The sequence below is a fragment of the Pristis pectinata genome, chromosome 11, assembly GCF_009764475.1.
Source record: "Pristis pectinata isolate sPriPec2 chromosome 11, sPriPec2.1.pri, whole genome shotgun sequence".
In the NCBI taxonomy this organism is placed as follows: domain Eukaryota; kingdom Metazoa; phylum Chordata; class Chondrichthyes; order Rhinopristiformes; family Pristidae; genus Pristis; species Pristis pectinata.
The window spans coordinates 62,541,233-63,117,948 of record NC_067415.1 but is presented as its reverse complement, the minus strand read 5'-3'; the positions used below and the strand labels follow the sequence as shown (position 1 = coordinate 63,117,948).

The following is a 576,716-nucleotide window of genomic DNA, read 5'->3' as shown; positions in this document are numbered from 1 at the left end:
ATTGATTGCAAGGACTGTGGCACATCCACATCAAATTTAGCTGCCCACAAACTTCACTTGCAAGCCATGATTCTAACCAAAGAGTCCATGACAGATTCAGCTTCAGTGCAACAACAGATTCAATCTCTGTTCAGATTGGTGTCAAGCAAGGCTGTGTCGTTGTACCTACACTTCTTTCAGTATTTTTCATTCAATGTTGTACTTAACTTCCATAAAGTTTTTGCTGGAGTGAAACTAATCTACAGGACTCAAGGAAATTGTTTCAATTGACATCCTTTCCATTCCTTGACCAAAGTCACTCCATCCTCAGTAGCTGAGGTGCAGTATGCTGGGCTTATTTGCATATGCACACATTCAGAGGCTGAGCTACAAGTAATTATTGTCTCATTCACTAAAGTAGACAAGAGGATGGACTTTGTGTTTAACATATGTAAAGCAAAGGTCCTCTACCAATCTGCCCCTGCAGTATAACACCACCTTCTGCCAACAAAGGTCCCACCTTCTTTTGCTTTGGCCAAGAAGCCACTGTGTTACAATGCATCTTGAATTTTTATCAGGGTTATAGAACATTTTTTTCCTCCATTCAATTTTAAAATGTTTCTGGGTTTCAGGTCATTAACTGCCATTATATTTGTTGACAATAATCTAGGTGATTGTGATTCAGCATGCAAAAGTGAAGCTTCTCAAAGTGGCTCATGTTTGTGTAGTAATATGAACAGTTAAGAATGTTGTTCCATATGGAAAGGGAGAGGAGGGAGAAATCTGTGCAATCCCATGCACTGGCAAGCATGGAATGAAGCTCATCAACATCTGAGCAAGAATTAGCAACAGTCATGTGAAAGAGCTGACTCCGAGGGTAACAAAACTGTGACTAGACCTCTGTTGTGGAGGAACATTTCTTGCCTGCATACTTCTTATCAGGTCTTCCCTCCGCCTTCTTTCTAAAGGAAACACACCCAGCCTATCCAGTCTCTCCTCATGACTGAAGTGCTCCACCGCAGGCAATGATTCTCACATCCCACACTGCCTCTCAGCCAACTTGGATATAGGCTGTGAACAACTGAGACCCCAACACCATCCCTGCAGCACCTCATAATTTACAACGTCCCAATCTGAAAATGATCTATTTATTCCTTCTCTGTTTTGACCTGTTAACCAATCCCCTGTGCACACCACTACATTAACCCGAATAATGTGTATTCTAATTTTGAAATCTGTCAATCTTCAGACTTATTGTGCTTTTAGGCAATATCAAAAGCATCTTTTCTTTGTTCCTTCCTTCTCTCTTTAGCCACATCCAAACCAGTTTTATGTTTTCAAAGGGATATATATTTATTGTTAACAATGTATTAACTCTCTAAATGTTAACCATTGCTTATTTACCTGTAAATATATTTTCCCAAACTTCTACAGCCAAGACCTGCCTCATGACTTTGTTGGTTCCTTTGTTTAGATTTGACATCCCGGTTTCAGACTGAACAAGTCATTTTCAGTATTTATATAAAATTCTTTCATATTATAATCACTCTTCCTTTCAAGCCCCATGACTACATTTATTATTAGCACTTTCTCATGGCACAATGCTAGATCTAAAGTAAGTTGCTTCCCAATCATACTGATCCAGATAACTGTCTCTTATACTTACCAATATTTGCTGCTTCTTTTTGTTTCTTTGTTCTACCTAAACTGATTCCACTTCCTAATTTTCTGAGTTAAGATCCTTTACATAGAACATAGAACAGTACAGCACTGGACAAGCCATTCAGCCCACAATGTTGTGCTGACTGTGATGTCAATTTATATGAAATATCCTCCTCCTATGTATCATCTGTATCCCTCCAGTCCCTTCATATTCATGTGTCTACCTAAAAGCCTCTTGAACTCCACCAAACGGCCTGCTTCCACTGCTACCCTTGGTAACCATTCCAGACACCTACCACTCTCTGTGTAAAAAAGCTGCCCCTCACGTCACCTTTAAACTTCCCCCCTCTAACCTTAAAAGCATGTCCTCTGGTATTTGACGTTTCTACCCTGGGGAAAAGATTCCTACTGTCTACCCTATCTATGCTTCTCATAATTTTAAAAACCTCTGACACTCTTGGGAGAACAACCCAAGTTTGTCCAACCTTTACTTGTAGCTCACACTCTCTAATCCAGGCAGCATCCTGGTAAACCTCTTCTCCACCTTTTACCATAATCTCCACATCCTTCCTATAATGGGGTGACCAGAACTGCACACAATACCCCAAGTGTGGTCTGACTAAAGTTTTATATAGCTGCAGCATGACTTCCTTGCTCCTATGCTCAACATCCCTACCTATGAAGGCAAGCATATCATACACCTTCTTTACCACCTTATCCACTTGTATGGCCACTTTCAGTAAACTATGGACTTGGACTCCAAGATCCCTCTGTACCTCAATGCTATTAAGGGGCCTACCATTAACTGTATACTTTCTCCCTTTCTCCTTTCATTTGACCTCCAAAGTGTAATACCTCACACTTGCCCGAATTAAACTCCACCTGCCACTTCTCCGCCCATATCTGTAACTGATCTATATCCCACCGTATTCTTTGATAGTCCTTCACACTGTCCACTACTCCACCGATATTGGTGTCATCTGCAAACTTGCTAATCCATCTCACAGGTACGGACAAAGTATTTAAAAAGCTTGAGTGTTTGCATGGGCTTTTTCCTACAGAATCGGCCCAGGAGACGGAGCTGTGGGTCCCTCACAGGTACGGACTAAGTACTTAAAAAGCTTGTGTGTTTCGTGTGTTTTCGCAGGATTTTTTGTTCTTGCAGAATTTAGAAGGGCAAATAAAAAGGAGGTCGTGTCCAACGGAGCGGCCATTTTGGAGCGGCCATTGTCAGAGTGGACAGAGTCAGAGTGACTGGCTTTGGCACAACAGGCTTCGGCATCAAGAGGCGGAGGCCATCTGCAACAACACTGGTGAGTAGCTGGTAAATAAAGGTAAGGTTTCCTGTTGCTGTTATAACTCTTAAGTAGACTACAGTGAGGTAAGGAAAATAGTTCAGATGGAGGGCAAGGCGATGTGCTGCAGCTGCATGATGTGGGAGCTAGTGGACCCTGCTGTGGTGCACGGTGACCACATCTGCAGTAAGTGCTTGAGGCGGGAGGAACTTTAGCTCAGAATTGATGAGCTGGAGTCGCAGCTTCAAACACTGCGAAGGAGAGACTTATCTAGATGCTGTGCATTGGGATGCAGTCACCCCCCCTTCTAGAGCAGGTACTTCTAGGGTTCAGGAGGCAGATAGATGGGTGACTGACAGGGGAGAGAGAGAGAGAAAGGGAACAGGCTGACAGTGCAGAGGACACGGGAGGATGCTCCCCTCAAAAACAGGTATTCAGCTTTGAATGCTGTTGAGGGAGATGACCTACAGGAACCAAGCATCAGTAGCCAGGTCTCTGGCACTGGGACTGGTTCTGCTGCTCAGAAGGGAAGGGAGGAGAAGAGGAGGGCAATAGTGATAGGGGACTCGATAGTCAGGGGAACAGACAGGAGATTCTGTGGACATGAGCGAGAATCCCAGATGGTATGTTGCCTCCAAGGTGCCAGGGTCCAGGATGTCTCTGATTGGGTCCACAACATTCTTGAGCAGGAGGGAAAGCAGCCAGAAGTCGTGGTACATGTTGGTACCAATGACATAGGTAGAAAGAGGGATGAGGTTCTGAAAAGTGAGTTTAGGGAGCTAGGCAGAAGGCTGAAGAACAGGACCTCAAGGGTAGCAATCTCAGGATTGCTGCCAGTGCCACGTGATAGTGAAGGTAAGAATAGGAGGAGATGGCAGTTGAATGCGTGGCTGAGAAGTTGGTGCAGGGGGCAAGGTTTTAGATTTTTGGATCATTGGGATCTCTTCAGGGGAAGGTGGGACCTGTACAGATTGGATGGGTTACACCTGAACTCGAGGGGGACTAATATCCTTGCAGGCAGGTTTGCTAGTGTAGTTCAGGAGGGTTTAAACTAGTTTGCAAGGGGGATGCAAACTGGAGGTCAGTGGAAGAAGTGCATGGAGTAAAGCCAGATCTAACATATAGAGAGGCTTTGAGGAAGGAGAAGCAGAGTATAGGGTATAAAAGTAGTAAGGTGGATGGGCTAAAGTGCATTTACTTAAATGCAAGAAGCATTAGGAGTAAGGGTGATGAACTGAGAGCTTGGATAAATACATGGAGCTATGATATTGTGGCTCTTGCAGAGACTTGGCCTTCACCAGGGCAGGAATGGAGACTGAATATTCCTGGATTTCAGTGTTTTAAAAGGGATAGGGAGGGAGGGAGAAGTGGAGGAGGGGTGGAGTTACTGGTCAGGGACACTATTACAGCTGCAGAAAGGGTGGAAAATGTAGAAGGATCCTCTCTGGAGTCAATATGGGTGGAAGTTCGGAACAAGAAAAGAGCAGTTACTCTACTGGGAGTATTCTATAGGCCCTCTGGTAGCAGTAAAGATTCTTGAGGAGCAGATCAGGAGGCAGATTTTGGAAAGGTGCAAAAATAACAGGGTTGATATCATTGGAGACTTCAGCTTCCCAAATATTGATTGGCACCTGCTTAGTACCAAAGGTTTTTAGATGGGACAGAGTTTATTAAATGTGTCCAGGACAAATTCCTGTCACAGTATGTTGACAGGCCGACTAGAGGGAATGCCTTATTAGATCTAGTATTAGGTAATGAACCGGGTCAGTTGACAGATCTCTCAGTGGGTGAGCATTTGGGGGACAGTGACCATTGCTCCCTAACCTTTAGCATTGTCATGGACAAGGATAGGAGCAAAGAGGACAGGACAATACTTAATTGGGGAAGGGCAAATTATGAGGCTATAAGGCTAGAACTTGCGAGTGTAAATTGGGATCACATTTTTGAAGGGAAATGTACTATGGAGATGTGGTCATTGTTCAGGGATCTCTTTCAGGATGTTAGGGATAAATTTGTCCCGGTGAGGCAGAGAAAGAATGACAGGGTGAAGGAACCATGGGTGATAAGAGAGGTGGAAGAAGGCAGTATACATAAGGTGTAGGCAGCAAGGATCAGATAGGGCTCTTGAGGAATATAGGGTAGCAAGGAAGGAACTTAAGAAGTGGCTGAGGAGAGCAAGAAGGGGACATGAAAAGGCTTTGGCGAATAGGGTTAAGGAAAACCCCAAGGCATTTTTCACTTATGTGAAGAGCAGAAGGATGATGGGAGTAAAGGTAGGACCGATTAGAGACAAAGGTGGGAAGATATGCCTGGAAGTTGTGGAAGTGGGTGAGGTCCTCATTGAATATTTCTCTTCAGTATTCACCAAGGAGAGGGGTCTTGATGACACTGAGGACAGTGTTGGTAAGGTTAATGTTCTAGAGCATGTTGATGTCAAGAGAGAGGATGTGTTGGAGCTGTTAGAAAATATTAGGGCAGGTAAGTCCCCGGGGCCTGATGGAATATTCCCCAGGCTGCTCTGCGAGGTGAGGGAGGAGATTGCTGAACTGTTGGCTAGGATCTTTGAGTCCTCGTTGTCCACGGGAATGGTACCAAAGGATTGGATGGTGGCAAATGTTGTCCCTTTATTCAAAAAAGGTAGTAGGGATAGTCCAGGGATTATAGACCAGTGGGCCTTACATCTGCGGTGGGCAAGTTTTGGAAAGGATTCTTAGAGATAGGATCTATGGGCATTTAGAGAATCATAGTCCGATCAGGGACAGCCAGCTTGGCTTTGTGAAGGGCAGATCATGTCCCACAAGCCTGATAGTATTTTTTGAGCAGGTGACCAGACAGCTTGATGAGGGTAGTGCAGTAGATGTGGTCTACATGGATTTTTGTAAGGCATTTGACAAGGTTCCACATGGTAGGATTCTTCAGAAGGTCAGAGGGCATGGATCCAGGGAAGCTTGGCTGTGTGGATTCAGAATTGGCTTGCCTGTAGAAAGCAGAGGGTTGTGGTGGAGGGAGTGCATTCAAATTGGAGGGCTATGACTAGCGGTGTCCCGCAAAGATCAGTTCTGGGACCTCTGCTTTTCGTGATTTTTATCAATGACTTGGATAAGGGCTTAGAAGGGTGGGTTGGCAAGTTTGCAGACGACTCAAAGTTTGGTGGTGTTGTGGATAGTGTGGAGGATTGTTGAAGATTGCAGAGGGACATTGATAGGATGCAGAGCTGGGCCGAGAAGTGGCAGATGGAGTTCAATCTGGAGAAGTGTGAGGTGGTACACTTTGGAAGGACAAACTCCAAGGCAGAGTACAAAGTTACTGGCAGGATTCTGGGTAGAGTGGAGGACCAGAGGGACCTGAAAGTTGCCTCACAGGTGGATAGGGTCATTAAGAAAGCTTATGGGATGTTAGCATTCATAAATCGTGGGATTGAGTTTAAGAGCCGCGAGGTAATGATGCAACTCTACAAAACTCTGGTTTGACAAGACTTAGAGTACTGTGTCCAGTTCTGGTCACCTCATTATAGCAAGGATGTGAACGTGTTGAAAAGGGTGCAGAGGAGATTTACCAGGATGCTGCCTGGTTTAGAGAATGTGTATTATGAGGAGAGACTAAGGGAGCTAGTGCTTTACTCTTTGGAGAGAAGGAGGATGAGAGGAGACATGATAGGGGTATACAAAATATTAAGAGGAATAGATAGAGTGGACAGCCAGCACCTCTTTCCCAGGGCACAATGCTGAATACAAGAGGGCATGACTTTAAAGTAATGGGTGGGAAGTTCAAGGGAGATATCAGAGGAAGGTTTTTTACCCAGAGAGTGGTTGGGGCATGAAATGTGCTGCCTGGGGTGTTGGTGGAGGCAGGTACATTGTTCAAATTCAAGAGATTACTAGATAAGGATATGGAGGAATTTAAAATAGAGGGATATATGGGAGGTAGGGGTTAGATAGTCTTAGGCGAGGTTTAAGGTCGGCACAACATGTGGGCCGAAGGGCCTGTATGTGCTGTACTGTTCTATGATTCTATGATTCATCCATCTACATTTTCATCCAAGTCATTGACATATATCACAAACAATAGAGGTCCAGCACTGAGCCTTGTGGAACACCACTGGTCACGGACCTCCAGCCAGAATAACAGCCTTCCACCCCTACTCTCTGTCTTTCATGGGCAAGCAGTTCTGAATCCAAACTTGCAATTCACTCTGGATCCCATGCATCTTTATCTTCTGAATCAACCTACCATGAGGGACCTTATCAAATCCCTTACTAAAGTCCACGTAGATAACTCCAACTGCCCTACCGTCATCAAAAACCTTTGTCACCTCTTCAAAAAACTCAATCAAGTCTGTAAGGCATGACCTGCCCTGCACAAAGCCATGCTGACTGTCCCTAAGCAGGCCAATCCTTTCCAAATGCGCATAGATCCTATCCTTCAGTATCTTCTCCAATAGCTTCCCTACCACTGACATGAAGGTCACTGGCCTAGAATTATACAGGTTATCCCTATTTCCCTTCTTGAACAAAGGTACAACATTTGCTACTGTCCAGGCCTTTCCTTTTGTTAGTGAGGACACAAAGATCTTTGTCAAAGCCCCAACAATCTCCTCACTTGCTTCTTTCAATATTCTAGGATATATGCCATCAGGCCCTGGGGACTTATCCACCTTAATGCTTTTCGGATGACCCAGCACTACCTCCTCCTTAATTTCAAAATGTCCCAGCACACTGACATGCCCCACTCTGTTTTCACTATCCTCCAAATCCTTGTTCTCTGTAAATACCAACACCTCAGCCACTTGCTCTGACACAAATTCCCTGTTTTATCCTTGGGTGGACCTAGCTTCTCCTTAGTTATCCTCCTTTTCTTAATGTAAATATTAAATGCCTTGGGATTCTTCTTGATCCTGTTCGCCAAGGATAATTCATGGTCCCTTTTGGCCTTCTTAATCACCTGCTTGAGCATTTTCCTGCTATCTTTATATTCCACAAGGGCCCAGTCTGATTTTAGCTTCCTAAACCTTATGTATGCTTCCTTTAACTTCCTGACTAAATTTAGGACCTCTTGGGTCTTCCAAGGTTCCTTTACCTGACCATCCTTGTCCTTACACCTTACTAGAACTTTCTCTCCTTTCTATCGACTTTATCCCATTCTTTATTATCAGGGCAGCCCATCTTTCTTTTTCACTCTGTTTATCTCTTCAAAAAGTTAAGTGTTCTAGAATATTCATTTCCCAGTAGTGGTCATCTTGCAACCATACCTCCATAAATGGCTGTTACACCATACCATTTATTTCTTTTGTGCCATTAATTCATCAGACTTGTTACAAATGCTACATGTATTTAGATAAAGAGCCTTTGGGTTTTGTCTTTCTACCACTTTTCTCTGCTGTTACTCTATATGCAGATAGATTCGTGATTGTGTTCCCTGTCCTTCTTGATAGATTCTGTCTATCATTACCCTTCATGCGATGGCACTATCACTTTGTCCTTCCTCTAACGTTCTAAATTTCACTTCACCAAATTTCTCACTTGAGCTATTTTGTTTAGTCTTATTTACAGCCCTAGTAATTGAGTATGAAAGTCAGAAAGTCAGATTGTGAATGCATCAAACTTTAATTAGGCCACACTTGGAGTATTGTGTGCAGTTCTGGTCACCACATTACAGGAAGGATGAGGTGGTTTTGGAGAAAGTGCAGAAAAAGCTCACCAGAAACATGCCTGGATGGGAGCGTATTAGCTGTAAGGAGAGGTTGGGCAAACTTGGATTGTTTCACTGGAGCATCAGAGATGAAGGCTGACCTAATAGAAGTGTATACAATTATAAGAGGCACTGATAAGGTAGATAGAGTCTTTTGCCACATGGTGAAAAGGACTAATACTAGAGGGAAGAGCTTTAAGGTGAGAGGGAGAAAGTTTAAAAGAGATATGTGAGGCAAGTTTTTTTAAAAACACAGAGAGTGGCAGATGCCTGGCACGTGCTGCCAGAAGAAGTGGTGAAAGCTGATACAATGTCCAAGAGGCATTTAGACACATGAACAGGCAGGGAATAGAGGGATATGGACCTTGTGCAGGCAGATAGGATTAGTTTAGATTGGCATTATGGTTGGTGCAGTCATACTGGGACAAAAGGCCTTTTCCTGCGCTGTACTGTTCTATGTTCAATGACTAGGACACAGGTCCCAGCATGATTCAAGTGAAGCACCATTAAAACAGTTCCCTCTTTCTTTTATACTGGTGTCAGTGCCCCATGAACTGAACCCTGTATTCCCATTCAACCCCAGATCTTATTGACCAATCCCAATTTGCACATGGCTCAGCTAGTTATCCAGAAATTTTGGTTCTGCTTTTCATTTTGGGTGCAAGCCATTCTTCCTTGATTCAGCAGTACCCACAGCTTTGTTCTGTCATGGAATAACATCAATGAATCTTTTCCCTTCTAATCCAAGTTCCTTTCCAGCCCAGGGACATGTGCTTAATCCTAGCACCTAGTAGGCAACAAAGCCTTTGGGACTCATATTCACAGCTGCAAAGAACAGCAACATTTCCCCTAACTATACTGACCTCCATCATAACTGTATTTCTTTTCAGTTCCTCAGCCTGAATGACCAACTATACAAGATGATGTGGTCAGTTTTCACATCTCTGCTCTAAGCCACACAGCTACAAAAGCCCTGTATCTGTTGGATGAATGCAAGGGCTGATTCTCCTGCATTATTGCCTTTTACATTCCCATAACCTCCTTATTTGTATTCATAACCTCCTGTCTTTTTGTCTGATCGATCCCACTGTATTTAATCTCAGGGGTGTATCTGACTCTCAAATCAATGAGTGCAGCTAAATTTCCTTCTCCTTGATGAATCACAGTGTCCAAATCTCAGATTCCAACTCATCAACTCAGAGCTTAAGTTGAGTTGCCAGATATAGCCACCATGGATCACAATGATTTCTATCAGCTCTCACATACCTTCATCATGTCTGAGTTAATTTTATTTGTTTAGATAATTTACATTAATTAAATGTTTAAATGTAAAGCAACACCATTGCCTTTACCAATCTGGAGTCTCTTATTCACCAAAGTCCACACTTTGTTGACGATGAATTATATGGGCCACCACACACTGTGCTGAAGCATGCAGGACCCACAGTTTATATTCCCAGGTTCCACAATTCTGATTCAGATGGCTTCAGTTAATCTGTTCTTGCTAGTTATGTAATTACCTGGGAGACTACAGGCGACTTGTTTAGAGAGTTATTCTCCTTGTTTACCACTGCCTACTTAAGGTTAAGATAAACTAACAATTAAAATAAATCAAAGAAAGAAATATTTAAAATGAGATTACCTATAACTTCAAATATAATAAAATATGACACTTCACAGACACGGCATTCAACTGGCCACTGCACGCAATGCTAAAAGACATGGCAATATACACTACGGTGATATTAAATTTAGATTACAGTATGGATATAGTCAAGTGGACTAGAAAATGAAGAGATTTAGTACTGTGATTGTGTGTATCTTAGTAAATAATTTGTTACTTTACAGCTTCACAAGTATGTAACTATTTAATTGATGACATAATGTATGTAGATAGCTGTTTTGGTATGGGTTTGCTACTTCTTTAAAACAAAGGGAAAAGTAGAAAAATTGAGAGCATTTGTTTGGTTAAGAACAACATCTGTTCCAAGTGGCATGACTTTTGATATGCTGTTGTTCCAGCTGTCGGTTGATTGTTGACTTTCTTCAGTAAAGGATGTTTGTTTAGCAGCATGTTGTTTACCTTACTAAGGAGCAGCACATAGAGTCTGTGGATGCTGCACCCATGTTATATCAGGGCTTCCACAACCACCTTAAACGTGTGGAATGAGTTCCACCAGCAGTTGCAAATAATGAGCAGTGATTCAGCTTGTGCTGACATCCTTCAACACACAGTGGCCACTCACAAAATTGCACTTTGTGATTGTGTGTTGAGACAGATTTGACACAGACTGGACACTACAATCATGATAATGAAATGGGTGCATCAGTTATATGTACATTCTGCACTGAGACAAACAGACATGGTTTAATCAGGCATCACAATCCCAGTACGTTTTCTGCGCTACCCAAATTAGACCCCATGACGTCAGGTCGGCTGACACCTTGATAGAAAATTACCAGTTTGGATCGGACATGAACATTTGAGCCTGTAATGAATCCTGGCACTCACTGCAGTGTAGTGGGAGTGCTTTGTTACCAGAAATGCCCTTTTTTTCATGCAGTATTAATATGCCTTTGTCATTTTTAAGGTGATGTGAAAGACACCAGATCCTTATACTGGCTGGGAAGTCCTGGGAAATTGGAAGGTGCTATATGAATGCTAGTTCTTTCTTTAAAGTTAACATGTCACTTACAAGGCACATACGTGCTTCAGCACATAAATATTAATGCAGAAATGTTTTTAATGTTTCAGAAAAGAATCAAAGAATAATACATAATTTACAATGAAGGGGAAAGCCATTCATCCCCGTTGTGTTTGGATCAGTCCAAAAAAAGTTCCCCAGCCTAATCCCACTTTCCAGCACTTGGATTTAACTCTCAAGGTCATGGCTCTTTAAATACAAATCCAAGTATTGTTTAAATGTATGAGTTATCTGCTTCTACCATCCTTTGAGGTAGTGAGACCTAGACCCCTACCATCCTCCAGGGTGAAAAAAAGTTTCCTCTTCTCCAGTCTAATCCTTCTACCAATTACTTTGAATCTCAACCCCCTGGCTTTTCATCAGTTTCTAAGGGAAATAGTTCTTTCCCATCTACTTTGTCTAGGCCCAACATAATCTTGTACACCTCGATTAAATGTCCCTTCAGCTTCCTCTGCTCTAAAGTGAAGCTTATTCAATCTTTCCTTGGAGCTCCAATTTCCCAGCCCTGGCAACATCCAGTCAACCAACATAAATATCTCTGCAACAAACAATCTGCTGGAAGAACTCAGCAGGTCGAGCAGCATTTGTGGGAGGAAAGGAATTGTCAACATTTAGGGTCATAACCTGCATCAGGACTGAGAGTGGAGAGGCAAGATGGCCAGTAGAAAGAGGAGAAGGGGAGTAGTGAGAAATGAGTCCAAGGCGATTGGTGGACTGAGGAAGGGTGTAAGACGACAGGCAGGTTGTGCCAGGTGGGGCGGGGGGGAGTGGGAGTGGAGCTGGGAGAGAGTGACAGGTGAATGATAGATGGAGGCTTTCATGATAGAAAGAGGGAGAGGGAAAAAGGGAAAAAACACAGATGGAGCAAGGTGGGGGGGGAGGGGAGGGGAGTATGAAGATTGGAGACAGCTGCTGCACCTTCTCAGCACCTCCCTCTCTGCACCTTCTCAGTGCAAACACATCTTTTCTGTGATGTGGCAAATGGAACTGCACACAGTATTTATGCAGTGGTCTAACTAGAGTTGTACATAGTTCCAGCACAATCTTGCTGCCCTTAGTATACTAGGCATTGGTTTCACCAAACTTCTGTGTGTACCTCAGTGTGTATTCCTGCAGCCTGGAATATGCCAGGTGGCAGCTTTCTCTTATGGACACCTCATTGTAATGGAAGACTGAAAAGATTTGGACAGACAAACATGCATCTTTCATCAAGTTGATGACCTTCCAGCAGAACTTCATGTTTGTCTTGGTGCACGTCCCTAGAAACAGGTCATAGAGCAGCTGCTCTGGACAAAACAAAACAAGAACCCTTCTATCCTTTTCCAGACCTCCTTTGCAAACACAAAGAGAAGAATGATTGTCTCATCCTCATTGCAGTTGTGTCAAGGGCAGTATGCATTGGGAGTTAAATTCTGACTCTGGAAGGATCTGATGGGGAGGCCCCATCACTGAAGATGAGGCATTCTGCCAAATGGTTTTGACAGTCCGCTCAGAAAACCATCCCACAGGATCCATCGTGTCCTTCTCCCTCAGGATCTGAAGGACATTCCATGCTGTCCACTGCCTGATGAACTTGTGGTTGAAGGAGGTTTTTTTTCTGTAGAAACTTTTCTACAAAGGATAGGTAGTACAGCAAATCCAACTAACCGGAACATTGCACAGCAATGAGGCAGGCCCACCCTTTGCAACACCAAGGGTAAGTAGAACATCAGTCAGTGGTGACACTTGGTGTTTGTGTTCTTTGGTTCTACACACAGCTTGATGCAGAAGAGATTCACCTGAGATGATGCCTGGATTTTAGTTTTGGATTGGAGGACTTTAGTTATAGGGAGAGATTGCATAGGCTGGGATTGTCTTCCCTGGAGCGAAAGAGGCTGACGGGTGATCTGATAGATATATATAAAATTATGAGAAGCACACACAGGGTAGATTGTCAACATCTTTTTTCCATGGTAGGGGCATCATAAAATAGGGTATAGCTTTAAGGTGACAGGTAGGAGTTTTAAAGGGGACCTTAGGGAGAAGGTTTTTTTACACAGCAAGTGGTTGAGGAGATGGTGGAATAAGATACAATTAGTGTATTTAAGAGGCATTTAAACAGACAATTAAAAAGCGGGGCAAAGAAGGATAGGGTCATAATGCGGGCAAATGGTATTAGTGCAGTTGGGTAAAAGGTTCGCGTGGATTTGATGGGTCAAAGGGTCCATTTCAGTGCTGTACAATTCAATGACTTTAAGACAAAGGTTGCCGACAGGATAAGGATAACGTTGGTATGCTTTTTCCCCTCGTTCTCTGGAGACTTGTGCGTTGCAATCTGTTTGATGCTCTCAAGCTTGGATTCAGATGAGGCAGCTTTCTGGGAAGGGCTGCAATCTAGGGGTCCTGCCACCACTAGGCACTGGGAGGCTGGGTCCATATAACAGCACCTCAAACACTTCAAAGGTGTATTGTTCAAAGAAGCCACATGGGTGGCATTGGTGCTTTGTACATAGAATGTATTGACTTAATGACACTATAATACTCAGCTTTGGAGCACCTAGACAAGAGCAAAACATACGTCAGGCTGCTGTTTATTGATTTCACCATCATCCCCTCAGTACTCATCAAAAAGCTTCAAAACCTTCAATACCTCCCTATGCAACTGGATCCTTGCCATCCCTACCAGGAGACCACAGTCACTGTGGTTCGGTAATAACATCTCCTCCTTGCTGACAATCAACACAGGCGTACCTCAAGAATGTGTGCTTAGCCCACTGCTTTACTCTCTCTATCTCGAGGAGGTGTACAGGAGTGAGATAGATCGGCTGGTTGAGTGGTGTCGCAACAACAATTTTGCACTCAACAGCAGCAAGACCGAGGAATTGATTACGGACTTCAGGAAGAGGAAGCCATGAGAACACACACCAGTCCCCATTGAAGAGTCAGCGGTGGAAAGGGTGAGCAGCTTCAAGTTCCTGGGTATCAACGTCTCGGAGGATCTATCTTGGGCCCAACACATTGATGCAATCACAAAGAAGGTGCACCAGCAGCTCTACTTCATTAGGAGTTTGAGGAGATTTGGTATGTCACCAAAGACTCTTGCAGATTCCTATAGATGTACGGTGGAGAGCATTCTGACTGGTTGCATCACCGCCTGGTACGGAGGCTCCAATGCGCAGGATCGAAAGAGGCTGCAGAGGGTTGTAGACTCAGCCAGCTCCATAATGGCACAACGTCCACCCCGCCATCGAGGACATCTTCAAGAGGTGGTGCCTCAAAAAGGCAGCATCCATCATTAAGGACCCTCACCATCCGGGACATGCGCTCTTCATGTTACTACCATGAGGGAGAAGGTACAGGAGCCTGAAGACCCACACTCAATGTTTCAGGAACAGCTATCATATTTCTGAATGGTCCGTGAACCCATGAACCCTGCCTTGTTATTCCTCTTTTGCACTATTTATTTATTTTTGTAACTTACAGTAATTTTTGTCTTGCACTGTACTGCTGCCACAAAACAACAAATTTCACACCATATGTCAGTGATAATAGACCTGATTCTGATTCTGGATGTATAGACTTGGTGGCACTATGAATGTAAAGAAAGTCATGTACTGTTTTGTATTTCATGTATACATTTTTTTGGAATAAAATTTATTGATTGGAAATGGTAAGCATCATGTATACATATGAGGAAGCTTTCAGTGGCTCTTGGCCTGTACTCGATGGAGTTCGGAAGGATTGGGGGGCGATCTCATTGAAAACTACTGAATACTGAAAGGCCTGGATAGAGTGGACGTAGAGAGGATGTTTCCATTAATAGGATAGTCTAGGACCCGAGGGCACAGCATCAGAATAAAGGGACATCCCTTTAAAGCTAAAATGAGGAGGAACTTCTTCATCCAGAGGGTGGTGAATCTGTGGAATTTGTTTTCACAGAGGGCTGTGCAGGCCAAGTCTTTGTGTGTATTTAAGACAGAAATTGATAGGTTCATGATTGGTGAGGGGACTAAGGGTTATGGGGAGAAGGCGGGAGAATGGGTTTGAAAAAAAAACAGCCATGATTGAATGATGGAGTAGACTCGATGGGCCGAATGGCCTAATTCTGTTCCTAGATCATATGGTGTATACATTTTTAATCTTAATAACCTATCCTGCTACCTTGAAGAATCTGTAGAAAACCATTCAAGGTCCATCTGATACTCCAAATCATTCAATACCCTTCTGTTTCTTATATATTTCCTTTCCTTGTTATATCTCCCCAAATGCTTTACTTAATTACGTTCGATCTGCCACATTTTTGACCAGTTGAGCAGACTATCCATATTTTCCTACAGCCTAAAGCCATGGAGGCATTTTTATATTACCTATAAACTTCTTTATCATACCCTAACCTGTAAATCTTTAACCTGAATAAATATTACATAAAGCAGGGGATTGCCTGAGCAGCAAATCAGCTTCAGGTGGGTGCCCTTTAAAGGAAAAAAACTTATTCCTTGTGGAAACTCTCCTTCAAGTCCCCAACCTGATCACTACCTTAATCTCTCCCCATCTCAGCATAACCCAACCAAACCCCTGGGTGATTTAACCCTATCAACCCCTTCAGTCAAACAAGACTTCTTTTTGATGTTCCTGCCCAAACCTTAAATGGCCAAATGCTACTATAACTGATGTGCCAACATTCCCCATTCTGTGCAATGGCAGAGTGAGCAGTGAGTAGAGAAAAGGCCTCTGAGCACATTAAGTGTGCAAGGGCTGTTTCATTGTGTACAATGTTTGAGTTTTCTATGCAATAAAATACTACAGCAGTGAGGTCTCCCAATAAATTTGCTGTAACTATATGCTAAATGTATGCTTTTTAAGATATTGAAAATTTCTGGGCCCTGAAAATGCTTTGGGGAATATGCTGACTGTAATTTTTAGTGGATAAATTAGAGAAAACTTGGAAACTATCTCCTCCAGTTTTCATTTGACATAATGGAAGCTGCTCAGAAGAACATCTACGGAAATTACAAATATTCTCCTCGATATCTGTCTACAGAAGCACCTAAAATTAGAGAGTGGCATCCCAAATGCTCTCTTAGATGGTCATGGTCAGGAATTTCTAGGAATTAGGGCAGCAGTCCTGGCAGGAATATGAACCACTACATTCAGATTTTCCCAATGGCAATAAAATCTTGCCAAGTTACTGATTTTTCCTATCCTCAGTCCTGAAGAAGGGTCCTGACCCGAAACGTTGAATGCCTGCTTTTCTCCACGGATGCTGCCTGAGTTCCTCCAGCATCATTGTGTTTTTCATCTAGATTCCAGCAACTGCAGTCCTTTATTTCTCTTGCACTGGTCTAACATTTACTTTAATACGATCTTACAAATAAAATTGTTCAGAATATGAACAAACATATAGTCATTTCAGATTTTTCATCCTTATACATGTTCTGATCCACTTGTATAGCCTGCATAGTATGAATTCAATTATTCAATTTTGATTCACATGCAAAATCTTGTTTAAAATTCATGTATTATTATATTCTCTTAAGTGTTACATACCAGCAACAAAAGAAACACACTGGGTCATGGATAAGTGTTAAAAACTAATGATAATAAGGACAAAGTAAAAGTAAAAATGTTAAATCTTAAACATTAACCCCAAAAACTAAACTCGAAGTGTGTGTGTGGCCAATTCCCAAACACCAAGTCCAGGAATAATTCTCAAAGTTCAGTTCAGCAAGTCATAAGGTGAACTGTGAACAAAGGCTTCTGCAAAACCACCATTGACTGGAGGAAATGTAGAGAGAAAATAGAGAGTAATTACAAAATCCAAATGTTCCACAATGGAACCCATACGACACCTCAATCACTGATGATCTCCATTCCTTTGATCCGAAGTATCTGCCACCCCGAAAGGCATCCGAGATGTGGCCATCCACACAAATACCTGTTTTCTTCTACAGGTTAGCGACAAAGTGGACTCCACTGGATTATTCCAAAAATACATACGTGGATTGTAGTGACAGACAGTTATTGTTTTTCATCCATTGATACAGAGACCAGCAGGCAGGTGTCTCTCTCTCTCTTTTCTCTTCTCTGACTGACTGCTCCAAAACGTCATCATGTCCTTATCTCCTGTTGTTGTAATCACGCCACACACACACACACACACACACACACACACACACACACACACACACACACACACACTCTGTGCTATGTCTTAAAGGGACATTCATCAATAGTAACCTAATCCGTAACATAAGAAATGTATTAGACTAATGTTAGATTTATAATTCCAAGTCTTTGTCCTGCAAAACACAAGTCTCATTTTCCTTGAGTGAAGTTATTGCTGCAGATATTCATTTACAGTTGATCTGCCCTGATGACTCAGTGGATACACTTCAGTGTGGAAATGAGTGAAGCTGGATCCTTGGTATATGTTTGTCAGTTAATCTTTGCCAGAACAACAGTTTCAGTTGGCCTCTTTGCACTGCATAGGTCGCAAGTAAAATCAGCCAGATTTTCCACTCCTGAGAGTGAATGCTTTTAAAATAAACACATGTGGATATGAGATAAAAACAGGATTGGATCTGATTTGAATATCTCCATGTTTTAATCATCCGGTGGCACTTTATATAGATTCACAAAAGAAGGCTGGTCCTTTGGGGGAGAAACAAATGTGCACCTGGTGCTTATGGAACTATGTCCCAGCAGAAGAAAAGGGAAATTTAGAGTGAGATATATAAAGCTGGAAAAAGAAAAAAATACACTGGTCTGCAATTAACAATGAAGCCACAGGCAATGATTGCTGACCTCAGAAAAAGTTGTTCGCTAAAATGTAGTGATCTTGCAGCAAAAAGTATTTTTTTGTCACCTGTTCCTAACAGGCATGAATTCCAAAGGATGTACCTGGCACACAGCAGATGTGATGTTATGAAGCTGGCTACAACAATCTTATTACAGAAAACAAGGGAAGTAAATGTGCAAGTTCAATTGAATTGTAAGACATTTTACAAAGCCCTGAATAAAGTTTTTAACATGCACAAATGATGAAAATAGAAACTAAAATATCAGAAACATGTTAAATGATAAAGATAAAAATGATAAAGATAAAGTCTTTATAAAGACTTATAAAGGAATAACTTTTCCAGAAAATCTTACAGCAAGATTAGTTAGCAGGTGCCTTAAATTCACATCAAATCGAATGATCTTCCTTCATTCTGTTGGAGAAGGCTGCAAAGACTACAACCAGCAAAGAAAGACCAAATTGCTAACATGAGATATTAAGGTACAGAAGTCTGTACCACTGATCTGGAGAGAAGTGTGCACATCCCACCTTGATACCTGGAGAACTTACATTCAATTAATTAAATAAACATGGAGTAAAGAATACTGATTATCTTTGCCATAAAATCACATTCAGTCCCCAAAATGCTCCAGGAAGGAATATGCCACCATTAAACTCTCTACCCCACATGTGAATCCAAACTTTTGGCAAGGTGGTAGATTCTAAACAGCTTTTTTCCCCTTTGAAAGGGCTTGGTAAGCCATTCAGTTCAAGTACTGTTTGAGATGCATAATGAATGCTGGCTTGGTGTCCCATGAACAAATACATAAATGAAAAAATAATTTTGCATGCTCAGATGTGTCAAAGTCATTTTGTTTTGCAGTACAGTTATACCACAGAACCATAGAACAATACAGCACAATACAGGCCCTTCAGCCCACCATGTTGTGGTGAACACTGACAGATTTTCCATTCTTCTTGCTGCAAAATCTGGACCAAACAGCAAAAGAAAATCACAAGGCATCCAGAGAAAACCCTTCCAGTCACAGGGAGAGCATGCAAACTCCACACACACAGCACCAGAGATGTGAGGCAGCAGCTTTCCTCACTGCTCCACTGTGCTGAGCCACTGTGAGAAGCAGACCTGTTCTATCCTGTAGTAGTGATAAGAAAGGGGAAGGATTCTATGGTGAAGTCACATGCATGAGCAATGGTTCACGTGATAATAAATCAAAAGATCTAGAATGAATGAATGGCCTTTTTAGCAGTGCATAAGAATCCACATGTTTTCATTCAACTGGCACATTCAATCAAAAATGATGTAAATTCAGTTCAAAAAGAATGACCAATAAATTGATCACTTTTACTGGTGGGTTGAAAGTCCTGCAGTTATTTAAGGAATAGCTGGAAGTTGTGATGGATGACATTTTTTAAGAACAATGCTAAGCCAAATCACCTCCGACATCGTAGTGGTTGAACCACAAATAATAAATAGTAAATAATGTGCCGTAAATGGAAAACAGTTCTGCTTCTAAATTATCTCTTTTAATTCTACATTTTGTGCAGTTTTATTAATTTTGGGGTACAGGTCATCATTCTGGCACAAGTAAGGTCCAAAACCAGGATTATATGGGAGTGAAAGCAAAAATGCATCATTAATTTACAGAAAATATTGTATATCTATTTCTAAAAGTCCTGTAAGCAAATATCAATTTCACACAAGGAGAGAACATACTGTGCTGAAGCAAACTTGGGAAATGCCGGAGATTCTGCAGCAAATTGTGGATGTACATCACAACAAGTTTGGGATTGCCACATAAATGTGGAATTCCTGAACGCACAAGTCACTGTATGCTGGGAAGTGCTGACTCTGCTCTAATATTGGACTCCTCAGGGAATATACTGATGAAGTGTAAACCTGTGGCAATTTCTTTGCTGTTACACTGAGGGATCCATTCACTGAACATGTGCCAATTAGACCTGGTGCCAGGGTAAGGAGCAAATTCAATGCAACAGACAGAAACAGCTGTGAGGGACAAATTGATCATTTTATTCCTCTGGCGATCTGAAGGGCAATTTTATCACACAGAGTGTGGTGGTTATATAGAACCATAGAAGAATACAGCACAATACAGGCCCTTCGGCCCACCAAGTTGTGCCGAGCTTCAAACCACTCCTAAGACTATCTAACTCCTTCCTCCCACATATCCCTCTATCTTAAATTCCTCCATATGCTTATCTAACAATCTCTTGAACTCAACCAACAAATCAGCCTACACCACCATCCCCAGCAGCGCATTCCATGCACCAACCACTCTCTGGGTGAAAAACCTCCCTCTGACATCTCCCTTGAACTTCCCACCCATTACCTTAAAGCCATGTCCTCTTGTATTGAGCATTGGTGCCCTGGGAAAGAGGCGCTGGCTGTCCACTCTATCTATTCCTCTTAATATTTTGTAAACCTCTATCATGTCTCCCCTCATCCTCCTTCTCTCCAATGAGTAAAGCCCTAGCTCCTTTAGTCTCTCCTCATAATCCATACTCTCTAATCCAGGCAGCATCCTGGTAAATCTCCTCTGCACCCTTTCCAACGCCTCCACATCCTTCCTATAATGAGGTGACCAGAACCGGACACAGTACGCTAAGTGTGGTTTAACCAGAGTTTTGTAAAGCTGCATCATCACTTCACAGCTCTTAAACTCGATCCCACGACTTATGAAAGCTAACATCCCATAAGCTTTCTTAACTACCCTATCCACCCTATTCAGTGATCTGTGGATATGAACCCCCAGATCTCTCTGCTCCTCCACACTGCCCAGAATCCTGCCATTTACCTTGTATTCTGCCTTGGAGTTTGTCCTTCCAAAGTCTACCACCTCACACTTCTCCGGATTGAACTCCATCTGCCACTTGTCAGCCGAGCTTTGCATCCTATCAATATCCCTCTGTAAGCTTCGACAGCCCTCCATGCTATCCACAGCACCACTGATCTTTGCATCAGCTGCAAACTTGCTAACCCACCCTTCCACACCCTCATCTAAGTCATTAATAAATATCACAAAAAGTAGAGGTCCCAGAACCGATCCTTGTGGGGCACCACAAGTCACAGCCCTCCAATCCGAATGCACTCCCTCCACCACAACCCTCTGCTTTCTACAGGCAAGCCAATTCTGAATCCACACAGCCAAGCCTCCCAGGATCCCTTGGCCTCTGACCTTCTGAAGAAGGCTACCATGCGGAACCTTGTCAAATGCCTTACTAAAGTCCATGTAGACCACATCTACTGCATATGGAACAAGCTGCCAGAGGAATTGGTAGAGCCAGATATAATTACAAGGCTTAAAGGACTTTTGAACAGGTCCTTGAGTAGGAAAGGTGTAGAGGGATACTGGCCTAATGAGGACAAATGAGATTAATGTTAATAGACATCATGGTTGGCATGGACAGGTTGGGCTGAAGATTCTGTTTCTGTGCTGAACGCTCTATGACTCTATGAGTCTACTTCAGTTATACCATTTTCAATTGTTATGCATTGTAATTGATTTACTTCTAAAGGTTAAAACAATTATTTTCTTTTTTTTATCCATTTTTGATAGTCCCTTAATGTTTTGAAAGTTTTGAATATCAGGAACTTTCAGAAATACTGATAGTCTTTGAAAGCTTGTTATGCCTAGGGCCATATATTACACAGCTGTCAACACTTTTTCAGCTGTTTTGTGGGAGGGCAAGGGGTGATAGGTTGGGGAATTGTTGTGCCATGCAGACCCTGACATTCAAGATTGCAGAAGCCTTGTCTTGTCAAGTGTAGAGAATTTGCTGTAAGTAGCAACTTCAGAACTAATCACATAAAAGAGTTCTCAGGAAACCAGGAAGTAAAAAGCACAATTTATAACTGGCCCTTTCAACATGTTACAAAGCATGAAATAATGACATATAATTTCAGGGGAGCTGGTGAAATATCACATACTTTTTAAAATATTATGATGCACCATATGTTAAAATATTTATCTGAAGGGATTACTATCCATACACATAATACTGGCCAAGATTACTAAGCAGTAACTTTGGTTTAATACTCCATTAAAAACACACTTACACTTCATGCAACAAATTTTCAGATTTTTTTTAAGCAGCAAGAATAACGAATACCCGAAAATTTGATCAGATCATTAATTTCTGGAGATTACACTGAAGAAGATTGAAAAACAGAATTTTCCAGAGGAGCAAATTACTAGCACAAATGACTGGATTTCCAAGTTTAAATGCATATGTGCCTGCTCCAGAAGTAGCTGCCAGTATTATGATAAAAATTATGCATTATGATAAGGAGGAAAACAAAATATAACAGAAAACCAAAAAGACGATTTTTAAGAATTGATTTTATAGGATGTCCCACACAATATGATGGAGATCCTCAGTATGAAGGTGAACTTTTTTTCCACAAGGACTATGCGGTGGTTACTCCTACCAATGTTGTCAGAACTTCTAAGTATTTCCTACAATTTTGTATTTTTCACCTTGTACATTCCTTTGTCTATGTTTTCTCTCTTTAACTGCTCTCATTTCACTGCTTTTATTTTCCTTTGATCATGTTCTTTCTCTCATCCTCTCTAATCAATCAAAAATAATACTACTTCTACAGCTTATCCCCATGGCAGCCCTGGTTTCACCAATCAAAGGTACTCCTTTCATTCTCACCCTCTCCCTCACTTGTATTCTCTCTTTCCAAGGGTCATCGACCCGAATCATTAATTCTGCTCAATTCTGTTTCTCATTCCACAGGCGCTGACTGGCACACTGAGTATTTCTGGCATTTTTTGCCAGGGCTCCAGTTGTTATCTTTGCAACATCGAAGCTGGAGGGAAAATTTAATAACATAGGGCCAGAAAGAGTAAATATATAAAATTACCCATTTCACTTAGCAGAGAGGTATACTTTGGGAAAAGAGTTTAGTCGAAGGATTAGTAGAAATTGAGAAGCAATATTTCACACAACGAGCGTTGGTAGTCTGGGACTCAATGCCAAAAAGACTGGTGGAAAAAGAAATCCTCTCCATATTAAAAAGTACCTGAATGAGAACTTGAAGGGCTATAAATTGTGGGGCCTTGCAAAAAGAATGAGGAAGCGGGACTAACATAAATCCATTTTTGGCTGGCATGGATATGATAGGCTGGATTCCTTTCTTCTGTATTGTAAATATCTATAATTCTTTGATTTTATTTTCTAACATTGCAAATAACTGATACATAAATTATGAATAACAGCATCATAAATAATATAATAGAATCAGCAAAAATAAATTAATCTTCAAAAATTTCATTTTATGATTCTTTTTTATGTGATTAATATTAAAGAAATAGTCTTTGCCTGCATTGGACAAAGGCATCTACAATGAAAACATAAAGTTATAATTTTTACAATTAAATCTAACTTACAATTTGAATACCTTGGGATGCACAAGTCCTTTTTATTTATTTTTTATTCAGAGACAGATGAACAAAGGGTTATAATGAAAATCCAAGGCTGACATATGGTCACTTGATGCTTATCAATTTTAACTAAAGTGAGTGTAACATTGCTATTGGGGAACACTTCAGACCAATTATTGTATATAGCAGTTTGTCTAATCAGATTGCAAATTAAGTTTGATCACTTTCCAGCTTAATCCACTCTCAGTGCACCATTTACACCACTAAATCAAACACTGTGGGACTGCAGGTGGTGCTCTGCAGTCATTACACCCAAGGGGCAAAGGCTTTGTAATAAATAGCACATAAATTGAAGTGCTGGAAAAGAATCATCTGACTTGCATGCTATAGGGCATTTCTAATTATCCTTCAGTTTAGCTGGAATTTGTCATGTCCTCAACTCAGCAACATTTTTTGAACAGCTGCTAAATAAGACTCATGCTTTGCTTGTTTCAATTAATTGTGATGCTGAGAAACACTTGTTGTATTGGTGGTCTCTACTCAATTCACTTGCGCACAACCCCCACCCCCGGAGTCTGCTGTAGAGGTATCAGATGTATATTACGCTTTGAGAGGTTTCAGCTGTTTTCCTAAGGATTCTCCAGAGGAAATCACAAATAACTGTCAACATCATGGCTCATTTGTTTCAATTATAGTCAAGAGAGCTTCAGGAGCTGACAGCATAGCCAGGACTATGTAATAAATACAGAGATGCCTGTGTGGACAGCAAGCATGATTTTCTATTAATCTAAATTTGATGTCCTTTTATATTTGAGGCTTTTTTCCCCATCTGTGTTATATTAGTTGGTATAAATATCAGGGAATACATTTAATGGAAGTATGTTGGTTCTGAAAGTTACATTTTCAAAGTATAGTATATGTAACAATATTTCCGTATTTAAACTACAAACTGATATTTTTCTATCCATCAATTTCCCAGTAAATGTTTCATATGGACAGGACAATCAAGGATCATCTCTCATAAGCTGGTTTGATATTCTTTCTGTGTGCTCTGTTGCCATTGGTTTAAACAGGTATTTCACAACCACTGGCATCACAAAATTCTTTAACTCCCAGGGCTGGGAAGACCTGTATTTTTATTGGACCTGTTGTCCACTGACAGTCCAAAAAGTTTATTCTTATATTCTTACTGGCTGCTGGACATTTGTCTGATAGGACTTAATAGCTATGGTGTTGAAGTACAGCCTTGGTGTCAACATATTTTCACCTTCCATTAGAACTCTGAGATCTTGGTCAAACCTCATTTTGCCAGTTTGTTTGTTGCTCTTTTGACCTATAATCGCTTTTGGTTCTTATTATATTTTCAGCATTTCACGCTAATCTATTAATTTGTTGGTTTCTTGCAGTATGCTGCCTTAGACACCTGAACGTTACTACTACTGCAATTTCCTGTTCCCCAACTTTGAACTCAATTCTTTTACTGTCTGTGGTCACTGTATCATTCCAATCTACAGCACAGGAGACTATTTTGCCCAGCTCCTTAACAGAGCTCCCACGATCTAGCTCTTTCCCCATGAATCTGCAAATTAGTCCTCTGCAGGTATATGTTCAATTGCATTATACAAGTTCCCATTGCAATCTAACATCACAAGTCATTCTGGCAATGAATTCCAGATCTTAACCTCTATGAAACAAATGTCTCATTTCCTCACGGGCTGTTTTATAATATTTTAAATCTATGATCTCCGCTTTCATGCCCACTCACCAATTTGTATTTATTTGATCCCCTTCACCTTTTGACATGTTGTCTCCAGAATTTTTAGCACCTGCAATAGTTTGATCAAAGAAATGTGCCTACAATTTCCAATGCACCCAAATAATGCAGCAGGCTGCTGCAATGATTCTCTTGAGACCTGCAGAAAATCTCAGCTGTTCATATGGGCATTGCACAGTTTTGCATTCAAAAATATGCTGCTGGGACCAGGACTGGGTTTGGCGGTTTGATGATTAGCATAGTCTTCACCCATCAACCTATCTGTGGTTGGAGTGGGGATGTCTTGAAGGATTGAAGTCAGGAGGAGGGAGACAGAGGAACAGGTCCTGTGGTCAAGGGAGGTAGTAGCTGGTAAGAATAAACACCTAGTTTTGGGGATGGGGATCAGGTAACTGGCTGTCAGTGGAGGTAAGGACCTGGAGGTCATAAGGGAGGATCTGAGGAGCCACTGGGGGTCAGGGGCACTGGCAGGGCCTTGGGGATAGCTAATTAATCTATCAACCCACATATCTTTGAGGGTGGGCAAGTGAGGGTATGAATAGAACCATAGAACACTACAGCAAAGAAAACAGGCCATTCGGCCCTTCTAGTCTGTGCTGAAACGTTACTCCACTAGTTCCATTTACCTGCACCCAGTCCATAACCCTCCAGATCTCTCCCGTCCATGTGTCTATCCAATTTATGTTTAAAACTTAAGAGTGAGCCCGCATTTACTACATCAGATGGCAGCCCTTTCCACACTCCCACCACTCTCTGAGTGAAGAAGTTCCCCCTAATATTCCCCCTAAACCTTTCCCCTTTCACCCTAAAGCCATGTCCTCTCGTACTTATCTCTCCTAATCTAGGTGGAAAGAGCCTACTCACATTAACTCTGTCTATGCCCCTCATAATTTTGTAAACCTCTATCAAATCTCCCCTCATTCTTCTGCACTCCAAGGAATAAAGTCCTAACCTGTTCAATCTTTCCCTGTAACTCAACTCCTGAAGACCCGTCAACACTCTAGTAAATCTCCTCTGCACTCTTTCAATCTTACTGATATCCTTCGTATAGTTAGGTGACCAGAACTGCACACAGTACTCCAAATTTGGCCTCACCAATGACTTATACAACCTCACCATAACATCCCAACTCCTATACTCAATACTTTGATTTATGAATGCCAGGATGCCAAAAACCTTTTTTGCAACCCTGTCTACCTGTGACACCACTTTCAGGGAAATATGTATCTGAACTCCCAGATCCCTTTGTTCCTCTGCACTCCTCAGTGCCCTACCATTTACTGTGTATGTCCTACCTTGATTTGTCCTTCCAAAATGCAACACCTCACACTTGTCTGTATTAAATTCCATCTGCCATTTTCTGGCCCATTCTTCCATTTGGTTCAGATCCCTCTGCAAGCTTTGAAATCCTTCCTCGCTGTCCACTACACCTCCAGTCTTAGTATCATCAGCAAACTTGCTGATCCAATTTACCACATTATCATCTAGATCATTGTTATAGACAGCAAACAACAATGGCCCCAGCACAGATCCCTGAGGCACACCACTAGTCACAGGCCTCCAGTCTGAGAAACAATTTTCCACTACCACTCTCTGTCTTCTCCCACGCAGTCAATTTCAAATCCAGTTTACAACCTTTCCATTGATACCTAGTGTCTGAATCTTCTGAACTAACCTCCCATGTGGGACCTTGTCAAAGGCCTTACTAAAGTCCATGTAGACAACATCCACAGCCTTTTTTTCATCTACTTTCCTGGTAACCTCCTCAAAAATCTCTACAAGATTCGTTAAACACGATCTACCACACATAAAGCCATGCTGACTATCCTTAATCAGCCCTTGGCTGTCCAAATACTTGCATATCTGATCTCTCAGGACACCTTCCAATAATTTACCTACTACTGATGTCAGGCTCACTGGCCTGTAATTACCTGGTTTACTTTTAGAGCCTTTTTTAAACAATAGGACTGGACAGTAAATGAGATCAGGAGACTGGGATTGGAATTGGTTTATTGTTGTCACTTGTACCAAGTTACAATGAAAAAATTGTCTTGCATACCGTTCATACAGATCTATTCATTACACAATCCATTGAGGTAGTACAAGGGTAAAACAATACAGAATGCAGAGTAAAGCATCACAGCTAAAGAGAAAATGCAGTGCAGGTAGACAATAGGGTGCAAGGTCATAATGAGGTAGATTGTAAGGTCAAGAGTCCATCTTATCGTACCAAAGAACCGTTCAATAGTCTTATAACATTAGGATAGAAACTGTCCTTGGGCCTGGTGGTACGTGCTTTCAGGCTTCTGTATCTTCTGCCTGATGGGAGAGGGAAGAAGAGAGAATGAATGACCCAGGTGGGTTGGGTCTTTGATTATGCTGGCTGCTTTACCGAGGCAGCGAGAAGTAAAGTCCATGGAGGGGAAGCTAGTTTCCATGATGCGCTGGGCTGTGTCCACAACTCTCTGCAGTTTCTTGTGATCCCAGGCAGAGCAGTTGCTGTACCAAGGCTATTGCAGCATTTGGAGAGCCAAAGAATCAAAAGTAAGATAGGGATAACCTTTCATGGGGTCCAAGCCAGTCTTGTGTTATGAAAACATAGCTGTCATGGGAGAGACAAATGATGGGTGCTACTGAGACAACTTGGTCTAAGTTCCCTCTTTAAGGTCCAAAATGAGCATTGTATGGGAAATTATGGCATTCTATGCACCATCGATGTGGAAATTCTGTCAATGCCTGGAGTTTCCAGAATGCTGGGAAACAACCTGAAAATGGTCAATATTACAACTTACTCCAGGAAACATTAATTTTCAATTAGACGATGCTGAAAAACACAACGTTACTTGATTGAATTTAGAATTATCCAACTCAGGAACAGACCCTTTGGCCCACTGAGTTCTTGCCAACCATCAAATACCCATTTGCACTAACCCTACTCTAACCCTATTTTATTCTCTCCACATTCCCACCTTCGTGCATTAATCTCAAACAACTTTCGGATCTGACCATTCCAGGGTTAATCCTCCATAACATGGAGGTACACTGTATTTCCCCAACAATGTTATAGCAGCATGTTATAGTTGAACATCTCATTATCTTGATACACTGGCATCCTAGAGCCTCCTAAAAATCTTCCTCTTCAGAGATGCATTCAGTCATCTGCAACAATTACCCACATTTTCATATGGGCAGGTGTTTTTGATTTTCAAATTAAGGATGTTCTTTCCTTTGTGTTCTAATATTTGTTTTGTTGATATTTCAACATAATATGTTTTATGTTGTCTGTTCTATTAGCTAAACAACAACAGTGATTGCATTTCAAGTAAGTGTTACATGAAGGACTAAGGACTTTTTTTCTCACTTTTCAATTTTAGTATTAAAACAGTCTTATGTCCTAAAAAGCTCCGGGTCCTGTGGTTATTGCTGATGAGAGATAAGGTAATTAACTGATATTACAGTTCAACCACAAGTCTGATAGACCTATCCAAATCCAGCTGAATTTTTTGTCTAACACTAAAGCCCACATGCAATGCCCACTGAGCACAATGACTACTTAGGTGAAAAGGGGACTGCAGTAAGATAAGGACAAAGGTGCAGATTTATAACTAAGGAAAGAGCAATAGTTTCCTTGTTCTTGGTTTAGCGATTTAATCTGATGGTGAGTCTGAGATAATCCTTCTGGTGAGCATGTAGTTTTTTCTTCTCCTTTAACTGAAGTACACATTTAACTAAAACTGGTATCTTGAAACCAGATGAGTGATTGGATTGGAACTTTTAAAAGTACATTCTACAAGGCAACCACATAGCAGCCAAGGAGGAGGCAGAGGTTTCAAGCTTTTACATTCAATCTAAAGGACATGCAAGCCCCAGCCAATGTAATCGAAAGTGGCCGATCCAATTTCACAGATGGTACAATTTCACCCAGAAATGATCACTAACGTGATCTATTCTGGGTAATATGTGATCAAAGAGTGCAGTGTGATCCGATTTCTAATATTGCGCGTTGTTTCAAACTAACAGGAATTTACAGTAGATTTAAGGTACCTGAAGAAGCCCGCAAACCAAACTGCATTTAAGGCAAAAGAAGTAAGCTCAAAGAATGCTACAGTTAGGTATTTTTCCAAATGGAGGTGGAGAGATGTGTTGGATACAGATGATGAGGATTTATGTATGAGCAAGTTCCGGGGTCCTCAAGAATTTCTGTTCATTTCATTAGATTTCTATATTTGTCCATATTTGTTTATTGACAGGAGTAAGATTAACCTATTTACTAATAAAGGCATTTTCAACAGAGGTAATTTTTTTTCCTCTTAAGGAACTAACATCATTTTTCAACAATTAGGAGACAAATGTGGAGAGTATTCATACTTTTAAGTGTTTACCACAGCATTAAAACCAGTTATCACAAAAGGAAGAAAACCAAATAAATTAGAGAATAGAAAACAGGGAACATTAAAAAAGACTTGTTAAACTAATCTTACAGAAAGAATCAACCAATGAAAGCAAAAAATAAGATAACATTGAAAACAAGTTATTTATTGAAATCTATTCTAACAACTGAGGAAGATTTCACAACAGAAAGTAATGGGAAAATGATGAAATTGTAGCGGCTGCTACCGCAATGTGAAAGCAAGACACTAGTCGGTGGGCTGCAGAACAAAAACTGATTTATTTTCGCGCCTTGCACGGGCCTTTTAAGAGGAATGGTTTCCGCCCACCGAAAATGGAAATGACGGATGCGCTACGTCATCAAACTTTTCCCGCGCGCGGGTTCTCCCCGTCGCTCGGGGAAGATGAAGGCCCAACGCCATCTTGGGCCTCACCGCTACAACGACGCGCAACCCGACCGCCGAGCCAGTTCACTTGCTTGGATGGTGAGTCGCTACAAAATACAACATATTACAAAACATTAAAGCCAGCTAACAATAATTACAAATGTAGGATCTATTGAATGATAATAGGCAGAAGCTTAAATTGACAAAGCTAAAACTGCCAAAAAGAAACGGTAATCAAAGTACGCCCTCAGCAAAAGAACCAACAACAAAGAAAAGCTGCACCAGTGAAAACATTAATGCCAAGACTGTAGAGGAACCATTCCTCTTACTTGCACAATATCAGAAGCTGTCAATGAAGAAAATAGTTCAAAACCATCAGGAATTTTAGTTGTGTCATTCAGCAGATCTAACTTATGTTTATCAAAGATACCAGTTCAAAACTAAATAATTGCAATTCCACCATGTGAAAAGAGTAAAATCTTCAAGGCTGCTGCATCAAGATAAATGAGTGCTGTAATTGTACAACAATGCTGGTTTTCTGCTGGTTTTCATCGTTCCAGAAATTTAATCAGGTACTTGCCTAAATGACTCACACTTACAATGTGACACATTTTGTGTTCCGCATGCACCTCATGACATCAATCCAGTGCAAAACTGCTTTCCAGGGTCTTTGACTCAAGTTCAGTGACAGTTTTCTGAAGCACCCCTTGTCATTGGCCACTCATATATAAACCACACAAAGTAAATGTTTGCAACTTATGAAATAGAGAACTATAACTATAAGATAGTCATTCTATACAAATATCTCTATGTTCTCTCAGTGTTACACATTTTATGATAAAACTGTGAGATATTTTGTTTTGATCTTTCATCAGTTTTGAAGATAAAGCCCTAGATTTTAAATAAAAAGCAAAATATTGGGCTGGATTGTGCTTGATCCAACTTGCTGTCTGCAGTTGTCCTACACACTTTTCCTGTCAAAATACTTACCTTTTTCAGCTCCATGGGGTTGATTGGCTTAGAAGTCTGGATGTCCTGACTGTCTGGTGTGGTAGAGCAACAAGGCTCAGCTTGCAGATCTGAGGCCCATCCCCACAAAACGTCCTCATAGCTCTTTGACAGATCAAGAAATAAAACACAAACCATTAGAATTAAAAACATTAAGATAATGTAAAATGAAGTAAATCAATCACTTACCTGTATTTATGCTTTTAATTAATGTCAGCAACCCCTTAAATCTGAACAGACAGATGCAAAGCATATTTGGCCCTCAGCTTAGTACTAGACTCAATGAAGGTTAGATGTATAGCATTTGATTTCTGTCTTGTCTCTGAGTTCCATGCTTCCCTTTGTACACTCTGGAAGAAGAAATGGATAAACAGAATCACCCAAAATTTGCAGTGAGTATTGAGCAGCCTGTACACTCCACCAACCCATGAATGGAATTCAGACTCACTTCACTTCTCCAGTCTCTCTGGTGAGACTCTGCATGGCAACAGGGTCTTCTGCAAACTAGATTACATCATGTGGGAAAATGGGGGAGCGTGGTAATGTAGAACAAAACCCACTCAAAAACCAGCTGAATAAAATGCCCTTGTTTGGCCAGCTGCCAAAAACATTGGAACAACTAGGCACATTAGCTCATTGAGTGTTTTCATGGCTGAGGTCAATAGACTTTCATACTCCAAAAGAATGAAGAATTAGAGGAATGGGAGAAAGCTGAAGATGAGATCAAGGAGTGGACATAGTCCTATTAAGTGATGGATCCGAGCCATGTGGCCTACTATATTCACTGGAGTAAAGAAGAATCTGAGCAGATCTATAAGAAAATACCATCAAGACTAGCAGACTAGATGCAGAGAAGCATGGAGGATGTTCTTGATGGTTAGACAGTCCAGAACTGGTTGGGGTGAGAGGGGTGGAGAAGAAGGTGGGGTGTCACCAGATACGGGTTATGCCATTTAGAAATGAAGTCAAGAGGAATGTATTCACCCAGAGAGTGGTGATCCTGTAGAATTCTCCACAACAGAAGGCAGCAGTGGAGGCCAATTCATTAGGTATACTCATTCATGAAGGAGGGAAATAGATCGAGGGGATCAATGAATATCAGGAGAAGACAGGTGCAGGGTACTGAAGTGAATGATATTGAATGGCGAAGAAGTCCAGAAAGGCTGAATAGCCCATTCTCGCTCCTATTTTCTGTTTCTATAGTTCTACACCTACTTAAGCATATTATGTTCCTATGGTAGATTGAATTTGGTCCATAGGAAGTTTGGGCTTTACAAACCATGTTTTCACCACTTATTTTTAGTTGTTATTGAAAAGAAACATTTTTATATTACTTTTTGAAATAAAAATGTTCAGCATGGGCTAGTATTTATGTATACATACCTTAATGTGGCACTGTGATGTAGTCTACTCCTGCACAAAGGAGTTACTGATCCTCCAGTGTCCTGGACAAACAACCAAGAAGTTAGTTCCTCACTCCTCTGGCTTGGAAATCACCCGGGCCATTTTCCGGTTCATCTGGGGATCCAAGATGGAGCAGGTCCGACGGGTCACCATGCACAAGTCCCTGGACAATGAGGGTAAAGGTGTCCCCAGTGTCGCCCTCATGCTGATGAACACCTTCGTCTGTTACTGCATCAGGCTGTGCGTGGAACCCAAGTACGTGGGCACCAAGTGTCACTACGTACCGAGGTTCTACCTGTCCCGGCTGTTGTGAAGGATGGGCCTGGCCCCGCGGCCACACGGCGTCCCAGTCAGCTGGACGTTGCTGCACTACCTGTCCTTCGTGGAAAAGTTCTTCCGGACCAATCCCTTGGACCATAAGTCCATCAGGAAGTGGTCAGCACGGAACATCCTGCAAACACTGCAGGAGAAGGACTTGATGGACACCGTGGGGTGGTTCCCTGAGCAGACTGTCCAAACCATCTGGCAGAATGCCTCATCACCAGAACTCACCAACAAGCACCAAGACCTCGCTTGGCTAGCGGTGAGAGGGGCCCTCCCAGTAAGATCCATCCTGCACGGTTGGGGCATCACCCCCAGCGCGCGCTGCCCCCGGGAGGACTGTGCTGGGGATGAGACGGTCGCCCACCTCTTTGCGGGCTGTGGGTTTGTGAGGAGGGTGTGGCGAAAGATGCAAGGGTCCTTGTCACGTTTCATCCCCAGCAGCTGCGTAACAGAGGATTCTCTGATCTATGGGCTGTTCCCAGGGACACACACAGAGACGGACATCAACTGCTGCTGGAAGATCATCAACTTGGTGAAAGATGCCCTTTGGTCTGCCCGAAAATTGTTGGTTTCCCAGCATTGCGAGATGTCCGTAGGGGAACGCTGCCGACTGGCACATTCCAGGCTGCAGGAGGACGTGCTGAGGGATGCACTGAAGCTGGGTGCAGCCAGCGCGAGGGCTCGGTGGGGAAGGACGACAGTTTAGGGTTCTTCTGCCACTGGAGAGGGAGGGGCGGGGTCAGGCGAGGAAGCCCCTCAAATGTTGTAAATATGGGATTGGGGTATCACCCCAGGGAGCCACATGAGTGGCATCGGCGCTGTGTTTTTTATATATAAAAGGGTAACACTAAGAATTGAACTGTACACGAATGTAAAGGTTTGAACTGTTTTATTATTGTATATAGTTTCTTTTATTATGAATAAAGTCTATTTTGTTAAAAAAAAATTCTGAAGATTGATGGGAATATGTTTTCCTCTAACTAAAAGAAAATTAATTATAATTTCAATTTTATAAGTCACTTTGTTAATTGACATAGTAGAACAGGCAGGAATAAAGGATCTAAAAATTTACGGTTATAATGTATCAAACAGCACCTGAAGAATTCCTTGAAGTTGATCCATGGGTCTTATCTAAGTACCTGTGGGGTGAGTTGCTGGCTCTCTTGCACCTCATTAAGTTAGTTTTAGGTAAATTTTTTGTGATGTTCATTATCTAAGTTGCTAACATGCTGGTAAAGCAGAATAGAGCAGGCCTTAGGCCTGCCTCATGGTGTCCTCCAACATATGTTAGATCCCTATTTAACATATTTATCATTTACAAATGATCTTTCTCAGTCCCCATCTGCAATGTCTTTCAATGACTTGACAAATTTAGCAGCAGGCCGCATACTTGTGCAGTTTGCCACAGGTAGTCCCTTTGGTAACTGATAGGCATTGCAAGCATTTCTTGTGACACAATTTGGCACAACACACACTACATATTCTGCATTTTGCAGAATTAATTTAGCAGTTTAGTTTTCAGGTGAACTTTATGTCATTTTAAAATGTAAACCGGATCGTAAGATCTGGAGTTAAAAACTGTTGGCCTGGAAATCCGATCACATTATGCTTTTTTTTCTGTGTAATGAGTTTGAAAGGCAATTTTTCGTGGAGTGAAATGCAATAACAACCACTCTGGAAATCTGACCAGACTTCTCGCTGAATAGTTCACCCTTGCACAGGTTTCCTGGTACCAGCTGCAGACTTAATAACGTGAGTCCACATGCAATGTTGTTTTTCAGTGTTCCTGGGGGGAGGAGAAATTCAAGGGTATATTCCTAAAGCTTCCCTGTCATTGGTCAGTCTTTTATTGTGTTATTTCCTCTGCAGCAGCAAAAGGACATTCTCACATTCGGCTTTTGCTCTCTGCTGTAGACACATGTTTCACCACACCCAATCTCCATAAACTTGTACTGATCTAAACAGCCATTTCAGAACTTGGATGTGTATAAGTATGGTGCTTGCACTGACTTTACTTAAAGAAATGGAACTGGAGCACAAGCAACAGAGTATGGATGGGAACCATGAGGAAGAATAGTGTTCCTCACAGCACGGTAGCGTAGTGGTTAGTGCGACGCTATTAGAGTGCCAGGGATTGGGGTTCGATTCCCGTCGCTGTCTGTAAGGAGTTTGTATGTTCTCCTGTGTCTGCGTGGGTTTCCTCCGGGTGCTCCGGTTTCCTCCCACATTCCAAAGACGTACGGGTAGGTTAATTGGGTTTAAAAAATGGGCGGCGCGGACTCATTGGGCCAGAAGGGCCTGTTACCGTGCTGTAAATAAAATTTTTTAAAAAATTTAAAAAGAAAGAATGCATTGTAAGGCTCATGCTCGTTGCTAAAGGCTCTACACTGGGTCCCATAATCTTATATCAACCTCTCAGAGGAGAAATGTCTGTGAAAATCATGGTTTATCAAGTTAGTTTTCTTCAACGTTCTATGACCTACATTTCCATGTTGCACTCTTAGCAATAACTGAGGTCAAGGTCACTGTTACTCAGTCATTCCAGGTGGCTGTGACAAATCTATGCTAAATTTTCCAGTGTGGCACTCACTGCAGTATTACTGATGCTCCCTTTCTCCTCCTGGGCTTATCTGCAGTTGCTGTGCTAGTATTAGCAGCATCTATAGCATGTGGAAATAGAGAACAGAATGGTGGACAGTGCAGAAGAGCAGTCCTATCTGGAAATGTCAAATTTCCCACAGGTCCTAATGATATACGAAATTTCCAGCCCCTCAGAGATATCCAGTTCCACAACAGACATCTTTTAGACACTGATAAGAGCTTTAGCCACATTTCAAAGGGTTTGTAGCATTTTTCTATTCTCTACCATCGGACCAAGCACAAGCTACTGAGTGATGTCCTTGAAATTCTGGTTGCTCACTGAAAGGCTTATCTTTTTCTGTATATAGCCCCTGTCAACAGACTCAAGCTCACCACTAATAGAGTAATGGACATAAACACAAGTTGAGTGTCTGAAAGGGTTATTGGCTCATATTGACAGCTATTTAAAATGGTAGGCAACATGAACATCAGTTTAGCTGCATCCAAATACTTTTGAAATCACTCTCCATAGTCAATGCCCTTTCGCAACAGCTCTATCTATTGAGCCGAAGATCTCAATTAGCTGGGATATTTAAAAAGACACACAATAACTACACTGGATCACCTAAATTTATAAGGTTGGACCTGAGACGTTATATTTTTGACCTTACTTTCCAAATAATGTAGTTTGCCTGTTTTCACCTGATAAACAGTCACAGAAGTAATGTCCGCCAAGGCAGGAATGGGAAATCAGAGCTGCATTGAAGTCAATGGGTCCACTTGCAAGGATCCACTACCAACATCTGATGCCAGACTATTCTCTGAGACGAGCCTAACGATAGAACTTTACTGGGAGTGAAGCCACTGTGGTGAAGCATGTACCATGGAATCTGAGGGTTTCATCTTTATAACCATATTGTTCTAATAGTAAAGGGTGTTGCAGATGGGATAAGAGATGCCATAGTATGGATTTGCTTTTTATGAATGGCATGTCATGATCAAGCTTTTTTAAACTTGTTTCTATAGTAATGATGCCTGGGGCTGCTTTAATATTCATAAATAGGGTTATTATGTTCAAACTTTAAGAGCTGTTCCTGATGATAGGCTCCATCAGACATAACAGCCAGGGATGGGCTTTTCAAAGAGACATAGAGTCATAGAGATACGGCACAGGAACACCATCCATATCAACTATCAACCACCCATTTATACTAATTAATCCCACATTAATTCCATTTTTTATTCTCCCCACATTCTCATCAACTCTTGCCAGACTCTACCACTCACCCAGTGACAAATTACAGCAGCCAATTAACCTACCAATCCACATATCTTTGGGGTGTGGGAGGAAACCAGAGCACCTAGGAGAAACCCACAGTCACAGGGAGAATAAGCAAATTCCACGCAGACAGAACCAGAGGTCAGTATTGAACCAAGGTCTTTGGTGCTGTGAGGCTGTGGCTCTACCTACTGCCCTACTGTGCTGCTGGAAAGGTGTACAGAAGGTGCACTTCCTGAGTGTGTAGTTAACTACTGCATTCTCATTTAGCATCCCCGATCAATGGTCAGTATAAAGATACTGGTGAGAATGTTACCCTCATGGCTAACATGCAGACTCACCTTTCATTAGGATGAAAGCAAATGGCTTAGCACCAATGTTTCAATGATTTGTCATTCCTCTCCATGCTGCAAGGGCTGAACCTGTTGCTACTGATTACATAAAAACATAGAAACATAGTAAATAGGAGCAGGAGTCAGCCATTCAGCCCTTTGAACATGCTCCACCTTGTTTTCTCCTCATATCTCTCAATCCATTTGGCCCTAAGAACAATATTGATTACTTATTGAATATATTTAATAATTTGACTTCAGGAGTTAGATAGGACACCTGATTGAGTAGTGCCACAACAACAACCTCTCACTCAATATTCGTATAACTAAAGAGCAATTGTTGACTTCAGGAAGGGGAAGAAGGGTGAACGTGCATCAGTCTACATTGGGGGATTGGCAGAGGAGAGAGTCAGCAGCTTTAAATTCCTGGGTGTAAAGATATCAGATGACCTGTCCTGGGCCCAGCACATAGATGCAGTCACAAGGAAGGCATGTCAGCATCTTTGCTTTCTTAGAAGGTTAAGGAGGTTTGACATGTCACCAAACATTTTAACAAATCTCTACAGATGTACAGTTGAAAATGTCCTGACTGGTTGCATCATGGTCTGGTACAAATGCACAGGAACATAAGAAGCAGCAGAGAGTAGTGGATTCGGCACAATACATCATGGGCACATCGCTCTCCACCATCGGTAGTATCTACACGAGGCGTTGCCTCAAGAAGGCAACAACTATCATCAAAGATCCCCACCATCCGGGCCATGCTATTTTTTGTACATTACCATCTACCAGGAGGAACAGAAGCCTGAAGTCCCAGGAATCAGTCTGATGAACTTGCACTGAACATAGAACATAAAATACTACATCACAGAAACAGGCCCTTTGGCCCATGATGTCGGTGCTGAACATGATGTCAAATTAAACTCAATTTCTTCTGCCTGCACATGATCCATATCCTTCCATTCCCTGCATATTCATGTGTCTATCTAAAAGAATCTTAAATGCCACTATCGACACTTCCACCACTAGCCCCCAACAACCCTTTCCAGGCACCCACCACTCTCTGTGTAAAAAACTTCCCCTGCACATCTCCTTTAAACTTCTCCCTCTCTTACCTCAAATGCATGTCCTATCGTTCTTGACATTTCTACTCTGGAAAAAAGATTCTGACTATCTATCCTATCTATGCCTCTTATCATTTTATAACTGTCTATCAGGTCTCCCCTCAGCCTCCAATGGCTCCAGAGAAAACAAGTTTGTCCAACCTCTCCTTATAGGTCATACCCTCTAATCTAGGCAATATTCTGGTTAGCATCTTCTATACCCTTTCCAAAGCCTCCACTTCCTTCCCGTGATAGGGCAACCAGAATTGCACACAATACTCTAAGTGTGGCTGAACCAAAGATTTATATAGCTGCAATTTATTTTCTAAACTTTGTTTAACAATAAAGAAGTAGCACTTAATGCCTTTAAACCACGTCATCCACCTGTCCTGCTACTTTTAAGAATCTGTGGACACACATTATTTGGCTGTCCTCTTCTTATTCTTTAGTGAATATTCACCACAAATCCCTTGACTCTCCTCCACAAAATGTCTCTTGTTGTCCTTCACAATGTTACCTTCAAATAACTCCTTTCAGTCCATTCTTGCAAAACTAATTCACAGCCAAATAAAACCAGCATTTCCCCAGTTTAGAATCTTACTCCTACTTTATCTTTGTCCCTTTTCCATTGCTACAGTAAATCTAACAAAGCAATGATGATTGCAACAGAAATCTTCTTTGCCTAATAGTCCTTTCATTTGCTCAGCCTCTTTCCTTTAAGATAATTTCAGAATTGCCTCCTTTCTACATTTTGACTACATTTTGAGTTGCTACATTTTGACTAAAAAATGTAATATAGTCATTTTGTGTTGTCTACCCCTTTTACACTGATTGTATCACAGTCATAGTCACAGTCCCACTTCTCTGATCCCTGTCTCCTCCAGTCCTAGTCCTGATCTTCAGAACCTGACCCACATGTCACAGCCCCATTCCGGCTCATGATCCTCTGACCGCTGTCCTGCGTTCCACTTTCCCCCCAACCCCCACCCCTACTTCTGGTGCTGAACCTGTGATTGTTAACATAGAACATAGAACATAGAACAATTACAGCACAATTCAGGCCCTTCGGCCCACAAAGCTGTGCCGAACATGTCCCTACCCTAGAAATTACTAGGCTTACCTATAGCCCTCTATTTTACTCAGCTCCATATACCGATCTAACAGTCTCTTGAAAGACTCTATCATATCAGCCTCCACCACCATTTCCGGCAGCCCATTCCACACACTCACCACTCTCTGAGTAAAATACTTACCCCTGACATCTCCTCTATATCTACTCCCCAGCACCTTAAACCTATGTCCTCTTGTGGCCACCAATTCAGCCCTGGGGAAAAGCCTCTGACTATCTACCCTATCAATACTTCTCATCATCTTATACACCTCTATCAGGTCCCCACTCATCCTCCGTCTCTCCAAGGAGAAAAGGCCGAGTTCCCTCAACCTGCTTTCATAAGGCATGCTCCGCATCCCAGGCAGCATCCTTGTAAATCTCCTCTGCACCGTCTCTATGGCTTCCACATCTTTCCTGTAGCGAGGCGACCAGAACTGAGCACAATACTCCAAGTGGGGTCTGACCAGGGACCTATATAGCTGCAACAATACCTCACGGCTCCTAAATTCAATTCCCCGATTGATGAAGGACAATACACCATATACCTTCTTAACCACAGAGTCAACCTGCACCGCCACTTTGAGCGTCCTATGGACTCGGACCCCAAGATCCCTCTGATCCTTCACACTGCCATGAGTCCTACCATTAAGACTATACTCCGCCAACATATTTGACCTACCAAAATTAACCACTTCACACTTATCTGGGTTGAACTGCATCTGCCACTTCTTAGCCCAACTCTGCATCCTATCTATATCCCTCTGTAACCTCTGACAGCCGTCCAAACTATCCACAACACCCCCAACCTTCATGTCATCCACAAACTTACTAACCCATCCCTCCACTTCCTCATCCAGGTCATTTATAAAAATCACAAATAGTAAGGGTCCCAGTACAGATCCCTGAGGTACACCACTGGTCACCGACCTCCACTCAGAATACGACCCCTCAACAACCACTCTTTGCCTTCTGTGGGCCAGCCAGTTCTGGATCCACACTGCAATGTCCCCTTGGATCCCATGTCTCCTCAACTTCTCCATAAGCCTCACATGGGGTACCTTATCAAACGCCTTGCTGAAATCCATGTACGCTACATCTACTGCTCTCCCTTCATCGATGTGTTTGGTCACATCCTCAAAAAATTTGATCAGGCTCGTAAGGCAGGACCTGCCCTTAACAAAACCATGCTGACTATTCCTAATCATATTATACTTCTCCAAATGTTCATAAATCCTGCCTCTCAGGATCTTCTCCATCAGCTTACCAACCACTGAGGTAAGACTCACCGGTCTATAATTTCCTGGGCTATCCCTACTCACCTTCTTGAATAAGGGAACAACGTCTGCAACCCTCCAATCTTCCGGAACCTTTCCCATCTCCATGGATGACACAAAGATCATTGTCAGAGGTTCCACAATCTCGTCCCTTGCCTCCCACAGCAACCTGGGGTACATCTCATCCGGTCCTGGCTACTTATCCAACTTGATGCTTTCCAAAAGTTTCAGCACCACCTCTTTTCTAATATCTACATGCTCAAGCTTTTCAGGCCACTGCAAGTCCCCACTACAATCCCCCAGATCCTTTTTCCGTGGTGAATACTGACGTAAAGTATTCATTAAGTACCTCTGCTATTTCTTCCGGATCCATACACACTTTCCCACTGCTGCACTTGATAGGCCCTATTCTTTCTCATTTCATCCTCTTACTCTTCACATACTTGTAGAACGCCTTGGGGTTTTCCTTGATCCTGCCTGCCAAGGCCTTCTCATGTCCCCTTCTGGTTCTCCTAATCTCTTTCTTAAGTTCCTTCCTTTTAGCCTTGTACTCCTCCAGATCTCTAACATTACCTAGCTCTCTGTACCTTTTGTATGCTTTTCTTTTCCTTTTGTCTAGATTTATTATAGCCTTCGTACACCACGGTTCCTGTATCCTATCATGACTCCCCTGTCTCATTGGAACATGTCTGTTCAGAGCTCCACACAAATATCCCCTGAATATTTACCACATATCTTCTGTATTTTTCCCAGAGAATATCTGTTCCCAATTTAATCTTCCAATTTCCTGCCTGTGAGCCTCATAATTCCCTTTGCTCCAAGTAAACACCTTCCTAGCCTGTCCCTATCCCTCTCTAGTGCTAACGTAAAGGAGATGGAATTATGATCACTATCACCAAAATGTTCACCCACTGAGAGATCTGACACCTGACCAGGTTCATTTCCCTACACCCTCTCCCTACCCCTACACATTCCCAGTTCTCTGCCCTTGATTGCTGAGCACACCCAGCATCCACCAGCTCCACACTCCTGCTACCATTCCAGTCCCAATCAAACAGATTCAGTGTGGTTTTGTGAAAGGGAAACTGAGAAATTTGTCGGAGTTCCTTGAGATTGAGGGTGGATAAAAGGGAAAAATGAAATGTAGTGTATTTGGATTTCCAGAAGGCATCCAATAATATACCACACAAAAGGTTACTGCACGGGATAAGGTAAGTATGTAATAGAGGGTAATATACTGGCAATAATAAAGTTGCTAACTAACAGAAATAGAGAGTTGGCATAACTGGGTCATTTGGAGTTTGGCAATCAGTAGCTAGTGGGATGCCATAGCAATCAGTGCTGGGACTTCAAGTATTTATAATCTATATTTATGAGTTGGATGAATGGACCTACTGTACTGTTTTCCAAATTTGCTGATGATACAAAAATAGATGGGTTCATAACTTGTGAGGAGGAGACAAAGAGGATATAGATGGGTTAAGTGAATGGGCAAGTTGTTTGCAAATGAAGTATAATATGGGAAAACATGAGGTTACCTGCTTTGGAAAGAAAAATGAAAAAACAAATTATTATTTAACTTGAGTGAGACTACAAAATATTGCGGTACAAAGTGAGCTGGGAGACCTGGTATACTGAAGCACAAAAACCTGGCAGTCACATACAGCAAGTAATTAGGAAGACTGACAGATCATTCATTTTTCTTGCAAGAGAGATGGAATATAAAAAGGAAGTTTTGCTGCAAACTTACAGGGCACTGGTGAATCTGGAGTAATGCATACAGTTTTAATCTTCACAATGATGGTAAAATGTGCTTGCATGGGAAGATATACATAAGTTCACAAGGGTAATTCCTGGAAAGAAGGGGTAGATGAATGAGGAAAGATGCATGAAGGTGAGCCACATTCCGATATCACTACCATCCTTCTGGTAAATGTACTCCCATGCTGTTGGGTAGGGGGTTCGAGGATTTAGACACAGCAATGATGAATGATGGATGAGATGTTTCCAAGTCTGGGTGATGCGTGACTTGGAGGAGAATCTGCAGGTGGTTGTGTTCCTCTTGCCTGCTACATTTGTTCTCCTTGGTGATAGAGGTTGCAAATCTGGGAGGTGCTGTTGGAGAAACCAAGTGAGTAACTACAGTGCACTCTGTATGTGACATGTACTGCAGCCACTGTGTGTTGGTGGTGGAGGGAGTGAATGTTTAGGGTGGAGGATGGGGTGCCAATCAAGAGGCAATTTTTGATTCAATTTTTGATTGTGGCATGCATCCAGGTTAGAGGAAAATATCCCATCCCATCCCTGAAATTCTGTAGGATACTGAGATCTTGTTGCAGCAGTATTTATTTGGCTGGTCTAGTTGTGTTTTGGAATAATGGTAACCTCCAGGATGTTGACAGCAGTGGCCCCCATGATGAAAAAATATCACTGAATGCCAGTGGTAAGTGGATAGACTATCTCTTTTTGGAGATATTCATTGCCTGGTACTCAATTGGCATGGATAATACTGGCCATTTATCAGCCCACACCTGGATGTTGTCTTGGCTTGCATACAGATGCAGACTTCTTTATTTGCTGAGGAGCATTGAATAGAATTGTGTTAATCAATAAACATTCCCACTTGTGACATTACGATGGAAGGAAGGCTGTTGATGAAGCAGCTGAAGATGGTTGGGTCCAAGACAATGCCCTATGGAACTCTTGCAGTGATGTCCTAGAGCATGAATGATAACCACATCCGTCTTCCTCTGAGTACAGTGTAAAGCCCATTGACTTTAGTTTTACTAAGGCTTGTTGATGCCACACTCAATTTTTTTAGGTTAACACATTTAGATTCTACCTAATGTCTAACTTTGGCAAGCCAAGGTGGTAATCCTCTTTTATCTCCACTAATTTTGCATATCTAGAATAAGGGGTGGCAAAAAATGCACTCTTACACATTTTCAAATTTGTATCAAACTCAACCTGAGAGTATTTAGCAGTAGCATTTCACACAATACAGAAAATTACCTATTGAATATAATGGCAGAATTTCTCTAGATTCATGATTTAGTGCTCTGTGGACCATAAAGTTTCAGCTGGAGTCAGGCCATCTCATTATTTTTTGAAATATCAAGCTTGTACCTCCCTGATAAATAATTCCTGCTGGTATAATGTATCAGGCCACACCATATTTGCCAAGGCCAACAAGGTTAAAGCAGCAATCTAGCCTGAGTATCACCTTTTTTAATTTTTTTGCCCTGCAGACAGTGATTTCCATATACAGAGTGACCTCACTTTCTGTTGAACATGTGAAATCATGATGAAGCATGAAATGACACGTATTGCTGTCGGAGATTTGAAATGAGGCCTGCTAACCTGTGGGCAGTATCTCCGGCAGTGGAAATGTATTATGATATAAACTCCTTAGGAGAAAAAGGCTGGTGAAGTTTTTATCTAGGTCATTGAAAAACATGACAATTTAATGTATTTTTGTAATAATCCAGTCTTATCCCACTTTTGAAGCAGTTATCTCTCTGATTCTTGAAATATGAATGCTGCAAAGAAAGCATTTTTTGCTTCTGTAAACCTCTGTGGTTTAATGATTGACAATGTTTATGTGGTATTAAAGACTGATGGAGTTTTTCAGGGCATTTAGATATTTGTGCTCTGTGTAATCACTGCAATGATTTTAATATTTGAAACGCTTGCAGCAGAGACTGTAGGAAATAGATAAAAAATATTGTGGTAAAATTTTATTACTGCGGAAATATTTTGTGAAAGAATGTATTCAAATTCAAAGCAAAATTGCGAACAAGCACCTTTTAACAAATTCCTTAATCTGAATACAGTGTTTCAGATTTTTTTAAAATTAGGTTAATATTTTAAAAACTCTTGAAGAATTCAACATAAAATTTAGAAAATGAACCATTTTTGCGTATTCTTTAACAAGGTATCTCTTGTTCATAATATTATCATCTCCAGTTCCTCTGGCTTTAATGTCTCAATGGAAATTACTTTAAGAATCTCCTCTGGACTGTGAAGGGGCTTGGTGATGGTTGCTCACAAATGATTAAGTATGTTTAAGCAGGTTTGGGTTAACATTCTTGGGCCATTTTCCAACAATATAATACTTTGGGAAGGAGATGGAGTTGAGAGATATTCAGCATTGATTAGTTTACTGCCTTATTACCTATTGCATCTCTGTTTTATACACACACACACACACACACATTATTTTGAAATTTTGTTTTTAAATTTTCAGTTGTTTTTCCTTTCCCTATTTCTGTATCTAACCATACAACACCCCAAGATATCTGTGCTCCTTCAATTCTGGCCTTGTGTTCATCCCCAAATTTAATCCCTTCACCTCAGCTCTGTAATTGCCTCTTTTAATCTCTCTGCCTCTATAGCCTTCTTTTCTCCTTTAAAACCTACTTCTTTTACCAAGCTTTTGCCATCCATCCTATTATCTCCTTATTTAGCTCAACATCATCTATGTATTTAGTAAGTTTGCTCTGCAAGATTAAAGCTGTAATATAAATGAAATTGTTATTTTTGTTTATCACCTTTGTGGAACGACATTGAAAGCAATTTTAATGAAATAATAGACTTCCAGAGATGACTCAGATGAAGAATAATCTTGATAAGTGCTTACACTGGATCATGAGATGAGATAATTCCAATACACTGTTTTATGTTCATTCTAAAAATTATTGAAAATAATAAGCAACAGTGGAGAAATACATAAAAAAATGTGAAAGTTGGGCCTATTTTCAAAAAAGAATTATGTTAAATGCTCGTATTTAATTCGAATGCATGTGGAAACAGAACTAAAATTGTGCAGTAAGAAGACCCCCACCAGTACTTGCAGGCACAATGCAAGGTGTTGTGCATATAAGCATCATGTATTCAGAGTTATTCATCCTTTAGGTATCGTAGACCACAACTATAAAATACTATTTGTGGTTGTCTGAGAACAATTCAACTTCCATGGTCTGTCATGACTAAGGTGGCACTTAATAGCCATCATCTCTCTTTGTTGTGCAGTTCTGGCCTACACAATATGTTGACACCATTCTCTCTGTACCTTTGCATATGTTAATCCAGTGTACAACTGATCCAGCTCTCAGCTTGCATTACTCTATATCCATCTATAGAATATCTTGTCAAGAGGAAGAAAGAAGTTTACCTAAGATTTAGAAAGCATGGATTAGACAGGGCTCTGGATAGTTACATGGTATACAAGAGGGAGCTTAAGAATGGATTTAGGAGAGCTAGAAGGGGACATGAGAAGGCCTTGGCGAGTAGGATTAAGGAAAACCTCAAGGTGTTCTACAGGTACGTGAAGAATAAGAAGATGACTAGAGTGAGGGTAGCACTGATCAGGGATAAAAAAGGAAACACGTGCCTGGAGTTGGAAGAGGTAGGGGAGGTTCTTAATGAATACTTTGCTTCAGTATCCACTAGTGAGAGAGACCTTGATGTTTGTGAGAATGGCATAGGACAGGCTGATACGCTAGGGGATGTCAACGTGAGGAAAGAGGATGTGCTGGAACTTTTGAAAAACATGTAGAATAGATAAGTCACTGGGGCTGAATGGGATATATCCAAGGTTATACGGGAAGCAAGGGAAGAGATTGCTGTGCCTTTGGCGATGACTTTTGTGTCCTCATTGGCCACAGGAGTAGTGCCAGGTGAGTGGAGGATGGCAAATGTTGTTCCTTTGTTTAAGAAAGGGAGTAGGGATAACACTGGGAATTACAGACCAGTGAGTCTTACTTCAGTGGTGGGCAAATTACTGGAGAAGATTCTTAGAGACAGGATTTATGGGCATTTGGAGAAGCATAGGTTGATTAGGGACAGTCAGCATGGCTTTGTGAGGGGCAGGTCGTGCCTCACAAGCCTGATTGAATTCTTTGAGGATGTGACAAAGCACATTGATGAAAGTAGAACAGTGGATGTGGTGTACATGGATTAGTAAGGCATTTGATATGGTTCCTCATGGAAGGTTTATTCAGAAAGTCAGGAGGCATGGGATCCACGGAAACTTGGCTGTATGGATTCAGAATTGGCTCGCCCATAGAAGACAGAGGGTGGTGGTAGATGGAGCGTATTCTGCCTGGAGGTCAGTAACCAGTGATGTTCCACAGGGATCTGTTCTGGGACCCTTGTTCTTTGTCATTTTTATAAGTGACTTGGATGAGGATATGGAAGGGTGGGTTAGTAAGTTATCTGATGATTCGAAGGTTGGTGGTGTTGTGGATAGTGTAGAAGGTTGCTGTAGATTACAACAGAATATTGATAGAATGCAGAGCTGGGCTGAGAAGTGGCAGATAGATTTCAGCCCAGATAAGTGTGAAGTGATACACTTCGGCAGATCGAATTTGAAGGCAGAATACAAGGTTAATGGCAGGACTCCCTAGCAGTGTGGAGGAACAGAGGGATCTTGTGGTCCATGTCCATAGATCCCTCAAGGTTGCCGTGCAGGTCAATAGGGTTGTTAAGAAGGCATATGGAGTGTTGGTCTTTGTTAGTTGGGGTATTGAGTTCAAGAGCCACAAAGTGATGTTGCAGCTCTATAGAACTCTGGTTAGACCACACTGGGAGTATTGTGTTCAGTTCTGGTCACCTCATTATAGGAAGGATGTGGAAGCTTTGGAGAGGGTGCAGAGGAGATTTATCAAGATGCTGCTTGGATTGAAGAGCATGTGGATAGGTTGAGTGAGCTGGGGCTTTTCTCTTTGAAGAGAGGGAGAATGAGAGGTGACTTGATAGAGGTGTACAAGATGATAAGAGGCATAGACCGAGTGGACAGTCGGAGACTTTTTCCCAGGGTGAAAATGGCTAACATGAGGGGGCATAATTTTAAGGTGGTTGGGGGAAGGTATAAGGGGGATGTCAGGGGGGTAAGTTTTTTACACAGAGAGTGGTGGGTGCGTGGAACGCACTGCCGGCAGAGATTGTGGGGGCAGATACATTAGGAACATTCATGTGTCTAGATAGATACATGAATGATAGAAAAACGTAGGGCTATGTGGGAGGGAAGGGTTAGGTAGATATAAGAGCAGGATAAAATGTTGGCACAACACTGTGGGCCGAAGGGCCTGTACTGTACTGTAATCTTCTATGTTCTATGTTCTATGTGGTATTCATGTAACTACTAACAGTGATTCTCCTTGCATTATTTTTGATATGATGATTTTGATCCAGCTAGCAGAGCACAATCTTCTACAACAAACAATTTGTTGGCAGAACTCATGGGGTCAAGCAGCGCCTGTGGGAGGAAAGGAAATGTCAACGTTTCAGGTCGAAATCCTGCATCAAGACTCTTCCTGTGAGATGTCAACTCTGATAGACCAATAACATGCTACTGGTGGTTGTTTTTCTTGCATCTTTTTGGACCGTCTGGAAACACTTGCTGAGAAAGCATCGATAACCCTTCACCTTTGTCACTCTCTGATCGCACTCAGTTCTCTTGGTATCATGTTTGCCAACTAGTGAATCTTCACACCAAGATCTCTCACCTCATGCTGCTGCTGTGGCAAAAGGTAACAAAGCGCACACGCTAATTCTGATGTAAGTTCATCAACCTGAAATGTTAACTCCGTTTCTGACTTTACAGATGTTGCCTGACTGCTGAGTACTTCCAGAATTTTCTATTTGTACTTTGGATTTCTAGTATTTTGCAACCAAAACACTACCACTACCCTACTCTCATGAATTATCTTTGTTACATCCTCAAAAATCTCAATCAAGCTTATAATGCATGACGTCCTCTGCAAAACAAAACCATGCTGACTATCCCTAACAAATTTATCAAGACAAGTCGAGTTTATTGTCATATGCACATGTACATGTATGCACAGGTGCAATGAAAAACTTACTTGCAACAGCATCACAGGCACATTCATTAGAGACACAACATTCATAAGAAATACATAAATTAAACATAAATTATCCAATATTATACAAGAAAGAACACAATTAGAACAAAAGCAAAATCTAAACTCTATTGTAGTGCAAAGTGGTCATAGTGTTGCTATACACAGGCAGTGATTAGAGTTGTGCAGTTTGGTTCAAGAACCAAATGACTGAAGGGAAGTAACTGATCTTGAACCTGGAGATGTGGGACTTCAGGTTTCTGCACCTCCTGCCTGATGGTAGCTGTGAAACAATGGCATGGTCCAGATGGTGGGGATCTTTGATGATAGGTGTTGCCTTCTTGAGGCAGTGCCTCAGATAGGTACTCTCAATGGTGAGGAGGAATGTCCTCTGATGTATTGGGTTGAATCCACTACCCTCTGCATCTTCTTACATTCCCATGCATTCGAATTGCTGTACCAGACCATAATGCAACCAGTCAGGACACATTCAACAGCACATCAGTAGAAATTTGTCAGAGTGTTCGGTGACATGCCAAAACACCTTAATCTTCGAAAAAAACAAAGATGCTAACACACCTTCCTTGTGATTGCATCTATGTGCTGGGCCCAGGACAGATATCTGATATTTAACACCTGGATTTAAAGCTGCTGACTCTCCCCTCTGCCGATCCTCCAATGTAGACTGATGCTGTTCACCCGCCTTCCTCTTCCTGAAATCAACAATCAGTTCTTTAGTTTTACTGACATTGAGCGAGAGGTTGTTGTTGTAGCACCACTCAGCCAGGTGTCCTATCTTACTCCTGTACACTGACTCATCGCCACCTGTGATTCATCCAACAACAGCAGTGTCATTGGTGAATTTGTTTATGGCACTAGAGCTGTGCTTAGCCACACAGTCATGTGTATACGGAGAGTAGAGCAGGGGCTAAGCCCACAGCCTTGAGGTGCACCTGTGTTGATGATCAGCGAGGAGGAGATGTTGTTACCAGTCCTCACTGACTGAGGTCTGCTGATGAGGAAGTAAAGGATCCAGTTGCAGAGGCCCAGGTCTTGAAGCTTGATGAGTTGGAGGGGATGATTGTGTTGAACGCCGAGCTATAGTCAATGAACTGCAGCCTGATGTATGTGTTCCTGTTGTCCAGATGTTCCAGAGCAGAATGAAGAGCCAGAGAAATCACATCTGCTGTTGACTTCTTGTGGTGGTAGGCAAATTTAATTAAGGCCTAGGTCATCTCTGAGGTAGGAGTCAATTCTCGCCATAACCAACCTCTCAAATCATTTAATTACAGTTGATGTAAGCACTACTGGATGGTGGTCATTGAGGGAGGTCACCACACTGTTCTTGAGCAGCGGTACAATAGATGCCTTTTTGAAGCAGGTGGGAACCTCAGACTGCAGAAGCGAGATATTAACATGTTGGAAACAGTTCAGAGGAAGTTTACTGGACCTATTGTTTTCAGAGGAAGGACTGGATGGGCTATGTTTCCATATGTTGAAGTTCAGAGCAATGAGCAGCATCTTGATTGAAACATACAAAATCCTGAGAAGCCATGAGAGGGAGGATGTGGGGAGGCTGTTTCCTTGTGTGAGAGAACCTGGAACTGGAGTCACTGTTTAAAAGTAAAGGGTCTTGCCTCATAATTGTATTGTTTTAAAAATAATTGTGTTGAAGTTTAATTGCATAGCATGTTTTCCAATAGTATGCAATGGAAACATTATTTTTTCTGAAATGAAATGCAATAACAACATTTCTTTTTATGCCTCTTCAGGAACTCCTGGATGTGCATCACCCCTGTGCTCCTGATGTGATTTCTGTGTCATCATTCCCATGAAATTCATCTTTAGAAGCATTGTGGGACCATGTTGCCCCAAAATTAACCAGCTTTGGGGCAACCTAGGACCAATCCTGGGACAGCCTTGCTAGGGCCGCTATCAGGTAAATCTCAAACTTAACTTGCATCCTTCTGGCCAAATGGAGAGCACAACAAATGAGAGCAGCCCTCATCTCTGTCCCCTGCTCACAACACTCTGTGTCAGTGCTCCCAGGTGTCCCACACCCCCACCTCCACCCTGCAAATCCACGATTCTCACAACCTGAGCTCCTGATTATTTCCCCTCCCCTCGATCATCCATTACCAGGACTGCCTGTGCCTCTATTCACCCATAGATTGTCCATCACAGACCTCCAACAACCTCCAGCCATTCACTACAGGGGTCCAATGCACTCTACACCCCAACCCACTGACGATGCAGTACAGGTGTCTGAAGAGCCCAACAGATACTCCACATGTCGACCGCATCCATCAAGGGTTTTGAAGACCTTCCTGAAGATCCTATTGGCCATTCACCACAAGGCTCTGACAATTCCTCCCACTGCCCCCAACCCCTCCCTGATCATCATCATCATGTGACTTTGAAGACCTCTCTGACCATCCATCATTGGGCTCTAAAGACCCACTGACATCCATCACAGAGCTTCAGAACACTTATCCACATCCCCAACAACTCATCACAGCATCCTGAGGAAGCCCTCAGCCATCTACCATGAGGCTTCAAAACCCCACCAGCATTGATCACAAGGCTCTGAAGTCCTCTCCAACCATCCATCATAGGTTTCCAACTATACTTCACAGGCTCTGAAAATATGCTCATCAGTGCACCACAAGACTTCAATGCACCTCCCCAACCATCCATCACGGTGGTCCCACAAGCCCTTCCCACTCAGCATCCATCACAGGTCTTCACACCCTGCTGTCCCATAGAATATCCACCACATGGCTCCAAGACTGTGACAACAGTGCATCACAAGGAACCAAAGGCCCGCTAGACCTTCCACCATCAGAGTCTCACGTCTTCCCACACTTGACCATATCCTGACCATACATCACAGAGCTCCAATGTCCCCATATCTAACCATCCCTCACAGGGTTCTGAGGACTCCCCTGACCATCCATCACAGGGCAGTTAAGAACCATCCCCCAACCCTCTCAGCTCAACTCCTCACTTTCTATTCCAGGGCTCTGATGATCCCTCAGCCACATCATCATCATCAGTCATCCCAAACAACATCCCCTACCCTAGTCCCAGCCTCAGGACAGAGTACCAAGAAGTACCTTTATTTTCATTGCACAGGCCTGAAGTCTCGGGTGCAAGTTGGAGGGGTGGTGTGGGAAACCCCAGAGGGTGAGTGAGTTTGCAGCAATGGCCAAAGGCTGAAACGTTTGTTGCTGCCCAACTGTTAAAACCATATATGCACCACACCAACTTATTCTTCCTGCCAATTACCACATACATTTGGATGCAGAATTGTTTCTTCTATGGTGATGCATCAAAATCTTACAAATACTAAAAAAAACTTCTGGTCAATACTGTCCTCAAGTAACTTTCACTGAATCCAAATTGTGAAATGTGCAATGTACTTTGACAAAATGTGTTACAGAATAGGGTCCACAGAACCAAAATTATAGAAGGTGAAATGGATTGATAGCAAATCATCAGCTATCTAAGAGAAAACAAAAATCAGGTGCAGTCCAAAATAGGTTCTACCTTTGCCATCAAAACATTTCATAACTGTGGTATCAACTAGCTTCACCGCACTAATGCTGAGTTATTTACTGAGGGAAGAAGCTGGGTAGTACAGCAGACTGGACTCAGCTCTGGGATCTGATGTTAAATGATGGCTGCAATGTTAAATGATCCCAATACTGGCACATCTCTTCTTGATAATACCAAAAATAATCATTAATGATGTATACAGTGTGGTTCTTCAATAAGTGTTCTTTGGAGTGGAATCTAAAAATCATGGTCAATATAACCATGGGAGAAGAGTTCTCACAGAGCCATAAACAGTATATTTTACATCAGATAAAGAACTATGACCCACACAAAATGGAATACGTGTTATGTTTAATGTTCTTTGATAGAATTATATTTATTAAGATTTTATCCAAAACTGTCAGTGATTTGTGATTTGTTGGAAATCCCTTAAGCATTGTATAAAATTATTTTCTCCCTTTGGTTTACCAGATAATAAATTAAATCTCCCCTTATTCTCTGAAGGGTCAGTTTGTTATATTCAGATATGTTTAGCTATTAGCATCAATGAAAACATCAGATGTGTGATCTCAACCTCTCCTCCTCAGGTCAGCCACAGCCTTTAATTTCCCTGAAGGCTTCAGCTGTGATGAATTGAACCACACTCATTGCCTGTTTTGTTTGAACCTATTGTGGACAATAATGAGACTTATACATATGAAAAGAAAAAAAAACTAGTATGTTTAGGCCATGCCGTACGGCTTTTGCTCAATAATTTGTAAATGATGACAACAGAACAAGTGGCCATATTTAGCCCTAATCTGTGTCACAGTTTCAGCACAAGCTACACTAATTGTTGAACCTGGAAACTGCCAATGAGGTATTAACTGCCTATTCACTGTCTTCAGAGCTATGCAATACAGTCCCTTAACACATGGCGTAGAAAATAGCTGATTTTGAGCAAAGTAAGAAACATTGTAAGTATTTATAAAAAATAGAAAATAGAACAGTACAGCACAGGAACAGGCCTTTTGGACCACAATGTGTGTGTTGACCATGATGCCAAAGTAAACATGGTCATGGTCCAGATCCCTCAAATCCCTGCCTGTTCATGTGTCCGTCTAAATGCCTTGCAAACGTCGCTATGGTATCTGCTTCCACCACCTCCCCTGACAGCACGTTCCAGGCACCTGCCACACTCTGTGTGTAAAACTTACCTCGCATATCTCCTTTAAACTTTTCCCCCCTCACCTTAAATCTATTCCCCCTAGTTTTTGCCATTTCCACCCTGGGTAAAACACCCTATCTATGCCCCTCATAATCTTATATACTTCTATCAGATCTCTTCTCAGCCGCTGATTCTCCAGCTAATATTCTCCAATCCAGGCATCATCCTGGTGAACCTCTTCTGCATCCCCTCCAAAGCCTCCATATCCTTCCTGTAATGCAGCAACCAGAACTGCACACAATACTCTATATGTGCCAAAGTAAACTTTTAGACATCTGCAACACGATTTCCTAACATTTATACTCAATGCCCCCACTGATGAAGGAAAGCATGCCATATGCCTTCTTTACCATACTATCCACTTGTGTTTGGGGAAAAGTCATATCGAACAGGTAGAGAGGCTTTGAGGAAGGAGAAGCAGAGTACAGGCTATAAAAGTAGAAAGGTGGATGGGCTAAAGTGCATTTACTTAAATGAGAGAAGCATCAGAAATAAGGGAGATGAACTGAGAGCTTGGATAAGTACATGGGACTACAATATTGTGGCTATTACAGAGACATGGCTGACACCAAGGCAGGAATGGATATTGAATATTCCTGGTTTTCAGTGTTTTAAAAGGGATAGGGAGGGAGGGAGAAGTGGGGAGGGGTGGGGATGCTGGTCAGGGACACTATTACAGCTGCAGAAAGGGTGGATAATGTAAAAGGATCATCTCCAGAGTCAATAAGGGTGGAAGTTACGAACAAGAAAGGAGCAGTTACTCTACTGGGAGTATTCTATAGGCCGCCCGGTAGCAGCAGGGATACCGAGGGACAGATTAGGAGGCAGATTTTGGAAAGATGCAAAAATAACAGGATTATTATAGTGGGAGACTTCAACTTCCCAAATATTGACTGGCACCCGCCTAGTGCCAAAGGTTTAGACGGGGCAGAGTTTGTTAAGTGTGTCCAGGACAGAATCCTGGCACAGTATGTTGACAGGCCGACTAGAGGGGATGCCATATTAGATCTGGTTTTAGGTAATGAACCAGGACAGGTGACAGATCTACCAGTGGGTGAGCATTTGGGGAACAGTGACCATTGCTTCATAAACTTTAGAATTATCATGGACAGGAATAGGAGCAAAGAGGACAGGAAGGTATTTAATTGGGGAAAGGTGAATTATGAGGCTATAAGGTGAGAACTTGGAAGTGTAAATTGGGATGACATTTTTGAGGGGAAATGTACTATGGAGATGTGCTCGATGTTCAGGGATCTTTTGCAGGATGTTAGGGATAAATTTGTCCTGGTGAGGCAGAGAAGGAATGGTAGGGTGAAGGAAATGTGAGTGACGAGAGAGGTGGAATAACGAGTTAGGAAGAAGAAGGCAGCATACATAAGGTGTCAGCAGCAAGGATCGGACAGGGCTCGAGAGGAATATAGAGTAGCAAGGAAAGAACTTAAGAAAGGGCCGAGGAAAGAGAGAATGGGACATGAAAAGGCTTTGGCGTGTAGGGTTAAGGAGAATCCCAAGTCTTTTTTCTCATACAAAAAGAGCAGAAGGATGTCGAGGGTAAAGGTAGGTCCGATTAAAGACAAAGGTGGGAGGATGTGCCTGGAAGCTGTGGAAGTGGGTGAGGTTCTCAATGAATACTTCTCTTCAGTATTCACCAAGGAGAGGGGTTTTGATGATGCTGAGGACAGTGTTGGTAAGGGTAATGTTCTAGAGTATGTAGATATTAAGAGAGAGGATGTGTTGGAGTTGTTAGAAAATATTAGGACAGATAAGTCCCTGGGGCCTGACGCAATATTCTCCAGGCTGCTTTGTGAGGCAAGGGAGGAGATTGCTGAACCGTTGGTTAGGATCTTTGAGTCCTAGTTGTCCACAGAGATGGTACCGGAGGATTGGAGGGTGGCGAATGTTGTCCCTTATTCAAAAAGGTGGTAGGGATAGTCCAGGGAATTACAGGCCGGTGAGCCTTATGTCTGTGGTGGGTAAGCTGTTAGAAAGGATTCTAAGAGATAGGATCTATGAGCATTTAGAGAATCATGGACTGATTAGGGACAGCCAGCATGGCTTTGTGAAAGGAAGATCTTGCCTCACAAGCCTGATAGGGTTCTTTGAGGAAGTGACCAGGAAGGTTGTTGAGGGTAGAGCAGTGGATGTGGTCGACGTGGATTTTAGTAAGGCGTTTGACAAGGTTCCACATAGTAGGCTTCTTCAGAAGGTCAGAGGCCAAGGGATCCAGGGAGGCTTGGCCGTGTGGATTTAGAATTGGCTTGCCTGTAGAAAGCAGAGGGTTGTGGTGGAGGGAGGGCATTTGGATTGGAGGGCTGTGACTAGTGGTTTCCCACAGGGATCGGTTCTGGGACCTCTACTTTTTGTGATATTTATTAACGACTTAGATGAGGGGGTGGAAGGCTGGGTTAGCAAGTTTGCAGATGACACAAAGATCGGTGGTGTTGTGGATAGTGTGGAGGGCTGTCGAAGCTTGCAGAGGGATATTGATAGGATGCAGAGCTAGGCTGACAAGTGGCAGATGGAGTTCAATCCAGAGAAGTGTGAGGTAGTACACTTTGGAAGGACAAACTCCAAGGCAGAATACAAGGTAAATGGCAGGATTCTGGACAGTGTAGAGGAGCAGAGGGATCTGGGGGTTCATATCCACAGATCACTGAAAGTTGCCTCACAGGTGGATAGGGTAGTTAAGAAAGCTTATGGGATGTTAGCTTTCATAAGTCGTGGGATCGAGTTTAAGAGCCGCAAAGTGATGATGCAGCTTTACAAAACTCTGGTTAGGCCACACTTAGAGTACTGTGTCCAGTTCTGGTCGCCTCATTATAGGAAGGATGTGGAGGCGTTGGAAAGGGTGCAGAGGAGATTTACCAGGATGCTGCCTGGATTAGAGAGTATCAATTATGAGGACAGACAAAAAGAGCTAGGGCTGTTCTCATTGGAGAGAAGGAGGATGAGGGGAGACATGATAGAGGTTTACAAGATATTGAGAGGAATAGTTAGAGTGGACAGCCAGCGCCTCTTTCCCAGGGCACCAATGCTCAAAACAAGAGGACATGGCTTTAAGGTAATTGGTGGGAAGTTCAAGGGAGATGTCAGAGGGAAGTTTTTCACCCAGAGAGTGGTTGGTGCATAGAACGTGCTGCCTGGGGTGGTGGTGGAGGCTGATACATTGGACAAGTTCAAGAGATTGTTAGATAAGCATATGGAGGAATTTAAGATAGAGGGATATGTGGGAGGAAAGGGTTAGATAGTCTTAGGTGTGGCTTGAAGGGCGGCACAACATAGTGGGCCGAAGGGCCTGTATTGTGCTGTATTGTTCTATGGTTCTATACATAAGGTGTAATCAGTAAGGATCAGACAGGGCTCATGAGGAATATAGAGTAGCAAGGAAGGAACTTAAGAAGGGGCTGAGGTAGAGCAAGAAGGGGACATGAAAAGGCTTTGGCGAGTAGAGTTAAGGAGAATTCCAAGGCTTTTTTCTCGTACATGAAGAGCAGAAGGATGACTAGAGTAAAGGTAGGTCCGATTAAAGACAAAGGTGGGATGATGTGCCTGGAAGCTGTGGAACAGGGTGACGTTCTCAATGAATACTTCTCTTCAGTATTCACCAAGGAGAGGGGTCTTGATGATGTTGAGGACAGTGTTGGTAGGGGTAATGTTCTAGAGTATGTAGATATCAAGAGAGAGGATGTGTTGGAACTGTTAGAAAATATTATAACAGATAAGTCCCCGGGGCCTGACAGAATATTCCCCAGGCTGCTTCGGGAGGCGAGGGAGGAGATTGCTGAACCGTTGGTTAGGATCTTTGAGTCCTCGTTGTCCACGGGAATGGTACCGGAGGATTGGAGGGTGGCGAATGTTGTATCCTTATTCAAAAAAGGTAGTAGGGATAGTCCATGGAATTACAGACCAGTGAGCCTTACGTCTGAGGTGGGTAAGCCTTTAGAAAAGATTCTAAGTGATAGGATCTATGAGAATTTAGAGAATCATGGACTGATTAGGGACAGCCAGCATGGCTTTGTGAAGGGAAGATCTTGCCTTAGAAGCCTAATAGGGTTCTTTGAGGAGGTGACCAGGAAGATTGATGAGGGTAGTGCAGTAGATGTGGTCTACATGGATTTTAGTAAGGCGTTTGACAAGGTTCCACATGGTAGGCTTCTTCAGAAGGTCAGAGGCCAAGGGATCCAGGGAGGCTTGGCCATGTGGATTCAGAATTGGCTTGCCTGTAGAAAGCAGAGGGTTGTGGTGGAGGGAGGGCATTCGGATTGGAGGGCTGTGACTAGTGGTGTCCCACAGGGATCGGTTCTGGGACCTCTACTTTTTGTGATATTTATTAATGACTCAGATGAGGGGGTGGAAGGCTGGGTTAGCAAGTTTGCAGATGACACAAAGATTGGTGGTGTTGTGGATAGTGTGGAGGGCTGTCGAAGCTTGCAGAGGGATATTGATAGGATGCAGAGCTGGACTGACAAGTGGCAGATGGAGTTTAATCCAGAGAAGTGTGAGGTAGTACACTTTGGAAGGACAAACTCCAAGGCAGAGTACAAGGCTAATGGCAGGATTCTTGGCAGTGTGGAGGAGCAGAGAGATCTGGGGGTTCATATCCACAGATCACTGAAAGTTGCCTCACAGGTGGATAGGGTAGTTAAGAAAGCTTATGGGATGTTAGCTTTCATAAGTCGTGGGATCGAGTTTAAGAGCTGCAAAGTAATGTTGCCGCTCTACAAAACTCTGGTTAGACCACACTGTGTCCAGTTCTGGTCACTTCATTATAGGAAGGATATGGAGGCGTTGGAGAGGGTGCAGAGGAGATTTACCAGGATGCTGCCTGGATTAGAGAGTATGGATTATGAGGAGAGAGTAAAGGAGCTTGGGCTTTACTCATTGGAGAGAAGGAGGATGAGGGGAGACATGATAGAGGTGTACAAAATATTAAGAGAAATAGATAGAGTGGACAGCCAGCGCCTCTTTCCCAGGGCACCAATGCTCAATACAAGAGGGCATGGGTGGGAAGTTCAAGGGAGATGTCAGAGGGAGTTTTTTCACCCAGAGAGTGGTTGGTGCATGGAATGTGCTGCCCGGGGTGACGGTGGAGGCTGATACATTGGTCAAGTTCAAGAGATTGTTAGATAAGCATATGGAGGAGTTTAAAATAGAGGGATATGTGGGAGGAAGGGGTTAGATAGTCTTAGGTGTGGCTTGAAGGTCAGCACAACATGGTGGGCCAAAGGGCCTGTATTGTGCTATATTGTTCTATGGTTCTGTGGTTTTATGGTTGTCACTTTAGGAAGCAATGGACTTGCACCCCAAGATCTCTCTATACATCAGTGCTCCTAAGGGTCCTGTCATTTATTGTACACTTACCATTTGCATTTGACTTCCTAAAATAACCCTGACACTTATCTGCATTAAGCTCCATCTGCCATTTCTCTGCCCAAATTTCCAACTGATCTATCTCCTGCTCTATCCTTTGACAACCCTCCTCAAAATGCACAACTCCACCAATTTTTGAGTCATCTGCAAACTTACTAATCTGACCACTTTCATCCAGATCATTTACATATCATAAATGCCACTGGTCAGTCTGAGAAACACCTCTTGACCACTACCCTCTGCCTTCTGTAGAGCCATAGGTTTATTCAGCCAAACAATTCTGTATCTAACTTACCAATTCATTGTGGATCCCATGTGACTTAATCTTCTTCTGATAAGGGATCTTGTCAATTGCTTTACTAAAGTCCATGTAGAAACAGGTTTACCCTCATCAATCATCTTCATCACTACCTCAAAAAACTCCATCAATTTGTGAGATACGACCTCCCCCACACAAAGCCATACCGTCTTTCCAAAATAAGTCCATGATTTTCCAAATATGAGCTAACCCTGTCCTTAAGAATCTTCTCCAATAACTTGGCTACCACTGATGTAAGGCTCAACAGCCAATAATTTCCTGGTTTGTCCCTGTTGCCCTTCTTAAACAAAGGAAAAACATTGGCTGTTCCCATCATCTCTCTGCCTGGATTCTCCTACTGACCTGCACACTAGGGCTAACTAACCTACCAGCACTTTGGAAAGTGGAAGGAAACCAGAGCACCAGAAGGAAACCCATACTGTCACAGGGAATACACACAAACTTCACAGACAGTAGCAGAGGTCAGGATTGAACTTGGATTGCTGGAACTGAGGGGAAACAACTCTGCCTGCTGTATCATTGTACCATCCCATTATGAGCTACATTTCATGAAGGTTTCATTTGACCACTTTTCATTAAACTATTACTCATACCTTCCTGGTGAATAACTGCAGATTATTTCCTCATAAATTGATGATACTTACAAAATGATTAACCTTCATGTTTGTACATCATTAAACATCAATTATACAGTTAATTTCTTCATCTGCTCTTATTAAACTATGGAAAACAAACTGATATAAAATTGAAATAACTTAATCCGCAAATGATAAACAATATAAGGAATGATTTCGAACATAAAATACTGGAAAACATCAGCTGGTCAGACAGAAACTGTGGAGAGAGTGTTCCAGAAAACAAAGAACATCTGCCAGCCTGCCCCTTCTGCACAAAACCACCCCCTGACAATGGAAGTCCATGAGAAGCCACTGAGAAAATGAACTGCATTCCATACCTGGAGAGCCAGCCCTCAGCAGAGACACAGTTCAACAATGACATTCACCACCATCTCAAGCATGTCAGCATAGCCTTTGGCCATCTAATATAAAGATCAATAAAAAGATCAGGACTGAAAACCTAGTACAAAATTCATGATATACAAATAACTGTGATCACAGTCTTGTGTACATGTCAAGATATAAATTATCTGTAATAGGCACCTCAAAGCACTGAAGGGTTACTAGCAATGCTGTCTCTGCAAAATCCTCCAGATCTACCAGCAGAAGCCTAATGTCAGCATTCTCTCCAGTACTGTGGGTCTAATCGACTTGATCAGTGCACATGCCAGACAGCAGAGTCCTGAAAAGGGCACTCCGACCTTCATCACATCAAGAGTACCAGGAATATGCTTCAAGCAAGTTCTCAATCCTCCTTAACAAAATGTCACACCCTAACCAACCTGTCATTGGCCAAAGTAGCAAAGTAACATCCGAGATAGCAATGGGAACCTCAAATCTCTTCATCAGGAACATACAAAATCCCAGCAAAAATATTGGAATAGGTGCTACACTGTTGGAAAATATTCCAAGTGACAAAACTTAATTTGGCAAGGAAGGGATTAACCAGCAGTTTCCAACAGGAATTAGTGTTGGGCCCTTGCTGTTTGATATATACGTTAACGAAATGGATGTGAGTTACGATTGGAGGGTTTGCAGATAACACAAAAGTTGGTGGTGTTGATAATGAGAAGGGTAGTCTTCAGGTACAGAATTATTTTGATCAGTTGGTAAAATGGGCAGAAAAATGGCATCGAGAACTTAATCCTGAAAAATCTGAGGTGCTACACTTTAGGAGCACTACAATGGATATACACAATGAATGGTAGGAACCTATGAAGCACTGAGGAACGGGGCACTGGTGTATATGTTCAAAGATCCCTGAAGGCAGCAGAAAAAGTAGAGAAGGTTCCGAAGAAGGCATACGGGATACTTGCCTTTATTAGGCAGAGATCAAAGACGTTATAGTACAACAATGTAAAACATTAGTTAGTTCATGGATACTGTATGTGGTCCTGCTAGCTGCACTATTGGTGCATTAGTGCACAGTTTCACTGCAGGGGGTACAGAAAAGATTCACCAGGATGTTGCCTGAGATAGAAATGGACATAGGATGGAGAGACTGGATAGGCTAGGTTTGTTTTCTTTGGAGCAGAGAAGGCTGAAGAGGGATTAAGGTGCACAAAATTATAAGGGTCATTGATATGATAGTGAGAAACTTTCCCCTTAGCAATGTTGTCTATGACCAGAGGGCATAAGTTTAAGGTAAGGGGCAAGAAAATTAGAGGGAATTTGAGGAATATTTTGGTCATCCAGAGGCTGGTTGAAATCTGGAACACAGATACTCTCATGCAAGAAGTACTTAGACGATTAATTGAAAACCTGTGATAGAAGGCTCTGGACCAAGTGCTGGGAAATGGGATTGATGTGAGTAGGTACATGATGCCCAGCACTGATGCAGTGGACCAAGGGGCCAGTTTCTGTGCTGTAAAATTCTGTAACCCTTTAACTCCCATACTACCTGCCAACTTACTACATTAAGCAGCTGATGCCTTACCTGTGGATAAGTCTGTGGATGCCAAATTAGCATCATCAGGCACCCCAGAACATACAAAACTGCAGTAGAAGCAAGTCACCTTTAACTTCAAGGTAGTGCCTAAGGAGAGAAGGAAATAGTGAAAGATTAAACTAGCGTCAGACAATCTCAGCACTGGCATGGAAAGTCAAACTGCTGCTATCATGGCTTTAGAAATAACTTTTTAAAAGGGACTTCCATAGTGTCCCAACATTCCAGCAATCTGCTCTTCCACAGAGGTCATGGACTACTGAAGTGCCCCTACAGGAGAGTGCCCATCCATTGGCACTGAATCTCCTATCCTTCCCATAGTGCCTTATTTGAACTGCCAGCATTATGAATTCCACCATGTCCTCTCAGTTGCCTGATAGCTAACCAGCCAGGTTGCTAGTTCCAAGCAAGATGTTGCAGTCTGCATGTGAGCCTTATATTGTGGAAATAGGGATCTATGGGAAGGCCAGGATAAAAAGCAAAATCAGAAGCAGTTTGAATAAATCAAGATTATGTTTGACTGCATGAATCAAGGAACAGAAAGCCTTTCCCTTCCTAATGGAGTATAAAAACATAGACAGGAGCAGGAGTCAGCCAGTTAGCCCCTCATTGAGTCATTGATCCATACAGCACAGGAACAGTCCTTTGGCCAGCCCACATCCATGCCAACCACCATGGCTATCAAATTTAATCCCATTTACCTGCACTAGGTATATGGTATATGGTGTATGGCACCTCCATAGCTTTCTAACCGTTAGTGATTCAAGTGCTCATCTAGATAGTTCTTAAGTTTGTAGGAGTACCTGCCTCCACCACCCACTCAGGCACTGCATTCCAGCCACCTTCTGGGTGAAAAGAATTTTCATGTCATCTGCAAACTTACTAATTATACTCCTATATTCATGAGTATGTTTTTAATGTACATAACAAAAAGTGTCCCAGCACTGATCCCCACGGTACATGACTGGTCACAGAATTCCAATGACAAAAGCAACCCTCCACTTCTGCCAAGCTGATTTGGATCCTATTTGGCAACTCATTCTGGATCCCATGGGCTCGAACTGTTTGAACTGGTATCCCATGTGAGACCTTATCAAAGGCCTTAGTCCATGTAGACTACATCAACCGGACTGCCCTCATCAATACATTTTGTTACATCTTTGAAAAATTCAATCATTTTCAAGTGTTGTCATTCAATAAGATTATGGAAAATCTATTTTGGGCTTCAACATCTGTTTCCCACTCTCCAGTCCATACCCCTTGACTCCCTTTCACTTAAGTGAGTCATTCTCCATTTGAATGCATTAAATATATAGAGGAGTGTTACTGACAGCACTGCTATGCTTGATGCAAAATCCTGCCCTCCACAATAACAAGGCCAATGGTGATTACTGGCCATTGAGCTGATTACCATAGAGAAATCCTTGCATTTGGCAGAACTGTGTAGCCAAGCAAAGAGAAGGAAGGCAGAAGTTACCATCACTACCAACATGAGGGTACAAGAAAGATCACAGAACTCAACAAAAGGAGCAGGCACTGCCAGTCTCCAACAATGGCCTCTGCATTGGCTGGGGCACAACCCAGAGCCCCAGATCACAGTGCTGAATGAACACATTACCTGCTAAATAACAACACTCACAGGCAGCCTCTCCACACCAAGCTACATTGTTGTGGGAGAGTTAGTGGAGGACAGAGGCAGCACAACAGTGTGGAGAGAAGGATTGAGCAAGGGTTCGTACTGATTTCCTGACACAACAGCACTCAGCACACAGTCCAAATGGATGCCTTTTTTATAGTAATGGGGTACATACATGTGAGTGTTCAGTCTGGATGATCAAGAGTGCTGTAATGAATCAGCATTCTGCAGTGTAAGGCTAAGATGGATGGCAATGTATTTTTTCACCAACTAACTGTGTGGGATCTTGCCAAATGCCTTGCTGAAATCCATGTAGACTATTTCAAATGCATTGCCAACACTGAGCTTAGTTGTTACCTCCGCAAGAAAATTCAATTAACTTAGTTGGAAACTCTGGTGCAGGCTATTGGGCCTCCCTGCCTTATTACATTGTATTTGTCAACATATATGATCCCCAATTATTTTCCAATATGTAGGTATGGAGATTTGATGGTGCTCATATTTTCTTATTCCATCTTTTCCTGGCATACTTCCCACAGAAGGAAAACAATAGGAGCCCAAGAGCAACAGGAAAAGTTGGACTGGTTCTGTCTGGTCCATAACAAGTCCAGAAACTACTCACAATGGACACATTATAAACTGCTCCACATTTGAGTTCAGCAAAAAAGCTATTTGGGAAGAAATGCTAAGGCTGGCAAGCAAGTGCAGACATAAACCAAAAGGCTCCTTCAGCAATAGAGGACAGTGTATTAAAGATGGTCTGTAAACACTTCCACTTTAAACAGTTAGTTATTGAAGCTTGGCCAATAGATAGTATCATGCCCTTCATGAGGCTATGTCCTAGGAGGTCTGAGGAAACATATCTGCTAGGTGCATTCATGCAAATTATTACACAGAGTCCAGGATGCTGATAAATAAGAATTGCTGCATCTGGCCTCTGTGTGTAGAAAATGACATCACAGTTTGTGGAAAACAATGTGGAGAAAATACTAAAAATTGCAAATAAAGAAGCAGTTGGGGCAGGTTTGTAAATGAAACCCAGAAATATTTATGAATATGCCAAAGACCAAGTATAGTCTATTGAAAGATATTAACAATAATTTGAAATTCTCAGGGATGCTTTAGGCTTAAAGAAATGACAGGCAACAGTCTGTCACCTTCTCCAATAAAAAGATTAATTTAAAGTTGTGCTCCCAAATAATCAGGCTTATTCAAAATCAGTGGCTAGTAACAGTTTTATATAGTTACTGTTAATCCTTCAGCTGCAGCTCTCGCGTACGTTATACAAAAGCCCCTGTAATATTTACAGAAATAATCAGTCACATTTTGCACATTTATTTCACTCAAAATCTATGAATATAAGAGCATGAGAAATAGAAGCAGAGCTAGGTCAGTCATCCTTTGTGTGATCACCCAAGATCTCATTGAGGTCACCACTCATACTTCTAAACTTAAGAGAGTACAGGCTTGGTCTGCTCAATCTTTATTCACATGACAAAGCTGCTGTTCTAGCAATCATTTTGATGAACCTTTGCTAAATTACCTCAATCACAATCCTTAGGTAGGGAGTCTCGACCTGTACACATTATTCCAGATGGTCTTACCCAGGTCCTGATATGCTTGAAGCAAGGTGTCTCTATTTTTGTACTCAAATCCTCTTGAAGTAAAGGTCAATATGTCATTTTTCTTCGTGGTTTACTTTACCTAATGTTAACTTTCAGAGATTTGAGAATAACTGGAACATTAAAAATCTCAGCACTGAAAATATATTCCACCTTTCTATTTTTTCAACAGAAGGATGACCACACATTTTTCCACATTATCTTCCAGGTCTTGGCCTTGACTTTAGTCTCTGTCCTCCAGCATGGAAGGGTTAGTTTTGTCCAAGTCCACTTATAAGTCTGAGGCTCCATCCCTATCCAGCAGCATTTCACATTTGCTATTTTTCGATAATTTCTGTTCAAAATTCAGAAATCACCAATGATATTACCATTGTTTCAACATGATTTTAATATTGCGTCAGGGGAGCCCTGTCTGTCTGGATTACCAAAGTTGAACGATGTCTCAAAGAATCTGAGGCAAATTTTCAAAATTGCCTTTCTTGTAATGGACAAGAAAGAATAAGCCTAAAATTGCCTCTTCCTTTTGAGACCAGAATCAAATGTGAAAACCTTGCCTTGCACTCACTTTAATCTGTGGATCATTTCCTTAGAGCCATTTCCTTGGATCTTTTCCATTCCTTCTTGTCAATTCTGATGTTCTTGTTAGTTTTGGTCAGGAAATAGTGTTGGAATATTAAAATGTCTTGGGAGTTAAAATGGCCTAGGCCACTAGTAAAGGAATGTTCTTCAAATTCTTTTCATTTTTTCACGTACCAACAGCACATCTTAAAATTTTTCTCATATCTACAACAGAGTAACTAGCAACAGAACTGTGTCAACGAACGCATTGGATGCAACGTGACGCATAGGACTCAACAAACAGTCTGTGTTGTGCATCAGACAAAATCTAAAGAGCAGAGCAAAGTGAAACCACAGCAAGTTCTCCAGAGAAGTATATGATAAGTGGAGAATAGTACATAAAATCAATCCGAATCATTTATATCAGCAAGGTCGAGTAACTTGACTGATGGGAAAATTAACCAATTATCTCTGCTCTGGCTAACTTCACTTTTCATACTAAATCCAGTCTATCTGGGCACCGTGGTCAACATGGACTTGTTGGGCTGAAGGGCCTGTATCTGTGCTGTATTGCTCTATGACTCTATCTGGTCTGGTCAGCACACATCAGGAAACATGTGATTAAGCTAGAGAGGGTGCAGAAAAGATTCACAGGATGTTGCCTGGAATGAAGGGCTAGAGTTATAAGGAGAGATTGGATAGACTGGGTCTGTTTTCTCTGAAGCAAAGGAGGCTGAGAGATGACAATGATAGAGGTATATAAAATTGTGAGAGGCAAAGAAATAGTAAGTAGCCAGTTTTCTATAGTATTGGTATCGAAAAGCAGAGGGCATAGGTTTAAGGTGAGAGGGGGAGGTTTAAAGGGGACCTGAGAAATACATTTTTTACACAAAGAGTGTTTGCTATCTGAAATGAGCTGCCAGTGGAGGTGATGGAGGCAGGAACAGTAACAACATTTAAGAGGCATCAGGACTGGTACTTGAATGAGTAAGGCAGAGAGGGATATAGGAGTAATGTAGGCAAAAGGGATTATTATCAAAAGGCTTGATGATGATTAACATAGACGTTGACTAACATAGAGGTTGAAGGGTCTGTTTCTGTGCTGTACCTATGTTTCTATGACACTATCAATAAATATTTAATTTCTTAAGAAGGTGGTTAGCATATATCAATGAATCTATGAAATAGTTTGGTATTTTTTTAAGACTCTAACTGAATTTAAATCAGATAATTCAGAGATTGATGACAGACCAATCTTATTAAAAATTCTTATTCTTGTTTGTAACCCACTTTTCAGCTATATTAATAAAACTATACCCAGTTACTTCCATAAGTGTATCAAAGAATATATTCTACTGGGAAAAGGAAATAATTATGTTTCATTAAACTGCATGATATGGAAGATCTTGAGCTTGTGATTACCCAAATTAATTTTAGGTGAAACATCAAAATTGCAATTTTTTGGGCATTTTAGATGCATTTTCCTACTTGCATCCAAAATGGAAACTTTACCCATGATTAATCAATTTTAGACACACCGCTATTATTATTCACTGTAATTATCACCTTTATCAGACTTCTGGTGAAATATTATATTTGATCTCAATCCTGTGAATTACTGTTTTCACACTCCAGTGGATTACAATCCAGTGAATAAGTAATCAAGTTACAATTTTTATTCACTATAATTAATTATTTTTTATTCACCCATCATTAATCACTGCAATGCATAACTGATTTCAATCATATGACAACTAATTTTTATTCTCTGCGATTGGTCACAATGCAATTAATTGTTGATTTTAATCATTCTGTCACATTGTAGCAAGTTACTAATCTTAATTGCATTATAATTGACTCTGAAATTTTTTGAGTAATGTTTTCATGAAAGTAACACACTTTATTGTTTTTCTTTAATTCTTCACTTTTCACCTTGTGTGAGCCAGTAACAACAGCCAAGAAATCTATTTTCTAACTAGAAAGTCAGTGATAATGAGCAATGCATAATTCCTTACATGTTGGAATAGAGCAGGTCTCTGCTCTCATCAGATCCACACAGCAGCTTTACAGAAATCAGGAATTTACTGGGACAGATGAGAACTGCCATCCCTATACCATCATCTTACCACACATCATGGGGTCCCTGCAAGCTACACTGTCACTCTATAATTCTCATGCTGAATCAGAGTGAAATAAATTAGAAATAATAACCACTCTTTAATAACTTATTGTTTAGATTCCATTCTAATGGAACTTCATTAACATCAAACTGTGAGTTTCATTCATTTTGACACATTTTCTCACGACCTAGAAGGCCCAGCTCTCAGGGCAATCCCATCGGTCTTGTTCCCCCACTTCTTTCCTATTGTGTACTATAGTTGTCCTATCATATCCTTCATGTGCTCTGTTTGTGTGGAGAACGTTAGTTATGAAAGGCCAACAACCTGAAAAATTAGTTATTTATCTCTGCACAGATGCTGTGTCACCTACTGAGAACTTCCGGCACCTTCTGTATTGAAGTAATATACAATTTGAACATATTATTTATTTCTAAGGATATATCCAGAACACACAAAACTTATACAACAAAGTAACACTAATTTTATAATAAAAATCATTTTATTAAAAATGCAGGTGTAAAGAAAATTCCATGAAGACTACAGATCTATGGATCTCCTGTGCATTTGAAAATCTTTTACAATAAAAATCTGATAATCTGCTAATACAACCATTTTGAAATCCTAATTCCTTGGCAGCAGGCTCAGCAGGTGATGTTTCCTGTGCTCCCTTCTGACTTGACAAGGCCAGGATTATCCCATTCCCTTCCGATTCGGCAGGGTCTGGCCATTTCCTGTGCTCTCTTTAAACTGACTGGGGTCCCATTTCCCTGCTTCCTTTAAACTGACTGGATTCACTGGTAAATTTATAATACCATGTAACATACAAGAAAAGTGTTGGGTAAAACACCCAATTGTCCGGAAAATCACCAAAATCCCTGGTGTGTTGGAGTACGACAGTTGTACTGTACTTGGAGATACCTGGTCATACACAGTGATGCTCTGTATTCCATTTTCGTAACTTTCTGTCCTAGGGTACATATCCTCCAAGGATGACATGGGCCACTCATGTAAAAGCAGGCCTTAAAAAACCATGTGATGGCTACCTTGACATCCCAAGCCATAAGGTCTGTACTTCCTCAGGTCAGTTCTCTTTAACTTATATGCATATCCATCACAATGGTCCTCCCCAACTCCTCAGCTCCTTCTAGTCAATGCCCCGTACCCCTGATCATAAGATCGACCTAATTGTAAGTCTGACCCTTGCCCCAAACTTTTTTTCCCAACTGACTCTGAGGCTCAAAACACAAGAGACTGAAGATACGGCAAATCTGGAGCAAAAAAAACAAACTGCTGGAGGAACTCGACGTGTCAAGCAGCATCTGTGGAGGCAAAGGGACGATTGACATTTCAGATTGTGGGCATGCTATGTTGGTGCCGGAAGCATGGAGACACTTGCGGGCTGCCCACAGAACACTCTACGCATAAGATGCATTTCACTGTGTGTTTTGATGTACATGTGACTAATAAAGATATCATCATTATCAGGTCTTGACCCTGAATTAGGACTGGGAGTGCAGAGGGAGGATAGCCAGGATAAAGAGTTGAGAGGGAGGGGGTGAGGGGAGATGATGGGAAGATGGAGCAAGATGAAGGAGGGGGAGGGGGAAGGTAGAGACAGAGGCTGAAAGGTGATGTGGAATCAGATAAGGGAGGGATGATGGGCAATGGAACGAGATAGGGATGGAGATAGGAAGGGTAGAAGAGGGGAGAAGAAACTCAGATGGATAGGTTAGTGGGTGATGGGCAGATGGAAATGGGAAAGGCAACAAAAGGAGAGAGAACCTTGGTAGACCGGTAGGTGTGGGAAAGGAAAATGGGGGTGAGGGTTACCTGAAAATGGAAAATTCAATGTTCCTACCAAAAGCCTTCACAGGATGCTGCCTAGATTAGAGGGTATGAGCTGGCACCAGAACTGACACAGTACTCCAAATATGGCCTAATCAAAGTTTTATACAGCTGCAACATGATTTCCCAGCTTTTATACTCAATGCCCTGATGGATGAAGGTATGCCTTCTTTATCACCCTATCCACTTGTGTTGCCAATTTCAGGGAGCTATGGATTTGCATGACAAGATCCCTCCGTACATCAATGCTCCCAGGGTCTGGCCATTTACTGTATACTTTCCACTTACATTTGAGCATCCAACATGCAACACCTCACACTCAGAACATAGAACATCATAGTTCAGCACTGGAGAGGCCTTTTGGCCCATGATGTTGTGCTGACTTTGATGCCAATTTATACTAAATGTCCTCCTCCTGTGTATCATTCCTATCCCTCCATTCCCTTCATATTCATTGTCTATCTAAAAGCTTCTTAAACTCCACCAAACTGCCTGATTCCAACACTACCCCTCGTAGCCTATTCCAGGCACCTACCGCTTTCTGCATAAAAAACTTGCCCTTCATGTCGCCTTTGGACTTCCCCCCTTTAAGCTTAAATCATGTCCTCTGGTATTTGACATTTCTATCCTGGAGAAAGGATTCTGACTGTCTACATTATCTATGCCTGTGATAATTTTAAAAACCTCTATCAGGTCTCGCGTGAGCCTCTGATGCTCTAGGAGAACAACCCAAGTTTGTCCAACCTTTCCAAACCTTTGATTAGGCCACATTTGGAGTACTGTGTCAGTTCTGGTGCCAGCTCATACCCTCTAATCTAGGCAGCATCCTGGTAAACCTCTCCTGCACCCTTTCCACATCCTTCCTATAATGGGGCAACCAGAACTGCACACAATACTCCAAGTGCAGTCTGACTCAAGTTTTATATAACTGCAGCATGACTTCCTTACTCTTATGCTCAACACCTCTACCATGAAGGCAAGCATGCCATACGTCTTCTTTACCACCTTATCCACATGTGTTCAGTTGACTATGGACTTAGACCCCACGATACAGTACCTCTGTACTTCAATGCTATTAAGGGGCCCACCATTAACTGTATACTTTCTCCTTTCATTTGACCTCCCAAAGTGCAACACCTCACACTTTCCTGTATTAAACTCCATCTGCCACTTCTCTTCCCATATCTGTAACTGATCTATATTCCGTTGTATTCTTTGATAGTCCTTCACACTGCCCGCAACTCCACCAACCTTGGTGTCATCTGCAAACTTGTCCAGATTAAACTACATCTGCCATTTCTCTGCCCATATTTCCAACTGATCAATATCCTGCTGTTTCCTTTGACAACCTTCTTCACTATCCACAATTTGGCCAATTTTTGTGTCATCTGCAACTCAATAACGAATTCTCCAACTATAGGTAACTTGCTCTTTCTTTCTGAGTGTTTCAGAAAAAGCCTATTCTGCAGACGTCCATCTGTGATTTTGGCTTAGTTCTTCCCTCTTGCCTGCTGGACATGTCCCATAGCCTTGCCATAAGTAACACCTAATAGAATCAAAGAAAAATTATTTACTTCTAACTACCAAATTAATCCAAATGGTGACACAGGAAACTGCAATTGCTAGAATTAGGAGTAATAAACAATCTGCCAAAGGAACTCAGCAGGTCAGGCAGCATCTGTGGGAGGAAAGAAATTGTTCCCCAGCAGATTGTTTGTTAATCCAATTGGCCTTGTTCTATGAGAGATATTACATTTGTTCTATGCATTCCTCACCTCTACAACTGAAACGAACTTGTTTTCTCTCTTTCCCAGTTCTGATGAATACCTGAAACATTAATTCTGTTTCTCTTTCCATAGATGCTTCCCGACCTTCAAACCTTAGGAACGTAGGTCTCTTAAAGTGTACAAATTGTGCAGGACCCAAATTATAGCATACGATAAGGAAATAAGAAGTGGAATTGGTTTGATGGGATTGCTCTGAGAGCTGGCAAAAATCTGATGGGTCAAATGAGCCATGAGGAAATATGGGAAAATTGTCTTGGATCTATAGATTATGCAGTGGCAGATTCTCAAATAAGCCCCACTATGTCTTTCTGAATGTCAAAAAGTTTCCAGGTCACAGATGTTACGTTTCAGGTCAATGACCTGTCATCAGAACTAGGAAAAATTAGTCCTAAATAATGGTTAAAATGCAGAGAAAGGGAGAAAAGGAGGAAAGAAAAGGAATTGACTGTGTTACATTAGACTTTAGGAGAGAACATTTAATGAATAATGAATGAGATTTAGTTAACTGTCTAAGAGTCTGTATACATTTACCTATCACAACGCAAAATGATACAGTGAAAACTGTAAAACATTTCTGGAAAATTATGAAATAAAAGCAGAACACATAGAAAACAGTCAGCAGGTCAGGCAGTATCTGTGGAGAGAAACAGATTCGATGCCTCAAGTCAAATCTCCTTCTGCTCTCCCCGGTTATGATGTCTGAGCTGCTAAATATTTCTAGCATTCTTTGCTTTTGCTTAAAATTCTAGATTTAGGCAAGTTTGAATTTGGACAAGATAAAAGGGACACTGTCCTTTGATGATATTTTTCCTGCCTAGCATGTCTACAATCAGACATCACAGTCTCAAAATAAGAGGTTTTATGCCTTCAAAAAAGTAATTAATGTGATATAGAACCAATTTGTAGCCCAAAAGAGCAGGAGTTTTATCTGTCAAAGCAAAAGTGACAACATAGTTGCAGTTCTTGTCACCTACCTATTGCAAGGATGTCATTAAGCTGGAGAGGGTGCAGAAAGGATGTTACCAGGACTAGAGGGCTTCATTTATAAAGAGAGACTGGATAGCCTGGGGCTTTTATCCCTGAAGCAAAGGAGGCTGAGGGGAGACCTTATAAAGGTGTGTAAAATCATGAGGGGCATCGATAGGGTGAATGGTCACAGTCTTTTTCCCAGAGTAGGGGAGTCTAAAACTTGAGGGCATAGGTTTAAGGTGAGAGGGGAAAGATTTAAAGGGGACTTGAGAGGCAACTCTTTCACACAGATGGTGGTGGGTATATGAAACGAACTGCCAGAGAAAGTGGTAGAGGCAGGTACAATTAAAACATTTAAAAGACGTTTAGACAGGCGCATGGATAGGAGAGGTTTTGAGGGATATGGGCCAAACACAGGCAAGTGGAAGGGCCTGGTTCTGTGCTGTATAACTCTATATGAATATTTATACAAAATGATAAATACAGATCTTAGTGGCTGAGAAAAATATAAAGGTGTCAAAATGAGCAGTAAGGGCTTCAATAAAGGAGAATAGTGAAAAAAAATCACAAGAGATATTAAAATCAATATAAATTAGATATGCTGTAAAACAGTCCCTGGGATTATGATGCGTCTGGTTGACAAGGAATTTGTACTGCAGCTTTAGTACTCTGATTGTAATATCCAGCAGTGCCAATCACAGTATTGTTGGTCTTAATACAAAACCACAGACCCAATTTCCTGAGTAATTAGCCTAACCAACACTATTTAAAGCCACTTCTTAAAAAGATTTGCTTTTGGTGGGAATGGGCAACGGAAATATAAAGAGGGGGAACTGAAGAGGAGTGGCCAGTGTGTGAGTGGCTCAGGGTAGGAGTGGAGCTTCGAGGCTTTGGCTCGAGAGGCTTCGGTGAGCAGAGGCTGAGGACGAGCTTGCTCCCAGAGAGGTAAGACCGGTAAGTTCCTTTAATTTAATTAACTTAGGAGTTGGTAATGAAAGCAGCAGTTAGGGCAGTCGTGTGCTCTGTATGCAGTTTGTGGGAAGTCAGGGACAGCACACTTAGATGACTACACCTGTAAAAGGTGCATCCAGCTGCAGCTCCTGACAAACCAAGTTAGGGAACTGGAGCTGGAGCTGGATGAACTCTGGATCATTTGTGAGGCTGAGGCAGAAATAGACAGGAGTTTCAGGGAGATAGTCACCCCTAAAAGTCAGGAGGCAGGTAGCTGAGTGACTGTCAGGAAAGGGAAGGTGTATAGACAGAAAGAGCAGAGCACCCCTGTGGCCATTCCCATCAACAATAAGTATACTGTTTTGGATACTGCTGGTGGGGACGGCCTACCAGGGACAAGTTGCAGTGGTTGTCTCTCTGGCACCGAGACGGGACCCTCAGCTCTGAAAGGAAGGAGAGAAAAGAAGAGAGCAGTAGTGATAGGTGATTCGATAGTTAGGGGGACATGGACTTTAGTAAGGCCTTTGACAAAGTCCCACATGGGAGGTTAGTTCAGAAGATTCAGACACTAGGTATCCATGGAAAGGTTGTAAACTGGATTTGAAATTGGCTGTGTGGGAGAAGACAGAGAGTGGTAGTGGATGATTGTTTCTCAGACTGGAGGCCTGTGACTAGTGGTGTGCCTCAGGGATCTGTGCTGGGGCCATTGTTGTTTGTTGTCTATATCAATGATCTAGATGATAATGTGGTAAATTGGATCCGCAAGTTTGCTGATGACACTAAGATTGGAGGTGTAGTGGACAGCGAGGAAGGCTTTCAAAACTTGCAGAGGGATCTGAACCAACTGGAAGAATGGGCCAGAAAATGGCAGATGGAATTTAATGCAGACAAGTGTGAGGTGTTGCATTTTGGAAGGACAAATCAAGGTAGGACATACACAGTAAATGGTAGGGCACTGAGGAGTGCGGAGGAACAAAGGGATCTGGGAGTTCAGATACATATTTCCTTGAAAGTGGCATCACAGGTAGACAGGGTTGAAAAAAAGGCTTTTGGCATCCTGGCATTCATAAATCAAAGTATTGAGTATAGGAGTTGGGATGTTATGGTGAGGTTGTATAAGTCATTGGTGAGGCCGAATTTGGAGTTTTGTGTGCAGTTCTGGTCACTTAACTATAGGAAGGATATCAGTAAGATTGAAAGAGTGCAGAGGAGATTTACTAGATTGTTGCTGGGTCTTCAGGAGTTGAGTTACAGGGAAAGATTGAACAGGTTAGGACTTTATTCCTTGGAGCACAGAAGAATGAGGGGAGATTTGACAGGTTTACAAAATTATGAGGGGTATAGACAGAGTTAATGTGAGTAGGCTCTTTCCACCAAGATTAGGAGAGATAAGTACGAGAGGACATGGCTTTAGGGTGAAAGGGGAAAGGTTTAGGGGGAATATTAGGGGGAACTTCTTCACTCAGAGAGTGGTGGGAGTGTGGAAAGGGCTGCCATCTGATGTAGTAAATGCGGGCTCACTCTTAAGTTTTAAGAATAAATTGGATAGATACATGGATGGGAGAGGTCTGGAGGGTTATGGACTGGGTGCAGGTAAATGGGACTAGTGGAATAATGGTTTGGCACAGACTAGGAGGGCTGAATGGCCTGTTTTCTTTGCTGTAGTGTTCTATGGTTCTAAATCCTTCTACTCGTTTTTTGAGTGGGCTGGAAAGCAAGACTGTTCAGATTGAGACCTGGATTCCCGATTTTCTAACATGGTCTGGAGGCCTTGTTGAATGAGATAGAAGAGGGCAGGGAGCTTCCACGCAAATATTAAAGCGGCAGAAGGAGACTACCATGAGGATAGGCAAGAAGTGCACATAAAGTCCAATAGCCTTATATGCACAGAGAAGTTCAGTGAACACATCTCCAAATTCCATCTCCCACCAGCTGCACATCTAGCCTCACTTCTCAATGCAATGCAGGCCGATCATTCACCTACCTGTAATCTCCATCAATCAGGAATGGGTCTCACATTCACATGTACACCTCATGTACATACCACTACTCCAAACCTCACATCCTGAATTGCATACACGGACAGGTATTACGTCAATTGATTGCTGAAACTGCTGGGAAGCCACCCCTAAAATGCCTTTCACTTTATAAAGTATAAATTAGTTAGTTTCTCAAAATAATAACATTCGTCCTCCCATTCATACCATTCCATTTGTATCCTTGCAGTGCCTATCAGGCAGACAGTCCAGACTGCTACTGATCAGGATCAGTCCAAAGCCAGACCTCTAAGCCCAGAGCTGCTTAAAGTGATCCATCATGGCCAGTGGCAGTCTCCCCTACTGCAAGTCAGCAGCCTTGCACCAACTGTGTTGCAACCTCTGATGGTATATTGCTCAAAGACATTGAGACGGGTAAAGACATGCAAAACTGCAGATGATAAGGAAATTCAGAAGCATGACATTGATCTTTCTGTCATTTTAGTCTTGGTTGGATATATAACGATGATCTGAATGTTGCTTTGGTATTAGCTTTGATTCTGCCACCATAGCCCAGACCAACCATATTGATAATCAACAATTATCAATAACAAGAAAGATGAAGAATTGGGAAGTCAAATACTGTTTGCTCAAATTGTCTTTGGATCAGTCGGTCTTACACTTCTCATCTAGAAAGAGGTTCACTATTTTGCTTCCTCTTTTCCTTTTTAATCATCCTTCTCCTCTTCATTCTCTCTTCTCCCTTATCCCCTTCTCTTCATCCTCCTCCACCTCCTGCTCTAAAGGCTGACCACACATGACAATCTCTCTGTTGAATATAAGTAGGCAGCTCCAGAGCATTTTTATTTATAGCTTTTGTTGCCCATCAGACTGCAACAGAAATCAAGGAGCACTTTGAATGTTATTCCTTTCTGTATAGAGAAAAAAACATTGTCTTCTGGTAGACACCTTTTATTCTGGCATTGTGGCTCAAAGATTTTCTTTGTATTTATTCATTATTCAAGATGTCAACATCACAAACTAGCCCAACCTTTATTGCCCATCCCTAATCGCTCTAGTTCACTCATCCAATCCAGACACCTGACCTATGCCTTTCAAGAGATGAGATCCCAAATTCATTCCATCATTTGAAAGGATATCTAATTTCTGACCTTCTTTTGAGTTTCTAATCAATGGTGAACCGCAAGATATTGATGGTGGGGTCTCAGTCATGAAAAAGGTATTGAATGTCAAGGGTAGCTGGTAGGAAATGTTACTTAAAACTTATTACTCCAGTATTAAATATTATTGAGGTCTTCTGCATGTAGGTATGGACTGCTTCATTGCCGAGGAGGAAAGAATGGGATTGTGCAGACATCAATGAACATTGACCATGATGGAAGGAACATCAATTTCCGTTCTTTTTTAGGATATTAACTCTGTTTCTCTTTCCATAGATACTGATGAGAGCTTCCAGCATTTTATCTTTTTGTTTCAGATTTCCAACATGGGCTGTTTCTTTTATTTTCATCAGTGATTAAGTGGCTGAAAATAACTGGGCCTCAAACGCTGCCCCAAGAAACTCCTGCAGCGATATCCTGGGAATGTGGTAATTGACTGTGAACAACTGCAAACATCTTCCATTGTGCAGGTATAATTCCATCCATTCAAAAATTTTCTCTTTGATGTCTGTGAACTTCAGCTTTACTGGAGTTCCTTTACGCCACACTCGGTCAACCTAATGTCAAGGGCATCCACTTTCACCTCGTCTCTGGTATACAACTCCTTAGTCCATGTTTGGATCAAGTCTTTAGTGAGGTGTGTTTCTGAGAGGTCCTGGCAAAACACAAATTGGGAATTGGTGAACAGGCTCTTGGTGGGTAAGGACCACTTGATGACACCATCAATGTCGCCTTCCATCATTCTGGATTTATCCTGAGCAGATTTTCAGGCAGATGCCAGTGTTTTAACAACTTGGCTAGATGTGCAGCTGGTTCTAATGTGTGTATATTCAAGACTAGAGTTGAAGTATTATCTAACCCTGTAACCCTGGAAGCCACTGCAGCTTGCTGCAAAATAAAAGTACCAAATATGGAACTGATCATCATGAAGTTCTGGGTCTGGTTGCAGACCATGTGCATGCTCCAGAACAGAGTGGTGAAACCACACAAAATTCCAATACAACACCCTCAAGGCAATGGGAGTACAGGAGACCTCTGACTGCACTATCAGAAAGCTCAAAATTCTTGCAAATCAATGAGCATTTTCCACCTACAGTATTCCTCTCTCCATGAATACAGGAGATGATTCTGTGCTTCTGTTGCACACAGCTTCTGTGAGCAAGTGATGTGCTGCAAACTGTGAAATGTTGATATTTCCAGCACCAGCCTGGAAAGGTTCAGAGACACAGTAACTGTAAGGGTAACTGTAACAGTCAGATTAGCTTTATGTGAACGTATTGATAAGGATCAAGGTTTGCATGCCATAATGAAGCAAATTTAAGATACTGTCGAAGATATTGGATTTACTCTATGAAGTATTGGAGGATAGTGAATCAGATAACATTTCTTTTATGTGTACACAATAGACAGGCACCTTCTTGTAAATTCTATACTAAAATAATGGGCTGGGTCATCCCTTAAATCCCATGCTTTGTGGTCACCACTCACACTAACCAGGTGTCCATGGTAAATTTTTGTGGCAACAGGTTCTCAAAGTCCTGGTAGCAATTCTCTCTCCCTGAGCCACAATGGGCTGCATGCAGCAATTAGGTTCAGAGGGGTGGAAGGTAAGGCCCCGCCCACATACCACTCTGACGGCATTCTGACAGCTCATGGTGGGTGACTAAAAATATTTGTAAAAAGTTGAACAAGTTAAAAGTCTTAATTTGAAAAGATCAAACATAAGAAGATACATTTAGTAAAACACATGAAGCAATTTTCAATTATCTAACAATATCAATATGAAATGAAATAAGGAAAAATAAACAAAAATGTTGCCCAAACTAACTGTTAAGCTTGGCATCCCCAGTTAAATGAGTGGGATTGCATTAAATGTGTGAGCTATAACTGGCATATAGCTGAGGGGCCAGGTGCAAATTGTATCCAGGACCTCAGCTCAGAACTTATGAAACACCCTGGACTGAATGGTGAGTCCAGTGGGAGAGTGAGTGGTCTGCACATTTCAGACTGATATTTCAACAACAGACAACAGTCTGTCAAGTGGCACAACTCATAAAATGATATCAACTAATATTACACATGAGCTGCCTCTCCATAAATAATAGAAAAGATTAAAAGAACACCCAAAATAACTGTCCAGTCTCAGTGTGCTTTAACTCCAAATACTTGGTTTGAAACATTGTCTTTCCAGATGTGGTCTAAAGCCACCTTCTCTACTATAGGATGCTCACCTCCATGATAACCTCCTATGGTCTGGGATGTCCTGTGTGCCAATACTACTTTCCACCACATCTGGCATTAATCTGATGTGGGCTTCATCTTCACTGTGTCTTCAATCCTGAGGTGTGCAGGTTTTTGGCACCCTGATGGTGCCTATCTTCTCTTGACTGCTTCTCTTTGCCTTCTTGCACCTTTTTGCACTTCTGGCTTTCCTGTTCCATGGTCAACATCTACATATTCATCTGTGAGTTGCATTGTTGTGACATGATTACCTATTTCATGATCCTTTATAAGTCCCTGGTGTTCTACTGCACTACCACTTTGATTTTGGCCTCCTGCACTGTTCCAATGGAATTCAACATAAGCTCAAGGAACAGCACCTTATCTTCCAATTTAGCAGATTATAACCATGGGACTCAAAACTGAATTTACAATCATTAGTTTTCTTTTCTCTTTCCTCTCCAGTCACTTCATATTTCATTTGTCTCCACCTAGTTACGCAAACTCCAGACTTCTCTCGCCTTTACCATCAACCGTCACCAGCAACACTTGCCTCATGGTCTTCACCCTAACACAGACCTTCCATTTTGTTCCATCCAATCCTTCCCCATTCTCTAATACTTAAATACTTCTTTATTTTTAATTTTTACACAGACTTAATGTCAGATCACTGACTTGAACCATTAACTTGGTTTCTGCACAGATGTAACTTGATTTGCTGAGTATTTCCAGCACTTCAAATTTTCATTTCAGATTTTGACCCTCTGCAGTTTTTTGCACTTTGTTCAGTGTAGTCTTGTTGTTTATCAACAGCATATGATGTATTGGTTTGTGAGGATGGTATATATTACATCGCTTATGAGTCAAGGTGAAAGAATGTGTTCCTCCTACAAAATTAACTTCATTTGGTATCAGGCTTATTCAGTTCATCTAGTAATCTGAATTTGATCCTGTTGGTCACATGCTACACTTCTTAAAGTGGTACCAACCATTATATACGTTACTTAATTACTTAATAGTTTGTGTGTTTTTCCAATGTTTGTGAATAGGAACAGGCCAGAGTTTTTGTACAGTTGCAATATAACATCCTGACTCTTATACTCAATGCCCATGAAGGCAAACATACCAAATGTATTTTTCCCTGCCCTATCCACATAAGTTCCACCTTCAGGGGGCTACGGACTTGAACCCCAAGATCTATACATCAACACTCCTAAGGTCCCTCCTGTTTACTCTTCTTCAACTTTATTAATAATGCACAATGGTTTCCTCTGTTATTATTGTAATTTTATGTCTTTGCACAGTACTGCTGCTTCAAAACAACAAATTTCACATCAACTAAGTCAGTGATAATAAATCTGATTCTGATTCTGATTCTCTGTCACTCAATCAAAGATAGGTCTAGAATTTCTTAGAAAGTTAAGGAGGTTTGGCTTGTCACTGAACACTCTGATAAATTTCGACAGACACACCTTTGAAAGTATCCTGACTGGTTGCATCATGGCAATTTGAATGCACAGTAATGTAAGAAGCTGCAGAGAGTAGTGGACTCTGCCCAGTACATCATGGGCACATCCCTACCCACCATTGGTAGTATCTACACGAGGCGCTGCCTCAAGAAGGTAGCATCCATCATCAAAGATCCCCACCATCCAGGCCATGCCATCTTCTCATAGCTACCATTGGCAGGAGGTACAGAAGCCTGAAGTCCAACACCACCAGGTTCAAGAACAGCTACTTCCCTTCAACCATTAGGTTCTTGAACCAATCTGTACAACCCTAATCACTGCAGTTTAGCAGCACTATGACCACTTTGATTACTTTGCACTAAAATGGAGTTTGGATTTTTTTGTTCTAATGGTGTTCTTTCTTGTAAAAATAATGTATAATTTATGTTTAATTTATGTTTTCTTGTGAATGGTGCTTATATGATGCTCTGTGCCTGTGATGCTGCTGCAAGCAAGTTTTTCATTGCACCTGTTCATACATGTACTCGTGCACATGACAATAAACTCGACTTGAACTTTGAATAAGGATCAAAATGAAAAGGAAAGTTCTATACATTCTATTTATGAATGGAAAGAGTTATTTCTTTTTCTGTTATGCCACAGATTGACTCTCTAGAAAAACTGTTTGAAAATGAAATTGACATAAAAAATTATTTCTGATAGTGGAGTGAAGCGGTTAATTTACAACATGCAATTGGCTTTCCACAACAATTGTGGGAGAACACTTTACAATCATCAATTTATGAATCAATCAATGAGATGTTTAGATTTTTCAGGATTTTGGTCCACCAAGTATTGAGAATTGCTTAAATGCACTGCACTTGTAACAAACAAGTCAGGACACTGATGATATCATAAATCATTGTTTTTGGTTGTTTGGAGTAAAGTATATTTACATAAAGTGTCGAGTGCTTGGGCTGGGATAAGACAGCGAAATGATGTACAAGGTTACCAAATGTCTTAGCATGGCTGCATTCTGAATTTAGATCAAATGCAGGCAACTGCAATGACAATCTTTTTGTTTTGCTGGTTAAGGGATCCTACATGAAGAGAGCAGGGTCTTTCACCTATTAACTTGGGGATGCAAGTCTGCAGAATAAAACTATCCTATCAAGGAGTATATTGACAGTAATCTAGGCAATCTTATTCATTTGTAAATGTTGTGGTTAGAAATGAAAATATCACATTTGTTAAAAACAAAACTCCTGTATGATTAATCTAGTTCAGGGATGCCTATGTAGGAATCTATCTTCCGTGTTTACTCTCAGCTAACACTAATTTATGGCAATGGTACCTCAAATTTGTCATTTCAAACGAATCAGTGAATAATTGAGTTCCAGGAATAGCTTTGGGTGAGTCTGTGCTTTGCCATAAATTAGTGTGAGCTGAGTGACAACTGGAAATGCTGTGACGTTTGAATATGTTTATCCATTGGCAACTGAGATAAAGATGCTTTTAAATCGCATTCTCTTAGATCAGCTAAATGAAGCTCGGCCACTTTCTTTGAAAATTGCACCAGATGCTGACTTTTCCAACAGCTCCAGATGGAACTGTTTGTGCTGAACTGTTGAAATGGTGGTTGTAGGCTCCATGAAAAAAGCAAAATGGAATTTACGGAAAGCTCAATTTTTCATTTGGTCCCACCACCAAACACAAGATCTGAAGGGAGGTGATGAGAATGTAGGGGAGAATAAAAAAATGGGATTCAAGTAGGATTAGTGCAAATGGGTGTCTGATGGACGGCACAGACTCAGTGGGACCTTGCTGTACCATACCATGCTGTATCTCTCTATCTCAGAACTTAAAAAGATTCATAAATTGCAATGTAACCACATTGATGGAATTAACCTCTCAATTAATGAGATTAGTATTTCTAAAAGTGGGAACCATTTCTGATGATGGAAAAGTGTTGTACATTTGTAACCTTGGTATTGTAATGGGTCCAGCTGTCCAAACTTTTGTAGGAAAACAAAGGGAAGGTTAAAAGAGGATAATAGAGGAAGAGGAAGTGGGGAATCAGGCCAACATCAGCAGCACCTACTTGAACTACAATTAGAAGAGCCCAGTAGGAGTTTGCAGTAAATTTGGAAGCACAGTCAGGAAGCACCTAACAACATGAAGTACAAAGTACCATTGTTAGCAACCCACTCATGATGTTATTGGTGTTTTGAACTATATCATGCATTCTGCAGTATTTCCCCATGTCCCAGCAGTTGACCACTCCAGCACAAGGTTTTGGAAGATACTGGACTACAGAAGTTCTTATCACATAAACCCAGGGTTTATCTCTCATGTAGCCTCCAACAGCTTAATTGACATCAATGCATCTGTTACATAGAGAGGGGACACGAATGCACTTAACATGTTATTTGGTGCACTGTGACCTCATTCCCATTGCTTTAGCTGCTTGAAGTGTTCAACTATATTTTCATCAGCCTGGCCACATTCCACCTGTTTATTAAATAATTAATCTCCTAACAGGGTTAATACCCACATGGCACACAACTGCCACTCATTAAGTAGCCTTCCCAGGTAGTGATCAAATAATAAAAATAAAGACACTTGCAGTCAACTAGCTTAATAGATCCTTTTCCTTTGTGAACTTCACAAGTGACCAGTAAGATGTGATGTCATGGTACTCTCAGTTCTCACTAGGTTAACTGTTGTCCCGAGGCACAACAGACAAATGCAGATCCCTTAAGTGGTTCAGCACTTAACCTCAGTGGCTGCATGGGATCCTTTAAAGCTAAAGGCTTGATCCAAAGATTTAATGCTTTTAAGTGATCATGAATCCTGTCCCTCAGAATTTTTTCCTAATAACTTCCCACAACTGATGTTAGGCTCACAGATCTGCAATCGCCAGGCTTTTCCCTGCTGCCATTCCTGAAAAGTGGAACAACATTTGCTGTCCTTCAGTCATCCTCACTTGTGTCCAGCGAAGATTTAAGAAACTCAGCCAGAGCCACAGCAACCTCTTCCCTTGCCTCCCATAGCAGACTGGGGTAAATCTCATCTAGCCCTGTGAATTTATTCACCTTTAAGCCCACTGACGCATTGAGAATCTCCTCTTTATTTATGGAGACTTTCACTAGAATTTCATTGTTCCCTTGACAGAGTTCTCCAATTACAAAGTCCATTTGCTTTGTGAACACTGATCAAAAGCATTTATTTAGGACCATAGGACCTCCATGCATAGATTGCCCCCATTGTCCCTAATGGGCCTTACTCTTTCCCTGGTTATCCTTTCATCTTTAACAGACTTATAAAACAGCTTCAGATATACCTTAAGCCGTCTGCCAGTGATGTTTCGTGACAACTCTTTGCCACCTTAATTTCATTTTTAAGCATCACCCTACACTTTTTCTATTCTTGATGGGCCTCCCCTGTCTCAAGTCTTCTACACTTGCTATATGCTTCCTTTTTTCTCTGTATCCAACCCTTGATATCCCCTGACGTCCAGGGTTCCCTGTACTTGCTACCCTTGGCTTTCACCCCTACAGGAACATGTTAGCCCTGAACTCTCACTACTTCTGCTTTGAATGCTTCCCACTGTGCAGATGTATTCTTCCCTGCAAATAGATGCTGCCAGTCTTTGCCAGATCCTGTCTCATTGCAATGAAATTGGCCTTCCCTCAGTTTAATTGGTCTATTTCTATCTTTGCCCATAGTCACTCTGGACCTTTATCTCCTTTATTCATTCCTTTATCTCCTGTTGACTGTTAGGTGATCTGTAATACATCCCCAGCAAAGTGACCACAGATTTTTTGTTCCCAACCTCTACCCATATGGCCTCATTTGAGGAGTCTTCTAGAATATCCTCTGTCAATACCAGATTCTTTGACTAACAATGCAACGCCACCTCCATTTTCACATCCCCCTCTGCCTTGCCTGTTGATAGCGAGGAGGGTAGTCTTGGGCAAAAGAATTATATTGATCAGTGGCAAGCTGGACAGAGCAATGACAGATGGAATTTTCATACGACTATGAATTGACTACTTATGTTAAGCCAATGTCATCTGAGGAGGGCAGTCTTGGGCTACAGAAGAATATTGATGAGTTGGTAAGATGGGCAGAGAAATGGCAGATGGCAAATTTAATGCTGAAAATATGAAGTCATGCATTTTGGGAAGACTAATAAGGTTCAGATATACATTATGAATCATAGGACACTGAGAAATACTGTGCAGCAAAAGGATCTTGGTGTATGTCTCCAACGATCCTTGAAGACAGTAGCACAGGTAGCTAAGATAGTTAAGAAGTACTATGGGATACTTGCCTTCAGCTGGACCATAAAATATAAGAGCCAGAAGTTTATAGTCCAACTATATAAAACATTATGGAGACACAAGAGACTGCAGATGCTGGAAATCTGGAGCAACACACAAAGGAGCTGGAGGAAATCAGCGAATTAGGCATATCTATGGAAGGAAATGAACAGTTAATGTTTCAGGTTGAGACCCTTCATCAGGACTGGAAAGATAGAGGGGAGATAGCCAATGTAAAAAGATAGGGGGAAGGGGTGGAGCAAGAGCTGGTGGGTGATAGGTGAATCTAGGTGAGGGGGTGATAGGCAGATGAGGGAGGGAGGAGAGTGGGAATGATGTAAGAAGCTGGGAGGTGATAGGTGGAAGTGACAAAGGGCTAAAGAAGATGGAATCTGATAGGAGAGGACGGTGAACCATGGAATAAGGGGAGGGAGGTGGGGAGGGGAACCAGTGGGAGGAATATGTGGTGATGGGCAGATGGAGAGGGTAGGGGAGGGGAAAGAAATGGGGTGATGGGGGCCAGTGGGATCAGGAGGAAAACAAAATGGACGGGGGGAAGGGACAGAGGGAAGTGGACATCAGAGAAATCAACGTTCATGCCGTCAGGTTGGAGACTACCAAGGTGGAATATGAGGTGCTGTTCCTCTAATCTGTGTCTAGCCTCAACTCAGCAGAAGAGGAGGCTGCAGACAGACATGTCGGTGTGGGAATGGGAAGCAGAATTAAAATCACTGTCCACCGGGAGATCCTGGCTGGTACGGCGGATGGAGCAAAGGTGCTCGACAAAGTGATCCCCCAATCCGTTTCAGGTCTCACTGATATGGAGAAGGCCGCACCAGGAGCACCGGATGCAATAAGTATCTCATGGATTCAGATGTGAAGGATTGCCTCACCTGGAAGAACTGATGGTAGTGAGGGAGGAGGATATTGCCAGGACTCAAGGGATTGAGTTATGGAGAGAGGTTGAGCAAATTGGGACATTTTCATTGGAGCACAGGAGGATGAGAGGTGATATTACAGAGGTGTATAAAATCATGAAGGGCATAGATAGGGTGAATGTGCACAGTCTTTTTCCCAGGGTTGGGGAATCAAGAACTAGAAGGCATAGGTTTAACGTGAGAGGGGAGAGATTTAATAGGAACATGAGGTGAAACTTTTTCACCCAGAGGGTTGTCTGTATATGGAATGAGCTGCCAGAGGAAGTGGCTGAGACAGGTAGAATAACAACATTTAAAAAGCACTTGGACAGGTACATAGACAGGAAAGGTTGGGAGGCATATGGGCCAAATGTAGCCAAATGCGACTGGCTTAGATCAGAATCTTGGTTGGCATTGATCAGTTGGGCCGAAGGGCCTGGTTCTGTGTTGTATGAGTCTATGATCAGTGCTTCCATAAGTTGTCATTGTCGTGCATTCGATAGAGTCCCTCATGGTAGGTTGATCTAAAAGATCAAGACATAAGGAATCCACGAAGACTTGGTAGAACAGATTCAAATTTGGCTTGGCCATAGAAGACAGTGGGTAATGGTGGAAGTGATATTATTCTGATTGGGGATCTGGCACCAGTGCTGTTCCACAGGGATCAGTGATGGGACCGCTATTGTTTGTGATATATATGAATGAAAATGTAGATGGGCTGATTAATAAGTTTGCAGATGACACAACAATTTGTGGAGTTGTCAATAGAAAGGAAGGTTACAGCAGGATGCAGCAGGATATAGATCTGTTGGAGGAATGACAGATGGAGTTTCATCTGGACAAGTGTGAGGTGTTGCAATTTGGGAGGTCAAATGTAAGAAGAGAGTATACAGTTAATGGCAGGACCATTTGTATCATTGATGTACAGAGGGATCTTGGGATTCAAGTCCATAGCTTCCTGAAAGAGGCAACACAAGTGGAAAGGCTGGTAAGGGATGGGTATGGGATGCTTGCCTCCTTTGGTCACGGCATTCAATATAAAAGTCAGGAAGTCATGTTGCAGCTGCATAAAACTTTGGTTAGGCCACATTTGGAGTACTGTGTGCAGTTCCATCACTGCATTACAGGAAGGATGTGAAGGCTTTGGAAAGGGTGCAAAAGAGATTCACCGGGATGTTGCTTGGATTAGAGAATAATAGCTGTAAGGAGAGGTTGGCCAAACTTGGATTGTTCTCTCTGGAGCATCAGAGGCCTGACAGAAGTATGTAAAATAATGAGAGGCATAGATAGGGTAAATAGAGTCTTTTTTCCCAGAGTGGAAATATCAAATACTCCAGGATTTAAGGTGAGTGGGGGAATGTTTAGGGGTGATTTGCGAGGCAAGTTTTTTTACATAGAGAGTGGTAGGTGCCTGGAACGGGCTGCCAGGGTAAGTGGTGGAAAAAAATACGATAGCAACACTTAAGAGCCATTTAGACAGGCACATGAACAGGTTGGAGGGAAATAGACGTTGTACTGGCATATGGGATCAGATTAAATTGATACCATGGTTGGCACAGGCATCATGGGTTGAAGGGCCTGTTCCTGTGCTGTACTGTTATATACAAGAACATAGTCATCTTTCTCTGTGTTGCAAGTCATTCACTGATACTCTGGACTATGAATCCAGCTGCACAATGCATTAGTCCCTTTTCTTGGAGTATATCCTTGGAATATTTGCCTTTCACATTCAAATTTCCTTTCAATGTTTTGCCAAATATTTGCCTTACACATTGAAAGTGAAATTTAAACAAAAGTACTTCATGCAAGAGAATACATTAAATGAATAATGTTAAACAATGAATATAAAATATGTTCCATTCAAGACAAAGGAAACTCAAATTTGAAATTTAAATGCAACTTACTTCACAATTTATAATCTATTTAAAGAACCCTAGTGATGCTTTGTTGTGCTGTCTTTCCAAGCAGGCTTAACAGTGCTATCATTGCTGTGTAGAGCTTCCCTTCTAGAGCTGATGAGAGGCTGCCTCCTTTCCAGATGGATATCCCTGGAGACCTCCTGCCCCAGATGGGATGGCTCTAGCAGAAATCCTGACGTCCTGAGGAAGGGCAAGGTTATCAATATCTACAGTGCAACTGGGACTCTCCCGAACATAGAACAAAGAGAACAGGAAAAGGCTCTTTGGCCCACAATGTTGTGCCAAATTAATTAAGCTGATGACGCCTAGTTAAACCAATCCCTTCTGCCAGCACATGGGCCATATCCCTCTTTTCTCTGCATATTCATGTGCCTATCTAAGGGCCTCTGAAGTGCCTCTATTGTACCTGCCTCCACCACCACCCTGGAAGTGCATCCTGGGTACCCACCGCTCTCTGTGTAAAAAACATGCCCCAATCGTCTCCTTTGAACATACCCCTTCTCACTTTAAATGCATGCCTTCTGGTATCAAACATTTCGACCCTGAGAGAAAGGTACAGCCTCTGCTGCTCCAGAGAAAACAACCCAAGTTTGTCCAGCCTCTCCTCACCACACATGCCCTCTAATTCAGGCAGCATCTTGGTAAACCTCTCCAAAGCCTTCATATTCTTCCTATAATAGGGCAACCAGAATTGAATGCAATACTACAGATGCAGCCTAACCAGAATTTTATAAAGCTGCTATATAACTTCCTGAAGAGACACAAGAGACTGCAGATGCTGGAAATCTGGAGCAACACTCAAAAAGCTCAGTGGGTCAGGCAGCATCTATGGAGGGAGATGGACAATCGATATTTCATAACTTCCTGACTCAAACTCAATGCCTCGTCTAGTAAAAGCAAGCATGCCATATGCCTTCTTTACTACCCTATCAACTTGTCCTGCCATTTTCTGAGAGCTATGGGCTTAGACCCCAAGATCCCTCTGTAACACTGTTAAGGGTCCTGACATTAACTGTGTACTTTCCCTTTATATTTGATCTCCCAAAGTGCAGCACCCCATTCTTGGCTGGATTAAACTCCATCTGCTATTTCTCCACCCATATCTGCAACTAATCTATATCCTACTGCATCCTTTGGCAACCTTCTACACTAACCACAACACCACCAATCTTTGTGTCATCCGCAAACTTACTAACCCGCTCATCCACGTTTTCATCCAAGTCATTTATATATATCACAAACAGCAGAGGTCCCAGTATAAATCCCTGAGGAACACCACTTGTCACGGACCTCCAGCTTGAATAAGACTAATCAACCCTTGGCCAAATGGCCAAGTCACCATGGATCTTAATCTTCTGGATGAGCATCCCATGAGAACCTTGTTGAACGCCTTACTAAAATCCATGTAGACAACATCCACTGCTCTACCTTCATCAGTCACCTTTGTCACCTCCTCCAAAGTCTCAATCAAGTTAGTAAGACATGACCTGCCCCACACAAAGCCATGCTGACTGTCCCTAATTAGGCCATGCTTTTCCAAATACTCATAAATCCTATCCCTAAGCAGCCTCTCCAATAGCTTCCCAACCACTGACGTGAGACTCACCTGTCTATAATTTCCTGGTTTATCCCTATTTTCCTTCTTGAACAAAGGAACAACATTAGCTACTTGCCAGTCCTCTGGGACCTCGCCTGTGGCTAGAGAGGACAGAAAGATCTTGGTCAAGGCCCCAACAATCTCATCTCTTGCTTCTCGCAATAACCTGGGGTATGTCCCATCAGGCCTTAGGGATTTATCCACCTTATGGTTCTACAAGAGACCCCACACCAGCTCTTACTTTATCTCAAAATGCCCTAGCATATTAGCATGCCTCACACTGCTCTCACTATTATCCATGTCCTCCTCCTTGGTGAACACTGATGCAAAGTACTCATTTAGGACCTCAGCCACATCTTCCGCCTCAAGCACATGTTCCCTCCTTTATCCTTGAGTGGTCCTACCCTCTCCTTAGTTATCCTCTTGTTTTTGATGTATGTATAGAATGCATCAGGGTTCTCTTTAATTCTACTTGCCAAGGACTTTTCATGGCCCCTCCTGGCTCTCCTAATTCCCTTCTTGAGATTCTGGCTTCTTTATATTCTTCAATGTGGGCAGACAAAATACAACGGCTCAGACAGCACTGTGGGCACCAGAGCTCTCAACTCCTGCCAATCACAGTGGTTTTCTCCTGAGAGCTGCTGAAAGCTTCAAAAAGACATCATTCTGTTCACACAGAAGAGCAACCTGGAGGTCAACTTACTGCTGGCTCAGAGTTAGCAGAACACTGATGGATATAGATTATGCATCCATGGAAGCAGAAACCTGTTCTATCAGATATTAAGCACTGACTGTGGCTGAACGAGAACTGGAAACCTCTGTTGCCCTTCTCAAAAGTTGATTTTGGTGGCACAGAAATGTATTGTATTTCCAGAGTAAAAATGATGGCTCTCTTCTCTCAGCACAAACTCCTGTGTTGTCACATTGTGCATTCAGTTTGACAGTCTGGACATTGTGCCAAGAATTTCACTGTGCATTTCCATTGACTGCCTCCTCATTTTTTCCCTCTCATGGTCCTCATCCAGCCAGACACAACAAGTCTGAGCCCAAATATTTATAAATTCTTCCATAACAGATCTGATTACCCATTGTCATAAATCTACCAAACTCAAACATATTTTTCATGTACCAAATAATACTCAGTAAATCGCTCTGTCCTGAGCTGGCCACCATAGCATAGCCCAACTCGATACAAACCTAAATGTTTTGTCAGAATATATACCTGACTTGATTCAAATGGTGCAAATAAAGAAAATTTACAACACAGGAGGTCATTTGACCATTGTATCCGTGACTGTCATAATGTTGTCCTGTTTGGCACGGATTGGGTAGCCAGGCTCTGCTTATGGGCTTCCTGTTCCTTAAGCTTGATTAGTTGTGCTAGTGCCAGATGTATCCTTGGTGCAGCAAGTCCCTCTATGCCCTGCCATTGTGGTGCCAGTATCTGAGCTGGTGCTTTGTGTACATGGCTCAACATTACCTTTCCTCCTCCATTCCCTCAGCAGCAAACTCCTCCAGCTTTTCTGATTCCTCCTCCTCCAAATGAAATGTCCTTCTGGAGTTGGATTGTATTCTCTTGAAGGTGACACAATAAAACCAAAAACAGTAGCAAGGCTAGAATAATATTGTGTCTTTGTGGAACATGCCCAACACACATCTAATTCATATATGCCATTTCAGTATGTGATTAACTAATCATAGAATAATGCTAGTGATAAAAACAGGGCAGCCCGATCACTCCATCCTGAGAGCTGTTCACTTTATGTCACAACCCATCATTCAGTTGTTCTGTGGGATTCACAGCTCCTCAGTTGCTTATGCAGGTAGTTTGTAAATGTGTGAGAGTTTCTGCCACCACTGTCCTTTCAGGTAAAATTCCTCATCACTGCTGCTCATTCCTGACACACTAAAACTAAATTATTGTAATTTATGTCTCTTACTAGACTATGTTTCTGCCAAGGTAGATTTCCCCCACCTGTTTTTCCTGTCTGGCCTCTCTTAATTGTATACACCTCTGTTAAATCTCCTCCCAGCCTCATTTGTTCTAAAGAAAACAAGCCATGCCTAGTCAGTCTCTATTATTAACCTAATCTCACAATTTTTTAAGCACATTCACCAATCCCTTCAGCAACCTTTCTGATGCAATCACATTTTACCAGCTGTGTTGTAAATATAGCTGTGTACAGAACTAAACATTTTGGAAGCAGTGTGTACCTTGCAGTTTCCTAATGAGCTTCCTGCTCACATTGTCCCTGCCACCAAGACTAAATTTCTGTTTGCATTTTTAGACATTGTAATTTTCTAGGTGGCCAAGTGCATCATCTGTAAACATGAAATATCACTGTGTTTCTTAGTAACCTCCAATTATTGTAGTGATCGGTAGCCCAGCATCATTCACATTGATTGCAATGTTTAGTCACATTTTCTTTGCTTTCCCCTTTAGTTTTCAAATCATATCATTGCACCCTCTTTATTCCTATCCTGATTTATGATTTTATGATTGAAGGAAAGTCATTGATGAAGCAGTCTGAAGATGGTTAGGCCTAGAACACTGTCCTGAGGAACTCCTCCCATGATGTCTTGAAGCTAGGATGATTGACTTCCAAGAATCACAACGAGTGAGATCTGACTTCAAACACTGGGGTGGTTTACTCACTGATGACCATTGACTTCAGCTTTAGGTGGGCTCCTTGATGCCACACTTGGTCAGGTGATGACGACATCTTCCATCACTTTGCTGATTGATTGGATGATAATTAGTCAAATTGAATTTGAACTGCTTTTTATGTACACAACATATAACATTGCTTTGCTTAACATTGTTCTGTTGAAGAGTCTTCAACCTGAAGCATTAACTTGGACAGAGGGTACTGGTGGAGCAGTTATTCTGACTGGAGGTCCATGACTAGTGGTGTTCTACAAGGATCCATGCTGGGACCATATGTGATTAAAATGTAGGTGGACTGATTAGTAAGTTTGCAAGTGACATGAAAATTGATGGAACTGTGGATCGTGAGGAAGGTTGTCGAAGGATACAGCAGGATATAGATCAGTTGGAAATTTGGGTGGAGAAATGGAGTGTAATCCAGACAAGTATGAGGTGTTGCACTTTGGGAGGTCAAATGCAAGAGAAAACTATATAGGAAATGGCAAGACCACGTACAGATGGATCTTAGAGTGCAAGTCCACCGCTTCCTGAAAGCAGCAAAGAAGGCATAAAGCGTACTTTGAGTGTTGAGTATTAAAGTTGGGAAGTCATGTTTCAGCTGTATAACATTTTGTTTAGGCCACATTTGGAGTATAGTGTGCAGCTCTGGTTGCCATATTACAAGCAGAAGGTGGAGCCTTTGGAGAGGGTGCAGAAGAGGTTCACCAGGATGTTATTCTGAGTGGATCTCTGTGACCAGTAGTGTTGTGGGGATCAGTCCAAGGTTCTCTGTTATTTGTGGTAAATATAAATGATCTGGGTGAAAAAGCTTCAAAACCTGGCCCTCGGTACCCCCCTCTGCAACTGGATCCTCAACTTCCTTATCGGGAGACCACAGTCAGTGCAGATCAGTAATAACATCTCCTCCTCACTGACTATCTACACAGGTGCATCTCAAGGATGTGTGCTTAGCCCACTGCTCTACTGTCTGTACACTCATCACTGCGTGGTTAAGCACAGCTCAAACACCACCTATAAATTCCCTGATGACATCACTGTTGTTGATGGAATCTCAGACGGTGATGAGGAGTCGTACAGGAGTGAGATAGATCGGCTGGTTGAGTGGTGTTGCAACAACAACCTCACACTCAACATCAGCAAGACCAAGGAATTGATTGTGGACTTCAGGAAAGGGAAGTCAGGAGAACACAAACGAGTCCTTACTGAGGGCTCCGCGGTGGAAAGGGTGAACAGCTTCAAGTTCTTGGGTGTCAACATCTCAGAGGATCTATCCTGGGCCCATCTCATTGATACAATCATGAAGGTGGCACCCCAGTGGCTCTACTTTGTTGGGAGTTTGAGGAGATTTGGTACGTCACCAAAGACTCTTACAAATTTCCATAGGTGTACAGTGGAGAGCATTCTGACTGGTTGCATCACCACATGGTATGGAGCCTCCACTGTGCAGGATTGCAGAGGGTTGTAGACTCAGCCAGCTCCATAACAGACATAACCCTCCTACCATAGAGGACATCTTTGAGGTGGCGCCTCAAGAAAGTGGCATCCATCATTAAGGATCCTCACCATCCAGGGTATGCCCTCTTCTCGTTACTACCATCATGGAGGAGGTAGGCTGAAGACCCCACACTCAATGATTCAGGAACAGCTTCTTCCCCTCCACCATCAGATTTCTGAATGATCCATGAACACTACCTCATTGTTCTTTTTTGTTACACTATTTATTGTGTGTGATTTATAGAGTTTTATGTCTTTGTACTGTATTGCTGCTGCAAAACAACACTATATGTCAGTGATAATAAATCTGATTCTGTAGATGGGCTGATTAGTAAGTTTGCAAACAAGAAAGTTGAAGTTGTGGATAGGGAGGAAGTTGTCAAATGGTATGACACTTGGGGGCATTGAGGTACAGAGGGATCTTGGGGTGGAAGTCTGTAGCTCCCTGAAGTAGCAACACAAGTAGATAGGCTGGTTGAGAAGGCAAAAAGCATGCTTGCCTTTGTCAATCAGGGCATTGAGTATAACAGTCAGGGAGTCATGTTGCAGCTGTATATAACTTTGGCTGGGCCACATTTGGAGTACTGTGTGCCGTTCTGGTCTGGTCACCACATTACAGGAAGGATTTGGAGGATGTGCAGAAAATGTTCACCAGGATGTTGTCTGGATCGGGGGAGTATTAGCTACGAGGAGAGACTGGACAAACTTGGTTTGTTTGCTCTGGAGCACTACAAGCTGAGGGGCAACCTAACAGAAGTATATAAAATTATGAGAGGCATAGACAGGGTAGATAGAGTCTTTCCCCCCCCCCCCCAGGGTAGAAGTGTCAAGTACTAGAGGGCATAGGTTTAAGGTGAAGGGAGAAAATTTAAAGGAGATTATCAATCCCCGGATGGGAGGTGAAACGAGAGGAATGTCCCCACTGAAGAATTGGAGACCACACAGACTCTGGTACAAAAAGGCAGTTGGGCGGTCTGTTACCTGGGTCAGGTTGGGTCTGTTGGGCTTCCTTGACTACGGCCTCGATCTCCCAGGTGAGGGCTGCCACCACACAGGACTGGGGAAGAATAGTCGCGGGGTTAGGATGGTCCTCCTCAGGCTTCCCGTTCTTGGATCCAGGACAACAGGTTAATGTAAACCTGAACCTGAATTCAGGTGTTTAGCAGTTTGGATATATTCCAGATTCTTGTGGGCTGTCCAGACGCTAAATGGATGCTCCGCTCCCTCTAGCCAGTGCCTCCACTCCTCTAAAGCAAGCTTGATCGCCAGTAACTCCCGGTTCCCCATGTCATAATTACGTTCAGCAGGAGACAGCCAGCAAGAAAAAAAAAGCACAGGGGTGCAGTTTCTGATCCAATCGTTGAGAGGACCGCTCCCACCCCGGAGTCAGAGGTGTCGACCTCCACAATGAATTGACTGGAGGGGTCTGGTTGGACCAGGATGGGGGGAGGACGTGAAGCGTCTCTTCAGCTCTGAGAACGCTGAGTCAGCTTCAGGGTTCCAATGAAAAGGGGTCGTAGGTGAAGTGAGTTGAGTAAGGGGCACTGCCACCTGACCATAGTCTCTAATGAAATGGCGATAGAAATTCACAAACCCCAGAAACTGTTAGAGTTGTTTGCGTGTTGTGGGTCAAGGCCACTCCGCCACTGCCCAGATCTTCTCAGGATCCACCCTTACTCATCAACTCTCAATGACAGAGGGGACATGGAATTCACTTCTCAGCCTTAATGAAGAGCTTGTTTTCCCAAAGCCTCTAGAGGACCTGACAGACCTGCTGGGTGTGTTCCTGGAGAAGATCAGGATGTCATCCAGATAGACAAACACAAATCTCTTTATGAAGTCTCATAGGACATCATTGATCAGAGCTTGAAAAACAGTGAAAGCATTGGTGAGGCCGAATGGTATTACTAGGTATTCGAAATGGCCAAGAGGGGTTTTAAATGCTGTTTTCCCCACTCGTCTCCCTCATCCTGAATAGGTGGTAAGTACTTTGTAGATCTAGTTTAGAGAATATGGTGGCCCCATGAAGTAGTTCAAAAGCAGAATCGATGAGAGGCAGTGGGTACTTGTTTTTGACAGTTATGTTATTTAGGCCCCAGTTGTCGATGCATGGACGCAGTGAGCCGTCCTTCTTTCCCACAAAGAAGAACCCTGCACCTACCGGGGAGGATGAGGGACAAATAATGCCTACTGAGAGAGATTCATTGATCTACTCCTCCATTGCTTCCCTCTCTGGCCGGGACAAGTTATATAGCCAACTAGTAGGTAGCAGAGCTCCAGGGAGAATGTCGATTGCACAATCATATGGCCAGTGTGGGGGGCAGGGAAAGAGCCCATTATTTGCTAAATACTTGCCCCAGGTCGTGATACTCTGCTGGGACCCTGGACAAGTCTGGGGTTTCAGCGGTCGATGAACTAGCAATAGCCTGTACTGGAGAAAGGGACGACTGGAGACAAGTGGAGTGGCAGAATGCACTCCAAGTATCCTGCCCGTGGCCCCATTGAGGTGGGGATTGTGGCGGCTCAACCAGGGGTACCCAAGAACCATCTGAGTCTGCAGGGAGGCTCAGGTGAAATTAGACCTGTTTCCAATGGCTTCCAGAGATCAGCAACAACAGCAGAGGTGTACGGTGCGTGACTTGGGTCAACAGCCTTCTGTCTGGTGCCTGAACTTCTAGAGGGGTACACAGTGGCTCCCGAGGAATCCCAGACTGGGAAGCTATGTCTTCGTCCAACAGATTTCCCTCAGCACCGGAGTCCACCAAGGTAAAGAGGGACAGGGACTGTTGGAGGTGCCTTATGGTAGCTGGGATCAACATGCAGTTCTGGGGGACAAAAGGGAAAGTTACCTGGCTCACCAGGACCCCCCTTTCTACTGGTGAGCCCTCTCCTTTTGGCCGAAGGGAACAGGTGGCAATAAAATGGCCAGGCTGGCCACAGTAGAGGCAATTCCCAGATCTTAACCTCTGACATTGCTTGGAGGGAGAAAGGCAGTTCCATCCCAGTTGCATTGGTTGCTCCCCTGGTGTAGTGTAATCAGCTGGGTCGGGAGTGCCTCTAAGAGCAGAAAGGCTGGGAAGGTGACCCATGGGGTGAACAGAGGTGTTGGACAAACCATCCTCTCTCTCTACCATTCCCGAGTCAGTTATCCAGCCTGGTGGCTAGAGAGATCAACACATCCAGGCTGGTTGTCTCATCCCTTGCCGCCAACTCGTCCTTTAGCCTGTCGCCAAGGACTTGCCAAAAAGCCCCCAGAGCGCCTCATCATTCCACCCAGAGTCAGCCACTAACATCCAGAACGCCACAGAGTATTCCATGACACTGAGGGAGCCCTGACGGAGGGTGACTGGTCACGGCTGCCTCTTTACCCCTGACAGGATGGCCAAAGATCTCTCATTTCCTCAATGAAGGTGTGAAATGAAGACCAGGTCTCTGGCTGATTGTGCCAGATGGCAGTGGCCCATTCTAACGCACTTCCTCGCAACAGCACCATGATAACTGCTATCTTGGATCTATCAGTAGTGTACATGGAGGGCTGCTGCTCAAACACTAATGAGCATTGTAGCACTGAAGGACCAGCACTTTCCTAGATCCCCAGTGAAGGGTTCTGGGGTCAGGTTCATGCAGTTCCTTGAGCGGTCAGGTCATCGAACTGTAAGGTGATGGTCCTACAGATTGTCCGGGCTGGTCAGAGAGTTCTCAGAGTGGAAGAGGCAAGAAGAGAAGAGAAGAGACTTGGCTGACCTGCTCAACATCCACTGCCAGGGTACAGAAGTCTGCCATAACCTCCCAGAACTGCTGGTTGTGCCAGCCCAGAAGTGAGCCCTGGCTGGTGAGGGCTTCAGGCAGGGGATTCATGTCCACTGGGTTCATGGAGGCCAAAGTATTCTGTCACAATGTCAGACGAAGAACCCAAATGCAGAACACCAGGATGAGACTGGAGTCAGGATGCTTCCTTGGAACTGAACACAGGCAGCAACCAGGAGGAATCTTGCCTCAGGGCTCTGAGGCACTCTGAGGCAGAGTCCCAACACAGAAACAGGATTTTCAAGGAAACATAGCAAAACCAGGACAGCTCTAGAGTTGCCAGCTCTAAGCAGCCAAGAGCTGAAGGATACCCAAAGGTAGACCAATACTCTAGCAACCAGTGCTAGTGAAACCAGGGTTCTTATACTGGTCTCCTGATGGAACTCAGGTGTGTGTCATTATGTGATTAGTAGTGCATGGAAACCATGTGCTGCACAACAAGGCACCATCAATGGGGCCGAATCGCAGACCAGCAATCAGAACCATGACATACCATTGATTGCCCTGGGGGCATCTGACAAGAGGTAAAGTTAGAGGCAATATCTTCTCTCCTGTCAAAATCAGGATGAAACTTAAAAAAGAAAGAAAATTATTTTTAAAAAGTAATTAATTGTTCACTAAACCACTAAGAACATCAAGATAAAATAAGTTAAAAATAAGAAATATTCTTTTTTTCCTAAACTTCACTGTAAAACTGAAGTGACAAATTGTCCATGGGGCAACCAGCACAATGGTTTTCATCAGAAACCTTGGACTGGAATATCTGACCCACCATTTGTCAACTTCTTACCTGACAATGTTGGCCACAATGTGGGCTTCTGTGCACCACCTAACAAAGTCTCATTGACTCTGCTGAACACCTAACAATTCAGCAGTCTCACTTCCAATAAAACCCATGGCCCACAGGTCTAGTTAGTGTGTGTGGGAGCTTACCTGTGTAGCCATCAAATCCACTCATGAGGTTAAAGGCACACCCCTCAAAAACCTATTTAAATTGGCAGGCAATGCTGACATCTGAATTTTCTTTACGATGTTAAGGAATGTGAGAATAAAACTGCCCTCACTGCAAGTTCCACCAATGCACATTTTCTTAACACAGTAAAACTTTATAACCTACATTTTTATTTTAGTCCATAAAATGTGTTTCTTCAGTGTTAACCCCATACTTATTGCATAATTTATTTTGATCATATCATGATGCCTCAAATGTAATCAATTTTCTTAATGAGATTTGAATATAGTTTTGTTTCACCAAAGATTTCAAATGCAGATGCTGTTTTGTGATAATGTTAATGTGTCTAATGGGAGTTGAGTGTCCTGTTTTTTAACTAGAAGGTGCCAAGTATGTGCCATGTGTATGGTTAGATCTGTCGATCTAATATTTCAAAAAGATGTTCCTGCACAATTAATCTCACAATAACAATAGCACCTCTAGGGAAACACCAGGCAGAAATCAAACACAATACCTTGAACATTAATATTAGACAATGAGGTGAACTTTGCTGCACTGTTTCTATGAATGAGAGATAGGTGTTGTAATAGGGATGGAGAGGTCTGACACAAAGAGTAGTACATATTCACCATTCAGACTCGTATACCAGATTTGTAAACAGACAGAAACTAATATTCCATTTTTGAAGTCAGTGTGCAAGTAATCTTCTCTGTCTTGGATCTGATTGGGTGATGAGGAGAGCATTAGAAAATACCGGATTTACTTTTATTTTTCAAGATGTGACATTTATTGGTAAGGTTTCCTGTAACATCAGGTTTTACTGTGTACTTTCCTATTCCATCACATCCACCTCTCCGCCAGTACCCTCATCTATCCTCACTGCCACAGAAGGTTACAGGGCATCATAACAAAATAGCAGGAGTTGAGGTGAGAAAGATTTGGCAAAGTGACATCTACGAATCATACGGGATCTGGGTGCGAAAAGGAGACCTGGTCTTTCCCTTCTGGACCTGCTTGTAGTTTGGACGGTCCTCATCCGACAACAGACACGGAGGACACAGAGGAGAGGGGAGGAGCACATTGCCCCCCCCCCCCCACCCCGCCCCGCATTTCCTTCTTGCCCACATGTAGCGTGCACAGTCCCCGGTGAACGTTTGATTCTGCCGAAACTATTAGTACTGGAGCAATAAACATTAAAATATTACTTTATTAAATCCGTCTCCCCACCCCAATCCGGGTCCAGGACGAGCCAGAGATTCTGGTATTTCCCATGATTTTACTCAAGTCTCACAATTCAGCACCCTAGCACGCCGAAACCCCACGGCGGGGCCGGGATTTGCTGCCACGCACCGGCCAGCAGCGTGCCGAGGGTCCGGCGGTGGCGAGCAGGCGGCTGGAAGTTCGCTGGCTGGGCTCCACCGGTCCGGCCACCACCAAACATGACGTGAAGGGAAATGTCAGTACTACTTAATTTGACCCCACAGATGCTGACTGTGCTGCCGAACGGCATTTGCAGCATTTTATATTTTAAGATAATGCAGCAATTCCGCTCTTTTGCTCTTTGGCCCTTTTATGTCAATGTTTTGTCAGTAGGGAAGGATAAGTTTCTTTGCACTCTCATTGCCTTTCGGAAACAGAATGCCAGTGAGCGCAACAGCTCGGTGTTTTCAGACTGCTTTCATTCTTGGTATTCTGCATGTCCGCACCCATATTGCAATGAGAGGGACCCTAAAAGACAGACTACAGAAGCTGGCCTTTCTCTGCGCACGAGACGAAGGATACAAAAGACCACAATGGCTAGCATAAACACTATTTAATGTTATTCATACGCGATTGAAGAGAGGGGCGTCGATTTAGCATTGCAGCAAAGTAAGAGCATTGTTAGGAGATTAAAGGAGGCTTAATGAACAGGAAGCATCGTTTCAGCAGGGTGACAGTAAACATCCAGCATTAGTATTGTGAGCGCTGCCATCTATACTGTGGGTTTTAGGATTAGAAAAAGAGAAAACAGAAAGGAAAATGCAGAGGAATCCTGTTGCCCGCAATAGGTTGGGAAGAGGAAATACAAATTCCATTTCTCAGCCTGTGCATGTAATCGGACTCTGATCAGACCTGGCATAAATGGGACAGCGTAAAAACGACTCCGACACTATTTTCCTTTGATCGCTTTAGCACGCTTACATTGCATTAACGTCGCTTTTTTCCCTATTTTCATGTGTTAGCTACTGAGTGAATGTTAATGCTCCTTTAAAAAGTACACAGAAAGATTCAGTGTTCAGTTCGCAGCTCAAAATTGGAGGGGGTGGGGAGGAGGGTTGCGGGTGGAGATGTGGATCCCTTAACGCGGTAAAGCGATCTGTCTTGCGTTTTTGTTTTAAGTATGGATCCACTTCTCCCTTCTTTCTAAAGGATTCGCGGCTACTTTTCAGAGCCGATGAAGCATACCAGGATTTAAAAAGAAAAGAAACTGTGTGGTTGTTGGTTCACAGAGGAACAGGCAGCAGAACAGGGTTTCCGCTGGGTCCTACTTTCCCTTGTTTCCTCTCCGCCACAGCACATTACGCGCACTCCAATACCCACAAAGTACTTCGACCGATAAGCAGTTCTATATAATCTATTTCTTTTATTCTGCACTCCTGTTTTTTTCAACTACACGAGAAATCCTGCGATGTGTACAAAAATATACTGAGACAAAAAAAGATCACGTTTCAGAGAGAATCAAACTGATGCTTTCTGCTGTTTGAATCGTCCGACAGTCTCTTAAAATTGCAAATAGAAGGCCGGAGTGTAAGGCAAACTCGAGTTCAGTATTGAGTAACAGTATCTTGCAGTGATGTCTGTAAACTGTAATTACAAAACCAATTGTGCGCCAGTGCAGCTACATCAAAACGCTTATCTGGTGTTAAAATGGCACTGTGCGGTAACTCAAATGCAGGCTTTGTGCAGATGAAGTAATACCTCAGGAATTTGCAAGCGGAGGTGCGCCAGGACCACGCGGAAGCCTTGTTGATCTGTTGACGGGCTGGTGTCCCTCCCACGCTCTGACCATCGTCAGCCCTCGCACAAAGTAATCAAAGATCCCAGCAATTTAATCATTGAAACCCTCACTCCAGAGACGACAGCAGTGTCAATAACACACTATGTCATTATCCGTTTGTATTTCGCATCGACAGTGTCAGATAAACAGAGTGGAAAATTAAGATTAAAAATATGGTAATTTCATTTCACTCAGCAGGATGCACTTACTGCCCCATTATGCTATTGATTACCTTTGAATTCAATTTCTGTTTGAATGCAAACTTTAATCTGTTTTCTTCCGAGCAATTCAACTCCCTGGGGGCTATTTGCAAGTAAGTAACCATTTAATCTGGCAAAGCAGTGCCCTAAATAAATTGTATAAATCAGCCAGCTCTAACGCACCTATGACTTCAATTTCATATTTTTGGCAAAAGCTGCCTGATGCAGCTTGTGTATGGATAATTACAAAGTACAAAGTTTTAATACAGCAAATATGATAAAAAGGTCGTGCGTAATGAGGATCAGTTTTTAATTTCAAAATGCCTATTCATGAACAGAATGAAAGATTGAACAGAGAGACTCAAAGCTCCAGCAACCTCACAGGGTAAAGTTGATAGACATCGTAATTACATGGTTAATTTCAGAAATTTACGCACGGGTTATGATTTAAAAGAAATCGTTGAGAGCTGACATTTCATTTTTAAGAAGGCTCTTTATGTGAAATTAATCTGCTGTCTCGCAGCCTTAATTATTTCCAAGCAAAAGGATGAGTAGGATACAAAGTTAAAGCTGATGAAATTGAAGCCGGACCAAGGCAAACGAATGTTAAGAGCAGCAAAAATGTATCTTGCTAACTTTGGTTTTATTTCATAACGTGCACTTAAATATAGCCCATCTCGGCCCCAAGCAATATACCGTAATTCCTTTTTTAAAAAAATAATTAATAGTAAGTGAGCCAACTGTAGAAATGTGAGCTAAATATAACCTGGGCGGAGGTGGGGGGTGGGTGAAGGAAACATAGAGTTTTCGATCAAATGTCGGAACTAGTGATAAAACTTACTCGTCCGCTGCATTAGAACAGCGAATTTCTTTGACTAATTGTACTACAGGTGACCCACTAGTCATGGCGGTTCGGGTAACGGAATTCGCTCTTACAGAATTCACACATCACCACCCGAACACATTGAGATGCGGAATGAAATACGCCCTCGCGGAATTTATGTGAAAAGAAGTACATAAACATTTCTTTTCAACTCCTGTTCCTCGCGTTACGGAAAATCGCGATGCCGACCGTTTTCTTGGAACGCAAACCCCGTAACCCTGCAGATTCGCCTGCATTCAATATTTGTACTGTCAGTAACACAAGTAAATACTGGAAAATCCAAGCAGATCAGGCAGAATGTGTGGACAAATGGAGTTAACATTGCAAGTCAATAACCATTTGGTTGGACGCAAGATCATCAATATGAAATGTTAGTTTGGTTTTCACTCTCTTCACCGATGCTGCCTGACCTGGGGAGTATTATGGCAATTTCTGTTTTATTTCAGATTACCAGCAGCTGCAGCAGGTATTCCGATGCTAACTATATCAACTGGAATGTGTGTGTATAACTAAATATCGCTGGTGACGGTTACCTTAAGATAAAATAGAGAATACTGGATATACTCAATGGTCAGTCAGCGTGTATGCAGAAGGAAACAGTTAACATTTCGGATCGATGACCCTTCACCAGAACTGCGACTTTACTGTATTATGTCTGTGAAACACTTCATAAGTGTCCTACGTATTATTGTAATCATCAGTGCCACATACTATAATGTGCGTCGATAGTTGCTTCACTGCGTGTTTATGACGCACACTATTTAACGCATGGTTCCCACGATAACTTCTCTCTGGTACTGCGGTGTGCGAGCTATGAACACAGATGTTCACCTCTTCAATAAAGTCAAATTTATTTCAGCTGCTAGGTTCTTCACAGGAAAAACAATATTTTACTATAGCCTTTATTTTAATATATCCTGCACATGGTTATCTTATATTCCAATATTTTAGTGAAAATATGTGTATCATCGCCATCTTTTGCGGAGAGGCATCTCACTTTACAGATTTAAATATACAATATCAAAACAATTCTCTAAGTATTGTACACGATAATACGTAGACGTATGTTTATATTTCGAACAACCTAAAGCCTGCCGTACCTCGTCGCAATACGTTTCTAACGTGGAGTTTATATAATCACACATAATGTGTTACATTTGCCTCCTCCCCCGAACCTGCCTTCTCTGAAACTGACATGTTTGTGCTCGAGTTTCCCTTGCGTTGTGTAGTTGGAAAATGGACAACTATTTCCACGTGAAACTCGAGTTCACAATCTCGGCTGCATTTGGGAGCAGGGCCACGTGATTTGAAATAATTTAAACATGTGAGTCGAAAACAACGATGATGCTGCTGAACTCGGCTTCACGTGTAACACGGATTTCAAAAGTTCCACTCTCGCGACAATAACACATGTTTTAAAAATAGAAGACATTTCAAAAACATAGTCGAATGAACGACATGTACTGGACTTCTTTGGATTCAAGCAATGATAAGCAGTTGATTACGATTTTCGACCGATATTTCCAAAACTATTTGGTTTGATTATTCGGTGAATTCATTGACTCACATTTCTGTAACTGAACATGTAGCTACAATTCAAATACTGCTTCGCGGTCTCTCATCTCTTCTTAAACCGCAGTCTTCAACGTTTCCGCGTTAGATAAAATGAAAATAATAATGAGATATAATTGATTGTTTGCGGAAACAGAAAAAGAGAGCAATGTACGCTATTTAAAATTTTAAATCTGCCGACATGCTTTGAGACATCAGTGGGATTTAGTTTTAGAAATAGTTAACAAATCGAATACCTTGAAGACATTCAAACACATTGAAGACAATTTTATGATACATTATCGGTATATCTTCTTTGATCTGGAAAAGAATAAAATATTTATAGAGCGTGGATTATTCTCGGGGAAAAATAGTAAAACATCGAACAAACAATGTAGAGATACCAGATGGCGCTTCGAGAAAATGTTAGAGATATCGGATAATAAGATTCATCCGAAAAAAAACTGACCAAACTGCATACTTAATGAGTTGCATTGTCGGCCACTCTCAGAATGGAGTGTTGGTTGTTCATCTTACACTTCTCATTTCAGTAAATAAAATGGAAAGGACTAAAACACGTAATAAGACATTACGGGTCCTTGTTTCAGTGCTGACAAGCCTATAGCGTCTGCCTTCTAAATGGAGTTCTAATTAACACTGCACTTAATTACATTCAGAACTACTTTAATGCTGTGCGAATTCACCTTTAAATGTTGCAGCGTTAACATTTGACTTGTTTGAGAGCGTTCGGCTTTTCAGAGTTGTTGGGAAAACTTGCTATTTCTGTCAGCCGAAAATCCCGTGGTTATTTTTGAGACAGGCAGATGCCTGTAATGGGTAGGTTGAACATAATTGTTAACTTTTAAACATACATATACTGCTGTAATTGTGGTACAGCACCTTATACCAAATTTTGGCAGCAGCAATAATGTTTGTTTTGTACACTACTCCCACCCCCAACCACCCATCAACTTTGTACATCTGGTAATTATTCTGACCCATTAGGGCAAATGTTTTGTCTGCCTTTCAATATTTCATAATATGTAGCAATTTGAAGTCTCTGAACATGCACTTCATTGCAATTATGAGAGGCGTTTTCAAGTGGTACCTTAATATCCCAGTGATGTTTCTTTCTGTTGCATTATTTGCTGCTGTTTCCCTTAAAATGAATTACAAACAGTGATACCTTGGGCCATTTTACATTGATTTGAATGTGACATGCTTCTCAGCTCCTTTAAAATCGTTGGTCCATATATAAATTCTGCTTCCTTACCCCTCTCTCTCTCTGTTTGGTTAATTAGCAGAGTTTCACGAAAGAACCAACAATCTAAATGAGAGCATAGTACGACAGGCGTACTCCACAGGGCAAAAGGAGTCTCGAATTTTCCAGTAGCTGGGAGAGGCAAGTCATCACTCCTTTTGTTCAACTAATCTGGCAAATATAAATTAACAATAACTGGCAAAGTAATCCATTGATGAAACGTATTCAAAATAACAAACTGTCCCAAGAATGAGCACAGGAGTATTTACAAAACTGAAATTACGCGAATTAAATCAGGAACTATAAGGGCAGATGAACAAAAGCTCAATCAAAGAGAATTCCAGAACAGAACTTGGCACGGTTATTTATGGAGGAATTATTAAATTCATGGGTGTGCAAGTATCTCTTAGGCTGACTGAGATTGCACCGAGAGAGAAAAAGGAAACATAGAGTGACTTGAAGACAAGGTGAGAAGTTAAATATTGAGTTTTTTGCTTCACCTAGAGTCAATATATGCCAGCACACATGAGAGACTGGACTTGGTAGAAGTTAGACCACAGTTTAGAGAAAGTAGGAGAAGTGGGCCAGAGGTACTTGTGTAAAGTCAAATCTAGAGCTAACAAATCATGGATCAGTTTTTCAGCAGCTCATGAGCTGAGGCAGAGGTGGAATTGGGTGTTTTTATGAGGTAGAAGTTGGTGGTTTCAGTGTTGAGGCACAACACTCATTTCAGGTGTAAATGTCTGGTTCAGTTCCTGACATGTCTGAATTAGAGTTACATCAATGTACGTAGCACATACATTGATTAATTTTTCAATCCAGGCCTGCTGTAAAATAACAATTTATGTTAATCTCAATGCCATTTTCTTGCTAGCTTTGCCACTTTCAGTGGAGTTCTCTCCTGTATATTTTCCAAGCCTTAATTGTGAATGCCATGTGGAGTATGCCACAGGCATTCCTAATTCTGTCCTCAAACAGGGGCCAGACATAAGCATCTGGCTGGCGTTCCTGCAGAGCAAATAGGAATGAGATCCCTCCAGACTAGTCACAGAGTGCAGATTAAACAAAATGTAAGGGTTGAGGATTTGGTTGAGAATTGGGATTCAATGAGAGGGAGGGGAGCTGTTTCTTGGCATTAAAACAAATGTTAATAAATAGAGCTAAATTTAAAAATAACAATCATTTCATTAAACAATCCAGTATAACCAGAAATCCATAATCCAGAAATAATCCATTCTGCTCGCCCTTTATAGGAAGGATGTGAAGACTGTGGAGAGGGTGCAGAAGAGTTTTACCAGGAAGCTGCCTGAATTACAGGGTATGAGCTATAAGGAAAGGTTGGACAACTTGGGTTGTTCTCCCTGGAGCGTCGGAGGCTGAGGGGAGACCTGATAGACGTTTTTAAAATTATGAGATGTATAGATAGGGTAGACAGTCAGAATCCTTTCCACAGGGTAGAAATGTCAAACAGCAGAGGACATGGTTTCAAGGTTAGAGGGGGGAAGTTTAAAGGTGACATGAGGGGCAAGTTTTTTATGCAGAGAGTGGTAGGTGCCTGGAATGGGTCACCAGGGGTAGTAGTGGAAGCAGGTAGTTTGGTGGAGTTTAAGAGGCTTTTGGATAGACACATGAAAATGAAGGGAATGGAGGGATAGGGACGAAACACAGGAAGAGGACATTTAGTTTAAGTTGGCATCAAGATCGGCCGAACCAAGGAGACATGAAGGAAACAATTCTGTTGGTACGCTGAAAAGGGAAGAGAAGATGAGTCTACTGGTAGAATCTCATTGAAGGTGGTGTAAGTTACAAAGGATGATCCCTTTAATGTGGACTAAGTGGGGTGAAAGTGAGGACAAAGGGAATCTTATCCTTGTTCTGCCTGGGAAAAGAGCTGTGAGCAGTAGTGTGGAAAACAAAGGAGGTGTGGTTGAAAGACCTATCAACTCTGGAGAATGGAGACCATGGTTAAGAAGAAAGGAAGACATCTCAAAGACACTTATATAGAAAGCCTCATCACCAGAAACAATATGATAGAGTTGGAGAAACTGGGACAATGGAATGGAATTGCCAACTATAGAAAGCACTATCATTGTCGTCCGCCATCGCCAAGGGAACTCCTGCACTACTTACCTGGTCCTACTGGTGTGTCTAATGGCAACACATTCATAGAATCATAGAACAGTACAGCACAATACAGGCCCTTCGGCCCACAATGTTGTGCTGACCTTTAAACCTCGCCTAAGACTACCTAATCCCTTCCTCCCACATATCCCTATATTTTAAATTCCTCCATATGCTTATCTAGCCATGTCTTGAATTTGACCAATGTACCTGCCTCCACCACCACCCCAGGCAGCACATTCCATGCCCCAACCACTCTCTGGGTAAAAAAACCTTCCTCTGCTATCTCCCTTGAACTTCCCACCCACTACTTTAAAGCCATGCCCTCTTGTATTGAGCATTGGTGCACTGGGAAAGAGGCGCTGGCTGTCCACTCTATCTATTCCTCTTAGTATTTTGTATACCTCTATCATGTCTCCTCTCATCCTCCTTCTCTCCAAAGACTAAAGCCCTAGCTCCCTTGTCTCTCCTCATAATGCATATTCTCTAAACCAGGCAGCATCCTGGTATATCTCCTCTGCACCCTTTCCAACACTTCCACATCCTTCCTATAATGAGGCGACCAGAACTGAACACAGTACTCTTAGAGTGGTCTAACCCGAGTTTTGTAGAGCTGCACCATTACCTTGTGGCTCTAAAACTCGATCCCACGACTTATGAAAGCTAACATCCCATAAACTTTCATAACTAGTCTATCCACCTGTGAGGCAACTTTCAGGGATCTGTGGATATGAACCCCCAGATCCCTCTGCTCCTCTACACTGCCCAGAATCCTGCCATTTACCTTGTATTCCGCCTTGGAGTTTGTCCTTCCAAAGTGTACCACCTCACACTTCTCCGGATTGAACTCCATCTGCCAGTTCTCAGTCCAGCTCTGCATCCTATCAATGTCCCTCTGCAATCTTCAACAATCCTCCACACTATCCACAACACCACCAACCTTTGTGTCATCTGCAAACTTGCCAACCCACCCTTCTACCCCCTCATCAAAGTCACTAATAAAAATCACGAAAAGCTGAGGTCCCAGAACCAATACTTGTGGGACACCGCTAGTCACAGCCCTCCAATCTGAATGCACTCCCTCCACCACAACCCTCTGCTTTCTACAGGCAAGCCAATTCTGAATCCACACGGCCAAGATTCCCTGAATTGCATGCCCTCTGACCTTCTGAAGAAGCCTACTATGTGGAACCTTGTCAAGTGCCTTACTAAAATCCATGAAGACCACATCTACTGCACTATCCTCATAAATCTGCCTGGTCACATCCTCAAAGAACCCTGTCAGGCTTGTGAGACATGATCTGCCCTTCACAAAGCCATGCTGGCTGTCCCTGATCAGACCATGATTCTCCAAATGCCCATAGATCCTATCTCTAAGAATCCTTTCCAACAGTTTACCCACCACAGATGTAAGGCTCACTGGCCTATAATTCCCTGGACTATCCCTACTACCTTTTTTGAATAAGGGGACAACATTTGCCACCCTCCAATCCTCCAGTACCATTCCCGTGGACAACGAGGACTCAAAGATCCTAGCCAACGGTTCAGCAATCTCCTCCCTCACCTTGCAGAACAGCCTGGGGAATATTCCATCAGGCCCCGGGGACTTATCTGTCCTAAGATTTTCTAACAGCTCCAACACATCCTCTTTCTTGATATCCACATGCTCTAGAACATTAACCTTGCCAACACTGTCCTCAGCATCATCAAGGCCCCTCTCCTTGGTGAATACTGAAGAGAAGTATTCATTGAGGACCTCACCCACTTCCACAGCTTCCAGGCACATCTTCCCACCTTTGTCTCTAATCTGTCCTATCTTTACTCTCGTCATCCTTCTGCTCTTCACATAAGTGAAAAATGCTTTGGGGTTTTCCTTAACCCTACTTGCCAAGGCCTTTTCATGTCCCCTTCTTGCTCTCCTCAGCCCCTTCTTAAGTTTCTTCCTTGCAACCCTATATTCCTCAAAAGACCTATCTGATCCTTGCTGCTTACACCTTATGTATGCTGCTGCCTTCCTCCTAACTAGATGTTCCACCTCTCTTGTCGCCCATGGTTCCTTCACCCTGACATTCTTTCTCTGCCTCACTGGGACAAATTTATCCCTAACATCCTGCAAGAGATCCCTGAACAACAACCACATCTTGATAGCATACTTCCCTTCAAAAATGTCATCCCAATTTACACTTGCAAGTTCTAGCCTTATAATTAACTATCTTTGTATCCTCTTTGCTCCTATCCTTGTCCATGACAATGCTAAAGGTTAGGGAGCGACGGTCACTATCCCCCAAATGCTCGCCCACTGAGAGATCTGTCATCTGACCCGGTTCATTACCTGATACTAGATCTAATATGGCATTCCCTCTAGTCGGCCTGTCAACATACTGTGACAGGAATGATCCTGGACGTACTTTACAAACTCTTTCTCATCTAAACCTTTGATACTAAGCATGTGCCAATCAATATTTGGGAATTTGAAGTCTCCAATGATAACAACCCTGTTATTTTTGCACCTTTCCAAAATCTGCCTCCCAATCTGCTCCTCAGTATCCTTGCTGCTACCGGGGGGCCTATAGAATACTCCCAGTAGAGTGACTGCTCCTTTAATCCCTGCACATTCCTTCTGTGCCTGTAGGTGCCTAAACTGTGGCGTGATCACATTCTGAACCATACTATCAACATAATACTCAGCACTGTTGATATACCTGAGTGATACCAATTGCTGCTCAAGAAATGAATTCCAAATTTTTAGCTCTTCCAGTCAACAACACTTGAGCATGGAACACAAGAATCGTCCTAGGTTTCCCACAAAATGCTGGATGTGTCCTCAGCAGGACTGTGGAGTCCTGCAATGCCTCTATTCACTGCAACAACAGCTCAAAGTAAAACTCTTTCATGACAACACTTAACACCTAGTTGTTATAGACAGGACTTCCAGTTTCTCCAGCTATTCTATTCTGTCCTTAGGATTCTATTCAACCGTCCCTTCAATTCTCTATTCCAATTCCACTCTAATCTCTCTGTTTTTGGCCCCTTACTCTGTTCCATCGATGCTCAAGGAACTGCTCCACATCTTCCCTCTAGACATGCTGCAGCTCTTGGGCTTTATACTTAATTGAATAATTTCAGATAACCTGTCTTTCCTGCTACTGTCTGAATTGGTCAGTTCTAATGTAAGGTCAACTATCTCTACTAATAACTCATTTTTACTCTCTTAATTGCTGCTGCCCAGAGGATCTGCTGGGCATTACCAGCATTCTTTTTCATTTCAGATTTTCATTCAACGTGTTCCTTTGTTTCTTTTCTCTTTCTAACTGCCGGCATCAAAAATAATTACATTAGCTGGGCAACCTAGATCTCCATCCCATCACAAACATTCCCTTTTTCACCTCTCCCTGTCTCTGCAATTTAAACACACTTGTTTTTTCACTGTTCCATTTCTGATAGTTGAACTGAAACATTGAATTTGTTTGTCTCTCCTCAGATGCTACCTCACCTGTGGAGGGTTTTTGGCTTTTTCTGTTTTTGTTGTATTTAAATGTAAAATAAAACTCTGATAATCTGGCACATTCAGGACTTTGGTGTTGGACTAGCAGATTTTCAGAACTGTTGGATGTTAATTTTAATTGCATGTTTTGATGTTACACATTAGTGGTATAATGAATTTTCCAGTGAACCAGCTGAGTTTAAGGGGAGTACCAGAAACAAAACCTGATGCATTTAAAAGAAGTGTGCGACTGGGTCCCGCTTAGTTTAAAAGGAGCATGGGCAGCAGGGCCTGGTGAGTTTAAATGGTGTGATAATGGGCCCCAGATGAGTTTAAATGGAATGCAGGAAATGTCACCTGGCGAGTTTATGGGTAGTATGGGAAATAAGACCCTGGTGAGGTTAAGTAGGTGTTTCTGTGGTTGTGAGGGAGACTCCTGGATGGTGTGTTGCCTCCCTGGTGCCAGGGTCAAGGATATCTTGGAGAGGCAGAGGACATTCTGAAAGGGGAGGGCAAGCAGCCAGAGGTTGTGGTCCATATTGGCACTGACGACATAGGCAGGAAGGAGAATGGTGTTCAACAAAGGGAATTCAGGGAATTAGGCAGAAAATTACATTAGGACCTCTCAGGCTGTAATCTTGGGATTATTCCCTGTGCAATGTGCTGCTGAGGTAAGAAATAGGAATATAATATAGTTAAATGCGTGGCTAAAGAATTGGTGCAGAAGGGAGGGCTTCAGGTACCCAGATCATTGGGCTCTCTTCCAGGACAGGTGGAAGCTGTACTAGAAGGACGGGTTGTGGCTAAAATGGAGGGGCACCAAGAGCCTTGCAGGGAGCTTTGCTCGTGCTAGTCAGGAGGGTTTAGTTGAGTGTGGCGGGGAAGGGGGGTGGTTGGAAACCACAGCAGTAGGTTAACAGGTAGAGAGGTTGAGGAGAAGGAAGAGGTTAGCTCAAGAAAGTCTAATAGGAAGAAGAGACAGGGCCAGGTTAATGAACACAGTGGGACCGACAGTTTGAAGTGTTTTTATTTTCATGCAACAAGTATAATAGGTAAGGCAGGTGATCTTAGAGCCTGGATTAGTACATGGTACTACGATGTTGTAGCCATTACAGAAACATGGTTGAGGGAGGGTCAGGACTGGCAGATCAGCATTCCAGGGTTTAAATGTTGCAGATGTGATAGGGAGGGATGTGAAAAAGGTGGGGGTGTTGCATAACTGATCAGACTGAACATCACAGTTGCATTTAGAGAGGACATCCTGAAGGGCACAACCAGTGGTGCAATATGGATAGACATTGTGGGTGATTTTTAACTTCCCCAATATTGACTGGGACTCCCTCAGAGTCTTAGCTTAGTTGGGACAGGATTTGTTAAGTGCATACAGCAGGGTTTCTTGAAACAAAATGTAGATTGTTCTACTAGGGAAGGGGCCATACTAGACCTTGTACTTGAAGATGAACCTGGCCAGATAACCAAAGTTTCAGTGGGGGGAGCATTTTGGGAACAGGGATCATAATTCACTAAATTTTAATATGATTATGGATAACGATAAGGCTGGTCCTTGGGTGAAAGTATGAAGTTGGAGAAAGGCTAAGTGCAACAGTATTAGGCAGGAACAAGGAAGAGTAGATTGGGAGCAGCTATTTGGGGTAAATCCATAATGACAGGTGGGAGACTTTTAAAGGATGGCTAGTAGAGTTCAAGACCAGGAGGATGAAGGCTAAGGATGGCAAGGTTTGGGAAACTTGGATGACAAGAGATATTGTAAGTTTACTCAAAAAGGGAAAAGAAGTATATATAAGATTTAGGAAGTTGCAATCAGACAAGCCAACATGAAAGAACTTAAACAAGCAATTAGGAGGGCTAATTGGGGCCATGAAATGTCCTATGCATGTAGGATTATGGAGAACTCCAAGGCATTTCATACATATGTTAAAAGTAAGAGGGTAACTTGGGAAAGGGTAGGTTCACTCAAGGACAAAGGAGGGAATCTATGCCAGGAGCCAGAGGAAGTGGGCCTGGTACTAAATGAGTACTTTGCATTGGTATTCGCCAAGGAGAAGGACATGGATGATGGTGAAATCAAGAAGGGATATGTTGATATCCTGGGGAATGTTGATATTAAGGAGGAGGAGATGTTGGGTCTCTTGAAAAACATTAAGGTGGATAAGTCTCCAGGGCCTGATGGAATCTATCTCAGGATACTAAGGGAGGAGAATGCTGGGCCCTTTACTGAAATCCTTGTGTCTTCTTTAGAGGTCTCAGGAGAACTAGAGAATAGCCAATGTTGTTCCTTTGTTTAAGAAGGGCAACAGAGGAAAATCAGGAAAATATAGGCTAGTGAGCCTTACATCAGTGGTGGGAAAATTTCTGGAAAAGATTCTTAGGATCAGAATCTACTTGCATTTGAAAAAGCATGGACTTATTGAGGATAGTCAGCATGGCTTTGTGCGGTGGAGGTCCTGTCTCACAAACTTGATGGAGTTTATTGAGGGAGTGGTGAAGATGATTGATGAAGATAAGGTAGTGGTGTTGGCTACATGAAGTTTAATAATGGATTTGATAAGGTCCCTCATGGTAGGCTGGCCCAGAAGATTAAGTCATATGGGATCCATGATGAGTTGGTAAATTGGATACATCATTGGCTTGGTCACAGAAGACAGAGGGTAGTCATAGATGGCTGTTTCTCTAATTGGAGGTCTGTGACCAGTGGTGTTCCACAAGGATCAGTGCTGGAACCTCTGAAAATGTAGGTGTTCTCATTAGTAAGTTTATAGACAACACAGGATTGGTGGAGTTTTGCATAGTGAGGAAGGTTGTCAAAGGATACAGCAGGATATAGATCAGTCAGAAATTTGGGTGGAGAAATGGCAGATGGTGTTTAATCCAGACAAGTGTGAGGTGTTGCATTTTGGAAGGTCAAATGCAAGAAGAAAATGTACAGTAAATGGCAGGATCCATCTGTCGGGGTATTAAGTATAAAAGTTGGGTAGGTCCCTGGAACACGCTGCTGGGGGAGGTGCTGGAAGTAGATATGATAGAAAGATTTAAAAGAAATTTAGACTGGCACATGAACAGGTAGGGAATGGAGGGATACAGACCATGTGCAGGCAGATGGGATGAATTTGGATTGGCATCATGGTTGGCACAGACATCATGGGCAGAAGGGCCTGTTCCTTTGCTGTACTGTTCTATGTTCTAGCCTTTAGGAAGGATGTGATAACAATGGAGAGTGCAGTGGAGATTCACCAGGATGTTGCCTGGGATGGAGCAGTTCAGATATGAAGAGAGGCTGGAGAAGCCAGGCCTGCTCTATGTTCGAACAGCACAACCAACACACGCACGCGCGCACACGCACGCACGCACGCACGCACACACGCACACACACACACACAAACATTTTGTAAGCATTCTCCTTCAGCTGCAACTTATTAGCACACAAAACACTGAAACTTTTTTATTCAGTGCACATTCTAAAAATATAAGACGGGCTCGCAGATGTATAGCACAACTGGCTCCATTATCTTCATTTGGGGAATATTATTCCCCAAATATTCAGAGACCCCTAAAACATGTACACCAATGGAATTGTTGGGGCAACTAAGCCAATGCCATAAGTGTGTAATTTACTGTACTACCCCATTCAAGAACTTCAGTGCATGGAAGGTCCAATTGTGAGGTTTCCCCCATTAGCACACGTTAGTCCAAATAATTTCAGAAATCCAGCACACAACCTGAAACAAATCTGTGCTACTTACCTGGACCTCTTACAGGGGAGATGGATATTGAATGCAGCCGCAGCTGTTCATCAATGTGCAACTTGAGGAGCACTGACATCTTCTCTTAGAAATTCAGTACTTGTATTTTTTAAGTATTAGAACATCTTAGAACATGATAATTGTGCAAATACACACATGCACTTTTTTCAGAAAACTGCCTGCATATGGAACACAATGTCCTTTGAACTTCCAGCAACTGCCAGTATTTAGCCATTAGTAATCATCATTGGGCTTCAACACTTAAAGGGACACTTTTCATGGCAGCACAATGAAAACTATGACTGTGAGGGAGGAGAGGAGAGTTGCAAACAGGAAGGAATATGCTCACACTTCATGGGCTAAGAAACATCATAGAATCATTGAAAATTTATGACACAGGAGGGCATTTGGCCCTTCATTACCATTCAAGTCTAGAATGAGCCATGCAGCCAAATCTGACCTTCTAGCACAATTCCATAGCGCTGGGTCACAGCTCTGCAAGAGCACATTCAAGTACTTTTTAAATGGGATGAGAGTTTCTGCTACAACCAGATAGTGATGTTCAGATACTTACCACCCCCTGGGTGAAATTTCTTTCCTTATCTACTCTCTATTACTTTTATCTTTTTTTTGAAGTTTATGCCCATTGGTTCTGTTAAGGACATAGTTCCTTCATCTCTAGGCCCCTCATAATTAGTTAATATAGTTATGGTATAAACTCTCTGCTTTTAAATTCCATGCCATGATTAATAAAAGAAAACATCCTATATAGCTTTTTATTTACCTGTCCTTGGCATTGACTAAGGATTCATGAACATATATTCCAAATCATAGAATTGTAGAAATTTACCGCATAGAAACAGACTCTCGTGACCCACTTCATCTATTCCAACCGTGCTGCCTATCTACACTAATCCCATTTGCTCGCATTAGGCCAGTGTGCCTCTACTATTTTCTGATCCAAGTACCTGTCCAGATGTTTTTTAAACATTGCAATATTATCTGCCTCCACTACCTTCTCTGGCAGCTTGTTCCAAATATTCACCACATTCAGTGTGAAAAATTTAAGCCTCAGATCTCCTTTAAATTTCTCCCGTCTCACCTTAAACCTATGCCCACTAGTTATAGACTTGTGAAAAAGATTCTATCTGTCCTATCCATGCCCTTCAAAATGTTGTAGACCTCTGTAGAGTAACACCTCAGCCTCCTATGTTTCAGTGAGAGTAAACCCAGCCTATCCAATTTCTCCTTATAACTACAGCCCTCCATCCCAGGAAACATTCTGGTGAATCTTTTCTGCACTCTCTCTGTTGCTACCACATTCTTCCTGTAGTAGGATGACCTGAACTGTACACAACATTCCAAATGTGGTCAAACCACTGCAACATGCTGTCCCAACTCATATACTTAATGCCTCGGCCTATGAAAGCAAAAATACCAGTTGCCTTTCACACTACTCTATCCACCCTGAGGTGACACTTACAGAAAGCTAAGGACTTGCAGTCCAAATTTCACGGGACATCAATGTTCCTAAGGTCCCTGCCATTGGCTCTATATGTCCCAACAGAATTTGACCTCCCAAAGTGCATTACCTTGATCTTGTCTGTATTAAATTCCATCTGCCACTGCTCTACCCAGCTTTCCAGCTCATCTGTGTCCTGCTGTATCTTTAAACAACCTTCTTTGTTATCTATGACTCCACCAATTTTTATTTCATCTAAAACTTACCAATCATACCCTCTCCATTCTTATCCAAGTCATTTATATATATTACAAACAACAAAGTCTCAGCAACAATTGTTGTGGTACGCCTCTTGTTACAGATTTCCAGGCAGAAGAACATCACTACCCTCTGCCTTCTATCACCAAGCTAATTTTGGATCCAATTCACCAACATTCCTCAGATACCTTGTGCCCTAACATCCTGGTCCAACTTATCACGCAGGACCTTGTCAAAAGCCTTACTAAAGTCCATACAGACAACATTTATCACTCTTTCTTCATTAATCTCATTGGTCACTGTTCCCAAGTGGTTCTTCCACGGACACATCAATCACTTGCCCATCCTCATTTCCTAAGATAAGGTCAAGAACAGCCACCTCCCCCTAGAACTTTTTACATATTACTTTAGAAAACCCTCTTGAATGCATTTTATGAATTCTTCTCCATGTAAGCCCCTGTACTAAGGCAATCCTAGTCAATATTAGGAAAGTTAAAATTCCTTCGCACTAAAATCCCATTGCATTTATACATATCCTCAATCTGCATGCATATCTGTTATTCTAATTTACGCTGACTACTGTATAACCCCATGTATCCAAACTTCCTTTTGAGTCATAGAGCCATGCAGCATGGAAACAGCCCAACTCATCCATGCCGACCAAAATACCCAGCTAAGCTAGTCCCATTTGCCTGCATTTGCTCCGTATCCCTCTGAACCTTTCTTATCCATGTACCTGCCCAAGTGTCTTTTAAATGTTGTTAATGTACTTGCCTCAACCACTTTCTCTGGTAGCTCAGTCCATTTATGGACCACCATCTGGGTGAAAAAGTTGCTCCTCAGGTTCACATTAAATCTCTCCCATCTCACCTTAAAGCTATGCCCTCTTGTTCTCATGTACAGGTTGTCCCTGTCGCAGAAGAAGTTCCAATGATCCAAGAACCTGAAACCCTGCCCCCTGCTCCCTACTCCAATAAGTGGTTATTGGAAGTCTTATTTTGGGTATTCAGGAAACTTTGACTGATCCATGAACAAGGTGGAACACACTAAATTAAAAAAATATTTTATGTTTTCCCCACAGCTGATCATTGTAATTAAAACACTGAATTGCTCAATACAAGTATATACTCCACATCTTAAGTATGAGTGAAAAAGAGTTGATAAAGAAATTGTATGTTAATTGTTCGCACTGCTTGCAAAACAACTCAGCAAAGGTATGACAGAATGTCATGGTTTAAAACCCAAATCCAGGAAGAGATCTCAAAATGTAGCTCCACTCCAATACTATTGTACATTTTGAGATACATTGTACTTTAAATTCCTAGGTGAGAAATACTTCCGAATGAAGCATTATTTTTGTGTGCTACCTTGAAGATATCTATTCCAAATCTGATCACTAAAAGTGACTGGATACTTTATGTTTGGGTCATTTACAAACAAGCAGGTCTTTTTTTTTGGCTTTAGTTAATGGGTACGAACATTATCCAGTTTGCTGCCATGAAGTCTAAGGTGTTGATCTTCTGGTAGATAGGCCTGCTATGTGTTCCTCCTAGTGTCCTCTGCACCCTACCTACCTATAGGGCCTTTGCTCATTGCTGGCCCTTCCCATGATGTCCCAAGCAATCATCCTCACTAATTCCAGGCCCTGTTGTCCCTATCCATTCCCAGAGCTAGTGAATAAAATTACAAGCTTTTATGTACAATAGAATAAGCTTTAGATATGACGCCTTGGTTCTCATGCACAAAAAAAAGTGGTGTTGGGGTTTGTTACATCTTGCACAAAAATGTCACACAGCATCACTTTAATCTTTCTGTTAGGTCCTGAAGAACTTCTAGGCCCCCATCTATTCAGTTGAATGAGATAACAAAACAAGATGTAGAAATAACCCCTCATTCTCCCAGTTAACCAAGGGTGACCCCATGCTTTGTCTGCTTTTTCACTCACTCATTATATCCCTCACTTCCATGAGTGCCTAAATAATCTATCGTTCTTGGCCCTGAATGTACTGGACATCCTCAACTCTCTGGATTAGATCATTTTCAAAGGTTCGTACCCTTTCATGTAAGGAATTTCTCTTTACCTTACTCCTTAATGGTTGACTCATTATTCTGAGATTGTGCCCCTCGTTGCAGATTCTCCAGCCTTTTAGCACCTAATCTATCAATTCATATCAGAATCTCAAATGAATCAAAGAGATCACTCTCATTTCTTTAAACTTCAGTGAGGATAATCCAATTTTATTCAATCTCTCCTCAAGGAAACTATCTACTGAAACTTCAACACACTCCTTCCAAAAATGCTATATCCATTCTTTGGTACAGAGGCACAGCATTCTAGATATGGTCTCACCAAAGTACAACTTCAGCAACCTGTCCTTTTGTACTCCAATCCTCTCGTACTAAAGAACAACATACCATCTGCCCTTTCAATTGCTTGTTGTACCTACTTATTCATTATCTGCATTTTATGAACCAAAGCTCCAGGATCCATCTGTACACCGACATTTACTAACTTTTCAGCATCTAAAAAGGTACTTTTTTGTAATCTTCCTACCAAATCTCATCTTCTTACTACATCTTTCACCTTCTTGCACATTTATTCAACTTATCTATATCATTTTGTAGATTTTGTTTTTCAAGTAACACACTTTCTTTGTTGCTTTAAATAATTAGCAAATTTGAATGTGTTACCTTGTACCTTTACATTTATTGACATACATTCTGAATAACTGATAGGCCTTTATTAAACTGTATTGGTACCCTATTATTAGCAGCCTACCAAACTGAAAAATAAAACATTTTGCTTAATCTTTGTTGTCTATACCCAAACCAATTCTTCACCAAATTAACAAACTTTATTTTATGTAAGGCTTTCTTATGATACTTTATTGAATGCCTTTTTGAAAATCCATTGGTTACCCCTTGTGGAACACAGAACATAAAACAGTGCAGCACAGCAACAGGCCCTTCCACCCACCATTCTATGCCATGATGCTGATCTAACTAATCCCATTATCTACCTGTGGTCTATACTGTATCCCTCAAATCCCTGCCAGTTCACGTGTCAGTCTAACTGCCTCTTAAACATTGGTATCGTGTCTGCTTCTACCACCTCCCCTGGCAACGCATTGCAGGCACCGACCACTCTCTGTGTAAAGAAAAAAACCTCACACTTGTCCAGATTAAGCTCCACTTGCCATTTCTCTGCCAAGTTCCAACTGATCTTTACCCTGCTTATCATTTGACAACCATCCTCACAATCGACAACTCCACCAGTTTTGTATTCAACTTACAAACTCGCCATAGGTCTCACGTGATTTAATCTTCTGCACAAGCCTACTATAAGGGACCTTCTCAAATGTTTTACTGAAGTAAATGTAGACAACATCCACTGCCATACCTTTTTCAATCCTCTTTGTCACTTCCTCAAAAAAACTTGATCAAATTTTTGAGACAGGACCATCCCTGTACAAAGTCATGCTGACTTTTGGTAATAGGAGTACTGTGTGCAATGGGGTTCCTGAAGAGGTGGATACTTAATGTGACAAATATAAAAGATTTGGATTTCAATATAAGGACCACAATAAAGAAGTTTTCTGATGACACGCAAACTGGTAGTGCGATTAACGGTGAGGAAGAACGTTCTTGGCCACTGGAAGTAGTGTAAGCAAACAGAAGTAGATGTCGACGGGTCTAGAAAATTGTATCAGTGAGAAGAGAAAGACTCTGCTATGGCTGCTTTCTGTGGAAAAAAGACGCAGAGGATATAAAATTTAGATGTATTATTTGAAAGGCAGATTTCAATTAGCAGAGAGGCAATAGAATAGGAGCATATATTTAAGTTAATTGATAGAAAGTTTAGAGGGGAAACGAGTAATTTATTTTACTGAATGAGTTGGGAGGGTCTAGAAATGAGTGGTTGATGATCGGTGTGGACTTAATGGGCCAAAGGGACTGCTTCTGTGTTGTATCACTCCAATTCATTGTTGAATGCATGGTAGAGGCAATGGGAAGTAGTCTGGTCTATTTTTGGCAGACATGGGCATGATACTGGCACAGCATTTTTCATTGCTGTAAATTTCTATGATAATGATTTCTATGAACAGGAATGTGCTGTATTTTCTCATGACATAGAAGGAGGCTGTTTGGGCCACTGAGTGTTTACCAGCTCTCAGAGCAACCTCATTAATCCCATACCCTCACTTATTTTCGGGTAACCTACTGTCACATGTCCATCAATGCCACTGATTCTCCTGCCACCTACACTGGGGGTAATTTACAGAAGTCATTAACCTACGAATCAGCATGTCTTTGGATGTAAAAGGAATCTGTAACACCTGAAGGAAATCCTTTTTTCTTTCTTTCTTTTTCAATCTTTTTATTAGTTTTCAAATTAGTACAGATTAATATATAACATCAATGTTTGTACATGTAATACAAAGAGATCAGGAGAACAATCATGGCATGGATAATCATAAAGAACAATAAAGTATAAAAAAATCTGTAGATCTGACGATCTCTTAGTGAATGAATATAATATAAAAGAAAGGAAAGAAAAAAGATTTATTATATAAATATAAAAGAAAGAAAAAAATCCCCAAAACAATAAGAAAAATTATAAACAATATATCAAACCAAACGAAGCTAAACAAAAAAATTTTTTAAAAAAAACAAACAGAAAGAAAAACTGGACTAAAATTTCTCAGTAGAAGCAGAGCAATATTATGTCATCAACTTCATTCCTAAGTTGAAAAGTTATCACAAGGGGATCTATATCATGTGAAAATATTGAATAAATGGACTCCAAACTTCCTCAAATTTAAGCCACGGATCAACAGTACCACTCCTAATTTTTTCCAAGTTTAAACATGATATAGTTTGAGACAGCCATTGAAAAGTAACAAGGGGTATTGAATCCTTCCATTTAAACAAAATGGATTGTTTGGCCATTAATGTAACAAAGGCAATCATACGGTTAGTGGAGGCAGATAGATGGCCAGACTCTATCCTTGGTAATCCAAAAATTGCAGTGATAGGATGAGGTTGTAAATCAATCTTCAATACATTTGAAATAATGTTAAAAATATCTTTCCAATATTTTTGCAAAAGAGGACAGGACCAAAACATATGTGTCAAAGAAGCCACATTCAATTTACATCATATAGGATTTATATGTTGATAGAAACGAGCTAGCTTATCTTTTGACATATGGGTCCTGTGAACTACCTTAAACTGCATCAAAGAATGTCTGGCACACATTGAAGATGTATTAACTAAATGAAAAATTTTCTTCCAAGTCTCTGTGGGTATAGATGTCTGGAATTCACTTTCCCATTCATTCTTAATTTTGTCCAGTGGTTCTGGATGAATTTTCATAATTAGATCATAGATTATTGCTATCAAGCCCTTTTGACAAGGATTAAAACTGAAAATTTTTTCTGTAATTTCAGCTTTGTAAGCTGTTGGAAAAGAGGGTATAGTAACTTTTAAAAAATTTCTAATCTGCAAATATCGAAAAAAGTGTGATCTAGGCAAATTATATTTGTTAGACTATTGTTCAAAGGATGAAAAACAGTTATCAATGAATAAATCGCAAAAACGTACTATTCCCTTCCTTTTCCATATGGAAAAAGCTGAGTCAACTCTGGATGGATGAAAGAAAAAATTAGATTGAATGGGACTTGACAAGTTAAATTTATTCAATCCAAAAAATTTACGAAATTGAAACCATATTCATATTGTATGTTTAACGATTGGGTTAATTATATGTTTACTTAATTTAGTAAGTGCAAAAGGGAGTGAAGCTCCTAAAATAGAAACTAATGAAAATCCAAGTACTGGTTGGGACTCAAGGTGTACCCATTTGGGGTGTTGAATTACATCTGAATCTTGCATCCAAAAAATTAAATATCTAATATTGATTGCCCAATTATACAATCTAAAGTTAGGCAAGGCCATACCACCATCCTTTTTTAGTTTTTGTAAGTATTTCTTACTTAACCTTGGGTTTTTATTCTGCCAAATATATGAAAGAATTTTAGAATCAATAGTGTCAAAAAAAGATTTGGGAACAAAAGTTGGAATCGCTTGAAATAAATATAAAAATTTTGGTAAAATATTCATCTTAACCGCATTAATTCGGCCTACCAATGATAAAGACAGTGGGGACCATTTAGTAAATAATTGTTTAACATGGTCAATTAAAGGTAGTAGATTAGCTTTAAATAAGTCCTTATGTCTCCATAGAACCATAGAACCATAGAAAACTACAGCACAGAAAAACAGGCCATTCGGCCCTTCTAGTCTGTGCCGAAACATTATTCTGCTAGTCCCATTTACCTGCCCCCAGCCCATACCCCTCCAGACCTCTCTCGTCCATGTATCTATCCATTTTACTCTTAAAAGTTAAGAGCGAGCCCGCATTTACCACATCAGATGGCAGCCCATTCCACACTCCCACCACTCTTTGAGTGAAGAAGTTCCCTCTAATGTTCCCCCTAAACCTTTCCCCTTTCACCCTAAAGCCATGTCCTCTCGTACTTATCTCTCCTAATCTAGGTGGAAAGAGCCTACTTGCATTAACTCTGTCTATGCCCCTCATCATTTTGTAAACCTCTATCATATCTCCCCTCATTCTTCTCCGCTCCAAGGAATAAAGTCCTAACATGCTCAATCTTTCCCTGTAACTCAACTCCTGAAGACCTGGCAACATTCTAGTAAATCTCTGCACTCTTTCAATCTTACTGACATCCTTCCTGTAGTTCGGCGACCAGAACTGCACACAATATTCCAAGTTTGGTCTCACCAATGACTTAAATGACCTCACCAAAACATTCCAACTCCTATACTCAATACTTTGATTTATAAATGCCAGGATGCCAAGAGCCTTTATAAATCAAATTTATTATAAATCAAATTTATCATAAATCGAATAAATATAAATTGGTAACTTTAACACCCAAATACATAAAATAGTCAGTTACCAATCTAAAAGGTAATTGACTATAAATTGGGGTTTGCAAAAAACACTAAACTGATCTCATAGTGATTGTACTGTGGGGATAGATTCCTCTGGATTAGAAATATAAAGTAACAGGTCATCTGCATAAAGAGATATCTTATGAATCTTCTGTCCATGAGTAACGCCACATGTATTTGAAGAATCCCGAAGTGCAATAGCCAAGGGTTCTAAAGCAATATCAAATAATAAAGGGCTTAACGGGCAGCCTTGTCTAGTACCTCAAAAAAACCTAAACAAAGGAGATCTTTGATTATTAGTAAGTATTGAAGCCATAGGTGCATAATAAATCATTTTAATCGCAGATATAAATTTAGGGCTAAAATTAAATTTTTGAAGTGTACTGAATAGATATTCCCATTCGACTCTGGGATGAAGGGGTGGATATAATATTCATTAATCTCCTGATATTAAAATGTAGATAACGGTTCTGAATAAATCCTGTCTGGTCTTCAGAGATAATTTGTGGAAGAACCTTTTCCAATCTAAAGGCCAATATTTTGGAAAATATTTTGGAATCTACATTTAATAAAGAAATAGGTCTATAAGATGCACAATCAGTGGGATCCTTATCCTTTTTAAGAATTAAAGAAATAGTTGCTTCATAGAAAGATTCTGGTAGTTTATCCACTGATAGGGCATCTTTAAAAATTTTGGCTAACCAGGGAACAAGAATATCAGAAAAAGATTTTAAAAATTCAGCTGTACATCCATCAGCGCTGGGTGCTTTACCCGAATTCATTGAAAATATTGCTTTCTTTATTTCTTCCTCCGAAATGGGAGCATTTACTGTAGAGCGTTCATTTAAAGATAATTGGGGAGTCTTCAAATCTCTTAAAAATTCATGTATTAATGTAGGATCCTCAGGGGATTCTGATTGGTATAAAGAAGAATAAAATTCTTGAAAGGATTTGTTAATTTGAACAGGATCTATCGTGTAGGTACCATCTGGTTTACGAATTTTATTAATCTGACATTTAGATGTAGTAGCTTTCAATTGGTTGGCCAATAATTTACTGAAGGAAATCCATGCAGTCACAGTGAAGGTGTGACAAGGTCAAGATCAAACCCTGGAGCTGCGACGCAGCAGCACTACCTGCTGCACCACTGGACTACCTTTAACCATTTCTACAAAAGCCTCTGCGTATGATGTATACAAAATATTAAGAGAAATAAATAGAGTGGAGCGCCAGCGCCTCTTCCCCAGGGCACCAATGCTCAATACAAGAGGGCATGGCTTTAAGGTAATGGCTGGGAAGTTCAAGGGAGATGTCAGAGGGAGGTTTTTCACCCTGAGAGTGGTTGGTGCATGGAATGCGCTGCCTGGGGTGGCGTTAGAGGCTGATACATTGGTCAAGTTCAAGAGATTGTTAGATAAGCATATGGAGGAATTTAAAATAGAGAGATATGTGGGAGGAAGATAGTCTTAGGTGTGGTTTGAAGGTCGGCACAACATGGTGGGGTGAAGGGCCTGTATTGTGCTGTATTGTTCTATGGTTCTATATATTCAAAATTCATTTGCTCCACATCTCTGCCAAATCGTATCCCTGAAGAAAAAGTGTTGGACCTCTTTGAGTATGTTTTTGCTGCTAAATGTTTCCCATTTTGAATTTCCGTCAGCTGCTTGCATTTGTCATACAGCAATAAGAACAAGGCTTTGGCCCTTAAAGGCACAGTGCACATGTCAGCCAGAGAGCACCAAGACAAATTGGTTGCCATGAAGAATGAGCACGCAGCGGAAAGGGACAAAGAGAATGCCAAGATATACTGGTAAATTATGGTGAGTGGAATCATTGGAGGCTTCGTGGGTTTCACTTCGGAAAACGTCGGGACTTCGGAGCAGATAAGTTTGTTCTTATTTTTAAATAGGTTTTTATTATAAGGGTTAGATTTTATAAGGTTCTTTTTTAAGTTGTTTTATAAGTTTTTAATCGGGAATAGTGGGGGCTGGACTGCGCAGGCGTGTGACGTTGGCAGGTAAGGTGCAGGCAGTTTAAAAAGCAAACTGCCATATCCAGCAGGCAGTGTCGGAGTGGGCAGCGGAGTGAGAGGGAGCAGTGTGTCTTGGGCTTTGGCTTAAGGGGCTTAGGCGTAAAGGGGCAAGGCAGGTGAGTAGCTGGTAGGTAGGTAAAGGTAAGGTTTACCTGTTATCTGTTATAAATTTTTAAACAGAAAAACTAGGGGGAGAAAAAGAATTAGTTCAGATGGAGGACATGGTGGTGTGCTGCAGCTGCTTGATGTGGGAGCTAGTGGACCTTGCTGTGGTCCATGATGGCCACATCTGCAGTAAGTGCTTGAGGCTGGAGGAACTTTGGCTCACAATCAATGAGCTGGAGTTACAGCTTCAAACACTGCACAGCATCGGGGAGGGGGAGAGTTTTGTAGATACTGTACATAAGGAGATGGTCACCCCCCTTAGAGCAGGTACTACTGGAGTCCAGGAAGTAGATAGAAGGGTGACTGTCAGCGGAGGGAAAAGGAAAAAGAAAACAAACAGGCAGATAGAGCAGAGGACCCCTGAGGCTGTTCCCCTCAGTAACAGGTTTTCCGCTTTGGAGGCTGTTGAGGGAGGTGACCTGCCGGGGCCTAGCAGCAATAGCCAGGTCTATGGCACTGGGACTGGTCCTGCTGCTCAGAAGGGAAGGGAGGAGAAGAGGATCGCAGTAGTGATAGGGAACTCAATCATCAGGGAAACAGATAGGAGGTTCTGTGGCAGTGAGCATGAATCCCAGATGGTATGTTGCCTCATTGGGATCTCTTCTGGGGAAGGTGGAACCTGTCCAGAGAGGATGGGTTACACCCGAACCTGAGGGGGGCCAATATCCTTGCGGCCAGGTTTGCTAGAGTGGTTCAGGAGGGTTTAAACTAGATTGTGAGGGGGAAGGGAATCGGAGGAGTAGGTCAGAGGAAGAAGGGGATGGGAAAAAGTCAGATCTGACAGGTAGAGAGGCTTTGAGGAAGGAGAAGCAGAGTGCAGGCTATAAAAGTAGTAAGGTGGATGGCCTAAAATGCATTTACTTTAATGCGATAAGCATCAGGAATAAGGGAGATGAACTGAGAGCTTGGATAAGTACATGGGACTATGATATTGTGGCTATTACAGAGACATGGCTGACACCAGGGGAGGAATGGATATTGAATATTCCTGGTTTTCGGTGCTTTAAGAGGGATAGGGAAGGGGGGAGAAGAGGAGGAGGGGTGGCGATACTGGTCAGGGACACTGTTACTGCTGTGGAAAGGATGGATGTTGTAGAAGGATCATCTCTAGAGTCCGTATGGGTGGAAGTAAGGAAAAAGAAAGGAGCAGTTACTCTACTAGGAGTATTCTATAGGCCCCCCGGTAGCAGTAGGGATACTGAGGAGCAGATTGGGAGGCAGTTTTTGGAAGGATGCAAAAATAACAGGGTTATTATAATGGGAGACTTCAACTTTCCAAATATTTATTGGCACCTACTTAGTGCCAAGGGTTTAGGCGGGGCGCAGTTTGTTAAGTGTGTCCAGGACGGATTCCTGACACAGTATGTTGACAGGCCGACTAGAGGGAATGCTATATTAGATCTAGTTTTAGGTAATGATCCGGGACAGGTGACAGATCTATTGGTGGGTGAGCATTTGGGGGACAGTGACCATTGCTCCATAACCTTTAGAATTGTCATGGACAAGGATTGGAGCAAAGAGGACGGGAAGATATTTAATTGGGGAAAGGCGAATTATGAGGCTATAAGGCGAGAACTTGGGAGAGTAAATTGGGATGACATTTTTGAAGGGAAATGTACTATGGAGATGTGGTTGATGATCAGGGATCTTTTGCAGGATGTTAGGGATAAATTTGTCCCAGTGAGGCAGAGAAGGAATGGTAGGGTGAAGGAACTGTGGGTGATGAGAGAGGTGGAACAACTAGTTAGGAAGAAGAAAGCAGCATACATAAGGATCGGACAGGGCTCATGAGGAATATAGAGTAGCAAGGAAGGAACTTAACAAAGGGCTGAGGAGAGCGAGAAGGGGACATGAAAAGGCTTTGGTGAGTAAGGTTAAGGAGAATCCCAAGGCTTTTTTCTCGTACGTAAAGAGCAGAAGGATGGCTAGGGTAAAAGTAGGTCCAATTAAAGACAAAGGTGGGAGGATGTGCCTGGAAGCTGTGGAAGTGGGTGAGGTTCTCAATGAATACTTCTCTTCGGTATTCACCAAGGAGAGGGGCCTTGATGACGCTGAGGACAGTGTTGGTGAGGGTAATGTTCTAGAGTATGTAGATATTAAGAGAGAGGATGCGTTGGAGTTGTTAGAAAATATTAAGACAGATAAGTCCCCAGGGCCTGACGGAATATTTCCCAGGCTGCTTCGTGAGGCAAGGGAGGAGATTGCTGAACTGTTGGTTAGGATCTTTGAGTCCTTGTTTTCCACGGGAATGGTACCGGAGGATTGGAGGGTGGCAAATGTTGTCCCCTTATTCAAAAAAGGTAGTAGGGATAGTCCATGGAAGTACAGGTCGGTAAGCCTTACATCTTTGGTGGGTAAGCTGTTAGAAAGAATTCTATGAGCATTTAGAGAATCATGGACTGATTATGGAAAGCCAACATGGCTTTGTGAAGGGAAGATCTTGCCTCACAAGCCTGATAGGGTTCTTTGAGGAAGTGACCAGGAAGATTGATGAGGGTAGTGCAGTGGATGTGGTTTTAGTAAGGCGTTTGCCAAGGTTCCACATGGTAGGCTTCTTCAGAAGGTCAGAGGCCAAGGGATCCAGGGAGGCTTGGCCGTGTGGATTCAGAATTGGCTTGCCTGTAGAAAGCAGAGGGTTGTGGTGGAGGGAGTGCATTCGGATTGGAGGGCTGTGACTAGTGGTGTCCCACAGGGATCGGTTCTGGGACCTCTACTTTTTGTGATATTTATTAATGACTTAGATGAGGGGTTGGAAGGCTGGGTTAGCAAGTTTGCAGATGACACAAAGATCGGTGGTGTTGTGGATAGTGTGGAGGGCTGTCGAAGCTTGCAGAGGGATATTGATAGGATGTAGAGCTGGGCTGACAAGTGGCAGATGGAGTTCAATCTGGAGAAGTGTGAGGTAGTACACTTTGGAAGGACAAACTCCAAGGCGGAGTACAAGGTAAATGGTAGGATTCTGGGCAGTGTGGAGGAGCAGAGAGATCTGGGGGTTCATATCCACAGATCACTGAAAGTCACCTCACAGGTGGATAGGGTAGTTAAGAAAGCTGATGGGATGTTAGCTTTCATAAGTCGTGGTGGAGCAGTGGGTCCCGAACAGGTAAGGCGAGAGTGTCTGAAAAGCTTGTGTGTTTCGCGTGTTTTCACAGGCTTTCTTTTCTCTAGGAGAATTCAGAAGGGCCAATAGAAAGGAGGTACTGTAAAGCAGAACGGCCATTTTGGAGTGGCCATTGTCAGAGTGGACAGAGTCAGAGTGACTGGCTTTGGCACAACAGGCTTCAGCATCAAGAGGCGGAGGCCATCTGCAACAACACTGGTGAGTAGCTGGTAAGTAAAGGTAAGGCTTACTGTCATTGTTATAACTTTTAAGTAGACTACAGCTAGGTAGGAAAAGAAACTAGTTCAGATGGAGGGCAAGGCGATGTGCTGCAGCTGCATGATGTGGGAGCTAGTGGACCCTGCTGTGGTGCACAGTGACCACATCTGCAGTAAGTGCTTGACGCTGGAGGAAGTTTGGCTCAGAATTGATGAGCTGGAGTCACAGCTTCAGACACCGCAAAGCATCAGGGAGGGAGAGAGTTATGTAGATGCTGTCCATTGGAAGACAGTCACCCCGCCCTTAGAGCAGGTACTTCTAGGGTCCAGGAGGCAGATATATGGGTGATTGTCAGGGGAGGGAGAGAGAAAGGGAACAGGTAGACAGTACAGAGGACCCCAGAGGCTGTTCCCCTCAAAGACAGGTATTCAGCTTTGGATGATGTTGAGGGGGATGACCTACAGAGATCAAGCAGCGGTAGCCAGGTCTCTGGCACTGGGACTGGTCCTGCTGCTCAGAAGGGAAGGGAGGAGAAGAGGAGGGCAATAGTGATAGGGGACTCGATAGTCAGGGGAACAGACAGGAGGTTCTGTGGGCATGACTGAGCATCCTGGATGGTGCCAGGGTCCAGGATATCTCTGATCAGGTCCACAGCATTCTTGAGCGGGAGGGAAAGCAGCTAGAAGCTGTGGTACATGTTGGTACCAACAACATAAGAGGGATGAGGTCCTGAAAAGTGAGTTTAGGGAGTTAGGCAGAAGGCTGAAGAACAGGACCACAAAGGTAGTAATCTTGGGATTACTACCTGTGCCATGCGACAGTGAGTATAGGAATAGAATGAGGTGGAGGATAAATGCGTGGCTGAGGGTTGGAGAAAGGTGCAGGGATTCAGATTTCTGGATCATTGGGACTTCTTTTGGAACAGATGTGACCTGTGCAAAAAGGACGGGTTGCACTTGAATCCCAGGACCAATATCCTGGCAGGGAGATTTGCTAAGGCTACTGGGGAGAATTTAAACCAGAATTGTTGGGGGGTGGGATCCAAACTGAAGAGACTGGGGAAGAGGTGGTTGGCTCTCAAATAGGGAAGGCTTGTAGACAGAGCGAGAGGGAGGATAGGCAGGTGCTAGAGAAGGGATGCACTCAGACCAACAATTTGATATGTGTCTATTTTAACGCAAGGAGTATTGTGAACAAAGCGGATGAGCTTAGAGCATGGATCAGTACGGAGCTATGATGTGGTGGCCATTATGGAGATTGGATGGCTCAGGGACAGGAATGGTTACTTCAAGTGCCAGGTTTTAGATGTTTCAGAAAGGACAGGGAGGGAGGCAAAAGAGGTGGGGGAGTGGCACTGTTGATCAGAGATAGTGTCACGGCTGCAGAAAAGGTGGACGTCATGGAGGGATTGTCTACGGAGTCTCTGTGGGTGGGGGTTAGGAACAGGAAAGGGTCAATACCTTTACGGGGTGTTTTTTATAGGCTGCCCTATAAAACAGGTAGTAAAAGGAGCAGATAGGGAAACAGATCCTGGAAAGGTGTGATAATAACAGAGTTGTCGTGATGGGAGATTTTAACTTCCCAAATATCGATTGGCATCTCCCTAGAGCAAGGGGTTTAGATGGGGTGGAGTTTGTTAGGTGTGTTCAGGAAGGTTTCTTGACACAATATGAGGGTAAGCCTACAAGGGGAGAGACTGTACTTGATCCAGTATTGGGAAATGAACCTGGTCAGGTGTTAGACCTCTCAGTGGGAGAGCATTTTTGAGATAGTGATCATAATTCTATCTCCTTTACAATAGCACTGGAGAGAGACAAGAACAGACAAGTTAGAAAAGCCTTTAATTGGAGTAAGGGGAATTATGAGGCTCTCAGGCAGGAAATTGGAAGCTTAAAATGGGAACAGATGTTCTCAGGGAAAAGTATGGAAGAAATGTGGCAAATGTTCAGGGGATATTTCAGGGAAGTTATGGTAGGGTACAGGAACCATGGTTTACAAAGGCTGTAATAAATCTAGTCAAGAAGAAAAGAAAAGCTTACACAAGGTTCAGAGAGCTAGGTAACGTTAGAGATCTGGAAGATTATAAGGCTAACAGGAAGGAGCTTAAGAAGGAAATTAGGAGAGCCAGAAGGGACCATGAGAAGGCCTTGGTGGGCAGGATTAAGGAAAACCCCAAGGCATTCTACAGGTATGTGAAGAGCAAGAGGATGAGATGTGAAAGAATAGGACCCATCAAGTGTAACAGTGGGAAAGTGTGTGTGGATCTGGAGGAAATAGCAGAGGTACTTAATGAATACTTTACATCAGTATTCACTATGGAAAAGGATCTTGGTGACTGCAGTGATGACTTGCAGCAGGCTGAAAAGCTTGAGCATGTAGATATTAAGAAAGAGGATGTGCTGGAGTTTTTGGAAAGCATCAAGTTGAATAAGTCGCCAGGACTGGATGAGATGTACCCCAGGCCACTGTGGGAGGCGAGGGAGGAGATTGCTGAGCCTCTAGCAATGATCTTTTCATCATCAATGGGGATGGGAGAGGTTCGGGAGGATTGGAGGGTTGCGGATGTTGTTCCTTTATTCAAGAAAGGGAGTAGAGATAGCCCAGGAAATTATAGGCCAGTGAGTCTTACCTCAGTGGTTGGTAAGCTGATGGAGAAGATCCTGAGAGGCAGGATTTATGAGCATTTGGAGAGGTATAATATGATTAGAAATAGTCAGAATGGCTTTGTTAAAGGCAGGTCCTGCCTTACGAGCCTGATTGAATTTTTTGAGGAGGTGACTAAACACATTGATGAAGGAAGAGCAGCAGATGTAGTGTATAGGGATTTCAGCAAGGCATTTGATAAGGTACCCCATGCAAGGCTTATTGAGAAAGTAAGGAGGCATGGGATCCAAGGGGACATTGCTTTGTGGATCCAGAACTGGCCCACAGAAGGCAAAGAGTGGTTGTTGACAGGTCATATTCTGCATGGAGGTCAGTGACCAGTGGTGGGCCTCAGGGATCTGTTCTGGGACACTTATTCTTTGTGATTTTCATAAATGACCTGGATGTGGAAGTGGAGGGATGGGTTTGCTGATGACACAAAGGTTGGAAGTGTTGTGGATAGTGTGGAGGGCTGTCAGAGGTTCCAGCGATGGATGCAAAACTGGGCTGAGAAGTGGCAGATGGAGTTCAACCCAGATAAGTGTGAAGTGGTTCATTTTGGTAGGTCAAATATGATGGTAGAATATAGTATTAATGGTAAGACTCTTGGCAGTGTGGAGGATCAGAGGGATCTTGGGGTCTGAGTCCATGGGACGCTCAAAGCAGCTGCACAGGTTGACTCTGTGGTTAAGAACGCATACTGTGTATTGTCCTTCATCAATCATGCAATTGAATTTAGGAGCCGAAAGGTAATGTTGCAGTTATATAGGACCCTGGTCAGACTCGGAGTACTGTGCTCAGTTCTGGTCACCTCACTACAGGAAGGATGTGGAAGCCATAGAAAGGGTGCAGAAGAGATTTACAAGGATGTTGCCTGGATTGGGGAGCATGCCTTATGAAAACAGGTTGAGTGAACTCAGCCTTTTCTCCTTGGAGTGATGGAGGACGAGAAGTGACCTATTAGAGGTGTGTAAGATGATAAGAGGCATTGATCGTGTGGATAGTCAGAGGCTTTTTCCCAGGGCTGAAGTGGTTGCCACAAGAGGACACAGGTTTAAGGTGCTGGGGAGTAGGTACAGAGGAAATGTCAGGGTAAGTTTTTTATTCAGAGTGGTGAGTGCATGGAATGGGCTGCTGGCAATGGTGGTGGAGGTGGAAATGATAGGTTCTTTTAAGAGACTTTTGGATAGGTACATGGAGCTTAAAAAAATAGAGGGCTAATGCGTAAGCCTAGTAATTTCTAAGGTAGTGACATGTTTGGCACAACTTCGTGCTGTAGGTTTTCTATGTTTCTAAGAAAATACCTAATTTTGTTCTGCCTTCAACAAGGACACAAATAACCTCATAGATATGTTAGGGAACCAAGGACTGAGAGAGAGGGAGGAACTGAAGGAAATCAGAATTAGTTAAGAAATAGTGTTAAGGAAATTAATGGGGCTAAAGGTTGACAAATCCTCAGAGTCTAACAAGGTACATCCCAGAGTACTAAAGGAAGTGGCCCTGGAAATAATATATGCACTGGTTGTCATTTTCCAAAATTCTTCAGTCTCAGGAGTATTTGTTAATGAGTGGAGGGTGGCAAATGTAATCTGAGTAAAGGAAGGAGGAATTACAGACCAGCAAATCTATCATTAATGGTAATGGAAAATGCTAGAATCTATTATAAAAGATGTAATAACAGAATATTTGGAAAATGTTGGACAAAGTTAACATGGGCTATGAAAGGAAAATCAACACATTCACTGCAGCTTTTTGAGGATGTTCCTAGAATAGATAAGGGAGAACCAGTGAATGTGGTGCATTTGGAATTTCAGAAGACCTTTGTCCCATTATAAGTGGTTAACATGCCAAATTAAAGTACATGGACTAGAATTGTTGACAGACAAGAAAAATAGGAATAAAAGTCTTTTCTCAGGTGACAGGCAGTTACTAGTGGGGTACTGCAAGTATCAGTGCTTGAACCCAGGTACTTACAGTGCTTATCAATGATTTTGATCAGGGAACTAAATGCAGTATCTACAACTGTGCAAACGACACAAAGCTCTGGGGGAATGTAAGCTGTGAGGAGGATTCAAGGAGGCTCCAGTGTGATTTAGAAAAGTTGGGTAAGTGCGCAACTACATGTATACAGTATGAGGTTATTCACTTTGGATCTAAAAACGGAGCAGTATTATTATCCAAATGGTACTAGTTTGGAAAAAAGAAAGCTGCAACATGACCTGGGTGCCCTTGTACAGCAGTTGCACAAAGCAACCGTTCAAGTGCTGTGAGCATTTCTGAAGGTAAACGGTGTGTTGGCCTTCATTACCAGAGGATTTGAGTGTAGGACCAAGGATATCATGCTGCTGTTGTATAGGGCCGTGGCAAAGTTTTGGTCTCCTTATCTAAGGAAGGTTGTCTTTGCTATATGTGGAGTGCAACAAAGTTTACTTTTCTGATTCCTGATATGGCAGGTCTGACATATGAAGAGAGATTGATTAGGCCTAATTTTAATTTAATAGAATTGAGAAGAATGAGAGGGGATCTCATAGAACCAAGTAAAATTCAAACTGGATGAGTTTGACTACATACAGCGAGGAGGTTCCCAATGGCTGGAGAGTCGAGAACCAGAAGACACAGGATATGCCATTTAGAATCCAGATAGAGAAAAAATTCTTCATCTGAGCGAGTGAACCTTTGGAATTCTCTACCACAGAAGGCAGTGGAGGCCATGTCATTAAATATATTCAAGAAGGAGGTAAGTACATTTTGTGGTGGTACGGTAGCGTAGCAGTTAGCGCAATGCTATTACAGTGCCAGCGATCGGGGTTCGATTCCCATCGCTGTCTGTAAGGAGTTTGTACGTTCTCCCGTGTCTGTGTGGGTTTCCTCCGGGTGCTCCTGTTTCCTCCCACATTCTAAAGACGTACGGGTAGGTTAATTTGGGTTTAAAATGGGTGGCGCGGACTCGTTGGGCTGGAAGGGCCTGTTACCACGCCGTAAATAAAATGTAGAAAATTAAAATTTAAAATTTAATGCCTCAGGGATATTGGGGGAAGATGAGAAGATGGGTACTGAACTGGATGATCAGCCATGATCATTTTGAAAGGTGGAGCAATCTCAAAGGGCCTACTGCTCTTATTCTCTAACATTCTCTGTGCATTCTGCTCAGACATTGGTTAGGAAATCAAAGCTTATATCTGGGAGGACAGAAGAGTAAGGTGGGAAGAATAGTTTGAAAGCTGAGCTGCTTTCACTTTGACTATTGCTGGTTGTTTGGTCCACTTTGGATGTCTCATTCACCCGGTGAACACAGAATCCAGCCATGTTGAACAAAAATACAGCCAGGCTCAACTCAGCTGAGTTCTTGTTTATCTACTAAGACTGTATTTGCAAAAGCGAGATTGTGATCCAAATCTTCCTAACTATGCTACTTGTTATGCCTGTGTTCAACACTGAAGTAAGTCCTGGACTTGAGGGGAATTTGTTCAAGCCATATACAGTATTTCCTTCTGTAATCCTCTTTCCTTTTACTTATAAAAATCTTACAGTATTTTCTTCATGCATACTCTTCGCCTTCCCTAATTTTTCTTTTCAATTTCAGTCTGCTCTTTCTCTGCTCCTGCTGTGTTTGAGCTCTCCATATCTGTCTTCCACTTCATTTTTTTCTTGGCTCATCTTACTCTGCATGCTCGTCAATATGCAGTGAATTCTAAATTTGGCAATTCCGTTTTTATTCAAGGGAACTAATTTGCTCTAAAGCTTCACCATCTCCAACATGAACTTCTCTTACTGGTCTGTCATTGATTTATCTTCAAGTGGTTGTTACAGCGCACATTTGCAACATTGTATTGCAACACAGCAAAAATGGCCTTATGACATTACTCCCGTCTTTCGTTATGCAAGTCCAGAACTGCTAAATAAAACCAATATATGGTCACTGCATTGAAAATGCTCTACCATCCACTTATTCAAGTTCATGCAGGAGGGTACTGAAGAAGGAAGTCAGGAGTGCAAAAAGGGGGCATGAGATAGCTTTGGCAAAGATTAAGGAAAATCCATAGAGATTTCAGAAGTACATTAAGGGAAAAAGAGTAACTAGAGAGAGTATAGGGCCCCTCAAAGAGCAAAGGGAATATCCCTGTGTGGAGCCAGAGGAAATGAGCAAGATCCTTAATGAATATGTCTCCTCTGTTTTTATCATGGAGAAAGACATGAAGACTTCAGAATTAGGAAAAGTAAATGGGGACGTCTTGGGGTAGTCCACGTTACAGTAGAGGAGGTGCCGGTTGTCTTAAAAGGAATGAAGGTCGACAAATCTCCAAGGCCTGACCATGTATATCAAAGAACACAGAGGGAGGCTAGAGAAGAAATTGCAGGATCCCTGGCTGAGATATTTCATCATTGTCAGCCACTGTGAGGTGCCGGTAGACTGGAGGGTAGCGAATTTATGCCTTTATTTAAGAAGGGTGGCAAAGAAAAACCTGGGAACTACAGACCAGTGAGTCCAGCATCTGTGGTAGGTAGGTTACTGGAGAGGATTCTGAGGGATAAGATGTACGTTTCAATCAGCATTGCTTAGTGTGTGAGAGATGATATATTATGAACTGGATTTAGTTTTTTGGTGATGTGACCAAGAAAGTTTATGAGGACAGGGTGGTAGACGTGGTTTATATGGACTTCAGTAAGGCCTTGGATAAGGTTCCACATGGAAGCTGTTCTGGAAGGCTAGATCGCATGGAATCCAGGGAGAGCTGACTAACTAGATGCACAATTGGCTTGACGGTTGAAAGCAGAGGGTGATGGTGGAAGGTTGTTTCTTGGACTGGAGGCCTGTGACTAGTGGTGTGCCTCAGCGGTTGGTGTTGTCATCTATATCAATGATTTGGATAGGAATGTACAGGGCATGGTTAGTAAGTTTGCAGATGGCACTAAAATAGTTGGTATAGTGGATAATTATGAAGGTTATCAAAAATTCAAGGGGAATCTTGATCAGCTGAGTTCGTGGCCCAAGGAATGGCAAATGGAGTTTAATTTGGATAAGTGCGAGGTGTTGCATATTGGGAAGTCAAATCAAGGTAGGACTTTCACAGTGAATGGCAGGGCCCTGGGGAGTGTTGTAGAAAAGAGGGACCTTGGAGTACAAGCATATGGTTCACTGAAAGTGCAGTCACAGGTAGATAGGGTGGTCTTGAAGGCTTTTGGCATGCTGGCCTTCATCAGTAAGGGCATTGAGTATAAAAGTTGGGAGGTCATGGTGCGGTTGTACAGGACACTGGTAAGGCGGCACTTGGAGTATTGTGTTCAGTTTTGGTCACCCTGCTATAGGAAAGATGTTATTAAACTGGAAAGACTGCAGAAAAGATTTACAAGAATGTTGCCAGTACTTGAGGGAGTGAGTTATAGGGAGAGGTTGGACAGACTAAGACTTTATTCCTTAGACCGTAGGAGGCTGAGAGATGATCTTATAGAGGTGTATAAAATCATGAGGGGGCATAGATAGGGTGAACACACTGTCTTTTTCCCAGAGTTGGGGGTATCAAGAACTAGAAGGCATAGGTTTAAGGTGAGAGGGGAAAGATTCAAGAAGAACATGAGGGGCAACTTTTTTCCACAAAGGGTGGTATCTATGTGGAATGAGCTGCCAGAGGAAGTGGTTCATGTAGGTAAAATAATAACTTTTAAAAGACGGACAAGTACGTGGATTGGAAAGGTTTAGAAGGTTATAGGCCAAACACTAGCAAATGGGACTAGCTTGGATGGGGCATCTTGGTTGGCATGGACCAGTTGGGCCGAAGGGCCTGTTTCTGTGCTGTATAACTCTTTGAATCTATGCGCACTCATTAAAAGTGTTCACTTAATGCATTTTAAGAATTCTGCACCATCTATGTTATTTCTGCCCCAGTTAATCAGGTTACTAAAATCTTGCTATAAATATTATTGCCCTTCTTTGTTGCTGAGTTCAATCCATAGAGCCTCATTTATTGCATCAAAAAACTAAGGATCTTGGAAATCTCAACAAAAAAGCAGAAAATGCTGGAAGAACTCAGCAGGTGAGGTAGCATTCATGGAGGGAGAAAATGCAGTCAACATTTCAGTTCATTACCCTTCATTATAACTGAAACAGTGAGAAGACAAGTGTGTTTTAAGTTGCAGAAAGGGAGAGGGTGGAAAGAACAAAGGGAATGTTTGCGATGGGGCAGAGACCAAAGTTGTCAAGGTAACTATTACTTTAAACTCCAACAGTTGGAGACAGAACAGAAAAGAAACAAAAGAACAAAATGAAACTGAGAAATCCATCTATGGAGAGGAACAAATACAGTTATCTCAAACTGGTGAATTCAATTTCAACCACTGGTCTGGCCTCAATTTGACTATTGTGTTCAATTCCCGTCACCACATTATAGAAAGGATGTGATGGTATTAGAGGGGATTCTGCAGAGGTTTAACAGAACGGATGAGGAACTACGTTACAATGATGGATTAGAAATTCGGGAATGTTGTCTTTAGAGAAGACTGAGGGGAGATGTGATAGAAGTATATAAAGTGACGAGAGGTCTGGACAGATTGGGTAGTGGAAGGCTTTTCCCTTTGGTATAGGGATTGAGGACTCATGCATATAACTGGGGAAGAAAATAAATAGCGAAATGAAAAACTTTTTTACCCAGCTTGTGGTTGGAATCTGGGATACAATGCCTGCACATGTGGTGATGGAGGTTCTATTGTGGCCTTCAAGAGAGAATTGGACAGATACATGGTGAGGAAACATTTGTAAGATTATGAAGAAGGGGTATGGTGATGGAACTTGTGAGCTGTTCTGGTGGAGAGTTGGCATGAACACAATGTGCTAAATAGCTTCCTTTTGTGCTGTAACCATTCTATGATAATATTGAGTCCTGAGAGTTGCAAGGTGAATGAATAGCTCAGGGTTACCGTTGCAGACTGAATGGATGTATTCAGGAAAACAGTCATGTAATTTGCATTTTGTTTCCCTGAAGCAGAGGAGACAACATTGTGAGCACCAGATTGGAAGAAGTGCAAGTGAATTGCTGCTTCATCTGGAAGAGCTTGTTTGAGTCATTTGAGGATTGTCAGGAAAGAGGTAAAGGCAGGTGTTGCATCTTCAGTGGTTCCACGGAAAAGTGGTGACAGAAGAGTAATGGGTAGTGTAGATGAAAGAGTGAACCAGACAGACATGGAGGAGAAAGAAAGGGAGGTGAGAAGAAGGGAAACCCTATTGATGTTTTGGCTGAGAGAAGAGGGGGTAGAGCAGGAAAGAGTGAAGCTTGGTTGAGAGCCCTGTCAACTATGGTAGGGTGGCAGCCATTGTTAAGGGAAAATGAAGGTATCTCAAAGGCCCTGGTGTGTAAAGACTAATCATCAGAACAGTTACAACAGAGACAGAGAAACTGGCAGAAAGGAGACATTTTAGGAAGCAAGGTTGGAGGAGGAACTGTTGAAGTAAATAGGTAGAGGAGCCAGATGGAAATCCTGTTGGAGAGAGGAGCATAACTTTAAGGATTCTACACCCAGACACATCTCCTCTTTTCCAAACAACCACAGAGTCATACAGCATGGAAATAGGCCCTTCAGCCCAACTAGTCCATGCCAACCAAAATTCCCATCTAAGCTAGTCCCATTTGCCCTCATTTGGCCTATATCCCTCTAAACCTTTCCTATCCAAGTGTCTTTTAAATGTTGTTAATGTACCTGCCTCCACCACTTCCTCTGGCAGCTCATTTCATATGCAGACCACCCTCTGGGTGAAAAAGTTGCCCCTCAGGTTCCTATTAATTTCTCCCCTCTCACCTTAAATCTATGCCCTCTAGTTCCAGACTCCACAACCCTGGGAAAAAGACTGTGCATTCATCCTATCTATGCTCCTCATGGTTTATCTACTTCTATAGTATCACCTCTCAGTCTCCTATGCTCCAATGAATAAAGTCCCAGCCTGCTCACCTTCTCTCCATAACTGAGTGCCTTGATTCCCGGCAACATCCTCATAAATCTCCTCTGTGCTCTTTCCAGCTTAATGGCATCTTTCCTATAGCAGGGTGATCAAAACTGAATACACAAATTCCAAATGCAGCCTCTCCGATGTCTTGTATAACTGCAACATAACATCTAAATTTCTACACTCAATGCCCTGATTGATGAAGGTCAGCATGCCAAAAGCCTTGTTCACCACCCTGTCTACTTGTGATGCAACTTGCAGGGATCCATGTACTTGTACTCCTCGATGCTTCTGTTCCACAACAATCCCCAGGGCCTTACCATTCACTGTGAAAGTCCTACCCGCATTTATCTTCCCAAAATACAACACTTTACACTTATCCAAATTAAACTCCACTTGCCATTCCTTGGTCCACTTACCCAGCTAATTTTTAAAAAAAATTTTAAAATTAAAAAATTTTTTTTTTTATTATTTACAGCGTGGTAACAGGCCCTTCCGGCCCAACGAGTCCGCGCTGCCCATTTTAAACCCAAATTAACCTACCCATACATCTTTGCAATGTGGGAGGAAACCGGAACACCTGGAGGAAACCCACGCAGACACGGGAGAACATACAAACTCCTTACAGATAGCGACGGGAATCGAACCCCGATCGCTGGCACTGTAATAGCGTCGTGCTAACCGCTACGCTACCGTGCCACGCCACGCTACTGTGCCTGATCAATATCCCCCTGTAATTCCTGATAACCATCTTCACTGTCTACAACACCACCTATTTTAGTGTCATCTGCAAACTTACTAACCGTGCCTTATACATTCTCATCCAAATCATTGACATAAATGACAAATAACAATGGGCCTAGCACTGACCCCTGGGGCACAGCACTAGTCACTGCCCTCCAATCTTTGCAGAAGAAGCAGCAATTTACTTGGACTTATTGAAATTTTAGTGTATTACATTCAATGCTCACAATGCCTGGTGACAGCTTTGCAGAGCACGGCTAAGTATTGAAGTGTGATCCTGAGTTTCCAGTCACCTGTCACTTTAATTTTCTGTTCCACTCCAACTCTGACCTCCCCGGCTTTGGCTCCCTACATTTTCCCAATGATCAGTATATTAACACTGTTAACATTGGAGAAAATGCTCATTCTGTTTTAAACAAAGGTATTTAGAAGTTTAATATTGGATCTTTTATGCAAGATTAAAAAAAATCTGTATTCAGTTTTTAGAACTTAGCCCTTTCAGCTGCTGATCAGTTTATGATTAAACTATACTTTAAGGCACAACATTCCTCATCAAGAAAAGCAATAAACAACGTTGGCCATTATGATTTAAACAGAAAAGTTGGAATTCATTATGGGAATTTACATAACCTAATTTGATTAAGAATGGATGAATTCACAACTACGTTAAATTCCTCCTCAGTTTTAACATTAATACTTTGTAGCTTATAACAGAAAATCCAATAATATCATCGGTTACATCAACGGAATTTGGATGAATTCTGTTTCAAAATACATAAGAAATGAATGTACTAATCTGTAAATAGATGGAAAAGTGGATGAGTGGTTTTGAGTGTAACTGATCATCTCTGACTCAGTCTAAGCACGTTTGGCATTCATGACCTCTGTTATGAACTTTGAAACATTTACAAACATCATAAACATCTGAAAATGCTTTTTGTTATAAAATACATTTGCCAGTTATTTTCTCAATACTTTACCAATTGCTTGGTATGTTAATGCACACACTCATAGGCAAGTTTATTTTCATTCTCTATCTACACACCATCAATATCAACCCATACAAAGTTCCCATTTTAAACAATGGCCTGAAATCTAAACAAAGTCTGATAAAAATCTGAACAGATGCCTGGTAATGCTGAGTAATGAAAGCAAACATGCTTTTTCAACTTTTTCACTTCTAATAAGAGTGATTCATCACCATAATACTTCTGTGGAAAGATATTAATGCATTTATTATGATTTAAATTGAAATTGTATTAACTGAACTTTTAATTTAATTCAAAATAAATAGTACTTAATAATTGTTTTCAACAACAAAGAGGAATTTTAATCAGGAAATATGATGTAGTTAAAGGATTAATTGGCTCAGCAATTAAATATCATCTAAATAAAGAGTTAAGACAAACCTCTGGTTTTGAAAGATTACAATGAAGATTCTTCTGTGCAGGTTTTGATTTGCCTCGTCCCTTTTATAATCACACCTAATAGCTTCTACTGTATTAGAGAACAATAAAATGTACTAATGTAATTCATTGAAGATAAAGTCCATTTGTACAGCTTTGGTAACTTTTATTATAACTCCTAAGGCATCAAGTATTTCAAAATGTAGTAAGCCACTCCTGTTGAAGACTAAACAAATCAATTTAACTGTCTTGTTTACAAGAGCAATATTGAAAAATTGCAGTGGTTCTAAATTCAGTTTAAATTTACATATTTTCAAAAATGATACAGTATAAAGTTTCCTTTCAACTACTGGACTTTCTGATATCCAACTAAATAAAATCAAACCTGTGATTGTAGACCTGTGATGCAGTAGTTTATTGCTTGTGCCAATTAAATACCCTGGAAAAACTGCCATTAAAGAACAAAGTATGCACTTGGGTGTTGAAATTTCATGATAAAACATTTGAACTAGAGCAGACAAAAGGTTGAAATAACAGTAAAATATCCATAGTCTGCAAGAACTTTGGAAAAAATGGACCGGGCAAGATACAATGAATGGGTTCACTGATCTTGCATAGCTATTGAAAATAACTTGGAGGGAGTTGGAGGCAACCTAAAGTGATTGCAGTCTCATGCATATTCTATACAAACACAAGCCATGACAAAGAAGTAACATTATTAAAGGTGAAATTTGTCTCCTTCCCCAAATTTTCATAGGTTTTTCCTGATAATTGAAATATCTGACATTATCTTTGTGAAGGGAGATGTTGAGTTTAGACAGCAGTATAAATATCTTTTTCTGTATGATCTCAAGTTCAAATTTTATAGAGCTAAATGCTGTAAGCTGTAACAGAATCTGGACCAGGAACAGAAAGATGAAATTTTTTGGTGCAAATTTTGCCACTTCGCAACTCATATTTATTTATTTAAAACAATCCTTTCTGGAGCATTTTTCTTTATTGTTAGAACAGAGGTGCTCTACTTTCTCTTTCCTCTGCTCATAGTGAAGTCTCAAAGACAATACTATTGGAGTTTAAAACTGCTGAACCATTGGCTTCCATTTGGTCACTTGGTGTTCCTTCTAAAGACTTCCTTTTCAAGTGCACCTGTCAAAACAAAGAAAAGCACAATCCTAAATGTGTTCCTGAATATATTCATAATTCTATTGTTTCAAGTGTAATAGAAGTTTAAAATGGCATTTTTTTTGATATATGGAGAAAATTAACAAAACCCTCTGCATAAAACATTTTTTATTAACTCAATCTGCTTAAGAAAAAATAGGATAATTTCCTCATATTTTCACTCCATCAGTAACAAGCACTTTCAGGTCAAAACATCTTCAACATGATGGCTTAATTATGCTCAAGATGCTCGACTCTACCCCAAGACAAAGGAAGGTAATCCACTTGATTGGCACTACATTCAGTACCTCCATCACAGCTGCACTTTGCTGCTGTATTATGTACAAAATCCACTACAAGAACTCATCAAGGCTTCTCTGACAGCAGCTCTTAAACACATGGCCTCTGCCACTTGGAAAGAAAGATGGCAGGTGCTGGGAAGTATTCATCGTTAATGGGTCAACACTTTGGAACTCCCTATCGAAGAGCAGTGTGAAAGTACCTTCACAATATATGCTTTTTTATTCATGGACTGCAGAAGTTTAAGAGGAGGTAGTGTAATTTTTTTATCAGTTGGACCTAAATTCAATCTAACCTTGAATAGTAAATGGGCTCTTCCCAACAAGTGCCAATTTCCTTCACTGCAGTAAATGACAGAGCTTCAAACTGTTCCATAAAAATGTACTGTACATCAGTGGAAGGTGTAACATTTCTGTAGAAATGCTGATCTCAGGAAAGATTTTCTTGTCATATAAGAATGGAATAATTATTTGAACAGAAAAAAAAACATGACCTAAATGTGCAATTTATATTGGTGATTTTAATCATAAGTTACTGAGTAACACACTTGCTGGATATTCAGATTCATCTAGCTGCCTTTCTACACCTTTTATTTTCATTAAAGTAGTGTTCCTGTAATCCACAAAAGGTTAAAAATCAGCTTCACAGTGGATTATCTAGGAATTAAGAAGATCAGTCCATGGATTTAAGGCGGATTTCACAATCGCAAAACTATCACAATCACTGCAATGCAGTTAGATACACACTACAAGATGAGGTTTCCAATGCGAAGTGTCTGGAGTGTGGAGCAGATAATTAGGCACAGAGGCCAGTGCACCCAATTCTTCCCCTTCACAAAACATATATTTATAAGTAAACAGCAGCAAAAGGTAGTTTCGTATATTTTGAGCTCCCAGTCAAAAATGATTCGTGAAAGGATAATAGATTCAACATCATTGTGGCAATTATCTGACCTGTTTTGTCTTCAAATACAGGTTTCCATTGAGAAAATCAGATCAGACCAGTTAATTTATTCTGCTTCCTACAATACATTTTGATTAATTAACAGTAATTAGAAATGGAATACAAAACACTGAAGCAATGTAAAAATATTAATAAAACTAGTTTATGGTTTTGACAGAAGATGGAACAAAAATCCACACATATATAAGCATTCAACATACAACAAAACAGAGTCAACCCTGCACGCTCACTAGCTAATGCCATAAAAGTTGGATTAAAACAACTACAAAAAGTATCCTTTTTAATTTAGGTAACAAAAGTTCAAAATGTGTTGGTTTCATCTAACTGACAGGAATACCTCCTTTGAGGAATGCACCATTTTCTATGTGGTGGTAATCAGTTGTTAGAGTAACTGGTTTGAGGTTGGTTTTGTAACAAGTTAGTTTGATTTAATGTTGCATTTACTCTTTTTGGAAATGACTAACTGCCCTATAACTACCTGTATGGCAACTTTAACCAGGGAACAATAATAGATCCTGTTCTTGTGACTTGAATCAGACGGTTCTTACTTCTGCATTCTCTGATACAAATCGAACAGCTGCTTCATTCTAGAATAAGGCAAAACCATGCCTTGCTACACAAATGTTTATTTGTTTAAAACTGCACAACTTTAACTGCTTTAACCTGCATTTCAACCTTTATACAGCATTTCATACCCTGGCTGCCTTGCAGCAATATGATTAAAACTCTTGTTTAACCTCTCACTATGCAGAGACAGTAAGGCCTGCTAGACATGCCTAACATTTTAACTCGTAACTCATAAGATTGCACTATATCTATCAATCATTCCTGGTATTCTCCTTCTGAAGCTCATTCCATTGATTTGACAGGGGATACATTTCTAGGCAAGCTTACTTTCTTTTCAGTTTGTATGAATGCACAACACACAAGATTTCAAGTAACTCTTCTTCCCAAACCTTTGTGCAAAAATGTCTAAGACATCCCAAGTACATCTTCCATGCTTGCTCAGGTCAGGTCTATACAGGATAAATCTGGTAAATTATTTTCTCAAAGAACAAACCTGCATTTACTATAGAACATAGCAGGCTTTTATTTTTCATCATATCCCTGAGGTGCATGGCTCCCATTGTTTATACAACTACTTAGAAAAGTAATGCACGGGAGAATTTAAAGCAAATGTCTTAACACTTTTCATTGCACAGAAATGGTAATAATTATTGATCATACATGCTGATACATTTTAATGTTTTATCAATATCAAATAGTATGAAGAAAGTATTGCTATGATAACTAAAATCACTTTTGCTGTTAAAATTGAAAGATAAATGAAAAACGGGGTAACAAAAGGCAAGTAAATCTAGTTCCTGCACAAGGATTTCTCATTTTCTAACATGAAATGAACAAAATAGGTTTGGACAGTAATATCAGATTAGAACCAGTACATTGTGAGAAGCATGACTGACAAGCGTAGATACTTCAGTATTATTTGTATTAAATCTCTGCATTGAATTTGTTGCGTAAAGCAATTTTTTTGAGTTGGTAAATCAGAGCGATGAAGAGAACCACTACAATGAAAAAAAAGCAGCCTGACAATGACTAAACCAAGCAACATTCTGAAAATGTAAAAAAAGTGATACTGAAGTAATAAGCTAGTCATATGCTGAGCCTTTCAATTGTTATAGTCTATCAAATTCTACTTGTGCTGAGGCAGATGTAGGTCTTCCGATAAACGCAAAACCTGAATAAAAAGGAAATGAAATGCTATCAGGTCTTACTGTTCTTTAATGGTCACATTCTAGCCATTTTTCACACTTCGTTGGCATCTCTGTTCTTTGACAAGTAAACATAACACAAATGAATTGATGCCAAGGCTACTTCAACTTTATCTGAAATGTATTCAAGAGAAATAATACATTAATAAAAGATGTATTTACACAACAAATATAAAATCTTTTTCTTTTGATCTTTAGAGTGAAGTCAGTTTGCTAAAAAATATGACTATCAAATCCTAGAATTAATCTGATCTCTCTCTGTTCTGGTCACCTTTAATACATCCTGAAATAAAGGCTTATTGAACAGCAGATCATTTTTAAACTTTAAATCAAGAACTTCTCAAAGAGGCATGCTATTCTACAGTTTTTAAGAGTGAAATTATTTTGCTTATCTGAGGAATATGGCAGGTAATCAAGCAGAATTTGCCAACAGCTTGGAATACTGAAACCTTCTCCCACCATCCTTTTGTAGCCTCCTATTTATCACAATGTTGTTAAAAATTTTCAACAGAGCAATATTCATCAGTTCAGCAAATTAACAAGGAGAAAACTAACCTCCTGATCTCAATTACAACCAAACATTTACCAGCAACAACTTTGGAGCCAGAATACAAAAGAGATTCATTTCCTGATGAAGTGATACATTCGATAGTACAAATTGCAAAGGCCAGGAGAAAAGTAATATTCAATTCTCAAGCATAACAAACTGAGAACACAATTAATACATTTGCCTGTGACTTGATTAATTACTATTAATAGCAGAAAAAATATTGTGGTTTACTAAAATGTTTGTTATGAGGGCAGATTTTCTGAAGCTGTGCTGGTAGTACTGCCTGTAACTGCTGGCACTTAAACACTTTCTCTGCTTGGAAGGCCAGCAATGCAGTTTACACTTTTCAGCTGAGGTTCCAACGTCTCAATTTGTAATTCCTGTAGGTCCTGTGCTGGAATGATGAGCTCTCCATCGAATTGTGTGGGTGAGTAGATTTGTTTTCATTTCTGATCATTTTTCATTTTGCATTGAACCAAACCCAGTCTTGTCCACACCTGATGTCAAAATGAACAAATATGCAGCAGGGGCTACAGAATACTACGGAGGAGCAGCACCCTCATAAACTCAATCAACTAAAACCCATGAAAACTCAGTTACTTGAAGCACTGATCTCAATCTCTCCAGAAGGACACACATGAAGGAAGAAGGGGGTTGCTGTAAGGTAGAACGGAAAGTAACTGGAAAATGCAGCATTCTCCAAGAAATTCTCTTCCTCTATCACAAGGGACTCTACTGGTTCTCAAAATTGTTGAACAAAGCCATGGTACATGGATGTATCAGAAAAGCATGACAAGAAACATCATCATACGCAAATCTGGTAAGCTAACCAATGATCCAAGAAGCTACAGGCCAAAGTCCCTCTTTTGTGCACAATCTACAAACTCCCAGATCATATCAAACTCTGAAGAATTATGCCTTTTGTTGAAGATTATAGATGGGTAAAAGGCTTTGCATGTCAGGGGATGAATTCCTCACTAGAGATACCCATCCTCTGACCTGCCCTTTGCAGTTGAGTATTTATGTGGTGACTCTAATTTCATTTCTGGACAACACTGACTCCCCAAGATTTTGATGGTAGAAAAGTCGGTGATGGTCAATTCCATTATGGAGTTGCATATGTTTTAGATTAAAAGATCAGTGACCTTTATTTTTAAACTGAGGATAGTAAAAGATCTCCTAATACTCAGCAGGAATTTGAGGAAAGGATATGTAAGCAAATCACAGAAAGGTGTAAAAGTAATAGGGTTATAGTATTGGGGGATTTTAACTTTCACAATATTGACAGGGATTGGGAATGTAAAGGGCTTAGATGGGATGGGATTTGCTAAATGCGTCCAAGGTAGTTTGTTGAGACATTATGTATAGAGAAGGGCTGTGCTTGATCTCATCACGCCTGGAAATGAAACCAGGCAGATGGTGGAAGTGTTGGTTAGGGAACACTCTGGAAACAGTGAGCACAATTCTGTAAGTTTCAGGGTAGTTATAAAAAGGGATAAGGTTGGTCAAGTTAAGGTCTTGAATTGGGGTAGGCTGATTTTCACTGCATTAGATGGGACCTGATAAGAGTAGATTGGGAGCAGATGCTTGTGGGTAAAACAAGTGGGAGACTTTTAAAAGAGAGTTAGGAAGAGTTCAGGGACAGTATGTTCCAGTAAGGGTTAAAGAAAAAGATGGCAAGATTAAGGAACCTTGGATGACAGAAGTTGTTAAAGGATGAATCAGGAGAAATAAAGGAAGCACAGGGCAGATATAGCCAACTACAATCAATATTTGAGGAATATAGAAAGTGCAGGAGAGTATTTAAGAAAGTAGGAGAGCAGCAAGAGGTCACGAAATATCCTTAGCAGTTAAGATTAAGGAGAACCCAAAGTCATTCCATATTAGGAGCAAGAAGATGGTGAGTGAAAGAGTGGGTATCCTTTGGGGCCAAAGGGGTAATCAATGTGTGGAACCAGGGGATGTGGGTGTGGTTGTAAATGAATACTTCTCATCTGTATTCACCAAGGAGAAAAATGTGGAGGACTGCAAGTTAAAGGATGGATACGTTGATCGTCTGGACCATGCAGGTACTGAGAAGGTGGAGCTGGTAGATGTCTTGGAACACATAAAGGGCAGATGAGATCTATCCCAGAATGCTATGGGAAACGAAGGAGGAGACTGCTGAAGCCTTGACAGAGATTTTTGCATGTTTGTTAGCCACAGATGAAGTACCAAAAAACTGGAGGATAGCTAATGTTGTTCCTTTGTTTAAGAAGGGCAGTAGGGATAAACCAGGTAACTGCAGGCCAGTTAGCCTTATATCAGTGGTAGAGAAGTTATTGGAGAAAATTCTAAGAGACAGGATTTATATTCATTTGGAATGGCAGGGACCAAGTGGGGATTATATCCAGCATGAATTTGTGAGGGGCAAATCCTGTCTCACTAATTTGACTGAGTTTTTTGAGGAGGTAACTAAAGTGATTGACGAAAGCAAGGCAGTACATGCTATCTCTATGGTCTTCAGTGTGGCATTTGACAAAGTCCTGCATGGTATGGTCTAGAAGGTCAAGGAACATGGGATCCAAGGTGAAATGGATAATTGGATCTAAAATTGGATTGCACATAGGAGGGAGAAGGTGGTGGTGGAAGGATGCTTTTTTACTTGGAAGTCTGTGTCCAGTGATGTACTGCAGGGATTGGTGCTGGGACCTTTGCTGTTTGTGATATATGTTAATGATTTGGATGTGAATGTAGGAGTTATGATTAGTGAGTTTGAGGATGACACAGAAATTAATGGTGTGGATCACGAGGAAAACTGTCTAGGGTTACAGCAGCATATATATCAGTTGGGCAGAACATTAGCAGATAGAATTTAATCCCAACAAGTGAGAGGTGATGCATTTTGGGAAGTCAAATAGGGGTACGACATATGCAGTAAATGATAGGGCATTAAGGAATGTTGATGAACCTTGGAGTCCAAGTCCATAGTTCCCTGAAAGTTTCAACACAGGTGAATGGTGAAGGTGTTTTCCTGTGGGAGGGGTATCAAAAATAAGAGGGCATGGTTTTAAGGTGAGAGGTGGGAGATTTACAGAGAATCCTAGAGTTAAGTTTTTTATCTGGAGAGTGGTTGATATCTGGAATGCGCTGGCAGAGGAGGTGGAATCAGATATGTTTACTACATTTAGACAAACTTTTAAATAGGCAAGGCAGAGAAGGAAACTGTCTTAATGCAGGTAAATGGGATTAGTGTAGATGGGCAAGGTCAGCATGGAATGGAACCAACATCTCAGTATTGGGGTTCACTTGTGTGAGAGGAGAGAGTTTAAGTTAAATTTACAGATGTGTGTGCACCAGTGTATAGCAGTAGAAAAGACTAAAAGGGTATTTGCTAGTATTAGAAAATGAAGTGGAGGCAGACTGAAAAGACATGAAATATGGATAAAGTTGGTTGAGTGCATAAATAAGTAGAATTATGATGCATTGGTGAAAGGGAAAACAGTAACAATACTAATTAAGAAAGATATTAGTGATGGAGAGAGGAGATACTCTTTAAAGGTTAAGGGCAAAATCCATTTGGTTAGAATTCAGAAGCAAGGAAGGAGCTACCATGGGTGCCAAAAATTGAGAGGGAGATAAAGGAGAGAAATTACACAAATCTGTGTGTTGACTTTGGGAGATTTCAATCACCCCATATCAATTGGAAAAGTATTAAAATAAAGAAAGAAAGACAGGACTTCCTGAAATGCATAGTGGAGAACTTTCATAATCATTATGTTTCTCACCTAATAAGGACAGGAAACATTGTTGAACCTGGCTTTGCATAATGAGGTAGGTCAGGCAGAGTAAGTGTAAGTGGGAGAATAGTTGGGGAATCAGTGATCATCAAATCATATAGTTTACATTAATAATAGAGTGGGACAAAAGAAATGCAGAGTGTCACCTCTATATTGCAGGAGAGCTAACTTCAGTGGGATAAAATGGGATGTGGCCATGATAAACTGAACCAAAATATTAGTAGACAAAACTATAGTGGAACAGTGGGTGATCTTTAAAGAGGAAGGCTTAGAAATTCCATTGCACAACCACTGCCCCCACTCCACCTCACAAATAAAAATTCAATGCCATGCATTTCCAGATAGACTTAACCCAGCGTAAAGCAATTTTGTGCACATTTCTGGCTTGTTAGAAAACTTAAGTCCTTATCTTCTGACAGGTTTTCATTAGCCTTAATACCTTTTTCACAATATTTCCCAAATGACACTCACAGCAACATGCAAATGTGTAATCAGTGAGACCCTCAGTGAGATCGTGACATGCAGTGAGATCAGCGAGAATCTTATTTATTGATCAAAAACAGGTTTTACTAACACTGTTTCCCCTGAAATCACGCTATTTAAAGGGCCTACATTTAAAATGCTTTCTTTGTCTTCAGTGCGATTTCTTGCAACTTCAAATACAGCCTTATTTGTGCTTATAGTGCTTTGTCTACAGAGGCAATTTCACAGTTATTTTCAGCTTTTTAGCTTCAGGATCATTCCAGACTGCTTCTGATGATGTCTGCATTGCAGGCTTCCCCAAAGTATAAGCACTTACTGCAGCATGCATTCATTTAGTCAAAACCCTGTAGCTGGAGAAGGTTTGCTTATATTGTAGTATGTCACGTTAAGTTAGCTGCAAAGATCGCAACTGCTGATTTTTGTAAGAACTTGCAACACAAGAGTTGGGGATGTCAGTGTTAGCACTCTTACACAGAAAAGCCCAACACCACCATTTGGTGAACCTCTTAAATGAAGATCCTGCTCAGTGGTAGGGTGACCTGCAATGCTGTTGTAACATCAAATATGTAATGTGAAACAATTTCTAGGCCAAGATTTCTAACTACATCTAAGTACCTTTTATACATTCTTTATAGCAATGTTTTACCTACTTTCTATTGTCTGCTGTGTCATGAAAGTAGATTTACCCGGAGGTGAGTTGCAGCCATAGTTATCCTACCTACCCTGATACAGAGAAAGGCAAAATTCCATGCTAGAAATCGCAACATTTAGATGCCAGAGTACCATTTTTAAATAATTGACACTTTTAGAAGAACACTGCAGACTTCAAGTGATCAGCACCAATGCTTACTATTAGCTCTAAACTTACCCTTCCTCAAATGTCTCATTATACTAACAAATGTGCAGAAGTTTGGTCATTAATGTTAAACATTTTGAAGGTAAAAAATCAATAGTGTGACTCATATCATGAACAGTTTTAGAAAAAAATTGAATACATGCTTTGTGCATTAACCATCAGTTGATACTTCTGGAGACATTTAATCAATTGTGCACATCACACAATGATTTCAGTATGCTGCACCCTCTGGACTCCAGACAAGAAATAAATCCATTTCAAATCCAGTTGTAATGGAAGAGGACAGGTCTTCAGGACAGGGTTGAGTATTAAGGGGCATTCAATACAAACATCCTCTCTCATGTTACCTGTGAGTGGTTGTTTTTTAAAATATACGTATTTTAAATGTTTCTATGGCTTATTGCAAATGCAGAACTGTGTCTTTTAACAGTTGGATCAAAGAAACTGTCAGAAAAGAAAAATGGCTCAGCATCAACAATTCAAAACTAGTAAATTTCATGCTACTTTGAAACATGTTGTGTTATATGATTGATTAGCTTATTGATTTCAAAACAAGTATGAAAAGAGTTACAGTTAATCTTCACATGTAACTTAAATTTGTATCGGAAATGCAAACAATGATTTTCTGGACCATACCTCTTTCGCTATCTTAGTCAGAGCGATTGCTTCGGTCTTGCCCAAGTGTTGTACCATTTTGTAGAAGAAACTATCTTTGTTCTCAAGAAGAACGTACGGTTCCTTGTACTCTGCAACTCTTCCTTGATCCAGTACCTATAGACAACATTTAAAGCCAAAACACTCAAATTGCACGGTCTAACAAAAAATTCTCAATGTGAAAGGAAAACAGGTAGATAGAAAGGTCCAAACAAGGAGTCTGGCAGCTGTTCCTTGTACATCGTGAATGTGTTTTGGGATGCTCAGCTTCAGATCTGATTTGAACTCTTAAACACAACTACCTGGAAATGTTGACATGTTGCACTGGCGTTTTCAGTGCAACACAGTGTTTTGCAGAATGGAGCACAATATAGCAGTTTTTAAGTCTGAAACTAATGCACGTTTGAAGTGAAGGTGGAAGGTATTGATTCAAATCAGACCAATTATTGGTCTGTCACAGGAAAAGTAGGCTTTCATTGTTTAATGTGCACCAACATGATTTAAAGGTCCACAAACATTTTGTTCAAACATCTGCAGAATGCACTGGAGACTGACTGCTGATTCTGAAGTCCATTCCTATTGACTATAGAAACTTTAAGTGGTGTCCATTATTTCATATTCACTTTCCAGATGTAGACATCGCCAGCAAGGCCAGCATTTATTACCCATCCCTAAGTGCACTTGAGGAGGTGTCAGTGAGCCACTGCCTTGAACTGCTGCAGTTCTTCTGGTGAAGGTAATTCCATAGTTCTGCTGGGCAGAAAGTTCCAGGATTTAGACCCAGTGATATGAAGGACTATTGATATACTTCCAAGTCATCTTGGAGGGAAATCTGTGTATAGTAGTATTCTTATGCACCTGTTGCCCTTGTCTTTCTAGGTGGGAGAAATTGCTGGCTTGGGAGATGCTGTCAGTGTAGCCAGCTGAGTAACTGGGCAAGAAACTAGAGATGATACACCTTGAAGCTGGTGTGTGCCAGTGGTGGAGAGAAGGAATGCATAGGGTGTTTGATTGATTGCCAATCAAGAAAACTGCTCTGTCAAGTAGATATTATTTCATCCAGCTGCTGATTTGTGTCTTGTAGATGGTGGAAAAGCCCTGAATAACCACTGCAGGACAGCCAGAGTCTGACCTACGCTTGTAGCTGCAGTAACCCCCAAGACATTGATGGTTGGGGACTCAATGATCAGATTCACTCTTGTTGGAGATGGTCATTCCCTGGCACCTTCATGGCATAAATATTACTTGGTACATCAGTTCAAGGCTGGATAGTGTCTGGGCCTTGCTGTATAGGCTGTTTTGTTTGCTGAGGAGATGCGAATGAAATTGAACACCGCAATCATCAAACATCCACACTTCTGACCTTTTGATAGAAGGGAGGTCATTGATGAAACAGTTGGGTGTAGGACACTAAGGAACTCTTGTAGCGATGTCCTGGGGCTGGGATGATTGATCTCCAGTTATCATAACCATCCTCCTTTGTGCAAGGTATGACTCGAGCCAATGGAGTGCCTTTCCTATGATGCCCATTGACTTCAGTTTTACCAGATGCTTTGATGTCATATTTGGCTAAATGTAGTCACATCACCTCTGATAATCAGTTCTTTGGTCCACATTTGGACCAAGGCTGTGATGTGGTCTGAAGCTGAGTGGTCCCAGAGAAATGAGCACTTGAATCTCCAAGGCCATCCACACCCATGCAATGGCCATCCACACCCATGCAATAGTCATCAAGGACTTGGTGGGCCAAAGGGCCTATTTTGGTGCTGTATGAGTCTATGACTTCAAGCCCAAACTAGCATCAGTGAATAAGTTATTGGTAAGTATCACTTAGAGTCATAGATTCATACAGCACGGATACAGGCCCTTTGGCCCAATGAGTCCATGCTGACCATGGTGTCCACCCATTTTTTCCCAATTTCCTGCATTGAGCCCATATCCCTATAAGCCCTGCCCTTCCATATACCTAAGTGCTTCTTAAATGATACTATTGTACCTGCCACTTTCTCTGGCAGTTCGTTCCATATACTCATCACCCTCTGCGTGAAAAAGTTGCCCTTCAAGTCCCTTTTAAATCTTTCCCCTTTCACCCTTAAATTACGTCCCCTAGTTTTGGACTCCCCTACCCTGGGGAAAGACTTATCTATGCCCCTCATGATTTTATAAACCTCTATAAGATCACTCCTCATTCTCTTACACCCCAAGGAATAAAAATCTAGCCTGGCCAACCTCTCCCTATAACTCAGGCCCTCTGGTCCTGGCAACAGCCTTGTAAATCTCTTCTGCACTCTTTCCAGTTTAACCACATCTTTCCTATAACAGGGTGACCAAAACTGTACACAGTACTCCAAGTGCTGCCTCACCAATGACTTACACAATTGCAACATAATGTCCCAACTCCTATCCTCAGTGCCCAGACTCATGATGGCCAAAGTACTAAATGCCTTTTTTACCACCCTGTCTACCTGTGATGCCGCCTTCAACAAACTATGCACTTGTACTCCTAGGTCCCTCTGTTCCATTACACTTCCTATTCCCTTACCATTCATAGTACAAGTCCTACGCTGGTTTGACTTTCCAAAATACATCATCTCACACTTATCTGTATTGAAATCCATTTGCTACTCCTTGGCCCACTTCCCTGACTGATCAAGATCCCCCTGTAATCTACGATAACCTTCTTCACTATCAACAACACCTCCTAATTTCGTGTCATCCGCAAACTTACTGATCAAACCTTGGGCATTAGCATCCAAATCATTTATATAAGTAACGAATAACAAGGGTCCCAGCACCGACCCCTGCAGCACACCACCAGTCACCGGCCTCTTTTCCGAGAAACAACGTTCAACCACCTTCTGCTTCCTACCTCTGAGCCAACTAGCTCTCCCTGGATTCCATGGGACCTAACCTTCCAGACCAGCCTACCATGTAGGATCTTGTCGAAGGGCTTGCTGAAGTCTAAATAGACAACATCCACTGTCCTACCCTCATCTTCCTTTTCGGTTACCTCTTCAAAAAACTCTAAAAGGTTCACCAAGCACGACTTTCCATGCACAAAGCCATGTTGACTCCTCGTAATCAGACTTTGTCTATCCAAATGCGGGTAGATTCTGTCCTTCAGAATTCCCTCCAGTAACTTCCCCACTACTGATGTCAGGCTGACTGGTCTGCTTCTCTGGCTTGTCCTTGCTACCTTTCTTAAACATTGGAACAACTTTAGCCATCATCCAGCCTTCAGGAATTTTACCTGCCAGTCTTTGGGAAGTTGATTACACTCTTGCCATGGCTTTTATCAATTTCTTGTGACTGAGAGTAAACTGATTGGGCAGTAATTAGCTGAATTGGAAATGTCCTGCTTTTTGTGAACAAGACAATTTTCCACATTGTTGGTGAGATGCCAAGTGTCATACCAGCACTGAAACAGCTTGACTAGAGGTGCAACTAGTTCTGGAGCATGAATCAAATTGGTTGGACATCAGCTTCCGTGATAGTGTGGATCTCAGGAGGAAGCTGAGAGGGATCATCCATTCAGTATTTCTGGATGAATGTTTGTGAAGGCTTCAGCCTTTTATCTTGCACTCACACGCTGGGCCCTGCCATTGCTGAAGGTGGAAGTGTTCTTGGATTCTCCTCTTCCCATTATCTATTTAATTGTCTATCACCATTCGTGACTAGTTGTGGTAGAATTGCAAAGCTCTGATCTGGTCCATTAGTTGTAAGGTTGCTTTACTCTGTAATTTCAATTTCACATTCACTAGGTGGCACCTCAATTTTAGACATGACTGGTGCTTCTCCTGGCAAGTCCTTTTGCACACCTCATTGAGAAAATGTTTGATCCCCTGGATTGATAGTGGTAGGGTGAGGAATGTGACAAGCCATGAGGTAACAGATTGTGGTAGTGTACATTTCTGCTGCTGCTGATCCACAGTGCCTTATGGATACATAGTTCTGAGCTGTCAGATCTGCTTGGAGACTAGCCCATTTAGCATGAACAACCATACAACATGATGGAAGATGTCCTCAGTGAGAAAATGAGACTTTTCTCTGCAAACACTGTGTGGTGGTCACTAATACCAACGCTGTCATGGATGGATGGATGCATACATCACAGGTAAATTGGCGAGGTTGAGGTCATATAAGTTGATCTCTTGTATTGGTTCAGTCACTACCTGCTGCAGACTCAAACTGGTAGTTATTGCCTTTAGAACTCTCGCAGTCTGTGGTGCTGCTACCATGCCATTCTTGGTAACAGGTATCGACAGGAGTCAAGTGGAGAATGCCATTAGACTCCTCAAAATATAATTCTGGTAAATGCACTGTTCTGGGGGTGTTCTCCAGCAAGTAGAGGAGTTTCATACTTTGTTATTGTTTGCTGTATCCTACAGATCTTATCCAACAGGAGAGATGAGCCCTTGCCTGAAAGCCTTCAGTAAAAAAAGCTGGAGAAGGAAGAAGATGAAGAAGCACCAGTGGATGCGGATCATGGGATACAGTGTAGAAGGGAGACTCTCTTTGGCATAAAGTTGGGGACAATCCAATTTCTTGCAAGTTCACCAGAATACCTATTTCCTCAGTTCTGCACACCAACATGCACATCAACAAGATATTGCAACTAACTTATGGTTGTGGTGGATGGAGTGCATTCAGATTGGAGGGCTGTGACTAGCGGTGTCCCACAAGGATCGGTTCTGGGACCTCTGCTTATCGTGATTTTTATGAATGACTTGGATGAGGGGGTAGAAGGGTGGGTTGGCAAGTTTGCAGACGACACAAGATTGGTGGTGTTGTCGATATTGTGGAGGATTGTCGAAGATTGCAGAGGGGTATTGATAGGATGCAGAGCTGCAATGAGAAGTGGCAGATGGAGTTCAATCTGGAGATGTGTGAGGTTGTACACTTTGGAAGGACAAACTCCAAGGCGGAGTACAAAGTTAATGGCAGTATCCTGGGTAGTTTGAAGGAGCAGAGGGATCTGGGGGTCCATATCCACAGATCCCTGAATGTTGCCTCACAGGTGGATAGGGTAGTTAAGAAAGCTTATGGGATGTTAGCATTCATAAGTCGTGGGATCGAGCTTAAGAGCCGTGAGGTAATGATGCAGCTCTACAAAACTCTGGTTAGACCACACTTAGTACTCTCAGTTCTGGTTGCCTCATTATAAGAAGGATGTGGAAGCGTTGGACAGGGTGCAGAGGTACCAGGATGCTGCCTGGTTTAGAGGAGAGACTAAGGGAGCTAGGGCTTTACTCTTTGGAGAGAAGGAGGATGAGAGGAGACATGATAGAGGTGTATAAAATGTATAGAGTGGACAGCCAGCACCTCTTTCCCAGGGCACCAATGCTCAATACAAGAGGGCATGGCTTTAAAGTAATGGGTGGGAAGTTCAAGGGAGATATCAGAGGAAGGTTTTTTACCCAGAGAGTGGCTGAGGCATGGAATGCGCTGCCTGCAGTGGTGGTGGAGGCAGGTACATTGGTCAAATTCAAGAGATCGCTAGATAAGCATGTGGAGAAATTTAGAATAGAGAGATATGTGGGAGGTAGAGGTTAGATAGTCTTAGGTGAGGTTTAAAGGTCGGCACACCATTGTGGGCCAAAGGGCCTGTATTGTGCTGTACTGTTCTATGATTCTATGATTCTTATGTTGCTAAATGAATGAGACCTGCAGATTGCATGTGCTTCATATAGAGTCACAGAGTCATATGGCACAGAAACAGCCCCTTCGCTACCACATCGATGCCAACTTTTTCGTCCAACTACACTAATCCAATTTGTCTTGCGGCTCCAGCAAACCAGGTTTGACCCTGAAGTCCAGTGCTGCCTGTGTGGAGTTTGAACATTTCCCCTTGTGATCATGTGTGTTTCCTCTGGGTGCTCTGGTTCCCTTCCACATCCCAAAGACCTGTGGGTTGGCAAGTTAATTGGCTATTGTAAATTACCCCTGGTGTGTAGGTGAGTGGTAGGATCTGGAGGGAATTGATGGGAATGTAAGAAAAATTAGAGGGAAAATTAGTGGGGGAATGGTATTGCGCTGTCAACTGACATAGACTTGATGGGCCAAAATGGGCTCCTTCCATGTCATAAGGAAATACCGATATGGAATGTGAATTGTTTATAAACTTCATTCTAGATTGCATTGGCTACTGTGGCCATGAATGCTGAGTCTGCATTGATTTAATTTTCATCGATCATTTTCCATGCAATAATTGGCCGCCATTGACGACTTTGATCATTTACCAACATTCATCACTAGGACTATGGTCACTCACCATGCATATTTTCACTTTAGTATAAAGGAATGTGATCCCAAAGCTATCAAAAGAAATAATATATCTCCCTATCATTCGGCACCATCTGCTATTTCCCCTTCAAAACAGGAACAATAGCTTCTTCTTTATGAAGGGGAACAGAAAAAGCCTCAGCGGCTGTGTCTCAATGAACTGTGAGGTCCCTCCAGAATCCCAATTGATCTTAAACAATTGACAGAACGATTAAAGTCATAATGAAGGACAGAATTGTTAATTGGTCCATCTCTCATTATGCTACACCATCAACTCCACTGGCGACAACCATTGAATTCTTGATGCTTAACAGTTTGAACAAAAAGAACTTAATTCATACATAAAAAGATATAATGCATCAAAGTGAAATTTACTGTCATGTACCTAGGACCTTCTCCTTGTGCTGCCCTTGCAGCTTGATCAGACCGACCTATGCCTGTGACACAATATTTCCTGTGTGGCTGCCCCAGACTACTGGAAAGTTTGTCCTCTGACAACTGTGGGGATGGCAGTAGTCTGTGACAGATGCCCTCAAGGAGCTCCCGGCCTTCTTTAGCTTTCTGTCATGAAGGACTGCAGTCTGGAATACTGCTCTGAGGCCTGAGAACCAATGTTGGGAGTAGAAATGCTGACATCCTGAAAGCGGACAGCTGTTTTACAATCCACAGGCCAAAGGAATTACACAGATAATGGTTGTAGATCTGTTGCAAACCCAGACTGCACTACTGATGTTAACGCCTCCAATCCCAACCAAGTCTAACAGCTGTATGCTCTGTAGGAAATGGTGTTTTCTTGGTTCTCAGCTCTCTGTTTGCACAGAACAGCTCTCTGCTTGTGTTAGAGGCCAAGAGGCTCCTATTGGTATCTTTCTGTTTTCTCTTGACAGAAATCCACTTTCAGGTGATCTCAAAAATAAAAACAGAAAATGCTGTAAGTGCTCGGCAGGTCTAGCCATACAAGTGGAGAGAGAAACAAACATTACAGGCTGATGACTTTTCATCACAAGTGTTCTCTCTCCAAAGATGTTGTCTGACCTGGTGAGTTATTTCCAGCGTTTTCTATTTTATTTCAGATTTCCAGCATCTGAAACATTTTGATCTTATGTTAGCAGATGACCACTCTATTTAGAGGCACAAAGATGTTGAATCACCACTGTGTGTGCATTCGTGGAAGCTGAAGTCTGATCCATAAACTACTGAGTGTAGGTTTGTGGACGGCAGCTGTCCCATAGTGCATAGAGCCATGAGACTGGCCAGCACACATGTAAAAACATTTATACAGAACACTCATTTCAAGAAGAGGTAGAAGGCTAAAGGGGAGCTAAAGAGGGCTTGTATACCAGGGGGATTCAAGTCTTCCTCCTCTGTGCCTTCCACATGGAGCTGGACTGCCCCAATGCCCATTAGGAGGAAGACAGAGCCTGGTCAAGCTCTGAGCCAGGAAGAGAGCCCCTTCTGTTTGCTAGGCCAGCTGGCAATTCCTTGCAAGTTCAGCCTGTAAGACAAATGGAAGTCGTATTTTTTAAGACATAGAAGGAGGTCAATCAGCCCAATGAGTTTATGCTGGTTCTCAGAGCATTCTCTTTAGTTACACTCCTGCACTTACATCCCTTATTTGGAATACAAACATATTTGGGATGTGGGAGGAAATTGGAGCACTCAGGTGAAATCCATTTGGTCGGACAGAGAACTTGCAAAATCCATACAGACAGCAGCCAAAGTCAGGGTTGAACCTGAGTCCTTGGAGCTATGTGGCTGCAGCACTAACTGCTGCAACAGCATGCTGCTCTGTAGAAGAAGGGGTGTCCACTTCTACACTAAGATTCCATTTTGCATTCCTACTTGATCCCATAACATTCTATTTCTATTTGTTTATTATCTTCAATCCACTTAAAAAGAATGACCTTTGTCTAACTTACACCTGGATCTTTGCAACCTGGATATCCCCAATGGATCCTCTGAGAAGACAGCTTGTGCTTAGCCTGAGTGTGAACATGACAATGCAATCTTAATGTGTTGATGATTTCACAATGCTGTCAACCTTATTTTTCTGTGTATTTGCTTGGTAGAGTCTCAGAAGTAGAGATGTCCACTGAAAGAATAGGCTTCATTTCTTATGCAGAGCAGGGGAACCAGAGAAGAGCCAAGCCACAATGCTTTGGATTCAGTCTGATGGCAAGATTCACTCAAGCAGAGGAGAATGCCTTCTAAACTATTCACAATGATCACGTATATCTGATTAAACTAAATTGGCTGATGTCCAGATACAAATCAGACTTTATGTATAAATATTTTTAAAAACTTAAAGAAACTAAAGTCCAGGAGAACAGGGATAGGTATCAAATTCAGATGAAGGCAACAAACTGATTATCAGAGCATTCAAAAGGATACAGAAGAAGAGGCTATTGGATAGGTAGTAATAGTGAGGATCTTTTCAGATATGCTATATTTTTATATTCTTCTGTGATTTGCTTCATCCACAGTGTGGTTAACATCGCAAATATCCAACTGGTTATGCTTGCCCTTCCTCACTTAATGGATAATGGCGATCAACTTCAGTTTTGGTCTTCCAATCTCTGTCATAGATCATTTAGCCTAGCTCGAGCAGCATCTCATATTTATTTTTAAAAAGCCTGTGTATTTACTTCACAATTTTCACCAATTAGCCACCATGTATTTGTTATTATTCCTCAGTATGTTTTAATGGCATCACATTTTACATAGAATATTTGGAATTTTTCTCTGGTGTTTGTGAGGTCGATATCTAATATCACTTCTTTAAAAAACATTTGGACAAGTTCGTGGATCAGAAAGCTTTAGAGGGACATGGGCCAAATGCAGGCAAATGGGACAAGCCTAGTAAATCATTTGGGTCACCATGGATGAGTTGGGGCTGAACAACTCTATGACTCTATTGATGAGTCTCCACTCGGTAAAATCCAGAGTGCCCTCGAATTACATGTGAGAACAGGAATCAAACAGTAAGCTTTAGACAATATTTAAGATTACTGGTCATAACATATGTGCCTATATGATTTTCCTCACTTTCAGAAGGTGAAAGAATAAACTCTTCCAAAGATAATGGCATAGGCTACAGACAATTGATAGAAGGAAGCAAGTGTGAGGCTTTTAAAAATAAAACAGGGAGAGTTCAAGACCAATATGTTCCTGTTAGAGTGAAGGGTAAGGCTGGCAGGATTAGGGAAGTCTGGCTGATGAGGGATATTGAGGGTCTAGTCAGGAAAAGGAAGGAGGCATTGGTCAGGAAAAGGAAGGAGGCATGGGTCAGGTACAGACAGCTGGGATTAAGTGAATCCCTTGGATGTAGGAGTACACTTAAGAAGGAAATCATGAGGGCAAAAAGGGGACATGAGATATCATAGAAACCATAGAACAATACAGCACAATACAGGCCCTTCGGCCCAACATGTTGTGCCGACCTTTAAACTATGCCTAAGACTATCTAACCCCTTCCTCCCACATATCCCTCTATTTTAAATTCCTCCATATGCTTATCTAACAACCTCTTGAACTTGACCAACGTATCTGCCTCCACCACCACCCCAGGCAGCGCATTCCATGCACCAAGCACTCCCTGGGTGAAAAACCTCCCTCTGATATCTCCCTTGAACTCCCCACCCATTACTTTAAAGCCATGCCCTCTTGTATTGAGCATTGGTGCCCTGGGAAAGAGGCGCTGGCTGTCTACTCTATCTATTCCTCTTAATATTTTGTATACCTCTATCATGTCTCCCCTCATCCTCCTTCTCTCCAAAGAGTAATATCCTTGGCAGATAATGTAAAGGAGAATCCTAAGAGATCCCATAAGTTTATTAAGAGCAAAGGGGTAACTATGGAGAGAATAGGTTCCCTTAAGCAGTGTGGTAGTTTATGTCCGGAGCCATGGGAGATGTGCAAGGTCTTAAGTGAATATTTCCCATTTGTATTTACTGTAGAGAAGGTCAGGGAAGCTAGGGAATTCAGGGAAGTGAACACTGATTTCCTGAAACATATCGATATTACGAAAGAGGTGTTGGTGGTCTTGGGGTGCATTAAAGTGGATAAACCCCTGGGGCCTCACCAAGTGTTTTCTAGGACGTTGTGGGAAGGTAGTGAAAAAATTGCAGAGGCCCAGGCAGGGATTTTTATACCTTTATCATCCATGGCTGAGGTACTGGAAGACTGGAGGGTGGCTAATCTGTACCTTTATTTAAGAACAAACCAGGAAACTACAGGGCGGTGAGCCTAACCTCAGCCGTGGGAAAATTACTGGATGGGATTCTGAGAGACAGGATCTATCTGCATTTGGAAAGGCAAGGATTGATTAGGGATGGTCAGCATGGCTTTGTGAGTGGGAAGTCGTGTCTCACAAATTTAATTTGAGTTTTTTGAAGAGGTGACCAAGACAATTAACGAGTTCAGGGTGGTAGAAGTTGCCTATGTGGACCTTAGCAGGGCTTTTGACAAGGTCCTGCACGGTAGACTGGTCTGGAAGGCAAGACCACATTGGATCCAGGGTGAGCTAGTCAGTTAGATAAAAAATTAGCTTGATGGAAGGAGCCAAGGTGTGGTTGTGGAGGGTTGTTTTCCAGATTGGAGGCCTGTGACCAGTGGTGTGCCGCAGGGATCGGTGCTGGGTCGCTTGTTGTTTGTCACATATATTAACAATTTAGATGAGAATGTAGGTGCCATGATTAGTACACTTGTAGATGACACCAAAATTGGTGTGGTGGACAGTGAAGAAGGTTGCCTAAAGTTACAACAGAATCTAGATCAACTGCGAAAGTGGGCAAAGGAATGGAGATGGAATTTAATTCAGACAAGTGCAAAGTGATGCATTTTGGGAAGTTAAACCAGAATAGGACTTACACAATAAATGACAGGGTCCTGGGGAGTGTTGTAGAACAGAGAGACCGAGAAGTATAAGTATCCCTGAAACTGGCAACACAGGTAAACAGAGTGTTGATGAAGGCATATGGCATATTTGCCTTCATTGATGGGCATTGAGTACAAGAGTTGTGATGTCATGTTGCAGCTGTACAAGATGGTGAGACTGCATCTGGAATATTGTGTGTAGTTCTGGTCAGCATACAATAGGAAGGATGTGAATAAGCTCAAGAGGATGCAGAAAAGATTTGCAATGCTTTTGCTGACACTGGAGGGCTTGAGAGACTGGATAGGCTGGGACTGTTTTTCTTTTCATGAAGGAGGCTGAGGGGTCACTTTATAGAGGTTTATAAAGTCTTGAGAGATATACATAAGATAGACAGTCACAGTCTTTTTCCTAGGTTAGAAGAGTCTAAAATTAGAGAGTACAGGTTTAAGGTGAGAGGGGAAAGATTTAAAAAAGGCCGTAAGGGTTATGTTTTTCACTCAGAGGGTAGTGGGTATATGAAATCAGCTGCCAGAAGAAGTGGTAGAGGTGGGTATAATTTCAGCATTTAAAGGCCATTTCGACAGGTTCATGGACAGGACAGGTTCAGAGGAATATGGGTTAAATGCAGGTAAATGGGACAAGCTCAGGAAGGCATTTTGTTCAGCAAAGACATGTTGGGCCGAAGGGCCTGTTTCTATGACTCTATAAAACCATGGTATGCTATTTATTGATAAATCTGTTTCATCCTATCTATAGACAGCCACAATATGTTATTATATTCACTTTCCTCATTTCCTTTCTCCACTCACCTTCCAAAATCCCTGTTAGTTCTGAAATTCAAGCATGTGTAAACTCATTTTATGTGAGCTGTAATAATGCTGATGCTGTGACAGGCTGTAGGAGAAATAAAACTTGCTACACCCAAAATAAAACGTTCAGTGTTTTGTTCGTATATTCAAAGCTCACATTTCATGCAATATCTTTGAAATGCATTAATCATAAGACTGCATGTTTAAAAATATTGAATCACTATGGCAGAGAAAGAAGTCATTTGTCCCAATTTCCTTTTTTTTGGAGATATTTTTCAGTTTGATTACCCTGCACTTCTCCATACAAATTTCAAAGATAGAGACTATGTAATGCCATAAGATTAAAAAGTATAGTCAAAGAAGCTAATTTTCAAACAGAATGGTAGATATGGATGTATGAGATTTGGTTATGATTCATTAAAGGTTAAGTAAGTGTCTCAAAACTCTAAGTGGCATATGTAAACATTGCAAAACTTTCCAGATGACATGATATTTTATTCCATAGGCTTTCATTTGCCTAGTAAATATGCTGTTCTCGCAACGTCAATAGATATTCGGAATTAAGCAATGACGTTGTTATTTCTACAGACTCACCTGACTAAAATCACAAATTTATTCCATGAAAATAGTAAGCACTGAGTATAATCAATTTACTGGAAAATTGCTCCATTCAGGCCTAAATGTGTGATTGGCAGATTTAGTTTTTCCTCATAAAACCTAGGCTGAGACATAATAGGAGCTTCAAGGAAGGTTGTGCTGGGCAGGCTTCTTACCAGAATTCTATCACTGTCGATTATGGTATTAAGTCGATGTGCAATTGTCAATACTGTGCATTGCTCAAACTTCTCCCGAATTGTCTTCTGAATCAGCTTATCCGTTCTTTAAAAGAAGAGAAAAGTTAAGAGTGTAGTAATGCATGTAAGTTCAGGTTTTAGATCAAACGACAGTATCCAAATGCCAATCTTGTACTTGTCTTTTTAAGGTCACAGTTATGGAAACTTTTCAAGGCATCCTGCATCCCAGAAACTGTTCAAGGCAATTTACCTCCCAGTAACCATGGCTTACTGAATCAAAGAAACATAAAAACACAGAAGACGTTAGAAAGTGGGTTGAAAGTGTCTAATGTGTAAATCATGCAAAGATCTATTTAACTGCTGTAGATCTCGCAAGCCACCAGATCCAAGTGAATTCACAACTATTATGAAGTTCTGTACACTATTCACATGTAGCTCTTCTATTTTTTCTGGTGTTGACATTCACCTGGTTATATCACTATTTGTGCAACATCCATTTTCTCCATTACCAACATATGCTAAAACTCTGATAATTTGGCACTCTTGGTATATTGGTGATGCCAGACTGGCAGATTTTCTGGCATGTTAATTCCTATTAAATTCCAACATGCTTTTAATTCACTTTTTTTTAAGATGTTACATAGTAGTATAATTAAATTTCCAGTGAACCTGGTGAGTTTAAAGGGAGCATGGGAAACACAGCCCATTGAGTTTAAAAGGAGCGCAGGTAGCAGGGAATGTGGAAAACGGGGCCCCAAGGTGTCCAGCTGCAGCTCCTTTCAAACCACAAGGACTGGTTGAAACTGCAGTTGGATTCACTGAGGAGCATACAGGAGGCATAAAGTGTCATGGATATGAGCTTCAGGAAGGTGATCACACCACAGGTTCTGCCAAAGAGTAGAATGGTGAATGCTTAGGAGAGGCTGGCAGGCAGTGCGGAAGTCTGCTGGCTATTCCCCTCTCTAATAGGTGTAACACTTTGGATACTGTTGAGGGGGATGGACCCTTAGAGGAAAGCAACAGCATATAAGTCAGTGGCACCAGGAATGGCTCCGTTGTGCAGCAGGGAAGGACAAAGTCTAGGTGAGCAGTAGTGATGGGTGACTTGATAGGGGACAAACAGGCACTTCTGTGACTGAGAATGAGATTCCAGGACGGTGCATTGCCTCCATGGTGCCAGAGTTGAGGATGTTCTGAGAGGGTGGAGGATATTCTGAAATGGAAGAGTGAGCAGCCAGAGGTCATAGTCCATATTGGTACTAACAACATAGATAAGAAGAGAGCTGGGGTCCTGCAAAGGGAATTTAGGGAGTTAGGTAAAAAGTTGTAGAGCAGAACCTCCCTCTAGGGTTATAATCGCAGATTGACTTTGAGCCACATGCCTGTGAGTATGGAACGTATAACATAGAACAGTACAGCATAGGAACTGCTCTTTGGCCCATCATGTCTGTGCTGACCATGATGCCAATTTAAAATGCACATTTACTTGCTTGTGGTCTATATCCTTCAACTCCCTGACTGTTAATGTACCTGTACAAATGCTTCTTAAACTTTGCTATCGTATCTGCTTCCACTGGGGCTCCCTTGGCAGTGCATTCTAGACATGTGCCACTCTCTGTGTTATAAACTTGCCACGTAAATTTCCTTTAAATTTCCCACCTGTCACCTTAAAGCTATGCCCTCTGTTATTTGACACTTCCATCATGGGAAACAGACTCTGACTATCTACCCTGTCTATGCCCCTCATAATTTTATACACTTCTATCAGGTCGCCCTTCAGCCTACAATGTTCCAGAGCAAACAACCCAAGTTTGGCCATCTTTATAGCTAAATCCAAGTTTGTCCAACCTTTCCTTATAGTGAAATAGGAAGGTAGGTCAGGTGGTTAAAGAAATGGCGCAGAGGGAGGGCTTCAGGTTTTCATATCATTGGAGTATCTTCCGGGGAAGGGGTGACCCATGCGGTTGCACCTAAACTGCAGAAAGGTTTGCTGGTGCTACTTGGGAGGACTTAAACTAGCGAGATGGGGGGTGTGTGACCAGAATGCCAGTGCAGCAGGTGGGGAGGTTGACTCATATGCAGAAAATAGAACAGACAAGTCCAATGGAAGAGTTAGCAGAGACAAGAAGGACACATGAGAGGGTCAGTAGGCTTAAATGCATTTACTTCAAATCAAGGAGCCTCACAAATAGGGCAGATGAGCCAAGAGCATGATTGACACATGACATCATGATGCTGTTGCAATCATGGAAACGAGGTTGAGGGAAGGGCAAGACTGGCAGCTCAGTGTTCTAGGGTATAGATGTTTCAGGCGTGACAGAGGAGGAGGGTGCAAAAGAGGAGGGGCGTTGCAATGCTGATAAGGGAGAGCATTAGAGCAGTACTTAGGGAGGATATCCTTGAGGGACCAGCCAATGAGGTTATATGGATAGAACTAAGGAATAAGAAAGGGGTGGTCACTTTGATGGGGTTATACTATTGGCCTCCCAATAGTCAGCATGAATTAGAAGAACATATATGTAGACAGACTGCAGAAGGGTTTAAAAGAAACAGGGTTTTAGCAGAAAGGGATTTTACTTTTCTTAATATTGACTGGGATTGCCTGAGTGCAAGGGCTGAGATGGGGAGGGATTTGTAAAACACATTCAAGAGGGTTTTCCAAAGCAGTGTGTAGAGAATCCAACTGGGGAGGGGGCCGTATTTAACGTCTTAGGGAATGAGGACAAGCAAGTAATTGAAGTGTCTGTGAAGTGTTTTGGGAACAGTGCCCATAGTTGGGTAAGCTTCAAGGTAGCCATAGAAAAAGATAAAGTTGGTCCCCGAGTTAGGGCCCGAAACTGGGGCAAGGTGAATTTTGATGGTGTAAGACAGGACCTGGAAGAGGTAGACTGGGAGCAGCTGCTGGGGGAAAAACATCATCTGAGAAGTGGGAGGCATTTAAAAATGAGACAGTAAGAGTTCAGAGTCAGCATATCCCTGTAAGGGTAAGAGGCACAGATGGTAAGTTTAGGGAACCATGGTTGAAGGATATTGAAGGCTTGATCAGGGAAAAGAAGGAAGCATACGTCAGGTGTTGGAAATTGTTATTAAATGAGTCACTCATTTGATATTGGAGAAAACAAGAAAGGAATTTGGAGGGCAAAATGGTGCCTTGAAATGATCTTGGGAGGTAGGGTTAAAGAGAATCTTAAAGCTTTCTACAAGTATATTAGAAACAAGAGGGTAGCTAAGGAAGGAATAGAGCCATAGAGCACACAAAGAGGACCTTCAGTCCAACTGGTCCATGCCAACCAAGTTTACCACCTAAGCTAGTCCTATTTGCCCACTTTTGGCCCATATTCCTCTAAATCTTTCCTATACATGTACCTTTTAAATGTTGGTTAATGTACCTGCTTCAACCACTTCCTCTGGCAGCTCGTTCCATATACTGATCACTCTCTGGGTGAAAAAGTTGTCTCTTGGGTTCCTATTAAATCTCTCCCCTCTCACCTTAAACCCATGCTCTCTAGATCTTGACACCCCAACCCTGGGAAAAAGACTCTGTGCATTCAGCCTATCTATGCCCCTCATAAATTTATATACCCCTCATTCTCCTATGCTCCAATTAAAAAAGTCCCAGCCTGCTCAACCTCTCTCCATAACTCAGTCCCTCAAGTCCCGGCAAAATCCTTGTAAATCTTTTTTGCACTCTTTCCAGCTTAAATAGCACCTTTCCTATAGCAGGGTGACCAAAAGTGAACACAATGTTCCAAATGCAGCCTCACCAACATCTTGCATAACTGTAACATAACATGCCAACTTTTATACTCAGTGCCCTGACTGATGAAAGCCAGCATGTCAAAAGCCTTCTTCACCACCCTGTCTGCCCGTGACACCACTTTCAGGGAACCATGTACTTGTATTCCTCGGTCCCTCGGTTCGACAACACTCCCCAGGGCCCTACTGTTCACTGTGGAAGTCCTACCCCGATTTCTCTTCCCAAAATGCAACACCTCACACTTACTGGAATTAAATTTCGTTTGCCATTCCTCGGCCCACTTACCCAGCTGACCAAGATCCCTCTGTAAAACCACCTCAGGGACTAGAAGGATAATCTATGTGAGGATCCAGGGGATATAAGCAAGAACCTAAATGAATACTTCTCATCAGTATTCACAGGGGAGGACATAGAGGCTGGAGAGTTAAGGGAGGGGTGCGCTGATATTCTGGAGCTCATCCGTGTCAGCAAGGAGGAAGTGCTAGAAATATTGGAGCGCATTAGGCGTATAAATATCCAGGGCCGGACAGGATCTGTTCCAGAATACTAAGGGAAGCAAGGGAGGTATTTGCTGGGGCTCTGATGGAGATTTTTGCATCTTTGTTAACCACAGGTGAGGTAACAAAGATGATAGAAGACTAGATGATAGCTAATGTTGTCCTCTTGTTCAAAAATGGTGGATGTTCAGGCGAGATGAAGTCTCACAAAACTGACTTTTTTTGAGGAGGCAATCAAGGAGATTGATGAAGGCAGGGTGGTAGATGTTGTGTAAATGGACTTTTTTTGGGCTTTTTTTTTACAAGGTCCCACGGGGTAGGTTGGTCCAGAAGGTGAAGGCACAAGGGAGCTGAACTGGATCCAAAATTGGCTTGGTGATAAGAGGCAGAGGGCAGTGATGGATACCGCAGGGATTGGTGGTGGGACATTTATTGTTTGTTATTTATGTAAATGACTTGGATGAGAGTGTAGGGGTATGATTAGTAAGTTTGCAGATGACACAAAAATTGGTGGAATCGTAGATAACGAAGAAGGTTGTTTTTAAGATACAGCAGGAAGCTTGGGCGGAGCAGTGGCAATGGAATCTAATCCAGCCAATTGTGAGGTAATGTAGCTTTGGAGGTCAAATTCTGTTAGGATATATAGAATCAATGGCAGGGACCTCAGTAGCATTGATGTACAGAGAGACCTTCAGATGCAAGCCCATAGGTCTCTGAAAGTGGCAACAGAGGAGGATAGGGTAGTGAAAAAGATATTTGGTACGCTTACCTTTATAGGTTGAGACATTAAGTATAAAAGTGGGGACGTAACGTTACAGCTAGTTAGAACACACAATGTATTGTGTACAATTCTGGTCACCAGTACAGCAACAGAAAGAATAATGAAGAGATTCACCAGGATGTTGCCTGGAATGGAGAGCTGTAGTTATAAGGAGAAAATAGATGCTGAAAATGCTGTGGTGAAAGTCGTACCTCCTGACACCCCAAAGCCTTTCCACCATCTACAATGCACAAGACAGGAGTGTGATGGAAGATTCTCTACTTGCTGTGGATGAATCCAGCACCAACATTGCACTAACAGGCCAGAGTGGCTATAGTATGTATAATATAAAAATAAAAGCAAGTAATGTATAATATAAAAATAAAAGCAAGTGATTAGGATTTGTAATTGGAACGCATCTGTTTAGTATTTGGAATACATTGCCAGATTGGATGGTGGATATCAATTTAATACTAGCCAAAACAGAATCACAAAAGGAGTTGACACAAAAAAACTGCTGGAATATGGAGAAACAGTGATGAGTGTAACTAACTGGATTGATCTCCACAATGCCAGTGCACATTAGATAGGCCAAATGAGCTCCTTCTGTATTGTATTATTGATTCTGTGATACACCAGGATTAGAAGTGATAGTTGTCAGCCTGCACAATGTCAAATTAAATCTGTCCACTTATTTCTGTTGTATTTAAAATTTTCAATGGGACATAATATAGTTACAATTAAATGTGAGGGAATTTATTCTCTAACAAAAAACTTCAACCACATGAAACCTTCCTTATGAAGAGGCCAAATCATTATATTGGAACTTTAATATTAACCTCCCTTCCAACATTCCAGTGTGCTATAATGACAAAGCAGTTTATATTCCAACCCACTATTTTAACAGATTTCTCTGACTTTGTTATGTACTGGATACATTCAACTCACACTAATGTACACAGTTAGCTACTAAATCTGAATACAGTTTGCACCACAGAATGCTAAGAGTGCAAGGAAATACCACATACGGTTCTGATTGACAGCTAATGGACTCTATTGTCAAAAATTGAGATTGTGGTGTTTTTTGTTTCATGCGACATACAGTCATAGAGCAATACAGCACAATACAGGCCCTTTGGCCCAACCAGTCCATGATGACCACGGTGCCTACCCAGCTAGTCCCAATTTTCTGTGTTTGGCCCACATCCCACTAAGCCCCGTCCTCCATATACCAATCCAAGTGCTTCTTAAATGACACTATTGTACTTGCCTGAACCACTTCCTCTGGCAGCTTATTCCATGTACTCAACACCTTCTGCATGAAAAAGTTGCCCCTCAGGTCACTTTTAAATCTTCTCCCCCCACACCCTAAACCTATGCTCCCCCCCACCCCCCCCCGTTTTGGACTCCCCTACCCTGGGGAAAAGACTGTTACCATCCACCTTACCTATGCCTCTCATAATTTTAAACACTTCTATAAGGTCACCCCTCATTCTCCTATGTTCCAAGGAATAAAAACCTACCCTGCCCAACCTCTCCCTATAACTTTGGCCCTCTAGTTCTGGCAACATCCTTGTAATTTTTTTCTAAAATCTTTTCTACCATGATTTTAAATTAATTCAACAGCAGTAAATCGCATTAGCAATCATTTCCAGGTGACATTGCACCAATTATGAAAGTAGCTGTTTTCCCAGTCACTTAAAGTGATCAATTGTTTTGCCACACAATTCCTCAGCAATTGAAGCATTCCATGCCTTCAAGGAGCGAGACCTAGACCACAATCAGGCAAGAGCTTATAAGTGACAAATAACATTCGCACCACAAAAGTGCCAGACGATGATCACCACCAACCAGAGAGAGTCTAATTACCTACCCACGACATTCAATAGCATTAGTATTGCTGGATCCCCCACCATAATCATCCAGGAGGTCATATCTGTCACCGCGACCTGCATCTCCTCATTGCCAGTCACTTCAACTCCCCCTCCCACACTATCACTGACATGTCAGTCCTTGACCTCCTCCACTGCCAGAAGTCCAAGTGTAAACTGGAGGAACAGCACCTCATTTTCTGTCACAAGATAAGGGAGCAGAAGCAGGCCATTCGGCCCATCGAGTCTGCTCCAAGGAAAAGGGAAAAAGAAATGGGGTGGGAAAAAAAGAAAAGAGAAAAAAAACTATTCTATTCCCATTTTCCAGCCTTATCCCCATATCCCTTGATACCCTGACTATTTAGATATCTGTCTATCTCCTCCTTGAACACCCCCACTGATCTGGCCTCCACTGCTGTGCGTGGCAAGGAGTTCCACAAGGTCTTGGAACCTTGCAGCCTAACAGCATGAACATTGAATTCTCCCACTTTAAGCAATCCCCACCCCCCTTCCCCACAGCCCCCCCTCACCATGCTTCTTCCCTTCTTCCCTTTCCTAGCCTCTCTTTTATCCACCCCCTTTTTTTTCCTTTCTCTCCTTACCTTTGACCTATCCCCCAGTGGATCTGCTCTCCCCTCCTCCCCCTACCTATCACCACCTTGTGCCCACCCCACCTGCCCTCTTTTGCCCACATACCACTGCTCTGCTTTTTCCTCCTATATATTGGGCTTCCCCTTTTCCTATCTTCAGTCCTGAAGAAGGGTCCTGACCCGAAATGTTGACCGCCTGCTTTTCTCCATGGATGCTGCCTGGCCTGCTGAGTTCCTCCAGCGTCATAGTGTTTTTCATCTAGGAGGTCAACCTTGACCAGAAACCCAATTGGACCAGCCATATAAATACTGTACAAGGACAGTTCAGAGACTGGGCATCCTATGGTGAGTGACTCACATCCTGACACCTCAAAGACATCATCATCTACAAAGCACAAATCATGAACATGATGAAATGTTCCCCACAATTGGATGAGTGCAGCTCCAATAACTCTCAGAAGCTCAACATCATTCACAACAAAGCAGCCTGCTTGAATGGCACAGCATCAATCACCCTAAATGTGCATTCTTTCCAGCATCAGCATATAGTGGCAGCAACATCCAGATCAGGAAAAATAAGGAAAAACAAACAAATTTCTTTCTATACTGACATAAATTGGAGCTCAAAAAGGTACGGCAGAGCAGCACAGCTAGTGGGATCCCTCCCTCAGTGCCAGAGACCTGGCTTCGACCCCAACCTCAGGAGCTGTCTGTGTGGAGTTTGCACATCCTCCCTGTGACACCATGGGTTTTCTCCGGGTGCTCCGGTTTCTTCCCACATTCCAAAGATGTTCGGATTGGTAGGTTAATTGGCCACTGTAAGTTGTCCCTTGTCATACAGTCATAGAGTTGTATAGCACATAAACAGGCCTGTCTGACCACTGCATCTATGCCGATGATCATGTCTTTCCACACTAATCCCACTGGCTTGCATTAATTCCATATTCCTCTATGTCCAGCTCATTCAAGTACCTTTCCAGATGACTGTTAAATGTTGTTACTATTCCTGCCTCCACCACCTCCCTTGGTAGCTCAATCCAGAAACTGACTGCTCTTTGTGTGAGAAGTTTACCCCTCAGATTCCCTTTAGATGTAGTATTAGTGTAAATGAATGGTTAATGGTTGGCATGGACTTGGTGAACTGAAGGGCCTATTTCCATGTCTGTCATTTCTAAAATAAAATCTAGATGGCATTATCCAATTTGAATGACAATTCATGTACTTTTAAATTCCTGCCAATGCTTTTAGTTGCTGATGATCAAAGAAGTTAATTAATTCATTACAAAAAGTATAGTTTGAAAATATTGATGATACAAGGTGTCACAGCAGCCATTTCAGTGATGTTACAATATCAATGTTTGCTCACTTACAGCAAATTATTGTATCAAAAGAACACATCATTACCGTGGATCCACATTTGCTGTTGCTTCGTCAATGATAAGTATTTTACTTTCTCTAAGCACTGCTCGGGCGAGACACACTAGTTGTCTTTGTCCAACGCTGAAATTGGAACCAGCTTCAGCTAGTTCTGTCATCAATTTATTTGGCAATTCTTCAACTACTTCCTTTAGCTGCACCTACGAAGCGAATCATGCAGAGAACTATTACAGAATTTACATTTTACACTGATTTAGCGAAGATACTTTCACTCTTTACATAGTTGTCTAATCTTGAAAAACATTGTTTCACATCTGGTCATTCAAAGTCTTCGGTACTAGAGAAGTGGGTGTTTTTAAAAAGTTAGATTAGTCATGAGGGCCACAAGCAATTTCTGGTTTTCCATTAAAGCTCCTACCTCTTCCAATGCATTCCACAGTGCTTCATCAGCATGTTCATCAAAGGGATCCAGGTTCTTCCTCATAGTACCAGTAAATAAAACAGGGTCCTAATAACAAAAAAAGTTTACATTTCTGTATTTTCTTCTAAAAATTACTAATAGATACATAAAATGTTCACACTCTGTTTATAATTCTTGGACAAAGCAGACAATACAAAAGGGTAAAGGAATAGAAGATAATTTTCTCTGCACACCTGTTCCTCAAGTTCCAGCTGACTATTGGGGGGTCTATAATACAGCCCCCCTAGAGTGACTTTCCCCTTGTTTCTAAGTTCTAATCATATGGCCTCACCGGATGATCCCTCAAGAATGTCGTCTCTAAGTACTGCCATTACGTCCTCCCTTATCAAAATGGCAACACCCCCTCCTTGCTTACCTGTACCTCTGTCACATGTGAAGCATCTGTATCCTGGAACACTGAGCTTCCAGTGCTGCCCTTCTGTCAGCCATGTTTTTGTTAAGGCTATAATATCCCAGTCCCCAGATTCAATGCATGGTCTTGGATTATTGGAATATAGTGTCAAAGAGACATACAGCATGCAAGCAGGCCCTTCAGCCCACTGAATTTGTGCTGACTGTCAACCATCTATTTACACTACCCTACATTAATTCCACATTTTATTTTTGTCCAACATTCCCATAAACCCCTCCCAGATTCTACCACTAGGGGTAATACATAGCAGCCAATTAACCTGTATCACATACTTCATGTACTTCGGATGTGGGAGGAAACCAGAGCACCTGTTTGGCTTGGCTTGATGGTAGAAGACACAGAGTTGGTATGGAGGGTTGTTTTTCAGACTGGAGGTCTATGACCAGCTGTGTGCTGCAGGAATCAGTGCTGGGTTCACTGTTCATCGTTTACATTAATGGTTTGGATGAGAATGCAGGTGGCATGGTGAATAAGTTTGCAGATAACGTTAAACTTGGTGGTATAGTGGACAGTGAAGAAGGCTCTCTAAGATTACAATGGGCCACTGGGCCGAGGAATGGCAGGTGGAGTTTAATTTTGATAATTGCAAGGTGTTGCATTTTAGGAAGAGAAACCAGGGTAGGACTTACACAATAAATGGTAGGGCTCTGGGGACTGTTGTAGAACAGAGAGACCTGGGGGTGCAGGTACATAGTTCCTTGAAAGTGGTGACACAGGTATACAGGGTCGTGAAGAGGATGTTTGGCACGCTTGTCTTCATCGGTCAGAATATTGAGCTCAGGAGTTGGTTCATCATATTACAGCTGCACAAGATGTTCGTAAGGACACATTTGGAGTACTGTGTACAGTTCTGGTTACCCCGCTTAAAGGAAGGATGTCACTAAACTGGTGAGGGTGCAAAAAGGAATTATTAGGATATTATTGGGCCCGGAGGGCTTGGGTTATAGGGAGAGGCTGGATTGGCTAGGACTTTGTTTCCCTGGAGCATAGGAGGCTGAGGGGTGAACTAAGAGAGGTTTATAAAATCATGAGGGGCAAAGATAAGGTGAATAGCCAAAGTATTTTCCCCAGGGTAGTGGAGTTCAAAACTAGAGGTCACACATTTAAAGTGAGAGGGGAAAGATTTGAAGTGGACCTGAGGGGCAACTTTTTCACTCAGAGGGTGTTGAGTATATGGAATGAACTGCCAGAGGAAGTGGTAGAGGCAGGTACAATTATGATATTTAAATGGCATTTGGACAGTTATATGAAAGGTTTGGAGGGATATGGGCCAAATGCAGGCATATGGGACAAGTTCAGGTAGGCAACAAAAACACTTCCTCAGATCCCCTCTAACCTCTTACTCCTCACCTTAAACCTATGCCCTCTGATTTTAAATGTCTTCATTATGGAGAAAAAATTCTCATTACCCACCCTATGTATGCCCTTCATAATTTTGTATACCTTTCTCAGGTCTCCCCTCAGCCTCCCCCACTTCAAAGAAAATAAATCCAGTCCATCCAGTCTCTCCTCATAACTGAAATGTTCCATCCCAGGCAGCATCACGGTAAGTCTCCTCTGCACACTGTCTTTGCACTCGCATCATTTCTATAGTTTAGCGAGCAGAACTGCACACGATGTTTCAGCTGTGCCCTAACCAACATTTTGAAAAAACTGAGCCAAGATCTCCCTGTATTTATTTTCTATGTCCTAGCCAATGAAAGCCAAGTTCCCATATGCCTTTTTCACCATCTTACCTGTGCTGTCGCCTTCTGGGATCTTTGGACTTCTAATCCAAGGTCTTTTTGTTCCTCAATATTCTCAAGGGTCCTGTCATTCATGGCATAAACCACCTTTATTTGAACCATCAACATGCACTACTTCATACTTATCAAGATTACATTCCATTGCTATTGTATCTACCAGCTGATCAGGGTAGTCTGAGACTACCCAACTCACTATCAGCAACATCACCAATTTTCCTGTCATCTGCAGACTTACATACCTCCTACATTACGTCTAACTTGTTAACTATATAATAAACAGCAAGGGTCCTAGCATGAATCCCTGTGGCACACCACTGGTCACAGGCTTACAATCACAAAAGCAATCCTCTCCATCACCCTTTGTCTCCTATTACCAAGCTAATTTCTGATCCAGTTTGCCAATTTACCTTGGATCCCTTATGTTCTAACCTTTTGGACCAGCATTCCATGTGGGACCTTGTGAGATACCATGTAGATTTCATCAACTACATTGCCCTCATCAATATACAATTGAGATAAGGAAATTTTTCTTTTCTCAATAGGACTGTGAATATTTGCAATTCTCTAAGCTCAGCCAAGAAATGAAATAGAAAACTCTTTAAACTTTCAAGGAATCAAAGGTTATGGGGATCAAGCAGACAATGAAGATGCACTCAGATCAGCCATGGTCTTACTGAATGGCTGAGCAGGCCTACTTTTCCTTCCATTTTGTATAATATGTTACAATTCCAAGTATCTCAACTTGGTAAGAACTCCACCACTTCCATCTGCTTCACATTTATTTTGCCAACAACTGACCTCGGCAACCCCTCCACACACAAAGGCAGCCAGAAACGTCCCACATTCAGAGACAGACAGACAGACACTCCTCCAACATACTCTCCACATTCAGAGAGGGACATCACCACACACAAGGAACAGAAGAAGTTATTAAGAATTAGGGGCATCCCTTTGAGCCTGCTCTGTCATTCATCAAGAACATGGCTGATTTTCTAACTCAGTGTGATTTTTCAGAACTACCACCACATTCATTCATTCCCTTAATATCCCAAAATCTCTCAACCTCTGTTTTGAATGAGCTCAATGACTGAGCCTCTGTGGGCCTCCAGGTTAGAGAATTTGAAGGATTCACCCTCCTCTGAGTGAAGAAATTTTTCTATATCTCAGTCCCTATTGTCACACTGGGCCCCTGGACCTGGACTCCTCAGTCAGTGGAAAAATACTCCCTGCATCTAAACTGTCAAGCCTTTTTGATGAGATCACCTGACTCGTTCTTCTAAACTCTAGAGAATACAGTCGTTGCCTGCTCAATCTCTCCGCAGATGGCAAAACCTTCCCCCTCTCCCCACCAACCCCATCCGTGGAATCAGTCACTAGACAGTGCATCTTACTGCACTTTCTCCATGACAAAACGATACACAATACTTCAGCTGAAGTCTCACAAAGGCCACACAGATTGCAATACGACTTCCTTAATCCTGCAATCAAATCCTCTCTTATAAAGGATAACAAGTAAACCATAACTCTCAGTTTCCTGTACTGCTATCTTTGGGGATTTTTGAACTTGTACCCCAAGGTCCCTCTGTTCCAAAGTACTCCATAGGGCCTTACCATTCATTATTTATGTCCTAGCCTTATTAGTCCTTCCAAAATGCATCTCCTCATCTATCAGCATTAAATTCTATCTGCCATTGCTCTTACTAACTCATTAATATTGTCCTGAGCCTCACAGTACCCTCCTCATAATCAACACCACCACTAATTTTTGTGCTACTGTGAACTTATTCTTATGTAAATCATGTATGTAAATATGTAAAGCATGTAAATCATGAAAATATATATCCGCAATTTGGATGTGGTTCACCTCTCCCCTTTTGATTCCCATTATCAATTCCCTTAGCAGGCCGGGAGCCGTTGGAGCAGCAGTTCCCTTTCAGGTACAGTGAGCGTATTTAAAAAGCTTGTGTGTTTTGCGGGCTTTTCCTTTACAGAAGCAGCCCGGGAGCCATTGGAGCAGCAGTTCCCCTTCAGGTACGATGAGTGTATTTAAAAAGCTTAATAAGTGGAGGGCAACTGAAGGGTTAAACAGAGTGTTGAGTGGTTGCTCAGAGGGAATGTGTACTTGAGGTAATTGGCAGGGACAAATATAAGGAGGGGTAACTGAAGAGGAGTGGCTAGTGGGGAGCAGTCAGTGTGTGAGTGGCTCAGGGTAGGAGTGGAGCTCTGAGGATTTGGTCGGCTGAGGATGAGCTTACTCTCAGAGAGGTAATACTGGTAAGTTCCTTTAATTTAATTAACTTAGGAGTAGGTAATGAAGGTGGCAGTTGTGTGCTCTGTATGTGGGAAGTCAGGGACAGCACACTTGTCCCTGAGGATGATGCCTATAAAAGGTGTGTCCAGCTGTAGCTCCTGACAAACTGCATTAGGGAACTGGAGCTGGGTGAACTCCGGATCATTTGTGAGGCAGAAATAGACAGGAGTCTCAGGGAGATAGATACCCCTTTAAAAAAAAATCAGGAGGCAGGTAGCTGGGTGACTGTCAGGAAAGGGAAGGGGTATAGACAGAAAGAGCAGAGCACCCCTGTGGCTGTTCCCATCAACAATAAGTATACTGTTTTGGATACTGCTGGTGGGGATAACCTACCAGGAAGTTGCAGTGGTTGTGTCTCTCCCACTGAGATGGAACCCTCAGCTCAGAAAGGAAGGAGGGAAAAGAGAGTAGTAGTGATAGGGGATTTGATAGGGGGACAGATAGGAGGTTCTGTGGGAGAGATTGAGAATCTTGGATGGTCTGTTGCTTTCCTGGTACCAGGGTCTGCAATATCTTGGATTGAGTTCTTGATATTCTCAGGAGGGAGGGTGAGCAGCCAGATGTTGTGGTCCATGTTTAGAGAATTAGGTGCAAAGTTCAAGGACAGGACCTCCAAGGTTGCAATCTCAGGATTGCTACCTGTGCTATGAGCTAGTGAAGCTATAAATAGGAGGATCATGCAGCTAAATATGTGGCTAAGGAAATAGTGCAGGAGGGAGGGCTTCCTGTTTCTGGACAACTGGGCTTTGTTCCAGGGAAGGTGGGACCTGTTCTGATGGGATGGTTTGCACCTGAACTGGAGGGGGACTAACACCCTTGTGGGTAGGTTTGCTAGTGCTGCTCTGGGGGTTTAAACTAGATTTGCAGGGGGAGGGGAACCAGAGTGTTAGAGCAGATAGTGAGGTGGAGGAGGAAAAAGGTCATGTGAGGACTGCATGTATGGACAGAAATCAAAGGTTTGTATGTGATACAGGTGTATCTGTTTCAATGCAAGAAGTATTGTAGGTAAGGCAGATGAGCTTAGGGTGTGGATTGGCATGTGGGATTGTGACATTATTGCTATTAGTGAGACTTGAATGCAGGAGGGGCAGGACTGGCAGCTTAATGTTCTGGGGTTCTTGTTTCAGATGTGATAGAGGGGGAGGGATGAAAGGGGGAGGAGTGGCATTACTAGTTGGGGAAAATATCACAGCTGTGTGTAGACAGGACGGCCTGGAGGGCTTGTCTACAGTGGCCATATGGATGGAGCTGAGGAACAGGAAAAGGTGTGGCCACACTAATAGTGTTGTACAGGAAGTCCCCAGATTACGAACAAGTTCCATTTTTGAGTCTGTTCTTAAGTCGAATTTGTATGTAAGTTGGAACAGTTATGTACAGTTCACAATTAGTGTCAATTAGTCAAATGTTTGTCTTAGTATATAGTATATATTTTACTTAAAACATCATAAATATAATAATGCTTAAAACAGTGTTTTGAGCATTGTGCAAAGTCTGCCCTTTTGTTAGTACGAACCATTGTGTGTAACTCATTTTTAAATAGGCTTTACAGAGGTTGGTTCATTAGTATGGGTGTTCATAAGTTGGGCATTAGTAACCTGGGGACTTCCTGTATCATAGACTACCCAACAGTCAGAATTGGAGGAACAAATCTGTTGTGAGATAGCAGACCGATGTAAGAAACAAAGTTGTAGTAGTAGGGAATTTTAACTTTCCACATATTGACTGGGACTCCCACACTGTGAAAGGGCTGGATGGCTTGGAATTTGTCAAATGTGTTCAGGAAAGTTTTCTAAATCAATATATAGAGGTACCAATGAGAGAGAATGCAATACTTGATCTCCTATTAGGGAACCAGACAGGTCAGGTGACTTTTGGCATTTTGGGTCCAGTGACCATAGTGTCATTAGTTTCAAGTTAATTGTAGATAAGGACAGGTCTGGTCCTTGAGTTGGGGTTCTAAATTGGAGAAAGGCTAATTTTGTGGAAATGAGAAAGGATCTAGGAAGAGTGGATTGGGATAAGTTGTTTGTTGGCAAGGATGTGCTCAGTAAGTGGAAGGCCTTCAAAGGTGAAATTGAGAGTACAGTTTGCATGTTCCTGCCAGGATTAAAGGCAAAGTTAGCAAGCATAGGGAACCTTGGTTTTCAAGGGATATTGGTGATCTGGTTAAGAAAGAGGTGTATAGCAGGTATAGGCAACTAGGAACAAATGAGGTACTTGAAGAGTATAGAAAAAGTAAGAAAATACTAAAAGGAAATCAGGAAGGCAAAAAGATGATATGAGGTTGCTATGGCAGATAATGTGAAGGTAAAGCCGAAGGGTTTCTACAAGTATATTAAGAGTAAAAGGATAGTAAGTGACAAAATTGGTCCCCTAGAAGATCAGTGGTTGTCTGTGTGGAGCCTCAGGAGATGGGGGAGATCTCAGTTTTTGTTTTGCATCAGTATTTACTCAGGAAACTGGCATAGTGTATATGGAAGGAAGGGAAACAAGCAGTAGTGTCATGGAGTATGTAGAGATTAAGGAGGAGGTGCTTGCTGCCTTACAGCAAATAAAGGGAGATAAATCCCCCAGGCCTGAAGGTATTTCCTCAGACCTTGAGAGAGACTAGTGTAGAAATTGCAGGGGCCATGGCAGATGTATTTAATGTCCTTAGCCACGGGTGCAGTGCTGGAGGACTGGAGGGTAGCTCATGTTGTTCTGTTGTTTAAAAAAGGCTCTAAAAGTAAACCAGGTAATTACAGGCCAGTGAGCCTGACATCAGTAGTGGGTAAGTTATTGGAAGGTGTTCTGAGAGATCAGATATACAAGCATTTGGACAACCAAGGACTGATTAAGGATAGTCAGCATGGCTTTGTGTGTGGTAGATTATGTTTAATGAATCTTGTGGAGTTTTTCGAGGAAGTTACCAAGAAAGTAAATGAAGGAAAGGCTGTAGTGTTGTCTACATGGACTTTAGTAAGGCCTTTGAAAAGGTCCCACATGGGAGGTTAGTTCAGAAGGTTCAGACACTAGGTATCTATGGGAAGGCTGTAAACTGGATCTGAAATTGGCTGTGTGGGAGAAGACAGTGATAGTGGATGATTGTTTCTCAGACTGGAGGCCTGTGACTAGTGGTGTGCCTCAGGGATCTGTGCTGGGGCCATTGTTGTTTGTTGTCTATATCAACGATCTAGATGATGATGTGGCAAATTGGATCAGCAAGTTTACTGATGACACTAAGATTGGAGGTGTAGTGGACAGCCAGGAAGGCTTTCAAAGCTTGCAGAGGGATCTGGACCAAATGGAAAAGTGGGCCAGAAAATGGCAGATGGAATTTAATGCAGATAAGTGAGGTGTTGTATTTTGGAAGGAGAAATCAAGGTAGGACATACACAGTAAATGGTAGGGCACTGAGGAGTGTGGAACAACAAAGGGATCTGGGAGTTCAGATACATAATTCCCTGAAAGTGGTGTCACAGGTAGACAGGGTTGTAAAAAAGGCTTTTGGCATCCTGGCATTCATAAGTCAAAGTATTGAGTATAGGAGTTGATGTTATGGTGAGGTTGTATAAGACATTGGTGAGGCCAAATTTGGAGTACTGTGTGCAGTTCTGGTCACCTAACTATAGGAAGGATATCAGTAAGATTGAAAGAGTGCAGAGAAGATTTACTAGAATGTTTCCAGGTCTTCAGGAGTTGAGTTACAGGGAAAGATTGAACAGGTTAGGACTTTATTCCTTGAAGTGTAGAAGAATGAGGGGAGATTTGATGGTTTACAAAATTGAGGGGTATAGACAGGAAATGTGAGTAGGCTCTTTCCACCTAGATTGGGAGAGATAAGTACGAGAGTACATTGCTTTAGGGTGAAAGGGGAAAGGTTTAGGGGGAGCTTTAGGGGGGAACTTCTTCACTCAGAGTGGTGGGAGTGTGGAATGGGCTACCATCTGATGTAGTAAATGAGGGCTCACTCTTGAGTTTTAAGAATAAATTGGGTGGCTACATGGATGGGAGAGGTCTGGAGGGTTATGGACTGGGTGCAGGTAAATGGGACTAGTGGAATAACATTTTGACACAGACTAGAAGGGCCAAATGGCCTGTTTTCTGTGCTGTAGTGTTCTATGGTACTTATCAGTGTCCAGCACTGGTAGACTGTGTTCCTGCTAATCACCCTTCAGCAGCTCTGCACCTTGACCCTCCCCTCTTCTCCCCATCTACCTCCATAGTCGCACAGAAATGGGCCCTTCAGCCCAACTGGTCCATGTTGACCAAGATTCTCATCTAAGCTAGACCCATTTGCCCACATTTAACCCTTATCCCTCTAATCATTTCCTATTCACTCACTTGTCCAGTACCTTTTAAATGTTGTTAATGTACCTGCCTCAACCACTCTCTGGCAACTTATTCCATATACTGACCACCCTCTGGGTGAAAACATTGCCCCTCATTCCTATTAAATTTCTCCCCTCACCTTAAACCTATGCCTCTAGTTCTTCTTTCTCCCCAGCCCTGAAAGACTGCTTTGATCCTATCGATGCACCTCATGATTTTATACTGCTCTATAAGATCACCCCTCATTCTCCTATGCTCCAATGAAAAAAGTCCCAACCTGCTCAAACTCGGTCCCTCAGGTCCCAGCAACATCCTAATAAATATCCTCTGCACTCTTTCCAGCTTAAAGGCATCTTTTTTATAGCAGTGCAACTAAAACTGAACACAATATTCCAAATGCAGCCTCACCAATGTCTTGTACAACTATAACATAACATGCCAACTTTTATACTCAACACCCTGACTGATGAAGGCCAGTGTACCAAAAGCTGCCTTCACCATCTTGTCTACCTGTGATGCCATTTTCAGGAGACCATGTACTTGTTGTACTCAATTCCTCTTCCAGAACACTCCCCAGGGCCCTACTGTTGACTGTGGAAAGTCCTACCCTGACTTGCCTTCCCATAATGCAACATCTCGCATGTATTTGAATTAAACTCCATTTACCATTCCTCACCTCACTTACTCAGCTGATCAAGATCCCTTTAAGTTCTGATAACCATATTCACTGTCAATGACACCAAATATGTCAATATTTTGGTGTCATCTGCAAACTTACTAAGTGTGCCTTGTACATTCTCATCTAAATCATTGATATAAATGACAAATAGTAATGGGCCTAGCACTGAGCCCTGGGGAACACCATTAGTCATGGGTCTCCACTCTAAAATAACCTTCGCTCTACTTCCTACCATTAAGCTAATTGTGTATCCAATTAGTTAGTTCTCTCTGGATCCCATGCAAGTTAACTTAGAGTAACCTACCATGCAGATCCTTATCAAATGCCAATAATGAAGTCCATATGGACCATGTCTCCCACTCTGCCCTCATCAACCTTCTTGGTTACTTCTTCAAAAAACTCAACCAAATCATGAGACATGATCTCCCGCACACAAAGCCATGCTGACTATCTCTAATCAAGCCCTGTCTTTCCAAAGTCATGTATATTGACTGCATGGCCAGATTCTGCTCTAACTCCATCTACAAGTTTGCAGATTATACCACTGTAGTGGGCTGTATCTTAAATGATGAGTCAGTGTACAGGAAGGAGATAGAGTTTAGTGACATGATGTCATGACAACAACCTTTCCCTCAATGTCAGCAAAACAAAGTCTGTCCTGATCCAACCACATAGATGCCATGGCCAAGAAAGCTCATCAGCAACTCTACTTCCTCAGGAGGCTAAAGAAATTTGGCATGTCCCCTTTGACACTTTCAAACTTATACCATGGAAGGCATCCTATCTGGATGCACCATGGGTTGGTATGGTAACTGCTCTGCCCAGGACTGCAAGAAACTGCAGAGTCATGGACATAGCCCAGCACATCACGGAAACCAGCCTCCACTCCATGGACTGTCTCTACTTGTTGCCTTGGTGAAGCAGCCAGCATAATCAAAGACCCCCACCCACCCCAGAATTTGTCTCTTGTCCCCTCTCCCATCAGGCAGAAGATGGCACATACCACCAGGCTCAAGGACAGCTTCCATCCCACTGGTATAAGACTATTGAATAGCTCCCTTATACAATGAGATGGACTGTTGACCTCACAATCTACCTTGTTATGACCTTGCACCTTATTATCTACCTGCACTGCACTTCCTCTGTAGCTGTGACACTTTACTCTGTATTCTGTTATTGTTTTTACCCCATACTACCTCAATGCACTGTGTAATGAATTGATCTGTACAAACGATATGCAAGACAAGTTTTTCACTGTACCTTGGTACAAGTGACAATAAACCAAGACCAATACAAAACCTTATCCCTCAGAATTCTCTCTGGTAACCTTCCTATCACAGATGTTACACTTACTGGTCTATAATTCCTAGATTTTCCTTTGCTGCCCTTCTTAAATAAAGGCACAACATTAGCCACCCCCCAGTCTTCTGGCACTTCACCCTTGGCCAATGATGATGCATATATCTCAGCCAGGGCTCCTGCAATTTCTTCTCTAGCTTCCCACAGTGTTCTTGGATATACCTGATCAGGCCCTGGAGATTTATCTTCCTTCATATGCTTTAAGACATCCAGTACCTCCTCAGCTTTTATGTGGACTAAGCCCAAGACCTCTCCATTAACTATCTCAAATTGAGTTGTCTTGTCCTTCTCCACAGTAAAAACTGACGAGAAATAGTCATTAAGGACCTTACCCATCTCCTGCATGTCCACTTTAGCTTTTGAGGGGCCCTATTCTCTCTCTAGTTGCTCTTTTCCCCTTAATATATTTATAAAATCTCTGAATTTCCTGTAATCTTCTCTGCCAAAGCTATCTCAAGCCCCCTCTTTGCTCTTCTGTTTTCCTTTGAATATCCTCCTGCATCTCCCCCCCCCCCCCCCCCCCCCCACCCTTCTCCAGGGATTCACTTGATCCCAGCTGCCTGTACCTGACCTATGCCACCTCCTTTTTCCTGACAAGAGCATCAATATTCTTGTCATCCAGGGTTCCCTATTCTTGCCAGCCTTTGCCCTTCACTCTAACAGGAACATACAGATCTTGAACTCTTTCTCACTTTTAAAAGCCTCTCTTGCCAGATGTTACTTTGCCAGCAAACAACTTACTCCAATCAACTTACATAAGTTCCTGTCTAATACCATCAAAATTTGCCTTGCCCCAATTTGGAATTTTAACCTGTAGATCAGACCTGTCCCTTTCCATAACTAATTTAAAACTTGTAGAACTATGGTTGCTGGTCCCAATGATACCTCAGTCACTTGTCCTGCCCTATTTCCCAAGAGTAGGTTAAGTTTTGTCCCCACTCTAGGAGGGCTTTCTTTCTATTGCTTGAAGAAACTTTCCTAAATGCACGTAACAAATTCCACCCTAAGCCCTTAGCACTATGGCAGTCCAAGTCTGTATTAGGAAAGTTTAAAATCCTCTGCTGTGACAACCCTATTATCCTTGCAACCTTCTGCAATCTCCCTGCATATTTGTTCCTTTAATTTCTGTTGACTATTAGGAGGCCTATAGTATAATCCCAAAAATTTGACCACACCTTATTTCTCATCTCCACCCAGATAGCCTCATTGGATGATCCCTCAGTAATTTCATCTCATACCACTGCCGTGACTTTCTCCTTAATCAGAAATGTATTTTCCCTCCTCTTTCCTTCACCTCTATCCTGCCTATAACCTCTCCCCTGTCCATCTACTGCTCCCTTTTTTCTGTCTCCATCCATCATCCACCTGCATCTCACTCCCAACTTCAGCCTTTCCCTACCTAGCTTGACCTACCTCAGTCCACCAATCACCTTGGGCTCCTGTCTCACCACTCCCTCTCTCCTCATTAAACTGGCCATCTCCCCTCTCAGTCCTGATGCAGGATTTTGATCTGAAACATTGACATTTCCTCCTTCGCCACAGATGCTGTGCCACTGCTGAGTTCCTCCAGCAGCTTGTCTGTAAATAATCATTTGGCAAAATACACTTTCAGATGTGTTGATGTAAAAGTTTTTAGTTTAATTTAGTTGTAAGTCTACTAGTTGTAAATTTACAGATAGTTTTAACTGTTCTGACTACATATTAACAATGTTTAACAGCAATGAAAACATGGACAAAAAGCTGATTTTATTCCTTGCACTGTTAAAATATGAAAAAAAATCTTAGCTCCAAAAGTGTCATCAGTACTATGGACAGGCACAGTAGTGTAGTGGTTAGTGTAACACTATTACAGTTCTGGGGACCCAGGTTCAATTCCAGCCACTGTCTGTTAGGAGTTTGTACATTCTCCCCATGTCTGTGTGGGTTTCCTCTCGGTGCTCTGGTTTCCTCCCACATTCCAATGATGTACAGGTTAGGAGGTTTGGGCATGCTATGTTGGCACCAGAAGCATGGCGACACTTGCAGGCTGCCCCTAGAATACTCTACACAAAAGATATATTTCACTGTTTTGATGTACATGTGACTAGTAAAGATATCTTATCTACCTTATCAAACCTGCTCCCCATTAGGCTAATGATTCTGGATACATTCTTTTACATCAGTTCATACTGTACCTGAGGAATGATGGACATACTATTTCGCAGATCATGTAAACCTAGTTCTGAGGTCACAATGTCATCAATGATGATTTTCCCCTCTGGTTCTGCGAGACGAAACAAGGCTGAGATTAGGGAACTCTTTCCAGCACCTGTCCTTCCAACGAGCCCAACCTGCAACAAACCCAACTTCAATTATTCATCATTATACATTATGCAAGTGGAAGTTAGGAACATATTCTCAACAAAACATTTTAAAGAGCAGATGTTAAAAAAAATTATCAAAATGTTCAGTGTCATGTTTATTGGTTTAAAAAAAACACTGCACTACTTAAGAAGGGGCTGATAACTATTCAGTGACTGCTAAAGAACCAATATATTTAGAAATGGGTTGAGAAATGCTGCTAATGATCCTAATTCAATTAGGCTCTACATAAAGGGTTATTGCACAAGGGCCTGAAAACTATTGTATACACACTCAGCTCCATAATAGTTGAGTATGCAAATGAAGTCTGCTGGGGCAGCCCAGCATGGAGGTCCTGGTATTGAGGGTCTGGACTGATAATCTTCTACACCTCACCTCATTCCTCTTCCTGGCCATCATGATGCTAGTCTTCAACCTGCTGCTCTTGCTGTCTTGGTTGTTGATGTTCCCCTTGCTCCATGTTAGGAGGCAACTGTTGTAAATTTAAGGTAACCAGATTATGAGATAAACCACTGACAATGGGTATGATAATAGAGAATTAAGTAACTGAAAGTAGACAGTAGGGATAAAGGGGATATTTTCAGGTTGGGAAATGAGCTAATGGGTGCCATAGGGATCAGTGCTCAGCCTCATCTATTCATATTAATAATTTAGATGAAGGGACCAAATGTATCAGCTGGTTAGTTTATGATGCAAGTTAGATGTGAAAATAAATTGAGGGGGACACAAGGGGCTAGAAATTTCACCCCATAACTCCCAAACCTAAAAAGTCCTATGTAGATGAAAACTGCTTAACCAATGTAATATTGTGCCCATTTCTGAATGTCTTTAGTAGATTCAATTGCTGATATTTTGACAGATTTTCATTTGCCCTCACACTTTTCTGTGGCACAGAACTCCCTTATCTGACATCAACAATAGTGCAATGTTTTAAGTTCATCTCCAGAAAGAGATTCAACCTCACTGGTCTGAAAAATAATTGTTTTTATTTACTCAGAACAATCAGCTTTCACCATCCATTTCCCCTATATTTTTCTATCTATATGTAAAAGATTATAAGAAATAAGAGGAATTTGCCATTTGGCCCATCAAGCCTGTTCTGCCACTCTTGGCAGATCTCCTATCTCAGCATCTTCCAGCCCTTCATTTCCCCCTGTCCCTTGATTTCTCTAATAATCAGAAATCTATTGATTGCAGTTCAGGATGCTGTCAATGGTTGAGCTGCCACAGCCCTCCCAGGTAAAGAATTCCAAAGATTTGTTAGCTTTGACTGTTGAATGTTTTGTATAAGAGAGTCTGGATACCATCCTCGACAACAGCTCAGCACTCTAAGCAGGAGAATGCCATGGAGGTCTCTGTAATGACTAATAATGAATGTTGAATGCTCTACCCCTTGAGACTGTGACTCCTAGTTCTGGACACCTTAGTGAGGAAAATCCTCCTTGTATTTACCCTCCTGAGCCAACTAAGAATTTAGTATGTTTCAGTGAGATCACCTCTCACTCTTAAACTCTAGAAAATAGATGCTTAGATTATTCAATCTCTTATATGTAAGATCCACCATACCAGGAACTAGTGTGGTGAACATTCACTACTCCCCTGCCAATACATGTATTATCTTACATAGATAGGGAAATCAAAACTGTACACAATACATCAGGTGTGGTCTGACCAAATCACAATTATAAAGTCATAGGGTTACACCGCATGGAAACAGGCCATTCAGCCCACCACATCCATGCTGACCAGTGGGCACCTACCCACATTCCCATCTTCCAGCACTTGGCCCATAGCCTTCAATGCCTAGGAAATTGAAGTGCTTGTCTAAACGCATGTTAATGATGTCAACAACTCTGCTTCCACCACTTGCAGTGCATTCCAGGTACTCACCACAATCTGGGTAAAAAGAATCCCTCCTCAGATCCTCTCCAAATCACTTACCCCTTACCCTAAATCTGTCCTCTCACTTATTCACTTCTGATAAGGGGAAAGAGTTCCTGCAGTCTCCCTTATCTATATGCCTCATAGTTTTATGTAGCTTCATTGATCCATAGAATGCTGCAGCACAGAAAACAGGCCATTCAGCCCTTCTAGTCTTGTGCCAAAACGTTATTCCGCTAGTCCCATTTACCTGCACCCAGTCCATAACCCTCTAGATCTCTCCCATCCATGTATCTATCCAATGTATTCTTAAAGCTTAAGAGTGAGCCTGCATTTACCACATCAGATGGCAGCCTGTTCCACACTCCCACCACTCTAAGTGAAGAAGTTCCCCCTAAATCTTTCCCCCTAAATCTTCCCCCTTCACCCTAAAGCCATGTCCTCTCGTACTTATCTCTCCTAATCTAGGTGGAAAGAGCCTACTCGCATTTCCTCTGTCTATACCCCTCATAATTTTGTAAACCTCTATCAAATCTCCTCTCATTCTTCTATGCTCCAAGGAATAAAGTCCTAACCTGTTCAATCTTTCCCTGTAACTCAACTCTTGAAGACCTGGCAACATTCTAGTAAATCTTCACTGCACTCTTTCAATCTTGCTGATATCCTTCCTATAGTTAGGTGACCAGAACTGCACACAATACTCCAAATTTGGCCTCACCAATGACTTGTACAACCTCACCATAACATCCCAGCTCCTATACTCAATACTTTGATTTATGAATGCCAGGATGCCAAAAGCCGCCTTTACAACCCTGTCTACCTGTGACGCCACTTTCAGGGAATTATGTATCTGAAGTCCCAGATCCCTTTGTTGTTCCACACTCCTCAGTGCCCTACCATTTACTGTGTATGTCCTACCTTGATTTGTCCTTCCAAAATGCAACACCTCACAGTTGTCTGCATTAAATTCCATCTGCCATTTTCTGGACCATTTTTCCATTTGGTCCAGATCCCTCTGCAAGCTTTGAAAGCCTTCCTTGCTGTCCACAACACCTCCAATCTTAGTGTCATCAGCAAACTTGCTGATCCAATTTGCCACATTATCATCTAGATCATTGACATAGACAACAAACAACAATGGCCCCAGCACAGATCCCTGAGGCACACCACTAGTCACAGTCTGAGAAACAATCATCCACTACCACTCTGTCTTCTCCCACACAGCCAATTTCAAGTCCCGTTTACAACCTTTCCAAGGATACCTGGTGTCTGAACCTTCTGAACTAACCTCCCATGTGGGACCTTGTCAAAGGCCTTACTAAAGTCCATATAGACAACATCCACAGCCTTTCCTTCATCTACTTTCTTGGTAACCTCCTTGGAAAAACTCCAAGATTCATTAAACACTATCTACCATGCACAAAGCCATGCTGACTATCCTTAATCAGCCCTTGGTTGTCCAAATGCTTGTATATCTGATCTCTCAGAACACCTTCCAATAATTTACCTACTACTGATGTCGGGCTCACTGGCCTGTAATTACCTGGTTTACTTTTAGAACCTTTTTTAAACCAATGGAACAACATGAGCTACCCTCCAGTCCTCTGGCACTGCACCTGTGGCTAAGGACATTTTAAATATATCTGCCATGGCCCCTGCAATTTCTACACTAGTCTCTCTCAAGGTCCGAGGAAATAGCATGTCAGGCCCGGGGGATTTATCTACGTTTAGATAAGATAAGATGGATAAGATATGATCTTTAGTCACATGTACATCAAAACACACAGTGAAACACATCTTTTGCGTAGTGATTTTAGGGGGCAGCCTGCAAGTGTCGCCACGCTTCCAGCGCCAACATAGCATGCCCATAACTTCCGAACCTGTACGTCTTTGGAACGTGGGAGGAAACCGGAGCACCCGGAGGAAACCCACACAGACACGGGGAGAACGTACAAACTCCTTACAGACAGTGGCCGGACTTGAACCTAGGTCGCTGGCGCTGTAAAGCATTGTGTTAACCACTATGCTACTGTGCCCTGCCTCATTCGCTGTAATCTCTGTATGTTCCATGACACTACTGCTTGTTTCCCTTCCTTCCATATACACTATGCCAGTTTCCTGAGTAAATACTGATGCAAAAAAACTGTTTGAGATCTTCCCCCATCTCTAGGGGACCAATTTTGTCCTTTACTATTCTTTTACTCTTAATATACTTGTAGAAACCCTTTGGGTTTACCTTCATATTATCTGCCAAAGCAACCTCATGTCATCATTTTGCCTTCCTGATTTCCTCCTTTAGTATTTTCTTACATTTTCTATACTCTTCAAGTATCTCATTTGTTCCTAGTTGCCTATACCTCCTTCTCTAGTCTTTCCTCATAAGTAAAATGCTTCATCCCAGGCAACATGATGGTGAATCTCCTCTGCACCAGCTCCAGCACTATCACATCTTTCCTATAGTGTGGCGACCAGAACTGCATGCAATAGTCCAGCTGAGGTCTGATGAATATTTTATAAGGTTGGTATTTAACCTCCTTGTTCTTGTATTCAATGCCCTGACCAATTCCCTCTGGCTTCTTTACCACATTATCTACCTGTGCAGCCACTTTCAAGAATCTTTGGACTTGTACGCCATGATCCCACTGTCCTTCAACACTCTTAAGGGCCCTATCATTCATTGTTTTTGTCCTGGCCTCATGAGTGCTCCCAAAACGCATTGCCTCACAATTATAAGGATTAAACTGTTCCTGCCATTTCTCAGCCCATTTCCCCATCACATCCATATCACCCTGTAGCCTAAACTACCCTCCACACTAACAACAACAGATGATTATATAGATGTATGACTGCTAGTCATGGATGAAAATGAATTCATTGTCCTTACTGAGATCTGTCATCCTCCGCAACCTCAAATGTAGGCTCACATGTCTGGATGGGTTTGTCTGGATGGGTTTGTCTGGATGGGAAGTCATGGGCATGGTTACTCTCAGTTTTCCAGCCTTGGGGTCATTCCATGTTACTGCCATTGATCCTCTCTGCCACAGGACTAAAGATGGTGCAGGAGAGAGGAGACACTTGGCTGGTAGCTAACAGCAACATAGTTTCATACTCAAGATCTGACTTTTAAAACCAGAAAACTGCAGTGGAAACTACTGCAGTAAACAATGTGCTTTTAAGCCATTTAAATGAATTCGCAACACTACAAACCTGAGACAGAACTGGCAGAACAGACCACCCAGAAGGCAAGCACTGCAGCTGAAAACATTGGGGAGGCTTCCATTGTCTTGAAAAACGTGGTTGCCGGGCAATGCTTCCAGGTAGGACTGAAGTGCAGGGTCCTAAGCCCCCCTCCCGAGCATGCTCCTGGCTAATGTGTAGTCATTAGAAAACAAGATTGAGGACCTCCAGGCAAGATTGATCTGAGGGACATGAGGGACTGCTGTGTACTTTGTTTCACAGAGACATGGCTCACTCCCAAATCTCCTGACACGGCACTCCAGCCCAAGGGATTTTCAATCCACCACATGGATTGGACGGCAGCGTCAGGTGGGGGGAAAAGGCGGTGACATCTATTTTATGATAAACTTGTCATGTTGCATGGATGTGGTGGTCTTGTCCCATTCCTGCTCCCCTGACCTGGAACACCTGGCAGTGAAGTGCCAACTGGTCTATCTTCCGTGGGAGTTCTCTGCCATCACCCTGACTGCAGTCCACATCTCACCTCAGGCAGATGTCAAACTAGCACTTGAGGAACTGAGTGCTGTAATCAACAAGAATCAAGTGGCGTATCCTGACGCCTGTCACATCGTGGCGGGAGGCCTTAATCAGGACAGTTTGAGGAAGTCTGTCTAGCTGCCATCAACACTTGACCACTACTACACCACCATCAAGAACGCCTACCGCTCCATCCCTCGCCCGCACTTTGGTAAATCCAACAGCCTGGCTGTGCTGCTTTTGCCTGCTTATCAACAGAGACTGAAGAGAGCAGCACCGGTGAAGAGGGCTTACGAAGAGCTGGATGGCAGAGGCAGAGGAGCAAATTTGGGATTGTTTCGAGTCAGTGGACTGGATCATGTTCAAGGATTCACCAGTGGACATGAGTGTTCGAGTGTGAACCCACAAAAGCATTCTGTCTTCCCCGACCAGAAGCCCTGGATGAACCAGGAGATCCATAATCTGTTGAGGGCTAGATCAGTGGTGTTTAGGGCTGGCGACCCAGAGTCATTTTAGAAGTCCAGGTATGACTTCTGGATGGCCATTGCGAGTGCAAAGAGGCAATTTTGAACTAAACTGGGATCACAGAAGGATGTTCAACAGCTGTGGCAGGGCCTGTACAATATAACTTCCTACAAGGAAAGATTGGTTCAGATAAGAGGCCACCAGTGCCTCTACTTCCTCAGGAGGCTAAAGAAATTTGGTATATCCCCTTTACTCACCAATTTTTATTGATGCACCACAGAAAGCATCCTATCTGGATGCATCATGGCTTGGTACAGCAACTGCTCTGCCCAGGACCGCAAGAAACTGCAGAGAGTTGTGGTCAGAGACCAGCGCGTCACAGAAACCAACCTCCCCTCTTGGACTCTGTCTTTACCTCTCGCTGCCTTGGCGAAGCAGCCAGCATAATCAAAGACACCACCTACCTCTTTCCTCTTCCATCAGGTAGAAGATAAGGAGCCTGAGGGCACATACTACCAGGCTTAAGGACAGCTTCTACCCCACTGTGATAAGGCTTATAGGATGAGATGGACTTTGACCTCATGATCTACCTTGTTGTGACCATGCACCTTATTGCACTATACTTTCTCTGTAGCTGTGACACTTTACTCTACTGTTATTGTTTTTACCTGTACTACCTCAATGTACTCTGTACTAACTCAATGTAACTGCACTGTGTAATGAATTGACCTGTACGATCGGTATGCAAGACAAGTTTTTCACTGAACCTCGGTACAAGTGACAATAATAAACCAATACTAATACCCATCACTCCCAGATGAGCTCAATACCTTTTATGTGTGCTTTGATAGGGAGAACTATGACACACCCACACGCTCTGTGCAGACTAACTGGCTGGAGCGTTTCAACCTCTCACTTCTGTGGTCTGAGGTTTCCCCCACTACAAAAAGGTATCTATTGTACCTGTGCCCGAGAAGAGTGTGGTGACCTCCCTCAATGACTACTGTCCGGCAGCACTTATATCAACTGTAATGAAATGCTTCAAGGGGCTGGTTATGGTGCCAATCAACTCCTACCTCAGATGACTAAGATCTGCTCCAATTTGTTTACTGCCACAACAGGTCAACAGCAGATGTGCTTCCTCTGGCTCTTTACTCTGCTGTGGACCATCTGGACAACAGGAACTCATACATCAGGTTGCTGTTCAACACAATCATCCCATCCAAACTCATCAAGCTTAAGACCTGGGCCTCTGCACCTGGATCCTTTACTTCCTCATCGGCAGACGCCAATCAGTGAGGATTGGTAACAACATCTCCTCCTTGCTGACCATCAACACATGTGTACCTCAAGGCTGCGAGCTTGGCCCCCTGCTCTATTCCTTATCCACACATGACTGTGGGGCTAAGCACAGCTCCAATGCCAATTACGATTTCGCAGATGACACCACTGTCGTTGGACAAATCACAGGTGGTGATGAGTCAGCTTACTGGAGTGAGAAAGGACACCTGGTCAAGTGGGGCCACAGCAGAAACCTCTCGTTCAATGGCAGTAAAAGTAAAGAAGATTATTGACTTCACGAAGTGGAAGAAGGGCGAATATGTGTGAGACCACATTGGGGGATTGGCGGTGGAAAGTCAGCAACTTTAAATTCCTGAGCATTAATATACTGGATGACGTTCCCTGGGCCCAGCACAGAGATGCAATCACAAGGAAGGTGCACCTGTTTCTTTATTTTCTTAGGAGGTTAAGGAGGTTCGGTTTGTCACCGAACACTCTAACAAACTTCTACAGATGTGCTGTTGAACGTATCCTGACTGGTTGCATCATGGTCTGGTACAGTAATTCGAATGTGCAGGATTCTTAGCAGTGTGGAGGATAGAGGGATCTTGGGGGTCCAAGTCCATAGATCCCTCAAAGTTGCCATCGCAAGTTGTTAGGGTGGTTAAGAAGGCATATGGTGTGCTGGCCTTCATTAGTCAGGAGATTGAGTTCAAGAGCCACGAGGTAATGTTGCAGCTCTATAAAATTCTGGTTAGACCACACTTAGAGTATTGCGTTCAGTTCTGGTCACCTCATTATAGGAAGGATGTGGAAGCTTTAGAGAGGGTGCAGAGGAGATTTACCAGGATGCTGTCTGGAGTAGAGAACATGCCTTATAAGGAAAGGTTGAGCGAGTTAGGGCTTTTCTTCTTGGAGTGATGCAGGATGAGAGGCGACTTGATGGAGGTGTATAAGATTGAGGGGCACAGAGTGGCATAGAAAGCTGGCACCCTTTCCCCAGGGCAGCAACGGCCAATACCAGAGGACATCAGTTTAAGGTCAAAGGAGGAAAGTTATCAGAGGTAGTTTTGTTTTTACACAGAGTGGTGGGTGACTGGAATGCACTGTCAGGGGTGGTGGTAGAGGCTGATACAATAGGGAAATTTAAAAGACTTAGGCACATGGATGTAAGAAAAATGGAGGGTTATGGGCTGTGTAGGAGGAAAGGGTTAGATTGATCATGGAGTAGGTTTATATAGGTCAGCAAAACATCGTGGGCCAAAGGGCCCGTACTGTGCTGTACTGTTTTATGTTCTATCCCTTTGAGCCCTGGGAGCAGAGATGATTTTTTTTTCACCTAGATCATGTTTGCATTCTATAATGAGGCAACCTGAATTGAATGCAATACTACAGGTTTCAACCCGACAATTCCTCAACGTTGACAATTCCTCTCTTCCCACAGATGCTGCTCGACCCACTGAGTTCCTCCAGCAGATTGTTTGTTGCTTTTGGCTTTGGATGTTGTCTGTTCAAATGTTTCATCGGAATAAGGCGAAGTTATAAATCAAATCTGAGCCTGATGACTTCTTTCATTCTCAACATACTTGACCTCTACCATAAAAAAAAATCAATCTTTCATTGAAACATAGATCTGGAAATTGGATCCATCTGCATCTGTTTTTTGTGCATAAATCACATATTTGGCACTACATTAAAAAATTTTGCAGCCGTTTCCTTTTGGAATCCCACCAACCAGGAAGCTGGGCAAAGCATTTTTGTCATGATTCTGTCATGCAGAATAGTTTCTGCATGTTTCTTACATGTAATTATGCAAAACATTCATGAATATTTCTGATTACTAGTTAAAACACATTTGAAAGAAACACAAGCAAAAATCGTGGAAATACTCAGGAGCACGGTAGTGTAGCGGTTAGCGTAACACTAATACAGCGCCAGCGCCCCGGGTTCAATTCCAGCCGCTGTCTGTAATGAGGTTATACGTTCTCCCCGTGACTGCGTGGGTTTCCTCTGGGTGCTCTGGTTTCCTCCCACATTATAAAAGATGTACAGGTTAGGAAGTTGTGGGCATACTATGTTGGCGCCAGAAGCGTGGCTACACTTGCAGGCTGCCCTGAGAACACTCTATGCAAAATGATGCATTTTGATGTACTAGTGACTAATAAAGATATCTTATCTTAGAGGTAGCATCACTGGAAAGAGAACTTGAAGAAATTAGAGATCAAACATAACATAAAACAAAACTTATAGAAGTCTACATGGAACGAGCTGCCACAGGAAGTGGTAGAGGCAGATACATTTGAAAGGCATTTGGACAGGTACTTTGAGAGAACTGCAGAGGGATATTGGTCTGAAGAGGGCAAATGGGATTTGCATAGATAGGCATCATGGTCAGTGTGGACAAGTTGGGCTAAAGATTTTGTTTCTGTATTGTTCAACTCAAAGTCCTTTTTCTGGTGTGATTTTTGTTTTGCAGATGCAATTCATAGGCTGGATTGAAAACTTAATGTCATTAAAAGGGTTAGATGATAATTGCTCAATTTTATGGAGTATCACATGAGGAAAAAGTCAAATTTCTGTATTGTGTATTTTCTCCTACCTTGTACAAATATTTATTTTCAAGTTTTGGCACAAACTAGAAGGGCTGAATGGCCTGTTTTCTGTGCTGTAGTGTTCTATGGTTAAATGCATGGTGTGGTGACTCACCGTCTAGTCGGGCGAACCAGCTCGGCAGTCGGGTCGCGCAGCATCGGAGCGACGAGGCTCAAGGTGGCGGCGGGCCTTGTCTTTCCGAGCGACGGGGAGAACCCGCGCGCGGGAAAGTCCTGATGACGTAGGACTTACGTCATTGCCGGTTGTTTTGGGCGGGAACATTCTCCCTTAAAGGGCCCGCGCAAGGCGGGAAAATAAACCAGTTCTGTTTGGCAATCCTCCGAGTAGAGTCTTGTTTTATTCCGCGGTAGCAACTGCTACATTGGTGACCCCGACGGTCCAAACGGCTTTTGGACCCGCGAAATGGATGACAGCGCAGCAGCCAATGCAGTGCCCACCTTTTGGACACTTCGGCCCAGCATCTGGTTTGACCAGGCCGAAGCGCAATTCCACCTTCGGCAGATCACCTCTGACTCCACGAAGTACTACCATGTGGTTAGCTCTCTGGACCAAGAGACAGCTGCCCAGGTTGGAGACTTCATCCAGTCGCCTCCGGAGGAGGAGAAGTACCCGGCTTTCAAAGACCTTTTGATCCGGACCTTCGGCCTCTCCCGTCATGAGCGCGCCGCCTGCCTGCTTCATCTGGATGGCCTGGGGGACAGATCCCCATCCGTCCTAATGAATGAGATGCTGGCATTGGCCGAGGGACACAAGCCATGCCTGATGTTCGAACAGGCCTTCCTTGAACAGCTCCCCGATGACATCCACTTGATGTTAGCTGACGCCGACTTCAGCAACCCCCGTGAGGTGGCCGCCCGGGCAGATGTCCTGTGGAGGGCCAAGCGCGAGAGCGGTTCGTCCGTCAGTCAAATCACCAGACCGCGAGCCCAACGCCCGCCTCGCCCGGCCCCAGCAACCGAGCAGCCACGCCCCAGAAACGCAGACGACGACACGGGGGACCAGCTGTGCTTCTACCATCAGAGGTGGGGTGCGGAGGCCCGTCGATGCCGCCCACCCTGCAAGTTTCAGGGAAACGCCAGGGCCAGCCGCCGCTGATGGCTACGGCGGCTAGCCGCCGACAGAGCCTCCTCTTCGTTCAGGACAAGAAATCTGGACGGCGTTTCCTCGTTGATACTGGAGCGGAGGTCAGTATTTTGCCCCCGACAGGCCGCGACACTTGTGACAGGCCACCAGGTCCTCTACTCAATGCTGCCAATGGTACAACGATACGGTCTTTCGGCACCCGTACGCTTCAATTACACTTTGGCGGCAGCCGTTTTACCTGGACCTTTACCCTTGCCACCGTCGCCCGACCACTCCTAGGAGCCGATTTCCTTCGGGCCCACAACCTGTTAGTCGACCTGCGAAGGAAGCGGTTAGTCCATTCTAGCACTCTCCGGACCTATCCCCTGGGAGAAATCAGCCCACCAGCCCCGCGCCTGGACTCCATTTCCCTTTCTGGCGATGATTTCGCCAAGCTCCTAGCCGAATTCCCATCGATTTTGGCACCTTCGTTTACAAATTCTAGGCCCACACACGGGGTACGACACCACATCATTACCACAGGGCCACCCCTTCATGCCCGAGCACGACGATTACCTCCAGACAAGCTCTGCCTGGCAAAGGAAGAGTTCCGTCACATGGAGGAGCTGGGGATTGTTCGCAGGTCAGACAGCCCCTGGGCCTCCCCCCTGCACATGGTCCCCAAAGCCACCGGAGGGTGGAGGCCCTGCGGCGACTACCGCAGGCTGAATGACGCCACCACCCCGGACCGCTATCCCATCCCTCACATCCAGGACTTCGCAGCGAACTTACACGGGGCCCGCATCTTTTCCAAAGTGGACCTCGTTAGGGGATACTACCAAATCCCGGTCCATCCGGATGACGTCCCCAAAACTGCGATTATCACCCCATTCGGCCTGTTCGAATTCCTTCGGATGCCGTTCGGCCTTAGGAACGCCGCGCAGACCTTCCAGCGGCTGATGGACGCGGTAGGCCGAGACCTGGACTTCGTGTTCATTTACTTGGACGACATACTGATCGCCAGCCGTAACCGCCAGGAACACCTTTCCCACCTCCGCCAGCTGTATTCCCGCCTCCGCGATTTCGGCCTCACGATTAACCCGTCCAAGTGCTAATTCGGACTTTACTCTATTGATTTCCTCGGCCACAAAATCACCAGCGACGGGGCAACACCCCTACCCACCAAGGTGGATGCTATCCGCCATTTTGCCCGCCCCGACACAGTCAAAGGCCTACAGGAATTCCTTGGGATGGTCAACTTTTACCATCGTTTCATCCCTGCAGCAGCCCGTATCATGCGCCCTCTGTTCTCGCTGATGGCTGGTAAGGGCAAGGACATCACCTGGACTGACGAGGCTGCGGCTGCTTTCGTTAAGGCCAAAGACGCCCTGGCAGATGCCACGATGCTGGTACACCCCAGGACTGACGTCCCGACTGCCCTCACGGTAGACGCGTCCAACACCGCGGTGGGTGGGGTACTGGAACAGCTACTCGAAGGCCGCTGGCAACCCTTGGCATTTTTCAGCAAGCACCTTAGACCGCCCGAACTGAAGTACAGCGCTTTTGATCGGGAACTTCTAGCGCTGTATCTGGCGGTCCGGCATTTCTGATACTTTCTAGAAGGCAGGCCTTTCACCGCTTTCACCGATCATAAGCCTCTGTCCTTTGCCTTCTCCAAAGTCTCCGATCCCTGGTCAGCTCGTCAGCAGAGACATTTATCCTACATTTCCGAGTTCACAACTGACATCCAACATGTCTCCGGAAAGGATAATGTCGTTGCTGATGCACTTTCCAGACCAACCATCCACAACCTATCCTTGGGTGTCGACTACACGGCCCTAGCTGACGCACAGCAAGCCGACGACGAACTGCCCAGCTACAGAACCGCAGTCTCGGGTCTGCAGCTCCGAGATTTCTTGGTTGGTCCAGGTCAGCGGACCCTACTTTGCGACGTTGCGACTGGTCAACCCCGCCCTATAGTCCCTGCAGCCTGGCGGAGACGCGTTTTTGACTCGGTACATGGGTTGGCGCACCCGTCCATCAGATCTACTGTCCGACTGGTCGCCAGCAAGTTTGTCTGGCATGGCCTGCGCAAACAGGTCAGTGAGTGGGCCGGGACTTGTCCGCGCTGCCAGATGTCAAAAATCCAGCGACACACCAAGGTCCCACCACAGCAGTTCGAGCCTACCCGTAGGAGGTTCGACCACATACACGTCGACCTCGTGGGCCCTCTGCCGGTTTCAAGAGGAGCCTGGTACCTCCTTACCATCGTGGACCGGTTCATGAGGTGGCCTGAGGCAACCCCCCTGGCTGACATCACAACTGATTCCTGCGCCCGGGCGCTGCTCACAACTTGGGTCTCACGGTTTGACGTTCTGGCCCACATCACTTCAGACAGAGGCACCCAATTCACTTCCAGTCTCTGGGCTGCATTAGCGAACCTGCTAGGGACGCAGCTGCACACCACCACGGCCTACCATCCTCAATCAAACGGGTTGGTGGAACGTTTTCACCGCCATCTGAAATCGGCCTTGATGGCCCGCCTGAAGGGTCCTAACTGGGTTGACGAGCTGCCTTGGGTCCTGCTCGGCATACGCACTGCCCCCAAAGAAGTCCTCCGCACTTCGTCAGCTGAGCTTGTATACGGGGCGCCACTAGTTGTCCCCGGGGATTTCACACCTGCCCTTCGGGACCAAGGGGAACAACCCCCAGCAGTCCTACAAAGACTGCGCGAGAAGCTTGGCGCCTTGGCCCCGATTCCCACCTCTCGGCACGGTCAAGCCCCATCCTGCCAGCCCAAGGAACTACGGGACTGTAAGTTTGTTTTCGTTCGCAGGGGCACACCTCGGGCGCCATTGCAACGACCATATGAGGGACCGTTCCGAGTCATACGGAATAACGGATCCACTTTTATTTTGGACATTGGAGGCAAGGAACAGGTTTTCACGGCAAACCGCCTCAAACCGGCCCATTTGGATCTGCAACAGCCTGTCGAGGTTGCCACGCCGTGACGCAGAGGCCGCCCCCCTAAGCGGCAGCTGGCACAGCCCACGGACCTTGGGGACTGTCTCGCCGGTTCTGGGGGGGGGGGTTTGTGTGGCGACTCACCGTCTAGTTGGGCGAACCGGCTCGGCAGTCGGGTCGCGCGGCGTCGGAGCGACGAGGCCCAAGATGGCGGCGGGCCTCGTCTTTCCGAGCGACGGGGAGAACCCCCGCGCGGGAAAGTCCTGATGACGTAGGACTTACGTCATTGCCGGTTGTTTTGGGCGGGAACATTCTCCCTTAAAGGGCCCGCGCAAGGCGGGAAAATAAACCAGTTCTGTTTGGCAATTCTCCGAGTAGAGTCTTGTTTTATTCCGCGGTAGCAACCGCTACAATGGTACAAAATGTTTAATAAATATAAAATGGTTAAAATTAAACTTCTCAAATAATGGATGTCCAAGTGATTAATGGTCAACAATAACTGCTTTTGCTTACCTTTTCTTTTGATGTGATTGTTAGATTCAGATCCTTAAGAACAGGTTCACAATCAGGACTGTAGCCAAAGCTGACATCTTCAAATGTCACAGTGCCTTGGTTTGGCCAGTCACTAGGTGGGGGTTTGTAAGATTCCCATGCTGCCTCGCTTTCAAGTTCGGTGTAGTCTAGCACTCTTTCCACTGATGTCATCTACAAGGATAAGACAGCATTTAAAAGTGCCATGAGGTTTGCTGATGCTTCCTTTCACACAGACTTTACTGAAGCCAGTTCATTTAAAGAAAATATCTGGCTGTGAAAAGAATATGGCTGCTTCAACCATCTTACATAAAAAAAATAAGTAGTTTTACACAATTGTACACTTAGTGGTAGCACTCTTGACACTGAAGGGGACAGTTTGTCTATTTCTATGACTGGAAACTCCATGATATCAAGGAAAGAAAACAGCTCCACTAGTACCTGAAAAATGATTTTGACTGATGGAAAGAGTGCAGGAGATCCACCAACTAGGTGATAATAATAACAAACATGGATTCTCCATTACTGCCCAGGATTGTGCTTGCTTTATTAATTGCTCATTCAACATGTCCTGCCACTTTCAAAGATTTGTGCTCATCTGCACTTAGATGGCTGTTACCACCATCAATCACCCTGCACTGTCTCTCCTCACGCTTTCTGCTAAAACGCATCACTTCACATTCCTCTGCATCAAATGTCATCTGCTACATATCTGCCCATTCATATCCTCCTACAGTCTAACATTATTTCCCTCAACGTTTACAACACCTCCAAACTTGGTACTGTCAGCAAATCTTGAATTATTATCCTCTACACCTACACATCCAATTCTCTAATTTGTATCAAAAAATTAGAGGACCTAGTACTGCCCCGTGTGGAACAATGCCGCTGACCATATTCTAGTCTGCAAAAAGCAACTATTGACCACAACTCAACTTCTGTCCTTGCATCAATTTTTATCCATGCTCCTATACCTTTAGTTCATGGGTCTCAGTTTCAGTAAACACGCTTGTATGTAGGACTTTCTAAAACTGCTTTCAGGAACTCTATATTGAGAACACCTACTATAACTATTACCTCATTAAAAATTCAGTCAGGTTGGTCAAACAAATTTGTACAGGATCTCCTTTGACTCTAGCTTCTCAAACTAACCTTTTCCTTTATTATTCTTCCTAATGGCTTGCCCATCACAAACATAAATCTGTGAGGCCTGGCAGGTTCTTACTCCTTTTTAGACAGGGATGTCACATTTGCCATTTTCCAGTCATCTGATATGCCCCTGTACGTATAGAGAGATTGGTAGATAGTAAATCCTTCTGTAATTTTAAATTACTTTAAACATACCTGGCCTTACCAACATGTTTTTATCAAATCTTCATGCGTCCATTAATTCTAGAACCTCTGCTTTTGTGAGCTATTGGAAGTATCCTTTTTCCTGATAATGACTAATACAAATAACTTAATACTAAACATTGCAGCATTGCCCTTTGTTTCTTTGGGAAGAATCCTGCTCCCTCACTTTTCCAACCCTACTTACCATCCTTATACCAACAGAAGATTTTCTGTTTGTTTTTACTCTAACTGCCATTCCACTCACATACACTCTTTGTGTCTTTCCTTTACATTTTGCCTTTTAGCTTACCACATTCCTCCTGCTTCTTACTTGACTAATTCAACCTGATGATCACCACACATTTCTTTTGTGTTTCTCTATCCATTTTGTCAACCATGAAGCTACAGCTTTGGCTCCTTAACTTTCCCTATGTTGAATATATATACAAAAGTCATCCTGTCTGGAGATGAAATACATCCTCTTTAAAAGTCTCCAAATGCTCCATTATAGTCAGCAGGAATTAGAGGAGCAAATGTGTAGGGAGATCATAGATAGGTAGGTATAGGAATAGTAGGGTTGTCATAGTGCAAATGGATTTGAAGGGTAGAATTTGCTAAGTGTGCCCAGAAAAGTTTTCTCAAGCAATATGTGGATGGCTCCACTAGAGAAGAGGCCACACATAACCTCCTCTTAGCAAATAAGGTTGACATGTGGTTGATGTGTCAGTGGGGGAGCACTTTGGGATCAGTGGCCATAATTCTATTAGTTTTAAAATACTTATGGAAAAAGATAACACCAGTCCACTAATTAAAGTCCTAAACTCTGAAAGGCTAACTTTGATGGAATTAGATAGGAACTTGTGCTACTCAGAAGAGTTTAAACCGTTTGGCAGAGGAAATGGGAACCAGAGCACCAGGGCAGAAAGTGGAGGGATTGAGAGGAAGGTAGATGTCATGACCAGTAGGTCTGTAAGGAAGGACAGGCAGGAGCAAGGTAATAGACATGGTGGGATGGACAGGTTGATGTGTGTTTATTTTAATGCTAGTAGTATTAAGGGTAAGGGTGATTAACTTAGAGCATGGATCAGTACACGGAACTGTCGTGTTGTGTCCATTACAGAGACTTGGTTGAGAGGAGGACAGAACTACATCTACAATCTATGTCTTGGGTACTTTCAACCCCCTGAAATCGTGAATGCTAAATATTCATAACCGTTTGAGTGAAGATTTTTCTTCAGTTTTAAACAATTAACCATTTTTCTGAGATTTTGACCCCTAGTTCTAGATTTCCTATTCAAGAGAAATATCCTCCCAGATTCAACACAGTTGGGCTGCTTACGAATGTTTGTTGTTTCAATGAGATTATTTCTCATTTCTCTAAACTCTACTTGAAAATCAAAAGTTTACAGAACTATGGGGGAAAAGTTGGGAGATATGATTACTTGGATAGCTCTACAAAACATTCAGACAAACGGCCTCCTCTTGTGCTGTATCAATAGAAATGTTACCTCTCACCTGAGCCGCAAATAAATCAGATCCATGGTGGTGGAAAAAAAATAAAAAATGACTTCCCTAATTTCAATTTTTGGAATTTGAGGTGTTTTAATATCACTTTTACTACAATTATATATAATTAAAAAATGACTGTAAAAACAAAATAATAATAATGATTGCTAAAACCTTTTTCTTATCGAGTTGAAAAAATGAGATAAAAAGTGTCTTTGTACAACATATGTGGATGTAAGATGGAAGGGCTGGTGATCAAACTAATTAAATATTTTTTGGGAGGTATGGTAACCCGCAAAAATTCTCAACTGACTCCAAAAAAATACTGAAAGGGAAAGCACCAACAGGTAGGAAGGTCTTAATGGACAAGCAATGGTGAGTAGTGCAAAACTAATTAAGTTGCAATGATTCACTTAGGATTGTATAACAATGGGTTTACCAGCCACAAGTTACTTCACAGGCATTGAATTAGTAGAAACTATCCCTTTGGGATGTGGAGTTCCTACGTAAAGAAGGAACCAAACAAACTAAATACAGGCAACACCCATGTTCTGGCTGTTTGGGTTACAGCAATTTGCCCTCACAGATTTCACAAATCAGCGCCAAAAATTTGAGATATGGAAGAAAATTCACTCTGATGGAATTTATGTGAAGAAGGTGTAAATAAATGAACACACAATTTAATTTTTTTCAACTTGCATTTCTTGATGCTTGTGCCGATTATGCAGCTTTGCATTATGGAAAATTGCAATATGGCCCGATTCTGGGAACGCACCCCCTCGGTAATGCAAGGGATCGCCTGTGACCAATTGTCAACAATATTAATGTAGATGTTGATGTGCTAGATCAACCCGTTGTCAGGCATGGGGTACAGGGAAAAATTGTAGGATTGAAGAGAAAAGATTCTCAATAAATAAAATCAGAAGTATTTGGGGGTTTGCCCTTTTGTGCACAATCTGCACAAAATAAAAGAACCCTGCACAAAAGTTAGATTCAAATTATGTTCAGCTCAATTCAAGCATCCTTGATCAAGAAATCGCAGAAGGACCCAAAGCTGCCAATGAAACTGGCTGGGACTCCAGGATGAATTGATCTCCATTGTGTGTTTCTGCTAATTATGTTCCTTGAAGGGGTTCTAAATATGAAGTTGGTTCTTTTCCATGCATGGATGCAACATGAAAATTTTAAATGTTTTTGAATATAACTGAAGAAGTGAAGTTATATTCCAATTCAACCAATTCTGAATATTGTTTAAATGTCCTTTCCCAGAGTTTAAAATAAATTATTTCTAGGTTAACAGTGATTAAAAGGCTTAGTTTTTTATATAATAAACCCATTTTCAGCTGATTAATCAAAGCACCAAGTTGTTTTTGTTAATATATCAAGTAACGATTCATGACACCTTTTGCATTTGGTGTTATGCACATGATTTGAGTAGAAACTTAAGAGAAATTACTCTCAGATCAGGTGCAATTTGTGTCTGGATTGTGCCAAAGTGGAAACTCCATCCCAGTTACATTCTTCTAGCTTGCTGCATTAAATATTTTAAGAACATTCTTACCAGATTTTCAACTTCAGCACTTTGGCGAACTCCCCACTGGAACATGCCCATCAGTGTGATAGAATAAGACAGAGCTAAACCAACCTGTCCTGCATCTAGCTCTGCAAGAAAAGAAGTACTTGCAGTTACAAAAGGTACCTTTCTTATCCACTCTGGAAACACACTAGAAGATACTGGCCCTGTTGTAATGTAGGAAACTCACCTGTCAATTTACACAGGTAAGACGTTTGTTCAAGAGTATACAGTAACTTAACTGAAGACACAAAAGAGGAAACAGGCCTTATGACTTCTTGGGTGCTGTTCTGCTACTAATATAATCATTTATGTTAACAGCTAATCTATACTCACACTCTGTGCCTGTTGTTTTTGTTTACACTTCCCCTCTGATTCTTTTGTAAACAGCCTGATTCTTGTTAGTATTTAGAACCTTGCACCTGTCACAAGCAGCCTTTATTTGCTTTATAGACTCAGTTGTACAGCACAGAAAGGGGCCTTTCAGCCCACCACATCTTTTGCCCATTCTACACTAATCCCATTTGCCCACATTAGAACCATATTCCTCTACCCCTCACCTATTTAACTGTCTGTTTAAATGTCTGTTAAAGTGTACGGATCTTAGAACCATAGAACACTACAACACAGAAAAAAGGCCATTCGGCCCTTCTAGTCTGTGCCAAAACTTTATTCTGTTAGTTCCATTGACCTGCACCCAGTCCATTACCCTCCAGACCTCTCCCGTCCATGTATCTATCCAATGTATTCTTAAAACTTAGGAGTGAGCCCACATTTACCACGTCAGGTGGCAGCCCATTCCACACTCCCACCACTCTCTGAGTGAAGAAGTTCCCCCTAAACCTTTCCCCTTTCCCCATGTCCTCTTGTACTTATCCCTCCTAATCTAAGTGGAAAGAGCCTACTCGCATTTACTCTGTCTATACCCCACATACTTTTGTAAACCTCTATCAAATCTCCCCTCATTCTTCTACACTTCAAGGAATAAAGTCCTAACCTGTTCAATCTTTCCCTGTAACTCAACTCCTGAAGACCTAGCAACATTCTAGTAAATTTCCTGCTCTTGATGTTAGTTTCTAAAAACAGAAAAATTGCTCAATGTACTCAACGATTTCAATACAAAATCTGTCAATACCAAACCATAAAAAGCTTGTAGTTTAATAATACTGAATTGGTTACATCAATTACAGGTTTATTTGATCAGTCCACAGGTTCTATATTCAACTCAACCTTGCTATAAGTAATGGAAAACAAAAAAACAAATAAAAACTTTTCAATAGAAAATTAGTTTAATTGCAAATTTGCTTGGCGAAAAAAGCTAAGCTGTTGATTAATAATTACATCCATAAATCACGATGTTTGATTATAATGTAAGGAAAAGGCTGAAATTCCTACTCACGGTTTGCAATTATAATGGAACTAAAAGCAACAGCTGTGACAAAAACCGCACAAAGAACATCCAATCGAACTGCAAGCCACCGTGAAGTAGACAGGAAAAGGAACCACGTTTCTGTAGAGAAAAAGGGAAATAAAAGTTTAATGAAATCAATGAAACATCCTTTATCATTTTGTCAAAACAATTCAGAATACAGTTTTGTGCACAATGTATTATTCTGGACTGAAACTCATTAAGGTAGTTTAAATGTTTCTATTTATGTTATTAAAATCTTATAATACTAATATTAATGAAATGTTCTTGCGACCTTTCCATGTGAAATTATCAGTTACATGTTCAGCAGCGACCACGTAGGTAGAAACAGACGAACTATTGGACTCAAAACATAAACAATGGTTCATCTCTACTAGAATCTATTAAAAGGCTACAGGAAGTTTATATGATATCAACTGAGATGAACTCCACTTAGCCTGACAATAAAGCATAGCCTGAAACATTTTGTTGCTACTTGATCGATGCATATTTCAAACAAACATACTTCCATGTCGAGCGATATGTGAAGACAAGCATTAGTTTACAGAAGTGTACAGCTTATGCACCATTGGTGCTGTGGAAAGCTTTTTTCCTTTCCACAGAGTCAAGAATGTACTTAGCACAAAACTAGACTGTATTATCCATAAGAAAGAATGCTTAATTGCAACTATTTCTAAGCGTCCACTTCTGCAAGTCAGTCTGCATTCATTCTTTAATGTCTTCTCTATGTTTCAAACATGTGAGGAAGAAACATCTTAAGTATAAAGTCATATAATTGTACAACATAGAAAACGACTCTTCAGCCCACCACATCTATGCCAACCAATAATTCCACTTGCCTGCATTAATTCAATATCCCTCTATGCCTTGCTCATTCAAGCACCTGTCCAGACGCTTCTTATATCTTGTTACTGTTCCTGCCTCTATCACCTCCTTTGGCAGCTCATTCCAGATACCAACTACTTTTCGTGATAAAAATTTACCCCTCAGATCCCCTTTAAATCTGCTCCCTCTCACCTTAAATCCATGCCCTGTAGTTTTAGATTCTGCTATCATGGGAAACAGGCACTGGCTATTGACCCTATCTCTGCGTCTCATAATTAATATACCTCCATCATGTCACCTCTCAGCCTCCTTCGCTCCAGATAAAACAGACCTAGCCTATCCAATTTCTTTTGATAACTCAAGCCCTCCAATCCAAGCAACATTCTGGTGAAGCTTTTCGGCATCCTCTCTAGCTTAATCACATGCTTCCTTTAGCGCGGTGACCAAAATTGCGCAGAGAACTCCAAGGGTGGCATAACCAGCGCTATGTACAACTGTAATATGACATCCCTAGTGCCTTGGCCAATGGAAGCAAGCATGTCTTCCTCACCACCCTGTCTACCTGTGTTCCCATTTTCATATCCCTAGGTCTCTCTGTTCAACAAGAACCCTGCCATTTACTGTGTGTATCCTGTCTGGTTTGACTTCCCAAACTGCATCACTTTGCATTTGTCCGAGTTAAGTTCCATCTGCTATTCCCTTGCCCACATTTCTGGTTCATCTAAATCCGTGGACAACCTTCTTCACTCTCCACTATACCACCAAATTTGGTGTCATCCTGCAAACTTACTAATCATGCCATCTACCTACTCATCCAAATCATCATGACAAACAACAAAGGACCCAACAGCATTCCCTGCAGCACACCACAGGGCCCAGGTCTCCAATTTGAAACACAACCCTCCACTACCACCCTCTGCCTCCTATTACCAAGCCAGTTCAATATACAATTTGCTAACTCACCCTAGATCCCATGTGATCTAACCTTCTGAACCAGTGTACCATGCAGGACCTTGTCAAAGGCCTTGCTAAGGTCCATGTAGACAACGATTATTATTCTACCCTTTTTAATCCACTTGGTCACCTCTTTCATGATTTCCCATCAACAAAGCTATGCTGACTATCCCTTATCAGTCTTTCCCTTTACAAATGCAAATAAGTCCTGTCCTTCAGAATCCCTTCCAATAACTTTCCCACCACTGATTTAAGGCTCACCGGCCTGTTGTTCCTCAGCTTATCCCTGATTTTCTACTTAAATATAGGCACAACATTATATATCCACAACATCAGTATCCCATGTGATGTCAAGTAAGTTTCCAATGTGAATCAAATACATAATTGAAAATGGTTTCGTGAACAAAAATAGAGTACAAAAGGACAAGTCATAGAGTCCCACAGCACAGAGACAGGTCCTTCAGCTCACTTTGTCCTTGCTGACCATCAAGTACTCAATTATATTAATCCCAGTTACCAGCACTTGTAGTAAACTTCTACATCTTGAGGATTCAAGTGCCCATCTACATACTTCTGAAATGTTCTGAGCATCTGTGCCTCCATCAGCATCTCACACAGTGCATTCCAAATTCCAACATCTTCCAAATGAAAAATGTTCTTCCTTTTCTCCCCTGTAAACCTGTTACTCCTCTTAAATCTATCCCCTCTGGTTATAGGATTCCCTGGACAAAAGTTGAATACTGTCTGCCCTATCTATGCCTCATAATTTTGCAATCCTCTATTAGGTCCCCCCTCAGACTTCTCTGCTCTAAGGAAACCAAACCCAGACTATGCAGTCTCCCTTCACAACTGAGATACTCTATCACAGGCAACAACTTGGTAAATCTCCTTTGCACCCTCTTCAGAGTAATCATATCCTTTCTATACTGAGGTGACCAAGAATGCACACAATATTCTAGACGTGGCCTCACCAATGTTTAATAAAACTGTGCTATAGCTTCCCTGCTTTTATAGTCTATGGCACAGCTAATGAAGACCACTCCACATTTGATACTCCTTAGGACCCAACCATTAACTGTGCATGTACTACCCTTATTTGACCTCTCAAAATGCATCTCCTTGCACTAAGCATCATTACATTTCATCTGCCATTGCTCTGTCCAAATTACCAGCTAATCAGTAACTTTCTATAGCCTGAGACTGTCCTCCTCACTATCCACAACGTCACCAATTTTCATTTCATTTGCAAACTTACCTATTACACCTTCTGCATTAACATCTAAATTGTTAATGTACATAACTTACAAGGGTCCCAGTACCAATTTCTGTGGTACACCACAGGTCATTGGCTTCCATTCACAGTAGCAATCCTCCACCATCACCCCCTGTATCCTATTACCAAGGCAATTTTGGAGTCAATTTGCTAATTTGCCTTGGATTCACTAGGTTCTAACCTTCTGGGACGTTAGGCTATTGTTTATTGACTACAGCTCTGCCTTCAATACAATAATCCCAAGCAAACTTGTCACCAAACTCCGAGACCTAGGAATCAACACCTCCCTCTGTAACTGGATCCTTGACTTTCTAACCAACAGACCACAATCAATGAGGAGAGGCAGCCATACCTCCGGCACAATTATTCTCAACACTGGTGCCCCAAAAGGCTGCGTCCTCAGCCCTCTACTTCCTATACACTCATGACTGTGTAGCCAGATTCTGCTCTAACTCCATCTACAAGTTTGCAGATGATACCACTGTTTTAGGCCGTATCTCAAGCAGCGATGAGTCAGAGTACAGGAAGGAGATAGTGAGCTCAGTGGAATGGTGTCATGACAACAACCTTTCCCTCAATGTCAATAAAACAAAAGAGCTGGTCATTGACTTCAGGAAAGGGGGTGGTGTACATTCACCTGTCTACATCAATGGTGCTGAGGTCGAGAGGGTTGAGAGCTTCAAGTTCCTGGGAGTGAACATCACCAACAGCTTGTCCTGGTCAAATCACGTAGATGCCACGGCAAAGAAAGCTCACCAGCGCCTCTACTTCCTCAGGAGGCTAAAGAAATTTGGTTTGTCCCCTTTGACACTCACCAACTTTTATCAATGCACCAGAGAAAGCATCCTCCCTGGATGCATCACAGCTTGGTACAGCAACTGCTCTGCCCAGGACCCCAAGAAACTGCAGAGAGTTGTGGACACAGCCCAGCACATCACGGACACCAGCCTCCCCTCCTTGGACTCTTGTCTTTACCTCTCACTGCTTTGGTGAAGCAGCCAGCATAATCAAAGACCCTACCCACCCAGGTCATTCTCTCTTCTCTCCTCTTCCATCAGGTAGAAGATACAGGAGCCTGAGGGCACGTAACACCAGACTTAAGGACAGCTTTTACCCCACTGTGATAAGACTATTGAACAGTTCCCTTATACGGTGAAATGGACTATGACCTCACGATCTAACTTGTTGTGACCTTGCATCTTATTGCACTGCGTAAAGGAATTGACCGGTACGATCGGTATGCAAGACAAGTTTCTCACTGTACCTCGGTACAAGTGACAATAATAAACCAATACCAATACCTTGTCAAATGCCTTGGAGAAGTCCATGTGGACTACTTCAGCAATACTGCCCTCATGTATATACTTAGTCACATCTTTGAAAAACTCAATCAAATTTGTCAGATATATCTCCCATCGACAAAGCCATTCTAACTATTTTTGATCAATCCCTGCCTTTCTAAACCTAAACTAATCCCATCCTTCAGAAATTTTTCCAATAACTTGCCTACCACTGATGTAAGACTCATCAGCCACTAATTGCCTGGTTTATCCCTGCTACATTTCTTGAATAAATAAACTACATTTGCTGCCCAAACTGAAGGCAAATGAGTTTCACAATCATTTTCAATTTTAGTTTATGTCTGATGATGTTTGAAGCTGGCAATCAGAACGTTTATAATTTCTTACTGGAAAAAATACTACCAACAAATTAATTACCCACATACACATTTATGGGCAGTAGAGTGAAAAGTTCTATGAGTACAGAGTTCTACCAGTGAAAAGTTGAAACACTGATTTTCAATGAATAAAAGACCAACATGCAATTGTATTTTTAAAATGTAGCTATAGAATTTAAACTATAGAAAATTTGATATCTAAAAGAAAACATTTTCCTGTTTGCAACAACATTTCCAATTTCCAACAACATTCGAAGATAGAGGTGCATTAATAATAATGCATTGAAGACCATGTTACTTTTCACTTTTCATTTATGTTATTTAGCAATATCAATGCAAACAATGTCAAATTGTGTTTTTTTCAATTTTTAAATTTTTTATGTCAAGCTAACTGGGCTATGGTTTCACAAGCAAAGAACAAACTGCTGGAAGAACTCAGCAGTCAAACAGCATCAGTGGAGACAAAAGGATGATTGATGTTTCAGGTCAAGACTCTGCATCAAGACTGAGAGTGCAGAGGGAAGATAGCCAGTATATAGAAATCAGGAGTGTTGCAACAGAGCCTGATTGGTGATAGGTAGATTCAGCTGAGGATGGGGAAAATGGGAAGATGGAGCCAGGTGGGGAAAGGTATTGAGTCTTGGTAATGGTGGGGGGGGAGATCAAGAAGGTGAAAAAAGGGAGAGAGACCATGGGTGGACTGATGGGAGTAGGAAAAGAACACAGGAAGAGAGGGGAATCTGAAATTGGACAATTGAATGGTCATACCATTGGGCTGTAAGCAGCATTTATGGAGGCAAAGTGATGGTCGGTGCTTCAGGTTGCGACTGCATCAGATGCTGCTTGACCCGATGAGTTACGCAGCAGTTTGTGTTTTGCTTCAGGCTTCAATCTCAGACTCACCATCTCAATATGTTTGTAAAAAATTTTAAGTTTAGCTTGGCAACATTATAAGCCTTTTCCTTCACCATCATTTCCCTTATCATGGAAAAAAAACAAAATTGCTAACTTACCCACTTATTATTACACAGGAGGCATTTTGGCCTTTGCTGTCCATGTCAGCTCCAAAAGGAGAAATTCAAACAGTCCCATTTTCACTCTCATTTTGATATAGCCTTGTAACTTACTCCCTCCCACAAGCCCATCAATACCTCCTACCCTTTGATTCTTTTTCCACTTACGCTAAGGAGTAATTTACAGTAGCTGATTGACCGACCAGCACGTCTTTTGGGATATAGGATGAAACTGGAGTAGCTGGCAGAAACACTCATGGCGACAAGGATAATGTGAAAATACTACACAGAGGTCAGGGCTGAATCTGGATCTGTGGAGCTGAGAGGCAACAACAACAGCTGCTGTGCCACCATGCTGTCCACTTTTCTTGTTAGCCAAGGTTGGAACACATTTCCCCTTGGGCTGTTGTAAACTATGCATTGATTATTTAGATATTAGCTACTGCTTGCCTATTGTTATACCTTTTGATGCAGTTTCAGAGTGGCACAACTAGCAGAGTTGTTGCTTTACAGCTTCTGTGACACAGGTTTAGTTCTGACCTCTGATGCTGGCTGTGTGGAGTTTGCATGTCTTCTCTAAGTGCTCTGGTTTCCTTCCATTTCCCTTTGACATACAAGTTGGTAGAGTAACTAGCCACTGTCTTCTGAAGCATTGCTGTTTAGGAACATTAAGGAAGCTTATCCTATAACTATACTGTCCCTATGGGCTGGGTGGCACCTCCCACAAACTGCATCTCACTGCTGCTCCCCCGTCATGAACTGCTGAGAAAGCATTCAGTTGGGGCTAGATTTACGATGGTTACAACTTTTTAAAAATTTAACCACCTTAATCCTCACCATTCCCCATCCATTCCCAGACCCATCTGCTCACAGGAATTAATATTTTCACTGCCATTTCCTTCTTCCTCACAGAATCTTTGTAAGTTTATGACAAGGAAGGAGGGATATCTGCCCACTTTGCCTATACTGGTCAAAAAGGAAGTACCAAACGTTAACTCACCTTTCAACCCTAGGTCAATATCCCTGCAGATTATGGCTTTTCAAATACAAAGCTATGTTTCTTTTATTGCTTTCATTATAGTTTACAACCCAGCATGCATCAATCTCAATGTACGTCAGTCTCAATCTCAGACTCACCATCTCAATACATTTATAAAAAAATAAGTTTAGCTTTTATATTCCTTGCTGGTTGTTTTATATATATTCGTTTTGCATCCTTTACTAGATGAAAGTGGTAGATGAGCTTTCTTTGGATCTGCTGGTTTTCATAATTCTCCAATATTTTCACTATTTTTTGCTCTTATGCTGATTCAAACTTTTCAAACTCAGCTGGCATTTGAATAAATTACGTTGCATGAAGTTTAAAACTAATTCCACATACAAACCTCTGAACTACAATAGCGTTTGAAGACCGTTTTCCTTTAGAATTAAATACCATATAGTTTTTTTCAGTTCTGTAAGTAATTGCTGAGGATGCACTTAAGATTTCAGTCTCTTCTCATAACAGGTTTTCTGTTATCCTTGCTCTCTAAAAGCCCACACCTCTTCATAGATTGTTTTCATTGATCCTACACGCATTTGGCATTTCATTGAAATGGGTATTGTGCCCTATTCTAAAAGTGACTAATATTTAATCACTGATTCCACTATCGTGGGCACTACAGTTTAGCCTAATCTTGTCTATGCACTCATAGGAGCTCTTGGATACTGAGCAGGAAGATTAAATATTGCAGAAACGTAAGCAACCAAGGAAATTAGCTTGTGGAGACACAAGAGACTGCAGATGCTGGAACCTGGAGCCACAAACAGTCTGCTGAAGATACTCCAGCAGATTATTGTTGCTCAAGGATATTACCTAGGTTGCTTTTCAGGTTTGCAGTGTATTACTTGGAACTGAAGAAGCTCTTTAGCTTTAATTCTCCTTGCTTTGTACAGAATTTTCAAAACAGCATGTAAATTATTGAGTTGGGAAAACAATGAAAATCATACAATCATCTCACCTGAATGAAGATCTTGATGTTCATCAAATTTTGCCTGAAACTGTTGCTCTGTTTTTGTAGCACGAATTGTCCAAAGTCCTTGAAGGGATGAAGATAGGTGGGAAAAGGCCGGACTTCGGGCTGAATTACAAAATCAATGTACATATCGTTATTTTTTTTGCAGTAATTTTAACCACTGTTACATTTATAAAGAAAGCATGAGCCCAGGGCCTCGTATCAATTAATTACAGTATCCTTTTCTAGATTTTAAAATCTAGGTGGTATAACTGTTATCATAATTAACAGCATAACTTTTCATCACATTTTTTCAACCATTTTCCTTTATTATTGTCATAGAAACATTTCTGAATAATTTTTTGCTTGTATTGGTGGGATGTTTCACAGAGAGATATGGCGGAGGCTTGTCACTGAAGATGCTCTAAGTGGAGATTTGGTCTGGAGTGTTGACCAAGGGGAGTGACGTCCTGTGGGATAGGGGAGCAGTCTTGGCAGGTGGCTTAAAGAGCCCTCATCCATATTTGTTCCAGCCCTAACTTTGGTCAGAGACACACAGTTAACCCGAAGAAGGATTAACTGAATTAAAGATTAACAAGAAAGTGTGCTCTAGGGCCAGCAGGAAACTTTATAAAGGATACCAATACAGACACTGAAGGTCTAATGAAAGGCTTAAAGCACAAAATGGTCATTTCATGCTGAAAGCAGACATTGTTCTCTGCTTAGATAGTAACATTGAAAAAAGTGGTGCATGGATGCTTTTAAATATTTCAAGCAAAAATCTGCCACTAAGATATACTACAAAGTGCATTCACCACAATAAATAATCTTTGTAAGCTTAATGTTTTCAAGGATACATGTCCTTTCTGAGTCATGATGGGGTGGCCACAGGAGTAATGAGTGGTATGGCATTTGTCGCTATGAAGCATGGGAGGTTGGTGGGTGAGGCTTTGGGCCTGGAGATTGGGCCTTCAGTATTGGGTCACAATTGATTACTGGAGCAGTTGGGATTAAGGGCAGACTGGAAAGGTGGGGGAGGGAGAGTTGTGATTCAGAAGAGTGGCAGGGTTAGTGGATAAATTAGAGAGTCTAATAGAGCACTCGACTCCATCCACAGACAATGGGCCTCGCATGTGTAAATGAAAATCAAAGAAACACTGGCCAGATGAGCATTGTCGGATAGTGCTGCATATGTCTGACAATCCCTGCGTTTCAGCATATCAGGAATACATGCAATGCATATGATAAACCCCAATTTGAGTCAATAAAAATATTGCTTTCAAACTTAATTTCTTGGTGCACATAAATGTTGCAATATACAAATGAATTTTGAGGACAATGTGTTCACAATATTTCAAAAATATTATACCATTAACAAGTCCAAGTCCATAGTTCCCCAAAAGTGACAACACAGGCCAAAAGGGTGGTGAAGAAGGCATATGGCATGCTTGCCTTCATAGGTCAGGGCATAGAGTATAAAAGCTGGGACATTACATTTCAAATTTACAAAGCACTGGTTTGGCCGCACTTGAAGAATAATGTGCAGTTTGGGTCAAGACACCACAGGAAGGAATTGATTGATCTGGAGAGAGTGCAGAGGAGATTCACCAGCACACTGCTGTGATTGGAGGACTTCAATTATGGGGAGAGATTGGATTGGCTGTACTTGTTTCCCTGGAGCGAAGGACACTTTGAGGGGTGACCTGATAGTATCTAAAATTATGATTGGCATAGAAAAGGTAGATATTAAAAATGTTCTCTCATGATAGGAATATTAAAAGCAAGAGGGCACAGACTTAAGGTGAGAGAAAGGAGTTTTAAAGTGGACCTGAGGGGTAAGTTTTTTAAACAGAGAATGGTTGATACCCAGAACTTGCTGCCCAAGAGGGTGGTGGAATCAGGTGTAATCACCATGTTTAAGAGGCTTTTAGACAAATAGGCAAGGCACAGATGGATACACTCCTAATGCAGGCAAATGGGATTAGTATATTTGGGCAAAAAAGGTCAGTGTGAACACACTTATGACCTTATTATGTGAAAGTTACCTAAAGGAGAAATAAAAATGCCAAGCTTAGAATCCCAGTAAACATAGACATTGGTCTCAAACTGTAAACCATCTAAAAAGGCATGCTAAAGCATTGCTTTTCAGTGGTTTGTACCAGTCTTGTACAGGGTTCCCTGGCATAGACATTATGTTGTGCAAGAGGCACAATGTGTCATATTTGATAAAAAAGGTCCTTCCTGAAGGTGAAGCTTGCAGATGAAGTAATGTTTAGAGAGGATGAGGGATAGCAGGTGGGAAGAGTATTGCAGGGAAGGGACAAACATTGCATAGACAATGGTAAACTGACAAGAAAGGAGTAGAGGATTATGGGCAGAGGAAAGAGTCGTGACTGAGGGGAGCAATGATGATGAAGCAGGGAAAAAGAGAGCCATGGAGGAGGGAAAAGGGAGGATCATGGGGGTGGGGTGATATATCATAGAAGGAAGAGAACAGACTATAGAAGACTGCAGAGAGATGATTGTGGAAGGATGAAGAGTACTGTGGATGTGGGAGAGAAGTTCTCAATGGGAAGAAAGAGGATCATATTTAAGAAACAATTGTGGAAGGGAGTGAGAGGATGGGGGGTAGATAGCTTTGGAGGTTGGTGGAAGGTTTGAGTCAGAGCAGCGTATTTTGCAGTGGAATAATCGTGGAGTGAATCCTTTAGTGTGATGATTGGAGTGGGAAATTATTATGAAAGAAATTGGCTAAGGCTTGCTTCTGTGTGTAACCAGTGCCTTTCGCAGGCCTTGTCTGTGCAGTACACTTTATTACAGGTGGTGCAAAACAAGTATTGCATGTCCTTCATAGTCACATATGTACCTCATGTAAGGAGGACCCTATCTAATTGATAGACGTCCTCTAACAGTGCAGTAAGTAGGTTTTTGATTAAATTCATCGCATGTTGTACAAAAACTTTGGGGTATGTGATAGAATATCTGGACATCAAAATTTTAAAAATTTACTAAAAAAGCTGCAAAGGAATGGCAGCTGGAATTTAACTCAGACAAGTGTGAAGGGTTGCATTTTAGGAATTCAAACCCAGTACAGGGCATACAAAGTGAATGGCAGAGCTCTGGGGAGTGTGTAGAACAGAAAGACCTAGGGGTACAAGTACATAGTTCCCTGAAAATGGCAACACAGTTAGATTGGGTGGTGAAGAACAGTACGGCAGCTCGCCTTCATTGGTCGGAGCATTGAGTACAAGAGTTGGGATGTCATGTTAGAGCTGTACAACACACTTGGAGTATTGTGTGCAGTTTGATCACCATGCTATAGGAAGGATGTGATTAAGAGGGTGCAGAAAAGATTCACAAGGATGTTGTCAGGACTGGAGGGCTTGAGTTATAAGAAGCGACGGGTAGGCTGGGACTGGTTTCCCCTGGAGCAAAGGAGGCTGAAGGGTGACCTTATAAAAGTATATAAAATTATGAAACCTGGAAGAATCAAAAATAATGGCCATATGTTTAAAGTAAGAGGGGAAAGATTTAAAGGGGACCTGATGGGTAGGTTTTACACACAGAGGGTGGGTATATGGAATGAGCTTCCAGAGGAAGTGGAAGAGACAGGTAGAATTACAAAGTTTAAATGACATTTGGATAGGTACATGGATAAGAAAGGTTTAGAAAGATATGGGCCAAACGCAGGTAAATGGGACGAGCTCAGGTAGGCACCTTGGTCAGCATGAACAACTTGGGCGAAAGGGCCTGCTTCCGTACTGTATAACTTGATGACTCTATACTTTTATAAAAAGATTATTGTTTTAAAAAAGGCACATTTCATCAGAATATGCTGAAAGTCATCCAATATTGGCTAAAAGATGGATATCAAAATGCACTTCTCTGAAGGGAGCTTGACGGTGGGAATAATTGATCAATTCCTACAAAGCATACCATGACCACTAGCAACAGGAAGAAAGGAATCATTGGAATTTAGATAAGATTGTGGAAAATCTGACAATGTAATCTGTCTCCTCCACCTCCACCCCAACCTGTCTTCTCATCCTTCCTATCCTTCTTTTATTCTTCCTCTCTCTTCCCCAGTTACCATAAAAGCTGTCCAGAACATCATTAAAAGACTTGTAATTTAATTTTCTGAGCCATACTTACTAGTTGTTTCCATGCGTTTAATATCACGTGATGTTTCCAAGAAATAGCGCCGAAGGAAAGAGAATACAACAACAAGTGGAGTGATCGGAATAAGTATCCACGGAATGACAGATACTGCCACGGCTAACACACCCAAGATCTGCAGAAGAGTCTTGAAAATAACAAGTAATTTTATCATCTTGTGAACAATTAGTTCAGTTATGAGAAAACAATACAGTTGAATTCTAACTGGAAGGAATCCATTGAAGGTTATTAGAAGTCCTCAAGAATAAGGACATACTGTTAACAGGGATAAAAATGCTTTTGAATATATCTCTTTGCTTAGATAAGAGTTATGAAATCATAAAGTCACCGAGCATAGAAACAGGCCATCCTTTGTACTGACCTACACTAATCCCATTTACCCACATTAGGTTCATAGCCTTCTATGCCTTGGCGACTCATGGTACTTGTCTAAATGCTTCTTGTGTATCCTTAGATTCTCTACCTCCAACAAATCTTCAGGTAGCTTATTCCAGACTCCAACCACTCTCTGTGTTAAACAAAAATCCTCCACAGATTCCCTCTAAACCTCCTAACTCTCACCTTTTTGTCTCAGACACTGCTCCCACCACGAGAGGAAAAAGATTTTTACTATCCACCCTATCCATTTGCCTCATAATTGTATATACCTCTATCACCTTTCAGCCCCCACCATTCCAGGGAAAACAAGCCCAGCCTACCCAATTTCTTCTTGTAACAGTAACACCCCAATCCAGAAATCTTAAATTTGAAGTGTTCTCTATAACTAACATTTATGCTGTTCAATTCAAGACAAGGTCTCCATCACCACTCTACAACAACTTTCATTGTTATAGAACATAGAAACAGGCCGTCTCATCCATGCCAACCATGATGCCTGAATATGTTAATCCCATTTGCACACATTGGGCCCATATCCCTTTACACTTAAGTCTCCAAGTACCTGTCCAAATGCTTATTAAACATTGTAATTGTATCTGCATCTCCCACCTCCCGGTAGCTTGTTCCAGATATTCACATCTCTCTGTGGGAAAAACTTATCCCTCACATCTCCTTTAAATTTGTCCCCTCTCACCTTAAACAGGTGCCCTCTAGTTCTGTTCTAGACTGTCCTGCCCTGGGGAAAAGATTCTATCTATCCTAAGTGTGTCTCTCACAATCTTATAACCATTTCCAAGAGCATCCCTCTGCGTTATATGTTCCAGAGAATAATACCAGCCTTTCCAATCTCTCCTTGTAACTACAGCCCTCCATTCCAGGCAACAGCACAGTGAATCTGGAGGTTTCGTGGGTTTCGCTTCGGCAGAGGTCGGGACTTCGGGACAGATAAGTTTTCCTTCTTTTTTTGTATAGAGTTTTTATTATAAGGTTTAGTTGAGTAAGGTACTGCTTTATAAGTTTTTAAATAAGTTTTAATCGGGAATAGTGGGGACTGGACTGCGCAGGCACGTGATGTCAGCAGGTAAGGCGCGGGCTGTTTAAAAAGCAAACTGCCCTATCCAGCGGGCAGCATTGGAGTGGGCAGCAGAGTGAGAGGGAGCAGAGTGTTCTGGGCTTTGGCTCAAGGGGCGAGGAAAGTTAGGTGACTTGAGGAAAGGAAAGGGTATGAGTGCGGTTTCCTGTACTCAGTGTCAGATGTGGGAGTTCCCGGAGTCTCCCTGCCTCCAGGAAGGCTACATCTGCGCCCGGTGTGTTGAGCTGCAGCTCCTGAGGGACCGTGTTAGGGAACTAGAGATGCAGCTCGATGACCTGCGTCTGGTCAGGGAGAGTGAGGAGGTGATAGAGAGGAGTTATAGGCAGGTGGTCACACCGGGACCATCGGAATCAGGCAATTGGGTCACAGTCAGGAGGGGGAAGGGGAAGAGTCAGGTACTAGAGAGTACCCCTGTGGCTGTACCCCTTGACAATAAGTACTCCTGTTTGAGTAATGTTGGGGGAGACAGCCTACCTGGGGGAAGCAACAGTGGCAGTGTGGCTCAGATGGGTAGGGAAGGAGTGAGGAGGGCACTAGTGATGGGGACTCTATAGTTAGGTGGGCAGACAAGCGATTCTGTGGATGCAGGAAAGAAACTCGGAACGTAGTTTGCCTCCCAGGTGCCAGGGTCCGGGATGTTTCTGATCGCGTCCAAGATATCCTGAAGGGGGAGGGAGAACAGCCAGAGGTCGTGGACCATATTGGTACCAACGACATATGTAGGGAGAGGAATGAGGTCCTGAAAAGAGACTATAGAGAATTAGGAAGGCAGTTGAGAAGCAGGACCTCAAAGGTAGTAATTTCCGGATTACTGCCTGTGCTAAGCGACAGTGGGTATAGGAACAGATTGAGGAGGAGGGATTGGAGTAGGGAGCAGGGATTCAGTTTTATGGATCATTGGGGCCTCTTTTGGGGCAGGTATGACCTGTTCAGAGAGGACGGTTTGCACTTGAATCCCAGGGGGACCAACATACTGGCAGGGAGGTTTGCTAAGGCTACTGGGGAAAGTTTAAACTAGAATTGTTGGGGGGTGGGATCTGTACTAGAGAGACTGGGGAAGAGGTGTTTGGCTCTCAAATAGAGGAAGCTAGAAGTAAGTACCATAGGCAGGTGATAGAGAAGGGAAGTGTTCAGACAGGCTTGAGATGTGTCTATTTCAATGCAAGGAGTATTGTGAACAAGGCAAATGAGCTTAGAGCTTGGATCGATACTTGGAGCTATGATGTGGTGGCCATTACGGAGACTTGGATGGCTCTGGGGCTGGAATGATTGATTCAAGTGCTGGGTTTTAGATGTTTCAGGAAAGGACAGGGAGGGAGGCAAAAGAGGTGGGGGAGTGGCACTGTTGATCAGAGATAGCGTCACGGCTGCGGAAAAGGTGGACGTTGTGGAGGGATTGTCTACGGAGTAGCTGTGGGTGGAGGTTAGGAATATGAAAGAGTCGATAACTCTTATATAGGCCGCCCAATAGTGACAGGGTTACTGAGGAGCAGATAGGGAAGCAGATCCGAGAAAGGTGTGAGAATAACAGAGTTGTTGTGATGGGAGATTTTAATTTCCCAAACATCGACTTGCATCTCCAGACAGTGAGGGGTTTAGATGGGGTGGAGTGTGTTAGGTGTGTTCAGGAAGGGTTCTTGACACAGTATGTAGATAGACCTACAAGAGTAGAGGCTGTGCTTGATTTGATATTGGGAAAAGAACCTGGTCAGGTGTCAGATCTCTCAGTGGGTGACCATTCTGGTGATAGTGATCATAATTCTATCTCCTTTACGTTAGCACTGGAGAGAGGTAGGAACAGACAGACTAGAAAGGTGTCTACTTGGAGTAAAGAGAATTATCAGGCTCTCAGGCAGGAAATTGGAAGATTAAATTGGGAACAGATGCTCTCTGGGAAAAGTACAGAAGATATATGGCAAATCTTCAGGGGGTATTTGTCTGGAGTTCTGCATAGACATGTTCCGATGAGACAGGGGAGTCACGAGAGGATACAGGAACCGTGGTGTACAAAGGCTATAATAAATCTAGTCAAAAGGAAAAGAAAAGCATACAAGAGGAACAGAGAGCTAGGTAATGTTAGAGATCTGGAAGAGTACAAGGCTAAAAGGAAAGAACTTAAGAAAGAGATTAGGAGAGCTGGAATGGGACATGAGAAGGCCTTGGCGGGCAGGATTAAGGAAAATCCCAAGGCGTTCTACAAGTATGTGTAGAGTAAGAAGATGAGATGCGAAAGGATAGGGCCTATCAAGTGCAGCAGGGGGAAAGTGTGTATGGATCTGGAAGAAATAGCAGAGGTACTTAATGAATACTTTATGTCAGTATTCACTATGGAAAAGCATCTCAGGGATTGTAGTGAGGACATGCAGTGGCCTGAAAAGCTTGAGCATGTAGATATTAGAAAAGAGGTGGTGCTGAAACTTTTGGAAAGCATCAAGTTAGATAAGTCGCCGGGACCGGACGAGATGTACCTCAGGTTGCTGTGGGAGGCAAGGGAGGAGATTGCAGAGCCTCTGACGATGATCTTTGCATCGTCGATGGAGACAGGAGAGGTTCCGGAAGATTGGAGGGTTGCGGATGTTGTTCCCTTATTCAAGGAGAGTAGGGATAGTCCAGGGAGTTATAGATCGGTGAGTCTTACCTCAGTGGTTGGTAAGCTGATGGAGAAGATCCTGAGGGGCAGGATTTATGAACATTTGGAGAGGTATAATATGATTAGGAATAATCAGCATGGCTTTGTCAAGGGCAGGTCCTGCCTTACGAGCCTGATTGAATTTTTTGAGGATGTGACTAAGCACATCGATGAAGGGAGAGCAGTAGATGTAGTGTATATGGATTTCAGCAAGACATTTGATAAGGTACCCCATGCAAGGCTTATGGAGAAGGTGAGGAGACATGGGATCTAAGGGGACATTGCAGTGTGGATCCAGAACTGGCTGGCCCACAGAAGGCAAAGAGTGGTTGTTGAAGGGTCGTATTCTGAGTGGAGGTCGGTGACTAGTGGTGTACCTCAGGGGTCTGTACTGGGACCCTTACTCTTTGTGATTTTTATAAACGACCTGGATGAGGAAGTGGAGCGGTGGGTTAGTAAGCTTGCAGATGACACGGTTGGGGGTGTTGTGGATAGTTTGGAGGGCTGTCAGAGATTACAGAGGGACATAGATAGGATGGGCTGAGAAGTGGCAGATGCAGTTCAACCCAGATAAGTGTGAAGTGGTTCATTTTGGTAGGTCAATTATGTTGGCGGAATATAGTATTAATGGTAGGACTCTAGGCAGTGTGGAGGATCAAAGGGATCTTGGGGTCCGAGTCCATGGGACGCTCAAAGCGGCTGCGCAGGTTGACCCTGTGGTTAAGAAGGCATATGGTGTATTGTCCTTCAATCGGGGAATTGAATTTAGGAGCCGAGAGGTATTGTTGCAGCTATATAGGTCCCTGGTCAGACCCCATTTGGAGTATTGTGCTCAGTTCTGGTTGCCTCACTATAGGAAGGATGTGGAAGCCATAGAGAGGGTACAGAGGAGATTTACAAGGATGCTGCCTGGAATGCGGAGCATGCCTTATGAAAGCAGGCTGAGGGAACTCAGCCTTTTCTTCTTGGAGAGACGGAGGGTGAGTGGGGACCTGATAGAGGTGTATAAGATGATGAGAGGTATTGATCAGGTAGATAGTCAGAGGCTTTTCCCCACGGCTGAAATGTTGGCCACAAGAGGACATAGGTTTAAGGTGCTGGGGAGTAGATATAGAGAAGATGTCAGGGGTAAGTTTTTCACTCAGAGAGTGGTGACTGCGTCGAATGGGCTGCCGGAAACTGTGGTGGAGGTGGATACGATAGGGTCTTTCAAGAGACTGTTAGATAGTTACATGGAGCTGAATAAAATAGAGGGCTATGGGTAAGCCTAGTAATTTCTAGCGTAGGGACATGTTCGACACAGCTTTGTGGGCCGAAGGGCATGAATTGTGCTGTAGTTTTTCTATGTTTCTACGTTCTATGGTGCTAATCTCTTCTGCACACACATTCTATTGCTTCTTATAGTGTGGTGACCAGAACTGTACATAATTGTGTACAGTTGTGGTCTCACCAATGTTTCGTATAGCTGGACTATGATGCCCCAACTCTTATATTCAATGCCCCTGTCTAAGAAGGCAAGCATACCAAATGCCTTCTTTGCTACCTATCGACCTGTGTCAGCATTTTCAGTAGGGTAAAGGCTTCGTACAAGGTTCCTTCATACATCAATGATCCTAAGGTCCCTGCCATTTACTCTTTATGTCCTACCAGAATTTGACTTCCCAAAGTGCATTACCTCACACTTGTCTGGACTAAATCCCATCTGCCACCACTCTGCCCAACTTCAAGTCATATACCATGTGTGCAGGGTTTGGCTAGGCAATGAAAAAAACAGCTTCTGTAGTGTGAAAGCACACTACAAATGCATATTTCAGCAGTCTACAATGCTATCAGTTCTTCAATTATACAAAAAAGGGTGCTTGAAAGGAAGGTGAGTGAAAGATGCACACCTCAGCAAAGAAATGATTACAGGTGGGTGCTCCATGACAATAACAGAAAATTCTGGAAATAAAAAGCAATTTAGGATAAAAGTTAACGTTTCAGGATTTTTCTTCAGGTCTTCAATATCATGGAAAGCAAGTGAAAGTAAATGACACAAAGTAACCAGATATACACCAAGAGAAGTTTTTAAAAAAATTACTTTTATCACCTCATGAGCAATTATCAGGTAGAAATACAGTTGAATTCTTACTGGTAGGGATTCACTGCAGATTATTTGGATACCTGAAGTACTGTGCAAGTTGAAAGAGGTGGAAACGGTCTATGTAAAGTAACAAAAAATGGAGCTAGTGTTGGCAACTTATAGGTCTGAAGCTGCACGCAGCTCTTTAAGGAGTTACATGTATCTCCTGATGTGATCAATGGAACCCCTTTCAGTTGTGGTGCTCAACACTGTGATTATCATCATCACTACCGTCCAACAGAGGCTGCTTCCATCTAGTCTGGCCTATCACCACGCTAGCTACACCAGCTAGCTGCAGATGCTGTGGCTGCAGAACTGAGGGCAGAATATGACTTTGCCTCAAACTTTACTGCTGTCTGCCCAGGTCCCTGGAATCTGAGTCCCATCTAATTGTGGTTCTATGGCCCAAATGATGACAGGATTTGGGCTGGGGGCATGCCCGATGTGGGGCTTTGGTCCCGTGTTACCAAGCCTGGACCTCAGGAACCCTCATGAAAAGCAATGATCTGATCCTGTGTAACGCTCTGGGACAGCATTGGTGGGAACAAAATAATCACATTTTAACACTGGGGCACATTGTTGGCAGGCACAAAATTGTCTGCATAACTTTGTGGTAGAGTGCTATAGAGCTCGGGATCATCACTACATTATACCGAAATATAGTGGTGCTGGGCACAGGACTGCCACATTATAACACTGAGACTGCATGCTGGTCAGCACCTGGTTGTCACTGATAAACAATGGTGAACAATGTCAATGTGCATAGGGCTGTTACGGTATAACTTAGGGAAGTAGTGCTGATCAGCACAGGCCAACTATAGTGTAACACTCGGGCAGAGAGCTGGTGGACCATTACTAAAACTAAAGACAATACTGATGGTTACGTGACCATCACTGCATTACATTGAGGGACAGTGCTCAGGGGCACAGTGACAGCAGCCAGGCTGCTGACAGGCTGTTTCCCTTCACTTGGAGGATCTTCTAATAATGAAGCAGAATGCCCAAACTAAGCTCTTGCTTTTGGTGTACCAGCTTCAGACTGACATTCTTTGCCACATGAAGTGACAGTTTAAGGTGGCAATGGTGGGAAAAGATAAGACCTAAACTGAGGGGACTTCAATTGATGAGCTGGGGTACAGGAAGGAGATAGAGAGCTTAGTAGCATGGTGTCATGACAACAACCTTTCCCTCAACGTCAACAAAAGAGCTGGTCATTGACTTCAGGAAAGGGGGCGGTGTACATGCACCTGTCTACATCAACGGTGCTGAGGTTGAGAGGGTTGAGAGCTTCAAGTTCTTGGGAGTGAACATCACCAATAGTCTGCCTGGTCAAATCACGTAGGTGCCACGGCCAAGAAAGCTCACCAGCACTTCTACTTCCTCAGGAGGCTAAAGAAATTCGGTATTGATGCATCATAGAAAGCATACTATCTGGTATGGCAACTGCTCTGCCCTGGACAGCAAGAAACTGAAGAGAGTTGTGGAGACAGCCCAGTGCATCACGGAAACCAGTCTCCCCTCCTTGGACTCTGTCTTTACCTCTCGTTGTCTTGGTGTAGCAGCCAGCATAATCAAAGACCCCACCCACCCGGGACATTCTCTCCTCTTCCATCGAGTAGAAGATACAGGAGCCTGAGGGCACGTACCACCAGACTTAAGGACAGCTTCTACCCCACTGTGATAAGACTATTGAACGGTTCCCTTATACAATGAGATGGACTATGCACTCATGATCTACCTTGTTGTGACCTTGCACCTTATTGCACTGCACTTTCTCTGTAGCTGTGACACTTTACCTTGTACTGTTATTGTTTTTACCTGTACTACCTCAATGCACTCTGTACTAACTCAATGTAACTGCATTGTGTAATGAATTGACCTGTACGATCAGTATGCAAGACAAGTTTTTCACTGTACCTTGGTACAAGTGGCAATAAAAAAAAACCTTGCTCTACAATGCTGCTGCACCTTTCTGTTGACTTGGTTTACAATGGTGTACTAATCTGGTGTCAGTCAGGTTATGGTCCTATTGTTTTAACTTCCAGATGCAGCTGAGACATTTGGCACCACAGCTATTTTCTTCACATGGCCCCATGAAGTTAGTTGCCTGGTCAATCTGAGCAGCAATCTTCTCCCAACTGTGAAGTACCAGAGCCCAGTGGGGAGATGCGTGGGGAGGGGGGTACTTCTTCGCTGCTGGATAAAGATTTGAAGTATTGACTGGAATTTCTCTTTTCTAGCAGAACAACCATCTGTTCTAGTGAAAAGTCATCAGCCGAAGTTGCTCTTTTTCTGTACATTGATGCTGCGCCTGACCTGCTGTGTATTTCCAGCAATTTATTTTATTTCCAATATTCAGCATCTGCAGTATTTTGATGTTTCACCAATTTGCTTACCTGTGGCATCTCTCTGTTCCCAGCTGCTCACTATGGCAGAGGTCAGGCATCTACTTGGGTCAGTGTGAGACTGCATTGAGGCACCAGGCAGCTCTCTGGCAGTGGGAACCTGGCCCTATGTAATGAGACTGTCGCTTGACACTTGCACAGAAGTGTGTTCCATCTCCAAAGTATAAATGATGCTGTCCTGGCTACACATAAATTTCTGCAATCTGTGGAAGGTGGACTCCTCTACATTTTGGGGGTGGGGGGGGGGGGGAAGCAGAATAGAATGGATTAGCATAGGATTAGTGTAAAAGTGCATGCTTGATGATTGGCACAAACCCAATAGGCTGAAGTGCCTGTTTCTGTGCTGTATCTATTCGTGATTCTTTGCCAACTCCTTCATTTGGTCAGGCAGACCTGACAATGTGCCATCATCTCAGTTTGCCTCCGCACCTGCCTATTCATATATGCCTCCCTGTTTTGGTTTTCAGCCGAGTTCTCCAGAACAGTACTTGTGGGGCAGTAAAGCCCCCATGTCAGCCCCCATTTTGGGCCCTGTAGCTAAGGAAGGAGGTGCTGGCCCTGGAGAGGGTCCAGAGGAGGTTCATAAGGATACACCCGGGAATGAAAGGCTTAACATATGAGGAGCGTTTGATGGCTCTAGGCTGGTAGACAATGGAGTTCAGAAGGATGAGGTGGGCTGTGAAGAGCAAGAGGACAAGGCGGATGGGCTTAGAGCTTGGATCAATACTTGGAGCTATGATGTGGTGGCCATTACGGAGACTTGGATGGCTCAGGGACTGGAACGGTTGCTTCAAGTGCCGGGTTTTAGATATTTCAGAAAGGACAGGGAGGGAGGCAAAAGAGGTGGGGGAGTGGCACTGTTGATCAGAGATAGTGTCACGGCTGCGGAAAAGGTGGACGTCGTGGAGGGTCTCTCCATGGAGTCTCTGTGGGTGGAGGTTAGGAACAGGAAGGGGTCAATAACTTTACTGGGTGTTTTTTATAGGCCGCCCAATAGTAACAGGGATATTGAGGAGCAGATAGGGAAACAGATCCTAGAAAGGTGTGAGAATAACAGAGTTGATGTGATGGGGGATTTTAATTTCCCAAACATCGATTGGCATCTCCAGACAGTGAGGGGATAGATGGGGAGTAGTTTGTTAAGTGTGTTCAGGAAGGATTCTCAACACAATATGTAGATAGGCCTACAAGAGGAGAGGCTGTGCTTGATTTGGTATTGGGAAATGAACCTGGTCAGGTGTCAGATCTCTCAGTGGGTGAACATTTTGGTGATAGTGATCATAATTCTATCTCCTTTACGTTAGCACTGCAGAGAGATAGGAACAGACACACTAGAAAGGCATTTACTTGGAGTAAAGGGAATTATGAGCATCTCAGGCAGGAAATTGGAAGATTAAATTGGGAACAGATGTTCACAGGGAAAAGTACGGAAGAAATGTGGCAAATATTCAGGGGATATTTCTTTGGAGTTCTGCATAGGCATGTTCCAATGAGACAGGGGAGTCACGAGAGGATACAGGAACCGTGGTGTACAAAGGCTATAATAAATCTAGTCAAAAGGAAAAGAGAAGCTTACAAAAGGTACAGAGAGCTAGGTAATGTTAGAGATCTGGAAGAATATAAGGCTAAAAGGAAGGAGCTGAAGGAGGAGATTAGGAAAGCCAGAAGGGGACATGAGAAGGCCTTGGCGGACAGGATTAGGGAAAACCCCAAGGCATTCTACAAGTATGTGAAGAGCAAGAGGATAAGATGCAAAAGAATAGGGCTTATCAAGTGCAGCAGTGGGAAAGTGTGTATGGATGCGGAAGAAATAGCGGAGGTACTTAATGAATACTTTACGTCAATATTCACTACGGAAAAAAGATCTGGGGGATTGTAGTGGGGACTTGCAGCGGGCTGAAAAGTTTGAGCATGTAGATATTAGCAAAGAGGAGGTGCTGAAACTTTTGGAAAGCATCAAGTTGGATAAGTCGCCAAGACCAGATGAGATGTACCCCAGGCTGCTGTGGGAGGTGAGGGGAGAGATTGCGGAGCCTCTGACGATGATCTCTGCATCGTCGATGGAGACGGGAGAGGTTCCGGAAGATTGGAGGGTTTTGCGTATGTTGTTCCCTTATTCAAGAAAGGGAGTAGGGATAGCCCAGGGAATTATAGACCAGTGAGTCTTACCTCAGTGGTGGTAAGCTAATGGAGAGGATCCTGAGAGGCAGGATTTATGAACATTTGGAGAGATATAATATGATTAGAAATAGTCAGCATGGCTTTGTCAAGGCAGCTCCTGCCTTACAAGCCTGATTGAATTTTTTTGAGGATGTGACTAAACACATCGATGAAGGGAAAACAGTAGATGTAGTGTATATGGATTTCAGCAAGGCATTTGATAAGGTACCCCATGCAAGGCTTATGGAGAAGGTGAGGAGACATGGGATCTAAGGGGACATTGCAGTGTGGATCCAGAACTGGCTGGCCCACAGAAGGCAAAGAGTGGTTGTTGAAGGGTCGTATTCTGAGTGGAGGTCGGTGACCAGTGGTGTACCTCAGGGATCCGTACTGGGACCCTTACTCTTTGTGATTTTTATAAATGACCTGGATGAGGAAGTGGAGCGGTGGGTTAGTAAGTTCGCGGATGACACAAAGGTTGGGGGTGTTGTGGATAGTTTGGAGGGCTGTCAGAGGTTACAGAGGGACATAGATAGGATGCAAAGTTGGGCTGAGAAGTGGCAGATGCAGTTCAACCCAGATAAGTGTGAAGTGGTTCATTTTGGTAGGTCAAATATGATGGCGGAATATAGTCTTAATGGTAGGACTCTAGGCAGTGTGGAGGATCAGAGGGATCTTGGGTCCATAGGACGCTCAAAGTGGCGGTGCAGGTTGACTCTGTGGTTAAGAAGGTATATGGTGTATTGTCCTTCATCAATTAGGGAATTGAATTTCGGAGCCAAGAGGTATTGTTGCAGCTATATAGGTCCCTGGTCAGACCCCACTTGGAGTACTGTGCTCAGTTCTGGTCACCTCACAACAGGAAGGATGTGGAAGCCATAAAAAGGGTGCAGAGGATATTTACAAGGATGCTGCCTGGAATGTGGAGCATGCCTTATGAAAGCAGGTTCAGGGAACTCGGCCTTTTCTCCTTGGAGCGACGGAGGATGAGGGGAGACCTGATAGAGGTATATGAGAGGTATTGATCAGGTAGATAGTCAGAGGCTTTTCCCCAGGGCTGAAATGGCGGCCACAAGAGGACATAGGTTTAAGGTGCTGGGGAGTAGGTATAGAGGAGATGTCAGGGGTAAGTTTTTTACTCAGAGAGTGGTGAGTGCGTGGAATGGGCTGCCGGCAACGGTGGTGGAGGCGGATACAATAGGTTCTTTTAAGAGACTGTTGGATAGGTACATGGAGCTGAGAAAAATAGAGGGCTATGGGTAAGCCTAGTAATTTCTAAGGTAGGGACATGTTCGGCACAGCTTTGTAGGCTGAAGTGCCTGAATTGTGCTGTTGTTTTTCTATGTTTCTATCTCATGATCTCATCATGTGGCTAACGAGAGATCTCATTATGTGGCTAACAAGAGTTTAAGACTAAAATAAAAGCAAAAGGGAGGGCATACACGGAAACAAAAACTAGTGGGAAAACAGAGGACTGGGAAACTTTTAAAAACTTACAGAAAGAAACTAAGAAAGTCATTAGGAAAGAAAAGATGAATTATGAAAGGAAGTTGGCAAATAACATACAAAAGGATGCTAAGAGGTTTTTTAAATATATGCAGAGTAAAAGAGAGACAGGGGTAGATACAGGACCAATTGAAAATGATGCTGGAGAAATTATAAAGGGTAACAAAGAGATGGCAGAGGAACTAAATGAGTATTTTGCATCAGTCTTCACTGTGGAAGATATCAGCAATATACCTGATAGTCAGGGGTCTCAGGGGATAGAATTGAGTACAGTCAAGATTACTAGAGAGAAGGGCTTGGGAAGCTAAATGGACTAAGGACAGATAAGTCTCCCGGACCGGATGAAGTGCACCCACGGGTTCTGAAGGAGGTGGCTTTAGAGATTGTGGAGGCATTGGAAATGATTTTCCAGGAATCAAATACACTCTGGCCTGGTTCCCAAGGACTGGAAGGTTGCAAATGTAGTTACTCTGTTTAAGAAAGGAGGGAGGCAGCAAAAGGAAAATTACAGGCCTATTAGTCTGACATCGGTGGTTGGAAAGTTATTGGAGTCGATCCTCAAGGACGAGGTTATGGAATATCTAGAGGTGCAGGACAAGATAGGTCCAAGCCAGCATGGTTTCTTGAAGGGAAGATCCTGCCTGACCAACCTATTGGAATTTTTTGAGGTAATCTCAAGTAGGATGGACAAGGGAGAGGCTGTGGATGTTGTGTATTTAGATTTTCAAAAGGCCTTCAACAATGTGCCGCATAAGATGCTGCTTAATAAGATGAGAGCTCATGGAATTACAGGAAAGATATTAGAATGGGTGGAGCATTGGCTGATAGGCAGAAAGCAAAGGGTGGGAATAAAGAGATCCTGCTCTGGTTGGTTGCCGGTTACTAGTGGTGTTCCGCAGGGGTCGGTGTTGGGGCCGCTTCTTTTTACACTGTATATTGATGATTTAGATTATGGATTAAATGGTTTTGTGGCTAAATTTGCAGATGACACCAAGATAGGTGGAGGAGCAGGAAGTGTTGAAGAAACAGAACGGCTTCAGAGGGACTTGAACAGTTTAGGAGAGTGGGCAAAGAAATGACAGATGAGATACAATGTTGAGAAATGTGCAGTTGTACATTTTGGAAGAAGAAATAAAAGGGCAGATTATTATCTAGATGGAAAGAAAATTCAAAATTCGGAAGTGCAAAGGGACTTGGGGGTCCTTGTGCAGGATACCCTAAAGGTTAACCACCAGGTTGGATTGGCAGTAAGGAAAGCGAATGCTATGTTGGCATTCATTTCAAGAGGAATAGCTATAAAAGTAAGGAGGTGTTGATGAGGCTCTATGGGGCACTGGTGAGGCCTCATTTGGTCTACTGTGTGCAGTTTTGGGCCCCTTATCTTAGAAAGGATGAACTGATGTTGGAGAGGGTTCAGAGAAGATTTACGAGGATGATTCCCGGAACGTAAGGGCTTACATATGAGGATCGTTTGTCGTCTCTTGGACTGTATTCATTGGAGTATAAGAGAATGAGAGGGGACCTCATAGAAACATTTTGAATGATGAAAGGACTGGACAGAGTAGATGTGGCTAAGTTGTTTCCCTTGGTGGGTGAGTCCAGGGCAAGAGGTCTTAGAACTAGAGGGTACCCATTTAAAACAGAGATGAGGAGAAATTTCTTTAGCTAGAGGGTCATGGATTTATGGAATTTGTTGCCACATACAGCTGTGGAGGCCCGATCACTGGGGGTGTTTAAGGAGAAGATTGATAGGTATCTAATTAGTCAGGGTATCAAGGGATATGGGGAAAAAGCTGGTAATTGGGGCTAGATGGGAGAATAGTTTAGCTCATGGTTAAGTGGCGGAGCAAACTCAAAGTGCCGAATGGCCTACTTCTGGTCCTTTGTCTTGTGAGCTTGTGAAACCTACTGAATACTGAAAGACCTGGATAAAGTGGATGTGGACAGGATGTTTCCATTAGTAGAAGAGTCTAGGGTCCAAGGGCAGCACCTCAGAATAAAGGGATGTCTCTTCAGAATTTAGACGAGGAGGAATTTCTTTAGAGGGTGGTGAATCTGTGGAATTCATTGCTAAGGAGGGCTGTGGAGGCCAAGTCACTGGGTGTACTTAAGGCAGGGGTTGATAAGGGGGTTAAGGGTTACAGGGAGAAGGCAGGAGAATGGGGTTGAGAAAAAAAATCAGCCATGATTGAATGGCAGAACAGACCTAGTGGGCCAAATGGCCTAATTCTGCACCTATGTCTAATGGTCAGATTCCTTAAGCCTTTATCTAAATGCAGTCCATTAGTGCAAGCTGCCTATCCCATTGCCTTGTGCTCCACTAAACTGTTACCTTTTACCCTTGTGGTCCTAATTTGAAAGCCGTTGCTATGTGAAATCAGGCACAATGACATAGCGTGTCTTCATCATCAACCTCTCTTCATTATTTGCAAAGTAAAAACATGATGGGGCATTAATTGTGTGCATGCAAATCTGTATTTGGGGTATGGAACAGCACACATGTTAATTAAGATGCAGTCAAAGAAACTATTACTGAGGAGGAGAAATGTTGTAATTACTTACTAAGCTGATTTCTAACAGCCTCCACTCTGGCTTGATTATGGGCTTGAGTGGCCCCTCTACCCACGAAAGGCTGCACCCCCTCTGCACCTCATCCCCCTGTCACCCTCACCCTATACTCGTTCTGGTGGCCTCTTGTTGCTGGTGATCTCAGCCAAAAAAATATGGTCTTGATATCAAATTATGGCATCCTTATGAGTATTGTGTTCTTTGTGTGAGTGGGAATAGAGGTGGTGTGATTTCAAGTAAAGGCAAGATGAATAAATATTAAAATATTAGTGTTGTCAAACTCATCTTAACATGTCTACTTTATGGAGAAGCTGCTCACCTTCTGCCATCCTTTTCTAATGGCTGACCTTGTGGATTTTCTGGTCCTACTTGCATACTGTGTCTTTCTCCTGGCATTTACTTCATCAATTAGTATTTCTACATGCCTGTCTGAGAAATAGGGTGCTCTCTATCAGCTCTCTAAAGCCTCGTGCTCGCTGAAGGCAGATGCAGTATGTGTTATTGTTGTCAGGTTCCAGGAGATTGTGCCTTTAAGCACTAAAACCCTGCAATGACTGTTGCACAACAAACTGCCAACAACTGCCTGTCACCAGGAAGTGGCCTGCTTTACATACTTGGAAGCAGAATGGTTCCTGATATACTATTGCAGACTCATCATATTCCAAAATCACGATTATATTCCATAAATCTAAATTGACGAGGAAGCATCATGTAATAATGTTTTAACACTTCAGTAACAAAGCTAAGTACACGTGTTAAGCTTCCAACTGACCATAATGGAAATTTTTGTAGCAAACAAGAATGCAGATGATGAGAACACAAATAATCTTGGCAAAGCAAGTCAGTGACTAAAACTAAAGGGTGTGATCCTGAAGCTAGATGTCATGTCAATGATGAAAAAAAGTGACCTTTAATGACAGGTTTTTATAAAGTCTCAATATACCAGATTTATTACCATCCCTTTTCTTGCTGCTAGTTCAATTAGTTTTACAAATTTTCTAACATTTTCTAGTGCTTCAGAAATCTGCCTGGTAAAAAAGATTATTAAGCACCTCTTCTCACTTTTCCAAACTCCACACCAAAAGGATGACATGAGGCTTGAATACAGTAGACAAGAGGTTTTCTGCAGGGAATTACAACTTAATAAATTAACATTCTTGAATTTCTGAGAAACTTCAATATTAATTAAATGAATAACAAAAAATTGCAGATCTTTTTTTCTGTAAACTGTTACATTAATAGTTTCAAGAGATATTGTGCAATGAATATAATATTCATACATTTATGTAACATTGCAATATTTTACTCAAGAAATATATCCTGCACTATGAGGATCACTGATGATATCAAACAGTAGTTACAACAACTTATTTCACCTAAATTCTCTGATATTCCAGGAAATATATAAAATGATGTAAAGACTACTCAAGTGTTGGCCATGAACTCTGGATAGTCCATTGTTATCATTTAGTAATTAAAACCATATTTATGTGCTCATTTATTTGGATCAGTTTTTTGGAGGATGATATTTACAAATTGGCACATTCTGTTTTCACTGTCCATTCTTGTAGCTGAATCATAGCACACATGCAGAAAAATAGCACATTAAAGCTAGAATTGGATTCAAAACTAAATAGGTTCCAGTGTAAAGGCAGAAGAATCCATCATTTCCAGAAGGCTGTAAGAATGTGGTAAACTTCATCATTAAATTTTCATGATAATTTTAGCAACTGGCCAAAACTAACTACAATAGCAACTTCATTACTCTGCATCACCAATTTCATATAATAGAGGCAAACTTGTGCTATTCATGACAAATGAATAAGGAGCAAACATAGGCTATTCAAGTTCTCAAGCCAGATCTACCCTTTAATAGGATCATATAAGCATAACTCTGCATTCCTGCCTATGTGTGGTAATTTTTCACCACCTTTCTTATTAAGTATCTACCTACCTCTTCCTTTAAAATACTTGAAGACCCTGCTTCCACTGAGCCAAAGAACTCCATACACTCATGACCAACTGAGAGAAGTTTTTTTGCCCCAGTTCTGTCTTAAATGGGGACCTTTTTTTCCCAGAGGAGAAAACATCCTTATCCACTCTGTCAGAACCCTTCAGAACCTTTTCCTTCAATCTAATCCATCCCTCCACTCTTCTAAACTCCAATAGATTCAAGACCAGCATGTCCAGCATTTCGATATAAGACATGCTGGACATTCTAGTCTTATGCATGTCTGTTTCCAGGAATAAATCATAAGTTAAACTTCTGCTTCCAATGCATGAAAATTCTTCCTTAAATAAGGAGACCAGAAGCATAGACAGAATTCCAGATATGATCTCACAAATGCCCCAGATAACTGAAGCATAACCTCCTACTTTTGTATTCAATAATCCTAGCGATAAACAGTAATATTCTGTAAACTTTCCCATTAATTGCAGTATGTGAATACTTGCCTTTTGCAAACTATGAACAAGGATATCCAGATCTGTGACAGAGCTCTGCAATTCCTCATCATTTGAGTAATACATTGATCTTTACCCATTCACAATTAGGCTATATCTCTGTAGCCTCTTCCTACCTAACATTTCATTGTTGAAAAATTTAGCAACCATACCTTTAGCACCTTCATCCACGTCATTTAAATAAATTGCAAAAAGGTGAGGCCCTGGATCAAATTGTTCGTTACATCCAGCTGACCAGAAAAAGACCCATTTATGCCTACTATCTGCTTCCTGTTAGCCAATCTTCCATTCATGCCAAATATTATGTCCTACACAATGAACACTTTACTCCCCAATATCCTTTAATATTTTAACTTATGAATTCCTTCTGAAAATCTAAAGTTCCTTTTATCCACAGCACAGGTTACTTCTTCTTGAAAAAGAATAGTCAAACCTGGAAGATCTCGAAAAATAAAGGTCAAACCTCATTTCCCGTTTACAAGGCGACACTGACTTTGCCTGATTACCTTGAATTTTTTGAAGTGCCTGCTATAATGTCAATAATAATAGCTTCCAATCATTTTCCCCACAACAGTTAACTGGTCACTAATTTCCTGCTGTTTGTCTTCCTCTCTTTATTTGCTAATTTAATGGAAACTTGCCTGAATCTACAAAATTTTCAAACATTAAAACCAACAACATACACAGTAAGTAACTGGTCCCTGGGGACCTGTTGAACAGGGAACTATGATTAATAAGTTTGCAGATGACACCAAAATTGGTGGTATAGTGGACAGTGAAGGTTGTCTGAGGTTACAATGGAACATTGATCAACTGGGAAAGTGGGCAAGAGAACGGCAGATGGAATTTAACTCAGACAAGTGCAGAGTTTTGGGAAGTTAACCAGGCCAGGACATACACAGTGAATGGCAGGGCCTTGGGGAGGAGACTTAGGTGTACATGTACATAGTTCTCTGAAAGTGGCGACACAGGTAGACAAGGTGGTGAGGGAGGCAGAAGGCATGCTTGCGTTCTCCAGCCATGGCACTGAGTACAAGAGTGAGGACATCACGTTACAGGTGTACAAAATTTTGGTTAGACCACAGTTGTGTGCGGTTCTGGTCACCATGCTATTGAAAGAATATGATTAAGCTGGAGAGGGTGCAGAAAAGATTTCAATGTTGCCGGGACTGGAGGGCTTGAGTTATAAGGAGAAATTGGATAGGGTGGACTGTTTTCCCCGGAGTGAAGGAGGCTGAGGGAGGACATTATGGAGGTCTATAAAATCCTTTACAAAAGACATCTGAACCGTTACATGGATAGAAAAGGTTTAAGGGTCTGTTTTCCCTTTTGCAAAGAATGCTGAAAGGATACATGATAGAGGTTTATAAAATTATGAGAGCCATAGAGAGGGTATATATCCAAAGTCTGTTTCCCATGGTAGGGGTGTCTAAATCTTGAGGGCATTTGTTAAGGTGAGAGGGAGGAGGTTTAACAGGGACCTGAGGGGTATTTTTCCCACACAAAGAGTAGTGGGTTTCTGGAATGAGCTGCCAGAGGAGGTGGTGGAGACAGGGACAGGAACAGCAACAGTATTTTAGAGGCATCTGGATAGGTTTTTGATGGCCAAAGCATAGAGGGATATGGGATTAACGCAGGCAAGTGGGATTAGTATAGATAGGCATGATGGCCGGCATTAATGCAGTGGGCTGAATGGCCTGGTTTTATACTGTACAACTCTATGACTCTCTAATTACCTCACTAACCAATTCTTTTAAGATCCGATGATGAAGTCCTTTAGGACCTGCAAACTTGTCAGTCGTAATTTTCCTGAGTTCCTCCCTCCCTTCTCATTCCCATGGATGTTTCGAAGATCCTCTATATTGAAGACTGATAGAAAGTGCCTGTTAATTCATCCATCTTCTCCTTGTTTCCATTATTGACTTCCCAGAATCACTTCCTATAAGACCAATGCTCACTTCGTTAACTCCTTTTAAACATCTGCAAAAACTCTATTTGTTTTATATTTCTGGCAAATATAGTTCTATATTTTTTCCTTCTTAATCCTTTTATCACGTTGCCATTTTTTATATCTGTGCAATTTTTGGACCTACTACCCTTCTTGGCACAATTATAGGCTTTTAATTTAAGTTTGATACTGTCTTCAATTTTTTTAGTTAACCACGAATGGTGGGTCTTCCTTTTGGAATATTCTTCTCATTGGAATGTATCTATTCTATGTACTCCAAAAGCTTCTGTTGATTGTCTGCATCCAAATGAACGATTCCTTAAGCTGATTTGCCAATTCACTTTAGCTTGCTAAGCTTACACGCCTTCATAGTTGCCCTTTATAAGTTTAAAATGCCTTTCTTGGAATCATTGTTCTCACTTCATACTAAATTTAAAAAATACAATCACCTTATGATTGCTGCTACTAATAATGTGATAATTATTGAGATTATTAACTGGGTTGTTTTCTCTGGAGCGGCGGAGGCTGAGGGGAGACCTGATACAGGCTTATAAGATTATGAGAGGGATAGATAGACAGCTGGTATCTTTTTCCCATGGTCGAAATGTCTAATACCAGAGGGCATGCATTTAAGGTGAGGGGGGTATGTTCAAAGGAGATGTGCAGGGCAAGTTTTTTTAAACACAGAGAGTGGTGGGTGTCTGGAATGCACTGCCAAGGGTGCTGGTGGAGGCAAATACGACAGGGGTATTTAAGAGGCTCTGAGGTACACGAATGTGCAGAGAATTGAGGGATATGGACAGAAGGGATTAGTTTTATTGGGCATTTAATTACTAGTTTAATTAGTTTGGTACAACTTCGTGGGCTGAGGGGCCTGTTCCTGTGCTGTACTGTTCTATGTTCTATTAATTAACCCTATCTCACTGCATAAAACCAGGTCTTGTATAGCCTGTTCTAGTTGGCTCTTGAGCAAGTTGTTCTCAGAAATGATCCTGAAAACACTCTATGAATTCATCTAAGCTGCCTTTGCCCATCTGATTTTTGAAATCTGTATGTAGATTAAAATTCCCCAAGATTATTGCCATCATTTCTTCCTTTATACTGTCTTAGCATGTGGTTACGATTAGGGGAGCAGTACACAACCCCAAAATGTGATTTCTTTCTTTTATTATTTAATATTTCCACCCAATCTGCTTTGTTATCCTGGTTACTTGAATTTAGATAATCTCTGTCTATTGTGCTGACTGTTAGTTATTAACAGAGCCAGTCATTCGCCCTTTCCTAGTTTCCTGTTCTTCCAAAACGTCAAGCACCCTTCAATATTCAGACAACAATCTATGTCTTCTTGCAGCCATGTCTCTGCAATGGTTATTTAATCACATTTGTTTATTTCTATGTGCCCTCTCAGTTCATCTGTTTTGTTTTGAATGTTACATACATTCAGATACAGACTCCTTCATTTTGTTCCTTCATTATTTTTGTAACCTCTACTCCTTCCTGCCATTTATCTGTTGATCATTTCCCTCACTGAGACTTTTCTCTTTAGCATTGCCACTATTCTCTGGTTTACCACATCTTTGCAACCTTGATTCCTTGTCCCCACTATTTGGTTTAAAATCCTTTCTACTTCCTCAGTTATGCAGCTTGTTAAAACACTGGTCCCAGCATAATTTAGGTGTAGACCATCCCAGTGGAACAGCTTGTGCTTTTTCCAGTTGTGCCAGTGCCTCATGGACTGAAACTCATGGGCTGAAAACCGATCTTTGAACCACACATTCATTTCTCTCATATTATATGCCCCACGCCAATTTGCATGTGACTCAGGTAACAATCCAGATACTTTATTATCATCTTCCAGGTTCTGCTTCTGAATTTGGTACCCAACTCCTCATATTGACCATGTAAAATCAATAGATTTTACACGCCTATGTCACTGGTACCTATGTGGATCATGTGGTCCTAAGCTATCCAGTCCAGATTGTCTCCAGCACAAAGCAGATATCCTGAACTCTGGCACCAGTCAGGCAACACAGCCTTCTGGACTCTTGTTCTTTGCTATAGGGAACGTTGCCAATCCTCCTCGCTACACTGTCCCCTACAACCTCTATATCCTTGTCTGCTCCTGCCAACTAATGGCTTTCAGTTGAACGTCATGGTCAGTTTGCTCATCCACCCACAGCTTCCACCTACATCCAAACAAGCTGAAAGAACCTCCGACCCATTGGACGTTTCAAAAGACAGAGGTTTCCACACTCCTGCCCTCTAGGCCCCATACCTGCCTTATTTTCTGTTATACTCCCTTGTTCCTGACCACAAATCAGTTGACCCTATCTTATGAGGTTTAACCACATAGGTTGAGAGCCAGCCTACATTTTTTGAAGTGAAGCAAAGACATAGTGCACTGTGGCTGCAGCAGGTGCGAGAAGAATGTCCGTATTGATTCCATTCTAATGGGAGAGATCGCAAATCATGGGAGAAAGCTGGCATCCTGACTTTTCAATGTACCACTTGAGGACTTAGTCAATAAAGCAGAGGGATGAAAAGACATCCTCTATCCTTCAGATACAAATTGAATCTGAGAAGAAGACCATGGGGAGACAGTCCCAACAATATGCCTGCAGTGCTGCAAAAGTTTAGCACTCTCACATACATTTGCCTCACACACTCCTCCATGCAACGTAAGGAGGGCAGCATGGTGGGTGGGGGGGAGAATGTGGCACATCTTACAGAACTGCTCCCTTAGCTCCAGCAATCTAGATTCAATCCTGAAGTCGAATGCTGTCCATGTGGGGTTTGCACATTGTTCCTGTGACCACATGAGTTTTCTCCTGGTGCTTCAGTTGCCTCCCACATCCTCAAGATTTGGTAGGATAACTGGATAATTGCCCCTAGCCTGCAGATGTGTGGGAGAATATGGGGACAGTTGATGGGAATGTGCAGAGAATACACTGTATTTCGTGTGGGATTAGTGTAACTGGTGCTTAGTGTAATTGGTGTTGACTCAGTGGGGCCAAGGGGCCTGTTTCCATGCTGTGACATTCTGTGACATGTCAAGAACACACTCTCATCATTCACCTACCATCAATCTCTATTAGCCATGAATGGAACTTAACATTCAGATAATCTACTACATAATTTTATTATTTTAGAGGATATGTGCAGAGACTAAATTGGGATCATTTTAGGATTAGTGTAGCTGGGCACAGACATTGGTCTTCTCTGGACAGAAGATGGAAAATGCTATGATTAGAATTATCTGTTAACTTCCTTGAAGAAATCTCTGACAGGAGTAATACTGGCTTGCATGAAGCAGGTGTTTCAGTTATTCAACAACTGGAAAGGGAAAATGTTAATAACTTCAAAGATAGGTCAAATTTTCAGGTATAATCCTAATGACAAGCTAACAGCTCAGGTCTAATCATTGTAATGGTTGTGCCAAAACAGAAACCCGTCATTTCTGTTTACTGTGCAGCATAACCCATTGTGTATTTTCAGGAGATTCTGCCCCATGCAGTGTCTTTCATTTCATTTCTCCAATTACTCAGGATCACTGGTAAAATGTAAACTCAATCATCATGCAAACGTGAACACTTTTGAATAAAGTACAACACCTTCAATCAAATTTTCCATTTGACAAAAGGACATTTTAGAAAATCCTAATAGTGTTGAAAACAATACTTTATTAGCCTGAGTTTGTTTGGACCACAACTCAACATGTAAAATAAATGATCATTTGGATAAAGACAGAGTACACAAAATGTTTGATTTCATTTTGAATGAGAAAAAGTTTAAAAATGACTTCTAAAATGATTACTGTTACCCCTTTATTATGTTGTATTTCTGCATTTCATTATGGGATGAACAATTACTGAATTTGCTAATCATGAACACAAAACCTTTTTAGTTCATGAATTTCAAATTGAACAGCAAATGGTCAAGATATTGGCTGCTTACTTTCCGTTTCGTGTTTTCAGCAATATTTAAATAGATCGCAGGAGGCCAGGAAGTGATACTTTTGCTTGCCAACCTGTGATCACTCCCTGTCCATTTGCCTCCAGATTTATTTATGGGATGGTATTGACAACCAAGCTGCCCAGCTTTGAAGAGATTGCAACCAGGGACCTGAATTGGGATGTCTGATTGGCAATGGTAAACTTCTACTATTATAAAGATCAGGCCCAAATGTAAACCTCAGGTTACAATATTCAGGTATGTTCTGTATGGCCCACTTTGTATCCAGCTGTATCAGGTGTCAAATTGAGAAGATCCAAGAATGGCAGAGATTTATCCCAATTTCCAACATTCCTCCCATAGCCAACAAATTTATTTTATCACAGACTTGTATGTTGATGGACTTTAAAATGCAGCAGATTGTTTTTCTCCACAAACATCACGGACTTGTATGTTTATAGCGAAAAATGATCTGCTACATTTTCTATCATTACAACACAAAGTGTTCCAAAAATGTGCACTGATTGCAAAGCTGTTTTCAATGTTTTAAGGCCCTGACAATACAATATATTAATAAAAGTTGTTTTTTCTGTTGTGCACAATCCTCTAATAAATCATGTACCTTTGTACTTTTTTCATGTTAATCTCATTTTTAATGATGCATACTCGTTGTAATTATACTAACATAGGACTATAATTAATGTCATAGAACTTACATTCAGAAAGGGCTATTCAGCCCTACTGATGTTTATGCTCCGCATGAACCTATTCCCACCCTACTTCATTTAATCTCATTGTATGTCCTATTCTTTTTATTAATTTGATTCAGTTTCTCCATATTCCCATTGCAGACTAAAATCAAAAATTAAACTGCCATTATTCAATATAATCAAAATCCTGTCTGCAATTTATTCAATATCAAAGAATATTCATTTGTCAAAAATAAGTTCAGGTAAGCTCAGAGCCTGACTTTGTGACAGACAATTTCACTGGTCAGAAACAACTCAGCATAAATATCCAGTCAGTCAGCGATGAAAGGTAACTATAATGCCATTTGATGCAAGAAATTTGCTTGCTGTACATTATCATGTCAAGATCACGGAATGTCTGATTCCTCCCATAGCTCATAACAGACAATGCAATAAACAAGCAAAAAGTAACCTAATGTCCACTGCAGTTGAAAGTGAAAATAAAGCTTTTATATACAAACATTCTAAATAAAACATTATTTTTAATTATTTTCAAGATTTACCAAAATGCAACTACAAATTTGCAATTTTGTGTGAACAGCCAAATGGGTGCATTCCTGTTTTTTTTAATGTCAAGATTTAAATCTTTCAGCTATAATTTTTAATGATACCATCTTTTCCTTGATGTCTAAAAATGAGAAATTAGAGTAAATTACAATGTTTTTGTTATGTGGATATGAAAAGTCACTTTTAAACCCAACATAAACATTCTTCCAACAATTAACTGTATAAACAGTAAAAACACAATGAACTGCCTTTTGAACAAATTGGGATAAAAGGCACAAACAAAACAAAACATTTTGCTTTGATTTGAGTTTCAAATTTTAATTGTGAGTAGGAATAGAAGAATTCGTTTCTAACTTCACGTTTTCATGACTCAGTCTTTAACAACTTACACTGAATCCACAAGAATTCCTTCCACACACCTTAACACCACCAAACAAACAAAAAAATTTGTAAGGGTCAGTGCTACTGAAACAAGGAAAGACAGTTCCACATCTTTGCACTAATGAAAATGACTGACCCATACCATTATCCCTGCCTTAGAACCTTTTGACTATCACATCCAGATGCAGCTGTTAGTCATTCAAACTACTTACAATGGATGCTTCCATCACTTTTACCCCTTATTCAGCATTTTCACTTCATAAAGCGACAGTCAATGAGTTTTGTGTGTGGTTGGCAAGGAATGACAGATTCAGTGGTGGTCTCAGACTCTACCTACTCTGGTGGTTCAAGTACTTGTAGGATTGGGCCTTTGTCCTTGATGAAAAGATATGAAAAGTCACTTATTTGAACTCAGTCAAGCTGCTGATTTTTAAGTAGAAGGGTGCTGCAATTCACTTCTACCTCTATAAATCACAGCCTTCTCCAAAGAACAGCTGCGGCACTATTCGCTTAAGAAACCAGAACATACTTTAAACCTGTGATACCATGTGTTGGATAATAAAACTACCCTTGGCTATTAGTAGGAGATATCATTGTTTGAAAGTATCACAAAGATTTAAAACAGCATCAATAAAGATAAAAAACTATTTGATGTTTTGCTGCTGTTCCCTGTTCTACCTATATAACATACACAAACATAGGCACTTGGTTACTAATCCCTGTGTTGCACCAAATTTAATTTGACAAAATTTCCAGGGAGAAACCAACTAAAAATAAGAATCTGGAATGCATCAGTAACTTCACACTCTGCTTGAATAGTAAGAAGTATTATCTAATACAAAAAGAGTTAAAGATGAAAACAAAGATGAAGGAGTTGGAAAAACATAAGTTTGGGAAATATTTTGATTTAATTTCAGGTAATCAAGAATGACAAGTTGCTAACGTGTAAATTTGATCTTGGAGCAGGTTAAAATTAATGCATTTTGTATGGAAAGTGCTTTTACCCGAACAGTGTTTACATGTGGGACAATTGTGAAAAAGTATGGATCATTTTTGCACTCCATTCAGCTTATAATTTCCTGAATTATACCCTCATTCCCTTTTTTATTCCTATATAAACATTTTGAAGGTTGACAGAATACATGGCATCCAGGGCTAGGTTTCATGTTAGCCAATCAATGCAAGAACGTATTAACCTGATTTTTTTTCTCCTCGAAAAAATCCTCCTTCATGTGATGTTCTTGCAACTAATAAAATGTAGTGGACAAACAGAGCTTCAAGTCAATATTAAATGTGCCCCAAAGTTTTAGTAATAATAATTAACAGGGTCACAGATGTAAGCTTGAAACCTCAGATTTAAACTTAATTGAAATACCAGGGTCTGATGAGATCTATCCCTGACTGTTATGAGAGCCAAATTGCTTGGGGCCCTGAAGGAGATTTTTGCATCTTCAATAGCCACAGGTGAGGTACCAGAAGACTAATGTACCTGTGATTGGGTGATTGCCAGGAAGGGCAGGCAGGAGGCCATTCTCCTCTTTCTTACAGGGATAATGCTTTGGATACTGTTGTGAGGGGATGGCCTTTCAGAGGAAAGCAGCAGTAGCCAAATCGGCAAGGCAACAATAGGGGATTTGATAGGGGGACAGACAGGTGTTTCTGTGGCCACGGGCAAGACTCTGGGTGTGTTGCCTCCCTGGTATCAAGTTCACAGATGTCCGAGGGTAGATGTAGAACATTCTGAAAGTGGAGGGTGAGCAACCTGACGTCACAGTCCGTATTGGTACGACCGACATATGCAAGAGAGATGGGTTCCTACAAAGGTTAGGGAGTTAGGTAGAAATCTGAAGAGCAGGACCTCGAGGGTTGTAATCTCACGATTACTCTCTATGCCATGTGCTCGTGAGTACAGAAATAGGAAGATAGGGCAGACGAATGGGGGGGTTGGATCATTGGTATCTTCTATGTAGTAGGGGTGACCTGTACAAGAAGGACAGGTTGCACTTGAACTGGAGGCGACCAATATCATAGAACATAGAACAGTACAGCACTGGAACAGGCCTTTTGGCCCATGATACCTGCGCCGGACATGATGCCAAATTAAACTAAATCTCTTTTGCCTGCATATGATCCATATCTCTCGGGTCTCTGCATAGTCAAGTGTCCATCTAAAAGCCTCTTAAACGTTACTATCGTATCTGCTTCCACCAGTACACCTGCCGGCCTGTTCCAGGCACCTCTGTGTAAAAAACTTGCCCTGCACATCTCCTTTAAACTTTCCCCCTCTCATCTTAAATGCACGTCCTCCAGTATTTTAAATTTCTAACTTGGGTAAAAGATTCTGGCTGTCTACCCTACCTGTGACTCTCATAATTTTATAAACTTCTTTCAGAACTCCCCTCAAGCTCTGCCGCTCCAGAGAAAACAACTCAAGTTCATCCAACCTCTCCTCATACTCATATCCTCTAATCCAGGCAGTATCCTGGTAAACCTCTTCTGTAGCCTTTCCAAAGCCTCCACATCCTTCCTGTAATTGGATGACCAGAATTGCATGCAATACTCTAAGTAGGCCTAATCAAAGTTTTATGCAGCTGCAATGTGACTTCCTTATTCTTATACTCAATGGCCTGACCAGTGAAGGCAAGCATACCATATGCCTTCTTTACCACCCTATCTATTTGCATGGCCACTTTCAGGGAGCAATGGACCCCAAGATCCTTCTGTCCATCAATACTGTTAAGTGTCCTGCCATTAGCTGTATACTTCCCCCTTACATTTGACCTCCCAAAGTGCAACACCTTACACTTGCCCAGATTAAACTCCATCTGCCATTCCTCTGCCCATATCTGTAACTGACCTATATTCTGCTGTATCTCTTTAGAACCTTCTTCACTGTCCACACATCCTTGCAGAGATGTTCACTAGTGCTACTCGGAAGGGTTTAAACTGGTGAGGCAGGAGTGAGGGACCCAGAATTACAGTGCAGCAGGTGGGAAGGCTGACTTGTATGTAAAAATAGAATAGGCAAGTCCAAGGAGAACAGCAGTGACAGGAAGGGAAGAATGGATTTAATTTAATGCAAGGAGCCTCAGAGCTAAGACGGATGAGATGAAAGCACGGATCAGTACATGGCACTACAATCATGGAAACATGGTTAAGGGAAGGGCTGCACTGGAAGCTTAATATTCTGGAGTATAGAAGTTTCAGGTGTGACAGAGGGGTTGTAAAAGGGGAAGGGGGCCACACTGCTGATCAGGGAGAGCATTACAGCAGTACTCAGGGATGATATCCTGGAGAAGTTGGCCAATGAGGATATTTAGGTAAAACTTAGGAGAAAGAAAGGAATGATCTTTTTGATGGGGTTATATATATTAATGATTTTGAAGAGAATATAAATGCCACAATTAGTAAGTTGGTGGTATAGTGGATAGTGAAGGAGGTTGTCTAAGGATACAACAGGACCCAGATCAATTGGGAAAGTGGACAAGGGAATGGCTGATGGAATTTAACTCAGACAAGTGCGAGTGATGCATTTTGGGAAGTAAAACCAGGCCAGGATAAACACAGTGAATGGCAGGGCTGTGGAAGTGCTATTGAGCTGTGAGATTTTGGGTTAGAAGTACATAGTTCCCTGAAAGTAGTGACACACATAGAGGGAAGAAGGCGTATGGTATGCTTGCCTTCATCAATCAAGGCACTGAGAACAGGAATTGGGACATCAGCCCACAGCTGGACAAATTTATGGTTAGGTCGCACTTGGAGTACTGTGTGCAGTTCTAGTTGCCTCGCTATAGGAAGGATGTGATTAGGCTGATAGGGTGTAAAAAAGGGTCACAGGAACTGGACTGGAGAGCTTGAGTTATAAAGAGCGATTGGAGAGGCTGGGATTGTTTTCCCTGGAGCAAAGGAGGGGTGATCATACGGAGGTTTATAAAGTCATGAAGAGCAGAGATAGGGTGGATATTCACAGTCTTTTTCACAACGCAGGGAGTCTAAAACTAGTGGGTATAGATTTAAGGTGAGGGGGAAAGATTTAAGGGGGAAAGATTTAAAGGGGACCTGAGAGGCAAGTTTTTCACACAGAGGAGTCATAGAGTAGTACAGCATGGAAACAGGCCCAACTCGTCTATGCTGACCATGGTGCCCAACAAGCTAGTCCCATTTGCCAATGTTTGGCCCATATCCCTCTAAACCCCTCCTATCCATGTACTTATCCAAATGTCTTTTGAATGTTGTATTGTAGCTGCCTCAACCACTTTCTCTGGCAGCTCATTCTATATACGCACCACCTGCGTGAAGACGCTGTCCCTCAGGTCCCTTTTAAATCTTTCACCTTACACCTACGGTCTCTCGTTTTTAGTTCCCCTTTTTTGGGAAAAAGACTGGGTGTTCACCCTATCTATGCCCCTCATTATTTTATACACCTCTATAAGGTCACCCCCTCAATCTCCTACATTCCAAGGAATAAAGTCCTAGCCTACCCTCGAGTCCTGGCAGCGCCCTCGTAAATCTTCTCTGCACTCTTTCCAGTCTAATGATGTCTTTCCTATAATGGATTGACCAAACCTCAACATAACACTCCAAGTGCAGTCTCATCAACATCTTGTACAACTGCAACATAACGTCCCAACTCCTCTACTCAATGCCCTGACTGATGAAGGCCAGCATGCCAAACACCTTCTCTACCACCCTGTCTACCTGTGATACCATTTTCAGCAAACTATGTACTTGTGCTCCTAAGTCCCTCTGTTCTATAACACTCCCCAGGGCCCGACCATTCACTGTATATGTCCTACCCTGGTTTGACTTCCGAAAATGCAACACCTTGAATTGAATTGAAAGCCATTTGCCATTTGCCAATTGTCAGCCCACTTAACCTAGCTGATCAAGATCCTCCTGTAGTTTTTGATAACCTTCTTCACTGTCTATGATACCAACTATTTCAATATCATCAGTAAACTTACTAACCAAGGAGCTGGCAGAGGCAGGTACAATTACAAGGTTTAAAAGACATTTGGACAGGTACTTGAATAAAATGGTCGACATAGACAAGTTAGGCTTAAGGGCCTGTTTTTGTGCAGTATAAATCTATGAATCTGCATTGCAAACCTCCCAACAGTTAGCAGAAATTAGAAGAACAGATATGTAGGCACATGTAGGGTGTAAAAGCAATAGGGTTGTGGTTGTGGGTGATTTTAACTTCCTCAATATTCACTTGAATTGCCTTAATGTAAGGGGCTTAAATGGAGTGGAATTCACAAAATGCATCCAAGAGGGTTTTCCAAAGCACCAAGAGATCCAAAGCAGTATACAGAGACCTCTTAGGGAAGGGGTCTGTACTTGACTTCATCTTTGGGAATGAGTAGTGTCTGTGGAGGAACCCTTTGGGAACTGTAACCATAGTTCAGTAACCTTCAAGATAGTCATGGAAAAAGATGAGGTTGGTCCTTGAGATCAGACCCTAAACTGGAGGAAGGCAGATTTCAATCATGTAAGACAGGACCTGGGAGAGGTAGACTGGGAGCAGCTGTTCGAGGGGAACCATAGAACCATACAGCAACAACAGGCCCTTCGGCCCACCATGTTGTGCCATCCATCAAACCACCCTCACACTATCTAACCCTTTCCTCCCGCATATCCCTCTCACATTCCTCCATATGCATATCCAACAAACTCTTGAACCTGTCCAATGTATCTGCCTCCACCACCACCCCAGGCAGTGCATTCCATGCACCAACCACTCTCTGGGTGAAAAACCTCCCCCTGACATCTCCCCTGAACCTCCCACCCATAACCTTAAAGCCATGCCCTCTTGTCTTGAGCACTGGTGCCCTGGGAAGGAGGCACTGACTGTCTACACTATCTATTCCTCTCGATATTTTATATACCTCTATCATGTCTCCTCTCATCCTCCTCCTTTCCAGTGAATAAAGCCCTAGCACCTTAAGCTTCTCCTCATATTCCATACGCTCTAATCCAGGCAGCATCCTGGTAAATCTCCTCTGCACCCTCTCCAATGCCTCCACATCCTTCCTATAATGCGGCGACCAGAACTGAACACAGTACTCTAAGTGTGGTCTAATTAGAGTTTTGTAAAGCTGCATCATCACTTCGCGGCTCTTAAACCCAATCCCACGATTTATGAAAGCTAACATCCCATAGGCCTTCTTAATTGCTCTATCCACCTGTGAGGCAACCTTCAGTGAACTGTGAATATGAACACCCAGATCCCTCTGCTCCTCTACACTGCCAAGTACCTTGCCATTTACCTTGTACTCTGCCCTGGAGTTTGTCCTTCCAAAGTGTACCACCTCACACTTCTCCGGATTGAACTCCATCTGCCACTTGTCAGCCCAGCTCTGCATCCTATCAATATCCCTCTGTAAGCTTCGACAGCCCTCCACACTATCCACAACACCGCCGATCTTAGTGTTGTCTGCAAACTTACTAACCCAGCCTTCCACCCCCTCATCTAAGTCATCTATAAATATCATAAAAAGTAGAGGTCCCAGAACCAATCCCTGCGGGACACCACTAGTCACTGCCCTCCAATCCGAGGGCACTCCCTCCACCACAACCCTCTGCTTTCTACAGGCAAGCCAATTCCTAATCCACACAGCCAAGCTTCCCTGGATCCCTTGGCCTCTGACCTTCTGAAGAAGCCTACCATGAGGTACCTTATCAAACGCCTTACTAAAATCCATATAGACCACATCCACCGCACTACCCTCATCAATCTTCCTCGTCATCTCCTCAAAGAACTCTATCAGGCTTGTGAGGCAAGATCTTCCCTTCACAAAGCCATGCTGGCTGTCCCTAATCAGTCCATGATTCTGTAGGTGTTCATAGATCCTATCCCTTAGAATCCTTTCTAACAGCTTACCCACCACAGACGTGAGACTCACCGGTCTGTAATTCCCTGGACTATCCTTACTACCTTTTTTTGAACAAGGGGACAACATTCGCCACCCTCCAATCCTCCGGCACCATCCCCGTGGACAACGAGGACTCAAAGATCCTTACCGGCGGTTCAACAATCTCCTCCCTCACCTCTCGAACCAGCCAGGGGAATATCCCATCAGGCGCCGGAGATTTATCTGTCTTGATGTTATTTCACAACTTCAACACATCCTCTTTCTTGATATCTACAACCTCGAGAACATTACCCTTCCCAGCATTCCCTCCCGCGTCATCAAGACCCCTCTCCTTGGTGAATACCGAACAGAAGTATTCATTGAGAACTTCTCCCACTTCCACCGCCTCCAGGCACATTCTCTCACCTTTGTCTTTAATCGGACCTACCTTTACCCTAGCCATCCTCCTACCCTTCACGTACGTGAAAAGGGCCTTGGGATTTTCCTTAACCCTACTGGCCAAAGCCTTTTCATGTCCCCTTCTAGCTCTCCTCAGCCCTTTCTTAAGTTCCTTCCTCGCTACTCTATATTCCTCATGGGCCCTGTCTGAACCTTGCTGCTTATACCTTATGTATGCTACCTTCAAACAACATATGATTAATAGGAGGCACATAAAAGCCTGAAAGTAAGACTTCAAAGTCAGTATGTCCCTGTAAAGGTAAGAAGCAAAGATGGTAAGTTTAGTGAACTTTGATTAGTGATGGATATTGAAGATTTGAAAAGAGGATGCACGTGTCCAGTTTAGTCCTTTGAGGTTTATAGGGGATATAGGAGAAAATGTAAGAATTTCAGAGGGCATAAAGGGGCTATGATCTTGGCAATTAGTACTAAGGAAAATCTTGTAACCTTTTATAAGTAAATTTGAAGCTAGCGTGTAGAAAGAGAAAGATTAGCTCCCCTCAGGGACCAAAGGGGAAATCTATGGGTGGAGCCAGGAGATATGAGTGAGATCCAAGATGAATACTTCTCATTGTAATTCACCAGGGAGAAAGACATGGAGGCAGGAGAGTAAGGAAGAGGTACACTCATATTCTGGAGCATATCTGTATCAAGAAGATGGAAGTGTTAGAAATACTGGAGCACACTGGAGTGGATTAATTTCCAGGGCCTGAAGCCATCTATCTCAGGATGCTAAGGGAAGCGCAGGAGGATATTGCTGCAGCTCTGATGGAGATTTTTGCATCTTCATTAGCAAGGGGAGAGGTACCAGAAGAATGGAGGAGAGCTAATGTTGTCCCCTTGTTCAAAATGGGCAGCAGGGATAATATACAGGCATCAGTGTAGGGAAGTTATTGGAGAAGATTCTGAGGGATAGGATTTGTGTTCATCTGGAAAGGCGGGGATGGATTAGGAGAAGTTAGCAAGGTTTTGTGCAGGGGAGATCATGCCTCACAAATCTGACTGAGTTTTTTGAGAAAATTGAAGAAGGTAGAGCAGTAGAAATAGTTTACATGGATTTTAGTAAGGCTTTGACAAGGTCCCACATGGTAGGCTGGTCCATAAGGTTGAAGCATAAAGGATCTGAGGCATAATGGCAAACTAGATCCAAAATTGGCTTGGTGACAGGAGTGTTTTTCTGACTGGAAATCTGTAACCTGTGGTACACCACAGGGATCGGTGCTGGGACCTTTGTTGTTTGTTCGTGTGTGTGTGTGTGTGTGTGTGTGTGTGTGTGTGTGTGTGTGTGTGTGTGTGTGTGTGTGTGTGTGTGTGTGTGTGTGTGTGTGTGTGTGTGTGTGTGTATAAAATGTAAATGACTTGGATAAGAATGCAGGTGGTCTAATTAGTACGTTTGCAAATAACACAAAAATTAGTGGAGTCATAGACAGTGAAGCAGGTTATCTAAGGATACAGCGGGATATACATCAGCTGGAAAGTTGGGTGGAGCAGCAGTAGATGGAATTTAATCCAGACAAGCGTGAGGTAATGCCCTTTGGGAAGTCAAATGCTGGTGGTACATATAAAGTTAATGGCAGGGACCTTAGGAGCAGTGATGTACAGAGAGACTTTGGCTACAAGTCCATAGCTCCCTGAAAATGGCGGCACAGATGGATGGGGTAGTGAAGAAGGCATTTGATATGCTTGCCTTCATAGGGCGAGGCACTGAGTACAAGAAATGGGACATGTTGTGGCTGTACAAAGCATTAGTTGAACTGATCTTGGAGTATTATGTACAGTTCTGGTCACACTTCTTGAAGGAGTTGGTAACAATAGAGGCAATAGAGAAGAGATTCACCGGGATGTTGCCTGGATTGGAGGGATTTACATATAAGGAGAGAAAGGATAGGCTGGGTTTATTTTCACTGGAATGTTGGAGGCTGAGGGATGACTTTATTGAGGTTTATAAAATTATGAGGGGAGTAGACAGGATAGATAGAGTCTTTTTCCCAGGGCAGGCAAGTCTAGAACGAAAGCGAACAGGTTTAAGGTAAGAGGGAAGAAATTTAAAGGATAACCAAGCTGTAAGTTTTTGACACAGATGTTGGTGGTTATTTAAAATGAGCTGCCTAGGGGATGGTAGAGGCAGGTAAATTATAATACTTAAAAGACATTTGGACAGATACATGAGTCCCTGGGTTATGCAAGGGTTTTAGTCCTGAGAGCTGTCCATAAGCCACTTTCTTCGTAAGTAAGAAATGTCCATCTTTCTATAGTAACTCATATCATATCGCTCTACGTTCACTTGATATAATTCTTTCATTTCATTGAATACTCACCCATACACTACACATAATTAAACTAATGAACTATATACTGCATCCAGTCATTAATGAACACCATGAAATATTTTATTATTATTATTAGGAGAATTTGTGTAAAGTCAGATTTCCATTAGCCAGGTCATTCATAACCCAGGGAGCTCCTGTACTTGGACAGGAAAAGTGTCGAGGGATATGGGCATAATGCAGGCAAATGGAATGAGTGTTGATAGGCATCGAGGTCAGCATGAACGAGGTGGGCCGAAAGGGCCCTTTTCTGTGCTGTATGATTCTACGAAGTGCAGCTGGGATAAGTCAATAGACAATAGGAGCAGAAGTAGACCATTCGGCCCTTCGAGTCTGCACCGCCATTTTGAGATCATGGCTGATCCTCAACAATCAATATCCTGTTCCTGCCTTGTCCCCTTATCCCTTGATTCCCCTATCTATAAGAAACCTATCTAGCTCCTTCTTGAAAGTGCCCAGAGAATTGGCCTCCGCTGCCCTCTGAGGCAGTGCATTCCACAAATTCACAACCCTCTGGGAAAAGAAGTTTTTCCTCCCCTCTGTCCTAAATGGCCTAGCCCTTATTCTTAAATCATGCCCCCTGGTCCTGGACTTCCCCAACATCTGGAACATATTTCCTGTCTCTATCTTGTCCAATCCCTTAATAATCCTGTATGTTTCAATCAGATCCCCTCTCAATCTTCTCAATTCCAGTGTGTACAATCCCAGTCTCTCCAACCTCTCAGCATAAGACAGTCCCGACATCCCTGGAATTAACCTCGTAAACCTACGCTGCACGCCCTCTATAGCCAGGATATCCTTCCTTAACCCTGGAGACCAAAACTGTACACAATACTCCAGGAGTGGTCTCACCAGGGCCCTGTACAAATGCAAAAGAATCTCTTTGCTTTTGTACTCAATTCCTCTTGTAATACAGGCCAACATTCCATTAGCCTTCATCACTGCCTGCTGCACTTGCTCATTCACTTTCAGTGACTGATGAACAAGGACTTCTAGATCCCTTTGTATTTCCCCCTTACCTAACTCCACACCATTCAGATAATAATCCGCCTTCCTGTTCCTGCTCCCAAAGTGGATAACCTCACACTTATCCACATTAAACTTCATCTGCCAAGTTTCTGCCCACATACCCAACCTATCCAAATCACCTTGAATTCTCCTAACTTCCTCTTCACTTGTCGCACTGCCACCCAACTTTGTATCATCAGCAAACTTGCTAATGTTATTCACAATGCCTTCATCTAAATCATCAACATAGATCGTAAACAGCTGCGGTCCCAGCACCGAGCCCTGTGGCACCCCACTAGTCACGGCCTGCCATTCTGAGAAACATCCATTCACCCCTACCCTTTGTTTCCTATCCGCCAACCAGTTTTCTATCCATGTTAATACCCGCCCCCCAATTCCATGAGCCCTAATTTTACCCACCGATCTCCTGTGCGGCACTTTATCAAATGCCTTCTGAAAGTCGAGGTATACAACATCCACTGAATCTCCCTCGTCTGTTTTCCTGGTTACACCCTCAAAAAACTCCAGTAGATTAGTCAAGCATGATTTGCCCTTAGTAAATCCATGTTGACTCGACCCAATCCTATCATTGCTATCCAAATATGCCGCTATTTCATCCTTAATAATGGACTCTAGCATCTTCCACACCACAGATGTTAGGCTAACTGGACGATAGTTCCCCGTTTTCTCTCTCCCTCCATTCTTAAAAAGTGGAATAACATTAGCCATTCTCCAGTCCTCAGGAACTGACCCCGAATCTAAGGAACATCGGAAAATGATCACCAATGCATCCACAATTTCTAGAGCCACCTCCTTTAGTACCCTGGGATGCAGACCATCTGGACCTGGGGATTTGTCAGTCTTCAGCCCCATTAGTCTACCCATCACCATTTCTTTCCTAATGTCAATCCACTTCAGTTCCTCTGTCACCCTCTGCCTTTTATCCATCCTTACCTCTGGGAGATTTCTTACGTCTTCCCCCGTGAAGACAGATCCAAAGTACTTATTAAATTCTACTGCCATCTCCCTGTTTCCCATAATAATTTCACCCGATCCGGTCTTCAAGGGCCCAACATTGTTCCTAACTAACTTCTTTCCCTTCACTTAGCTAAAAAAGCTTTTGCTATCCTCCTTAATATTCCTGGCTAGCTTGCCTTCGTACCTCATTTTTTCTTCCCAAATTACCTTTTTAGTTAAATTCTGCTGCACCTTAAAAATTTCCCAATCTTCTATCTTCCCACTCAGCTTGGCTCTGCCATACTTCTTCCTTTTTAACACAATGCTATCTCTGACTTCCTTTGTCAGCCACGGTGGCCCCTTTCCCCTCTTTGAGTCTTTCCTTCTCTGGGGAATAAACTGATCCTGCACCTTGTGCATTATTTCCACGAATACCTGCCATTGCTGTTCCACTGACAATTCTGCTAGGATGCCGCCCAGTCAACTTTAGCCAGCTCCTCCCTCATGGCTCCATAGTCTCCTTTGTTCAACTGCAAAATTGACCCTTCTGATTTGCCCTTTTCCCTTTCCAATTGCAGATAAAAACTTATCATGTTATGGTCACTACCTCCCAATGGCTCCTTTACTTCGAGTTCTCTTATCAAATCCTGCTCATTACACAGCACTAAATCCAGAATAGCCCTCTCCCTGGTCGGCTCTCGTACCAGCTGCTCCAAGAATGCATCCCGGAGGCACTCTATAAACTCCCTTTCCTGGGGTCCAGTACCAGCCTGATATTCCCAGTCCACTTGCATATTGAAATCCCCCACAACTACTGTGACATTACCCTTGCCACATGCCAACATTAACTCACTAATCAGCTTGCACCCAATATCCATGCCACCGTTCGGAGGCCTGTTGATAACACCCATTAGGGTCTTTTTGCCCTTACAGTTCCTCAGTTCTATCCACACTGACTCTACTTCTCCTGATTCAATGTCCCCCCTTGCAAGGGACTGAATCTCATTCCTCATCAACAGGCTGGTGAGCCTTAGGTCAGTGATATGGAAATGATTGTGAAAAATTCTAAGGGCTAGGATTTATTTTCACCTGGAAAGACAGGGACATTGGGGCATTTACTGTGCTGTATACACAGGAAATCCTGTCTCACTAGTTTGAATGGATCTTTTGAAGGGGTAATTAAAAAGATTGATTGACTTCAGAACACATGGGATCCAAGGCAGGCTGGCAAATTGGATCCAAAATTAGCTTGTTGATAGGAGGTAGAGGGTGATGGTGGAGGGCTGCTTTTCTGATTAGAAGTCTGACCAGTGGTGTACTACAAGAATCAGTGCTAGAAATGTTGACGTTTGTGATAAATATTAATGACTTTGATGTGAATATAGGAGGTACAATTAGTAAGTTTGCAGATGACACAAAAATTGGTGGTGTTGAAGAAAGTTGTCTAAGGCTACAGCAGGATACAGAATAGCTGGAGAGTTCGGTGCAGTAATGGCAGATGGAATTTAATCCTGACAAGTGTGAGGTAATACATTTTGGAAGTCAAGTAGTGGTGAGCCATACACAGGGCCCTGATAATTGTTGAGGAACAGAGTCCTTGGAGTTCAAGTCCATAGTTTCTGTCAGGGGAGAGAAAAAGAAAGGGAACAGGCAGACAGTGCAGAGGACACTGGAGGTTGTTCCCCTCAGTAACAGGTTTTCTGCTTCGGATGCTGTTGAAGGGGATGACCTACAGGGATCAAGCAGCAGAAGCCAGGTCTCTGGCACAGGGACTGGGCCTGCTGCTTAGAAGGGAAGGGAGAAGAGGAGGGCAATAGTGATAAGGGACTCAATAGTCAGGGGAAAAGACAAGAGGTTCTGTGGACTTGAGCAAGAATCCCGGATGGTATGTTGCCTCCCAGGTGCCAGGGTCCAGGATGTCTCTGATCGGGTCCACAGCATTCTTGAGTGGGAGGGTAAGCAGCCAGAAGTCGTGTTACATGTTGGTACCAATGACATAGGTAGGAAGGGGGATGAGGTCCTGAAAAGGGAATTTAGGGAGCTAGGCAGAAGGCTGAAGAATAGGACCTCAAGGGTAGCAATCTCAGGATTGCTGCCAGTGCCACGTGATAGTGAAGGTAAGAATAGGAGGAGATGGCAGTTGAATGTGTGGCTGAGGAGTTGGTGCAGGGAGCAAAGATTTAGATTTTTGAATCTTTGGGATCTCTTCTGGGGAAGGTGGGACCTGTACAGAGTGGATGGGTTACACCTGAACTTGAGGGGGACCAATATCCTTGCAGGCAGATTTGCTAGTGTAGTTCAGGAGGGTTTAAACTAGTTTGTGAGGGGGATGGGAATCAGAGGGATAGGTCAGTGGAAGAAGTGCATGGAGTAAAGTCAGATCTAACATATAGAGAGTCTTTGAGGAAGGAGAAGTAGAGTACAGGGTATAAAAGTAGAAAGGTGGATGGGCTAAAGTGCATTTACTTAAATGCAAGAAGTATCAGCAATAAGGGTGATGAATTGAGGGATAAATAGATGGAACTATGATATTGTGGCTCTTGCAGAGACTTGGCTGAATACTGAATATTCCTGGATTTCAGTGTTTTAAAAGGGATAGGGAGGGGGGGAGAAGAGGATGAGGGGGATACTATTACAGCTGCAGAAAGGGTGGATAATGTAGAAGGATCCTCTCTAGAGTCAGTATGGATGGAAGTTATGAACAAGAAAGGAGCGATTACTCTACTGGGAGTTTTCTATAGGCCCCCAGGTAGCAGCAAGGATACTGAGGAGCAGATTGGGAGGCAGATTTTGGAAAGGTGCAAGAATACCAGGGTTGTTATCAACTTCCCAAATATTGATTGGCACCTGCTTAGTGCCAAAGGTTTAGACAGGGCAGAGTTTGTTTAGTGTGCCCAGGACGGATTTCTGTCAAAGTATGTTGACAGGCCGACTAGAGGGAATGCCATATTAGATCTAGTATTAGGTAATGAACCGGGTCAGGTGACAGATCTTTCAGTGGGTGAGCATTTGGGGGACAGTGACCACCACTCCCTAACCTTTAGCATCGTCATGGACAAGGATAGGAGCAAAGAGGACAGGGAGATATTTAATTGGGGAAGGGCAAATTATGAGGCTATAAGGCTAGAACTTGCGAAAGTAAATTGGGATGATATTTTTGAAGGGAAAAGTACTATGAAGATGTGGTCGATGTTCAGGGATCTCTTGCAGGATGTTAGGGATAAATTTGTCCCGGTGAGGCAGAGAAGGAATGTCAGGGTGAAGGAACCATGAGTGACAAGAGAGGTGGAACATCTAGTTAGGAGGAAGAAGGCAGCAAACATAAGGCGTAGGCAGCAAGGATCAGATAGGGCTCATGAGGAATATAGTACCCTAGAACAAGGAAGGAACTTAAGAAGGGGCTGAGGATAGCAAGAAGGGGACATGAAAAGGCCTCAGTGAGTAGGGTTAAGGAAAATCCCAAGTATTTTTTTCACTTATGCGAAGAGCAGAAGGATGACGAGAGTAAAGGTAGGACCGATTAGAGAAAAAGATGGGAAGATGTGCCTGGAAGCTGTGGAAGTGGGTGAGGTCCTCAATGAATACTTCTCTTCAGTATTCACCAAAGAGAGGGGCCTTGATGATGCCAAGGACAGTGTTGGTAAGGTTAATGTTCTGGAGCATGTAGATCAAGAGAGAGGATGTGTTGGAGCCGTTAGAAAATCTTAGGACAGATTAGTCCATGGGGCCTGACGGAATATTCCCCAGGCTGCTCCGTGAGTTGAGGGAGGAGATTGCTGAACTGTTGGCTAGGATCTTTGAGCACTCGTTGTCCATGGGAATGGTACCGGAGGATTGGAGGGTGGCAAATGTTGTCCCCTTATTCAAATAAGGTAGTAGGGATAGTCCAGGGAATTATAGACCTTTGGGTCTTACGTCTGTGGTGGGCAAGGATTCTTAGAGATAGGATCTATGGGCATTTGGAGAATCATGGTCAGATCAGGGACAGCCAGCATGGCTTTGTGAAGGGCAGATCATGTCTCACAAGCCTGATAGTGTTCTTTGAGGAGGTGACCAGGAAGATTGATGAGGGTAGTGCAGTGGATGTGGTCTACATGGATTTTAGTAAGGCATTTGACAAGGTTCCACATGGTAGGCTTCTTCAGAAGGTCAGAGGGCATGGGATCCAGGGAAGCTTGGCCGTGTGGATTCAGAATTGGCTTGCCTGTAGAAAGCAGAGGGTTGTGGTGGAGGGAGTGCATTCAGATTGGAGGGCTGTGACTAGCAGTGTCCCACAAGTATCTGTTCTGGGACCTCTGCTTTTCATGATTTTTATTAATGACTTGGATGAGGGGGTAGAAGGGTGGGTTGGTAAGTTTGCAGATGACACAAAGGTCGGTGGTGTTGTGGATAGTGTGGAGGACTGTCAAAGATTGCAGAGGGATATTGATAGGATGCAGAGCTGGACTGAGAACTGGCAGATTGAGTTCAATCCGGAGAAGTGTGAGGTGGTACACTTTGGAAGGACTAACTCCAAGGCAGAGTACAAAGTTAGTGGCAGGATTCTGGGTAGTGTGGAGGACCAGGGGGATCCACAGATCCCTGAAAGTTGCCTCACAGGTGGATAGGGTCGTTAAGAAAGCGTATGGGATGTTAGCATTCATAAGTCGTGGGATCGAGTTTAGGGGCCGCGAGGTAATGATGCAGCTGTACAAAACTATGGTTAGACCACACTTTGAGTACTGTGTTCAGTTCTGGTCACCTCATTATAAGAAGGATGTGGAAGGTTTGGAAAGGGTGCAGAGGAGATTTACCGGGATGCTGCCTGGTTTGGAGAGTATGGATTATGAGGAGAGACAAGGGAGCTAGGGCTTTACTCTTTGGAGAGAAGGAGGATGAGGGGAGACATGATAGAGGTGTACAAAATATTAAGAGGAATAGATAGAGTAGACAGCCAGCGCCTCTTTCCCAGGGCACCAATGCTCAATAAAAGAAGGCATGGCTTTAAAGTAATGGGTGGGAAGTTCAAGGGAGATATCAGAGGTAGGGTTTTTACACAGAAAGTGGTTGGGGCATGGAATGCGTGCCTAGGGTGGTGGTGGAGGCAGGCACATTGGTCACATTCAAGAGCTTGCTACATAAGCATATGGAGGAATTTAAAATAGAGGGATATGGGGGAAGTAGAGGTTAGATAGTCTTAGACAAGGTTTAAAGGTCGGCACAACATTGTGGGCTGATGGGCCTGTATTGTGCTGTACTGTTCTATGATTCTACGATTTTATGAAAATGGCAATGCAAGTTGATAGGTTGATGAAAAAGGCATGTGGTATGCATTGGACATTGCACAGAATATAAGAGTTGGGACATAATGGTACAAGTTTACAAAACATTGGTTAGGCTGCACATGGAGTGCTGTGTGCAGTTCTGATTGCCACACTGTGAATGTGTTGGGACAGGATGCAGAGGAGATTCACCAGGATATTGGCTGGATTGGAGGGGTTTAGTTATAAGGAGAGATATTGTGCATTTGTTTTCCCTGTAGTAAAGCAGGCTGAGAAAAGTATATCAAATTATGAGAGGCATAGAGTAGATAGTAAGAATATGTATTCCATGGTGGGATTAACTTGAAGCAAGAAGGGAGGAGGTTTAGAGAGGATCTGACGGAAAAGTTTTCTATGCACAGAATGGTTGATTTCTGGAACATGTTGCCAGAGGGTGGAGGCAGATAGAATGACAAAATTTAAGAGGCATCTAAACAGGCATTTGTATAGCCAGGGCATAGGAGGCTTTGGACCTCTTGCAGGCAAATGAGATTAAGATAGAAAGGTACAATGGTCAACATGGATGTCGTTGACCGAAAGGCTCAGTTCTGTGTTTATACGACTCTATGACTCTATCTCCTGCTCAGGTGAAAGTATATCCATGAACATTCAAATATAACGTTCATGGTAAAATACAGAATAAAAATACTGTAAACTGTACACAAACTAAATCATTCTAAAGTGACTCAAGAAGAAAAGTTTGCAATATACCAACAACCAACAACAACTGTTGGTCCCTCACTTCTTCTTAAATCTCTAAACACTTCTTAGCGGTAGAGGCAACCCCCATGTTACAGATAATCAGGATAGGGAGATTCACCCTTACGGATTTCAGAAATTATTGTTCAATGATTCAAGTTACAGAGTAAAACTTGGTCTTACAGAATTTATTTGGAAAAAATTAATTAAAAAAATAAACACAATGTGCATAAGAACTAACAAATTTTGTTTGCATGTTTGGAGCGGTAGGCTCATTTTGCTGTTTTGCAGTTTTTGTTTCAAATGCTTTCCTCATTATTTACCTTTAAGATGCCTGAAACAGAGCCAGTGGGTTTAAGTGCACGGCCACATAAAGGAATTCCACTGGATGTAAAACTTGATATTTTACAAAGGTTTGATGCTGGAGGAAAAACTTTGAGCAATAATTGAATCTGTGGGGCTTGGTACAGCATTTGACCTTGCTTGTGTCTCCAAGTGCAGCCACTGACCATTTATGAGAATTGTTTTGGAAACTGACAAGACAATCTCTTAAGTGGTGTCCCCCAATGCCACTCGTCCACCACCATGAACCAGCAGCTGTGGTATCATCATAACTGTTAAGAGAAAAATTGTCCCATTGGAATGCGTCTCCACATAATATGAGATTCAACGGGAAATCGGGTTTCACATCATGGAAAATCGCGATACAGACTTTCTAGGAATGCAACCCCTTTGTAACATGGTGGTTGCCTGTACTGTGATGGCACAGTAGTTAATACACTGAACTAGTAATCCAGATGCCTGCACCAACAATCCAGAAATTCAAATTCAAATCCCACCATGTGAGAGGCAGAGCTTAGATTCAGTTACCAATCTGGAACAACAACTTGTGTTAGTAATGAATTAACACGAAAGCACCAGATTGTTCTAAAAACTATCTAGTTCACTTTTTTTTACTCAATCTGTCCTAAATGTGACTTCAGACCATGTGATTAATGCATAAATGGTCTACCTCTATGCTCTCAGAGAAGATAGAATAACAAAACTGGACAGATCACCTGCTTTTGACTTAGGCACCAAATTTGGAGAAGGTCCTTCTCATGAACATTTGGGAAATGGTGTATAAAGCTGTGTTACAGACTAATCAAGCAACAGACTGACATAGTTGTATTCACAGAATCATGCCTTACAGACATATTCCCCCACTACAGTCACATCACCATCCAAAAGGCACATTACTCTCCACTTGCCTGATTGAGTGCAGCTCCAGCATCTCTCATGAATGTTGACACAAAGCAGTCCTTTTAATTGATATCCCATCCACCACCTTAAATATTCACTCCCTCTATCACCAATGCACAGTGTACCATTTACACAATGCATTGCATTTAGACACTGACAACACCCTGAAACTCATGGGCTCTGCTATCAAGAAGGGCAAGGGTAGTAGCTGCATGGGAACACCACCGTCTGCACACTGCTCTGACTTGGAAATAAATCACTGGTCCTTCATAGTCATTTGGTTTAAATCCTGATATCCCTGAACTCACTATGGGGATATGAAGGACCGCAGAAGTTCAAAAAAGTGGCTCACCACCTACTAAACAGCAATTAGGGTTTGGCAATAAATGTGAATAACACCAAGAATCAAAAATGCATAAACAAAATAAAAATCTGGCTTTTACCCTAAATCACATTAACCAAAAGCATAGATTTAGCTTTAATTCCATTAAATCCATATATTTAAAAAGTTCCTGTATGACCACTTTAAGACACATAACCTATAAAACCATGGACTAGGTTGTTCATTTTTCTTGGCAAAAATATGATGGGTCGAATGGTCTCCTGCTGTGCTGTAAGTTTCTGTGATTCTATGATACAGCAGCAACTTTGATCCAATTACCCTACTTAACATGAGTCAGATTTTTCCACTTCTTAACACAATGAAAAAATATAACTATCCTGTTCTGCATCTATTAAGAACACCAACATGCCATTCTATATCTTTGTTCTATTGCTAACATTTCTGGACTCAGTAAATGTGGTTGACTGGGCTGGGTTTTAAATCACATATTCTACCTGTTACCAATACATTTCCATTTCTGTAGTCACACCCATATGTTTTTCTTATGTCTTCTTTCTGCTCTGGACTTTGAAGGTGGAGATGTTGGGACTAAACTCCAGCCCATTGGGTCTCGACAGTTGAAGGCACGGCATCAGTTCTAAGGTAAAGGGTCCAGCGGATGCAAAGGAGTCCAGTAGTAGAGAATGCAGGCATATTAGAGTCTGCAGATATATGTAAAGACATTGTCATAAGGGGATTTACATTCAAGGATGGGAACTGGAACATCAACTAAAAGTAGACCAGTGAGTGTTGAGGTGATTGTTAAGCAACATTTGGAGAAGGAAAGTATATGGCCTGCAGCGTTATGTATGAGTTTAAGCTTATGAAGGATGGGATGCAGAGTCGAATTGCATTGGAATAGTTGAATCTGGAGCTTCCAAAGACACTGAATAGCTACATGACAACAAAACACATGCAAACTATCTCACTCTATCAATTCCCTTCTATTATGTATATAAAACAAAATGTAATAGTTGTTGACTAAAATGATAAAAATGCTTTTAATGATCTCAGCCACATTATCAAGCTGAAGAGATAGTGGAGGCATTAGTAGTGATCTTTCAAGAAATACTAGAGTCAGGAATGGTTCCAGAGGACAGGAAAATTGCAAATGTCACTCCGCTCTTTAAGAAGGGAGGGAGGCAAAAGACAGGAAATATAGGCCAGTTAGCCTGACTTCAGTGGTTGGTAAGGTGTGAGAGTCCATTATTAAGGATGAGGTTTCAGGGTACTTGGAAGCACATGATAAGGCCGAAGTCAGCACGGTTTTCTTAAGGGGAGATCTTGCCCGGTAAATCTGTTGGAATTCTTTGAGGAAGTAACAGGCAGGATAGACAAAGGAGAGTCAGTGGATGTTGTTTATTTGGATTTTCAGAAGGCCTTTGACAAGGTGCTGCACATGAGGCTGCTAAACAAGATAGGAGCCCATGGTATTACAGGAAAGGTACTAGCATGGATAGAAGATTGGCTGACTGGTAGAAGGCAAAGGGAATAAATGGAGTCTTTCTGGTTGGCTGCTGGTGACTAGTGGTATTCCGCAGGGGTCGCTGTTGGGTCTGCTACTTTTCATGTTATACATTAATGATCTGAATGACGGAATTGATGGCTTTGTGGCCAAGTTTGTGGATGATACAAAGAAAGATGGAGGGGTAGGTAGTGTTGAGGAAGCAGGGAGTCTGCAGAAGGAATCAGACAGTTTGGGAGAATGGGCAAAGAAGAGGCAGATGGAATACAGCGTAGAGGGAAGTGTATGGTTATGCACTTTGGCAGAAGCAATAAAGGCATAGACTATTTTCTAAACAGGAAAAAAATTCAGAAATTGGAGGTGCAAAGGGATTTGGGAGTCCTAGTGCAGGATTCCCTAAAGGTTAACTTGCAGGTTGAGTCAGTAGTAAGGAAGGCAAATGCAATGTTAGCATTTATTTCCAAAGGACTAGGATATAACAGCAAGCATATAATGCTGAGGCTTTGTAAGGCGTTGGTCAGAACACATTTGGAATATTGTGAGCAGTTTTGCCCATATCTGAGGAAGGAGGTGCTGGCGTTGGAGAGGGCCCCAGAGGAGGTTTATGAGAATGATCGCAAGGATGAAAAGGTTAACATATGAGAAGCATTTGATGGCTCTGGGCCTGTACTCACTGGAGTTTAGAAGGATGAGGGGGATCTCATTGAAACCTACTGAAAATTGAATTGCCAGGATAGACTGGACGTGGAGATGATGTTTCCAGCAGTGGGAGAGTCTAGGACTAGAGGGCATGGCCTCAGAATAAAAGGACGTTCCTTTAGAACTGAGATGAGCAGGAATTTCTTTAGCCAGAGGGTAATGAATCTGTGGAATTCATTGCCACATAACGGCTGTGGAGGCCAAGTCATTGAGTATTTTTAAAGTGGAGGTTGATAGGTTCTTGATTAGTAAGGTGTCAAAGGTTATAGGGAGAAGGCAAGAGAATGGGGTTGAGAGGGAAAAATAAATCAGCCATGGTCGAATGGCAGAGCAGACTCAAATGGCCCAATTCTGCTCCTATGTCTTATGGTCTTATAGGAGCAGCTACCGTCCTACACACAGTATAGGAATATCTGTCTGTTGCCTGAGAGTCAATTATGAAGCAACAGTGCCACATTTCGTGAGAAAGTTATCTGAGAAAGGTGTAAAATGCAAGACCGAAAGAGGAGATTTAGGTTTTTTAGTTAATGATTTAAGTGGTTAGAGCACTGAGTAGTTGTATCACGTAGAGCAGGAAGATTATTTTTAGTTCCCAGAGCATAGCCATGTTAGTGGATCTTGGAGAGACAATGAATAGATGCCACAATTAGCCTGGGTGCCCCGTATTAAACAGCTATCTTCTTCGTTTGCTGTTTGCTGTTTGGATGTCAAAAAACCTGTCAACATGCATTACCTGGGTTCACATCAAAAATAATTCAGAGTTCATAGAGTTACACAGCAGGGAAACAGGCCCTTCAGCCCAACTTGTCCATGCCGACCAAGTTGCCCCATCCAAGCATTTGGCCCATAACCTTCTAAACCTTTCCCATCTATGTACTTGTCCAACTGTCTTTTAAAAGTTGTTATTGTACCTGCCTTAACCATTTCCTCTGGCAGCTCATTCCACATACATACCACCCTTTGTGTAAGAAAGTTGCCTCTCAAGTTCCTTTTAAATCTTTCCCCTCTTACCTTAAGCCTACGCCTCTAGTTCTTGATTCCCCAACCCTGGGAAAAAGATAGTACATTCACCCTATGTATGCCGCTCATGATTGCCTTTACTGCAATTGCCTCATGATTATATAAAGTACAGCTTATTTCAATGAATGCCATTTTACCGAGGAGATCATATATCTTTAGGAGAGAAAAGAAAACAGAGGTAGAAAAAGGTAGGCAAAAAAGTGCAGTCACATCATGTGTAGTTGGTGTTCCAATAGCTGATGCCAGTAACCACGTACACTTACAAAAAGAATGAGGTCAAATCTCAATGAAAATAGTTTCATTTGAAATTCTGTCTCTTAGCAGTAGCTTCAACAACGAAGGTTATTGCTATGTAAACCACAAATCATGGAACAGAGCCAAATACTTCAATTAAATCTCCATAAAGACATGAATATAGCATTGTACAAGTTGAAATAACATAAGCAGTACCTTTATCACTACATTATGAGACAAAGCTATCTATGGAGTAAGAAATATATTGCAATGAAGGTCCAATAATCCGCTATCTGACTATTCGGAAATCCCGATCGTTCAACATATGGCTCACTAGGTCATGTTTGATATGCTCCCTTTCAACTCACCATGGCCCCAATTACCATGCTTTTCTGACTCACTGGGGCCCTGGTTCCCATGTTCCTGTCCGGCTTACTGGGGTCACAGATCTCACACTTATTTCTGATTCACAGGGGCTCCCGTTCCAATACGTGCTCTCAACTCACCGGGACTCAGCACCTCGCTTCTTTCTGACTCACAAGTCCCCAGTCTCCGTCTTCCCTTTCAACTTCTTGGGTCCTCCAATTCTCCTGCTCCCTTTCAACTCATCAGTGCCTTGATTTCTGCACTCCCTTTCAACTCACTGGGACCTTATTTCTCACACTCCTTTTAAACTCACCAGGTTCATTGAAAACTTTATTAAAATACTGTATAACATCTGAAAAAAGTGAATTAAAGTGTGTTTAGGTATTAACATTGAACCAAGAACAGTACAGCACAGGGACAGGCCCTTCAGCCACAATGTCTGTGCTGAACATAATGCCAAATTGAAGTAATCCCTTCTGCCTGCAGGTGATCTATATCCCTCCATCTTCTGCATATTTATGTGCCTAAGGCATCAGCCTCTGGAGCTGGAGATGGTGGGTTCGAGTCCCACCTGGGCCGCACTGCTGCACCTTTTTTAGGTCAGGCGCGATAGCATAGCGGTTAGCGTAATGCTATTACAGTGCCAGCGATCTGGGTTCAATTCCGACTGCTGTCTGTAAGGAGTTTGTATGTTCTCCCTGTGTCTGCATGGGTTTCCTCTGGGTGCTCCGGTTTCCTCCCACATTCCAAAGATGTACAGGTTAGGAGGTTGTGGGAATGCTATGTTGGCGCTGGAAGTGTGGCAACACTTGCGGCCTGCCCCCAGAACACTCTACGCAAAAAGATGCATTTCATTGCGTGTTTCGATGTACATGTGACTAATAAAGAAATCTTATTTAAATGACACTATCGTATCTGCTTCCACCAACACCCTGGCAGCTCATTTCAGGCACCTACCACTCTCTGTGTAAAAAACTTGCCCCTCACATCTCTTTTAAACTTCCCCCCTCAGGGTAGATATTTCTACCCTGAGAAAAAGATTCTGACTGTCTACCCTATCTACGCCACTCATAAGTTTATAAGACTTGACCTGCCACACACAAAACCATGCTGCCACATTTGGAAAACCATCATCAGGCCATGCTTTTCCAAATGTGAGTAAATCCTATCCCTAAGAATCCTCTCCAATAGTTTCCCTACTACTGATGTGAGGCTCACTGGCCTATAATTCCCTGGATTAATCCTATTTCTCTTCTTAAACAAAGTAACAACATTGGCTACTCTCTAGTCCTTTGGGACCTTCGCCTGTGGCTAAAGATGATACAAAGATCTTTGTCAAGGCCCCAACAATCTTTTCTCTTGCCTCTCTCAACAACCTGGAATAACATCCAACAGTTCAGAGAGTCAGCACCACTGAGGTCTCAAGTGTGCCAGATTTCACTGAGTTTCACTGTACGGGTTTCACTGTAACAAACATATAATGTTAAATAACTTCCAACCATAAGTTCCCATTATGAGTGAGCAAAAGGCCAATAATGCCTCTTAATGGCTCATACAGTGTTGAAGAGGCCTGCTACCTCCTCAACCCTTAACGAAACTGTGCTGACTTCATCCTATTTTATCATGTGCTTGAAGGTACTCTGAAGTTTCATCCTTAATAATGGACTCTAAAATCTTACTGAGATTACTAAAATCACTGAGGTCAGGCTAACCAGCTTATAGTTTCCTGTCTTTTGCCTCCACTGTAATGTGTGGCAATACCTCCAACACCTCCTTCTTCATCAACATCAGTGCAGAGGCCTGCCTTATACTGCTGAAATCAACCCTCCCCCAAATTAAGACCTTAACTCTTGGACCAACCTTATTTTCTCCCTTGACTACCTTGAAACTCACCAAAGCATTCCTCCATAGACACTTACGCCATTTGCTCATCCTCATTCCCTAAGATAAGGTTGAGTACAGCCCCTTCCCTAGTTGGGCTCTCCACATACAGCAAGAACAGAGTCCTTGCCTTCCACCCCACCAGCCTCTGTATTCAACAGATAATTATTTGAAATTTCACGACCAGGCACATATTCTCCCCTCCCCTTGTAGCATTTTGAATTAATCGCTCCCTTTGCGATTCCCTGATCAGCTCTTCCATCTCCATTTACTACTTTCTTCTGTATCCCATGCAACTACAGGAGATATAATACCCATCCTGGGATCTGAAAAGTCTTTTCAGGTAAGGCAGCAAATCATTTGCATTCCTTCCAATCTAGTGTACTACATTTGGTGGTCACTATACTGCCTCCTCTACATTTGAGAAACCAAACTCTGATTGGGTAATTGCTTCGTGGAGCATCTGTGTCCAGTCCACAGGACTGACCGTGAGCTTGTGGTAGCCTGCCGTTTTAATTTACCATCCCATTTCCACTCTGGCTTCTTGGCCTGTTGTCTCCTGCACTGTTACAATGAGGCCCAATGTAAAGTTGAGGGACACTTCATTTTTTGTTTTGGCACAGTGCAGCCTGTAGGACTCTACTGAATTCACCAACTTCAGATAACTTGCTCTTTCTACCTGTTTGTACCAGGACTGGCTATTTGTGATTGCTATTCCTCTTCCCCCTTTTTTTTCTTTCTCTCAAAAAAGAGCCGGACTATACAACGTCACCCAGACCACGTTATCAAAACATGATATAAGCAAAGGAGTTTGTGTCCCTTTCATGGCTACATCATTTCAACCTAATACAGACATTCCCTATGTTCAACCCATTGACATCCCCCACCTTCTCCGCCATTGTGTGGCTTAGCATAGCTCCAGTACCATCTACAAATTCACCAGTGACACAACTGTTGCTGGCAGAATCATGGATGGTGAAGAGGCGGTGCACAGGAATGAGAAAGGTCAGCAGGTTGAATGGTGTTCTTACAACAACCTTGTGCTCAATGTCAGCAAGACCAAGGAACTGATTGTGAGCTTTAGAAAGGGGAGGTTAGGTGAACATGCACCAGTCCTCAAAAAAGATCTGTGATGGAAAGGGTGAGCAGCCTTAAGTTGCTGGGTGTCAACATCTCAGATGACCTATCCTGGGCCCAGCACTTAATGCAACATTGAAGGCATGCCAGTATCTCAATTTTCTTGGAGGTTTAAGGAGATTTAGCATGTTATTGAAGACTCTGACAGACTTCTGCAGACGTAGAGTGGAAAGCATTTTGACTGATTGCGTCACAGCCTGCTATAGAAACTCCAATGCATAGGAACGCAAGAGACTCCAGAGAGTGGTGGATTCAGCCAGTTCCATCACGGGTACAGCTCTCCCCACCACTGAGGACATCTACAAGAAGGCGATGTCTCAGGAAGGTGGGACCCATCATCAGGAACTCCCACCATCCAGGCCATCTGGGAGGAAGTACAGGAGCCTGAAGACCCACATTTCAAGGTTCAACAACAGCGCCTTCTCCACTTCCATCAGCTTCTTGAACCGATCTGAACAACTTGGACACTACCTCGGACTATTTTTTTGTTCTCTCACTCTGAAACTTGCAAAAGTGTGGTTATTTTGTTGTTTATCTTGCACATAAGTTATGTATAATTTATGTTAATTAAGTTTATGTTAATTAACGTTTGTCCTCATCTTGTAAAGTACTGTGCTGCTGCTGCAAAAAGCTATTTTTCATGGCATATACCCCGTGTATGTATGCCTATAACAACGATAAACTTGAACTTGCTTTGCCTCTTCCCTAGTTCTGATGAAGGGTCTTCAACCTGAATGTTAACTGCTTCTCCTTCCACAGATGCTGCCTGAACTGCTGAGTATTTCCAGCATTTCTGTTTTTAATTTAAGAAATAAAGTGAGCTTCATTGATTAAAGGAGATATAAAGGGCATGTTTTTCACAGAGTGGGTGGTGGTTATATGGAATGAGCTGCCAGAGGAGGACGTAGAGGTAGAAGCAATTACAATGTTTAAAGGGCATTTGGACAGGTTCTTGGCTAGGAAAAGAGCCCATCTTGGATAGATAGGAATGGGCCCTAATGCAGGCAAATGAGATTAGCATAATGGTTGACATGGATAATATGGGCCAAATGGGCCATTTCTAGGACTCTATCACTGTATGGAAATTAGCAATGGTTTCCCTAACCTAATTACAGTGACTGCTGCAAAGATCAAACTACAGTATAACCCAGAGTTAAATTTTAACTTGCTTGGCAAATGCTGGTAACGATTTAGACATCTCTACAAGTGAGAACTGACCATGAAAGAAAGGTCAAATCAGGGTTGAAAATCAAAACAAATATTGCAGATGCTGGAAATATGAACTAAAAACAAGAAGAACTCAGCAAGTCGGGTAATATCAGTGGAAGGAGAAACAATCGGTGTTTCATGTCACCGACCCAAAACGTTGACTGTTTCAAATTGTGGCTTGTTGCAGAACTCTGGCTGATAATGGAGAAGAAATTGGGCTTTAAGATAAAGTTGGGGGGGGGGGGGTATAAGCATTAATAACACAGAGTTATATCTACCTCTCTTTTGGGACCTCAGTTCATTTCTGGCACTAATAGTTCTTATAAGGAATGTCCTCTCACTTAATCTGATTGATTTTCTGGTGGTGTATCTCTGAGATACAAACTTCTCCCCGGACAATCAGAAGGGCAAACAAGCCGGTTTTCAGCCAGCTTAGCTTCAGTTAAAATTACTGAGCTTAGCCCTGCAAAGCCCTGGCTTCAACATAAATGGCAAATGTAAGGAAAATTCATGAAAACATGGCCTTTACTACTTCCCATGATGGTAGCATTGTTGAGAGGAATTCAAAGACATAATGGAGCTGCCCTCACACACTCATTCTGGTCTAATGCTGCCTGCACCCACAAGCTGTTTTTGGAGCGGACATATGAGAAGGGCTCTTTTGGGGTCAAAGTGCTAGGCTTGAGGCCTAAGTGCAATGGCTTTGACAAGGGAGGCTTTGGTGAGGAGGCTGTGTGTTGCAAGGCAAGGTCTTTCTTTCTCTTTCAAATAGTAACTTGAGGGGTAGAAATGGCAATCAGCGGAATGGTCTGCTCCTCCTCTGAAATATGACAGACGTTAAGCATTTCAGGACTACATTTTCAGGAAATGTATCCAACTGCAGCTCCTGTCAGACCTCCATGAATTGGCTGGAGTGGTAGTTGGACTCATTGAGCAGCATGCAGGAGACAGAGTGTGTTATAGATAGGAATTTCAGGAAGGTGGTCACGCTATAGGATCAGCCAGATTATTCAGTGACTGCCAGGAGAGGAAGGCAGGCAGTGCAAGGGTTTCCTGTGGCTATCTCCCTCTCTAACAAGTATACCATTTTGGATAATGTTGGGGGGGATGGCCTTTCAGGGGAAAGCACCAGCATCACCCAAATCAATGGCATCATGACTGGTTCTGTTGTACAGCAGGGAAGGTCAACATCTAGGCAAGTGGTAGTGATAGGAGACTCAACAGTCAGGGGCACAGAGAGGCATTTCTGTGGCCAAGAGTGAGACTCCAGGATGCTCTGTTACTTTCCTGATGCCAGGGTCAAGGATGTCTTAGAGTAAATACAGGACATTCTGAAAGGGAAACATGAGCAGCCAGGTGTCATGGTCCATATCGGTACTAATGACATAGGCAGGATAAGAGATGGGGTCCTGCAAAATGAATATTGAGAGTCAGACAGAAAATTAAAAAGCAGCATCTTCAGGGCTGTAATCTCAGGATTACTCTCTGTGCTATGTGCTAGTGAGGAAGAGGAGAAGAGGGGCTGAAGAGCTGGTGCAGGCAGGAGGACTTCAGCCACTTAGACCATTGGAATTCATTCCATGGCACAGTTGACCTGTACAAGAGGGATAGGTTGCATCTGAACTGAAGGAGGACCAATATCCTCAGGTGTGCTTAAGGATGGGCACATGGAATTATGGTATTGTAACTATTGCGAAAATATGGTTGAGGGATGGAAATCATGACTCACAAAGTTGATTGAGTTTTTTTGAAGAGCTGACCAAGAGGATTGATGAGGGCAGGGATCTAGACAACAAGGTCCCGCATGGGATCCATGTGTTCTAATCTTCAGCAAGTAGGGTACTAAATCATTAGGAGTCAGAAGTGGTCGTGGACAGTTGTTTTTCAGATTGGAGGCCTGTGACCAATGGTGTGCCGCAGGGATCAGTGCTGGGTCCCCTGTTGTTTGTCATATATATTTTAATGATTTGGATGAGTGGGTAGTTGGCATGATTAGTAAGTTTGCAGAAGACTCCAAAATTGATAGTATAGTGGTCAGTGAAGAAGCCTGACTAGGGTTACAGCAGGATACAGATCAACTGGGAAATGGGTAATTGGAAAATGGATGGTATGGGCAGATGGAGTTTAACTTGGACAAGTGCCAAATGATGCATCTTGGGAAGTTAAACCAGGACAGGACATACACAGTGAATGGCAGGGAACTGGGGACTGTTGTTGAACTGTTGTTGAGAGACCTTGAAGTTTCCTGAAAACTGGAATACAGGTAGACAGGGTGTTGAGGAAAGCACGTGACATATTTGTCTTCATCAGCTAAGGTAATGAGTAGAAGAGTTGAGAACTCATATTCGAAACGTACAAAATGTTGGTTAGGCCACACTTGGGAGTGCTGTGTGCAGTTCTCATTGGCACACTGTTGGAAGGAAGTGGCTAAGCTAGAGAAGATGCAGAAACAATTCACAAGGGTTTTGTCTGTATTGGAGGCCCCGAGTTAGCAGGAGAGATTGGATAGGCTAGGTCATTTTTCCCAATGAAAAGGAGGCTGAGAGGTGGTGTGATAGAGGTATATAAAATTATGAGAGCCATAGCGTGTCTGTTTCCCATGACAGTGGTGTCAAACTATAAAGCATAGGTTTAAGGTGAGAGGGAGGTTAGACAGAGGGAGGTTTATAGAGGATCTGAGGGGTACATTTTTCACATAGAGAGTAGATAGTTACTGGAATGAGCTGCCAGAGAAAGTGGTGGAGAGATTAGAATAAATAGGCACAATTGTCGGCATAGATGCAGTGGGCTGAAGGGCCTGTTTCTATGTTGTACAGCTCTATAACTCTAACTCTGTGTCTGTCCCTGATGTTCATTTGATGACCGGTTGAGACAATTTTTTTTTACATACACAGGGAGATTAAGACTTTTTTTGGGGGGGAAGGAGAGATCTGTGTTGTTGGGATGAACTATACTAGGATCCGAGTTCTAGGTATATAATTAAACTAATACTAAACCTAATAATGAAATAAATACCACTATATTAAATTAATATAAGAATGGGATACTGGGTGATCTGTTGCTGCTTCAATTAATGTGAACTTATGACACTTTTGTCCAAGATGACTGCACCTGCAATAAACATCTGCATCTGAATTATGAGTTGCAGATACTCAGGGAGGGACATAGTTACCTGCATCATTTTATCCAAAAGACAGCCACAACCCTCAGATTTAATACTCTGCAATTTATACATTGTCAGGGACAGGAGGGTATGACTGCAAGTAAGGCAGGTACCCTATGTACATCCATATTCATGGCTTTGAGGTTCTTGCAATCTGTAAGGCTATTGTGGAGACCTTAAGCAAGGTGAGCAAACTGACCACAGCAACTTGATACAGGAAGCCATTCAAATGAGTGGAGTTAAAGGAGTGTGTTTGTAGGAAGGAATCATACTATTAGAGTATTAGACACTGTCCTATGCAGCCAGGAGAAGGTGAACCCACAAGGTTTTGCTGCCCACTCGATGCCAAGATGAGGGACATCTCCCCAGGCTGGAGAGGAACAGAGTGGCAGAGGGAGGATCCAGTTACCAGAGTGCACTAAGAATGGTCTAAGAATGGGTTCCAAGGCTGAAAAAGTTTAGTAATTCAGGTCTATACTGAAAAGCAGAACCACAAAGGTAATAGTCTCTGGATTTTTTTCCAAACCACAATCAAAGTGGCACGTGGTTAGTAGGATCAGAGATGTGACTGCATGGGCCAAAGAATGGTGTGGAAGAAGCAGGTGTCAACTCAGGGGGCACTGGCAATAGTGTGGGGAAGGAGAGAACTGTATTGTTGGAATGGACTATACCTGAACCATCCTGGGATCAGAGTTGAAGGAAATTGGTAAAACAGACTTTGAACTAATTAGGCGAGGGACTGGGGGGTGGTGGGTGGGGCTCCCTGTGGAGGGAACTCAAGAATGGTGAAAAGGAACAAAAAAGAAACAGAGTAAGAAAACCACTGGGATAAGGATAACCCCAATCAGGAAGGGATGTAGTGCACAAACAGCAGCAACAAAAAAAATCCCAGAAAACTTTGACAATTAGCAAAGCCTTTGATGTCTATTAAAGTTTTTCAAGCTTCTGAGTGTCCCTGACATTCACAGTTAAAAACTATTAAAATGAAATAAACAATTAAAAGAATTAAAGAATTATATTTTATAATAAAATCAGGTAAAACGTTTAAATAAATAAAATGATAATCAAGCAAACACAAATAACTGAACAAAAATATTTTAGATCATGTAACTTGCCTTATTTTGACTTTTCTTCTTCACTATTGTACAAATCCCAATTCAAATAAATGGTATATGTTAACACAGGATCTGACAGCAGATACCCCAGCATTGGCGATTAGTACTGGGAAATCTCAGCAAGTTCTGGCTCCATGAAGAGTCCAGCACCAAGGCACAAATTGCCAGTGAAACATTGCCAGAAACTGCTAGAAACTCTCACTTGATCAGGCAGCAAATATCAAATCAGACCTGCTGAGTGTGGTAATTTCAGTTTTTATTTCAGATTTCTTTCATCAGCAGTTATTTGATTTTCAAGTTTTGGTGACTTTGAAACCAGCCAGCACTTGTTCCCAATGTGAAACCCCCTGTATTTACCAGCAAAAATTGCCCAGTAAGAATATCTGTATCTTTACTGATACCTCAAGAATATAACTTCCTCAATTTTAGTTAAAATGTTGGAACAGTGGTTGCTTTATAATACCTACTGGTCCATTGTTTTCTTTCACTTCTGTTGGGGCAATTACAACAGTATTTACAATGATCTGGTGTCCCTATTAGGTACGGTGTCCAGATAGATGAAAATCTCCTGGGAGGGTAAACTATATCGTTAGAACTGACTTGTAATCAAATAACCAGACAAAGCAGAATCGAATGAAATAGTACTTCATTTGAAGTACTTGGCCAGATCAGTAGTTTTAAGCAAACTGGCTACTTAATGGAGAGTATAAATACAGTGTGGGGAAATTTCCATTTGCATTACTGGGGATTTAGAAATGACTTCTAGAGCACTTTTGGATGGAATCATACAGTTATATGGCATGGAAATGGGCCCTCTGGCCCAGCTTATCTATGCCAGCCAAGATGTCTATCCAAGTCAGTACCATTTGCCTGCATTTGGCCAATATCCCTCTAAACACTTTCAATCCATATGCCTGTCCAAATTTCTCTTCAACATTGTAATTGTACCAACCTCTACAGCTTCCTCTTAAAGCTCATTCCAGATACCCACTGCCCTCTGTGTGATAAAGTTGCATCTCACATCTCCTTTAAATCTTTTCCCTCTCATCTTAAATCTATGCCCTCTAGTTTTAGACTCCCCTATCCTGGGAAAAAGACCATTCACCTTACCTACGCCCTTTTTGATTTTATGTGCTTCTATAAGGTCACTCCTCAGCCTCCTATGCTCAAGGGAGAAAGTCCTCCCATATCCAGCCTCTCATCACTCAAGCCCTCCAGTCCTGGTAACATCCTCGTGAATCTTTCCTGCACCCCTTCCAGCTAAATGACATCCTTCCTCTTGCTTGGCAACCAGAACAGCACACAATAATCCAAGTGTGGTCTCACCAATGACTTGTACAATTGCAACATGATGTCCCAACCCCTGTATTCCATGCCCTAACTGATGAAGGCAAGCGTGCCAAATACCTCCTTCACCATACTGTCTATCTGTTTTGCCACTTTCAGGGAACTATGTATCTTTACCCCTACGATTCTCTGTTCTACGACACTCTCCAGGGCTCTACCATTTACTGTGTAAGTCCTGCCCTGGTTTAACTTCCCAAAATGCAACACCTCACACTTGTCTGCGTTAAATTCCATCTGCTATTCCATGACCCACTTCTCCAGTTCATCTAGATTCTGTTGTAATCATAGATAATCTTCTTTGCTGTCCAGTATACCACCAACTTTGGTGTTATACACAAACTTCCTAACCATGTAAACAATAATTTCCTTTATACAGATAACAAACAACAGTGGACCCAGCACCGATCCTTGTGGTACATCAATGGACACAGGCCTCCAATCTGAATAACGACCCTCCACTACCACCCTCTGTCTCCTTCCACAAAGTCAATTTAGTATCCAATTGCCCATGTGATCTAACCTTCGGACTAGCCTACCACGTGGGGGACCTAGTCAAAGGTCTTGCTAGAGTCTGTGTAGACAATGTCTACTGCTCTGTCCTCATCAATCCTCTTCGTCAGCTTTTCAAAAGACTCAATCCAATTAGTGAGACACGTTTTCTCACGCACAAAGCCATGTTGACTATCCCTTATCAGTCCTTGGCTTTCCTAATGCCAGTCGATTCCTTCTCTCAGAATCCCCTCCCATAACTTTTCCACCACTGATGTTTGGCTCACTGGCCTGTAGTTCCCTGGCTTGTCCTTGCATGAAGGCACTACTTTAGCCCTCCAGTCTTCCAGGACCTCACCTGTGGCTAAAAATGATGCAAATATCTCTGCCAGGACCCCTGCCATTTCTTTGCTAGCTTTCCATAATGTCCTAGGATACGATACACTTGATCAGTCCCCGGGGATTTATCCACCTTAATATGTCAGCACCTCCTCTGTTATAATGTGGATATGTTCCAATACATCACTATTCATTTCCTGTAATTCCTTAGCTTCTATGACCTTCTCCATGGTAAATACAGAAGAGAAATATTTATTTAAGACCTTGTGCACCTCCTGTGGCTCCACACGTTGATGACCACATTAAGGGGACCTATTTTCTCCCTAGTTACCTTTTTGCTTTGAATATACTTGTAGAATCTCTTATGATTCTCCTTTACCTTATATGCCAAAGCTATCGCATGACCTCTTTTTGCCCTCCAGATTTCCCTCTTAAATGTATCCCCACAGCATTTCTCTTCCCCAAGGGATTCACTTGATCCCAGCTGCTATACCTGACATATGCCTCCTTAATTTTCCCAAACAGTACCTCAGTATCTCTCAGTGACCAGGATTCCCTAATCCTGCCAGTCTTGCCCTTCACTCTAACAGGAATATGTCTCTGAACTCTCCCCATCTCACTCCCACTTGACAGACATCCCTTTACCTGCAAACAGCCTCTCCCAATCAACCTTTTCAAATTCCTGTCTAATACTCTCAAAATTTGCCTTGCCAATTTAGGATTTTGCTTGGTATCAGCTGTGAAATTAAATCTCTGATTACAAAAAACAATTCATATTTTAGAAGAAAAGTGTTATAATATATTATGAGATTTAGGTTATGAGATTACAGTAACGTAGCGATTAGCACAACGCTATTACAGCTCCAGTGATCGGGGTTTGATTCCCATCGCTATCTGTAAAGAGTTTGTATGTACGTTCTCCCGTGTTTGCGTGGGTTTCCCCCGGGTGCTCCGGTTTCCTCCCACATTGCAAAGACGTACGGGTAGGTTAATTTGGGTTTAAAATGAGCGGCGCGGACTCGTTGGGCCGGAAGGGCCTGTTACCATGCTGTAAATAAAGTTTAATTTAAAATTTAATATCAGTATGCACTTTAATTAGAGAACACCATCCTCTTACCCCTTCTGAAGAACCATGTTTCTTAGTATCAGCAAATTTCTGCTCTTTTGTAATCCTGCACTGCTGATTTGACTCATCTCGATAATCACTTTGTGACAGCTGATTGTTGCAATATTGTGGCCATACTTTATTACACTTATCTGGATGTGCTCCAAATTACCAGAAGGCAAATGAACAAAGTATGCAGATATCATGGACATGATATGATACCAAAGGTCTGAAGGCACTCCACTAAAGCAATTATTTCTGACATTAAATTTCTACTGTTGCTTTGGAGTATCATAAAATTGCAACCAAGCCCTCCTCTGATATGCAGACACTTTTATTAAATCACTGTTTAGCTTTGTTAGAAGTTATTGGTTAGAAAGTAATTGTTTTATGGTCACAGTATTTCAGCAGTGAAGAGTACTCAGTGGCTCATAAAATAAACACAAAATGTACAATTCATCAACTCTGATTACTGAATCACCTGCAAAAAGTCCATGAAAGTATAGGGCAACAAGTCATCCAGGTGGCCAACATCTTTGGAGAAACGATTCAGGATCCGACCTGAAGGAATTAAAAATAAGTCACTGCAAAAATTTAAAATAATACTTATTCTTACAGTACTCTTTCAGTTAATATGATTCAGCTTCTTTCAGCTCTTAATTTTCCTCATAAAAAATACTTATCCAGGTTTACAAATGTGCCATCATCTGGCAAGACACTTTACAATATCTAAAACCAACAGAACAATATAGAGCTATTGAGAAGGGGCATTGAGTATAAAAGATGACAGTCCTGTCGCAGCAATATAAAACCTTGGTTAGGCCATATTTGGAGTATTGTGTGCAGTTCTGGTCGCCGCATTATAGGAAGGATGTGGAGGCTTTGGAGAACACGCAGATGTTCACCAGGATATTCCCTGGACTGGAAAGTATTAGCCCTAAGGACAAACTTTAGATTGTTTCTGCTGGAGTGTAAAAGGCTAGGGGGCTACCTGATGGAAGTACATAAAACTATGAAAGGCATAGATAGGGTAGGTAGTCAGAGTCTTTTTCTCAGAATGGAAATGTCAAATACTAGAGGATGTAGGCTTAAGGTGAGAGGGGGAAAGTTTAAAGAGATATAAGAGGCAAATTTCTTTACACAGAGAGTGGTAGATGCTTGGAACATGCTCCCAGGAGAGGTAGTAGAAACAGATCTGATAGCAACATTTAAGAAGCATTTAAACAGACACAGGAATAGGCAGGGAATAGAGGGATATGGATTTTGTGCAGGCAGATGGGATTAGTTTAATTGGCATCATGGTCAGCACAGACAGTGGGCCAAAGGGCCTGTTCCTGTGCTGTACTATTCTATGTATGTGGAAACAACAGCCTCGAAATTGGATCTATTTGCATGTTTTTTAATGCACAAATTGTATTTAAACGAAGTTTCACCTGGAATAGACCATACTACTGGTAATTTACAGGTAAAATTCACCCTCGGGAAATTGGCCCAGACACTTCTGCCAACTGACATTTTCTCGGTGTCATTCATGCACCTAATGATATCACAGATCTTGCAAGGTACATTTCTTCCACTGGTGGCACTAATTAGAGCCATTATGGCAATCTACAATCTTCACTAAACACCCACTGTAAAACTCTTCACCCAGGGATCAGCAAAGAAGTGGCAGTTAAGGAGCCTGCACTGTGAGATTGACATTTTGCACAGAGCAGCTGCCAGCCTCAGGATGGTCAGGATCATGAAATCTGCAGCAATAATGTTCCACTTAATCTTCACAGTGTTTGTGAAAATCAAATTTGAGCTGTATGCTGCATTCACTGACCACTTGATCGCAATATTGTGAGCTAATTGATGGCAGAGGAGTTGAGTGGGCAGACTAGCATGTGGGAGGAGTATCCATACATGTAGGAGATTGCTCCACTCCCCCCACGTGTATTTTTTTGCTTCCATTGCAGCCTATTGTACAGCAGTACTAAGTTCACAATGGGGAGAGTTTTAATAGACCTATTCCAATGATCAGTGTGGCCAAGATGTAGTACCTATGAGTTCTTCATGGAACTCTTTATCAGGTCCCATTTAGTGCATGATGCTGTGTGCCAAATGCCACAGTCCTGCTTCTGATGTGTCTTTTGTCCAACTTCAGAAGTGTTTTCAAGGGATCCGAATGGGCTTCAGAGGTATACATAGAACATGGTTGACCCACAAAAAGATGATGAAATTAGGGAATTAGGAGAGCCAGGAGGGGCCATGAAAAGTCCTTAGCAAGTAGGATTGAAGAGAATCCCAAGGCATACACACATCAAGAGCAAGGGGATAACTGGGAAGAGGTAGGACCACACAAGGATAAAGGAGGGAACATGTGCCTGGAGGTGGAGGATGTGGGTGAGGTCCTAAATGAGTACTTTACTAAGGAGAGGATATGGAGTATAGTGAGATCAGTGTGGAATGTGCTAATATTCTAGGACACTTTGAGATATCAGCTGCTTTTTCAGTTATGCTGACAGCAACATAAAATGCCAGCTGGCAGAACAATATGCCGAAAGCTATGACTTTCACTGCCAATTCCAGACTACTGGACTACTGTTTCTTGATGCATTGTGGTAGGCTACATATATTTTTGTTCTGGGATGGCATTAACAGCTGGGAACTTCCTACTTTCTGGGGTATGTATGGTTCGGTGAGAAGTTCCCAGTTTCATCTGAAGAGAAATAAAAAGGTCATAACTGCACAATGTTTCAAATGAAGGATCACTCCATCACTCCTGATGATAGCTCATCAATTCAAAACATTGCCTCTCTTTATTTCCCCACAGTTGTTGCTTGACTTCCAGATGGTATCTCCAATATTTCCTTTTTTATTTTAGCCTCACATGAATCTCACAATCTTTTGGCAGGTTTTTGAATGGCATTAGAGGGCCATGGAACAAAATCTTAATACTCAAAGGATTGCACTAATGAACTTCCAGGTCTTCATTTCTCCACAGATGCTCCTTGACTATTGTTTTCCTAGTAACCACCGTTATACAAGCCCAACTTCATTATACTTATTTTTCATATTTTCTTGCAACACAGGAGGCCATTGAGCCTATCGAGTCTATGCCAACTTTCAGAGCATTCCCATCAGTCCCATTCCCCTACTCATTTCTCTGTAACCTATTTTTTTCTCACATGCCCTGAGTCTCCTTCCACTCTCTACTCTAGGGGCAATTTACAGTAACCAATGCCTACATCCTGTGAATGAAGAAAAAGACACTCGAGCACTTACAAAATTAGTAGCCATGAATATTACTTGTCCGTACATGACAATGCTTATTACTATTACACTTATTATTACATTATTATGCTTGTGCAGCAAAACAAATAATTTTGTTATCAACCACTTAAACCAGGAACTGATTTTCAAGGTCAGGTCAGATGCACACTACATGGAAAGGAAATAAACGCCATCTCTAGACAGATACTCCAATAGATCTCTTATGGCATTGTTGATGGGTAGTTTGGACCTTACAGTATAGTTTCTGATCTTTACCATAGCCCTTATTAAGAACTCCTGTTCTTATTCTAAAATGATCTTCCACCCCAGCCATGAATTAGATGATCCAGAGAGACCAACTGAGAATGAATGTTGTCTAGAAATCCAATTGCATAAATGCATAATAATTTCTTCATTTATGCAACTAAATATCTTCCTTTCCCAGAGTAAAACATAACAAAGACCACCTGGAGTGAAATGCAACAATGGCCATTTCCAGATCATTTTTCATCACTCTGGAAATTTGATGGGGCACTTGGTTGTCTATCAAAGGTTGATTCATTCTCAGTGTAACCCTCTGGAGAGACTGCAGGCAGACTTGGACCACGTTGTCCTGAGAACACCTCTCACTGAAATTCCTCAGACAAACTCATGGTCACACTACAGTCCTGGTCTGGGATGCCTGTTAGGTAGAAAATTTACTTATCATTCATCTTTCACACATCCCTGCCTGTACTACACTGAAATACCCCATCCATCAGTAGTTTAGAGTCATACAATCGACAAACCGGCCATTTGCCCATCAAGACCACGCCGACCAGTGGGCATTCATCTGTACTAAACCCATTTTCCAGCACTTGGTCCATTGCATTCTATGCCTAGGCAATTCAAGTGCATGTCAAGACATTTCTTAAATGCTATCAGCAACTCTGCTTCCATCACTCTCTTAGGCGGTATATTCCAGGTACTCACTACTGTCTAGGTGAGAAAGGTCCCCCTCATATCCACTCTAAATTTCTTAACCCTTACCCTAAATCTATGTCCTCTAGTTTTATTTACCTGTAATATAAGGAAAAGTTGCCTGCAATCTACCCTATCTATACTCCTTATAATTTTATATACTTCAATCATGTCCCCACTTAACCTCCTCCTCTCCAGAGAAAACAGAACTAGCATCTCCAGTCTCTCCCCATAACTGAAATGCTTCATCCCAGGCAACATCCTGGCAAATGTCCTGTGCACCATCTCCAGCGCTATCACATCTTTCCTTTAGTGTGGTGACCAGAACTGCACATAGTACTCCAGCTGAGGTCCAGACAAAGTTTTATAAAGTTGGAGCATAACCTTCCTGCTCTTGCATTCAATGCCTTGACTAATAAAGGGCAGTATCCCTTATGCCTTCTTAACCACGTTACCTACCTGCACTGTAACCTTCAAGGATCTTTGGACTTGTAACCAAAGTCTCTCTGTTCCTTAATACTCCCTACAACCTTGCCATTCATGGTGTATGTCTTAGCCTCATTAGTACTCCCAAAATGTGTCACTTCACATTTAATCTGATTAACCTCTATCTGCCATTTCTCAGATCATTTTACTAACACATTGATCATCTATCAATCTGTCTTTCCTGAATATATTTCATTCTGATGGTACCTTTTGCATTTTTGACTGTTCTCCTATTTCATCTTTCTGGTTTCTAGCAGCTGTATTGGTCCTTTACCTTTCTCTTTTTCTCTCTCTCATGTTGTATAAAGTGACTTTTTGAGGCAGTGAAAAATTGCTTGCTCATCTCCTGAATGAAATACAATCCCAAAGGCAACCAAACTCATTCTGGTGAAGGGAAGACATAGAGAGATTCCAGAAACATCCCTGGCTTTAAGATATTGGTTCATTAATCCACCGGATCTTGCTTATCTGCACTTCAACACCATTTACGTGCCTTTGCTCCATGTCTGATTGTAGAAACTAGAGTACTTGAAGAGCGAGATTGAAAAGAGGCAAGATCTACGATGGGAGCATGGGCAATAGTGAAAAAGAGCAACAGAAGACAAGAGAAACTGGTGCAAGTCAAGGAATCAACACTTGACTACAAAACTCCCCAAAATTAAAATCAGGAGAGAAGAAACTGGAGAACTGTGTGAAGCCAATCAATGTCAATATGCATGAGATGCTTTAAAAATGGGTAACATTAAATTATCAACATCCTTTCTTAACTATACACTTTACAAACACTTCTGAACTTTGCTAACATTTATTTAAAACTTACAAGCAAAATATTTCAGTTCCATCCCCATAATGCTGCAGTTATGAGCACATAAATTGAAAAAGACAAACAATCAGCTGGAAGAACTCAGCGGGTCGAGCAGCATTTGTGAGAGGAAAGGAAGTGTCGTCAATGATTCAGGTTGAAACCCTGCATCAGGACTGAGAGTGGAGAGGTGAAATGGCCATCATAAAGAGGGGAAGGGGAGTGGTGAGAAAGGAGTCCAAGGTGGTTGGCGGACTGAAGAGGCAGGTAGTGTCAGGTAAGGAAGGGGAGTGGGGGTGGAGTTAAGAGACAGTGGCAGGTGAATAATAGATGAAGGCAGACAAAGAGAGAGAAGAAAGAGGAAAAAGGAAAAAACAGATGGAGCAGTGGGGTGGGGGGGTGGGAGGGGAGTGTGAAGATTGGAGACAGCTGCTGGAGGGAGATAAGCAGAAACACAAAGCACTACCAGTGCTGGACTCTGATAAGTAAAGGAGCAGATAATGGGAACCACTGGGGGAGAGGTGAATGGCAGTTGGAACCAGAACCAGATGGGGGAGGGGATGGGGAGGAACCTGTTGGTAAACTGTGTGGAACCGGGAGGGGGACGAAGATAGGTGAGAGGGGGCTGGGCTGTATAAAGGGAAAGGGGTGAAAAATAGGAGGACCAGAGGAAGATTGGGAGAGGGGAAAAGGGGAAAAAAGGGTGACCTAAATTTGGAAAATGTTTCCCCTTCCCCCCTTCACTCCCCCTTCCTTTGTATTTTTTTCCTTTTTCCTCTTTCTTCTCTCTCTTTGTCTGCCTCCATCAATCATTCACCTGCCACTGTCTCCCAACTCTGCCTCCACTCACCTCCCATACCTGGCACTACATGCCCATTATCTTACACCCCTCCTTAGTCCACCAATCATCTCCTTCACAGATGCTGCTTGACCCTCTGAGTTCTTCCTGCAAATTGTTTGTCACTTCAGATTCCAGCATCTGCAGTCTCTTGTGTCTCCAGTCAAAAGAGTCAACCTTGGAATGTTGGAAAGACTTTGTAAACTGACAGTAGTTAATCAAATCCAGCATTCATCAAACTCTATTAATCATAACTAATATCAAATTAAAAGCAATTACTCACCATTTCACAAAAGTACCAAATTGAAGTGCTCTGCACACAATTGGCACTACTTTATGGATAAACATTGCCTTATCTAATCTAAATAATGATGCATTACATTTCCTTTATTTCTGCAATGGTTTTCTACTTCAATGAATATGGTTTTGTTCTGCAATAAAAACATTTGCACTATACAGTAATTAAGAATCATTTTATGAGAATCACTCGTAATGAGATTAAATATGTTTGTGAAACCATTAAGCTATAATGATACCAATTTATGGTTTACAGGTGTTCACTTGCACTTTTTCCTGTTATCAATTTTTAGCCATCATGTACATAATGACTCTACCACACCTGTTTAAATCTGATTACCATTTATTTAATTTGGAAATTATCCCAATTATGCTCTTAGCAGTTAGCAATATACGTTTTTGAAATTATTGTTAAAAACAACAGAATAATATACATAATAATTTGAGGGCTATATTCAGAGCTTCTTTGGAGAAATACATTTTTCACCCACATCAAGATTGCATTTATTACTGTGAAGTAGTCCATTCCATATTACATTATTAAATTATCGAGTCATAATAAATATATCTATAGACCTCCAATTTGGCACATTCTCACAATGTCAATAAATAATTGCTAATGTATCAATTCTGGTAACCCACCCAGTAGCATTGAAATATGAGGAGCAAGAATGGACAGGTAAAGCTGGAACCTTTGGAACAAGTGTACACTATTTGCCCCCTTAAGCCATTCAATAAGATCATGGTGTATCTGCACTTAACCTTTTTACCTGCCTTTGCTCTATTCATATTCATATGCCATGTATCTTTTCTGAATTTATTGTCCACAATTTCAGATGGCATCTAATCAAGATCCTGTATAACTTAAGCTTCATTTGGTCATTTTAGCATTTCAATCACAACAGGCATTAATATCCTGTAGCTCAGGACATGTTGGCCTTTTAGTCTTCAACTATTATAAAAAAAAAGAAACCTTATACTTCCTAACACATTCCATCTACCGTACCTTGGCTCATTTAATTAGTCTGTTCAAAATCCCTTCATAATTCACTCCATTCGTCACACAAAACAATTTAAAACTTTGAGAACTGTTCCAATAGGCAATACAACAGAACTCAACAGAAATTGACTAAATAGCCTCAATCACATTATTAGGGAAAAGGATGGAGCAAAATTGTTGCATTTTTCTTTCTCATTAGTCAAGTACAACAATTAGTCAAGATCAACAGAAGCAAAACTAATTATTCCAGGATTATCCTTGGGCAGAATTTTATTTACTTAAAAACACATGGGGAAAGAACAAAATTAACTTCTGTTCATTGAATGAAAATAATGGAACGTTTTGTGTTTTTTCCAATATGCCTACCTCAAATAGGAAATATAAAATATGAATTGAATTACCTATTGTACATATCAACAATTGTTCTAATATGATGTAGACAAGGTTTTTGAAACATAACTTCAAAACTGTATAGATTGTTAAATGGTCAAACTGTTATAAGTAAAGTTATAATAATTTTAAACACAGAAGATTACTTTTGTGAAATGTGCATAACAAAGAGCTGTTATTCTCTGAATGTCAACTAACTTTTCTTTAAACAACTAAACTCTTTGGGTGTAACATTCAAAAACATCTGTGATAAATGCAAGTTTCTGAAATATTATAATTTATTTTCAATTGCTCATGTTCTAAATCACTTTGTCATTTTAACTCACTACTATTAAGACTGACGAATAAGTAGCAAGAATGATCTATGCTGATGAGTGAAGGTCAAGGTTGTACTCAACAGTATTCAGCATAAGTTTCAAAATATTCCTTAACCGCAGTTTGTTTTATCAAAGTCACTGATAACATAACACAGATCACTGTATAATTGTATTATAATAAATATAAATTCCATGATATTTGAAGTTCAAGTACACCCCCCATTAAGCTATTCTTCACCATTACACCCTGAAAACAATTAATCTCTACTATAAAAACAATATGATGTTTGTTTAAAAGTCAACAGTCAAACAAGTCCAACCACACCTACTCCACTAGGGGACTATTGTAAATTAATAATGGACTCGCCATGCATTTATTGGGTCAAATTACAGCACTATATATGTCACATTAACACAAGTTAAAATATCGAACAAGTAATAACACACAAACAAGGATGAAAGGTAATTAGAAACAGTTAAAAAGCCTTTGACAACCTAAGTGGTGTCAAAGTCAATCATGGTACCTGGGGAACAGGGATTAGATCCACAGCCTGAGGCCTAGTCATTGCTTTTGGACTGCTCTACTTGCAGGATGGGTATGATGACGAGGCTTCAAACTCACATAGATCCTTGAGATGCCAAATATTAGTGTGGCTGCTGCAAATTGTGTGAGGGTAGAGCATTGCTTCAAAATAATATTTTTGATGAGGTTTCAAAAGGGAACTGCCAACAAGGTACTTGCTACAGGTGAGCAAGTCGTGCTTTCTGCACAGTCATGTAGAAGTACAGAATGTGCTGCAGGTCAGGTACCAGTACATTAACACTGACTCCAGGGATGGGGAACAAACTCATCAGCTAAAAGCAAGCATGCACATCTATCTGGGTTCTCAGCTTCACACCAGCTGGATGGGATTGCCAATCTAGATAGAAAAGGTAAGTGAAGGTAAGCGCTTTTTCTCTATATTTTGATAAATATTAATGTTGTTAATTAATTTACATCAGCTAAATGTTTCAAATTAATTTTGAGTGATTTATCCAGTGTAGTCTGCTGAGAACATGAATTAAATGATGTTATCTTTCATGCAGTGATAGTTTACTCTACTCCCTATGCACTGACAACTGCGTGGCCGGATTCTGCTCTAACTCCATCTATAAGTTTGCAGATAATATCACATTAGTGGGCTGGGTCTCAAATAATGATGAGAGAAGGAGATAGAGAGCCTAGTGACATGGTGTCATGATAACAACCTTTCCCTCAATGTCAGCAAAACAAGAGAGCTGGTCATTGACTTCAGGAAGGAGGGAGGTGCACATGCTCCTGACTACATTCACGGTGCTGAGGTCGAGAGGGTTGAAAGTTTCAATTTCCTAAGAGTGAACATCACCAATAGCCTGTCCTGGTCCAACCACGTAAATGCCACAGCCAAGAAAGCTCACTAGTGCCTCTACCTCCTCAGCAGACTGAACAAAAATTGGCATGTCCTCTTTGACTGTTACCAATTTTTATCAATGTACTATAGAAAGCATCCTATCCGGATGTATCATGGCTTGGAATGGCAACTGCTCTGCCCATGACTGCAAGAAACTGCAGAGAGTTGTGGACACAGCTCAGCACATCAGGGAAGCCAGCCTCCCCTCCATGGACTCTGTCTCTACTTCTCGCTGCCTCAGTAAAGCAGCCAACATAATCTCTCTTCTCCCCTCTCCTATCAGGCAGAAGATACAAAAGCCTGAAAGCACGTATCACCAGGCTCAAGGACAATTTCTATCCCACTGTTATAAGACTATTGAATGGTTCCCTAGTACGTTAAGATAGACTCTTGACCTCACAATCTACCTCATTATGATCTTGCACCTTATTGTCTACCTGTACTGCACTTTCTCTATAACTGTAACACTTTACTGTGCATTCTGTTATTGTTTTACCTTGTACTATCTTAATGCATTGTGGTGTGTAATAAATTGATCTGTATGAATAGTATACAAGGCAAGCTTTTCATTGTACCTCAGTACATGTGACAATAATAAACCAAATTACCGAATCATTAACATGTACGACCAATAATAGGGGACCCCACTTTTAATGTTACATTTCTGCAGAACAACATTAATGCAGTTAAGCTAAGAGTTCTATGACTTAAATCTTGTGACGGTGAAGGATTAAATTTAGATCATGTGATTTGAAAGGAAACCTTGTTGTTCCCTTGCATAAGCCTTTGTCCTTCTTGGTAATACCATCTGGGAAGTGCGAGACTTGCCTAGATGAGTATCTGTACTGCATTTGTGAATGGTGCACACTGAAGCCATGATGTTCAGGCGGTGGGATGCATAAATGTATAAGGTGGTAAATAGAAAGCAATTCAAATGGGTTGCTTCATGCGTCCAGCTTCTTATATGTGGTTGGAGCTGCACCTGTGGGCTGTGTCTTCTGTACTGTTTGTACATTGATTGAATGTGCAGTAGATCTATGATATTGCTTATTTAGCTTTCAGAAGGCTCTTGACAAAAAGGAAAGAACCTATTATACAAAACTAAGAACACAAAACTAAGAAGTTGCAATGTAAAAGCGATTCATCAAATGGTTGAAAAATGTGGCAGAAAAGATAACCATGAATATGATAATGTCAAAACTAGGGGAGCAATTCAGCTGCATCCAACAGAATTCAGTGTTTCATCTCTGCCAGGATGCAGCAGAAGTATAAATCATGCAAAAGTAAAAGAGAAATGCTTGATGGATATCCATATGATTCATTCTAGCAATTCTTCCATATAAATATATACAGGTGGCAACATGAGCCCTACAAGTATGACCTTTGTTGTGGAAACACAAAGTGACTTCCTTAAAGTGTACAGAAGGGAAATATATAGAGTTATACAGCACAGAACAGGACCCTCTGCCCAATTTGTCCATGCCATCCAAGCTGCCTACCTGAGCTAGTCCCATTTGCCTTCATTTCGCCCATAACCCTCTAATATATTTCTTTAACCCTCTAATATATATATCTTTTAAACGTTGTAATTGTACCTGCCTCTACCACCTCCTCTGGTACCTCATTTGACATCTGCAAACTTACTGCCAACAAACTGCCAACTACATTGTCATCCAAATCATTAACATGCATGACACGCAATAGGGATCTCAGTACCAATCCCTATGACACACTACTGGGCACAGGCCTGCAATCTGAAAAACAACGTTCCACTACCACCCTATGACTTGTTCCACCAAACCAATTATGAACCCAATTGGCTAGCTCACCCTGGATCCCATAAGATTTAACCTTCTGGACCAACCTACCATGCAGGATTATTTCAAAAGCCTTGCTCAAGTCTACATAGACAATATTTTACCACCCTACCCTCGTCGATCCTCTGAATTCATGTGACGTGATTTACCATGCACAAAGCCATGCTGACTATCCCTAATCAGTCCTTGCATTTCCAAATGCAGATAAATCTTGTCTCTCAGAATCCCCTGCAGTAACTTTCCCACCATGGATGTTAGGCTCACTGGCCTTTAGTTCCGACATGTCCTTGCAGCCCATCTTACATAAAGGCACATTACCCACTCTCCAGTCTTCTACTACCTCACCCCTGGCTAACAAAGATTCAAACAACTCTGTCAGGGCCCAGAAATTTCTTACCTTGCTTCCCACAACGTCCTAAGATACAGTTGGTCAAACTCATCATTGATGTTGTGGAGATAAAACTATCACTGGCATGGAAGATAATACATAGTTGAATTCGTGTTCTCAGTAGACCACATTGGACAAGTCACTCAAGTAAATTCTCTCAAAGTTTATTTAATCATCTAAATTTGATAACTTATTCCAGAGCAATGCGAACACACTCCAAAGTATTTGTTACTTGGTATAAATTTTAAAGGTAAGTTGATGAGAGATCCGCAACCATCCCAATTTCAATCGGCTGTCTCAATTTTTCAATCATTTATTAAGGGAATGGAAAGTAATAGGTAGACAATTTAAAAACTCTGTTTGAATATGTTTGCTTGCAGATTATGAACAGATAGCTCTACAATCATGGAGAGATACAGCATGGAAACAAACCCTTTGGCCAACCAACTCTGCACTGACCATCAGGCACCCACTTTTATACTAACCCCACCCCAATAAAATTTATCCTCCCCATATTTCCAGCAACTCTCTCCCGAATTCTATCACTCATCTATACACTCAGGATAATTTACTGTAGTCAATTAATCTACCTTTCATTTTTTTTGATGTCAGAGGAAACTGGAGCAGTCAGAGGAAATCCATCTGGTCACAAGGATAATGGGCAAACTCCACCCTCACAACACTGGAGTGATTGAACCCAATTGCTGGAGCAGTGAGGCAGCAACTCTACCAGCTGCATCACTGTGCTACCATTGATGCACTTACTCATCTGATTTTACTTCTGGTTGCATTAAGTAATAATGTGAAGGAGCAAAGTTCACACCAGTATTTTCTTTTAGAACACTCAGTCAAGGCTTCAGTTGAAGACTGGACTCACTTTCCTTTCCTTCAGTTTCAATCCTCTTTTCCTCATTAATTCTCTTCAGATCATCCGTGAATGCTACTTATTGTCCAATCATATCAACTTTTTTTAGCCTCCAATCTTGAACTTCTTTTAGACTGTATGCCCTCAAATTACACATTAGTGCAATCAATGAACAACGCCTGAATTCTGTTCTGTTTACTACGCCGGAGGCCATTTGGTGCATAGATTCTGTAGCGGTCAAAAACAGCTACCCAACCTAATCAGACCTTCCATCAGGATGGACAGTAACTACAGCCTCAATGGTGGGAATGTGGCCTGGGAGAGAATACTGAAGTTACTTCATTTATCCTTTCAATGAATTTGTAAGTTTCTGACTAGGTGGTATCTTTCCAGTGCCTCAAAGTACCTGCTGTAGGTAGTTCAGGTTCAGAAACATATGGGAGGCTGCCCAACAGACCACAAGTTTGTGACAGGTTTAAGATCTGGATCTTCAAATACACTTTTCTTCAGTCAACTAAATGCTGTGGTGACACACTGAAGGTGGTGGTGAATTTCATCATCGATACTTATCTTCAATGAGAGGTGGCCCCTGAGATATGGGATATTTATTCCATCAATCAAGAGGGACTGTGGAACAGCATCCTCAAATTTGGCTGCCACAGAAATTCTCCATCTTATATTTGGTCCATGATATTACACAAGTTGTGATACTAAACAATGGGTCAACAGCAAAATCAATCTCATTGAAAAGTGGTTTAGCATGCTGGCCTTCATTAGCCATGGGATTGAGTACAGGAGTTGGGACATTATGTTGCAGTTGTATAAGTCTTTGGTGAGGCTACACTTGGAGTACTTTGTACTATTTTGGTCGCTCTGTTAGAGAAGCAACGTGGTTAAACTCGAAAGAGTGCAGAAAAGATTTATGAGAATGTTGCCAGGACTCGAGGGCTTGAGTTATAGGGAGAGGTTGGCCAGTCTAGTTCCTTGGAATGTAGGAGAATGAGGGGCGAGCTTATAAAAGTGTTCAAAATTATGAGAGGCATGGATAAGGTGGACAATAACAGTCTTTTTCCGAGGGTAGGGGAGTCCAAAACTAGGGGGAATAGATTTAGGGTGAAAGGGAAAAGATTTAAAAGGGGCCTGAGGGACAACTTTTTCATGCAGAGGGTGATGAGTATATGGAATGAGCTGCCAGAGGAAGTGGTTGAGGTAGGTACAATTGTATTATTTAAGAAGCACTTAGACAAATACATGGAGGGGAGGGGCTTAGAAGGATATGGGCTGAATGCAGGAAATTGAGACAACGTGTTCGGCATGGACTTATTGGGCCAAAGAGCCTCTATCTGTGCTGTATTACTTTAAATGATTTTTGTACCGATGGGTGCAATGGTTGGCACACACGTGATGAGCTTGTTTCTCTGCTGTATGACTCTATGACTCTAAAACATTTACTCACTTCCTTCACATATAGGTCAGCTTTTTGGTTCTTAATAGGCTCTGATCTGTTCTTAGATATCTTCTTTGTCTTTCTGGACCCATAAAATATATTTCGATTTTCTTTGGTTTGATTTTCCAATATATCTTTATGACCCCAAAAAAAGCTAGAGGAACTTAGCAGGTCAGGAAGGAAATGAACAGTTAACGTTTCAAGTCGAGACCCTTCATCAGGACTGGAAAGAAAGGGGGGGTCTAGCCAGGGCAAAAAGGTGAGGGGAAAGGGGTGGAGCAAGAGCTCATGGGTGATAGGTGGATCCAGATTGGGGGGGGGGGGGGTAACTTTTTATTCTGGCTATTTCCCCTCTTTTCTTCCAGCCTAATGAAGGGTCTCGACCTGAAACGTCGATTGTTCGTTTCCCTACAGAGATGCTGCCGAACCCGCTGAGTTCCTCCAGCTTTTTGTGTGTTGCTCCAGATTTCCAGCGTCTGCAGCCTTTTGTGTCTCCTTCTTCGTGACCCATCTTTGTTATCCTTTAACTTGCTCTTTTCCACATGTTATTCCCATCCAGTCTCTCTACTGTATGAACCCCTGATGTCTGACATAAAGTCCACTTTTTTTTTGCCTTTTGCTACATACCCTCTATAAATTTTGTGTAAGTCTATAAATAAGAACAGGCAGGAGCAAGTTAATAGACGTGATGGGATTTTAATGCTGGGAGTATTAAGGGTAAGGGTGATGAACTTAGAGCATGAATCAGTACATGTTGTGGCCATTACAGAGAATTGGTTGAGAGAAGGATAGGACTGGATGCTTAATGTATGAGGGTTTCGATGTTTTGGAAAAGATAGAAAGGGATGTAAAAGTGGGGTGGGGGGCTGGGTAAGTTACACTATTAATCAGGGACAACTCAGAGAGGACATAATGGAGGACTCAACCGCCAAGTCTATATGGGTAGAACTCAAAATAAAAAAGGTGCAATCACTCTGATGGGGTTATACGACAGACCTCCCAATAGCCACCGGGACATTGAGGAATAGATATGCAGGTTGTTGTCGTGGGTGACCTCAACTTCCCCAATATAGACTGGGACCTCCTTAGTGCAAGACATTTAGATGGGGCAGGATTTGTTAGATGCATGCAGGAGGGTTTTTAAAATCAATATGTAGATAGTACAACAAGAGGAGGGGCCTCACTGGACCTGGTATTGGGAAATGAACCTGGCCAGCTGACTAAACTTTCAGTGGGAGAACAGCTACGGAACAGTAACCACAACTCCTTAAGTTTTAGATGGCTATAGATAAGTATGGACCTTATGGGTGAGTACTAAATTGGAGCAGGGCAAATTACAAGAGTATTAGGCAGGAACTAGAGAGTTAATTGGGAATAGCTGCTTTTGGGGAAGTCCACATCTGACATGTGGAGGGTGTTTAAAGACTATCTGCGCAGAGTACAGGACTGGTATGTCCCAGTAAGAAGGAAGGACAAGGATGGCAAGGTAAGGGAACCTTGGATGTCAAGAGAAGCAGTGAATTTAGTCAAGAAGAAAAAGAAAGTGTATGTAAGGTTAAGGAAGCTAAAATCAAATGGAGACCTTGAGGATTATAAATAAGCTAGCAAAAGCCCTCAAGAAAGGAATTACGAGAGCCAGGAGGGGCCATGAAAAGTCTTTGGCAAGCAGGATTAAAGAGAACCCCAAAGCATTCTATACATACATCAAGAACAAAAAGATAACTAGGGAAAGGGTAGGACCACTCAAGGATAAAGGAAAGAACATGTGCTTGGAGGTGGAGGATGTGAGCAAGGTCCTAAATGAGTACTTTGTGTCAGTATTTATCAAGGAGAAGGACGTGGACGATAGTGAGTCAGCACGGTGTGCTAATATGCTAGGATATGTTGAGATAAAGGAAGTGGTAGTGCTGGGTCTCTTAAGGAACATTAAGGTGGATAGGTCCCCAGGGCCTGACAGAATATACCCCAGGTTATTGAGAGATGAAAAAGGTGAGATTGCTGAGGCCTTGACCAAGATCTTCACGTCCTCTGTAGCCACAGGTGAGGTCCCGGAGGACTGGCAAATATGTAAAGTTGTTCCACTATTCAAGAAAGTAAATAGGGATAATCCTGGAAACTATAGATCCGTGAGTGTCACATCAGTGGTAGGGATGCTATTGGAGAGGATTCTTAGGGCTAGGATTTATGAGCATTTGGAAAAGCATGGCCTAATTAGGGGCAGTCAGCAAGGCTTTGTGAGGGCAAGTCATGTTAAGTTTTTCAAGGAGGTGACAAAGGTGATTGATGAATGTAGAACTATGAATGTTGTCTACATTGATTTTAGTAAGGCGTTTGACAAGATCCCTCATGGTAGGCTCATCCAGAAGATTAAGATGCATGGGATTCACAGTGATTTGGCTGTTTGGATTCAGAACTGGCTTGCCCATAGAAGAGAGAGGGTAGTGGTCAATGGAACTTATTCTAGCTGCTGGTTCATGACTAGCGGTGTTCCACAGGGATCCAAATAACCTGTGTTATTTGCGATATATATTAATGACCTACATGAAAATGTGGATGGGTGGGTTAGTAAGTTCACAGAAGATGCAAAGATTGGTGGTGGTGTGGATAGCATAGAAGATTGCCAAAGGAAACAGTGGGATGTAGATCAGTTTCAAATATGGACAGAAGAATGGCATATGGAGTTGAATCTAGCCAAATGTGATGTGTTACACTTTGGGAGATCAAATGTAAAGGGATTGTACACTGTTAATGGCTTGTTGTTGGGGTCCAAATCCATTGTTCCCTGAAAGTGGCTGCCCAAGGTGATACAGGGGGTAAAGAAGGCATATGGCATACCTGCCTTTATTAGTCGAGGCAATGAGTTCAAGAGTCAGGAAGTTACATTGCAACTTTATAAAACTTTAGTTACACAGCATCTGGAGTATAGCATTCAGTTTTGGTCGCCCCATTATAGGAAGGACATGGAGGCTTTGGAGAGGTGCAGAAGAAGTTTACCAGGATGCTGTCTGGACTAGAAGGCATGTGCTATGAGGAAAGGTTGGACAAACTTAGGTTGTTTTCTCTACATTGTGGGCTGAAAGGCCTGTTCCTGTGCTGTACTGTTCTGTGTTCTTATGATTGAAGTAGTATTGTTTTGTAACAGTCTGCCCTTTGACCTGACCCATTTTCTTAGTACAAGTTTATTTATGCAGATCAGGTTCCCAGCAGGATCTCTGCCACTATGGCAGCCTACTGCAACCCTGTCAGTGCTGTAATAGAGCAACCATTGTTGCATGCCAAGAGTCAGCTGGTTACTATGTTACACACATTAGTGTATGTCAGAGGGCAGGAATGCAACAGCAAAATTTAGTATTCTATTTTAATCCTGATTCCATTGCCAGGACTGTAAAGTTCAATCCATGATAATTTCACCCCCGCATTAACTTTAAGTATAGAAACAGAAACATAGAAAAACGACAGCACAATTCAGGCCCTTCGGCCCACACAGCTGTGCCGAACATGCCCCTACCCTAGAAATCACTAGGCTTACCCATAGCCCTCTATTTTTCTCAGCTCCATATACCTATCCAACAGTCTCTTGAAAGACCCAATCGTATCCGCCTCCACCACCGTTGCTGGCAGCCCATTCCATGCACTCACCACTCTCTGAGTAAAAAACTTAGCCCTGACATCTCCTCTATATCTACTCCCCACCACCTTAAACCTATGTCCTCTTGTGGCCACCATTTCAGCCCTGGGGAAAAGCCTCTGACTATCTACCTGATCAATACCTCTCATCATCTTGTACACCTCTATCAGGCCCCCCTCATCCTCCGTCTCTCCAAGGAGAAAAGGCCGAGTTCCCTCAGCCTGCTTTCATAAGGCATGCTCTGCATTCCAGGCAGCATCCTTGTAAATCTCCTCTGTACCCTCTCTATGGCTTCCACATCTTTCCTGTAGTGAGGTGACTAGAACTGAGCACAGTACTCCAAGTGGGGTCTGACCAGGGACCTATATAGCTGCAACAATACCTCTTGGCTCCTAAGTTCAATTCACCGATTGATGAACCACAGAGTCTACCTGCTTAGCCGCTTTGAGCATCCTATGGACTCGGACCCCAAGATCCCACCGATCCTCCACACTGCCAAGAGTTCTACCATTAATGCTATATTCTGCCATCATATTTGACCTACCAAAATGAACCACTTCACACTTATCTGGGTTGAACTGCATCTGCCACTACTCAGCCCAACTTTGCAGCCTATCTATGTCCCTCTGTAACCTCTGACAGCCCTCCAAACTATCCACAACACCCCCAACCTTCGTGTCACCTGCAAACTTACTAACCCACCCCTCCACTTCCTCATCCAGGTCGTTTATATTTATCACAAAGAGTAAGGGTCCCAGTACGTATCCCTGAGGTACACCACTGGTCACTGACCTCCATTCAGAATACGACCCTTCAACAACTACTCTTTGCCTTCTGTGGGCCAGCCAGTTCTGGATCCACTCTGCAATGCCCCCTTGGATCCCATGCCTCCTCACTTTCTCCATAAGCCTTGCATGGGGTACCTTATCAAACGCCTTGCTGAAATCCATATACACTACATTTACTGCTCTCCCTTCATCGATGTGTTTAGTCACATCCTCAAAAAATTCGATCAGGCTCGTAAGGCAGGACCTGCCCTTGACAAAGCCATGCTGACTGTTCCTAATCATATTATACCTCTCCAACTGTTCATGAATCCTGCCTCTCAGGATCTTCTCCATCAGCTTACCAACTACTGAGGTAAGACTCACCAGTCTATAATTTGCTGGGCTATCCCTACTCCTCTTCTTGAATAAGGGAACAACATCCGCATCCCTCCAATCTTTCGGAACCTCTCCCATCTCCATCGACGACGCAAAGATCACCGTCAGAGGCTCCGCAATCTCCTCCCTCGCCTCCCACAGCAGCCTGGGGTACATCTCATCTGGTCCCGGCGACTTATTTAACTTGATGCTTTCCAAAAGTTTCAGCACCTCCTCTTTCCTAATATCTACATGCTCCAGCCTTTCAGCCCGCTGCAAGTCCCCACTACAATCCCTCAGATCTTTTTCCGTAGTGAATACTGACGTAAAGTATTCATTAACTACCTCCGCTATTTCTTCCAGATTCATACACACTTTCCCACTGCTGCACTTGATAGGCCCTACCCTTTCGCATCTTATCCTCTTGCTCTTCACATTCTTGTGGAACGCCTTGGGGTTTTCCTTAATCCTGTCCGCCAAGGCCTTCTCATGCCCCCTTCTGGCTCTCCTAATCTCTTTCTTAAGTTCCTTCCTTTTAGCCTTATACTCTTCCAGATCTCTAACATTACCTAGCTCTCGGTACCTTTTGAAAGCCTTTCTTTTAGTTCCTGTATCCTCTCGTGATTCCCCTGTCTCATCGGAACACGTCTATGCAGAACTCCACACAAATATCCCCTGAATATTTGCCACATTTCTTCCGTACTTTTCCCAGAGAACATCAGTTCCCAATTCAATCTTCCAATTTCCTGCCTGAGAGCCTCATAATTCCCTTTATGCCTTTCTAGTCTGTCTGTTCCTCCCTCTCTCCAGTGCTAATGTAAAGGAGATAGAATTATGATCACTATCACCAAAATGTTCACCCACTGAGAGATCTGACACCTGACCAGGTTCATTTTTGTTTCTTTCAGAAAGAATGGCTTCAATTTTAACCATTGCACAACGACACCCATCACTATCCCACCCACCTTTGTCTGGCTAAAATTGTGTACATACAAACTAAAGGTAGGCCAAGCTGACTTACTGGTCTGAGGTTGTTCCATTCTTGCCTTACAGCATTACACTTTTGATGATGGAGGAACTCAGCGGGTCAGGCAGCATCTATGGAGGGAAACAGACAGACGATGTTTCAGGTCCACTGTCGTCGAATGTTCATTCCCTCCACTGATGCTGCATGAAGCGCTGAGTTCCTCCAGCATCTTGTGTGTTGCTCCATATTCCAGAATCTGCAGTCTCTTGTGTCACTGTTACATTTCTGCTGGCTTCAAACAGGTTTCTGAAATCCTGCACTTTCTGGAACTTGTGAACCAGTCAGATAACTCAAATTTTAATTTAAAAAATTAAGTCAGATCCCCTAGAAGGCCAAAAGGAACATAAGAACACAAAAAGCAGCAGTAGTAGGTCATCTGGCTCTATGAGCTGCTCCACCGTACATCAAGACTTTCTATCTCAGTTCCATGTTCCACTTCCATAATATCTAGAAGTCTTTTGATCGCTATTTTGAATGAACTCAATGACTGAGCCCCAGGGTTGGAGAATTCCAAAGATGCATCACCCGTTGAGTGAAAAAATTCTCTTCATTTCAATCCTAAATGGCCTGAAACAGTGACCCCCTTCTTCTGGACTCCTCAGCCAGAGGAAGCATTCTCCCTGCATCCATTGAGCTGGAAGCAGGGAGAATTTTTCCTCTAGGTATTTAGTAAGTTTCAGTGAGATACCTCACTCTTCTAAACCCTGGAGAACACAGGCCTAGCTTCCTCAATCTCACGCCATACAGCAAACCTACCATCTCAGGAACCAGCCAGTTGCACTCTCTCTATGGCAAGTGTATCCTTTTTTAGGTAAGGAGACCTAATGCAGCATTACCCTAGCCCCTAGCTCTCCACCAATTCCTGCCCCCTCACCCCAATCCTCAATTCATAGAACATAGAACACTACAGCACAGTACAGGCCCTTTGGCCCACAATGTTGTGCTGACACTTTATCCTGCTCTATGTATTTAACCCTTCCCTCCCACATAGCCCCCTTTTTTTTATCATTCATGTGTCTATCTAAGAGTCTCTTAAATGTCCCTAATGTATCTGCCCCCACAACGTCTGCCAGCAGTGCATTCCACGCACCCACCACTCTCTGTGTAAAAAACTTACCCATGACATCCCCCTTATACCTTCCTCCAATCACCTTAAAATTATGTCCCCTCATGTTAGCCATTGTCGCACTAGGAAAAGGTCTCTGACTGTCCACTCGCTTTACGCCTCTTATCACTACAGACCTTTACTCCTACTGACCAACTAGCATAGTTCACACAGAACTTCAGATCCCTGCACTCTTAGAGTGAGCCATATGCTTTAGTGTTTCACCCTCTCCCACTTTCATGTCGTAGAAAGTGGGACCACGTCCATGCCAACCAGTGAGACCCATCCATAAAGGTCCCTGATCTAACCAACTTTCCCAACCTTTGATAACTTCATTTTTAGTGTTTCAATGACCAATATCTTATTTTTTGTCTTTCAGTACACTTTCCCTATTAATTCAATTTCCCTCATCGTGCTTAACACTTCCCCTGACAAAATTCCAGACCAAGTTTTTGCAAGACTTGAATGTTATTTTGCAATCCTGAACTTTTTTTTCTTTTTGTCTGGCATTTTATTTCTCTTTTACTTTTCTATTGAAAGCATGGTGATAGATCCTTACTTCTCCTTATTCCTCAGCCAAGCTGTAGCCCTGAAAACAACTGGCAACCAGCTATTCAACATCAAGGGCTATCTGAGAATACTCAAATTCTCTTCTGCCAAACCTCCATTCCTCTAACAAATTATCCCTCTATAACCAAGGGAGCTAAGAAAGTTGAACATTTGGTTGAAATTCATTAAATCAGAATTGAGTGTTGAACCCAGGATTTTTTCAGTGATTTGGTTAATCAGAAATTTATCTAGTTAAGTAATCATGGAGTCCATCTTGGCTTTTAAACACTAAGGTTGGCATTGCCTGAATTACTGTGCCTTCCTTATTAATCTTTTCTAATCTGATATAGTCATGTTACAAATTTCTATAAATGTGTGGTGGAGAGCATTTTGGCTGGTTGCATCACAGGCTGGTATGGAGGCTCCAATGCACAGGATCGCTAGAGACTGCAGAGGATTGTAGACTAAGCCAGCTCCACCACGGGAACAATGCTCCCCACCATTGATGGCATCTTCAAGAGGTGGTGCTGAAAGAAGGTGGCATCCATCGCTTAAGGACCCTCACCATCCGAGACATGCCTTCTTGTTACTACCATTATGGAGGAGGTACAGGAGCCTGAAGAAGCCACACTCAACGATTCAGAAACAACTTTCTCCCCTCCGCCATCGGATTACTGAATGGTCCATGAACCCATGAACACTATCGTGTTATTCCTTTTTTTACACCATATTTATTTAAGTAATTTATAGAAATTTTATGTCTGTATTGTATTGCTGTTGCAAAACAACAAATATCACGTCATGTAGGTCAGTGATAATAAATCTGATTCTGATGTATGAGAAGCAAAATATTAAGGAGTTTTAAAAGACAAAATAGCAAAGTTTCATTCCAAATGAACTCAGTTTGACAGGCCTGATAGCAGCATATGAACTCTTGATATCATAAGGATGTGCTGTATGTAAAAGCACATCCACAGTAATGCACACTTCAAAGACCACAAATTCAGGGTTTAGGAAATTAACAATTCAAGATCACAAGACAAAGGAGCAGAAGTAGGCCATTTGGCCCATCAAGTCTGCTCCGCTACCTCACCATGAGCTAAACTATTCCCATCTAGCCCCAATGTCCGGCCTTTACCCCATATCCCTTGATACCTTGACTAATTCGATACCTATCAATCTCCTCCTTAAACACCCCCAATGATCAGGCCTCCACAGCTGTATGTGGCAACAAATTCCATAAATCCACGACCCTCTGGCTAAAGAAATTTCTTCTCATTTTTGTTCTAAATGGGTACCCTCTAGTTCTAAGACTGTGCCCTCTAGTGCTGGACTCACCCACCAAGGGAAACAACTTAGCCACATCTACTCTGTCCAGTCCTTACAACATTCAAAATGTTTCTATGAGGTCCCCTCTCATTCTTCTGTACTCCAATGGGTACAGACCAAGAGCCAACATTTGCTCATCGTATGTAAGCCCTTACATTCTGAGAATCATCCTCGTATGTCTTCTCTGAACCCTCTCCAACATCAGTACATCCTTCCTTAGATAAGGGGCCCAAAACTGCACACAGTATTCCAAATGAGGTCTCACCAGTGCCCCACAGAGCCTCATCAACACCTCCTTACTTTTATATGTTATACCTCCCGAAATGAATGCCAACATAGCATTCGCTTTTCTTACCACTGATCCAACTTGGTGGTTAACCTTTAGGGTATCCTGCACGAGGATCCCCAAGTCCCTTTGCACTTCTGTAATTTGAATTTTCTCCCCATCTAGATAATAATCCGCCCTTTTACTTCTTCTTCCAAAGTGTTCAACCACACATTTCTCAACATTGAATCTCATCTGCCATTTCTTTGCCCATACTCCTAAACTGTCTGTCTCTCTGTAACCTTCCTGCTTCTTCAATACTCCCTACTCCTCCATCTATCTTGGTGTCATCTGCAAATTTAGCCACAAAACCATTTACTCCATAATCCATATCATTGATATACAGTGTAAAAAGAAGTGGCCCCAACACTGACCCTTGCGGAACACCACTGGTAACCCGCAGCCAGCCAGAACAGGATCCCTTTATTCCCACCCTTTGCTTTCTGCCTATCAGCCAATGCTCCACCCATTCTAATATCCTTCCTGTAATTCCATGAGCTCTCATCTTGTTAAGCAGCCTCTTGTGCAGCACCTTGTCGAAGGCCTTTTGAAAATCCAAATACACAACATCCACAGCCTCTCCCTGATCCATCCTACTTGAGATTTCCTCAAAAAACTCCAAAAGGTTGTTCCCTTCATGAAACCATGCTGGCTTGGACCTATCTTGTCATGCACCTCTAGGTATTCCATAAACTCGTCCTTGAGGATCGACTCCAATAACTTTCCGACTACCGATGTCAGACTAATAGGTCTGTAATTTCCCTTATGCTGCCTCCCACCTTTCTTATACAGCGGAACCACTGTATAAGCTTTACTTTCTTCTCTGAATAACATAGAAGACAATTCTTCAAAGGACTGCCCACCATCACTATTTTTTTTACTCTTTAGTCACTGATAATTGCCATTGATCAGGTCAACTGTTCTGATGATAAAGCTTAAGTGACTCAAATGCATGGCAATGTGTTCATACATATAAACAATAGTAACTTTTTGCAACAGCTACAAAACATAGAGAACACCATCCCCTTGTGGTCGCTGTACATAATCACAGCTTTTTTTCTGCCATGCTAGTCTAAACTTTCTGAAACAGAATGTTGAAAAGTAAGTGGAATTCAAACCTTACCTACAGGATTTCTGTCGAAGAATAAAACTGGAGCTCTAATAATGGATGTAAACATTTTGTTATGCAAATCCTGCGATGCATCAACCAATATTTTGAAAATGAGCAAACTTCCGGCAACTCCAAAGAGCATCACAGCTATTGTTAAACCTGAGATGAGAAAATAAAAAAATTCTTCCGTCAAGCTCATCAATTGATTCTAAAGCAATAATTTTATTTATTAGTATTTGTAGTAAATAACAAATTGAATTACAAATCTGCAGTTTTCTGAAACACTCTTTTTTAAAATTTGAATTTAGATTCAAATTTTGGTGGGCTTCACAGGATTGCCTTCCTATGGGCCTGATCTTCTGATTAAAAGTATCAATTCCTTATGAACAGTGGACTTTTATCTGTGTAACAGTGCAAATATTCAGGATCTTTAAAGAGGTTGGAAGACCTGAACTTCAGCAAAGCTCACTGACACCAACACGACAATGGCATTCCATCACAGGTCTTCTCGTGGAGTCCAAAGGGGGGGCCTCAAACATCTGCAGAATTCCCAGCAAAGGTTGAGAATCTGTCCATTGAACCAGCTTCTGATTCAGATGGCATAAATCCATTGGCTGTATTGATTTTTACAGAGAAAAATTGGCCTGAGAGAAACAAACTGCTGGAGGAACTGAGCGCTTTGAGCAGCATCAGTGGGGGGGAAAGGAACTGTCGATGTTTCGGGCTGAAACCCTGCATCAGGACTGTATAAAGAGGAGAGGAGGAGGGGTGAGACAGGGGCCAGTAGTTGATAGGTGGATTGAGGAGCAGTGAGAATGATGGACAGAAGAAGCCAGGTGGGGGATGGAGGGGGTAGAGTCAGGAGAGAGAGGCAGGTGGGTGATAGGTAGAAGCAGGCAAGGCAAATAAAAGAGGCAGATGGAGCAAGGTGAGGGGGGAGAGGGTGAAGGTGTAGAGAGGCTGGACAGTGGTAAGCATGGACACAAGGGCTACAAGTGCTGAAATCTGATAAGTAAGGAACAAAATAATGGAACCCTTTAAGGGAGAGAAGAGCAGATGGAACCAGCTGGGAAAGGGGATCCAGTGAGTGAAATGTGCAGGTAGTCGAACCAGGAAGGGGCTAGGGACAAAAACACATGATGGGGGTGTGGAGGGGAAAGAGAACAAAATTGGGAGGACCAGAGGAGGATCAGAAGGAGGGGGGGAGATAGGAGGTAAGGGTTACCTGAAATTGGGAAATTCAATGTTCATATCCAGGTGAACAGGTGGGTTGAGGAATGAGAAGGTGAGTTGAAATGATGACCATTGGGGACAAAACACAGGTGCTCTGCAAACCGGTCGACCAGTCTACACTTGGTCTCACTGACATACAAGAAACCACATTGGGAGCACCAAATGCAGTAGACAAAGAAGTGTACATGAATCTTTGCTTCACCTGGAAGGGCTATTTAGGTTCCTGGATGGTGGTAAGGGAGGAGGTGCAGGAACAAGTGTTGCACCTCCTACTGTTGCAGAGGAAAGTATCAGGGGTCAGGAAGGGATGGGTGAGGGAAGAGATGAATGGATCAGGTAGTCACAGAGAGCACGGACTCTGTGGAAAGTGGAAAGGGGAAGATTTGGCTCAATACACAAACAGGACTGTTCTGGTAGATCCGTTGCTTCTGCCTGCTCTTGCCCCACTGAACCTATTGCTCATACCTTGACTTTATCCTATCTCCCCTTGTCTAGTCCCTTCCCATCTACATCCAGGATACCTTGCATGTCCTTTGACAACTTCTGATTCCCAGGCACCCACCACCTCATCTTCACTATATGTGTCCAGGTCTTCATGCACCTCCATCCCCCATCAGGAAGATCTTCAAGCTTTTCACTTCCTTCTGCAACAAAAATCCAACCAGGTCCCCTCCACCAACACTATCATCTGCCTGGCAGAACTTGTTCTTACTCTGAAAAGCTTTTCTTTTGAATCCTCTCACTTCCTCCAAAGGTGGAGCCATGGGCACTCAGATGTGCTCCAGCTACGTTTGTCTTTTCGTTGGCTACGTGGAACAGTCCTTGTTCCAAACCTTCTCTGGTACCACTCCCCAACCCCCCATAACGTCACCAACTGTATCGGCACTGATTCCTACAGACATGCGGAACTCAATTTTATCACCATCACTACTAACTTCCATCCCTTTATCCAATTCGCTTGGACCATTTCTGACACTTCTCATCCTTTTCTGGATCTCTCTGCCTCTATCTCAGGAAACATGATATTTAGTATAAACCCACTGACTCCCACAGCTATCTTGACAACACCTCTTCCCACCCTTTCCATAAGGCAGAGGAGCAGAATTAGGCCATTCGGCCCATCAAGTCTGCTCCACCATTTGATTACGGCTGATTTATTTTTTCCTTTCAACCCCATTCTCCTGCCTTCTCCCAATAATCTTTGACACCCTTACTAATCAAGAACCTATCAGCCTCCGCTTTAAATATACCCAATGACTTGGTCTCCACAGCCACTTGTGGCAATGAATTCCACAGATTCACCATTCTCTGGCTAAAGAAATTCCTCCTCATCTCTGTTCTAAAGGCACGCCTAATGGTGCGAGTGTGGAACGAGCTGCCAGTGGAAATGGTAGAAGCGGTTTCAATTGTAACATTTAAGAGAGGTTTGGATAGGTACATGGATGGGAGGGGTTTGGAGGGATATGGTCCAGATGCAGGTAGATGGGACTAGGCAGAAGATCAGATTGGCATCGACTAGATGGGCCAAAGTTTCTGTGCCATAGTACTCTATGACACTATGACATCTTATTCTGAGGCTGTGCCCTCTGGTCCTAGACTCTCCCACGACTGGAAACATCCAGTTTCCAGGGTTTCGTGGGTTTCACTTCAGCAGACATCGGGACTTCGGACAGATAAGTTTTTCTTCTTTTATTGTACAGGGTTTTTATTATAAGGTTTAGTTTTATAAGGTTCTTTTTCATAAGTTTTTATATAAGTTTTAATCGGGAATAATGGGGACTGGACTGCACAGGCACATGACGTCAGCAGGTAAGGCGTGGGCAGTTTAAAAAAGCGGGTAGAAAAAAAACGGAGGTTTCGTGGGTTTCGCTTCGGCAGACGTCGGGACTTTGGGACAGATAAGTTTAAAAAGCAAACCGCCATATCCAGCGGGCAGCATTGGAGCGGGCAGCTGAGTGAGAGGGAGCAGAGTGTTTTGGGCTTTGGCTCAAGGGGCTTCGGCGTAAAGGGGCGAGGAAAGGTAGGTGACTTGAGTTAAGGAAGGGGTATGAGTGTGGTTTCCTGTACTCGGTGTCAGGTATGGGAGTTCCCGGAGTTTCCCTGACTCCAGGAAGGCTACATCTCCACCATGTGTGTTGAGCTGCAGATCCTGAGGGACCGTGTTAGGGAACTGGAGATGCAGCTCGATGAACTGCGTCTGGTCAGGGAGAGTGAGGAGGTGATAGAAAGGAGTTATAGGCAGGTCATCACACTGGGGCCACGGGAGTCAGGCAAGTGGGTCACAGTTAGGAGGGGGAAGGGGAAGAGTCAGGTACCAGAGAGTACGCCTGTGGCTGTACCCCTTGACAATAAGTACTCCTGCTTGAGTAATGTTGGGGGAGACAGCCTACCTGGGGGAAGCAACAGTGGCAGTGTCTCTGGCACAGAGTCCGGCCCTATGGCTCAGAAGGGTAGGGAAGGAGAGAGGAGGGCACTAGTGATGGGGGACTCTATAGTTAGGTGGGCAGACAAGCGATTCTGTGGACACAGGAAAGAAACTCGGAAGGTAGTTTGCCTCCCAGGTGCCAGGGTCCAGGATGTTTCAGATCGCGTCCAAGATATCCTGCAGAGGGAGGGAGAACAGCCAGAGGTCATGGTACATATTGGTACCAACAACACAGTTAGGGAAAGGAATGATGTCCTGAAAAAAGACTATAGAGAATTAGGAAGGAAGTTGAGAAGCAGGACCGCAAAGGTAGTAATTTCTGGATTACTGCCTGTGCTAAGTGACAGTGGGTATAGGAACAGAAAGAGGAGGAGGTTAAATGCGTAGTTGAGGGATTGGAGTATGGAGCAGGGATTCAGATTTCTGGATCATTGGGGCCTCTTTCGGGGCAGGTATGACTTGTTCAAAGAGGATGGTTGCACTTGAATCCGAGGAGGACCAATATCCTGGCGGGAAGGTTTGCTAAAGCCACTGGGGAGAGTTTAAACTAGAATTGTTGGGGGGTGGGATCCGAACTGGAGAGACTGGGGAGAGGTGTTTGGCTCTCATATAGAGAAAGCTAGTAGTAGGTACGATAGCCAGGTGATAGAGAAGGGACGTGCTCAGACAGGTTTGAGATTTTAACGCAAGGAGTCTATTTTAACGCAAGGAGTATTGTGAACAAGGCGGATGAGCTTAGAGCTTGGATCAATATCATCAATGATGTGGTGGCCATTAAGGAGACTTGGATGGCTCAGGGACTGGAATGGTTGCTTCAAGTGCCGGGTTTTAGATGTTTCAGAAAGGACAGGGAGGGAGGCAAAAGGGGTGGGGGAGTGGCACTGTTGATCAGAGATAGCGTCACTGCTGCAGAAAAGGTGGACGTCATGGAGGGACTATCTACGGAGTCTCTGTCGGTGGAAGTTAGGAACAGGAAGGGGTCAATAACTTTACTGGGTGTTTTTTATAGGCCGCCCAATAGTAACAGGGATATTGAGGAGCAGATAGGGAAACAGATCCTAGAAAGGTGTGAGAATAACAGTTGTTGTGATGGGGGATTTTAATTTCCCAAACATCGATTGGCATCCCCAGACAGTGAGAGGTTTAGATGGGGAGGAGTTTGTTAAGTGTGTTCAGGAAGGATTCTTGACACAATATGTAGATAGGCCTACAAGAGGAGAGGCTGTGCTTGATTTGGTATTGGGAAATCAACCTGGTCAGGTGTCAGATCTCTCAGTGGGTGAACATTGTGGTGATAGTGATCATAATTCTATCTCCTTTACGTTAGCACTGGAGAGAGATAGGAACAGATAGACTAGAAAGGTGTTTACTTGGAGTAAAAGGAATTAAGAGGCTCTCAGGCAGGAAATTGGAAGATTAAATTGGGAACAGATGTTCTCAGGGAAAAGTACGAAAGAAATGTGGCAAATATTCAGGGGATATTTGTGTGGAGTTCTGCATAGGCATGTTCCAATGAGACAGTGGAGTCACAAGAGGATACAGGAACCATGGTGTACAAAGGCTATAATAAATCTAGTCAAAAGGAAAAGAAAAGATTACAAAAGGTAGGTAACGTTAGAGATCTGGAAGAGTATAACGCTAATTGGAAGGAGCTTACGAAGGAGATTAGGAAAGCCAGAAGGGGACATGAGAAGGCCTTGGCGGGCAGGATTAAGGAAAACCCCAAGGCATTCTACAAGTATGTGAAGAGCAAGAGGATAAGATGCAAAAGAATAGGGCCTATCAAGTGCAGCAGTGGGAAAGTGTGTATGGATGTGGAAGAAATAGCAGAGGTACTTAATGAATACTTTACGTTAGTATTCACTACGGAAAAAAAAGATCTGGGGGACTGTAGTGAGGACTTGCAGCAGGCTGAAAAGCTTGAGCATGTAGATAATCAGAAAGAGGAGATGCTGAAACTTTTGGAAAGCATCAAGTTGGATAAGTCGCCGGGACCAGATGAGATGCACCGCAGGCTGCTGTGGAAGGCGAGGGAAGAGATTGCGGAGCCTCTGATGATGATCTTTGCATCGTTGATGGAGACAGGAGAGGTTCCGGAAGATTGGAGAGTTGCGGATGTTGTTCCCTTATTCAAGAAAGGGAGTAGGGTTAGCCCAGGGAATTATAGACTGGTGAGTCTTACCTCAGTAGTTGGTAAGCTAATGGAGAAGATCCTGAGATGCAGGATTTATGAACATTTGGAGAGGTATAATATGATTAGGAACAGTCAGCATGGCTTTGTCAAGGGCAGGTCCTGCCTTATGGCCTGATTGAATTTTTTGAGGATGTGACTAAACACATCGATGAAAGGAGAGTAGTAGATGTAGCGTATATGGATTTCAGCAAGGCATTTGATAAGGTACCCCATGCAAGGCTTATTGAGAAAGTAAGGAGGCATGGGATCCAAGGGGACATTGCAGAGTGGATCCAGAACTGGCTGGCCCGCAGAAGGCAAAGAGTGGTTGTTGAAGGGTCGTATTCTGTGTGGAGGTCGGTGACCAGTGGTGTTACCTCAGGGATCTGTACTGGGACCCCCACTCTTTGTGATTTTTATAAACGACCTGGATGAGGAAGTGGAGCGGTGGGTTAGTAAATTTGCAGATGACACAAGGTTGGGGGTGTTGTGGATAGTTTGGAGGGCTGTCAGAGATTACAGAGGGACATAGATAGGATGCAAAGTTGGGCTGAGAAGTGGCAGATGCAGTTCAACCCAGATAAGTGTGAAGTGGTTCATTTTGGTAGGTCAAATATGATGGCAGAATATAGTCTTTATGGTAGGACTCTTGGCAGTTTGGAGGATCAGAGGGATCTTGGGGTCCGAGTCCATGGGACGCTCAAAGCGGCTACGCAGGTTGACTCTGTGGTTAGGAGGGCATATGGTGTACTGTCTTTCATCAATCGGGGAATGAATTTAGGAGTCGAGAGGTATTCTTGCAGCCATATTGGTCCCTGGTCAGACCCCACTTGGAGTACTGTGCTCAGTTCTGGTCACCTCACTACAGGAAGGATGTGGAAGCCATAGAAAGGGTGCAGAAGAGATTTACAAGAATGCTGCCTGGAATGCGAGCATGCCTTATGAAAGCAGGTTGAGGGAACTCGGCCTTTTCTCCTTGGAGAGACGGAGGATGAAGGGGGCCTGATAGAGGTGTATAAGATGATGAGAGGTATTGATCGGGTAGATAGTCAGAGGCTTTTCCCCAGGGTTGAAATGGTGGCCACAAGAGGACATAAGTTTAAGGTGCTGGGGAGTAGGTATAGAGGAGATGTCAGGGATAAGTTTTTTACTCAGAGAGTGGTGAGTGCATGGAATGGGGCTGCCGGCAATGGTGGTGGAGGTGGATACGGTAGGGTCTTTTAAGAGACTGTTGGACAGGTTCATAGAGCTGAGAAAAATAGAGGGCTATGGGTAAGCCTAGTAATTTCTAGGGTAGGAACATGTTCGGTACAGCTTTGTGGGCCGAAGGGCCTGAATTGTGCTGTAATTTTTCTATGTTTCTATCCTCTCCGTGTCTACTCTATCCAGGCCTTACAATATTTGGTAGGTTTCAATGAGATCCCCCCTTGTCCTTCTGAACTCCAGCGAGTACAGGCCCAGAGCCATCAAGTGCTCCTCATGCGTTAACCCTTTCATTCTTAGGGTCTTTCTCATAAATCTCCTCTGGACCCACTCCAACACCTGCACATCCTTCCTTAGATATAGGGCCGAAACCTGCTCACAATACTCCAAATGTGGACTGACCAATGCCTTATAAAGCCTTAGCACTACATCCCTGTTTTTATATTCTGGTCCTCTTGAAATGAATGCTAACATTGTATTTGCTTTCCTTACTCAACCTGCAAGTTGACCTTTAGGGAATCCTGCACTAGGACTCCCAAGTCCCTTTGCATCTCCGATTTCTGAATTTACTCCCTGTTTAGAAAATAGCCTACGCCTTTATTCCTTCTACCAAAATGCATGACCGTACACTTCCCTATGCTGTATTCCATCCGCCACTTCTTTGCCCATTCTCCCAACATGTCCAAGTCCTTCTGCAGACTTCCTGCTTCCTCAATGCTACCTGCCCCTCGACCTACCTTTTTATCATCTGCAAACTTGGCCACAAAGCCATCAATTACAGCATCCAGATCATTCACGTATAACAGGAAAAGTAGCAGACCAAACACAGATCCTTGCGGAATAACACTAGTCACCGCAGCCAACCAGAGGAGGCCCCCTTTATTCCCACTCTTTGCCTTCTGCCAATCAGTCAATATTCTATCCATGCTATTACTTTTCCTGTTATACCATGGGTTCCTATCTTGTTTAGCAGCCTCATGTGCGGCACCTTGTCAAAGGCCTTCTGAAAATCCAAGTAAACAACATCCACCAATTCTCCTTTGTATATCCTGCCTGTTACTTCCTCAAAGAATTCAAACAGATTCGTCAGGCAAGATTTCCCCTTAAGGAAACCATGCTGACTTTGGTCTATTTTACGACGTGCTTCCAAGTACTCCAAAACCTCATCCTTAATAATGGACTGTAACATCTCACCAACCACTGAAGTCAGGCTAACTGGCCTATAATTTACTGTCTCTTGCCTCCCTCCCTCCTTAAAGAGTGGAGTGACATTTGTGATTTTCCAGTCCTCTGGAACCATTCCTGAATCCAGTGATTCTTGAAAGATCACTGCTAATACCTCCACAATCTCTTCAGCTACCTCTTTCAGAATCCTGGGGTGTAGTCCATCCGGTCCAGGTGACTTGTCTACCTTCAGACCTTTTAGTTTCCCAAACACCTTCCCCGTAGTAATAGCGACTACACTCACTTCTGCCCCCACTCTCTCAAATTTCTGGCACGTTGCTGGTGTCTTCCACAGTGAAGACTGACACAAAATACTTATTCAGTTCGTCCGCCATTTCTTTGTTCCCCATTACTAACTCTCCAGTGTCATTTTCCAGTGGCCCAATGTCCACTCTTGCTTCTCTTTTACTCTTAACATATCTAAAAAACTTTTGGTATCCCCTTTTATATTATTGGCTAACTTACCTTCATATTTCATCTTTTCTCCCTTTATTGCTTTTTTAGTTGCCTTCTGTTGCATTTTAAAAGCTTCCCAATCCTCTAGCTTCACACTAATTTTTGCAATACTGTGTACCCTCTCTTTTGGTTTTATGCTGTCTTTGACTTCCCTTGTCAGCCACGGTTGCCTTATCCTCCCTTTAAAATGCTTCTTCTTCTTTGGGATGAAACAATCCTGTGTCTTCCGAATTACTCCCAGAAACTCCTCTGATTGCTGCTCCACCATCATCCCGGCTAGGGTCCCCTTCCGATCAACCTTGGCCAGCTCCTCTCTCATGCCTCTGTAGTTACCTTTACTCAACTGTAATACAGACACATCCGATTTTAGTTTCTCCCTCTCAACCTGCACAGTGAATTCTATCATATTATGATCACTGCCTCCTAAGGGTTCCTTTACCTTAAGCTCCCTAATCAAATCTGGTTCCTTGCATAACACCAAATCCAGAATTGCCTTTTCCCTCATGGCTTGACCACAAGCTGCTCTAAAAAGCCATCTCATAGGCATTCTACAAATTCCTTCTCTTGGGATCCAGTACCAACCTGATTTTCCCAATCTACCTTCATAGATCGTGGGATTTCTACCTGAAATCCCAAATGACCACTGTAACTTTGCCCTTCTTACATGCCTTTTCTATCTCCTGTTGTAATTTGTACCCCACATCCTGGTTACGATTCAGAGGCCTGTATATAACTCTCATCAGGGTTTTTTTTACCCTTGCAGTTTCTTAACTCTGCCCACAAGGATTCTACACTTTCTTATGTCACTTCTTGCTAAGGATTTGATTTCATTTTTTACCAACAGAGCCACTCCACCCCCTCTTCCCACCTGCCTGTATTTTCAATTGGATGTTTATCCTTGGATGTTTAGCTCCCAGCTGTGATCTTCTTTCAGTCACAACCCTGTGATGCACACATCATACCTGCCAATTTCTAACTGTGCTATGAGCTCATCTACCTTATTTTGTATACTGTGTGCTTTCAAATATAACACCTTCAGTCTTGTATTCACCACCCTTCTCAAATTTGTCTCCATGTTACCTGAAGTTAAATACTTATCCCTTTCTAAACTTTCTGTCTTACTCTTTATTCTGGAGATTTCAGTAACCTCTACTGCACTCTCCTTCCCTTTTACTTTATCCATACTTTTCCAATCTGGGGAACACACACCCCTACTATTTAGCTTAAAGCCTTATCCATGGCCCTAGTTATGCAATTCACAATATGCAATTTCTGCTCTAATCCCCCTCCCCAAACAGAACAGAGATAGTTCCACTAATCCTCACATTTCACCCTACTAGCCTCCCTGTCCAGCACATCATCCTATGTCATTCCTGCCAGCTGCAATGGGATCCTGCTATTAGCCCAATCTTCCCCCTCCTACCCCTTTCCAACTTCCATATGTCCCCACCCACCCCTTCCTGACACCCGGCACTTTGCCCTGCATCCGTAGGAGGTGTGACATATGTTCTTACCCCTCCTCCCTCACCACTATCCAGGGGCCTAAACAGCCCTTCCAAGCGAGGCAAAGATTCATGTGCACCTCTTCCAACCTCATCTACTGAATTTGATGTGGCTAATGGCAGGATCTCATTGCAGCTGACGGAAATGACATAGGGTGGTGCTCCTGATGTGGCCTCCTCTACATTGGAAAGACCAAGCACAGACTATGTAACCAACTTGCAGAACACCTGTTCTCTGTCTGCAATAGCCATCCCAAGCTCGCAGTTTCAATTTACCTTCCCATTCCCACACGAACCTGTCCGTTCTTGGCTGCTTCCACTGCCAGGGTGAGACCCAATGCAAGCTACAGGAACAATGCTTCATATTCCGCCTGGGTAGTTTACCACCAAATGGTATGAACATTGGGGAGGAAGGGGTTAGGTAGTCTTAGGCGTGGTTTAAATGTCGGCACAACATGGTGGGCCGAAGAGCCTGTATTGTGCTGTATGGTTCTATGGTTATCACCCTACAACCTCTGTCTCCACCTTCACCCTCCTCTCACCCCCATCACCATCAGCCCCTTTTTTTTCCTTGTCTGCTTCCAACTATGACTCACCTCCCTCTGCCTCCCAATTCCACACTCCCCCTTCCCTACCTGGCTCCTTCTGCCCAACATCCTTCACCCTTCCTTGGTCCAGCTATCACCTACCAGCCCTTGTCGCCCCCTCTCCTCTTTGTACTGTTGATCTTCCCTCTTCACTCTCAGTCCAGATGCAGGATCTTGACCCGAAATGTCAACAATTCCTTTCCCTCCGCAATTAGCATCAAGATCAGCACAACATCATGGCCGAATAGCCTAACCAATGCTGTACTATTCTATGTAGATGTTAGTCAACCCACTGAGTTCTTCCAGCAGATTGTTTTTTGCTCCAGATTCCAGCATCTGCAGTTTCTCGTGTAGCCTGAAAGAAGGTTCACTTATATGTATTTAATTAGTGATCTCATATTTTAGGGGTTTTATTTGTTTCATATTTCGAAATTTAGCATCCTAAAGATGATGCTTAATTGGCTCACAAAGCATTTCTGGGAGCAGAGCCTATCATTTTCCATCATATGTTCCCTGTGCTTTGCTTCAGCTGGTAATTGGTCCCCCAACTCGAAATTGCATCCATTGGCCCACTCCAGCTAAAACCTAGTTTCAAATCCAGCTGACTTGCAACCCTATGTGGCTCATTAGCCTACCAATTATCTGGGCTATGACATGCAATTATGGATTATGAAAGTGAATTCTACAATTAGGCTTCAATTTTCAACTGTAATATTGAAAGCCAAATGAATCCTACTGTAAGACTTAATTTAAGGCAATTCTTCAGTATGGAAGTGCTGCTATTACTCAGAGACCTATTTTTCATATGAGATATTTATTCACCTCAAATGGTTCAGGTTGATATAAAAGATCATGTGTAGAAACATAGCTTCGGCTGTTTGCAGTAAATGTGCAATACAGTAGAAATTGCATGTTCTCTCAAAGTATTCAAGCTCTACCATTTTACCTGGGTTGTTGAGATCATGTCTTTCACATACTTTTTTTTCTCAACATGTTGTTTTATTGCTCTGAAATTTTACAGAATGTCGATTTATCCTGCAAGTTCTTTGAGAGGAAGATGGGAAACAGTTCATAGGTAAGAGAACTTTGACTTCCTTTATCTGTCTTCACAGGGAGGAAGTGATAGAAGCCTAGCAGCAGGTCATCTGTTTGTCCTCCAGATAAAGAAATACCAGAAGGAACACCTACTCACCACCTTCTTTATTTACCTGCATATGTTCCTAAATAGAAGTTAATATCCAGTTGCTGGGTTGAATTATTTGGACCAGCTCCTTGAGTAGTATTCAACTTTTCTTGGTTTGTAGCCCTGTAAAACATAATAGTACACACATTGTTGTATTTTAGCACCAAGCCAAAACTTCATACAAAAATCTTTCTTTGTGGCTTCACCAATGCTCTGAACTCACTATGTTGTGTTGAGTACTCTTCCTCAACACTAAAGTTTTCAGTCAGGGTTCTGGTGAGACAATGCAAAATCCTTCTTATAAGCTACAAGTGCCTGAAGTCTATATGAAACTATTTTGTAGGTTGTCAAATTTGTGGCAAATGTTCAAGAATGCATTTACATTTGTCACGGATACAAAGGTGTATTTTAAGACTTGCAGAGGTTTCAGAGATTTTTATTAATTTTTTTTAGGAAAATCCCAAACGAAAAAGCTTGAAAATTACTGAGGAAGAAGAACATTTAAATTCAACCATAATGCTTCGGAAAAAACATGCTTGCAATCTGATTTATTCCCTTTACCATTACAAACAATAAATTTTTAAAAGTATTTGTTGATGGTAATGTTTTTCGATTTTAATTAGCCACCTTCAATGTGATTATATTTTCATGAATCCATGATGAGGATTGGAATACAAGGAAATAGACATGATGAGGCAGCTAAATAAACACACCTGAAGTACTGCATTTCTAGACAGAATTAAGTGAAGAATTTCAGCTGATCAGAGAAGCTACGTGGATTAGTTATATGCTTAACCACCCTGTTTGATTTTCTAAACAAGGTGACGACAGTCATGAACAGAGGTACGGCTGTACGTGTTACTTATGTGGACTTTCTGAAGCATTTGATTAATTCCATATCACCCCCAGCTCCCATAAGTGATTATATGGAATGAGCTGCCAGAGGAAGTGATGGAGGTTGATGTAATTACAATGTTCAAAAGGCATTTGGACAGGGATAGGAAAGGAGTAGAGGGATATGGACCTAATGCAGGCCAAAAGAATCAGCTGCCATGTATGAGTTGGGCCAAAGGGCCTGTTTCTGTGCTGTACAATTCTGTGACTCTGTATTTGGGATGTGCTATCAAAGCTGCCTGGGCAAGTAACTGTAAAGCATATTGTGAATGCTACATACTGCAGCCACTGTGTGCCAGTAGTGTCAGGAATGAATGTTTAGGGTAGTTGATGTGGTACTAATCAGGTGGCTGCTTTGTCATGGATAGAGTCCAGTTTTTTGAGGTTTTTCAGTGCTGCACTCCACCAGGCAAGCGGAGATTATTCCACCACACTCCTGACTTGTGCTTATAGATGGCAGAAATGCCTTGGGATGGCAGTAGTTGAGTCACCTGCCACAGCATACTCAACCCTTGGGGCCATGATATTTATGTGATTAGTTCAGGAGAGTTTCTGGTCAGTGGTGACCCCCAGGATATTGATGATGGGGTTCTTGCCAATGGTAATGGCACTGAAGGTCAGGGGTAGGTGGTTAGGGTCTCTTGTTGGAGGCGTTTATTGCCTGGCATTTTTGTGGCGCAAGTGTTAACATTAATTGCAATTTATCATCCCTTAAGGGTTGGAACGTGATGTGAAGGGCAGGCATAAACTAGTAATGAGGAGATTATTAATCTACGGATAGGCAACCTCATTTGAATTTAGGACCAAAACCAGGGCTTGTTGATGAAACCAGAACAAAATACACAGCAGAGAATGATCATACTTGGGAGCAGATACCCTTCACGTTATCTACTTCTTAGTTTCACACAATTTGAAAAAGTGCTCAAAATGGATAAAATGCTATGAATAATCTTCCTGGCACTGATTCAGGATTACTCCAACAAATTCAAAGAAATATTATACAAATCAAGAAAATTATTCTTACCAATGTGACAGCCACCAATCCTGAAGGATATAGGAAACCTGCAGGAAAATGAAACAAAATCTAATAATCAGTAATGAAAAGTTATTATAGCTCGAAGTTCATTGTGATTATAAAGTTTATTGCCAACAATATTGAATGTGGAAGTTAGCAAACTGTATAACTGAAACTTCATCCACTATATTCACCCCATCCACGTCCTGCAGTAATGCATTACTCAGGAGCAATGTCTATGCAGGCATCATGGCCCTATATAATTGTAGTTAGTTATCTTTACTCTTGTAGTCAAATACCCATGCAATAAAGGCCAAAATGTCATTTGCCTCCCGATTTCAACTTTTACTTTCTGCTATCTAACCACTCCCAGTCCCGAGGCTTACTGATTTTTCTGGTGAATTTAAGGACTCCTTTCTTGTATTTAATACTACCTGAAATCCATGATTCAACCATTTTTTTTCTCATTATGTCCTTGTGCCTTAAAGGAATGTGTATTTGTTGCGAATCATGTATTATTTGTTTAGATGTTAGCCATTGTAAGTGCACCATCATATCCGTTAATGTTGTTTACCAATCCACCACAGCCAACGTGCCCAAATTACTTTCATAGTTTCACTTGTTTAGCTTGAACATCCTGATTTGATATTGAACTATATCACCTTCACACAATATATAATTTTATCATATTATGATCACTTTTTCTGAGGGTCCCTTTAGAACATAGAACAATACAGCACAATACAGGCCCTTTGGCCCACCATGTTGTGCCGACCTTCAAACCACACCTAAGACTATCTAACCCCTTCCTCCCACATATCCCTCCATTTTAAATTCCTCCATATGCTTATCTAACAATCTTTACAATAAGTTTATTGATTGTCACATTCTTATTGCGCATTAACAGATCCAAGATAGTCCCCTGGATACTAATTCCAAACCCTGATTTTCTGGGTTAAATCCCTTTCTCCTTACTATATCATCTCACCAGTTACAATCAATGTTATCACATCCCTTCCCTATTCTGCCCATCTTTTTTAAAAATCTAAAGCCTCATCTTTTGGGAAACAGAGATCATGCAACTCAGCAAGGCAAGAGTGGTGCATGTCAGACATTTTGTGCATGGCATGACTGTTGAGTTTTGAACATGCTGACTTGTTGGAGAAGAAGGCCAGTAGGATGAACATTAAAGAAGTCAGTACTAGAGATGAAAACATGCATATAATGATTTTTCTTGTGGGCCAAACCCGTTGACATTGCATAGGATGAAATAAACAGATTTGGTGAATTTCCATCAAACCCAGTTTGGTTAGATGATTCAGTCAGAGAAGGGGATGGAATCAGAAGTAAGGCAGTGGAGTTGTTAGAAGGATCCAATATGTTTTTATGTACTGTATGTATTTTTGTTATAGGGAAGTTGATATCATTCATAGGCAGTTACTTCCCTCAAGGATGTGGTAGTGAGCTGCTTTAAACTGCTGCAGTCAATGTGGTGAATGTATACCCACAGTGCTTTAAGGATTTGAAATCAACTGAGTAAGTAGTCCGGAAAAAAAATTGAAAATAAAAATTAGTCTCAGCAACGGTGATTATGAAACTACTTGCCTGTCCCAAAATCCATCTAGTTCACTAATAATAGAACATAGTACAGCACAGGAACAGACCCTTCGATGCTGTGCCAAACTAATTAAACTCATAATTAAACTCCCAACTAAACTAATCCCTTCTGCCTACACAATGTCCAAATCCTTCCATTCTCTGCACATTCATGTGCCTAAGAGCCTCTTAAATGCCTCTATCGTATTTGCCCCCAATACCACCAATATTCTTCAGGAAAGAAAATCTGCTGCCCTGATCCTGTGTGGCTTATCTATGACTCTGGTAATGGTAATTGTAACAAAAATAACAGGTTAGAATACAATATGAACATAACTGGACTTAACCCTCCCGGCATCAACGTCAGATTTGGACATGGCAATTTAACGCCCTGCCCAATCAACTTTGCAATATCTCCTTTAGCTTCATGACTAAAGTCTAAATTCGGCAAGCTGTTCCACATACTGGTCAAGTAACAGCTTGAAATAGCTTTAGAACCTAAAATCCAGACTCCGCTATCATAATCTCTGAACATATCCTGTCCCATCAGCACAACAGTCCCTCAGAGGTGGCAGCGTAATGGTATATAGTTGGGAAGCTATAGTGAGCCTTAATATTCACTCCAAACTCCAGGCTTATGAAATTTCATAAGAACAGAAGTCATAACAAATAGAAACAGCAGTGGGGGACTCTCTTGGTGGCACTAGATGGAGTAGGTCGCATCTTGGCACTGCTCCACTCACTTTTTAATTTTTTGTACACCACCCCCAATAAGACTTTTAAAATACTTTTATAAGATTGGATTTTGATTTTTAACTGCCGGAAATGAACACCGGAGCTAAAGGTGCAGCTGAAAGAAAGGGGAATGGAGATCCTCAACTTACTTTGGAAGCTATTTCTAAACTCCTGGATAAAAAACTTGATCAGAAATTATCCACTTTGGAAACGCTGTTAAAAGAGATTGAAGACAGACAAACAACATTTAAACAGGAAAATGTTAAACAACAGCAATTAATTGCTGAACTGGATGAAGCTGGCAAAGAGAGAGATCGTAGACTGAGCTCACTGGAAAAGGATTTAACTGCGACCACCCAAATACTGGAACAGCAAAGACAGAAGATTATTGATTTAGAAAGTCGAAGTCGGAGGAACAATTTGAGGATTATTGGCCTTTGTGAAGATGCTGAAACTGGTAATCCTATTGACTTCTTTTCCAAACTTCTGATGGATGTGTTTGGCTCTGAAGTTTTCTCTGTACGTCCCATACTTGATCGTGCTCACCAAACTTTAAGACCAAAACCCCCGGCAGAGCAAAAACCATGACTAGTAATATTGAGATTTCACTATGTGAGTATAAAAGAGCACTTGATTCGAATCACTCATCATCAAGGAATGATCCAATATAAAGATTGCAAGTTTCGTCTGGTTGAAGATTACAGCCCAGAAGTTATGAAGGAGAGATTGCGTTATAAATCGATTTATGTCGCGGCTTTATCAAGGGAAGTATCAACCTGCATTGCTGTTCCCAGCTCGCTTGAGGATTATACTCCCTGACAAATCATGCAAATGGTTGAATTCAGTGAATGAAGCTGAAGAATTTCTCAAAGATTAACTCTTGACTTCAGAAGGTTAATAAATATGCTATTCTTTGATTTTTATACCTATTTGGTCTACAAGGTAATAACTAACTCACAGATTTGAATGTTTTAAGTCCGGAGATCTTTTTCTGCCCTCTGTTAACACTTTCGTATTTGGTTCATCATGTTTCTATTTTACAATTCTTTTTTTCCCTTATATTATTCTACTTTAATATTTTTAATGGTTTATTTTTGTAATAATTAAGAATCTGACTGGGTGATTGATTGCTTTTTTTCTTTTGAAATAATAGTAAGATTGTATTTTTTAAATGTCGACTGTCAGTATTTTTGACTGCGTAGAATTTTCTCAGCAAGCCGTTTTCTCTCAATGTTTATAATTCCGAAATGTTTTTTGGGTACTTGTACCTTCATGTTTTGACTACCGGTGGTGTTTTGCATTCCTTTTAACTTGTAAATCTGCCACCAAAAGAGGTGGGGTTAAGGGATTTCATGAGTAGCATTCTGGCTGTCTATTGGCCAGTTTTCGGGCTTTTGTGGATGGGGGGTGGGGCTGTTTTTAGTTTAGTTTTTTTCTTCTTCTGGACTGATTTAAAACTACAAATATGTCTGAATTGTCGTCATATCCAACTCCTCGTTGAACTCTTTTTCCTCTTCCTATTAATGAGTCTCCTATGCAGCAAGGTTAACCCTTTACACACCATATGCTTTAGTCCATTAAAATGGATAATATGATTAATTTTGTTTCATGGAATACGAATGGTTTAAATAATCCAATTAAGCGGAAGAAGATCTTTAAAGTTTTTCATAAACTGAACACTCAGATTATTTTTGGTCAGAAGACTCATATTAGGAGAGAGGATAATCTGCGCTTCTTTAGATTTTGGAGGGGTCAACAGTTTCATTCTAATTTGCAAGCAAAGGTGAAAGGAGTCTCTATTTATATAGACTCCTCAATTTCATTTGTTCATCATGAAACAATCTTAGACCCGAATGGCAGATTTTTAATAATTACTGGCTTACTTCATAACAAAAAAGTTGTTGTAGTTAATGTTTATGCACCTAACGTTGATCAACCCGAGTTCTTTAAACATTTATTTGCATCTTTTCCTAATTTAAACGAATATACGTTGATTATGGGTGGAGATTTCAATTGTTGTTTAAACCCTTCAATGGATAGGTCTGCGTTGAATCAAGTACTTCCAAACAAATCTGCTGTCTTTATTAATTACTTTTTAGTTGATTTCGGATTTTTAGAAGTTTGGAGATTTCTACACCCATATGATAAAGAGTTTTCATTCTTTTCTCATGTCGATCACAACTACTCTAGAATTGATTACTTCTTTATCGACTGTCAATTAGCTCCATTTGTTATTGACTGTAAGTATGATGCAATTGCCGTTTCTGATCATGCGCTGTTGAAACTATCAATCAAATTAGTGGACGTAGCCTCTGGTGCCAGACAATAGCGACTCAATTCTTCTTTACTTCGGGATTTAGACTTCGTTCATTTTATTAAAGAACAGATTCCCTTTTTCTTCTCAACTAATTCTACGGAAGAAATTTCCAGTGGGATATTATGGGATACCTTTAAAGCTTATATCTGTGGTCAAATTATTTCATACTCTGCTGGATTGAAAAAATGAACTAATAATGAATTACGCATATTGGTTGTTAAGATTAAAGAAATCGATAAAAAATACTCTGAAGCTCCCAATTTGGAGCTTTATAAAAAGAGAATTGAACTTCAATTGCAACACAGTTTACTATTAATATCTCCAATTGAAAATCAACTACTCAAAACTAGGAGTCAGTTTTATATATATGGTGATAAATCTAGTAAATTATTGGCCAGCCAACTGAAAGCTGCTTCGACTAAATGTCAAAAGTTCGTAAACGAGATGGTAATTACACGGTGGACCATTATCAAATTAATAAATCTTTTCAAGAATTTTATACTTCTTTATATCAATCAGAATTTCCTGAGGATTCTACATCAATGCACGAATTTTTAAGGAATTTGAAGATCCCGAAATTATCACTTAATGAATGTTTAATATTGGATGCACCCATTTCGGAGGAAGAAATAAAGAAAGCAATTTCTTCAATGAATTCGGGTAAAACAACTGGTTCCGATGGGTATACAGTTGAATTTTATAAATCCTTTTCTGATCTTCTCTCTCCCTGGTTAGGTAAAATTTTTAGAGATGCCCTATCAGCAGGTAAATTACCACAATCCTTTCTTAATTTAAATTTTATTTTTTAAATTTTATTTACAGTGCGGTAACAGGCCCTTCCGGCCCACCGAGTCTGCGCCGCCCATTTTAAACCCCCAAATTAACCTACCCGTATGTCTTTAGAATGTGGGAGGAAACCGGAGCACCCGGAGGAAACCCACGCAGACACGGGAGAACGCACAAACTCCTTACAGACAGCGACGGGAATCGAACCCCGATCACTGGCGCTGTAATAGCGTTGCGCTAACTGCTACGCTACCGTGCCGCCCATAAAAATAACCCACGACCCCCAGGTATGAAGCAACTATCTCTTTAATTCTTAAAAAGGATAAAGATCCTACTGAATGTGCATCTTACAGACCTATCTCTTTATTGAATGTGGACTCCAAAGTTTTTTCCAAAATATTGGCTTCTAGACTGGAAAAGGTACTTCCACAAATTATTTCTGATGACCAGACAGGATTTATTAAAAATCACTATTTGCATTTTAATATTAGGAGGTTAATGAATATTGTATATACCCCCTCATCTACAATTCCAGAATATGTTATCTCGCTAGATGCTGAGAAGGCGTTTGATAGAGTCGAATGGGAATATTTATTTAGCACGCTTGAGAAATGTAATTTTAGCCCAAATTTTATACCCGCGATTAAATCGATATACCATACACCTTTGGCTTCAATACTTACTAATAATCAGAGATACCCCTTTTTCAGGCTTTTTCAAGGTACTAGACAGGGCTGCCCTTTAAGTCCTTTATTATTTGATATTGCCTTGGAACCCTTGGCAATTGCCTTTCGGGACTCTTCTAACATATTTGGTATCACTCGTGGAAAGGGGACACATAAGATATCACTATATGCAGATGACCTGTTACTTTATATCTCTAACCCTGAGAAATCCATCCCTGCAGCATTATCACTGCTTGCTCAGTTTAGTGTTTTCTCTGGTTATAGATTAAATCCTAATAAGCGTGAGCTTTTCTCATTAAATATGCAAGTCCCAATTTATAGGCAATTACCATTTAGATTAGTGACTGATTATTTTACTTATTTGGGTGTTAAAATTACCAAGAAGCACAAGGACTTATTCAAAGTTAACTTTTTACCCTTAATCGATCATGTTAAACAATTGTTTACTAAATGGTCTCCATTGTCTCTATCATTGATTGGTCGAATTAATGCGGTTAAGATGAATATTTTACCAAAATTTTTGTATTTATTCCAGGCGGTTCCAACCTTCATCTCGAAATCCTTTCTCGATACTATTGATTCTAAAATTCTTTCATATATATGGCAGAATAAAAACACAAGGTTAAGTAAGAAACTCTTACAGAAATTACAGAAGGATAGCAATATGACTTTGACTAACTTTAAATGTTGCTACAGGGCAACTAATATTAGATACTTAATTTTTTTGGACACAAGATTTTGATGTAATTCAATGTCCCCGACGGGTGTATCTTGAGTATGAGTCTGTGCAAGGGTTTTCATTAGCTTCTATTTTAGGAGCCTCACTCCCTTTTGCACTTACTAAATTGAGTAAATAAATGATTAGCCCAATAACTAAACATACAATACGAATATGGTTTCAATTTCGTAAATTTTTTGGATTGAATAAATTCATTTTATCAAGTCCTATCCAATCCAATTTTTTCTTTCAACCATCCAGAATTGACTTAGATTTTTCTTTATGGAAAATGAAGTGAATAACATGCTTTCGTGTTCTATTCATTGATAATTGTCTTTTGTCTTTTGAACAGTTGTCTAATAAATACGATTTGCCTAGATCATATTTTTTTCAATATTTACAGATCAGAAATTTTTTAAAAGTTATTTTACCTACTTTTCCGACACCACATAAAATTGAAATTACAGAAAAAATTTTAGTTTTTAATCCTTATCAGAAGGGCTTGTTAGCAATAATTTATGATCTGATTATGAAAATACGTCTAGAGACACTTGATAAAATTAAGAATGAATGGGAAAGAGAACTTCAGATACTGTTAACTATAGAGACATGGAAGAAAATTCTCCAGTTAGTTAATACATCTTCAATGTTAGTTAATACAGTTTAAGGTGGCTCACAGGACCCATATGTCCAAGGATATGCCCGTTTTTATCACCATATTATTTCAATTGTATTGAATATTGATTTACAACCTCATCCTATTACTGCAATTTTTGGGTTACCAATGATGGATTCCAGCCATTTATCCGCTTCAGCTTGTCGTACGATTGCATTTGTTACATTAATAGCCAAGAGATCCATTCTATTTAAATGGAAGGATCCTATACCTCCTACCACATTTCAATGGTTTTCTCAAACTATAACATGTTTGAACTTAGTAAAAATTAGGAGTGGTACTGTTGATCCTTTGCTTAAATTTGAGGAAGTTTGGAGTCCATTTATTCAGTATTTCCATATGATGTAAGCAGACCTTTATTGAATCCCTTTCAATAACCTCTTATTTGAATATAGAGGAGCGGAGCTAATGGCATAATAATGTTTTTTTTAACCGAAGAAATAACAGTCCAGCTTTTTGTTTTGAAGTTTTTAGTTTGCTTTTGTTTATTATTTTTTTTTAACTTGGGGGTTCTCTTTTCATATAATTAAATTTCTTTTCAAATTTTTTTGTATCATGTTCACTTAGTAAGAGATTGGGAGGTTCAGATTATATATTTTACTCCCTGTGAGTGTATATGTCAACTGTTATTATTGTAATCCCGATCTCTTCGCACCATCACTATTGCTATGTATATTAATTTGAAATTTAATAAAAAGATTGAAAAAGAAAGCAGTAGGCCATCTGGCCCTTTCAGCCTGCTCATCATGGTTGTTTTATACCCGAGTTGTATGTTCCAGAGCAATCTACATATTCCTTGATCCCCTTAACATCCAGACCTCTGTTTTGAATGAACACAAATAATTCCTAAGGTTCACCATCCTCAGAGCTAAAAAATTTTTCTTTATCTCAGTCCACCCTTTATTCTCAAATTGTACCTCCCAGGTCCTGCAGACATCAATTCTACCTGCAACTGGCCTGCCAGGCCCTTTAAGAATTTTGTAAGATTCAGTGAGATCTCTCATTTTTCTGAACTGTAAAGAATACAGTCCCAGTCTATTCAGTCTCTCCTTATATTACAAACCTGGAATCAGTCTAGTGAATCTTCGCTGCTCTCTATACCAAGCACATGTTTCTTAGTTGTGGAGATCAAAACTATACATAATACTCCAGGTGTTATCTCCTGAAGCTGCTGTTCAACTGTAATAAGGCTTCCTTGTTCCAGTAATCAAACCCTTTTATTATAAAGGCTAACATAACATTTGCTATTCTAATCACCTGCTGTAGCTGCATGCTTGCTTTGGTGACTTATAATAAGCACACCCAAGTCCCTTTGAACATCAACAGTACTTAATCTCTTGCAACAAAACAACCTGCTGGAGGAACTCAGGGACTCAAGCAGCATCTGTGGGAGGAAAGGAATTCATGATGTTTTGAGTTGAAACCCTGTATCAGGTCTGATCAGGGCATCATGTCAAACATAGGCAAATAAACCTTCAACTGATTACTACGTACCATGTTCCCATGTCTGTTAAATCAATACTCCTCCATGTTGAGCAATGTTTGGAAGAAAGATTGAGAGGAGCAAAGGCACTGAATGTCCTCTGAGCAGCGATTTAAATGTCTTCAGGGAGGTGGAGTGTGGCCCTTATTTGAGACTGCCAAACATTTTTTATTCCCTCCAGGGTATCCCATAGATATCAGGAACTACATCCATACTACAGTGGTGGAAGAAGTGAATATTTGTAATTGCCAATAAGGAGCTGATCACAGAGACAATTTATCCCAGACAGTACTGAATTTCTTAAATGTGCTCAACTGGGCAAATGGAGATCTTTCCATCACAATCCTGACCTGTGACTGAAAAGCAGTGGAAAAACTTTAGAGAATCATGAGATTAGGCACTCACCGCAAAATACCCAGCCTCTGACCTCATGTATGTAACTGGTCTTGATAAGATATAAGAGTCAGAGTATGGAGACAGGACCTACCAGGTCTGTGCTGACTACCAAGCAGCCATTTACACTAATTCCTATTTTATTCTCCCCCATTCCAATAAATGTACCCCCCACAACCACTGCCCACCAACCTCTTAATTCTATGACTTGCCTATCTATATACCTGGGCAATTTACACTGTTGAACATCGAGTCAATGATTATCCCAGGACACCGATGGTATGGGTCTTGAATGTACCATTGAATCACAAGAGGAGGTGATTAAGCTTTCTTGTTTAAGATATTCATTGCCTGACATAAGTTTATTCAATAATTATTAGCTGAAGTCTGGATGTTGTACAGATTTTGCTACCCACATGAATTAGCTGATTCACTACCTCGAGAACCTCATGTAGATCTCAATGATGTAGAATTCTGAGTATAAAATGACACGTCTGATCATGTGACAGAAAGAAGATAAAGACAGTAGTTCAGCATAGCAAACTGCCCTGCTTTTCTTAGAGATGCAGGCAGTGAATTGTTTGACCCTTAACTACTCTAACCATTTTTCTTTCCTCCAAGGTACATTTTCTCTCTAATTTCTCTTTGAGTTGAATACAACTTTCTTAATGCTCAATGAGAAAAATATTTACATACATTATTTAATGAAAAGGCAACTAAATTTGTGCCCGATGTAAATGAGGAGGTGAGTACATTTCTTTGAAGAACTGCAGGATGTGGGCAGTGATGAGAAAGAAATTCTTGTCAAACAAACCATGCTGTATTGACAAATTTAATTTCTTTAAGCCTCATTATCAACTACTACAACAATTTCCAAGTTCATTATGATCATTTACCTGTGCCAACAAATTGAGACCGATGGCAATCAATATGATAAAATAATTAGCTCCAGCTAGAAAATACTTCTTATAGACTTTAAAACCAATTGATCCTTCAGATCGACTCTCTTCCGGTACTGCTGTGAGTACAGACTCTCCCTGTCAAACAAACAAGTGGCATAAAGATAACAAATCACATGTTACATTTTTTGTAACTACAGAATGTCCATAAGTCAGATAATAATGTTAAAATATCAAAATACTGTAACAAATCTGTTAGTTATATGTCAAAAATATAGATTTGTTAACAAACTGAAAATAATTATATAAATACATTTTCCACGAAGTTACTGGTGCTGAAAATTCATAAAGCTGTTTGTGGCTTGATATTTTCATCAGGGTTGGATTTCTGCCAGACAGTACACTGCATGCTGACCATGCTGTAACATACAGAGTCAATATATTACCGTACCTGATGAAAGAACCATAAAAATAAATCATTGGTATCAGTTAGTGCTGAGGTGGGCAGAAGGAAAAGAGAGAGAAAAAAGAGGGAGAGAAAGAAAAGAGAGAGGGGGATAGAAAGAGAGAGGGAGAGAGAGAGAGGGAGGGAGAGGGAGGGAGAAAGGGAGGAAACACTGCAGATAAGTAGTGTATGATTTATTAAAGTGATCAACTACATCAATAACTGAACAAATAATTCTCACAACTTCTCCATATTTCATCCCAGTTCTATGTCACACATAGGTAATGTGCAATAAAGAGCTCAGGTAAATGGTAAGAAAAAAGAGATGAACCAGAATAGTTTTGGAATGCTGCAAGCCAAGGTTTGAGGACTAAGTGTGATGAGACAGAGCCTAGGGAACTGCTGGGGAGAGAACAGGCAAGGAGGATGACAAGGAATGAGAATACAAGATCATCACAGTAAAGGAGATGCAGGAACAGCAGTGGTGGAACAGGTGGTTGACACAGTGATGCAGCAAGTGCAGCTTCTGCCTCACAGCTCCAAACACTTGGATTCAATCCTGATCTCTGGTGCCGTCAGTACAGGGTTTTCATGTTTCCAGTGTATGAGAATTGGGTGCTCCAGTTTCCTTGTGCATTCCAATGACTTGCAGATCAGTAGGTTGAACAGCCACTGTAAATTGCCCCTAACGTAAAGGTGAGTGGTAGAATCTGGGGGAGCTGATGGGAATATGGGGAGGGTAAAATATGGGATTAATATAGGATTCATGTCAATGGATGCTTGAATTCAGTGGGCCAAAGGGCCTGTTTTCATGCTGTATGACTTTATGATTCTATGGCAAGGGGACGCAAAGTTAAAACCAGAAGAGTGAAAAGGAGCACAAAGATTGAAAACAGAAAAGGAGAACATTAAGGGCAAAGCATCAAAGAGATGAGGATGAAGTCAGTGAGAAAAACCAACAAAGGTAAAGTCCACAGTAAGAAGATTGAGGAAGGAGAAACTTAGGAATGATTTTTGCAGCCATAAGATTTTGATGAAAACAATAAACTGTACTACTCTTGTATCCCACTCACCATTTTACCATCTTCCTTATCCACCCTCTATACATTGCGTTCCAACCTAACTATGAATATGAAAAGAATAGTTTGGAGTGGTACAGTGCTACAGTAAAGGCTACAGTGGTCTGCAGAATAAAAGAAGTTAACAATATGTCCTCAGAAGTAATGCATGGCATCAAAATAAGCGAATGAGTTCAAACTTCCCCTGTAAAATCCTGCAAACCAGATAACACAACGACTCAGGAATTTGCCTGTTCCAGTTTTCTAGCAAATTCCCTAATGCTGTTTTGAAAAGCTCTAAAATGACTGCAAAATTCATAAGCGCCTGTGTGGACACTTGGTCATGTAATGGTGATTACTTCTAGCTGAATTTCTCAAACTATTAAGCGCACATACTCAAAGCTCTAGAGGAAGTAAAGGGTTAAGAAATTGTGACCGTACATATAACTAATGAAAAAATACCACGCATGCAAGCCCCTGACTCAAGACCAGGTGGTTGTCCTAAACAATCAGTGTGAGGTTTGTCTTAAAACAATGAGTGTGATGGTTGTCTTTGTATCTTAAGCTCCCCAATGGAAATTGGTGTAGCCGCATTGTTTAAGTGTGTGACAAGAACTGTATAAATTAATGCCTGCCTCTCTGAATTGTGGAGACCTCCAATAAAGACTCTGCATGAGAGCTAGAGGAGAATTCTCCCTTGCAGTATACTGCTAATAAATGCGTTTTAACAGAATTAATCCGTGGCACTGTGTGATTTTGCAGCAGGCAGGAGTGAGAACTTAAAATTGGGATAACAATTTGGCAAGCCAGCCAGGAGTCCAAGACGAGGTCTCGGAAGCGGCGTGACCGATTGACAGGCATAACGACTACCTGAGACAGAAGGGTCCACAAGGTAAGATTCACCTTGATCCCTCTCAGGGAGTCGGACACCTGATCAATCCCTTCGCTTATCGAATATCCTCTGACGGACTCCTCGCAAACCTGAGTGCCACAGGTAAGAGGAGGTTAGAGTCCTCCAGATAAATTATCTGAGGTTCGAGTCCTTGGAGTAATAACGGTAAGGGGTTTGAGTCCACAGTTTTGGGTTTTAAGGTTGTGAATTTTAAGGTTTTCAGTTTTAAGTTTTGAGATCGGTTCTGCAGTACGACCACCCTGCCTTAGACTGGTTCTTAAGAGGGGAAATCCCCCACGGAAAGGTCAGGAACCTGAAGTGGATGAAAGAAAGAGACCGATCTTATAGGTAATCGTAGTGATTTGTACCTTACGGTTAAAAATGGGGCAAACTCTCGATAAGTCTGGGTCCGATACCCCACTATCTAAATTATGTAAAAACAACCCGAAAAATGAGAATAACTTCCGTAAATTATCGGCATGCCTCAATAAGAAATTGGGAAAAGAAATATGGCCATTAGGGGGAACTTGGGATGTGGATAAGTGTCTAAAGGCAGAAAAGGCGATTTGGGAATGCAATACAGGAGAAAAATGGAAAATATTAATGTCTACTTGGAGAACAAACGGCCGAAGGCCTGACAAATAGATCTAAACAGAGTAGTTGGGAACATAATGCACGTAGAAGGAGTATGTGATGAGAAAGGAAATCCCAAGAGTTGGGGAGTTCTGAAGTCTCAGTGTGGAGACCACGATACTGAGAGAAGCAGAAGGGAGAAGGAAGGAGTAGACTAGGGAAAGAAGGAAAAACGTAGGAATAAAAATAGAGAAAATAAGGACAAAGTGGAGGTACCTCCCGACATGTCTGGCGTGCCCCTGTTGTTCCAAAGTAATGATATGGACGAAAATGAGGAGGATTAGATGGTCCGACCCACAGCCCCTATCTACACCCCAACTTCACTGCTGCCCCCATGTAATGTAACTAGTCCGCAAACCGTTCCAGTCTCACCACCAACGACTGTTAGCCAAGTCCCGTCCCAAGGACAATTCCATGACCCTATTGCGTCCCGAACTAGAAATCAGCTTAGACGGAGAGGAAGCCCACATACGAATGGTTCCTAAGGCCACAGACAAGCGACGGGACTTTATAGTAGGGGACAGACCTTTAGTAGATCCTCAGTTGGACACCAATTATGACTCCAATTCTACCACTGATAAGGACGACCCGAAAGATCCCGACCCATTACCTATGTTGAATGAGGTAAAGGGAGCCAAGGCTGAAAGACAGTTCCCTAATAAGAGTGTTCCCAATCCCAATCCAGCCCAAGCGAGCACTAATCCTACAATCCAAATATACACCCCTTAGAAGACTCAGGAGATGTGCCTAATCATGAGTAAGGCGCCCAACCATAAAAACAACCCAGAGGATTTTACTTAACACACTCCATTCTTGGCGATACGGAATACCTCCACAGAAAGTAAAACGAACCCAGAACCAGGTGAAATTTCTGGGCACCCTTTTAAGTGCAACTGAGCGGCAGCTCACTCCTGAACGTATTACACCCATTATTGCTACTCCACCGCTCTCTACGCCGAAGGGTACATGCGCCTTCTTAGGTTTAGTAAATTTCTGCAGACAATGGTTACCTAATGTGGCCCTCCTTACTAAGCACGTCACACCCCTGGCTTCAAGCCAGTCCTTGGTACCTTTTGAACTTACAGAGGAACAAAAGGAGGCCTTTGATAAGCTCAAACAGGCCCTTGCCAGCGCCCTGGCCCTGGGACGCCCTCTATATGATCGCCTATTTCAGCTTTTGGTGAATGTCCTGGAGGACTGCACTACAGCTGTCCTTACCCAAACCCATGGGGATAGAAAAAGACCAGTGGCATATTACTCCACTCGGTTGGACCCGGTTGCTAGGGGGCTCCCGCCGTGCTCACAGATACTTCCAGCGATCTACTCCCTGGTAACAGCAGCCTCCAATGTAACCCCGCAACAGTCAGTGGTTGTTTATTCCTCCCATACCGTAACGGCACTCCTGACCTCCCATCAGACACAACACCTTACCCAGGCCCACTTAAACAGATATGAGGTAGCACTCCTGAACAACCCACTCCTCACTTTTGCCTACTGCACCACCATTAACCCTGCCACCTTTCTAGAGGCCCCACCTGAGGATCTTGAAGATTCACCACATGACTGTTTAATGCGAAACCATTTTTTGACTACACCCCATCCGGACCTTATGGATAAGGCCTTCCAGTCAGCAGACGTAAACCTGCATGTCGACGGTAGTTCCCTCGTTTCTGCCTTTGCGGCTACGCCATAGTAAACAACTCTAATGTTGTGGAGTCTGCGTCTTTGCAGCCTCCAGTCTCTGCCTAAAAAGCAGAACTCTTTGACCTGACCAGAGCTTGTATTTTAGCCAAGGACAAAGTAGCTAATATCCTTATTGATTCCCGCTATGCTTTTGGAGTTGCCCATGATCTTGGCCAACTATGGATGCACAGGGGATTTCTGACCTCTACAGGTAGCCCTACACAGAATGCGGCTTACGTAAAGAACCTCCTCCAAGCCATCCTCCTCCCTAATAAATTGGCCATCATCAAATGCTCAGCTCACCTCTCAGACACCTCCCTAGTAACACAGGGCAATAACAGGGCAGATGCAGAGGCTAAATTGGCACCAGGGGACTAATATCGTTTCGACTGTGGAAAAACAGGCGGTTGCTTGTAAGCCAACAATAACGCAGGGCACCCCAGACATGGTCACTGTACAGCACTTACAGGGGGACGCCCCTGACTCAGAAAAACAAGTATGGAAGGTGCGCGGGTGTACGCACTCTGCGCCACATGGCCTCTGGACTACTCCAGTCGGTCAAGTATGTATACCTGATACCTTGTTACCAATGCTTATTGACTGCCTGCATTCTGACACTGTAGTGTGAAAGGTCATGGCTGTCATGTGACAGTGACAACACTGACCGCTCTGGTCAGATGAAAGCATTGCTCATTGGGTCAGAAGCGACACCACTGTCAATCAAGGCTTGGCTCCAGCCCACCCATCAAGTATACACCTGAACAATTGGCTCGTTTATGGCTTGGTGCCAGCAAAGACCTTTGTCCTTGCTGGCACCGAGCCATTGGACCTTTTGAATTTCCTGGGCTGGACCAGCCCCAGCCCTCCAGCACTATAAAAGTGCTACATGTTCCTGGTTCTCTCTCTCTTCATTGCCCCAGGAATCGTGGAACAATGCTGGAGGCCATTGGTAAGAGCGTGCACTTCCACAAGGGTTAGGGGCGTCCTAGTAGATTCCAGGGAGCGTTAGAGCCGATGCTTGTAAGTCAGGGGGTCAGTCACCATATTGTTTATCCCTTGATCATTTGTAACCAGTTTGTTGTGTGTGTGTGTGTGTGTGTGTGTGTGTGTGTGTGTGTGTGCGTGCACGCATGCGCAATCTCACCCCGTTGCGATTTCCCTCACGTTCGCGATCTCCTGCGTGTGTACAAGTGTGCATCCGTTCCCATTTGTTCTGTCCCCACGTTTGTCTTTGTGAATTAAATCATTTTTAAAATTCCAAAGACTGTGTCTGGAGTCCTCTATCTTTAAGACCCCTAAGAACCTCTTCTCACAACAGACACCCACCTTGGCAAGGAGGGAATGAGTAACATTTTACTATGTACCTGGTGGCACCCCAGATTGGAGGAAGCAGCACAAGGCAAAATACAATCGTGTTTAATATGCCAACAAACCAATGCTGGGAAAGGGGTGAGGTGCACTCCAGGCAAAACCCCCTTGCCAGGTGGTCCTTTTGAATGTATACAATGTGATTTTATTGAATTACCGCGTGTACATTGTTATAAGCACTGTCTTATTTTTGTTGATGTACTTAATAGGTGGATTGAAGCTTTTCCAACCACCAACAATAAGGCCTCAACGGTGGTAAAGTTATTGTTTACAGAGATCATACCAAGGTTTGGGGTACCCTGACAGAAGTTCAGACAATGGTCCCCACTTCATAGGGAAAATAAATAAGGAGTTGTGCGAGGGACTGCATATTGAACAACAGTTCCATTGCACCTACCACCCTCAGGCAGCGGGTATAGTAGAATGAGCCAATGGCACCCTGAAGAATAAATTAACTAAATTAGTGTCAGAGACAGGTCTAAATTGGCTGAAGGTTCTCCCATTAGCTTTATACCACATGAGAATTACCCCCACTCGGCCACCGGGGTGTTGGCTACCGAAATTGTCTATGGACGTCCGGGAAGAACCCCATGGGACGCTGACACCCAGCCCCCCCACCCAGGTTGACCTTAACATCATGGGGAATGAACTACAAAGGTATTTCAGACAGCTTACTTAAAAATTTCTTCATTCACAGGTGAAGAGTGCTTTTAAACCACGGGAAGGACAGGATGCGGAGTTGCCTGACCTGGAAATTGGAGATTCAGTACTTATAAGAGATTGGGAACGCCCTAAATTGGGACCCCGGTGGAAAGGCCCCTACCAGATACTGCTCCAAACTCCTACAGCTGTGAAAGTACAGGGCTAGGAACGCTGGATTCATCTGAGTGACTGGAAACAATGGCCACCGGAAGGAAAATGATGTTTCTTAGATTTGGACTCCTTACCATTACCGGTACTCTTGTGTTGGCATTACAGGAAAATTTGTTTTATAAGGCACATATGCAGCTACATGGAAATCGCACCGTTTGCTACCCCCTGGCAAAATCAGTGGAAGGTCTTTTTGTAGCCACACCAAGTTGGAGCCCCAGGTCTCTCTTAAAATATGAATATTCAGAAACAAAGTGTATTGGGCAGAAGGGACCTTACGGGAGGGTGTTGCTGGGTAAATGTTTGCAAAGAACAATAACACATCCTAGTAGCACAACTAGCTACCAGTCCTTCCCCCACTGCTTTGACGGTAGAGGATGGGGTTGTGGGATAGCGATCGCATGGCACACAATATCATGTGCCACCACCACCTGTATAGAGAGAATATGTGAATTTAGGGGAGGGTGGTTTAGGTGTGAGTGTGCCACCACTAGGTGTGTTAAATTACTTGCAGGGGAGTGATGGGTTTGTGGGGAAGGGAACGGAACCCATGTGAAATTATCTCATGTCTCTTTGGAATGGTTAACCAGGGAAAATCATCTGAAAAATCATGGAAGGAACGTTACTGGAATCTCTTGGTATTCTCAGATGCCTAGTCCACAGCAAACAGGTAAGGTAACCTGTTACTGGGCCAAGGAAGGGTACGTGTTCCTTTTCAATGGTACTTATACTACTACCACCCCCACTCTGCCAGCCTTGTTTGCAATAGGAACGATTGGGCCGGTCATGGTCCCCTGCCCCCAGAAGGCTCATGTCTGACGAAGACTCGTGGCGCAGTCAGTAAGTGAGAAGTTCTGTGAAGAATGGAGGGATCCTGTTACGATGGGCTCCCACTTATCGTCATTAGGCTATGAGTTTCTGAGTACTCTCTCTCTGGGGGGTTCGGCAGGAACTATAGCCACAAAAAACCGGAACTACCTTATTTGTGGACTGACCGTGCTGGGAAACAGTTCCATAAAGGGCCTGGAGGCAGTGAACCAGGAATGTCTCTTATAGGGTAAAACTGAGGTGATTGTGGAGATACGACGTAAACAAACTTATCTGGCCAATGAGTGAATGGGAGCAGTTGGAGAGTGAGGACATACATAGACATAAGAACACAGACAAAAGAATGTAGGAACTGCAGGACAGGAAAACATGCCCAGCAGGTCAGACTGGGTATATCCTCCACTCCCAGAGGGAAAAAAGAAACAAAAGGGGCTATTAGAACCATAGAACACTACAGCACAGAAAACAGCCCATTCGCCCCTTCTAGTCTGTGCCGAAACGTTATTCTGCTAGTCCCACTTACCTGCACCCAGTCCATAACCCTCCAGACCTCTCCCGCCCATGTATCTATCCAATTTATTCTTAAAGCTTAAGAGTGAGCCCACATTTACTAAATCAGATGGCAGCCCATTCCACACTCCCACCACTCTCTAAGTGAAGAAGTTCCCCCTAATGTTCCCCCTAAATCTTTCCCCTTTCACCCTAAAGCCATGTCCTCTTGTACTTATCTCTCCTAATCTAGATGGAAAGGCTCACATTAACTCTGTCTATACCCCTCATAATCTTGTAAACCTCTATCAAATCTCCCCTCATTCTTCTACGCTCCAAGGAATAAAGTCCTAACCTGTTCAATCTTTCCCTGTAACTCAACTCCTGAAGACCCGGCAACATTCTAGTAAATCTCCTCTGCACTCATTCAATCTTACTGATATCCTTCCTATAGTTAGGTGACCAGAACTGCACACAATACTCCAAATTTGGCCTCACCAGTGACTTATACAACCTCACCATAACATCCCAACTCCTATACTCAATACTTTGATTTATGAATGCCAGGATGCCAAAAGCCTTTTTTTACAACCCTGTCTACCTGTGACGCCACCTTCAGGGAATTACGTATCTGAACTCCCAGATCCCTTTGTTCCTCTGCACTCCTCAGTGCCCTACCATTTACTGTGTATGTCCTACCTTGATTTGTCCTTCCAAAATGCAACACCTCACTTGTCTGCATTAAATTCCATCTGCCATTTTCTAGCCCATTCTTCCAGTTGGTTCAGATCCCTCTGCAAGCTTTGAAATCCTTCCTCGCTGTCCACTACGCCTCCAATCTTAGTGTCATCAGCAAACTTGCTGATCCAATTTACCACATTATCATCTAGATCATTGATATAGACAACAAACAACAATGGCCTCAGCACCGATCCCTGAGGCACACCACTAGTCACAGGCCTCCAGTCTGAGAAACAATCATCCACTACCACTCTCTGTCTTCTCCCACACAACAAACAAATTGAGCTAATATCACAGATGGACAACTAATACAGACAGAGATCAATTTTTCTGAAGTTGTACAGTTCACTATGAAGTCCAGAAGGTTGCAATGTGTCCATATGGAAGGTGAGGTGTTGTTCCTCAAGCTTCCATTGGACCTCATTGTAACAGTACAGAAGGCCACAGGCTGATAGGTCGGAGTGGAAGTACGATGGAGCATTAAAGTGGCAGATAACAGGAAGCTCAGGGTCACCCTTGCAGACTGAATGGAGGTGCTCCACAAAGTGATCGCCTAATCTGTATTTGGTTTCTTCAATGTAGAGGAGACCATATTGCGAACACTGAATACAATACACTAGATTGGAAACACAAGAGATTCTGCAGATGCTGGAATCTGGAGCAACGCACACACAATCCTGGAGGAACTCAGCAGGTCAGGAAGCATCTATGAAAGGATATAAACAGTCGGTGTTTCGGGTCAAGACCCTTCATCAGGACTGATGAAATCTTTACCAGGATAGTGTGTGTTACACTAGATTGGAAGTATTGCAAGTGAATTGTTGTGTCACTAGAAATACTGTTGGGTCCCTTGATGGTGAGAAGGAAAAAGGCGAATGGACAAGTGTTGTATTATCAGTGATTGCAAGAGAAAGTGCTGAAAGAAGGGGGTGATTGGTGAGAATGGAAGAGTGGACTGCTGAAGGAACTGGTCCCTGCAAAATGCTGAAAGAGCCTCCTCTTTCAATGAGGCAATGGGAGCGGAGGCTATGGAAGTGGATGAGATGGGGTCAAGGGCTTTGTTAACAATGGTAGAGAGGAAACCATTACAGGAGGAAGGAAGACATTTTAGAGGTTTATGTATGGAAAGTTTCACCACTGGACTAAATACAATGGAGATGGAGGAACTGGGAGAATGGAACAGAGTCTTTACAGGAAGCAGGATGGAACAAAGAACAGGCAAGATAGCTATGGGAGTGAGTAGGCTTGTGATGGATGACAGTAGATAGACTGTCTCCTGAGATGGAGACAGAGCAATCGAGAAAACGAAGGGAAGAGTCAGAGATTGACCATGTGAAGGTAAGGACAGGGTGGAAATTAGCAACAAAAGTACTGAAATTGCCAAGTTCTGCACGAGTAGAGGGACCACTAATGCAGTCACTGATGTATCAGAAAAAGAGTTGAAGGAGTGGACCCCAGTAGGACTGACACAAAGACTATTTCACATATCCCACAAAAAGACAGGCCTAGTTTGTGCCCATGTGAGATCCCATAGCTACATCTTTGATCCAGGGGAAGTGAGTGGAGCTGAAGGAGAAATTGTTCAATGTGAGAACAAGTTAGTGGACATGTGAGAGAGAATCAATTACAGAGAAATAAGTATGGGAATGGGATTTCTCTGAGAGATGATTGGTTTCTTTCTATGTCACAATAGAATAGGATACTGCCTTTTTTGTCAGATATTATTTTCTTGCTTTTGCCTCATTTTTCATTTGATGAACATAGAACCACTTCCCTATTTGCAAGATCTCTCCTGGCATTTCTTGCCACTACATTATGAGGGGGTAACTGACTGACGGTATGGTGACCGTAATTTTGCAGAACTATTTGAGCACTTGAGCAGCAGTGATGTATTAAGGTTAATGAAGTTTCATTTGCTTTTTATAAAAACATACATGGCACTGAACATTCTTCCAAAAGTTATGGTACACTCCTGCCAATATTTTTGATTTTAACCAGCTTGACGATACCTATTCTACTTTGCTCCATAATGGCTCCTACTTTGAAACTCTAAGTCAAATTACATCCATGATTTTCACAGATGCTTCACAAAGTGAATCGTTTTACTTACTGGTAGTTCAACTGAGCCCTCTTTATGCGATTGTGTTGAAGATCCCAATGACAAAACTGAGCTCTGAGAAATCGTACGTTCCTTTCTGACTTTTGTGGTAGAATGGGAAACTGTCTGTTCATCTTCTTCATGTTGTTCTAGTAGATAAGCAAAATCAACTCCAGATTTTTTTAGCTGATTTAATTTTCCCCTTTCAACCACTCGACCCTGAAATTAATTTTCAACATGTAATTCAATCAATTGAAATTTAGGATGTGATTTCCTAAAGTATAATTGTGTAGTAATTTTAGGAAATCCTGCTCCTAGCATGAACCCAGAATATAGACTGGGAATTTGAGCACAAGCCTCCACAATCGTTTAGCCATTAATTTAAGCAAACTGAAAGTTAAAGAAGCACATACCACAATTCCAAATATAAAATAAAAATAAAAACACTCTGATCATGACAAAGAAACAGAGAAAGACATTTCATTAGGCCAAGACAGATCCAAATTACAAAAAAGCTCGATTGTAAGTAATTGGCTATTTTTCAATGTTAAAAGCAAACATGTCAATTTGATTGCCTGATGCACATTGTCTATATATTTTTACAAAGAGACACATGGTTCAAAGAAGAAACTTACCTCTTTTAATATGATAATTTGGCTAGCAGCACTTAAATATTGAAGCTGGTGGGTTACCAGAATACGAGGTTTATTTTTCAGAACTCCTGTTATACACCTGCAGTACAAGAATAAGAAATAAGAAAAATCAGCATCTTTATACTACCATCTGTGATACCATGATCCTAAATTTAAATTCCAGTTTGCACTTTGTTTGTTTGTTTCAAGGTGATTTTAGTGGTGCTGAACAAGTTGGAGAAGAGTTGACAAGTGAAGAACCTGTCTATATAAAAGTCTGCATGGCAATACAAGGAAAATGCTACTGAGTATATTAGTATAACGAGAAGATTATTTGAAATAAAAATGAGTGGTGATCAGTGGGTCATGTTCAAGGTCTTATAGCATAGACATAGGCCCTGCGGCTCACTGTGTCTATGCTGGCCATAGTACATATCTACACTAATCCCATTTCTCAGCACTCAGCTTACAGCTTTTCTATGGCATGGTATTTCACATGCTCACCCAAATGCTTCTTAACTGTTTTAAGAGTAGCCATTTTCATCACTCCCTCAGGAAGTGCGTTCCAAATTCCAATTCCAATTTGGAACTGGAAATTGCCCATAGAATTTCACGCTATGGGCAAGAAATTCTTCCTCAAATCCCTTCTAAATCTTCCAATATGTTTGGTATCCCCTCTCTGCAGCATTATAAAATTTAGGAAGAATATCCTTTGTGACATTGAAACTGTATGAACTGGCAAATGCACAACTTATAAAACTGTTCAATTATAGGAGTTTCTTCAATCATTATTTTGAAGGGAGGAAAAAGAATTTGTTAGCAGCATCATGATATCTAGACTAGATCCAAATTGCAAAAGCCTGGAGAAGCTTGACTCTTAGTAACTAGCTATTATTCAATAGGGAAAGCAAACGTATACCAGTATGAATGCCTCGACTCCCATATTTTAAAACAAAACTTGCCTCTTTTAATATCATAATTTGGTAATGTTCAACCACCTTCTAGGTGAAATAATTCTCCCTTAAATCCCTTGTAAATCTTCCACCTCTTACCTTAAGGCTATGCTCTCAGGTTACAGATACTTCTATCTCTGCTCCTCATAATCTCTTATCCTTCAATCATGTCACTACTAAGCCTTCTTTACTTGAAAGAAAACAGACCCAGCCTACCCAGTTTCTCCTCATAGCTGAAATGCTCCATCTCAGCCAACATCCTGATGAAGTTGCTCTGCACCCTCTGCAGTGCAAATACACCTTTCCTATAGTATGACAACTAGAACTGCACAAAATACCCACCTGTGGTCTGACTAATGTTTTATATAGTTGTAATATAACTGCTACATTCATTACTCTAATTTCAATGCTCTAGTTAATGAAAATAAGCATTCTGAATGCCTTCACCACCACCTTATCTGCCTGCACTACTGCTTTCAGGGATCCTGGACCATTAACACCAAGGTCCCTCTGTTCCTCAGTACTTTCTAGGATTGTTCTATTCATTGTGTATATTCTGGATTTATTTTCCCTACTAAAATGCATCACCTGGTGTGGTAAAGAAATCGGTACTGAGACCTCACCTATTTATAATTTACATGAATGAAGGCATTGAGTGCATTGTACCCAAACTTGCAGACAATATAAAGATCGGTAGAAAAATAAATTGGAGGAGGACAATAAATGTCTACAGATGGACACAGGTAAGTTAATTGAATGGGTAAAAAGTTGGCAGAGTCATAGAAAGTCATAGAGTTCTACAGCACAGAAACAAGCCCTTGGGCCCAAATTGGTCCATGCCGACCAAGGTACCCCATCCAAGCTAGTCCCATTTGCCAGCATTTGGCCCATAACCTTCTAAGCCTTTCCAATCCATTACCTGTCCAACTGTCTTAAAAATTATTATTGTACCTGCCTCAACCACTTCCTCTGGCAGCTCATTCCACATACATATCCCCCATTGTGTAAAAAAAAGTTGCCCATCAAGTTCCTATTAAATCTTCCCCTCTCACCTTAATCCTATGTCATCCAGTTCTTGATTCCCCAATTCTGGGGAAAAGACTGAGTGCATTCATCCTATTTATGCCCCTCATGATTTTATACACCTCCATAACATCACCTCTCAGTCTCCTATGCTGTCCAACCTCTCCTTATAACTCAGACCCTCAAGTCCTGGCAGCATCCTTGTAAATCTTTTCTGCACTCTTTCCACTTTAATAAAATCCTTCCTATAGCAGGGCAACCAAAACTGAACACAATACTCCAATGCATTCTTACCAGCGTCCTGTACAAAAACACCATGACCTCCCAGCTTTTATACTCAATGCTTGACTTATGAAGTCCAGCATGCTAAAAGCCTCCTTCACCATCCTGCCAACCTGTGACTCCACTTTCAGTGAACCGTGTATTTATACTCCAAGGTCCTTCTGTCCTACAAGACTCCCCAGGGCCCTGCCGTTTACTGTGAAAGTCCTACCTTGATATGACTTTCCAAAATGCAACATCTCACATTTATCCAAATTGACTCCATTTGCCATTGCTTCGCCCACTTACTCAGCTGATCAAAATCCCCTTGTAATTTTTGATAACCTTCTTCATTGTTCACTATACCACCTATTTTAGTGTCATCTGCAAACTTACTTAACGTGCCTTGTATGAAAAAAACAAGATGTTAGAGGAACTCAGCAGGCCAGGCAGCATCCGTGGAAAAAAACAGGCGGTCAACGTTTCGGGTCAGGACCCTTCTTCAGGAATGAAGATAGGAAAAGGGGAAGCCCAATATATAAGGCGGAAAAACAGAGCAGTAAAACAGAACAGTACTGCTCTGTTTCTTCCCCCTATATATAGGGCTTCTCCTTTTCCTATCTTCAGTCCTGAACAAGAGTCCTGACCCAAAACATTAACCGTCTCTTTTTCTCCACAGACGCTGCCCGGCCTGCTGAGTTCCTCTAGCATCTTGTTTTTTTCATCTAGATTCTAGCATCTGCAGTACTTTATTTCTCAACCATGCCCTGTACACTTCTATGCAAATTGTTGATATAGATCACAAACAACAATGGGCCCAGCACTGACCCCTGAGGCACACCATTAGTCAGGGGCCTCCAGTCTGAGAAACAACCTTCCGTCATCACCCTCTGCTTTCCACAATCAAGCCAATTGTGTATCCAGTTAGCCAGCTCTCCCTGGATTCCATGTGATCTAACCTTCCAGAGCAGCCTACCATGTGGAACCTTATCAAAGGCCTTACTGAAGTCCATATAAACCACGTCTACCACCCTCCCCTCACCAACTTTGTTGGTTGCATCATCAAAAAACTCAATCAAGTTTGTAAGACATGATCTCCCAAGCACTACCCCTAATCAACCCCTGTCTTTCCAGCTGTACATACAGTGGCATGCAAAAGTTTGGGCACCCCTGGTCAAAATTTCTGTTACTGTGAATAGCTAAGCAAGTAAAAGATGACCTGATTTCCAAAAGGCATAAAGTTAAAGATGAAACATTTCTTTAATATTTTAAGCAAGATTACTTTTTTATTTCCATTTTTTACAGTTTCAAAATAACAGAAAAGGAAAAGGGCCCAAAGCAAAAGTTTGGGCACCCTGCATGGTCAGTACTTAATAACACCCCCTTTGGCAAGTATCACAGCTTGTAAACGCTTTCTGTCGCCAGCTAAGGGTCCTTCAATTCTTGTTTGGGGGATTTTCGCCCATTCTTCCTTGCAAAAGGCTTCTAGTTCTGTGAGATTCTTGGGCCGTCTTGCATGCACTGCTCTTTTGAGGTCTATCCACAGATTTTCAATGATGTTTAGGTCGGGGGATTGTGAGGACCATGGCAAAACCTTCAGCTTGTGCCTCTTGAGGTAGTCTATTGTGGATTTTGAGGTGTCTTTAGGATCGTTATCCTGTTGTAGAAGCCACCCTCTTTTCGTCTTCAGCTTTTTTACAGATGATGTGATGTTTGCTTCCAGAATTTGCTGGTATTTAATTGAATTTATTCTTCCCTCTACCAGTGAAATGTTCCCCGTGCCACTGGCTGCAACACAAGCCCAAAGCATGATCCATCCACCCCTGTGCTTAACAGTTGGAGAGGTGTTCTTTTCATGAAATTCTGCACCCTTTTTTCTCCAAACATACCTTTGCTCATTGTGGCCAAAAAGTTCTATTTTAACTTCATCAGTCCACAGGACTTGTTTCCAAAATGCATCAGGCTTGTTTAGATGTTCACTTGCAAACTTCTGATGCTGAATTTTGTGGTGAGGACACAGGAAAGGTTTTCTTCTGATGACTCTTCCATGAAGGTCATATTTGTGCAGGTGTCGCTGCAAATTAGAACAGTGCACCACCATTCCAGAATCTGCTAAATCTTCCTGAAGGTCTTTTGCAGTCAAACAGGGGGTTTGATTTGCCTTTCTAGCAATCCTATGAGCAGTTCTCTCAGAAAGTTTTCTTGGTCTTCCAGACCTCAACTTGACCTCCACCGTTCCTGTTAACTGCCATTTCTTAATTACATTATGAACTGAGGAAACGGCTACCTGAAAATGCTTTGCTATCTTGTATAGCCTTCTCCTGCTTTTGGGCATCATTTATTTTAATTTTCAAAGTGCTAGGCAGCTACTTAGAGGAGCCCATGGCTGCTGATTGTTGGGACAAGGTTTGAGGAGTCAGGATATTTATAAAGCTTTGAAATTTGCAGCACCTGGTCTTTCCTAACGATGACTGTGAACAAGCCATAGCCCTAAGAAGCTCATGAAGGTCTGAGACCTTGGTAAAAGTTATCTGAGAGCTCAAATCTCTTGGGGTACCCAAACTTTTGCATGGTGCTCCTTTCCTTTTTTCACTCTAAAATTGTACAAAACAAAAATAATACACTAATCTTGCTTAAAATATTGAAAAGAATGTTTCATCTTTAACTTTATGACTTTTTGAGATCAGTTCATCTTCTACTCACTTAATTATGCACAGTAACAGAAATTTTGACCAGGGGTGCCCAAAATTTTGCATTCCATTGTATATCTTATCCCTCAGAATCTTCTCCAGTAACATGTAAGACTTACTGGTCTATAGTTCCCAGTTGTTCTTTGCCACCCTTCTTAAATAAAGGCACAACATTTGCTGCCCTCCACTCTACCGGCACCTCACCCGTGGCTAACGATGATGCACATATCTCAGCCAGGGCTCCCACATTTTCTTCTCCAGCCTCCCACAGTGTTCTTCGATATACCTGGTCAGGCCTTGGAGATTTGTCTACCTTCATACCTTTTGAGACATCCAGCACCTTCTCTACTGTAATGTAGACTATCCCCATTTACTTTTCCTCATTCCAAAGTCTTCATGTCTTTCTCCATGGTAAAAACAGAGGAGGAATATTCATTAAGGACCTTGCCCATCTCCTGCGGCTCCATGCAAATGTGTCCCCTTTGGCCTTTAAGGGGCCCTATTCTCTCTCTAGTTACCCCTCTTCCCTTAATATACATAAAATCTCTCTGGATTTTCCTTAATCTTCTCTGCCAAAGTTATCTCATGCCCCCATTTTGTCCTTCTGATTTTCTTCTTGAGTACACATCTGCATCCCTTATACTCCTCCAGGGTTTCACTTGATCCCAGCTGCCTGTACCTGACCCACACCTCCATTTTCCTGGCCAGGGCCTCAATATCCCTCATCATCCAGGGTTCCCTACTCCTACCAGCCTTGCCCTTCACTCTAACAGGAACATGCAGACATTGAGTTTTCACTATCTCACCTTCAAAAGCCTCCCACTTGCCTGTGGTCCCTTTGCCCGCAAACAACAGACTCCAATCAATCTCTATCCCACCTAAAACACCTGAAAGAACATTAAGCTACTAGTTCTGTCCCTCCCTCAGCTACGTTTCCATAATGGCTATAACGTCCCAGTCCCACATAGCTATCCAAGCCGCCTTACGTCTAAATTCATCCACCGAGTGTAGCGGGTGGAATGGTGGTGTAGCGGTTAGCGTAACACTATTACAGCACCAGTGACCCTGGTTCAATTCCTGCTGCTGTCTGTAAGGAGTTTGTACATTCTCCCCATGTGTCTGCGTGGGTTTCCTTTAGGTGCTCTGGTTTCCTCCCACATTCCAAAGACATGTAGATTAGGAGTTGTGGGCACGCTATGTTGGCGCTGGAAGAGTGGCAACACTTGCAGGCTGCCCCCAGCACATTCTCAGTAATGCAAAAAGACACATTTCACTGTGTGTTTCGACGTACATGTGATTAATAAATAAATATTTAAATATCTTGCACGGAAATAAATGCAATTTAATTCAACAGGCTTTCCTCGCTCCTGGCCATTCTCCTGCCTGTCATGCCTATTCAATTTGCTGTCACTGACTTCTACATCACTTCCAGCCTCTCATTTGCCTTCCTGATGCTTGGGATCCCACCCCACTACCAATCTAGTTTAAACCCACTCTAGCAGCATGAGCAAATCTGCTTGCTAGGATATTGGTGACCCCAGCTCCTCCACCTGCTACCCCCCACCCCCCCCACCAGTTCAGGTGTAACCCATCCCTGTTGTACAGGTTACCACTGCCCCAGAAGAGATCTCAATGGTTCAAAAATCTGAATCCCTGTCCCCTACACTAATATTTCAGCCATGCATTATTTGCCACAACCTCCTATTCTTACCCTCACTAGCATGTGGCACTGGAAGTAATCCAGAGATTACTACCTTTGAGGTCCTGCTTTTTAACTTCTTCCCTAGCTCCCTGTATTCACTCCGCAGGACCTCATCACTTTCTCTACCTATGCCATTTGTGCCAACGTGCACAATGACTTCTGGCTGCTCACCCTCCCCCTTGAGAATGTTCTGTAGCCCCTCCATTACATCCTGGACCCTGGCACCAGGAAGGCAACACACCATTCCAGAGTCCCTTTTGCGGCCACAGACTCTCCTGTGCGCCCCCCTAACTATCGAGTCCCCTATCACTAGAGTCCTGTCTGCCTTCTCCCTTCCCTACTGAGCCCCAGAGCAAGTTCTGTTTGGAGGATGTCTAGCAAGTGCGAGGCTTTTAAAAATAAGGTGGAGAGAGTTCAGGGATAGCACGTTTCTGTTGGACAGAAGGGCAAGGCTGGCAGGATCACTGAGGGATATTGAGGCCCTGGTTGATGAGGAATAATGAGGCACCAGTCAGGAAACAGGAGGCATATATCAGGTATAGGCAGCTGGGAGTACTTAAGAGATCTAGAAGTACACTTACGAGGGAAATGAGGACAGTAAAAAGAGAACATGAGATATCCTTGGCAGATAAGGTAAAGGAGAATCCTAAGAGCTTCTACGTATATTGGGAGCAAAAAGAAAGAATAGGTCCCCTGAAGGAACAATATGATCGTCTATGTGTAGAGCAACAGGAGATGGGCAAGGTCTTAAATGAATATTTTTCGTTTGTATTTACCATGGAGAAGGTCTCAGAAGCTAAGGAATTAAGGGAAATGAATAGCGATATATCAGAACATATCCACATTACAACCAAGGAGGTGCTGGTGGTCTTAAGGCATATTAAGGTGGATATATCTCTGGAGCCTGATCGTGCATCCTAGAACATTGTGGGAAGCTAAGGAAGAAATTGCAGGGGTCCAAGCAGAGATATTTGCATTATCTTTAGCCACCAGAAGACTAGAGGATGACTGATGTTGTGACTTTATTTAAGAAGGGTTGCAAGGACAAGCCAGTGAACTACTGGTCAATGAATTGGGACGTCATGTTGCAACTGTACAAGTCATAGGCGAGACCACACTTGGAACACTGTGTGCTGTTCTGGTAGCCCAGCTGTAAGAAGTGTGTCAGTAAGCTGGAAAGGGGTGCAGAAAATATTCACAAGGATGTTACCGGGACTGGAGGGATTGAGTTATAAGGGAGGCTGGATAGGTTGGGGCCTTTTTTTCCCTGGAGTGTAGGAGGCTGAGGGGTGACCTCATAAAGGTATATACAATCATGAGGGACATAGATAAGGTATATGGTCACAGTCTTTTTCCCAGTGTATGTGAGTCTAAACCTACAGGACATAGATTTAAGGTGAGAAGTGAAAAATTTAAAAGGGACCTGAGGGGCAACTTTTTCCACACAGAGGGTGGTGGGTAGAAGGACTGATTTGCCAGAGGAAGCTGTAGAGGCAGGTACAATTGCAATGTTTAGAAGACATTTGGACTGGTGCATGGATACAAAAGGTTTAGAGCGATATGGATCAAACACAGGCAAATTGGACTAGCTGTGATAGACATCTTGGTCGGCATGGATGAGTTGGGCCAAAGGGCCTGTTTTTGTGCTGTATCCTTTACACTGTCCACAGCTCCACCAATCTTGGTGTCACCTGCAAACTTGCTAATCCACCCATCTACATTTTCATCCCAGTCATTGATTTATGTCACAAACAGCAGAGGTCAGAGCACTGATCCTTGCAGAACACCACTGTTCATGTACTGGTCAATACTTATTAGATTCCAGCACTTGTAGCCTTTGTGTCACTGCTTATCACCCACCAGCCTCTTATCTCCACCTTCACTCTCCCCTTGCCCAACCTAACTCTGTCTGCACTTTTTTTCACCTTGTTTGCTTCCACCTATCACCCATCTGCCTCTGTCTCTCAACTCCACCCCTCCCTTGCTCCTCTTTATACCAGCTATCTTCGCTCTCCACCCTCGGTCCTGATGCAGGGTCTCTATCCCCCCACAGATGATGCTCAACCATCTGAGTTCCTCCAGCAGTTTGTTTTTTGCTTGGACAAATTTACATCCATGGTAAAGATAAGCTGGGTGGGATTAGGGAACTGGAAACTGTCTAAGTGGCTGAGGGCACCAGAAGCATTATGGCTGCAAGTGGGAAGTGGACACGGGGCAAAAGGATGGATTAAAGGTAAGAAGAAACAAGCTCAATGGGGCCAGAGCAGGTTGAATCAATGGGTCAGCCAGTCAGTCCTGTCTATGGCCACTTGCACTGTAATAATGAGGTCCAATGCAAGCTTGAGGAACAGCAGCTCATCTGTCTGGGCACAGTGCAGCCTCCACAAAGCATGTCTGTGACCTTCCAGGAATACATTTATTGCACCATGGTACAACATCACCCATCAGTACAGGTGTTTTCACCTCCAGAGAGTGCACCTACATGCAGGAGGGATTTTTCTGCACAATCAATGAATGGTCACTTCTGACAACTCCAACAAAGAATAGAATTAGTTAGGTGGAACAAATGCCCATATTACACAAATATCACTGAGTTGCACTTGGCCAAACGAATATCTTAACAAAAGTTTTTGCTGTGTAGTATTTAAACTCCAACATAATATGTTTAAGATGACCTGCAGCAGTGTGGCAAAAGGATTAAGTGTTGGGGCAAAGGAACAGCCTTGTTTAACATCATTCTTCACTGAGAATAACTTAGTTCTTGACTCACAGGTTAACAGCATGGATTGCCATCGTGGAGCAGATGTAAGATGGAGACAAATTTCTGTGGGCAGCCGAATTTGAGGAGAATGTTCCACAGCCCATCCCATTGATAGAGTCAAAGGCTCATATATAATGACTGGTGCTGCTCCATGCATTTTTCTTAAAATTGCCACACAACAACAATCACCTCCACTATGCCTCTCGAGACAAAATCCACAAATGAATTTGGGAGGCATCTCTTCAGCCAGTGGGAGGAGGTGGTTGGCAATGGCACTGACAGCCCTGTGGTGGACAGCATGGAAACTCTTCTGTAGTTATCACAGCCAAACTTGTCTCCTTTCTTGAAGATGGTCATGATTATAGCACCTTTGAGCTCCCCTGGAATATTTTCCTTATCCCAGTTGCCCTGGAAAACATGAATCATTTCCCAGATCTAGGGAGCCACCTCTCAGCAAAGACAGACTTTGATGATGAAATTCACCACTGCCTTCCATGCACCAACACACCTTTGATGGAGAAAAATGGTAATTGTAGATCAAGACCTTAGATCTGGCACAAAACACATGGTCTAACAGATAGCAATGATCCTGTCCCCCCTACATGCTTCTTATATCTGGGCCACCTACAGCAGGTATCTCAAGAAAATTATCTCAAGAAAAACAAACTGCTGGAGGAACTCTATGGTTCGAGCAGCATCTCCCATAGATGCTACTGGACCCGTTGGGTTCCTCCAGCAGTTTGATTTTTGCTCCAGATACCAGCATTAGTAGTCTCCTGTGTCATCACAAATAACTGGTTCTGCAAAATCTTCCAAATTCACTGAACAAACAAGTGAACCAATGGCAAGTCCTCTCAATATTCTCAATATTCAGGCTATGTTGGGCAGGCCACACTGGCTGATACCAGAATTCCAATCCATCATGGAGACAGAGGGAAAGATTGAAGAATCTACTCAAAGTCTCCATCATCCTCACTAACTCTGAGAATCTCTCAACCATGATCACTCAAACTGAAGAAGAAGACTTCAGTATGGTGTTGAGAACATCTAGAGCACACAGAGGGCCAACAGAAGCAGTAGAAGGAATGCACCATAGTCATAGAGTAATACAGTACAGAAACAGGCCCTTCGGCCCATGCCACCTGATCTCCAGCCTTACCCATGAACTACCCATGCACACATCAGCCATCATCTGTGGAAGTCCATCGTTCTGACATTAATCTCATTAACCATCTCAGAACCCACAAAACCTGAGTGAAGTAAGCCAGTCTCAAGGTTCTGCATTTGAAGAAGAAAAAAGGTGGAGTGCAAAACATTATTCTATTCGTCTGAATGCTGCTGCAGGACCACCTTTTATTGACAGGATTTCCACAAAGAGGAAGACAAGTGAGTTGACATCTACAGACTGTTGCCCACAAGGAACCTTTTAAGGACTGGGAGGAAATTCAGGCAACACGAACTTCACAAGATGAAAAGCTCATCGTGACAGTGTGCCTACCCTAGCAGAGCATCAGATTAGATACTAGAATTGTGATAAAACAAATCAGATTCAAGCTCACAGTTCATGAAGGAAGACGCCTAGTACTACTGGGCTGAACTCAAGCAAAAGGAAAAGGACAGCTACTGTCATTTGGTCTCAGATCAAGTATAGTCAGCACTACTGGTTTAGAGATAACAAACGAGCCCCATAATAGCAAAGCAGTCTGAAGAAGGCTATCAGGAAAGCACTTTGAAGTGCTTAGAACAGTGACAAACGTAACAGACTGGCTCCAGGAGGTGAGTCGCAGCATGGAAAAGCTGGCATGCAACCAGGAATCTCACTTCTACTCTCAAAGTAATTCACATTTCTGTGGCAGGCAAAGGTAAAGCTGAAGAATCACAACAGCTGAAGGAACAAGTTCCTGCTCCAGTCCCAGTCCTCCAGAAAGGTTGATTTCCAGAGACAGCAGCTTGCTGCTCTTCAGGATACCAGTGCAGCTATCAGAGAGCAGTTAGTCATGTTCAACATCTATTTGCTGTGTTTACCAGGATTCTGAAGGTGATGACAGCAGTGAAATCTGGGTAACACCTGATGCACATCCCGCTGTCTGTCTGAAGGTCCATTTGACAGTGCAGGAAAGAAAACTTGCCCTCTTTCTGGATCTATCTTGCAGGCTCTGGAACAAGCACTGCCCTTGCTCATGCATCCAAGCTTGCTTACCCACAACTGCAATCATATAGCTAGCCCATCATATACATGGTGTCTTTGCAGGCAATAATAAAGGGACATTTGTAACCAAAGCCCAGGAACATAAAAACATAGAAAACCATTGCATGACTATTCCACTTGGTCCTTCAAGCCTGCTCTGCCATCCAATGTGATCATGGTTGGTCATCCAAGTTCAGTACCCTGTTGCTGCTTTTTCCCAATTCCTGCTTTTTCCTAATATCCCTTGATACATTTAGCCCTAAAAACTACAAAAGTTTTCCTAAAAACTACACCTAAGTCATTTTTTAATATACTTAATGATTTGGCTTCACCAATATCTGGGTGAAGAAATTTCTCATTTCTGGGCTTTGAGTACAAGAACTGGGACATCATGTCACAACTATACAAGACATTGGTGAAGCCACCCTTGGAGTATTGTGTGCAGTTCTGGTTATCGAGCTATAGGAAGGATGTCATTAAGTTGGAAAGGGTGCAGAAAAGATTCACAAGGATGTTACAGGCTTGAATTATAGGAGAGGCTGGATAGACTGGGTCTTTTTACCTGAGGCATAGAATGTGGAGTGGTGACCTTATAGAGGTATATAAAATCATGAGGGGCATAGATTTAAGGTGAGAGGAGAAAATTTAAAAGGGACCTGAGGGGCAACTTTTTCATACAAGCTAACAGAGGAAGTGGTAGCCATGGGTAGAATCACAATGTTTAAAAGACATTTAAACAGGTACCAGAACAGGAAAGGGTTAGAGGGATATTGGCCAATGCAGGCAAATGGAACCAGCTCAGGTAGGCAGCTTGGTCAATATGGATAAGTTGGGCCAATGGGCCTGTTTCCCTGCTGTATAACTTTATGTCTCTATGACTCAAGCCGGGACTTGTCTGTCATTGGGAACATCATTCCTGCACCCAGTCTGTCAAGTCCTGTTAGAAATTTGTAATTTTCTATGAACTTCCTGTATTGTGGAGGGTCGTGGCTGTCACGTGACAGCACTGCCCACTACCTGGTCAGAAGACACGCCACTGCCAATCAAGGTTTGGCCCTGCCCCACCCATCAGCGCACACCTGACCATTGGCCCCTTTAAGTACCTTTGTACTTGGCCTCGGGCCATTGGCCTTTGTAATCGATTAGTCCTTGCTGGCACCGAGCCATTGGCTTTTGTAGATTACCTGCGCTGGACCCCCCCAGCCCTCCAGCACTATAAAGGGCGCCACATGCTCGGCTCTTTCTCTTTGCCATCTTTGAGGGACCACCCTGCTTCACTCCAGGCCGAGTACCATGGAACAGCACTGGAGAAATCGCTGGTGAGGTGTGCATTGTGAAAGGGTTAGGAGCATTTTAGTTAGTGTCCCTAGTAGCCTAGAGCCATGCTTGCACTGAGTCAAGGGTTGTCAGGTATCATATTGTTTTTCCTTGATTGTGTGTGCCTAGTTCGTTTTGTGTGTGTGTGCGCTTTATCCCCAGTGCGATTTTCCCAAACTCGCTATAAACTGTGCGTGCGTGTGTTATCCCCATTACCATTTTCCCACGCTCGTCTTTTGTAAATAAATCATTTACTGCCAGACTGTGTTCAGAGTCCTTGCTTTTGAGACCCCAAATCTGTCTCCTCACTCACAACACTTCCCCTCTCATTCTTCTAAACACGAGTGAATATTAACCAAATGAACCTAATCTCTTCATATGTCAGTCTACTGAATCTTTGATGCACTCCCTCCATAGCAAAAACAACCTTTCTCCGATGAGGGGATCAAAATGCATGCAAATGCAGACACCAAGTACCTGCAGCAAGACATCCCTGCTACTGTACTCAAACTACCTCACCATAAAGGCCAGCATACCATTTGCCTTCCTAACTGCCAGCTGCGCCTGCATGCTTACCTTCAGCAACTCGCATACAAGGACACCCAGGTCTTGTTACACCTCCCTTGTTCCCAGTCTATTACTGTTTGGATAACAATTTGCCGCCTTCTTTCTGCCACCAAATTGGATAACATCACATTTATCCACATTATATTCCATGAGCGATATTATAACAAGAGCCATGGTATTACTAAGAGGTTAGGGAAGAGCTGGACGAAATGAGATTTATTGAGATTGGTATAGTACATGAACAAAGCTAGCCTTTCAGCAGCCAGGCAGCAGTCACAGGGACCATGGCATGGTGGTGGGATTTCCAAACCAACATGGAAAACCACTAGAACCAAGAAGCAGAAAGTAACCAGTGATTATAGTTGTTGCTAATGTAAGTTTGCTTTGTTTCCAAATATGTAGTGTTACTTTAAATTGTTATTTGTCAATTTGTGGAGCAAATACTAAACAAAGCCATTCAAATTTAATTGATTGTACATATAGTGTGCATGTTACTAATGTTTTTCATTCTTCAGCTCCTTTATCTTATCTAACTAAGATAAGATTCGGTTGACTGAATTGGAGCATTCCTGCCTGTGATCATATGCTGCAAGAGTATAAATGCTCCCATTTGTGGGTCATTCTTGTCCATTTCTCTTATTTACATCATTAATTTTTGAACTGAGAGAACTGTGTATTAGCCAACCTATTCTGGCATTTCATGACAGCAAATTTATCATCCCAGCTACTTTATGGAGTCTGGCATCAGAAACCAATCAATACCGACACCAGCAGTCTATTATTGTCAGGCTCTCGTACCAAATTATGATTCAATATCAGCAATAGTAGTGGACTGGTGTAGGACCTTCAGAGGTTACCATGGTGAATAACAAGAGAGGCAGTGTTTCTTCAGAATTCCAATAGTACATAGAACATAGAACAGTACTGCACAGGAACAGGCCTACTCGGCATCGTTAGCTTAATTAGGTAGGCCCACAGTGTTGTGCTGAAATAATTAAACTAATGATGCCAAATTAAAATAATCCCTTCTGCCTGCACATGGTCCATATCCCTCCAATCTGCATATTCATAGAGTCATGACAGCAGGGAAACGGGCCAACCAAGATTCCAATCTAACATAGTCCCATCTGTCCATGTTTCGCCTATATCCCACTAAACCTCTCCTATCCACATACTTGTCCAAGTACCTTTAAAATATTGTTCATGTACCTGCTTTCAACCACTTTCTCTGGCAGTTCATTCCATATACTGACCATTCTCAGGGTGAAAAAGTTGTCCCTCAGGCTCCTATTAAATTTCTCCCCACTCACCCTCTCATTCTTGATTCCCTAACCCTGGGAAAAAGATTGTGTGCATTCACCCTTTCTATACCCCTCACAATTTTATACACTGCTATAAGATCATACCTCATTCTCCTACACTCCAATGAAAAAAGTCCTGACCTGCTCAACCTCTCTCCAGTCCCTTCATAAATTTCCTCTGCACTCTTTCCAGCTTAATGGCATCTTTCCTTTAGCAATATTCCAAATGTGGCCTCACCAATTTCTTGTACAACTGCAACATAATATTCCAACTTCTATACTCAGTGCCCTGACTGATGGAGGCCAGCATGCTAAACACCACTTTCATCACCCTGAATACCTGCAATGCCACTCTCAAGGAACCATGTACTTGTACTCCTAGGTCCCTCTGTTCTACAACACTTCCCTGGACCCTACCATTCACTGTCAAAGACCTACTCTCATTTGTCTTCCCAAAATACAACATCTCACACTTATTGGAATTAAACTCCATTCGCCATTCCTCAGCCCGCTTAAGCAGCTGTTCAAGGTCCCTCTGTAAATCTTGATAATCATCTTTACTGTCAACAACACCACCTGTTTTAGTGTCATCTGCAAACTTACTAATCATGCCTTGTACATTCTCATCCAAATCATTGATATAGATGACAAATAGCAATGGGCCAAGCACCGACCCCTGTGGCACACCACTAGTCACAGGCTTCCAGTCTGAGAAACAACCTTCCACCATCACTCTCTACCTCCTACCATCAAGCCAATTATATATTCAGTTAGCTAGCTCTTCCTCAATCTCAAGCAACCTAACTTTCCACAGCAGCCTACCATGCGAAACCTTATCAAAGGCCTTACTGAAGTCCATATAGAACCATGTCTACTGCCCTGCCCTCATCCACCTTTTGTTTACTTCTTCAAAAACTCAGTCAAATTCGTGAGACATGATCTCCGATGCACAAAGCTGTACTGACTATCCGTAATCAACCCATGTCTTTCCAAATACTTGTATATATTATCGCTCAGAATCCCCTCTAGTAACTCACTTACCACAGCTGTTAGGTTTACAGGTCTAAAGTTCCCAGGTTTCTCTTTACAGCCCTTCTTAAATAAAAGCACAACATTAGCCACCCTCCAGTCTTCCGGCACGTCAGCCCTCCAGTCTTCTGGCACATCTGTCCCTTTCCATAACTAATTTAAAAGTAATAGAGCTATAGTCACTCATCCCAAAGTGCTCCCCCACTGAAACCTCAGTCACTTGTCCTGCCCCATTTCCCAAGAGTAGGTCAAGCTTTGCCCGCTCCCTGGCCTTCAATATATTGTGTGAGGAAACTTTCCTGAACACACCTAACAAATTCCGCTCCATCTAAGCCCTTAGCACTATGGCAGTCTCAATCTGTATTTGGAAAGTTAAAATCCCCTACTATGCCAACCCTATTATTCCTGCAACTTTCTGCAGTCTCCCTGCATATTTGTTCCTCTGATTCCCATTGACTATTAGGGGCCCAATAGTACAATTCCAACAAAGTGATCATCCCCTTCTTATTTCTCAGTTCCTCCTATAAAGCCTCACTGGACAATCCCTCAGTAATTTCATCTCGGACTACTGCTGTGATGTTCTCCTTGATGAGAAATATAACTCCCCTTCCTCTTTTTCCTCCACCTCTATCCCGCTTATAGCACCTGTACCCTGGGACTGTCACCTGTGCCAGTCCTGTCCCTCCCTTAGCTATGTTTCTGTAATGGCTATAATATCTCAGCTATCCATATCTCAGCTATCCTTACCTGTATCCATATCTCAGCTATCCTTACCTGTCAGGCCTCTTGCCTTGAAATAAATGCAGTTTAATCCAACAGTCTTTCCTCGCTCCCTGTCGTGCTGCTGCCTGTCTTGTCTACTGGCCTTACTGTCATTGAATTGTGTCTCAACTTCCAGCCTCCCATCTGCCTCACTTCTTTGGATCCCACTCCTCTGCCAATCTAGTTTAAACCCTCCCTAGTAGCACCAGCAAATCCACCTGCTAGGATATTGGTTCCCCTTCATTTCAGATGCAACCCGTCCCTCTTGTACAGGTCACCTCTGTTCCAGAAGAGATCCCAATGGTCCACAAATCTGAATCCCTGCCCCCTGCACCAACTTTTCAGCCATGCATTCATCTGCCTTATCCTCTTATTCTTACCCTCAGTAGCTTGTGGCACAGGGAATAATCTAGAGATTACTACCTTCGAGGTTCTGCTTTTTAACCTCTTTCCGAATGTTCTATATTCATTCTACAGGACCTTATCCCTTTTTCTACCTTCATCATTTGTGCCAATACGCACAAAGACTTTGGCTGCTTACCTTCCCCCTTGAGAATGTTCTGCAACTATTCAGAGACATCCTTGACCCATCCTTAAGTCCTGGTGACTCAGACTGCTGCTGCTGATCTCTCTTAAACGGTCATGCCCAAACAGTATCCAAAACAGTATACTTGTTTTCAAGTGGAAAAACCACAGGGGTATCCTACACTATCTATCTACCCCCTCTACCTTTCCTGGTGGTCACCCAACTACCTGCAGCCTGCACCCTAGGTATGACTACTTCACTGAAATACTTATCTATGATGCTCTCAGCATTCTGGATGATGTTAAGGACTACACCTGTGGGAAGTGTGTCCAGCTGCAGCTCCAGTTCTAGCTCCTTAACATGGTCAGCTAGGAGCTGCAGCTGGACACATTTCCTACAGGTGTAGTCCTGGAAGTCTCCCTGACCAAGTTTGGTTCTAGAAAAACCTAAAATGAATGTCATTCAGTAGGGCTGGTGATTAAGTATCACTTGACAGGCCTGTTGATGACATCTTCCATTACTTGGCTGATGATTGAGAGTTGACTGATTTAGAAGTTTGGTTTTAGAGTCATAGAGTAATATAACATGGAAGCAGGCCCTTTAGCCCAAGTCATCTGTGCCGACCAAGGTGCCCACCTAAACTAGTCCCATTTCCCCTCGTTTGACATGTATCTCTCCAAGCCTTTCCCATCCATATAATTTATCCAAATGTCTTTTAACTGTTGTTATTGTACCTGTCTCAACTACTTTCCCTGGCAGCTTATTCCATATACAGTACATATCACCAGCTGTCTGAAGAATTTGCCCCTCAGATCCCTTTTAAATCTTTCCCCTCTCACCTTAAACTTATGCCCTCTAGTTTATGTTTTCCTTTCCCTGGGAAAAAGACTGTATGCATTTCCCCTATCTATGCCCCTCATGATTTTATACACCTCTATAAGGTGTATAAGGTATTTTGTCCAGCTTTTTAAGAGCAGATGCCAGTGTTGTAGGGGTACTGGAACAGTCTGGCTTGAGATTTCAAGTTCAGGGTGCACAGATGAAAACTTAATTAAAGTACTTCTAATTACAAACAAGTTACCCAAAATGTATTGGTCTGATCACACTAGTTATTCTGCAATTCCAAAGCTACTCACTGTTCAAATAGGTGTTTTCCAACTTCAGCATCGACAGCACTGAGAGGATCATCAAGTAAGTAGATATCGGCATCTTGATACACAGATCTTTAGTAAAAATAAAATTGATTAAATTTAAATAATGCAATTTTACTTCTTTGTTCATACCCAAATTGAGCAGTCACAAGTTCTTCATATGTCTCAAGATCAATTTATCCAATTTATCAATTAATTCCCAAAATGCTAAGTAATTACTGCAAGTCCACTATCCCATTATTAAGTGATAGAAGATTAAGATGCATGGGATCCACAGTGACTAGGATATTTGGATTCAGAATTGGCTTGTCCATAGAAGACAAAGGGTAGCAGTTGATGGGACATATTCTGGCTGGAGATCTGTGACTAGTGATGTTCTGCAGGGATCTGTACTGGGACCTCTACTGCTTGTGATATATATAAATGTCATATTGTTCCTATAGCAATCTGATCTTGTTCCTCAAGAAATATCCTCAAGTGAAATCTATTTGCTTAGTCAGTAATTCAAAAACATTGAGATTTCTCACATAACAAATCAGCTCTTGAATTTGCTATAATTGAAAATGTTCAGCCTACACTTAGTGAAAGCATAATTTTCTTTAAAGATATTCATTAAATTTGCCTAGTGTTCTATGAACCTGTCCATATTTGGTATAGTATGGACTTCAATTACCTAGCCAAATTCACTCTGGCTTTCTGTCCTCCACTGAGTGTAACTCCACGGTCTCCAATCTGAGTTAGGTCACCATCCTGAAGTAGCTCCAAATCCTATAAATTGCACAATAAATGAATAAATAAACATTTTCACGTTTTAAATAAATATTCTGAATTATCTTTAAATTGATTATATCACTAACAAGGTTTGAAATGACCATACTTGATTTCATACATTTAAAACAGATCTGATAATTTAAAAAGACTATTTGTGAGGCAGAACTATTGTTTACAAATTTGGCCTCAAAGTAAATAGATTAAAAAACTGGACCCATTAGCATCTTACTTTAATGAGTGCATGATCATTTCTAGGCGAAATTGTGCCCGTCAATATCTAAACAATTCAAATAGTGTTTTTGACTTTTCTCCAGCATTAAGTCGGAGATCAAAATGTTCACATTTCTACCCTTACTTAAACTTAAGATGTTGGATGCAACCAAAGGTCAAAGGACAACTGAGAGTACATCACCCTATTTTGTTGCCTGTATCTACTTAAGGACACAGTGTAATGTTTTATGTCTTGCACTGTACTGCTGCCCCAAGACAACAAATTTCACAACATATGTCAGTGATGATAAACCTGATTCTGATGCTAATGACATCAGAACTGTCTCGGCAGGAGCTTCATAACTCAGAATAGACTATTCAAACAACTTTCAAAGTTCAAAGAGTGTGCATAAACTAAGAGGAGGGGGGTGTTTTTTCAGCATTTTGTAAGTTGGTAAATTAGTTTATTATTGTCACATGTACTGAGGTACAGTAAAAATAATCCTTGTTTTGCATGCTATCCATACAGACCATTTCATTATAACAATGCATTGAGGTAGTACAAGGGAAAAATGCAGAACAAAGTGTTACAGTTAGAGAAAAAGTGCAGTGCAGGCAGACAATAAGGTGAAAGGCCATAACAAGGAAGATTGTGAGGTCAAGAGTCCATCTTGTTATACTATGGGACCCTTCAACGGTCATATAACAATGGGAAGAAGCTGTCCTTGAGCCTGGTGGTACGTGCTTTCAAGCTTTTGTATTTTCTGTCCGATGGGAGGGGGAGAAGAGAGAATGTCTGGGGTGGATGGGGACTTTGATAATGTTGGCTGCTTTACCAAGGCAGCAAGAGGGAGGGAAGGCTGGTTTCCGTGAGGTGCTGCGCTGTGTCCACAACTCTCTGCAGTTTCTTGCTGTCTCGGGCAGGGTAGCTGCCTTACCAAGCCACGATGCATCCAGATAGGATGCTTTCTATGGTGCATCTGTAAAAATTGGTGAGTGTCAAAGGGGACATCCCAAATTTCTTTGGCCTCCTGAGGAAGTAGAGGCGCTAGTGCACTTTCTTGGCCGTGGCAGCTACATGGTTGGACTAGGACAGGCTAGTGGTGATGTTCACTCCTAGGAACTTGAAGCTTTCAACTTTCTTGACCTCAGCACAGTTAATGTAAACAGGAGTGTGTGCACCACCGCCCCTCCCTTCCTGAAGTCAATGACCAGCTCTTTTGTTTTGCTGACATTGAAGGAAAGGTTGCTGTCATGACACCATGCCACTAGGTTCTCTATCTCCCTCCTGTACTCCGAATTATCATTATTAGAGATTTGGCCCGCTATGGTGGTGTCATCTGCACACTTATAGATGGAGTAAGACCAAAATCTGGCTATGCAGTCGTGAGTGTATGGGGAGTAGAGTAGGGGGCTGAGGATGCAAACTTGTGGGGCACCAGTGTTGAGAATAATCATGGCGGAGGTGTTGCTACCTATCCTTACTGATTGCGGTCTGTTGGTCAGGGAGTCAAGGATCCAGTTGCAAAGGGAGGTGAAGAGTCCAGGTCTAGGAGTTTGGAGATGAGTTTGCTTGGAATTATAGTATTAAAGGTCAATAAACAACAGTCGTGATGAATGGTCTTGGCCCGATACGTCAACTGTTCATTTCCCTCCATAGGGGCTGCCTGACCTGCTGAACTCCTCCAGCATTTTTTGTGTGTTGCTCCAGATTTCCAGCATCTGCAGTCTTTCTTGTGTCTCCAATAGTCTAACGTAACTGTCTTTACTGTCCAGATGCTCCAGAGATGCGCTTAGAGCTAGGGAGATGATGTCCACTGTGGACCTGGTTCAGCGGTAGGTGAATTGCAGTGGGTCAAGATTGTCTGGTAGATGGGTGGTAGGAGAATTAGGGTGGAGATAATAGGCATGTGAGAGAGAATGGGTCACAGGAACTAAATGGGAGAATGGGTTTGATGACAATGTTCTGAGACCCAGCATCGACGTGATGGGCTGAAGTCATTGAGAAAATATGAGAAATGTGGACACCATGAGAAACTGTGAGAAATGTGGACACATCCCTGCATAAATACAGTGACTATGAGACTTCTGATGCTACGGCGAGATAAAATGCAAATTGTGAGATATTGCATAGTTTTGCTTGGTTGCTTGGAATGAAGCTGATGTGAGGAAGCTGAGAATTAAGATGACCGTGACCTCCACAGACTGAACAGTTCAGGCACAAGAGCAAGCTTGAAGGTCTTCTCACAGCATTTCACATATCTATGTGATGGTAGTCTTGGAAAATCTAAGCTTGCAAAAACATTGTTTATCAGAGATCCAACTATACGTGCTGCCTTTGTTGGATTTGTCTCTTTGCAGATGGACATGTCCTTGCACCCTGATTAATGGTCCTTGACCCTGCCTATGTGGTCAATTGTTGCTATAGGTCAACACCTCCAATAATGAAATATAGTCAGTCATGTCACCGCTGCGAGGCATCCATTGAACAAGCATCTCAGCAGCTGCCAGTTGTGGCAGGGCTTACATGCTATAATGAGCTACAAAACAAAGTCAGGTAGCACCGCCGAGAACAGCGCATCCCTTCTTGATGAGCTTAATGCATTCTATGCACATTTTGAACAGAAGTGGAATGGAATGACAGCCTCCAATGCATCTGAACCCACGGTCATCGTTGCAGACGTCAGATCAGTCTTCTGGAGAGCGAACCCACGGCAAGCACCTGGCCCGGATGGTGACCCCCAGCCGTGTCATTGGATCCTGCACAGATCAGCTGATGGGGGAATCTGCAGACATTTTAACCTCTCTCAACTTCAATATGAGGTGTTGAAGTAGGGAGTGGTTCTGAAACCTACCCTTTTCAATGTAGATCATTGAAGTCCTTGGGTTTTATCAGTGTTCCAGATCACCAAATCTCTGGTACGATTTTTTGACTAATACTTATTTCAGTTCCCCATTCTCACTAGAGTCTTGAATCTCTCATATATCTCACAGGGCTTCTGTCTCTTAATTCCATGAAGACATACACATTGTTTAATTCCTTTGTCATTTCCTTATTGCCCAACTTTAAATTCTCCTGTCTCTATCTGTAAGGGTCCACATTTACCCTTGCTAGTCTTTTCCTTTTTACATACCCATAAAAGCCATTTTTTGTCCCTCACCAATCTACTCTCATCTTCTACCTTACCTTTCCTAATCAGTTTCTTGGCCATCCTTTACTGAGTTCTAAACTACTTCCCATCCTTAGGCCTACTGCTATTTCTGGCAACGATATAAATTTCATCCCTTAATTTAATAAATTATTTAATTTTTGGGGTCAGCCATGGATGGTCAAATCATTTTTCTTTTTGGGGTTTTGTGCTTTAAAAGGATTTTTATTTGCAACTTATGCATTATTCCTTTAAATGTTAACCACTGCCTGTCCAAAATTATATCTGTCAATGTATTCTCCCAATCAACAAAGCCAACTCACTCCTCATGCCTTCATAGTTAAGATCTTAGTCTCAAAAATGAACTACATCACTTTGAAATTTAACATTTTGCCATACTATGATCATTCTTCCCCAAAGGCCTGCTGAGAACAAGAATATCTATTAACCCTTTCTCATTGCACAAAACTAGTTCTAAAACTGTTTTTCTCTGCTTGGTTCCCCGATAGACAGCAGAACCATAGAACAATACAGCACAATACAGGCTTTTCGGCCCACCATGTTGTGCCGACCTTTAAACCATGCCAAAGACTATCTAACACCTTCCTCCCACATATACCCCTATTTTAAATTCCTCCATATGCTTATCTAACAATCTGCCTCCACCACTACCCCAGGCAGCGCATTCCATGCACCAACCACTCTCTAGGTGAAAAACCTCCCTCTGATATCTCCCTTGAACTTCCCACCCATTACATTAAAGCCATGCCCTCTTGTATTGAGCATTGGTGCCCTGAGAAAGAGGTGCTGGCTGTATAGTCTAACTATTCCTCTTAATATTTTGTATACCTCTGTCATGTCTCCCCTCATCCTCCTTCTCTCCAAAGAGTAAAGCCCTAGCTCCCTTAGTCTCTCCTCATAATCCATACTCTCCAATCCAGGCAGCATCCTGGTAAATCTCCTCTGCACTTTTTCCAACACTTCCACATCCTTCCTACAACAAGGTGACCAGAACTGGACACAGTACTCTAAGTGTGGTCTAACCAGAGTTTTGTAAAGCTGCATCATTACCTCGCGGCTCTAAAACTCGATCCCACGACTTATGAAAGCTAACATCCCATAAGCTTTCTTAACTACCTGACCCACCTGTGAGGCAACTTCCAGTGATCTGTGGATATGAACCCCCAGAGCCCTCTGCTCCTCCACACTGCCCAGAATCGTGCCATTAACCTTGTACTCCGCCTTGGAGTTTCTCCTTCCAAAGTGTACTACCTCACACTTCTCCAGATTGAACTCCATCTGCCACTTTTCAGCCCAGCTCTGCATCCTATCAATATCCCTCTGCAAGCTTCAACATTCCTTCACACTATCCAAAACACCAATGACTTTTGTGTCGTCTGCAAACTTGCTAACCCACCCTTCTACCCCCTCATCCAAGTCATTCATAAATATCACGAAAAGTAGAGGTCCCAGAACCGATCCTTGTGGAAAACCACTGGTCACAGCCCTCCAATCCGAATGCACTCCCTCCACCACAACCCTCTGCTTTCTACAGGCAAGCCAATTCTGAATCCACACAGCCAAGCTACCCTGGATCCCATGCCCTCTAACCTTCTGAAGAAGTCTACCATGTGGAACCTTGTCAAATGCCTTACCAAAATCCATGAAGACCACATCCACTGCTCTACCCTCATCAATCTTCCTGGTCACTTCCTCAAAGAACCCTATCAGGCTTGTGAGACATGATCTTCCCTTCACAAAGCCATGCTGGCTGTCCCTAATCAGTCCATGATACTCAAAATGCTCATAAATCCTATCTCTTAGAATCCTTTCCAACAGCTTGCCCACCACAGACGTAAGGCTCACTGGTCTGTAATTTCCTGGACTATCCCTACTACCTTTTTTGAATAAGGGGACAACATTTGCCGCCCTCCAATCCTCTGGTACCATTCCCGTGGACAACGAGGACTCAAAGATCCTAGCCAATGGTTCAGCAATCTCCTCCCCCACCTCGCGGAGCAGCCTGGGGAATATTCTGTTAGGACCCAGGGACTTATCTGTCCTAATATTTTCTAACAGCTCCAACACATCCTCTCTCTTGATATCTACATGCTCTAGAACAATAACTTTACCAAAACTGTCCTCAGCGTTATCAAGGCCCCTCTCCTTGGTGAATACTGAAGAGAAGTATTCATTGAGAACCTCACCCACTTCCACAGCTTCCAGGCACATCTTCCCACCTTTGTCTCTAATCGGTCCTACCTTTACTCTCGTCATCCTTCTGCTCTTCACGTACGTGAAAAAAGCCTGGGGATTCTCCTTAACCCTACTTGCCAAAGCCTTTTCATGTCCCCTTCTTGCTCTTCTCAGCCCTTTCTTAAGTTCCTTCCTTGCCACTCTATATTACTCATGAGCCCTGTCTGATCCTTGCCACTTACACCTTATGTATGCTGCCTTCTTCTTCCTAACTAGTTGTTCCACCTCTCTTGTCACCCATGGTTCCTTCACCCTGCCATTCTTTCTCTGCCTCACCAAGACAAATTTATCCCTAACATCCTGCAAGAGATCCCTGAACAACGATCACATCTCCATAGTACATTTCCCTTCAAAAATGTCATCCCAATTTACACCAAGTTCTAGCCTTATAGCCTCATAATTTGCCCTTTCCCAATTAAGTATCTTCCCATCCTCTTTGCTCCTATCCTTGTCCATGACAATGCTAAAGGTTAGGGAGCGGTGGTCACTGTCCCCCAAATGCTCACCCACCAAGAGATCTGTCACCTGACCCGGTTCATTACCTAATATTAGATCTAATATGGCATTCCCTCTAGTTGGCCTGTCAACATACTGTGACAGGAATCCGTCCTGGACACACTTTACAAACTCTGCCCCGTCTAAACCTTTGGTGCTAAGCAGGTGCCAATCAATATTTGGGAAGTTGAAGTCTCCCATGATAACAACCCTGTTATTCTTGCGCCTTTCCAAAATCTGCCTGCCAATCTGCTCCTCAGTATCCCTGCTGCTACCTGGGGGGGTTGGGGGGTGGCCTATAGAATACTCCCAGTAGAGTAACTCTTGTTGCTAATTTCTACCCATACTGACTCTAGAGAGGATCCATCTACATTATCCACCCTTTCTACAGCTGTAATAGTGTCCCTGACCAGTAACGCCACCCCTCCTCCTCTTTTGCCCCCCTCCCTATCCCTTTTAAAACACTGAAAGCCAGGAATATTCAATATCCATTCCTGCCCTCGTGACAGCCAAGTCTCCGCAAGAGCCACAATATCATAGTCCCAGGTTCTTATCCAAGATCTCAGTTCATCACTCTTATTCCTGATACTTCTTGCATTTAAGTAAATGCACTTTAGCCTATCGACCTTTCTACTCTTATACCCTGTACTCTGCTTCCCTCTCCTCAAAGCCTCTCTACGTTAGATCTGACTTTTCCACATCCACTTCTTCCTCTGACCTATCCCTCTGGTTCCCATCCCCCTCACAAACTAGTTTAAACCCTCCCGAACCACCCTAGCAAACCTACCTGCAAGGATATTGGCCCCCTTCGGGTTCAGGTGTAACCTGTCCACTCTGTACAGTTCCCACCTTCCCCAGAAGAGATCCCAATGATCCAAAAATCAAAACCTTCCCTCCTGCACCAACTTCTCAGCCACGCATTTATCTGCCATCTCCTCCTATTCCTACCTTCACTATCACATGGCACTGGCAGCAATCCTCAGATTGCTACTCTTGAGGTCCTGTTCATCAGCCTTCTACCTAGCTCCCTAAACTCACTTTTCAGGACCTCATCCCTCTTCCTACCTATGTCGTTGGTACCAACATGTACCACAACTTCTGGCTGTTCTCCCTCCCGCTCAAGAATACTGTGGACCCGATCAGAGACATCCCGGACCCTGGCACCTGGGAGGCAACATACCAGCCGGGATTCATGCTCACTTCCACAGAACCTCCTATCTGGTTCCCTGACTGTCGAGGCCTCTAAACTACCGCCCTCCTCTTCTCCTCCCTTCCGTTCTGAGCAGCAGGACCGGTCCCAGTGCCAGAGACCTGGCTACTGCTGCTTGATCCCAGCAGGTCATCCCCCTCAACAGCTTCCAAAGCGGAAAATCTGTTATTGGGGGGAACAGCCTCCGGGGTCCTCCATACTATCTGCCTGTTCCCTTTCTTTTTCTTTTTCTCTGCCCTGACAGTCACCCTTCTATCTGCTTCCTGGACCCTAGAAGTACCTGCTCTAAGGGGGGGGGGGGGGGGGTGACTGTCCCCCGATGCACAGTATCTACATAACTCTCTCCCTCCCTGATGCTTCGCAGTGTTTGAAGCTGCGACTCCAGCTCATCAATTCTGAACCAAAGTTCCTCCAGCCTCCAGCACTTACTGCAGAAGTGGTCACCATGCACCCTAGCAGGGTCCACTAGCTCCCACATCAAGCAGCTGCAGCACATCACCATCTCCTTCATCTGAACTATTCTTTCCCTACCTAGTTTTATCCTAATTAAAACTTATAACAATAGCAGGTAAACCTTACCCTTACTTACCAGCTACTCACCCACCTCTCCCCTTTACCGCCGAAGCCCATTGAGCCAAAGCCCAATCACTCTGCTCCCTCTCACTCCACTGCCCGCTCCAAACGCTTCCCGCTGGATATGGCAGTCTTCTTTTTAAAATGTTCGCGCGTACCGACTGATGTCACGCGCCTATGCAGCTACTCCCTGCTATCCACGAACCGTTAGGAAAAAAAAACTTATCTGTTCGGAACTCCTCTGCTGATTCCGCTCGCTCGACTCTCGCTCCTGAGCGAAAACGCCGAAGACTTTCCTTCTCTTTTTAAACTATTCGCGCGCTATCCGGAACCATTAGGGAAAAAAACTTATCCGTTCAGAACTCATCAGTTGATTCCGCTCGCTTGCCTCTCGCTCCCATCAAAAACGCTGAAGACTTTCCTTCTCTTTTTAAACTGTTCGTGCGCTACTGACTGACGTCACGTGCCTGTACAGTTACTCCCAGCTATCACAGAACATAGAACAATTACAGCACAATTCAGGCCCTTCGGCCCACAAAGCTGTGTCGAACATGTCCCTACCCTAGAAATTACTAGGCTTATCCATAGCCCTCTATTTTACTCAGTTCCATATACCGATCTAACAGTCTCTTGAAAGACCCTATCGTATCAGCCTCCACCACCATTTCCGGCAGCCCATTCCACACATTCACCACTCTCTGAGTAAAAAACTTACCCCTGACATCTCCTCTATGTCTACTCCCCAGCACCTTAAACCTGTGTCCTCTTGTGGCCATCAATTCAGCCCTGGGAAAAAGCCTCTGACTATCTACCCTATCAATACCTCTCATCATCTTATACACCTCTATCAGGACCCCCCTCATCCTCCGTCGCTCCAAGGAGAAAAGGCCGAGTTCCGTCAACCTGCTTTCATAAGGCATGCTCCGCATTCCAGGCAGCATCCTTCTAAATCTCCTCTGCACCCTCTCTATGGCTTCCACATCTTTCCTGTAGTGAGGCGACCAGAACTGAGCACAGTACTCCAAGTGGGGTCTGACCAGGGACCTATATAGCTGCAACAATAGCTCACGGCTCCTAAATTCAATTCCCCGATTGATGAAGGACAATACACCATATGCCTTCTTAACCACAGAGTCAACCTGCGCCGCCACTTTGAGCCACTTTGATCCTCACACCGTTAGGGAAAAAAAACTTATCTGTTCGGAACTCCTCTGCCAATTCCACTCGCTCACCTCTCGATCGAATATTTGAATTGATCTTCCCAATTACCTCAGCAAATTTGATCCCTGCAATCATGTTCAGGTTAAAGCATCTCATCATTACTGTGAGAGCCTGTTATATGCACTTCTAAACCAATATCAAAACTTTATTTTGGTGGCCTATGAATAACTCCAATCAATGTTCTCTGGCTTTTGCTGATTTTTACATCTTTCCTACTATTGTCCCATTGATGCCACAACAAACCTCAAAAAAATAGGCCCACAAGTAGAAAATACTAAAAATACTGAATAGGTTAAGCTGAAAGGTCTTTAATTTGAAAAATTAACTGTAATTTTCCCTTTACTAATACCTACTATCTGCAGTATTTTCTGTTTTATTTCAGATTTCCTTTTGCACAAGTGAACATGCATTTGATTTCAGTAGCTCACTTTTGCTTAATGAGATCATTGTATCCGCATTATTATTGTTAATACTGCTTTAGATTTTATTGTTTAAGGATTTTCTTTTATATTCACATCATTTTTCTAGAATAGCCTTACTTGTTTGTAAGTACTTTAAGCAGGAAGAGCAGAAGAACGGCTCTCAGGCAGGAAATTGGAAGATTAAATTGGGAACAGATGTTCTCAGGGAAAAGTACAGAAGAAATGTGGCAAATATTCAGGGGATATTTGTGTGGAGTTCTGCATAGGCATGTTCCAATGAGACAGGGGAGTCACGAGAGCATACAGGAACCGTGGTGTACAAAGGCTATAATAAATCTAGTCAAAAGGAAAAGAAAAGATTACAAAAGGTACAGAGAGCTAAGTAATGTTAGAGATCTGGAAGAGCATAAGGCTAACAGGAAGGAGCTTAAGAAGGAAATTAGGACAGCCAGGAGGGGACATGAGAAGGCCTTCGCAGGCAGGATTAAGGAAAACCCCAAGGCATTCTATAAGTATGTGAAGAGCAAGAGGATAAGATGTGAAAGAATAGGGCCTATCAAGTGCAGCAGTGGGAAAGTGTGTATGGATCCCGAAGAAATAGTGGAGGTACTTAATGAATACTTTACATCAGTATTCACTGCGGAAGAAGATCTGGGGGATTGTAGTGTGGACTTGCAGCGGGCTGAAAAGCTTGAGCATGTAGATATTAGGAAAGAGAAGGTGCTGGAACTTTTGGAAAGCATCAAGTTGGATATGTCGCCGGGGCCGGATCGGATGTACCCCAGGCTGCTGTGGGAGGTGAGGGAGGAGATTGCGGAGCCTCTGACGATGATCTTTGCATCATCGATGGGGACATGAGAGTTTCCAGAAGATTGGAGGGTTGCGCATGTCGTTCCCTTATTCAAGAAAGGGAGTAGAGATAGCCCAGGAAATTATAGATCGGTGAGTCTTACTTCAGTGGTTGGTAAGCTGATGGAGAAGATCCTGAGAGGCAGGATTTATGAACATTTGGAGAGGTATAATATGATTAAGAGTAGTCAACATGGCTTTGTCAAAGGCAGGTCCTGCTTTACAAGCCTGAATGAATTTTTTGAGGATGTGACTAAGCACATCGATGAAGGGAGAGCAATAGATGTAGTGTATATGGATTTCAGCAAGGCACTTGATAAGGTACCAGCAAGGCTTATTGAGAAAGTAAGGAGGTATGGGATCCAAGGGGACATTGTAATGTGGATCCAGAACTGGCTGGCCCACAGAAGGCAAAGAGTGGTTGTTGAAGGATCATGTTCTGCGTGGAGGTCGGTGACCAGTGGTGTACCTCAGGGATCTGTTCTGGGACCCTTACTCTTTGAGATTTTTATAAACGACCTGGATGAGGAAGTGGAGGGATGGGTTAGTAAATTTGCAGATGACACAAAGGTTGGATGTGTTGTGGATAGTATAGAGGGCTGTCAGAGGTTACAGTGGGACATAGATAGGATGCAAAGTTGGGCTGAGAAGTGGCAGATGCAGTTCAACCCAGGTAAGTGTGAAGTGGTTCATTTTGGTAGGTCAAATATGATGGCAGAATATAGTCTTAATGGTAGGACTCTTGGCAGTGTGGAGGATCAGAGGGATCTTGGGTCTATAGGACACTCAAAGCAGCTGCGCAGGTTGACTCTGTGGTTAAGAAGGCATATGGTGTATTGTCCTTCATCAATCGTGGAATTGAATTTAGGAGCTGGGAGGTATTGTTGCAGCTATATGGGACCCTGGTCAGACCCCACCACTGTGCTCAGTTCTGGTCGCCTCACTACAGGAAGGATGTGGAAGCCATAGAAAGGGTGCAGAGGAGACTTAGCAGGATGCTGCCTGGAATGCGGAGCATGCCTTATGAAAGCAGGTCGAGGGAACTCGGCCCTTTCTCTTTCGAGCGAAGGAGGATGAGGGGGAACCTGATAGAGGTATATAAGATGATGAGAGGCATTGATCGGATGGATAATCAGATGCTTTTCCCCAGGGCTGAAATGATGGCCACAAGAGGACATAGGGTTAAGGTGCTGAGGAGTAGGTATAGAGGAGCTGTCCTCTATACCTACTCCCCAGCAACTTAACCCTATGTCCTCTTGTGGCCAGCATTTTTTACTCAGAGAGTGGTGAGTGTGTGGAATGGGCTGCCAGCAATGGTGGTGGAGGCAGATACGATAGGGTCTTTTAAGAGACTGTTGGATAGGTACATGGAGATGAGAAAAATAGAGGGCTATGGATAAGCCTAGTAATTTCTAGCGTAGGGACATGCTTGGCACAGCTTTGTGGGCCGAAGGGCCTGAATTGTGCTGTAGGTTTTTCTATGTTTCTATGTTTCTCACAGGTGCTCCTGTGTATTATGAATGAATTACATATACACCTAATCCCAGATCTTTGAATTTATTGTCCTTGTCAACTATTTCCTGCTGTCTGGACTTCTCAACTGGACCATCAAGCAGTAACTTCATTTTCCAGCTGCAAAACAACTGCAGAATATAGAAAACCCAAGGACAACACTAGCCAATCTGTATCATAAATACCTCAAACCAAGATTAGCAAAGGTAATGTGGGTCTCTTTCAGACTGCCATTTCTTTAATCCCCAATATAGTTTCCCCATTTCAGAAGAAAGAGCAACATCACAGTCTCTCGAAAGAAGCGCCTTTGAAGTTTTGCCTTTAAATATTGCTTCTTTATACTGGATGCAACTTATTTAATAAATCTGCTGTACTTATAACCAAAATATTTGTATCCATGGTGATTTGTCGTAGTCATGAACAAGTCTCTTGAATTAAATTAGATTAAAATATAAACTAGCAAATTACACCTGGTATAGTGGGGTTGTTGTACAAGTAGAGATTAAACAGACTATACTAGTTCAGAAATATGAGAGATGATCCCATTGAAGTATACAGAATTCTTAAGGGGCTTGATAGGGTAACTGTAGAGTTGATGTTCCCAGCCAGATGTTTAAAACAAGAGGTCACAGTCTCAAAATAAGATATCAGCCATTCAGGACTAAGATGAGAAGAGATTTCTTCACCCTGAGAATTGTGAATCTATGGAGTATCCAACAGCACTAAGGAGTGTATTCAATGTGGACATTGATAGATTTTTAGATACGAAACTCATCAAGGATTATAGGGTTAGTGCAGGAAAGCTGCACTAAGACAAAAGATCAGCTATGATCCTATTCCTGCTTCTATTTCTTATTCTCATAAGGACCATACAGGATGACATTGAGAACTTTAAGTCATGCATTGGGAGCTCTCAAAAGTCCGGCATGAATAGTGGAAGATGTGTACCACCTTGCAAACTACCCATCCACTCATCCCATCCAGCATCTCTGTCCCCGCTGTGGCAGAGTCTGCAGGTGCCACACTGGCCGCATGAGCAACCTAAGAATCTAGAGAAATGGAGAAAAAGGAAGAGCTACTCACTCTTGAGGGACTGCCTAAGATGCAAGATACATAAAAATATTGCTAATATTAGTCATATAAAGACAACGATAAATTTCATTTTATTATTTATATATCACCACAAACAATGGATGCACCGATTGCTTTCGTTCTGTCATTATGAAGACAATTCTCCTTCAAGATATTTAAATGGTTTGCAACAAAGCAATTATGTCGACATCAGATCTAGTATAGGCAAGATTTGATACTCACTTTCTTCAGGGCACAAGCTGTGATGACCTTTTCATATTTTGCTTTTTGGTATTCTTTGCCAAATAGGATATTGGTCCGAACAGTACCAGGAAATACCCATGGCTGTTGTGCACAATAACCTATTTTGCCTTTAACATCCAGGATACCACTTTGTTTTGAAAGTTCTCCGAGTATTGCAGCAAGAATAGAGGACTATGATAAAAATTTGATAATGCAATTATTAAACATCTGTTGAAATCAAGATTCAAGAATTAGTATTCAATTTGCAGTTGTTGATCAGTATAAGCACAGTGCGATACAATTATTAGGACACTGCTCTTTCAGGAAGCCCAAGAAATAGAATTTACTCCTGCTCAATATTCTTCAAGGTTAAAAATAATATTCCAAAATACAGAAACAAAAAGGGAGAGTGGGAAAGCAGGATGTAATAATAAAATCTTCCTTTTAAGAAAATATTGTACAAGAGTCACAGAAGTGATACCTCTTTATAAATGAGAAGAACAAACTCGAAAAGAGACAGAAAAACATCCAGTAAAATATATATACTCCCAAAATAATGTACACGAATATAAAAATATTCTGGTTCCATAGATTACATGTTTATAACTTAAAGAATGGAGTAAAAACTTAACACTTCCATTATTAAAACTCACTTTGCCAGCACCCACAGGTCCAATCACAGCCAGAAGTTCCCCTGGTCTGATAGAAAAACTAATATTTTGCAGCGATGGAGCTTCCATTGTCTGATATGAAAAAAGGGAAATAATAAATAAACAGAAGTAACATATAAAATGAATGAAACAAAAACTCTAAATTTCATACAGCACTTGTTGGTTGATAATGGGTAAATTTGGGGATCACAATTCAAAAACTGACTGGGATTCCATCAGACTTAATAACATTATTTTAACTAATGTACTTGCATTTTCTCGTATTCATCCAAAAGTTCATTATATTTTTACGTAGTAGCATAGTGGAATATGCACTGATAACTATTTGAAATAGTGAAAGGTTGCATGCAAGCAATAAATTTTGCTCAAAACAAAGTACATCTTTAACTCACAAATGAGAAGCAGCATCATTGATGGTAAATAAATATAAGGAAACAGATATTGTTGATATCATGATATGTTAATAATGCTGGACATTAATTAATAAAATGCAATATTTTGCAAAAGAAGAAAAATGAGGTAGTGTTCATGGGTTCATGGACTTTTCAGAAATCTGATGGCTGAGGGAAAGAAGCTGTTCTTGAAACATTGAGTGTGGGTCTTCAGGCTCCTGTACTTCTTCCCCATGGTAGTAACATGAAGAGGCATGTTCCTGTTTGTGAGGGTCCTTAATAATGGATGCTGCCTTCTTAAGGCACCGCCTCTTGAAGATGTCCTCGATGGCGGGGAGGGTTATGCCTGTGATGGAGTCTACAATCCTCTGCAGCCTCTTTCAATCCTGCACATTGGAGCCTCCATACCAGGAGGTGCTGCAACCAGTCAGAAGGCTCTCCACTCACAGAGTCTCAGTGACATATGAAATGTCCTTAAACTCCAAATGAAGTAGAGCCGCTGGTGTGCCTTCTTCGCGATTGCATCAATGTGTTGAGCCCAAGATAGATCCTCTGAGATGTTGACGCCCAAGAACTTGAAGCTGCTCACCCTTTCCACTGCTGACCCCTCAATGTAGACTGGTGTGTGTTCTCCCAACTTCCCCTTCCTGAAGTCCACAATCAATTCCTTGGTCTTGCTGATGTTGAGTGCGAGGTTGCACCACCACTCAACCAACCGATCTATCTCACTTCTGTACACCTCCTCATCGCCATCTGAGATTCTGCCAACAACAATGGTGTCATCAGTGAATTTATAGATGGCATTTGAGCTGTGCCAAGCCATGCAGTCATGAGTGTAGAGTGAGTAGAGCAGTGGGCTAAGCATGCATCCTTGAGATGCACCTGTGTTGATTATCAGCGAAGAGATGTTACTACCGACATGCACTGACTCTAGTCTCCTGATAAGGAAGTCAAGGATCCAGTTATAGAGGGAGGTATGGAGACCAGGTTTTTAAGCTTATTGATTAGTACTGAGATGATGATGGTGTTCAGCGCCGAGCTGTAATTGATAAACAGCAGCCTGACGTATGCTTTGCTAGGTGCTCCAAAGCCGAAAGGAGAGCCAGTTAGATTGCGTCCGCTGTAGACTTGTTGTGGCGGTAGGCAGTGAGAGGTTGAATATGTCCTTGAATATTCCAGCCAGTTGGTCGGCACAGATTTTCAGTACCCTGCCAGGTACACCATCGGGGCCTGAAGGCTTGCGAGGTTTCCCCCTCTTGAAGGATGTTCTAACGATGGCCTCTGAGACAGAGATCACAGAGTTGCCAGATGCTGTGGGGATTCGTACAGGCGTAGTGTTGTTCTCCCTTTCAAAGGGTGCATAAAAGGAGTTCAGCTCATCAGGGAGTGAAGCATCACTGCTATTTATACTGTTAGGTTTCGCCTTATAGGATGTAACGGCGTGTAAACCCTGCCACAGCTGTCGTGCATCCAGTTGGGTCTCTAACTTCACACGGAATTGCCTTTTTGCTCTCACGATGGCTTTCCGTAGGTTGTACCTGGACTTCTTGTTGGGTTCTGGATCACCAGTCTTGAACGCCACAGATCTAGCCCTCAGCAGATGTGAATCTCTTGGGTCATCCAAGTTTTCTGGTTTGGGAAAACTTGCTATGTTCTCCATGGCACACTCTCATCCATGCAGGTCTTGATGAAGTCAGTGACGACGGTGGCACATTTATTCAGATCCGAAGATGAATCCTTGAAGATGGTCCAGTCCACCAATTCAAAGCAGTCCTGTAAACGCTTCTCTGCCTCCCTTGACCATACCTTCGTGGTCCTCACCACTGGTGCTGTGGTCTTCAGTCTCTGCCTATATGTCGGGAGTAGAAGTACAGCCAGGACTTGCCAAAGTGTGGGTGCGGGATGGCACGGTAAGCATTCTTAATGGTGGTGTAACAGTGATCGAGTGTGTTGACTTCTCTGGTTCCACAGGTGACATGTCGGTGGTGGTTTGTCAGAGACTTCGTCAAGCTGGCCTGGTTGAAGTCCTCCGCGATGATCGGGAAGGCATCAGGGTGCACTGTCTCGTGGCCGTTGATCATGGTGCTCAGCTCTTCTAGTGCCAGCTTGATGTTTGCCAGGGGTGGAATGTACACCGCTACCAGGATAACAGCAGAGAACTCCCTCAGCAGATAAAACGGACGACACTTGTCGGCCAGATGTTCCAGGTCGGGGGAGCAGGACTGAGATAGAACCACCACATCTGTGCACCACGATGAGTTAATCATGAAGCAAACGTTGCCGCCTCTAGCTATACCTGGTGCTGCCACCCGGTCCGTGAGGTGGATGGTGAAGCCCTCGGGATGGAGTGCTGTGTCCGGAGTGCTGGGGGTGAGCCATGTCTCTGTGAAGCAGAGTATACAACAATTCCCAATGTCCCTCTGGTAATGTTCCCAATGTCCCAATGTCTTGCTGAGGTCTTCAATTTTATTTTCCAAAGACTGTACATTAGCCAGGAGGATGGTAGAGAGGTGGGGTCTTAGGACCTTACGTTTCAGATTTACCTGCAGCCCGACTCTGTAGCCGCATTTTCTCTAACAATAGAGGCTTACCCTGAGCTTGTAGCTGCTGCGCTCACTGGGTGGTCTGCAGTCATGAGTCTGTCAGTTCTTAAGATGGCTGTTTTTTTAAAAGACTTGAAACAACGTTGCTTCAAACATTGTCTCCGAAACAATGTCTCTGTGGCTGCAGATTTCAGCTGTAGTAGTTGTAAATGGGAGTATTTTATAATTTCCTTGAGAGCTGCACACAAAAAGTTGCCTCTCTCTGGCGCCAACTTAAAACACTAATTAGACCACAATTTAAGCATTAAGTATTAAGCATTAAGCTGTTCTGGTCACCAGATTTCAGGAAAGATGTGACCCTGCAAGAGATTTACAAGGGTGGTGTAATGGCATGGTTAGCAGTTCATAGCTCCAGCAAGATGGGTTCAATCCTGACCAGTGTGGTCTGTGCAGAGTTTGTACTTTCTCCCTGTGACCACATGGATTTCCTCTGGGTGGTCTGTGTCCCTCACAACTGAAAGACATATAGTCAGTAGGTTAACTGGTCACCATAAATTGTGCTTTAATGTGAAGGTAAGTGGTGAAATCTGGGTTGGGTGGGGGGAGAGTTTATGGAATGTGGGGATAAGCAAATGGGATTAGTGTAGGATTGGAAATTAATAGGGATTGGATGGTCTGGTACATAGTACATGGGCCAAAGGGCCCATCTCCATCTTGAGTAACTCTATGTTATAGGGAATGGAAAATTATAATGATGAGAAAAAGATAAACAAGAGTTGTTTTCCTTGGAATACAGGAGACTGGTAAGAGAATTAATTGTGATGTATAAAATTTTGAGGCAGCTAGAGAGAATAAATAAGAAAGACCTAAGAAGAGTCAAAACCCAGGGAATATAGATTTAAAATAATTAAAGCATTAAATGAGGATTTTGTTTTCACACAGGAGTTGGTAGGGTGGTGGTGGAAGTCTGGAACTCAAAACGTGAAAGGGTAGTAAGAGCATTTAAACATAACTGGAATGAGTACTGGAAGAGGCACGATCTGCATAGACTGCAGACCAAGTGCTGGGAGGTGCGTTCTTTTGACAGGCATGGACACACCAGGCCAACTGATTTCTCTTTGCAACAAATGGATGATTTCTCAATCATCCATATCTCAACTGAACAAAACGAGAAATACACAACATCCAGTCAGAAGAATTTTTACCCAAGTTGGACATGAGACGACAATGTTATTTTCACTTTCATATCACAATAGTAACACTTACACAGTTCTCTTTTTAACACAAGAGCGCCCTATGGCAATATTCTTTACTCACAGTGGAATTTCCCCTTCAAACTAAATATGCAATGAGAGCAAACACTTAAATTGAGATACTGGTTCAGATTAACACAGTGAAAAAGTTCAGATTCAAGATGAAATAGAAAAGTGTTTCCACTCAAGTTTAATTAATAAGAGTTAAAACCAGATTAAGTAATTTTAGAGAATCAAAGAAACTTATGACATAGGAAGCCAGCCAAAACAGACTTTGACTAATCCCTTTTTCCAATTCTTGATCCATAGCTTTGCAAGTTATGACTCTTCTATTGTTCATCCAGGAGCTCCTCAAAAACACCGGTAAAAGTTTCTGCATCTACTACCTTTTCAGTGAGCTTCAGATCCCCACTACTTGTTCAGTGAAAACATTTTACTCAACATTTTTCTCAAACATTATTAACTTATATCTTTGCAGGACTAGCATGACCTCCTTGTCTATGCCTCAGGCAATAAGGGCAAGTACAGAAAAGCTCCAATAATCCACTATCTGACCAAACTGAGTCAAGAGATGGAGAATCAAAGGTAAGCAGGAGTGTAAGAGTCGGGGAGGGGGAGCAAGTGGAGGAGTGGAATCAGTGAGTTACAACCTATTTCTGCATCATATGATTTTGGAAGCAACAGTTCAAAATTAGTTACAGAAGTTGGTCTGTTCAGATGCTGGCCAGAAATCAAGTCTTAGTGTAAAAGAGCAGAATCAATAGAGCTGGGACTGCTGTGATTCAGATTTTTGAATCAATAACTGAACAACTGCTCTTCAGAAATTAGCTATGAGCCTAAACAAGAATCCTAGAGCAGGGTCCCAGTCCAAATCAAGTCTAAATCAGTTGTACCTAAAACAAAGAGCCTACTGTTTACTGCCAACCATGCTGTTGTTTGCCTGACCAGCTGACCAAAGGAGTAATCTATGCCAGGGGATATGAGCATGATCCTAAGTGAATACTTCTCATTGGAATTCACTAGTGAGAAGGATATGGAGGCTGGAGAGTTAAGGAATGGGATACACTGATATTCTGGAGCACAGCTTTATCAAGAAGTAAGTATTAGAAATATTAGAGCACAATGGAGTGAATTAAGCCCCAGGGACTGAAAGGATGTTTCCCAATTGTTTCAGCTAACAAAATATTTATCTGAACATAGAACACTACAGCACAGTACAGGCCCTTTGGCCCACGATGTTGTGCCAACATTTTATCCTGCTCTAAGATCTATCTAACCCTTCCCTCCCACATAGTCCTCCATTTTTCTATCATTCATGTACCTATCTAAGTCTCTTAAATATCCCTAATGTATCTGCCCCCACAACCTCTGATGGCAGGGCGTTCCACGCACCCACCATTCACTGTGTAAAAAATTTATCTCTGACATCCTCCTTATACCTTCCTCCAATCACCTTAAAATTATGCCCCTCCTGTTAGCCATTTTCGCCCTGGGACAAAGTCTCTGACTGTCCCCTGAGTCTGTGCCTCTTATCATCTTGTACACCTCTATCAAGACACCTCTCATCCTCCTTCTCTCCAAAAAAAGCCCTAGCTCACTCAACCTATCCTCATAAGACATGCTCTCCAATCCAGGCAGCATCCTGGTAAATCTCCTCTGCACCCTCTCTAAAGCATCCACATACTTCCTATAATGAGGTGACCAGAACTGAACACAATACTCCAAATGTGGTCTAACCAGAGTTCGATAGAGCTGCAACATTACCTTGCGGCTCTTGAACTCAAAACCCCGATTAATGAAGGTCAACACACCATATGCCTTCTTAACAACCCTATCGACCTGCGCAGCAACCTTGAGAGATCTATGGACATGGACCCCAAGATCCCTCCGTTCCTCCAGACTGCTAAGAGTCCTGCCATTAACCTTGTATTCCACCTTCAAGTTCGATCTTCCAAAGTGTATCACTTCACATTTTTTCCGGGTTGAACTCCACCTACCACTTCTCAGCCCAGGTCTGCATCCTATCAATATCCTGTTGTAATCTACAGCAACCTTCTACACTATCCACAACACCACTGACCTTTGTGCTATTAGCAAACTTACTAACCCACTCTTCCACATCCTCATCCAAGTCATTTATAAAAATCACAAAGAACAGGAGTCCCAGAACAGATCCCTGCGGAACACCACTGGTTGCCGACCTCCAGGCAGAATACGCTCCATCTACCATCACCCTCTGTCTTCTAAGGGCAAGCCAATTCTGAATCCACACAGCGAAGTTTCCCTGGACCCATGCCTCCTGAATGCCTCCTCCCATTTATCTGAAAGACCAGAATTCCATATATGCAGTCCCCAGTGCCATTATAAATTACGTGAATCTTTCCAGTCCAAACTAGAGACCATCAAAATTTCGGCTTTTAAAATTTTTCAACTATTGTTTAGGTTTGGGAATTTGAAATGGAAAAAGGCACTATATAGAGTAATAGGGTCACAGAGGCTTACAGCACAGAAACAAGCCCTTTAACGCACCATGCCTAAACCAACAATCATGTTGTAAGAGTACCTGCCTCCTCCATTCACTCAGACAGTGTGCTCCAGATTCCTCCTGGTGAAAGAGTTCTTATTCCAATCCCCTCTAAGCTTCATCTCCCTTACCCTAAACCCCATATCCCTTATCCTAAACCTACGCCCTCTAGAACATAGAATAGTACAGCACAGGAACAGGCCCTTCAGCCCACGATGTCTGAGCCGACGATGATACCAAACTAACTAAATCTATCCAACTGCACATAAAGTCATAGAGTCATACAGCGTGGAAACAGGCCCTTTGGCCCAACTTGTCCATGCCAACTGTGTTGCCCAGCGAGCTAGTCTCATCATCCAGTGTTCAATCCATAGCCTTCTAAACCTCCCCTATCAATGTACTTATTTAGATAGCTTTTAAATGTTGCTGATGTGCCCACCTCAAGCACTACTTCTGGCAGCTCATTCCAAATACGCAGCATCCTTCGCGTGACAGAGCTACCCCTGGTGTCCTTTTTAAATCTCCCGCCTCTGATTTTAAACCTATGCCCTCCTGTTTTTAGCAACAAAAAACCTGCAAAAAAATAATGTGCTTTCATCCTGTCTATGCCCCTCATGATCTTATATACCTCTGTCAGGTCACCCCTCAGTCTCCTATGTTCCAGGGAATAAAGTCCTAGCCAATGCAACCTCTATGTGTAACTCAGGCCCCCAAGTCCAGGCAACATCCTGGTAAATCTTTTCTGCCCTCTTTCTGGTTTAATAACATCTTTCCTACAACAGGGTGACCAAAACTGTACACAATACTCTAAGTGCAGCCTCACCAATGTCTTACATATCTACAACGTAACTTCCCAACTCCTATACTCCTTGCCCCGACTGATGAAGGCTAGCATGCCAAATGCCTTTTCACCACCCTATCTACCTGTGATGCCGCTTTCAGCGAACTATGCACTTGCACTCCTAGGTCCCTCTGTTCCATAACACTCCCTAGCACTTTACCATTCACTGTATAAGTCCTATCCTGGTTTGATCTCCCAAAATGCAATACTTCATGTTTATCTGGACTGAAAGCCATTTGCCAATCCTCAGCCCACATACCCAGCTAATCAAGATCCCCCTGTAATCTTTCGTACCCTTCTACACTATCTACAACACCACCTATCTTAGTATCATACGCAAACTTACTAACTATGGGAAATACATTCCCATTCAAATTGTTTTTATAAATTGCAAACAAATGTCCCAGCACCGACCCCAGTGGCACACAACTAGACACAGGCCTCCAGTCTGAGAAGCAACACTCGGCCATCACCCTCTGCTTCCTCCCACTGAGCCAATTATGAATCAAATCGGCTATCTCCCCCAGATCCTATGTTGGTATATCCTGACCCTCAAAATCCCCTCCAGCAACCTACCTACCACCATTGTCACACTCATTGGCCTGTAGTTTCCTGGCTTGTCTTTGCTACCCTTTCCAGTCCTCTGGAACCTCACCCGTGGCTGTAGAAGAAGCAAAAATCTCTGCAAGGGCCTCTGCAATTTCTTCTCTAGATTCCCACAAGGTCCGAGAATGCACCAGATCAGGCCCTGGGGACTAAGACACCTTAATGCACTTTAAGGCCTCCAATACCTCCTCCCTGCTAATTTGGATGTGGTCCAAGACATCACCACTCATTTTTCCCATTTCCTTAGCTTCCATTATTTTCTCCACAGTAAAAACTGAAGAGAAGTATTCATTAAAAATCTTGGAGACACAAGAGATTCTGCACATGCTGGAATCTGGAGGAACCACACAAAATGCTGGAGGAACTCAGCACATCAGGCAGCACCTATGAAGGGAAATAAATAGTCGACATTTTGGGTCGAGACTATTCATCAGGGCTCCTGATGAAGAATCTCGACCCGAAACGTTGACTGTTTATTTCCCTCCATAGATGCTGCCTGACCTGCTGTGTTCCTCCAGCATTTTGTGTGTGTTGCATTAAAATTCTCACCCTTTTCCTTTGGTTCCACACATAGCCATGCTGATCTTTAAGGGACCTGGTCTCTCCCTAGCTACCCTTTTACTCTTAATGTACCTATGGAATCTCTTGGGATTTTGCTTCAACTTACCTGCCAGATCCTTCTCATATCCTCTTTTGCCCTCCTAACTTCTCTCTTAAGTGCACTCTTACACTTCTTGTAGTCATCAAGAGATTCACCTGTTCCCAAATGCTTATGTGTAATATCCCTTTTTAACCAGAGCCTCAATATCTTACAGTGTATATCCTTCTATTATCTGCCTATTCATCTGTCGAAATGTCTCTTTAACATTGCAGACATATCTGCTTCCATCACTTTCTATGGTAGTGCGTTCCAGGCACTTCCTACTTATGTAAAAAGCTTGCCATATTTAAAGGAAAATCCTTTAAATTTCCCCTCTCAACTTAAAACTAAGTCCTCTAGTATTTCACATTTCCAACCTGGGAAAAAGACTCCCTACCTGTGCCTCTCACAATACTTCTATCAGGTCGTCCCCAGTCTCTGATGCTCCAGAGAAAACAATCCCAGCTAGTCCAACCATTCTATTTTGCTAATATTCTCTAATCCAGGCAATATTCTGTTGAACCTCTCCCCCACCCTTTCCTAAACCTCCATATTCCCCCTGTAATGTGGCAACCAGAACTGCACATAATACTCTATACATGGTAGTGTAGCAGTTAGCGTAATGCTATTACAGCACCAGCAACCCAGGTTCAATTCCTGCCGCTGTCTGCAAGGAGTTTGTACGGTCTCCCCGTGTGTCTGCGTGGGTTTCCTCCGGTTTCCTCCCATATTCCAAAAGACCTACAGGTTAGGAGTTGTGGGCATGCTATGTTGGCGCCGGAAGAGTGGCGACACTTGCGAGCTGCGCCCAGCACATTCTCAGTAACGGAAAAAAAAGATGCATTTCACTGTGTGTTTCGATGTACATGTGACTAACAAATAAATATCTTATCTTATGTGGCCTTACCAAAGTTTTATACAACTGCAACATGACTTCCCAACTTTTGCCCTCAATATCTCAACTAATGAAGGCAAGCATCCCATTTGCCTTCTTTACCATCCTTTCTACTTACATTGACATTCTGAAGCAGCTATGAGCTTGCATCCCAAGATCCCGCTGTACATCAATGCTCTTAAGTGTTCTGCCGTTTACTGTATACTTTCCTCTTACATTTGACCTCACAAAGTACAACACCTCATACTTGTCCAGATTAAACTCCATCTGCCATTTCTCTGTCCACGTTTCCAACTGGTCTATATCCTGTTGAATCCTTTTACAATCTTCTTCACTATGCACAGCTCCACCAATTTTTGTGTCATCTGCAAACTTTCTAATCAGCCCACCGACATTTTCATCTGAAACATTTATATAGATCACAAACGACAGAGGTCTCAGCCTTCCAGAACACCTCTGATCACAGATGTCCAGTCAGAATAAAATCCCTCCACTGCTACTCTGTGACTTCAATGGCCAAGTCAATTTTGAATCCAATCTACCAAATCACCATGGATCCTATGTGCCTTAATCTTATGGATCAGCCTCCCATGAAGCACCTTGTTGAAAGCTTTAGTACATCTACTACCCTATCCTCATCAATCATCTCTGTCACCTCCTCAAAAAACTCAATAAAGTTGTAAGCTATAACCTCCCCTGCACAAAACCATGTTATCTCTCCTGAATAAGTCCAGGCTTTGCCAGAAGTGAGTGGATTCTATCCCTAAGAAACTTCTCCAATAATTTCCATCTTATTGATATAAGGCTCACTGGCCTCTTGTTTCCTGGTTTGTTGCTACAGTCCTTCTTAAACAGAGGAATAACATTGACTATTCTCCAGTCCTCTGGGGCATCTCCTGTGGCTAAAGAGGATATAAAGATCTCTGTCAAGGCACCAACAATCAACCTCCTGCAACAAACAATCTGCCAAAGGAACTCAGCGGGTTAAGCACTATTTGTGGGAGGAAAGGAATTGCCAATGTTTCTGGTCGACCCGTAACATTGACAATTCCTTTCCCCCCATAGATGCTGTTTGACCCGCTGAGTTCCTCCAGCAGGTTGTTTGTTGCTCCAGAGGGAGTCCCAGTCAATATAGGAGAAATCAGCTAGAGCTACCCTGTTGCTTTTACATCTTCCCATAATCCGCCTACATATCTATTCCCTTACCTCCTGTTAACTAGTGGGAGGCCTATAGTATAACCCCATCATAGTGATTGCACCTTTCTTATTCTTGAACTTTACCCACGTTGCCTCACCAGGATGTCCTCTCTAAGTCCACTGTAACATTCTCCCTGATCAGTAGTGCAACTGCCCCACCTCTTTTATATCCTCTCTATCGCGTTCGAAACATCTGAATCCTGGAATATTGAGCTGCCAGACCTGCCATTCTCTCAAGAAAGTCTCTGTTACAACATTGTATTTACATATACCAATCCAGGCACTGAGTTCATCAGCCTTACTCATAATACTCCTTGCAATGAAAAAAGACACTTTAGCCCATCTGCTCCATTGTGCTCATTAACCCGGCCCTGCCTGTCCTTTCTTTCAGACTTACTTGACCTAACCTCTAACTTCCCCTCAATCCCTCCACTTTCTGACTTTATACTCTGGTTCCCACACCCCTGCCACAATAGTTTAACCTCCCCTGCACAAAACCATGTTATCTCTCCTGAATAAGTCCAGGCTTTGCCAGAAGTGAGTGGATTCTATCCCTAAGAAACTTCTCCAATAATTTCCATCTTATTGATATAAGGCTCACTGGCCTCTTGTTTCCTGGTTTGTTGCTACAGTCCTTCTTAAACAGAGGAATAACATTGACTATTCTCCAGTCCTCTGGGGCATCTCCTGTGGCTAAAGAGGATATAAAGATCTCTGTCAAGGCACCAACAATCAACCTCCTGCAACAAACAATCTGCCAAAGGAACAGTAGCACTAGCAAACATCCCTGCGAAAGTATTGGTGCTCCTCTGGTTTAGGTACAACCTGTCCTTGTTGTATAGGTCCCACCTGCCCTGGAAGAGACCCCAATAATCCATGGACCCGATGCTCTCCCATCTGCACCAGCTCCTTAGCCACGCATTAAACTGTATTATCTTCCTACTTCTTGCCTTACGGGCATGAGGCACCCTCTCCAAAGCCATCACATCCTTCCTGTACTGTGACAACCAGAACTGTAGATAATATGTGGTTTAAGTTTTAGATACCTCTACTATGAGGGAAAAGATTCACCCTATCTCTGCCTCTTGTGATTTTGTACAGCTTTATCAGGTCATAAAGCTGACTGACCTTTCAGTAGGAGAACATTTAGGGAACAGTGACCACAACTCCTTAAGTTTTAAGATAGCCGTGAATAAGGATAAGTATGGACCTTATGGAAGAGTATTAAATTGGAGCAGGGTAAATTACAAGAGAAATCCTGGAAATTATAGACTGTTAAGTCTCATGTCAGTGCTAGGGAAGCTATTGGAGAGAATTCTTTGGGATATGATTTATGAGCATTTGGAAAAGCATGGCCTAATTAGGAACAGTCAGCATGGCTTTCAGCAGGGCAAGTCAGGTCTTGAGATTTTCCTTAATTTTACCTGTCAGATCCATCTCATACCCTCTCTTTGGCCTCCTGATTTCCCTCTTAAATGTATTCTTAATCTTTTTATAGTCATCAAGGGATTCATTCGTCCCCGACCTCCTACACCAATGCATGCATCCTTCTTTATCTTGACTAGAGTCTCAATATCTCTCATCAGCCAGGGTTCCCTAAACTTACCAGGTTTACCCTTCAACCTAACAGGAACACGCTGCCCCTGGTCTCTTGATATCACACTCTTAAAAGCTTCCCACTTGCCAACCCAGACCAAACCTGTGCTGCACCTGGCAGGAATATCTTTAACAGCCTCGTGCTGCTCAGGGACACCATCGCCTATGTGCAGGATAGTGGGGTGGACATCTGCCTGGTTAGCTTGGACTAGGAGAACACCTTCGACAGGATATCACACATGTACATGTTGGACATGGTCTCCAAAATGGGTTTTGAGGAGGGAATCAGGAATTGGATCCAACTGCTCTACACAGACATCAGTAGCACAGTCCAAATCAATGGGTGGGAAACAGACAGCTTCCCCATTGTCTGGAGTCAGGCAGGGCTGCCCTCTCTTTCCTGTCTTGTTCGTGTGCTGCATAGAACCCTTTGCTGAATCCATCAGGAAGGACGAGAGCATCAGAGGGGTGACGTTGCCAGGCAGTGAGGGCAGCCAGGTGAAAACCTCCGTGTACATGGACGACATCACCGTCTTCTGCTCGGACCCAAGGTCAGTTCGCAGATTGATCAGCATCTGCGACCAGTTTGTGTTGGCATCAGGGGCCACAGTTAACTGCACGAAGAGCGAGGCAATGCTCTTTGGCAACTGGCCCCACCGATCCAACGTCCCCTTCACCGTCAGGCCTGACTACCTGAAGGTGTTGGGGATCTGGTTCGGAGGGGCTGGGGCGTGCAACAAAAATTGGCTGGAGCGGATTGGGAAGGTGAAGCAGAGACTGGGACAGTGGGAACAGTGCTCCCTCTCAATAACTGGGAAGAACTTGGTCATCAGGTGTGAGGCGCTCTCAGGGCTGCTATACTTGGCGCAGGTGTGATCTGTTCCTTGCTCCTCTGGCTTGGAAATCACCTGTGCTGTCTTCCGGTTCATCTGGGGATCCAAGATGGAGCGGGTCCGATGGGACTCGCCATACACAAGTCCCTGGACAATGGGGGCAAAAGTGTCCCCAATGTCACCCTCATCCTGATGACCACCTTCGTCTGTGGCTGCATCAGGCTGTGTATGGAACCAAAGTATGTGGGCACCAAGTGTCACTATGTGCCGAGGTTCTACCTATCCCCGGTGTTGCGAAGGATGGGCCTGGCCCTGTTGCCGCTCAACGCCCCAGTCAGCTGGATGTTGCCGCATGACCCATCCTTCGTAAAAAAGTTCTTCCAGACCAACACCTTTGACCACAAGTCTATCAGGCAGCAGCCAGCACAGAACATCCTGCAGACACTGAAGAAGAAGGTCTCGATGGATACTGTGGGGTGGTTCCCTGAGCAGACTGTCTAGAACATCTGGCAGAATGCCTCATCGCCAGAACTCACCAACAAGCACCAACACCTCGCTTGGCTGGCGGTTAGAGGGGCCCTCCCAGTCAGATCCTTCCTGCATGGTCGAAACATCAGTCCAAGTGCGCGCTGTCCCTGGAGGACTGCACTGGCGACGAGATGGTCGCCCACCTCCTTGTGGGCTGTGGGTTTGCGAGGAGGGTGTGGCGAAAGATGCAAGGGTCCTTGTTGCATTTTATCCCCAGCAGCTGGTTAACAGAGGATTCTCTGATCTACGGGCTGTTCCCGGGGACACACACAGAGACGGGTATCAACTGCTGCTGGAAGGTCATCAACTCGGTGAAAGACGCCCTTTGGTCTGCCCGAAGCTTGTTAGTCTCCCAGCACTGCCAGATGTCCGTAGGGGAATGCTGCCGACTGACACATTCCAGGCTGCAGGAGTACGTGCTGAGGGACACACTGAAGCTGGGTGCAGGCAATGCAAAGGCTCGGTGGGGAAGGTCTACAGTTTAGGGTTCTTCTGCCACTGGAGAGGGAGGGGTGGGGTCGGGCAAGAAAGCCCCATATTGTAAATACAGGATTGGGGTAGCACCCCAGGGAGCCACACGAGTGGCAACAGTGCAGTGGTTTTTATATAAAAAGGTAACACTAATGATTGATCCGTACATGAATGTAAAGGTTTGCACTGTTTTATTGTTGTATATAGTGTTTTTTATGATGAATAAAGTTTATTTTGGAATAAAAAAAATCTTTCCTGTCCCTTCAAATGGGCTCACCCAATCGACTTCTGCTAGATCCTGCCTAATTCCCCCAAAATTAGCCCTGCTCCAGTTTAGGACCCTGTCCTAATCTTTTCCATCACCACCTTAAAACTAATAAGAGTTATGTTCACTAGAGCCAAAGTGCTCCCTGACTGCCATTTCAGTTACTTGCCCTGCCTTATTCCCTAAGAGGAGGTCCAGTATTGCACCTTCCTGAGTAGGACCCTCTAGATATTGACTCAGGAAACTATCCTGGACACATTTCACAAATTCCACCTTGTCCAGGCCAAGTCAATACCGGGGAAATTAAAATCTCCCACGAATACAACCCTATTATTACAGATCCACTAAATAAGCTGAAATCATAATTTCAATTGTATTCTCAATCAAAAAGCAGTGAATCTAGATAAGTAAATGGAAAGTTTTCCAAACCGGTATTTAAATTTCATTACATGAACAGAGTACATTTCATCGACAGACATTAGGAAAAGTGTAGCTAAGTATAGCTAAACTGAAAAAACATTGTGCCCTTGTCTATGAATATTTTTAGAGAACTGACGTTGATAAACTGTCAACAACCTGAGATCTGGAGAGACAAGCATAGATCACCAATTTTACTTAAGTTATCCTGAAAGCCAAAGTATGGCTTGCAATTATGAAACGTACAGCAGAAAACTGGGATAACACAAATGTACAGATGTGATTAGTTGTGAGTGAAGCAACAAGCATGGTAAATTTATACTAAAGAACATGTCCCAGACGTATAGTTAGGAACAACATGTGAAATGATTAATGTAGTCCAGATGAGAGAGACAAGTGATTAAATCAAAGCAATGATATACTCTACAGGAAAACAGATTTTGAAACAATCAAGACGAAAGCAAGCAAATAATTTAGAAATTGGTGGTCTGGAGTTAATTGTGAGAACTCTAAGCTGTCTTCAAGATGGGAAGTTGCAAGAAATAGTATTAGCAGATAAAAGTAAGCTTATTGATCAATAAAACTTACAAAGACATTAGAGCTTGTGAAGAGACCAATTCACTTTTACACACTTCTACACACATTGGGTTGTGACCTATTTGTGCCCATCAGCTCTCTTGGCATTGCACTGAAAGCAACAATTGGAAATTATTTGCAGAAGTTATCAATGAAGTATAGACATAAGCAAGAAAACAGGTCTTAGTATAGCAAAGCAGAATTGATAAAAGGATTAGGGAAACAGGTACAATTGCAATGTTTAAAAGACATTTGGACAGGTTCATGGTTAGGAAAGATTTAGAGGGAATTGGGCCAAATACAGGCAATCGGGATGAGCTCGCATAAGGAACTTGGTTGGCATGGACAGGTTGGGCCAAAGGGCCTGCTTCCATGCTATATAATTCCCTGACTTATTAACTCTATAGTTCCAATAGAATCTGGAAGAACAGCAGAAATGAGCCAAGAAATGACAGATGGAATTTAACTGGGACAAGTGTGAAGTGTTGCTTTTTGAGAAGTCAAACCAGGACAGGACCTAGACAGTAAATGGCAGGGACCTGGGGAGAGCTGTAGAAAAGAGAGACCTAGGGTGAGAGAAAAGTGACAACACCAGTGGACAGGATGGTGAAGAAGATGTTTCATGTTTGCCTTCATCAGTCAGGGCATTGAGTACAAGAGCTGGGAAGTCATGTTACACCTGTACATTGGTGAGACCACAGTTCTGTTCATCTATCTATAGGAAAGATATAATTAGGAAAGAGTGCAGAAGAAATTCACTAGGATGTTACTGGACTGCAGGACTTGAGTTATAAGGAGAGACTGGATAGGCTGGGGCATAACTGATGCATAACTCCTGCATGAAGTTCAAGAAGTTTCAGTACCCCTGCTACTTTTCATACAAGGAAGTGCTGCTTTAAACAAAAACATGCTTATACTGCTGCACCAGGATTAGAAATTTTGATTTGATAGAAGTGAATGGACTATTGTGTTTTAACTTTCCAAAAATGAAGCTACTAAATTTCTTGGTACCAATCACTAAGGTGATTTTGTTGTTTTCTCTGTTTGCCAAAGTAGTTCTGGGTCCTCCATACATATATGATAACATGGAGGAGCCCAGACATTGACAGTGACATCAAATTGTATTTGCAAACTTGTATCCCATGTAGAAGTAGATATTCACAAGATAAATAAAGCCTGCTTCAACACTATCTAGTCAGGTCAATGATAGTAATGGATCCTCCTACAAGCAGGCCTTTTTATTTACTCCTCACTACCTCATCAACTCTACTGCTCTACCTTGCTGTAGATTTCCCCCAGACCCTAACCCCTTGGTATCCCAAACATTTCTTGCCCCAGCACCTCATGACTCCCACAAAATACCTTAACCTAAGCCTTCAGGTTTCAATTCTCCCCATTCCCTGAACCCACCCTGGGGCCCTCATATATCAGCAATCTGCAACCTGTTCAAGTGCCTCCACTAGCTTCACAGTGATCTTTCCTCTACTAATGCAATGGCAGAGGTAACAAAGGAAAGACCTGAGGATATAGGGCAGACCACTAAAGACAATTCCTTTACAATGGTATGATGTTTTTAGAATCCTCTGTTCAAGGGGGTTGAGGAAGATCAGTCATTAAGTATACTCTGGCTGAAATCAATCTTTTAAGGAAATCATTGGGAATTAAGAAGGAAAGTAGAATTGATGTAGGATCAACAATGATTTTGCTGCACACCAGAGCAGGCTCATGGTCCATGTGGCCTAATCCTGTTTATGTTCTTATGTGCTGGGACTAAAACATTCACACAAAGGAACGAGAAGTCCAATAGAGTGATAGAGTTACGTAACATGGAAACAGACCCTTCGGCCCAATTTGTCCATGCCCACCAAGATGCCTCCCTGAGCTAGTCCCATTTGCCTGCATTTGGCCTGTATCCCTCTAAACCTTTCCTATCCATGAACCTGTCCAAATATCTTTTAAACACCGCAATTGTACCCACCTCTACCACTTCCTCTGGCAGCTATTTCTATATACCCACCACCACCTGTGTGAAAAATTGCCCCTCAGCTCCCCTTTAAAGCTTTCCCCTCTCACCTTAAGCCAATGCCCTTAGTTTTCGACTCCTCTACCCTGGGAAAAAGACTATGACAATCAACCTTATCTATGCCCTTCATGATTTTATAAATCTCCGTAAGGTAACCCCTCAGCCTCCTTTGCTCCAGGGAAAACAATCGCAGCCCATCAATCTCTCCTTGCAACTCAAGCCCTCCAGTCCCAGCAACATTCTTGTGAATCTTTTCTGCATTCTCTCCAGCTTAATGCTTCCTTCCTATAGTATGGTGACCAGGACTGCACACAATATTCCGGGTACAGTCTCACCAATGTCTTGTACAGCAGTAACATGATGTTACAACTCTTGTACTCAATGCCCTGTCTAATGAAGGCAAGCATACCATGTACCTTCTTCACCACTTTGTCTACCCATGTCATCAGTTTCAGGGAATTATGTACTTGCACCCCTACACCTCTCCCTGTTCTACACACTCTGCAGAGCCCTGTCATTTACTGTGTAAGTCCTGCCAACTTTAGAACTGCTCTGATGGCTGGAGCCCTGCAATGTGTGGCAGAGCATGCTTCATTATTCATAACTTTCTGCTGTATGCTGCTTCGTCTTGTCATTACCTTAACAGTAGACAGCTAAGGACTTGGAAGAGGGGGAGAGGAGGAGGTGGAGGGGGAAGTGAAAATTAAGATGTCGGATTTGTGGGGACAAGGGATTAGAGGAGTTGGGGAAGGTGAGAAAAAGGAGACTTCTGTCTTTTTTTCCATCACCAAACTGCTGAAGGTTTTAAACCACAGATGTTTTTGCGGGGTTGGGAGCAGGAGGCAGGAGAGCTATAGCTTACTAGTGATCCATAATAGATAATTTAACTGATCTCTCGCTCATCCTGCAAAGCAGCCAGGTTAATGTAATGTCAAGTATCAGTCGCATGCAGGTAAGCGGGTTGTCAACATAATTGAGAATAGAAGAAAGAATTTGAGAAAGGTTATTAATAAACAAGTAGTTCCATGGAGAATGTTAAACTTCAATTTTGATTTAATTTCAGAAAAAGCTTTCATTCTACATTTTCTTTTTACCTTATCCCAATAGCATGTGAGATCTTGTAAGTGAACTGAATAGACATTTTCACTGTTATTCACACCTTCGTTGGGTTTTTTAATTTCGTCAAGGATCAAAAATTCCTGTTGAATTCACAAAACAGAAGTCTATTACAAATTACAAAATATTAACATTGTAAAAAACAATTTTAAAATATAAAATAATTTTAGACAAAAACAAAGAATTCCAGTGACACTGCTATTTTCTGTTTCTTTTTCAGGTTTTCTATCATATTCAGTATTTTGCTTCGAAACAATTTTTTGAATTAAAAATTGCTAAACCTGACAACAGGTTTTAAAAAAATACAGTTTACTAAGTTTGTATGTACACCTGTTCATAGAAATCCTGAACTATAATTTGACTCTAATAAACCTTGTCTTCAACAACTTTGTTTTAAATTAACATTCCTGCTTTTTGAATGCAGAATTTCAGTGACAATGGCTTCTTTCAGCCTATAGGTAATTTAATTTGCATCAAGATGCAACTGATACAAGCAATTTTTTTCTAAATAAATGAGAAGGACAATCACAAAACATCAGCTCCCTTGACCAAATAAGTCTGAGCTTTCAGCATTTTCAGCATTCATGCCTCATTTTCAGTTTTATAAATTCTGCTGATTATCAGTCCATTTCCACAATTCCAAGAGCAAAGCCATGCCTACCTGAGCTAGTCCCATTTGACTGCATTTGGTGCATATATCTCTAAACATTTCTTATCCATGTACCTGTATAAATGTCTTTTAAACATTATAATTCTACCTGCCTCTAACACTTCCTCTGGCAGCTTGTTGTGTGAAAAGGTTGCCCCTCAGGTCCCCTTTAAATCTTTCCCTTCTCACCTTAAACCTATGCCCTCTAGTTTTACACTCCATTAACCTGAGAAAAAGACAGTGACCATTCACCTTATCTAATCCCCTCGTTATTTTATATACCTGTATAAGGTCACCCCTCAGCCTCCTATGCTCCAGGGAAAACAGCCCCAACTGTAGTGAGTTGGTTAGAAGGCAAGAGAATGGTTACATTCTGCTCATGATGGTATACAGAATTAATTAAACTAGTAATTAAATAACTAACTAAACTAATGCCTTCTGCCCACACAGTGTCTATATTCCTCCATTCTCTGCACTTTCATGTACATATCTAAGAACCTCTTAAATACCTCTATCATATTTGCCTCCACTACCACCCCTGGCAGTGCATTCCAGGCACCCACCACTCTCTGTGTAAAAAACTTGCCCCAGATATCTCCTTTGAACTTACCCCATCTCACCTCAAATGCATGGCCTCCAGTATTGGACATTTCGACCTTGGGAAAAAGATACCAGCTGTCTACTCTATGCCTCTCATAATATTATGAACTTCTATCACGACTCCCCTCAGATACTGCTGCTGTAGAGAAAACAACCTAAGTTTGTCCAACCTCTCCTTATACTACATGCCCTCTAATCAAGGCAGAATCCTGGTAAACTTCTGCACCTTTTCCAAAGCCTCCGCATCCTTTCTATAATGGGGCGACCAGAATTGAATGCAATACTCCAGATATGGCCTAACGAGAGTTTTACAAAGCTCTTCCTGATCCTTGAAGTCAGTACCTTGACTAATAAAGGCAAGCATGCCATACGCCTTCTTCACCACCCTATCTACCTGTGCAGTCACTTTCAGGGAGCTATGGACTTGGACGCCAGGATCCCTCTGTACATCAACACTGTTAAGGGTCCTGCCATTTGGTACATTTGACCTCCCAAAATGCAACACCTCATATTTGGCCGGATTAAACTCCATCTGCCATTTCACTGGCCATAATTGTAACTGCTTTATCCTTTGGCAATCTTCTACACTATCCACAACACCAACAATCTTCAAATCATCTGCAAAGAGGATGTGACAGGTGGTCTTCCCCAGGCTGTGTATTCTGGTCTTAGTTTTTCATTACATTATTGATTCCACTGTCGCCACAGCTCTCCTGCCTCTTCTACCACCATACAGCAAAAGCATCCATGATCCACAAACTTCCCTCTGGCTCTACTTCTTTGAGAAACCATTGTCTTCTCCAGTGTTCAGAAGTCAATACAGGTTCTTATATTAAAAACCTACATTAAAAACAAGAAGATAACTAGGGAGAAGGCAGGTCCACTCAAGGATAAAGGAGGGAATTTACGTTTGGAGTCAGAGGATGTGGGCGAGGTACTGAACGAGTACTTTGCATTGGAATTCACCAAGAAGAAATATATGGAGGATAGTGAGATTAGTGTGTGTCATGCTAATGTGCTGGTAGTTTTGAGATTAAGGAGGTGGTGCTGGGTCTTTTGAAAAGAATCAAGGTGGATAAATCCCCAGGGCCTGACGGGATATATCCCAGGTTATCGAAAGAGACAAGAGATGTGATTGCTAGGCCCTTGATGAAGATCTCTGTATCCTCTCTAGCAAATGGTGAGGTCCTGTAAAACTGGAAAGTAGCCAATCTCGTTCCTTTGTTCAAAAAAGGAAATAGGGATAATCCAAGTAATTATCAGCCAGTAAACCTCACGTCAGTGGTAAGGTAGCTATTGGAGCTTCTTAGGGATAGGATTTATGCGATTTGCAAAAACATGGCCTGATTAGCACCAGTCAGCATGGCTTTGTGCAGGACCGGTCATGTCTTACAAACTTGATTGAGTTTTTTGAGAAGGTGACAAAGGTGATTGATGAGGATAGGGCAGTGGATGTTATCTATGTGGATTTTAGGAAAACGTTTGACATGGTCCATCATGGTAGCCTCATCCAGAAGACTAAGATGCATGGGATCCACGGTGACTTGCTGGTTTGGATTCAGAATTGGCTTGCCCGTAGAAGACAGAGGGTAGTGCTGGAAGGGTGTTATTCTGGCTGGAGGTTTGTGACCAGTGATGTTCCACAGGGATCGCTGCTGGGGCCTCTTTGTGACAATATATAAATGACTTGGATGAAAATGTAGATGGGTGGGTTAGTAAATTTGCAGATGACTCATCGATGGCTCATTCCTGCTCTGTCTGAAAATGGTCAAGCTCTGAAATGACAACTTTCTAGAATATGCTATCCACATAACATTCAGCTATCCACATAACTGTTGTGTTGCCAAATGTTGCTCAAGGTCCAACATCTGAATCTTGCACTCATTCAGTGGACAACACTACCTGAACATGGTTGTCCTGGATAAGAGAAGCATCCTGGATTTCCCACACAGCACAGGATATGCATTCTGTGTGACCGATGAACCTGCCATGCCTCCATTTACAAGAAGAGTTAATATCCAACTCCTCACCCAGGTCATCATTACATTACTCCTGACTGTTTTACTGGTTGAATAGCCTGATTAATTATTAATTCAACCTTTCTTTAAAAACTCACCCTCACCACCAATTTCCCTTGCTCACCAAATTCCTATTCTTTACATACCGTAAAAGCTGCATTCTGTTGAAAATATACTCCATGCTACACACCCCATTTGAACCATTTCAAAGCGTAGACAGTGACCTTATCTGGATACCCTTATGCTGGAAATCCAGAATAAGAGATCATAACCTTAAAATTAAAGCTAGAGCCACATAGAGATAATGTCAGGCTGCATTCCTTCACTCTGTGGAAAGCAGAACATTTCTCCTCAAAAAAGCAGACTAGATTAATTCAAAATTACAAATCTGAGATTGGTAAATCATTAGGTAAAGCTATTTAGGTCATGGAATCAAGGAAAAACTGGAGTTAGTATAAAGGTTAGCCAGAGTCTATTTGAAATTGGAGGACGAATAGCCTGGTCCAACTCCAATGTTCCCAGCAGGGTCTTTTTTTATTATTTCTCCAACTTTCTGCTTGAGAAATATTCATTATATCTTCTGTGCTTACTGCTAGGATTGAGTACCGTAACCTGTAAAGCATTTGTTTTCTGTGCAATAATATCCTTCACCTTGTGCATGAAAATTCAAAGCAATAAATTTTCCCTTGCAAAGAAAAACTAGCATGAACTTTTATTTTCAATAGTTGACATACCTTTATCCTTCTTATGCTGATCAATCCCTCAGAAACAGTTTGAATAGCTGCTGGGAAGAATAAGGTGACTGTGAGTCTCACAGCACCATACAGTGATACTGTGACAAACACACGGCTTGCTGTGATAGTGTTGCCAAGTAGCACATACACCAGGAATGTAAAAAATAATATCATCTTGCTTGCTATAAGGAATGAGGCCATGTTCAAGGCACGCAGGTAAGAGCTTTGTAGAACCTTAGCAATCTCCTTCCTGAAATATAGAACACATTCATTTGTTTTCCTCACAATAATTTATTTATGTATGTTCATATTAAAAGGTTTTATTTAAGATTAAACACTCAGCTGAGGAACTGTTTTATCCAGTTTAAGTACACATTTACGTTAATTAATGAGACTGCAAGTGTTTCATCTTTTTATGAGCACAACAAAACCTCCCCATCCATAAGAACGTAAAATACGTATTTACTTTCATGGTGTTGCTTACTTCCATGACAAAAATAATCCTGTAAAATGTGTCAAACCATTGCACTGAGCATCAATGCTGTAATGCTAAAAAAACTACAGACACTTATATAAGCTGTAGGCAGCACAGTGGTGCAACAAGTAGAGCCGCTGCCTCACAGCATCAGAGACCCAGGTTCAATCCTGACCTCGGGTCCTGCCTGTGTGGAGTTGGCACATTCTCCCTGTGACTACCTGGGCTTCCTCCAAGTGCTTCCCAAAGGTGTGCAGGTTAACTGGCCGCTGTAAATTGTCCCTTGTGTGTAGGTGAATATTAGAAACTGGAGGGAGTTGATGAAAATGTGGTAGTATAAAAAAAGCAGGATTAATGAAGGATCAGTGTAAATTGGTGGTTGACGGTTAGCGCAGACTCAGTGGCCCAAAGGGCCTGTTTCTGTGCTGTACCTCACTATGACTCTATTTTCTTTCTTATTGTCCTCCTCCAATGTCCTTCCTTAAGACTCCCTTTCTGAAGCAGGGCAACTCACCCTGCATTACAATTCCACACATTACCCAGCCATCTCCCCTAGCCTTGTACTTAACTTTTGCCAATTCTGTCTTCTCCCTTAGCTTTGTACCTAACTTTTGCCAATTCTGTAAAAATTTGCATAAATAAAGCAGCCAACTGTATTCCTCTCCAGAATTTGCCTAATCCCATACCAAACCAGAATGACAACTTTTTCCCAGGGTTGGGGTACATAATAGGTTTAAGGTGAGAGAGGAAAGAGTTAAAAGGGACCTGAGGTGCAACTTTCTCACACAGCGGGTGGTGGGTATATGAAAAGAGCTGCCATAGGAAGCGGTAGAGGCGGGTACAATTACAATGTATAAAAAAAGACATTTAGACAGGTACATGGATAGGAAAGGTTTAGTGAGATATGGGCCGAAGACAGACAAATGGGACTACCTCAGGTAGACAACTTAGTTGGCATGGACAATTTGACTGAAGGACCTGTTCTCAGTGTTGTATAACCAATCCTTCCTATTGTGTGGCAATCAGAACTGCACACAATAGTCCAAGTGCAGTCGGACTCATGATTATTATAAAGTTGCAACATAACTTTCCACGTTTTATATTCTCTGTCAAGACCAACGGAGGCAATCATGCCACTTGCCTTCTTCAAGCTTGCTGATAATACCAAAAATAGGTGGAAGGGCATATTGTGATGAGGACACTGTGAATCTGCAAAGGGATATAGATAGATAGATGGACTGGCAAAACTCTGGCAAATGGAGTTTAATATGGGAAGTGTGAAATCATCCACTCTGGCAAGAGAAATCAAATGGCAGATTATTATCTAAATGGAGATAGTCTGCAAATGAGTCAAGTTCAGAAGGATCTAGGTGTTCTAGTGCATGAATCACAATAAGTTACCAGGCAGGTCCATCAAGTAGTTATGAAAGTAAACAGGATGTTGGTCTTCATTGCGAAGGAGTTGGTGTTTAAGAATAGAGATGTTCTGTTACAGTTTACAGGGCATTGGTAAGACCATACCTGAAGCACTGTGCATAGTTCTGATCCCTTTATCTAAATAACAATACAGTAGAATTGGAGGTAGTCGAAAGGAGATTCATTAGGCTAATTCTGTTGAGGGGTTTATCCTATCAAGAGAGTTTGGGTTTGAATTCCTTAGAAAAATGAGAGTGACCTTATTCAAACATATAAGATCCTAAATTGGCTTGACAGGGTAGATGTTGAGATGTTTCCACGAGTGGGAAAGTCATGAGCAAGGGAACATAGCTGCAAAACAATGGGCCAGTCGCTTAAAACGTAGGTGCAAAGAAATTTCTTCTCTCATAGGATAGTGAATCTCTGGAATTCTCTGCACCTGGGTGGTGGAGGTCATATCATTGGACATAATTAAGGTAGAGATAGATACATATTTGAAAAGTAAGTGAATTGAGGGTCAAGGGGAACTGGCGCAGAAAAGGAGTTGATGTCAACATATATCAGCCATGATGATATTTAAGGGTGGGGCATGCTTGAAGGGTCAAGTGGCCTACACTTACTCCTATTTTCTTGCATTTTTGTGTTTACCACCCTATCTACTGGTTTCAGAAAGCTATGGACTTGAACCCCAAGGTCCCTCTGTTCATTAACATTCCTTAGCAACCAAGCACTCACTATATCCTTTCTCTTATTTGCCTTCCCAAATTGCATCACCTCACACTTGTTGTGATTGGAATCCATCTGCTAACACTTCGCCCAACTTTCCATCTGATCTATATCCTGCCTTAGACAATTTTCTTCACTATCCACAAGACCACCAACTTTGTGTCATCTGCAAACTTACTCATCATACCTTTTACATTCACATCCAAGTGGTTAACATATAGCACAAACAACAGGGGCTCCAGCACCAGTCTCCCTGCGTACACCACTGGTCACAGACTTCCAATCAGAAAAGCATCCTTCTATCACTACCATCTGCCTTCCATCACCAAGTCAATTTTGTACCCAATTTTGGACCAGCCTACCATGTGGGCCTTTGCCAAATGCCTTATTAAAGTCCATACAGACAATGCTTAGTGTTCTTCCTTCATCAGTCTTCTTCGTTACTTCTTCAAAGAATTCACTCAAATTACTGAGATGATTTTTGCCATACAAAGCCATGTTGATTATCCCTGATCAACCCCTGCTTTTTCAAATGTACTTAAATCCAGTGCCTTTTCTCCAAAAAATTCCCTACAAATGACATAAGGCTCACTGGCCTGTGGTTACCTGGCCTATCCTGGCTGTTGTTCTTTTAGAACTACATGAGCTATCCTCTATCTTTTGGCACCTCATTAATGGCTATTGAAGATGCAAAAATCCCAGCTATCTCCTCCTGTGCTTCCCATTACAACCTGGGATGGATCTGATTTAGCCCTGGGGATTTATCAACCCTTATGCATCCCATGACATCTAAGACATCCTCTTTCTTAATACTGACTGCATCCAGATTATCCATGTGACCCTCCCTGGACTCAGTGTCTTCCATGTCCTTTCCTTGGTGAATACAAATGAGAAGTATTTATTCAGGACCTTGCCCACATCGCCTACTATGTCTCCACACATAGATTACTGCTATGGTCCCGAAAGCAACCCATTCTTTCCCTGGCTACTTTCTTGCTCCTGATATATTTTAGAATAGCTTGGAATTCTCCTTAATCTTACATGCCAAGGACATTTCATGGCCCCTCTCTGCCCTCCTAGTTTCTTAAAGTTCTCTTCTGCACGCTATATCTTCTTCATGAGGCTCTCTCGATCCCACTTGCCTATACCTAGCATATGTTTGCTCTTTTCATCGTGATCAAACATTCAATATCCTTTTTCATCCAAGGATTCCTAATCTTGCCATCTTTACTTTCATCCTTACCACAACATGTTTTCCCTGAACTCTTTTAAAAGACTCCCACTTCTCAGCTATCATTTTACCCAGAAGCAACTGCTCCCAATGTACTTTCCAAAAGTCCTTTCTTACCATGTGTGGAACGAATAGTGACTTTTAAAATATGTTTTCCCTATTTCGATGAGATATGCTAAAAGGCTGAAAAATGGTGAAAAATGTATCACCTTCTGGATGGCCATTATGCTTTGATTATGTGCTCAGACTTATTATTAAGTGGCTGAATGAGTGAGAAACCCAGGAACCATTATTCTCACACTATATCTGGGAGGCTTCAGAACCGACCCTGAGGAAAAGCTAATGGCTGTATCTGAAACATGAACCCATAATTTAAGCATAACAAAATCCAATACTTGCAGCAGTTGTTATACACTGAGATTTATTTATTTATATCTATGGACAATTCCAGAATTCTTGGACCAATTACCAAATTACAAATTACCAAAGATGAGGTATTGGCAGTCTCAAAGCACATTAAGGTGGATAAATAGTGCATCCTTGGACCTTGTAGGAAGCTAGGAAAGAAATTGTGGAGGCCCTTGCAGAGATATTTGCCTCATCATTAGCTATAGGTGAAATGCCGGAAAACTGAAAGGTGGCTAATGTTTAAGAAAGACAGCAAAGACAAGCCAGGGAACTACAGGCCAGTGAGTCTGACATCTGTAGTGGGTCAGTTACTGGAGGGGATTTTGAGGGACAGGATCTATTAACATTTAAATAGGCAAGTTCTAATTAGGGATAGTCAGCACAGCTTTGTGCATGGGAAATCGTGCCTGACAAATCTCTTAAGAGGTTTTTGAAATGCTAACCAAGAGGATACAAGAGGGCAGGTAGACTGGCTGCTCCGGAAGGTTTGATCACATAGGATCCAGGGAGAGCTAACTAAATGGATACATAATTGGCTTGATGGTAGGAAGCAGAGGGTGATGCGACAAGGTTGTTTTTCAGACTGGAGGCCTGTGATGTGCCACAGGGATTGCTGCTGGTCACATTGTTGTTAACTTAGAATATAGGACAGTACAGCACAGGAACAGGCCCTTCGGCCCACCATGTTATACCTAACTAAACTAGTCCCTTCTGCCTACATAAATTCACATCCCCCCATTCTCTGCACATTCATATACCTATCTAAGAGCCTCTTAAATGCCTCCATCATATTTGCCTCCACCACTACCCCAGCAGCACATTCCAGGCACCCACCACTCTGTGTAAAAAAAAACTTGCCCCGCACATCTCCTTAGAGCTTATCCCCTCTCACCTTAAATGCATGCACTCTAGTATTAGACATTTCAACCCCGTAAAAAAGAACCACTTGTCTACTCTATCTATGCCTCTCATAATCTTCTAAGTTTCTATCAGCCTCCGGCACTCCAGAAAAATACAATCCAAGTCTGTCCAACATCTCCAAATCAGAATCAGGTTTATTATCACTGACGTATGTGTAGTGTAAAAGGTCATGGCTGTCATGTGACCGTGACAACACTGACCCCTCTGGCTGGGATAACACCATTGAGCACATGACCGAAAGTGACACCACTCATTCAAGGTTTGGCTCCACCCCATTAGGTAAACACCTTTGTCCTTGCTGGACCACCCAGCCCCCCAGCAGTATAAAAGTGCTGCATGTTTGGTTTTCTATCTCTTTCCTGTCTCCGAGGACGTTGAGGTAAGCTGTGCACTACTTCAGGGCAGTTAGTTAAAGACTCCCGAGACCAAAGAGCCAACGTTTGTCCAGAATCAGGGTGTCCAAACATTGTATTGTCTATTCCTTGATCATTTGTACCCAGTTATTGTGTATGTGTGTGTGTGTGCACCTCACCCTCTGTCGCGATTTCCCTCCACATTCGCAATCTCCTGCTTGAGAGTGTGTGAGTGTGCATCTGTTCCCATTCATGCTGTCCCCACGTTTGTCTTTGTTAATAAACCATTTTTAAATTACAAAGACTGTGTGTCCAGACCTTTAACTTTAAGATACCAAAAGAACCTTTCTCACAACAGTATGTCATGAAATTTGTTGTTTTGCAGCAGCAATACAATGCACAGACATAAAAATTACTTATAGCACATGTCCTGTAATCCAGGCAACATCCTGATAAACCTCTTCTGCACCCAAAGCCTCCACATCCTTCCTACAATGGGGTGACCAGAATTAAATCAGATGCGGCCTAACCAGAGTTTTATAAAGCTGCAACATAACTTCCTGACTCTTGAACTCGATGCCTCAACTAATAAAGGTAAGCATGCCATATGCCTTCTCTACTACCCTGTCAACTTGTGCAGCCACTTTCAAGGAGCTATGGACTTGGACCCCAAGATACCTCATTTATTTAAACAATTTGGATGAGAATGTACAAGGCATGGTTAGTAAGTTTGCAAATGACATTAAAATAGGTGGTATCGTAGGCAGTGAAGAAGGTTATCAAAAATTACAGGGGATCTTGATCAGTTAAGTAAGTGGGCTGAGGAACGGCAAATGGCATTCAACTAAGGTAAGTGCGAGGTGTTGCATTTTGGAAAATCAAACCAAGGGAGGACTTTCACAGTGAATAGTAGGGCAGTTGTGCTAGACTTTGGTGAGACCTCACCTGGAGCATAATGTACGGTTTTGGTTACCCTGTTATAGGAAAGATGCCATTAAGTTTGAAAGAGTGTAAAGAAGATTTATGAGATGTTACCAGGATTTGAGGGCCTCAGTTATAAGGAGAGGTTGGGCAAGCTTGGAGCTCAGGAAACTGAGAGGTAACCTTATAAAAATGATAAAATCAAGAGGGGCATAGATAGGATGAGTGCACACAGTCTCTTTACCAAAGAAAGTAAATCAAAAAGGGACCTGAGAGGCAACTTCTTTACATAGAGTGTGGTGGGTACATGGAATGAGCTATCCGAGAAAGTGGTTGAGGCAGGTACATGAACAACCATTTAAAAGACTTTTGGACAGATCCATTGATAGGAAAGGTCTAGAGGGATAAGGGCAAAACACATGCAAATCTGGCCAGCTTAGATGGGCATCTTGGTCGGCATGGACAAGTTGGGCCAAGGTTCTGTTTCCATGCTGTATTATTCAATGACTCTAGGACTAACAAAAATTTTTCTGGAATATCAATCTTAAAATCAATTTTAAAATCAACAAAACTTTATATATAATTGATAGAAAATTGTCAGACAAACAATTAATATTTACTGAGTGAGCATTAACATCTTTAAATGCCAATACATTGTTCAAAACTTACTTTCTAATTTGAGTAATCAAACTTGTAAAGGGTTTTTCCCATGCATACATCTTGATGATTCGCATTCCTGATATCACCTCATTCATCGTTCGAATTCTGCTATCTGTCAGCACTGCAGTTTTGCTTCTATGAATAAGAGTTTGTGGAAAGAAACATTACTGTACATGTGGTAACATTTTAACTACTATAATTTAACTGCAATAACCAGACGATCTAGAGGTTATTGTAGAAAAACTATCTTCCACAGGTACATTAACATACACACACAAACATACAATATAAAGGACAAAGGAGTGATTTGGGCTATTCTGTTTGTGCTAACTTTTGTAAAATACCCAGCCGATACCATTCCCTTCTCCTTTTCCATACAATTGGAATGTAATCATTTATCCAATCCACTTTGAAAATTACGTTTTGATGTGTTTCCACCAATGTCTTCCAGTTCATAAAATTGGATCAATAAATTTTGGATAATTGCAAATCATAAACATAGCTCCCATTTTCTGCAAATGATAGGCACTAGTAATGATTATTGCAGTTGTCACTTACAGCTCTTCCATTTCCATTTTTGTTTCCTTTTTCATTAGCACCCAGTGTTGGGCAATCACCTTTGCAAAATCATGAAGTGGAACGTTTGAGATAGAAGAAAATGGGATGCCTCCTTTGGTGCATTTTATGGGCATGGTTTGTGTGGCCACATTCACATGATGATTTTAAAATGCAGGAAACCATGTTAACTTGTAATGTCACCCCCTGAGAGAGCTCAAACTGATTCCATATTGCAATTACAAATAAAATTTAATTTATTTCTGCTAATATACATGCTTCTTTCCTAAAGTCTATTATAAACATTGGTTGGAACTGACACCATTGGAACAGGTACTGATGTTCCAACATGGCCGGGTTCCTGATGCGAGTCATAGAGTTATACAGCATGGAAAAAGGCCCTTCAGCCCAACTTGTCCACACTGACCAATGTGGCTTCCCATTTGCCTGCGTTTGGTGTATGTATGCTAAGCCTTTCCTATACATGTACTGTCCAAATGTCTTTTAAACATTATAATTGTATACGCCTCAACCACCTCCTCTGGCAGCACGTTCCATATACCCACCATCCTTTGTGTGAAAAACGTGCCCCTCAATTCCCCTTTAAATCTTTCCCCTCTCACTTTAAACCTATGCCCTCTAGTTTCAGACTCCCCTACCTTGGGAAAAAGACTGTGACAATCCATCTTATTTATGCCCCTCATGATTTTATAAACCTCTGTAAGGTTATCCCTCAGCCCTCTTCGCTGCAGGGAAAACATCCCCAGTCTATCCAGTCTCTTCTTATACCTCAATCCCTCCATTCCTGGTAACAACCTTCTGAATCTTTTCTGCACCTTCTCTAGCTTAACCACGTTTTTCCTATAGTATGGTGACTAAAACTGCACAAAATATTCCAGGTGCCATCTCACCAATGTCTTGTACAGTTGTAACATGATGTCTTAATTCTTTTACTGTAATGGTGGGGATGCCCTGCAGGTCAGGTAGCAAGATGATGTAACCAGTGCTAACAGAAACTAAATGACCAGCAAGTCATGGCAGCTCTTCAAGTGAAGTGTCAGTTCTTGTTACACTTGACACGATATAATAGACATATTATAGACAGTATGCCAGGGTGATTAACTAGATTGCTACTCAGGCAGTTTCCTTTGTAGTCACTTACAACAAATTATCAGAAAGCAGAATACTATTGTAGAAATGTGTCTATTATACAAATAATGTGTTTGGCTATCCTTTATGCTATTTCAGTAGGTGACTGGATTCCACAGGAAAAGCAAAGCATATGAGGACATATGTGAGGTCAGCGCAAGAACAGAAAAAATTGAGGTAAAATGCACCATGATGTTCCTAAAGTCTGCTCTGTATTTTAATAGTATTGTGACTGATTTTTTACTTTAACCACACTTTCCTGCATCAATTCCTTTAATATCTAAAAATCTGTCAATTTCTGTCCTGAAAAACCTGCAAGAGCAGCAGTACCTGGCAATCGCAAGAGGAAGCAAGAGGAAACAACGTCAGGCCTAGAAAAGCCTACGAGAACCATAAAAAGTGAGGTAGATGCAGCAGGAGCCACTGTCTTAGGAGTGGCAATTTTGAGAGGGCCTATGAAGCGCTGCTGTAAGGTTAAAGTGCAGGCTTTGGTGAGCATTGGGGTTCAGTGAAAAGAATGAGAAGCGATGTTTTTGTGCTCTTCTCTTTCTTTCTTAGCAAAAGAGACTGGGATAAAAGGTATGGAAGCTAGGGCAGTGTTATGCTCTTCCTTCAGGATATGGGAGTACATCCAATATCCCTGTGTGTCAAGCTGCAGCTCCTGACAGATGCATAGAGCATTTGTACTTGCAGCTGGACTTGCTAAGGAATATCTGGGCTGTGGAAAATGTGACAGATTTAACAAGTTGGTCACACCATACGTACAGAAGAGAGGAAATGGGTGACTTACAGGAAGGCAGGTAGGTAGTGCAGGAATCCCCAATGGTCATTCACATCTAAGGCACATATTTTTTTTCTCCAAACATACCTTTGCTCATTGCGGCCAAAAAGTTCTATTTTAACTTCATCAGTCCACAGGACTTGTTTCCAAAATGCATCAGGCTTGTTCAGATGTTCCTTTGCAAACGTCTGACGCTGAATTTTGTGGTGAGGACACAGGAAAGTTTGGAGAAAAAAGGATGCAGAATTTCATGAAAAGAACACCTCTCCAACTGTTAAGCACGGGGGTGGATCGATCATGCTTTGGGCTCGTGTTACAGTCAGTGGCACGGGGAACATTTCACTGGTAGAGGGAAGAATGAATTCAATTAAATACCAGCAAATTCTGGAAGCAAATATCACACCGTCTGTAAAAAAGCTGAAGATGAAAAGATGATGGCTTCTACAACAGGATAATGATCTGAAACACACCTCAAAATCCACAATGGACTACCTCAAGAGGCACAAGCTGAAGGTTTTGCCATGGCCCTCACAGTCCCCCGACCTAAACATAATCGAAAATCTGCGGATAGACCTCGAAAGAGCAGTGCATGCAAGACGGCCCAAGAATCTCACAGTTTGGGCACTCTGCATGGTCGGTTCTTAGTAACACCCCCTTTGGCAAGTATCACAGCTTGTAAATGCTTTCTGCAGCCAGCTAAGAGTCTTTCAATTCTTGTTTGAGGGATTTTTGCCCATTCTTCCTTGCAAAAGGCTTCTAGTTCCAGACCCTTTTCCTTTTTTGTTATTTTGAAACTGTAAAAGATGGAAATAAAAAAGTAATCTTGCTTAAAATATTAATGAAAATGTGTCATATTTAACTTTATGCCTTTTGGAAACCAGGTCATCTTTCACTCACTTAGCTATTCACAGTAACAGAAATTTTGACCAGGGGTGCCCAAACTTTTGCATGCCACTGTATAAGACTGTTGCCAAGACTTGAGGGCCTACAGTAAAGGGAGAGGTTGCATAGGTCAGGACCTTATTCAATGGAGCTGGGGAGACAGACAGGTGGTCTTAAAGAGGTGTATAAAATGATGAGGAGCATAGATAGGGTGAATGCGCAGTCTTTTTCCCAGAAAATGGCAATCAAAACCTAGAGGGCATAGGTTTAAAGTGAGACGGGAAAGATTTCAAAGGGATCAGAGAGGCAAATTCTACACACAAAGGGTGGTTCAAATATGGTACGAGCTGCCAGAGGAAGTGGTTAAGGCAGATACAGTAACAAGATTTAAAAGACACTTGGACAAGTACATCGATAGGAAGGGTTTAGAGGGATATGGGTCAAATGCAGACAAATGGGACCTAGCTTAGTCATCTTGGTCAGCATGGATGAGTTGGGCCTGAAGGTCTTTTCTGTGCTGTATTATTTTATGTTGGCCCTGCACTATCCCAATCTCATTTTTAAAAACCTCCTATTTGCCAGGCAGTACTCCTGTGATATCCTGCTCTTTAACCTTCTGCCTAACTCCCTAATTCACTTTGCAGGACTTCATCTCTTTTCCTGCCAAGTTCTGGTTGGCTACCGGTTACTAGTGGCGTTCCGCAGGGGTCGGTGTTGGGGCCGCTCCTTTTTACCTTGTACATTAACGATTTGGATGATGGAATAAATGGTTTCGTGGCTAAGTTTGCGGATGACACCAAGATAGGTGGAGGAGTAGGGAGTATTGAGGAGATAGGAAGGTTGCAGAGAGACCTAGACAGTTTAGGAGAATGGGCAAGGAAATGGCAGATGAGATTCAATGTTGAGAAATGTGCAGTTGTACACTTTGGAAACAGAAATAAGCGGGCAGATTATTATCTAGAAGGAGAGAAAATTCAAAGTACGGAAGTACAAAGGGACTTGAGGGTACTCGTGCAGGATACCTTAAAGGTTAACCACCAGGTCGGATCGGTGGTAAAGAAAGCGAATGCTATGTTGGCATTCATTTCAAGAGGTATAGTGTATAAAAGTAAGGAAGTGTTGATGAGGCTCTACGGGGCACTAGTGAGGCCTCATTTGGAATACTGTGTGCAGTTTTAGGCCCCACACCTTAGGAAGGATGTGCTGACGTTGGAGAGGGTTCAGAGGAGATTTACAAGGATGATTCCAGGAATGAAAGGGCTTACGTATGATGAGCGTTTGTCGGCTCTTGGACTGTACTCACTGGAGTACGGAAGAATGAGAGGGGACCTCATAGCGACATTTAAAATGTTGATAGGAAAGGACAGAGTAGATGTGGCTAGGCTGTTTCCCTTGGTGGGTGAGTCCAGGACAAGAGGGCACAATCTTAGAATTAGAGGGTACAGTTTCAAAACAGAGATGAGGAGAAATTTCTTTAGCCAGAGGGTGGTGAATTTGTGGAACTCCTTGCCACGTACAGCAGTGGAGGCCAGATCAGTGGGGGTGTTCAAGGAAGAGATAGATAGATATCTGAATAGTAGGGGTATCAAGGGATATGGGGATAAGGCCAGAAATTGGGATTAGAATAGTTTTTTTTCTCCCCCCCCCCCCCATTCCCCATTTCTCATTTCCTTTTTTCCCTTTTCCTTGGAGCAGACTCGATGGGCCGAATAGCCTGCTTCTGCTCCCTTGTCTTGTGATCTTTGGTCTCAATATGGACCATGTCATCTGGCTGCTCGCCCTCCCTTTTCAGAATGTCCTGTGCTTTCTCAGAAACACCCTTGCATTTTTGACCCTAGCACCAGGGAGGCAACACACCATCCTGGAGTCTTTCTTGTGGCCACAGAAATGCCTGTCTATGCCCCTGACTATAGAGTCCCCTATCACTACTGCTCGCCTAGACTCACCTACCTTGCTGTGCAGCACAGCCAGACACGGTACCGTTTCAAGGGACCATCATTTACCTGTCCTCAGTAATGGAGCTCATGGAAGTAGCAAACTAATGGACTCCCTTATAGATCAGTACTGTGTCCCTTTCTCTTAGAAATTAGACTCAAGGACATGGCTGTGCTAACACCATTACACAATCTGAAAACTGTGCCCGTCAAGAAGCCAATCCATTACTTTAAAACACTAAGGTGTAAAATTCACCGTGTTCACTGAAATGACACCTACAATACAGTACGTGTTGGGAAAACAGTGTAAAATATGTGAATTCTCAATCAGCATCATCTCCATATCACACTAAATTGATAAGCTCTGGTAGTAGGAATCCATCCTGAAACTTTGTGCAAAGTTACCCAAGTATGGAACAGTTGAATGCTCATATCCAGGGGACAGCATTTTCTAGCTCCGTGGAACCATTGGCATTCTTGAAGTAGCAGGTGCACTGTAGCTACAGTGTGCACTGCCTACACCATACACTGCAGTTGCTCATCACTTCAACGTCACTTCAACATCTCTCAAACCCAGAACCTCAACCCCAAAGGAAACAAGAATAGCAAGAACATGAAAACATCACCAACATCTTTATATGGAATCATAATGTCATTCTCTTATCAATGTTGGATCTAAATCCTGGGATCCAGGCAATACCAAGATTTTAGTTAATTAAAATTGATAAGGGACCTGCTTGAAAGCGCATGGAGGGGTTGGAAAGTTGTAAGATTCATGCTCAGCATGGCAACATGCCAATGCTCATCTTCTGCATAAAGCATGCAAATACTAGTAATTAATTATTTATTAATAAATATTTTTTATTAATCCAATAAATACTGGATTAATGGGCTAATAATCCAGTCCATTATTTAAGACAACAGCTTGTTCATTAGCATTTTAATTACTATCATGCAAATATGTTGTGAGTGGGTGTTGTGGATAGTTTGGAGGGCTGTCAGAGGTTACAGAGGGACATAGATATGATGCAAAGTTAGGCTAAGAAGTGGCAGATGCAGTTCAACCCAGATAAGTGTGAAGTGGTTCATTTTGGTAGGTCAAATATGTTGGCGGAATATAGTATTAATGGTAGGACTCTTGGCAGTGTGGAGGATCAGAGGGATCTTGGGGTCCAAGTCCATAGGACGCTCAAAGTAGCTGAGCAGGTTGACTCTGTGGTTAAGAAGGCATATTGAATTTAGGAGCCGAGAGGTATTGTTGCAGCTATATAGGTCCCTGGTCAGACCCCACTTGAAGTATTGTGCTCAGTTCTGGTCGCCTCACTACAGGAAAGATGTGGAAGCCATAGAGAGGGTACAGAGGAGATTTACAAGGATGCTGCCTGGAATGCGGAGCATGCCTTATGAAAGCAGGTTGAGGGAACTCGGCCTTTTGTCCTTGGAGAGACGGAGGATGAGGGGGGACCTGACAGAGGTATATAAGATGATGAGAGGTATTGATCAGGTAGATAGTTAGAGGCTTTTCCCCAGGGCTGAAATGGTGCCCACAAGAGGACATAGGTTTAAGGTGCTGGGGAGTAGATACAGTGGAGATGTCAGGGGTAATTTTCTTACTCAGAGAGTGGTGAGTGCATGGAATGGGCTGCCAGAAACGGTGGTGGAGGCAGATACGATAGGGTCTTTCAAGAGACTGTTAGATAGGTACATGGAGCTGAATAAAATAGAGGGCTATGGGTAAGCCTAGTAATTTCTAGGGTAGGGACATGTTCGGCACAGCTTTGTGGGCCGAAGGGCCTGAACTATGCTGTAGTTTTTCTATGTTCTCTATGTTCTATTACGGGAGCAAGTTATGTTAAAATGAAGCTGATGCTGGAAATTAGAACACTCGTGAATTTGGACAGGTGCAACCTTGCCTGTATTCAGAATCATATCCAATAAACTGGCATTAATTCAGCCCCCTTAGCTCCAGACTTGATCCAAACATGGACATACAAGGTGAATACCAAAGGTGAGATAAGAATAGCTACCATCAACATGAAGATAACGTGAGACAAAATATGGGATTAAGGTTTCCTGATAAAACTGATTTACTTGGAACCAAGGATAAAACTCTCCACGAACTTCTTTGGCAGCACTTCTCAAACTCACAACCTGCACCATCCAAAAGCAAAAGAGCAGTGGGTGCATATCAGCACCATCACCTCAAAATCATACATCATCCTGATTCAGATGCTGGGTTGTTCTGGGTTGAAATCCTGATACCTAATAGAATTGTATGTGTACTTCTACCAACAAGGACTGCAGAAGTTTAAGATAACTGTCCACCACAATTTCTTAAGAGCAACAAGAAATGGCCAGTGGATGGTTGCCTTTCAGCAATGCCTACACATGAAGTTGAAATTTGGGATGTAAAAAGAATCATGCTGAAAACTTATGCTCTAACAGATTCAATACAAAATAAGATTCGAAATAACCGTTTAGAAAAATGTATAATCAGAAATCTTTTAATTTGCCATAAATAAATCATGGAAAACTTATACTTCAAAAATAGGCATCTGTAAAAGGATACCTCAGAACTGAAAACCACTTCCCAAAGATGGTTTGCACCGGCATCAGGATCAGTAGAACAGCTATTCCAGCCAAGCAAGATGGTCCTATTTCATGCCACAGCAGTGCTATCACTGCAATTACTTGCAGTGGTCCAACCCATAGGAAATGTAGAAATATGGTTGCCTGGAACAGTTGAGGTAAGACATAGCAGCATTATAAAAAATATCCATGATGGAAGTTTTCAACATGAAGGCAAAATATAACTTAAAAAGACAACACCATTAACCTTAAAACTTCACTGCAGTTTATAAGCAGAATAGCATTCACATACCAAAATTAAACTTTAGACAAATGTTTAAAGTTCATACTTGGTTTTGTATTATCAGTTATTTCAGGTCATTGGTTCAAACAAGGAATTAAATTTTTTCCATAAAATTGCTGACATTCAAAAGAAATTATTCCAAGTTTAGGTCACTTTTTTTTATAAGTTGGACTTGATTTATCTTTACACAGGTGGAACCAACACTTTCTAAGAGCGATGGATTACCTACACCCAGAACTGGAATACAGGAAGTCCCCGGGTTACGAACGAGTTCCGTTTTTGAGACTGTTCGTAACCCGATTTTGTGTGTAACTCGGAACAGTGTCTGAGCATGCACACTTGGCCCAGGGATCGCGGCCGCACATGTGCACTTGGGCCAGGGAACGCAGCCGCACATGGCCCCGGCTGCACATGCGCACTTGGCCCGGGGTTCCCTGGCCGCATGTGCTCACTTGGCCCGGGGTTGGGCCAAAGAAGGTGTACCGCTGCCGTGGTAGGATCGGGGGCCAGGCCCGCTTACGAACCGACCACGAAGGTCGGTTTGTAAGTACGGACGTTCGTAAGTCGGGGACTTCCTGTACTGCTATTTGAAAGAGGTTGTTGGGAGACGGCATTCCTATGTCTCCGATTTCATCTTTACCTCTATTTTGCTGGCACAATAACCCAAAGAAGGAGACTTCAACACCCTATCCCCTGTTCCTCTCTGATTAGACACCAACGTTGCAACACTATTGTTTTTCCCAGCTTTTAAGGATGTCAGGCCTAGGATTAGCAGGAGATCCTTTGACCTGTAGGAACATGACTCTCCTATGTTATTTCCAAGTGTTGAGTTTTGCCAGGACTGGATCATAATGAGGTTAAATTAGAGCACAAATGTCCTGGCACAACAAACCTGGGACATACTGGTTCATAGATAGACTTGGCGTAGTTCACATGTATTGTGTCTGCACTGTACCCGACAGGAAGCAGGAAATTAGATAGTCATCCCAATATTTAAAAAGCAAATTTGCAAATCAACCACAACAATGATGCGGAACATGGTTAATAGGTCACCTGTCTATTTAAGTTATTCTTTATTTAAATTTTACTTTCATTATGGCTTTTAGTTTTGTTCTGAAAACCAAGAAGGTGGGTTACAAGGAAAGGAAAAAAAATTACAATTGTATTTTTCCACCCAGAGGGTGATTGCAACCTGAAACACACTGCTTGAGAAAGTAGTGGGTGCAGGTACTCTCACAAGATTTTCAGAAGTATCTGGACGAGTACTGAGGCATAGAAGACTACTTGATGGTCGGCGTGGACATAGTGGGCCGAAGGGTCTCTTTCTGTACTATTTGACTCTACAATTCTGTGATTATAATGGACAACTCATCATCCTTGCTACTTGATTACTTAATACTACATGCATTACTTAATACCTGATCGAACTTGTTTACATCATTGGATAAGAGGTTCACTATCTGGCCTGTGGTTGTTTTTGCCAGCGCAATGTTATTGAGACGCAGTGCCTGAAACACATATAAAAAGCTGTTATGTATTTTGAATTAATGCCAATAGTTTCAAAGTAACAAAAGTTGTGTGATTTAAAAGCAGTTACCTATTTGTTACATTAATGTGAGCAGGAAGTGCTTATGTTGGCTTCCCACTTTTTTTTACAAGGCTTACCTCTGTGTATGACATCTAATCAGAAATGTTATTGGCCCAGATTTACTAAGTTTTTCTGGAAGTCTGCACAGGTTGCCAGCTTTTCTCAGCATATGTGTTAGAGTGGCTGGAGCTGCAGGTAGACTTACTCAGGAGCATCCATGATCCTGAGAGCATTATAGCCAGGAGCTTTAATGAGGTGGTTACACCTAATGTGCAGGGAGCAAGTGGTTGGGTTATCACCAGGAAAGGTATAGGGGATAGGCAGAGAGTGCAGGATTCCCCTGTTGCCTTTCCCCCCACTAACATGTATATCATTTTAGATACTGGTGGGGAGAACGGCCTTTCACTGGAGAGCTGCAGCAGCAGCAAGTGTGTGGTAGAACAACTGGCTCTGATGCAGAGCAGGGGAGGGTTGACACAAGGACTGCTGCAGTGATAGGAGGCTCGATAGTTAGGAGTCAATCAGGAGATTTTGTGGCCACAACTGAGACTCCAAGATGGTACGTTGTCTCCTGGGTGCCAAGGACAAGGATGCAGAACATTCTCAAGGGGGAGGGTGAGTATCCAGTTGTTGGTACACATTCATACCAACAACATAGCTAGAAAAATGGATGAGATCCTGCAGAATGAATATAGGGAGCTAGGCAGAATGTTGTAATCACTGGATTACTCCCAGTGCCATGTGCTAGTGAGGGTATGAATAGTAGGTCAGGGCAAATGAATGTGTGGTTGAGGGGCTGGTGCAGGGGGGAGGGATTGTCCTTGGACTATAGGGACTTCTTCTAGGACAAGGTGACCTGTACAAGAGGGACGGGTTGCACCTGAACTGGATGGGGACAATATCCTGGCAGGGAGATTTGCTGGAGCTACTCGGAAGGGCTTTATGTAGTCTGACAGTGGGGTAGGACCCAAATCAGTCATGTGGCAGGTGAGAAAGTTGAGGCAAATATGGTCAGGCTCATACTTATTAACTACAGCTCCACCTTCAATACCATAATTTCAAACAAGCTCATCTCCAAACTCCTAGACCTAGGACTCAGCATCTCCCTCTGCAAATACGTAGATCCTTGACTTCCTGACCAACAGACCATAATCAGTAAGGATATGAAGCAACACCTCCTCCACTATTATCCTCAATACCGATGCCCCACAAGGTTGTGTCCTCAGCCCCTTACTTTTCTCCCTATGCACTCATGACCATGTGACAAAATTCTACTCTAAATCTATTTACAAGTTTGCAGATGACACCACTATAGTAGATCAGATCTCAAGCAATGATGAGCTGGAGTACAGAAAGGAGATAGAGAGCCTAGTGGCATGGTGTCAAGACAACAACCTCTGCCTCAGTGTCCAGAACTGAAGAGTTGGTCATTGACTTTAGGAAGGGGAGCAGAGTACACGTATCAACGGTACTGAGGTGGAGATGGTTGAGAGCTTCAGGGTTCTAGGTGCAAATATCACCAACAATTTGTCCTGGTCCGGCCACATGGATACTATAGCCAAGAAAGCATATCAGCACCCCTACTTCCTCAGAAAGCGAAGGAAATACGTCTCCAATGACACTCACCAATTTTTATAGATGCACCAGAGAAAGCATTCTATGCGAATGTATCCCAGCTTGGTACAGCAATTGCACTGCTCAAGACTGCATGAAATTGCAGAGAGTTGTGAATGCAGCCAAGTCCATCTCGCAAAGCAGCCTCCCCTCCATTGATTCTATCGACCTGCTGCCTGGGGAAAGCAGCCAATATAATCAAGGACCCCTCCCAGCCTGGTCATTCTCTCTTCTACCCCCCCACCCCTCCATCCAGCAGAAGGTACCAAAGCTTGAGAACACATATCACCAGGCTCAAGGCCAGTTTCTATACCACTGTTATAAGACTCTTGAACAGACCTCTTATACAATAAGGATGAGCTCTTGATCTCTCAATCTAGTGTTACGAACCAGCAACAAAATAAACACACTGAGTCATGATTCAGTGATAAAAACTATTTTATTAATCACTACTTGTAATAATACGTAAAATAAAAGTAAAAATGTTAGTATGTTAGAATTCAAAAATGTTAAACCTTGAACATTAACCCCAAAAACTAAACTCTTCATGTGTGTGTGGCAAAGTCCCAAACTCCAAGTTCAGGAATGGTTCTTAAAGTTCAGTTCCGCAAGCCATAAGGTGAAACATGAGCAAAGGCTGCTTTAACAACCACCGTTGTCTGAAGGTAAGACGTAGATGTAGAGAAACATAGAGAGAGTAATTACGAAGTCCAAATGTTCCACGATGGAACCCAAACGACACTTCAGTGTTTACTCGGTAGTGACTTCCTCACCCCGAAAAGCATCCGAATCGTGGTCGTCCACACACAAATACCTGTTTCCTTCTACAGGTCAGCAACAAAGTGAACTCCACCGGATTACTTCCAATTTCCATACATGGATTTCTGTGGCAGACACAGTTATTGTTTCTCATCCATCGATAGAGAAACTAGCAGGCTGGTGTCTCTCTCCCTTCTCTCTCTCTCTCCCTTCTTCTTCTGACTTCTTCAACAACATCATTACGTCCTTTATCTTCTATTGATGTAAGCACGCCCCACACACACACACACACACACACACACACTCTATCTTAAAGGGACATTCACTGAGTCCGTAACACTAGCTCATTGTGGCCTTTGCAGTTTATTTGTCTACCTGCACTGCACTTTCTCTGTAACTGTATATGCTGTATTTTTTTTCCTCTCATGTACTACCTCAGTGTCTATATATATGGTGTGATCCATCTGGATAGCATGCAAACAAAAGCTTTTCACTGCATCTCAGTACATGTGACAATCATGTCAGTAGTGTCAGTTGGGGAGCATTTTGGGTCCAGTGACCATAATTCTATTAGTTTTAAAATAGTTATTGAGAAAGATAGGACGGATCCACAAGTTAAAGTTTTAAATTGGGGCAAGGCCAATTTTGGAGGCATCAGTCGGGATCTTGCAGAGGTTGAATGGGTGAGACTATTTGCTGGTAAAGGGATGACTGGCAAATGGGAGGCTTTTAAAAGTATAATATCAAAAGTCCAGGGGCAGCATGTTCCTATGGGTGAAGGGCAAGGCTGGGAAGTTTAGGCTGACAAGAGATACCCTGGCTGACAAGAGATATTGAGGCTTCAGTCAGGAAAAAGTAAGCATACACTGAGCTTAGGCAATCGGGAAAAAGCGAATTCCTCTGACTATAAGAAGTGTTAGGGGTACACAAGAGGAAAATCAGGAGGGCAAAAAGAGGGTATGAGATGAATCTGGCAGGTAGGGTTAAGGAAAATCACAAGAGATTCCAGAGGTATTTTAAGAGTAAAAGGGTGGCAAGGGAGAGAATAGGTCACCTTAAAGATTAGCATGTGTGGAGCCACAGGAGGTGGGCGAGATTTCTAATGAATATTTCTCAACAGTTTATACTGTGGAGGAAATGATGGATGCAAAAGAAATGAGGGAAATGAGAGATGATGTCTTGGATCAGATACGAATATCCAGGGAGGTTATGGCAGCCTTGGGGTGCATTAGGGTGGATAAATCCCCAGCGCTTGACCGAGTGCATCCACAGACCTTATGCAAAGCTTGAGAAAAAATTGCAGAGCCATTGCAGAGATATTTGCTTCATCTTTAGCCACAGGTGAAGTTCCAGAAGACTGAAGGGTGGCTAATGTTCTACCAATATTTAAGGAGGGCAGCAAAGACAAGCCAGGGAACTACAGGCCAGTGAGTCTGACATCTGTGATGGGTCAATCTTGTACTGGATGGGACAATATCTATCAACAGGATCTATCAACATTTGGATAGGCAAGGTCTAATTAGGGATAGTCAGCATAGCTTTGTGCATGGGAAATCATGTCTGACAAATCTCTTGAGTTTTTCAAAGAGGTAACGAAAAGGATAGAAGAGGGTAGGGCTGTGGACTAGCAGCTTAATGTTTTGGGGTACAAGTGGTTTAGGCGGGAGAGAGGCAGAGGAAAGAGAGGAGGATGAGTTGCATTTTTGATTAAGGGGAATGACACAGCAGTAGTCGCAGATGAAATTACTGAAGGATCATCCGGTGAGGTGGATACCTATGGGTGGAGCTGAGAAATAAGGGAATGATCATATCATTGGGGTTCTACGACAGGCCCCCAAATAATCACTGGGAATTAGGGGCACAATTATGTAGGGAGACTGTGGAGAGCTGCAAGAATAATAGGGTGTCATAGTAGGGGATTTTAACTTTCCTAATATAGACCATACTGTTATGGGCTAAGATAGGGTGGAAGTTGTTGTGTGTTCAGGGAAGTTTCTTTGGGCAATATATAGAAGGCCTTACTGTTATACACGTCCTTATAGAGGTGTATAAAACCATGAGGGGTATAGATAGGGTGAACTCACATAATGTCTTTCCAAGGGAAGGGAAAGTAAAAACTAGAGGGCATGGGTTTAAGGTGAGGGGTGAAAGATTTAAAAGGGACCTGAGAGACAACTCCTTCATGCAGAAAGTTGTGTGTATATGGAATGTGCTGCCAGAGGAAGTGGTTGAGGCAGATATAATAACAACATAAGACATTTGGATAAGTATATGGATATGAGGGATTTTGAGGGATATGGGCTAAATGCTGGCAAGTGGAACTAATTTGGATAGCACCACGGTTGGCATGGACGGGTTGGGCCACAGGGTCTGTTTCCATGCTGTATTACTCTACGATTCTACAGTAATAAACCAAATACCAAGTTAAAACAAGCAAGTTCAGTGGGCAGGGCATGTAGGAAGAGGACAGGGAGCAAGGAAGGTCTGATAGACTAAAGTGCATTAATTTTAATGCAAGAAGCCTTACCGGTGAGGCAGATGAACTCAGGCATGAATAGGTAAATGAGACTTGGATATTAATTTTAGTCCTGCAGTTGGAACTTTCACTGGAGAGATTCAAGGTTGAAGCTCTATGAAAGATCAGCATGGATCTAAAGCATTCAGGAAAGTCTAGAGAAATTAAAGAGGAGACTGAAGTTTCAAGAACAGAATTCAGGTGGTTTATAAAAAAAAGATGGTTTTAAAGTGCTGGGTAGCATAAAAGGAAACAATCAGTTTGAATGACACCAGGAAGAGAAGTGATGATCAAGAGTTTAATGAAATTTTATGGTCAAAAGAAGCTTGAAATAGGCAAACTGAGGAAGGGTGAGTGGAGAAGTGGAGAGGAGAGGCAGAGAACAAATGAGATTAGTGTAGAAGGATGCTTGATGGCGAGCAGAGACATGGTGGGCTGAGAGACTTGCTTCCATGTTACACTATTCAGTCAGCTTAACATTGATGATGGCAAAGCCTTTAGAAATATCAATTGAGAGAGCATTGATTATCACCTGGAGAAAAAGGAATTAATTAAGGCAAGCCAACACAGATTTGTTCAGGACAAATCATGTTTAACCACCTTGACTGTGTAACACATAGAGATGATGAGGGTAATGAAGTCTATGTGGTGTTTTGATAAGGCACCATACAATAGCATTACTGACAAAGCTGAAGCATATGGCATAAAAGTGTAGCCATGTGGCTAATAGTTAAACCTCCACCAAATCTTATGTGAAAACTAAGTGAAGCAGACAACTGAATAAGCAGAAACCAGCCTGGCAAATTAGCAGAATAACTCATTACGTGTAAGTAACAGTGTCTTCACCTTTTCAATTGACTTAATTTGAGGGTTCTGAATATTCTAGAAGATCAGGAGAAAACAAACAAAAGAAGAAACATTGAGCATATAAGTAGTTCCAACCCAGGAACAACCATTACAGAAGGAGGACCCTGAGTTCTGAACGAAGAGAAGACGACAACCCATCTCACCAGTTCAACCCTCGTGGATTGCACCTAAGTTCAAGCCATAGGTTTATTTTTAACGTAATGAGTACCAAGCTAGACGAGTGAGTTAAATGCAAAGTTTCAACTTATAAGGATTGATTGAATGTCTTTAAGTGATTTGCATAGTAATAAAGCCCAAGTTGTAAAAAGTTACAGAGAAAGGCCCAGTGGGTAGAACTAGTGAGAGGCTCCATTAGAGAGTAGGTGTGTTCATTGTGAGCTGAATGGCCTCCTACTATACTGTAACCATTCAATAACATGGGGGCAAGTATAATTATTTTGTTGTGAAGCAATTTTGTCATGTGCATAGATCAAAAATTAAGTAATTCTAACCTTTGCACCTATATAAAGTGGCAATCATTAACAGTGAATTTCTTACCTTTTTGTAAATCATATGGCACATTGCTATTCTTAGTTTCATTCCGCTCCTTTGTACATGAAAGAAATAGAGGTGATGGAGAACTGCCAAAAACAATGTACAAAGCGATAGGCCAGCAGCATATCCAAAGGCAATTTTAGAAGCCTCTGTATCATCCATATTGTAATTTTCAAAATAATTAATAATTTTTCCCAACATAATAGGCTGAACAACTCTTATTATTTCCTGAAAAGAAAGACAAAACAAATCAACAATATATTTTGAAAAACTCAAATATTGGAACAAAAATAAAAAGCTATCATATTAGGACTATTTTTGTTAAGTATCTAACATATTTTTCTTTTGAAAACAAATCAAAACAAAACCAACCTAAGTATTTTTGGTTATAAAATTTAATCAAAAAATTTGATATGTCTTGTAAGGTAGTGGGGTTGTTTCTTCAGAAGAATATATTCAAAGCATTTCTCCCATCCGCATCAGCCCCCACCTTTGCTTGTATTTGGAAGAGAATACTTTACAGAGGGGGATAATTTTTCCATATTGTAAAATGTTTTCCTCCTTGAGCATCCTTTAGTCTTTCATTTGATAATGAATTAATGTAACATGACTCATACAGAAGTGAGTAAAGATAGGGGCAAGAGATTCCTCAGGTATTTAGACTAACTCCCCACGATTTTACCTTCTGAAAATGGTCATTTATGGATGGGCTCTCCTGTCTCCTGAGCCAAAAATGGCTAGGGTTCCATGTTCAAGGGGCTAAATTCACACCCACAAGAGACAGGCAGCCTCCAGGGAAATGCCTTCGGTTCTCTGACAACTACAGTGGCATGCAAAAGTTTGCGCACCCCTGGTCAAAATTTCTGTTACTGTGAATAGTTAAGCAAGTAAAAGATGACCTGATTTCCAAAAGGCATAAAGTTAAAGATGACACATTTCTTTAATATTTTAAGCAAGATTACTTTTTTATTTCCATCATTTACAGTTTCAAAATAACAAAGAAGGAAAAGGGCCCGAAGCAAAAGTTTGGGCACCCTGCATGGTCAGTACTTAGTAACATCCCCTTTGGCAAGTATCACAGCTTGTAAACACTTTCTGTAGCCTCCTAAGAGTCTTTCAATTTTGTTTGAAGGATTTTCGCCCATACTTCCTTGCAAAAGGCTTCTAGTTCACAAGATCACAAGATAAGGGAGCAGAAGCAGGCCATTCGGCCCATCGAGTCTGCTCCAAGGAAAAGGGAAAAAGAAATGGGGTGGGAAAAAAAGAGAGAAAAAAAAACTATTCTAATCCCATTTGCCAGCCTTATCCCCATATCCCTTGATACCCTGACTATTTAGATATCTGTCTATCTCCTCCTTGAATACCCCCACTGATCTGGCCTCCACTGCTGTGCGTGGCAAGGAGTTCCACAATTTCACCACCCTCTGGGTAAAGAAACTTCTCCTCATCTCTGTCTTGAAACTGTACCCTCTAATTCTAAGATTGTGCCCTCTGGTCCTGGACACGCCCACCAAGGGAAACAGCCTAGCCACATCTACTCTATCCTTACCTGTCAACATTTTAAATGTCGCTACGAGGTCCCCTCTCATCCTTCTGTACTCCAGCGAGTACAGTCCAAGAGCCGACAAACGCTCATCATACTTAAGCCCTTTCATTCCTGGAATCATTCTCGTAAATCTCCTCTGAACCCTCTCCAACGTCAGCACATCCTTCCTAAGATGCGGGGCCCAAAACTGCGCACAGTATTCCAAATGAGGCCTCACTAGCGCCCCGTAGAGCCTCATCAACACTTCCTTACTTTTATACACTATACCTCTCGAGATGAATGCCAACATAGCATTCGCTTTCTTAACCACCGATCCAACCTGGTGGTTAACTTTTAAGGTATCTTGTACGAGTACCCCCAAGTCCCTTTGTACTACCGCACTATCAATCTTCTCTCCTTCTAGATAATAATCTACCCGCTTATTTCTACTTCCAAAGTGTACAACTGCACATTTCTCAACATTGAATCTCATCTGCCATTTCCTTGCCCATTCTCCTAAACTGTCTAGGTCCCTCTGCATTCTTTCTATTTCCTCTATGCTCCCTACTCCTCCACTTATCTTGGTGTCATCCGCAAACTTAGCCACACAACCATTTATTCCATCATCCAAATCATTGATGTACAAGGTAAAAAGGAGAGGCCCCAACACCGACCCTTGCGGCACACCACTAGTAACCGGTAACCAACCACAACGAGATCCTTTTATTTCCACCCTTTGCTTCCTGCCAACCAGCCAATTCTCCACCCATTTTGCTACCCTGCCCATAATTCCATGACCTCTCGTCTTATTAATCAGTCTCTTGTGAGGCACCTTATCGAAGGCCTTTTGAAAGTCTAAATACACAACATCTACCGCCTCTCCCTTATCCACCCTACCTGTGATTTCTTCAAAAAACTCCAATAGGTTGGTCAGACAGGACCTCCCCTTCACAAAACCATGTTGACTAGGTCCTATCTTGCCTTGCGCCTCTAGGTATTCGGTAACCTCCTCCTTGAGGATTTACTCCAATAATTTTCCCACCACTGACGTCAGACTAATAGGTCTGTAATTGCCTTTGTGCTGCCTCCCACCTTTCTTATACAACGGAACTACATTTGCTACCCTCCAGTCCTCCGGAACCATGCCAGAATCTATCGATTCCTGAAAAATAATCGCCAACGCCTCCGCTATCTCCACAGCCACCTCCTTCAGAACCCGGGGATGCACCTCATCCGGTCCGGGAGACTTATCAGCCTTAAGCCCCTTTAGTTTTCCAAGCACCTTCTCCCTATTAATCTCAATTGAACTCAGCTCCAATTCGTGAGACTCCTGACTAATGGGCACATTGCTTATGTCCTCCACGGTGAAGACCGATGCAAAATATTCATTCAATTCCCTTGCCATCTCACTATCATCCATTATAATACCTCCTGCACCGTTATCAATTGGTCCTATGTCAACCCGTGTCTCTCTTTTATTCCTTATGTATTTAAAAAAACTCTTAGAATCCTTCCGAATGTTGTCCGCCAGCTTCCTTTCGTAACTCATCTTTGCTTTCCTAATGACCTTCTTAGTTTCTCTCTGCAGATTTTTAAAATCGTTCCAATCTTCTGTTTTCCCACTAATTTTTGCTATTTTGTACGCCGCCCCTTTTGCTTTTATTTTATCCTTCACCTCCCTCGTTATCCACATCTGTGCCTTTTTTCCATTCAAAACCTTCTTTTTTCTTGGAATGTATCTGTCCTGCATTGTCCTTATTTCCTGTAGAAATTTCTTCCATTTTTCCTCTGCCGTCCCTCCAGCTAACTTACTCCTCCAATCAATTTGGGCCAACTCATCTCTCATACCTTTGTAATTTCCCTTATTCCACTGAAATATCGATACACCAGTTATCAGCTTCTCCTTCTCAAACTTGAAACTAAACTCAATCATATTGTGATCACTTGTTCCCAGTGGTTCCTTTACCTTTAGTTCCCTAATCACCTCGGGTTCACTACACAGCACCCAATCCAAAACAGCCGATCCCCTGGTGGGCTCCTCAATAAGTTGCTCCAGAAAAACATCCCTTAGACATTCCACAAACTCACTCTCCTGAGTACTACCGCCTTGCTGCATTTCCCAGTCCACCTTCATGTTAAAATCCCCCATAATTATCTTCACATTGTCACTCTGACATGCTTTTTCTATCTCAATCTGCAACTTATGGTCCACTTCCTGACTGCTGTTCGGGGGCCTATATATGACTGCTATTATTGTTCTTTTACCCTTGCTATTTCTCAGCTCCACCCATAAGGATTCCACCTCCTCTGACCCAATGTCCTTCCTTTCTATTGATTTTATATCGCTACTAACCATCATGGCCACACCTCCCCCTCTGCCTACCCTCCTATCCTTCCTATATACTGTATACCCCTTGACATTCAGTTCCCAATCACATCCATCATGAAGCCACGACTTAGTGATTGCAACGATGTCATATTTATTAACCTGTAGTGCCACTAGGTCATCTACTTTATTCCTGATGCTACGTGCATTTAAATATAGTATGTTTAGACTGGTATCTGCTATTGATTTTATTGTACCTCTATTGATCAGCAGATTATCCTGACTTTCTACCTGTCCATCCTTCTTACTATCTTCGCTACCTACTATCTTAGACATGTTCGTGTAGACCTCATCCCCTATCCTAACATTCGGTATCCGAACATCCTCATCCCCGATCCTAACATTCTGTATCCTAACATCCGGATTTGTTGTACTTCTATTATTCAGTAAATTATCCTGACTTATCACCTGCCTGTCATTCTTGCCATCCTCAATGGATTCGTTTCTATACACTTTCTCCCTCACCTTAGCATCTTGTAACCTAGCATCCTGGTTACCATCCCCCTGCCAGATCAGTTTAAACCCTCCCCTACAACTAAATTAAACATTCCCGCCAGGATATTGGACCCTTTGGAGTTTAGATGCAACCCATCCTTAGCAAATAGGTCTTGCCTCCCCCAAAAAAGGTCCCAGGTATCCAAGAATCTGAAGCCCTGCCCCTTGCACCAGTCACTCAGCCACGCATTTAACTGCCAGAGCTTTCTATTCTTCCTGTCATTGATACGCGACACGGGTAGTAGTCCTGAGATTACTACCCTTGAGGTCCTACTTTTCAACCTTCTCCCTAATGCCTTGTATTCCTCCTTCAGGACCTCTTCTCTTTTCCTACCTACATCATTGGTACCTACATGTACCAAGATTTCTGGCTGCTCACCCTCCCCCCTCAGAATATTCTCGACACGGTCTGTGATATCCCGTACCCTGGCACCAGGGAGGCAACACACCATCCGAGACTCATTATCGCTATCGCAGAATCTCCTATCCGTACCCCTTACTATCGAATCCCCAATAACCACTGCATGTCTCTTCCTCTGCTGGACCACAGTATCAGACACGGTGCCAAGGTCCTGGCTGCTGAGGTCGTCCTCTATGAAGTCATCCTCTCCAACCGAATCCAAAATGAGATATCGGTTTTTGAGGGGGACTGCCACTGAGGTGCTGTCTACATAATCTTTATAACTCCTGTCTATCTCCTGCTCGCTCTCCCTAACCAACCGAAGGTCATCCAGCTGCTGCTCCAGACTCTCAATCCGTTCCTTGAGGAGCCGCATCTCGGTGCACTTTGCGCAGATGTAGTTATCAGGGAGTTTGGTCGTCTCCCAGGGGCCCCACATCTGACACTCCAAACACAACACTAATCCCAGATGCATACTGCTGAATATCACTGAGCTCAACACTAAACTAAACTAATAACTCACCCCTCTCTATAATCTCGCCTCTTTCCCGCTCTCGCCGAAGCCCGTTGAGCCAAAGCCGAACCCACTCTGCTCCCTCACACTCAGCTGCCCGCTCCGACGCTGCCCGCTAGATATGCTAGTCTGCTTTTTAATCGCCCGCGCGCTTCCGGGTGACGTCACGCGCCTGCGCAGTCACTCGCCGCTGTCCCGAACGCTAGAAAGAGAAAAAAAAATAAACCTCGTTATTTTCCGGCAATCTCCGCTCTCTCGTCGCTGGAAAGAAAACTTGAAGGCGAACCTTCGACTTTTAAATCGCCCGCGCGCTTCCGGGTGACGTCACGCGCCTGCGCAGTCACTCGCCGCTGTCCCGAACGCTAGAAAGAGAAAAAAAAATAAACCTCGTTATTTTCCGGCAATCTCCGCTCTCTCGTCGCTGGAAAGAAAACTTGAAGGCGAACCTTCGACTTTTAAATCGCCCGCGCGCTTCCGGGTGACGTCACGCGCCTGCGCAGTCACTCGCCGCTGTCCCGAACGCTAGAAAGAGAAAAAAAATAAACCTCGTTATTTTCCGGCAATCTCCGCTCTCTCGTCGCTGGAAAGATTCGTTCTGTGAGATTCTTGGCCCATCTTGCATGCACTGCTCTTTTGAGGTCTATCCACAGATTTTCGATGATGTTTAGGTCGGGGGACTGTGAGGGCAATGGCAAAACCTTCAGCTTGTGCCTCTGGAGGTAGTCCATTGTGGATTTTGAGGTGTCTTTAGGATTGTTATCCTGTTGTAGAAGCCATCTTCTTTTCATTTTCAGCTTTTTTACAGACGGTGTGATGTTTGCTTCCAGAATTTGCTGGTATTTAATTGAATTCATTCTTCCCTCTACCAGTGAAATGTTCCCTGTGCCACTGGCTGCAACACAAGCCCAAAGCATGATCGATCCACCCCCGTACTTAATAGTTGGAGAGGTGTTCTTTTCATGAAATTCTGCACTCTTTTTTCTCCAAACATACCTTTGCTCATTGCAGCCAAAAAGTTCTATTTTAACTTCATCAGTCCACAGGACTTGTTTCCAAAATGCATCAGGCTTGTTTAGATGTTCCTTTGCAAACTTCTGACACTGAGTTTTGTGGTGAGGACGCAGGAAAGTTTGGAGAAAAAAGGGTGCAGAATTTCATGAAAAGAACAGTGTAAAAGATGGAAATAAAGAAGTAATCTTGCTTAAAATATTAAAGAAATGTGTCATCTTTAACTTTATGCCTTTTGGAAATCAGGTCATCTTTTACTCGTTTAGCTATTCACAGTAATAGAAATTTTGACCAGGGGTGCCCAAACTTTTGCATGCCACTGTACATCCAGCAAAATGGCTATATGAAAGACTGATCTCAAGGCATTGCTGAAACTGTAACGCATAAACTTTAGGGACTTGTATATTCTTACAGCTTTTGTAGTGACTCATAAGAACATAAGAAACTAGGAGGAGAAGCATGTCACATGGCCAGTCAAGCTTGCCTCAGCATCTAATATGATCAAGTTTACTAATCTAATCATGCATGTTTTCATCCAAGTCATTTATATATATCACAAACAGCATAGGTCCCAGGACAGATCCCTGCGGAACACCACTAGTCACAGACCTGCAGCAGGACTAAGTCCCATCCACCACTACCCTCTGTCTTCTAAGGGCAAGCCAATTTTGAATGAAAATGGTCAGATCACCATGGATCCCATTTATCTTAATCTTCTTGATGAGCCTACCATGAAGGACCTTGTCAAATGCCTAACTAAGATCCATGCAGACAACATCCACAGCTCTAGCTTCATCGATCACCTTCTTAACCTCCTCAAAAAGCTCGATCAAGTTAGTAAGACATGACTTGCCTCACACAAAGCCATGCTAACTGTCCTAATTAGGCCATGGTTTTCCAAATGCTCATAAACGCTATTCCTAAAAATCCTCTCCAATAGCTTCCCTACCACTGACATGGGACTCATCAGTCCGTAATTTCCTGGATTATCCCTATTTCCCCTCTTGAACACAAAACAACATTAACTATTCACCAGTCCTCCAGGACCTTGCCTGTAGCTGGAGAGGACGTGAAGATCTTGATCAAGGTCCCAGCAAACTTATCTCTTGCCTCTCTCAATATCTGGGGTATATCTCATCAGGCCTGAGGACTTATCCACCTTAACCTTCCTCAAGAAACCCAACACTACCTCTTTATGTCAAAATGCCCTAGCATATTAGCATGCTCCACACTGATCTCACTATCCTCCTTGGTAAATACCGACCCAAAGTACTCATTGAGGACCTCGTCCACATCCTCCACCTCCAAGCACATGTTCCCTCCTTTATCCTTGAATGGTGCTACCCTCTCCCTAGTTATCCTCTTGCTCTCAACGTACATATAGAATGCCTTGGGATTCTCTTTAATCCGACTTGCCTAGGACTTTTCATGGCCCCTCATAGCTCTCCTAATTCCCTTCTTGAGTTCTTTTTTAGCTTCTTTATATTTCTCAAGGACTCTTTATATTTCTCAAACAGATTTTAGCTTCTGAAACCTTACATACAGTCCTGATAAAGGGTCTTGACCCGAAATGTCAATTCTTTATTTCCCTCCATAGACGCTGTCTGACCTGCTGAGTTCCTCCAGCATTTTGTGTGTGTTGCTCCAGATTTCAGCATCTGCAGAATCTCTTGTCGTATGCTTCTTTTTTCTTTTTGACCAAATTCACCACCTCTCTAGTCATCCAAGGTTCCCTTATCTTACCATCCTTGTCCTTCCTTCTTACTGGAACATCCCTGTCCCGTAAAGTTGGTCTTTAAACACCTACATGTCAGATGTGGACTTGCCCAAAAACAGCTGTTCCCAATTAACTCTCCCTAGTTCTGTTCTGCCCTGCCCCAATTACAACTCTCCCGTAAGGTCCATACTTATCCTTATTCATAGATATCTTAAAACTTAAGCTGTGACCACTTCTTCCTCAATGTTCTCCCGCTGAAAGGTCAGTCACCCGGTCAGGCTCATTTTCGTAATACCAGATCCAGTATGGCAATTCCTCTGGTTGGACTACCTACATACTGATATAAGAAATTCTCTTGGATGCACCTAACACATTCTGCCCAGCCTAAACCTCTTGCACTAAAGAGGTCTCAGTATATATTGGGGAAGTTGAAGTTACCCATGACAATAACCCTCTTGTTTTTACACCTTTCCCTAATCTGCCTGCATACCTGATCCTCAATGTCCCAGAAGCTACTGGCAGATCTGTAGTATAATCCCTTCAGAGCTATTGCACCTTTCTTATTTTTAAGTTCTACTCAATATAGTCAGTGGATGAGCCCTCCATTATGTCCCCACTGAGTACAGCTGTGATATTATCCCTGAATAGTAGTACAATTCCTCCCCCTCCTTTACCTCCCTCTCTATATTTTCTAAAATATTGAAACCCTGGAACATTAAGCATCCAGTCCTGTCCCTCTCTCAATCAAGTCTCTGTAATGGCCACAAAAACATTGTTCCATGCACCAAGTTCATCACCTTTACCCTTAATACTCCAAGCATTAAAATGAATACACTTCAACCGGTCCATGCCACCGTGTCTAGTACCTTGCTCCTGCCTGTCCTTCCTAACTGACTTACTGGCCATAACATCTACCTTCCTCTCAATCTCTCCATTTTCTGACCTGGTGCTCTGGTTCCTATCCCCCGTCAGTTTAAATCCTCCCAAGTAGCACCTGCGAACCTCCCCACCAGGATATCGGTTCCCCTCCAGTTAAGTTGCAATCCGTCAGAAGAGGTTCCAATAATCCAAGAACCTGAAATCCTGACCCTGCACCAATTCCTCAGCCACACCAATTCATCTGTTCTATCTTTCTATTCCTGCCCTGAAAAGTACATGGCACCAGGAATAACCTAAAAATTACTACATTCGAGGTCCTCTTTTTCAGCCTCTTTCCTAACTCCCTATACTCACTGCGCAGGACCTCATCCCCCTTTTTACCCATGTCATTGGTAGAAGTTCCTATGCAGCTCAAATGAATGCCCCCTAATCTTGTCACGATGTTCCCTGATTCAAGAATCTCCCTCTAGTAGAAACATTTCAACATCTACCCTGCTATGACCTCTTGGGAGCTTTTATGGTTCAATAAGGTTATCTCTTATTCTTCTAAACTCCAAAGAATATAGATCTAATTTCTTTAGCCACTAAGAATTGGCCTAGAGAATCTCCTTTGGACTGCCACCAATGACAGTATATCTTTTCTCTTAAAGAGACCAAAACTATGCACAGTACCCCAGGCGTAGCCTCACCAGTACCTTGTACGACTGTAACAGTATTTCCCTATTTCTAAATTCAAACACTCTTGTAATAAAGATCTACAAGCCACTTGCTGCACCTTTTTGTAAATCAAAACACAAGAATACCTAGATCATAGACAAGAACAATGCATCTTCTGACATAATCCAACCTCCTTTAATTTCATCTAATTTTATTTGGGCATTATTCTAACTCTCTGTTTGTTGCTAGGTCTTGGTCAATTATTCTGACTTCAAACTGCAAAAAACAATTATCAAGTTTGGTTAAATCTCCGCACTGCAGATTCCAAAATGCATTCTAATTCTCGTATGGGCCCAAAGTAATGCCTGTCCTTTCGTAGCTACATGGAGCAGTCTGGTATCACTCCCCTACTCTTTCTCTACTGCATCGATGACTGTATTGGTTTTGCCTCCTGCACCCGAATGAAACTCATCAATTTCATCAACTTCACTACCAACCTCCATGCTGCCCTCAAATTCACTTGGACTATTTCCAACACCTCTCTCCCCTTTCTGGATCTCCCTGTCTCTGTCTCAGGAGGCAAACTATCCACTGACACCTACTACAAAACACCAACTCTCACAGCTATCTACACTACTCTCTTCCCACACTCCCTCTTGTAAGGACAACATTCCTTTCTTTCAGTTTCTCCGTCTCCATTGCATCTGTTCTTGAGGTGAGGCCTTCTGTTCCAGGACATCTGACATGTCCTCCTTTTTCAGAAAACAAGGCTTCCTGCCCCACTGTGGTTGATGGAGCCCTCACCCATATCTCCACAATTTCCCACACTTCTGCTCTTACCCCACCTCCCCTCAAACAGAACAGGGATAGATTTCCCTTGGTCCTTGCCTTTCACTATGCATCCAGCACATCATTCTTCAACATTTTGGCCAGCTACAACATGATCTCACCACCAGCCACATCTTCCCCTCCCCACTCCTTTTTGCTTTCTGTAGGGACCACTCTCTCGTGACTCCCTCTGCACACATCCCTCTCCCTCCCCAGGCACTTTCCCCTGCAACCGTAAGAGGTATAACACCTGTCATTGCACTTCCTCCCTCACCACCATCCAGGGCCCTAAAGAGCCTTTATAGGTCAGGCAGAGACTCACATTGCACCGCTTCCAACCTTGTTTATTGCATTTGGTGCTCCCAATGTGGACTCGTCTATATCAGTAAAGATCAAGTGCAGACTAGGCAACACCCTGTCTACCTGCGTCGCCACTTTCAGGGAATTATGTACCTGTACCCCTACATCTCTCTGTGCTACAACACTCTCCAGGGCCCTACCATTTACTATGCAAGTCCTACCCTGGTTTAACTTACCAAAACTCAACACCTCACACTTGTCTGTGTTAAATTCCATCTGCTGTTCACTTCCTCAGTTCATCTAGATCCTGTTGTAATCTTAGATAACCTTCTTCACTGTCCAGTGATTCCAGTATTTTCAGTTTATGTTTCAAATTTCCAGCACTTAAAGCCTTTTGTTTCAATTACACCTCAGGATCTTGTATGTTTCACTTGGCAAGTACCATAAAGAGGGCATGTTATATTTTTTTGATTATCTTATTTTATTTGATGGTCAAGAAATCAATTTTTCGTTATTTCAGATACTTGTGGTCATATTTTGTAAGTGTGTGGGGTTCTTTGATGGATATTTTTGAGTTCTGAACACAGTCAGAATTTTCTCATTGAAATGAATGGAAACGCTTTTTTGATTTATACACTTTTGCTCAATTTAATTAAACTTCCTGGAACATAAGCTTTTTGTAAATCTAGAAATACTTTAAATTGAGGAGAATATGCTTCTGCAAGGTAGAACATTAACAAACTAGTTGTCTGAAAAATCAACTTCTGTGCTGTACATGTGTAATTTTGGGGTGAGAGAGGAAGATTGAACCAAGAAAGAAACTAAGACTGGAAAAAGCACATAGAAATGTGGAAACATAGAAAAATGGTGCAGAAGTGTGCCATTCATGAGGAGCAAAGATAGGGTGAATGCACACAGTTTTTTTTCCAGGGAAAGGGAATGAAAAACTAGAGGGCTTTGGTTCAAAGTGAGTGGGGAAAGATTTAAAACGGACCTGAGAGGCAACTTATTTACACAGAGGGTGGTGTGTATATAGAACAAGCTGCCAGAGGACATGGTTAAGACAGGTACAATAACAACATTTAACAGACATTTGGACAGGTTTATGGATAGGAAAGGTTTAGAGGGATATGGGCCAAACATTGGCAAATGGATTAGCTTAGATGGGCATCTTGGTCGGCATGGATGAGTTGGGTCGAAGTGTTGTATTACCCTATCAGTCCATCAAGCCTGCTCCAACATTCAATATGATCATGGGTTCTCCAAATTCAGTACCTTGTTCCTATTTTCTCCCCACATCCCTTGATCCCTTTCGTCATAGGAACTATAACTAACTCCTTTTTATATATGTTTTTTAATGATTTTGCTTCAACTGTTTTCTCTGGGTAAAGAAATTTCTCATCTCAGTTCTTATCCTTAGATTGTGATACCTGGTCCTGGTTTCCAACTTCTTGTATCTACTCTGTCCCGTCCTGTTAGATTTCCCTAAGTTGCTAAGTTGTTCTAAGCAGCAGCAAATATAAGGACCAATCAACCCAATCTCTTTTCATACTTCAGTCCTGTTAAGTATGAATCAGTCTAGTGAAACTTCACTGCACTGAACCCGCAGCATAAGGAGACGAAACCCGCACACATTACTCAAGATGCAGTCCCACCAAGGCCCTGTACAAGTGCAGCAAGATATTGCTGCCTCTGTACATAAATCCTCCCGCTATGAAGACCAACATATCATTTGCCTTCTTGTGCCTGCTGAACTTGCATGTTTACTTTCAACAATTGGTGCACAAAGACACCCAGTTTTCTTCACCTCCCTTCCCAATTTATTGCCATTCAGATAATAACATGCCTTCTGTTTTTGTCACCAAAATGGATAACTTCATATTTTTCCATATAATACTGTATCTGTCATTTTTTTTTATTTACAGCATGGTAACAGGCTCTTCCAGCCCAATGAGTCTGCACCGCCCATTTTAAACCCAATTTAACCTACCCGCACATCTTTGCCATGTGGGAGGAAACCGGAGCACCTGGAGGAAACCCACACAGCCACGGGAGAACGTACAAACTCCTTACAGACAGCGACGGGAATCGAACCCCGATCGCTGGTGCTGTAATAGCGTCATGTTAACCGCTACGCTAACATGCATTTGCCCACTCCCACAACCTGCCCAAATCACTCTGGAGCTTCTCAGCATCCTCCTCACAGCTCACACTCCATTCATCTTTGTGTAGTCTGCAAACTTGGATACAGTACATTTAATTCTGTCATTAATATTAATAATTCCGTTATTAATATGTATTGTGAATACAGGTCCTTCCTGGTTACGAACAGCTCAAACATACAAATGAGCATTTGGGAGACTGGTGAGATCAATGGGGATGGATTTGCCAGCTCTTGCCGGCATCTTCTGCCAGATGGAAACAGGGCACTTCCCTGTGCCTTCACTCCCCAATCCCTCCCAAGCTGCAAAAATCAGGGGCTGGGTCGAGCCAAGCAGAACTGGGAGCACTGAGTGAACTCACCATGTCAGTGAGGCTGACTGGTGGCTGCTCTTCCCACACCTGCTCATTCTCCTGTCACAGCTATGATCCTCTCCCACATACTGTTTATGTTCATTTCCAACTTACTAACAGTTCAGGTTACTCAGGAATGGAACCCTGTTGTAACCTGGGGACTGCCTGCCACTTAGGAAAATACATGTTTATTCCTAGTCTTTGTTTACTGCCTGCTAATTAGTTCTTAGATTATCCCTAATCCCATGTGCTTCAATTTTGCACGCTAATCTCTTGTGTAGGACCTCATTGAAAGCTTTCTAAAAAGCCAAATACATTATGTCCACTAGTTCCCCTTCACCTATTCTGCTAGTTACACGGTCAAATTCCAGTGGATTTGTCAATCATACTTTCCTGTCATAAATCTGATTTTGTCCAACCCTATCATTATTTTTCAAGTGATCTGTTATTACATCTTTTATAATGCATGGTGTGAAATATTTCTGTAGTAAGTTAACCACAATGCTTTATTTTCAGAAAGTTGTGGTGATGGCTGAACTGTGATAAAAATCAGAAGCTGCATTCCTAAATCATCATGATTAACGTAACATCAAACATATTTTATTCTCCCGGAGATGTGTGAGGGGAGGGATTTATTGATTGGATTATTGAGAAATACCAGATTTCTCTATGATCAATGTTTTTTTTCAGGTTTATTATCACTGACATATGTCGTGAAACTTGTTTTTTTGTGGCAGCAGTACAGTGCAAGACATAAAAATCACTCCAAGTTACAAAAATAAATAAATAGTGCAGAAGAGGAATAACGAGGTAGTGTTCATGGGTTCATGAGCAGTTCAGAAATCTGATGGCAGAGGGGAAGAAGCTATTCCTAAAACGCTGAGTGTGAATGTTAAGCTAGCATTTAATTAAGCAAGCAATAAGCTAGCAATTAATTCACTGTTCTTCTCTACCTCCTTTTTTAAAGTAGTGAGGTTACATTAGCTAGCCTCCAATTTGTTGGAACTTTTCCAGAGTCTATTGAACTTCAGAAAATGACCAGCAATGCATTCATTATTTCCAAGGACATTTCTTTAAGTAATCTGAAACATGATTAGGCCCCAGCCTTCAATCCTATCAACTTCACTAACAGTACTTCCCTATTAATACTGAATTCATTCAGTTCAACCATCTCATTAGATGCATTTTTCCCCACAATTCTGTGAGGTTATCTGTGTCCAGCTTTCTGAAGGCAGAACCAAATATGTATTTAATTGATCTGCCATTTCTTTATAATATCCCCCTTATCTGACTACAAGGGACCTATATGTGCTTTCACTAATCTTTTTCTCTTCCCATAGCCATAGAAACTTTTATAGTCAGTTTTTATGTTTTCTGCAAGCTTACTCTCATCATTCCCTTTGCCTTGCTTTGCTGAATTCTAAACTGTTCTCAATCCTTGAGTTTGCTGCTTTATCTGGAGATTTTATTTTCTCCTCCTTGATCTAAAACTATCCCTAAGTTCTTTTGTACACCACAGTTGAACCATCTTTTCCCATTTTATATTTTGTGCCCAACAGGAATGAACAATTGTTGCAATTCATAATGTGTTTTTTAAATGCTAGCTATTATTTATCCACTCTTAATCCACGAAGTAACATTCCCCAATCTATCATGGACAACTTGCACCTCATACATGCAGTTTTTCCTTTATTTAGATGGACATAGCTTAGAAAATGTCATACTATTTCTTTGTCAAATGTTTTTGTTAAAAGTATTATGTTAGACAGTTTCAAAAAATTTTATGTACCAAGTGCAACAAAAAATGCACAACAAAGTTAACGCAGAACTCTAATAATCAGAAGTAAATGTCAGCACTACACAAAGATTAATCTTAAAGAAAAATCTGGAAAATTAAGAGTTCTTATAATGTAAGAAAGTCATGTACTTCAAAATGAAATAAATAGATATTCAGTAAGAATTCTGTAATTACCTCTAAAACTGTAAAAGCACCTAAAACAATATAAGATTTCCAGAAACATTTTAAAATGGCTTTTGTTAGATGGGGAATTCGAACTTGCTTCCGTGCCTTCTGGACTTCTTTGTCCCAGTGCCTGCACAAAAGACAAACAGCATAATAGTACCTGTCTCAAAATATCATGGCATTCAATGTCAGCTATAATTGTATGGTACAAAAACAAACTAGATACAAACTGCTGCCACAATTTGTGAAAGGTCTCCAATAATTACCACTTCAATAGAAATCAAATGCAAGGATGAGACATGTTGAACATTCCATGAGTGGCTTCCAACCTGCATTAGATCCCTTTGCAGAAGTGTATCAAAGCCAGGGACTCTCAATCAACATCAAGAACCTAAAATCTTTCATCATCCTATTCAAAGCTCTGCAATAACTACATATACAAGTACTTCCCTTACCTGAGTAGCTACTTTTACCTTAAAACATCTTAAAATTACTGCTTTTTTAAAAGAAGAAAATGTTTTAAAATGATGAAAAGTTTACAAAGGAACCACTGTGATGAGAGCTCTTCTCAGGTTAAAGCTGATCAGTGTGTTCAGTGCATGGTTGCAGGCAGGGCCAGCCTCCATCAGCAAATAAAAGAGAGGCAAGCTTTAGTGGAGGGGCCATTTTGGTGACCAGTTTTTTTTGAGAGTGGGTGTGTTTGAGCTGTGAGCGCAGTGTTTGAGTGTAAGTGCAAGGCTTTGGTTTGTGAGGCTCTGGTGAAAGAAGGCTGAGCAGATCAGAGCAGGTAAGGTTTTCCTCAGAATTACTCTTCCTATTAGAGTAGCTGGAATGACAGTTAGGGCAGTGGCATGTTCCTCCTGCAGGATGTGGGATATCATGGAGATTGCCAGTATCCTTGATAACTTCACCTGTAGGAAGTGTGTCCAGCTGCAGCTCCTGGCTGACCGCGTGAAGTAACTGGATTGTCCGGGATACTGAGAGCATCATAGGATAAGAGTTTCAGCCTGGTGGTTACACCGGAAGTGCAGATGGGAACAATGGGAAAGGTAGAGGGAGCAAGCAGACAGTGCAGGATTCCCCTACAGCCAGTCCCCTCAGAAACCCTTGGATAGCCCTTTGGATACTGCTTGAGAGGAAATGATCTATCAGGGCACAGCAGCAGCAGCCAGGTCAGTGGCACTGTGGCCGGCTCTGAGGCCCAGCAGGGAAGGATGAAGTCAGGAAGGGCAATGGTGATATGAGACTTGATAGTTAGGGGGACAGACAGGAGATTCTGTGGCCATGAAAGAGACACCAGCATGGTGTGTTACCTCCTGGGTGCCAGGGTGGAGGATATCTCAGAGCAGCTGCAGAACATTCTCAAGGGGAAGGGTGAGCAGCCAGAGGTCATGGTTCATATCGGCACCAACGACATTGGTAAAAAGAGGGATGAGGTCCTGCGCAGTAAGCAGAGGGAGTTAGGAAAGAAGCCAAAAAGCAGGACTACAGAGGTTCTCTGGATTACTCCTAGTGCCACGTGCTATTCAGGGCGGGTGTAGAAAGATAGAGCAGTTGAATGCATGGCTGAGGAACTGGTGCAGGGGTCAGGGTTTCAGGTTCTTGGATCATTGGAACCTCTTCTGGGACAGGATGACCTGTACAGGAGCGACGAGTTGCACCTTAACTGGAGGGGAAACCAATATCCTAGCTGGGAAGTTTGCTGGTGCTACTTGGGAGAGTTTAAACTAGTTTGGCAGGGAGATGGGAACCAGAGCACCAGGATGTTGTCCCTAATTAATAGTGCAATTCCCCCCACCCCAACTCTTCCTCCCTTTCTATCTTTTCTAAAACATCAAAACCCTGCACATTAAGCATCCAGTCCTGTCCCTCCTTCAACCAAGTTTCTGTAATGGACACAACATCACAGTTCCAGTTCCTTGAGTGGAGGGTAGATGTCGTGACCAGTAACTCTGCAAGGAAGGATAGGCAGGGACAAGGTAATAGACAAGATGGGATGGATGGGTTGAAGTGTGGTTATTTTAATGCTAGGAGTATTGAGGTAAGGGAGATTCATGAATCAGCACATGGAACTGTGTCCATTACAGAAACTTGGTTGCAAGAGGGACAGGACTGGATGCTTAATGTGCAGGGTTGCGATGTTTTAGAAAAGATAGAGAGGGAGGAAGAAGAGTTGGGGTGGGGAGAGTTGCATTATTAATTAGGGACAACATCACAGCTGCACTCAGTGGGGACATAATGGAGGCTCATTCACTGACTCTATATGGGAAGAACACAGAAATAAGGAAGATGCAATCACTGTGATGGGATTATATGACAGCCTCCCAATAGCCACGACTGACAGAGGCAAGAGATGATATTGCTGGGGCTTTGACCAAGATCTTTGTGTCCTCTCTACCTACAGGTGAGGTCCCAGAGGACTGGTGAGTGGCTAATATTGTTCTGTTATTTAAGACGGGAAATGGAGATAATCTTAGTACCTATAGACCAGTGAGCCTCACGTCAATGGTAGGGAAGCTATTGGAGAGGATTCTTAGGGATAGGATTTATGAGCATTTGGCTGAATTAGGGATAATCAGCATTTCTTTGTGTGGGACAAGTCATGTCTTACTAACTTGATTGGATTTTTTGAGGAGGTGATGAAGGTGATTGAGCATAGAGCTGTGGATGTTGCCTACATGGATTTTAGTAAGGCGTTTGACAAGGTCCCACATGGTAGGTTCATCCAGAAGACTGAGTTGCATGGGATCCACAGTGACTTGGCTGCTTGGATTCAGAAGCGGCTTGCCCATTGAAGGCAGAGGGTAATGGTCGATGGGACTTATTCTGGCTGGAGGCCCATGGTGCGGAACTGTACTGGAACATCTACTGTTTGTGATATATATGGATGAGTCAGTTAGTAAGTTTGCAGACGATACAAAGATACAAAGATACAAAGATTGGTGATACTGTGGATAGTGTAGGTAGGACTTACTCAATGAACAGCAAGGCCCTGGGAGGTGTTGTAGATCAGAGGGACCTTGGAGTACAAATATATGGTTCTCTGAAAGTGAAGTCACAAGTTGACAGGGTGGTGAAGAAGGCTTTTGGCACACTGGCCTTCATGTCTCAAGGTATTGAGTATAAACGTTGGGCAGCCATGGTGCGGTTGTAAAGGACACTGGTGAGGCCACACTTGGAGGTATTGTGTTCAGTTTTGGTCGCCCTGCTATAGCAAAGAGTGCAGAAAATATTTACAAGAATGTTGCCATGACTTGAGGGACTGAGTTATAGGGAGAGGTTAGACACACTAGGACTTTATTCCTTCAAGTTTTGGAGACCGAGAGGTGATCTTATAGAGCTCTTTTATAAAATCATGAGGGGCATAGATAGGGTGAATGCACTCAGTCTTTTTCCCAGGGTTGTGGAATCAAGAACTAGAGGCATAGGTTTAAGGTGAGAGTGGAAAGATTTAATGGGAACTTGAGGGATAACTTTTTTTTACACAAAGGGTGGTATCTAAATGGAAAGAGTTGCCAGAGAAAGTGGTTGAGGCAGGGACAATAACAACTTTTAAAAGACAGTTGGACAGGTACATGAATTGGAAAGGTTTAGAAGGTTATGGGCCAAATGCTGGCAAATGGGAGTAGCTTGCATGGGGATGGTCGGCTTGGACCAGTTGACCAGAAGGGCCTGTTCTATGACTCTAAGTCTGCCAAAGGATAAAGTGGGATATTGGTCAGTTGCAGATTTGGGTAGAGAAATGGGAGATGGAGTTTAATCTGGCAACGTGCGAGGTGTTGCACTTTGGGAGATCAAATGCAATGGGACAGTACATAGTTAATGGCAGGACCCTTAACAGTGTCCACGCACAGAGGGATATAGACTGATGTAGACAGAAGGGACTAGTTTAGTAGGCTTTTAATTATGAGTTTAACTAGTTTAGCACAACACTGCAGGCCGAAGGGCCTGTTCCTGTGCTGTACTGTTCTATGTTCTAAAAATAGTAGTAGGTGATTAAAACAATTATATAGAGTATTATAATTATTATGGTTTTCATCTCAGTTAATATGAAGGAAGGATTTTTTTTAGAGACTCATCTGATTGGTCTCTCTCATGATTTCTCTAGGTTCCCAACTCCAAATATCAATGATGAAGCCAGTGCGATTGTCCCTCCTTTGGGAAGCTGCTTCATTTAGAGTGACCTACAGAGTGACTCCAAAATCCAAATGAACAGCATAACCAGTCCCATTCTTATTTATAGATATGAAGCATGGGTAACTATCAACATCACCTGAAGGAATCTGGAGCGGAAATCAACCAAGTCTCCAACTGGCGAAAACCAGATTGACAGAACCATAATACCTACTACAGTATTTAATTATTTTAATTGCCTCCTGGTGTTTTTGAGCATTTTAATCTTTTAAAAGACAGTAATTCCAACAATTTTATTAGCATTTAATTTTTTAATAATTTGGCCATTTATTAATTTTACAATTCTGACAGTTACAAGCCCCAGAGTGTGGCTAGAGAATAAAACAGAGCATAAGAAAAGTCATATAACAAATGCCAGATTGTTAACATGTGAGAGAATCAAGGTGATTACAGAAAGATCAGAGGGAAAGTACAAAGAAAATAAGAAAAGCATGAGAAAAGACTGACAGAAAATATAAAACAGGAAAAGGGTTGTAAGGAAAGGTGGGGCTGATCAGAGACCATAAAGGAAATTTATTCATGTAACCAGAGAGTAGAAACAATAATCAGAGACAGAATTAAGTTACTTAGCCAAAATGAGGATTGGTGGGGAAAGCTGGTGTGGACTGATTAAATACAGACTAAATTGGTAAATTGTTTTATTACTGCCACATGTACCGAGGTACAGTGAAAAACTGTCTTGCATACCATTCATACAGATCAATTCATTGCAACAGTGCATTGAGGTCATACAAGGTAAAATAACAGAATGCAGAAGAATTACAGTTACAGAGAAAGTGCAGTGCAGATAGACGATAAGGTACAAGGTCATAAAGAGGTAGTTTGTGAGGTCTTATCGCACTAGGGAACCATTCAACAGTCTTATAACAGCGGGACAGAAGCTGTCCCTGAGCCTGGTGGCATGTGCTTTCAGGCTTTTGTATCTTCTGCCTGATGGGAGGGGGGAGAAGAAAGAATGTCCAGGGTTGGTAGGGTCTTTGATTATGCTGGCTGCTTTACTGAGGCAGCGAGAAGTATAGAGAGAGTCCTTGGAGGGGAGGCTGGTTTCAGTGATGTACTGAACTGTGTCCACAACTCTCTGCAGTTTCTTGTGGTCATGGGCAGAGCAGCTGTCTTACCAATCCACGGTGCATCTGGATAGGATGCTTTCTATGGTGCATCGATAAAAATTGGTGAATGTCAAAGGAGAGATGCCAAATTTCTTTAGCTTCCTGAGGAAGTAGAGGCACTAGTGAGCCTTCTTGACCGTGGTGCCTATGTGATCGGACCAGGACAGGCTAGTGGTGATGTTCACTCCTAGGAATGAAGTTCTCAACCCGCTCAACTTCAGCACCATTGATGTAAACAGGAGCATGTGCACTGCCCCCGTTTATGAAGTCAATGACCAGCTCTTTTGTTTTGCTGACATTGAGGGAAAGGTTGTTGTCACAACACCATATCACTAGGCTCTTTATCTCCTTCCTGTACCCCAACTCATCGTTATTTGAGATACGGCCCACTACGGTGATATCATTTGCAAACTTGCAAATCTGGCCACCAGTCATGAGCATATAGGGAGTAGAGTAGGGGGCTGAGGATGCAGCCTTTTGGGGCACCAGTGTTGAGAATAATCATGGCAGAGGTGTTGCTGCCTATCCTCACTGATTGCAGTCTGTTGATCAGGAAGTCACGGATCCAGTTGCATAGGGATGTGTTGAGTCCCAGGTCTAGGAGTTTGGAGATGAGTTTGCTTGGAATTATAGTATTGAAGACTGAGCTGTAGTCAATATACAATAGTCTTTACTGTCCAGATGCTCCAGAGATGAGTGTAGGGCCAGAGAGATGGTGTCTCTCTTGCAGTGGGTCGAGGTTGTCTGGGAGGCTGAAGTTGATGTGTGCCATGAGTAGCATCTCAAAGCACTTCATGATAGTGAATGTCAGAACCACCGGGCAGTAGTCATTAAGGCACGTTACCTTGTTTCTCTTAGGTACTGGTATGATAGTGGTCTCCTTAAACTAAATAATATGTCTAGATATGCTGGAATCTGGAGCAAAAAAAAACTGCTGCAGAAACTCAGCGGGTCGAGCAGCATCTGTGGGAGGGGAAGGAATTGTCAACATTTCGGCAAGACTAAGTGCAGAGCAGGCGACCAATTTGCAGAGCACTTGCACTCTGTCCACAATGACCATCCCGAGTTCCTGATTACATGCCATTTCAACTCTATTCCCATTCCCAAACCAACCTATCCATCCTCAGCCTTTTCCACTGCTAGGGTGAGGCCCAACATAAACTCACACACAACAAAAACAACACCTTGTATTCCATCTGTGTAGTCTACAACCCAATGGCATGAACATTGAATTTTCCAATTTTGGGTAACCCTTACTTTCTCTCTCTCGCTCTCTCTCCTTCCAATCCACCTTCTGGTCTTCTCATTTTTGTCCCCTTTCCCATACTGCGCCTCCAAGTACCTCAACCATTTTCATCCCCCACCCCTCCTGGTTCTATCCACCTACTACCAACACACTTCATTCACAGGATCCTCTCCCCTATCTGGTTCTATCTGCCCTTCACCTCTCCTCTATAATGCTATTATGAGAACGCTGTGACAAAAGAAGCCAGAATATTTATTTGCCCTTTCATGTCTGCCACTTATTTCTTCAAATCTATCATAAAGAAAAAAAGATTATGGGGTAGAATAAACTTCATATTGTCTACAATGCTTCAAAAAGTAGCTCCAAAATTGTATACTGCTTCCAATGCTTGATGAATCTCACACAAACAGTGTTTAATAGTGAGTGCACTTTATCTCAAATATTATCTCAAAACATCCACATCTGCAACAGCATGCAAGGGACCTGAAGGAGAAACTAACTTCAGCAGACCTCGTACTTGCTCTTAAATTTGTAATCTCACTGGAGGATAGCAAACGTTGTGCCTTTATTTAAGAAGGGTTGTAGGGATAGACCTGGTAATTATAGACCCATTAGCCTAACATCCGTGGTAGATTAAGATGCTGGAAAACATTATGAGGGATAAGATATACTTACATTTGGAAAGGCAGGGGTTGATTAGGGGTAGCCAGCACGGCTTCATGCATGGGAGATCTTGTCTTATGAATTTGACTGAGTTTTTTTGACAAAGTGATGAAGAAGGTTGATGAGGGGAGGGCAATAGACGTAGTATATATGATTTCAGTAAGGCCTTGGTAAAGTTCCACATGGTAGGCTGCTCTGGAAGGTTAGGTCGCATGGCATCCAAGGAGAGTCAGCAAACTGGATACAAAATTGGCTAGATGGTAGGAAATAGAGGGTGATGTTTCTCAGACTGGAGGTCTGTGACTAGTAGTGTGCCCCAGAGGTCGGTACTGGGCCTATTGTTATTTGTCATCTATATTAAAGATTTAGATGAGAACATGAGGAATAGTTAGTAAGTTTGCAGATGACACTAAAATAGGTGGTATTGTACACAGTGAAGAGGAGTGTCAAGAATTGCAGTGTGATCTTGATCGGCTGGGGAGGTGGGCTGAGGAATGACAAATGGAATTTAATTCAGATATGGGTGAAGTATTACATCTTGGAAGGACAAATCAAGGTAAGATTTTACATTGAACAGAAGGACTCTAGATACTGTTGTACAACAGAGGTACCTTGGAGTTCAGGTGCATTGTTCCCTTAAAATAGAATCACAGGTTGACAGAGCAGTGAAGGCTTTTGGCATGCTGCTCTTTATCAGTTAGGGCATTGAGAATAGAGTTGGGAGATTATGTTGCGATTGTACAAGATGTTGGTGAGGCCACACTTGGAGTATTGTGTTCAGTTTTGGTCACCATGTTGCAGGAAGAATGTGATTAAAATGGAAAGAGTGCACAAAGGATGAACAAGGATGTTGCCAGGTCTCAAGGTATGGAGTTATAGAGAGAGGTTAGACAGCTGGGCCTTTACTCCTTGAAGCGAAGGAGACTGTGGGGTGATCTCACGGTGGTGTATAAAATCATGAGGGGCATAGATAGGGTGAGCGATCTTTTTTCCAGGGTTGGGAATCGAAAACTAGAGGACATAGTTTTAAGGTTAGAGGTGAAAGGTTTAATAAGAACCTGAGGGGCAACTGTTTTTTTTTACACAGCAGGTGGTAGATTTCTGGAAACAGCTGCCAGAGGAAGTGATTGAGGCAGGTACATCAGATACATTTAAAAAGTATGTGGACAGGTACATGGATGATAAGAGTTTAGAGGGATATGGGCCAAGTGCTGGGAAATTGGATTAGCTTGAGTATACATCTTGGTCGGCATGGACACATATAGGCTGAAGGGCCTTTTTTCCATGCTGTACAACTCTATGACTCTATAACACCTGGAGGAAACACATATGGTCACAGAGAGAACATGCAAATTTCACACAGAGAGCACCAGAAGTCAGGATTGAACCCAAGTCACTGGCGCCATGAGGCAGCAGCTCTACCAGCTGCATCACGGTGCTGCCCTTAGCCCAGAACAGTTTCAGTCTCCTTAACTGAAACTTCTGTAGCCTGGCATCAAAGACAACAACACTGAATACCTCTCTTCTCAATGCCAATGATCCTTATGCCATTATAAGACTTCCTCATTGCTAGAATTTCCAATGTGTAGTTTTGTGTGCCATAAGCCAAGCTCTATGGGAAGCAGTCCTCTAACAGTTGACTACTGAAATAAGTGGTTCAGAAATGTCAGAAAATTTATGACACGGGAGAATGTTCCACAATTGTGTCAGGACTGGTACAGTGAAATTCTGATAATCCTCTATCTGATAGTTTGGAAATCCTGATAGTTCGGTACCTGGCTTACTGGACTCATGCTCCCTGTAACGTAGTGAGGTCACTGATTCCACCCTCCATTTATTACACCAAGGTCCTGTTTCCCATGCTCCTTTTAACATGCAGAGGCCCTAGTTCCCACATTCCCTCTAGCACAGTTCCCAATCCACCTTTAGGCTCCAATTCCCAAATACTCTTTAAACTCACCCAGACTCCATTTCCCAGGCACTCTTTAAACTTATTGGGACCCTGCTTCACCCACACACTTTAAACCCATCTGGGCCCAGTTCTCGTGCTACCTTTAAACTTGGTCATTCTGAAAGGGGTAAGTAAATAAGCCAGAGACATGGTTAACATGTAGGGAGTACTTCAAAAAGAAATTAGGTAGGCAAAGAAAGGGTACTGGCAGACAATATTAAAGAAAATTCCAAAGCATTTTGTAAGTATATTAAGAGCAAGAGGGTAGGGAAACAGTATGGCCCATCAGGGACCAAATGAGCAACAGAGGATGTGAGTCAGAGGATGTGGGTCAGGTATTAAGTAAATACTTTTCATCTGTATTCACTGAGGAGAAAAACATTTTACAGTAATTTGATAATACGTCACCTTTGGGATTTTAGTGGTGCTGAACTAGCAGATTTTCTAAATTATAGGATGTTACCTACCTGAGAGAGTCGCATTTGCCTGTTTGGCCCATATCCCTCTAAACCTTTCCTATCCATGGACCTATATAAATGTCTTTCAAACACTGTACTCCTCTCCGCCACTTCCTCTGACAGCTCATTCTATATACCCACCATTCTCTGTGTGGAAAAACTTGCCCTTCATGTCTCCTTTAAATCTTTCTCCTCTCACCTTAAGCCTATGCCCACCAGATTTAGATTTCCCTACCCTGACCATTCACCTTTATCTATGCCTCTCATCATTTCATACACTTTAATAAGGTCACTCCAGTCTCTCCTTATAACTCTAACCTTCCAGTCCTGGTAGCATCCTCGTGATTCTTTTCTGTACCTTAATGACATCCTACCTATTGCTAGGCAACAGAACGGCACATAATATTCCAAGTGCAGACTCACCAACATCTTGTACAACTGCAACTTGACAAACCAACTCTTGTACACAGTGCCCTGACCGATGACGGCAAGTGTGCCAAACACTTCCACCACCCTGTCTGCCTGTGTCACCACCTTCAGGGAACTACATACAAGTACCCCTAGGTACTTCTGTTCTACAACACTCTTCAGGGTCCTACCCCGATTTAACTTCTAAAAATGTAACACTTCACACTGGTCAGAGTTAAATTCCATCTTCCATTCCTTGGACCAATTTCCCATTTGATCTAGATCCTGTTTTAACCTTAGATGACCTTCCTCACTCTCCACTATAGCACCAATTTTGGTGTCATCTGCAAACTTACTAACCGTGCCACTTACATTCTCACCCAAAGCATTAATATATATGACAGGCAACAGGGGACCCAGCACCAATCCCTGCAGCATACCACTGGTCATAGGCCTCCACTCTGAAAAACAATCCTCCACTACCACACCCTGACTCCTACCACCAAGCCAATTTTGTATCCAACTAGCTAGCTCACCTTGGATCCCTTGTGATCTAACCTTCCATACTAGCCTACCACGCGGGACCTTGTCAAAGGCCTTATTAAAGTCCACGTGGACGATGTCTACTGCCCTAGCCTCATCCATGCTTTCAATCAAGTCTTTAAAATACTCAATTAAATTTGTGAGAGACAATATCTCATACTTTCACTTTCTTTTGTACATGTTACACAGAAATAAAATACATTTTCCAATGAAACCTTTGAGATAAAAAGGAATGGAAGATATATAAGCATCATGGACTCCAGTTGCAGCGGCAAATCTACCGACATTCCTGACCCCTGGTGTTCTGGATGCACGTCTGGCCCACAGTCCAGACCCCGGCCCAGCTGCACTTCAGACCCCTAGCTCTGGCTGCACACCCACATGCAATCTGACCCCTAATGCATGAACCAAATACCAGATTTCCAAGCCATTGGAATTTAATTGGAGTTTTACTGTAGTTGGAGATTTTAGGGAAGGGGATATTCTAGGTTTTGTTGCTGTTAATGGCAGGGAGGTGAAGTATCAACATCCCAGGCACAGTTGGACATAATTGGCTGGATCTCATTAATTTACTGGTTATGTAACCAATCAGATTCTTCCAGTGATCAGCTGCCAGGTGGGAATGTCTATGGCTGAAGGACCAACTAGGGACTGGCCTACAGCAATTCACAAAAATGACAGGGGCCAAGTTAGGTTACCAGCAAAAAAACACGGGGGGGAGAGGGGGGTAGTGGGGAAGATTTCGGGGTGGGGGGGGGGGGGTCACAGGTTTTGAAGTGGATGTGTAGTGACTAATTGTAGTGGATTTGCATAAATACCTGAGTAAGCACACCTGCCATCCCTGACTCACCAGCAGTGCTATCAAAAAGCACTTGCCTTCTTGATGCAGCTGCTCATTTCTAGAATTAGCTGTCATATCTCCTGGGCACTGTATAACCTGGCCATTCAGCATTAAATTTAATCATGCTCCCAATTGCACCAAATATGATAATGAGATGCCCTTCTTCTCAAGGGAGACTCTCAGTCATGCTATGTAAAACACTTCTAGAAAATCAAAGCAAAAGCACATTGGCACCAAGCTGGGGTTGAGATTGTATTATTTGAAACTTAATTTGTAAAAACACTTTCTCAGCATTTATGGGGGAATGAAGGGTTTTAAAATTTCCTTCACCCTTCAATATTTCTCCTGGGGTAGGAAGATTAATTTACACATAGCTTTATGATACTCTTCACTAGTTCCTCCTCCAGGGGACTGTTGAGGTTAAAAAGTACCTTAAGCCAATGAAATTTCTGCTGAGGTCGATTGTTACATCAATAGAGCCTTCAGTGTATTTCTCACTGAAGTGCTTTTGCAGATATTAAAATACTCCACTCAAACAAGACTATTTTGATTAGAGTTCTACATAACATTAGGTACCAAGTCAAGCTTAATGTCAAAGTTCTTCAGCTGGGTATGAAATCACTACTGACAAAGCCTCTAAAGACAATGAATAAACTGCTGTAAGTCACACAAACAGCATCAAATAGTTACAGAGTCATAAAATCTTTAGAGCAGTACAGTCCACATGCACCTGTCCAAGGATCTCTTAAGTGTTGTTATTGTACCTGCCTCAACCATTTCCTATGGCAGCTTGTTCCACATACACACCACTGCCTGTGTGAAGAAGTTGCCCCTCAGATCCCTTTTAAATTTTTCCTTTCTCACCTTAAACCTATGTGCTCTAGTTTTTCATTCCCTTTCCCTGGGAAAAATACCGGTGTTTTCACCCTATTCATGCCCCTCATGATTTTATACACTTCTCTAAGTCTCCTGCGCTCCAATAAAGTCCTAACCTACCCAACCTCTCCCTATAACTCAGGCCAGGGTGACATTCTTGTAAAGCTTCTTTGCACTCTTTGACATAGAATATTACAGCACAGTACAGGCCTTTCAGCCCACAATGTGGCACCTACATTTTATCCTGCTCTAAGATCTATCTAACCCTTCCCTCCCACATAGCCCCCCATTTCTCTATCATTCACGTGTCTATCTGAGAGTCTCTTAAATATCTCTAATGTATCTGCCCCCACAACCTCTGCCAGCAGTGCGTTCCACGCACCCACCACCCTCTGTGTAAAAAAACTTAGCCCTGACATCCCCCTTATATCTTCCTCCAATCGCCTTAAAATTATGTCCCCTCATGTTAGCCATTGTCACCCTGGGCGACATCTTTCCTACGACGGGATAACTAAATGACAGTTGTAAATAATCACTGAAATGAACAGAGTTTCTAAAAAGTCTGAAATTTGATATTGATACTTTTCTGTTGCTAAATAGCACTGGTTTTTCAAGAAAAGTAAGTTTATACATCCACCACCTCCAGCGTATATTAGAAAACTGAGAGGAAGATGGTTTGCAAGCATTGTGTGAGGATGCCAATTTCAGGGGCAGGGATCAATGAGGAGTGCAGAAGCGCACACCAAGTACAGCATCAGGTGCACCTAAAAATGAGGTACCAACCTAGTGAGCTGTAACACAAAACTGCATGCATTCTAGGCAAGAAAACTGCATGTAATACAGAGAGCAAAGCAGTCCCACAGTCAAGAGATCAGGTTAAAGCTCCGCAATCCTACCAAATCTCATGGTGACTGGTGGCAGAAAATTCTTCTCCTTAGGCAATCCCTCATGATTGAGGATGCCTTGCTTCCACTCTAGGTTGTAGGTTCTGAGGTGGTTGATAGGATCAATAAGGAATCTGCCAGATAGGTAGCATTAGAGCCACAAAAATGCCAGGCAATGACCATAGAATAACAGAGATAAACAGCACAGATAAAGACCCTTTAGCCAGAGTCTGCACCGACCATCATTCACCCATTTTTACACTAATCCAACCCCAACCCATTTTCCCATATTCCCATCCCACATGCTATTGCTCACCCACGCTAGGAAGAATTTACTGAGGCCAAATAACCTACCAATCCACATATTTTTGAAATGTAGGAGGAAACCAGAGCACTTGGACAAAACCCAGACAGTCCACAGGGAGAATCTACAAACTCTACATAGACAGTGCCAGTAGTCAATAATCAGGGCCAATGGAATGAGAGGCAGCAGCTCAACTAGCTGCACCAATGTGCTGCCCACTGTTCTCTCACAAAAGAGAGTCTGACCACACTTCCTTGACATTGTGACCAAATTCCTCACCATCAACATGCTGGGGCATCACAATGACCAGAAACATAAGTACAATGACTAGAAGGGCAGACCAGAGACTGGGTATCCTGTGGAAAATGATTCACTTCCTGATGCTCAGAAGACTTTCCATTATCGACAAAGCACAAGTCCATAGCATGAAGGGATACAGTCTAATTGTTTGGATGAATGAAGATCTAACGACACTTAAAAAGCTCAGCACCACCAAGGACAAAGCAACCCACTTGATTTGCACCCAGTCACCACGTAAACATTTATTCCCTCTACTACTAGTGCATCATGGCCACAGTGCACACCACTGTCAAAATGCATTGCAGTTACTCTTCTGGACTTCTCCAACAGCACCTCTCAAACCCCACTTACCATTGTTAACAGCATTATGGCAGTAACATTACCATTATAGCCAGAACAACTGTAACAGTTCATGAACATGGCTCGCCCGCACCTCTTCGAGGGGATCACAAGTGAGATCCACATGCCAAAAAATGAATAAGTAAAACTCAAGACAGTTAGTTTAATAACTACATTAGCTACAATGATGTTGTATACACATTATGAATTCTAAAGGAACAGGAAATATTATTTACCTTTGCAGTTCTTCTCCCAATCTCTCAGATCCATCTTCTGGGAGAACTTTGTACAGGTCATTTTCTTCTAGTCTCCTTTTATAACCAATTTGGAACAGTGGATTGAGCCAACTATCAGTTGAAAAAACAAAAAAAGATAATTCAAATAATTCATCTGTTACCACAGATTTTAAACACGTCTGATTTTAATCGTATATCATGTATAAAATGCATTGAAAATAGTAATGTACAGAAGATAAACAGTTCAATAAAACAGATAAACAGAAATTGTGGAAATAAACTTTAAGAGTGATATCACACTCTTATAACATCCCAAGTTTTTCTCACCCATGAATTACCTTTGACAATGCCTATTTTAGAGTCATCTGCAAACTTACTATCTATTCCTTGTATATTCTCATCTAAATCTTTAACATAGATGACAAATAACAATGAGCCCAGCACCAACTCCTGGGGCACACTACTAGTCACAGACCTCGAGTCTGAAAAACATCTTTCCACCGTCACCCTGTTTCCTACCATCCAGCCAATTTTGCATCCAATTTGCTGACTCTCCTTGGATGCCACATGATCTAACCTTCCAGAGATCGGTCTACCTTCATACATCTTAATGCATGCAACAGCTCTTCTACTGCAATATGGACTGCTCCCAGAACATCTCCATAAACTTTGTCAGGTTAGCAAGTCTTCATATCTTTCTCCATGCTGAAAACAGAGGAGAAATAATCACTGAGAACTCTGCCCATCTCCAGCGGCTCCACACATAGATTTCTGTCTTGGTCTTTGAGGGGCCCTATTCTCTCCCTCGTCACTCTTTTTCCCTTAAAAAAATCTCTTAGGATTCTCCTTAATTTTCTCTTCCAAAGCCATCTCATGACCCCACTGCGGATCATCAGGGATGTGCCAGTGATGTATTGGGCTGAGTCCACTAGTCTCTGAAGCTTCTTACATTCCTGCGTATTCGAACTGTCGTACCAGACCATGATGCAACCAGTCAGGAAAAGATGTTGTTACTAATCCTCACTGATTGAGGTCTGCCGATGACGAAGTCGAGGATCCAGTTGCAGAGGGAGGTACTGCAGAGGGAGGACTTGAAGCCTGATGATGAGTTTGGATGAGATGATTGTGTTGAACACCAAGCTGTAGTTGATGAAGAGCAGCCTGATGTATGTGTTCCTGTCGTCCAGATGGTCCGGAGCAGATTGAAGAGCTACCAGATGGTAGTCATTGAGGCAGGTCATCACGCTCTTCTTGGGCATTGGTACAATGGGTCCCTTTTTGAAGCAGGTCGGAACCTTAGACTACAGAAGCGAGAGGTTGAATATGTCCGTAAATACTCCAGCTATTTGGTCCTCACAGATCTTTAATACTCAGCCAGGTACACTGTCCGGACCAGACATCTTTTGTGGATTCACCCTCTTGAAGGATGCCCAGACGTCGGCCTCAGATACTGATATTACAGGGTCATCGGGAGATGTGAGGGCTCGTGTGGGTGTGTCATAGTTCTTCCTATTGAAGCGTGCATAAAAATGATAGGTCGGTGCCACTTATCCAACCTGATCTCCTTGCAGGAAGTAATACTGTGCAGGCCCTGCCACAGCTGTCGAGCATCTTTCTGTGATTCCAGTTTAATCCGAAATTGCCTCTTTACGTTCGCAAATGGCCTTTTGGAGGTTGTACCTGGACTTCTTATAGTGACTGTGGATTGCTAACCCTAAACACCACAGATCTAGCCCTCAGCAGATTACGAATCTCCTGGTTCATCCAGGGCTTCTAGTTGGAGAAGACTCAGAATGTTTTTGTGGGTACACACTCATCCATGCGTGTCCTTTATGAAATCGGCGATGACCGTGCCATATCCTTAAACATGGCTCAGCCCACTGACTCAAAGTAATCCCGAGTTCACTCTTGCTCTTCACCAGTGCTGTGCTCTTCAGTCTCCATTTGTACACAGGCAGAAGAAGCACAGTCAGTTGGTAGGATGGAGCGGTAGGCATCCTTGATGGTGGTATAGCAGTGGTTGAGTGTGTTGGATCCTCCAATATTGCAGGTGATGTGTTGATAGTAGTTAGGCAGAGACTTCTTCAGGCTAGCCTAATTAAACTCTCCGCCATGATGTGACAGGCATTGGGGTACACTGCTTCGCTCTTGTTGATTGCAGCACTTAGTTCCTCAAGTGCTAGCTGGATGTCTGCCTGAGATGAGAACTCCCGCGATAGGTAGAATGGTCAGCACTTCACTGCCAGCTGTTCCAGATCAGAGGAGCAGGAACGGGACAAGACTGCCACGTCCATGCACCACGACGAGTTTATCATAAAGAAGAGGCCACAGCCTTTTCCCTTACCCAATGCTGCTGTCAGGTCATTGCAGGCACATTGTATAAATATCCCAATTGATCTTAAGAAAATTGTTTTCTAACTTATCTATATGTTGCTCCCTACCTCTTGACTGCAAGTTCAAGCTAAGACTGACAAAAGCATGAGAACATGTCACCCCCATGCACATTTTCATAATCGTGGATTACATCCAGATCAAGCAAGAGCATTTCCACAACTGGCAAATCAAATACACGTGATTGAAGACATCCAACTCAAACAAAATTATCATATTTTTAATTTATGCCCTAAACTAAATTTTTCTGGATATATCTTGAATCATCCATGACAACATGACATGCCATCAAACAGATCTCAGACTTTGGAGACACAAGAGACTGCAGATGCTGGAAATCTCCTCTTTCTATCACCTCACCTCCCCCGAGCTGTCCAACCCACTACCCTCCTCTGACCCCAGATCCAACCCTAGCTGGTCTTCACCATCCTTTCCGGCCTCCCCCTGAGGAAAAAACGTTCTGTCCTCAGCAGGGGCCTCACCTCCATTCCCCTGCGCCAGCACCTCAATGAAATCTGCATCCGCCATGACGGCGAGCTCTTCTTTTATCACCTCTATGCCTATTTCTTCGGCAAGAAGTCTCCACCCCCAACTCCTTCTCCCACCTCAAGCCCTCCTCATCTTGAATACCCACTTCTGCCCTCTGTGGATCTTTTTATTTCAAATTGCCAACAGGAAATCAAATGTCTCAATCTCACCACACCTCTCACCCACTCCAACTTCACCCCCTCTGAATGCACTGCTCTCCACTCTCTCCATATCAATCCCAACCTCACCAAGGGAGATGCTGTTATAGTCTGGTGGACTGACCTCTACCTTGCAGAGGCCAGAAAGCAGCTCTCGAACACCTCCTCTTCCCTACCCCTGGACCAGGACCCCACCAAGGATCATCAGACCACTGTCTCCTATATCATCACCTCTGGAGATCTCCCCTCCACAGCCTCCAACCTCTTTGTTCCCCAATCCAGTACTGCCCATTTCTACCTCCAACCCAAGATTCACAAGTAAAGCTGATAGGGCCAGTATTTCTGCCGCTCCAGCCCTACCAAACTCATCTCTTCATATCTTGACTCCATCTTGTCCCCCCAGTCCAGTCCCTTTGTTTGCACCTACATCCGTGACACCTCACCTGCTCTCTACCACTTCAACAACTTTCAGTTCCCTGGCCCCGACCACCTCATTTTCACCATGGACGTCCAGACCCTGTACACTTCTATCCCCCATTAGGAAGGCCTCAGAGCTCTCCATTTCTTTCTGGGAAACAGACCCACCAGAACCCCTCCACCACCACCCTCCTGCCTCTGGCAGAACTTGTGCTTATCCTCAACATCTTCTCTTTAGGCTCCTCCCACTTTCTCCAAACCAAAGGTGTAGCCATGGGCACTCGTATGGACCCCAGTTATGCCTGCCTTTTCATTGGCTATGCAGAACAATCCATGTTCCAAATCTACCCCGGCACTGCTCCCTATCTCTTTCTCCACTTCATTGACAACTGCATTGATGCTGCTTCCTGCACATGTCTGGAGCTCGTCAATTTCATCAACTTCACTACCAACTTCCACCCTGCCCACAAGTGCACTCAACCCTATAATCGCACAAAGTGTTTCACCTCACCCTACACCTCCTCCCTCACAATCATCCAGGGCCCTAAACTTCCCTTCCAGGTGAGGTAGCCTCTCACAGGTAAACCCTGCTGTGTTATTTATTGCACATGGTGCTCCCACTGTAGCCTCCTCTACATCAGTGAGACTGGGCGCTGATTGGGTAACCACCAAGCACCTTAGTTCTGTCCGCCATACCAGCTGAGATCTCCCAGCGGCCTGGCAATTTAATTCCACTTTCCATTCCCACACAACATGTCCGTCCACAGCCTCCTCCACTACTAGGTCAAGGCTAAAGCAAATTCGAGGAATGGCACCTCATATTCTGCCTGGGCAGTCTCCAACCTAGCGGCACAACTGCTCCCCCGTTCCTCTTCTCCTTTTTTCTTCTCTCTCTCCTCCTGATCCAAATGGCCCCCATCACCCTATTTCTTTCCCCTCCCCCACCCTTTCCATCTGCCCATCATCCACGCACTCTTCCCACTGGTTCCCCTCCCAATCTCCCTTCCTTTATTCCATGCTCCAACATCCTCTCCTCTCAGATTCCATCATCTTTAGCTCTTTGTCACTTCCATCTATCACCTCCCAGCTACTGACAACATTCCCACACTCCCCACCCGCCCGTCTGCTTATCACCCCCCCTCACCTGCATCCACCTATCACCTGCCAGTACTTGCTCCACCCTATCCCCCCACCTTTTTATACTGGTTCTTTCTCTCCAGTCCTCATAAAGGGTCTTGACTTGAAACATTGACTGTCCATTTACCTCCACAGATGCTCCCTCTGCCGCTGAGTTCCTCCAGATCTCAGACCTTGATGTACTACTTTAATTTGGTGTCATTTCAAAATTTCATAATTCCTTATGATCTAGGAGGCCCTTTTGGTCCATTGAGTCTATGCCAGCTCACAAAGCAATCCCATTCCCCCATTAATTTTCCCTGTTACCTATTGCCCCACAATCCCATCAAGCAGATTTAGGCAATTTACAGTGGCCAATTAACCTACCAGCTCACACGTCATTGGGTTGTGGGAGGAAACCTACAGAAAACCCACACAGTTACAGGGCAAACATGTGATCTCCACACAGAAAGCACCAGAGGTCAGGAATGAACTTGTGCTACTGCAGCTGAAAGGCAACAACTCTACCAATTGCACCATTGCATTAACTGTTTTCTATTACATCACAAAAATTGTATACATTAGAAAATTAAGATTAGCTTAAAAGCTCTAGGTATGGTGATAAATATGAAATATTGTCACTGTTTCTCCGATAAGAACAAAGACCAAGAAGTTCCTTTCTGCTCAGTCCCTAAGCTATAAACACAATTATGACCTACTTGTTCCCACACTAAAGAAATACAGTATTAAAATGGACGGAAACCCTGGTTAAATCAACAACGTCAACTAACTTTTTTATTGTGTTCAAGTCATCTAATGAAACCACAGAGTTTGCTAGTTAAGCAGTTAGCCTTACATTTGTTGACAGGAAAGTACCAGAGCTATGATTAAAGACAGCGAAGCTTAAAACATTGTCCTAAATTATATATTCTAGTAATTACAGGCTCAAGTCATGGATTCCAATAGAGTAAATCATGTCAGAACAACCCCAATGAATTTTTTGACAAGTGAATTGAATTTGGAGGTGAAAATATATGGATGAAGTCTGTCATTTCTATAGAACATCATAAGATATTTAATGAAGTATTTTTTAGAGACTGCCAGCTAAAGTTGAAATTCATGGAACTGAAGGTGATTTATTGACTTGGTGAGAAAATTGGCTGACTGACAAGATTTCTATCAGGACCTCAGTTATTTACCAAATTTAATAATGACTTGAATGATGGGCTGGAAAACCACAAATCCAAGTTTGACAATATCACAAAGATAAGCAGCGATATAAGCAGGATAAGTGAATAGAGTTAATAATCAACAAATTTGTGGCAATTAGATTTCAATGTACCATTTGGTACAAGTTGTTTTATTATTGTCACATGTACCAAGATACAGTGAAAAACTTTGTTTTGCATGCCATTCACACAGATTATTTCATCACATCAGTACATCGAGGTAATACAAGGAAAAAAAAACAGAATGCAGAGTATACAGTTACAGAATATGCAAATATGAAGCCATTTACCAAAAGAAGCGAATAGACTACTTTCAAAATAGCAAAAAGTTGGAAGCAGTGGAAGGCCAAAATAAATGTGAGGCTGTGGCGACCCACTTTCGACGCAGACGAACCGGCTCGGAAAATGGCACGCACATAGGCAGAGAGACCAGCCACAAAATGGCACTGGGCCGCCTTCTTCACCAGCGAGGGGAGAAAGCCCGCGCATGGGAAGAAGTTTTCGTGATGCACCTCTGACATAATTGCCGCCCGGAGAGGGCGGGAACTTGACTGCTTAAAGCCAGCGCAGCAAAGTTCTGAATAAACCAGTCTCGAGTGCAACCTACAGACTGCGTGTCATTATTTCTAGCTCAGTGCGTAGCCCATCACTACAAGGCCAAGGATGAGGCAGAGGGATGAAGAAATGAGAGAGACAGACAGACAGAGACAGAGAGAGAGTGAGAAAGAGAGTGAGAGAGCGAGCAATGGTTGGGGGTGGGGAGAGGTGGAGAAGTGAAAGCTGCTGGGAGAGAGAGCACAAAGGAGGCAGGAATGGGAGCAGCAAGGAACAAGGAAAAGTCACAGACTCAAAGCACAGAAATGGGCCGTTCGTCCCAAGTTAGCTCATCCCATTTGCCCGCACTTGGCTCATATCCCCCTTAAACCTTTCCTATCCATGTACCTGTCCATGTACCTGTCCAAGTTCCTTTTAAATGTTGTTAAAGTACCTTCCACAACCACTTCCTCTGGTAGTTCATTCCATACTCTGACCACCCACTGGGTGAAAAAGTTGCCCCTCAGTTTTACATTAGATGTCTCCCCTCTCTCCTTAAACCTATGCCCCCTTGTTCTTGATTTCCCAATCCTGGGAAAAGGTCTGTACGCATTCACTCTATCCATGCCCCTCTAATTTTATACACCTCTGTAACAGTGTTGATGTGCAGAGGGATCATGGGGTCCATTTCCATAGTTCCCTGTAAGTGGCTACACAGGTTGATAGGGTAGTAAAGAAGCCATATGACATGCTTGCCTTTATTTATCGAGGAATTGAGTCAAGGGTCGGGAAGTTATGTTACAGCTTTATAAAACTCTAGTTAGGTTACATCTGGAGTATTGCATTCAATTTTGGTCACCCCATTACAGGAAGGATGTGGAAGTTTTAGAGAGGGTGCAGAAGAGGTTTACCAGGATGCTGCCTGGATTAGAGGGTATGTGCTATAAGAAAAAGTTGGACAAACTTGGGTTATTTTCTCTGGAGCAGTTGAGGCTGAGGGGAGATCTGATAGAGGTGCATGAGATTATGAGAGGCAAAGATAGAGTAGATAGCCAGTATCTTTTTCCCAGGGTTTAAATGTCTAATACCAGAGGGCATGCATTTAAGGTGAGAGGGAGCGTTTTTTTTACAGAGAGTGGTGAGTGCCTGGAATGCACTGCCAGGGGAGGTGATGGAGGCGTTCAGAGGCTCTTAGACAGGCACATGAAAGTGGGAGGGATATGGACACTGCGTAGGCAGAAGAGATTAGTTTAGTTGGGCAGTTGATTACTAATTTAGTTAGTTTAGCACAACATCATGTGCCAAAGGGCCTGTTCCTATGCTGTACTGTTCTATGTTCTATGTTTAGATGTAGCTAAAAAGGTAGGTCAGCTCAAAGAAGATCGAACAGTACAGTACAGATCAGGCCCTTTGGCCCATGATGTCTGTGATGACCATGATGTCAATTTAAACTAATCCCATCTGCCTGCACATGGTCCATATCCCTCCATTCCCTGCCTGTTCATGTCCCTGTCTAAATATCTCTTAAACATTGCTATCATACCTGCTTCCACCAGCTCCCCTGGCAGCACATTCCAGGCACCTACCACTCTCTGTCCAAAAAAAAATTACTTCATAAACCTCCTTTAAACTTTCCCCCTTTCACCTTAAAACTATGTTCTTTAGTGATGACATTTCCACCCTAGGTTCAAATACCTCTGAATTAGCCCTGAACTGTGTCATTTTTTTTAACTCTCTGGTAATTGGTTGATTGAACAAACTGGTCACAATCACTCTACTCACCATGGACATCCCGTTTTTAGAGTGGAAAGCATCAGTTTAGGATGGAGGGCAAATTGTAGCTTGAACTCTACATTAGAGTGATATGAAGTTACTAATTCAGCCTTGAGGAGGAATAGAGAGACCATGACACCTTTCTTTAAGCAACTTAAAAAGTCTGCAAGTTGAAGAAATTGCAAGAAAACACGTCTTCCATTTACAAACAAGATTCACTCTGGACAATTATGCTATGTTTCCTCCACAATCTATGACATTTCAGTGAAGTGAGAACTTAAGATATGATTATCTCAGAACTCTTCCCCAACAAAACAACTCTTCAGTGAAAATAGATGACATGAAATTGATCGGTTTAGAGTGCATGGTTTTATGAGGGGTATAATGGACATGCACGGGACAACCACAAAGGGAGCAGTATATGCGCTGATCATTGTTACAGGTGTGATTCTTTTGCATCATAAAAGAGAACAAAATAGAAAATTTGGGCACATTCAATAATTTGGATATAAGAAATGAAGATACAGAGTTGAGAACACAAACATGGTAAATTATAAAAACTATGCTTCCACTGAATAATGATGCAAATGCTAAGGCTAGGATAGGTGTCAAAAAAAAGTCAGTGATGAAGGTAATAGAAAGACATGCTCCAACGTAAAATAAATAAATTTGAACTCAAAGACAGTAACAGACAGTAATAGGGTATTATGCAAACTGTTATGCAGAGCAGTTGAGGGAGAATTTGAAACAGTTAAAGCAAATGGGTGGTTCCGAATTGGGTTGAGGATGAGCAGCTATGAAGCTTAACCAATCATCACATAAATGGTAACATCATGGGATATGAACTTAGGAAGAGAGTTAGAGTGTGGTTCAACAAAGGATGCATGGAAGTGCAAATGATTTGGCTATATGGTTTGTATTAGGACTACTGATTACAGCTCCAGATCAAATCATTATTATCTAGTGTCAAAAACCCAAGTGACAGGGGTAGTACAGGAGAATGTGTGGCTTGGAAATCACAACATATGAAGAAGAATAGACTGTTAATCAGAACAGATTTAAGACAAAAGTCACTGTGCAGCCCTTTCTTATTTATACTATGCCAGAATATTCAAAAATGAACTAAGTCACTATTTTCAATGAGACATCTCTACAGACTACCAGAGCAACTCCACAAAGTGAATAAAACTTATATTAACATCAAATAACAAACTTAAGAAATTGGAACAAAAATAAGAGGAAATGAAAACTATCTCATGGCAGGGTGACTTATGCAATTGTACAAATGTATACATGTACAGCAATGTACAAATCCATCCTTGTTTGTGCAATGCACCTCACATGATGATACTATTTAGCATATTAGTGGTAGTAGCATTAATCTTAACCAGTTATTTGAAATGCTTTAATTAGACAAATGAAAACAAAACTTTCAGCATTAGAAGTATATGCAGCATTTCTAAGTAAATGATAATTTAAATTGTAGAAGGAGGCCTTTAGGAATTCAGCTAAGCCTATGAGAAACTACATGCAAATCTTGATAGTCAAGCAGGCCAGGAACTAATTCAGTACAGTAGCAAAAAATGCAGGAGACAGCAGAATCAAGTACAAAAGTCAGACTGATCATGAAGAACAAACAAAGGAAGAACAGATGATAATTTGAACCTATGCCTAAAAATAACATTTCATGTACAACTGAGCAAGAACATGACAGAGTCATAGAGAGATACAGCATGGAAACAAGCCCTTCAGCCCATGGAATCCATATCAACCATCCACCATAAGGGCAGGGTGGTAGACATTGTCTATGTGGACTTTAGCAAGGCTTTTGACAAGATCCCACATGGTAGACTGGTCCAGAAGGCAAGATCATCAGTTGGATATAAAATTAGCTTGGTGGAAGGAGTCAGGGTGTGGTAGTGGAGGGTTGTTCTTCAGATTGGAGGCCAGTAGTACCCCAGGAGCCAACATCCCCTGCTGCTTCTCATATATATTAATGATTTGGATGAGAATGTAGGTGGCATTGCTGGTAAGTTTGCAGATGACACCAAAATTGGTGGTGTAGTGGACAGTGAACAAGGTTGTTATCTATTACAACAGGATCTAGATCAACTAGGAATGTGGGCAAAGGAATGGCAGATGGAATTTAACTCACACATGTGCGAAGTGATGCACTCTGGGAAGTTTATGCAGGGTAAAACTTAACACAGTAAATGACAGGGCCCTGGGGAGTGTTGTAGAACAGAGAGGTCAAGGGGTACAAGTAAATGGTTCCCTGAAAGTGGTGACACAGGCAGAAAAAGTGGTAAAGAAGACGTATGGCCTTCAACGGACAGGGCACCGAGTACAAGAGTTGGGATGTCATGTGGCAGCTATGCAGGACATTGGTGAGACTGCAGTTGGGATATTGTGTGCAGTTCTGGTTGCCATACCATAGGAAGGATATGATTAAATAGAGAGTGCAGAAAAGATTCATAAGTATGTTGCCTGGACTGGAGGGCTTCAGTTATGAGGAGAGATGGGATTGGCTGGGACAGTTTTCCCTGGAGCAAAGGAGGCTGAGGTTTACCTTACAGAGGTTTACAAAATCATGAAGGGGATAGATAAGGTGGATGGTCACAGTCTTTTTCCCACGGTAGGAGTGTAGCTGGAGACAAGATGTCAAGTGTTCCGACAAACTCTGGGAAAACACTTTGCTAGTTAGTGAGAACGAGCACAAGAGAGAGCAAGAGAGCGAGAGACAGCAAGAGAGAAAGAGATTATATATACAGTGGCATGCAAAAGTTTGGGCACCCCTGGTCAAAATTTCTGTTACTGTGAATAGCTAAGCTAGTGAAAGATGACCTGATTTCAATAGACAATAGACAATAGGAGCAGAAGTAGACCATTCGGCCCTTCGAGTCTGCACCGCCATTTTGAGATCATGGCTGATCCTCAACAATCAATATCCTGTTCCTGCCTTGTCCCCATATCCCTTGATTCCCCTATCTATAAGAAACCTATCTAGCTCCTTCTTGAAGGTGCCCAGAGAATTGGCCTCCACTGCCCTCTGAGGCAGTGCATTCCACAAATTCACAACCCTCTGGGAGAAGAAGTTTTTCCTCACCTCTGTCCTAAATGGCCTAGCCCTTATTCTTAAATCATGCCCCCTGATCCTGGACTTCCCCAACATCTGGAACATACTTCCTGTCTCTATCTTGTCCAATCCCTTAATAATCCTGTATGTTTCAATCAGATCCCCTCTCAATCTTCTCAATTCCAGCGTGTAAAATCCCAGTCTCTCCAACCTCTCAGCATAAGACAGTCCCGACATCCCCGGAATTAACCTCGTAAACCTACGCTGCACGCCCTCTACAGCCAGGATATCCTTCCTTAACCCTGGAGACCAAAACTGTACACAATACTCCAGGAGTGGTCTCACCAGGGCCCTGTACAAATGCAAAAGAATCTCTTTGCTTTTGTACTCAATTCCTCTTGTAATACAGGCCAACATTCCATTAGCCTTCATCACTGCCTGCTGCACTTGCTCATTCACTTTCAGTGACTGATGAACAAGGACTCCTAGATCCCTTTGTATTTCCCCCTTACCTAACTCCACACCATTCAGATAATAATCCGCCTTCCTGTCCCTGCTCCCAAAGTGGAGAACCTCACACTTATCCACATTAAACTTCATCTGCCAAGTATCTGCCCACTTACCCAACCTATCCAAATCACCTTGAATTCTCCTAACTCCCTCTACACATGTCGCACTGCCACCCAACTTTGTATCATCAGCAAACTTGCTAATGTTATTCACAATGCCTTCATCTAAATCATCAACATAGATCGTAAACAGCTGCGGTCCCAGCACCGAGCCCTGTGGCACCCCACTAGTCACGGCCTGCCATTCTGAGAAACATCCATTCACCCCCACCCTTTGCTTCCTATCCGCCAACCAGTTTTCTATCCACGTTAATACCCGCCCCCCAATTCCACGAGCCCTAATTTTACCCACCAATCTCTTGTGTGGCACTTTATCAAATGCCTTCTGAAAGTCGAGGTATACAACATCCACTGAATCTCCCTCGTCTATTTTCCTGGTTACATCCTCAAAAAACTCCAGTAGATTAGTCAAGCATGATTTGCCCTTGGTAAATCCATGTTGACTCGACCCCCCAATCCTATCATTGCTATCCAAATATGTCGCTATTTCATCCTTAATAATTTCCAAAATAATTTCCAAAAGGCGTAGTTAAAGTTGACACATTTCTTTAATACTTTAAGCAAGATTACTTTTTTATTTCCATCTTTTACAGTTTCAAAATAACAAAAAAGGAAAAGGACCCAAAGCAAAAGTTTGGGCACCCTGCATGGTCAGTACTTAGTAACACCCCCTTTGGCAAGTATCACAGCTTGTAAACGCTTTCTGTCACCAGCTAAGAGTCTTTCAATTCTTGTTTGGGGGATTTTCATCCATTCTTCCTTGCAGAAGGCTTCTAGTTCTGTAAGATTCTTGGGCCGTCTTGCATGCACTGCTCTTTTGAGGGCTATCCACAGATTTTTGATGATGTTTAGGTCGGGGGACTGTGAGGGCAATGGCAAAACCTTCAGCTTGTGCCTCTTGAGGTAGTCTATTGTGCATTTTGAGGTGTCTTTAGGATCGTTATCCTGTTGTAGAAGCCATCCTCTTTTCATCTTCAGCTTTTTTACAGACGGTGTGATGTTTGCTTCCAGAATTTGCTGGTATTTAATTGAATTCATTCTTCCCTCTACCAGTGAAATGTTCCCTGTGCCACTGGCTGCAACACAAGCCCAAAGCATGATCGATCCACCCCTGTGCTTAACAGTTGGAGAGGTGTTCTTTTCATGAAATTCTGCACCCTTTTTTCTCCAAACATACCTTTGCTCATTGCAGCCAAACAGTTCTATTTTAACTTCATCAGCCCACAGGACTTGTTTCCAAAATGCATCAGGCTTGTTTATATATTCCTTTGCAAACTTCTGACGCTAAATTTTGTGGTGAGGACGCAGGAAAGGTTTTCTTCTGATGACTCTTCCATGAAGGTCATATTTGTGCAGGTGTCGCTGCACAGTAGAACAATGCACCACCACTCCAGAGTCTGCTAAATCTTCCTGAAGGTCTTTTGCAGTCAAACGGGGGTTTTGATTTGCCTTTCTAGCAATCCTACAAGCAGTTCTCTCAGAAAGTTTTCTTGGTCTTTCAGACCTCAACTTGACCTCCACCATTCCTGTTAACTGCCATTTCTTAATTACATTACGAAAACTGAGCAAACGGCTACCCGAAAACACTTTGCTATCTTCTTATAGCCTTCTCCTGCTTTGTGGGCATCATTTATTTTAATTTTCAGAGTGCTAGGCAGCTACTTAGAGGAGCCCATGGCTGCTGATTGTTGGGACAAGGTTTGAGGAGTCAGGGTATTTATAAAGCTCTGAAATTTGCATCACCTGGTCTTTCCTAACGATGACTGTGAACAAGCCATAGCCCTAACAAGCTCATGAAGGTCTGAGACCTTGGTAAAAGTTATCTGAGAGCCCAAATCTCTTGGGGTACCCAAACTTTTGCATGGTGCTCCTTTCCTTTTTTCACTCTAAAATTGTATAAAACAAAAATATTACACTAATCTTTCTTAAAATGTTGAAAAGAATGTTTCATCTTTAACTTTATGACTTTTGGAGATCAGTTCATCTTCTACTCAATTAACTATTCACAGTAACAGAAATTTTGATCAGGGTGCCCAAACTTTTGCATGCCACTGTATATGCTGGACAGCATAGCTGAGACAGCTTTATAGCTACATGATTTGTCCCTGAGAAACAGGATGAACAAGATAAGCGTGTCTGGGAACAGCCATCCTGAGAAGGGACTGCATGATGCGAAAAGTACGAACAGGCATCCAGTCTGTCCATGGCCAAATTGAGGATTGATGCAGATTATAGGAACAGCACCTCATATTCTGCCTTGGTAGTCTTCAACCTGACGGCATGAGCATCGATTTCTCTAACTTCCGGTAACCTCTCCCCTCCTTGCCTTATCCCACGGGCCCCCATCTTTCTCCTCTCCTGACCTCTCAATCTGCCCATCACCCACACATTCTTCCCACCAGATCCCCTCCTCAACTCCTTCCCTTTATTCCATGGTCCACTCTCCAGTCCAATCAGATTTTATCTTCCTCAGCCCTTTGTCACTTCCAGCTATCACATTCCCAGCTTCTTACATCATTCCCACTCTCCCCTTCCCCCACCTGTCTATCATCCCCTTCACCTGGATCCACATCATCTGCCAGCACTTGCTCCATCCCTTCCCCCCACCTTATTATACTGGCTATCTCCTTCCAATCCTGATGAACGGTCTCAACCCAAAATGTTGACTGTCCATTCCACTCCACAGATGCTGCTCGACTTGCTGAGTTCCTCCAGCTTTTTGTGTCCATCTTATCACTAAGAACTCTCTAGCCTGATTGGAGGGAAAAAAATTGCATAAAAGGGCACTCTGAGACATCGGTAGTGACAACCTGGGAACAACCATCAAGAAGAAGGGCGCTGAGTTCAGAACCCAGAGAAGACCATAACTCTGTTGCAGTGAATCTGGCCAATTTGATCTCACATGGGTATTTAAGTCCAAGCCATGAGTCATAAGTTAGAATAGTAAATCAAATGTGAAGTTGTTAGAAGTCAGTGGTACACATACATGCTTAAGTAACTCAAGCGTTAATAAAGATTAAGTTGTACTAAACCTTGGTTTAGATTCTCTTTGTTCGACGCGTCAGTTGAAACCCTATAGAGATAATAGGTTCAACATTTTGGTATCCCTCAGTGGGTTAAGTGGTCAGTTTTTATGGTCCCACTGTGTCCGACTAACAGATGTGCTGAACAAAACCATGGTGATGGAGGAAGTAGATTCATCTAGGGGTAAGGGTAAACTCTGCAAGTTAGCCTCAAAGGGGTGTTCAGCATACATCCTGTGATTGACTCAGAGGGACTGGGCTGAAGTTAGCAAGGTCATACATCCCAGTCACCTCCCACGCCCATGGATTGGATCCAGAAACAGTACCAGTAATGGACAAATGCCCAGAATGGGAAAAGCGCTCCAGGAGTACCTAGATTGTAAATGGCCTATATGGATCAAATATGCTGATAAGCATTAGAGTCTGGGACCCATTGGTCAGAAGTATTGGAAAGAGGCTCAGAAAGGACAGGCAAAACGAGCCCCTAAGCTTGGTAGAGCTACACCAATAGCCAGAGAGTTGAGAAGAAGGTTCAAAGTTAAAGCAGGAATTTGAAGCTGTAAAACAAGAAGTTATATGAGAAAATAGTGAAGGAGGAACAAAAGAATCAGCAGCATATGCTTCACATTCAAACGCAGGAAAAGGAAAAAGCAGTCAGAGAGTGTGAGGCTGCCAATCAGGAGTTTGCAGTGAAAGCAGAGAACTACAGGTAGCCATGAAAAATAAGTAAAAGCCTGCCGATCATGAAAGGTGCCAACACGAAACTGACAAGTTAAAAATGGAGCTCTCAGTTCAAAAGGGTATGATATGTACCTTCAGAAATGCAGAACTAGATGGGGGGGGGGGGGGGGGAACAGTGGAGCAGACTGGGGAGAATTGGATGAGGCAGCCCGCAGCTATGGAAAGAGGGAGCCAGAGTGGGAATGGATACCACCGCTCCCATGGAATGAAACTCAGGGCGTAACACCATCTGCACCCATTGAAACTGCCCTATGAACCACTCAGCATGTATTGAAGAGACCGCGAAGAGCAGGTGAGCCAGGGGAAGTAACCAATTACAGTAGCACATTCAAAATCCACATGAATTATTTTATGCAGTCTACAAACAGCAAGTGCTGCATGGGTTAAATGATGGAGAGGAATTAAACTTGATAATGGCTTGTCTTAGTTCTGCTGTGCTTTCAGCTTTACTCCACCCCCACAACGAGAGTGGAGGTTCCTTAGATAATATGAAATATGCAGCTTCAGCAGTTGTGGAATTTAACGTGGGAGACCCTATGTTAGGGTTAAATAAATATAGACAGAGAAAGAGTCATACAGCAGGGAAACAGGCCCTTTGGCCCAACTGCTCCATGCCAACTACAATGCCCATCCAAGCTAGTCCCATTTACGCTTGTTTGGCCCATATCCCTCTAAACCTTTCCAATCGATGTACCTGTCCAACTGTCTTTTAAAAGTTGTTATTGTACCTGCTTCAACCACTTCCTCTAGCAGCTCATTCCATATACTAACCACCCTACATGTAAAAAATGTTGCCTCTCAAGTTCCTGTTAAATCTTTCTCCTCTCACTTTAAACCTATGCCTTTAGTTCTTGATTCCCCAACCCTGAAAAGACTGTCTGCATTCACCCTATACCCCTCATGATTTTATACACTCTATAAGAGCACTTCTCAGGAGAAAAGTCCTAGCCTGTCCAACCTCTCCCTATAACTCAGTCCCTCAAGTCCTGGCAACATCCTTGTAAGTCTTTTCTGCACTCTTTCCAGTTTAATAACATATTTCCTAGAGCGGAGTGACCAAAACTGAACACAATACTCCAAGTGCAACCTCACCAGCATCTTGTACGACTGCAACATGGGAGGTTATGCCCTGACCGATGAAGGCCAGCGTACCAAAAAGCCTTCTTCACCACCCTGTCTACCTGTGACTCCACTTTCAGGGAACCATGTACCTGAACTCTAAAGGTCCCTCTGTGCTACAACACTCCCCAGGGCCCTGCCATTCACTGTACAAGTCCTACCTTGACTTGACTTTCCAAAACGCAGCACGTCACACTTTTCTTAATTAAACTCCATTTCCCATTCCTCAGCCCACTTACCCAGCTGATTAAGATCCCTCAGTGATTTTTGATAGCCTTCTTCACAGTCAACAATACCACAGTGTCATCTGCAAACTTACTAAACATGCCTTGTATATTCTCATCCAAATTACTGATATGGACAAACAACAATAGGCTCAGCATTGACCCGAGGCACACCACTAGTCACAGGTGAGTGTATTCACCAGCCACTTCCATCATCACTCTCTGCTTCCTATCATCAAGCCAATTGTGAATCCAATTAGCCAGCTCTCCCTGGATTCCATGCGATGTAATCTTCCAGAATGTGGAACCTTATCAAAGGCCTTACTGAAGTCCATATAGACCATGTCTACTACCCTGCCCTCATCAACCTTCATGGTCACTTCATCATAAAACTGAATCATGTTCATAAGCCATGCTGACTACCCAACATCAACCCCTGTCCTTCTAGATCTTATCCGTCAGAATCCTCTCCAGTAACTTACCCATCATTGATGTTAGGCTTACTGGAGGACACCTGAAAAGAAGAACAGCCGACAGCTTTTGAAAACTGCTTATGGCTTCATCTTGAAGGAGTTTATACTTAAATGGACAAAGCCTATCAGAGTTAAAGAGACAGTGCTGACTTGAACTTTAGTGGCACAGTCAACTGACACGTGCCAACAGGCTTGTAGTAAGTCTGACCCTACACATGAGACCCACAATGAGGAATGGGTATTGTGTAGAATGATCCAAGTGCATGAGTCGTGTTCTTTCTTTTTCAATCTTTTTATTAGTTTTCAAATTAATACATATTGATATATAGCATCAATATTTATACATGTAATACAAAGAGATCAGGATAACAATCGTAGCATAGATAATCATAAAGAACAATAAAATATAAAAAAAACTGTAGATCCAACGATCTCTTAGTAAATGAATATAATATAAAAGAAAGGAAAGAAAAAGATTTATTGTATAAATTAAAAAAAAACCCAAATCAACAAAAAAAATTTCAAAAAAAAACAAACAGAAAAAAAACTGGGCTAAAATTTCTCAGTAGAAACAGAGCAATATTATGTCGTCAATTCCGTTCCTCCAAGTTGGAAAGTTATTGAAAGGGGATCTACATCATGTGAAAATATTGAATAAATGGACTCCAAATATCTTCAAATTTAAGGATCGACAGTACCACTCCTAATTTTTTCCAAGTTTAAACATGATATAGTTTGAGAAAACCATTGAAAAGTAGTAGGGGGTATTGGATCCTTCCATTTAAGCAAAATGGATCGTTTGGCCATTAATGTAACAAAAGCAATCATACAGTCAGCGGAAGCAGATAAATGGCCAGACTCTATCCTTGGTAATCCAAAAATTGCAGTGATAGGGTGAGGTTGTAAATCAATCTTCAATACATTTGAAATGGTTAAAAATGTCTTTCCAATATTTTTCCAAAAGAGGACAGGACCAAAACATGTGTGTCAAAGAAGCCACATTCAATTTACATCTATCACATATAGGATTTATATGGTTATAGAAACGAGCTAACTTATCTTTGGACATATGGGTCCTGTAGACTACCTTAAACTGTATCAACGAGTATCTGGCACACATTGAAGATGTATTAACTAAATGAAGAATTTTCTTCCAAGTATCTATAGGTATAGATGTCTGGAGTTCGCTTTCCCATTCATTCTTAATTTTGTCTAATGATTCTAGACGTATTTTCATAATTAAATCATAAATTATTGCTATCAAGCCCTTCTGATAAGGATTAAGACCTAAAATTTTTTCCATAGTTTCAATTTTGTAAGGTGTCAGAAAAGAGGGTATAGTAGCTTTTTAAAAATTTCTAATCTGCAAATATCAAAAAAAGTGTGATCTAGGCAAATTATATTTATTAGACAATTGTTCAAAAGATGAAAAACAGTTATCAATGAATAGATCACGAAAACATACTATTCCCTTCCTTTTCCATATGGAAAAAGCTGAGTCAGCTCTGGATGGATGAAAGAAAAAATTAGATTGAATGGGACTTGAATTAAATTTATTCAATCCAAAAAATTTACGAAATTGAAACCATATTCGTATTGCATGTTTAACGATTGGGTTAGTCATATGTTTACTTAATTTGGTAAGTGCAAAAGGGAGTGAAGCACCTAAAATAGGAACTAATGAAAATTCAAGAACTGATTGGTGATTGGGGCATTGAATTACATCAAAATCTTGTATCCAAAAAATTAAATATCTGATATTAATTGCCCAATAATATAATCTAAAGTTAGGCAGGGCCAAACCACCATCCTTTTTTAGTTTTTGTAAATATTTCTTACTTAACCCTGGGTTTTTATTCTGCCAAATATATGAAAGAATTTTAGAATCAACAGTGTCAAAAAACGATTTTGGGACAGAAGTTGGAATCGCTTGAAATAAATATAAAAATTTTGGTAAAATATTCATCTTAATCGCATTAATTCGGCCTACCAATGATAAAGACAGTGGGGACCACTTAGTAAATAATTGTGTCAATTAAAAGCAATAGATTAGCTTTAAATAAGTCCTTATGTTTCTTGGTAATTTTAACACTTAAATACATAAAATAGTTACCAATCTAAAAGGTAATTGGCTATAAATTGGGGTTTGCATACTCAATGGAAAAAGTTTGCGCTTATTAAGATTTAGTCTATAGCCAGAAAAAACACTAAACTGATCTAGTAGTGATAGTACTGCGGGGATAGATTCGTCCAGATTAGAAATATAAAGTAACAGATTATCTGTGTAGAGAGATATTTTATGAATCATCTGTCCGCAAGTAATGCCACATACATTTGAAGAGTCCCGAAGTGCAATAGCCAAGGGTTCTAAAGCAATATCAGATAATAAAGGGCTTCACGGGCAACCTTGTCTAGTACCTCGAAAAAGCCTAAACAAAGGAGATCTTTGATTATTAGTAAGTATTGAAGCCATAGATGTAGAATAGATCATTTTAATCGCAGATATAAATTTAGGGCTAAAGTTAAATTTTTGGAGTGTAGTGAATAGATATTCCCATTCGACTCTGTCAAACGCCTTTTCAGCATCTAGTGAAACAACACATTCTGGAATTTGGGATGAAGGGGTATATATAATATTCATTAATCTCCTGATATTAAAATGTAAATAACGATTCTGAATAAATCCTGTCTGGTCTTCAGAGATAATTTGTGGGAGAACCTTTTCCAGTCTAAAGGCCAATATTTTGGAAAATATTTTTGAATCTACATTTAATAAAGAAATAGGTCTATAAGATGCACAATCAGTGGGATCTTTGTCCTTTTTAAGAATTAAAGAAATAGTTGCTTCATAGAAAGATTGTGGTAGTTTACCCACTGATAGGGCATCTTTAAAAATTTTGGCTAACCAGGGAACAAGAATATCAGAAAAGGATTTAAAAAATTCAGCTGTATATCCATCAGGGCCGGGTGCTTTACCCAAGTTCATTGAAAATATTACTTTCTTTCTTTCTTCCTCTGAAATGGAAGCATCTACTGTAGAGCATTCATTTAAAGATAGTTGGGGAATCTTCAGATCTCTTAAAAATTCATACATTAATGTAGGAGCCTCAGGGGATTCTGACTGGTATAAAGGAGAATAAAATTCTTGAAAGGATTTGTTGATTTGAACAGGATCTATCATGTAGGTATCATCTGATTTACGAATTTTATTAATCTGACGTTTAGATAAAGTAGCTTTCAATTGGTTGGCCAATAATTTACCGGATTTGTCACCATGTATATAAAATTGACTTTTGTTTTAAGTAGTAGATTTTCAATTGAAGATGTTAATGATAAACTATGTTGTAATTGGAGTTCTGTTCTCTTTTTAAAAAGCTCCAGATTCGGAGTATCAGAATATTTTTTATCGATTTCTTTAATCTTGTCAACCAATATACATATTTCATTATTAGTTCGTTTTTTCAAACCAGCGGAATATGAAATAATTTGACCACGGATATATGCTTTAAAAGTATCCCATAATATCCCACTGGAAATTTTTCAGTAAAATTAGTTAAAAAGAAAAATGAAATCTGTTCTTTGATAAATTGGACGAAATCTGAGTCTTGTAATAGAGAAGGATTAAATCGCCATCGTCTGACATCAAAGGATACAGCTGGTAATTTAATTGATAAAGTCAATGGTGCATGATCAGAAATGGCAATTGCATCGTATTTACAGTCCATAGTAAATGGAGCTAATCTAGCATCAACAAAAAAATAATCAATCCTCAAGTAGTTATGGTAAACATGAGAAAAGAATGAAAATTCTTTATCATATGGGTGTAGAAATCTCCAAACATCTAAAATTCCAGATTCAACTAAAAAGGAATTAATAAAGACAGCAGATTTGTTTGGAAGTGTAGGATTTGACACAGATCTATCCATGGAAGGGTTTAGACAACAGTTAAAATCTGCACCCATAATCAGAGTGCATTCATTTAAATTAGGAAAAAATGCAAGTAGATGTTTAAAAAATTCAGGGTGATCTACACTGGGTGCATAAACATTAACCATAACAACTTATTTTTATTATGAAGCTGACCAGTAATTAATAAAAATCTACCATTTGGGTCTGATATTGTCTCATGTTGAACAAACGAAATTGAGGAGTCTATAAAAATAGAAATTCCTTTCACCTTTGCTTGTGAATTCGAATGGAACTGCTGACCCCTCCAAAATCTAAAAAAAGGTTAATTATCTTTCTTCCTGATGTGAGTCTCCTGAACGAAAATAATCTGAGCATTTAATCTATGAAAAACTTTAAAGATCTTCTTGCGTTTAAGTGGATTATTTAAGCCGTTAACATTCCATGAAATAAAATTAATAGTCTTATCCATTCTAACAGATTAGAAAAAATATGGTATGTAAAGAGTTAATCTTGATACTTCCGAGTCTTACCAACCGGAAGAAGTAAAAAAAAATATTCAAAGAGGAAACGGATGTGATGACAATTTAGAAAAATTTGTAGTTTAGCCCAGAAGAAAAAAAACGTAAAAACAACCCCACCCCCCTCCGGCAACAGCCCAAAAACTGGCCAATAGGCAGCCAGTAAGCTACCCTCTAATTGAACTAACCCCTGTTCTATTGGTGGCAGTAGTCCAAACTGAAAAAATATATAAACCACCCATGTTTTGTCTAAAAATGAACATAATACAAACAGAGATAACGAACTCACAACATAGTTGTGAGATTGAAACAGAGCCAAAGGGCGTTAACAGCCAATAGTTAAAAAATACTGTTTAATAATTATTTCAAAAAGAAAGCAAACGATCAGTCATTTTGTTAAATTCTTAATTGTTATTAAAACAAAACATTAAAAATATTAAAAAAGGTTTAAATCTAAAAATTAATTAGATAATAAAACAAGTAGGTAGTAAATCAAAGGAAAAACACTATGTCTCTTCTGCAATTTCTTAGTTTCTAAAATCAAAAGCTAATTCAAAAGAAAATTCTCGGCTTCTTGAATAGATTTAAACCATTTACGAGGTTTATCAGGCAGTGTAATTCGCAGCCTTGCTGGGAATAATAATGCAGGATGATAATTGCTTTGATAAAGACGAGCCATAATTGGTTTGTAGGTCAGCCTTTCTTTCATAACTTCTGGGGTGTAATCTTCAACTATTTGAAACTTCCATTGTTTAAATTGAATCATTCTACATCTACGAGCGGTACGAATCAGGAGTTCCTTGACACTGACAAAATGGAATCTCAGTATTACTGGCTGAGGTTTTTGATCCAGAGCAGGTTTAGATCTTAATGCTCTGTGAGCCCTATCCAAAATGGGCTGAAGAGGGAACATTTCAGAACCAAAAACATCGACCAAAAGATTAGAGAAGAATTCCGTAGGGTTACCAGTCTCAGTGTTTTCTGGAAAGGAGTCATGTTCTAAATTGGGGAAGGCTCCAGGAACAGCTAGAATGTTTCCCCTCTAAGAAAATGCACAGGGTATCTTGTAGAGAAATGAAGGTCCGGGTAGAGGGGAACAGGGAGATCAATAGAAGGAAAGTATTGCAGCACAGGAGCATATCTTCATCGTATCAAGAAGACAGTGGTGGGGGGGGGGGGGGGGGGGGGGGGGGGGGGGGCAAACACCTCAAGACAGTACCCAAATCCACTGCTTCAATTGTGGTAATATGGGTCATTATGCCTGGAACTGTATTACAAACAGGTCTTATAGTCCAAGTCCGATCACAGATCAGAGTTTGAAACGTGAGAAATCTTGGAAATTGTTCGAGTTTTGGTTGATATGGAGATATCACACTTTAAACATGTTGTACCTGTGCACGATCAATAATTTCCAGCATTCCCTTCATTTTTAAGTCTCAAAGTTAAAATGTTTCCTTAAAGTGTATGTGATTGTATTCTTGATTTTACTCTCATAGAGCAAATCACTGACTGAACTGTTTAAAATGTGAATGATCTGCAAGTTTTAAAATACTGCATGATATGTGGCAAATTGTGAGTTAATTTTGCTTAAATAAATTGTGTGAATGTGTGGTGGGCCCATCCATCTTTTCCTTTATTCTTTGAAATGTTTGTTAGAATAAACAATTAATTCCACAATGAAAAACTCTAAATTTTCAGTTATTTGTGAAAGTTCTAAACAAGGAAAACTGCAAGCATAGAGTTTTGTCTTATGTGTTTTAAGTTTTTTTAAAAACTGATTTTAAACAGAGAGCCAGATTCCACAATGACCACGTGGAATCCAACTTAAGGTGTCAAAAATATGAGTTTCTCTATTCTAGATACAAGATGTCCACATTTCAGACAGAAATTGAGATAATTGCTAATATACTTAAATTTGGAAAGACTGTGTGCATTCACACTACCAACCTGCACATCTATGGGATGTAGGATGAAACTGGAGCATCCAGAGGAAACCTATGCAGTCACAGGGAGATTGTGCAAACTCCACATGGACAGCACCCAAGGTCAGGACTGAACCCAGACCTCTGGCGCTGTGAGACAGTGGTTCTGTTAGCTGCACCTTAGTGCCACCCATAGGCTTTGCAGGGTACATGAACAGGAATTGCAAGGTAGTTCCTGAGCACAGACCTTGGATCATCACAAGAGAAAGCACTCAGTTTGGAACTCAGTGCAAGCAGCCAGCTCAACAGATGCCAGTAATATTGAGATAGACAAGCATTTGCAATCTGTTTGCTATTCTTTGAATAAATATTATTGTCTCCATCACTTCTCAGTTTTTAGATATCATTGTTACTAAAGCTTCAATAATTTAATAACGTCACTCGATTGCTTATATAATCAGCTTAACCTAATTGCCAATGGGATTATGTACTCTGCCTGTTATTTTTAACTACTTTTCATGCTGATCAAATTTAATGGTTCAATTTTTATACCCATAAATCCTCCAAAGTTCTACATAAACAAAATCTGCTGTGACTTGAAAGCAAAATTGTGGAATGAAATGCTGAATTATGACATGGAAAATAAAAAAAATACAGAACTTCAAACAGTTTATTGTATGAAATTTGCAAAGTTTCCTCACTTGTGTTCATTGTTAAAACTATGCTCAGAATCAGATTTATTATCATTGACATCTGATGTGAAATTTGTTTTGCAGCAGCAGTACAGTGCAAAGATATAAAAATATATAAATTACAAAAATAGTGCCAAAGCAAAGGGAATAATTAGGTAACATTCAATGGGTTGTCAGAAATCTGATGGCAGAGGGGAAGAAGTTTTTCCTGAAATGTCATGTGCGTCTTCAGGCTCCTGTACTCCTCCCTAATGGTAGTAAAGAGGGCATGGCCCAGATGGTGAAGGTCCTTAATGATAGATACTGCCTTCTTGAGACACCACCTCTTGAAGATGTCCTCAATGGTGGGGAGGGTTATGTCCATGATAGAGCTGGCGGAGTCTATAACCCTCTGCAGCCTCTTGCAATCCTGTACATCGGAGGCTCCATACCAGGCTGTGATGCAACCAGTCACAATGCTCTCCACCATAGAAATTTGTAAGAGTCTTTGATGACATACCAAGCCTCCTCAAACTCCTAATGAAGTGGAGCCAAATGATGCCCTTTATCCACATCTACTGAATGGTAATATCCTGCTGATTATGCAAAATGATGCAGTACAAAAGAATGACTCACATAAATCAGTACTCAGGTCAAACAGATAATTAGTTATGGTTGGATCCTTCACCCATAGGAGGGAGAGAAGGACCATTCATTTCAAGGACATGGTCCATACATATATATTTTGAAGAAAAGGTTCAACAATTACAGTTCTGTTATCATCTGTTAATCAATCTTATGCAATAAGATTCAAGAATAGCCATTTCTGATATCATTTTTGGTTCATGATCATGTACCTTCAAGATCTCTGCCTCTAGTCATAAAGTTATTGAGTCATATCTCTACACAGCATGGAAACAGGTCTTTCAGCGCACCATGTTCATGGCAACTATCAATCACCCTTATACATTAACGCTACATTAATTCCTATTTTTAATTTTCTCCACATTCTTACCAACTCCCCCATACTATACCACTCACCTATACACTAGAGGCAATTTACAGTGGCAAATTAACCCACCAACCTGCATGTGATGTGAGGGGCAATGAACACCTGGGAGGAAACCCACATGGTCACAGAGGACATGCAAACTCCAGAGGTGAGGAATGAACCCAGGTCCATGAAGCTGCGAGACAGTGGCTCTACTAGCTGCACCACTATGTCTCTAATTGGTAATTGGATTATTGTCATGTACTGAAATACAGTGAAAAGCTTTCCTTTGCATTCCATAAATAAGTACATTGAGGTAGTACAAGAGGAAACCAATAACAGAATGCAAAATATAGTGTTACAGTTACAAAGAAAGTGCAATGTACATAGACAAATAAGGTGCAAGGGCTATGATGAGGTTCACTAAGAGATCAAGAGTTCATCTTTATCATACAAAAAGTCCATTCAAGAGTCTTGGAACAGGATAGAAGCCGTCCTTGAGCCTGGTCGTACGTATTCACAAGCTTTTGTATCTTCTGTCCCCATGAGAATAACAGGGGTCTTTCATTATGTTGACTGCTTTCCCCAAGCAGCGGGAAGTGTAGCTAAACCAGGCTGTGTTCTCAACTCTCTGCAATTCCTTGCAGTCAAGTGATGCATCTGAATAGGAAGCCTTCTATGGTGCATCTGTAAAAATTGGCAAGGGTTATTGGGGACATGCCAAATTCCTTCACCATCTGACGTAGAGGCGCTGGTAGTCAGTATCCAAGTGATCTCACAATAAAACGTCCCTTTATTCATTCAATTAACTTTTGATTGCTAATAACAACTCTTCAAAGGCCATTTGTAACTCAGTCTCAGTCTTATTGTAATAGCCACATTTCATTTGGAGGCCAAGGTGCTTTGCTGGGGGGGGGGGGGGGGGTGGAGGGGGAGGGAAGAGAGAGAGAGGTGCTAGTTTCTCTATCGATGGATGAAAAACAATAACTGTGTCTGTCACTGCAATCCACGAATGGAATTTTGGAGTAATCCAGTGGAGTCCACTTTGTCGTTAACCTGTGGAGGGAAACAGGTATTTGTGTGGACGGCCACATCTCGGATGCCTTTCGGGGTGGCAGATACTTTGGAACAAAGGAATGAAGATCATCCGTGATTGAGGTGTCATATGAGTTTCAAAGTAGAACATTTGGATTTATGTAATTACTCTCTATTTTCTCTCTACGTTTTGTCTTCAGTCAACGGTGGTTGTTGAAGAAGCCTTTGCTCACATTTCAACTTACGGCTTGCTGAACTGAACTTTGAGAACTATTCCTGGACTTGGAGTTTGGGAATTTGCCACACACACACACTACTAATTTAGTTTTGGGGTTAATGTTTAAGATCTAACATACTTATTTCTAACATTTTTACTTTTATTTTTCTTATTATCATAAGTAGTTAATAATAAAATAGTTTTTACCACTTATACATGACTCTGAGTGTTTCTTTTGTTGCTGGTACATGACACTATTGCTACCATATCCTTCTGTGGTGTCGCAACCAGAACTGTATACTATACTCCAAATAAGATCTAACCAATGTTTTGTACAGCTGCAACACGATGTCCCAACCTCTATACTCACTGCCTCAGCCTATACAGGCAAGCATACCAAATGCCTTTTTTCACTGCATTATCCACCCATGTCACCACTTTCAGCAAGCTATGGACTCACACTCCAAGGTCCCTTTGTACATCAATGTTCCCAAGGTCCCTGCCATTTTCTGTATGTTCTACCAGAATCTGACTTCCCAAAGTGCATTACACCATACTTGTCTAGATTAGATTCCATTTGGCACTTGCTACACCCAACTCTCCAGCTGATCTATATCCCCCTGTATCCTCAGATGACCTTCTTTGCTATTTATGACTCCACCAATTTTCTTGTCATCTGCTAACTTACTAATCATACCACTTACGTTCTCATCCAAGCCATTTCTATATATTACTGGTGCTGATGTATAACTTTTACTATCTCTGTCTGCAGAAGCCACAACCAACAATTCTTAAGACACAGCACCAACACAAGATGTACTCAGTCACACTGCACAGAAACATGTCCGTCAGGTGCCCATCTATATTAATCCCATTTTTATCTATTACACCCAACACCCACCCCACCGAATTTTCCTGCCACCCACCTACATGAGGGGCAATTTGCAGTGGTAATTTAATGTTTGGTCTGTGGGAGGAAACTGGTGAACCCTGGGGAAACCCACGTGGTGACAGGGAACAGCGAACTCAGCACAGGCAACACTAATACCAGGATTAAAGCAGGGTTTCTACAGCCATGAGGCAATGAAGTGATGGGATAGTGATTCTGATCCACACATGGATATTGACATACATTTCCCAATATCTATACCTGATATGTCCAGATTGTCTCCTTAAACTTATATTATTTAACTAGCCCGTTTCTTTCTATGGAACTGTACCATATGTTCTTGAAGAGGAATAGCTGCTCCCAGGGGTACATTGTATTCATTCATCATCTATTATTCCATCAGTTGTGTTATACGTCCTTTCCTCTCTAGTCAGAATATAAACAATCCCTTTGTGACACAAGAGACTGCAGATGCCAGAACCTGGAGCAAAATACAATCCCTTATTGTCATCAGGTAGCAAAGTATAAAAGAAACATTTGTCTGATTTATCGAACATGTGATTCCACCATATAGGAATGAAGTTGCTTTAGTAGTAGCAAAATATCCTCAATCCCCCTGTAGCCAGCATGTTCTGAATTGCATGGACTGATCTCCACCACAGTTAAATCCCCACAGACTTGGCTGAGAAGGGCCCTCCCATCAGATGCTTCTGCACAGCTGGAGTCTCACTATTGCTACACGCACCTTGAGATGGCTGTGGTACAGATGAGATGATCGTCCTCTCCCCATCCATTTGAAAGTCTTGAAAGGTTCAATGTCATTGTCGAGGTTCACCCCAAACAGCAGCATAACAGAGGACTCTGTGATTGACAGGCTGTTCCCAGGGGTATATACTGAGACAAACAACAACAGCTGTCAGAAGATCACCAATTTAGTGAACAATGCACTTTGTTCTGCCCAAAACACGGTGGTCTTCCGATGAAAATGAGATGTCCATGAGCAAGTCCTACCAACTGGCACATTCCAAGGAGTATGAGTACATGCTGAAGTTCACTGCAGCCACCATACAGGCAATAACCACTGTCTAGAGTCCTGCTACTAGACAGGTCTTGTGCAACAATCTTTCAAACACTTCATGGTGTATTGTTTAAGAAGTAAACATGAGTGGCATTAACACATTGCAAGAGAATGAATTGATTTGATGGTACAATGAATGTAGAGAAAATAAAGCACCAATTATACTTCTTGTATATAGTATTATGCATAAAATAATTTTCAAAATTAAAAGTTAAATCCTTACAAGCAAATCTTCCCATCTTGGTTGAGGAAATAAAGGCCTCTCCCCGAATCTTTGGGATTGTAATTGTAACCGTTCCAAATTGAGGCCAATTAAGTTCAGCTGACTTGACTAGACTGTTTGAATGTACAAAAAGAAAGACAAGAAGACACAGCAAATCTGAGAGTGCAGGATCTGTGATAATTTTACTTGGACAGTAAATTCAGGCCAATTCATATAGCTTGTTGGTGAGTATTTGTATTTTTATGAAATTTATATAAAATGGAGGAACAGATTGGATTACATTTTAAGGGGTTCATTCTAAATAGAAGTTTGGCAGCCAAGTCCTGCCTGTTACATAGTTTATAGGTTATAATTCTGATATGCTCTTGTGTCTGACTGAATAGATCTGTGGTACGTGGCCCAAGTTTAACCTGCTTTTGTGTTCATGTACTGACTGGAAGCACTACAGTGCACCTGCTAGGCTGAAATGCATGTTGTTAGCATGGTTTCAGAGGTGTTCACCCTGCAGTTTAAGGAAAAGCAGTCAGAGAAGGAATGGGTGTCCAGGAGACAGGAAGGGAATGCCTCTCCCTCAAAGAGTTTATTGGGAAAACAGTAAATCGATCTCTGACAAGTTCAGTCAGATCCAAGGAGGCATTCCTAGGACAATACTGGTAGGAGACGATGGTGAGGGAATACCATTAAGTGGCAATCTCCTGTATTAACACTTAAAGGCAAATCCCTGCTGCTTTGCACAGTTCAAGACGTGTCTGTTTTGTCATTTATTAAATGTATTTGTAGGTTTGGGGAGCCATTCCCCCCCCCCCCAAAAACACTAACAAGAGGTATATTTTAGGTGTTTGGAGTTTGTGTTCAACCTCTGACTATCCACCAACATTTGAATATTCTAAGGGGTTCTGCTAGTTGGTATGTGTTCCCATTGTAAGTGTTATTCTGCAAGTTACCTGACTACATTCAAAATGTTAAAGTAGGTAATTGTAGCCATTGAAACAATACTTGTTTATTTAAAGTATAAAACATCACTATACTTATTGAATGTGGGAAGGGCAAGTTTTTTTTTAGTGGTAGATACCTGGAATGCACTACCAGGAATAGTAGTTGAAGCCGATATGATAGCATTCAGAAGACTTTAAGATTGGCACATGAATATGGAGTTTTATTTGGCATCATGCTGGTCACATTGTGGGCTGAAGGGCCTGTTTCTGTTCGAAGAGGTACAAGATCTGGTCTTGGGGAAATGTAGTAGGGCAGCAGTTGAAGTGTCAGTAGGACAGCATTTTGGAAATGATCACCTATGTTTCCAAGTTGTTATGGATAGTCCAGTGGTTAACATTTATCATTTTCCCCCATAATACTTTACCACTCCAACATAATGGCCTAAAAATAACATGGCTTATCCCTGCTGCTCTTGAATAAAGGTACCACATTTGCTGGCCTCCAGTCATTTGGCACCTCATCCAAGGGTGGTAAAGATTTAAAATCTATGACCAGTGGTATATCACACAGGGACCTTGATGCTTATTCCCCAACAATTTGAATACAAATGTCGGATGTATGATTAGTGAGTTAACATTTTTATTAGTCACATGTACATCAAAACAGTGAAATGCATCTTTTGCAGAGAGTGTTCTGGGGGCAGCCCACAAGTGTTGCCATGCTTCTGGCACCAACAAAGCATGCCCTCAACTTCCTAATCTGTACATCTTTGGAATGTGGGAGGAAACCAGAGCACCCAGAGGAAACCAACACAGACACAGGGAGAATGTACAAACTCATTACTGACAATGGTCAGAATTAAACCTGGGTCACTGGCACCGTAATAGCATTATGTTAACTACTACAATACCATGCCTGCCCAAAAATTGGTGCTGTTGAAGGCAAGGAGGGGAGGTGTCGGTTGATATTGATAACAAAAATTGGCAGGAGCAGATTGGGAAGGTGAAGCAGAAACTGGGACTGTGGGAACGGTGCTCCCCATCGATAACTGGGAAGAACTTGGTCATCAGGTGTGAGGTGCTCTCAGGGCTGCTGTGGCCTGTTCCTCGCTCCTCCAGCTTGGAAATCACCTGTGCCATCACCTTCGTCTGTGGCTGCATTAGACTGTGCGTGGAACCCAAGTACATGGGCACCAAGTGTCACTACGTACCGAGGTTCTACCTGTCCCTGCTGTTGTGAAGGATGGGCCTGGCCCCGTGGCCACACAACGTCCCAGTCAGCTGGGCGTTGCCGCACTACCTGTCCTTCGTGGAGAAGTTCTTCCAGACCAACACCTTTGACCACAAGTCCATCAGGCAGTGGTCAGCACGGAACATCCTGCAGACACTTCAGAAGGACTCAATGAATACTGTGGGGTGGTTCCCTGAGCAAACTGTCCAGACCATCTGGCAGAATGCCTCATCACCAGAACTCACCAACAAGCACCAAGACCTCGCTTGACTGGCGGTGAGAGGGGCCCTCCCAGTCATATCCTTTCTGCATGGTCGGAACCTCACTCCCAGCGCACGCTGCCCCTGGAAAGACTGTGCTGGAGACAAGATGGTCGCCCACCTCTTTGCAGGCTGTGGGTTTGCGAGCAGGGTGTGGTGAAAGAGGCAAGGGTCCTCGTCACAGTTCATCCCCAGCAGCTGCGTAACGGAGGATTCTCTGATCTACGGGCTGTTCCCAGGGACACACACAGAGACAGATATCAACTGCTGCTGGAAGGTCATCAACTCAGTGAAAGACGCCTTTTGGTCTACCCAAAACTTGGTCTTCCAGCACTGCGAGATGTCTGTAGGGTAATGCTGCTGACTGGCACACTCCAGGCTGCAGGAGTATGTGCTGAGGGACGCACTGAAGCTGGGTGCGTCCAACGCAAAGGCTCAGTGGGGAAGGATTACAGTTTAGGGTTCTTCTGCCACTGGAGAGGGAGGGGCAGGGTCAGGCAAGAAAGCCCCTTAAATATTGTAAATACGGGACTGGGTAACCCCCAGAGAGCCACACATATGGCATTGGTGCTTTTTTTTAATATAAAGAGGTAACACTAATGAATGATCTGTACAAGAATGTAAAGGCTTGCACTGTTTTATAATTGTATATAGTTTGTCTTTTTATTATAAAGTTTATTTTGGAATTAAAAAAAAGGTTCTCCCAGGCCGAGGCTATCCCACTGCCCTTCGGGTGTGCTGATGCCTGTGATGTCCACAAATGCGGGATACTCGACTGCAAAATTTGTGGTAGTGGGGACTGCGTTTGCACTCTCCCCTGACATTCTATTCAAAGACAGAACTGATGACATTCTTTCCCCGCAGCATGGCGCTGATGAAGAATTACCAAAGCAGAGCCACATGAGTGGCATCAGTGCTGTGTTTTTTTAATATATATAAAAAGGTAACACTAATGATTGATCTGTACACAAATGTAAAGGTTTGCACTGTTTTTATTGTTGTATATAGTTTTTGTTTTACAATGAATAAAGTCTATATTGGATTAAAAAATAGATAAAATGGCAGAGCAATATCAAATTTAATCCTGGTAAATGTAATGCATTTTGTGCATTACCTCTTATTTGCCCTTCCAATGAATCATGGGGCCCTTGAGTATTGAGGAACCTTGGTGTACAAGTACAAAGGTGGCAACGTGGGTTGAAGACGACATTCAAGAGTCCTGCCTTCATTAACCAGGGCAGAGAATACAAGACCAGGGAGGTTATGCTACAAAAAAGTGTTGGTTAGGTCACAGCTGGAATAATGCAGAGTTTCTAATGCCATGCAATAGGATGTTTATGACTGCACTGGAGAGGGTGCAGAAGAGATTCACAAGGATGCTCTCTGGGATGGAATGTTTTTGTTGAGAATGGATAGCTCATTTTGTTTTCCTTGGATTGGAGGAGGCAGGCAGAACTAGAGGTTTACAAATTGAGGGCATCGATGGGGTTGACATTTGGAAGCTTTCCCCCATGGGTGAGATAAAGCAAAGGGACCCTTTAGCCCACAGAGTCCACACTGACCATCAAACACCTATTTACATTAATTCCATTTTCTTATTCTCCCACATTCTCATCAAGACCCCTATTCTACCATTCACCAATGCTATGTCAATTTAGTAGTCAATTAACCTACCAAGCTGCATGTTTTTAGGATGTCATGGAAATGAGCAAGCCCCATTGACAGAACCAGAGCTTTGTTTCCTGGAGCTATGGCAGCAACTCTACTAGCTGTGCCACTGTTAAGACAAACTGTCATTATACAAAACCAGTGGGCATACCTTATAGTAAAGGGCAAGAGGTTTAAGGGGTCTGAGGAAGAACCTTTCCACCCAGAAAGTTATTGAAATCTGGAATACACTACCTGTGAGATTGTGGAAGCAGTACTCAATGTTGAGTATTTAGATGAACAGTTAACTCACCAAGGATAGAATGCTAAAGACAGTGGTAAATGGGAATATACTTGGTCAGCTGGACATGGTGGGCAAAACGGCTTGTGTGCTATCTGTGACTGTCACACATCCCAGTTAAGATGAAGCCTCAAGGCAACCTCCCCATCTCCCACTAGGTCAAGACAAATTGTCATTATAAAAACAGATGCTGGAAATACTAGTCAGGTCAGGCTGCACCTGTGGGAAGAGAAAATTGTCACATGCAGCCTGACCAAGTATTTCCAGCATTGCCTTTAATATTTCCAGTATTTGCAATTGTTTTATTGGAGGTTATTAGCCCAGTACATTTAATCTTATCAAAAATACCCTATAGCATATTCCTTTCAACTGTGTAAGGGTCCAGTGGTGTATCAGTGTTCCACTCCCCTGCCTGTTAGAGATCTTGTACTGCAGTAAAAGGAAATCCTCCTTGCTCATTGCTGGGAATCAATAAAGCAACTCCTATTTAATGGGTGTCATTAATCTTGCAGCCAAATATCAAATGGTAAAGTCTGGTTAAGCTCTTCAGCAGACATGAATACAGATTTGCAGGTTTGTTAGCCACAGTGTATTTGGGCAAGACTTTCTCCCTGGACATTGTCCAGATTCTATATTATTTGACCACCTATCCAACTCCCAAGTTTGGCAAGTGCTGGCCTGAGCCACTTCAGCTTCATTCTCATCTTTCAAGTGAAGATGGAAGACACAAGAACGTAATCAGAGTAGGAGTGGGCCACCTGGCCCATCGAGCCTGCTCTGCCATTCAGTAAGATCGTGGCTGATCTGGCTGTGGGCTCAGATCCACCTACCTTTTCCCCATAACTCTTAATTCCCCTACTACGCAAAAATCTATCTAATTGTGTCTTAATTAATGAGGTAGACTCTACTGCTTCCCTGGGCAGAGAATTACAGACTCAGTACTCTCTGGTAAAAGCAATTTCTTCTCATCTCCATCCTAAATCTATTCCCCCGAATCTTGAGGCTATGTCCCCTAGTGTCACCTACCAGTGGAAATAACCTTCCTGCCTTGATCTTATCTATCCCTTTCATAATTTTGTTTCTCTAATATACCCTCTCATTCTTTGAATTCCAGCGAGTATAGTCCCAGGTGACTTAATCTCTCCTCATAGGCTAACCCCTTGATTTCCAGAATCAATCTGGTGAACCTCCTCTGCCCTGCCTTCAAGTAAGGAGACCAGAAGTGCACACAGTACTCCAGGTGCAGCCTTACCAGTACTGCGTACAATTGCAGCACAATCTCCCTGCTCTTAAATTCAACCCCTCTAACAATGAAGGCAATTTGCCTTCTTGATAACCTGTTGCACCTGCAAAGCAACCTTTTGCGATTCATGCACAAGCACTCCCAAGTCCCTCTGCACTTCAGAATGCTGCAATCTTTTACCATTTAAATAATCTGATCTGTTATTTTTCCTTCCAAAGTGGATGACCTCACAGATGCTCAATTGCAACTTTATCACCACCAATGGGACCCCTGATTTTTATTTCTCACCGCCCCCCCCCCCCCAAGTTAAATCTATTCCTCTTGCATTAATCATTAATGCTTTGTATTAAGGAATTTACTTCCCTGGAGATCTATCATATCCACTAGTTGCATCCTGGTATTTGTTCCAGTCACCATGCCTTTTACCAAGCTGCCCTTGCAGCATAGCATCTGCCACTACCCTATACTCAAAACTACAAAATAGGTATCCCCAAATAACCTGGGTTGAGCATTATGGGTACAATTTCATGCATGACATTTTCATACAGAGGACCTCAATCAAGGTGGCATCCCACTTCCCTATTAAATCCAAGCTTATGAACACTGTCCTCACTGGGTTAAGCAGAGCCCCTCATCACCAGGTCACAAAGGAATTACTGGGAACTCTACAGATCTGAATTAATACATGAGCACCCCATCAAACCTCTCATGTCCAATTACTTTTCTTTATCATTATACACAAATGATTGCCAGTAGTGATATGGCTCAGGTTTTGTGCTCCCAACATCAGATATTCCTGAAAGTTGGCAAAGCTTTGAGTTCTTAACTCATCATATTGATCGATATTTAAGTTGATGTGTTTTTGTTTCTCTTTCTACCCCCACCCCCGATTTATAAAGATGTAGGCCCTTCAGCCAACTGAGTCCACACAAGCATCAGTATACTTTTTGGTCTTGAATTTTGAACTAATGCCAATATCTACAATTAGAATTAGGTATGTTTTAAGCTAATGTAGAGAATTAGAGATGAAATATGGTTTTGAAGTTGCAATTCACTTGTGGCATCTGGTTCTGTGTCAAATGAAACTTTTAAAAATTGTTTTGATTCTATTACAGTAAGAAGTTGCTTTTGTTACATCCAATATTGTTAATTCAAACACATCTAAATACACTTAAATTTGTGGCAAGTCTGAGCTAGAATTTTGGATTGGCTTCTCCCATTGTCCAGACTCCCATCTTAGTTGTAGATGTCTGCAATTCAACTGTCCCCTTGTGCAGGCTCCACTGGTTCCTGTTCTTGGTTGGAATGAATAGTCCAAACAATCCTCTAGGTAAATTCCCTGTAGAAATATAGCACGTCTGTCAATCCTTTCATGGTCCTATAAAAGAATATTCGAGAAGAGGGTGTAGCGGGCACAGCTCCCTCAGTATACATTAGTGGACATTTGTAACCAGTGCTTCCATACCCCTTCACCTGTCATCCACACATTTTCCCATCAACACCTCAAATATCTTAGGGCAGCAAGTGTCTGGAATTCTCTACCTAGAGTTAGAGACAAGCTCATTACAAATATATAAAATGGAGTTAGATAGCACTCAATCATCTGGTCTTACAAAAATCTGAAGGGATTGGGCACAGATCATATTGAATGGCAGTGCAGGCTTGAGGGGCCAAGTGGCCTACTGTTTTGCTAGTTGTAGGGGTCAGAATCTAACCAAAGTTTCAAAATCTGCCGCTGCATGGATTGTGCATCAGTCACAGTTCTCTCAAGCCACTAATCATTTTAATATTATGCCATTGTTAAGCAACTGCATGTCACAGACATTTTCCAGCATGTTCATTTCTATAACTTGCCTTCCTTACAACCACATCACACTTGTACACTTGCAGTATTTCCATACAACTTCATGGGCACCATCTGATTAAAACCATCAGTGGCTTTCATAAACCACTTAAATCAAAAACTATTAACATGACATATTAATGTCAATAAGATGTACATGTACAAGAATGAACACTTGCATCAGAGAAGTACAAAGGATAAGTTTCCACCTCTCAACACGAAGATAATCTCCAGATATGTTCTCAAGGGATAGAATATGCAAAAGTTCAAATTCACTTTCACGATCCAAACATGCTGTGAAATACTCAACTTGATCTACTGTTTGACACACTAGCAAATGTCCCTGATAGTACTACATAGAGGTTATACACAGCAACAGAGTAGTGTCATACTAACATGAAGTGGCTGCTGCAAATTAACCCTGACAAGGAGTTGATGGCAAAAAGAAGCAAAGGAGTTAATGAACGTGTGGAAGAACAAACTTGCAGGGGAATAAGGAGAGGAATAGGATTGCTCCCCTGGGCTAAATGGCCTCCAGTGATGTAATCATGAGAAGGTATCAAGGGTAGCAAATGTGACTCCAATATTTAATTTAATTGAGGGAGAGAATATTACAAATACCAGTATTTTATCACAAAGGATGCAATAGAACATCTTTATGATGAAGATTTGAGCAGAGTCCCCATGGAATTGTGGAAGAAAATTGTGTTTAACTAATCTGGTGCAGTTTAAGATGTGACTAATGGAATGGATACCAAGGAACCAATGGATGCGGTGCATTTGGAATTTTGGAAAGTGTCCAGCAAGTTCTGCACAAGAGATTAATTAAATGCATGGAATTGGAAGGGGGGGGGGGCATGGAGAAAGAGGGGGAAGACATAAGGAAAGGAATGGACTGAGATTTCGTTTGAACAGAAAGCAAAGGAGAATAAACATTTTATTCTATGGTTGGCAGCCAGTAAAAACAAAAATGGATTTTGGCAGGGATCAGTGCTATTCAATCTATATCAACAACTTGGCTGAGGGGACCAAATATCATATTACCAATTTCACTGACAATACTAAATTAGGCAGGAATGGGAATTTGGACAAAGGAATATAGACAAAGTAGGTGATAACTTCACATCCTGTGTCATGTTACCTACTAGTAAACACAAGCAGTGTTTGTTGAATGGCAACAGATTGGATAGTGCAAATATTAAAAGGAACTGGGCATGCGTGCAGGTTTGCTGCTGAAGGTCAACGTTAGGTGCATGAAGCAATTAATAGTTACCAGTCATAGCCATCTTGTATAATGATTTAGCTGAGGAGAGTCTTACTGCCTTAGTATTGGGCCTAGATGACAAACCAAGTTAGGAACTGGAGCTGGATGAACTCTGGATCATTCGTGAGGAGGAGGCAGACATAAACAGGAGTTTCAGGGAGATAGTCACCCCTAAAAGTCAAGAGGCAGGTAGCTGGGTGACTGTCAGGAAAGGGAAGGGGTACAGATAGAAAGAGCAGAGCACCCCTGTGGCTGTTTCCATCAACAATAAGTATATCATTTTGGATACTGCTGGTGGGGACAACCTACCAGGGACAAGTTGCAGTGGTCGCATCTCTGGCACCAAGACAGCTCAGAAAGGAAGGAGGGAAAAGAAGAGAGCAATAGTGATAGGGGATTCGATAGTTAGGGGGACAGATAGGAGGTTCTGTGGGAGAGATCGAGAATCCCGGATGGTCTGTTGCCTCCCTTGTGCCAGGGTCCGTGATATCTCAGATCGAGTTCTCGATATTCTCAGGAGGGAGGGTGAGCAGCCAGATGCTGTGGTCCACGTAGGGACCAATGATATGGATAGGAAAGAGGAGGAGGTGCTGCAAAGAAAGAGTTTAGAGAATTAGGTGCAAAGTTAAAGGACAGGACCTCCAAGGTTGCAATTTCAGGATTGCTATCCGTGCCACGAGCTAGTGAGGCTATAAATAGGAGGATCATGCAGCTAAATAAGTGGCTAAGGAAATGGTGCAGGAGGGAGGGCTTCATGTTTCTAGACAATTGGGCTTTGTTCCGGGGAAGGTGGGACCTGTTCTGAAGGGACTGTTTGCACCTAAACTGGAGGGGGACTAACATTCTTGCAGGTAGTTTGCTAGTGCCACTCTGGGGGGTTTAAACTAGATTTGCAGGGGGAAGGGAACCAGAGTGTTAGAGTAGATAGTGAGGTGGAGGAGGTTAAAGGTCATGCGAGGACTGCAGGTATAGACAGAAATCAAAGGTTTGTACATGATAGAATGTTCTCAGGTGCATCTATTTCAATGCAAGAAGTATTGTAGGTAAGGCAGATGAGTTTAGGGTAATGGATTGGCATGTGGGATTACAACATTATTGCCATTAGTGAGACTTGGATGCAGGAGGGGCAGGACTGGCAGCTTAATGTTCCGGGGTTCCATTGTTTCAGACGAGATAGAGGGGGAGGGATGAAAGGGGGAAGAGTGGCATTACTAGTCAGGGAAAATATCACAGCTGTGCGTAGACAGGACAGCCTGCAGGGCTCGTCTACGGAGGCCATGTGGTGGAGCTGAGGAACAGGAAAGGTGTGGCCACACTAATAAGGTTGTATTATAGACCACCCAATAGTCAGAGAGAATTGGAGGAACAAATCTGTAGTGAGATAGCAGACCGATGTAAGAAACAGAAAGTTGTGATAGTAGGGAATTTTAACTTTCCACATATTGACTGGGACTCCCACACTGTGAAAGGGCTGGATGGCTTGGAATTTGTCAAATGTGTTCAGGAAAGTTTTCTAAATCAATATATAGAGGTACCAACGAGAGAGAATGCAATACTTGATCTCCTATTAGGGAACCAGACAGGTCAGGTGACAGCAGTATGTGTAGTTGAGCATTTTGGGTCCAGTGACCATAATGTCATTAGTTTCAAGTTAATTATTAAATAAAGACAGGTCTGGTCCTCGAGTTGAGGTTCTAAATTGGAGAAAGGCCAATTTTGTGGAAATGAGAAAGGATCTAGGAAGAGTGGATTGGGATAAGTTACTTTCTGGCAAGGATGTGTTCCATAAGTAGGAGGCCCTCAAAGGTGAAATTTTGAGAGTACAGAGTTTGCATGTTACTGCCAGGGTTAACGGCAAAGTTAACAAGCACAGGGACCTTGGTTTTCAAGGGATATTGGCGATCTGGTTAAGAAAAGGAGAGGTGTCTAGCAGGTATAGGCAACTAGGAACAAATGAGGTACTTGAAGAGTATAGAAAAAGTAAGAAAATACTAAAGGAGGAAATCAGGAAGGCAGATAATGTGAAGGTAAACGCGAAGGGTTTCTACAAGTATATAAAGAATAAAAGGATAGTAAGGGACAAAATTGATCCCCTAGAAGATCAGAGTGGTCATCTATGTGTGGAGCCTCAAGAGATGAGGGAGATCTTAAAACAGTTTTTTTGCATCAGTATTTACTCAGGAAACTGGCACAGTGGAATATGGAAGGGAAACAAGCAGTAGTGTCATGGAACATGTAGAGATTAAAGAAGAGGAGGTGCTTGCTGCCTTACAGCGAATAAAGGTAGATAAATCCCCCGGGCCTGATAAGATATTTCCTCGGACATTGAGAAAGACGTGTAGAAATTGCAGGGGCCCTGGCAGATATATCCAAAATGCAGTGCCAGAGGACTGGAGGGTAGCTCATGTTGTTCCATTGTTTAAAAAAGGCTGTAAAAGTAAACCAGGTAATTACAGGCCAGTGAGCCTGACGTCAATAGTGGGTAAGTTATTGGAAGGTGTTCTGAGAGATCAGATATACAAGTATTTGGACAGCCTAGGGCTGATAAAGGATAGTCAGCATGGCTTTGTGCATGGTAGATCGTGTTTAATGAATCTTGTAGAGTTTTTCCGAGGAGGTTACCAAGAAAGTAGATGAAGGAAAGGCTGTGGATGTTGTCTACATGGACTTTAGTAAGGCCTTTGACAAGGGCCCACATGGGAGGTTAGTTCTGAAGGTTCAGACACTAGGTATCCATGGAGAGGCTGTAAATTGGATTCAAAATTGGCTGTCTGGGAGAAGACAGATTGGTAGTGGATGATTGTTTCCTCAGACTGGAGGCCTGTGACTAGTGGTGTGCCTCAGGGATCTGTGCTGGGACCATTGGTGTTTGTTGTCTATATCAATGATCTAGATGATAATGTGGTAAATTGGATCAGCAAATTTGCTGATGATACTAAGATTGGAGGCGTAGTGGACAGCGAGGAAGGTTTTCAAAGCTTGCAGAGGGATCTGAACCAACTGGAAGAATGGGCCAGAAAATGGCAGATGGAATTTAATGCAGACAAGTGTGAGGTGTTGCATTTTGGAAGGACAAATCAAGGGAGGACATACACAGTAAGTGGTAGGGCACTGAGGAGTGCAGAGGAACAAAGGGATCTGGGAGTTCAGATACAGTAATTCCCTGAAAGTGGCATCACACGTAGACAGGGTTGTAAAGGCGGCTTTTGGCATCCTGGCATTCATAAATCAAAGTATTGAGTATAGAGTTGGGATGTTATGGTGAGGTTGTATAAGACACTGGTGAGGCCAAATTTGGAGTACTGTGTGCAGTTCTGGTCACCTAACTAGGAAGGATATCAGTAAGATTGAAAGAGTGCAGTGAAGATTTACTAGAATGTTGCCGGAATTTCAGGAGTTGAGTTACAGGGAAAGATTGAACAGGCTAGTACTTTATTCCTTGGAGCGCAGAAGAATGAGGGGAGATTTGATAGAGGTTTACAAAATTATGAGTGGTATAGACAGAGTCAATGTGAGTAGGCTCTTTCCACCTGGATTAGGAGAGATAAGTACGAAAGGACATGGCTTTAGGGTGAAAGGGGAAAGGTTTAGGGGGAACTTCTTCACTCAAAGAGTGGTGGAAGTATGGAACGGCTGCCATCTGATGTAGTAAATGCGGGCTCACCCTTGAGTTTTAGAATAAATTAGATAGATACATGGATGGGAGAGGTCTGGAGGGTTATGGACGGTGCAGGTAAATGGGACTAGCTGAATAAAGTTTCAGCACAGACTAGAAGGCCCAAGTGGCCTGTTTTCTGTGCTGTAGTGTTCTATGGTTCTATAGAGAGACCATGACTGGAGTCCTGATGAAGGGCCTCTACCTGAAATGTCGACTTGTTTATTCTCTCCATAGACGCTGCCTGACCTGCTAAATTGCTCTAGCACTTTTTTTGTTACTGTTTAATTTTGGTCTCTTGCTCAAAGGATTTATTTGGAATGGGGGGCGGGGGTGCTGCAGAAAAGATTCCATCCAGGGATGGCACGTTTCCTATCTGAGATTGAATTGACTGGAGTTGTTCCCTGGAATTTACAAGAATGAGGTGCTCTCATCAAAACATACAAAAGGCTGAAAGGGCTAGAACAAAGATTACTCTCCCCTCCTGGAGAAGTTTCATAACAAGTAGAGCATTCAGGAGTAAACTTGATACAATAAAACTCTGGAACACTAACTCTGGTAGTACTAGATTAGCAGATTTCCTGGATTATTAGATGTTACTCCAATTATTAACTAATCACTTGTGTCACTTTTACATATTACAATATTTTCCATAACCCAGTAAAAGGAAAAGCTACAAGCACTTCAACAGCAAATCTACTTGCATTCTTGAGTGCATGTTCAATACCCCAACTTTGGCTCTGGCCAAATACCCAGCCCACACTCGAATTCAATCACAGATACACTCCAGACCCTCTGCTCTGGCCACATCCTGCTTGAACTTTGGATATTTACCACCTCCTCTCTCCCACCACCTCCACTTCACCCCCTCCCCCCCCCCACCACCCAAAAAGCTCAATCCTGACTGGAGAACCAATTCCAGACATCTTCAAAACTCCAGATCAGTTAAACATTATTTTCTTCCATACATCCATTGTTGACTCTACTCAATCTTAAAGCATCCATTATTACAGATTACAGCATTTTATTTTTAAACAGCATCTATCACTGATATCCTCTCCCTCCTTTATTAAGTGTTGGGGTCACATTTACTATCCTCCATACCTTCTAATAAATCACTGGAGGCCATTTGGCCCAGGAGAGCAATGCTTCTCATTTTCCTGCAAACTTTGATTCTTTTTGCCATCAACACCATTGCACTATTATGCAGTCTCTGACCAAGAGAATTTTGAATCCAATCTACCAAGTCTCCATGGAGCCCATGTACCTTAATCTTCTGAATCAGCCAATCACAAAGGACATTATTGAAAGTCCATGTATACAACATCCACTGCCCTGCCCTCCATCTTTGTCATCTCCTTAAACTGAAGTTTGCAAGGCATGATCTCCCCTACACAAAGCCATGCTGACTATCTCTAAAGTCTACACTTTTCCAGAAGCAGATCCTACCCTTAAGAATCTTCAATAATTTCCCCGACACAGAGGCTCACCAGCCTATGATTTCCGTGGTTGTCTCTATTTCCCTTAAACAGAGGAACAACATCAGCTAATCTCCAGTCCTCTGGGGCCTCGCCTGTGGCTAGTGAGGATATCAAGGACCCAGCAATCCCCCTCTTGCCTCTCTCAATAACCTGGGATAGATCACACCAAGTCCTGGGACATCCACCTTGATGTTCAAGAGCCCCAACACCACCACTTTGATATCAACAAGCCCAAGAATATCAACATATGCCTCCCTGATCGCAATATCCTTCAGGTCCATCTTGGTGAATACTGGGGCAAAGTACTGATTTCATACACTTCCTCTGGCTCCAGGCATAAACCCTTCTTTATCCTTGAGTGGTCCTACTCTCTCCCTAGTTACCCATTTGTTTGAATACATGTATAAAATACATTGGTATTCTCTTTTAATCCTACTTGCCAAGAACATTTCATGGTCCCTTTTAGCCCTCATGATTCCCTGTTTAAGTTCTCTCCTGCTTCCTTTATTCCTCAAATGCCATCTGATCTTAGCTTTCTAAACTTTGCATGTTTTTTTTTGACTAAATTTGCAACATATCTCATCATTCAAGGTTCCCAAACCTTATCATCCTGGTCCGTCTTCCAATTGCAACAATGTCACATAACAATATAAACATAATTTTGAAAGCAGAACATTTTGCTCTATCAAAGCAATAAATTGCTTTGAAAACGCCCATTGGTGTAATGTTATGCCCAGGCAATCCCAAAGGATTGAGTATGGATTCTGAGGTGGCTAATGAGGCCCGTATGGGAACCCCAGACCTTGTCAATATCAAAGCAGTCCTCATTCTCAGAAGCCAAGAGTCTCTTCACAGGTGCCAGTTTTGGTAGATTTCAGAGCAGCCCTAAGTTGCAAACGTCTTCAGCTCCTCTAGTCCTCATTGAGGGGTCAGCAGTGGAAAGAGTGAGCAGCTTCAAGTTCTTGGGTATCAACATCTGAGGGTCTATCTTGGGCCTAACACACTGATGCAAGCATGAAGGCACACCAGTGGCTCTACTTCATTAGGAGTTTGAGGAGATTTAGTACGTCACCGAAGGCTATTGCAAATTTCTACAGATGTACAGGGGAGAGCATTCTGACGAGTTGCAACACCACCTGGTATGGAGGCTTCAATGTGCAGATCTCAAAGCTGCAGAGGGTTATAGACTCAACCAGCTCCATCATGAGCACAACCCTCCCTGCCATAGAGGAAATGTTCAAGAGGTAGCACCTCAAGAAGGCAGCATCCATCATTAAGGACCCTCACCATCTGGGGCATGCCATCTTTGTCTTACTACCATCAGGGAGGTGGTACAGGAGCCTGAAGACCCACACAACATTTCAGGAACAGCTTCTTCCCCTCTGCCATCAGATTTCTGAATCGTCCATGAACACTGCCTCGTTAATCCTCTCCTGCATTATATATTTATTTTATGACTTGTTTTACACTGTACTGCTGCTGCAAAGTAACTTTCACAACACACGTCAGTGACAATAAACCCGATTCTGAGTCTGGGAGCTAAGATTGCCTGTAAGGTGTTGTCAGAAGATTTGCCTTTGAGGTCCTTGACATTTGACATTGATGTAGGTTTACCTCTGAACACTGCCCAATTTAGCATGCAGAACATGCTCACCATTCTGGAGGTCAATCTTGCTGTGATCTTTATCTTCTCAAACTTGATGTCAAAAGAACACTTTCACAATTCTCTGCTTTGTCAACAGAATGAAGTGACAGTGTGAACAAACTTGTCACTGCCCATGTGGTTAATTATATCCCAGGTAGAAGTGAACTGTTTCAGGGTAGAGTGTCTAAGCATCAAGATAAGCTCAGTCTCTCCTCCCCCACAGTTTACAAGGACCTTGTGTATGATCAATAGAATCTATTTAAACCAAATCCTTGTTTTGATTCTGTAATAGTTCTACAGTTGGAATGAACCTTGTATTCTTAAGATTGCTTTATCAATTGATGTACAAAATTGCACTGGACACAAACTTTGTTCTAAATGTAACCATGCAAACTATTAACCTTTCATATGTTGGTTTTACTTGTTTTCCATAATCAAAAATTAAAATGATTCACCAACTTAACAACAGTTTGGCCAAAGTTTTCTGCTACAGATATGTGGCTACACCATTGAATGGTAATGACTGGCAATCACAAAACCAGTTGGTTTGGAATATGAAGTTAAACATTAATATCACTTGTATTGGTAAAGAAACTAGAATTCCATAACCTTGTAATGTTTATAGTTGAGGTATTCCTTGACTTTGATTTACAAATTTGCTCCTCTAACTCTTGGGTATGTGTCCTTGATGGCAATCTATTTCTCTATAACAAATAGCTTGCCACTCAACCCATAAGAATTGCCCCAAAATTTCATCCAGCCTGTTCACTTTAACAAATTTCACATGATGTCTTCTAGAAACTCACTTTCACAAATTGAGGAAGCTGTGATGTCTCCTAAACCTCATTACCTCTTAAGAACAGCATACACAACTTTAATTTGAAAATCAATTGACAATGATAGTTAAATGAATCAATGTAAACTTGGTGAACATCTAAAGTCTGCAAAATGTGCAGTGGCACAGTAAGCAGAATTGATGCCTCACAACTTAAGCAAACCAAGTCATTTCTGACCTTGGGTGCTATCTGTGTGGAGTTTGCACATTCTGACTATTTGGGCATCCCTTGAGTACACTAATTTCATCCCAAAACCCTGCAGGTTGGTAGGTTAATTGGCCAGGAAACTGCCACTGATCTACAAATGAATGGTAGAACATGGGAGAGTTCAGGAAAATTGGTGTGAAGGGTACTCTGTAGTCAGCACAGACTCAGGACAGGAAAAAAAAAGCCGGGTGGTGGTGGAAGGTTTTTTCCCTCTGAATGGAGGCCAGTGACTAGTGGTGTGCCGCAGGGGTCAGTGTTGGGAACCCTTGTTATTCATTCATTATATAATGATTTGGACGCAGATGTGCAAAGCTTGATCAGTAAATTTGCAGATGACATGAAATTTAGGCGCTGTTGATAGTGAAGATTATTGTCCCTCTAATGCTTGCACATCCTTTCCGTAACAAGGTGATTAGAAATGAATACTCTGGTTGAAGGAAGACCTGTGTTTTATTAAGGTTCAATGTGACTCCCTGCTTTTATTCTCTGTACCTCTGTTGATAAAGTTCAGAACTGTGCCTTATCAACCTTAATCTGACATGCACTCAGAGCCATGGGTCCCTATACCCCTTTTAGAACAGTATCTTTTGTATTGCCAATTATTGTTCCTTACAGAATCAAAGAAATATAGGTGATGCAATTTCATCCAGCCTGTTTGTATTTTGCTGCAATTTATCACTTCCTCTACACAGTTCACAAATACTACTAAGTTTTGTCATCTGCGAATTTAGAAGTTGTAGCTTGCAAACCCAAGCCCAGGTCGTTAATGCAGACTTTCATTCTTAAAAAAAAGGCAATGCCTCTAATCTTGATTCCCTAGGAAACGCGTGAAGCTTCTTGCTGTAACAATCTACCGGTAAGCTAATTTTAAGTTGCTCCTTAACCTTCAAAGGAAAACAATACAAGCTTCTCTACAATCTCCACATGATTCAATTTAGTGACAGAGGCAATTTATTCCTCAGTATCCGAGTCACGGGTCTTAAAACTTTAAACTCTGATTTACAACAGCTTTACAAATTCACAATACTTCAATTATGTCCAACAAAAACCGGCATCTGTTCATATTGATTTACTCCAGTAATACAAGCGAGAAAGATTAGAAGAGGAGCCCTTTCATGTGTGCGATGCGTGTCATTCGGCCCAACTGGTCCACGCCGACCGAGATTCCCATCTAAGGCAAGTCTTATTTGCCCAAGTTTGGCCAACATCCCTCTAAACCTTTCCTATCCAAGGAGCCCAAAATTGGGGTGTCGAAGTCGTGGGGGGCTGGTCAAACCTGTTCTCCCAATAATGATCTACACGCGGAGCCTTGGCAACAATACATTATTAGCCAGTGGGAATGTGCCGAAGATACACACTCGAGCGTAGTACATGGGAAGGCAGATTCCGGAAATTGTACAATACTCTGTAAACAGACAAGGAACTGACTTGTGGCCTATCATTTACAACCGAAACTTGCCACAAGGAGCGCGGGATTTGCACCCTTCCACCAGCTGAGCAACTGGAGTTCGCCTCACATAAATCTCTCAAGCAACCAAAATTGTAACAGCTCACAAGCAGCAAATAGTTCTGCGTTTATCATATATCGGTAATACGTCGGCGAACGCTCAAACTCACCAAAAAAACAGGCTGGAGAATACATTCGCCGTTGCAAGAGGGTTTGGTTTATCGTCTCTTTGGAGGGGCTCCATTTCCGTGTTGCAGAAAATGCGCTGCTGCCGGTCCTACTGCGCGTCAGCTTCTGCTCGGTTCCCTTTTCGCTCGCCCGGACTTTCCGGCGTCACTTCCCACCTCAAAGACTTACACCACATCCCGGCGCCGACCCCTGGCTTGTGAGCGACGGTCGGTCGCAGCGGGACACACACATTCCCCCGACGCCGCACTGCCTCTCCTTGAGTCTACACCTTTGTTGGGGGGCGTGGAATAATTAATTCAAAATGAAAGTGATGTCAGTTAATTGACATCGAAAAAGTTGTTGTTCTTTGCATCACGGAATGAAATAATAAAAACGCATGAAGCGTTCGACACAAAGATGTATCTTCGTCCATCTGCAAAGCTACCAGCCTTACAACATTAAGAATTGCAGGTCAAGGGTCTTAAATTACACACCCAAGTACTCAGATGTAGCACGCTGTTAGGCCCTTTACCCTCCCGAGTTTGTGCGGCACATCAAGCGTCCATTTACACGAACCCTACTCTTACCTATTTTAATATGTTCCCTTCCCCACCACCCCAACCTTTCCATCAACTTCCCTCGCCCCAGATTCTACTTGGTACAGTTTACAGTGGCCGATTAACCTACCAACCTGCACGTCTTCGGGATGTGGGAGGAAACCCCACACCATCTCAGAGAACCTACAAACTCCACACAGCACCAGAGCTGAGGATGGAACCCAGGTCGTTGGAGGTGAGCGACAACAGCTCTACCAGTTGTGCCACTGTGTTGCACACAACAAAAAAGTGCCTTCTTGCATATAAAATTTAGGCAACCATGTCAAATTGTTGAACCTTACAGTTACTGTTCCGAAAAACAATGCTCTTAACGTGTTAAAATGCAACTTTTGTTTTCCTCCACCACCCTTTCAATGTGTCAGACCCCAACAATCCTAGGATGAAAACTTTTGCTCATCTCCCTCTAATCCTTCTAGCGATAACTTTAAATCTATGCCCCCTGTTTTTTTGACTTCTTTGTTAAAGGGAAAAAGAAGCTACCTATTTCCATCTTCTAGGCCCCACATGATTTATGTAGTTCAGTGAAGTCTCCCTTCGGCCTCTGTTCCAAGGAAAACCATCTTAGCTAATCTAGTCTTTCTTCATATAACTTTCCAACTCTGGAAACATGTACACAAATCTCTTCTACACCCTCTCCAGGGAAATCATTATCTTTCTGTAATGTGACCAGGATTTCATGTAGTACTCAAGCTGTGGCCCAGCTGCAGAATTCTAGCATAACCAGGAAGTGTCCCATAACCCTTTATAACTATCTTTTTGACCCTTCTGAATATCTAAGAATCTGCAGGCATACACTCCAAGGCCGCTCTGCTTGGGCACAACACTCAATATTCTCTTATTTCTTGCATGTCCCCAAAATGTATTCCCTCACACTTCCATTTACCATTTTTTTCCTGCCCAACTTCCTGTAGTCTAAAGCGTTCCTCCTCTCTGTCAACCACACAGTTAATTTTTATCATCTGCAAGTTTCGTGGGATCGAGTTTAAGAGCCGCGAGGTAATGATGCAGCTCTACAAAATTCTGGTTAGACCACACTGAGAGTATTGTGTCCATTTCTGGTCACCTCCTTATAGGAAGGATGTGGAAGCATTGGAAAGGGTGCAGAGGAGATTTACCAGGATGCTGCCTGGTTTAGAGAGTATGCATTATGAGGAGAGACTAAGGGAGCTAGGGCTTCACTCTTTGGAGAGAAGGAGGATGAGGGGAGACATGATGGAGGTATACAAAATATTAAGAGGAATAGATAGAGTAGACAGCCAGCGCCTCTTTCCCAGGGCACCAACCCTCAATACAAGAGGTCATGGCTTTAAAGTAATGGGTGGGAAGTTCAAGGGAGATATCAGAGGAGGGTTTTTTACCCAGAGAGTGGTTGTGGCATGGAATGCGCTGCCTGGGGTGGTGGTGGAGACAGGTACATTGGTCAAATTCAAGAGATTGCTAGATAAGCATATGGAGGAATTTAAAATAGAGGGAGGAAGGTGTTAGATAGTCTTAGGCGGGGTTTAAAGGTCGGCACAACATTGTGGGCCGAAGGGCCTGTATTGTGCTATGATTCTATAAGTTTCTTTAAGCAGAGGGTTGTGGTGGAGGGAGTGCATTCAGATTGGAGGGCTGTGACTAGTGGTGTCCCGCAGGGATCGGTTCTGGGACCTCTGCTTTTTGTGATATTTATTAACGACTTAGATGAGGGGGTGGAAGGGTGGGTTAGCAAGTTTGCAGATGACACAAAGATCGGTGGTGTTGTGGATAGTGTGGAGGGCTGTAGAAGCTTGCAGAGGGATATTGATAGGATGCAGAGCTGGGCTGACAAGTGGCAGATGGAGTTCAATCCAGAGAAGTGTGAGGTGGTACACTTTGGAAGGACAAACTCCAAGGCGGAGTACAAGGTAAATGGCAGGATTCTGGGCAGTGTAGAGGAGCAGAGGGATCTGGGGGTTCATATCCACAGATCCCTGAAAGTTGCCTCACAGGTGGATAGGGTAGTTAAGAAAGCTTATGGGATGTTAGCTTTCATAAGTTGGGGGATCGAGTTTAAGAGCCGCAAAGTGATGATGCAGCTTTACAAAACTCTGGTTAGGACACACTTGGAGTACTGTGTCCAGTTCTGATCACCTCATTATAGGAAGGATGTGGAGGCGTTGGAAAGGGTGCAGAGGAGATTTACCAGGATGCTGCCTGGATTAGAGCATATGGAATATGAGGAGAGGCTTAAGGTGCTAGGGCTTTATTCACTGGAAAGGAGGAGGATGAGAGGAGACATGATAGAGGTATATAAAATATTGAGAGGAATAGATAGAGTAGACAGTCAGCGCCTCAAGACAAGAGGACATGGCTTTAAGGTTATGGGTGGGAGGTTCAGGGGAGGTCAGGGGGAGGTTTTTCACCTAGAGAGTGGTTGGTGCATGGAATGCACTGCCTGGGGTGGTGGTGGAGGCAGATACATTGGACAGATTCAAGAGTTTGTTGGATAGGCACGTGGAGGAATGTGAGATAGAGGGATATGCAGGAGGAAAGGGTTAGATAGTGTGAGGGTGGTTTGATGGATGGCACAACATGGTGGGCTGAAGGGCCTGTATTGTGCCGTATTGTTCTATGGGTTTATCATGCACCCTACATTAAGGCATACATTATTAATGAATATGTACAGAAAGCAAGGGACCAGCTACTGACCCCTGTAGAATTCCACGGGTAACGGAGTTCCAGTCTCAAAAACAACCATGATCCATCAGCCACCTAATAATAGTTCAAATAACAGAACCAATTAACTTACTAAGAACTTCTCCACTTTCCAGCAGGGTCCAAGCACAAATATAAATTTCTGACACATTTTAATCTTTTTTTATTAGATGGGATTTGAGTAGATGTATGGAGTGAGATGATAGAAGATGGTCAGCAAGATAAAGTTTACAAGGGCTTGCACCACAGGTTGTAGTTGATCTGAAATTTATTCACAATACCCCTGATATTTAACTCCAATAATGCTTTCTTGGTGAGAATTGCACACTTCTACCATCCAAAATATGCCCTTCCTGTTCCTGACTCCACCTTGCAGTTATTTTAATAATAGGTTAATGAAGCTGAATGCTGAACTTACACCACAAAGAATTCTAATTTAGATCTGTAAATTGCCCCTTTAGTGTATTCCTGCTGGATTTGTATATTGGTCAGATGTGATCTAACCTGAATTTTACAAATATACTTTGACCCCTTTGAAGAAGAAACACACCTCTCAGATGATATTGGCCTCCTTACTTACTTTCTAGAGTAATACAGCATGGAAACGGGCCCTTCGGCCCAACTCATCCATACTGACAGTAAGCTAGTCCCATCTAAACCTCTCCTATCCATGTACTTAACTGGATGGCTTTTAAACATTGCTAATGTGACCGCCTCAACCACCATTTCTGGTAGCTCATTCCAAATATGCACCACCCTTTGTATGAAGAAACTGCTACTGATGTCCCTTTTAAATTTCACCTCTGATCTTAAACCTATGCCCTCTTGTTTTTAGTACCACCTCCATGGGAAAAATGATGTGCTTTCATTGTGTCTATACCCCTCATGATTTTATATACCTCTACTGGGTCACCCCTCAGTCTCCTACGTTCCAGTGAGGAAAAGTCCTAGTCTACACAATTTCTCCTTGTAACTTCCCTACAACAGGGTGACCAATTCTGTACACAGTCCTTTAAGTGCAGCCTCACTAACATCTTATACAACTGCAACATAACTTCCCAACTCTGATACTCAGTGCCCTGACTGATGAAGGCCAGTGTGCCAAACAACAACTTCACCACCTTAACTAACTGTGATGCCATTTTCAGCGAACTATGCACTTGCATTCCTAGGTCCCTCCATTCCATAACACTGCCCAACACCCTAACATTCACTGTACAGGTCCTATCCTGGTTTGATCTCCCAAAATGCAATACCTCATCTATCTGGATTGAAAGCCATTTACCAGTGCTTGGCTCACATGCCTAGCTGTTCAAGATTACCTAGTAATTTTTCATAACCTTATACACTATTTACAACACCACCTTTTTTAGTATCATCCACAAGCTTACTAACCATGCCTTGTACATTCATATCCAAATTGTTCATAAAGTTACAAACAACAAAGGTCCCAGCACCAACCCCTGTGACACACCACTAGACACAGACCTCCAGTCTGAGAAACAGGGTGACAGGCGGTGGTGTGGTGGATCCGGGAACCCCACAAGTCGGCGACGGCAGACCACAGGCCGGAGGTGAATTGAGCTCCCCTGTCTGAGGTGATATGTCCGGGAGACCGAAACGGGCCACCCAAGTTGACAAAAGGGCCCGCGCGCAGGACTGGGTGGAGGTGTCTGTGAGGGGAGTGGCTTCAGGCCAGCGGGTAAAGTGGTCGACAATTGTGAGGAGGTACCGCGCTCCTCGGGAGACTGGGAGGGGGCCGACCAGGTGGACATGGATATGGTCGAACCTCCAGCGGGTGGGTTGAAAATCCTGCAGGGGGGCCTTGACGTGCTGCTGTACTTTCGAGGTCTGGCAATGAGTGCAGGACGGGGCACATTCGGAAACCTGTTTACGCAGGCCATGCCAGACGAACTTGTCTGACACCATCCGGACAGTAGTCCGGATGGATGGGTGTGCAAGGCCATGGATGGAATCAAACACCCGTTGGCGCCAGGCAGCTGGGACGATGGGGTGGGGTCTACCTGTGGAGATATCGGAGAGCAGGGTCGCTCTCCGGGGCCTACCAGTAGGTCTTGCAGTTGCAGGCCCGAGACTGCGGTGCAATAGCTGGGCATCTCCATGTCCATTTGCTGTGCCTCCGCCAATGTGCCGAAATCCACCCCCTGGGACAAAACTTGGATGGTGGGCCGTGACAGTGCATCTGCGACCACGTTCCCTTTCCCAGACAGACGGCAGACGTCAGTGGTGAACTCTGAGATGTACGACAAGTGCCGCTGCTGCTGTGCTGACCAGGGATCTGAGACCTTGTTGAAGGTGAAGGTCAATGGCTTGTGGTCGGTGAAAGCTGTAAACGGCCTGCCCTCCAGGAAGTATCAGAAGTGTCTGATGACCAGGTACAACGCCAACAGCTCGCGGTCGAAGGCACTATATTTGAGCTCTGGTGGTCGAAGGTGCCTGCTGAAGAACGCCAGCGGTTCCCAATGCCCTTCGATAAGCTGTTCTAGAACACCTCCTACCACTGTGCTGAAGGCATCGACCGTGAGGGCAGTCGGGACGTCCGTGCGAGGATGCACCAACATGACCGCGTCCGCCAAGGCCTGCTTGGTTTCAACGAATGCGGTGTGAGCCTCTTCCGACCAAACAATGTCCTTGCTTCCACCTGACAGGAGAGCAAACAACGGGTGCATGATGCGGGCCGCAGATGGTATGAACCGGTGATAAAAGTTTATCATACCGAGGAATTCCTGCAGGCCCTTGATGGAGGTGGGTCTGGCGAAATGGCAGATGGCATCGACCTTCGCAGGCAGGGGCGTGGTGCCGTGTTTGTCGATCTGATGGCCCAGGAAATCGATTGTCTCCAGCCCGAATTGGTATTTGGCTGGGTTGATAGTCAGGCCGAAATCCCTCAGGTGAGAAAAGAGTTGGCGGAGGTGCGTGAAATGTTCCTGGCGGCTGTTGCTGGCGATCAAGATGTCGTTGAGGTATATGAAGGCGAAGGCGAAGTCAAGGTCGCGCCTGACTGTGTCAATCAGTCGTTGGAAGGACTGAGCAGCGTTCTTGAGACCAAAGGGCATCCGGATGAATTCAAAGAGGCCAAAAGGTGTGACCAGCGCCATCTTCGGAACGTTGTCCGGTTGCACCGGGATCTGGTGATACCTGCGGACGAGGTCGACCTTGGAAAAAATGGACCACCCATGCAGGTTGGCAGCAAAGTCCTGAATGTGCGGCACGGGGTACCGGTCCAGGGTAGTAATGTTGTTGAGGCACCAGTAATCGCCACAGGGTCGCCAGCCTCCGGCTGCTTTGGGGACCACGTGTAGCGGAGCGGCCCATGGGCTGTCCGACCTGCGGATGATCCCCAGCTCCTCCATTTTTTTGAATTCCTCTTTCGCGAGGCGGAGCTTGTCCGGGGGTAGCCGCCGGGCACGGGCGTGGAGGGGAGGGCCCTGGGTGGGGATGTGATGCTGGACGCCGTGCTTGGGCAAGGTGGTGGAGAACTGGGGTATTAGTACAGACGAGAACTCTGCCAGGACCCTGGCAAACTCATTGGTTGACGTGGTGACAGAGTCGAGGTGTGGGGCCAGTAGCTTGGCCTCACCCGAGAACGTCTGGAAGGTCCTGACATGTACCAAACTCTTACCCCGCAGGTCAACCAGCAGACTGTTGCCGCGAAGGAAGTCTGCCCCGAGGAGTGGTTGCGCGACGGCAGCCAGGATGAACCTCCAAGTAAAGTTGCAGGTGCCGAACTGGAGGCGTACCAAACGGGTGCCAAAGGTCCAAATGACGCTGCCGTTGGCGGCTCTGAGGGTGGGTCCTGGTGTGCAGTTGCGAGTCTCGCAGCTGTTGGGAGGCATGACGCTGACTTCGGCTCCGGTATCCACTTGGAACCGATGTCCGGAACGCCTGTCCCACACATGCAAGAGGCTATCCGGGTGGCCAGCCGCCGTAGCCATCAGTGGCGGCTGGCTCTGGCGTTTCCCAGAAACCTGCATGGTGGCCGGCATCTGCGGACGTCAGTGCCCCACCGCTGGTGGTAGAAACACCATTGGTCGGTCGGTGTCTCAGACCTGGTGACGGGTTGGGTGCGTTCGATTGCCGGGTCTGCCCTGCTGGGCCGCAGGGTACGTGGCGTGGCAACGTGCTCGACAGACGCCCCACTCTCCTTTTTCGCCCGCCAAAGGACATCCGCCCGGGTGGCCACCTTCCGGGGATCGCTGAAATCGGCATCTGCCAGGAGCAGATGGATGTCATCGGGTAACTGCTCCAGGAAGATCTGCTCAAACAGCAGGCAGGGTTTATGCCCGTCTACCAGGGCCAACATCTCGTTCGTGAGAGTGGAGGGGGGTCTGTCGCCCAACCCATCAAGGTGGAGGAGGCGGGAGGCCCGTTCGCGTCGGGAAAGGCCAAAAGTCTCGAGAAGGAGGGTCTTGAACTTATCGTACTTCTCCTCCTCCGGGGGTGCCTGGATGAAGTCCTCGACTTGGGCTGTGGTGTCTTGGTCGAGGGTGCTCACCATGTATTAGTACTTGGTGTCGTCCCTGGTGATCTGACGAATCTGGAACTGGGCCTCGGCCTGGTCGAACCAGACACGGGGCCAGAGGATCCAGAAGGTGGGCAGTTTAAGGGCTACTGCCTGTACCTCTTCCTGTGCAGACATCGTGGGTCCAAAAACGTTTGGGCCCGTCGGGGTCACCAATGTAAGCGGCTAGCTACACACTACAAAATGAAGACACAGAGTCACTGGTTCGAAATCAGAAGTTGAATGAACAACAGGAACGCGGTGCGCCATTAATATCCGAAAATTTCCCGCACTACAGTTCCCGCGCTGATATCACACGCGGGTCACCTGACCTTCCCGCGCGCAGGCTTTCCTAGCCTGACGATGGGGAAGAAGGAGGCCCCCACGCCATCTTGGATCGGGGCCTCCGACGACGTTCGCGATGTCGGGAGCCAGTTCAATGCCTGTGCGGTATGTCGCCACAAGGTATTACATTTTTATAAGTTAAGCGAGGAAAGGACTTGCACAGAGCCCTGGGGAGTGTTGTAGAACTAGAGGTGTAGGTATATCATTCTCTGAAAGTGATGATATAGGTAGTCAGGGTGGTGAAGAAAGCTTTGAACACAGTTGCCTTCATCAGTCAGAATATTGAGTGCAGGAGCTGGGACGTCATGTTACAGCTGTACAAGACATTGCTAAGGCCACATTTGGAGTACTGCATACAGTTCTGGTTGCCCTATTGCAGAAAGGATGTAATTAAACTGGAGAGGACGCAAAAGGGATTTATGAGGGTGTTACCAGGACAAGAGGGCTTGGATTATAAGGAAAGGGTGAATAGGCTAAAACCTTTTTCTTCTGGAGTGTAAGAGGCAGAGGGGCGACTTCAGGCGAGCTTGAAGAAGTCTCTGCCTAACTACTATCAACACATCACCTGCAGTACTAGCGGACTCAACACACTTGACCACTGCAACATCACCATCAAGAATGCATACAGCGCCATCCCTCAGCCACACTGTGGTAAATCCGATCACCTGGCTATGCTTCTTTGCCTGAGACAGAGACTAAAGAGCGTGACACTGGTGGAGAGGACTACGAAGAGCTAGACGGCAGAGGTGGAGGAGTGAATTCAGGAATGCATCAAGTCGGTGGACTGGACCACGTTCAAGGATTCGTCAGCGGACCTAAATGAATATGACACAGTCGTCACTGACTTCATAAGGACATGCATGGACGAGTGTGTACCCACAAAGACATTCCAAGTTTACCCCCAACAGAAGCCGTGGATGAACCAGGAGATTCATAATCTTCTGAGGGCTAGATCTGTAGTGTTTAGGGCTGGCGGCCCAGAGTCATACAAGAAGTCCAGATATGACCTCTGGAAGGCCATTGTGAGTGCAAAGAGGCAATTTCAGACTCAACTGGTATCACAGATGGATGCTCAACAACCATGCCAGGGCTTGCACAATTTTACTTCCTACAAGGCAAGATTGGGTAGCATAAGTGGCAATGACCCATCACTCCCGGATGAGCTCAATCCCTTTTATGCATGCTTTGATAGGGAGAACTATGACACACCCACATGAGCCTCCACATCTGCGGATGACCCTGTAACTTCAGTCTCTGAGGCCGACGTCTAGGCATTCTTCGAGAGGGTGAATCCACGAAAGGCATCTGGTCCAGATGGCATACCTGGCTGACTACTAAAGATCTGTGTGGCCAAATGGCTGGAGTATTTACGGACATATTCAACCTCTCGCTTCTGCAGTCTGAGGTTCCCACCTGCTTCAAAAAGGTATCTATTTGCACTGGTGCCCAAGAGCAGCATGGTGACCTGCCTCAATGACTACAATCCGGTAGCATTTACATCAAGCATAATAAAGTGCTTCAAGAAGTTGATTTTGGCATGAGGACTCCTGCCTCAGAGATGACCTGGATCCACTCCAATTTGCCTACCATCACAACAGGTCAACAGCAGATGCGACTTCTCTGGCTCTTCATTCTGCTCTGGACCATCTGGACAACACAAACTCGTACATAAGGTTGTTATTTATCAACTGCAGCTCAGTGTTCAACACAATCACCCCATCCAAACTCATCATCAAGCTTCAAGACCTAGGCCTCTGTACCTCCCTCTGCAACTGGATACTGGACTTCCTCATCGGCAGACCTCAGTCAGTGAGGATTGGTAACAACATCTCCTCCTCGCTGATCAATACAGGTGCACCTCAAGGCTGTGTGCTTTGCCCCTGCTGTACTCTCCATACACACATGATTGTGTAGCTAGGGACAGCTCCAATGCAGTCTTCAAATTTGCCGGTAACACTACTGTTTCTGGATAAATCACAGGTGGCGATGAGTCAGTGTACAGGAGCGAGATAGGACACCTGGTTGAGTGGTGCCGCGACAACAACCTCTCGCTCAATGTCAGCAAAACTACAGAGCTGATTGTCGACTTCAGGAAGGGGAAGCAGGGCGAACATGAATCAGTCTACATTGGGGATCGGCGGTGGAGAGAGTCAATAGCTTTAAATTCCCGGGTGTTGACATATCGGATGACCTATCCTGAGCCCAGCACATAGATGCAATCATAAGGAAGGCGCGCCTGTGCCTTTACTTTCTTAAGCGGTTAAGGAGGTTTGGCAACACTCTAACAAACTTCTACAGATATTCTTTTGAAAGTATCCTGACTGGTTGCATCATAGTCTGGTACAGCAATTTGAATACTCAGGAATGGATGAAGCTGCAGAGAGTAGTGGTCTCTGCCTAATACATCACAGGCACATCCCTCCTCACCATTGGTAGTATCAACAGGAGGTGCTGCCTCAAGAAAACAACATCCATCATCAAGGATCCCCACCAACCACGCCATGCCATCTTTTCACTGCTACCTTTGGGCAGGAGGTACAGAAGCCTGAAGTCCCACACCTCCAGGTTCAAGAACAGTTACTTCCCTTCAACCATCTGGTTCTTGAATCAACCAGCAAAACCCTAATCACCACTAGCTTAGCAACATTATGACCACTTTGATCACTTTGCAGTAAAATGGGCTTTTTTGTTGTTCTAATTGTGTTCTTTCTTGTGAAAATTGTGTATAATTTATGTTTTTCTGGTGAATGCTGCTTATATGATTCTATGTGTGTGTGATGCTGTTTTTTCTCATTGCACCTATGCATACATGTACTTGTGCATATAAGAATAAACTCGACTTTGTGACTTTGACTTTGACCTTATGGAGGTTTATAAAATCATGAGAGGTGAATAGTCAAAGGCTTTTCCCTGCGGTAGGGGAATCCAAAACTAGAGGACATAGGTTTAAAGTGAGAGAGTATAGATATAAAAGGGACCTGAGGAGCAACTTTTTCCACAGAAGGTGGTGAGTATATGAAATGAGCTGCCAGAGGAAGTGGTAGAGGCGGGTACAGTTACAACATTTAAAAACAATTTGGACATTTAAATGGATAGAAAAGATTTAGAGGGATATGAGCAAGCAAATGGGACCAGCTCAGTTTGGTAACTTGGTCGGCACGGATGGGTTGGGCCATTGCTGTGTGACTCTATGACTCTGTGACCCACAGATCCCTGGGGGTTTCACAAATTCTGACAATGTAGATAAAGTGACTCATTTGTTTGCAAGTGTATGAATGGCAGGGCACTGGCTTGAAACTTTCTCACCGTTTTCTCTCCGCAAGCAATTAGTACTCCTGTGGCAGCTAGTGTGAACAATGAAACCAAGACTTACAATTCAGATTGATGGAAAAAGAACTTGGAAGACAATGAATGGAAGTTGAGTTAAGACAAGTTGTGCCCTGATAAACATCACTGCTCTTTGAATGCTAACTGGTTCACTCAACACGGTAAAATGGGGATCATCATGGAAAAAGCTGTAAAGAAGGTTACCTGTTCAATGAGTGAAAAGAAGCAATTAGAGAATGAGAACATAGACAAAAGAATGTCAGAGCTGCAAAATGCAAAGCAGTAAGTCATGCCTGGCAGGCCAGGCTGGACATGCCCTCCATTTGCAGAGGAAAGCAAGAAAATACACTCTCAAGCAAAAAGGTCTTAAAAATATTTCCTGCCTGGCTCCTCGGAGCTCAGAGCAGGGATAAAGACACCATGAGGCTGAAAGAGAATTGAGTTTCATTTCATTGTTTTCTATTGCCAGGATCAGGCTGTGAGATTAAGCATCCTCTTAAGTAACTGAATGGAAATGGTGGCAGTGGTTGGTTGAATAAATAATTCAACTGAAGTGAATTCTTGCCCATTTACTTTGAGATAAGGGGAGACCTCAAAAATCTTTACAGTTCTTTGTAAAAGATTAAATAAATAACGCAAATTTGGCAGGAACGAAAAGCAGGGTCTCATTCTGAACCACATTCCGTGAACATTTTGAAGTTAACCATAGAACCCTACAGCACAGAAAACAGGCCATTCGGCCCTTCTAGTCTATGCCGAAACTTTATTCCGCTAGTCCCATTGACCTGCACCTAGTCCATAACCCTCCAGACCTCTCCCATCCAATTTATTCTTAAAACTTATAAGTGAGCCCGCATTTACCATGTCAGATGGCAGCTCATTCCACACTCCCACCATTCTCTGAGTGAAGAAGTTCCCCCTAATGTTCCCCCTAGATCTTTCCCCCTTCACCCTAAAGCCGTGTCCTCTCGTATTTATCTCTCCTAATCTGGGTGGAAAGAGCCTACTCACATTTACTCTGTCTATACCACTCATAATTTTGTAAACCTCTATCAAATCTCCTCTCATTCTTCTATGCTCCAAGGAATAAAGTCCTAACCTGTTCAATCTTTCCCTGTAACTCAACTCCTGAAGACCCAGCAACATTCTAGTAAATCTTCTCTGCACTCTTTCAATCTAACTGATATCCTTCCTACAGTTAGGTGACCAGAACTGCATACAATACTCCAAATTTGGCCTCACCAATGTCTTATACAACCTCACCATAACATCCCAACTAATATACTCATTACTTTGCTTTATGAATGCCAGGATGCCAAAAACCGCCTTTACAACCCTGTCTACGTGTGATGCCACTTTCAGAAAATTATGTATCTGAACTCCCAGATCCCTTTGTTCCTCCGCACTCCTCAGTGCCCTACCATTTACTGTGTATGTCCTACCTTGATTTGTCCTTCCAAAATGCAACACCTCACACTTGTCTGCATTAAATTCCATCTGCCATTTTCTGGCCCATTTTTCCAGTTGGTCCAGATCCCTCTGCAAGCTTTGAAATCCTTCCTCGCTGTCCACAACGCCTCCAATCTTAGTGTCATCAGCAAACTTGCTGATGCCAACTTAACACATTATCATCTAGATCATTGATATAGACAACAAACACCAATGGTCCCAGCACAGATCCCTGAGGCACACCCCTAGTCACAAGCCTCCAGTCTGAGAAACAATCATCCACTACCACTCTCTGTCTTCTCCCACACAGCCAATTTCAAATCCAGTTTACAACTTTACCATGGATACCTAGTGTCTGAACCTTCAGAACTAACCTCCCATGTGGGATGTTGTCAAAGGCCTTACTAAAGTCCATGTAGGCAACATCCACAGCCTTTCCTTCATCTACTTTCTTGGTAACCTCCTGTTGTGTGAAATGGTTCTATCTGTCTTAAGGATCAAGGACTCTGGACACGAGCTTTGGATATCAAAACTGGTTTAATCACAAAGGCAAATGCAGAGACAGAATGGATGGGAACAGACACACACTCACATACACGCAGGAGACCGCGAACATGCGGGGGAGGCATTGCAACTAGGATAAGATACACTCACACACACACACACACACGCACACACACACACAAGCACAATAATGTACAACTTCAGGATATAATACTTCAATGCTTGACCACACTAGCATTGGCTCTAAGACTGCCTGGAATCTGAGTGAAACGCTCCCAAACCACATGGTGATGCACTCTTACCAGTGATCTCTGCAGCATTGTCTCACTACTCCTAGGGTCGTCAAAGAGGAAGGGCTAGGGGATTGCATCCCCTTTTATAGTGCTAGGAGACTGGGTGGAGCCTCAGTGTTGTGATTTAAATGAGCTAATGGTTTGGGGGTCAAGGACAAAGGTGTCTGTCACAGCCCATGGTCAAGCAAGTTCGGAGACAAAAGGTACTCTCACACCTGAGGGGTGGGTGGAGCCGCACCTTGATTGACAGTAGTATCACTTCTGATCAGAGGAGCGATGCTGTCCTCTGACCAGCAAGGGTCAGTGTCGTTACTGTCATGTGACAGCCATGTGGATTTCTCACAACACCTCCTCGAAAATCTCTACAGGATTCGTTAAACATGATCTACCATGCACAAAGCCATGCTGACTATCCCTAATCAGCCCTTGGTCGTCCAAATACTTGTATATCTGATCTCTCAGAACACCCTCCAATAATTTACCTACTACTGATGTCAGGCTCACTGGCCTGTAATTACCTGGTTTACTTTTAGAGCCTTTTTTAACAACGGAACAACATGAGCTACCCTCCAGTCCTCCAGCACCGCACCTGTGGCTAAGGAAATTTTAAATATATCTGCCATGGCCCCTGCAATTTCTAACTAGTGTCTCTCAAGGTCCGAGGAAATATCTTGTCAGGTCTGGGGGATTTATCTACCTTTATTCACTGTAAAGCAGCAAGCACCTCCTCCTCTTTAATCTCTATATGTTCCATGACACTACTGCTTGTTTCCCTTCCTTCCATATTCACTACGCCAGTTTCCTGAGTAACTACTGATGCAAAAAAACTGTTTAAGATCTCCCCCATCTCCTGAGGCTCCACACATAGACGACCACTCTGATCTTCTAAGGGACCAACTTTGTCCTTTACTATCCTTTTACTCTTCATATACTTGTAGAAACCCTTCGGGTTTACCGTCACATCATCTGCCAAAGCAACCTCATGTCGTCTTTTTGCCTTCCTCATTTCCTTCTTTCGTATTTTCTTACATTTTCTGTACTCTTCAAGTACCTCACTTGTTCCTAGTTGCCTATACCTGCTATACACCTCTCTCTTTTTCTTAACCAGGTCGCCAATATCCCTTGAAAACCAAGGTTCCCTATGCCTGTTAATTTTGCCTTTAACCCTGGCAGGAACGTGCAGACTCTGTCCTCTCAAAATTTCGCCTTTGAAGGCCTTCGTCTTCTGTTTCTCTTGTTGATAACAAGCTGCTCAATTGTGTTTCTTAATATCAAGCTTTTTTGTTCATTGGATGAATTGATCACTGGTAGAGCATGTTCTTTGTCTATGTGAGGCCCTGCTTCAATCAGGTTGCTAGGAATGTCAAAAATTCTTCTTGGATATAAAATTAGCAGCTGTATTGCTACAGAATCATAGTTTCTGTTTCTGTACTGTACATCCATGCAGACCTTTTTGCCCACCTACACTAATCCCATTTGTCTTCATTAGGTTTGTTTTCTCATGTGCCTTGCCTATTTATATGCCTGTCTAAATGTTTCTTAAACATAGTGATTGTATTTAACTCCCCTACCTCCTCTGGCAATGAGCTCCAGATATCAACCACTCTCTGTGTAAACAAAACCTATCGCTCAAATCCTCTTTAAAACTCCTTCCTCTCACTTCAAACTTATGCTTGTTTTTGAGATCCCATGGAAAAAAAAATCTGACTATCTACTCTTTAATTTTATATACCTCTATTAGGTCATCCTTCAGCCTCAATCACACCAGGGTAAATAAACTCAGCCTATCCAATCTCTCCCCATAACTAAAGCTCTCCAATCCTAGCAACATCCTGGTGAATCTTCTCTGCACTCTCTCCAGCGCAATCACATCCTTCCTATAGTGCAGTGACAAGAATTGCCCACAACACTTAAGGTGCAGCCTAGCCAGTGTTTTGTACAGTTACAATATGATCTTCCAACTTTTATATTCAATGTCCTCATCCATGAAGGCAAGCACACTGGAGATCTTCTTCACCACCCAATGTACCTATTTTGACACTTTCAGGAACTATGGACCCGAACAGTAAGGCCCCTCTGTTCATCAAAATTCCTTAGCACCCTACCATTTATTGTATTATCTTACCCCTATTTGACTTCCCAAAATACACTGTGGTAAATTCATGCCTCAGTACACTCTAACTAAATTTAAAACCTAAGTTCATGCCTTTTGGCCTCAACATCTAATATTGAAATCTTTCAAATTATAGTCTCTTTTAGCTAGATGTGCCTTTTTATTATGAGTAATTCAGGAACATTCCTCATTACCAAATCTAAGATAACCTAGTCTCTTAGTGGTTCATGAACATTATCTAGGAAATGGAATACACAGCACAATGTTTTAAAGAACTACACAACTGAAAATGAATGTTAAAAATAAACAAAAAATTGCAGATGCCAGAAATCTTAAATAAAAACAGAAGAATCTGGAAGCACTCTACAGGTCAAACAACACCTACGGAAAGAAAAGCAAAGATGACGTTTCAGGTCTCAGGCCTGAAATGTTGACTCTGTTTCTCTTTCCACAGATGCTGCCTGTACTGCTGAATGTTTCCAGTATTTTCTATTTTTATCTTTCAGAAAATCAATGTTGTGAAGAAATGGCAAGGGTGCACCTAACCCCTGAAAATGTAGGGTGTTCATTCTGGCACTTGCAGTCACAACACACATGTCAGATATTAATATGCATCAGAACTGCATAGAACAACATCATATGGCATACAAAGCTTGTTTTGAGCATTATCAGGTTAAAAAGGGTCATGTTTTTCAGCTTTAGAAAAATCATTGGCCACTTAAAGGAAAGTAGGTTTTCACGATTCTCTTTTCACTGTTGTTTATTTAAGCAGGCTGTTGAATCAGTTGCAAGCCCCTGATGGTTCAAAAGCTTGATGCTGTTTACCACAGTGGATAAGCAGCTCTGTGATTTCTGCACAGCACCTTTTTCCATTGGTACTTCTATCATACCCACTTTGGGTGTATCCCCAAACTGTAGCTGTAGGGCAAGCATTGGAGGTAGAGTAGGGAATCCGAGAAGGGAAAAGAAAAAGCACATGTCTGCACCCTCTATCCCCCAAGAGTGTTAAGGGACCCACGCTTTAACCTTCAGGTCTTTAAAAAGCATTGTATTTGAAGATTAAGGTTTCCTAAAGTACTGGTGACAGAGATGATTGAATCTCTGGGAGATGAACTGCAGCTACATATTCTTATCTGGATTGCCTTTCTCATTGAGGACAAGACCACTGTCATCCTGACCTCGCTAGCTTAGGGATCATTCTATGTGGTAGCGTAGTGTAGCGGTTAGCGCGACCCTATTACAGCACCAGCGATCGGGGTTCGATTCCCGTCGCTGTCTGTAAGGAGTTTGTGCGTTCTCCCGTGTCTGCGTGGGTTTCCTCCGGGTGCTCCGGTTTCCTCCCACTTTGCAAAGACGTACGGGTAGGTTAATTTGGGGTTTAAAATGGGTGGCGCGGACTCGTTGGGCTCGAAGGGCCTGTTACCACGCTGTAAATAAAATTTTTAAAAAATTTAAACAGATCTATGTCATATTCCAGAGCTGCAGTGAGAGTGAGTGCATGTGACTACAAGGCAAGATTTGATGGCATCAAAGAACCCCAGGAAAACTGAAAGTGGGCATCAAGGGGAAGTACTGCAGTGATTAGAGTCATATCTTGTACAAAGTTAGATACAGTTGTTAGCCCCAGGACAACAGGAGTCCCTCATGGCAGTGTACTTGCCTATCCATCTTCATTTGTTTCATCAATGACCTTCCTTTCATCATAATGTAAGTGAGAATGATGACTGATGATTGCACATGTTCAGTTCCATGGAGCAGTCCTTGCTTGCATGCTGCAAGACCAACATAAGTGGCAAGTGACATTTGCATCACAAAAGTGCCAGGCAATGAGCATATCCAACAAAAGGATGTTTAAACCTCTACCTATGCATTACCATCATTGCATACCCTGCTATCAACATCCTATGTCAGGATTCATCAGAAACTCGACGGGAGTAACCACATGAATGAAAATCAAAACAAAACTGTGGATGCTGGTGTTGTGAAACAGATTCAAGGTCTCGAAGGACAAGGACTCTAAACACAGTCTTAGAGTTAAGTGATTTATTTACAAAGACAAACGCGGGGAAAAGGTAACAGGGTGACACACACACATGCACCAGTGATAGTGAGCATGGGAAAATCACAACAAGGGTAAAATACACACACGCACACACAACGAACTGGGTACAAACAATCAAGGAAAAGCAATACGCTACCCACCACCCCTTGGCTCATTGCAGGCACGGCTCCATGCTACCGGGAATACTAACTTAGGATGCTCCTAACCCTGTCAAAGTGCACACCTTACCAGTGGTCTCTCTAGCGTTGTTTCACGATTCGTCGGAGCATACAAAGAGAGTAAACTAGGCACAGGGGTCCAGCCCAGGTAGTTCAAAAAGGCCAATGGCCTGGTGCCAGCAAGGACTAATCAATCACGGGAGGCCAATGGCCCAAGGCCAAGTACAAAGGTGCTTAAAGGGGCCAATGGTCAGGTGTGCACTGATGGGTGGGGTGGAGCCAGGCCTTGATTGACAGTGGTGTGTCTTTCGACCAGGTACTGGGCAGTGCTGTCATATGACAGCCACGGCCCTCCACAATACAATCCACCCCTCAAAAGTCACACCACATGCCAATCATGGTGATGACTTTTACTAAGTCTAGAATTATGTGTCAGTGTACAGTATTAATGAAGGGCAGACATGCTCTTAATAACCTGGCAAGCACAGCATAATATACAGATTGCATTGACAATGAGAATGAGAGCAGTCGCCCAGTGGATGACAGTTGCACACCATCCCCCCAGAGACCCAAACGGCCACCAGTTTCCCCATAAGGTGTCGTGCTGGAGGACCTGGTCCGTCGCTTTTTGAATTTTAGCCACCGAGTCCCGAATTGGGTGATGTTCCTTGACTCACCGGGGTAAAGGTGCAGCACTACTTACCAATCACTGCACAGGTACCACCATCCGCAGTGAGTAGATAATCCAGGGCCATTCAATTCTGCAGGGCGACCATCCTGACAGCTGTCAGCTCAGCTGCTGTCCGCATCAGGGCATCTTTGGTATGTTGCAGTGCCACTGCCGTTTCGTTGGCCAGCGCCTCGAGCATGCTGGCCATCTGGATGACCTCATGGGACAATCGGGCCATGCTGTATGTGGGAAAGGCTATCATCCAAAGCTTCTCCGCCTCCGTGATGGCCCTCTTGTCCTGGTGGCTGCTGTATTTCGGGTGCTTCCCAAGGTAATCTAGGGCGTGGATATAGGGCACCACAAACGTGGAAAGCAGCAACCATACCAGCTGGTGGGGAGCCATGGGTAGGCACGGTGGCCGCAAATCCAGCGGGTCCCGTTCAAAGTCCAGGGAGCCCCCAGTTTAGCGGCACCATTGGCAGTGGTCACTGAGGCACCCAGATACCAGTTTCGCTCGCAGTCACTGTGGCCAACTGAAAGGGTGGGACCATGCTCATTCAGGAGCCTGCACCAGCATTCCTTAGGCTTGCTCAGCAGCTGTGGAATGACCCTGAGAGTCGGGACTCGGGTGGAGGTCAAATTGTAGGGAGGGACATACCAGTTCCTGAAACACCCACCCCATCAGGGATCGCTGGAAGAGATGTTATGTAGTGGTGAGGGGAGTGGTAGGGGACAGCCATTCAGACACCCCCCCAGATAGATATGCCAAACCCCACAGGGGCGAAAAGTCTGTGTAAACAGTTAACTTGAAAGTCATCCAATAGGATTAGTGTAAGTGGCAGAGCTTCATCGGCATGTGCTGGGGTTTGCATGTAGTTCCAGCAGTCTGATTTATTGGTGGTGCTGGCAAATTCATAGGCGACTCTGAGGAAGGTGTTGGCAGACATCCCAATGCCGATCATCATGGTGAACGGAAGGAGTGACATTGTCCTGTCGGGGGTGGGGGGGGTGGGTTGAGGAACAGGCTCATTCTTGTCAGGTCAGGTGTTGGGTATGAAGACAGGATAGGTTAATGTGACCCAGAATCACGACCCAACTGGTGTCCCCGGGACCACGCGTGACAACCTCTCCCTCCTGAGGGGGACCTTGTGGCTGTCATACCCATAGTTTCCCTGAGTCCTCAGTCTCGGGGGGTTCGGTGTCTTGCAAGTCGGGAGGTGGGAAGTGTGCCAGATGGCAGGACAGTGGGGACCCCACCTTGGCCAGTGGGCTGAGTATTCAGCTGGTCGATGGCCTGCTGCAGCACGCTCAACCACCCCTGCAGTGTGTGGGATGCGTACTTTCTCTTTAAGCAGGCCATTCATTCTCTCGATCAGGCCTGATGCCTGTGGGTGGTAGGGTATATGGAACAGCCACGATATCCCCGCCTCAGTAACCCAGTTCTGGACTTTAGCCACAGCAAACTGTAAGCCCTGATCGGATTGTACCTCCCATGGGACTCCATAGATGGAGAAGAGGTGCTGCAATCCTTTGATGGTGCTATTCTGGTTGGTCCTCTCACAGGGCACTGCCACTAGGACACTGAAGTATGTGCCCACCATCATCAGGGTGTACTGCTTTTTGTTTTGGCGTGGGAGCGGTCCGATATAGTCTATTTGCTATACGTGACCCGCTCCAGTGCCGCGGCGAATGTGACCCGGTGGCCCTACTGGCCAGTCTCGTGGCCTCACTTGCTGGCAGACAGGGCAGTTAGCAACAGTGGTCTTACATTGATCCAATGTTAGGATGACCCTGAATTGCTCTGCCCAATGCTGTGTACCGTCAGCCCCCAGTGTGCCCACGCAGCTAACGCACTGAGGTCGGGTTCATCTGGGGAGGCGGTGGAACAGCATATTTGGGCAGCCTGGTCCACGGCAGCATTATGTATAGTCTCCTGTGTATTTTTGTGGGTTTGAGCATGCACGTGGTGGACTGAGATCTATCTGTTGGAAGCCTGATAGCAGCGTGGGCAGTTTAAAAAGCGGGTGAAAAAAAACTTTGGTGGTTTCGTTGGTTTTGTTTCGGCAGGCTTCGGGACTTCAGAACAGCTAAGTTTTTTTTAAATTCTCATCGGGAATAGTGGGGCAGGACTGTGCAGGCACGTGACGTCAACAGGTAGCGCGTGGACAGTTTAAAAAGCAGACTGCCATATCCAGCAGGCAGCGTCGGAGCGGGCAGCGGAGTGAGAGGGAGCAGAGTGATTGGGCTTTGGATCAAGGGGCTTAGGTGCTAAAGGGGTGAGGTGAGGTAGGTGTTTTGAGTGAAGAAAGGAGTATGAGTGCAGTTTTCTGTGCTCAAAAGTGTCAGATGTGGGAGTTCCCGGAGTCTCCCTGCCTCCGGGAAGGCTACATCTGCACCTGGTGTGTCGAGCTGCAGCTCCAAAGGGACCATGTTAGGGAACTGGAGATGCAGCTCGATGACCTTCATCTGGTCGGGGAGAATGAGGAAGTGTTAGAAAGGAATTATAGGCAGGTGGTCACACCGGGGCTATGGGAGTCAGGCAAGAGGGTCACAGTCAGGAGAGGGAAGGAGAATAGTCAGGTACTAGAGAGTACCCCTGTGGCTGTACCCCTTGACAATAAGTACTCCTGTTTGAGTACTGTTGGGGGAGACAGCCTACCTGGGGGAAGTAACAGTGGCAGTGTCTCTGGCACAGAGTCCGGCCCTGTAGCTCAGGAGGGTAGGGAAGGAGAGAACAGGGCAGTAGTGATAGGGGACTCTATAGTTAGGTGGGCAGACAGGCGATTCTGTGGACACAGGAAAGAAACTCGGAAGGTGGTTTGCCTCCCAGGTGCCAGGGTCCAGGATGTTTCAGATCGCATTCAAGATATCCTGCAGAGGGAGGGAGAACAGCCAGAGGTCGTGGTACATATTGGTACCAATGACATAGGTAGGAAAAGGGAAGAGGTCCTGAAAAGTGACTATAGGGAGTTAGGAAGGAAGTTGAAAAGCAAGACCTCAAAGGTAGTAATTTCAGGATTACTGCCTGTACCACGCGACAGTGAGTATAGGAATAGAATGAGGTAGAGGTTAAATGCGTGGCTGAGGGATTGGAGTAAGGGGCAGGGATTCAGATTTCTGGATCACTGGGGCCTCTTTTGGGGCAGGTATTACCTGTACAAAGAGGAAGGGTTGCACTTGAATCCCAGGGGGACCAATATCCTGGCGGGGAGGTTTGCTAAGGCTACTGGGGAGAGTTTAAACTAGAATTGTTGGGGAGTGGGATCCGTACCGGAGAGACTGGGGAAGAGGTATTTGGCTCTCAAATAGAGAAAACTAGTAGTAGGTATGAGAAGAAGGATAGGCAGGTGATAGAGAAGGGACGTGCTCAGACCGGTTTGAGATGTGTCTATTTTAATGCAAGGAGTATTGTGAACAAGGTGGATGAGCTTAGAGCGTGGATAAATACTTGGAGCTATGATGTGGTGTCCATTACAGAGACTTGGATGGCTCAGGGACTGGAATGGTTACTTTAAGTGCCGGGTTTTAGATGTTTCAGAAAGGACAGGGAGGGAGGCAAAAGAGGTGGGGGAGTGGCACTGTTGATCAGAGATAGTGTCACGGCTGCAGAAAAGGTGGACGTCATGGAGGGATTGTCTATGGAGTCTCTGTAGGTGGAGGTTAGGAACAGGAAGGGGTCAATAACTTTACTGTGTGTTTTTTATAGGCCGCCCAATAATAACAGGGATATTGAGGAGCAGATAGGGAAACAGATCCTAGAAAGGTGTGAGAATAACAGAGTTGATGTGATGGGGGATTTTAATTTCCCAAACATCGATTGGCATCTCCAGACAGTGAGGGGATAGATGGGGAGTAGTTTGTTAAGTGTGTTCAGGAAGGATTCTCAACACAATATGTAGATAGGCCTACAAGAGGAGAGGCTGTGCTTGATTTGATATTGGGAAATAAACCTGGTCAGGTGTCAGATCTCTCAGTGGGAGAGCATTTTGGAGATAGTAATCATAATTCTATCTCCTTTACGATAGCATTGGAGAGGGATAGGAACAGGCAGACTAGAAAGGCGTTTACTTGGAGTAAAGGGAATTATGAGGCTCTCAGGCAGGAAATTGGAAGATTAAATTGGGAATAGACGTTCTCAGGGAAAAGTACGGAAGAAATGTGACAAATATTCAGGGGATATTTCTTTGGAGTTCTGCATAAGCATGTTCCAATGAGACGGGGAGTCACAAGAGGATACAGGAACCGTGGTGTACAAAGGCTATAATAAATCTAGTCAAAAGGAAAAGTTTACAAAAGGTACAGAGAGCTAGGTAATGTTAGAGATCTGGGAGAGTATAAGGATAACAGGAAGGAGCTTAAGAAGAAATTTAGGAGAGCCAGAAGGGGATATGAGAAGGCCTTGGTGGGCAAGATTAAGGAAAACCCCAAGGCATTCTACAAATATGTGAAGAGCAAGAGGATAAGATGCGAAAGAATAGGGCCTATCAAGTGCAGCAGTGGGAAAGTGTGTATGGATCCAGAAGAAATAGCAGAGGAACTTAATGAATACTTTACATCACTATTCACTACGGAAAAGATCTGGGGGATTGTAGTGAGGACTTGCAGCAGGCTGAAAAGCTTGAGAATGTAGATATTAGGAAAGAGGAGGTGCTGAAACTTTTGGAAAGCATCAAGTTGGATAGGTCGCCGGGACCGGATAAGATGTACACCAGCCTGCTGTGGGAGGCGAGGGAGGAGATTGCGGAGCCTCTGACGATGATCTTTGCATCATTGATGGAGATGGGAGAGGTTCCAGAAGATTGGAGGGTTGTGGATGTTGTTCCCTTATTCAAGAAAGGGAGTAGGGATAGCCCAAGGAATTATAGACCAGTGAGTCTTACCTCAGTAGTTGGTAAGCTGATGGAGAAGATCCTGAGAGGCAGGATTTATGAACATTTGGAGAGGTATAATATGATTAGGAATAGTCAGCATGGCTTTGTCAAGGGCAGGTCCTGCTTTATGAACCTGATTGAATTTTATTAGGATGTGACTGAACACATCGATGAAGGGAGAGCAGTAGGTGTAGTGTATATGGATTTCAGCAAGGCATTTGATAAGTTACCCCATGCAAGACTTATTAAGAAAATAAGGAGGTATGGGATCCAATGGGACATTGCAATGTGGATCTAGAACTGGCTGGCCCACAAAAGGCAAAGAGTGGTTGTTGAAGGGTCGTATTCTGCATGGGGGTTGGTGACCAGTGGTGTACCTCAGGGATCTGTTCTGGGACCCTTACTCTTTGTGATTTTTTATAAATGACCTGGATGAGGAAGTGGAGGGATGGTTTAGTAAGTTTGTGGATGACACAAAGTTTGGAGGTGTTGTGGATAGTATAGAGGGCTGTCAGAGGTTACAGCGGGATATAGATAGGATGCAAAATTGGGCTAAGAAGTGGCATATGCAGTTCAACCCAGGTAAGTGTGAAGTTGTTCATTTTGGTAGGTCAAATATGATGGCAGAATATAGTCTTAATGGTAGGACTCCTGGCAGTGTGGAGGATCGGTGGGATCTTGGGGTCCGAGTCCATAGGACGCTCAAAGCAGCTGCGCAGGTTGACATTGTGGTTAAGAAGGCATATGGCGTATTGTCCTTCATCAATCAGGGAATTGAATTTAGGAGCCAAGAGGTATTGTTGCAGTTATATAGGTCCCTGGTCAGACCCCACTTGGAGTACTGTGCTCAGTTCTGGTTGCCTCACTACAGGAAGGATGTGGAAGCCATAGAAAGGGTGCAGAGGAGATTTACAAGGATGCTGCCTGGAATGCGGAGCATGCCTTATGAAAGCAGGTTGACGGAACTCGGCCTTTTCTCCTTGGAGCGACGGAGGATGAGGGGGACCTGATAGAGGTATATAAGATAATGAGAGATATTGATCAGGTAGATAGTCAGAGGCTTTTCCCCAGGGCTGAAATGGTGGCCACAAGAGGACATAGGTTTAAGGTGCTGGGGAGTAGATATAGAGGAGATGTCAGGGGTAAGTTTTTTCTCAGAGAATGGTGAGTGCGTGGAATGGGCTGCCGGCAATGGTGGTGGAGGCGGATACGATAGGGTCTTTTAAGAGACTGTTGGATAGGTACATGGAGCTGAGAAAAATAGAGGGCTATGGCTAAGCCTGTTAATTTCTAGGGTAGGGACATGTTCGGCACAGCTTTGTGGGCCGAAGGGCCTGAATTGTGCTGTAGTTTTTCTATGTTCTATGTTCTACGTTCTAGAAAGGGTGCAGAGGAGATTTACAAGGATGCTGCCTGGAATGGGGAGCATGCCTTATGAAAGCAGGTTGAAAGAAATCGGCCTTTTCTGCTTGGAGGGACGGAGGATGAGTGGGGGACCTGATAGAGGTATATAAGATGATGAGAAATATTGATTGGGTGGATAGTCAGCGGCTTTTCCCCAGGGCTGAAATGGTGACCACAAGAGGACATAGGTGCTGGGGAGTAGGTATAGAGGGGATGTCAGGGGTAAGTTTTTTACTCGTAGAGTGGTGAATGTGTGGAATGGGCTCCCAGCAACAGTGGTGGAGGTGGATACAATAGGGTCTTTTAAGACACTGTTGGATAGGTACATGGAGCTGAGAAAAATAGAGAGCTAATGGTAAGCCTAGTAATTTCTAGGGTAGGGACATGTTCGGCACAGCTTTGTGGGCCGAAGGGCCTGAATTGTGCTGTAGGTTTTTCTATGTTTCTATGTTTCTTCTGTTGCTTCCCTCCTTTCCAGCGGCTAGAGCCGTCTGTGAACCAGGCATGCAATTTTTGTTCAGGTTCGAGGGAGTTGAAGGGTTGGCACCAGGACACAGGAGAGGGTTGGATTTCAGGAATGGCTGGGGGTGGGTCCTGGGTCTGTGGGAAGGACTTGAGCTCTTCGTGGAGGTGGCTGACCCCTTCCGACTGGGTTCGGCTTGGTCGGCGATATACCATTTCCACTTCACTATCGAAGACCTCTGGGCTCGGCCCTCTTTGTGGGTGGAAATGGGGGACTTGACCCAATGCATTTTGGGCAGGTGGGGGCGAAGGACAACAGGGTTGGTGCCGGTTTGGTGCTCAGTGGCAAGGAGCTGGTGCTCAAAGGGACTGTAGCGAACAGCGGCCTCAGGCAAATATTTGGTCCAAAAGCCGAGCGGAACTCTGCATCCATGGACCAGAGGCTCCATTTGGCAACCATCTCGCTGGCGGAGACCTGTGACTCAAAGGGGACACTCGCCTGGCAGGGAGCAAGTGGCAGTGCTTGCTCAACAGCTTGCTTTGCTGTTTCAAAGGCAGCCTGTTGTTCGGGTCCCCATGAGAAGGTGGCTTTCTTTTGAGAGACCCTATAGAGTGGTCTAAGGAGCATGGTGAGGTGGGGTATATGCTGCCGCCAGTAGCCTAGGAGGCCCACGAAGCTCTGGCTGTCAGTTTTATTGGAAGGGACGGCAAAATTTAAAATTTTATTCCTGGCAGCCTGGGAGATATATCGCTGGCCTGAGTGCCATTGTATCCCGAGGAACAGGACATCCTGGCCGGGGCCTTGTACCTTATCCATATTAATAATCCAGCCCCGTTCTCTGAGGGAGGAGATTAGCATATCAAGAGCCTCTGAGACAATTGTCTCAGATGGCTCTTGTAGGAGGATGTCGTCGATGTAATGGGCAGTTGACACCTCTGGGGGGATTTGAATGCCTTGCAAATTTTGGGAGATTAAACCATGGCAGATCATAGGACTATGGATGTAGCCTTGGGGGAGACGACAAAATGTGTATTGTCTCCTGTCCCAGGTGAATGCAAATTGATCCTGGAAGCTATGATGGAGGGGGATAGAAAAGAATGCATTGGCCAAATCCGCAACTGTCTGGGCGCCCCGCAATATGCTCGACCAGAGTGACTATGTCGGCACGGCAGCAGCGAGGTGGGCGGGGGGGGGGGCAGATTTATTAAGGTGTCTGTAGTCCACCATCATGCGCCACGTCCCATTCTTTTTGCAGACAGGCCAGACGGGACTGTTGAAGGGAGAGGCTACGGGTCGGATGACTCCCTCCCGCAGAAGAGCTTGGATGGCCTCAGTGATGTCTTGATGACCCCCGGCACTCTGTACTGTCGGCTACAGACAACCTTGGGGTGGGGGGGGAAATCAACAACTGGTTCCCATTTGGCTGCCCCGACTACCACAGTAGCCCGTGCAACTCTGAAAGTGAACTTGCCCTGGTTGGTATAAAGGGACTGTCCCTTTAAGACATTGATCCTTAGGATGCACTCAGGCAAGGCTGCTATTAAAACAGTTACGGGTCAGGGAGGCTGGTTCCCGATGGCCTTGCGGACCGTGACTTCCCTCACAGGCAAAAAGGGACTCCCCCCCCCTCCAACCCCTCTATCTGCATCTGTGTCCCCTTCCACCCGGCAGGGTTGCCCGGGATGATGGTGTGTTGGGCACCCGTGTCGATGAGTGACATCCACCTCTATACGTTCCCCTTTCCCCAATGTACCACTACAGGTATATGTGGCCTCAGGTCCCCTGGGCAGGGGAGGGCAATGGAACAAATGCGCCGGGGACCCTGGCCTTCATCCTATGGGAGGGGGGTGGAGGTCTGCCCTGCTGGCGGAGATGGGACAGTTCCTGTCTCAGCAGGTCTCCTCCCCTGAGGGCAGAGGAGACTGTTTTGAGTGGGGGAGGGGCAGAGGCAGTGTCAGTGTCGGTGGGGACAGCCCACGTGGTCCAGCGGTTGGCGGTGCCCCCTTTGTCGGGCTTGGTCCCGGGGTGGTTGTGGGTCTTCCCTGACCGGACCTCCCCCCTGCAGAGCTCTTTCCACCGCGCGTAAAGTGTGGAGGTCGGGAACCCATCTATGCTGGCGTGGTCCACCCCTGCGTGCAACAAGTCCAGGTATAACTGCTTGCACGTGAAAGGAGGGGCTGTGTCTCCAGCCCTCGTCTCCGCTCTACGGACCTGGGTGGGCGCCCTCTGCTGCAGTTACTCTAGCCCTTCCAGGAGGGTGATAGCCTGTCCGATGAGTGTCAGGACCACTGACCTCAACTCAGGGCGCGCAGTGGCGACCAGGTATCCCGCTAGCGTGCTGGTCACCCTGGTGTTTTCTAAAAACTCATGATCGCCAGCCCTCTCATAAATGTCGGTCACCAGCGCCCATTCCCTAATGACCCTGGTGCCCTCACTGACCATGCTCCACTGTGGTCGCCTGTATAAATCCCATTTGAGTAGGGCAGGGTACCGGACCCTCACGGCAGTCACTACCCGATCCCACAGGGTAGCATCGTCCCCGGTCTCCCCCGGTGGCACCCGCAGGGCACTGTTAACGCTCTGCTGGTTAGACAAGCTCCCCAGGGCGCTGGCTTCCTGGTGAGAGAGGCTCACATTGGGGGCCCCCTCATCCCACAGTCGGAGCAGCCATGCAGCCAGGTGCCTGCCCGGCCACTGGCGGTACCGATCTGCTAGCTGGGTCAGCTCCTTGACGGAGAAATCCCGGGTCTCCGTAGTTTGAGAGGAGCCCCGGGCACTTCCCCCTGCAGTGGCCTCATCCCCATTCCCCTCCCTTCCATGGCGGACCTGGGACCACGTGATGACGGGTCAGGCATGCAGGGGTTCAACTGTGTAGGGGGGAGGGCGGGTGTGATGAGACCCAGGTTCCTCGGGCACCCCCTTCTCGTCATTATCCATCCATATATCCCCATCCCCAAGCCATGTTTCCAGCTTGTCGCTGCGCTGGACCAGGGCTCGAATTTTGAGTGGGTCCAGTTGCCAGCCAGACTGGCGGGCTGCCTGCACCTGCTGCATTTGGATCAGCCTGCAGGCGACCTCGGTACCTCTGGCCTCGAGATCATTGGCTTGGGTCTGGGCAGCCTGGACTGTGTACAGTGTACAGCAGCGCTGCTGGAGCACTATCTCTTTGTCTTTCTGGAGACATGTATTCTGCATCTGGCTAGTAATCCTGACCTGGCATCTCAGGAGGGATGCAAACAGCCAGAAGGCACCCCTTTGACTCCCCTTAGCCTTGGGGAACCCCGACCTCTGGAGAAGGGCGACCACGTGATGCCCCAGTTTCTCACCATGGGGGTCTAACTGCTCGGCCCAGTCCACTGGTTTACTGTGGTCCGCCAGCATGCTGGCCAAGCTCCCAAATCCCTCACTCTCGTCGGGCCACCCGGGATTCCTATCCTCAGTGCTTGCACTGGCTCTCTTGCTCCTATTCCAGAACATCCCTCCCTGCGTCTGTGTTCAGCCAAGACTTTTGAGACCCTGCATGCAGCGCCAATTGTTGTGAAACAGATTCGAGGTCTTGAAGGACAAGGACTCTGAACACAGTCTTAGAGTTAAATGATTTATTTACAAAGACAAATGCGGGAAAAAGGTAACGGGGTCACACACACACACACACACACACACACACATGCACTGGTAATAGCAAGCGTGCGAAAATTGCAACAAGGGTAAAATACACACACGCACACACAACAAACTGGGTACAATCAAGGAAAAGCAATACGCTACCCACCACCGCTTGACAGTGCAGGCACAGCTCCATGCTACTGGGAATACTAACTTAGAACACTCCTAACCTTGTCGAAGTACACACATTACCAGGACACTCCTGTGTCATTTCACGATTCCTCGGAGCAAACAAAGAGAGTAAACCAGGCACATGTAGCACTCTTTATCGTGCTGGAGGGCTGGGGGGTCCAGCCCAGGTAGTTCAAAAAGGCCAATGGCCCGGTGCCAGCAAGGACTAATCAATAACAGGAGGTCAATGGCCTGAGGCCAAGTAAAAAGGTGCTTAAAGGGGCCAATGGTCAGGTGTGCACTGATGGGTGGGGTGGAGCCAGGCCTTGATTGATATTGGTGTGTCTTTCGACCAGGAACTGGGCAGTGCTGTCACATGACAGCCATAGCCCTTCACAATACAGCTGGAAATCTAAAATAAAATCAGAAAATGCTGCAATTACTCAGCAGATCAGGCTGCATCTGTGGGAAGAGAAACAGTTAAAGTTACAAGTTGAAGACCCTTCATCAAAATTGGAAAAGAGAGAAAAAAAGCTCATTAAGCTGCAAGGAAGGTGGGGGAAGGGGATGTTATAGAGTAATAGTACCATGTAGAACAAAATTAGCCTCTTTGGCCCACCACGTCCAATTCCACCATCAAGAACCATTCTATTCCAATCCCATTTACCAGAACGTGGTCCAAGGCCTTCTGTGCCTTAGTGATCCAAGTGCTCATTTAGGTACCTCTTAAATGTTGTGAGGGAACATACCTCCACCACCCACTCAGGCAATACTACTCCAACAACACATTTTCCCCTCTGGGTAAACAAAAATCCTCAGATCCCTTTGAAATTCTCATCTCCTACCCTAAATCTATGCCCTCTGGTTTCAGACAACTCTCCTATGGGGAAAGGATGCTGTTGGAGTAGCTTTGCTGGGTAACTGCAGCACATTTTGTACTGTGTGATGATGGGGGAGAGAATGGAAGTTCTGGGTGGTGGATGGGGCACACAATAAATGCTTTATCCTTGATGGTGTTGAGCTTATTGAGAGTTGAAGGAGCTGATCTCATTGAGTCAGGTGAAGAGTGGTCTGTCATGGTAATGGGTAGGAAGTTGAAGGGAGATGTCAGAGGGAGGTTTTTCACCCAGAGAGTGGTTGGTGCATGGAGTGCGCTGCCTGGGGTGGTGGTGGAGGCTGATACGTTGGTCAAGTTCAAGGGATTGTTAGATAAGCATATGGAGGAATTTAAGATGGAGGGATATGTGGGAGGAAGGGGTTAGATAGTCTTAGGAGTGGTTTGAGGGTCTGCACAACATGGTGGGGCGAAGGGCCTGTATTGTGCTGTATTGTTCTATGGTTCTATGGTTCTATGCTCCTGACTTTGTGTCTTGTAGATAGATGGTTAAAAGACTTTAGGGTATCAGGAGGTTAATTACTTGCCACAGAATACTTAGCCTCTGACCTGCTCTTGCAGTCACAACATCTATGCAGATGTACGACCCATTCACACCATCAGGATGGTGTGAGGGCCCTCCGCTTCTTTCTAGGCCCTCTCCATCAACACACTCATTCGCCTGACTGAATTTGTTCTCACATTGAACTTCTTCAACTCTACTCACTTTCTCCAGATCAAAGGTGTAGCTATGGGCACTCGCATTGGACCAAGTAATGCTGATCTTTTTGTGGGATATGTGGAACAGTCTTTGTTTGAGCTCTACCTGGGTCCACTCCTTCAACTCTTTTTGCAGTGCATTGATGAGTGCATTGGTACTGCTTTTTGTTATCATGTAGAACTTGACAATTGCCTTATTTTTGCTACCAATTTCCACCTTGCTCCCACCCTCATATGGTTAATTTCTAATTCTTCCTTTCCTTTTCTGGGTTTCTCAGGAAATAGGCCAGCAACTAACATCCATTACCAACCTACTGACTCCCACAGCCATCTTGACTACTCCTGTCTTGACTACTCCACCTTGCCTCCTGTAAGGACTCTATTCCATTCTTCAGTTCTTCTGCTTCCATTACATTTACTCAGATGATTTCCATGCCACTGAAATGTCTTCCTTCTTCCTGAACAATGGGTTCCTCTCTACCATTGTTAACAAAGCCCTCAACTGCATCTCATCCATTTGCCATGTCTCCGCTCAGCACCTGCAGGTTACCCTCCAAGCTGCAAACCATCCAATCTGAAAAAAAAATGTTGTTCCTTCATTATTGCTGTGTCCTACCCAACAGCATTGTGGGAGTTCCATCACCAGAGGAACTGCAAGTGAATCACAACTACCATTTCAAGAGCAATTAAGGATGGGCAATAATTGCTAGTCTCAACAGCAATGCTGAGATTCCAAAAAATAAATTTTTTACTAACCATGCCTTGTACATTCACATCCAAATGTTCATATAAATTACAAGCAACAAAGGCCCCAGCACTGACCCCCGTGACACATCACTAGACGTAGGCATCCAGTCCAAGAAACAACCCTCAACCATCACCCTCTGCTTCCTAACACTGAGCCAATTATGAATCCAACTTGCTATCTCCCCCTGGATCCCATGTGATTTAACCTTCCAGACTTGCCTGCCATGAGGGACCTTGTCAAAGGCCTTGCTAAAGTCCATATAGACAACATCTATTACCCTACCCTCATCTACCCCCCTGGGTACCTCTTCAAAAAACTCCGGGAGATTTGTCAGACACGACTTCCCACATACAAAGTCGTGCTGACTGACCTGAATCAGACCCTGTCACTCCAAATGTTGGTAGATCCTGTCCCTCAGAATCCCCTCCAGCAATTCACCCATCACCGATGTCGGACTCACCGGCCTGGAGTTTCCAGTCTTGTTTTTGCTACCCTTTTTTAAACAATGGTACCACATTAGCCACTCTCCAGTCCCCTGGAACCTCACCTGTGGCCAGAGATGAAGCAAAAATCTCTGGAAGGGCCTCTGCAATTTCTTCTCTAGCTTCCCACAAGGTCCGAGAATGCACCAGGTTAGACCCTGGGGATTTATCCACCTGAATGCACTTTAAAGCCTCCAATACCTCCTCCCTGCTAATTTGTATGTGATCATTTCGTGCATTTCCTTAGCTTCCATCATTTACTCCACCATAAAAACTGAAGAGAAATATTCATTAAAATTCTCTCCAATTTCCTTTGGTTTCACACACAGACAGCCAAACTGATCTTTAAGGGGATCTATTCTCTCCCTAGCCACCCTTTTACTTTTAATATATCTGTAGAATCTCTTGGGATTTTGCCTCAGCTTGCCTGCCAGATCCTTTTCATATCCTCTTTTTGCCCTCCTAACTTCTCTCAAGTGCACTCCTCCACTTCTTGTAGTCATCAAGAGATTCACTGGTTCCCAATTGCTTATGCACAGTGTATGCCTCCCTCTTTCTTAACCAGAGCCTCAATATCTCTGGTCAACCAGGGTTCCGAAACCTGACAGTCTTGCCTTCACCCTAAAAGGAATATGCAGGCCCTGAATTCTTAACGTCACACTTTTAGTGGCTTCCCACTTGGCAGATGCTCCTTTCCTTGCAAGCAATCCCACCTAATGACTTCAAAATTTGCTCTGCCGTAGCTCAGGTCCTTAACCAGAGAACTGGCCGTATCCTTCTCCATAATTATTTTAAGACTAATAGAATTATGGTCACTGGACCCAAAGTGCTCGTTGACTGACACATCTATCTCATTTCCCAGGAAGAAGTCCCATGTTGCACCCTCTCTAATAGGTCCTATATACAGATGAAGGAAGCTTTCCTGGACACATTTCATAAATTCCACTCAGTCCCAGCCTTTTACACTATTGCTGGCCCAGCCAATATTAGGGAAGTTAATATCTCCACACACTACCCTATTATGTTTACAACTAGCTGCAATTTCTCTACATATCTGCTCCTTCAATTCCGGCTGACTATTGGGGGCCCTATAACACAATCCCATCAGAGTGACCATCCCCTTCTTGTTTCTAAGTTCTATCCATATGGCCTCACTGGATGATCCCCAAGAATATCCCAAGGACTGTTTTTATGTCCCTTTTCAAAAAAGAAGGCAACTCTCCCTCCTTCCTTACCTGCACCTCTGTCACACCTGTAGCATCTGCGTTCTGGAACATTGAGCTGCCAGTCCTGCCCTTCCCTCAGCCATGTTCCTGATATGGCTGTAACATCCCATTCCTCAGAGCCAATCCACAGCCTGAGTTCATCCGCCTTACCTGTCAAGCCTCTTGCATTGAAATAAATGCAGTTAAAACTGATGGTCTTTCTTCTCCCTTTACTGTGCAGCTATCTATCCTGATGACTAAATTTGCTCTCATTAGCTACATACTATTGCCTGATTTCTCATTAGCCACTCTACTGCTCAGGGCCCCCACCCCCCCCGCCACTCTATTTTAAACCCTCCCAAGTAGCACTAGCACATCTCCCAGCCAGGATATTGATCTCCCTCCAGTTCAGGTGCAACTTTTCTCTCTTGTACAGATCATCCCTACCCCAGAAGGGATTCCAATGATCCAAGATCATGAACCCCTTCCCCCGCGCCAGCTCCCCGGCTGCACATTCATCTGAGCTATCTTCTATTTCTACCCTCATTAGCACATGGCACTGGGCGTATCCAGAGCTGACTACCCTTGAGGTCCTGCTGTTTATGTTCTTTCCTAACTTCCTATATTCACTGTGCAGGACCTCATCCCTCTTTCTACCTATGTCATTGGTACCAACGTGCACCATGACTTCTCGCTGCTCACCCTCCCCTTTGAGAATGTTCTGCAGCTGCTCTGAGACGTCCCTGACCCTGGCACCTGGGAGCTGGCACCTGGGCTCCAACACATCATCTTGGCATCTCTTTTGTGATCACAGAATTTCCTGTCTGTCCCCTGAACTATCGAGTCTCCTATCACTACTGCCCTACCACCCTTATTCACTGAGCCTCAGAGACAGTGCCAGTTGCCAGCAATCTGGCTATTGCTGCTGGGCCCAGAATGGTTGACTCCCCCCCAACAGTATCCAAAGGGGTATACATTGCTGAGGGAAATGGCCAGGGAGACCCTGCACTGTCTGTCTCTTCACCTTACCTCTCCTGGTGGTCACCCAACTATCTGCAGCTTGCCCCTTAGGTGTGACCACCTCACAAAATCTCTTGTTTACAATGCTCTCAGCATCCTGGATGATCCGAAGTATATCCAAGTTCCTTAATTAAAGTTAAAATCTCCCACTACTACAACCCAATTGCTTTTACATGCTTCTACAATCTTCCCACATATGTTCTTCTAATTCCTGCTGACTATTGGAAAGTCTATCACATAACTCCATCAAAATGATCACTCCTTTTATTCCTTAGTTCTACCCGTATAGTCTCATTGGCCAATCCCTGCAGAATACCATCCCTGAGCACTGCCATAATGCTCTCCCTGATCAGCAGTGCAACATCACCTCCCCTTTTGCATCCCCCTCTGTCATGCCTGAACAACTTTATGATAAAATATAGAGAACCGTAAAGAGGGGAGGTCCTTCAGGATTATAGAAATGTAATAGTCATAGAGTCATACAGCATGGTAACAGGCCCTTTGGCCCAACTCGTCCATGCTGACCAAGATGGCCCATCCAAGCCAGTCCCATTTGCCAGTGTTTGGCCCATAAGCTTCTAAACCTTTCCAATCCATAACCTGTCCAACTGTCTTTTAAATGTTGTTATTGAACCTGCCCTGTGGCAGCTCGTTTCACATTTATACCACCCCCTGTTTTTAAAAAAAATAACTCCCCTCAAGTTCCTATTAAATCTTTCCCCTCTCACCTTAACCTATGCCCTCAAGTTCTTGATTCCCCAACCCTGGGTAAAGGACTGTGCACATTCACCCTATCTATGTCCCTTTATGATTTTATGCACCTCCTTAAGATCGCATCTCAGTCTCCTACGTGCCAAAGAAAAAAGTCCTAGCCTGTCCAACCTCTCCTATAAACTCAGTCCCTTAAGTCATAGTAACATCCTTGTAAATCTTTTCTGCACTCTTTTCAGTTTAATCACATCTTTCCTATAGCAGGATGATAAAAACTGAACACAATACTCCAAGTGCGGCCTCACCACACCTTGTAGAACTGCGCCATGACCTCCCAGCTTTTATACTCATTGCCCTGACTGATGAAGGCCAGTGTGCAAAAAGCCATCGTCACCACGCTGTCTACCTGTGACCTCCACTTTCAGGGAACCATGTACAACACTTCCTGGGGCCCTGGCCGTTTACTGTGAGAGTCCTACCTTGATTTGACTTTCCAAAACGCAACGCCATCGTTAAACCACCATTTGCCATTTCTCCCTGTAAGATCCCCCTGTATTTTGATAACCTCATTTACCACTATACACACCTATTTTGGTGTCATCTGCAAACTTACTAACCATGTCTTGTACATTCTTATCCAAATTGTCAATATAACACAACAATGGGCCCAGCACAGACCCCTGAGGCACACCACTAGTCACTGGCCTCCAGTCCGAGAAACAAGCTTCCACCATCACCCTCTGCTTTCTACCTCCAAGCCAATTGTGTATCCAATTAGCCAGCCTCTCCCTGGATTCCATTCAATCTAACACTTAAGAGCAATTTACCATAAGACCTTACCAAAGGCCTTACTGAAAGTCCATATAAACCACATTACTACCCTGCCCTCATTGACTTTCTTGGTCACATCATCAAAAAACTCAATCCAGTTCGTAGACATGATCTCCCATGCACAAAGCCATGCTAACTACCCGTAATCAACCCTTGTCTTTCCAGGTGCAACATACATCTTATCCCTCAGAATCCTCTCCTGTAATTTACCTACCACAGATGTTAGACTTACTGGTCTATTGTTCCCAGGGTCTTCTTGCTGCCCTTCTCCAGGGATTTGCTCAATCCCAGCTGCCTGTATCTGACCCATGCCTCCATCTTTTTCATAGAACACTGAACACAGAACATTACAGCACAGTACAGGCCCTTCGGCCCACGATGTGCTGACATTTTATCCTGCTCTAAGATCCATCTAACCCTTTCCTCCCACATAGCCCTACATTTTTCTATCATTCATATGCCTATCTAAGAGTCTCTTAAATGTCCCAAATGTATCTGCCTCCACTACCTCTGATGGCGGTGTGTTCCACACACCCACTACTCTCTGTGTAAAAAACTTATCTCTGACACCCCCCCCATATCTTCCTCCAGTCACCTTAAAATGATGCCTCCTCATGTTAGCCATTTTCACCCTGGCCAGGACCTCAATATCTCTCCATCATCCAGGGTTCCCTACTCTTCCCAGCCTTGCCTTTCACTCTAACAGGAACTTGCAGGACCTTGAGCTTTCACTATCTCACCTTTAAAAGCCTCCCACTTGCCTGTGGTCCGTTTGTCCACAAACAACCTACTCCAATCAACCTTTGCAAGCTCCTGTCTCGTACCATCAAAATTACCTTGCCCAATGTTTGAACATGAACCTCTGGGTCAGTTGTGTGCCTTTCCATAACTATTTTAAAACTAATGGAACTATGGTCACTAGTCCCAAAGTGGTCCCCCACTGTCACCTAGTCACATGCCCCACCCTGTTACCCAAGAGTAGGTCGAACTTTGCCCTCTCCCTCGTCGCCCCTCAATATATTGCCTGAGGAAACTTTCCTGAATGCACTTGACAAGTTCCACCCCATCTAAGCCCTGAACATTATGGCAGTCCCAGTCTATGTTAGTAAAGTTTACCATCCCCTACTATGACAACCTTATTATTCTTGCAACTCCCCACAATCTCCCCGCACGTTTGTTCCTCTGATTCCTGTTGACTATTTGGGGGCCTATAGTACAACCCCAGCAAGGTGATTACCCCCTTTTTATTTCTCAGCTCCACCCATAAAGCCTCACTGGATGATCCTTCAGTAATTTCATCACTGACTATAACTGTCAAGTTCCCCTAAATCAAGAATGCAACTCCCCCTCCTCTCTTTCCTCCACCTCTATCCCACCTAAAGCACCTGTACCCCAGAACATTAAGCTGCCAGTCCCATCCGTCCCTTAGACATGTTTCTGTAATGTCTATAATATCCCAGTCCCACATAGCTATCCAAGCCCTGAGTTCATCCTGCCTTACCTCTCAGACCTCTTGCATTGAAATAAATGCAATTTAATCTACTCATCTTTCCTCGCTCCCTGCCATTCTGCTGCCTCATGTCTATTCAACTTCCGGTCACTGACTTCTGTATCACTTTGCAGCCTCTCACTTGCCTGCCTGCTGTTTAGTATCCCACTTGCTCAGTTCCCACACAGTAGAAGATGCCTGCAGCCCCAGGTATTTAAAAACAAATTTGGAGGGCAAAGAGGGAGCACAAAATCTCATTGGTGGACAAGACTAAGGAAAATCCCAGAGGATTTTATAAGCATTTTAAAGGCAAGGGTGGCTAGGGTAAAGGGAGGTCCGATTAAAGACAAAGGTGGGAAGATGTGCCTGGAAGCTGTGGAAGTGGGTGAGCTTCTCAATGAATACTTCTCTTCAGTATTCACCAAGGAGAGGGGTCTTGATGATGCTGAGGACAATGTTGGTAAGGGTAACGTTTTAGAGTATGTAGATATCAAGAGAGAGGATGTGTTGGAGCTGTTAGAAAATATTAGGATGGATAAGTCCCCAGGGCCTGACAGAATATTCCCCAGGCTGCTTCGTGAGTCAAGGGAGGAGATTGCTGAACTGTTGGTTAGGATCTTTGAGTCCTAGTTGTCCACGGGGATGGTACCGGAGGATTGGAGTGTGGCGAATGTTGTTCCCTTGTTCAAAAAAGGTGGAAGGGATAGTCCAGGGAGTTACAGACTAGTGAGCCTTACGTCTGTGGTGGGCAAGCTGTTAGAAAGGATTCTAAGAGATAGGATCGATGAGCATTTAATCATGGACTGATTAGGGACAGCCAGCATGGCTTTGTGAAGGGAAGATCTTGCCTCACAAGCCTGATAGGGTTCTTTGAGGAGGTGACCAGGAAGATTGATGAGGGTAGTGCAGTGGATCTGGTCTACATGGATTTTAGTAAGGCGTTTGATAAGGTTCCGCATGGTAGGTTTCTTCAGAAGGTCAGAGGCCAAGGGATCCAGGGAGGCTTGGCAGTGTGGATTCAGAATTGGCTTGCCTGTAGAAAGCAGAGAGTTGTGGTGGAGGGAGTGCATTCAGATTGGAGGGCTGTGACTAGTGGTGTCCCACAGGGATCAGTTCTGGGACCTCTACTTTTTGTGATATTTATTAATGACTTACATAAGGGGGTGGAAGGGTGGGTTAGCAAGTTTGCAGATGACACAAAGATCGGTGGTGTTGTGGATAGTGTGGAGGGCTGTTGAAGCTTACAGAGGGATATTGATAGGATGCAGAGCTGGGCTGACAAGTGGCAGAGGGAGTTCAATCCAGAGAAGTGTGAGGTAGTACACTTTGGAAGACAAACTCCAAGGCGGAGTACAAGGTAAATGGCAGGATTCTGGGCAGTGTAGAGGAGCAGAGGGATCTGGGGGTTCATATCCACAGATCAATGAATGTCGCCTCACAGGTAGATAGGGAAGTTAAGAAAACTTATGGGATATTAGCTTTCATAAGTCATGGGATCGAGTTTAAGAGCCACGAAGTAATGATGCAGCTTTATGAAACTCTGGTTAGGCCACACTGAGAGTACTGTGTCCAGTTCTGGTCGCCTCATTATAGGAAGGATGTGGAGGCATTGGAAAGGGTGCAGAGGAGATTTACCAGGATGCTGCCTGGATTAGAGAGTATGGATTATGAGGAGAGACTAAAGGAGCTAGGGCTTTACTCATTGGAGAGAAGGAGGATGAGGTGAGACATGATAGAGGTTTACAAGGCATTAAGAGGAAGAGATAGAGTGGACAGCCAGTGCCTCTCTCCCAGGGCACCACTCAAAACAAGAGGACATGGCTTTAAGGTAATGGATGGGAAGTTCAAGGGAGATATCAGAGGGAGGTTTTTCACCCAGAGAGTGGTTGGTGCATGGAATGCGCTGCCTGGGGTGGTGGTGGAGGCTGATACGTTGGTCAAGTTCAAGAGATTGTTAGATAAGCATATGGAGGAACTTAAGATAGAGGGATATGTGGGAGGAAGGGGTTAGATAGTCTTAGGTGTGGTTTGAAGGGTGGCACAACATGATGGGCTGAAGGGCCTGTATTGTGCTGTATTGTTCTATGGTTCTATTCTATGTAACTAGGAAAAGACTAGGGCCCACTAGGGTCCAAAGTGGCAAACTGTCTCTAGAGCCAGAGGATGGAGGCGATGAAGTTATGGGAAAAGACACGACTGGTCCTCAAGTTAAAGTCCTAAATTGGGGCAAGGATCATTTTGATGGCATCAGAAAGGAGTTGGAGTTCTTGAATCATAGAATCATAGAACAGTACAGCACAATACAGGCCCTTCGGACCACAATATTGTGCCTACCTTTAGACCTCACGTAAGACTATCTAACCCCTTCCTCCCAGATATCCCTCTATTCTAAATTCCTCCATATGCATATCTAGCAATCTCTTGAACTTGACCAATGTACTTGCCTCCACAACTGCCCCAGGCACTGCCTTCCATGACACAACCACATTCTGGGTAAAAAACCTCCCTCTGATATCTCCCTTGAACTTCCCGCCCATTACTTTAAAGCCATGCCCTCTTGTATTGAGCATTGGCGCCCTGGGAAAGAGGTGCTGCCTGTACACTCTATCTATTCCTCTTAATATTTTATACACCTCTATCCTCCTTCTCTCCAAAGGGTAAAGCCCTAGCTCCCTTAGTCTCTCCTCATAATGCATATTCTCTAAACCAGGCAGCATCCTGGTTAATCTCCTCTGCACCCTTTCCAACGCTTCCACATCCTTCCTATAATGAGACGTCCAGAACTGGACACAGTACTCCCAGTGTAGTCTAACCAGAATTTTGTAGAGCTGCATCATTACCTCGCGGTTCTTAAACTCAATGCCACGATTTATGAATGCTAACATCCCATAAGTTTTCCACCTGTGAGGCAACTTTCAGGGATCTGTGGATATGGAGCCTTAGATCCCTCTGCTCCTCCACACTACCCAGAATCCTGCCATTAACTTTGTACTCTGCCTTGGAGTTTGTCCTTCCAAAGTGTGCCACCTCATACTTCTCCGGATTGAACACTATCTGCCACTTCTCAGCCCAGCTCTGCATCCTATCAATGTCCCTCTGCAATCTTCGACAATCATCCACACTATCCACAACACCACCAATCTTGTGCCATCTGCAAACCCACCCTTCTACCCCTCATCCAAGTCATTAATAAAGATCACGAAAAGCAGAGGTCTCAGAACTGATCCTAGTCACAGCCCTCCAATCTTAATGCACTCACTCCAGCACAACCCTCTGTTTTCTATAGGCAAGCCAATTCTGAATCCACATGGCCAAGCTTCCCTGGATCCCATGCCCTCTGACCTTCTGAAGAAGCCTACCATGTGGAACCTTGTCAAATGCCTTACTAAAATCCATGTAGACCACATCCACCGCACTACCCCCATCAAATCTGTCTGGTTACCGCCTCAAAGAACACTAACAGGCTTGTGAGATATGATCTGCCCTTCACAAAGCCATGCCGGCTGTCTATGAATCTCTAAATGCCCATAGATCCTATATCTAAGAATCCTTTCCGAAGCTTCCTCACCACAGACGTAAGGCTGACTGGTCTATAATTCCCTGGACTATCCCTACTACCTTTTCTGAATAAGGGGACAACATTTGCCACCCTCCAATCTTCCAGTACCATTCCCGTGGACAACGAGGACTCAAAGATCCTAAGGGGGTGGGGGGTGACTGCCTCCCGATGCACAGCATCTACATAACTCTTTCCCTCCCTGATGCTCTGCAGTGTTTGAAGCTGCGACTCCAGCTCATCAATTCTGAGCCGAAGTTCCTCCAGCCTCAAGCACTTACTGCAAATGTGGTCACCATGCACCCTAGCAGGGTCCACTAGCTCCCACATCATGCAGCTGCAGCACATCGCCTTGCCCTCCATCTGAACTGTTTCGTTCCTACCTAGCTGTAGTCTAACTTAAAAATTATAACAATAACGGTAAACCTTACCTTTACTTACCACCTACTCACCAGTATTGTTGCAGATGGCCTCCACCTCTTGATGCCAAAGCCTGTTGTGCCAAAGCCAGTCACTCTGACTCTGTCCACTCCGACAATGCTCGCTCCAGAATGGACGCTCCGCTTGACACGACCTCCTTTTTATTGGCCCTTCCTAAATTCTGCTAGAGAGAAAAACCTGCTAAAACCCACGAAACACTCAAGCTTTTTAAATACTTTCGTCCTACCTGGTCGGGACCCTCTGCTCCAAATTCTCCCGGGCCAATTCTGTGTATTGACACACATAAAAGTGGATAAATTCCCAGGGCTTAACCATGTGTATCTTTGGATATTATAGGAAACAGGAGAGGAGATTGCTGGGGCCTTGGCAGTGACTTTTAGAACAATAGAGTCATAAACTCAGTGGTTATACAGCACAGAAACAATTTGCCTACATTTGGCCCAAATCTCTTTGAACCTTTCCTATCCATGTACCTGTCCAAATGCATTTTTAACATTAGAATTAGAGTGATAGAATCATAGAGTAATAGAGCATGGAAGAAGGCCCCTTAGACTGGAACTTGGTCCATGCTGACCATGGTGCCCAACGAGCTAGTCCCATTTGGCCATGTTTGGCCAATATCCCTCCAAACCTAAGTATCTAAGTACATTGATAAGTTCAATGTACTTATTCCAAATGTCTTTTAAATGTTACTGTACCTGCCTCAACTACTTCCTCTGGCAGCTCACTCACCTTAAACCCTATGCCATCTAGTTTTTAGTTCCCCTTCCCTGGGAAAAAGACTATGTGCATTACCCTGTCTCTGTCCCTCATGATTTTATACATCTCTATAATGTCACTCCTCTTCTAGATTCCAAGGAATAGAGTCCTAGCCTGCCCAACTTCTCCTTATAACTCAGGCCCTCAAGTCCTGGCAGCATCCTCATGAATCTTCTCTGAACGCCTTCTAGTTTAATGATGTCTTTCCTATAACAGGGTAACTAAAACTGTGCACAATACTCCAGGTGCAGTCTCACCAATGTCTTGTACAACTGCAACATAACATCCCAACTCCTATACTCAGTGCCTGTCTGATGAATGCCAGCATGCCAAACACCTTCTTCACCACCATGTCTACCTGTAACGCCACTTTCAGCAAACTATGTACTTGTATTCCTAGGTCCTAGGTCATGGATAGGAAAGGTTTAGAGGGATATGGGCAAAATGCAGGCAAATTGTTTCCATGCTATATAACTCTGAGTCCATGAATCTATTGTTCTAAAAATCATTTTGAAGGTCCCGGCAATCTCCTTACTTGTTTCCCATAATATCCTCGATACACTGGGAGTTTATCCACTTTTACGTGTTTCAAGAACTCCAATTCATTTCTGATGCCTAGTCCTAGGTCCCTCTGTTCCACAACAATCCCCAGAGCCTGACTATTCACTGTATCAGTCTACTTGGCTTGCCAAAATACAACACTTCATACTTATCCAAATTGAAAGCCAATCGCCAATCTTCAGCCCACTTACCTAGCTGATCAAGATCCCCATTATAATTTCAACATTTAAAAGACATGAGACATGGATAGGGAAGGTCTTAGAGTGTATGGACCAAACACAGGCAAATGGGATTAGCTCAAGTAGACAACTTGGACAGCATGGACAAGTTGGGGTGAAGGGTCTGTTTTCATACTGTTTAACTCTGACTCTGTGAGTCTCTGACTCTATATTGTCTTAGTGGCCGGAGGCAGAAGGTAGAATTGGAGAGCTGTTTTTTCAGTTTGCAGTCCTGTGACCAGTGTTGAATTGCAGGGATCACTTCTGGGTTCTTGTTGTCTGCATAGATATTAATGATTTGGATGGGAAAGTAGTTGGCATGATTAATAAATTTGCAGAGTGACACAAAAATTGGTGGCTTGTTTGTGACAGTGAAGAAGGTTATCTAGGAGTAGAAGAGAATATAGATCAATTGGGAAAGTGGGCAAGGGAATGGCAGATGGTAGGTTGTCTCAGTCATGTGCAAGTGATACATTTTGGGCAGTTAAACCAGGGCAGGATATACACAGAGAAAGGCAGGCCTTGAGGAGTGTTGTAGAATAGAAAGACTGAGGGGTATAAGGATATAGTTCTGTGGAAGTTGCAACACAGGTAGACAAGCTAGTTAGGAATGTGTCTGGTGTGCTTGTCTTCATTAGCTGTGCATTGAGTACAAGACTTGAGACGTCATGTGACAGTTGCACAAAACGTTGGTTACTCTGCGCTTGGAGTATTGTGTGCAGTTCTGGTCACCACACAATTGGAAGGATGTGATTAAGCTAGAGAAAGTACAGAAAAACATCTGCAAGACGTTGCCTGGTTTGGAGGGCTTGAGTTGTAAGGATAGATTTGATAGGCTTGGTCTATTTTCCCTGGAGTGAAGGAGGCTGAGACATGACATGATAGAGGTATGTAAGATTATGAGAGGCATGGGAAGTGTAAGTAGTCAGGATCTGTTTCTGATGGTAACTATGTTAAAACTGGAGAGGGCACGGGTTTAAGGTGAGAAGGAGGAGGTTTGAAAGGAATCTAAGGGGTAAATTTTTCACACAGTGTTGGTATCTGGAACGAGTTGCCAGAGCAATTGGTGGAGGCAGGAACGGTAACAACATTTTAAGAGGTATCAGAACAGGTACTTGACTGAGCAGGGCACAGAGGGATATAGAAATTAATACAGGCAAATGGGATTAGTGTAGATGGGCATGATAGTTGGCATAGATGGTGACGGCTGAATGGCACGTTTCTGTGCTGTACAATTCATGACTCTATATTAGATATTTTAGCAGACTTAAAAGTCGATAAATTCCGGGGCATGATGAGACACATCCCAGTTTGCTATGGGAGGCCAGGGAGGGAGATTTCTGGGCCTTACCTGTGACCAGAAAATATTTAAATTTTTACTATCCACAGGTGAGGTACCATAGGGCAGTATAAGTATTGGTATTTGGTATTGGTATTGGTTTATTACTGCACTTGTACCGAGGTGCAGTGAAAACTTGTCTTGGATACCATTCATACAGATTAATTCATGACACAGTGCGTTGAGGTAGTACAGGGTAAAAACAATAACAGAATACAGAGTAAAGTGTCACAGCTACAGGAAAATGCATTGCAGGTAGACAATAAAGTGCAAGGTCATAACAAGGTAGATTGTGAGGTCAAGAGTCCACCTCATCGTATAAGGGAACCATTCAATAGTCTTATCACAGTGGGGATAGAAGCTGTCCTTCAGCCTGGTGGTATGTGCCCTCAGGCTCCTGTATCATCTGCCTCATGGGAGGGGGGAGAAGAGAGTGTGACTCAGGTGGGGTGGGTCTTTGATTATGCTGGCTTGCTTCACCAAGGCAACAAGAGGTATAGACAAGAGTCCATGGAGGGGAGGCTGGTTCCGTGATGTGTTGAGCTGCGTCCACAACTCTCTGCAGTTTCTTTGCAGTCCCAGGCAGAACAGTTGCCATACCAAGCCGTGATGCATCCACATTGGGTGTTTTCTATGGTGCATTGATAAAAGTTGGTATCAAAGGGGACATGCCAAATTTCTTTAGCCTCCTGAGAAGAAGAGGTGCTGGTGTGCTTTCTTGTTCGTGATGTCTACGTGGTTGGACCAGGACAGGCTTTGGTGTGTTCACTCCTGGGAACTTGAAGCTCTCTTGACCTCAGCACCATTGATGTAGACACGTGCATGTACATTGCCCTTCTTTCCTGAAGTGAATGTTTTGCTGACATTGAGGGAAAGGTTGTTGTCATGACACCATGTCACTAAGCTCTCTATCTCCCTCTTGTACTCCAACTCATCGTTATTTGAGATATGGCCTACTACCGTGGTATCATCTGCAAACTTGTAGATGGAGTTAGAGCAGAATCTGGCCACGCAGTCATGAATATATAGGGGAGTAGAGTAGAGGGCTGAGGATGCAGCCTTGTGGGCACCGGTGTTGAGAATAATCGTGCTGTAGGTGTTTACTGCCTATCCTCACTGATTGCAGTCTGTTGGTCAGAAAGTCAAGGATCCAGTTGCAGAGGGAGGTGTTGAGTCACAGGTCTCGAAGCTTGGTGATGAGTTTGCTTGGAATTATAGTATTGAAGGCAGAGCTGTAGTCAATACATAATAGTCTAACATAGGTGTCTTTACTGTCCAGATGCTCCAGAGATGAATGTAGGGCCAGGGAGATGGCGTCCATTGCAGACCTGTTTCAGTGGTTGGCAACTTGCAGTGGGTCGAGGTTGTCTGGGAGGCTGGAGTTGATGCATGCCCATGGGACCAGTGTCTCGAAGCATTTCATGATGGTGGATGTCAAAGCCACTGGTCGGTAGTCATTAAGGCATGTTACCTCGTTTTCTTAGGTACTGGGATAATAGTGGTCTTCTTAAAACAAGTGGAACCTCAGATTGAAAGCAGGGAGAGGTTAAATATGTCTGCAAATGCCCCCTCCAGTCAATCAGCACAATTATCTAAGCACACAGCCAGGGACCTGGGCCAGATGCTTTCCTTGGTTTCACTCTCCCGAAGACTGATCTTACTCCTCAACGGTGATCACGGGTTTCAGTTGCATTGGAGGCTGTCAGGGTGGGTGGTGACAATCCACTCCCTTCTGTTCAAAACATGCATAGAATGCGTTTAAGCTCATTAGGAAGGGATGCACTGTTGTTCACTATGCTGCCTGACTTCGTTTTGTAGCCTGTTAAAGCAAGTAAGCCCTGCCATAACTGACGGCTGGTCTGGAACTCTACTTTGAATTGGTATTGTCTCTTGGCATTCCTGATAGCTTTCAGAACCTCTTTGCTCAAATCTAAATTTCTTGTAAAGGTTATGGTCACCTGATTGGAATGCAGAGGTCCTCGACTTCAGTAAGGAGTGGATCTCCCAGTTCATCCACGGTTTCTGGTTTGGGAACACTTGTATTGTCCTCTTTGGTACACTGTCCTCAACGCACTTGCTGATAAAGTCTGTGATGGTGGTGGCATACTCACCTAGGCTGGCAGCTGAGTCCTTTGTACAGGGACCAGTCCACTGACTCAAAGCAGTTGTGTAGAAGCTCATCTGTTTCCTCAGACCAGCACTGCACAACTCTCTGCACTGGATCCTCCCATTTCAGTTTCTGTTTGTATGCAGGGAGAAGGAGCATGGCCTGGTGGTCTGATTTCCCAAAGTTAGGGCAAGGGATGGCTTGGAAGGCATCTTTGATGGTTGGATAGCAATGGTCAAGGGTATTAGGGCCCCTGGTGGGACAGGAGATGTGCTGGTAATACTTTGGTAACATACTTTTGAGGTGGACCTGGTTGAAGTCACCTACAATAATGAAGAGGGCCTCAGGGTATCCTGTCTGAAGGTTGTTGCCCACAGAGTATAGTTCATTGAGTGCAGGCTTCATGTCCGTTTGGGGTGGGATGTAGACTGCCATCAGGATAGCTGAAGTGAACTCCTGTGGCAGGTAGTATGGTCGACACTTCACCGTTAGATACTCCAGCTGGGTGAGCAGGAGCTCGCCATGACTGTCATGTCTGAGCCACCACAAGTTTATTGATTAAGAAGCAGACCCCTCCGCCTTTACTTTGCCGAGGACGCTGTACAGCCCATTTGATGGATTGAGAAGCCCTCAGGTTTATGGCACTGTCAGTGAAGCAGGTGTACCCACGTTTCGGTGAGACATAGCACACAGCAGTCCCTCAGTTCTCTTTGATAGTTAGTCTTGCCCTTAGTTCATCAACTTTGTTCTCTGATGGCCTGGATTTTAACTTGTGGTAAGCTGTGGAGGGGGGGGGGGGGGTCTTATATCCATGCTGTTTCAGCCTCACCTGCAGCTCAGCCCTCTTACCACAATTCTGAGGTAAGCAGCTGCAACTCAGTCCTGGAGTGGAGCCACCTGGACTGGAAGGTAAGTGATTTCTTCTGGGCAGACTTTGAAGACCTGAATACCTGGAGCAGATTCACCTGGACTGGAAGGTAAGTGACTGCTTGTGAACAGACTTAGAAGATCTGGAATGGATTCAACTGGCCTGTGAAGTAAGTTGTTGTTTCCATACAGGTCTGAAGAGGAGTTGACTGTCCCAGCAGGTATGTGGAGTGTCTAGGGGGGCCTTGGCGTTGGGACTTGGATCCGGGTGCTCCATAGGGTCAGGCTTCCGATCTGGAGGGGCCCTGGTGTTGGGCCCAGGCATTGGGCGTCCCTGCAGGTCAGGTCTCGCGTCAGGCCGGGACTCGGCCTTCTCTGGTTGGGCCTTGCGTTGGGTTGGGCCTCAGGACTCGACCTATGCAGGTCAGGCTCCGCGCTGAGTTGGGCCTCGGGACTCGGCCTCCGCAGGTCGGGCCTCTCATTGGGTCGGGCCTCGAGACTCGGCCTCCACAGGTCGGGCCTTACGCTGGTTGGGCCTTGGGACTTCGCAGGTCGGGTCTCGTGTCGGGTTGGGCCTCCGGACGGCCTCCTCTGGTTGGGCCTTGTGCTAGGTCGGGCCTTGGGACTTGGCCTTCACTACTTGGGCCTCCAGACAGGTTGGGACACAGGGGTCAGTGTTGGGTGCTTCCATTAGTCAGGTCCTCACTCCGGGTCTTCGGGTCTCAGCGTTGGGTGCTCCAGTGGGATCCAGGCGTCAGGTCTCGGCAGTGGCGGCTCTGTGCAGTTGGCTCTTCACCCTGTGAAGGCTTCTATGTGGATGGGCCCATTCTAGGCCTCACTGGTCGTTTCCGTCTGGGTCCGAGAGTCCAGTCCATTTCACAGTCATTCCTGGAGGTCGGAAGATCGTCAGCCCTGTAAGAAGATTTAAAAGAACATTATTAGTACTACTTAGTGACATAGAATTTAAATGTAAAAGAGTAGAACGATTATAGTAAAAGTAATGAATAAATCTGCAGAGAGCAGTTTGTAACGAGTCACCATGCTCCAGCGCCATCTTGCCAATGTGGTACCTTTATTCAAGAAGGTAAGCAGGGATCAGCCACATACTTATTGGCCATTGTGTCTTATGTCAGTGGGAGTGAAGCTGTTGGAAAAAACTCTGATGCACAAGATTGCTCTATACTTGGAAACTCAGATTAATCCAAGATAGAAATCCAAGATAGATCCATAAGTTTGTTAGATGGCGATCCTGTCTAGCCAAACTGATTGAATTTTTTGAAGAGGTATCTAAACGTACTGATGAGGGCAATGTGGTCGATGTATTTTGCACGGACTTCAGTAAAGCTTTTGATTAGGTCCCACGTGGCAAACTGTTTGAAAAGGTTAGATCCCATGGGATTCAGGTAGGCTGTTAGATTGGATACAATATTGGCTTGGTAACAGAAAACAGATGGTGATGGTGGAGGATTGTTTTTGCTTTGGAAGACAGTGACCACTGGTATATCACAGGCAATTGGTGCTGAGACTCTTACTGATTCTTATATTTGAATATGAGAAGGTATGATTATTAAGTTTGCCAATGACATGGAAATTGGTAGTGTTGTTGAAAGTGAGAAGGGTAGCCTTGTGTTACAGGGTGATAATTGATCAGTCGATAAGAGATAAAGAGCAATGCAGATCAATTTAATTCTGATAATTGTGTGGTGATGCACTTCAGGAGGCTAAACCTTCTGTAGCTCATCTAGAAAATTAGGACGCATGAGATCCACGGTGACTTGGCTGACTCTGTCTAAAATTGGCTTGCCTATAGAAGACAGAGGGTATTAGTGGATGGGTCTTCTTCTGGATGAAGGTCTGTGAGTAGTGGTGTTCCACAGGGATCTGTACTGGGACTTCTGTTTATCATATTTATAAATGATTTGGATGAATATGTGGTAGGGTGGGTGAGTTAGTTTGCAGATCACACAAAGGTTGGTGGCATTGTACATTACATAGAAGGATAAAGGATACAGTGGGATATAGATCAGTTGCAGATATGGGTAGAGAAGTGACAGATGGAATTTAATCCGGGCAAGTGTGAGGTGCTGCACTTTGGGAGATCAAATATAAAGGGAGAGTACACAGTTAATGGCAGGATCCTTAACAGTGTTGATGAACAGAGGGACCTTGAGGTCCAGGTACATGTCTCCCTAAAAGTGGCCATACAGGCTGATAGGGTGGTAAAGAAGGCATATGACATGATTGCCTGCATGAGTCATGACATTGAGTTCAAGAGCCAGGAAGTTATGTTACAGATTTATAAAAACTCTGGTTAGGCCACATTTAGAGTATTGCATTTGGTTCTGGTCACCTCATTATAGGAAGGATGTGGAGGCTTTGGAGAGGGTGCAGAGGAGGTTTACCAGGATTGCTGCCTGGTTTGGAGGACATGTGCTATGAGGAGAGGTTAGACGTGCTGGGGACTGTTTTCTCTGGAGTGGTGGAGACTGAGGGGGGATTTGATAGAAGTTTATAAAATTATGCTCTATTAGATAGAGTAGACAGCAAGTGACTTTTTCCCAGGATTGAAATGTCTAGTACTGGAGGGCATGTGCTTCATTTGGGAGGGGAAAGTACAAAGGAGATGTGTGAGACAATGTTTTTGTTTTACACAGCGAGTGGTGGGGGCCTGGAATGCACTGCCTGGGGTGGTGGTAGAGGCAGATAGCACAGGAGCAATTAAGAGACTCTTAGATAGGCACATGAACATGCAAAGAAGGGAGGGATATGGTCAATGTGTGGGGAGGAGGGATTAGATTAATTAGGAATCATTGGTTTAATTAGTTCAGCACAACATTGTGGGCTGAAGGGCCTGTACTATGTTCTATATTCTATGTTCTATGATTAATAAAGGTAGGCCTACACAATGAATGGTAGGGCGTGAGAGAGTTTTGAGAAAGAGTATCCTTGCACCCTGCAGGTGGCAGCATAAGATAGGGCACACAATATAAGAGCAGGGAGGTTGCGGTGCAAATTTATAAACCATTGCTTCAGCCATAGCTGGAGTCCTGTTTGCAGTTCTGATCACCACACTTTAGGAGATGCATGGTTGCATTGGAGAGGGTGCAAAAGAATTCACCACGACGTTGCAAGGGATGGAATGTTTCAGTTGTGAGCAGTACGCTGACCAGTCTGGGTTTATTTTCCTTGGAATGGAAGAAGTTGAGGCATCCTGATAGAGCTACGTAAATTATATGGGGCACAGATACTGGAGAAAGTAAGAAAGTCTTCCCAGTAGAAGAAACTGTAGGGCAGAGGCTTATCGTATGGGATAAGAGGTTTGGAAGAGATCGGAGGAAGAATTTTTTCATCCGCGAATGGATTGAAACCACTGTTTGAATGGTGGAGGCAGAGACTCTCATGAATTTAATCAATATTTAGGTGAGCCACTTGAATCAACAAGGCATGGAGGCAATGGCTAATTAACATACCAAGCTGCACATTTTTTGCAATGAGGGAGGAAATGAACACCCAGAGGAAACCCTCACAGTCACAGGGAGGAAAAGCAGACTGCAGACAGCACTGTGGGTCATGACTGAACCTGGGTCCCCTGGAGCTGTAAGGCAGCAGCTCTGCTAGCTGTGCCACTATTGGTGCACTGAAGGGCCTGTGTCTGTGCTGTCAGACTCTATCACTAACACTGAGTACATAGAACAACGCAGGGACAGGCCCTAGACACAAGGGATTCCGCAGATGCTGGAATCTGGAGTAACACACACAAATTGCTGGAGGAACTCAGCTAGTCAGGCAGTATCTATGGAGGGAAATAAACAGTCAACGTTTCAGGTCGAGACCCTTCATCAGGACTGGAAAGGAAGAGGGCAGAAGCCGGAATAAGGTTGGGGGGAGTGGGAGGAGTACATACAGGCAGGTGATAAGTGAGTTCAGGTGATCAGTGAGATCCAGGTGAGGGGGGAAGGTAGGAGGGGGTGTGGGGCAGGGGGAAGTAAGAAGCTGAGAGGTGATAGGTAGAAGAGGCAAAGGGCTGAGGAAGAAGGAATCCGGTAGGAGAGGGCAGTGGACCATGGAAGGAGGTGGGGAATAGATAGGCAGGTCATGAGGGCGGGGGAAGGGGAAAGAGAAGGGGGAAGGGGGGCCACAGGAGACAAAAAAAGGGGGGAAGAAGAGGGGAGAAGTTAGAGAAATCAATGTTGATGCCGTCATATCGGAGACTACCAAGGTGAAATATGAGCTGTTGGTTCCTCCAACCTACGTCTGGCCTAAATGTGGCAGTAGAGGAGGCCATGGACAGACATGTCAGTATGGGAGTGGGATGTGCAACTGAAGTGGCTGGCCACCAGGAAATCCTTGCTTTTGTGGCGGATGGAACGAAGTTGTTCAACGAAGTGGCCACCCAATCTGCATGAGTCTCACAGATGTAGAGGAGGCCGCACTGGGAGCACTGGATGCAATAAATGACACCCTCGGATTCACAGGTGTCATTGGTGAAGGCCCAAGACAGTCCTTCCAGGTGAGGCAGTACCACCCCATACAGATCATTTCATCACAACAGTAATCAAGCTAGTATAAGGGAAAAGCAATAACAGAATGCAGAATAAAGTATTACAGTTACAGAGAAAATGCAGTGCAGGCAGACGTTAAGGTGCAAGGCCATGACGAGATAGATTGTGAAATCAAAAGTCCACCTTACTGTTCAAGACGTCTGTTCAATTGTCTTATAACAGTGGGATAGAAGCTGTCCTTGAGCCTAGTGGTATGTGCTTTCAGGACTTTGTATCTTCTGCCCGATGGGAGGGGGAGAAGAGAGAATGTCTGGGATGGGTGTGGGCTTTGATTATGTTGGCTGCTTTACTGAGCCAGTGAGGCATGCAATAGGGATAATCCAGGAAATTCTAGGCTGATGAGTCTCACATTAGCGGTAGGGAGCTATTGGAGAGCATTCTTAAAGAAGAGGATTTACTCACATTTGGAAAAGCCAGGGCTTAGTTTGGATAATCAACATGGCTTTGTGCTGTCATGCCTTCCAAACTTGGTTATAGAACACAGAACATTACAGCACAAGAAAAGTCCCTCCGGGCCCACAATGTTGTGATGAATTAATTAAACCAGTAACTAAATGCAAACTAAACTAATCCCTTCTGCCTACACAATGTCCATATCCCTCCATTTTCTGCACAATCATATGCCTTTCTAAGAGTTTATTAAACACCTTTACTGTATTTGCCTCCATCACCATCCCTGGCAGTGCATTCCAGGCACCCACCACTCTGTGCAAAACAAAAACTTGCCCCACACATCTCCTTTGACTTACCCCCTCTCGCTTTAAATGCATGCCCTCTAGTATTGGACGCTTTGACTCTGGAAAAAAGATACTTGCTTTCTTCTCTTATCTATGCCTCTCATAATCTTATAAACTTCTATCAGGTCTTCCCTCAGCCTCTGCCACTCTAGAGAAAACAACACAAGTTTGTCCAACCTCTCCTCTAATCCCCCGCACACTGTCCTCCCCCAACACTGGCCCCCCCACACTGTGCCCCCCACACTGTGTCCCCCCACACACTGTGCCCCCCCCACACACTGTGCCCCCCCACACTGTGTCCTCCACACTGTGCCCCCCACACTGTGCCCCCACCACTGTGTCCCCCCACACTGTGTCCCCGAGCACCCTGAAGCACAATGCCCTCTAATCCAGGTAGCATCCTGGTGAACCTCTTCTGCACCCTTTCCAAAGCCTCAACATCCTTCCTATAATGGGGTGACCAGAATTGAATGCAATGCTCCTGATGCAGCCTAACCAGAGTTTTATAAAGCTGAAACATAATTTCCTTACTCTTGAACTCAATTCCCGGCTAATAAAGGCAAGCATGCCATACATCTTCTTTATCACCCTACCACACAACCCTCCCCACCATCGAGGACATCTTCAAGAGGAAGTGCCTCAAGAAGGTGGCATCCAATCATTAAGGACCCTCACCAGCCGGGACATGCACTCTTCCACATTACTACCATTGGGGAGGAGATATAGGAGGCTGAAGACCCACACTCAATGTTTCAGGAACAGCTTCTTCCCCTCCACCATCAGATTTCTGACTGGTCAATGAACCATGAACATTAACATGACTGTTTTGCCAGTGAGCTAGTCCCATCTGTCTCCTTGGTAAATACTGATGCAAAGTACTCACTTAGGACCTCGCCCACATCCTCCACCTCCAAGCACATGCTCCCTCCTTTATCCTTGAGTTGTCCTACCCTCTCTCTAGTTATTCTCTTGCTCTTGATGTATCTCTAGAATGCCTTGGGATTCTCTATAATCCTACTTGCCAAGGACTTTTCATGGCTCCTCCTAGCTCTCCCAATTCCTTTCTTGAGTTCTTTCTAGCTTCTTTATAGTTCTTAAGGACTCCATTTGATTTTAGCTTCCTAAACCTTATATATGCTTCCTTTTTCTTCTTGACTAAATTCACCACCTCTCTCGACATCCAAGGTTCCCTTACCTTTCCATCCTTGTCCTTCCTTCTTATTGGAAACATACAATACCTGTCCTGTACTCTGTACAGTTAGTCTTTAAACACCTTCACACATCCAATGTGGATTTGTCCCAAAACAGCTGTTGCTAATTCACTCCCCCTAGTTCCTGCCTAATACTCCTGTAATTTTCCCTGCTCCAATTTAATACTTTCCCCCAAGTTCCATAGTTATTCAGATCTATAGCTATCTTAAAACTTAAGGAGCTGTGATCACTGTTCCCTAACTGTTCTCCCACTGAAAGGTCAGTTACCTGGTCAGGCTCATTACCTAACACCAGGTCCAGTAAGGCCCCTCCTCTCATTGGACTATCTACATACTGATTTATGAAACCTTCCCGGATGTAGCTAAGAAATTTTGACCCATCTAAACTTCTCGCACTAAGGAGGTCTCAGTCTATATTGGGGAAGTTAAAGTCACCCATGACAATAACCCTGTTGTTTTTACACCTTTCCCTGAGCTCCCTACAGATCTATTTCACAAAGTCCCAGTAGCCATTGGGGGTGTCTGTAGTATAATCCTATCAGAGGCATTGCACCTTTCTTATTTTTGAGTTCTACCCACATAGACTCAGTAGATGAGTCCTCCAATAATGTCCCTTCTGATTGCAGCTGTTATATTGTCCCTGATTACTGGTGCAACTCCTCCCTTCCCACCCCCCCCCCCCCCCCACCTTTTACCTTGTTCTCTATCTTTTCTAAAACATCGAAACCCTGGAACATTAAGAAACACAGGGCCCAAAGGCCAATCCCCCAACCATCCTCCTGGCTAACATACAGTCTCTGGAAAATAAATTGAAGACCTCAGCAAGATTGCAGTACTAGAGGGACATCAGGGACTGTTGTGTACTCTGATTCACAGAGACATGGCTCACCTCCAGCACTCCGGACACAGCACTCCATCTCGAGGGCTTCACTATCCACCGCACGGACCGGACGGCAGCATCAAGTAAAGGCAGAGGCGGCAACGTTCGCTTCATGATTAACTCATCGTGGTGCACAGACGTGGTGGCTCTATCTCAGTCCTGCTCCCCCGACCTGGAACATCTGGCGGTCAAGTGTCATCCGTTTTATCTGACAAGGGAGTTCTCTGCCATTATCCTGGTAGCAATGAACATTCCACCCCTGGCAGACGTCAAGCTGGCACTAGAAGAGCTGAGCACCGTGATCAACAGCCATGAGACAGTGCACCCTGATGCCTTCCCGATCACTGCAGGAGACTTCAACCAGGCCAGCTTGAAGAGTCTCTGACAAATCACCACCAGCATGTCCACCTGTGGAACCAGAGAAGCCAACACACTCGATCACTGTTACAACCACCATTAAGAATGCTTACCATGCAATCCTGCACCCGCAATTTGGCAAGTCCGATCACCTGGGTGTACTTCTACTGCCAACATATAGGCAGAGACTGAAGACTGCAGCACCAGTGGTGAGGACCACGAAGGTATGGTCAAGGGGAGGCGGAGGAGCATTTACAGGATTGCTTTGAAATGATGGCCTGGACAATATTCATAAATTGATCTTCAGATCTGAATGAATATGCCATGGCCATCACCAACTTCATCAGGACCTGCGTGGATGAGAGTGTGCCATCAAGAATATATCAAGTTTTGCCAAATCAGGAAACCCTGGATGAACCAGAAGATTTGCAGTCTGCTGAGGGCTAGATCTGTGGCGTTCAAGACCAGTGATCCAGAACCTGATGAGAAGTCCAGATACAACCTACGGAAGGCCATTGTGAGACTGAAAAAGCAATTCTGTGTGAAGTTAGAGATTACAATCGGATGCACGAAGCTGTGGCAGGGTCTGCATGCCATTACTTCCTAACAGCATAAATGGCAGTGATGCTTCACTCCCTGATGAGCTCAACGCCTTTTATGTACACTTTGAAAGGGAGAATAACACTACCACCTGTGCAAATCCCTACAGCATCTAGCGACCCTGTGATCTCTGTATTGAGGCCGCATCAGAAACATCCTTCAAGACGGTGAACCGTCGCAAGGCGTCAGGCCCTGACAGTGTACCTGGCAGGGTACTGAAAATCTGTGCCGACGAACTGGCTAGAGTATTCAAGGACATCATTAACCTCTCAATGCTGTGTTCTGAGGTTCCCAGCTGCTTCAAAAGGGCATCAATCATACCGGTGCCCAAGAAGAGCAGGGTGAGCTACCTCAAAGACTATTGCCTGGTAGAACTTATATCTACTGTGATGAAATGATTTGAGAGGTTGGTCATGGCTAGAATTAACTCCTGCCTGACCAAGGGCCTGGACCCACTGCAATTTGCCTACTGCTGCAACAGGCCTACAGTTGATGCAATCTCACTGGCTCTCCACTCGGCTTTGGAGCACCTAGATAACAACAAAAGATACGTCAGGCTGCTGTTCACTGATTATAGCTCAGCGTTCAACACCATCAGCCCCTCAGGTACTAATCAATAAGCTTCAAAACCTGGGCCTCTGTGCCTCCCTCTGCAACTGGATCCTCAACTTCCTAAGCAGGAGACCACAGTCAGTGCGATTGGTAGCAATATCTCCTCCTCACTGACAATCAACACAGGCACACCTCAAGGATGCATGCTTAGCCCATTGCTCTACTCTCTCTACACTCATGACTGTGTGGCCAGGCACAGCTCAAACGCCATCTATAAATTCACCGATGACACCACTGTTATTGGCAGATGAGGAGGTGTACAGGAGTGAGATAGATCAGCTTGTTGAGTGGTGTCGCAACAACAACCTTGCACTCAGTGTCAGCAAGACCAAGGAATTGATTATGACTTCAGGAAAGGGAAGTTAAGAGACCACACACCAGTTCTCATTGAGGGGTCAGCGGTGGAAAGGGTGAGCAGCTTCAAGTTCCTGGACGTCAACATCTCATCATCAAACTCTGCAACTGGATCCTTGACTTTCTGACCAACAGACTGCAATCAGCAAGGTGAGGCACCAATACCTCCAGCACGATTATTCTCGACACTGGTGCCCCACAAGGCTGCATCCTCTACTCCCTATATACTCATGACTGCATGGCCAGATTCTGCTCTAACTTCATCTCCAAGTTTGCAGATGATACCACCGTAGTAGGCCATATCTCCAATAATGATGAGTGGGAGTATAGGAAGGAGATAGAGAGCTTAGTGACATGGTGTCATGACAACAACCTTTCCCCCGATGTCAGCAAAACAAAAGAGCTGGTCATTCACTTCAGGAAAGGGGGTGGTGATATGCCACCTGTCTACATCAATGATGCTGAGGTCGAGAGGTTGAGAGCTTCAAGTTCCTAGGAGTGAACATCACCAATAGCCTGTCCTGATCCAGCCATGTAGACTCCATGGCCAAGAAAGCTCACCAGTGCCTCTACTTCCTCAGGAGGCTAAAGAAATTTGGTATGTCCCCTTTGACACTCACCAACTTTTATCGATGCACCATAGAAAACATCCTATCTGGATGCATCATGGGTTGGTATGGCAACTGCTCTGCTCAGGACTGCAAGAAACTGCAGAGAGTTGTGGACACAGCACAGCACATCACGGAAACCAGCCTCCCCTCCATGGAGTCTGTCTCGCTGCCTTGGTGAAGCAGCCAGCATAATCAAAGACCACCACCCACCTGGGTCATTCTCTCTTCTCCCCTCTCCCATCAGACAGAAGGTACAGGAGCCTGAGGGCACATACCATCAGGCTCAAGCACAGTTTCTATCCCACTGTGATAAGACTATTGAATTATTGACTATTGACTACTGACCTTACACGATGAGATGAACTCTTGACCTCACAACCTACCCTGTTTTGACCTTTCACCTTATTGTCTACCTGCACTGCACTTCCTCTGTAGCTGTGACACTTTATTCTGTATTCTGTTATTGTTTTTACCCTGTACTACCTCAATGAACTGTGCAGTGAATTGATCTGTACGAACCTTATGCAAGACAAGTTTTTCACTGTACATTAGTACATGTGACAGTAAACCAATACCAATACCAGAGGATCTATCTTGGGCCTAACACATTGATGCAATCATGAAGAAGGCACATCAGCGGTTCTACTTCTTTAGGAGTTTGAGGAGATTTGGTTATGTCACCAAAGACTCTTGTAAATTTCTACAGATGTACGTACACAGCATCCTGACTGGTTGTATCACCACCTGGTATGGAGGATCAAATGCATAGGCTCACAAGAGGCTGCAGAGATTACTACCCTCAAGATCCTGCTTTTCAGCCTCTTTCCTTTGAGTTTTTTGAGGAGGTGATGAAGATGAGGCAGGTCAGTGGATGTTGTCTACAAGGATTTTACTAAGGCATTTGACAAGGCCCTCATGGTAGGCTGATCCAGAAGACTAAGATGCATGGGATCCATGGTGATTTCATAGAATGGATTCAGAATTGGTTTGGCCATAGAAGACAGAGGGTAGTGGTGGAGGGGTGTTATTCTGCCTAGAGGTCTGTGACCAGTGGTGTTCTGCAAGTATCAGTGATGAGACTTCTGTTGTTTATGATGAAAAATTAAACAAAAGTGAATATCACCACTGGCTATCAAGATACAGCAAACCCTGAGACTGACACCAAAATGTTTGGTGATTAGAAAGTTTGTGGATGACACAAAAATAGGTGGAGTTGTGGATAGTGAAGAATGTTCTCAAAGGATGCAGCAGGATATAGATCAGTTGGAGATACGGGCAGAGAATTGGAGATGATGATTAATCCAGGCAAGTGTGAGGTGTTGCACTTCCGGAAGTCAAATTTAAGGGGAAAGTATACAATAAATGGCAGGTCCCTTTGGAGGATTGACGTACAGAGGGATGTTGGGGTCCAAGCCCATAGCTCAATGAAAGTGGCAACACAAGTAGAAAGGATAGTAAAGAACACCTTTATTGGTCGTGGCATCGATATAAGAGTCAGGAAGTCATTTTGCAGCTGTATGAAACTTTGGTTAGGCTACATTTGGAGTATTTTGTGCAGTTCCTGTTGCCCCACTCCAGGAAGGATGGGAGGCTTCGGAGAGGATGCAGAAGAAGTTTACCAGGATGTTGCCTGGATTCGAGAGCATCAGGTTTAAGAAGAGTTTGGACAAACCTGGATTGTTTTCTCTGGAGCATTAGAGTCTGAGGGGTAACATGACAGAATTATGAGAGGCAAGGATCAGGTAGACAGTCAGAGTCTGTTTTCACAAGGTAGAACTGTCAAGTATTAGAGGACATGCATTTAGGTGAGAGAGGGAATTGTTTAAAGGAGATGAGCGGGGTAAAATGTTACACAGATGCCTGGAATCTTTACACAGATGTAGATGCCTGGAACATACTGGCTGGGGTGGAAGCAGCCACGATAGTGATGTTTCAGGGGCCTTTAGATAGGCACATGAACAGGCAGGATTGGAGGGATATAGACCACATGCAGGCAGATGAGACTAGTTTAATTTGGCATCATGGTCAACAGAGACACCTCGGGCAGATGGGCCTGTTCTTGTGCTGTACTGTTTTCTGCTCAATGTTCTAGGTGATGTTTTCCCTAATCAATATTGCAAGCCCCCTCCTCTTTGACATCCCTATCTTGCCTCAAACATCTAATACCTCTTCCTCTGTGAATGTTTTGGAAAGTGGCATCACAGTTAGATAAGGTGGTGAAGAAGGCATTTGGCATGCTGGCATTCATCAGTCAGGGCACTGAGCACAGGAGTTAGGACATTATGCTGCAGTTGATATTGGTTTATTATTGTCACTTGTACCGAGGTATAGTGAAAAACTTGTCTTGCATACCGATTGTAATGGTATTACATTACACAGTGCAGATACGTTGAGTTGAGTGTACAATAACAGTACAGAGTAAAGTGTCACAGCTACAGAGAAAGTGCAGTGCAGATAGACAATAAGGTGCAAGGTCACAACAAGGTAGATCGGGAGGTCAGAGTTCATCTCATTGTATAAGGGAACCATTCAATAGTCTTATCACAGTGGAATAGAAGCTGTCCTTAAGCCTGGTAGTATGTGCCCTCAGGCTCCTGTATCTTCTACCTGATGGAAGAGGAGAGAAGAGAGAATGACCTGGGTGGGTGGGGTCTTTGAGTTGTGCAAGATGTTGGCGAGGCTGCACTTGGAGTACTGTGTACAGTTTTGATTACCCTGTTATAGGAAAGATGTCATTAAGCTGGAAAGATTGCAAAGAAGATTTATAAGAAAGTTGCTAGGGCTTGAGGGCCTGAGTGAAAGGGAGAGGTTGGGCAGGCTAGTGTTTTATTTAATGGAGAGTAGGAGACTGAGAGGTGACCTTATAGAGCTGTATAAAGTTATGCGTGGTGATAGGGTAAATGCACACAGTCTTTTTCCCAGGGAAAGGGAATTAAAAACTACAGGGCATAGGATAAAAGTGAAAGGGGAAAGATTTAAAAGGGCCTCAAGGGACAACTTTTTCATGCAGAGAGTGGTACGCACATGGAATGAGCTGCCAGAGGAAGTGGTTGAGGCAGGTACAATAACAAAATTTAAAAGCCACTTGTACAGGTACATGGATTGGAAAGGTTTAGAGGGATATGGGTGAAACGAGGGAAAATGGGCCTAGCTTAGATGGGCATCTTTTTTGACATGGACAAGTTGGGCTGAAGGGCCTGTTTCCATGCTGTATTACTCTAATTTCACTGTCTCAGTTTAAACTTCAACTGCAATGTTTTTCTCTTTTGTGAATAGCCATGTGAAAAGTATTCAGCTGAGACATTATGCACAACCTCGAGCTTCACAGATTGCCACTTTGGTCCCTAATGGGCCATATTCTTTCCCTGGTTACTTACTTATTCTCAATTTACTCACTGTATACCTTGAGATTCACCATAGTCTTGTTTGCCAATGATATTTCATGGCCCTTCTTGCCCTCTTAATTTCCTTTTGGTATTGGTATTGGTATTGGTTTATTATTGTCACTTGTACCAAGGTACAGTGAAAAGCTTGTCTTACAAACCGATCGTACTGATCAATTCATTACACAGTGCAGTTATGTTGAGTTAGTACAAAGTGCATTGATGTAGTACAGGTAAAAACAGTAACAGTACAGAGTAAAGTGTCACAGCTACAGAGAAAGTACAATGCAATAAGGTGCAAGGTCACAACAAGGTAGATCATGAGTGCATAGCCCATCTCATTGTATAAGGAAACCGTTCAATAGTCTTATCACAGTGGGTAGGGGCTGTCCTTAAGTCTGGTGGTACGTGCCCTCAGGCTCCTGTATCTTCTACCCGATGGAAGAGGAGAGAATGTCCCGGGTGGGTGGGGTCTTTGATTATGCTGGCTGCTACACCAAGACAACGAGAGGTAAAGACAGAGTCCAAGGAGGGGAGGCTGGTGTCCGTGATGTGCTGGGCTGTGTCCACAACTCTCTGCAGCTTCTTGTGGTCCTGGGCAGAGCAGTTGCTGTTACCAAGCCGTGACACATCCAGATAGGATGCTTTCTATGGTGCATTGGTAAAAGTTGGCGAGAGTCAAAGGGGATAAACCAAATTTCTTTAGCCTCCTGAGGAAGTAGAGGCGCTGGTGAGCTTTCTTGGCCGTGGCATCTACATGACTTGACCAGGACAGGTGTCACAAACCAGCAACAAAAGAAACACACTGAGCATGATTCAGTGTTAAAAACTATTTTATTAATTACTACTTATGATAAAACGTAAAATAAAGGTAAAAATGTTATTATGTTAGAATTCAAAAAATGTTAAACCTTGAACGATAACCCCAAAACTAAACTCGTCGTGTGTGTGTGGGTGTGGCAAAGTCCAAAACTCCCAGTTCCGGAATGGTTCTTAAAGTTCAGTTCCGCAAGCCATAAGGTGAAACATGAACAAGGGCTTCTTCAACAACCACCGTTGTCTGAAGATAAGATGTAGATGTAGAAAAACATAGAGAGAGTACATACGAAATCCAAATGTTCCACGATGGAACCCAAACGACACTTCAGTGTTTACTCGGTAGTGACTTCCTCACCCCGAAAGCATCCGAACCATGGTCGTCCACACACAAATACCTGTTTCCTTCTACAGGTCAGCAACAAAGTGAACTCCACCAGATTACTTCCAACTTCCATACATGGATTTCAGTGGCAAACACAGTTATTGTTTCTCATCCAACGATAGAGAAAACAAGCAGGCTGGTGTCTCTCTCCCTTCTCTCTCTCTCTCCTTCTTCTTCTTCTAACTTCTTCAACACGTCATTACGTCCTTTATCTTCTATTGACGTAAGCACGCCCCACACACACATACACACACACTCTCTATCTTAAAGGGACTTTCACTGAGTCCGTAACACCTCCCACCTAAAAAAAATTTTTCCCAAGAAAAATTTTAACCGCGCATACAGTTAGTAATGTTAATAATTATCATGCTACACAACTACAGACTAACAGATACATGTTTCCCATTTAACATCGAGAAAGACAATCAGCAATCACATTATCTTTGCCTTTAATGTGAGTTATCATGAGATCAAACTCTTGCAAAATTAAACTCCAGTTTAACAGCCTTCTGTTCTTGTTTTTGACTTGGCTCAGAAACACCAATGGGTTATGATCTGTATACACAGTCAATGGTTTCTGAGCGGTGCAAACATATACACTGAAATGTTGCAAGGCTAAAACAAGCAACAGTAATTCTTTCTCTATAGTGGAATAATTCTTTTGATGCTCATTAAATTTCTTTGAAAAGTAAGCTACAGGATGGTCAATATCATCAAGGTCACCCTTCTGCAACAACACAGCTCCTGCAGCTTCACCACTGGCATCTACTGCTAATGAAAATGGCTTTTCAAAGTCAGGTGTTTTGAGCACAGGATGGTAGCATAAAATGGCTTTTTCAGCTTCTCAAATGCTTCTTGACAAGAATCTGTCCAAACAAACTTTACTCCTTTCTTCAGAAGATTAGTTAGGGGAAGAGCAATATCAGCAAAATTTTTACAAAATTTTCGATAATATCCAACCATTCCCAAAAATCTTCTAACAGTCCTCATTCCTGTGGGAATAGGGAACTCAGATATTGCTTGAACTTTTGCCTGAACAGGAGCTTGCTTGCCTTGACCTACAACATAACCAAGATACGTCACAGTGGCACAACCAAATTCACTTTTAGCCAAGTTAACTGTAAGGTTAGCTTTGGAAAGTCTTTCAAACAACCTTTCTAACGCAGAGATGTGATCTTCCCAAGTATCATTCCCAGTCACTAAGTCGTCAATGTAGGCATCTGTATGTTTTAACCCATGAATCACTGAATTAATCATTCTTTGAAATGTTTGCCGGAGCATTTTTCATTCCAAATGGCAAAACATTGTATTCATACAATCCAGAAGGGGTTACAAAGGCTGAAATCTCCCTTCCTCTATCTGTTAATGGAACACCCCAGTACCCTTTTAATAGGTCAATCTTTGTAAGAAATTTTGCCTTTCCCACTCTGTCTATGCAATCATCCACCCTAGGAATAGGGTAAGCATCTGACTTTGTTACAGCATTCACTTTCCTGTAATCTGTGCAAAATCTAACAGTTCCATCAGGTTTAGGTACAATAACACAGGGCGAACTCCAATTTGAAGTAGAATGTCTAATAATATCATTTTCCAACATGTATTTGATTTCCTGATCAACAAGTTTATTTTTTTTCCACATTCATTCGATATGGGTGTTGCTTGATTGGTTTTGCATCCCCAACATCAACATCATGGGTAATTATCGATGTTCTGTTTGGAACATCTGGGAACAGATTTTTAAATTTTAAAATTAATTCTCTCATCTGTTGTCTTTGTGAAACTTGTAAATGGTCCATCTTCGTTTCAAGGTTCTCCAGGATATTTGGTTTTTTAGTTTCGATGGAACAATATTGGTCTAAATTGGCCTTCCTCAACATCAACATCAGGCATTCTAGAAACAACCTTTACATCATCCACCAAGGCCACAACTGAATCCCTCTCATAATAAGGTTTTAGCATGTTTACATGACAGAGTTGTGTTTTCTTGCGTCTATCTGGTGTTTTGATTATATATGTTAAATCAGTCACTCGAGATTCAATAACATAGGGTCCAGAAAAACGAGACTGCAAGGGATTATTTTGGCTAGGGAAAAATACCAACACCTTTTGCTCCACTGCAAATGTCCTAGGCCGAGCACGTCTATCAAAATATGTCTTCATTCTTATCTGGCTAGTTTTTAAATTCTCTCTCGCTAGCTGGCAGACTCTCTCCAACCGAGTTTTGAATTTTTGGACATAGTCCAACAGACTCAAGTGCACTTCCTCATTAACCCATTGCTCTCTCAACAACTCCAAAGGTCCTCTCACCCTATGTCCAAATACAAGCTCAAACGGACTAAATCCTATTGACTCCTGGATTGATTCTCTAACGGCAAACAAAAGTAAATGGATACCTTCGTCCCAATCCTTTGTGTTTTCAAAGCAATAAGTCTTCAGCATATTTTTGAGAGTAGAATGAAATCTCTCCAGAGCTCCTTGAGATTCTGGGTGATATGCAGATGATACAATCTGCTTTGCTCCCAGCTCATAGACTAGTTGTTGAAAAAAATTTGACATAAAATTACTACCTTGATCAGATTGGATTTCTTTTGGCAAACCAAACAAGGTAAAAAATTTTACAAGAGCCTTTGACACCATCTTGGCCTTAATATTTCTAAGGGGTATTGCCTCTGGAAATCTAGAAGTGACACACATGATGGTTAACAAATACTGATTTCCAGTCTTAGACTTTGGTAATGGGCCAACACAGTCCACAATCACCTTCGAAAAGGGCTCCCCAAAAGCAGGAATTGGTTTCAATGGAGCCACAGGGGGTTTTTGATTTGGTTTACCTACCATCTGACATGTGTGGCAGGTTCGACAAAACATCACCACATCTTTTCTCAAACCAGGCCAATAGAATTGTTTCAAGATCTTCCCTACAGTTTTATTCACACCAAAATGACCACCCAAAGGCATACTATGGGCCAGGTTTAAAATCTCATCCCTATAACCTTTTGGAACAACAACCTGATGAATAACTTCCCATTCCTCATTAACAGGAACAAGAGGAGGTCTCCATTTCCTCATTAACACTCCATTTTTGACATAATATCCAATTGGCACTTTTTCAATCTCCTCACATGAGAGTGCTTTCTCTTTCAATTCTGTCAACTCAGGGTCCTTTGTCTGTTCCACCATAAAATCCTTCCTCGACAAAGACAAATCTTTAAATTCAGGCTCCCTACAAGGATGTTGATCCTCCAGTGAAGACAGAAAAGTCTCAGATAAGGCATCATAATTTTCTTCCTGTTTAGGACTGTCACAAGGAACCACATCAGACTGCACCGGACTGTCTGTCTTGGCTAATTCTCTAGCTCTAGCTCGAGTCACCGCACATGATGGGTAAACATCTGGATCATTCTCAGACTCATCAATCCTTGGTTTGGTTGTTAACCGTACCACAGGAACAATTTCTCCATCTGCAAGGTCATTTCCCAATAACAAAGAGACTCCTTCCACTGGCAAACTAGGTCTTATCCCCATCTCGACTGGTCCTTCTACGAACTTTGACTTTAAAATCACCCTGTGAAAAGGGACAGATATGGTGTCATCTGTAACGCCTCGTATTAGATTTACCTCATCAGTGTCAGTTTCTTCACCAAAATTTAAAACACTGTCCAGCAAGAGAGATTGACTAGCCCCAGTATCCCTAAGAATTCTCACTGACACCTGGGGTGACCCATCATTCAGTGAAACAAAACCCTCTGATACATAAGAACGGAATTCCTTTCTCACCTCCTCCAACTTTTCCGCTTTTACCTCTTGCAAGGACTGGTCTTTAACAGCATCTCCTAAACCTTTTTGATTTTTAATTGCCTGAAAGCAAGCATTGGGCACAGCTTCCTTCTTTTTCTTCAAAACGGCACAATTAGATATCACATGGCCAGGTTTCTTACAGTAATAACAAGTACGCTCAACAGGTTTCTCCAGCCCTGGCTTCTTTTCATCCTTCCCTTTTTGATTACCTCCCAATTTAATCTCTGGTTTACCTGGATTGTCCTTGTAACTCTTTTGAAAGGTTTTAGGTTGTCCCCATTTGGATTTATGGGTTAAAGCATAATCATCTGCCAACCTAGCAGTTTCTTGTAAAGTTTCCACTGCCTTTTCATTTAAATATGTTGTTAATTCAGCTGGAACACATCTTTTAAAGTCTTCCACTAGTATCAATTCTTTCAATTTATCAAAATCCCCATCTACATTTTTAGCCATGTACCATCGTTCAAAACATATTCTCTTTCCATTGGCAAATTCCATATAAGTCTGATCTGCAGATTTCCTCAAATCTCTGAATTTTTGTCTATAGGCCTCAGGGACCAATTCATAGGCCTTCAAAATAGCTTGTTTTACCTTGGTATAATCAGCTGCATCCGCAGCAGACAAAGCAGAATAAGCTTTTTGAGCTTTACCTTTAATCACACTCTGTACCATAAGAGCCCATCCTTTCCTTGGCCAGTTTGAACTCACAGCAACCTTTTCAAAATGTTGGAAATACTGATCAACCTGATCTTCCTCAAAAGCTGGCTGAAAAACCATCATCAGAATCAGATTCCGAACTCCTACGCTTCAGTTGTAACTCATGCTGCCTCTGTTTTGCCTTCTCCTCTGCCTCAAACTTTAACCGAATTAGTTCCCGTTCCCGTTCAGCCTCTAACTTCATCTGAGTTAGCTTTTGTTCGGCCTCTAATTTATTTTGTTCTCGTTCAGCCTCTATCTTTAACTGGGTTTGCTCTCGTTCAGCGTCTAATTTCCTTTGTTCTCTTTCAGCTTCTAATTTCCTTTGTTCTCGTTCAGCTTCTAATTTCCTTTGTTCTCGTTCAGCCTCTATCTTTAACTGGGTTTGCTCTTGTTCAGTCTATCTTTGCCAGCTGCACCTGTGCCTCAGAAATGGCTATTTCACTGCCAGGAAACTGTTTTAACACTTCCTTCTCAAACACCTTCTTTTCCACATAATGGCCAGCTATCAGTCTCTGAATATCTGCCTTTCTCATAGACTGCTTTACTTCTGTAAGGTTTAGCCTTGTAGCAATCTTTATAAAATCATCCTTTTTCGCCACCTCCAATCCCTTTTGGGTTGGTGACTCCAAAAATGCCTTAATGTCCATTGCTGCTGGTTTCCACACACACAAGCCAATTAAAAAGAATTTATCAGACCTCCCTCAACAATCTTTGGATTGAATCCCGAACAAATCTCGTCAATCTGGGGAACGATCCCAGACGACACTCGGTAATCTTTGGATTGGATCCCAGATGAATCTCGTTAACCTTGGGAACTATCCCGGACGAGCCCCCAATTTTGTCACAAACTAGCAACAAAAGAAACACACTGAGCATGATTCAGTGTTAAAAACTATTTTATTAATTACTACTTATGATAATACGTAAAATAAAAGTAAAAATGTTGGTATGTTAGAATTCAAAAAAATGTTAAACCTTGAATGTTAACCCCAAAACTAAACTCGTCGTGTGTGTGTGGGTGTGGCAAAGTCCAAAACTCCCAGTTCCGGAATGGTTCTTAAAGTTCAGTTCCGCAAGCCATAAGGTGAAACATGAACAAGGGCTTCTTCAACAACCACCGTTGTCTGAAGATAAGATGTAGATGTAGAAAAACATAGAGAGAGTACATACGAAATCCAAATGTTCCACGATGGAACCCAAACGACACTTCAGTGTTTACTCGGTAGTGACTTCCTCACCCCGAAAGCATCCGAACCGTGGTCGTCCACACACAAATACCTGTTTCCTTCTACAGGTCAGCAACAAAGTGAACTCTACCAGATTACTTCCAACTTCCATACATGGATTTCAGTGGCAAACACAGTTATTGTTTCTCATCCAACGATAGAGAAAACAAGCAGGCTGGTGTCTCTCTCCCTTCTCTCTCTCTCTCCTTCTTCTTCTAGCTTCTTCAACAACGTCATTACGTCCTTTATCTTCTATTGACGTAAGCACGCCCCATACACACATACACACACACTCTCTATCCGTAACACAGGCTGTTGGTGATGTTCACTCCCAGGAACTTGAAGCTCTCAACCCTCTCGACCTCAGCACCATTGATGTAGACAGGTGCATGTACACCGCCCCCTTTCCTGAAGACAATGAAGTTTCCTGAAGCCTTTTCAAGAACTCTTCTACACTCTCTATATTCCTCATGACTCTGCCATTAAAACTCTGCCTTTTCTAGTTATAGAGTCATAGAGCAATACAGCATACAGACCCATCGGCCCAACAAGTCCATGTCGACCATGGTGCTCAACCAACTAGTCCTAATTTCCTGCATTCTGCTCATATCCACCTTCCCATATAACATTGGCGGCATGGTAGTGTAGCAGTTAGCGTAATGCTCTTACAGCACCAGCGGCCCGAGTTCAATTACGCTGCTGTCTATAAGGAGTTTGTACGTTCTCCCCGTGTCTACGTGGGTCTCCTCCAGGTGCTCCAGTTTCCTCCCACGTTCCAAAGACGTACAGGTTAGGAGCTGTGGGCATGCTATGTTGGCATTGGAAGAGTAGTGACACTTGTGGGCTACCCCAGCACATTCTCAGGAACGCAAAAAGATGCATTTCACTGTGTTTTGATGTACATGTGACTAATATTTTAGATATATAAGCCCCGCCTGTACTTGTATCTATTCAAGTGCTTCTTAAATGATACTATTGTACCTGCCTCTGACAGCTCGTTCCATATACTCATCACCCTCTGCGTGAAAAAGTTGCTCCTCAGGTCCGTTTTAAATCTTCCCTTCTCACTCTAAATCTATGCCCCCTAGTTTTGGACTCCCCTACCCTGGGGGAAAGACTGCTACCATCCACATTATCTATGCCACTCATAATCTTAAACACTTCTATAAGGTCACCCCTCATTCTCCTATGTTCCAAAGAATAAAGACGTAGCCTGGCAACCTCCCCCTATAACTCAGGCCCTCTAGTCCCGGCAACATCCTCGTAAATCTTTTCTGCACTCTTTCCAGTTTAACCACATCTTTCCTACAACAGGGTGACCAAAACTGTACACAGTATTCCAAGTGGGGCCTCATCAATGACTTATTGAACTGCAACATAATGTCCCAACTCCTATATTCCTAAAACTCTGTAAGGTTCATCTAACACGACTTCCCACGCACAAAGCCAAGCTAACTTCTCCTAATCAGACTCTGACTATCCAAATGCTGGTAGATCCTGTCCCTCAGAATTTCCTCCAGTAACTTTCCCACCACTGATTTCAGGTTGATCAGCCTGTAGATCCCTGCCTTGTCTTGTTACCCTTCTTAAACAACAGAACAACATGAGCCATCTTCCAGTCATCTGGAACTTCACCAGTCACTAATGATGAAGCAAATATCTCTGCAAGGGCCTTTGCAATTTCTTCTCTAGCCTCCCACAAAGTCCGAGGATGCACTAGGTCCGGTCCTGGGGATTTATCCACCTTAATGCGCTGTAAGGCTGCAAATACCTCCTCCCTGGTAATGTGAATGTTCTCCAAAACATCTACACTTGTTTTCTTTATCTCTTGAGCAACCATGATTTTCTCCTTAGTAAACATCAAGGAGAAATATTTGTTAAAAATCCCACCCATCTCCTGTGGCTTGAGACGTATGTGGCCCTACTGATCTCTAAGTGAACCTACACTCCCCCAAGCAACCCCTTTACTCTTAATATGGCTATAGAACCTCTTGGGATTTTCCTTAACCTTGCCTGCCAGATCCATCTCATACCCTCTTTTTACCCCACATTTCCGTCTTAAGTGTATCCTTAATCTTTGTATTGTCATCAGGGGATTCACTTGTCCCTGACCTCCTAAACACAATGTATGCTTCCTTCTTTTTCTTGACCAGAGCCTCAATATCTCTCGACAGCCAGGGTTCATTAAAATCACCTATATGCTCCCTTTCTTTGCTTCATCAACTCTTCAGCATCCCTTGTCATCCAGGGTTCCCTAATCTTGCCAATTTTACTTTTCTCCTCACGGGATCATGTTGGCCCTGAACTCTCACTATTTTCCCTTTAAAAGACTCCCATTTATTGTACGTTGTTTTACCCAGAAGCAGTCCTTCTCTTTCTTGGGCAACATCCTGGTGAATCTCCCCTGCAACCACTCTAGCACTATCATGTAGAACATAGTACAGTACAGGGACAGGCCCTTTAGCCCATGATGGCTGTGTTGGCCATGATGCCAAATTCTCTGCCTGTTCATGTGTCTGTATAAGTGCATCTTAGAAGTTGCTGTTGTATCTGCTTCCATCACTTCCCCTTGCAGCATGTTCCAGGCACCTACCACTCTTTGTATAAAAAATATTTGCCTTATAAATTGCCTTTAAACCTTCACTCCTCATGAAACTGATAAATAATTGGAAGCACTGGAAACAACCAAGTTAACAGGCAACATTGCTGTTGCAGAACTGAAGATTTGTGTTCCAGAACTGGCCAAGCTGTGTCAACAGCACTGGCACCCACTCACCAATGTTGAATATTGCTCAGTTAAGTCCTATCATCAAAAAGCAGAACAGATTCAATCTGGCCAACGAATGGCCAATCAATCGGTAAAATAATGGAAGGTGTCCTCGATAGTGCTATTGGGCAGCATTTACTCCCCAATAATGTGTTCACCATGCCCAGTTTAGGTTCTACTAGGGAAACTTGTCTCCAGGCCTCATCACCATAATGAGGACTAACGAAATGAATTCCAGAGGTCAGGGAGGTGAGTGTGACTGCTCTTGATGCCAAAGCATTTGACTGAATGTGGCACTAAGGAGCCCTGATATAACTGCAATCAACAGGCATGAAGAGAAAACACTAATTATTGCAATCACACTTGGGCAAAGGAAGATTGTTGTGATTGTTGGAGGTTAGTCATCACAGTCCTTTAACATCACTGCAGGAGTTCTTATAACAGTGTCTGAGGCCCAAACATCTTCAGCTGCTTCATCAATGATGCTTATTCAATCATAAGGTCGTGGGAGGATGTTCACTGATTGTCCAATGTTAAATTCCATTTGCAAATCACAAAATGGGGCCCATGCCTACAAATAACAAGATCAAAACAATATTTAGGTTTGGGCTGTTGCAGCAAGTAATTGTCGCTGTCTGTAAGGAGTTTGTACGTTCTCCTGTGCCTGCGTGGGTTTCCTCCCGGTGCTCCGGTTTCCTCCCACATTCTAAAAGACGTATGGGTAGGTTAATTTGGGTTTAAAATGGGCAGCACGGACTCGTTGGGCCGGAAGGGCCTGTTACCACGCTATAAATAAAGTTTAAGTTTCAAAAAAAGTTTAAAGGAAGTGCCAGACAATGACCATTTCCAACAATAGAGCATTTAGCCACCTAATCTTGATGGAATTACCTCTACTGAGGGCCCCACCATCATCATTCTGGGAGGAGTTGGGATCATCACTGATTCGAGCTCAACTGGACCAGCTGGACTGTGGCTGCAGACTGAATGGTTTACCTCTTGACTTCACCGAAGCCACTTTTAACGCACAGATGATAGTATACCTCTTGCCTGGAAGAGTGCAGTTCCAAGAACACTGAAGAAGCTCAATACTATGCAAGAAAAAATTCTGAAGGATCAAATCAATCTGCATTTTTGAGAGTCAGGGATTGATCAGAGATCGTCATCATGGCTTTAAGGAACAGTCCTGTCTGACTTGTTTGACTGAATCTTTTGAGAAGGTGGCAAAGTGTGTCAATGAGGGTGGTGTAATTGATGTTGTCTACATGGATATCAGCAAGGCCTTTGACAAGGTTTCACTTGGGAGACTGGTCCAAAAGGCAAATCCTTCAATTCAGAGCAATTTGGCAAACTGGATCCAAATTTTGTTTAATGGTAGGAGGCAGAGGGTGCTGGTGGAGGGCTGTTTTTGCAACTGAAAGACTGTGACCAATGGTGTTGGGTTGTTTGTTATTCACAATAATGATCTGAATATGAATGCATGAGGTATGATCAGAAGAAGAGTGGTTGTGTTGTAGATAGTGAGAAGGGTAGTCTTCATTTACAGAGCGATATTGATGAATAGTTAAGGTGGTCAGAGGAATTCTGAAAAATGAAGTGTTACATTTTGGGAAGACTAATTAGACTGGATATACACAATGAATGGCACCGAGGAATAGAGAGACTTTGCTGTACAAATCCAAGGATCCCTGAAGGCAGCAGCACAGGTAGTTAAAATTATGAAATGGCTTATGGGATACTTGCCTTCTGTTGGAGGGACGTGTATTGGGCCTGCACCCAGAATCTGCCTTTCACCTGGGGCTTAGTCACCCACTTAATTATGGCTCAGATCAGGACAGCACACAAAGAAAATCTCTTGTACAGCACGGTGAGTTTCTCAAAACAGTCGGTTTATTCAGGTCTGTTACAGTGAACATTGGGAAGCACTTCAAGTGACAGCTCAAACTCCACTGTCCAAAAATCTTCCAGCAATTTACAGTATTTGCATTTATAGATGTTGGAATTCTGGAGCAGCAAACAATCAGCTGGAGGAACCCGGTGGGTCAAGCAGCATCTGTGGGAGAAAAGGAACTGTTGTAGTTTCAGGTCAAAACCCTGCATCAGGAATCATCGGGACAGGGATCATTTTCTGACAGCTGTGTTTCCATTTTGATGATTCAATTGAATGCTAAAATATAACTTTGTTATTTTTTTCCGTTTCCCTCATCAGGTGAGTGCATTGTTCTATTTTCCTTGTTCAGTAGGTGCATCTTTTTTTTCCTTCCTCCAGTTTCTTGGGACTCACAGGGTTATAGAGTCTGTTGCTGAAGTGGAACATTTTTGTACACCACCCAATATTTTTTGATCTGAAGATTATTCACTGAAAGCAATCAGCACCTTTTATGCATGTTAAAGTATTGCGACTCTGGCATCATACATTCATGCACTGTATTCTACAATTTACCAAATGCTTTAACATGCACATGCAGTTAAAAAATGGTGTGGGCTTTGAATATTAGAGCAGCCCTTTACCAGAGAATGAAGCTGCTGCTCCAGCTTAAGTTAAAGGATTTCACCGGTGTCATAGTGTTCACAAATGATTCAAATTAAAACAGTCAACATAAAATTCAGGAGTGATGAGGGAAAACACTTATAGGCATTGGGTACTGATGATTTTGAATGCACTGCCTTGAAGCATGGTGGCTGCCGATTCAGTTGTGGCTTTGAAATGGGAATTGGATTAATATTTGAAGGTATGAGAAAGAGTGGGGAAATTCTATTGCAAAAGATGGTATAGCATCCTTAGAGGTGGTAAGCAATGTTACAGGAGATCCACTCATACTTTTCAACATCATGAATGATAGAGGATTACTGTGAATAATACCGTCTCTTGATTCAAATCTCGAACCTGGTGGACATGTTCCTTGTTGTAATCAGGGCTCCCTGCTTCTTTATAGAAATATAAGAAGTAGAAGCAAAAGCAGGCCATTTGGCCCTCTCAAACCTGCTCCACCATTTGATAAGATCATGGCTGATCTTCTAACTCAATGCCTCTTTCCTGTACTATCCCCATATTCCTCCATAAGTCTTGATTTTGTACTATTCAAATATCTATCAATCTCTGCCTTGAATATCCTCAATGATTGAGCTGCTGCAGCTCTCTTGTGTAGAGAATTCCAAGGACTTAGTACACTCTGGGTGGAGAAGGTTCTTCTCATCTCAGTTTTGAGTTAGGGAAATCATTCATTTCCCTAATCATTTCACCAATCATTGAAAATCAACGGTGATGATTGGGTGCAAATCAAGTGGGTTGCTTTGTCCTCAAGGTCATAGAGTCATAAAGCATAGAAACAGGTCCTTTGGCCCAACTTGTCCATGCTGACTGTGTTGCCCAGCGTGCTAGTCCCATCTGCCCGCATTTGGCCCATAGCCCTCTAAACCTCTCCTATCCATGTACTTATCTAGATGGCTTTTAAGTGTTGCTAATGTGATAGCCTCAACCACAATTTTTTTTAAAATTTTATTTACAGCGTGGTAACAGCCCCTTCTGCCCAACGAGTCCGCGCTGCCCATTTTAAACCCAAATTAACCTACCCGTACGTATTTGGAATGTGAAAGGAAACCGGAGCACCCAGAGGAAACCCACGCAGACACGGGAGAATGTACAAACTCCTTACAGACAGTGATGGGAATTGAACCCCAATCGCTGGTTCTGTAATAGCGTCGCGCTAACCGCTACACTACCATGCAGCTCATTCCAAATACGCACCACCTTTTGTGTGAAGAAGCTGCCCCTGATGTTCCTTTTAAATCTCTCACCTCTGATCTTAAACCTATGCCCTCTTGTTTTTAGCAACCACTCCCTGGGGAAAAAAAAACTATGTGTTTTCACCCTGGCTATGCCCTTCATGATCTTATATACCTCTGTCAGGTCACCCCTCAATCTCCAACGTTCCAGGGAATAAAGTCCTACTCTACGCAACCTCTCCTTGTAACTCAGGCCCCCAAGTCCAGGGAACATCCTGGTAAATCTTTTCTGCATTCTTTCCAGTTTGATAACATCTTTCCCATAACAGGGTGACCAAAACTGTACACAATACTCCAAGTGTGGGCTCACCAACATCTTATATAACTGCAACATAACTTCCTGACTCTTGCACTCAGTGCCCTGACTGATGAAGGCCAGGGTGCCAAACGCCTTCTTCACCATCCTGCGATGCCACTTTCAGTGAACTGTGTGCTTGCATTCGTGGGTCATCCCTCTGTTCTATAACACTCTCCGGTGCCCTGCCATTCACTGTATAAGTCCTACCCTGGTTTGACCTTCCAAAATGCAATACCTCCCACTTATCTGGACTGAAAGCCATTTGCCAATCCTCAAGCCAAATACCCAGCTGATCAAGATCCCCTTGTAATTTTTCATACCCTCCTACATAATTTGCAACCCCAGCTACTTTAATATCATCCGCAAACTTACTCACCATGTCTTTTACCTTCACATCCAAATTGTTTATATAAATAACAAACAACAAATGTCCCAGCACAGACCCATGTGGCACACCACTAGACACAGGCCTCCAGTCCTAGAAACAACCCTTGACCATCACCCTTTGCTTCTTACCACTGAGCCATTTATGAATCCAATCCACTGTCTCCCCAGATACCATGCGATCTAACCTTCCAGACTAGCCTGCCATGAGGGACCTTGTCAAAGACCTTGTCCATATAGACAACATCCACTGCCCTACCCTCAACTACCCTCTTGGTTATCTCCATGATTTCTCATGTACAAAGTTGTGCTGTCTCTCCGAATGTTGGTAGATTCTGTCCTCCATAATCCACTCCAGCAATTTTACCCACCACTGATGTCAGAATCACTGGCTTGTAGTTACCTGTAGTTTCTTATATTAGATCAGGTGCTGGGGATTTATCCACCTGAATGCTTTTTAAGGCCTCCAATACCTCCTCCCTGCTAATTTGTATGTGGTCTAAGACAACACCACTCATTTCCCCCATTTCTTTAGCTTCCATTGTTTTCTCCACAGTAAAAACGGAAGAGAAAGAGTCATTAAAAATCTCTCCCATTTCCTTTGGTTCCACACACAGACGGCCATGCTGATCTTTAAGGTGACCTATTCTCTTCCTAGCTACCCTTACTTTATAGAATCTCTTGGGATTTTGCCTCACCTTGCCTGCCAGATCCCTCTCATATCCTCCTTTTGCCCTCCTGATTTCCCTCTTAAGTGCACTCCTCCACTGCTTGTAGTCATCAAGAGGTTCACTAGTTCCCAATTGCTTATGTGCAGTGTATGCCTCCCTCTTTTTCTTAATCAGAGTCTTTCTCATAAATCAGTGTTCCTGAAGCCTGCCAGCCTTGCCCTTCAGCCTAACAGGAACATGCAGGCCCTGAACTCTTGATACCAGACTTTTAAAAGCCTCTCATTTGGCAGACACTTCTTTCCCTGCAAACAATCTCACCCAATCAACCACTGCAAGTTCCTGCAACCACTGCATGAATGGTGCTGAGCTTTTCAAGTGTCATGAGATCTTCAATCATCCAAGCAAATGGACAGTATCCCGTCCTGCTCCTGACTTGTGCTTTGTCGATGATGGAAAGTCTTTGGAGCGTCAGGAAAAGGGTCATTTTCCACAGGATACCCGGTCTCTGGTCTGCCCTTCTAGCTGCACTTCTCATATTTCTGGTCAATGTACCCCCCACCCCCCCAGCATGTTGATGGTGAGGAATTTGGTCACAATGTCAAGGACGGGTGGTAAATCTCTCTTTTGTGGGAGAGCACTGGGCAGCCCATTGGTGCAGCTAGTTGAGCTGCTGCCTCTCATTCCAGTGGCCCTGATTACTGACTACTTGGCACTGTCTGTGTGGAGTTTGTAGATTCTCCCTGTGGACTGTGTGGGTTTTCTCCAAGTGCTCTGATTTCCTCATACATTTCCTTTTTCAATCTTTTTATTAATTTTCACATTAGTACAAAATAATATATATATATAGCATTAGTAATTATACATATGGTGCTAAGAGATCAGGATAGCAATCATAACAGTTAAAATATAAAAGATAACAGATATAACAGATAAAAGAACAGATAAAAGAACAGCTACTTCCCTTCAACCATTAGGTTCTTGAACCAAATGGCAAACGCTAATCACTACAGTTTAGCAACACTATGACCATTTTGATCACTTTGCACTGAAATGGGCATTGTTTTTATTTGTTCTAATTGTGTTCTTTCTTGTAAAAGTTGTGTATAATTTATGTTTAATTTTTGTTTTTCTTGCTTATATGATGCTATGTGCCTGCAATGCTGCAGCAAGTAAGTTTCTCATTGCACCTGTGCATACATGTGAAGTGCATATGGCAATAAACTCGACTTTGACTTTGTTTCCCTTGTGTATTTTTGGTTCTTTTGCCAATCACTTTCATTCTTTGAAAACTTAATAAAACTGCAGATGCTGGAAATCTGAAATAAAAGCTGAAAATATTGGAAATACTTAGTAGTTCCGGTGGCATATATTGAAAGAGAACCAGAGTTAGTGTTTCAGGTCACAGACCCTTCATCAGAATCAGAAAAAGAAAAATAGTTGGTTTTAAATTGCAGAGAAAATTGGGCAGGAAGGGATATGAGAAAGAGAGAATCTCTAAAGTGAGGTCAGGGTTGCCATGGAGATAAACTGTAATCTGGTGGATGTCTTAATAGGGGCAGTTAGAGAGAGAGACTCTGAACAAAGGAACATAAAAGCTATGAAATGAGGCCAGATAAAGAGCGAGAACACAAACAAAGGAATGTAAAAGTTGAGAATTGCGGAGTTATAAAACGTATCTGGTAGCTCGGGCTTGTCAATGGAATGAGAAGAGCTGAGACAATATCACAGGCCAGTTCTGATACAGGCAGATAAATGGAGTTACCTAAAATTGTATAATTCAATATTGAGTCCAGAAAGCTTCAAAATGCTTGGATGGAAGATGAGGTGCTGTTCCTCAAGCTCATATTGGGCTGCATTGTAACAGTCCAGGAGGTCACAGGGAAATGGGTCAGAGTGGGAGGAGGATGGAAAATTACACTGGCAGGCAGCAAAAGATGAGAGTCCCCTGCAGACTGAACACATACTCCACAAAGCGATCACCTAATCTACATATAGTTCATCCTCATTCTATGTTCTCTGGTCCTTAACTATTCTGCCTTTGGGACTGGTTTCTTTCTATCAGATCCCTTCATAGCCTTTTCTGTTCCAGTTTCTTCAGTCTATCCACATAACTTAATTCCCTCACTTTTGGAATCACTGTGGCCAAACCAGTGTTTTATACAGGTTTATTATATCTTCCTCACTAGTTTGTGTTGTGTCTTTATTTCCAAAGTCCAGGATGCCATATGCTTTTCTAAACCACTTTCCAAACCTGCCCTGTCACTTTTAACCTGACGACAATCTAAAGGCATCAACATTGACTTCTCTAACTTCCGGTAAACCCTCCCCTCTGTTTTGCCCTTTTACCCCACTTCCACCCCCCCCCTTTGTTTTCCCTCATTACTGTGGCCCTCTCACTCCTTTCCCCTCCTGACCTTCCCTCATCTCCATCTCATTTCCCATGTCCTTCCCTTTATTCTATAGTCTACTGTCCTCTCCGACCGGATTCCTTCTTCTTCAGCCTCTTCCACCTATCACCTCCCACCTTCTCACATCATTCCCTTCATCCCTCCTCCCCCATCCACCTACCTTCCCCCTCTCACCTGGACTTACTTATCAACTGCCAGTTTGTGCTCTTCCTCCTCCCCCTACCTTTATATTCTGGCTTCTACCCTCTTCCTTTCCAGTCCTGATGAAGGGTCTTGACCCAAAAAGTCGACTGTTTATTTCCTTCCATAGATGCTGCCTGACCTGCTGAGTTCCTCCAGCATTTTGTGTGTGTTGCTGTCACTTTTAAAATTGTTCCCTTTGGCTTAAATTGCCACTTATTCTTGAAAGCGAAATGTAACATTGCACACTCTTCAGCATGAAACTTCATCTGCCACCTATGTGCACATTCCGTGCACATCTCCATCAAGGTTATTACTATCCTTCTCACAGTTCACCATCCCTCCAAGGTTAGTGGTATCAACAAAGTTGATATGTTACAATCGGTCTACTCATCACATTCATTGATTTAGATTTTGAATTGCTGGGACCCAGCACTGACCCCTGCAGCACCACATTAGCTACAGCCCCCCAACCCAAAAATGATTCATTTAGAATCATACAGCACAGAACAAGGCCCTTCAGCCCATACGTGTCCATGCTGACCAAGATGTATATTCAAGCTAATCCCATTTCCCAGCATTTGACCCATATCCCTCTAAACTCTTGTCATCTATATACCTGTCCATCTAATGTACCTGCCTCAACCACTTCCTCTGGCAGCTGGTTCCATATATCTACCACCCACTATGTAAAAGAGTTGCCCCTTAGGTTCTTATTAAACCTTTCACCTCTAACCTTAAAACTAGGTCCTTAAGTTTTCCATTCCACAACCCTGGAAAAAAGACCACTCACCCTGTCCATGCCCCTCATGATTTTATACACCACAGCAGCCTTTACTCATTGGAGCATAGGAGACTTGAGGGGTGATCTCATGGAGGTATATAACTCAGTCCCTTGTCCTTGCAATATCCTTATAAATCTTTTTTTGCACTCTTTCCAGTTTAGTCACGTCCTTTCTACAACAGGGTGACCAAAACTGAACTACCCCAGGTGTGGTCTCACAGATGCCTTGTACAATCAGAACATAACCTCCCAACTTCCATATTCATTGCCCTGACTGATGGCCAGCATGCCAAATGCCTTCTTCACATCCCTATGTACTTGTGACTCGACTTTAAGGGAACTATGGACCTGTACTCCAAGGTCCCTCTGTTCTACAACAGTACCCAGGGCCCTTCTGTCCAATGTCAAAGTCCTACCTTGATTTGTCCTTCCAAAATGTAGCACTTTGTACTTATCTGAATTAAATTCCATTTGCTATTCCTCAGCCCACTTACCCAGCCGATCAAGATCTTGCTGCAATTCTTGATACTTCTCTTCACTGTCTATGACACCACCTATTTTGTTTGCAAACTTATGAACTATTCCTTGTATATTCTCATCCAAATCATTAATATAGATGACAAATAACAATGGGCCCAGCATCAACTTCTGGGGCACACCACTAGTCACAGACCTCCAGTCTGAGAAACCTCCGTCCACCATCACCCTCCATTTCCTACCATCCAGCCAAACTTCTATCCAGTTTGCTAGATCTTCTTGGATGCCTTGCAATCTAACCTTCCAGAGCAGCCTACCATGAAGAACCTTATCAAAGGCCTTATTGAAATCCTTTTATACTATGTCTACTGCCCTCCCCTCATCAACCTTCCCTGCCACTTCATCAAAAAACTCAATCAAATTCGTAAGATAAAAACTCCCATACATGAACGCATGCTGGCTACCCTTCATCAAACCCTGCCTTTCCAAATGTGAGTATATATTATCTCTCAGAATGCTTTCTAGCAACTTACCTACAATCGATGTTTGGCTAACTGGTTTATAATTACCTGGTCTATCCTTACAGCCCTTCTTAAATAAAGGCACATTTGCTATCCTCCAGTCTTCAAGCACCTCTCCAGGGGATAGCAATGTTGTATTGATAGCAATGATAGCAATGATAGCAATGTCAGCGAGGGCTCCCGCAATTTCTTCTCCAGCTTCCCATAGTGTTCTTGGATATACCTCATCCTGACCTGGAGATTTATCTACCTTCAAACATCTTAACACATGCAACAGCTCTCCTACTGTGATATGGACTGCTCCCAAAACATCTCTATTAACTTTGCCAGGTTCCCAAGTCTTCACATCTTTTTCCATGGTAAAAACAGAGGAGAAACAATCATTGAGAACTCTGCCCATCTCCAGCGGCTCCAAACATAGTGTTGGTCTTTGAGGGGCCCTATTCTCTCCCTAGGCACTCTTTTTCCCTTAATATTCCTAAAAAATCTCTTAGGATTCTCCTTAATTTTCTTTGTCAAAGCCACCTCATGCTTTCCACCGCATTTGGACCCTTCCTAACATTGTCCATCCCAGCCAATGTCAGGAAAGTTCAAACCTCCTACTATGTCAACTCTATTATTCTTACAACTCTCCCCAATCTCCCTGCACACTTGTTTCTCTAACTTCTGAGGACTACTTGGGGGCCTATAGTGCAATGCCCACAAGGTGATCATCCCCTTCTTATTTCTTAGTTCTACCTATAAAGCCTCACCAGATGATCCTTTAATAATTTCATCTCTAACTACAGCCATGATGTTCCCCTTAATCAAAAAAGCAACTCCCCCTCCTCTCTTCCCTCACCTCTATCTCACCTAAAGCACCTGTATCCCTTAGCCATGTTTCCATAATGGCTATAATATCCCAATCCCACGTATCTATCCATGCCCTAAATTCACCTGCCTTGCCTGCCAGACCTCTTGAATTGAAGTAAATGCAATTTAATCCAATCGATTTTCATTGCTCTTCACCATGCTTCTTCCTGTCCTTCCTGTTCAATTTGCTTTTGCTGTCTTCCTTATCACTATCCTGCCTCTCAATTGCCTCACTTCTACTTAGGATCCCACCTCCCTCCTGATCTAGTTTAAACCCTAAGCCTAGCGATTCTGCCTGCAAGGATATTGGTCCCCTTCCAGCTTAGGTGTGACCCATCCCTCTTGTAGAGGCCATCCCTGCCCCAGAAGAGATCCCAATGGTCCAAAAATCTGGATCCCTGTCCCCTGCACCAATTTGTCAGCAGTGCATTCATCTGCCATATCTTCCAATTCTTTCCCTCACTAGCATGTTGCATAGGTAGAAATCTAGCGATTAGTACCCTGGAGGTCCTGCTTCTTAACTTCTTCCCTAACTCCCTACTTTCATTCAGCAGGACCTCGTTCTTATTTCCACCCTTGTCACTTGGTCCAATGTGCACAATGACTTCTAGCTGCTCACCCTCCCCTTTGAGAATGTCCTGCAGCCATTCTGAGACATTCCCAACCCGAGCACCAGGGAGGCAACACACCACCCTGGATTCCTGTTTGCAGCCAGAAAACCTCTTGTCTGTCCCCCTGACTGTTGAGTCCCCTATCACTAAAGTCCTGTCCACCTTCACCCTTCCTCATTGTGCCACAGAGCCAGCTGTGGTGCCATGGTCTAGGCTACTGCTGCTTTCTCTTGAAAGGACATCAACTGCCCCCCCAACAGTGTCCAAAACGGTATGCTTGTTTTTGAGAGGAATGGCCACAGGAGATTCCTGCACTATCTTCTACTCCCCTTGCTCATTCTGGTAGTCACCCAACTATCTGAAGCCTGAACCTTAGGAGTGACCACCTCACTAAAGCTCTCATCTATGATGTTCCTGGCATCCAGGATGATCCTAAGCACATCCAGCTCCAACTCCAGTTCCTTGACCTAGCCCTTCAGGAGCTGCAGCTGGGCAGACCTCCCACAGGTACAAGTCAGTGATACTGGACTCCCTGATCTCCCACATCTTGCAGGAGGAGCATGCAACTGCCCGGACTACCATACTGCTTAATTCAAAGTTTGAAAAGTTACTTTACCTGTTCTTACCCGTCCCTCTTCTTTCTGAAGACTCTCGAGCCAAAGACTCAGATACTTGCCACTGTAACACTGACCACTCTCTCAACGGCTGCTCCACTTTATCTTGCCTTCTTTTTATTGGCTGCCTCTCAATTAGTCAATCAGAACTGCCTTGCTGCTGGCTCCTCCAATCACTCTCTCACCTCTGTAATGGACTTCTTTTAAATCTTCCCACTTCAGCTGCTCAGGACTGCCTTTCTGCTGCCTCCTCCAATCACTTCTTGCACTTTATTTTCCATCCTTAGTGTTATTCTCAAACTATGCAAATATATTATCCCCAATCTAATTGTCTGTGATATTTCCCTGTTTTCTCCTTCCTTCCTTTGTGTGATTACATTTGCAACTTTCCACTCTATGGGAACTGTTGCAATCTTAGGAGGTGACAACTTATATATTCACTTTCTCTTTCAAAACTTTGGAATGTAAGTCATCAGATTCTAGAGATATTTGGCTCTTAGTCCTATTTATTCCTGCAATTATTTTTTAAGTAATGCTAAATTTTTCTGGCATCATGGTCGGCACAGATATCGTGGGCCGTAGGGCCAGTTTCTGCGCTGCACTGTTCTATGTTGTATACAATAACACTTTTTTAGACAGTCCCTAACATAAGATTATTATATTTACCATTTCTCTGTGCCAAATACTAGATCTAAAATCACTTGTTTACTTGTTGATTCCTCAATGTACTGAGCTAGAAAACCATCTTGCATACTCTATTACTCCTAATTGTCCTCCACACTATTACTGCTAATTTGACCTGCCAGTCTATGTGTAGATTAAAGTTGTCTCTTATTATTCTCTTAGCTTTGTCACAGATAACTCTAAATTCCTTATCCA

At 42.9% G+C, this 576,716-nt stretch overlaps 1 protein-coding gene across 4 annotated transcripts; it reads right to left on the bottom strand.

Moving 5' to 3' along the window:
- Positions 1 to 140,630: 140,630 nt before the first annotated feature.
- Positions 140,631 to 494,474, bottom strand: abcc4 (ATP-binding cassette, sub-family C (CFTR/MRP), member 4). Of its 4 annotated transcripts, none has more exons than XM_052025926.1 (31): positions 494,080 to 494,474; positions 447,031 to 447,141; positions 432,688 to 432,808; positions 417,496 to 417,720; positions 411,034 to 411,123; positions 409,313 to 409,476; positions 401,452 to 401,577; positions 394,332 to 394,581; positions 390,309 to 390,413; positions 371,597 to 371,686; positions 370,944 to 371,135; positions 357,635 to 357,729; positions 356,947 to 357,033; positions 338,734 to 338,830; positions 338,111 to 338,317; positions 326,991 to 327,131; positions 316,714 to 316,751; positions 314,821 to 314,918; positions 302,822 to 302,968; positions 278,783 to 278,862; positions 218,621 to 218,771; positions 214,475 to 214,594; positions 206,702 to 206,812; positions 205,291 to 205,391; positions 200,874 to 201,065; positions 186,194 to 186,349; positions 173,140 to 173,229; positions 172,749 to 172,921; positions 163,849 to 163,954; positions 151,091 to 151,225; positions 140,631 to 141,736 (listed from the first exon to the last, which is right to left on the bottom strand). In XM_052025926.1, exons 1-31 carry the CDS (start codon positions 494,151 to 494,153, stop codon positions 141,629 to 141,631), a joined length of 3,981 nt encoding a protein of 1,326 aa, XP_051881886.1. In that variant the 5' UTR covers positions 494,154 to 494,474; the 3' UTR covers positions 140,631 to 141,628. The 4 variants fall into 4 exon arrangements, with proteins under 4 accessions (XP_051881886.1, XP_051881887.1, XP_051881888.1 ...); XM_052025927.1 differs by lacking the exon at positions 140,631 to 141,736 and adding an exon at positions 144,854 to 144,900; XM_052025928.1 differs by lacking the exons at positions 140,631 to 141,736; positions 151,091 to 151,225; positions 163,849 to 163,954; positions 172,749 to 172,921; positions 173,140 to 173,229 and adding an exon at positions 186,756 to 186,852 and having other exon boundaries at positions 186,218 to 186,349.
- Between the last annotated feature and the right edge of the window lie 82,242 nt (positions 494,475 to 576,716).

Bases quoted from the DNA above. Each gene is read 5' to 3' on its own strand.
- abcc4 (XM_052025926.1), bottom strand. From the start codon at position 494,153: ATGGAGCCCCTCCAAAGAGACGATAAACCAAACCCTCTTGCAACGGCG. The intron at 390,414-394,331 runs GTATGTCAACTA...TGAATTCAACAG, and splicing joins TCAGCATAAGAAGGATAAAG to GAATTTTTGATCCTTGACGA. The intron at 186,350-200,873 runs GTAAGCAAAAGC...GGTTTGTTGCAG, and splicing joins CAATCACATCAAAAGAAAAG to GTTGGGCTCGTTGGAAGGAC.